The sequence below is a fragment of the Schistocerca nitens genome, chromosome 1, assembly GCF_023898315.1.
Source record: "Schistocerca nitens isolate TAMUIC-IGC-003100 chromosome 1, iqSchNite1.1, whole genome shotgun sequence".
Lineage (NCBI taxonomy): Eukaryota > Metazoa > Arthropoda > Insecta > Orthoptera > Acrididae > Schistocerca > Schistocerca nitens.
In genome coordinates, this window is record NC_064614.1 from 106,010,587 (window position 1) to 106,548,605 (window position 538,019).

General features: G+C 43.9%; 1 protein-coding gene, 1 non-coding gene and 3 pseudogenes across 6 annotated transcripts; 3 read left to right on the plus strand and 2 right to left on the minus strand.

Annotated features, from left to right (window-relative positions):
• Nucleotides 1–19,873: 19,873 nt before the first annotated feature.
• LOC126241918 (uncharacterized) lies at nt 19,874–473,431 on the plus strand. Of its 5 annotated transcripts, XM_049948047.1 has the most exons (10): nt 19,874–20,037; nt 135,898–135,964; nt 273,252–273,393; nt 414,795–414,887; nt 459,576–459,710; nt 459,814–459,978; nt 461,076–461,207; nt 461,359–462,576; nt 463,436–463,706; nt 468,855–473,431. In XM_049948047.1, exons 3-10 carry the CDS (start codon nt 273,271–273,273, stop codon nt 472,868–472,870), a joined length of 6,153 nt encoding a protein of 2,050 aa, XP_049804004.1. In that variant the 5' UTR covers nt 19,874–20,037; nt 135,898–135,964; nt 273,252–273,270; the 3' UTR covers nt 472,871–473,431. The 5 variants fall into 5 exon arrangements, with proteins under 5 accessions (XP_049804004.1, XP_049804003.1, XP_049804008.1 ...); XM_049948046.1 differs by lacking the exons at nt 19,874–20,037; nt 135,898–135,964 and adding an exon at nt 189,397–189,490; XM_049948051.1 differs by lacking the exons at nt 19,874–20,037; nt 135,898–135,964; nt 273,252–273,393 and adding an exon at nt 287,953–287,996.
• LOC126210779 (5S ribosomal RNA) lies at nt 109,927–110,045 on the minus strand (annotated as a pseudogene).
• On the plus strand, nt 303,362–303,478 carry LOC126208410 (5S ribosomal RNA; annotated as a pseudogene).
• On the plus strand, nt 429,612–429,683 carry Trnaa-agc (transfer RNA alanine (anticodon AGC)). The gene has a single exon. It is a non-coding gene; the product is annotated as a tRNA-Ala (tRNA).
• Nucleotides 473,432–478,354: 4,923 nt separating the features above from the next.
• LOC126206408 (5S ribosomal RNA) lies at nt 478,355–478,472 on the minus strand (annotated as a pseudogene).
• Between the last annotated feature and the right edge of the window lie 59,547 nt (nt 478,473–538,019).

The following is a 538,019-nucleotide window of genomic DNA, read 5'->3' on the forward strand; positions in this document are numbered from 1 at the left end:
CTTAATCTTTTTACGTCAAACTGAAACTAGTGACAGTGAGTCCAGAACCGATTATATTGATGTATGGAACCAATAGTCGGCCGCACGGTTTAAGGTGTCATGTCACGGATTGCGCGGCCCCTCCCGGAGGAGGTTCGAGTCCTCCCTCGGGCATGGGTGTGCGTGTTGTTCTTAGGATAAGTTAGTTTAAGTATTGTGTAAGTCTAGGGACCGATGACCTTAGCAGTCTGGTCCCTTAGGAATTCACACACATTTGAACATTTGAACCAATAGTCGGAATAGCATATTTGTTGTGTTAGCGACATACACAGCCTACACCGCTTAACGACGATGTAGTAATTGTTCAAAGCGACAACCGCCAGTCTCATTACATGTATAGCAATGTTGCATGCAGTTATGCCGCACCCTCGCGAAGATCCCGCGTGCCTGTTGGACACTGGAAGAGGCAGCGGGTGACGACCGTGTGCTTCCCACCGGCGCATTAACCTGTGCCGCACGGACAACATTATCCCCGGTGTCAGTTGCCAATGCATCACACAGCTCGTGCTGTGTCCATGGTGAGGTGCGTTAGTGCGCACAGTGCATGACGCGTAGTAGGTGATGGGACGTTACTAGTCGCGAGAGTTGGCAGACGTGCATTTAATGCATGGTGCTCCAGGATGTAGTGCCTGTAAAGCAGCACAAATGTACAGAGACTGCTTAACCAACAGTCGGCATCCTAATGGCAAGAAGTTTATCTCCGTGGATACCAGTTTACGACGACGAGGTCGTTGACGCCACAGAGAGCCGCCCAAGGTTCCCGCCAAAGACAACCAGACTTTGAGGAAATTGTGTTGGATCGTGTGGCCGACCACACAGCAATAAGCACCAGTCAGCTAGCCCCTGAAACGCACAATTCGAAATGTGGGGAAGTACTGGTGGTATAGCTATTACACCACTAGCACTGGGAACAACGGATCTCGAGTCCCGCATTCACTTCTTTCAATCGATTATCCACCGCAGTTCTGTAGTGCCAAACGTCGTACAGTTTCTACTGTTCGTGGATGAGGCCTCATTCACCTGGAGTGAGAACAATTCGCACGCCATCCACATCGGTGCCCACCAGGAACAATTCTGTGTCAATGTATGGGCGGGCACTGTCCAAGATCACCTAATACGACCTTATTTGCCGTCTCCCCGTTTGAATGGTCTGCGTAACCTCATGTTCCTGCGAGGTGTGCTGCCATAGTTCTTGGAGGCAATACGGTTTCAAACACGACGGTGCACCAGCCCACTTCGATGTTTATGTCCGCTAGCACCTGAACTTCGACTATGCTCATTGTTGGATTGGAAGGGGAGATCCTGTCGCATGGCCACTCAGATTGTCGGATCTCACGTCTCTGGACTTTTTCCTCTGGGATTACGTAAAGAAGTTGGTACATGAAACGCCCTAGAAACGGATAAAGACTTGCTTCCTAGGGTCTAAGCTGCCAGTCCCCTGGTACAACAGACTCATTGTGTTTTGCATAAGTCATAGTTAAAAAAAAGTCGTTGCCACGCATGCACTGAGACTGACGGTCGTCACTTTGAAACGTTATTACGAAGTATGTTGTTATGCGGTGTACGGTATGTACGTACGTCCATAACACAAAATATGCATTTTCGGCCATTGTATAATCGATTGTGGACCAACTATCACCTGTTTCAATTTGCTCCAAAAGGTTTGACATCATGTACATCAATGTCTGGTTGTGTGTGTGTGTGTGTGTGTGTGTGTGTGAGAGAGAGAGAGAGAGAGAGAGGGAGGGAGAGAGAATGAGAGTGTGCGCGTGTGTGTGAGTGTATTATGTATATGTTTGGGGCAGATTTTGCAGTTGTGTTCACTGCATTACTTAACTTTCGGATTACACCCTCAACTGTCTCAAAGAACATAGCTTGGTTAGACACCATCTGATCCCAAGAGTCGCCCATTCCGCTCTGTCAGAGCTAGTTTACAACGGTGAGATCGTGCTCTAGACTACTGTGGTACGTTGCAGCTGTATACTTCTGCACCCTACAGTAAGAAAGAATGATTCGACTAGCAGGAAGCGACTGCAGCTTCACCTTTCTCAGACTCCTCACAGTCGCGGAACTTCAGAGGGAGGGAAGCCGGTACGGCATTGATATAACAGCGACGCCTTTATTTCTAATGTATGCAACCCTCAACATTATACTCGAACTCGCTCTGTTTTTACCCTCTATACTCTGACAAATTTCTTCGTGATTGACGTTTCAGCGAGTAAGTGGTAGGGGGTATCGGCCAGACATAGTTCTTTGCAGGTACGCCCAGAGCCTTGTCAAGTGTGAGTGGCAACTGGCAACGGCAATCTGTCTGTCACAAAATTATTTAATCGGAGTATAGTGGACATCCAGCCATTCTGAAGTCATAAATGAAACGATTGTTGTGCATGGCAACTTAATCTCTTGGTGGGAGCCATGCCAACCAGAAACCAAAGGATAGCCTATGCAGGAAGAACACACACCATAAACAAGCGCCACCACACAACCAAATATAACAAAATTTTCGATGATGTTAACCCACAGTCATGAAATACTGTTTAAAGGAGTAAAACACCATTTGACTGCGTATTATCATATTTATTTTTTGTACTGTCTAGATTTCAGCATTTATGCCACTTCAAGTCAGTGATAAAAATTGTTACATCATTATTATGCTATACCTGTTAAGTAAGTCCAAAGCAGATAAACAAGAATAACACATGTCTTTTGGATGTAACTGTCAAAGAATCTTAAAGACATGTGTTAGTGTTCTTCACCCGCTTTGGACTGCCTTAACAGACATGAAATAATAATGGTCTGATAACTTTCAGCACTGTACTTGAGTATGGCATAAAAGCCGAAGTCTACATAGTACAAAATATAGATAGCCCTATAGTAACACACGGTGACGGATATAGTAATACACAGACAAATGAAGGCGTTTTTTTATTTTATTTATTTATTTGAGTCATCAGTCTTCTGACTGGCTTGCTGCGGACCCCACGAATTCCTCTCCTGTGCCAACCTCTTCATCTCAGAGTAACACTTGAAATCTATGTCCTCAATTATTTGCTGGATGTATTTCAATCTCTACAGCTCCCTCTAGTACCATGGAACTGATTCCCTGATGTCTTAACAAATGTCCTATATCCTGTCCCTTCTCCTTGCCGGTGTTTTCCACATTTTCTTTTCCTCTCCGATTCTGTGCAAAACCTCCTCATTCCTCACCTTATCAGCCCTTTTAATTTTCAGCATTCGACTATAGCACCACATTTCAAATGCTTCTATTTTTTATTTATTTATTCATTTATTGTTCCGTGGGACCACATTTAGGAGAAGTCTCCATGGTCATGGAACGAGTCAATACATGAAATTATAATACGATTGTAGAAACAGATGAAATGAAATATAAGAAACATATTCAGGCGACAAGTCGTTAGTTTAAATAAAGAAAATCAAGAATGTAACACTGGAATTTGCTTAATTTTTTAGCTCTTCCAGGAGCTCCTGGACAGAATAGAAGGAGTGAGCCATGAGGAAACTCTTCAGTTTAGACTTAAAAGTGTTTGGGCTACTGCTAAGGTTTTTGAGTTCTTGTGGTAGCTTATTGAAAATGGATGCAGCAGAATACTGCACTCCTTTCTGCACAAGAGTCAAGGAAGTGCATTCCACATGCAGATTTGATTTCTGCCTAGTATTAACTGAGTGAAAGCTGCTAACTCTTGGGAATAAGCTAATATTGCTAACAACAAACGACATTAAAGAAAATACATACTGTGAGGGCAATGTCAAAATTCCCAGACTATTGAATAGGGGTCGACAGAGGTTTTCGAACTTACACCATACATAGCTCGAACAGCCCGTTTTTGAGCCAAAAATACCCTTTTTGAATCAGAAGAATTACCCCAAAAAATAATACCATATGACATAAGCGTATGAAAATATGCGAAGTATACTACTTTTCGTGTTGAAATGTCACTTATTTCAGATACTGTTCTAATGGTAAATAAAGCGGCATTTAGTTTCTGAACAAGATCCTGAACATGGGCTTTCCACAACAGCTTACTATCTATCCATACGCCTAGGAACTTGAACTGTTCCGTCTCGCTTATAACATGCCCATTCTGTCTGATTAAAATGTCAGTTCTTGTTGAATTGTGAGTTAGAAACTGTAAAAACTGAGTCTTACTGTGATTTAGCATCAAATTATTTTCCACAAGCCACGAACTTACATCATGAACTACATTATTTGATAATGTTTCAATATTACACACAAGATCCTTCACTACCAAGGTGGTGTCATCAGCAAACAGAAATATTTTTGAATCACCTGTAATACTAGAAGGCATATCATTTATATAAATAAGAAACAGCAGTGGCCCCAGCACCGACCCTTGGGGAACGCCCCATTTAACAGCGCCCCATTGGGACTGAACATCATTACCACTCTCAATATTGCGGAGGATTACCTTCTGCTTTCTGTTCTTAAAGTAGGAGGCGAACCAATTGTAAGCTACTCCCCTTACTCCATAATGTTCCAACTTCTGCAGTAATATTTTGTGGTCAACACAGTCAAAAGCCTTCGTTAAATCAAAGAAAACACCTAACGTTCGCAACTTTTTATTTAATCCGTCCAAAACCTCACAGAGAAAAGAGACTATAGCATTTTCAGTTGTTAAGCCATTTCTAAAACCAAACTGTACATTTGACAGCAAATTATGTGAATTTAAATGCTGCAGTAACCTGTATGACAGAAGGCATGAGTCACATTTCAGTGGTGTCGGTGGAGTCTATCAGCAGGACGGGTTTCACTAGACATGGCCTGCACCTCAACAGGTATGGGAAGGGGAGGTTGGCAAAACTTATAGGTGACAGCATAGGTGTCTTCTGTTCCTTTATCCCCACAATCCATTGTCTGCTTACCTTCGAATACTGTGCTCCAAACGTACATTCTCATAAAGTTCTTCCTCAAATGAAGAACTTTGTTTCGTACTAGTAGACTTCTCTTGGGCAGAAATGCCCTTTTCGCCATTGCTAGCCTGCTTTTGATGTCCTCCTCGCGCCGTACGTTTTTGGTTATTTTGCTGCCTAGGTAGCAGAGATCCTTAACTTCATCTACTTCATGGCCATCATCCTGACGTTAAGTTCTCGCTGTTCTCATTCCTGATACTTCTCATTATTTTCGCCTTTCTTCGATTTAATTTCAGTCCATATTCTGTACTCATTAGACTGTTCATTCCATTGAGCAAATCATGTAATTCTTCTTCACTCTCACTCAGGATAGCAATGCCATCTGCGAATTGTATCATTGATATCCTTTCACCTTGAATTTTAATCCCACTCCTGAACCTTTCTTTCATTTCCATCATTGCTTCTTCGATGTACAGGTAGAACAGTAGGGGCGAAAGACTACATCCCTGTCTTACACCATTTTTCATCCAAGCACTTCGTTCTTGGTCGTCCACTCTTGTTATTCCCTCTCGGCTCTTGTACATATTATATATTACCCGTCTCTCCCTATAGCTTATCCCTATTTTTCTCAGAATTTCGAACATCTTGCACCATTTTACATTGTCGAACGCTTTTTCCAGGCCGACAAATCCTATGAACATGTCTCGATTTTTCTTTAGTCACACTTCCATTATCAATCACAAAGTCAGAATTGCGTCTCTGGTGCCTTTGCCTTTCCTAAAACCAAACTGATCGTCATTTAACACATCCTAAATTTTCTTTTCCATTCTTCTGTATATTATTCTGGTAAGTAACTTTGATGCATCAGCTATTACTTTGATTGTTCGGTAATTCTCGCGCTGGTCAGCTCTTGCACGTTTCTGAATTGTGTGAATGATATTTATCCGAAAGTCAGATGGTATGTCGCCAGACTCACGCACTCTACAGACCAACACGAATAGTCGTTTTGTAGCCACTTCCACCACTGATTTTAGAAATTCTGATGCAATGTTATCTATTCCTTCTGTCTTATTTGATCTTAAGTCCACCAAAGCTCTCTTAAATTCTGATTCTAATACTGGAACCCCTATCTCCTCTAAATCTACTTCTGTTTCTTCTTCTAGCACATCAGGCAAATCTTCTACCTCCCCCCCCCCCCCGCACCCCTAATAGAGGCCTTCAATGCACTCTTTCCACCTATCCGCTGTCTCCTCTGCCTTTAACAGTGGAATTCCCATGCACTCTTAATGTTACCACTCTGGTATTTAATTTAACTGACGGTTGTTATGATTTTCCTGTGTGCTGAGTCAGTCCTTCCAACAACTATTTCTTTTTCGATTTCTCCACATTTTTCATGCAGTCATTTCGATTAGCTTCCCTGCACTTCCTGTTTATTTCATTCCTCAGTGACTTGTATTTCTGTGTTCTTGAATTTCCCTGAACATTTTTGTACCTCCTTCTTTCATCGATCAACTGAAGTATTACTTCTGTTACCTGTGGTTTCTTGGCAGTTATCTTTCTTGTACCTACGTTTTCTCTCTAGCTTCTGTGACTGACCTTTTTAGAGTTGTCCATTCCTCTTCAACTGTACTCCCCACTGAGCTATTCCTTATTGTTGCTCTAGCCTTAGAGAACTTCAAGTGTATGTCGTCATTCCTTAATACTTCCGTGTCCCACTCCTTTTCATGTTGCTTCTTCCTGACTAATGGCGATTTACTCTTTTAAAAAGATAAAAAAAACGTCGGGAGTAATCGATAGTGAAATGTTATGAGCGAGTGAGGAAGTATTGGGCCCTCTGTTGTTTGGCCAGGGACAGAGCAGCATTCCACGTGGCACGGAAGCAAAAACCTCCGTCCCTGTTTAAAAGGTTGCTTGCTAGTTTAATTTAAACAGCTTCCTTAATACCACTCTCACAGTAGTGGATGTGCACACCAGAATCTTTGCGTTGTTACTCTCTATCAGATGAGTGATACCAGGCAGTGTCAGATTTATTGGTTCTTGTAAGAGTGGCTGATGCTTATGCTCTGTAAACCGGCCCTCCACAGTGCTGAAAGTCTGACCGATGGATGACTTGCTGCAGTTGCACTGGACAGGGTGATCATCCACCACAAACGTGGCACGGTCATCCTTTACATACCCTAAAAGGGCCCTCATCTTAGGAGGAGGTTGAAAAACATACTTCACACTAGCAAGTGACCTTTTAAATGGAGACGTAGGTTACTGCTGAGATTGTGCCTCGAATTCTACTCTGTACCTATTCAGACAACAAGGGATCTTGTTGTTATCAATGGAGAGACGTCTACAGACGTTAAAGTAACCTCTGGCGTGCCACAGGGGAGTGTTATGGGACCATTGCTTTTCACAATATATATAAATGACCTAGTAGATAGTGTCGGAAGTCCCATGCGGCTTTTCGCGGATGATGCTGTAGTATACAGAGAAGTTGCAGCATTAGTAAATTGTAGCGAAATGCAGGAAGATCTGCAGCGGATAGACACTTGGTGCAGGGAGTGGCAACTGACACTTAACATAGACAAATGTAATGTATTGCGAATACATAGAAAGAAGGATCCTTTATTGTATGATAATATGATAGCGGAACAAACACTGGTAGCAGTTACTTCTGTAAAATATCTGGGAATATGCGTGCGGAACGATTTGAAGTGGAACGATCATATAAAATTAATTGTTGGTAAGGCGGGTACCAGGTTGAGATTCATTGGGAGAGTCCTTAGAAAATGTAGTCCATCAACAAAGGAGGTGGCTTACAAAACACTCGTTCGACCTATACTTGAGTATTGCTCATCAGTGTGGGATCCGTACCAGATCGGGTTGACGGAGGGGATAGAGAAGATCCAAAGAAGAGCGGCGCGTTTCGTCACAGGGTTATTTGGTAACCGAGATAGCGTTACGGAGATGTTTAACAAACTCAAGTGGCAGACTCTGCAAGAGAGGCGCTCTGCATCGCGGTGTAGCTTGCTCGCCAGGTTTCGAGAGGGTGCGTTTCTGGATGTGGTATCGAATATATTGCTTCCCCCTACTTATACCTCCCGAGGAGATCACGAATGTAAAATTAGAGAGATTAGAGCGCGCACGGAGGCTTTCAGACAGTCGTTCTTCCCGCGAACCATACGCGGGGGAACAGGAAAGGGAGGTAATGACAGTGGCACGTAAAGTGCCCTCCGCCACACACCGTTGGGTGGCTTGCGGAGTATAAATGTAGATGTAGATGTAGATACAGTTATCATTACTTACTCACCCGTTGTCAATTAATATTTCACTATCAGTAGCGACTTATGTTAGGTTATCTTTGGTTGTGTCTTGGTGCTCGTTGTTTATTGTGTGTGAAGTATGTCTGCATTCGCTTTCTGAAGAGAGCCTGTAAAAATACAACTTTTTATTCATTATATTATATTTAGTACCAAATATCAATACAAGCAACTACTACAAATACATCTATGTAAACATCAATGTTTCAATATAGGTTTTTGCTGTAAGACAGCGTCTTTCTACTACCGAGTAGCAGAGTCGTTGACGAGAGAGGCAGATTGTTGTCGTGAAGGCAAGGTTAATGAGTTGACGTTCTTTTTGTGTGAGGATACGACACGGGAGTGCGCAAGGAGGGGGAGGGGGGCAAGAGGGGATTAGAATCTGGAGTCCAGAGTTTCTGTTCATATACTGTGTGGACAACTACCAATTTTCTGGGATATAATAAGTTGTGCCACTTGTAAAATTTAGATTTGATGGCATGACATGTCGCGAAACTGCACGCACTTTCATATCCAAAGTAGTAAATTCAGAGTCCAGCCCTCACTCCCCCTCACCCCTAGAAAAATTTATGTGGACACATATGGACACGGATAAAAGATTTAAATTAAACTGTGCACCGTACCAATGTGAACCTCAGAAAGACAGCGACCAATACTGAATAACCTGGGAACTATACAGTACACTGTTCTGCATGCTGGTGCTTTTATTCATAGATGAACTAAGATAGTTTTCGAGTGTGCACATGAAGTGAGGTGAAGCCAAAATGGATATCAATGGAATTGGCTGCTAAATAGGGTCATGCTCTCAACTGAAAAGGTGTGTACTTTTTTTCTCTTTAAAAAATGAAATGTTATTGCAGTTTTAAGAGCGTCTCATATTGATAGCATTCTCACCACAACAGCACTTGGAACTTCTTAATAAAATTTTTTTACTTAAGCTCCTGAGTGAAACTGAATGCAAGTGAACCTACTTTCTCTTTACTTATTCTTATCAACACTGACGCACAATATTCTACCGCAACGCAGTCTGACTGCTCAAAAAAAGGATAACCATACTTCAAATAATTAATTCAAAAGGAATGGCCCTGACTAAACAGAAATCTTAACAATAACCTATACATTTTATTAAGCACTTACCTCACAAAAATCTTCATTACGTGAACTACTGCTATACAGCGAACGTCAATACTGCCAGCTAAATAAAAGATTCTAACCACTAAAGCCACTAACTACTGATAGTCATATGGTTAGCAAAGGAAAGATTTTGTTGCAAACCAAATAATGTATTTTTTTACCTTAATAATGTGACATCCAGTTCAGACACAAACATAAATCGTCATTGACATCTAGTACAAAGTTATATAATCATGAATAATATTCAATCTCCAAGTCGGACATGTACAGATCGTTAGCCTACGCTAACACTTCAGACCTCTACCCTCCATCAATGCTAACTTCTCACATCTAACATCCATCACTGCTGGCCGTTCACCTCCAACTGCCCAACAGTACTTCTGTCACTGCTGGCGACTAACTTCCAACTGCCCAACAGTACAGGCGATTAACTTCCAACAATGAGCCACAGAGTCTCTTACAAAGTAGAGTCATATATCCAATGCAAAGCGCTACACAGCGCTGCCAACACAGAAACAGCCCACTTACGCACTATCACGTAAATGTAAATAATCTTGCTCGGGCTGGAAACTCCTGCTGGCGTTTCATCTGTGTTTACGGAGTAATTTTTGTTTTAAACTCTGCCTCGCTGTGTTTTGCGTAAGGCAGATTTTTTATATATGTAAAAAAGACCAAACATAAAAATAACGTTTGCTCTAATCGTTCCCTACAAGTTTAGTGTTAGCTAGTAAAATAGTAGTGAGACATGCTCTCATTCATTCGATGCATTTCGCATGTTCCACAGATTTTGATACCTTGCGAAATTTAAATTGTAAAGTGGTTAGATTTGCAGAGCCCCATTATACGGCGTGCGCGCAAACGTATAGTAAATGCGCTCCGTTGTGATCGGCCGAGAAGCGCAGCACGTGCTGTATCAAAATCTGGCAGCTGGTCTACGCGTGTTTGTTTACATCACGCGACTTGGGAGCTACAGAGCTTTTCGAATGAATGAGTGGGATTCTGGGTGCATGCTTACGTACAGGGGATACACAAAATGTGGAAACACAAAAAACACAACACTTTACATTAATATGGAGTAGGAAAACAGTTGGTATTCAAAACGATTTCGAATCATCTCATAATGGATCAATACAGGTTCCTGTCTGGTTTTCAAGGGAATCTTATACCACTGTTCCTGCAAAATAATCGCAGGTTCGCGCAACGATGACGGAAATGGTTGTCGACCACGCAACATTCTCTCCGCAGAAGGTCACAAAGGCTCAATAATATTGAGATCTGGCGAATGTGGTGGCCAGGGGAGATGCGAGAATTCACAAACCCAGTCCTGAACAATGCGAGATGTGTGAACAGCGTCCCTGTCGTCTTGGATTACGGCATCACTATTGGTCAACAAACATTGCACTAGTTCAAATGGCTCTGAGCACTATGCGACTTAACTCCTGAGGTCATCAGTTGCCTAGAACTTAGAACTAATTAAACCTAACTAACCTAAGGACATCACACACATCCATGCCCGAGGCAGGATTCGAACCTGCGACCGTAGCGGTCGCTCGGCTCCAGACTGTAGCGCCCAGAACCGCACGGCCATACCGGCCGGCCATTGCACTAGTAATGCGATCTTGCAGAGTAACTATGGGGCGCATGGAATACCACGATAAGCAACCCAGATCATCACCAAAGCCCCGCCATGTTTCGCTCTTGGGACGTAAACTCGGCCAGAAGCTGTAAACAGTGTGAAACAAGAGTCATCAGAAGAAATGACTCTCTTCCACTGCTCCGTAGTCTACGCTTTATGACGTTGCATGGGGGCTTAATTATTTTATAATGAAAATATATTTAATTTTTGTCGCTGTATGTCCGGCTACGAAGTCTCGTAAACGGTTGGCCCTGACTAGTAATAGTACGCAATCTGACTGCATAGAACAACAACAACGAATGAAAGAAAACTTCCGTTAACACAATTAATTAATTAAGTCCCCAGCAACTATAAAACCTACGAAGCAACAAAACACAAGTGTAGCTGTTCTGTGTGTGGTTCAAATTCAAATGGCTCTGAGCACTATGGGACTCAACATCTTAGGTCATAAGTCCCCTAGAACTTAGAAGTACTTAAACCTAACTAACCTAAGGACACCACACACACCCATGCCCGAGGCAGGATTCGAACCTGCGACCGCAGCAGTCCCGCGGTTCCGGACTGCAGCGCCAGAACCGCTAGACCACCGCGGCCGGCTGTTCTGTGTGTGGAAGTGTGATTCAACGTACACATCTGGCACGGTTCTTCCTCAATAAGACCAGATATTTTAAACATCATTTATACTGAAGTAATTAAAAAAAAACAGAAATACTATAATTGCACATAGAAACCAGAAATACAGTCTAATACAAGAATACGAGCCAGATGCTTTGTTGACTGAACCTGTGACCAAGAGGCATTATTGTTTAAGACATTGAAATAAATTTTAAAAAAAAAGGAATTTTTTTACCTTCATATATATTGACGAAAAGCACATTACAGCATCCCTAATCCAACAACATCTGGTGTCTAGCCCATCAAAACAATACTACAAGTTCTGAACAAGCACTCTCCATGGGAGCTTCTCAACAACGACTCACCACTGCTACATGTCAACAAGCACTCTCCACCACGACTTTTCGATAAGAACTGCCAGTGGAAGCGGCTGAATAATACTCTTTGGCGCAATCTCTGGCGCTGTGGCTCAGTGTAGCCACCTTTCAACGTAGGCAGCACGTTTTGCTGCTACGGCCATCCACTCTTCGCTGATGAGTGGTTCCGAAATTCCAGCTCGCCCGGTAAATCCCTAGTTATGGAATTCTCTTTGTGTTGCTTTGGCGCTGACAGGGCTCGCGAGTGCGACATTCAGCTCCGCGGTGACTTTTGCAGCTCTCGTCCTCTTGTTTTTTCACGTTCTTCTTCAAGGACCGTCTGTCAGGATCACTCAGCACGCCATTTCGTCAGCGTTCTGACGTAGGGAATTACTTTTTTTGTTTATTTTTTTCGCTTTCCCTGTATGCGGTATAAATATTCGATACGGCTGCTGAAGCAACTGAAGCACCCATCATAGGAGCACCAACAATTTTCACTTTCGAGTGCACTAAGCTCCGACGTAAATCACTCACAACTACACAGAAAACTGTTCTGACCACAACTGACACTTGCAACGTATTGAGAACACTGCGCTCTTGGTCAAATACGACAGCGCAACCTGCAGACTTCTCTGGCATCTGCGTCTGCTCAAAAATGGTTCAAATGGCTCTGAGCACTATTGGACTTAACATCTGAGGTCATCAGTCCCCTAAACTTAGAACTACGTAAACCTAACTAACCTAAGGACATCACACACATCCACGCCCGAGGCAGGATTCGAACCTGCGAACGTAGCAGCAGCGCGGTTCCGGATTGAAGCGGCCGGCTCTGCGTCTGTGTTTCATCATTTCTCACTGTTTTTCATACTTCTGACCACCCCTCTTAATCTGTGAAACAGTTTATCATTCAAGCTCCCATTCCTTCAGTGCTTTACCACGTTCCTCAGATTCTCATGTCTAGTGGAATAATCTGCAAACCGCCATCTACGGCTTGCGCGAGGGACCTGTCACAAATGTGATTTGTTCTGACTGGTCGAGAAGCGCAGCAGGCGCAGTATCCAACTCTGACAACTGATGCACACGTGTTTGTTTACAACATTACGTGAGTTATATAGATCGGGCGCGTGACTGTACTTCGAGCGATAGCGTATTCCTGGGTGCTTGGATACGTGTTATTCAACAACATTAGTACTACAATGAGGTGACAAAAGCCCTGGGATAGTGACATGTACATAAACAGATGGCAGCAGTATCGCGTACTCAAGGTATAAAAGGGAAGTGCATCGGCGGAGCTGCCATTTGTACTCAAGTGATTCATGTGGGAAAGTTTCCAACGTTGTTACGACCGCACGACGGGAATTACCACACTTTCAAAACGCGGAACAATAGTTGGAGCTAGACGCATGGAACATTTCATTTCGGAAATCGTTAGGGAATTCAATATTCCGAGATCCACGGTGTCAAGAGTGTGCCAAGAATACCAAATTTCAAGCATTACCTCTCAACCACATGCACAATGCAGTGTCCGACGACCTTCACTTAACCGAGAGCAGCAGATTGTTTGCAGATGACACTGTAATTTACCGTCTAGTAAAATCATCAGACGATCAATTCCAATTACAAAACGATCTAGAGAGAATTTCTGTATGGTGCGAAAAGTGGCAATTGGCACTAAACAAAGAAAAATGCGAGGTCATCCACATGGGTACTAAAAGAAATCCGATAAATTATGGGTATGCGATAAATTGCACAAATCTAAGGGCTGTCAATTCGACTAAATACCTAGGAATTACAATTACGAGCAATTTAAATTGGAAAGACCACATAGATAATATGGTGAGGAAGGCGAAACAAAGACAGCGCTTTGTTGGCAGAACACTTAGAAGATGCGACAAACCCACTAAAGAGACAGCCTACATTACACTTGCCCGTCCTCTGCTCGAATATTGCTGCGCGGTGTGGGATCCTTACCAGGTGAGATTGACGGTGGACGTCGAAAAAGTGCAAAGAAGGGCAGCCCGTTTCGTGTGATTGCGCAACAGGAGTGAGAGTGTCACTTATATGATACGCGAGTTGGGGTGGCAGTCACTGAAACAAAGGCGGTTTTCTTTGCGGCGAGATCTATTTACGAAATTTCAATCATCAACTTTCTCTTCCGAATGCGAAAATATTTTGTTGACACCCACCTACATAGGGAGAAATGATCATCATAATAAAATAGGAGAAATCAGAGTTCGAACGGAAAGATTTAGGTGTTCCTTTTTCCCACGCGCCATTCGAGACTGGAATGGTAGAGTAGTAGTATGAAAATGGTTCGATGAACCCTCTGCCAGGCACCTAAGTGTGAATTGCAGAGTAACCATGTAGAGTAGATGTCTGCGCAGAGTTGTCAGTACTAACATACAAGCAAAACTGTGTGAAATAACCTCTAGAATCAATGTGAGACGTACGAAAAACGTATCCTTTAGGACAGTGCGGCGAGATTTGGTGTTGATGGGCTATGGAAGCAGACGACAACAGCACGACATCGCCTGCAGCGCCTCTTCTGGTCTCGTGACCATTTCGTTTGGACCATAGACGACTGGAAAACCGTGGCCTGGTCAGATGATGATGATGATGATGTTTGATATAATTGCGTATGCTTCCGCGGCCAGAGTCAGTCGACATAAAAGTTTTCTGGGAATGGTACCGCGTCATAATGTAAAAACTACTGCTGCTGGAGAAAAACCAAACTGGGTCTGGGTCTGGGTCATTAGACCCAGAAGAAGGCCGCTGCAATCGTGGCCGGAACGTTGGTTTTTCTGCAGCAGCAGTAGTTTTTGCGTTATGACGCGGTACCATACCCAGAAAACTTTTATGTCGATGATGATGTTTGGTTTGTGGGGCGCTCAACTGCGCAGTCATCAGCGCCCGTACAAAGTTCCAATTCTTACACAATCCAAGTTTTACGCAATCCAATCCAGCCAATGTCACGAATGATGATGATGATAATGATGATGAAATGATAAGGACAACACAAACACCCAGTCCCCGGGCAGAGGAAATCCCCAACCAGCCGGGAGTGGTCAGCTGAGTACCGATTTCAGTCGGTAAAAGCTGGTGACTGGGTTGGAGTGTGGCGTAGACCCCACGAAGCCATGAACCAGAGTTGTCAACAAGGCTCTGTGAAAGCTTTCGGTGGCTCCATAGTGGGTGGGATGTGTTTTGGTGGAATGGACTGGGTCGTATGATCCAACTGAACCGATCATTGACTGTAAATGGTTATGCTCAGCTACCTGGGGAGCGGTTCTAGGGGCTTCAGTCAAGAACCGCGCTGCTGCTATGATCGCAGGTTCGAATCCTGCCTCGGGCATGGATGTGTGTGATGTCCTTAGGTTAGCTAGGTTTAAGTAGTTATAAGTCTAGGGGACTGATGACCTCAGATGTTAAGTCCCACAGTGGTTAGAGCCATTTGAACCCAAATAACGATGGAATTTTTATGGGTGACAAGGCACTGTGTCACCGAGTCACAATTGTTTGCGACTGGTCTGATGATCATTCTGGACAGTTCGAGTGAATGGTCTGGCCACCCAGATCGCCCGACATGAATCTCATCAAGCATTTATGGGAAATAGTCGAGAAGTCAGTTCACGCACAAAATCCTGCACCGTCAACACTTGCGCACTTATGGACAGCTATAGAGGCAGCATGGATGAACATTTCTGCAGGGGAGTTCCAACGATTTGTTGAGTCCACGCTACCTCGAGCTGCTGCACTACGCCGCAAGAAAGGAAGTCCGACAGGATGTTAGGAGGTATCCCACAACTATTGTCACCTCAATGTAATAATTATATTTAACGCCAGAAAGTGATATTTGTTCAGTGCTCCTACTCTTGCTTTTTGCATACTTGACTCAGAATCTCATTCGTGGAACTAACCACTGTTGACTAACACACTTAAGATCACTCAGTTTAACGTAATTCTTGGTTACACGGTCATTTACACTATTTAAATTTGCGTCCATAATCCAGTTGTGTTATAGCTGTCGCAAGGTTCCAGGTTGCCTTAGTCCTATCGACACCGGCTATAAGTACATTACTGGCCATTAACATTGCTACACCACGAAGATGACGTGCTACAGACGCGAAATTTAACCGACAGGAAGAAGATGCTGTGATATGGAAATAATTAGCTTTTCAGAGCATTCACACAAGGTTGGCGCCTGTGGCGACACCTACAACTTGCTGACATGACGAAAGTTTCCAACCGATTTATCATACACAAACAGCAGTTGGCCGGCGTTGATTGCCGAAACGTTGTTGTGATGCCTCGTGTAAGGAGGAGAAATGCGTACGATCACGTTTCCGCCTTTGATAAAGGTCGGATTGTAGCCTATCGCGATCGCGGTTTATCGTATCGCGACATTGCTGCTCGCGTTGGTCGAGATCCAATTACTGTTAGCAGAATATGGAATCGGTGGGTGCAGGAGGGTAATACGGAACTCCGTGATGGATCCCAACGGCCTCGTATCACTAGCAGTCGAGACGACAGTCATCTTATCCGCATGGCTGTAACGGATCGTGCAGTCACGTCTCGATCCGTGAGTCAATAGAAGGGGACGTTTGCAAGACAACAACCATCTGCACGGACAGTTCGACGACGTTTACAGCAGCATGGACTATCAGCTCGGAGACCATGGCTGAGGTTACCCTTGACGCTGCATCAGAGACAAGAGCGCCTGCGATGTTGTACTCAATGACGAACCTGGGTGCACGAATAGCAAAACGTCATTTTTTTCGGTTGAATCCAGGTTCTGGTTACAGCATCATGAAGTTCGCATCTGTATTTGGCGACATCGTAGTGAACGCACATTGGAAGCGTGTATTCGTCATCGCCATACTGGCGTATCACCCGGCGTGATGGTATGCGGTGCCATTGGTTACACGTCTCTGTCACCTCTTGTTCGCATTGACGGCACTTTGAACAGTGGACGTTACATTTCCGATGTGTTACGACCCGTGGCTCCACCCTTCATTCGATCCCTGTGAAACCCTACATTTCAGCAGGATAATGCGCGACCGCATGATGCAGGTCCTGTACTGGCCTTTTGTGGACGCAGAAAATGTTCGACTGCTGCCCTGGTCAGCATATTCTCCAGATCTCTCACCAATTGAAAACGTCTGGTCAATGGCGGCCGAGCAACTGCTCGTCACAATACGCCAGTCACTACTTTTGATGAACTGTGGTATCGTGCTGCATGGGCAGCTGTACCTCTACACGCCATCCAAGCCCTGTTTGACTCAATGCCTAGGCGTATCAAGGGCGTTTCTCAGGATCTATGCACCCAAATTGTGTGAAAATGTAATCACTTGTCAGTTCTAGTATAATATATTTTTCCAATGAATACCCATTTATTATCTACATTTCTTCTTGGTGTAGCAATTTTAATGGCCAGTAGTATAATACCTGTGGTAATTATATTTAACGCCAGAAAGTGATATTTATTCAGTGTTCCTGATCTTGCTTGACTCAGAATCTCATTGGTCGAACTAATCACTGTTGACTAACACACTTAAGATCACTCAGTTTAACGTAATAATTGGTTACACGGTTATTTACGCTAATTAAATTCACGTCGATAATTCAGTTGTGTTATAGCTGTCCCAAGGTTTCAGGTTGCATTAGTCCCATCCACACCGGCTTTAAGTAGCTATGCTCAGCGAACTGTTGCATCTGCACCTTGAAAACGACGAGATGTTAAACCGTCGACACATCGGCGGTTGTCCAAGACAGCACCCGGCTGGATTCCCGTAAGTTATTATTTTCTGGAAGAAGTGTGCGGAGAAGTGGAAGAAAATATGGAAAACGGAAGAACTGATTTAGCCTACAGAGCAGGAAATCAATTTTTTAACAAATGTAAAACAACACTCTCAGGCACAATAGAAAGTAAAGATGGGGAAAATGCTGTTTGGTGAAGACATGGTGAAGAGATGGAAAGAATACATAGAGGCGTTGTATGCCGGAACACCTCTTTCGGAGGAAGTAATGGGAAGAGAAGGGCAAGTAGACGAAGATGACAAGGGAGACGACATTCTGCAAGAAGAACTTGACGAAGCTCTAAAAGAACTACGGGACAACAAAGCAACGGGTATTGATGACATCCCTGCAGAGCTAATAAAGAATGCTGGTGACAGCATGAAAATGATGCTGCTTAAACTTATTAGGTCCGTCTATAACACAGGAGAGATGCCGACAGACTTCCAGAAATGTATCATTGTTCCTATACCAAAGAAGGCAGCATCTACAAAATGTGAACAGTACCAAACTCTAAGCCTAATATCCCATGCATCAAAAAATTATCATAAAAACAGTTCTGAAGAGAAGGTGGAGGATATGCTGAGTGAAGATTAGTTTGGTTTCAGAAGGGGATTGGGAACAAGAGAGGCGATTCTCGCACTGAGACTCGTTATTGATAAGCAATTACAGAAAAATAAACCAACTTACATTGCCTTTGTAGGCATGAAAGAGGCATTTTATAACGTTATCTGGCAAGAGATGTTCAGAGTGCTGAGGAAAAGTGGAGTGGAATAAAGTACAAAGACATCCGTGTGATACTCAGTTTCTATAAGAATGAGGTGGCAGTGATTAGGAACTGTCACCATGAACAAGAAGCAAATATTAGAAAAGGGGTAAGGCAAGGATGTGCTCTCTCTCCTCTTATATTCAATACTTACATCCAGGAAGCTATAGACCAAGTTCGAGAAACTACTGAGGGGATCAAAATTAATGGGCAGAAGACAGACATGCTACGTTATGCAGATGATATTAATATAGTCACGGAGACGAAAGAAGATCTAGAGGAAGTCCTCAGAACAATGGAAAAAATTCTATGCACTCAGTATGGAATGAGAATAAACAAGAAAAAGACTAAAGTGTATGGAGTATAGGAGCAGAATATGAACCTTTGAGAATGAGAATTGGTAGAGAGGAGTTGGAAGTGATAGAGGAATTTATTTACCTGGGAAGCAAATTCACAAGAGATTGTAGAAGCCAGAAAGAATGCGACCAGAATACAAAAGGCCAAAATTGCATTTAATCGGAGAAGGAACTTACTCACCAGCAACAAAATCAGTCTGAAAATAAGGAAACGTATCATGAAAGGTTTCGTTTGGAGTGTGGCCCTATACGGATGTGAAACTTGGACGATTGGAAGAGAAGAGAGAAGACGGCTAGAGGCCCTGGAGATGTGGTGCTATAGAAGGATGATAAAGATCTGCTGGAGGGACAAAGTAACAAATGAAGAGGTGCTTAGAAGAGTACAGGAAACTAGATCTCTGTGGAGGCACATCCAAACAAGAAGAGACAAACTTGTAGGGCACATCCTACGACACAACAACATCATGGGAATAATAGCAGAAGGAGCTATTGAGGGAAGGAATCGGCGGGGGCGACCAAGGATATCATACATGCAACAGATCATGAATGACCTTGGATGTAAGACATACGTGAAAATGAAGAGGAAAGCAGACAGAAGTGAGGAATGGCGCTCTGCTGCAAACCAACCTCAGGGTTGAACACTAAAAGAAGAAGATTTGAAGTAACTGCTTGTCGCCTGCGACTGAACGCGCCCCGCGAGAGGCGCCAGAGTACGCAAGGCGGACAGGCAGACGTCGCATTTGTGGGCGAAAGTAAGCCGGTAGATGCCGGCGGATAATGGAGCGTGCCGTGCTCATCCCCGGCACGACTTGGCCCCTGCCCCCGCTATAGGTCAGCCAGCCGGCGAGCGGTCCAGCGCGCATCCTCCAAGCGGCGGCGACTCCGGCGCGCGTCGCCGCGGGTGCCGTCATGTTGGCAGCAGTGGCGCGACCCCGGCGCTTACCTGAACTTCCGCGCCACATTAGAGCTCGCCTCGTGCCTGCCCGGTGAGCACGGCCGTCTCCGCTCACGCGCGCCGACTACTGTGCGACGTTGTTTACACCTCGTTCTGTGCGCCGCCCTGCGTGTGTCAATTGCGCGTCTCGTCTCGTGACAGCTGACGACCGCGTCTCGAGCCGCTGTGCTGATTGCCTGTCGCCAGTCGGTAAGTACGTCACTTTATCTCTGGCTGTTGTGACGCGAAGCTGTAATGACAAGCGCTGCTTGTCATCTCATTGCGCGTTCGGTGTCCTCCGCTACCGTCTTCCGGCCCTTCCAGATGCCGCACGATTTACATCGTGCCTATTTCAGTGCTTTGTGATTCCACAGTGTAAATTTTTTCTTTAGTACTCAAAACAGTATTTATGGCACATTTGTTACTCTGCTGCCAGTGTTAAGACGTTTGAGATTCGTCTAGAGAAAAAACTAGTATTTTAAATCTCACTTTGCTCGCCCGTAAACAAATATTTTAATATTCGTATCGAATTACTCCAGCTTTCTGGAAGTTCATACACAGGTCCAGATACTAATGTATTGTCGCTTTGCGCGTGAAAGTAGGTGTGTCTGTGTCACCAGATCTTCTGACGTCCAGAGGCTTTCGACGGAATGTGTGAAGTCAAAATAGCACGAAATGCACCACAGCGAAATTCGTTGAAGCAAAATATTAGTATTAATTTTATTTCGCTGAAGGAAGTGCTTTAGCTTTTTCCGCAGAGCGTAAAGAGCTAAAGGTAGATGTTGTATGATGGCTAGTAAACAAATAGTTTGGTAATTATTTTGTGTTTCTTGTAGCTTGTGTCTGTGTAGGTGCGTTTGAGCACCCAGTAGTAGAAATGTTCCTGCCTTTTAATTGAGCCGCAGCGCAACGGTGTGACACGTACTGTCAGTTTACGCCGGTAACGACTCGCCAATTCGATAGTCGATTTTTAAAATTATGCAACTGCGTGTTTGAAAAACAAGCATTATGTCGTTTTGCAGAGTTCACCTGCAAATTAATTTAACTTGTAACAATTTCTTTTAATACTTTAAAATTACGTAACAAATGCATTGCTCCGCTTTTGATAAATCAGCGTCACAATAGGATTGTTTTTCGCTAGGTTTTGTTATGACATCGCCGGCCGGTGTGGTCGAGCGTTTCTAGGCGCTTCAGTCTGGAACCGCGCGACCGCTACGGTCGTAGGTTCGAATCCTGCCTCGGGCATGGATGTGTGTGATGTCCTTAGGTTAGTAAGGTGTAAGTAGTTCTAAGTTCTAGGGGACTGATGACCTGAGGAGTTAAGTCCCATAGTGCTCAGAGCCATTTGAACCATTTTTTTTTTTTTTTTTTTTTTTGTTATGACATCCCGTTTTTACCTAAGGCGTTAGGATTGAATATGCGGCAAAAATGTGTAAAGATCTTTTCCGAGATGCCATATGTACTGTATTACGAGAACGGAAGCTAAGAGATGCAGAGGTGTTTTGTGTAGATTAATTGATAAAAGCTGGAGTGTGACAGCACCAAAGATCATACAGTCTGAAATAGCACTTTACGTTCTTTTGGACTGAAATGATCCCGAAATATACGGAATAGTTAGGCGGGACATCATACACATATTGAATTAATATGTTGTCAACTACAGAATAATATGCAGAAATGGTTCAAATGGCTCTGAGCACTATGGGACTTAACAGATGTGGTCATCAGTCCCCTAGAACTTAGAACTACTTAAACCTAACTAACCTAAGGACATCACACACATCCATGCCCGAGGCAGGATTCGAACCTGCGACCGTAGCAGTCGCACGGTTCCGGACTGCGCGCCTAGAACCGCGAGACCAGCGCGGCCGGCAATATGCAGAACCGGGAGCCCTTTATATGACGTCAGCATAGGTAGACACGAGAAGATATTTTTGGAACAGTGGTGGCCTTGAAACACAACAACCAGTCATACTGTTAAAAACTGTTTTCAGCACCGCCGAACGACACTGCTTAAGACTTTCACGACAAGGAGATTTCCTGCGGAACAGTTTCCCCACTCTGCACAAGCGGTGTCTCATCCCTGTAGCAGTTATACATGTAAAGCTCCTGCTTTCTTGATCTGTCAATCATTTGTTGTACACAGATGTGACGTAACCGGTAGAATTCACCACTGTGCCTTCGAGCCATCAACAACTCGAAGATGGTATCTACGACTGCAAGACTTGAATCCATTAATAGCCGACCACCATGATACCGGAGTATTTCGAGCGCGAATGTGACTTTTTTACGCCTTTCATGTTCTGCTGGATTACAAATGCAGCGGTTGTCAGCCACGGCAGAAAATCGCAGTTCACCAGAGAAGAAAAGACCTCTGGATTCGGTGTGCACTCATACCAGAGTTTCCGGTGACTACTTTGGAGTCATAATGTGACACATTGTATCTAAACAAGTAGTCCAATTTCAAGAAGACGACGGGGACAGTTTGCATCAGTATTCTATGTCTCGTTGTCGTTTACATACCTCGTTTCTCAACGGTTAACGAGAGATGGTGTAGCTGACTGTAATTAGTCGTTTTTTTTTTTTTTTGGTGCACTCGTAAGTCCACATGCAATATTTCAGTTTGGGACACTTCGGTAGCGTTTTTCTCCTCGCATTATGACAGAACAGCACGTATCTCATCTAGGGCTCGCCATGCCAGAAAATCACGTATATCACTTTGCTGAGATATTACGACCATATTATTCTCATCGTAATGAAAGCGGGAAGCCAACATCAACTTTGGTTAGATGCAGATGTACTTGTATATCAGCCACGAGTCTTGTTGTCTATCATTTCCTGTAATGATAAAGAAAGATTGCGTTGTCCCCAAGTATGTATCAGGATATCTCTACAGATACTCTTAATTGGTTAGACCAATGTATTCAGTACAGCAGATCGGAGAGAGAATCACGTAATTTAATCTTACAGGTTAGTTGTTTCGGGCGCTGCAGAACCCATCAAAAAATACTGAAGTTACTGTACTTTGCCCTAAGTGAATCAGAATTTAATATAACGGAACATATCTAAATGAAAGATAAATCTCTTACGTTCTGGACCATGAGAATGAGAACCTGTTTAGATTGGAAGCTTTGGATCGACCGTGAAATAAACGTTAACCGATCGTTTGGGGAATAAATTGAAGCGACTCAATCAATTTTGTTAAGACAAGAGCTAGCGAACAAGCGTGCGATAGAAGGAAGAGAGAAAGAAAATCAAGTTTCTTCCTTTTCTTTGCTGTGGTAGTAAGTGGCTGTCCATTCGATACAAGAGTGTTATGGATGTACTTACAGAACTTGCAGTCTTGCGAAAAACAAACGCTCGTTTCGCAAAAATGTGGTAGGTGGATACAGAGAAACAATCTCGTCGGAGACAGTTCTGCACCTTAAACGTTAATTTCAGGTGTGAGACATAAGAACAAAGAGTGATCATGGGTTCTGTGGTAGCATACAGACCTGCCATCGATACAATCGCCCGGTAGCACAGAAATTAGAGCAACCAGCAACACACAGCAGCATTACGTGCTGCGCACTACTTATGATTAACACTTAACACGCCCTGCAGAAGTTTCCGAAATAATCAAGCTATACAATTTCTTCTCAGCCCATGTTCACAAGTGGCGTCTAATTGAAAGACTTGCACTAGGCCAATAAGCTGCACGAAATTAGTATATCTATTATTATTATTATTATTTCTGAGATTTAGATCCTCTATCATTTATATCAACATCTATACTTCGCCACCCTAAGGTATGTAGTGGAGAGTACCTTGTTTACCTTTGTCGCGTACCCCTTTTTCTGTTCCAGTCGCAAATGTTTAATGGGAATAGCGATTGCTGGTGTGGAACCGAATCACTCTGATTTTGCCTTCATGGTATTTAGCGACATATGCGTAGGAACGCACGCTCTCAGAATTTTAATAGTAAACCACACAGTAATTCGGAAAACATCTTGCAGCGTATGCCAGCGGAGTACGATGACCATCTCCGACGCGCTTTCGTGCTTAGTAAATCAGCCTGTAATGAAACGTGCTGCTCTTCTTTGAATCTTCTCTATTCCACCCATCAATCCTTTCTGGTATCGATCCCACAGTGACGAGCGATGTTCAAGTATTGGTCAAACGAGTGTTTATGCTACCTCCTTTGCTGATGGATTACATTTCCTAAGGATTCTTTCAATCAGTCTCATCTGCTCTAACCGCGATTAGTTTTATGTAGTCGTTCCGCTTCAAATCGCTACTCTTAGATATTTTATGCATGTAACTGCTTCCAAACAGTGACTGTTCCGCAATCGTGTAAGCAAATAATAACTGGTATTTCTGTCAATGTTTTCGCAATACGTTGTACTTGTTATGTTGAAAGTCAATCGTCACTCCCTGCATTTCCTGGAACTTGCTACAATTTCCTAGCGTTGTACGTACTCTGTGCACAACAGCATCATGAAGTAATGGTCCCATGACACTCCCTCTGGAGAAATTAACGTTAAACCTCTGGGACGCTATAGAGCAACTACTACGTCATAAACTCGTTATCTCTGGTTGCTGATTCTTTGCCGCCTTACGCTCGGCAGCAACTGTAACGCCTCGAACGAAAGCATAATTTGACCGTGTTAGTAGCTAGCTTGGCGTCCACAATAGCGTGGCAGCAATATCGCTTTCTCTCACTTGGCGCACCGATTGCGTAAAACGTGTAAGATCACTGACAGAGAGAAAAGGAAAACTGTTTTATCAAGGAAGTTTGATTGGATTTTAAAATTTTAAAATATACATGTTAATCAGTAATGGGAGAACAGAATCAAGGCAGAGTCAAACAGTTCTTATCGAAACTTATTGTGAAGAGATGACATTGTAGCACAAATATGAAGAGTTGAGCAAGAAACAAAAGGGTGATATGCAGTATAGGGTGTGCAAAATAATACTGGCCCGGAAAATATTTCACTCATCTTAAGACAGGCAACCCAACATACGAGGGGCGTTTGAAAAGTCCGTGCAGAGTCCGAGAGATATCATGACTGGCGTGTATCGAGGTCATGTTTAGTTAGTAGCATCTTTGGAAAAAACGCACACCCAGTTTGGCATTCGTGTGAATCAAGGAAGTCAAGCGATTATCAAAAAATGAACGAAGAAAAATTTCGTGTGGTGATTAAACATTACCTTATGAATGGCAAAACGCCTCGGGAGACTAAAGAGGAGCTTGATAAACATTACGGTGACTCTGCACCTTCGATTAGAACAGTTTAAAAGTGGTTTCAAAATTTTCGGAGTGACCATATGGGCACAAGTATTGCTGAACGTTCTGGACGCCCTATTGAGGTTACGACTCCAGAAATCATTGATAAAATCCATAATATGGTGATGGATGACAGAAGAGATAAGGTGCGTGAGATTTCTAGTGCTGTGGGCATCTAGAATGAACGAGTACATAATATTTTGCATGAACATTTGGACATGAGAAAGCTATCCGCAAGATGGGTTCCGCAATTGCTCACGCTTGACCAAAAACGGAATCGTGTGAAGTGTTGCAAGGATGGTTTGCAGCTATTCAGGAAGAATCCGCAGGACTTTAAGCGTTGTTTCGTCACTGTGTGTGATACATGGATACATTATTATACCCCTGAGACCAAAGAACAATCTAAACAATGGTTTACCAAGGGAGAATGCGCACCAAAAAAGGCGAAGACCATTCCTTCGGCCGGAAAGGTTATGGCTACTGTTTTTTGGGATTCGCAAGGAATAATCCTCATCGACTATCAAGAAAAGGGTACAACTATTACAGGTGCATATTATTCATCATTATTGGATCATCTAAAAACAGAGCTGCAAGAAAAACACTAGCGATTGGACCGCAAAAAAAGTCCTTTTCCATCACGACAATGCACCAGCACACACCTCAGCAGTTGTGGTCGCAAAATTAGTGGAAATAGGATTCCAACTCGATTCACATCCCCCCTATTCTCCAGACTTGGCGCCCTCGGACTACTATTTGTTTCCCAATTTGAAGAAATGGGTGGCGGGACAAAGATTTTATTCAAACGAGGAGGTGATTGCAGCAACTAATAGCTACTTTGCAGACTTGGACAATTCCTATTATTCGGAAGGGATCAACAAATTAGAACAGCGTTGGACGAAGTCTATAAATCTAAAAGGAGACTATGTCGAAAAATAAAAAAGGTTTACTCCAAACACGTAAGTAGATTTTATTTTTGCACGGACGCCCCTCGAATCTTCCATGGTCGGGGCAGATGATGTACGTTGGATTGCCTACTTTAAAGCGCATGAAATACGAGGACTTTTCGGAAAGTAAGGAACGATTGGTAGAGAAATAAGAACCACAGTGAAAATCTGACGCTTTGCGGTGATGTGTTGGGCGGTGTCTGTAGTATGTCCGAAATAGCGTCAGGTCGCTCTTTTCGCTTCTGAGAGCACAATGGGCGCGTAAAAATTCCAAGAAAATATTGTCTTTGCTCCTGCCAAGTGTGAGCGTCTGCTAAGAGAATTCCCCTGATTTCACGCTAGCCCACATAACGTAACTGTAACGTAACTGCTGTGTAGTTCCTTACTCATGACAGTTCTCGGCCGCACATTGCACGAGCGTGCTAGATGGGAAGTGTTTGATCATCCACCATATGGCCCGGACTTACCCGTTCTGATTTTCATCTCTACTCTGATGAACCTCTGGCTATGAAGAAACGTTTTGGCGAAGACAATGAGCTGCAGTCCAGCGTATAAAATTGTCGGAAAGCAGAGCAGGCTGTCTTCTAAGACGAGGGATTTAGAAAGTTGGTACAGCCCTACGACAAATGTCCAAGTCAATAAAAAAGTTTAGATTTTCACTGTTGTTTCCATTTCGCTACCGATCTTCCCTTACTTCCCCAGTAGCCCTCATATTTTCTGGGCCAATTTTATTTTGCCCAGGCTGTACAAACTCATACTGAATTTGAATGAAACTCCTACTCTGATGTAGTGCGTGCACAGTTCTGAAATTTCCTGTTAGATTAAAACTACGTGCCAGAAGGGGACTCGAAACATGAACCTTGCTCCCACTGACAAAACGTCTCACAACCCTTACTCACAGTTCCATTACTACCTTCTTCTCTTCCACTTTCCAAACTTCACAGGAACTTCCGTGCGCACTCAGCACGACTAGTACTCACATAAGAAACAGAGCCTTATGTCAAAGTGCTTGTAACATTCAGCAGCAACCAGCCACAATCTGGTATTGTCAACTTCAAATGGTTCAAATGTCTTCTGAGCACTATGGGACTTAACTTCTGAGGTCATCAGTCCCCTAGAACTTAGAACTACTTAAACCTAACTAACCTAAGGACATCACACACATCCATGCCCGAGACAGGATTCGAATCTGCGACCGTAGCCGCCGCACGGTTCCAGACTGAAGCGCCTAGAACCACTCGGCACAACGGCCGGCATTTTTAACTTCAAGCGATCTGTTTCGAATTTACATTATCATAGCCAAACGATTTCCATAGTTTTATCAAAATAAAGTAAATCAGTAATAGTGGCTGGTTGTGAGCGCTATTAACATTCTGTACTGCATAACAGTCGTGACGTAATCTGGCAAAACAACGAAAAGCTGTGAGGCTGTATTTACTCGTGGGCCACATCTGTGGAAGAACCACGCAGTCTCTTATCCCACCTCTATGAAATGGTTAAATGCACTAATTCGTCCAGATAATGCCCACATCTCTAGAGTGTGTAATTAGCCAGTAAGATTATTGAGTACTCTGAGTAAGTGAAATTCAATTTTTATGATTTCAGAGCTTACATTCATTCTTTCTCGCCTTTTATCATGTCATACGCAGTCCGTTGCCTATCAGATTTCGCAATTTATTTTACTACTTACAACCGCTCCAGCTGTCCTGAGAATTTTATTGAGTCCACTACCGGTTTCGGGCTTAGTATTAGGCCATTTTCAAGAGGTTCTGAAAACTTTTATAAATGTGATAGACAGGGTATCCCAGGAAGAATTACCAATATTCAGAGATATGACAGAAACGATCATTCGAAACAAAAATGATCAGGTAAACACGTGCTCTCAAATGCATACCTTAAGAGCTAATAGAACTACTTCATCTTTAATGCCGTGAAAAAAGCTTTTTCTACTGGAAGATCTTTGGTTTCCATATTTTTTTAGAGGTGGTAGCAGGGAGCAAAACAAGAAAAAAAGTCCTGTAAGCATGGGTTCTATAGTGTATACCCTAAAAGCAATGAGGACATCATCTTCGCTACAGTGAAACATATCGCTTGTAATGAACAAGTTCACGCAGTCCTTAAGTTATGGATTTTAGAGCCCATGTTTACCAGACAATTTTTTTCTAATTTGGGCCGGCCGAAGTGGCCGTGCGGTTCTAAGCGCTGCAGTCTGGAACCGCGAGACCGCTACGGTCGCAGGTTCGAATCCTGCCTCGGGCATGGATGTGTGTGATGTCCTTAGGTTAGTTAGGTTTAAGTAGTTCTAAGTTCTAGGGGACTAATGACCTCAGATGTTGAGTCCCATAGTGCTCAGAGCCATTTGAACCATTTTTCTAATTTGATTCCCTGCTACCGCCTCCCAAAATATGTGAAGCAAAGAGCCTGCAGTAGAAGAGATTTGTTTCGTAGTATATCGAAGATGAAGAACTGCTCATAACTGTTAAGGATGGATTTTAGAACCCATGTTTGCTACAATTTTTTGCTTCGAATGACCGTTCACCGGGAACAACATGTATAATGAAGATGAGAAAACGAGGCTTACATATTTATAAAGATATAGTATAAAACTTCCATTAAGCTGTAGAGAAACAGCATCCATATGAAAGTACAACTAGTTGGATTTGAGATGTTATTTGCACAGTGATATCGTGAGAAATGTGGGTGTGTCGAGTTTTTAAAGACTGGACTGTTCAAGTTCTTACATTATAAAAATTGTTTGGGGTTAAGAGGATTTATGTCCTGGCTTAGAAAACTCCAAATTGCATGTTTTGCAATTAAAAGACTAAAAACAGCTTTTCTGATTTAATAAAAGCGTGAAATGCAGTGGACGGGACATTAAAGTCGAGTGCTGTACTGAAGTTGAAAGACACAGAACTGCATAGATCGTTAGTGTATCTTGTACGCATCGTGGGCCCCTTACAAAGCAAGTTTACGAACTTCTAGATATAGTTTTAAAGCCAGTACCGCCATTAGTTTACAGTGTTACATTTACACTTACACAATCATGATTTCGGCTTCAAAGTGCCATTATCAAGTGTTTTGAGTGTTATAAATTGCCTAAGATGGCATACTGTCGTATTACAATACTCTGTTAGACACATTCTAGATATAGCTACGAATCTGAGGATTAACTTTAGAGGAATTTATGAATAACTGAGTGGCAGATGTACAAGAAACCGGTACTTTTAAGTGTAACTGAGCGTCGAGGATTTTTTCAGGCGTGCGTAAGTTTCTGATTGTTCATACACATCGATAAAGAAACCCTTCCTCACGGTATGAAAAATTACGGGGTTGTTTTTGATGTTGTGTACCATGTGACGTTCTTGTATCAAGTGAGCTGCGAAGGCGGATTTATTTTATGCATTTTCTTTGTAGTTTTGTGTTCGTTGTATCGCGTTATAAAATGCCTTCCCATTTGTTCGATGTTGCCTTTCAATCGGTGCAGTAAATTTTATATTTGGAACTGCTTTGGTATAAATCTTGTATTACGCTAATAACGGGGATTAAAATAAGCAACAGTGAAAGCTGAGATTCATATGCGATGTTTACATTTCGTTTTTCAAAATTTTGTTTTACTTTATTTTATCTTCGAGGCCAGATGCTCTCGCCATCGCCGCACTCGTCAGTAAATCTAAGGAACGGAAGTCTTGTGCGCGATCTGCCTGTGAATCTTGTGAGCTTCGTTCTGTGGGTTATAGTATTTTAACTGTTTGTGTATCGTATTTTCTGAGATGGAGATTGGGGACCAGCCAAGCATTTGCCTAAGCAAGCGTGAAAAACAGCCTAAAAATCACACTCAGGTTCAGTGGTGTATCAGACCAACCGTGTAAATCGACCCACAGTTTTGATCTGGGTCTGGTTCACCTCCATGTTTTGCGGTGCTAGCCCACTTCGTATTAAGTTATAGGAATGGTGTTTATATTATCATTATACGGAACACACACACACACATATATCCTGGACATACACACACATCCATCCATTCATACATACATACATACATCCTGTTTAATACATATTCACACACACACACACACACACACACACACACATATATATATATATATATATATATATATATATATATATATATATATGTGTGTGTGTGTGTGTGTGTGTGTGAATATGTATTAAACAGGATGTATGTATGTATGAATGGATGGATGTGTGTGTATGTCCAGGATATGTGTGTGTGTGTGTGTGTGTGTGTGTGTGTGTGTGTGTGTGTGTTCCGTATAATGATTATATATATATATATGTGTGTGTGTGTGTTTGTGTGAGAATATGTAGTAAACAGGATGTATGTATGTATGAATGGATGGATGTGTGTATATGTCCAGGATTTCCTTCTAAACCACTGGATTGATTTCAAGTTTTCAACCAAATTTAGTTCACATAGTGCTTGTTATACATTGAAGCCACAAAGTAACTGTTATAGGCATGCATATTCAAATACAGAGGTATGTAAACACACAGAATAGGCGTTACGGTCGGCAACGCTTGGACCCGTCGACACCGACAATGGCCTTTTGACGATTGGTAACATAATGCCTGGTTGGACGAGTCTCGTTTCATATTATATCGAGTTATGGAGTTGTTTGGAGACGACATCGCGAATCCACGCACCCTGCGTGTCGGCAGGGCACCTTTCAAGCTGCTGGAGTCTCTGTGATGGTGTGGGGCATGTGCAGTTGGAGTGATGTGGAATCTCTGATATGTCTAGATATGACTCTGATAGGTGACATGTACATAAGCATCCTGCCTGATCACCTGCGTCCATTCATGCCCATTGTGCATTCCGACGGACTCAGGCAATTCCAGCAGGACAATGCGACACCCCACACGTCCAGAATTGCTACATGAGTGGCTCTAGGGACACTGTTTCGAGTTTAACCACTTCTGCTGGCCACCAGACTCCCCAGATATGAACATTATTGAGCATATCTGGGATGCCTTGCAACGTGTTTTCAGATGAGATCTCTACCCCCCTCGTTCTCTTACGGATTTATGGATAGCCCTGCAGGATTCATGGTGTCAGTTCACTCCAGCACTCGTTCAGACATTAGTCGAGTTCATTCCACATCATGTTGTGGCACTTCTGCATGCTCGTGTGGGCGCTACACGATATTAGGCAGGTGTTCCAGTTTCTATGGCTTTTCAGTGTATAAGAAGCAGTACTTTGTGGATTAGAAAGTCCAGGATGTCATAATATCACAGGTACTGCCAAAAAGTTTTTTACCCCTGATATGTAGGTTTCCCTGCATGACAGATGTGTTGCGCTGGTATAACCGCCATGCCTTGTAAAGGTTGAGTAGTGAGAAGGGGTAGGAGATGGATAGTGAAAGAGGGGGAGGATGAGTTGGGTAGGAAAATTGGAGGATGAGATGGATGGAGAGGGGGAGGAAGTGAGGGACACAGAGAGAGGGAGGAGGATAGAGTGGGACAGAGAGAGAGGGGAGTATGAAATGGACGGAGAGAGTGTGAAGGAGGATCAGATGCACAGAGAGAGGCTATATTATCAAATTCAGCCTTCAGAGACTTGTAAAAGGAAGCAATCGACACAGTTTGCTTCTCAGCTTCCGTCACGAGCGATGTTTATTTCCAAGTCGCGTCGAAGCGGTCTAGAGAAGCCTCGATCAGAGTCGTAAAGATGATCTTTGAGCGATAGTCTACCAGTCTGCTGTGATTTGTTAGCGCGCAACCGCGAACACGTCAGCGCGCTAGCAACGCACGGCGAAGCTGTCATTACGCGAGGAATGCGCCGCGAACACGTGTCTGGGCGAGATCCCGCTGGCTGCTGGGTCGGTCTGCGCTGGACCAGTTTTTGTGACCGGTGCGTAAATCGCCAGCTCTGGCCGGCGATAAGGGCAGGCGCGCTCCGCGAACGCAGGGTGGACCTGTTTACCGACAGACTTCGCGTGGCCACGCTAACTCGCAGTAATGCCAGGGTTATTTCTGCCGCGTCGATAATTACGGCTCGTAAAACATTACGCGGCGTAGCTGGCATTCGAATTACTGTTACGTGCGCGTGACGGTCAGTTCTGTACCCCGGGTGCATCCATTTCTCTGACGGCTTCTCAGTTTTTATCCTAATTTATTATTCTGTCGAAAAAATGCCCTGCGTAGCAGCACACATCCAAGGATGAGAAAAATATGTTTACAAGATACTATTCCTGACTGCTCAACCAACTACCAGCCACAGATATTAATCGTATTTAGAGTGTTTCAGAAGGAACTTAAAACAGTGTTTCGAACATGAAAGGGAGAAGTAAAATTGGGCTGGTTCAAATGGCTCTGAGCACTATGGGACTTAACATCTTTGGTCATCAGTCCCCTAGAACTTAGAACTACTTAAACCTAACTAACCTAAGGACATCACACACATCCATGCCCGAGGCAGGATTCGAACCTGCGACCGTAGCGGTCAAGCGGTTCCAGACTGTGGCGCCTAGAACCGCACGGCCACACCGGCCGGCAGTAAAATTGGGTTTTAACGTCCCGTCAATGAAGGGCTCATTACGTATGGAGCTCATGTCGGATTGCTCAAAGAATTTTGGCTTCCTTGTAGGAGGAAATACCCGGTGTTCGCTTGAAGTGATTTATGGAACACGGTTGTTCCTCTTATTAATGAAGTTTATTTGCCCAGATCGCACAAAAATACACAATGATTACTACTTTCAGCGAAATTAAATCGCCATGTGCAAATCATTTGGCGATTGAATTTCGCTGAAACTAGTAAGCATTGTGTAGCTTTGTGCAATGTGGTCGAATAAACATCTAATACGAAGAGTAGCCGTGTTTGTAGATTTTGAGATCTCCTCCAATACAGCTAACAGTATCAGGTAATCACCAATATTTACGGAAACCTCGAAAAACCTACATCTGTATGGGTACGTATCGTACTCATAAAAGCGTCGAAAGGGTACCTATACTTGGATAGATTTGAGTAGATATTCTCATCGGCTCCAATTTCTGTTTTCAAATTCTATGTGTGGTGGAGAGATAAACTATCAAGTTTGTGGACACCACTATGCACCGCGAAAGTGACGGCAGAATGCGTTTGCCAGGAGGCTCAGTGATTTCTAATATGGACTAGTCGTTGGATGTCACCTGAGTAACAAATCCACAGGGACGTTTCATCCCATCTAAAGCTGCCCAAGCCGACTGCGAAGAGCAAATACGAACAACTACAGCTAAACAAAGGTCAGGTAGACCTCATACGTGACAGACAGAGCATTACGTAGTATGGAGCATGGTTGTAAACAAAAATGGCATGAAATCGACGGAAGGAACCACTCGTGAGTTCCGAAATGCTCCCAGCAGTCCAGCTAGGAGAGTGATTGTGCGTAGGGAGCCCCAAATAATAAGGTACGGTGGTTTAATAGCTCTTGATAAGCCAAGCATTTCTCTAATCAGTACTAACAAGGGAACCTCCCCATCGCACCCCCCTCAGATTTAGTTATAATTTGGCACAGTGCATAGGCCTTGAAAAACTGAACACAGATCAATCGAGAAAACAGGAAGAAGTTGGGTGGAACTATGAAAAAATAAGCAAAATATACAAACTGAGTAGCCCATGAGCAACATAGGCAACATCAAGGATGATGTGAACATGGGCGCGACGTGGTCCCGTGGTGAGCGCGAGCAGCTGCGGAGCGAGAGGTCCTTGGTTCAAGTCTTCCCTCGAGCGGAAATTTTACTTACTTTATTTTTGCAAAGTTATGATCTGTCCTTTCGTTCATTGATGTCTCTGTTCACTGTAATAAGTTTAGTGTCTGTGTGTTGCGACCGCACCGCAAAACCGTGCGATTAGTAGACAAAAGGACGTGCCTCTCCAATGGGAACCGAAAATATTTGATCGCAAGGTCACAGCTCGACCGATTCCTCCACAGGAAAACACGTCTGATATATTCTATACGATACTAGTGAAGGCATGTGCGTCACATGACAGGAATATGTTGTCGACCCACCTAACTTGCACACTTGGCGAATGGGTAAAAAGATTCTTCTACCTTGCCCGATTTAGGTTTTCTTGTGGATGTGATAATCACTTCCAAAAAAGTGATGAAAATATAAGAGTGTGTCACATAAACTGCAACAAATGAATGCAACAGTTTCACAGTCGCACAGTTTTCTCTGTGCTCTGTCAAAACATATGTTTTTAACGTTTTCAAATTTTTCCGTGTGTAGACCGTCAAATCCTGCATATGTCCAAGCAAATCTGAACATGTCCTAGAATTTCGGAGAGCGAAATTGATTATGTGTGAGTGCCTGAACTTTGATAATTGTCTGAAAATAAAAAATTAAAATTATTACTCGAAGGAAGACTTGAACCAACGACCTCTCATTCCGCAGTTGCTCACGCTAATCACGGGACCACGACGCTCGTGTGCTCACGTCGCCCTTAATGTTGCCTATGTTGCCCATGGACTACTCATTTGTATATTTTGCTTATTTTTTCATAGTTCCACACAACTTCTTCCTGTTTTCTCGATTGATCTGTGTTCAGTTTCTCAAGGCCTATCCACTGTGCCAACTTATAACTAAATTGAGGGGGGTGCGATTGGGAGGTTCCCTTGTAAGTGACACTGAGATGGTGTGAAAAGCGACGACATTGCACAGCGGATGACTGGAACCGAGTGAGTTGGAGTAGTGAATCACGCTACACCCTGTGGGAGGGTTTGGGTTTGGCGAACACATGGAAACTGTTTACGTCCTATCGTACAGAATAGCTGGTGTTACGGTATGAGGGTGTTTTTTGTGGTTAGGATGCGGCTCCCTTATTTGGCTTAAGGTAACTCTAAATGCGGAAGAATATGAACATTTTTCACAGCACTGTGTACTTCATAGATTAGAGGAACATTTCGGAGACAATGATTATCTGTATTAGCATGACAACGGAGCCTGTCACACAGTAGCATCTGTGAGCCAATTCTTTGTGGGCAGTAACAGTCCTGAAATGGATTGCCCTATCCAGAATTCTGACCCGAATCTAATGAAAAACTTCGGGAATGAGTTAGAACGTCTGCTTCGCTCCACACCCAAGCGTCCAACATTACCGTCTTCTCTAATTTCGGCTCTTGAGAAAGAATGTGAAATTGTCCCTGGCAAAATTCTGACCAGGATGGATGTACCCCACATTAATTGTCCACTAATAGGTGTCCACATTCTTTTGATCAGATGGTGTATAGTCGGTTTTTACAAGCTATACATAGAACAATACACGCGTTAAACAAAACCTTTTTTTATTTCCATTACGGATGACAAATTTTGAAAATTTAGGACTTTTCACGGTACAGATTGTCAGAAAACAACTGAACAGTACCGCAACGTACATAAATCAAACCGTACCTAAAGTTCCCATTCTACCTCCTTAAAGCCACGGAAAAACAATATTTTATCCAGCCGTTTCGTCGATACTATCTTACGTGACTTTGAGAACGTCCTGCCTTGCCTTTGAATTCTCTCTCTCCTTTTTTTTTTTTAAGCTTATTCACTACATAATCAAACTAACTTACGCTTAGGACAACACACACTCGTGCCCGGGGGAGGACTCGAACCTCCGACGGTGGGAGCCCCATGGACCGTGACAAGGCGCCCCAGACCGCGCGGCTACCCCGCGCGGCCTTTTGAAAATAAACTCTCGCAGGTCTGTTGGATAGATTGTACAACTGGAATAATACTTTCATATTTTGCGATTCCTCTAAACTGGATTAGCCCACAACAGCGTCGCAAGTGTTGCCAAATAAGGGCTCGTTCTACCTTTTTGATCAGCCAGAGCGGCCAAAATTTCGGTGGAAGAGAAAAATGTTAAACGTCAGCGCTAGAATTATTTGAGACCATAACTGCTATAAACTACTAATATGAGTAAGACTACAATTTGAAAAGTATCGGTATCTAGGTCAAGGTACTCTATACAAAGAAAAATCCATACTTTTTACGTGTCTCCAGGTTTGTGTAAACGGGGATCTGCACTTGTGTCCAGTACCTTAATGACTGCCCCACCTACGATATGTGCACTGCCTTCGTTACATCTATTGCTGTAGCCTTAGAAATTTTACAAGCTAAATCACAGCAGGAAAATATCAAGAACTCAAAAGATGAGTTAGTGGTACATTTATTTCTGACGCAGTGATGATTTTCTTCGTATAGCTGGCTTATGCGATTATCAAAAAGCAGTTTTTCTCAGAAAAGTTGTATTCCTCCGTGTATGGCAGACTTTATTTATTTATCGTATGGCAATACGTATACAAAGATTGAGAGGTTATCAAATGGTTCAAATGGCTCTGAGCACTATGGGACTCAACTGCTGTGGTCATCAGTCCCCTAGAACTTAGAACTACTTAAACCTAACTAACCTAAGGACATCACACACAGCCATGCCCGAGGCAGGATTCGAACCTGCGACCGTAGCAGTCGCACGGTTCCGGACTGCGCGCCTAGAACCGCGAGACCACCGCGGCCGGCTGAGAGGTTATCGCAATCGTTCTTGTCATGTAGTCAATCACTTTGTATCATAAGCTTATTTTGTTTAGCTGTTAAAATGAAGCTTTCTCTATTAATCTTTTCCTGTTCGAGTAAACTTGTTGTTTATCTCAATTCTGGAGATTAATTTTCCTTACTTAAGTAGTCTTTCTCATAATATTGAAGTATATGTCAAACGCTATCTTGTCGAAAACTGACTTTTCAGAAATGTGGCTGTAATAGGATTATAAGGATTATAGCTTGAATACAGCGACCAACAAAATCGTCGCTGCTTTATATATTCGGGTTATCCGTAAATGGCACACTTATATTGTAAGACTTATATAAGTTTGTGAAAGACTGACTGGCCTCTTAGCACTTTTCTCGTATTGTCTCCGCCCTTTTCAATCGCTCAGATCTGAGTGAAAGTTATGTAGTGGACTCCCCCTTTCCTCCCTCCCCCTTGCATTTTTCGTCGTTTATGTGCGATATAAATACACAAAAACTTGCAACTAAATACGCATTGGAGTATTTACCTTATCCTAGGCAAATATTCTTCTAAATTTACTTTGCAGTTTTGGTTTTTATAACGAAAAGTACGTTAAATATCGCAAAGTAATATTTCGCGAACTTGGACATTAACTCTACGCAATAAATTTCTGTTACCACAACAAGCTTGCCTTTCTAAAAAAACAAAACTTTTGGCACTCGCGAACGTACACTAAATAGCACAAAAGGCAATGGAAGGCCCCAAACGAAACTCGCACCGTTATCCTTTCTGTTACGCTGAGCTCCAGATGGAAAACATAATTTTGGTTGTAATATTACGTGGTTTATTCTGTCATTATTCAGCAAGAGAAAAAACATCTTGAAGGTTCCTGGGGCGGAGTTAATGTCATTGTACAGAGCAAAGTCGTAGTTCTTAAAAGTAAAATGGTCTTCTCTAGTGCGGAAGTTGTAGATGTTAAGTCGAGAATAATACAGTAGCGAGTGACTGTGGACGCTTTAGCTGGAATGCTAAAAGAGAACACAGTAAACTGTCTCCACCAATTGTCTTGGTTTCCTTAGGTGCCAGTAAAATCACCTTCCCTCCACCGATTATTTTAAGAATCGGCCTCACATGTCTAAAAACATCCGTTTCGTGCATCTCTATGTTCATGGCGTCACATTTCCTGAACTACGTTTCGTAAAATGATACTACTTCCAGGTACAGCCCTGTGGTATGCGTGGGTACTGTCTACAAAATGCATTCCGAATATTTAGCGGTAAAGAAGTAACACATTAAAACTTCGTGCCTGAGGATGGTGTTTTACTACGTGAACAGAGAAAATTCATTATTCTGTGGCGAGTGTTAGCGAGAAAAATTATGGAAAAGGGTAGAAATATGTGTAAAGTTTGTTGGAAGCCGCTAAGTACTCCTCATTCTCATATTTTGGGTGATTATACTTTGGGTTATTTGTGCGCCGTGAGTTACGAGTCATGATGACAGCATTTTAGATATTTAAATTCCGTCAACAATTACATGAAGTACTGAAAATTTTAAATATTTGTTGCCCCTGGAAGTCGTTAGGCAACCCGCGATTGAGTATAGGTGACGGGATGTTTTTTTTAGACCTAACACAGACCCCTGGTAACCTTTGAAATTCTGTCGGTGGGCTTAGCGTTCACCCCGTAGAACTGAAGTAGCATCTGTGTGATGCCCGGATTTAGTTAATAAAGCACACACGTTTTCTTCGTTTCGAGTTCCGAATTAATTTAGTTAAATTACCTAAAAAAATTTTAGCGGAGTAAACCGGCATCTTCAAAGCTAGTATTTTAGCGAGATTGTCTGAAAACTATGCACACTAAGGAGAATAAAATGACTGCTATTTTTCACGACTGGCTAATTGGAATAAATATTTCGTGACAGATTCCTGTTCCACTAGAGCTGCTTTCTGTTATACTCAGCAAGGCCGCGAATTTTGTAGCGCAAAGAGCTGAGAGATCACACCTTCCTGTGGATGTATCTTGGAACGGCTCAGGTCGTGCTTTCTACCAAGCGTTGCGATAAAACTTCAGTCCTCTGCTGCGGCCGCATTATCGTATGACGCTGGACGACGATTGATGTGGGGAACCCCTGACGCACTTACCGGTGCTGCTTTGTCTAGAAAGAGCCTTCTCTTGTCTTTGAGACGAGGGCAGCTCCACGTTGACAACACGATATTACAATGGATGTGCCTCTCATCGATTGTACTTATTATTGCTCTTAGTAATGGAGTGGCTATTAATGGGTTTTATCTCGTTAGCAAGCTTGAAGCGGAATGAAGTTGGTCGTTAAGTACAGTTACATCTTCGTCAAAGGCGTGAGCTAGGAATGTAATTATATCCTTAGGTAACGTGAATTTGTTACGCCCACTTTCCCAAACTGCTGTTTACTATGAAGTATGCGACTCTAAAATCACTTTTTCGCAGTCATTAATGTCAATGATACATTTTGAGGACACATGTCCCCATCTTCGGATTGTATTTCTATCTCATGTTACTGGAATATGTTAATGTGTGAGAGCCAAATACGGAAAAAAACAACGAAAATAAATTTCCCGGAATCGCCCAAGCAAACACATATAATGAATAAGTTATCTTTCTGCATGTTCTCACTCCGATGATCATGGCGCGAATGTAATATTCGATGAGAAGTTATAGACCCGTATAACTGTGTGTCTGTTCTTTACTTCTGTGCCTTTTAAGAAAATGTGCCATCCTTTCCTAACAAACAGATAAAACATTTGAAAATCTGATGTTTAGGATAATGTGCGATTAGACCCTGTTAGATCACGCAATGCTTCTAAATTCTTTTTCTTTTTTTTCACACTGCTCTCATTTTTTCTACATGGGCTCTCTTCCTTTCCTCTGTTCATTTTGTTCCTGCTTTCTTCGGAGCTCCGTTCTGTAACTTAACTTCTCATCTGTCAGCTTTCTGCTTAAATACCTTTCTGTCCAAAATATCAGAATTAATTTATCAGAGCTCTTTGTAGGTCATCTTTGACCTCTTGTATCCAGGGTATAGTTATAAGTCCTTCTATCTATTTAAGAATTTTGTGCGGAAGTCTTGTTTTGGGAAGCCTAGAGACGTGCCTATAAAATTTTAATCGCCTTTTGCTAATGTCTGCTGCAAGGTTGGACAATTTCTCTGTTGTTCGACGATATTGTAGCCCTCTTCTGTTTTCTTTGGCCCTAATATCTTTCTGATGTTTTTACGTTCTTCCTTTAATAAGCTTTCTAGGTCATCTTTTATGTGGACTGTCAGGGTTTCAATGGCATACAGGACTTCAGGTTTTAATACTGTGTTATAGTGCCTGATTTTAGTGTTTTTAGCAAGCATTTTTTATTGTACACCTTGTTGGTGTTCCACAGGCTATCTTTAGTTTTTGGAAGCGAATGTTTGCGCTATTTTCTCTCGCCCCGTAGGTTCAACGACTTCACCTAAGTACTTAAAATATGGGACTCTATTGATGTGACCATATTTTGTAGTCAAGTTTTGGGTATCAGTTTTTGTGGCGATACCAACTTTCTCTGCGCATTCTTTAAGGGTTTCAGCCTGTTCGAATGCTGTTATCTCATCTAGGAAGGCTATGTCGTCAGCAAAAGCTTATGTCATCCTTGACTCGCCTCATCTGCATAGGTTTCCGGTAGTTTCTATTCTTCAGTTCCTTTTTCCCATTCGCGGCTGACCTTGTCCAGCACAAGGCTGAATAGGAGAGAAGACAGACCATCGCCTCGTTGGACACCAGATTTGATCAGGAAGGGCTCGGATATTACACCCATGAATTTCACCTTAGAGGTAGTATCGGTCGGTCAATGTTTCTTTGATGAGGTTAAGGGTTTTTAGATCTAGCTCTTCTTCTTCAAGGATATACAAAAGTGCTTGTTGGTGAACTGAGTCGTATGCCTTTTTAAAGTCCACAAACGTGCAAATTATTGGCCTGTTTCTGACTGCTTTGTATTTTAGCACTATCTTTAGATTGGAAATTAGTTCTGTGCAGGATTTACTGCAGCGAAAGCCACCTTCGTATTCATCAATTTTGTTTTCCAGTTGCTCTTGTGCTCTTTGAAGAAGACAGGCTGATAGAACTTTGCATGCGACCTGAAGTAGGGATATGCGTCGATTATTATTCACGTAGGATTTGTCCCCTTTTTTGTGTAATGAATGAATAAGCGCACATTTCCATTCCTGGGGTAATTTTCCTGTCTCCCAAATATCTGCAATGATTGGGTTAACTCTCAGAGAAAATTGGGTCCAAGAGTTTTCAGTTGCTCAGAAATAATCCCATCTTCAGCAGATGTTCTATTGTTTTTTAATTTAGTAACGTGTTTTGAATTTCTTCTTGTATTGGCGAGGATAATACAGGGTGCGTGTATGTAGGCCTTTCTTTGGGGAATCTCGGAGGAGGTTCCGGACAGTTAAGGAGTGTTGAAAAATAATGCGCCACTTCCTTACAGTTTTCCTCGTTAGTGAGTGCAAATTTTCCGCCAGATTTCTTGAAACATAAATTTCGTGGGCTGTATCCGCGAATTTTTTTTTGCAAAAGTTCGTAAAAATCTTGTGTATTGAAGTTGCGGAAGTTTTCTTCTATTAAGTTCAGTTTTTTCAAGTATTTTCTTTTGGTCTGCCTAATGATCTTCGCCACTTTTTTGCTAGTTTCGTAAAAGTATTGAAGACTTTCCAGTTTTGTAGTTAGGTAAGCCTTTTTCGATTTTCCAAAGCTTTATCACACTCTGTATCCCACCGAGGACGTTTTGTGTTTTTCGTCAGGGGCACTAAATCTTTAGCCTTCTGGATTATTTTACTGTGAAATTTTTCCCAAGTATCTGTCTGGACTTTTTCCAGCTCTTCTCCAAGTTTATTTCTTTGATTCTTCTGGTATCAAATTTCTGCTGGTGCACTCTCTTTGGGGTAAATTTCATTTTTATCCGTATTAGATAATGGTCTAAATCTTATGCTTGCATCTCCACGGACTTGTATGTCATAAACTTCGTTCTGTAGAGGATACGAGATGGCAACATGTTCAACGAGCTCTTTTATTGGGGAAATATATATTTTATTGGGGAATATATCTATATATTCCCAATAAAAGAGCATATGTGTGTGTGTGTGTGTGTGTGTTTGTGTGTCGGCCGGTGTGGCCGAGCGGTTCTAGGAGCTTCAGTCTGGAACCGCGCGACCGATACGGTCGAAGGTTCGAATCCTGCCTCGGGCATGGATGTGTGTGTGATGTCCTTAGATTAGTTAGGTTCTAAGGGACTGATTACCTCAGATATTAAGTCCCATAGTGCTCGGAGCAACCACTTTGTGTGTGTGTGTGTGTGTGTGTGTGTGAGTGTGTGTGTGTCGGATGTCCCTCCTAAGAGTTGTCAAGCGCGTTTTCTGTGCTGTTTCGGCAGATATTTTCAGTTAAAATTTCGTTTTTGCAATTTTTCGATGGAGTCAGCTCTGTTTTATACTGCTCATCCCATCTTTCATGCGACGCTTCGCGGAACTAAAAGAAAAAAAAAAGAAAAATATTTTTTTAAAGCGCAACTTTAGGTGCCAGTTCGATAGAACGGTCCCAGATTAGTCTGCTGCGATATTCGTTTTATCAGTGTGTGTTAAGTGTGTTAATAGCAACGTTAAAACATCATAAATAACGAAATTTTACTACATGTTCCCCACCTCTCGCCGTATGAGAGTGCGTACTGCGATGCACCCAGGAACATTGTTGAACACGATCGTTAGGGTGGTCCAGGAGTTATGATGTAGGGAGGCATATTGTTGCATCGGCGTACTGACCTCCAAATCTTTGATCATGATACACTAGTTGGTCAACGTCATTGTGATACTGTACGTCCTCATGTGCGTCTTTTCAGGATTGCATTCAGCGCCGACCTCATTTTTATGGATGACAACGCGCGACCACATTGAACAGCGTGGGTGGAGGGCCTCATGGAACGAAAGGATATTCGGCGAATGGACTGGCCTTCCCGTTCGCCCAACTCAAATCCCATCTAGCGGTGGAGAGACGAACTGCAGCAAGCCAACATGCACCAACGACCATCCAGAATTTGTCAGCTATGGTGGTGGATGAACGAAACGCCATCACACAAGAACTCATATCGACCGTGTACGGCTAGCATGGGAGCACTTTGCAGAGCGTGCATTACCGTCCGTGGTGATCCCACACTCTATTAAAGATCCGTGTCCCGCCGTTTGTAATGTCCGCAAGACCAACATAAATTAAGGTGGTGTCAGTGTAATTACTGTCTTTGAATAAAAGTGCCATTTCCGTCCGTTTCACTGTATATTTCTTTCTGTTAACTTCTGTACATACTGTAGCTATTCGTTCTATGTGCGAGCGAAAATTTCGTGCTTAATTTTCCCTGTTTGTAGACGATGCCTAACTCAGACAAAAGCACACGTCTGGTTGAAAACAATAATAAACATCAGTTGCAAAGGACAGATAATATTTGTTCGTAACTACATGATACACGTAACATTGGATTTGTTGCCTGATACTTACCCACGTAGCTCATGAGTCACACATTTCTAAACTACAATGATGGAACTTGGAAGTAGAACCACAAAATTTCAGACACGCAACTCTCTACAATCCACGCTGTTCCTTGTGTTCTGCAGATCCACATAACTAGAAGCTCCTAGACCTACTCCAGGTTGCCACACATGAGCATCAGTTTAACAATTCGATCAAAACAGTGGGGACGCCCGAGGCTATTCACATTGCGTATCTAACGGCTTCTGGAGGCAACAAAAATTTGATTTTCGGTATTTCATATAATTACTGACAGAGTTTCAAAATTTTAAATGGTGGCAAAACCTACTATTTGAGAGGCATAATCAAATGTTAAGGATTTAACACAGTAACACAAATATTACAGGTACAAAACTCACGGTCGCAAATTCCCCGCACTGTATTCATCGAGTATTTGAGTTTGAGGACACATAGCAAGTTTCAACAAACTTCACTCATAATGGCAAACCTTTTTGATATTTTTTCTCAACGACACCCAGCACAGAATACTGAAAGAAAATTTTTGCTGTTTGCTTAGTAAAACTTCAACATCACTCGTGACGTTACTCTTATACGAGTATGTGCAACATATTTTGCATACAGTATTCACATATACTACTGCAGGTACCTGCAAAATTATATCACTGTACGACACGTAGTTGAGGACATATGACGTCATAAGTATGGAGATTTGTGAAAAAGTAGCTGTTTCATACACAGGAATTCGATTCCGGGAACGATGGGGATTTACTTGTAACCGCTATTCGAAGAAGAAGACGTAAGTATGTAAGAAATGCGTAATGGAATTAAAGGATAATAAAAGTAATATATCGACGTTTTTATGAAAATGTGCCTAAATTCACTGTCGCAGACCTTAAAGTGTTAACGAAGTGAAGCTACCATCACTTCTAGGATAAGCTTTTCTATGAGATCGCATCTCAGTTCGTGTCGCCCCAGCTGCTAATTTTTAGTTTATTTTCGCTCTATTTGGTAACTTCGGTAGTCCACCTTCAAGTACCGTGGGCTGACCACTATTTATGGTGACAAATATTGCCATTCTTGTTCAAACGTGCGTGAATTCCTAAGGGACCAAACTGCTGAGGTCATCGGTCGCTAGACTTACACACTAACTTAAACTAACTTATGCTAAGAACAACACACACACCCATGCCACAGGGAGGACTCGAACCTCCGGCGGGAGGAGCCGCCCATTTCGTGATATAGCGCCTCAAACCGTGCTGCCATTCCGCGCGGCATTTCCATTCTTGTCTGATGTTCGTCTTCTATATGAACTACGACACTTAACCTAAATGGCTTATGCTCAATTAAAAGTTCCAACTAACAGCTGTCGTGTGGTGGAGCATCGACAGACTAAAATCGCATATAGCAGTAAAACACAAAACTACACTCCACGTAAAAAAAAAAAAAGGTTCAAATGGCTCTGAGCACTATGGGACTTAACATCTGTGGTCATCAGTCCCCTAGAACTTAGAACCACTTAAACCTAACTAACCTAAGGACATCACACACATCCATGCCCGAGGCAGGATTCGAACCTGCGACCGTAGCGGTCACGCGGTTCCAGACTGAGTGAGGCGCCTAGAACCGCACGGCCACACCGGTCGGCTCCACGTAAAAGCTGTGAGTGAAAAGCAGTTTATGTGAAAGGGGTTCAGCGGATGGTGTGATTATATGGTTTACTGTTGTTTGTCATTTTAACATCGTGATGCGCTACGAGAGCGATGCCGTTAGCAGGAACATCAATTATAGACCACTAAGGCAATATTTGCCATCGAAAATTTTTTATGACCAAACAGCAATAGAATGGCGTTGAAAATGGTCTAACGGGGAAACCGTTCAATAGTGCGGAAGCAAACTACGAATTAACAGTTAAAGGCGCCACGAGGTGATCTGAAAAACTGCAGCGTAAGTACAGTGTTTCTGTAAAGTCTCTATGGTCTAGTGCTAAGCGCATTTGACATGTGATGGGGGAAGACTGTCTTTGATACTTGGTAACCACCTCGGAATTTCTGTAGAGAAAAGGTGTGGAACGCGGTCTAGTATGCTTCTCGAGCTCAAGTGAGACGCTGCTTGAATAAATAAACAGTAAAACCGGAACACGAGTAACCAAAGAGGCATCAAGTAGAACGCTTAGGACGAGTCTGCCGTATTCCAGTACTTCCATCTTCGTAAACAAAATAGGAACGAAAATAGGGGCTCTTTGTAGTGTCATTTACGTATCGAGCAGTTCATGTGCGGCTACGTAACAGAATTACGTGTCCTCGTGTAGCCCATATATCGGGTATCGTCGTGCTAGGGAAATACGATCTCTTGGAAAGAGAGAGCTGACTGTCGGTATAGCTACTGTCCAGGTCCACTTCTCCTTCGCCCGCTCCCCCCCTCCCTCCCCCCCCCCCCTACAACGCGTGCGGCCAGAAGGAGAGATTACCGTGACGTCACGCCCCATCTCTTCCCTCCACCTACCGCCCGACGCGCCACCAAGGATTTCAGCCGTAAAAGCCGTAGAGCGACCTCCGAAGCAGCGGCCCGTCAAGTTTTTTTCCTTCCTCCCGGCTCATCCTCCCAATAACGCCTTCTCTGGTGCGTGCATCTCCTGTTTAGCCTCGGCGGCGAACCGATGGTTGTAATGGAGGATTGCTCTTCGGAGCGAACGGCAGACGTCCAGAAAATTGACGGCACTACTTAGTGCCGCGTCGGATTCTTGTGTAATTGTACGCTTTGCGCACCTACGTTATTATTTCTGTAGCGCCGCTCGGCCTCACGTAATAGACACGCCAGTGTTCTTGTTATATACTCGCACTCACGCTTTGTAGTCGGAATCCCAAAGCAGTTCCGGAATAATTTTCGTGCCCGTACATTTACATAACGGCGCAACACAGTGCTGTAATTTATTTCACAATACCTTCAGCTAACTTGCCTTGTTTACTTTCGTCTGCAATTGCCATTGGCCTTGATGCAGGTATATTCATCAGATTAGATACTAATGATGGTACACGAAAATCCCTCAGACAACATAAGAATCGAAACTATGCTAGAGCAGTCAAGTTGGTTCAAATGGCTCTGAGCACTATGGGACTTAACATCTGTGGTCATCAGTCCCCTAGAACTTTAGAACTACTTAAACCTAACTAACCTAAGGACATCACACGACACCCAGTCATCACGAGGCAGAGAAAATCCCTGACCCCGCCGGGAATCGAACCCGGCAACCCGGGCGCGGGAAGCGAGAACGCTACCGCACGACCACGAGCTGCGGACAGCAGCCAAGTCAGCTCCCAATGAAACCAAGAAGAATAGAGAATAAAATACTACAGCAACCGAAGAGTTGGAAGTGGTGTCAGGTCACAAAAACATAACATTTTAGAAGAAAGGAGTAGGAAAGAAAATTGATAGAATTGTTCAAATGGTTCAAATGGCTCTGAGCACTATAGCACTTAACTTCTGAGGTCATCAGTCCCCTAGAACTTAGAACTACTTAAGCCTAACTAACCTAAGGACGTCACACACATCCGTGCCCGAGGCAGGATTCGAACCTGCGACCGTAGCGGTCGCGCGGTTCCAGACTGTAGCGCCTAGAACCGCTCGGCCACTTCGGCCGGCGATGGTCTTGTTGCAGTGTATCCTCCGCTATGCAATGTACGGTGACTTGCGGAGTACTTACGTAGATATAGGTGTAGATCCCAGCAGAGGGGTCGAAACATCGAGTTTTGCTGTAATTTGAAGCGGATTATGTCCCAGCCTAACGACGTAGAAAATTTTACCATCAGTGACAGCCACGAAACCTGCACGTATGCTGGATGTAACGAAACGATATGACCAAATATTCAGGAAACATTCCTCACACATAGAGGAAGAAAATATGTTATAGGGATATAGGTCCAGAGACAATTTATTTCCATGCTAGCACTCATGGTAGTAAACTTGTCTACCGCTTTGTCGAGTTTACTGTTTTCCTGCTTATTTACAACTAACATGCGTACAAGTTTACGTGTTCTGTGCTGTTTGTTTACATATAGTCTTTACTTCCTGCAAGGAAACAATAAGGACGAGCCTGATACCGGGAAGTCATGATGCAGGTTTTGTTTACTTTACTTGTCCATAACGTGTTTCTTTTGTATTTACATTGGCCCACGTCAGAACGTGCTGTGAATCAACGACAAAGCCATTCATTCTCAGTGCTATTCAGAGATGTACAGTATAATACGATGTAACAGTACCACTACATTATTTCCCGGTCGCTGGATTGGAAAAGGAGGTCCTATTCCATGGACTGCGAGGTCACCTGACCTGAATCCCCTCGATTATTTTATGTGGGGATATCTAAAGTCACTTGTATGTGAGACCCAAATGGATACGGAGATGGCATTATCTGCCAGAATTGTAGCTGCCAGTGATGTGATTCGAAACACACCAGGAATATTTGTCAGGGGGCGCCAGTATCTTGTTCGCCGATGTCATGCTTGCATTGAGGTTGATAGCCGTCCGTTTCAGCACACTCTGTAAGATACAGCACAAATGGTACATTCGTTGTGTCAATGATGATATTTGCAGTTAATTAATGTACATAAAAAGTACACAGTAATGTGATTTTATTCATATTATTTCGTTCAACTGGCTTCTCCGATCCCAGGTTCCCTATGTCAAATTTTTGCCCACTCATACGGTAACACTCTGTTGTTGTTGTGGTCTTCAGTCCTGAGACTGGTTTGATGCAGCTCTCCATGCTACTCTATCCCGTGCAAGCATCTTCATCTCCCAGTACCTACTGCAACCTACATCCTTCTGAATCTGTTAGTGTATTCATCTCTTGCTTTCCCTCTACGATTTTTACCCTCCACGCTGCCCTCCAATACTAAATTGGAGATCCCTCGGTGTCTCAGAACATGTCCTACCAACCGATCCCTTCTTCTAGTCAAGTTATGCCACAAACTCCTCTTCTCCCCAATTCTATTAAATACCTCCTCATTAGTCATGTGATCTACCCACCTAATCTTCAGCATTCTTCTGTAGCACCACATCTCGAAAGCTTCTATTCTCATCTTGTCCAAACTATTTATCGTCCACGTTTCACTTCCACACATGGCTGCACTCCGTACAAATACTTTCAGAAACGACCTCCTGACACTTTATACTCGATGTTAACAAATTTCTCTTCTTCAGAAACGCTTTCCTTGCCATTGCCAGTCTACATTTTATATCCTGTCTACTTCGACCATCATCAGTTATTTTGCTCCCCACATAGCAAAACTCCTTTACTACTTTAAGCGTCTCATTTCCTATTCTAATTCCCGCAGCATCACCCGATTTAATTCGACTACATTCCATTATCCTCGTTTTACTTTTGTTGTTGTTCATTTTATATCCTCCTTTCAGGACACTGTCCATTCCGTTCAGCTGCGCTTCCAGGTCCTTTGCCGTCTGTAACAGAATCATAATGTCATCGGCGAACCTCAAAATTTTTATTTCTTCTCCATGGATTTTAATTCCTACTCCGAATTTTTCTTTTGTTTCCTTTACTGCTTGCTCAATATACAGATGAAATAACATTGGGACCGAGCGAGGTGGCGCAGTGGTTAGACACTGGACTCGCATTCGGGAGGAGGACGGTTCAATCCCGCGTCCGGCCATCCTGATTTAGGTTTTCCGTGATTTCCCTAAATCGCTCCAGGCAAATGCCGGGATGGTTCCTTTGAAAGGGCACGGCCGACTTCCTTCCCCATCCTTCCCTCATCCGATGAGACCGATGACCTCGCTCTCTGGTCTCCTTTCCCAAAAACAACCTAACAACCCCAAATAACATTGGGGATAGGCTACAACCCTGTCTCACTCCCTTCCCGACCACTGCTTCCCTTTCATGCCCCTCGACTCTTAAACTGCCATCTGGTTTCTGTACAAATTGTAAATAGCCTTTCACTCCCTGTATTTTACCCCTGCCACCTTCAGAATATGAGAGTATTCCAATCAATATTGTCAAAAGCTTTCTCTAAGTCTACAAATGCTAGAAACGTAGGCTTGCCTTTCCTTAATCTATTCTCTAAGATAAGTCGTAGGGTCAGTATTGCCTCACGTGTTCCAACATTTCTATGTAATCCAAACTGATATTCCCCGAGGCGTATGTGACCCTTTCATCGGAGTATGAGCAGGCGCTCCAGAAATTTTGCAGCTGCGCTGTGAACAGTTCTGTGGCTCAGTTGCAGCTCTGTCGAAGCGGCGGTGGCTTTACTCCAGACCGGGGCGCAGGGTTAAGCCGAGGCGTGAGAAAGCCGGAGGGAGACGGCCGGCTCTTTGTCCAGGAACTGGAGAGTCCTCTTGAAAACGCTCCGAGGTGATAAGCCGCCAGCCGGCTAATGGCTGCGCGCCCAGAAGACGCCTCAGACCTTCGCCGGTCCCCCGTCACGCCGACGCCAGAACAGCCGACGAGGTCCACCAGCCGCCGGGCTGGGCTCGGCTTTCGCGGGACGTGCCAACCGTCACACGGGCGGAGCCCTGCGTGCGTCCTCCGTGTCGTGTTCTCGGAACCGCCGCCCACGCGAGCGCCAACTGCTCTCTCGGAAGAGGCCACGCTAACAAGTAGCCGCAGCCGCGTTGCCACGGCCGGGAAGCCGCTGCCCCCGAAACGCGACTCGGATGACGGTTGTCAGGCGAACGTTCCCTCTTAAGTACAATGATTTACCACTCTCTGTTCACACGGCAGCGCAAGCTTACAGTTATACACCGCCTCAGATGGCACTTGAGATAGATTTTCTAGCCCGTTCTCGACGTTGTTGAACTCCGTGACTGTGTTCTCACTAGAAGATGATTCTTTTGGAAACACTTATTCTCCCATGAGCTATTACAGACACGTCATATTAGCTCACGGACCACAATTGTAATGCGGGAGAAAAAAAAATTGGAAGCCTCGAAAGTGTTCGTACACTGCACATTTTCCCGGTAGTGTTGTTCTAGCTGGTGCTCTCTATCATAGATACTGAAGTGTTTCAAGTTGGCTTGGGTTGCATGGTGGTTTGTTATACTTCACTTCGTGCACCAAACACTTAAATGCATTGAACTGTATGAAATAAAATCGTCATAACTTCTGAACGCTTTGTGTTAGGACGTTCAAACTGGACGGTTGGCCGCGGACTAATGGGAATTACTATGCTGCTAAGGCGAAGCCCACTTTCATTTGGATGGTTTCGTCAATAAGCAAAATTGACGCATTTGGGGGACTGAGAATCCGCATCTCATGGTGTCAAGTGTGAGAGGCGTTCCAGAGTTGCAAAGTGATTTCCGGAGGTGACTATCCGTTCTGCAAGATTTGGGGTCACTAATTCCAGCAAACTATGAAAATAATCCTCAGTCAGTCTCATGAAAAACAAGTCTTCATTTCTTATTTCCTTCAGTAATTTGGCATGTGCTCTGTCATCTTCTCATTTAGCAGTCCAGCTTCTCATTTATGGCTTCTTTCTTTCTCTTGAATTGTAACTGATGATTTCTTTACAAACAAATATATTAACAGCAGCAGCAGACACACCTTTTATCTGGTTCAATGTAATTGTGCGGAAGTTCTGCTACTCTACAATCTAATCTTATGCGACTGGTTTCTCACAGATATACATGAGTCGCAGTGTAGTCTAGCAAGAGGTTCTTTAGGATTTACCTATCGCTTCTCTAGTTTGAGAAATTTCTTTATAGTATACAGTGTGTACCGGTTCCCGTCAGACCATCGAAGTTAAGCGTTGTCGGGCGTGGCCGGCACTTGGATGGGTGACCATCCGGGCCGCCATGCACTGTTGCCATTTTTCGGGGTGAACTCAGCCTCGCGATGCCAATTGAGGAGCTACTCGACCGAATAGCAGCGGCTCCGGTCAAAAAAAAAAACATCATAATGACCGGGAGAGCGGTGTGCTGACCACATGCCCCTCCTATCCGCATCCTCATTAAGGATGACACGGCGGTCGGATGGTCCCGATGGGCTACTTGTGGCCTGAAGACGGAGTGCCATATAGTGTGTGGAGGTGTCTGGGTGTAGTGTCTAGCTACATTTTTCTCTACAGGCCGCCGACGTCTTATTACGCTATTGCAACCACTGCGAATTCAGCAAGCATCAGTTTTACAAATCTTCACACCTCCGTAGCATAGCTGTCCGCTTCCAGCTCGAGTGACTAAATTGAGGAAGTGGCTCGGCGTTCGGCTGAAATCGGGAATCGGTCACGTGACGTCTCTCACTCGCTAATTTTGAATCGCCATGTTGGATTCATCGTATTTCGTTGTTTCCGTATTATAACCTGGATGTTATGACATTATGCCGTTGCAAGGCAACGGTGCACTGAAGATTTACAACAAACGCTTCACTCGAGGTACGATTTATTGTAATTAAAGGTCAGCTAATGATACATCCGCTGTAAAAGTCTGCGGGAGATTCTAAAATAACGATAGTAATGCCCAAAATCTGTATGTGATCGCTGTGCTAATATAGATACATGCAGTCACAGAGTCGAAGGCAGTAGGTTTACGTCCTAGTACCTGCAAACATGTATATATTTTTTCACCTTCGCATTTGTAACAAATTCTGGGGCTTTCTTTTTGATGTAATTGAAGTATATTCTGCAGTTCCGATGCTATTTACATTTAAGAGCGTGCTATCTCTCTCTCTCTCTCTCATTAATGAGTTTCTTCCCTTTCATGACTTCAGTCTGGTTAAAAATAGATGAACAACGAGCTATCGCATTTACATTCTTGCCTGTCACAAATATTTGACCGTTTTTTCCGGATAATTCGCGGTTTCCGAGGGTGCGGTTAGGCAGGAACCTAAGAGCACAGCTTAAGTTGCTGCGCATGAAACGAGCAGCAGTCGTATTCATAGTCTTGCTCGTCACACAATACTTCGCTGTTTATTCGGAATACGTCGCGATTTCCGGGGTTCTGGTCAGGGAGGAATCGTGGGAGCACGACTCAAATTGCTGCGATTGGAACCACCAGCAATCAGATTTACAGTGTTTCTTATCACAATATTATTTAGCTGCGATCGAATCCTTCACAACGTTTTCGTACATTTGGCACTCAAGACAAAGATCACGCCGCTGAGATTTGCATTCTGCCTACTTTCATGTTTGGCTGTTTGTTCTTAATATCGGGCTGTCTAATGAAACAACTACTCTCTGTTTATGAGACGTAAAATAACGTTCCTCAGATTGGGTACATAAGGTTTGTATTCCACAGTGTTTTTGTAGTTGCTCATTACCACTTATGATGTGGTGTGATTACAAGTGTTAACTAAATATTTATTGACGCCTGATGTATTATCCTGGTACTTTCTTAATTTAAATGTTTTTGTTTATTCTGGAAGTGCCTGAATCCATACTGAGCTTTGTTTAATTTTCTTGGAGAGAGCGTCACCTGAGCGAGGTGGAGCTCTGTGCAGCCAGTTCCTGCCACAGTTTGCAATCTGAAATTAAAGTTGATCAAATTTGAAATACAAAATTTTGTCGTATACGTGCAGACTGAGACAACGAATGAAAATCTGTTCCAAGGCTGGGTCTGCTGCTCAGTAAGCAGATGCTTTAACGTCTAACCACTACCCCACTCTGACACAGCAGCATTGCACAATTGGACGGACTATCATAGCACATCTCCCTCCTTCATCCAAATTCCTAATCATATGTCAATCCACTTGGCATTGCCCCTAAACTCGGACAGCATTGCTGAGGCCCCGCAACTGTACTGGAACAGCACCTCAGCATCGAACGAAAAACGGATCCTGCCTGAAACCCAGGCATTGGTGTTTTAATCAGATGAAACTGGATGGTTCCAGAGACCTACCCAAGTCTCAAACGTCTATGATGTATTCAGCGTGATTCAGCTGCCCCTACCATTGGGTTTTATGCAACCCGCACTGCCTTCAAATACCACGTTCAAGATTTTCGTTTTTTCTTGCTTGCTACATACAAACTATTAGTTCTACAGAAAAAAATGAAAAGAACTTTTTTGTAGGAAATTTAGTCTGGTTGTATTTTGTATTTATACGTTTTTGCTGGAGGCCACATTTTTCGAGTTGCTCAAGAAAAATGCGTTTAAATGTCAGTTGAGTACAGTTTTCTTGAATTATTCAAAAACTACGGCCTCCAGTGAAAACGCACCCCAGTACAAAATTTAACTTCATTACATTTCCCAGGCAAAGATCCCATACGGCCTTTGGTGAAAACACACCCCAGTACAAAATTTAACTGCATTACATTTCCTATACAAAGGTCCCATTCACTTTTTCTGTAGGTCTAATAGTTTGCCTGAGGAGCTACTTGATTGAGAAGTAGTGGCTCCGGTCTGGGAAAGTGACATACGGCCGGGACAGCGGTGTGCTGACCACATGCCCCTCCCTATCCGCATCCAGCGACGCCTATGGGCTGAGGATGACACGGCGGCCGGTCGGTACCGTTGGGCCTCCGTGGCCCGTTCGGCAGGAATTTCTAATAGTTTGCATGTAGCGAGCGTAAGAATATGAAAATCTTGCCAACGGTATTTGAAGGCGTTGTGGGTTGGATAAAACCCAGTGATAGGGGCAGCTCCTTCACCCTGTGTATGGAGACTGAAGTGACGAATGAAAATTTGTACCAAGGCTGTGTTTGAGCGTGTCAAATTGCAGTGTAAGAAAATTCATAATAACAGCTTGCACTACTTGTTAAATAAAATCAGTTTGTCTTTCCTAGGTGACGTGTGGCCTAACACCATACCACTCCCAGCTCCTCACTTGCAATCGTTCTCAATCTTGTAAGTGGTGGTAACATCAGTCTCAAAGATTTTGCGTTGCAGTTTAAAATAGCATGTCGTTCTTCTTCATACGATACGTGCTTTTGAAACCCTACTTCTGTTTTACTTCTGGAGATAGTTACTTCCGTGTTGTTCTACAGTATGGGCGAGGAGGTGTCGCAAATAAAGTGTCAGGGGAATTGCGGCAATCGCAACAAACAGTACATCGCGGGAGAAAGAGTCTCCTCGAGGGGCAGACATAAACAACATGTTGCTGCGAATGACGCTGAGGAGATACTTGGCAGTTTTACGTTTATGGCCAGACAACGTCGCCGGCGTGAAATGTGCGCCGTGGTGGATTGCGTCGCGCCCGCCGTAAAGCGCGGCACTCTGCGGACGCACGCACATTATAACGCACTCTGCTGTGGACGCTGTTGCTGCTGCGGAGGGTCCTCGTTAAAGGGCCGCGAGATGCCTTGATTTACGCAAGAGGCGGACGTTGCAGCAGCAGAGGCGCGGTGCAGTGCGATGCGATGCGGGGCCCCCATATTCCCGGTGACGTCACCGCTCTCCGGTCAAATGGGGCACAGGAACTACCGGCTTCCGCTCGGCTCTTGCTGGAGACTAAAATGGCGTTCGGGTCACGTGATGTCCCTTGCTACCTACGCGGTGCGATGTTTTATCTTGAGTGCGAAATGTGCGAAAGCGTTGCGAAGGATTCGATCGCAGCTAAATAATATTGTCTGAAGAAACCCTATAAATCTGAGAAAGAGTTCAATGTCCGCAGCTTGACTAAGTTATCATAACTCATACTAGTCCTATAAAAGGATATAATTTATAAATAAAATTTGAACAACGTTGCCAGTACGTATAATATTCATTAATTAACAACACGTCTCGTATCCGGTAGATACGAACTACGCAGCCCGCTCCGAATAATTGTGACAAAAAACATTTTGCCAATGTATGTTATTCAAGATAGAATCGGTAAACTCTTTAAATAAAATCGAGGTTAACTCGAACTTAAAACAACATAACACATGTTAAAATTTTATTTTTGTGTGAACCCACAGCCTCAACGTGTTCTGAGAATGAAAACATGGTCCAAGTAGGCTGTATTATTCTTATTATCCGCACATTTGGCCAGTTTCAACCATGGGTTATTTTCAAGCACAGATGTTAAGCTTCCAGCTTCATTCCACAATATATTACCAGCGATTTATTAGAATGTGAAATGGCGCTGGGACCTGAAGTTATTTGCTTGAAAATGACCCACGTTTGATACAAGCCAATTATCCGGATAATAAAAAGAAAACAGCGTACTTGGACCATGTTTTCATTCTCAGAATACAACACACACATTTTAAAGAAGCCTACGGTACAGCAGATGGCTTCGGATAACTGTCCGCATAGTCTACACACTAAGGTGCACACCAGATAAGTCCACAAGCGCCGCTAACTACGGCTCGCTAGTGCCACTTTGTCCAGAATTCTGACTCTGAGACAGCCAGTTCTGAACCCTCTGGTGGAAGAAATTTGCACCACTAGTATCTGCCTCATAAGGCGAGGAGAGGCGGTGGTGTACATTTTTTACTAGTCACCTTATCTCTTCTTTTGCCCTCGTCATGCAACACAAGCATAATGCCACGCTATACACACATCCAATATGTCACATTCACTCAGTGGATGCTGACGCTATCATGGGAAGTGATAAGGCACTGTAGTGGCTCCGCGGAATCTCTCAACGTACTGTGTCATAGTATTTCTTATACTTCCCTAGGCAGCCGTCTAGGGTATGGAAATCTATGGGATTTTAAATTTTGGCCGTAAACCCTTAACATTTCAGCGTGGGATTCTGTGATTTAGCCGTACGTGGATTCACTGTATTACAATAACTGTGCTCTTGTGACCGTATAACTAATATTTCTTTGCCAAGTGTTCCTAACAGAATATTACGAAATAACGTGAATTCAGGTATGTTAAAATGTTACATATAAATTAAAAGTAGTTCAAAAATGGTTCAAATGGCTCTGAGCACTATGGGACTTAACATCTATGGTCATCAGTCCCCTAGAACTTAGAACTACTTAAACCTAACGAACGTAAGGACAGCACACAACACCCAGCCATCACGAGGCAGAGAAAATCCCTGACCCCGCCGGGAATCGAACCCGGGAACCCGGGCGTGGGAAGCGAGAACGCTACCTCACGACCACGAGATGCGGGCCTAAAAGTAGTTATTACTGTTTCTCTTTCCAAAGCACTTACTTTAATTTGTATCTCAAATCTGCTTTTTCTCTATACATGGTAGTTAGTTCTTGTTAGTTTAATTAGTTATTATATGGTTACTAGCATTATTAACGGCTTAAGCGGCTGTTTAATGCGTCGGCATGTTGTATCGAAATTCGTAGGCTTCCGCGTTCAAATTTCCATCAAATTCTTCTGGGATGTAGACAGCGTTATACTCCCAAAGCGTTTCAGCCACTGTTGCAGTGGCCTTCATCAGTCTGCACTTAGCCTGAGTTCATGCGATAGTGAAAATGCGTAGATGCACGGAAGTTAAACAATTGGAATAAATCAACTTTTGCCACTCTTAAGGTCCAACATGGACACACAGAGAACAGCATTCAAGTAAAAACTTGCACATCCAACGTTTAGTTGACAAAATGAGGTCAGAAGAATTTGTTGGAAGAATTGCATACACTGTACCCTTACTACACACATGAACGCCCCACTGCAGTCAAGAAACCAGATGTTATTCCTACGTTTCATCCAACTGCGACAATTTTGAGTTATTAGATAATATATATACACTGCGATAGCTCAGATTTGATAATGAGCCAACAAGAAATACTAAATACTGTTACCATACACAAAAAATACTTTCCTGTACATAACCACAAGTTTAAAAAATGACATGTACAATTTTGTTTATGAGCTGTGCTAAAAATAAGAATCTTTCCAATAAACAGTAACAGGCGTAATAACTGTGTAAGTATTCCATTGTTGTCCCATCTTCTTCTTTGGGACAGTCAACTGAATCATTTCGCTGTTACGAACGTGAACACTTATCTCCGCCAAGTTGTTCTCACTCTGGCTGAAGGTTCAGTATGTCGACGTATCAAAGAAGCAAACCTCTATGTTACATACTATGTGAAATAAAAATTCCCCTCAAGTAAATAAAACGTATAGAACTTACATACAACAGAACCTATTCTAAACCACATAATCACGGATATTTTGTTACATTATAGGATAAACATGTGAAAATTTCTAGGAGAATTCCTCGCTGTCGTCTGTGAGCTTTGGCCTGAAATTATAGTGGCGATGAGAGAAATTTTTCATTCGAAAAGTGTTGTTGGTTTCAGTTTATTTCGTCAGTGATATTTCCAAAAACATCCGCGGTATTCTCAATTCATCACGGATAAAATAATAAATTTTATGGAAATCACGCACCAAAATTTGCTGGATCAAATTGAACTATGTATTCAGACGAATAAATCCTCGTGGTGCTATGTAAGTAAGGTAACTAAGTCTACAAGAATCTTCGAGAATGGATTTATTGACTCTCGGCAAAATTAAAATCTGATATTTCACGTGCAGTTTGTCGTTTCTGGTGTGGATACATTGGGCAAAGTGAAAGTGGTTCAGTTATTTTCGATTAGTCTGTATTCATTCATTTGTTTACAAGTATAATAATCTAAAACCTTTCTCTAGAACTGATTTAGCGCATATTCATGAAGGTGTTGGCTGTATGGTATGTACGTCAAGTACCATTTTAAAGAAAAAGCGCTAAGTGGTGTTACTAATTACTAATCGCGCACTGTGACTACTTAGTTCGCGCGAGGACTGCTGGGAGCTTCCTACGGTACTATACGCGCAAAGGAAGATGACAATCGGCGCGGTGGCATTTCCCATCTACAGTCGCTCCCATCAGCCACCGCGCCGCGCGTCGTCTTTTTTGCACGAATATTAAGCTGACATTCGGCGCGGCGCCGAAAGGAAGCGACCGTCAACGGAAAATGCCGTACGTTCGCTCCCATCAGTTTGCGCAAATATTGTTGCACAGTTCCCAGCGTTCCCTGCGCGAAGAGCCGAACTACGGTGCGCGTGTAGTACGCGTAGCGAGTTTATTTGGCCTGTTGCGGTGTCTACCTGGCTGTGTCGGCTCGGATGGAGGCTTGCCGGCCTGCGTCCTATCCTTTGTCCATTGTGGCAGCGGCGCGTTCGGGGGCCCGGCTGTGGGGGCAGCCTCCTACGTGAGCAGCCTGCAGGACCCAGCATCCAGCGTCGGCCCCCACAGCCGCCATTGTCCTGCCCGCGATGAGATACTTTGTGACCCTCTCCTCTGCGGATTGCCTGCCATATCTAAGGGGAAGGCGACACCGCCACGCTCTATACGACGACGACGAAGGAAAAAAAAAATCACGATACAGTTGCACGCGTCTGACAAATCTGCGACGAATTCAGTTGCGAATGCAGACCTTTCCAGCACGTTTCCCCAGGTTGTCAGCCGAAGAGACAATTTTCATAAGCGCCGTCATCATTTCACCTGCTGACGAGCAAGTGAACAGGCGGAGCGTCATGTCTGGATAAGGAGATAACCCAGGAAAATTTCGAGAACTTGTTCGTTGTTACTCGATTCCATATCGACGTACATACAACGCAAGCTGCTGTACGGTTTTGATTTTATCCGTGATTGTATGTGAGGTCGTGTCCATACTCTTAAGTGATACGTACCACTCACTGCGCAAAAGGACTAACTTGTATGCGTTTTAATGTACATGCTTCCATAATTAGAAATGTCTTGACACTTAAAATGTGCATTTCGTGGAAAACGTTCATCATGAAAGAAAAGAAGATCTTGACAATTGAACTTCAGGCATTGCCTTATACACCTTTCTGAGATACACGAGATTGATGTCTGAAATACTCCTCTGTGATACAGACAAGAGGGACATTGAGTCAATAATTAAATCACTGAAGATTAAGGACTCTCATGGTTATGATGGAGTGTCTAGCAGAATATTAAAGTACTGTGCTGCACATGTTAGCCCTGTACTCGTATTTGTGATTTTTCCTTTAGGAATGGTCAGTTTCCTGAGCGATTAAAGTACTCAGTAGTAAAGCCACTTTATAAAAAGGGACAAAGGAATAATGCAGATAATTTTAGAATTATTTCTATGCCATCAGTGTTTGCAGAAGTTATTGAAAAGGCTATGTATGTAAGGATAATTGATCATTTTTATATCACACGATTTGCTATCAAATGTACAGTTCGGCTTTAGAAGTCGTTTAACAACTGAAAATGCTATATTCTCTTTTCTCTGTGAGGTACTGGATGGGTTAAACAAAAGGTTTCGAACGCCTGGCATATTTTTTGATTTAACTAAGGCATTTGATTGTGTTGATCACAAAGTATTGCTCCAGAAGTTGGATCATTACGGAATAAGGGGAGTAGCTCACAGTTGGTTCACCTCTTACTTCAGCAACAGGCACCAAAAGGTCATTATTCACAATGTTGATAACGGCTGTGATGTGGGGTCTGAGTGGGGTACTGTCAAGTGGGGGGTGCCCCAAGGATCAGTGTTGGGGCCACTCCTGTTCCTTATTTATATAAATGATATACCGTCTAGTATTACGGGTAATTCTAAAATATTTCTGTTTACTGATGACACTAGCTTGGTAGTAAAGGATCTTGTGTGCAACATTGGCTCGGTTTCAAATAGTGCAGTACATGAACTCATGGCTTGTAGAAAATAAACTAACGCTAAATCACAGTAAGACTCAGTTTTTACAGTTTCTAACACACAATCCAACAAAACCTGACGTTTTAATTTCACAGAATGGGCATATGATTAGTGAAACTGAACCGTTCAAATTTCTAGGTGTTCAGATACTATCTATCTGTCGTTCAGGATCTTGTTCAAAGACTCAATACTGCCATTTTTACTATTCGAACGGTGTCGGAAGTGAGTGATCGTTCGACACGAAAAATAATCTACTCTGCTTATTTTCATTCGCTATTGTCGTATGGTATTATATTTTGCGGTAACTCTTCTCATTCTAAAAGGATATTTTTGGCTCAGAAACGGGCGGTTCGGGCAATAAGTGGTGTTACTTCACGAACCTCTTGTCGACCTCTGTTCACGAGTTTAGGTATTTTGACATTGGCCGCTCAATATGTATATTCCTTATTGTCGTTTCTTGTTACCAATGTTAGTTTATTCCCAAGAATAAGCAGCTTTCACTCGGTTAATACTCGGCAGAAATCAAACCTGCATTTGGAATGGACTTCCTTAACTCTTGTGCAAAAAGGTGTAGTATATTGTAGTATACTGCTGCATCCATTTTCAATAAGCTGCCACTCGAATTCAAAAATCTTAGCAGTAATCCACGCACTTTCAAATCGAAACTGAAGAGTTTCCTCATGGGTCACTCCTTCTATTCTGTCGAGGAGTTGCATGAAAAATTAAGCTGATTTTAATTGTATTGCTGGCAGCGTTTACTTAAACTTATGGACTGACTTTTTTAAGGTTCATGAACATTTATTTTTATCTGGTATTACGTTTATGTTGTAATTTCGTGTATTGACAGGTTCCATGACCTTGGAGATTTGCTCCTCAATTTGGTCCTACGGAACTTGATGAGTAAATAAAATATAAATATCATAAATATAACAACAAACACAAACATCGACATTGCACGGAAAACAGTCACGAACGCCCACCATGCAAAATCCTCAAAGGAGTGTGCCGTCTGCCTGTACACATTATAAATTAAACTCCCTCACTGCGTTTGTCTGTTTGTAGATGAAGACGAATCTCAGAAACTACTGCAGTGATTTTAATGCGATTTTCGCTAATAGACTGATTCACAAAGAATGTTTGTGTATATAATCTGTTAGTGCTACGCCAGGCAAGTTTTCCGATGGTAGATAGTGCTAGCCGTGCGAAGCAAGACACCTCGCTAATTGTTCTATGTGCTCGAAATAAATGTCGTATGTTGCGTTGTTGTGAATACTGGACATCATAAGAAAAACTGATTCTGTTCTGTGAGGTACAGTCGTAAGAAAACAAAAATAAAGACGACAAACACATTTTCATCTGATAAAAACAAAACATTACAAAAGAGTCCACTGTATAGACCATATTTCCTTCTTACTGTCATTTTGCACAAGAGGTTTTTATGAACCAGTTGTTTCTCCTCACACATGGAAACCTTGTGAATGCAATTACATCTACATCGATACTCTGCAAATCACATTTATGTACCTGACAGAGGGTTCATCGAACCACCTTCACAATTCTCTATTACTCCAATCTCATAGCGCGCAGAAAGAATGAACACCTGTACCTTTCCGTACGAGCTCTGATTTCCCTTATTTTATCTTGGTAAACGTTCCTCCCTATGTAGGTCGGTGTCAACAAAATATTTTCGCATTCGGAGGAGAAAGTTGGTGATTAGAATTTCGTGAGAAGACTCCGTCGCAACGAAAAACGCCTTTCTTTTAATGATGTCCAGCCCAAATCCTGTATCATTTCTGTGACACTCTCTCACATATTTCGCGATAATACAAAACGTCCTGCTTTTCTTTGAACTTTTTCGATGTACTGCGCCAGTCCTATCTGGTAAGGATCCCACACTGCACTTCATGTGAATAAAGAGATAGTTGTGTTTCACAGGAACGATGTCTTCTAAAAGAGGACGGACAAGCGTAGTGTAGGCAGTCTCCTTAGTAGATCTGTTACATTTTCTAAGTGTCCTGCCAAAAAAAGGCAGTCTTTGGTTAGCCTTCCCCACAGCATTATCTATGTGTTACTTCCAATTTAAGTTGTTCGTAATTCCTAGGTATTTAGCTGAATTTACGGCTTTTAGATTAGATTGATTTATCGTGTAATCGAAGTTTAACGAGTTCCTGTTAGCACTCATGTGGATGACCTCACACTTTTCGTTATTTAGAGTCAACTGCCACTTTTAGCACCATTCAGATATCTTTTCTAAATCGTTTTGCAGTTTGATTTGGTCTTCTAATTACTTTATTAGTCGATAAACGACAGTGTCATCTGCAAACAACCTTTGACGGCCGCTCAGATTGTCTCCAAAATCGTTAATATAGATAAGGAACAGCAAGGGGCCTATAACACTACCTTGGGAAACGCCAGAAATCGTTTCTGTTTTACTCTATGACTTTCCGTCAATTACTACGAACTGTGACCTCTCTGACAGGAAATCACAAATCGAGTCACATAACTGAGACGATATTCCATAAGCATGCAATTTCACTGCGAGGCGCTTGTGTGGTACAGTGTCAAAAGCCTTCCGGAAATCCAGGAATACGGAATCGATCTGAAATCCCTTGTCAATAGCACTCAGCACTTCATGTGAATAAAGAGATAGTTGTGTTTCACAGGAACGATGTCTTCTAAACCCATGTTGACTGTGTGTCAATAGACTGTTTTCTTCGAGGTAATTCATAATGTTCGAACACAATATATGTTCTAAAATCCTGCTGCATATCGACGTTAACGATATGGACCTGTAATTTAGTGGACTACTCCTACTAACGTTTTTGAATATTGGTGTGACCTGTGCAACTTTCCAGTCTTTGAGTACGGATCTTTCGTCGAGCGCCCTTTTCACCGAATATACCGAACAAGCCTGCAGGATTTTGTTCTCATTTCTGCACAGCGGCGTCTGCGATGCCCTGCAAGGCCCCCGGTGCGACAGGACGATCACAAACCCTCGCTTTAGCAAGCTCTGTACATTCTTAATGCAGCTGAGATTTGGAGAATATGGAAGCCATTCCATTCGACGGATCCTACGCTCCAATAAGATGTTCACATGATTGCGACGATGGGAGCGTGTATTGTCCATTCGACGGACTCTACGCTCCAATAAGAAGGTGCTCACAAGATTGTGACGATGGGGCCGTGCATTGTCGTTCATCAGCTCCATTCGACGGACTCTACGCTCCAATAAGAAGGTGCTCACAAGATTGTGACGATGGGGCCGTGCATTGTCGTTCATCAGCGTGAATCCCGCTCCATTACCTCCACCACATGGAGCCACAATGCGTTCAAGGACTTGCTAGGATGTCATAGCAGCCATCCTCCCGTGTACTGACACAAGGGTGTCCTACGGCCATAAATCATTCCATCCCAAAACAAGACAGAACCGCCTTGACAAGGGTGGCAGTCTACGACACAGTTGGGGTGTAAACGTTGTCCTCGTTATCTCCACAAACACGAAAGTCCGGTTGGAGGCAGATACGGGTCTCGCCAGAAAAGAGCGTTCTGCACCACTGCTGCCTCGTCCACAAAGAGTGGCTTCGTGCCCATGCGAAACGAGCGCTATCCGAACCCGATTCTGAGGCGGAGCCTTGAGAGCTCACCTGGCACGTAAACCCTGCTCATGGAGCCTATTTCGTATCATTCGTGTCGATACCTTCACTCTAGTAGTTATTTCTAACTGCCGCCGTAGGTGTGTAACACTGTGTTAAAAGTTTCTGCTTCCTGTTACACGCAGATATCTGCCTACACACTTGTAGTTTTCCTTCCGCGACCAGTTCTGTGACGATCCTCAACCGATCCTGTCGTTAGAAACTTGTTCCTCGTTGTAGAGACATAACTCTGACTCACAGTGATATTCGCTGCCACGTCCACCTGTCTCATTCAAAAAATGGTTCAAATGGCTCTGAGCACTATGGGACTCGACCGCTGAGGTCATCAGTCCCATAGAACTTAGAACTAGTTAAACCTAACTAACCTAAGGACATCACAAACATCCATGCCCGAGGCAGGATTCGAACCTGCGACCGTAGCGGTCTTGCGGTTCCAGACTGCAGCGCCTTTAACCGCACGGCCACTTCGGCCGGCACCTTTCTCATTCCTAGCTTCATTAGAGTGACTATACGGAGCCTCTGATCATACTTTGTTGTTGTCGGAACCATCCTGAAGGAACAGAACTCTCGTAATGACGCACAGCACAAGTACTGCAAATTTATTATTTTATTTTATTTTATCGTATGGTTAGGGCCCCCCGTCGGGCAGACCGTTCGCCGCGTGCCGGTCTTCCCATATGACGCCGCTTCGGCGACCTCAAGTCGATGAGGATGATGATGAGGACAGCACAACACCCAGTCCCTGGGCGGAGAAAATTCCCCGACCCAGCCGGGAATCGAACCCGGGCCCAGAGCATTGACAATCCGTCACGCTGACCATTCAGCTACCGGGTGCGGACAGAAGTACTGTAATGTTTACAGCTCACATGGTTGCCATGGACTCTCGGTCAAAACATGGACGGTTTCATCTAGAATTACATGAATTGATATCGTAATTTATTTTTGGATCACAACGTTCAATATTAAAGTTTCGACAATATGCAGTATTTATTTTGAACGCCGTTTAAACGTAACACAGTGAAATGTGTCCATATAAAAGTCCATAAAAATTTCAGGGCCACAACCCTGGTGACATTGCCCTCTTCTTAAAACATATCCCATCAGCAACTGAAGTTCATCAAAAGTAATTTAGCATATACCGATCGTGAAAGTTGTTAGTGTCATCGTGAAAGCAACACTTGTGCGCGGCCGCCCAAAGTCCGCCCAAAGTCTATGAACAACTTGTCCAGATGCAAACACATATGTAGCGCAAAATTTTGAAAAAAAAAGGAATTAATGATTGAAATGGTTATTTAAGTTTGTTCTTAATATAAACACCTTCTGCCTTACAGCAAAACCTTAAACTCATTGAGAGTGCAGACAACAGTCTCAGCGGAAGCATTACAATAGCGCATTAACACTTTGCCACTCCCTCAAATGTCCCTATTGTCCGGTGGACAATGAGACAGACAGATAGGACTGTGAAAACCTCTTCCTCTACTGCTTCTGCTGGTGTCTAATACACCAACGACTTCATGTAACGCCATAGCAAATAATCTACCGGCGACACCTCGCAGACGATTGTGAATTGTTTTCCAAGGAAGTGTTACCAAGGCCGATGCAGAAGGCAGAAGCAGTTTGCGAACTGGTGGTTCACACATACTGCTACTTCAATATCTCGTCCTGCTTGAAATACTAATTTCCGATCTTTGGTTCCCTGTATCAAAATGTTCTGTTTAGGACCCCAGATCATCTCTTAGATTTTTGCCCTAAGGATTTCAGACACTGTTCAGAAATGTACGGAAAAAGTTGAGCTCCATAATTTGAGAGGTAATAGTGTCGACCAAGATGTTAAGGTATGCAGTTTGGAGGCCATGTTTACTGGGTGTTTTTGCCTTGTTTTGGTCCTGTTAGTACCACTGAACACAAATCTCTCGATTACGTCCATACTACAACTTTTTAAAGTATGAACACTTTTCGTTTTTTTTATTATTTCAAAGAACCTGTATACTTTGTAACTGAGCCAAGACCAAAGTACGCTGCATCATTACAGGCCTTGAAGTACGTACAGGGAAACATTCTTTGGTCGCAATGATAAGGTATCAGCACTCGACAAGCACCGATGCTAATCTGCGGCGACGCAGTCATATCGCTGTTTGTTTACGTGGCCACTCGAGTAGAACTTATCGCGCATGACTTTCGTCGTTCAGTGTGCTGGCGAGCAGATAGTAAGGTACCTGGCGTGGCTCTCCAATGAATCACTTAGCAAATGTTTGCCGTCGTTGCTCAGCACTTTACACTTTTTCACGACAGTGACTCAGTGAGCGTCAATAGATGCATTGCAAACTGGATTACTATAGCTTCTTTCATATTCCGTTAACGTCAAATCCATTTGTTGTTGTTGTTGTTGTTCTGGTCTTGAGTCCAAAGACTGGTTTGATGCAGGTTTCCATGCTACTCTATCCTGTGCAGGCCTCTTCATCTCCGAGTAACTACTGCAACCTACATCCTTCTGAATCTGCTTAGTGTATTGATCTCTTGGTCTCCATCTCCAATTTTTACACCCCTCACTTCCCTCCAATACTAAACTGGTGCCAGCCGGTGTGGCCGAGCGGTTCTAGGCGCTTCAGTCTGGAACCACACGACCGCTACGGTCGCAGGTTCGAATCCTGTCTCTGGCATAGATGTGTGTGATGTCCTTAGGTTAGTTAGGTTTAAGTAGTTCTAAGTTCTAGGGGACTGATGAACTCAGATGTTAAGTCCCTTAGTGCTCAGAGCCATTTGAACCATATGAACTAAACTGGTGGTCTCCTGATGCCTCTGAATGTGACCCACCACCCGATCCCTTCTTCTAGTCAGTTTGATACATAAATTCTTCTTCTCCCCAATTTTACTCAGTACTTCCTCATTCGTTACGCGATCTACCCATTTAATCTTCAGCATTCTTCTTTAGCACAACGTTTCAAAAGCTTCTGTTCTCTTCTTGTCTACAGTGTTTATCGACCATGCTTCACATCCATATATGGCTACACTCCATACAAATATTTTCAGAAGAGACTTCCTGACAGTTAAATCTGTAGTCGATGTTAACAAATTTCTCTCCTCCAGAAACGCTTTCCTTGCCATTGTCAGTCAACAGTTTTTGTCCTCTCTACTTCGACCATCATCATTTATTTTACTTCCCAGATACTAAAACTCATGTTCTACAGTAAGTTTCTCATTTCGTAATCTAATTCCTTCAGCATCACCTGATTTTTTTCCCACTACATTCCATTATCCATGCTTCTGTTTCAGTTCATATTATATCCTTCTTTCAAGGCACTGTCCATTCCGTTCAACTGACCTTCCAAGTCCTTTGCTGTCTCTGACAGAATTACAAAGTCATCGGAAAATCTTAGAGCATTTATTTCTTCTCACTGGACTTTAATTCCTAGTCTTCATTTTTCTTTAGTTTCCTTTGCTGCGTGCTCAGCGTATTGATTGAATAACATCGGCGATAGGCTACAACCTGTCTCACTTCCTTCTCAACCACTGCTTCCCTTTCGTGCCCCTCGAACTTTTGTACTACAGTTCCAAGCCCGACAACTTAACGAGAATTTGGGAGGGTTTATGGAGTCATCAACACACAATAAGCTCTCACAAGGGAAATGTCCAATCCGAAATGTCTAAACCCATACCGTAATTTTATTTTCTGGAAGAATACAACGAAAGAAATGCACTGCCAAAATTTTAGCGACTAAGACGCATTGCAATTTTTTTACATCAGGCACCCCTGACAAAAGAAATGTTAATGCTTTGGGGTACGTCACAGTAATTACTAGTTTCATTTAACCACAATTATAGTGGCCGGCCGGTGTGGCCGTGCGGTTCTAGGCTCTTCAGTCTGGAACCGCGTGACCGCTGCGGTCGCAGGTTCGAATCCTGCCTCGGGCATGGATGTGTGTGGTGTCCTTAGGTTAGTTAGGTTTAATTAGTTCTAAGTTCTAGGCGACTGATTGTGGTGTCACTGCCAGACACCACACTTGCTAGGTGGTAGCTTAAATCGGCCGCGGTCCATTAGTACATGTCGGACCCGCGTGTCGCCACTGTGTGATCGCAGACCGAGCGCCACCACACGGCAGGTCTCGAGAGACGTACGAGAACTCTCCCAGTTGTACGACAACGTTGCTAGCAACTATACGGACGAAGCCTTTGCTCTCATTTGCCGAGAGACAGAATAGCCTTCAGCTAAGTTCATGGCTACGACTTAGCAAGGCGCCATTAGCCTTACATAGTTTGATAGTTATCGTATGAAATGTCTCATCAAGAATGCTGTATTCAAAACAAGGATAAATTAAAGTTAAGTATTCGAGGAGCTGCATACTTTTCTTATTAGAATTCACTACTTATCCTGTTCCAGAATTCACGCCCGTCTGCGTTAGATAGCGTGCATTTCGGCCTCCTCTATCTACAAGGTGTTGGCACATTCACCAACACATCACTGATGACCTCAGAAGTTAAGTCGCATAGTGCTCAGAGCCATTTGAACCATTTGAACCACAATTATAGTGACCGTGGTGATCCTGGTTATTGTTCTGTTTATTGTGTTGCATACCGAACTCTCTTAAAAGCAGTTTCTAAAATGTGCCGATGCAAACTGATAATGCTCAAATGGCTGAAATTTAAGAATACTGTTCTCGTTATAAATCTCAAATCAGATTGCCCGACAATTCCCTCAAAATACTTTCCATAGTCGAAAAACATCTTTATCGAAAGTCACAGTCATATCGTCCTCCTCCTGAAAGACAGAGGTGTCTTTATAACCAGGCCATTGTCCGCAGAGAACAAAAAGTTCTTTCCAAGTAGGCAGCTGAGGCTAAAAAGCAATACCGTAAGACTTTCTCCCTATTGTTGCTTACTAGTACATTAGGGTAAAATGAAGCATTTTTCACGAAATTTTACAGTTAACCAAGTTTGTACCGAGGACTAGTGATTCCCTTCCTTACTCTTACGCACTCTCTGGTTCCAACGAAAATATTAAAAATCCTAGCACTCGTTTTAAACTGATACTCGACGATTGCTTTATTAATGGATTGTTTTTGAGCTTAACGATTCTAGTAGCGCATTATCCTATTTTATTTAGTTACAGACGCTACTATATTCTCAAAAATTATACAATGTTTTAATAGTTTGGCAGACGTGCAATAGAGTTCACTGGGATTGTCGTACACAGCGCCACAGGGCAGATATATGTGTCGAGTTTCAGAAGTAAAATATTTAACGAAGCATTATTTACGAATACTCCTGCTCATTACTGCGCGGTTTAAACTGTAAATAAAAAATTTCTTCGTCTCCGTTTCTTTCTGCCAACACGTTTGATACATATCTTATAAAGACTGATAGTTTTTTGTGCAACTCGCAAGGGAAAAACCCTCTTGTCGGTTCAATTCGCGCTGACTCAGTGGGAGGCGAAGTTTCGTGCAGTTCTGAGAACACAAAGGCGGTCACGAAGTCGCTGCACGAGAAGCTCTTCACGACAACCAGCTGAAGAAACCCAGGTGACAAGTGCAGCGTGAACCAACTGCCGTTCGCCTTTGATGAGTTCTGATTAAGTTCTTCGTGACTATAGCATCATTGTAGCTGACAGATTTCGTTTTCGAGAGATGGAAAGCGCAAGTGGATCGGTACTGACATTGCATTTAATAGAAAAAAAAGGACAGGACGCCAAGTACATGTAGTGAAATGTGCACGCAGAAATTCAAGAAAAGGAAATCGTGGACCGTACAGAATAACCACAGTTACCTCGCATCCCGGGCGTGAGGAAAGGACCACTCAAAATCGTAAGTGAAACGAAAAACTGTTGCAGACCTAGAGCAACTTGTGCGCCTAATTGGTTTTCACCTAAAAAGTATCGAAAAACACAGCAACGGAGGAACACGTTCAGATCTCTGTCATCAAAGTCTTTCGCAGCAGCATCCTCGTATGAAGTTTCTCGGTACACCCACTGCATCTCATCTGGGTTAAAACTCGAGCTTTCGAAGATAATCACACCACCTTCTTCGTCAGGAGATGCCTGCCAGGAGCAAAGCATTCCTCCTTCATAGTGCGCTGAAGTTTAACATTGATCGCGGGATGTCGCTTGGTGTTGCATTGGCGGAGTTACGTCATCGGGGAAGTGAGACTCTCATACGGAAATGTGAGATATCAGCAACGAGGCAGTAAAGCCCCCACTCCCTTTACCGTTCGCCTGTCTCCTTAAAAACACAAAACACAATGTTTGGTTGTATTCTTCGTCTCAAGTTCTCGTTATCAGGCACCCATAAGATTGCACTCTCCCTGTTAAAGTTTTTACTCTACATGCGAATTTCTACTGCTTCTTTTATGACCGTGTCGATGCGTGGTAAGTGATCTTCATATTTCCAGAGCTGGTCTTATGACCTACCGTAAAACTGTGTTCCGCTGTTGCTGATTTTGCAACATTCCTTTTCTTCATATGCCGTATGTTCAGCGCAACTTTCTGCTGTGCGGATCGTCTGCCCTACATAATTTTCGCCTCATTATCAATGTTTAGAACTAGTTCATCACAAGTCAAATACACACATCAAAAAAAGTTTTGCATCACCTGGGTTTCGAGAGCTCCGGAACTTGTACAGAAAATCGAAATAGAGATCAACATAAACATCATTTCCGCCCTTTTTATTGCTCATGAAAATCACATATTGCATGTTGTACCACCATGCAGCGAGGCATTCAGAGGTGGTGGTCCAGATTACACACTGGTACCTCTAATACCCAGTAGCACGTCCTCTTGCATTGATGCACGCCTGTATTTGCCGTGGCATACTATCCACTAGTTCATCAAGGCACTGTTAGTCCAGATTGTCCCACTCCTCGACGGCGATCCGCGGTAGATCCCACAGAGTGGTTGGAGGGTCATGTCGTCCATAAACAGCCCTTTCAATCTATCCCAGGCATGTTCTATAGGGTTCATGTCTGGAGAACATGCTGGCCACTCTAGTCGAACGATGTCGTTATCCTGAAGGAAGTCATTCACAAGATGTGCACGATGGGGGCGCGAATTGTCGCCCATGAAGTCGAATACCTCTCCAATATGCTGCCGATGGTTGCACTATCGGTCGGAGGATGGCATTCACGTATCGTACAGCTGTTACGGCACCTTCCAGGACCACCAGCGGCGTACGTCGGCTTCCCATAAAGCCACCCCAAAACAGCAGGGAACCTCCACCTTTCTGCACTTGCTGGACAATGGGTCTAAGGCGCTCAGAATGACCGGGTTGCTTCCAAACACGTCTGCGACGATTTTCTGCTTGAAGGCATATGCAATACTCATCGGTGAAGAGAACGTGATGCCAATCCTGAGCGATCCATTCGGCATGTTGTAGGGCCCATCTGTACCGCGCTGCATGGTATTGTGGTTGCAAAGATGGAACTCGGGAGTGAAGTTGTACATCATCCACACTATTGCACACAGTTTGAGTCGTAACACGACGTGCTGTGGCTGCATGAAAAGCATTATTCAACATGGTGGCGTTGTTGTCAGGGTTCCTCCGAGGTAGTGGTCATCCACTGCAATAGTAGCCCTTGGGTGGCCTGAGCGAGGCATGTCATCGACAGTTCCTGTCTCTTTGTATCTCCTCCATGTCCGAGATGCCCGGACACTTCCCTTGTTGAGAGCCCTTCGTGGCACAAAGTAACAATGCAGATGCGATAGAACCGAGGTATTGACCGTCTAGGCATGTTTGAACTGCAGACAGCACGAGCCGTGTAGCTCCTTCCTGATTGAATGACTGGAAATGATCGGCTGTCGGACCACCACCGTCTAAAAGGCGCTGCTCATGCATGGTTGTACACATCTTTGGGAGGGTTTAGTGACTTCTCTGAACAGTCAAAGGGACAGTGTCTGTGATACAATACCCACAGTCAACATCTATCTTCAAGAGTTCTGGGAACCGGGTTGATACAAAACTTTTTTTTAATGTGTCTGTAAAAACACACTGAAGCGCCAAAGAAACTTGTATAGGCATGCGTATTCAAATACAGAGATATGTAAGCAGGCTGAATACTGCGCTGCGGTCGGCAACGCCTATATAAGACAAGAGTCTGGCGCATTTGTTAGATCGGTTACTGCTGCTACAATGACAGGTTATCAAGATTTTAGTGAGTTTTAGTCGGCGCACGAGCGATGGGACACAGCATCTCTGAGGCAGCGATGAAATGGGGATTTTCCCGTACGACCATTTCACGAGCGTACCGGGAATATCAGGAATTCACTAAAACATCAAATCTCCGACATCGCTGCGGCCGGAAAAAGATCCTGCAGCAACGACCACTGAAGAGAATCGTTCAATGTGTCAGAAATGCAGCTCTTCGCAAATTGCTGCAGATTTCAGTGCTGGCTCATCAATAAGTGTCAGTGTGCGAAGTATCAACGAAACATCATCGATATGGGCTTTCGGAGCCAAAGACCCAGTCTTGTACCCTTGTTGACTCCACGACACAGAGCTTTAAGCCTCGCCTGGGCCTGTCAACACCGACATTGGACTGTTGATAACTGTAAACATGTTGCCTGATCGGACTAGTCTCGTTTCAAATTCTATCAAGCGATTGGATGTATACGAGTGTGGAGACAACCTCATGAATCCATGGACCCTGGATGCCAGCAGGGGACTGTTCAAGCTGGTAGAGGCTCTGTAATAGTGTGGGGCGTATGCAGTTGGAGTGATATGGAACCCCTGTTACGTGTAGATACGATTGTGACAGGTGACACGTACGTAACCAACCCATAACCTGCATCCATTCAAGTCCAATGTGCATTCCGACGGACGTCGGCAATTCCAGCAGGACAATACGACACCCCACACGACTAGAATTGCTACAGAGTGGCTCCGGGAACACTCTTCTGAGTTTAAACTCTTTCGCTGCCCACCAAACTCCCCAGACATGAACATTATTGAGCACATCTGGGATGCCTTGCAACGTGCTGTTCAGAAGAGATCTCCACCCCGTCGTACTCTTACGGATTGATGGACAACACTACTTCAGACATATATAGCAAGACATGTATTGCAGTTCACTAAAGATGATTCGAAAATAAAAGAAGAGAAAGCACCTGACAACCAAACAAACAGCCTCTGTTTCAATTTTATTTTATTTTTGTAGCTTTTTTCAACCTAAGGTGTTACATGAGGCTGAATGTACAATACGAGAAATCTTTTACAAAACGATCAGTCTCTTTCCTTTAGGTCGTAGGGCTTGTACCTGGTCTATAGAGCCCTTTATTTAGTCGTAGAGAGAAAATTTATACGCTAAGAAAATAATATTAATAAATTTCGCGGCTGAGAATGACACAACATAGACATAAATATGCAAGTGTTCCTTCCCAACAGTCTGTTATAAAGCTGGCTTGATGAACAAAAACATATTAAACGCCCGACCATCAAAACAATGATCAAGTCACTATCCAAATCAAAGGCTGCCACCTGCGTTGCAAAATGCATACACTCGCCGAAAATGTGAAGCCGACAGATGTACGCCGTAATCACTGCGAAGCCCTCTCCAGAGGAGGATCCATGCGCCAAAGGGTTGTGGCTTTCGGGACGTGAGCTAACATGGCGTCGACTGGTTGGTCTCAATGACTCCAGCTTGTTTTGTCTCACTTCCAGGATATTCTCCTGCCAGCGAGTCATGATCGTGCTCCTCAACACCCGCAAGTTTGTTGCTTCGAATTCCAAGTCCGGTTTTTTGCTTTATTTCTTTGTCATCGGTCTTGCTTCCGATGTCCTGTCACATTGGTCACTGTTTCCCAGTTTTGCCTATCAATGCCGATTCTGCGCAGAAATACTTTCTTAAACAAAGATTGAATGCCCCCTTTTTCTATGTTACTCTGCCTCTTACATCCTCTATCTTTCGTCTATCATGCTTTTTTTGCTTCCAGGATCGCAGAATTCGTTCACTTCGTTTTTGACGCGGTTCCAAATTTTGATGTTAAGTTTATCATTTATCACATCTATGGTACTCATTACTTTAGTTTTTCTTCCGTTCACGCTCGGTTCATATTCTGTGTTCATTAGACTTTTTTGCAATTATTCCACACTTTCACTGAGAACAACAATGTCGTCATCGATTCTTATCATTGACATCCTGTCAACCTGAATTTTAACCCAGTGATGGCTTTTATCTCCTTCATTGCTTCTTCGATGACAGATTGAGTAGCAGAGGTTTAAGACTTCTTCTCTGGCTTGCGCCGGTTTTAACTGCTAGCGACGTATAGATCCGTGCATAGTTTGTGGTGCCTCCAATGCTAACGACATATAGAAGATGCTTTAAAAATACTTTTACAGACTTTGGGAACATATTCCTTACACCAAAACAAGAAAAAAAGTACATATAAATGTATGTCCGAAAAACGTCCGTTTTCGAGTTGTTAAAGAAAATTGAGGTTCAACGGCTTTCAAAGTACAATCCAACTTCACTTATCTATGCACGCATTTGACTCATTGTGTCTTTAATGGCGTTGCGTTGCCAAAGAGACTTGTTTACATTCGCCAATCGTCTGTCATCAACGTGTCCATTGTGTACACGTAATAATGGTAGTGCGTTAACTAAAAGTGCTCCGTTCAAACGCGACAGGATATTCATTTCGTGAGCAGGCAGCTACGATTGTTATGCACGGCCCCGCGAATGGTAATGGACGCGAGGTTGTAACAGACGGCTTCTCAAGACCAAGGACAGCTGAGTCATCCGACCTTTGGTGCTTTGTAGCATAGCGTAGCCGAAACAGCATCCCAAGTACCACGGACAATTGATCGAGGAAGAACACGTGTTTCTCGTACGCGTAACCGGGAAGAGCACGTTCTACGGACTGTCGGAGAAGAGCCAGGAATCAGCACACGTGGTACATCACAAAGATCAGCGTGGAGGGACTTCACAAGCAACTGATGTATCCGTGTCATCTTCAAAGTGTGGAGGGCTTTACGTCTGCCGAACATTCAACGCAAGAGAACTTTTGCCGATGATTTGTTGCACAAGCCGCGAATCCATTGTTTCTGTAAGAGATGGAATAAATTTCCACAACCAACGCCCGCTATATGTGGACAATCGGCACACAACCCCATCTCTCTCCGACTACTTATATGAACGAGCAACAAATGCCATAGGCAGACATCGAATGAATAAGAAAGATACACCCAAGCTTGAAGCCAAACAGCAAAGAGGTGAGATGCAATTTAGACGAATAACCTCTGTGATGGCTTCGAAGTGGCATGACAAAAGAGACATATGTTGACAACATGCCATACAATTGTAGCTGTGAAAATAGACTGCCAAACTAATATCTAAAAATTTAAACCAACATGTGCGTTATATTACGAGTGTACGGGTGCAGCGGACAAATACGACATACCACTTAGCTCAACTGCATGTGTGCACAAAACAAAGAAATGGTAAACAAACTCATTTTTTTCACTGCTTAGAGATGTATGTGCTTAAATCCCACGTTATTTACAAGGTTCATATCGGAAAGAATTCTTCAGTCACCAAATTTGATCTCAGCTCCATTGGTGAGATTTTAGTTATACAGGGTGTTACAAAAAGGTACGCCCAAACTTTCAGGAAACATTCCTCACACACAAATGAAGAAAAGATGTTATGTGGACATGTGTCCGGAAACGCTTAATTTCCATGTTGGAGCTCATTTTGGTTTCGTCAGTATGTACTGTACTTCCTCGATTCACCGCCAGTTGGCCCAATTGAAGGAAGGTAATGTTGACTTCGGTGCTTGTGTTGACATGCGACTCATTGCTCTACAGTACTAGCATCAAGCACATCAGTACGTAGCATCAACTGGTTAGTGTTAATCACGAACGTGGTTTTACAGTCAGTGCAATGTTTACAAATGCGGAGTTGGCAGATGCCCATTTGATGTATGGATTAGCACGGGGCAATAGCCGTGGCGCGGTACGTTTGTATCGAGACAGATTTCCAGAACGAAGGTGTCCCGACAGGAAGACGTTCGAAGCAATTGGTCGGCGTCTTCGGGAGCACGGAACATTCCAGCCTATGACTCGCGACTGGGGAAGACCTAGAACGACGAGGACACCTGCAATGGACGAGGCAACTCTTCGTGCAGTTGACGATAACCCTAATATCAGCGTCAGAGAAGTTGCTGCTGTACAAGGTAACGTTGACCACGTCACTGTATGGAGAGTGCTACGGGAGAACCAGTTGTTTCCGTACCATGTACAGAGTGTGCAGGCACTATCAGCAGCTGATTGGCCTCCACGGGTACACTTCTGCGAATGGTGCATCCAATGTGTCAATCCTCATTTCAGGGCAAATGTTCTGTTGCTGTGTGTTTCCATTCCATGATTAATGTGAACTGAAGAGAAGTAATAAAATGAGCTCTAACATGGAAAGTAAGCGTTTCCGGACACATGTCCACATAACATATTTTCTTTCTTTGTGTGTGAGGAATGTTTGGCCGTACCTTTTTGTAACACCCTGTATACCACCAAGAAGGAAAGTATCAGAAGATCGTTAACCAGTCGAGGAAAATCCGTTTTGGCTTCCAGAAAGGCACTTTCCAAGCACTTACAGTAAAACTGCAATGACCAGTAAGCAGATGCATCACGTGCAACAAGAACAAAACACGAAAGGAATCTTGTTACTGTTGTATACGGTGTCAAGTGGGACTCTGTGTTGTGTCTTATTTCGAAGTTCGACTATATCACACAAAAAACTTTCGCAATGCAATGTTATCTACACTCCTGGAAATGGAAAAAAGAACACATTGACACCGGTGTGTCAGACCCACCATACTTGCTCCGGACACTGCGAGAGGGCTGTACAAGCAATGATCACACGCACGGCACAGCGGACACACCAGGAACCGCGGTGTTGGCCGTCGAATGGCGCTAGCTGCGCAGCATTTGTGCACCGCCGCCGTCAGTGTCAGCCAGTTTGCCGTGGCATACGGAGCTCCATCGCAGTCTTTAACACTGGTAGCATGCCGCGACAGCGTGGACGTGAACCGTATGTGCAGTTGACGGACTTTGAGCGAGGGCGTATAGTGGGCATGCGGGAGGCCGGGTGGACGTACCGCCGAATTGCTCAACACGTGGGGCGTGAGGTCTCCACAGTACATCGATGTTGTCGCCAGTGGTCGGCGGAAGGTGCACGTGCCCGTCGACCTGGGACTGGACCGCAGCGACGCACGGATGCACGCCAAGACCGTAGGATCCTACGCAGTGCCGTAGGGGACCGCACCGCCACTTCCCAGCAAATTAGGGACACTGTTGCTCCTGCGGTATCGGCGAGGACCATTCGCAACCGTCTCCATGAAGCTGGGCTACGGTCCCGCACACCGTTAGGCCGTCTTCCGCTCACGCCCCAACATCGTGCAGCCCACCTCCAGTGGTGTCGCGACAGGCGCGAATGGAGGGACGAATGGAGACGTGTCGTCTTCAGCGATGAGAGTCGCTTCTGCCTTGGTGCCAATGATGGTCGTATGCGTGTTTGGCGCCGTGCAGGTGAGTGCCACAATCAGGACTGCATACGACCGAGGCACACAGGGCCAACACCCGGCATCATGGTGTGGGGAGCGATCTCCTACACTGGCCGTACACCACTGGTGATCGTCGAGGGGACACTGAATAGTGCACGGTACATCCAAACCGTCATCGAACCCATCGTTCTACCATTCCTAGACCGGCAAGGGAACTTGCTGTTCCAACAGGACAATGCACGTCCGCATGTATCCCGTGCCACCCAACGTGCTCTAGAAGGTGTAAGTCAACTACCCTGGCCAGCAAGATCTCCGGATCTGTCCCCCATTGAGCATGTTTGGGACTGGATGAAGCGTCGTCTCACGCGGTCTGCACGTCCAGCACGAACGCTGGTCCAACTGAGGCGCCAGGTGGAAATGGCATGGCAAGCCGTTCCACAGGACTACATCCAGCATCTCTACGATCGTCTCCATGGGAGAATAGCAGCCTGCATTGCTGCGAAAGGTGGATATACTCTGTACTAGTGCCGACATTGTGCATGCTCTGTTGCCTGTGTCTATGTGCCTGTGGTTCTGTCAGTGTGATCATGTGATGTATCTGACCCCAGGAATGTGTCAATAAAGTTTCCCCTTCCTGGGACAATGAATTCACGGTGTTCTTATTTCAATTTCCAGGAGTGTAGTTCAGCAATAAAGAATCTTGAACGTCTATTTTATTCTGAGATCTTATTGATGATAAGAAATACAGAAGAGCCTGCGTTGATTAAGAGCTAGCATAGCATGCGTGCAGTGCTCAGCGGCACATCCGAGGCCCAGGAGAAAGACAGGTTCAAAATGGCTCTGAGCGCTATGGGACTTAACTTCTGAGGTCATCAGTCCCCCACAACTTAAAAAGTACTTAAACGTAACCAACCTAAGGGCATCACACACATCCATGCCCGAGGCAGGTTTCGAACATGCGACCGGTCGCGCAGAAAGACAGGCTGTGGGGCGTACGTCACAGCACGTGACACTACAGGTCTTACGAGTGCCAGTAGCCATCTCCGACGGGGAGCGAGTAACTATTTCAAACGAATTTAATATTTCTTAACTGCGCGTTTAAATGCGTGCAACCTCTCATTACCACAGGACAAAGTTAAGACCTTTAGTGGGTACTTTTCCGTTAGATATTGATTTCCCGTGTGCCCTGCTCGGAACCGAGCGTTATTTATGTACTTATTTGGCCTTCCGAGCAGCAACTCGATTTAGCCATCAAAAACACATTGTACATAGTATTAAATAAAATGACACAGAAATGCATATTTACAAGTGGAGAGCCGCGCAGGATTAGCCGAGCGGTCTCAGGCGCTGCAGTCGTGGACTGTGCGGCTGGTCCCGGCGGAGGTTCGAGTCCTCCCTCGGGCATGGGTGTGTGTGTTTGTCCCTAGGATAATTTCGGTTAAGTAGTGTGTAAGCTTAGGGACTGATGACCTTAGCAGTTAAGTCCCATAAGATTTCACACACACAAGTGGAGACAGCTCAAATCGCCACAGCTGTGTCCACTATATTTTTGCAACAAATAGGTCGATTCGTGAAATATCTTCAGAAGCAACCCAGAAAAGTAGAACGTGTACAGGATTAAAACCTACAGAATGTTCCCAGTACTCTGAAGGATTTTTATAAAGGCGAATGTCTGTGGTAAATAAAAGAGAAGTAGCTGATTGAGGAAAGTCGTATCCTATACTCAGAAACGTATTCAGAAAGTGCAACCGTTCGCGGTCAAATTTTCGACACAGAAAGAAGATGTAGTTGAACATCAGCTTCCAACTCGGAATCACATTCACATGCCCGCGAAGTGTAAACGTTGATCCGATGTAAATGTTAACGATAAGAGACGTGATTGAACAGAAGGCGTATATGGTAACAGAAATCTTGGATCGGTTCAAATGTGTCCTCATGAACCACGGCTGTGAGGGAATCCGAGGTTGGAGCACTGGTTAATAACCGCCTTTAGTTTGCTGGAAAACATTCAGCATCTCTTGCCATTGTTGGCGTCCGTGACCCTCGACATCACGTAAGTAGCCTATGTAAGGTAATTTTAGATCCAGGACATCGTCTAAAGATGTCGCTTGCTTCGCTAATGCATCAACTTCCTAATTATATAGGATACCTGCGTGGGAAGGCACCCAAAGCAAACGGATTATTCGCTCCATCCGTGTGCTGCTAGTTGTTTTGTTCCATCTCCTATGTTGAATATTTTGAAGAACGCTTTGAGAGTCAGACGCAATTAATATCTTGGAGAAGGAAGTGAATGAAACAAACTTAAGATCTTCCGAAGAGCCACCGTCTCCGCCGTAAGTACGAGGGCAGTTCAATAAGTAATGCAACACATTTTTTTTCTGAAACAGGGGTTGTTTTATTCAGCATTGAAATACACCAGGTTATTCCCCAATCTTTTAGCTACACAACACTATTTTTCAACGTAATCTCCATTCAATGCTACGGCCTTACGCCACCTTGAAATGAGGGCCTGTATGCCTGCACGGTACCATTCCACTGGTCGATGTCGGAGCCAACGTCGTACTGCATCAAGAACTTCTTCATCATCCGCGTAGTGCCTCCCACGCATTGCGTCCTTCATTGGGCCAAACATATGGAAATCCGACGGTGCGAGATCGGGGCTGTAGGGTGCATGAGAAAGAACAGTCCACTGAAGTTTTGTGAGCTCCTCTCGGGTGCGAAGACTTGTGTGAGGTCTTGCGTTGTCATGAAGAAGGAGAAGTTCGTTCAGATTTTTGTGCCTACGAACACGCTGAAGTCGTTTCTTCAATTTCTGAAGAGTAGCACAATACACCTCAGAGTTGATCGTTTGACCATGGGGAAGGACATCGAACAGAATAACCCCTTCAGCGTCCCAGAAGACTGTAACCGTGACTTTACCGGCTGAGGGTATGGCTTTAAACTTTTTCTTGGTAGGGGAGTGGGTGTGGCGCCACTCCATTGATTGCCGTTTTGTTTCAGGTTCGAAGTGATGAACCCATGTTTCATCGCCTGTAACAATCTTTGACAAGAAATTGTCACCCTCAGCCACATGACGAGCAAGCAGTTCAGCACAGATGGTTCTCCTTTGCTCTTTATGGTGTTCGGTTAGACAACGAGGGACCCAGCGGGAACAAACCTTTGAATATCCCAACTGGTGAACAATTGTGACAGCACTACCAACAGAGATGTCAAGTTGAGCACTGAGTTGTTTGATGGTGATCCGTCGATCATCTCGAACGAGTGTGTTCGCACGCTCCTCCATTGCAGGAGTCACAGCTGTGCACGGCCGGCCCGCACGCGGGAGATCAGACAGTCTTGCTTGACCTTGCGGTGATGATGACACACGCTTTGCCCAACGACTCACCGTGCTTTTGTCCACTGCCAGATCACCGTAGACATTCTGCAAGCGCCTGTGAATATCTGAGATGCCCTGGTTTTCCGCCAAAAGAAACTCGATCACTGCCCGTTGTTTGCAACGCACATCCGTTACAGACGCCATTTTAACAGCTCCGCACAGCGCTGCCACCTGTCGGAAGTCAATGAAACTATACGAGACGAAGCGGGAATGTTTGAAAATATTCCACAAGAAATTTCCGGTTTTTTCAACCAAAATTGGCCGAGAAAAAAATGTGTTGCATTACTTATTGAACTGCCCTCGTATAGTAAGTAGCGCTTGGGGGCAGTTTGAAGGTTTTTCGGATCTGAATCTGAGGGTAGAGAAACCTACACCCAATATACTCTTCCTGCGGAATTTTGGATCCATCGGTATATACACAGAGAAAACCAGGCCACTGAGCTTCAACGAGATGACTGAATTCACTATTGACATCAGCACTTTCCAAACAGGTTGTATTAAAATAATAGACTGCAACAGCTGGGTGTGTAAGTAGACTGTTTAGGTTTTTATGTTGTGTGCAGTCTGTGGCTGGTTGGCGTTGTTGGAATATTCGCTGTTGTAGTGTTGGGCAGTTGGATGTGAGCCGACGGCAGTGGTGGATGTGGGGAGAGAGATGGCACCTCTTTGAGAGCGGACAATCTGGACGTATGTGCGTCAGAAAAAGGAAATTTGTAAGACTGGATGTCATGAACTGATATATATATTATAACTTTTGATCACTACTAAGGTAAATAAATTGTTTGTTCTCTACCAAAATCTTTCATTTGCTAACTATGCCTATCAGTAGTTAGTGCCTTCAGTAGTCAGAATCTTTTATTTAGCGGGCAGTATTGGCGCTCGCTGTATTGCAGTAGTTCGAGTAACGAAGATTTTTGTGAGGTAAGTGATTCATGAAAGGTATAGGTTATTGTTAGTCAGGGCCATTCTTTTGTGGGGATTATTGAAAGTCAGATTGCGTTGCGCTAAAAATATCGTGTGTCAGTTTAGTGTTGATCAGAATAAGTAAAGAGAGAAATGTCATGCAGTCTCTACTTGGTTGACAGAACTGTCCGTAAAGGCTATACCTTGAATGCAGAATCTGTCTGATAACTTGTGGCGTCTAATGCTTCCACTAAACGAGCGTTGCTGGCGTCGATCGCATGGCTCCAAGACGGGTAAGAATCGCGAATATGGCGGACATGCTGAGTAGTGTGACGTCACAAGCTCGTTGCAGGGTCCGTATTTCTCGTGGGACCCCGACATACCGCATCCCCCCCCCCCCTTCTAACAGCCGTGTACCGCTAGTCTCTAGAGGAACGGAAGGTTCCAAATGATTGGAAAAGAGCACAGGTAGTTCCAGTTTCCAAGAAGGGTCGTCGAGCAGATGCGCAAAACTATAAGCCTATATCTCTGACATCGATCTGTTGTAGAATTTTAGAACATGTTTTTTGCTCGCGTGTCATGTCATTTCTGGAAACCCAGAATCTACTCTGTAGGAATCAACATGGATTCCGGAAACAGCGATCGTGTGAGACCCAACTCGCTTTATTTGTTCATGAGACCCAGAAAATATTAGATACAGGATCCCAGGTAGATGCCATTTTCCTTGACTTCTGGAAGGCGTTCGATACAGTTCCACACTGTCTCCTGATAAACAAAGTAAGAGCCTACGGAATATCAGACTAGCTGTGTGGCTGGATTGAAGAGTTTTTAGCAAACAGAACACAACATGTTGTTCTCAATGGAGAGACGTTTACAGACGTTGAAGTAACCTCTGGCGTGCCACAGGGGAGTGTTATGGGACCACTGCTTTTCACAATATATATAAATGACCTAGTGGATAGTGTCGGAAGTTCCGTGCAGCTTTTCGCGGATGATGCTCTAGTATACAGAGAAGTTGCAGCATTAGAAAATTGCGGCGAAGTGCAGGAAGGTCTGCAGCGGATAGGCACTTGGTGCAGGGAGTGGCAACTGACCCTTAACATAGACAAATGTAATGTATTACGAATACAGAGAAAGAAGGATCCTTTATTGTATGAATATAGGACAGCGGAACAAACACTGGTAACATTACATCTGTAAAATATCTGGGAGTGTGCGTACGGAACGATTTGAAGTGGAATGATCATATAAAATTAATTGTTGCTAAGGTGGGTGCCAGGTTGAGATTCACAAAGGAGGTGGCTTACGAAACACTCGTTCGACCTATACTTGAGTATTGCTCATCAGTGTGGGATCCGTACCAGGTCGGGTTGACAGAGGAGATAGAGAAGATCCAAAGAAGAGCGGCGCGTTTCGTCACAGGGTTATTTGGTAAGCGTGATAGCGTTACGGAGATGTTTAGCAAACTCAAGTGGCAGACTCTGCAAGCGAGGCGCTCTGCATCGTGGTGTAGCTTGCTGTCCAGGTTTCGGGAGAGTGAGTTTGTCGATGAGGTATCGAATATATTGCTTCCCCCTTCTTATACCTCCCGAGGAGATCACGAAAGTAGAATTAGAGAGATTCGAGCGTGCACGGAGGCTTTCCAGCAGTCGTTCTTCCCGCGATCCATACGCGACTGGAACAGGAAAGGAAGGTAATGACAGTGGCACGTAAAGTACCCTCCACCACACACCGCTGGGTGCTGATGTAGATGTAGACCGCAAACGCGTTCGCGAACTGCTATGACGGTCTCAGCAGTGAAAGTGCTAACCCTAGTACTTCTCTCTTGGTGTGTCTTCCATTTTTTTCCCCGATGTCGATAAGAATATCACCTCCTTCCCAAGCCCCGGTCCAAGGTGGCTGACTGAAGATTTGAACCTCGATGCTTCCGGGTGCCATCGGCTCAGCCACGACATCATCTCGCCCGCTGATGGCCCGCACTTGCACAGCACGCGTTCAGTCCAGCGCTAGAGGCGACCGGGCAGTCGGCTGGAGTCTCTTGGGAGTCAGCACCAGGCAACCCAGCTGCTGGTAGTCGGGTAACGGAACTCGGACTGCAGATAAGGCGGCTGCCGTGCTCTGCTGCCCCCTCTGCGAGTGGCCTTTGTTACCGCACAATGCCCCAGACCTCCTCCTAGATATCAGCTAGAAGCATGACGTAGTGCAGTTACTTATTTATTAACTGGCTCGACAGTACAAAGGCGTACACAGAAAGCGTTCAAAAGCGACTGAGTGACGATAGGTTCATTGTCCGACACAATCACTTATAATCTCAAAAAGTAATTACCTGTTTGGACCGTCACCGCGGCCATCTTCAGATCTACTGAGAGAATGTAATTAAGATACGTTTAAAAGTTAAAGTTTTACTATATTATCCCAAAATTAAAAGTGGAAAATAGAATGATGTATCTATTATAAGGTGTAGCAGATTATCTTAGATGCGAAGTTTACATTTCAGGCACACCTGTACTAAATAGGGCAATATTTCACACTCAGGTGAGCGGCAGTTGGTAAATACACATTCCCTATAATCTCTCAAACAAATTGATTGCGGATTCATGCTAGCCCTTCGTATAGTCAAACCGCAGTTCGGCAGTGTATCTATTTCCCATAAGTGCTTAAATCGCAGTCGAAAGTTAGAACACGAGTCGTGTTGCAACATTCCCTCTGTCTTTCTAAGTTCTCAGATAAAAGCTTTCTAAAGCCGAGATCGCATTCTTTTTATTATTTACAAACAATCGGTTTCGACAGACTGCTGTCGTCTTCAGGTCTCTAAAAATTTTTGTTATAAAATGTCCTCATTTTGAATTGGTCCACCTCAAAATGAAATCATTTTGTATCAAAAATATTTGAATACCTGAAGATGACAGCAAAGTCTGTCGAAACTGATTCTTTGTAAATAAAGAAATTTTTGTGATATCTTGGCCTTAGAAAGTTTTAACTAAGTAAAACAGACTGCTCCGTCTGATTTCTCTACATGACATAATTCAATTAAGTTCTCAGAGATTCAGCAATACGGCCTTGGTGCCAGCATGGAGATATAATAAGGGGAGATGGCGCGACAAACTTGGATTGTACGTTTCTTTGAAGCCGCCGCTGCCGCCATGTTAGATGCCTCAAAACATCAGTAGATTTCTCTTTACGATCGCCAAACCTTAAAGTTCTTATTTCTGCTCCCTGAGCTTCCAAATTTCTCCGTGGCTTCCTTTAGTGCTTGCTCAGTGTACAGACGTGTAACATCGGGGATAGGCTACAGCCCTGTCTCACGTCCTTCTCCAAATTGTTCAAACGGCTCTGAGCACTTTGGGTCTGAAGAGCTGAGGTCATCAGTCCCCTAGAACTTAGAACTACTTAAACCTAACTAACCTAAGGACATCACACACATCCATACCTGAGGCATGATTCGAACCTGCGACCGTAGCAACGCTCTTCTCAAACACTACTTCCTTTTAATGTAATTCGTCTCTTATAACTGTTGTCTCGTTTCCGTATAAGTTATAAAAGACCTTTTGCTCCGTGTGTTTTATCACAACTATCTTCAGAATTTCAAAGAAGAGCAACACACACGAGTAACAGACCAACATGCAATACTTCATGAGTATAATCATCTTGTGGTGTTCCATTTCTTCTTGTTCCGTCCGTGTTTGCTACGAAAATAGGACGAGGAATTCCGCCTTATGCAAGACACCTTTTTTCTGTTCTTTTTTTTTTTTTGACCCAGACATAATTACAATATTGTAAATAGTATGTACCAAAAGTTTCGCTAAATATTAATATTTAACAACAATTTTACAGTTAGAAAATAAAAAATAACCCACTGAAGATAGCACAAAAAGTGCTGAAACATGTCTGGGTGAAATAAAACAGAAAAAAGGTGTCTTGCTTAAAGTGGAATTCCTCGTCCTACTTCATGTGTACAATGTATGCTCTAATAGCGCAACGTAGCTAAATTGCAACATATCCTTGTTTCAATAAAACTGTGTTCCGCAACGAAACAATTTTTACTGTTTATAAATAAATCTACTACCAGTCACGATTTTCTTTTTTTACGTATCATACGACGCGTTTCGGAAAATGATTCACATTTCCAAGTGCGTTTTTTGTGTGTATCATGCCATTTCTATGTGATGTTGACGATCTGTGAGAGTCTGCTTCATTTCGTTGACTTTACTGCAATATTTAAGAAACACGTGATTTTTAGTTGGTTATCGATATTTTTGTGAAGTTAGTGGCGAAATTTAGGAGGATTTATACTTATAGTTCTCTTATGATCCATTTGTGCAGAGTCTCACACACGCTAAACATCACACACAACTTGCTGTACACTTTAAACATCGAAACAGTCACAAAAATGTTGCTACAAGTAGTCAGCAGAGATAACATTATAGGTCTTCCACAGAGTATGATTTGCTTTTGTACAGAGGTTATTTATCTTAACAATTTGGTCATAATTTACTTATATCTATTTTACAATTATGCTTATTTCTATGTGTTACTATTTTTATTTAAGTATACTATCGAAACATCTGAAGAAATTAACTGATTCACTTTCAAGCTTTTCGTTTAATATTTTATCGTCATATTTTCTGTAATGTGAATGTATCTCCAGTTCTAGCAAATCCATTTGATGTCCTTTATGTAGTCGGTGGAGTACTTTGTCATTTTGCTCTATTTTTCCAGGTGTGTCCTTTATCATGCATGTTTGTTGCTATGGCTGATGTAGTGTGTCTTTTGTGTGTGTAGGTTTTGATGTGCTCTGTGTTCCTGGAGCTGAAATTTTGACCTGTGTGTCCTAGGTAAAACTTGGAGCATTCCTGGGATGTTTCCTTGTATATTCCAGAGTCTGAATATGGATCATGATTGCACTTTATATTATGTATTAGTTTTTGACGTAGCTTATTAGATGTAGAAAACCCAATTCTTACTATGTGATTTTTGAAAGTATTTGCAATCTTCTGTGATATATTGCCAATGTATGGGATACTAGATATACATTTTGGACAGTAAATAAAGAAAATCGTGACTGTAGCAGAAGAATTATATATAAACAAAGATATTGTTTTCACTGTCGTAGGCTTTCAAAACCATTTATAATGGATAAAATCAGAATTTTTGTTGTTGTTCCAACTTATCGTGCTTACCAAACGACACAATTTTTGCTGTTTTGCTTGAACACAAGCTACTGATATATAAAGAGTTAATTGGAACGTTTTTATTTCCGTTGTATGCTTGCACTCGTGTCAAATTCCACTATTAGTTTATATACACTGGTACTCAAAACTTAAGGATGGAAGTAAGTTTCGCATCGTGTCTCCCTGCCAAGTAACGTAACTCGATGAAACTTGGACCACACACAGGAGGAACTGCTAAAAGTGCAGCACAGAAGGTAACAGAAAGAAATACACAATGAGACGAACAGAAATGACACTTTATTCGAAGATAATAATTTCACTGAAGGGTGGGACAGGGTTCTTGATGGGGTGTAATGAAGTAATAAGTACTATCGACAGGGGATGTCAAATTGATTCCATATTTTAAGATTTCCAGAAGGCTTCCGACACCGTTCCTCACAAGCGTCTTATAACCAAACTGCGTGCTTACGGAATATCGCCTCAGTTGTGCGACTGGATTCGTGATTTCCTATCAGAAAGGTCACAGTTCGTAGTAATAGACGGAAAGTCATCGAGTAAAATAGCAGTAATATCCGGCGTTCCACAAGAGAGTGTTATAGGCCCTCTATTGTTCCTGATCTATATTAACGACATAGGAGACAATCTGAGTAGCCCTATTGGATTGTTTGCAGATGATGCTGTCATTTAACGTCTTGTAAAGTCATCAGACAACGAAAACGAAGTGCAAAATTATTTAGATAAGATATCTGTATGGCGCGAAAAGTGGCAATTGATCCTGAACAAGGAAAAGTGTGAAGTTATTCACATGAGTACTAAAAGAAATAAGCTAAATTTCGATTACGCGATAAGTCACACTAATCTGAAGGCTGTAAATTCAAGTAAATTGCCACTTTTCGCATTACAATTACAAATAACCTAAATTGGAACGATCAAATAGATAATATTGTGGCAAGAGCAAACCAAAGACTGCGATTCATTGGCAGAACACTTAGAAGGTGCAACAGGTCTACTAAAGAGATTGCTTACACCACGCTTGTCCGCCCTATTCTGGAGTAGTGCTGTGCGGTGTGGGATCCGCATCAGGTGGGACTGACGGATGACATCGAAAAAGTTCAAAGAAGGGCAGCTCGTTTTGTATTATCGCGAAATAGGGGAGATAGTGTCACAGACATGATACGTGAATTGAAGTGGCAATCATTAAAACAAAGGCGACGAGATCTTCTCACGAAATTTCAATCACCAGTTTTCTCCACCGATTGTGAGAACATTCTGTTGGCACCCACCTATATAGGGAGAAATGGTCATGACGATAAAATAAGAGAAATCAGAGCTTGCACAGAAAAATTAAAGTGCTTGCTTTTCCCGCGTGCCGTTGGAGAGTGGAACGGTAGAGAGACAGCTTGAAGGTGGTTCATTGAACCCTCTGCCAGGCACTTTATTGAGAATAGCAGAGTAATCACGTAGATGTAGATCCATGTTACTTGGCAGTGGCACATCGTGTGAAAGTTTTGAAGACGAATGTATGCTTAGGCCGGTATTACACTATCAAATTTCTTTGTCAAATATCTTTGTCAAATATCTTTGTCCAATATCTTTGTCAAAGATTTTTGAGGGTGTAATAGGGAACTTTGTCAAATGTCGTCCAATATTTGATCAAATCTAGTGCCTCGCTGTACATTTGATCAAAGAAGTCGCTTGTCTTCTGTTCACTGCAATGTGACATGTTATCACATGGAGCGCTAGCATCGCTGTAGCATTCTGTCGTCTGTAGTGTTTTTATAAACATTGCCAGTAAATACAATTGGTGTGTGCCGACAACTACAAAATTAATAGAGATGTATGTAGCTGATGAGGCGCTTTACAACGTGAGGCACGCTGAATACAAAAATGGATTAGGAAGATTGGAGACCTGACCTGACCTGAGCTAACCTAACCCTCTCTTGTTGCAAGGAATCGGAGTGTTACAGTGAGCCTGTCTTCTGCAGATATAACGGTTCTTAAGTGAATACTGTGCTTTGTGATATGAGGATACTCTTCATTGAGCACATACAGAAATGTATGCTCATCCATTCTTAAGTAATTGATGTACGACTTGACGTTCTCCACTATAAGCTCACGTAACAAGTTTTGTTGAATGCTTTTATCGTGTCGTCGTAAAACCCACGGCTTCACCCAGGTATGTTTACTTTTTTTTCCCCGCGTCTCTTCCGCATGTGCACACAGTGCAATTGTGGTACATGCAACTGCTGCGGTTAATAACTAGTTGTTGTTGTCATCCATTTTGAACTTTGATGAAAAATATGATGACAGTGTAATACCCCTTCTAGCGCTACGTCAAAGACCTTTGTCAAATATATTTGACGGAATATTTGATCACATCTTTGATCAAATCTTTGACAAAGAAATTTGATAGTGTAATACCGGCCTTATGTCAAGTGCAGTGTCAGTGTGAATGGGCGGGTGGGGTGCTGTGCAGACAGCTGTGACGTGGAGACTCCCAGACGGCTGCAGGGCGTCCCCCGGCGGCCCATTCAGTGCTCAGTGGGGCGACGTAACAGTACCCGGTCGCAAAGTGGGACACAGTGCGTACGGCAGACCAGCCGGGAAATCCGTCAGGCCGCAACGCGGCTCTGCTCGCGGCGAAACACTGTGCGTGTGGCGTGCTTTTCAGCTGTTTCCCACGACGGGGGGCGTTTCCGTTCCGGATTGGGGCCGCTTCACACTACACGTCAACCTACCTTCGAGTCACGTCATCTTACGTCACGTCACGTCCATTCGTTTAGCCCAATACCGAACTGTGAGGGTGATTTCATGAGATACCATCCGTGGTACTAAAAGTCGAAGTATAGTATTGGACTTGACAAACTAACAACGGTAAAGTTTATTAACGGCCAAAGCAAACTTAATAACGTATGTTCTTGATCAGTTTTGCATGAAAAATTACTGGAAATGAAACAATATTTGAAAACACCAACATTTATTTGCTAGTGAAAATATATACATACAAACTTAATAAATAATATTTTTATGGAAATAAAGAGAGCCTCTTTACTAGAGCCATGTTTTTTTCTTCCTTGCGTATCTAATAACGTCACGGATAACTGCAATGTTCTCCTTCATTAGAGCTGAATTTTTCACTTAAAATGTTAGTTGCCGAAAATTGCTTCATCAGCTTATTTTCCTATTTATAGGCAGTGTAGGAGTTAGCTTAATTCTTTTACGTTTACACCCGTACTCTGCAAAGCACTGTGAAGTGAATGACAGAGGGTGCCTCCCATTCCTTTCACGTATGGAGCGGGTGAAGAATGATCGTTTAAATACCTCTGTGCGTTCTGTAATTGCCCGCATCTCGTGGTTGTGCGATAGCGTTCTCGCTTCCCACGCTCGGGTTCCCGGGTTCGATTCCCGGCGGGGTCAGGGATTTTCTCTGCCTCGTGATGGCTGGGTGTTGTGTGATGTCCTTAGGTTAGTTAGGTTTAAGTAGTTCTAAGTTCTAGGTGACTGATGACCATAGATGTTTAGTCCCATAGTGCTCAGAGCCATTTGAACCATTTTTTTTTGCTGTAATCAATATAATCTTGTCTTCACGAGCACTGCGTCAGGGACACATGGGGGTAGGGGGGGGTGGAGGGGGTCTTCAGTATATTCCTAGAGTCGTCATTTAAAGCCGGTCTTGACACTTTGCAAGTACACTTTCTCGGGATAGTTTACGTAGTCAGTATGACCAGAAATTAATAATAGTTTACGTTCATCTCCAAGAGCCTGGCAGTGCAGTTTCTTCAGCGCCTCTGTGACACTCTCCCACGGGTCAAACAAACCTGTGACCATTGGTGTTACCCTTCTCTGTATACGTTGAATATCCCCTGTTAATTATTGTAAAGCCTAAATAATTTTTCGCTTTCAGATATCTGACCTCGCTTGTGGAAGAAGAGACAACTGAAAAAAAAAAACTCCAAGTCCTCATGGAGAATTTGTAATTTGCCACGAAATCAAAGGAAGTAATAAAATGGAGATTAAGAAGACTCAAAAGCACGCAGTGACCTAACAAGGAAACTGAAAAGTAAACGGCAGCCTGAAATCCGCGACATGTTCGCGTGTAAAATGACGGTTACCTATCGTGACAGTAAAAAATCTATGCGGGACACTGGTTTCAACCCGATAATTCTCCATATCGCGAGTAGTTGGCCAGACCTTTTACGCCATGCGATCTAGTCTCCGAGCGCCCGAATCCTCTGTTTTGTGTTATCCATTACGAAACACTTGACGAAATCCCGCGGCTGTTAAAACAATAGGTTTGTTTGTTATACAGTAACAGATACCAAGTCACGATTTCCCTTTATTAATTTTTTGCATGCTGGTATTGGAGTAATAACTCTCATTAATAAACCGCGTTATGCGTGAACTATGACACCTTAAAGCGTGATTATTGCCATCTGTGCACTGGTGACTGTGCTGTAATATAAAAACGCGCAGTTTTGTTAGTACTGAAATCATAACAAAGATATCTACACTGCGAGAAAAAAGAACACAATACCGTCAAGGACTGTGTGCAATGGAAACAGTATAATATGTGCATAATGAGGGGTTGTAGTGTTGTTGTTGTTGTTGTTGTTGTGGTCTTCAGTCCTGAGACTGGTTTGATGCAGCTCTCCATGCTACTCTATCCTGTGCAAGCTTCTTCATCTCCCAGTACCTACTGCAACCTACATCCTTCTCAATCTGCTTAGTGTATTGATCTCTTGGTCTCCCTCTACGATTTTTACCCTCCACGCTGCCCTCCAATTCTAAATTTGTGATCACTTGATGCCTCAAAACATGTCCTACCAACCGATCCCTTCTTCTAGTCAAGTTGTGCCACAAACTTCTCTTCTCCCCAATCCTATTCAATACCTCCTCATTAGTTACGTGATCTACCCACCTTATCTTCAGCATTCTTCTGTAGCACCACATTTCGAAAGCTTCTATTCTCTTCTTGTCCAAACTGGTTATCGTCCATGTTTCACTTCCATACATGGCTACACTCCATACAAATACTTTCAGAAACGACTTCCTGACACTTAAATCTATACTCGATGTTAACAAATTTCTCTTCTTCAGAAACGATTTCCTTGCCATTGCCAGTCTACATTTTATATCCTCTCTACTTCGACCATCATCAGTTATTTTACTCCCTAAATAGCAAAACTCCTTTACTACTTTAAGTGTCTCATTTCCTAATCTAATCCCCTCAGCATCACCCGATTTAATTTGACTACATTCCATTATCCTCGTTTTGCTTTTGTTGATGTTCATCTTATATCCTCCTTTCAAGACACTGTCCATTCCGTTCAACTGCTCTTCCAAGTCCTTTGCTGTCTCTGACAGAATTACAATGTCATCGGCGAACCTCAAAGTTTTTACTTCTTCTCCATGAATTTTAATACCTACTCCGAATTTTTCTTTTGTTTCCTTTACTGCTTGCTCAATATACAGATTGAATAACATCGGGGAGAGGCTACAACCCTGTCTCACTCCTTTCCCAACCACTGCTTCCCTTTGATGCCCCTCGACTCTTATAACTGCCATCTGGTTTCTGTACAAATTGTAAATAGCCTTTCGCTCCCTGTATTTTACCCCTGCCACCTTCAGAATTTGAAAGAGAGTATTCCAGTTAACGTTGTCAAAAGCTTTCTCTAAGTCTACAAATGCTAGAAACGTAGGTTTGCCCTTTCTTAATCTTTCTTCTAAGATAAGTCGTAAGGTTAGTATTGCCTCACGTGTTCCAACATTTCTACGGAATCCAAACTGATCTTCCCCGAGGTCCGCTTCTACCAGTTTTTCCATTCGTCTGTAAAGAATTCGCGTTAGTATTTTGCAGCTGTGACTTATTAAACTGATAGTTCGGTAATTTTCACATCTGTCAACACCTGCTTTCTTTGGTATTGGAATTATTATTCTCTTCTTGAAGTCTGTGGGTATTTCGCCTGTCTCATACATCTTGCTCACCAGATGGTAGAGTTTTGTCATGACTGGCTCTCCCAAGGCCATCAGTAGTTCTAATGGAATGTTGTCTACTCCCGGGACCTTGTTTCGACTCAGGTCTTTCAGTGCTCTGTCAAACTCTTCACGCAGTATCTTATCTCCCATTTCATCTTCATCTACATCCTCTTCCATTTCCATAATACTGTCCTCAAGTACATCGCCCTTGTATAAACCCTCCATATACTCCTTCCACCTTTCTGCCTTCCCTTCTTTGCTTAGAACTGGGTTGCCACCTGAGCTCTTGATATTCATACAAGTGGTTCTCTTCTCTCTAAAGGTCTCTTTAATTTTTCTGTAGGCAGTATCTATCTTACCCCTAGTGAGACAAGCCTCTACATCCTTACATTTGTCCTCTAGCCATCCCTGCTTAGCCATTTTGCACTTTCTGTCGATCTCATTTTTGAGACGTTTGTATTCCCTTTTGCCTGCTTCACTTACTGCATTTTTATATTTTCTCCTTTCATCAATTAAATTCAATATTTCTTCTGTTACCCAAGGATTTCTATTAGCCCTCGTCTTTTTACCTACTTGATCCTCTGCTGCCTTCACTACTTCATCCCTCAGAGCTACCCATTCTTCTTCTACTGTATTTCTTTCCCCCATGCCTGTCTGTTGTTCCCTTATGCTCTCCCTGAAACTCTGTACAACCTCTGGTTCTTTCAGTTTATCCAGGTCCCATCTCCTTAAATTCCCACCTTTTTGCAGTTTCTTCAGTTTCAATCTGCAGTTCATAACCAATAGATTGTGGTCAGAATCCACATCTGCCCCTGGAAATGTCTTACAATTTAAAACCTGGTTCCTAAATCTCTGTCTTACCATTATATAATCTATCTGATACCTTTTAGTATCTCCAGGATTCTTCCAGGTATACAACCTTCTTTTATGATTCTTGAACCAAGTGTTAGTTGTAGTGTTAGTGATTCATTTGTCGCCGACATCGGCGAACCGGGTGTCACTGCGATATGTCTGTTGGTCATGTGTTTTGACACTGCGGGCGCTAACCGTGATGGGTTTTGGATGTGAACAGTGATTGCAATATTTATTCTAGGATAGAACAATGTCACACTGGCGATTACGTACGCCTGTTGAACAACTTAAGCCATTTGAATGGCATCGCATTGTGGGCCTGCGGAAATCTGGACGTGCGTATCGACGAATTGTTGCTCATGTTGGGCACAATGTGTAGCGCTGCTTTCAGTAGTGGTGTGTGGAACATTTCCACACCTGTAGGGCAAGTTCTGGGCATCCGAGTGGCATAGACTCCCGTCAATGTCGACGTCCTCTAAGAGCAACGAACGTCACCCAGGGACGATATACGTGCATATGTTGCTGTGTCACAAGGGACTGTTGGAAAACCAGGTGTCGTGAAAGAGTCAACTGGAGTCTGGAATGCCGCTGTGACGTTTTCAGTGATCAGAGTAGGTTCTGTCTGTATGCGAGTGTCGGACGGACACGTGTACGGCACAGACCTGGTGAGCGGTCTATTCTGGATTACATTCGTCGGAAGGACGACGGTTCAATCCCGCGTCCGGCCATCCTGATTTAGGCTTTCCCTGATTTCCCTAAATCGTTCCAGGCAATTGCCGGGATGGTTCCTTTGAAAGGGCACGGCCGACTTCCTTCCCCTTCCTTCCCTGATCCTATGAGACCGATGACCTCGCTGTCTGGTCTCCTCCCCCAAACAACCCAACCCCAACATTCGTCGACAACGAGCTGGTCCCACGCCAGGCTTCATGGTGTAGGTGGCCATCAGTTACAACTCGCGGTGTTTCTGCAACGTGAAGTAAGGACGGTATTACACTATCATATTTCTCCGTGAAAGTTGATATGTCAAGGAAATTTGATAGTGTAATAGGGAACATTGTCAAATTTCGCCCTTCGTCAAAGAAATATGATCAAACCTAGGGTCTCGCCGTAGATTTTATCATACAATTCGTTCGTCTTCTGTTTACTGCAATGTGAAATGTGACCACTTGGAGCGCTGGCATCGCTACAGCTATCTGACGTCTGTAGTGTGTTTATAAACATGACTGCACTGTTTAGTTGGTGTGTTCCTTCGATTCTTTTAAATAACCTTGCTCTGACTCAGGTGGGGGGTGGGCAACGGTAACAACGCACGCTATTAATCGTGACAAGTGGGATATGCTGCAGGCGACTTCAAATTTACCATTACAGCTACAGCCGTCCACGTCTATATCTGGAAACATCCAGGCTGCTTTTCAGCAAGCAAGAATAGAGCAGAAGAAAACGCTCTAAAGTTAAAAAAAATCTTAGCTCTCCAGTCTACTTTGACTATTTTTGAACTCTGGATCCCACAAGTTAAAAAGTTCTTCCTCTGTTTCGTACTTTTTGTTAAATTTGTAGTTGTTGGAACACTAATTCTATTAATTAAATTATTCAGAAATAAAAATAGTTCTTATTGCCTGTATAGTGTGTACTAAACATCTATTTACCTTCAGACATGCCTCCTTCATTGCATTATAAATCGCTTCACACGTTTCTTGAATTATTTTGGTTAATGTGCGCTGCGGTATCGGAGTGCTGTATCGTAAGCTTCAACAGGTCTCCCCTGTAACAAGAAATCATAGTGAACTGTGTATTCTGTTTTGTAATTTGAGGGGCACTTTACTGAGCAAATATTGAAATGCACTCTTATCCATTCGTAAGTAATTTATATAAGACTTGACGTCCTCCACTTGCAGCTTTCGTAGAAAATTTTGCTGGATGCTTTTATTATCTTTTATTATAAAATCCACGGCTTCTCCTCGAAACGCATACACAATGCAATTGCGGTACAAGCAACTGCAGCGCATAGCAATAAGTTGTTGCTGTCCGCCATCTTGAACTTTGACGAAAAATAGGATACCAGTGCAATAACCCTTTTTAGCGCCACTTCAAATATTTTGTCAAAGAAATTTGACGAATGTTTGATCAATGATCACTATCAAAGAACTATGATAGTCTAATAGCGGCCTAAACGGTGCCCGCTGCATTGCTTATGTGCTACTGCCATTTTTTCTACAGGAAGATGAAGTGCTTTTTCAGCAGAACAGTGTACTTCTGATGCGGTTTCCGCGACGCATCGTGTCTTTTGTGGCGTACAACAAGTGGTCTGGCCAACGAGTTCACTAGATTTCTCGCCAGGTGAACACGTATGGGACGTGATGAAGCAGGAACCTATTCGTTCTCTCAGAGCCTGCAAGAATCAGTGATGAATTGCACCAAAAGTGCAAGATATTTGGGACAATATATCGGAGGATGCATTCCTGCGCCTTTGTGCCAAACGGCCTTGCTGCAGTGGTAACACCCGTTCCCGTCAGATCACCGAAGTTAAGCGCTGTCGGACTTGGCTAGCACTTTGATGGGTGACCGTCCAGTCTACCGAGCGCTGTTGGCAAGCAGGGTGCACTCAGACCTTGTGAGGCAAATTGAGGAGCTACTTCACTGAGAAGCAGCGGCTCCGGTCTCGTAAACAGACAAGGGCGAGTAGTGTGCCGACCATCCCCATCCGGAACAACAGAAGCGTCCGATTCCACCCGTCTGCTTTGACCCATGACGTCACAAATATGGCGGAAACGACCATACACTACGACTCCAATATGGCGCCTATGACGTCATCACGTAAACATGACCACAAACACGAAAATTCATTGAAAAACCAACACACACGTTCCACATAAAACCTAATGAAACTAACGGGACAAGCGTGGGAATTTGGGGGTTTTTGGTTGGGGTCAAAGTAAATATAAACAAATTTAGACACACCACCATACCAAACCACACAAAACGACTAAAAACACAGACAACACAAAACTCCCCAAATTCCACTAAACACAATATCCTCTGGAATCGGACACTTCCCTTCACCTATATAGGTCATCGGCAGATCCCGATCCCACAAATTGGAACTGAACACTTCCTGATGACTGGGTGTTGTGTGACGTCCTTAGGTTAGTTAGGTTTAAGTAGTTCTAAGTTCTAGGGGACTGATGACCATAGATGTTAAGTCCCATAGTGCTCAGAGCCATTTGAACCATTTTTGAACACTTCCCGTGACCTATATAGGTCAACAGAAACTACCGATGCAAAATCATAAAACCCAAAACTACATCCACGTCCACAATCATCACTACCTCAAAAAACACAACAAACCAACAAAATTGGAATCGAACACTTCCCTCGACCAGTTATCCTTACCACATCTCCACATACAGCCGTCCATGGTCCGAGACGCCGGAACTTTAAGCAAGCCTCATTTCTTTACGACATACTGAACACTTCACGACTTCATCCAAAAATCCGAATAGTTGAAGAAATTTTATTAGAGACAACGCAGTGTCCCCCATGATCGCCGTCAACCGAAAACTGTTGACCTTGTCAGTCATATCCATACCTACCAAAGACATAAAAAAAGCAATTTACTAAAATTCACACACGACGAACAGAAAAAACTACAATGTCGTCGAAATAACAAAACTAAAATCGTTAAATCACTGAAAAATATCCCGCTGAAAGCACAGTCGCGATACCACATACGTGCAATGCTATCACGCAAATGAACCCCATACGCCACGTATCACGCTACCCATAAACACACCTCCAGAGAAAACCACCGACCGCAACAATACGCAACCTATAAACACGCCACACGAGCAAACTAAACCAAAAACATCACCTAGCATAGCACCAGCGAGCACCATCGATCACATCAAAACGACACCTATAAACACGTCACTCTCACAAACTAAATTCCGCGCCGTCGTGACGTCACACACCACAACAGCCTTACGTCACGAGTCAAAGCCGACGGGTGGGATCGGACGCTTCGGTCGACCCCCGCATCCGGTGACACCTATAGGCTGAGGGTGACATGGCGGTCGGTCAGTACCGCTGGGGCTTCCGAATCCTGTTCGGTGTTTAGTTTAGTTTAGCTCGCACCTTTGTGATCGTTGGTATGCGAGTAAATATGCCTGCGTTGCAGCCAGAAGAACACTGTACTGATACAACTGTTTGGGTACCCTCTGCTGTGATATGTGTGTTTCATTTGGTCTGAATTTGTTACCATATACTCCTCCAATGATGAACTACAATGTATACGAGAGGCAGCGAGTCATAAAAGTAGCGCAGACCTACTCAAGACTCGAAAATCATAGATCTCGTGCACTGTGAATCCTGATGCGTTTTCTCTGCAGCGTGGTTCGGTTATCGCACCGTTCTGAATGACGTACGGGGCTGTGAGTAGAGACAGTGAAAAGTTCTTCATGTCAGCTGCAGTCGTTCGCGAACTACGGCGCAGGGGTGGGCAAGCGATGCGATCCCCGCTCTCCTGTGGTCGATAACAGTTCTGTGTAAATGCGGACTGCCGCTGGGGGCGCATTCACGTTTACTATGAGAGCGGGGGGACATTTACCCAGCAGAACAACCGCAGCCGCCTAAACTGCAAAGGCCCCCGTCCACAGTCCCCGGGGTAACCTCCGAGCAGGGGAAAGCGTCATGCGCTGCCAGTCCCCCTCTGCTGCAGTTGGCATTTACGTTGCGTGTCTCATGTATCAAGAGCGTGTAGTTACATCACGTCCATCCGCCAGGGGTGGCTACACTGTGCATCTCGAGCATGTTACCGATTTTACTGCAATATACACAACAAGAAGACTGCCAGAAGTCTTACACTACTGGCCAATCAAACTGCAACACCACGAAGATGGAGTGCTACAGACGCGAAATTTAACCGACAGGAAGAAGATGCTGTGATATGCAAATGATTAGCTTTTCAGAGCATTCACACAAGGTTCGCGCCGGTGGCGACACCTACAACGTGCTGACATGAGGAAAGTTTCCAACCGATTTCTCATACACAAACAGCAGTTGACCGGCGTTGCCTAGTGAAACGTTGTTGTGATGCCTCGTGTAAGGAGGAGTAATGCGTACCATCACGTTTCCGACTTTGATAAAGGTCAGATTGTGGCCTATCGCGATTGCGGTTTATCGTATCGCGACATTGCTGCTCGCGTTGGTGGAGATCCAATGACAGCAGAATATGGAATCGGTGGGTTCAGGAGGGTAATACGGAACGCCGTGCTCGATCCCAACGGCCTCGTATCACTAGCAGTCGAGATGACAGGCATCTTATCCGCATGGTTTTAACGAATCGTGCAGCCACGTCTCGATCCCTGAGTCAACAGATGGGGACGTTTGCTAGACAACAACCATCTGCACGAACAGTTGGACGACGTTTGCAGCAGCAGGGACTATCAGCTCGCAGATCATGGCTGCATGGCTGCGGTTACCCTAGACGCTGCATCACAGACAGGAGCGCCTGCGATGGTGTACTCAACGACGAACCTGGGTGCACGAATGGCAAAACTCATTTTTTCGGATGAATCCACGTTCTGTTTCAGCATCATGATGGTCGCATCCGTGTTTGGCGACATCGCAGTAAACGCACATTGGAAGCGTGTATTCGTCATCGCCATACTGGCGTATCACCCGGCGTGATGGAATGGGGTGGCATTGGTTACACGTCTCGCGTCACCTCTTAGTTCACATTGACGGCACTTTGAACAGTGGACGTTACATTTCAGACGTGTTGCGACCCGTGGCTCTACCCTTCATTCGATCCCTGCGAAACCCTACATTGTAGCAGGATATTGCACGACCGCATGTTGCAGATCTTGTACGGACCTTTCTGGATACAGAAAATGTTCGACTGCTGACCTGGCCAGCACATTCTGCAGATCTCTCACCAACTGAAAACGTCTGGTCAATAGTGGCCGAGGAACTGGCTCGTCACAATACGCCAGTCACTACTCTTGATGAACTGTGGTATCGTGTTGAAGCTGCATGGACAACTGTACCTTTACACGCCATCCAAGCTGTGTTTGACTCAATGCCCAGGCGTATCAAAGCCCTTATTACGGCCAGAGGTGATTGTTCTCTGTACTGATTTCTCAGGATCTATGCACCCAAAATGCATGAAAATGTAATCACATGTCAGTTCTAGTATAATATATTTGTCCAATGAATACCCGTTTATCATCTGCATTTCTTCTTGGTGTAGCAATTTTAATGGCCAGTAGTGTAGTTTGGGTTCCGGAGAAATGAAGGACCACGCGAGGCAGTACTGACCCTGCGTCGTATCTCAGATGACTTAGAGAAATCTTTTGAAAGTGTTGAATGGAAGACGCTCTACGAAATTGGGAAGTAAGCAGGGATGGAATATGGGAAGCGGAAGGTTTTCTGTAACTTGCACAAAAACCACATTGCAGTAACAAGAGTCGAAGTACGTGAGATGAAAGCAGTAGTTGGGAAGGTAGTGAGACTGGTTTGTAGTCTATGACCCCTGTTATTCAATCTATACGTTGAACAGCAGTAAAGAAAACTAAGGATATATTTGGAAGGGAAATGGGAGTTCAAATATCTGATAAACTTACCAATGAGTTAATGTGTTAAATAATTGACATTAGGCAGCCAAGCGAGAAAAAGTTTACGAAAGATTTGAAATTACGCTTAATTGTCGCTGGAAGTCGCTAATTTCTCTCATTGTGAAACACTGGATGAATGTAAAATGGGTAATATGCACTCCACTTTCAGGAAACGCTAGTTTTTCATGCACCCCTACGACGTCGTGTCTCCTGAACCGGGGCTATGTGCAGGGCCATGGGAAATCAGTATTTAATTGAAAGGGTACTCACTAAAGATCTTAACTTTGTCATGTGCTATGGAGAGCAAGCTAGCATTTAAACGCGCAGTCAAGAATTATTAAACTCGTTTCTAATAGTTACTCGCTCTTCTCCGGAGACGGCTGCTTGTATTCATAACATCTGCAGTGTCACGTGCTCTGACGTACGCCCCACGGTCTGTCATTGTCGTGTGCCTCGTCCTGAACTATGAGTCGTACAGTGATATAATTGTGCAGGTACGTTAAGTGATACAGGTAGATGCTGGATGCAAAGTGCCTTGTGAATAGAGGTACTAGTAAAGAAGTAAGTAATAATGCGGGATGTTGAAGTTTAACTGCCGGCCATATTAAACAAAAGCATGTTTATGAAGTCATTAGTTCTGAACTGTGTTTCGTACAATGAGGTAATCTTGGAAATATATTCGGTGATATATGTAGATACCATTTGCAAAGTGTGTTTCGAATGCAGTTAGTAGTAAAGAAGTAGCAAATTTAAACGTGTAGCCTGATATTGAAATTTGATTGCTTGAGCAGCAAAATTGTAGTAAGCGATAATTTTTTTTCCTTTTATTATTTTGTGGAGGATGCAGTCAGATAAGAATTTGAAAAAAGTATGAAATTATGTGTAAATTTTGTTGGAAGTCGCTAAGTGCTTATGTTCTCAAATACTGGATCAATATACACACAGTTGCTGATTTTAAAATTTGTCTTACTGTCTTAAACCTGTAACATAAGATTGTATCTGTTAATGAGTAGATTATTACAGCATTTTAAAATTTTAAATTCTGTCAATAACTATACGAAATACTGCAAATGAAATTTTTGTTGACCCTGGGAGCCGTTTGATAGGCAACCTCCATCTACACCCGCTGACCTGTTTCTTAAGACCAGGGAGTCCCTACGAAACTTCGCTCTTTTATAGTTTTAAACAACGACAGTACTTGGAATAAGTGTAGTCTTTGGGATAAGGATAGTTGTGGGAATGAAGAGAAAACATCTTTAAAAATGAACCGAACGAAATGAGATAATAATCATTAATTTATGATAAACCTTTGTGCATTTCCATGCACATAATTTTGAACGACAGCTCTATGTAAACGATATTTGACAGAAGACTGTAATCTTCGTGTACTTTTTGTTTTTCGTTTTCTTTAAGGCATACAAAAATGTTAGTCGATTTAGTAGTCCTTGAAAAGTCTACATAGAACTGTCCGCGGGTAAAGACGGAGTTTGGAAAATACAATCCCGCTCTTTGTCCCTGTGACTTGTTTATAGTGTTCGCAAATGCAGTTTTAATAGCCAGCTGTCTCGCTATCTTCTCGTCAGTTGAAAAGTCATGCTTGGCTCAGATGGTATTAAGTTTATGTGTGGTATTACAACAGTTTTCGCGGTGTCGTTCAGCTGCATATTACTTGTAAACTTCCGCACTTTTATTGTTCAAATATTGACAGAATTTGGAATAAGTATAGTTGTTGGGATAAGTGTAGTTGGTGACAATGACAAATATTTTTGTCGTTTCGGAAAGTACATTCGTTTAGAAAAGTCAACCTGTACGACGTGTAGAGGTAATGGACTACTGCAGTGGTCACCGTTAATATCTACGACAATGGTGTATACAAATTCTCCTGTTAATAAGTACTTTATAATAATGTGAAAAGGGAGTCTCTTATTCCTGATTACTAAGTTAGGTTCGTAATATGCAAGTATGAAGCGGGGCATTCACGATGCAAATTTGTAGACGATACTTGAAAGTCTTCTTTATGTTAAAATTTTTCACAAATTGTAAGTTTCAGAACAAAACCGGTATGCAGTGTCAGAATCTCGTTTAAAAGACCTTTCTAACGATACCTCATTCATCCCCGTACGATTAGTATGTTTAGGTATTGGAGAGCGGACGTGCTAATTACGACGATAAATAATCACTCGCACTCTCGTCACTTACTATGAATACGAGGGGCGTTCGAAAAGTCCGTGCAAAAATAAAAACTACTTACGTATTTGGGGTAAACCTTTCTTGTTTTTCGACAGTCTCCTTTTAGACTTATACACTTCGTTCAACGCTGTTCTAATTTGTTGATCCCTTCCGAATAATAGGAATTTTCCAAGTCTGCAAAATAGCTATAAGTTGCTGCAATCACCTCCTCGTTTGAATAAAATCTTTGTCCCGCCACTCATTTCTTCAAATTGGGGAAAAAATAGTTGTCCGAGGGAGCCAAGTCTGGAGAACATGGGGGATGAGAAACAAGTTGGAATCCAATTTCCATTAATTTTGCGCCCACAACTGCTGAGGTGTGTGCTGGTGCATTGTCGTGATGGAAAAGGACTTTTTTTGCAGTCCAATCGTCGGCATTTTTCTTGCAGCTCGGTTTTCAAATGGTCCAATAACGATGAATAATATGCACCTGTAATAGTTTTACCCTTTTCGGCTTAGTCGATGAGGATTAGCTCTTGCAAATCCAAAAGACAGTCGCCATAACCTTTCCGGCCGAAGGAATGGTCTTCGCCTTTTTTGGTGCAGATTCTTCCTTGGCAATCCATTGTTTACATTGTTCTTTGGTCTCAGGAGTATAGTAATGTATCCATGTTTCAACCACAGTGACGAAACGACGCTTTAAGTCCTGTGGATTCTTTCCGAACAGCTGCAAACCATCCTTGCAACACTTCACACGATTCGGTTTTTGGTCAAGCGTGAGCAATCGCGGAACCCATCTTGCGAATAGCTTTCTCATGTACAAATGTTTATGCAAAATATTATGTACCCATTCATTCGAGATGCCCACAGCACTGGCAATCTCGCGCACCTTAACTCTTCTGTCATCAATCGCCATATCATGTATTTTATCAATGATTTCTGGAGTCGTAACCTCCACAGGACGTCCAGAACGTTCAGCATCACTTGTACCCATATGGCCACTCTGAAAATTTTGAAACCACTTGTAAACTGTTCTAATGGGAGGTACAGAGTCACCGTAATGTTTATCAAGCTTCTGTTTAGTGTCCTGAGGCGTTTTGCCATTCATAAAGTAATGTTTAATCACCACACGAAATTATTTTTCGTCCATTTTTTGAAAATCACTCGACTTCCTTGATTCACACGAATGCCACAGACAAAGAAATAGACCAATATGGCTGAAATTTGGTGTGTGTTCTTTCCAAAGATGCTACTAACTAAACATGACCCTTCGACCATAGATACGAGTAGACTGGCCTTGCTGTGCAAAGCTATAGGGCTGGTGTCGCTCCAACATAAACCACGTGACTGTTGGCAAAACGTGGCGGGATTTCAAATTAGAGGTCTGCCATCCTATGTTTGTATCGTATTTCACCCACATTTCTCAATTGACTGTCAAACGCTTCCAACAAAAATTACTTTTTCATTTGCGAAAAATGTCAGAACTACATTTGACCTGGATTTGTTCACAGTACCATTTATAAAATCTAACAAATACATCGAACGCCCCTCTGGTGGGCAGCGGGACGAAATTACTATAAACTATCAATTAAAGTAAAATTCTGCAATCGAACGGAGTCTTACAGTGTGACCCAATGAGCCCTTTGCTGTACATTCTTGCCACTGAAGAAGTACTCCGAATTGGAGAAAATGAAGAAGATGTGTATGTATATGCATACGCTGACGACATAGCCGTAGGTTCAACAGATATACAGAAGCTGCAGAGAATCATTGAGAAAATAGACAGATGGTGCAGTGAACACAAACTACACATAAACATAACAAAGACAGAAATGGTAATTTTCAGAAAAGGAGGCAAAACACCCAAGAATGCGGAAATCAGTATCAGAGGACAAAAAATAAAAATCTCATCAGACTTTAAATACCTAGGAGTGACATTGCAACCAACAGCCAAATGCTTCACAAAACATACAACAGAACGTGCAGCCCAAGCAATAATAGCAATACAGGACATCAAAAACATCCGCCTACTCAGTCTAGAAACAGCCATGAAATTATTCAACACAAAAATCTTGCCAATTCTGGCCTATGGGATGGAGGTTATATGGGACCACCTGACAGAAAAAAATCTAGAAATACTAGAAAAGGTAAAATCGACCTATCTAAAAAGAGCACTAGGTCTCTCAAAGACAACAAGATCTAGACTAGTGTACCTGCTAGCGAGAGAGACATTCCTAATTGAAGACATCAGACTTCGATATATGATGCCACACACCAGGGCTTCCAGAAAGCAACTGAAGATCATGGAGGACAAACGAGAAAAAATATGGCCGGAGTTTTATGGTACCGAAGCAATGACGAACCGCTCATGGACAGCACCAAACTTCGAACAGCGACATGTCGTAACTAGACTTTCTATTCACGGCTTTCATCATCTAATCTGCAAGAACAAAACTTATCATGACCCAACCGCAACATGTGTATGTGAACTGTGTAACGAAGCCTGTGAACGATATCACATAGAACTGTGCAGTAAAAGAGTGAAATCGATAAATGAATATGCAAAAATGTAAAATGTAAATGTAAAATATCAAGCAAAGTAACTGTATATGGCTATTTGGCTGCAATTTTATTAAATAAAAAAAGTAAAATGTCGTTAAAATTCTTTTAAACAGTAAGAGTGGGCTCGTGTCAAAACTTTAAACATTGGATTCGCCGCGTTTTGAGCTCTAGTCACTTATAAAAGAAAATGGGATATGGGAATTATGCCAACTATAGGTGCCAAAATTGTCGACTTTAGGAGCAGGTCCACTTCAGAGTATCGATTTTAGGTGCACTTCAAAGGTTCAGTTCCTACTATTTTTACAAAAGTTTAAACTATCAGATTAAAAAAAATGATATTTTAAAGGCGAGACTTTGAAGTTTCAGAAAATAATTTTGGAGCCTACATTTATTTAATAGTATTAGAAGGTAGAAAAAAATTCTCTTCATGTGTCGACTATAGGTGCTCTTACCTTATTATAATCTCACTTGTATATACAAAAAGGCGCGTATGTGCAGATGGCTTAAAGTTTTTTCCGTTCAGGGCCTGTATCCAAAGCTGCCTTCAGTTTTCATCCTTAGGGAACCTATGAGTAGGAACGAGAAACAGTTACACTTACTTCTGTAACCGAATTATCACAGATAACTTCCAGAATGTAATATGAGTCTGACTTTACAGGCATCACTTTCAACACTTTAATTTACGTGATACTCAATCAGGTGTAAAAAACATATAAAAGTCACTTCAGCAGATTTCAATAACCGCATCTGCGCTATCATAGAAACACTTACACGTGAAATGTAATGCCATTTCCCCCGCCAAAACGCTGAGTACAGCCATAAGCGCAACACGAAACAACCATGTTTTGCCAACATTCAGAGATGTTGGAACCACGTAAATGACGCCAGGGCCAGTCTATTACACTCCTGGAAATTGAAATAAGAACACCGTGAATTCATTGTCCCAGGAAGGGGAAACTTTATTGACACATTCCTGGGGTCAGATACATCACATGATCACACTGACAGAACCACAGGCACATAGACACAGGCAACAGAGCATGTACAATGTCGGCACTAGTACAGTGTATATCCACCTTTCGCAGCAATGCAGGCTGCTATTCTCCCATGGAGACGATCGTAGAGATGCTGGATGTAGTCCTGTGGAACGGCTTGCCATGCCATTTCCACCTGGCGCCTCAGTTGGACCAGCGTTCGTGCTGGACGTGCAGACCGCGTGAGACGACGCTTCATCCAGTCCCAAACATGCTCAATGGGGGACAGATCCGGAGATCTTGCTGGCCAGGGTAGTTGACTTACACCTTCTAGAGCACGTTGGGTGGCACGGGATACATGCGGACGTGCATTGTCCTGTTGGAACAGCAAGTTCCCTTGCCGGTCTAGGAATGGTAGAACGATGGGTTCGATGACGGTTTGGATGTACCGTGCACTATTCAGTGTCCCCTCGACGATCACCAGTGGTGTACGGCCAGTGTAGGAGATCGCTCCCCACACCATGATGCCGGGTGTTGGCCCTGTGTGCCTCGGTCGTATGCAGTCCTGATTGTGGCGCTCACCGGCACGGCGCCAAACACGCATACGACCATCATTGGCACCAAGGCAGAAGCGACTCTCATCGCTGAAGACGACACGTCTCCATTCGTCCCTCCATTCACGCCTGTCGCGACACCACTGGAGGCGGGCGTCACGATGTTGGGGGGTGAGCGGAAGACGGCCTAACGGTGTGCGGGACCGTAGCCCAGCTTCATGGAGACGGTTGCGAATGGTCCTCGCCGATACCCCAGGAGCAACAGTGTCCCTAATTTGCTGGGAAGTGGCGGTGCGGTCCCCTACGGCACTGCGTAGGATCCTACGGTCTTGGCGTGCATCCGTGCGTCGCTGCGGTCCGGTCCCAGGTCGACGGGCACGTGCACCTTCCGCCGACCACTGGCGACAACATCGATGTACTGTGGAGACCTCACGCCCCACGTGTTGAGCAATTCGGCGGTACGTCCACCCGGCCTCCCGCATGCCCACTATACGCCCTCGCTCAAAGTCCGTCAACTGCACATACGGTTCACGTCCACGCTGTCGCGGCATGCTACCAGTGTTAAAGACTGCGATGGAGCTCCGTATGCCACGGCAAACTGGCTGACACTGACGGCGGCGGTGCACAAATGCTGCGCAGCTAGCGCCATTCGACGGCTAACACCGCGGTTCCTGGTGTGTCCGCTGTGCCGTGCGTGTGATCATTGCTTGTACAGCCCTCTTGCAGTGTCCGGAGCAAGTATGGTGGGTCTGACACACCGGTGTCAATGTGTTCTTTTTTCCATTTCCAGGAGTGTACATTGATGGTCGAAGACATGACCTCGATACGCGCCGGTGGTGCCATCTCTCGGACTTTGCACGGACTTTTCAAACGGCCCTCGTACTTTTATCCTCGCAGCGTTTACAAAATGCGTGTTTCATATACCGCGTACTACAGAGAATTGATCTGGCAAAGGTACAGTTGTGCTTGCAGCTGTAGGGCAGGGTTAGAGCCCTGTGGTTCTGTGTCCCCACATATGTGGTGAGAAAAAGGAATGTTGACTTGAGAAATAATATATATTATGACATGGTGATAGATACGGAGCAAACGTATCTTCGAAGATACGCGCCACAACTCGCAGCGCTTGTAAGACGTGACAGCTGGCGTGGAGGCTACTTGCCGCGCGTAACAATGAGACGATTTATGTTAGCCGCTTGGAGTTGCTTGTTTCGCGCATGCGCGCAAGGCACTTCCCCTTCACCGAGACGCTCGGCGCTCTGGCTGCGGACACCTTGTTGCTGGCCCACAGTAGCGGTAGCGGGCAAGCGAGGGCGTGCCGTGTGGTGAGCCGGGATCGCCAGCGGAGCTGACCCGGGCCACATGGCCGCCGGACGGGGTTTCGCGAGCCGCGTTCCGTTCTTGTTTTTTGGCGGCCGGGCCGCGCCCGTGGCCGACAGCCGGTTCGACCGCTGGACCGGCATCCAGCCCTGCCAGACGGACGCTCGCCGTTCCTCTGACCGCACCGTGATGTCCAGTCACGTGTCTGAACGCCCCATAGACGTATCTGAGGCAGTATCTTACAAATGAAGCACCCATCAAAGCATGTACGTTACGATTTTGCTTCTGTGCGATGCACGACTGGTGGTTTTAACTATCACTCCGAAAACTTTGGACGTTGGTGTTGCCGGCCGCGGTGGACGAGCGGTTCTAGGCGCTTCAGTCCGGAACCGCGCGACTGCTGCGGTCGCAGGTTCGAATCCTGCCTCGGGCATGGATGTGTGTGATGTCCTTAGGTTAGTTAGGTTTAAGTAGTTCTAAGTTGTAGGGGACTGATGACCTCAGAAGTTAAGTCCCATAGAGCTGAGAGCCATTTGAACCATTTTTTAACGTTGGTGTTATTATTACTAGTTCTCTACATATTGTTGTGATGTGCTCTATCAATATTGCAGATATTTGTCATTTTGCCTAAAACTGAAAGTATTCATCACCAACTGCGACATAGTCACGTGTACAAACAGTGATCCAATACTTTCAAATGTTTTTTATTCCAGTCTTTGATCGCAATATCAATTCTTTACACGATGACCGGTTTCAGTTTGTAATGACCATCCTCATTACAACTCAATAATGACTGTATGGGCGATGTGGCCTATTCTACACCTTATTTTAGATCTATGTGACGATGCTGTGCTAATTATATTTATATGTTTCGACGATGCCATTATGGCCTTATCACTATAGGACATGGTGTAAAAAAGATCTGAGGATACTCATTACGGACTGAAACCGGTCATCGTCTAAAGAATTGATATTGTGATCAAAGACTGGAATAAAAACATTTGAAAGTATTCATACCCACACTGATAAATTACAAAATCTTGTAATCAGCTGGTTTTATGTTGGTTTCATTGTTCTCTTCAGAGTCTACACGACGTGGAGCGGGATGGATGAACGTCGGAAGGGAGGTGCCGAAATAAAAGAGTTAAATTCATTGAACTTGGAATATATTCTTGGTATACAGAATACAGAAAGGGCTTGCCCTCGGGACGGGTTAAAAGACTGACCGCCAGTATAGCAGTCCAGTGAAGGAATATCTCCAGCAAACCAAGTGAAGAAACTGCGTCCTGGCCTTGCGGGATCCTCCAGCGACCACACACGATATTCGCTTCCCAAGTTCCTTATTGGTTATCGCGGTGGGCTGCGTGCACGTATTTACTCAGCAGATGGTTGAAGGCGTTGCTTGTGAGCGACAAAAAAATGGCTCTGAGCACTATGGGACTTAACTGCTGAGGTCATCAGTCCCCTAGAACGTAGAACTACTTAAACCTAACTAACAGGACATCACACACACCCATACCCGAGGCAGGATTCGAACCTGCGATCGTAGCGGTACTCGGAAGACTCAATTGAAAACGAAATCTGAAATCAAATTTTGCCTGTCCATCCTGTCCAGGAGCATGTGTGCTGAGAAAAGCTTTGTCGTTCAGAAGGAATTACCTACAAAGTTCAGTTTGGGTTTTAAAGATAGCTTCCGCTCGTAAATAGTAGGCCTTCCCAAAAGTTTTTGTTTTCTATATTTTTTTCGTACTAAACAAGCAATGATAAAACAATTATCACAGAAACACAACTCCCTACAAGTGCACAAACATGTCTCTCTTAAAACCGGCTCCATAACACTCTCTAATACATCGCTTCCCCACAAAGGGCGAGATAGTAGCAAACATTATTTTTAATAACTTTCTAGAGTTGACATGTTTATGTTTTTATTAACTAGCTACGAAACTGTTCAATTCATATCAAATAAAAGCAGTAGTTCACGAAGTGTATCACTTACATGCAAATCGATTGACACAAATGATTTTTTTTATATAAATGAAGTGATCGATACCCACTGGTAATTAATACACGGATGCGTGAGTGCGCTGCGCTTCTGAGTGTGGAGCTTAAGCACTAGTACAGACAGAACGTTCCCAAGAGTAGTACTCAAAGAAATGTGACTGACGCCCGAACAGCAGGGACTTACATGCATCGAGGATAGAAAATAGTGCATTGAGAATTGCTAGCCACTAGCCGAAATATGGATTTGCGTAATAAAATCTAAAAAAGGACGACTTATTGGTGCACTCTATAATTTATAAGTCTTTGTAGTGTCTTGTAACACAAGGGAGCTGGGGAGAGGGTGTTGTTATGGGTGGCCGGTGTCCTCTTTCTGCAACACAAATGCACACGTGGATTAACATGGTTCTTGATTTATTTTTACTGGATACTTAACTTGAATAGAGCCTATGTTCTTGGTAAAGATCATCACTAATAGTACTCTTGCAGACAATAGTAATCTTGCTATTACAAACTTTGGTCTCACTGCTGAAACTAAACTAAACTCCTCCCGAAAAGGCCATGAAGGCCCAACGGTACCGACCGGCCGCCGTGTCATCCTCAGACCATAGGCGTCACTGGATACGGATACGGAGGGGCATGGTGTCAGCACTCCGCTCTCCCGGCCGTATGTCAGTTTCCGAGACCGGAGCCGCTATTTCTCAATCAAGTAGCTCCTCAGTTTGCCTCACAAATGCTGAGTGCACCCCACGTGCCAACAGTACTTGGTAGACCGGATGGTCACCCATCCAAGTACTAGCCCAGTCCAACAGCGCTTAAACTTCGGTGATCAGACGGGAACCCGTGTTACCACTGCGGTAAGGCTGTTGGCGGTCTCACAAGGCTGTTGGCGGTGTCACTGCTAGTCCCGCTGTAATCACTAATCTGGTCGCTATGTACTGTCGTAGCCCGTTACGTGAACTGAACCCGCTCTGCACTATACTGACAGACGCTAAACTGGAAGAATGAGTCACTGAGACCCTCTGGCCAGCGGCGGCGGTCTAAACACTTGCCGTCAAGAGGGCGTTGGCGGCACGTTGCTTGTCGGTGTGTCTCTGGCCTCTCTCGTGATAGGTGCGCTTGATCCAGCGCCTACTATCGATCTTTGTGCTACATCTTTGCCGACCTGTGTGCTGGCGACGGCTTACGCCAGCACTAACTTAAGCAACGGCGTCAACACTATCCAAACTTTCTCTCCAACGTTGTTACTGGCGACGAAAGCTGGGTCCCCAAAACTAAGCAGCAAACGTCACTGTAGAGTTCGTCACCTCAGATAAGTCTGCTTCTCTTATGTATATTGATGGGATTGTTCCTGAGGAGTTTGACACTCTTGGTCAAATGATCAACAAACAGTTCTATTGCGATGTTTGGGAGAGGAGGGAAAACGAAACGTTCAGAGACTCAGCTATGATCGACTGGTTGTTACACCATGACATTGCATGACCGCATGCAGCCTACATTATTCGGGGATTTTTAACTAAAAACAAAATGACAGTTGTTCCCTACCTGCGGCACTCACCACACTTAGCTTCGTGCGACTAGATGAACATCAACTTGAAGAAGTAAAGATCTGATACAGAGGAAGCAATCCAAGCAGAATAACAGAGACTAGTGTACACCGCAACAAAGAATGATTTGTAGGGTGCATTTCAAGATTGGCAGTCTCGTTGGGATGGGTGTATTCGCTCTCAAGTGGCCAAATTTAAAGGTAATGATGCAGAATAAGATTTAGATAAGACACAATAATATTAATTAATGTGTTTTGAGAACTTTTGGATTCCACCTCTTATTTGGAGGTAAATGGTTCAAATGGCTCTAAGCACTATGGGACTTAACTGCTGTGGTCATTAGTCCCCTAGGCCCGCATCTCGTGGTCGTGTGGTAGCGTTCTCGCTTCCCACGCCCGGGTTCGATTCCCGGCGGGGTCAGGGATTTTCTCTGCCTCGTGATGGCTGGGTGTTGTGTGATGTCCTTAGGTTAGTTAGGTTTAAGTAGTTCTAAGTTCTAGGGGACTGATGACCATAGATGTTAAGTCCCATAGTGCTCAGAGCCATTTGAACCATTAGTCCCCTAGAACTTAGAACTAATTAAACCTAACTAACCTAAGGACATCACACACATCCATGCTCGAGGCAGGATTCGAACCTGCGACCTTAGCGGTCGCGCAGTTCCAGACTGTAGCGCCTAGAACCGCTCGGCCACCCCGGCCGGCATTTGGAGGTAACGACGTTAAGAAAGTAAGCGCTCTGCAACAGGAGCGAAATTGTTTCCAGTGTATGAACAGCACATCTAATTAGTTTGAGACATGCATCTCGTGAGAAGAAACGGATGACAATCAGCTTTTCTAGTGTAACTGGTAAATGAAAGTAAGACGGCCAAGAAAAGATGCACCATTTGTAGCGAGACTTTGGAAAGCGTTTCGTGGAAGCAAGTTATTCATGAAGTTTCAAGAAAAGCACGATTACGCACTGTGCAGGCGATCCATTCCTTAACGCTTCATCAGAGAAGTAATGCAGTCGGACACATTGACACCTACCGTCATGGATGCCAGCGTTAATCGCACAGATCGGATGAAGACGTGGAAGCGATAAAACCTGCTCCCAGGCGCACGCCGCTTTCTGTGTTTTGGCACCGTGAAAAATTATACCTGATGGGCTGCCGCAGCATTCTATTTAAGAGACAAGTTTGTGATACATTTTGCTTACCGGAACCGGTCCTGGAGAATAAATTATTAACCGCCGAACGACAATCGTGCGCTTGATTCAAATCAAGCTCCTCGGAAGATTTTAATTGTCTTAATTTTATACAGCAAGGTGGAAAAATGGTTAATGAACAGTTTGTGATCATCAGATTGTGCGTCAATATTATGTGATAAATCTCAAAGAAGAATGGAAAAGAAAACTGAGAATCCGTTAGATTTTAGGAAAGGTAAAGGCATCAGGCAGGCAGTTCTGACGCCACCCTTTGATCGCGGAAGCAAGGTTTGAAAAATCAGGATACGTTCATAGGATGTGTCGACCATAAAAAGGTGTTCAACAATGTAAAATGGTGCAAGACGTTCGAAATTGTGAGGAAAATAGATGAAAATTATAGGGAGAGACGGGTAATAAAAAGTTAGTGCAAGAACCAAAAGGGAAAAACAATTATGGAAATCAAAGAATTAAGTGCTCGGAGATGTAAGACAGGGCTTTACTATTTTACCCGTACTATTCAATCTACACGTCAGGAAGCAATTACGGAAGTAAAAGTTGAAGAATGGGATTAAAATTCAGGGGGAAAGAATAAGATATGCTGTTGACATTGCTATCCTCACTGAAAGTGAGGCCCGCATCTCGTGGTCGTGCGGTAGCGTTCTCGCTTCCCACGCCCGGGTTCCCGGGTTCGATTCCCGGCGGGGTCAGGGATTTTCTCTGCCTCGTGATGGCTGGGTGTTGTGTGCTGTCCTTAGGTTAGTTAGGTTTAAGTAGTTCTAAGTTCTAGGGGACTTACGACCACAGCAGTTGAGTCCCATAGTGCTCAGAGCCATTTGAACCATTTGAACTGAAAGTGAGGAAGAATTATAAGAACTGTTAAATGGTTTGAACGATCTAATGAGCACCAATTATAAGTTGGGAAGACATCGAAGAAAGACAAAAAGTAATGCGGAGTAGCAGAAATGTAAATATCGACAAGTTTAGCATCAAAATTGTGGACGAGGCAGTTAAGGAGTTCCGCTACTTTCGAACAACGATGTCATCTGTCCCATCGAATTAGGGAAGGATGGACAAGGAAGTCGGCCATGCCCTTTCAAAGGAACCATCTTGGCGTTTGCCTGAAGCGATTTAGGTAAATCACGGATAACCTGAATCAGGGTCCGGAACAACGCGGCTGCTACGGTCGCAGGTTCGAATCCTGCCTCGGACATGGATGTGTGTGATGTCGTTAGGTTAGTTGGGTTTACGTAGTTCTAAGTCTAAGGGGCTGATGATTTCAAATGGCTCTGAGCACTATGGGACTTAACTGCTGTGGTCGTCAGTCCCCTAGAACTTAGAACTACTTAAACCTAACTAACCTAAGGACACCACACACATCCACGCCCGAGGCAGGATTCGAACCTGCGACCGTAGCGGTCGCGCGGTTCCAGACTGAAGCGCCTAGAACCGCTCGGGGGGCTGATGACCTCAGATGTCAAGTCCCATAGTGCTTGGAGCCATTTGAAGCTAAAACGGGATGGCTGGACGCGGATTTGAACCGTCGTCCTCCCGAATGCGAGTCCAGTGTGCTAACCAATGCGCCACCACGCTCGGTAAAGTGCGGAGTTGAGTGATGTTAGTGTAAGAGAGGGGGCGTGGGTTTTTTTTTTCATGGAAAACGCTAAATGCAAAAGGAAATGAACAAATTGTAGAACAAATTACTTTTGAAACATTGTGGGAGTGAACAGTGATCAATGTGTTATAAATATTTACTATCAAAAACAGTCTTGATCGCAATTTGTTTATTACGGTGACCGGTTTCGACCACTACTGTGGTCATCTACAGACCAATGACTAAGAACCTCCTTCTGGTGGTAAATCGCGATTTACCACCAGAAGGAAGTTCTTACTCATTGGTCTGTAGATGACCACAGTAGTGGTCGAAACCGGTCACCATAATAAATAAATTGTGATCAAGACTATTTTTGATAGTAAAAAAAATTTTAGAACATTGTGTACCTCGTACAGTATAAAAACAGTTCGGTGGCGATGATCGTATTAGCATGACAAGCTATCCTTGCAAGAAGCAGCATCTTCGAGGCAATGGTTTGTGAACAATAACATTCCTCAAATAGACTGGATTACCCAGAGTTCTGACCGGGACTCAATGGAACACATTCGGTACACTTTGTAAGTTAGCGTGTCGATATCGCTCCAGACTCGAAAGCGCCCAATATTCTTCCCTGGTGTTCTCTGGATTCGCCAATTAAGGAAGAATGGGCTACCATTCAATCGCTCCGTAGATTTCCACAGACCTAATTGAAAATGTCTCCAGCAGAGTTCAAGCCGTGATAAAGGCGAACGGTGGACACACTGCGTATTAATGTCTAGTAATAGATGTCCGGATACTTTTTATGAGATAGTGTAGCTGTACTTCTGCTTTGTTTCTGAATTTCAGTTCTCCAGTCTACCTTGCGGGCCTTGCACTTCGGGACGCGAGGAACTGCCCAGAATTGGCTTAGCCACAGCCTACGGCTTAATTCGTATAATGACTTTCACTCTGCAGTGGAGTGTGCGCATTTATGAAACTTCCTGACAAACTTCCAATTGTAAATAGTCTTCACGGGCTTGCAGCCGGATCACGTTGTGCAAATTTCACAATTATTTCCTGGGAGCAATTGTCCGACATCTTCAGGTGGTTCAACGGACAATATTGTGGAATTTGCACAACGTGATCCGGCGGCAAACCCGTGATGACTATTTAGAACACAGCCGCCGGGAAAGCTTGAAGAGTCACAAACTTCCAATTCTTTCCATATGATAATCTCACCTCACGTATATGAAGAGCATCAGTTACAACGATCGTGTTAGTGCGTGTCTAGGGGATGAAAAGTGTGGTGTCACCGCCAGACACCACACTTGCTAGGTGGTAGCTTAAATCGGCCGCGGTCCATTAGTACATGTCGGACCCGCGTGTCGCCACTGTGTGATCGTAGACCGAGCGCCACCACACGGCAGGTCTCGAGAGACTGACTAGCACTCGCCCCAGTTGTACGGACGACATTGCTAGCGACTACACGTACGAAGCCTTTCTCTCAATTGCCGAGAGACAGTTAGAATAGCCTTCAGCTAAGTCTATGGCTACGACCTAGCAAGGTGCCATTAACCATATCTGGAGAGAGTCTCACTTGTATTATCAAGAGAAATGTACCACAAGGAATTAAAGTTAAGTATACGAGAAGCTCCGTTCTTTTCTTTATAGCTTTCATCACGTATTCTGTTTCAGACTTAACGCCAGTCGGCGTGTGTGTACGCGTGCCTTTCGGTTACCCGTCACTGTGGACTGGCTGCCTTGTCAGTCCACTACAAAAAGAGTTCCATTTTACCAAGTAAGCCTTACAAGCGCAGATTTATGTCTCATAAATCAGGCATCGGGACTTTGTTTCGAATTGTTTCCTCTTGCACCTATTGTGTAACCTTTTGACTGTCGTGAAGTTGATTTGGAGCACTTTCCAGCATAATGGTGCCAGTACACGCCGTCGGCAGGCTAATGAATCTTTTCTTTCGTCGCTCCCCTTTGGTATACAGAATGTGAAACAGTTCCGAAAATAACAACGGAGCCGACCACGCATTTCCAGGACCATTACCGACGAAATGCGCGTTCAGGAAAAAGTGGCAGCGAGACTGTTCGGAATAATGGACGACCATCTCCGAGCATGAGTTGGCAAAACGTTATGAAGGGGAACAAAGGACTTGTGCCCTGCACCCAGCCGCTCTCCGTGTTTTTACTGGCGTAAATACGACAGCGTTAGTTGCTCCTGACGTGTCACACTTGTGAACGGACGCTGTGACTTCTATACAAGTGGCCACTTTTTAACTAATTTAGCGTTTTTCAAAACGAGGGCACAGTTTCTTTTCCAGAATGCAGCCTAAAAGAAGATCAGTTATGTTTTCTTTCATATTGGCTACAATTTACAAGGCACTATTTACATCATGGAAAAAAAAATACCTTTACAATACAGGTACTGAAAAAATAGCCAGATGACTCGTTGAGGGTGGTTTCTGCTTGGAGCTGGACGAAACTGTCGCATAATATGGTGAGAAGCCTGCCTACTGCCGTAAGATCCTAATTGGCGTCTGTGAAGTTGATACTATCTTGCTCAAGGTTTAATGCTACTCTTTACAAGTGGCTTACGTTTCAGTTGTAAATGTAGCTGCGAAGGGCGCCTGTAGACTATATGACAGTTGGGTAGAAAGAGAAGCATCTACTCTCTTTCTCTAGAATGACGCGAAGGAGATGTTGTTACATCTACATATATACACCGCAAGCTGCCAATGGTGCATGGCGGAGGGCACCTTGTACCACTGCTAATCGTTCCCTTTCCACTTCCACTCACAAATGGAGCAAGGGACGACTGTCTGTTTTCTTCCATGCGAGCCCCGAGCTCTGTTATCTTGTCTCCGCGGTCGCTGCACGAGATATAAGTTGGTGGCTGTAGAACCTTTCTGCAATCTGTCGCAAACACCAATTACCTAAACTTTCTCAAAAGTTTTAGTTCTTTGGGGAGCGCAGTGCGAAATATGTCTTTTCTCAATAGAGTTTCGCGAAACGAATTTCTTCCATCCATTCAGTTCCATTTACAAAATTCTCCGTGTGTTGAACGAACCTACAAGTAACAAATCTAGCAGCATGCCATTGAATTGCTTCGATATCTTCCTTTAATCCGATCTATTGGAGATTCCAAACATTCAGGGAGAATGGGTCGCATAAGCGTTCTGTACACGGTCTCCTTTATGGATGAACTACACTTTCTTGGAATTCTCCAAATAAATCGAAGTCGACAATTCGCCTACCTTACTTGCCCGTTCCGTTTCGAGTCGCTTTACAACGTCATTGCTAGATATTTAAATACGCGACTGTGTCAAGTAGCACACCACTGAACATTGAAAGATTATTTTTCGTACTCGTCCTGAGTAAATTACATTTGTCCACATTTAAAGTAAATGGGAATTAAGTGCAAGGTATCCTGTGTCGTACAGTCACTTGACGACGTCACTTTCCCGTACAACAAAGCATCATCAGCAAACAGTACCAGACTGCTGCTCATCCAAACCGTCAGGTGGTTTGTATAAACGGCGGTCTTATCAAATTTTATGAATGGATCCCCCTCATTAGAATCATATGTCTTCACTTTCTGAGGCATGACGGACAGTTTTGCAGTTTAGCCCTGGACAGTCTGGTGCTCAGCTGTTCGCAACTGTTCGTAATCGTATTGCAGCCAAATACAGTTAATGTTTAAATAGTCAGGATTAGAACTGTCCGCGTGAGTGCGGAGCGTCACCATTCTTCAGGTTGTAGTACCAGGAGTACGTTCTCCTTCCTTTTGTTATTCAAATGGCACACGAAGTGTGTCCAACCTCCACCTTGCTCCTCCCTTGGCTAAGAACGGCTAATTCAGCGACTGAACTAAATCACAGATCTCTCAAAGTCATTCGAATCAATGCAGAAGGCGAAGGCAACCAATGGCTATTTTCAGAGACAGTCATTCGAAAGATTGGTATCCAGAGTCCACCTCCTTCAAACCGGTGTATATACGAACATGCTGCGATCCCTTTTTCTCTTTGCGAACATTGTTTTCTCCTCGAGGGATCTGTAGTAAATTGTGCTTAAGAATGATACCAATACGCTCTTTAAATTTCAAGATTTCGTCTGGCCAAATGATCCTCATCGATTTGAACTTTAAGCACCTGTTGAAGTAATGTTTGTATCACCTGTTTACACACACGAAAAAGGTAATGAAACCCATTCATTTTAATAACAAGTCACTTACTACCTGTCACACGGTGACGACCACTTCAATGTTATACTGCGAGTTTCAGACCTGGCCTCATCTTCAGGGCCGCGGGGTAGCCGAGAGGTCTCAGGCGTCTTGTCACGGTCCGCGCGGCTTCCCCCGTCGGAGGTTCGAATCCTCCCTCGGGCATGGGTATGTGTGTCGCCCTTAGCTTAAGTTAGTTTAAGTTCGATTAAGTAATGTGTAAGCTTAGGGACCGATGACCTCAGCAGTTTGGTCCCATAAGACCTTACTACAAATTTCCGAATTTCTTCTTCAGGTAGCCGGTCGTGGTGGCCGAGCGGTTCTAGGCGCTTCAGTCCGGAACCGAGCGACTGCTACGGTCGCAGGTTCGAATCTTGCCTCGAGCATGGATGTGTGTGATGTCCTTAGGTTAGTTAGGTTTAAGTAGTTCTAAGTTCTAGGGGAGTGATGACCTCAGCCGTTAAGTCCCGTAGTGCTCAGAGCCATTTGAGCCATCTTCAGGTACAATTCATATAAGCAGTTACAACGTAAAGAGAAAACGTTTAAATGTAGTAACAAATATCGAAATGTAATACATTCCTAAAATATTTGTTGGTTGCTTTAAGTATTTTACTTCCAAGTTATGGTTTCCTTTAGTTGTACATAAAGAATTTATACAAGTAGGGCATTGTTAGTACAACTTTAAATTAATCAGTAAGTAATTTGCAGTAGGCAGTTATTACTGATCTGAATATTTTTACGTTGTTACTGATAGTGACATAGAATAATAAATGTGAATATGACGTAGACCGTACCGTCGTTTGTTCTGAACTTGCAAGTGTGAGCACATTGCTCTTAGCCTTTATTATGTGAAAAGATGTTTGTTTCTGTCCTTAGTTACTTGAGCGAAGTCGTATTCCGTTTCTGTTTCACTTCGGAGAATTAAATTTCTATTTTAGAACTTGCCTCACGTATCAGTTCTACATCGTTATTTCGTTGCCCAAACTTACATCAACCAATCCGTTCACGAGCGTCGGGAAAAGCATACTATTCCCTCTCCTGTTTGTTGAGAGTGAGCATGAAATTCTCAACTGTAGAATATTCCATTCAGTGATGCTCCATTTGACATTCAAATTTTTCGCAATTATATCCTTGGATAAAATCTTCTCAGAGTTCAGACACGAGATTTCGAAGATAATCACCATCTTCTTCGTAAGGAGCTAGGCATTATGGATTGTTGCTCGATTTCTCATTTTATCTATTATTGCTGTGAAACTGTCAAGACAGAGATACATTCGAGAGGACTGAAGTTCAAATTTCTATACTGCCACCCATAATGTGGTTTCCATTGTTCCTAGATGGTAAATGTCGGCATGTTTGCAAAGAACACAGTCGATTTCTTTTTCCACTCTTGTAAAATTTGTACATGTGCTCCGTCTCCAGTGACCTCAACCTAGACATGACGTTAAATTCTTAAATAAATTTGCATTGCAATATTGCTATTAACGTGGGGATTTTGGGACGCTTTTCTATTTCCACGAAGACGAAATCAACTATCATGTTGGCCCGTTCATTACCCAGTCACCGGACACAAGATTCAGAGACTCTTTCGCTTCTCATCTACATTCAAAAACTGCTTTAGAATCTCGGAATGAGCAGACCAAGGGCTTCCCTATCATGTCATCAACTCCTAATCCAGTATGCATAGAAGGGAATGACTGAACAGGATTACGAGAAGTTCTCTCGTCAGATTACCTCGCGCGCCGTTTTACAGAAGAATTTATGCAGTACGTCTTGGGCGTTTGAGTCTGTACAGGTGTTCCGTATGATTGATTCATAGTCAGCCTTCGAGAGCAGGACATCTGCATACGCAGGCGTTCGGCTGGAAGTCTCAATTTGCATATTTCAATGTACAAATAGTTCTTCCCAGGCGCTCTTTTTTTTCCGGTTCCCGGGTTCACAAAAACAGATTCGTTAGCAGTCGGTTGCTCAGTGTAGAGGCACACCCAAGTGTACACAAAAGTATGTCGCCTTGCATGAGAACATTCACTGTGAAACTGTACTTTGGCATCGTAAGTGGCATTATTACAGGTACCAGCGAGATCGCCAGTCATAGAGTTTGCTATTATGCATATGTTGGTGTCAGTTTAATAACCGCGCCGTTCGTAGATCGTTCTCCCGTCTTTCACAAGATTGTTCTCATTTTTTTTCTTTTTGCTTCTGTTGATGATATTGCATGTGTAAAGTACAAAACTGAACTTTGATTCCTGTACCCTGTTCCAACAGGCTGGTTTAGTCGTCAAATAGAAGCAAAGCGACGGCGTTCAAGCTGACGAAAACGTGTGTCTCTACACAGCAGTGAGTTCAAGTCAGCCGTCGAATCCGTCACTCTTCATTAATTTCTGCTTTTGTCTGCAAACAGAACAATTGGACCGTTTTAAAACGAACCTTGATTAGATGGGAATGAATGTTGTTGTGCTTCACGAGTCAATGAAACAGACAGCGAAGCACCGTGAATAGAACGTAATTGATGATTTCGTTACTGATATAATGCTCATTATTTGGGCGCCGGAGCTGATTTTCTGCAAAACTTTAATCTGAAACCGACTGTTGAGGCTCAGTGGAAATACTGTTTATTTCATACTGGGTGTATTCCACTAACAGGTGCAGAGGCTAAGAAGGAAAGTAAGGATTCGGCACGGTCATTAGAGCTGCAGCATAAGCTCCGATTCGACAAGTGTGAGGAAGGGATTCGATTACGTACTTTTCAAAGGAACACCAAAACAGCCCTTGCATTGCTAAAGAATAACAACTCGGGAACACAGAATGGTACACATATTGAGATCAAATAGAAACAATAAACGGCAAGTCAAGATGTGTTGGATTAAAGGTCACTAGGAAACGGAACTACAGATAGTCTAGCCACACAGACAACATCCGATGGCGAAGAAAAGCATTCCGAAGTACCTAGAAACGACTCCATAAATATAGACGACTAACAAGAAACGAACGGAATAAAAAATGGTTCAAATGGCTCTTGTGGGACTTAACATCTGAGGTCATCAGTCCCCTAGACTTGAAACTACTTAAACCTAACTAACCTAAAGACATCACACACATCCATATCCGAGGCAGGTTTCGAACCTGCGACCGTAGCAGCAGTGCGGTTCCGGGCTGAAGCGCCTAGAACCTAGGGCCACAACGGCCGTTGAATGGAATAAAGAATACGCTTAATCTACGGAATCAAGAGGGAGACATTATGGTAGTATATCACGAGTAATATTACGTAAACCTTGGTAAAGGAAGAATTATTTTGGCAGAAATTTTCTTTCCACTGTGGCACGACTGAGCTATCAAGCATGCTTCCGACAGCATCTGCATCTCATGTAAGCTGCTGAGTCACCGTTTTGTGTATGTGGAATCGCGGATGGTATGAACCACTTGTTCTCTAGATGCGACAATGGAAGACAACAGTCTGCAACATGGCTTCGGCGTCTAGTGGCGTTAAAATATCCCCTTCTAACACCTGTGCTGACGCTCCTGGGGACGAGAGATTACAGGGAATACTAGGAACGCTTTCTCTTCCTGTGCGCAGAAAAATTAAACACGTAATATACACTCCTGGAAATGGAAAAAAGAACACATTGACACCGGTGTGTCAGACCCACCATACTTGCTCCGGACACTGCGAGAGGGCTGTACAAGCAATGATCACACGCACGGCACAGCGGACACACCAGGAACCGCGGTGTTGGCCGTCGAATGGCGCTAGCTGCGCAGCATTTGTGTACCGCCGCCGTCAGTGTCAGCCAGTTTGCCGTGGCATACGGAGCTCCATCGCAGTCTTTAACACTGGTAGCATGCCGCGACAGCGTGGACGTGAACCGTATGTGCAGTTGACGGACTTTGAGCGAGGGCGTATAGTGGGCATGCGGGAGGCCGGGTGGACGTACCGCCGAATTGCTCAACACGTGGGGCGTGAGGTCTCCACAGTACATCGATGTTGTCGCCAGTGGTCGGCGGAAGGTGCACGTGCCCGTCGACCTGGGACCGGACCGCACTGATGCACGCCAAGACCGTAGGATCCTACGCAGTGCCGTACGGGACCGCACCGCCACTTCCCAGCAAATTAGGGACACTGTTGCTCCTGGGGTATCGGCGAGGACCATTCGCAACCGTCTCCATGAAGCTGGGCTACGGTCCCGCACACCGTTAGGCCGTCTTCCGCTCACGCCCCAACATCGTGCAGCTCGCCTCCAGTGGTGTCGCGACAGGCGCGAATGGAGGGACGAATGGAGACGTGTCGTCTTCAGCGATGAGAGTCGCTTCTGCCTTGGTGCCAATGATGGTCGTATGCGTGTTTGGCGCCGTGCAGGTGAGCGCCACAATCAGGACTGCATACGACCGAGGCACACAGGGCCAACACCCGGCATCATGGTGTGGGGAGCGATCTCCTACACTGGCCGTACACCACTGGTGATCGTCGAGGGGACACTGAATAGTGCACGGTACATCCAAACCGTCATCGAACCCATCGTTCTACCATTCCTAGACCGGCAAGGGAACTTGCTGTTCCAACAGGACAATGCACGTCCGCATGTATCCCGTGCCACCCAACGTGCTCTAGAAGGTGTAAGTCAACTACCCTGGCCAGCAAGATCTCCGGATCTGTCCCCCATTGAGCATGTTTGGGACTGGATGAAGCGTCGTCTCACGCGGTCTGCACGTCCAGCACGAACGCTGGTCCAACTGAGGCGCCAGGTGGAAATGGCATGGCAAGCCGTTCCACAGGACTACATCCAGCATCTCTACGATCGTCTCCATGGGAGAATAGCAGCCTGCATTGCTGCGAAAGGTGGATATACACTGTACTAGTGCCGACATTGTGCATGCTCTGTTGCCTGTGTCTATGTGCCTGTGGTTCTGTCAGTGTGATCATGTGATGTATCTGACCCCAGGAATGTGTCACTAAAGTTTCCCCTTCCTGGGACAATGAATTCACGGTGTTCGTATTTCAATTTCCAGGAGTGTAGATAAATGCAGTCAGATGAATCAGTGCTAAATTGAGACAGAAGAAACTTGTATATCTCATTTCCTTGTTAATCTAAAACTAAACGCCTCCCGAACAGGCCATGAAGGCCCAACGTACTGACCGGCCGCCGTGTCATCCTCAGCCCACAGGCGTCACTGGATGCGGATATGGAGGGACATCTCGTCAGCACACCGCACTCCCGACCGTTTGTCAGTTTCCGAGACTGGATCCGCTACTTCTCAATCAAGTAGCTCCTCAGCTTGGCTCACAAGTTCTGAATGCGCCCCACTTGCAAACAGCGCTCGACAGACCGGGTGGTCACCCATCCAAGTGCTAGCGCAGCTCGACTGCGCTTAACTTCGGTGATCCGACGGGAACTGGTGTTACCACTGCGGCAAGGCCGTTGGCCCTTATTAATCTACACGACGTAATACTCTTGTAGGACACATGCAGCAAGTACACGGTCCAGTCACATTAATGTGATCACCTGTCAAAAGCTTGAATGACCACCTTTTTCACCGCAGAATGCAGGAAGAGAATCAGTGAGGAACTGGAAGGTAACAACAGGGATGTGGAGCCATGCCGACTCCAGTACAGTGACCAGCTGCGCTAGGTTTCTCGGGTGAGGAGCCATACTGCGAACAGTCCGATCGAGCTCATCCGACAAAATATCGATTGGGTTGTATCCGGAGAGGTTGATGGCCAGGCGACTGCGGTAAATTCATTTTCGTACTACTCGAACAGTCCACGGGTGTGCTGCCGGTCTATAGAGTCCAACGGGCACAATATTTCGGCTATCAGACATGTCGCCATCGTCAGGTGCGCTGACGAACTGAGCTCCTGACGGCTGGCGGCTGACGGCCGCCAGGCTCAGGAGCCCAATTCGTCAGCGCACCTGACGATGGCGACATGTCTGATAGCCGAAATATTGTGCCCGTTGGACTCTATAGACCGGCAGCACACCCGTGGACTTTTCGAGCAAGAAATACGCCGGGAGAAACTGAAGAATCACATCATTTTGGAACTGTTCGAACCACGCACGTACACAGCGAGCTGTGTGTCACGCATTCTCCTTCCGACAAATTCCATCATGCCGAGGAAATAAGCGAACTTCTCGTAGGGATGGACATGGTTTCCAAGGATAGATGCTTGACCCATTGTGCCTTCTAGATTGTCAAGCACACACAGGGAATGCCAAGAAAACGTTCCCCAGACCATGACGCTCCCTCCTCCGGCCTGGACGGTTCCGAAGATAGTTTGCAGAGCCGTACACGCCAACGGCCATCTGTCCGATGGAGCATAAAACGTGAGTCACCTGCAAAGCCACCTGTCCCGACTCAGTGGACGTCCACCAGCGGCACTGAGAAGCAAATTACAGCCATCGTCGCCGATGAACAATAGTCAGCATGGATCCATGAACCAAGGGCCTACTACTGAGGCTCAGCCGGCCGTTGTGTCCGAGCGGTTCCAGGCGCTCCAGTCCGGAACCGCGCTGCTGCTACGGTCGCAGGTTCAAATCCTGCCTCGGGCATCGCTGTGTGTGATGTCCTTAGGTTTAAGTAGTTCTAAGTCTAGGGGACTGATGACCTCAGATGTTAAGTCCCATAGTGCTTAGAGCCATTTAAACATTTGAACTGAGCGTCATGCGCACCAACGTTCGCGCCGGCCGCGGTGGTCTCGCGGTTCTAGGCGCGCCGTCCGGAACCGCGCGACTGCTACGGTCGCAGGTTCGAATCCTGCCTCGGGCATGGATGTGTGTGATGTCCTTAGGTTAGTTAGGTTTAACTATTTCTAAGTTCTAGGGGACTGATGACCTAAGATGTTAAGTCCCATAGTGCTCAGAGCCATTTGAACCAACGTTCGCTGAACGGTCCTTGAGGGGACACTGTTGGTAGCCCATTGGTTCATTTGTTACTCAACAGCTGCACGTCTTTTGGCCCGTCCACACCGCCGCAGTCGAAGTTCATCCCTGTCAACTATGGTCCATTGCGCACCATAGGTGTCTTGGCGCCCGTTTCGGATAGCGCCATTTTACAACGCGCGGTATACTTTAGTACGGCAGCACGCGAGCAGTTTACAAACTTATCCGTTTCGGAAATAATTCCATCCGTGGCGCGATAGCCAATGATCATACCGCTTTGGACGTAAGATAAATCGCTACGTTCCGGCATTACGCCGGCCGTTTTGGCCGAGCGGTTCTAGGCGCTTTAGTCTGGAACCGCACGACCGCTACGGTCGCAGGTTCGAATCCTGCCTCGGGTATGGGTGTGTGTGTTGTCCTTAGGTTAGTTAGGTTTAAGTAATTCTAAGTCTAGTGGACTGATGACCTCAGGTGTTACGTCCCATAGTGCTCAGGGCCATTTGAACCGGCATTACGAAAACGACTGCACTGTTCTTCCCGTCCCTGCGACACGCTTTATGTATGCTCCAATGCTGTTGCTGCCACCTGCCATCTGTGAGTGGTTACTGCACGTTTACGTCGAACACGGGCGGTGATCACATTAATGTGACTGGATCGTGCATATTGGCAGTATTACCAACAATGCAAGTCTATCAGTTACAGTATCTAGTTATTATATACTGTGTACTCACCACTACGGTTTTATCTCTGTTTTATTCCTTGTTTTGTTTTCAGTGCTCTAACATACTGTCTAATTCTGAACCTTCGTCATAACTAATTATATCTTTCCCTGTACTTGAAATAAAGTTGCCTCTGACCTGCGCAAATCAGTTAAAAAGTGCTAAGAAATTACGAGAATTAAGTACTAAAAATTAAATTGTGTGTAGATGGACGCATAAGCAACATTCCAATAAAAAAATCCACCCCCCCACCCTTCCGAATTTAATCCACATTTACATTTTCCACAAATGGCAGGATGGTTTCTTCAAGGACAATGCCGATATCCTTCTGCATCCGCCCCTAAAACGAGGTTGGGAACTGTATGTTGGTTGGTTGGTTCGTTCATTTGGAGTAGGGGCCCAAAGAGCGAGGTCATCGCTCCCATCGGATTAGGGAAGGATGGGGAAGGAAATCGCCCGTGCCCTCTCAAAGGAACCATCCCGGCATTAGCCAGAAGCGACTTAGGGAAATCGAATCAAAAATGGTTCAAATGGCTCTGAGCACTATGGGACTTAACAACTTAGGTCATCAGTCCCCTAGAACTTAGAACTACTTAAACCTAACTAACCTAAAGACGTCACACACATCCATGCCTGAGGCAGGATTCGAGCCTGCGACCGTAGTGGTCGCGCGGTTCCAAACTGAAGCGCCTAGAATCGCTCGGCCACAACGCCCGGCTTAGGGAAATCACAGAAAACCTAATTCAGGTCGCCGGACGCGGGTTTGAACCTTCATCCTTCCGAATGCGAGCCCAGTGTGCTAACCACTGCGCCACCTCGCTGGGTGATCCGTATGTAAGAGCCTCGTCGTGAGCGGTACATTCCGTTGGATCTATCGTCCGATTCTGCCTTCCACTTCAGTTATCAACCAGTTATTATCAAGGCCATAAAAATTATATGATGTGATTCACTTTTGAAGTACAGTGAATCGTTCTGAAACGCCCAGTGGAAATGGGTAAAGGACGCCGCAGGACGCTCACATTAGTCTGTAGCACAGGACTGAGTGTTCGGTGGGCGGCAGGCGGCGTGGGCCAGCTAGTAAAAGTCGAAAGAGAAGTAGCTGCGCTCTCGAGGAACCATAAAAGGAGGATCCCATCTGAGTCTGTCACCAGCAAACCTCTCCTACCCCCACGGCGGCGGAAACAGAAGCGGTAGTAAGTAGGAGGTCGTTTTCTTGGCAAACACGTGGCTGCTGAACGATTAAGGAGAGAAGAGGAGTCGGCCGACTGGCGCCAGCGCGCTGCCTGGACCGTCTGTGGCGCCAGACGGGTGCCGCCCGGTAAGGAAGCAGGCGTGGGCGTCCGTGAGTCAGGCCCCGTCTGGGGCAGCACCCACGCCCGCGCTGCCTTCGTTTCCCACGGCCGCGCCCTCCCCGGGCCTCAAACTCTCCGACTGGCGCTCTGGTTTCTCACACTCCGCGCGCTGAGCCACATACAGAACAGTGAGGGGCACGGCTCAGTGGTCAAGATGTTGACGTTGTATCCTCGTCTAGGAAGAACATTGACAGTGTGTCCCAACATACACTACTGGCCATTAAAATTGCTACACCACGAAGATGACGTTCTACAGACGCGAAATATAACCGACAGGAAGAAGATACTGTGATATACAAATGATTAACTTTTCAGAGCATTCACACAACGTTGGCGCCGGTGGCGACACCTACAACGTACTGACACGAGGAAAGTTTCCAACCGATTTCTCATACACAAACAGCAGTTGACCGGCGTTGCCTGGTGAAACGTTGTTGTGATGCCTCGTGTAAGGAGGAGAAATGTGTACCATCACGTTTTCAACTTTGATGAAGGTCGGATTGTAGCCTATCGCAATTGCGGTTTATCGTATCGCGACATTGCTGCTCGCGTTGGTGGAGATCCAATGGCTGTTAGCAGAATATGGAATCGGTGGGTTCAGGAGGGTAATACGGAACGCCGTGCTGGATCCCAACGGCCTCGTATCACAAGCAGTCGAGATGACAGGCATCTTATCCGCTTGGCTGTAACTGATCGTGCAGCCACGTCTCGATCCCTGAGTCAACAGATGGGGACGTTTGCAAGACAACAACCATCTGCACGAACAGTTGGACGACGTTTGCAGCAGCATGGACTATCAGCTCGGAGACCATGGCTGCGGTTACCCTTGACGCTGCATTACAGACAGGAGTGCCTGCGATGGTGTACTCAACGACGAACCTGCGTGCACGAATGGCAAAACGTCATTTTTTCGGATGAATCCAGGTTCGGTTTACAGCATCATGATGTTTGCATCCGTGTTTGGCGACATCGCGGTGAACGCACATTGGAAGCGTGTATTCGTCATCGCCATACTAGCATATCACTCGGCGTGATGGTATGGGGTGCCATTGGTTACACGTCTCGGTCACCTGTTGTTCGCATTGACGACACTTTGGACAGTGGACGTTACATTTCAGATGTGTTACGATCCGTGGCTCTACCTTCATTCGATCCCTGCGAAACCCTAAATTTCAGCAGGATAATGCACGACCGCATGTTGCAGGTCCTGTACGGGCCTTCCTGGATACAGAAAATGTTCGACTGCTGCCCTGGCCAGCACATTCTCCAGATCTCTCACCAATTGGAAACGTCTGGTCAATGGTGGCCGAGCAACTGGCTCGTCACAACACGCCTGTCACTACTCTTGATGAACTGTGCTATCGTGTTGAAGCTGCATGGGCAGCTGTACCTGTACACGCCATCCAAGCTCTGTTTGACTCAATGCCCAGGCGTATCAAGGCCGTTATTACGGCCAGAGGTGGTTGTTGTGGGTACTGATTTCTCAGGATCTATGCACCCAAATTGCGTGAAAATGTATTCACATGTCAGTTCTAGTATAATATATTTGTCCAATGAATACCCGTTTATCGTCTGCATTTGTTCTTGGTGTAGCAATTTTAATGGCCAGTAGTATACTATTGATACACAGCGAAGCACCGAAGAAACTGATGTGGGAATGCGTATTCAAATACAGATATGGAAACAGGCAGAATACGGCTCTGTAATGATGTGGGGCATGTGCAGCTGGAGTGGTATGGGACCCCTGTTACGTCTAGATACGACTATCACTAGTGAAATGTACGTAAGTATCCTGTCCGAACACTAGCATCCGTTCATGTCCATTGAGCATTCCGACGGACTTCGGTAATTCCAGCAGGACTATGCGACATCACACACGTTCAGAATTGCTACAAAGTGGCTCCAGGAACACTTTTCTGAGTTTAAACAGTCCCGATGGCCGCTAAACTCCCTAGACATCAACATTATTGAGCATATCTGGTATGGCTTGCAACGTGCTGTTCAGAAGAGTGGTCCACCCCCTCGTACTCTTTCGGATTTATGGAGAGCCCTGCAGGATCCATGGTGTCAATTCCCTCCAGCATTTCTTCAGATATCAGTCAAGTCCATGCCACATCGTGTTGCGGCGGTTCTGCGATTTCGCGGGGGTCCTACACGATATTAGGCAGGCGTACCAACTTCTTTGGATCTTCAGTATATATGTAACAAGTTCGTATTAGGGACGGATGCAGGAGGATGTCGGCATTGTCCTTTTCGAAGAAACCATCCTGCATTTGTGGAAACCGTGGATGAAATTCGGGCGGATGGGGGGGGAGGGGGGGGGGGTTTACTGGCATGATACCCATGCGGCTATTTATATACAATTTTTAATCTTTAGTACTTAATTTTCATAATTTCTTTGCATGTTTTTAATTGATTTAGGTAGGCCGGAGGATATAACTTTTTTTTGGAGTACAGGGAAATATATCAAATTTTACCAAAGGACGATTCTGTATGGAATAAATTTTAAATCCGAAATTCGTAATCAGGTATAGAAGATTGAGATGTAAAAGCATTTATGCATCACTTGTATACAGAAAGCTGATACATAAATTTCAAAGTTAACCAAGCCTGGGTGGGAAATAATAGAAAAACGATGAAAATGTGACTAAGTGTCTTCACTAACGTGCGACAAACCTGGACCTTTACATTATCTCCTAGATAAGAAGAAGTTCTGAGCCACGAATACATTCACGTAGAAGTTGAGTATTAAAATTTTTGCTCGTTACATCGTCCAATTTAGAACTATTTTGTAACATTGCTGGTTCTCGTATTACATCTAAAAATGCAATTACATATCATAAAACTTCGTAACAATAACTTGTAAATCTGTCATGGAGAGTAGCGGTGTTAGTATGGATGCATACGTTAAGAGCTATGGGCACTTCTTCATCTTCGATTTTGTGAAACACATCTTTTCTACTGCAAGACCTTTGGTTTCCATGCTTTTGGAGGAGGTATCATGGACCAATAGAAGGAAAAAATGTCCGGTAAATGTGGCCTCAAAAATGCTCACCTCAGGAGCTATTGGCACTTGCTCATTGTTACTGTAAAACACATCTTTTCTATTGCACAAGTGTTTATACCTCTTAAGGTATGCATTTTAGAGCCCATGTTTATTTGGCACATTTTTTGTTGTTTGGTCCATATTGGCACCTCTGAAAGTCGCCTACTCCTAGAGTCTCAGCAACAACAATACGGTACATCTATTCCACTATCACAGGTATCAGGAAGATTTTCGCTTATAACTTTTTACTCGATCGTTTCTGGACACGGTCCTTTACCTCACATTAACACATTTACCTTCTCCATCAGTCTTGAAAGTTTTTAACATCGTGATGGAATTACCCTATGTACGGCAACTGGCAACTGACGCCGAGGTAAACTTGTAGTTTTAAAGCGTAAGCTGAATACACAGAGGCTTGTGAAATCAAATGAAATTTCTTGAAATGTCCTGTATTATGTAGAAGTAACTTTTTATCCCTAACGCAGGCTCACAAAGCCTTGGACCTACGTTTCTGCGCGAACGTTTCGAGAAAGCATCAGGCACTCAAAATTATGTGTTCCGGTGAGGACAGAATAAGATACGATCGCTTTTAAATGGCCCACAGCGAAAATTACAGCACTTGCTGAGGACAGAATACAGATACAATTATTTTTAAATGGCCCAGCGCGAAAATTACTCCACCTGGTAATCGCGTGTCTTGTATAACGAGTGGAACAAACCCGCCCACTTAACGTAATGGCTCAAATATTTGCGAACAAGTTTGCGAGGTACTCTGGTGTAAATAACGTGACCTTCACAGTGTCTTACGAGAAAATTCAGTTGGCACCGTATCCCTTCTGGCAGCGGGAAAATGGCAGTTGTAGCCCGTATATTTCAAAAATAGCTTTAGCTCCAGTTGTGGAATAAATACGTTGTAATAGATGTAGGCAAAAATAAAGGCGCGATTGTCCAAGATAATTCACATTTTTATCAACTGTAGTAAAACGTTTTGCAATCTTAAATGCCATGACGATTGCCTTTGACCGTAGTGTTTCCCAGTTTTTGTCACAATTTTCTTTGTATAGATAAGCGGTTTCAATATATGTAGGCACCTTATAAGGTAATAAAGTTACCTGTTTTTCCGCTTCCATTTAATTGTTTCTTATTAATGTTTTCGGAAATACCTTTGTTTTCATTTTAGTCTTATAAAATTGACGACAGCTGTAAAGCGGGAACGTATTATCTATTCAAAGGAAATTAAATGTGACGTAGACTTTGAATTCTATGGCTTGTAAAGGGCGGTGTTCAAGTTTGTGCAGCGTTTGGTTGCAAAGATATGTGAAAGGAAGTAAAATTTCTTTTCACAAGTGAAGATTTTTAAACATTGAAAAAAATGTTGCGAACGCATTCTTCTGAATTAGGACAGTGAATTTAGAGACTGAAACTAAGGTCTGATATAAACAAGCAGATGTGAATGGTCTCTATTCTAGAGTATTTATTTATATGTAAATAGTACCAATGAAGGCAAGACACATTGTGTATCTGTCCCAAAAGAATATGTTGGTTCTCAGATCTTCACGTCGATGAATGACGAAGATTTTGAGACTAACTCAGTACAAGAGTTCCCTCTATAACTGACGTTTCGTAATGTATAAAACTTCATATATAGATATGATATCGACATCTGTACTGAATGAAGCGAAATCCATAAAACACAAACGCTTATTTTGGTAAAAACCGGAAATTATGAAGAGCAATGCATGTCATTTCTTGTAAAAGCATAATAAAACACACGACACGTATTCTTGGGGAACCGTCAGAAAAGTAAGTGCTTCCTGTCGGGCTTATATTTTCTCTCGTTGTCTCCAGGAAGCGGCGAGCTAAATGACTTCCATCGAACAAATACAGGAATTCAGTGAAGAACTGTAATTCCGTTGCATGTATAAAGGATAAATCCTCAGTAAAAAGTTTCAAAATTTTACCCTTACAGCTGGTCAAATGTAAAAAACGATAACCATGGCATTAATACGGAGAATTTAGGAGAAATTAGATTAATCGTAACACTATATGTGTAAAAGTAATACAATAAGACGCTGAACTGATAACGTCAACGGTCGCAGGTTCGAATCCTGCCTCGGGCATGGATGTTTGTGATGTCCTTAGGTTAGTCAGGTTTAAGTAGTTCTAAGTTCTAGGGGACTAATGACCACAGCAGTTGAGTCCCATAGTGCTCAGAGCCATTTGAACCATTTTTGATAACGTCAATGCTTGATTTCAGACAGAAATAAGAAAAACTGTAAATGTCAGCTTCACTTCGCATGGCGGAAAGACAGTTTTTCGCACTCCGTCACGTGATTTACCTTTTGGTTTCAACCTGGGGAAGGTTGAGGCGAGCGCGGTCTGTATATATTACACTACTGGCCATTAAAATCGCTACACCACGGAGATGACGTGCTACAGACGCGAAATTTAACCGACAGGCAGAAGATGCTGTGATATGCAAATGATTAGCTTTTCAGAGCATTCACACAAGGTTGGCGCTGGTGGCGACACCTACAACATCCTGACATGAGGAAAGTTTCCAACCGATTTCTCATACACAAACAGCAGTTGACCGGCGTTGCCTGGTGTAACGTTGTTGTGATGCCTCGTGTAAGGAGGAGAAATGCGTACCATCACGTTTCCGACTTTGATAAAGGTCGGATTGTAGCCTATCGCGATTGCGGTTTATCGTATCGCGACATTGCTGCTCGAGTTGGTCGAGATCCAATGACTGTTAGCAGAATATGGAATCGGTGGGTTCAGGAGGGTAATACGGAACGTCGTGCTAGATCCCAACGGCCTCGTATCACTAGCAGTCGAGATGACAGGCATCTTATCCGCATGGCTGTAACGGATCGTGCAGCCACGTCTCGAACCCTGAACCAACAGATGGAGACGTTTGCAAGACAACAACCATCAGCACGAACAGTTCGACGACGTTTGTAGCAGCATCGACAATCAGCTCGGAGACCATGCCTGCGGTTACCCTTGACGCTGCATCACAGACAGGAGCGCCTGCGATGGTGCATTCAACGACGAACCTGGGTACACGAATGGCAAAACGTCATTTTTTCGGATGAATCCAGGTTCTGTTTACAGCATCATGATGTTCGCATCCGTGTTTGGCGACATCGCGGTGAACGCACATTGGAAGCGTGCATTCGTTATCGCCATACTGGCGAATCACCCGGCGTGATGGTATGGGGTGCCATTGGTTACACGTCTCGGTCACCTCTTGTTCGCATTGACGGCACTTTGGACAGTGGACGTTACATTTCAGATGTGTTAGGACCCGTGGCTCTACCCTTCCTTCGATCCCTGCGAAACCATACATTTCTGCAGGATAATGCACGACCGCATGTTGCAGGTCCTGTACGGGCCTTTCTTGATACAGAAATGTTCGACTGCTGCCCTGGCCAGCACATTCCTCAAATCTCTCACCAATTGAAAGCGTCTGGTCAATGGTGGCCAAGCAACTGGCTCGTCACAATACGCTGGTCACTACTCTTGATGAACTGTGGTATCGTGTTGAAGCTGCATCTGCAGGTGTTCCTGTACCCGCCATCCAAGCTCTGTTTGACTCAATGCCCAGGCGTATCAAGGCCGTTATTACGGCCAGAGGTGGTTGTTCTGGGTACTGATTTGTCAGGATCTATGCTCGAATATTGCGTGAAATTTAATCACATGTCAGTTCTAGTATAATACTGGGTGATCAAAAAGTCAGAACAAATTTGAAAACGTAATAAACCATGGAATAATGTAGATAGAGAGGTAAAAATTGACACACGTGCTTGGAATGGCATGGGGTTTTATTAGGAAAAAAAACAAAGTTCACAAAATGTCCGACAGATGGCGCTGGACAGCAGGTAACTGCTACCGTGACAGGTGAGAGGTACGCCGATATGTTAGAGAATCGCATCATCCCCAGCCTGGCTGATAAACACCTGCTGGAACGTACGATGTTTATGCAGGATGGCACTTCACCCCATATTGCTAGATGCGTGAAAGATCCCTTGCGCGCGTCGTTTGGTGATGATCGTGTGCTCACCCGCTACTTTCGTCATGCTTGGCCTCCCAGGTCCCCAGACCTCAGTCCGTGCGACTATTGGCTTTGGGGTTACCTGAAGTCGCAAGTGTATCGTGATCGACCGACATCTCTAGGGATGCTGAAAGACAACATCCGACGCCAATGCCTTACCATAACTCCGGACATGCTTTACAGTGCTGTTCACAACATTATTCCTCGACTACAGCTATGGTTGAGGAATGATGGTGGACATATTGAGCATTTCCTGTAAAGAACATCACCTTTGCTTTGTCTTACTTTGTTATGCTAATTATTGCTATTCTTATCAGATGAAGCGCCACCTGTCGGACATTTTTTGAACTTTTGTATTTTTTTGGTTCTAATAAAACCCCATGTCATTCCAAGCATGTGTGTCAATTTGTACCTCTCTATCTACATTATTCTGTCATTTATTCTGTTTTCAAATTTATACTGACTTTTTGATCACCCTGTATATTTGTCCAATGAATACCCGTTTATCATCTGCATTTCTTTTTGGTGTAACAAATTAAGTGTACCTATGTCTCTGTCTGATAAAATGTAGAAGTGCTACGTCGTTTTCTTTTGTCCCATCTAGCGGCGTGCTGCGCTCATGAAACGTGGGGATTTCAGTGTATACCACGACTACGGACTTGTATCTTCAAATAGACAAAAAATTAAATACGTCACTTTATTTTTTCGATGTGATAAGAAAAACTTTTTCCTTCGCATTTAGATACCAAGTTCACCTGTCTTGTCCAAATCAAACGACCTCATTTCCCATAGAGATTCAAGTTAGATCTGAGGCAGCACAATGTTCTTTAGCGGCAATAGACCGCAGCATACGGAAGAGTAGATTGTATCGCTGTAATCATTAATTAATGTTTACACCGTCTGCAGTAAGGTATTTTATGGCTACGCGTGCTGTATTTTCCAGTGCTAGGAAGTCGCGTCACGGAGCGCTTGTTGGAGGATCAGCGGCTGCGCACTGCAAACAGATCGTGGTGCGTGGGGGAGGGTTCGCGGCACGCCTGATAAGCGACTGACGGATGCCGGCACGACTCACGCTGCCACGCGCACGCACAAAAACCACGCATCGCGACGCAGTGCGTGCTCCGCCGTACAACCGGCCGCTAAGCAGTGTCCCCCCTCCATCTTGCGAACGACTTCTCGCTTTATCACCGCTAGTATTTACACTGTGGGGAAGGCTGCTCTGTGTGTGTGTGCGTATGTGTGTGTGTGTGTGAGAGAGAGAGAGAGAGCGAGAGAGATAGTGAGGGGGGGGGGGGGTATACTTCAGTTACGAGCGTTTAAGAACGAGGTCATGAACACGACTGCCTGCAAGCCGACTGGACGGCTACGACACGATAAGCGTTGACGTACCGCGACGTATGCGTGCATTATCGAAGTCGAGCACCTCGAAGAGAATGTGTCGTTTCTTAACATACCTCCGGTTCCCGCTCTGGAAAGATCGATCGACAAAGGACATGAACAATCAGTCACGTCATCGTTTACGATGGGCACTTGACCGGCTGCTGAATGTGAATTTGTAAGGGACAGTCTCTAGAAAAAGCCTGAATAACCACTTTCTGCAGCATAAACAGCTGCGAGACGTGCATGAAGAGGGTCAATGAGGTTCTGGAAGGTAGGGACAGGGATGTGGAGCCGTGCCATCTCATGTGTCGTGGCCAGCTGCGCTAAATTTCTCGATTGAAGGTGGTCTCGATTGAGTTTAAATCCGGGGAATTTGGTGGAAGGAGAGAACGGTAAACAAGGGATGTACTCCTGCATATTAAAAACTGAGATTTGCAATAATTTTATGAATAACCGAAGCGAAAGGACATTCTTGACGAAGCGTCACATGTGGGTTTGGCCGGCCGGGATGGCCGAGCTGTTCTAGGCGCTACAGTGTGGAACCATGCGACCGCTACGGTCGCATTTCGAATCCTGCCTCGGGCATGGATGTGTGTGCTGTCCTTAGGTTAGTTAGGTTGAAGTAGTTCTAAGTTCTAGGGGACTGATGACCTCGGAAGTTAAGTCCCATAGTGCTCAGAGCAATTTGAACCATTTTTTTTTTGTTGTGTTTTAAAATAGGAGTATTGTCATTTCTGTAACTACAAAATATTTTCGTTTTACAGGCGATTACCAGGAGGCTACGTGAAGCAACCACAGACCGAGCCGGCTGAGTACCTGATCGCTAACTGCGTAAGTGAAGAAGGTTATTATTGTTCCCCGATAAACGCGCTAGTATTGTCTCGGGAGATTTTGTGTATTGTAAAAACTTGTGCTCTCTGATTTTTCTATTAACATAAATGGTTATTATAATGTTTGATGCGATCTTACTGAGATGTTTAGGATGTATGTTGATTTTAATTAAAGTTAAAGTCAATCGACATTTGGCAGTGTTATTTTCTGTTTAGTTCAATATTTCGTAGAATAATTTCGAGGAGGGATTTGTTTACATTTTCTCCTGTTTAGAAGTTAGCAGAAGGCTTGTGGATTATTTTGATTGGGAGAGCACATTTACAAAAAGAGTTTAATTATATTGTTACGCGAAGGCAAGGTTTTACTATTGAAAAATTTTCATACTCATTCCTTGGCAATCTGAGGAAGTCATTTAATTTCCAGAATGAGATTTTCACTCTCCAGCGGAGTGTGCGCTGACATGAAACTTCCTGGCAGATTAAAACTGTGTGCCGGACCGACACTCGAACTCGGCACCTTTGCCTTTCGCGGGCAAGTGCTGTACCAACTGCGCTACCCAAGCACGGCTCACGCCCCCTCCTCTCACCTTTACTTCTGCCAGTACTGCTTGGGTAGCTCTGTTGGTAGAGCACTTGCCCGCGAAAGGCAAAGGTCCTGACTTCGAGTCTCGGTCCAGCACACAGTTTTAATCTGCCAGGAGGTGTCATTTAATTTCATTGACGACAGCATATGTAGAAGAAATTAATTACTGTTGTTATTCCTCCACATCTCTCACAGTCTTTTCCCTGTCAATTTAGAAGAGATATTACACTTTCCAGTCAATTAGTGTGACCACCTATTGGAAGCCTGAATAACCGCCTTTTGCAGTGCGAACCTGCGCGAGAAATGCAGGAAGACAGTCAGTGAGGTTCTGGAAGGACCAACTGGGATGCGGAGCCATGCCAGCTCCGATGCCGTGGTCAACTGTGCTATGTTTCTCGGTTGAAGATCCATAATGCGGAAAGCCCAATCGTGGTAATCCCGCTGATTCTCGATTGGGTTTAAATCCGGGGAGTCTCGTGGTCAGGAGAATACGGTAAACTAATGACCACACACGTACAGTGCTAATTCTGTGACACGTTTCATTGTCCTGCTGATATAGGCCATCGTGCTAAGGAAAAACATACTCCTTGTAGGTGTGGACGTGTCCCCCCGGATAGATGCGTACTCTTGTTGATACGTTGTGTCTTCCAGAATGACGATATCATTCAGGGAATGCCACGAAAGCATTCCTCAGACCATTACGCTCCCTCCTCAAGCATGGACGCCTCCGATGATTGTGCAGGACGTTTGCCACCTGTCCGATACGTAATTCATCTGAAAAGACCATCTGTCGCCACTCGGTGGACGCCCAGTCAGGGTACTGGAGTGCACATTCCAGTCTTCATCGGCGATGAACGGCAGTCAGTATGGGCGTCTGAACCAGGCGACTGCTGTGGAAGCCCATAAGTAGCAACGTTCGCTGAACGGTCGTTGAGGAGTCTCTGTTGGTAGCCCGTTGGTTTATCTGGGTGGTCAGTTGCTCATCAGCTACATGTCTATTCGCCCGTACACGTCTCTGCATCCGTCGTCCACACCTTTCATCTGTGACCCATGGTTTTGGACAGCCCCATTTTGCCACGCACGGTGTACTGTAACTACGGCGGCACGCAACTGTTTGCAAACTTAACCACTTCGGAAACGCTCCCACCATTGTCCCGAAACCCAATGGTGATTCCTTTTTGGCCGTGTGCTGTCTGTGATTGGTTAGTTCACGTCGAACATACGGGGTAGTCACTATAACGTGACTGGACCGTGTATATCGAAACAGAGCATCGGGCATCAGTGACGACGAAGATGACTGTTTATGCCGTTTACGGTCCTTTGACTATTAGCTTTACTTAAAAGTCACCATAACTGTTTATTTCCATACATACTGTATTCGAACTCGTATAGCAAATTTGTTAACAATTCTTTTTTCTTTGTTTATTGCCTAGTTAAAGTTTAAACAGAGTTATAACTTTCTGTTGTGGCTGTTTAGTAGTTTTTCGAGTGTCGCTTGCATTCGCGCCACCCAAGTCAAATGTATTCCAATTCTTGAAGCAGATTCGATTCTATATCGAGCACTACGGTATATCGACAAATTCTGAGCGAGTCCGAATGCGTGTATCGTTCGCCTAGCCCTAAATATGATATGTAGGGTGTCAGTAACGTAGGGACTTTTAAGCCAGGTTCCTTAAAAGAGGCAGTATAGCTGTACAGAATCGTGTAGTCAGACTCATGTTTCGTTCCGAGCGTTACTGGTTGGGATCGAGGCTACTGAGATAGGGAACCGCTGCAGAAATAACTGGCCTGTTTTTTTCGGAACATTCTGGGGTGTTCTGAGAACGCCAAACAGAGGCGTGACATTGATCGCATTACCCTTCTACTCGGAACGAAAGGTCAGACACAAGACTGAAGGCCTATCTTGCACATCATTAACAGTCCATGAAGGCGTGAAATGGTGCTCTTAACCTTTAACCCAGTTCACCCGAGCGGCTGTCAGCAAGCGACTACAAGGAAAGCAATACGGCAGAGAGAGGCCAGAGGGCATTTGGGGGCTGTCGGGAATGAGTGCGTCATCACCCTATTTCCTGGACGTGGCTTACCAATTTCTCACAGTCGATATTTCGTGTCTGAGAACGTTGACTGATTCGACCGAAGAAAACAGATGCAATTACTGCTGGGTTCATTTTTCGTTTTATTTGGCTTTATGACGGGAGGATTGCATATCCAGCACTTTTACACAGTTTTAATGATGCCCCAAAAGGGTGAAACGCGTCATTGATATTAAATAATTTCGTAATCAAGACTGTCTTTTATGTCCATCTTTTCCCGTATGGTTGCGGGACCTCGGCTGTTCATTATAGAATGTCAAATCAAACACCTTTCAGTTGTCTAAATTTTCAAATTATTTTATTGGGCTATCAGTTTCGGCATCTTCATGCCCCCTGACCGACGTGTAGGAAGATGCCCACGCTGGTCCTGTCAAAATTGGGGCCAGCATTCAATTCAAGACTGTATTGTTTCTGAAATAAAACGAAACGATTTTTATTTCGCCAACTGTCATCCGAAATCTGTACGATTGCATTGTGACAGCGCAAGCACTGGCGTAGTAATTTGTAAAGATCGGCCGTTTTCAACCACTGTCATTTGTCGGCGGAATCCACTGATGTTGGTACAACTGCTACCGCTTTCGAAGCGAGTATTATCCGTACCTCCACCCTGACGTTCGTTTCAGTTAAACATCTCACAGTCGTTGGTCTTCAACATGCCTCAGTCATACGTTATTTTCTGCTTTGAACAGCGCCAAACCAAGTTCCCGCCTACTTCGGTTGTCCTCGTGTATACGACTAACGTCATAGTGGCCACGTGGCTTACCGCGGACGTTCCCTTTACATTTCTTGTCGCGCCTGTACACAACTAATACACAAGGCGCACGAACTCCGCTCTACGCAAAGTAGAGTCTTACTAACAAGGGAACCTCCCCATCGCAACCCCCTCAGATCTAGTTATAAGTTGGCACAGTGGATAGGCCTTGAAACACTGAACACAGATCAATCGAGAAAACAGGAAGAAGTTGTGTGGAACTATGAAAAAATAAGCAAAATATACAAACTGAGTAGTCCATGCGCAACATAGGCAACATCTATGAGGAAGTGAGCTCAGTAGCGCCGTGGTCCCGTGGTTAGCGTGAGCAGCTGCCGAACGAGAGGTCCTTGGTTCAAGTCTTCCCTCGAGTGAAGAGTTTACTTTCTTCATTTTCGTGAAGTTATGATCTGTCCGTTCGTTCATTGACGTCTCTGTTCACTGTAATAAGTTTAGTGTCTGTGTTTTGCGACCGCACCGCAAAACCGTGCGATTAGCAGACGAAAGGACGTGCCTCTCCAATGGGAACCGAAAACATTTGGTCGCAAGGTCATAGGTCAACCGATTCCTCCACAGGAAAACATGTCTGATATATCCTATACGACACTGGTGAAGGCATGTGCGTCACATGACAGGAATATGTTGTCGACTCATCTAACTCGTACACTTGGCGAATGTGTAAAAAGATTCCTCTACCTTGCCCGATTTAGGTTTTCTTGTGCATGTGAAAATCACTCCCAACAAAGTGATGAAAACATAAGAGTTTGTCACATAAACTGCAACAAGTGAATGCAACAGTTTCACAGTCGCACAGTTTTTCCTGTGCTCTGTCAAAACATATGTTTTTAACGTTTTCAAATTTTTCCGTGTGTAGACCGTCAAATCCTGCATATGTCCAAGCAAATCTGAACATGTCCTGGAATTTTGGAGAGCGAAGTTGATTATGTGTGAGTGCCTGAACTTTGATAATTGTCTGAAAATAAAAAATTAAATTTTTCACTCGAGGGAAGACTTGTACCAAGGACCTCTCCTTCCGCAGCTGTTCACGCGAACCACGGGACCACGGCGCTCCTGAGCTCAGAGTCTCATTGATGTTGCCTATCTTGGGCATAGACTACTCAGTCTGTATATTTTGCTTATTTTTTCTTAGTTCCACTCAACTTCTTCCTGTTTTCTCGATTGATCTGTGTTCAGTTTTTCAAGGCCTATCCACTGTGCCAACTTATAACTAAATCTGAGGGGGGTGCGATGGGGAGGTTCCCTTGTAAGGGTGATTGTTGAAGTGGTTGTCCACTGAGGTGGACGAGGACTTTCCGAATGCAGATAGACCGTGATTCATTGAGAGTGTTTTCGGTGGACAAGAGCTCTTGAGGTGCAAGTAAAGTAATGAGCAGGTTGTTTCCAGGAATACCGGGCGCATATTTGAATAGACACAGTTTTCACTCATCCCTTCACACACCGACTTTGGTTGTGTACAAGGAGATAAAATGCTGTGTATAATGCAGTAAAATGGTGCTATGTATGAGAGTCCGTCAAATGAAAACCGAATACTCGCCAGATCGGGACTGTGGAATGGTTCCATTCAAAAGTAATCACCACTCGCATTATGACACGCATGTCTTTCTTCACGTCACGAAAGATGTGAAAACCACACTGTGAGCGATCCGGGTTGTACGGAGGATGTTGCTGTGTTTCCCAACCAAATCATCTTCGCCGGCCGAAGTGGCCGTGCGGTTAAAGGCGCTGCAGTCTGGAACCGCAAGACCGCTATGGTCGCAGGTTCGAATCCTGCCTCGGGCATGGATGTTTGTGATCTCCTTAGGTTAGTTAGGTTTAACTAGTTCTAAGTTCTAGGGGACTAATGACCTCAGAAGTTGAGTCCCATAGTGCTCAGAGCCATTTGAACCAAATCATCTTCGTCCGATTGACAGTGTTGCGACGGGCGTTATCGTGCAACGTGATGATTCCGTCGGCCAGCAAGCTCTGGGCGTTTTGACTTTATGGTCCCGTCGTAGTTTCTGCAGTGTCTTCATAGCCCGTTGATCGTGGTTCCACGCTCGTGGAACTCGACGAGCACAGGGCTCCTGCTATCAAAGAAGAAGGTCATTATGACCCCGCGCTGTGCCACCATTTCGAGTCCGAGGGCAAATGGCAAAGCCAGCAGTGGAAACATCCCACATCTCAGCCGCCAAAGAAATCAAAAGGTGTTCACACACTTTCCGGTAAGGTCATGATGACCGTCTTCGTCGACTGCAGGAGCACTCTGCTCCCCGAGTACCTCGAGCGTGAAACCACAATCAATGCGCAGCGCTATGAAGGCACTTTGCAGAAACTGTAGTCTACCATAAAGTGAGAACGCCCTGGAATACAGGGCTATTACAAATGATTGAAGCGATTTCATAAATTCACTGTAGCTCCATTCATTGACATATGGTCACGACACACTACAGATACGTAGAAAAACTCATAAAGTTTTGTTCGGCTGAAGCCGCACTTCAGGTTTCTGCCGCCAGAGCGCTCGACAGCGCAGTGAGACAAAATGGCGACAGGAGCCGAGAAAGCGTATGTCGTGCTTGAAATGCACACACATCAGTCAGTCATAACAGTGCAACGACACTTCAGGACGAAGTTCAACAAAGATCCACCAACTGCTAACTCCATTCGGCGATGGTATGCGCAGTTTAAAGCTTCTGGATGCCTCTGTAAGGGGAAATCAACGGGTCGGCCTGCAGTGAGCGAAGAAACGGTTGAACGCGTGCGGGCAAGTTTCACGCGTAGCCCGCGGAAGTCGACGAATAAAGCAAGCAGGGAGCTAAACGTACCACAGCCGACGGTTTGGAAAATCTTACGGAAAAGGCTAAAGCAGAAGCCTTACCGTTTACAATTGCTACAAGCTCTGACACCCGATGACAAAGTCAAACGCTTTGAATTTTCGGCGCGGTTGCAACAGCTCATGGAAGAGGATGCGTTCAGTCCGAAACTTGTTTTCAGTGATGAAGCAACATTTTTTCTTAATGGTGAAGTGAACAGACACAATCTGCGAATCTGGGCGGTAGAGAATCCTCACGCATTCGTGCAGCTAATTCGCAATTCACCAAAAGTTAACGTGTTTTGTGCAATCTCACGGTTTAAAGTTTACAGCCCCTTTTTCTTCTGCGAAAAAAACGTTACAGGACGCGTGTATCTGTACATGCTGGAAAATTGGCTATTGCCACAACTGGAGACCGACAGCGCCGACTTCATCTTTCAACAGGATGGTGCTCCACCGCACTTCCATCATGATGTTCAGCATTTCTTAAACAGGAGATTGGAAAACCGATGGATCGGTCGTGGTGGAGATCATGATCAGCAATTCATGTCATGGCCTCCACGCTCTCCTGACTTAACCCCATGCGATTTCTTTCTGTGGGGTTATGTGAAAGATTCAGTGTTTAAACCTCATCTACCAAGAAACGTGCCAGAACTGCGAGCTCGCATCAACGATGCTTTCGAACTCATTGATGGGGACATGCTGCGCCGAGTGTGGGAGGAACTTGATTATCGGCTTGATGTCTGCCGAATCACTAAAGGGGCACATGTCGAACATTTGTGAATGCCTAAAAAAACTTTTTGAGTTTTTGTATGTGTGTGCAAAGCATTGTGAAAATATCTCAAATAACAAAGTTATTGTAGAGCTGTGAAATCGCTTCAATCATTTGTAATAACCCTGTACTTTCTGACGGAATCTTCCCGTCGCACGATAGCGTCCGCCACCACACTGCAATCGGAGGAAGGCTACGCTTTGTTGGGGAACACTACAACATCTTCCGTGTAGCCCGAATCTTATGTGATTTTCACATCTTCGGCGACCTCGAGAAAGGCTTGCGTTGACGTCGGTTTCCGTCTGCGAGAAAGTGCAAGAGCATGTGCGGTTGTGGATCTGTCAGCGGCCACCCGCGTTCTACGAAACAGGTATTCATCGTCTCGTCTCCAAGTAGGATAAATGTCTTAAGGCGTGTGGAGCTTACTTTTGAATGGAACCGTTGTGGTGGGTCTGACTGCCCGTCATACTTCCGTTAAGCACGAAAAGTAAGGAAGTGCAGCAGCCAGAAGAGTGCATAGTAAACAATGAACCGCAGCTCCCAGGATTACCGGCGTCGTATTTTTTAAACTCGAGCCGCTCCCTTCAGAAATGTCCATACAATAAGAAGCTCTTGTGTTTCGGACGACTTCTCTCATTCATAGCGAGAAATTATCGTTAGCGATTTTCTTTCTTCTCCGTGCTGGTGTGCCCGGCAGGCTCGCAGACGGCGGGTCTGGGAGGGCATTTGCACATAATGCAAAACGCCGCCGGCGTATCCTTGGGCAGCCCCTATGGGGGCGGTTCGATGCCAGCGGGCTGCCTGCATGTTTGCTGCGCTGTGGTGTGGCGACACACGACCTCAACCCAGCACGAGTGACAACGTCATTTCCCTATCCTTCTGTGTCACTTTGACTGCGCAGGATCCCATATATACTAGACGCGAATAAAGCAAAAAGCGTGAAAAAAGTGCATGTTGCATGCCATTCAGACCACGATAGGTTGCAGACCTTCCAGCATCACTGCCTGTAAGGGGCTCCCGTTACTGATATTTGGTATTTACTATTAAAAACAGTAGTGATTCTCCAGCAGAAAGAGGTTCCTACTCAGTGGTCTGAAGATGACCACAGTAGAGGTCGAAAGCGGTCACCTCAATAAATAAATCGTGATCAAGACTGTTTTTAATAGTAAATACTTATAACTCATTGAACACTGCTACTCTCATAATGTATTCAAAAGTAATTGATATTTGGTACTTTAGTGAATGTTCATAGACTACTGTATTAGTGAGATTAGCTACAGTGATGAGTCAAGATTTTATGACCACCTGCATAAGGGGCTCCGGAACGCCCTATACTTGCAATGTTAAAATAACGCTTATAAATTACATCTTTCCTCACAAAGTATTTGAGGTAGGAAGTTGAACTTTTTACAGATTATTTATTGGAATATGGGCTACAACTTAACACAGGGATTTTACAAAATTTTAGTTCAGTTATTAAAGATGATTTTTTTTCAATTGTAATGAAAATTCACAACATTTTTTTGCAATTTTTTATTTATATATTCAAAAATATACAGTTTTTTGGAAAAAGGCTTGTGTTAAATTATGCAGAAGGTACTGTGTAACATTTACTGAAAGTTTGAAACAAATATGTTTGGAAGATCCTTAGAAAACATGTAATTAGTATGAGAAAATAAAAGTTTTGGGAATCGAGCGACAAAGATTGGATTAACTTTTTAGTGCATTCCAGGTCCATAGGATGGATTATCTTCATCCTCTGCAAACTCCTCCTCCAGCTTCCTCTTGTTCCTCCTCCTGTTTACTCTTGCTTGTATTTCTAGACTCTTTACAGCCCTGTCTGCAGCCCGAAGGCGTTCCTTGTCTAAAGCAAGCATCGCTCGTACCATGTTAGAACCTATCTTCATTCCCATATTTCTAAATACCTTGCACCTTACAATGTTGCCATCATTGAAAGTCGCAACAGCATCATACACACCAAAGTGAAGTGTTTCTATTCCAACAAATACAGTCTTGGGGATTCTCGACCATATAACACTATTTACACTTTCATTGGGGTTTTGAGTTTTTCCGTGAATACACTTTTTCAACAGTTCAGGTGCTGCTAAGTCTCTGAAAATAGGTTTTATCACCTCCATTATTGCATGAGGCAGACTATGCTTATGAGTGTACACTTCACCAGTTAGCGATCCTTTGTTATATTAACACCAACTGTCTTCTTCTTTGGGACACAAGCTATGTTGGGGATTTTCATCGTCTTTATTGTTTACAGTAATAACACATACCTTTGGCTTTCCAACATTTCTCCTTTTCTTAAAAGCCTTCAGAGGATTTCTAATAACTTTACTTTTACTCATTATTATACTTCAACAAAACAGAGACTCAAGAAACAGAATTAATTACGAATATTTTCGAGATAACGACAGAGTAAATAAACATGAAACAATCGACAATCACACCAGCGATATATATTGAACCATCACAGGTTAGCCACAACACATACTTCATCTCACATCACTAAAATGTACCTGATGAACACGGACGTTAATAATAACACCATTTGACAGCAGTAAAACAGCGCCACAGTGGGTCACGCCCATGTAGAACACATTTCAAAAAAAATTTAAAAATAGTTGTAGTCTTCGGAATTGAATAAATTATATATCTATTAAAAGGTAATAGTCTGCAGATTCAGAAAACGCAAAAAAGTAAAAATTGAACTTTTCATGATTTTGAGCCTTTCCGGAGCCCCTTAATAGCTTCTTTGTTCGTCTTTGAAACGAAATACGTAACTGATAGCGCTTATCAGGAATCCGACAGTTTCTTGGTAGGTTTGTGGGGGTATGTGGCATTAGACATCTACGCACAGGTGATGTAACACGCGTAAACAACGGGCCGCTGGTTTGTGTACGCGGTGATGGCGCCCGGTCGCGACCCAGGTGGGTTCCATAGGATTTACATCAGGAGAATTTGGTCGCCGGGACATTATCGTCCAGCTCCTCAAACTACTGTAGCACGATTGTGTCTCCAAGACACAGACAATTAAACTGCTGAAAGATAACGTCGCCGTCGAGAAAGACATTTAGCACGAAGGGATGCAGGTGATTCGCAGCTGCCAGCGTCTCCTCGATTACTACCACAGGTCCCACGCAAGCGCAGGAGAATTTCTCCCATAGCATAATACTGCTCCCACCAGCCTGCGTCCGTGGCGCGCTGCACGTTTCGAGCCGCCGTTCACCTCGATGACGGCGTTTTGTGGAGTCGACCATCGACCTAGTGGAGCAAAAAAATCAATTCACCCGAAGAGCCGACACCTTTCCTTTGATCGACGGTCGAATCCGGATGGTCCTGTGACCACTGGAATCGTAACTGACGAAGTCGTTGGTCAAGATGCGAACACGTAGGTGCGGTCTGCTGCGGAGCTCCATGTTCAACAGTATACAGTACTATGGACAAACACTTGTGCGTGCACCAGCATTATTCTCTTTGGAGAAAGACGCTACAGATAACTATCTATCCTACCAGAGCAGACAAGCGTCCAAACCCCACGCTCCGTGAAGAATCGTGGGCGCCTAGTGGTAGTTTCACTGTCCTCCTACCTCTTTCCGCAGATGCTCACGACAGTAGCACGTGAACATTCGACCAGCTTCGCCATTTTCGAGATACTCATACAGAGGTTGTCCGTAATAATAGTCCGCCCTTTATAAAAGTCGCCTATCTCAATGGATTTCCCCATTTGTAGCCCATATCTTCGCTAGAGTGATCCCCTATCCGTGTCTGCTCCGCTTACATACTGTTCTTACAGCGTTACGTGCTTGTAACACCAGCGGGCGGCATCCAATGTCGCGATGGGCAGTGGTCATATTATTTTGGCTTATCAGTGTATGTTTGTTCCATAGAGCTATAGTAAGGAGATCCTCAAGGATGACGTAAAACAAAAACAAAAATTCTGCCTGTTTACACATCTCTGTATTTGAATATGCCTATACCAGTTTTTTTTAGCGCTTCAGTCTATCTGAACATTTACAGCGAACTGCCAGTCTTTGCACCACATTGGAATCTTACAAGGCCTAACTGGATATTTGTGCGACTTCTTCAGATAGTACTGCAAAATGTTTTTAAAACTGCGTAACATGCATCCTAACGTTAGAGCGTCCGATTGTTCAATGAATCAGATACGCAGGCCTAAAAGCCTCGTCAATTTCGACAAACACGTAAGCGTTCCTAGGGAGTAACTTAATCTTACGAGTTACTATCATCTGTTGGGCAACTGCCCTACCCCGTGGAACACCTTCGGCGCCAGAGGGAGCTGTGGATGCGTCGGCGGCTCCGTTCTTCCACGCCGATGCACTTTGCGGTTGGCGGGCGCCGAGGTGGGCTCGCTTTGCATAATTCGTCGGACACATCTGCTGACAAGAAGTTAAACTGTAGGTTTTGTGTTTCCATGCAAAAAGAAAGGAGGAGAAGGTGATTGCATCCGAATTGCGGCTTCAGGGCCTCCTCGAAACTACCCGATCCCAGATTGGTGAGCTTTTGTTTTCCCTTCCCAGTATTTTTTTTCTGTCCGTGGCTTACGCGGCACCAATACGACGCACTGGTTGAGTGGTTTCTTCCAGCTATGGATCGGCTTTTTGGAAGCTCAGAAAAGTCGGTAATTCTCGTGGGAATTGAATATGAAAGACAGGGAAATCTCAGGGAAACCTGAAAAGCTCTGCGTGAATTCTGTTCGTTAACGGAAATGAATGTACGTGCGCTTGGCAATGCGTCACATAGCTCTGATTTAGTCATATGCAAAAAATTAAAGATGTATTTTTCATTTAAATACTATAAATACGGATCTGTAATTGAATGCGCATGTTTTGATGATCAGAAATGAATATTCAGGCTTCGGTTCTTTCTAACTAATTTCAGTATGTGACCTTGTTACAGATTCATGCAACGAGACATTATGCATATTGTTCTGTACTGACTTTATACGACGTTTAACGAGCCTGAATTATAAAACAATACAGATGTAATACCTAATATTAGACCTCACTTTGTAAATGAACTTTATTATTATTGTTATCTTTTGAATTTGGCCAGTTCAGGAAATGTTGACGTATGACATCATAATCTTTCCCCTTTTTTCGCTTCCCAATAATTCTTCATACTTGCTTTCTGTTGTTCTTTCGTCATTCCATGTCCCTCCTCTCTTTTTGTGTTTTCTTCTACAAACCCTTGACTTTTCCCTGAATTGATGTGTGTTTTCTATGTCTGCTCTAGATCTTTCTTAAGTTCTACCAAACATGAAATTTGAGTTTTTTAATGTTTGTCGAAGAAGATGGGTTTCTTTGTCAGCCTCTTGTTATACATTCTTTCTAAGTCGCCATAGAAAGTAATCCTCCACTTCCTCATTTTTTCCGTGATATTCTCGGTTTTTTCATACACCTCCTTGTTGCAAATCCCATTTTCATACTTTTAACCCAGAATTTTTCGAATTATTCTTCTGTCTTTCTTTCTTCTCCAAATTATTTTACTGTTTGGCTGCGCTTATGTCCAGTCATTCTAGGCAAAAAGATAGTTCGTTTTAATAACCACATTTTAATGCCTCGATTTTGTATTAATAGGTAAGGATTTTTATTGTATGTGTTCTTTGTTAATTGGAATGCCCTCTTAATTTTCTGGCTCTTTTTATCAAATGGTTCAAATGGCTCTGAGCACTATGGGACTTAACATCTGAGGTCATCAGTCCCCTAGAACTTAGAACTACTTAAACCTAACCAACCTAAGGACATCACACACATCCATGCCCGAGGCAGGATTCAAACCTGCGACCGTGGAGGTCGCGCGGTTCCAGATTGTAGCGCCTACAACCGCTCGGCCAGTCTGACTCTTTTTATCTTAGCTGCTTTGTTCAGAGCATTTGGCTGGATTATTTCTCCCAAATATTTAAATTCTGAAACTTTCTTTATTTTCCCATATTTTGATTCCTTACATTTTGGTGCACCTTTAACGTTGCACTGTTGTTCAAGCGAAATTTGTAAACCAGATTTTTCTGCTACCTATTGGAGAATGTTGTATCTGTTTCGTTGCATTTTTAATTGATCTGCAGTAGCTGTTTTACCAAGTGTAAGGATTAATCATTATTTCTAGAACAAAAAAAAATTTCGTGCATATCTTGTTTTCAGGCCTAAATGAACTTGTAATAGTGACGAGTGAGTGACATGGCATGGAAACGCCCAAAAAAATTGTTTGCCGCCATGAAAACCAGCAAAATGAAACTTGCTCTCACACGCAACTACAATTCTTTGAGGAGAATTTTGAAATTTAACGTGGAAACATCTGGAAATATCAGGGAAATCTTTCGATGAAACAAAGTCGCTACACTGAAATTATTATCATTTCGTTACAGGTATTCTTATCTGTTGCCGAAATTCTAGTTCAGTAACGCATAATCTTGGCGATCTAGGCGTTGCGTAAACGTTAAATAGCTTTCATTAAAAAGCTATTGAAATATTACAATAACTTTAAATGTGACCTGAATTTCATATCGAGCGAGGTTGAAAAATAAGACACTTGTAGTCAGAGAGAGTGAAATGTCCCCTTTTGAACAATTATACACGACTGTCCTTAAACTGACATACAATATTTTTAGCGCAACGCAATCTGACTTTCAAAAATCCATATAAAAGAATGGCCCTGACTAACATTAACCTATACGTTCCACAAATCACTTACCTCACAAAAATCTTGGTTACTCGAGCTACTGCAATAAAGCGAGCGCCACTACTGCCAGCTAAATAAAAGATTCAAACTACTGAAGGCACTAACTACTGATAGGCATAGTTAGCAAATGAAAGATTTTAATAGAGAACAAACAATGTATTTACCTCAGTCATAATATATATAGCAGTTCATGACAAATTTCAAAACTCCGCCATCTCTCTCCCCACATCCACCACTGCTGGCGGCTCACCTCCAACTGCGCAACGCTACGCGCTGTTCACATCCAGCTGCCGCTGCCCAACACTACAATGGCAGACAACAATGCAAACTAGCCACAGACTGCACACAGCACAGCCAGTGATTTTTCATATAGAGCGCACTACAATGGCAGACAACAATGCAAACTACCCACAGACTGCACACAGCACAGCCAGTGATTTTTCATATAGAGCGCAACGTGGCGTTACCAATAAGAAAACATAAACAGCCTACTTACAAGAGCAGGTGTCATTTCTCCTCTTGATATCGTGATTTAACATCGACAAAGAAGACGATGTAGTGAATACTGGGAATTTCGGAGAAACTATGTTAACTGTACTACTGTATGTGTAATACTAATACAACAAGTTGTACAATTGTTAAAACCTACGCTTCATTTCAGCTATAAGTGAGAAAAAAATGCAACAGTCGGCTCCACTTTGCAGTGGGGGCAATGACTTATATGTTGGTTTCAAACGTCAGCACAGCAGATAGGGGCGCGGGCCGTCTGTATGGCCGTCTAAGCTCCGGATGAGAGTTTTATGTTACGTGACGTGCCTCCAGCGCTAATGGCGGCTAAGCGATTTGTCATACGTGTAAGTCACACGCCTGTGATTGATCGCCGCCTCTAGACTGGCAGAAGAGCAAGTGCACAGGCAACGGTGGGGGAGGAGGTTTCATGCCTCTGAAGGGCCACGCACGCGCAAAGGAATGTCAGGCACGCACCGCTCAGTCTTGGCCAGCCAACCCCGACCTTCGAACTGGAGAGAAGACAAGGGTATCAGTGTAGCAGCGGCGAGAGGAGGCTATAGTTCTGCTGCCGCAGAGCTCACACGTAAGTTGATCAATTGTTTCTCACTCTAAGAAACGTGCCTGTGTTTAGCGATAAGGCCCAGCAACTAAATGTTGCAGTGCGTTAGTCTTGTGAGCCAAAAAGCTGCATTTTGACAACTGGGGCCTGCCATCTGATAAAGTTTATGCAGGCGAGAGTGCTCCACACAGCCCGCTTAAAGGCCTGCATCGCTTTGTTACGCAGTTGAGGTCGCAGACACCGTTGCCCATTCAGCACCAATGATGTGAGGCAGGGTTAAGTTCTTTTGTCTGATCTTTTATTGTTTTAGCTGCCGTATATATACTCAGATTTAAAATACGGGAAATTTGAAGTAGGAAATTATAAACGTGTGTCCAATTTTAAGAAGATAGGAAAGAGTGGAAAAAGTTGTTCCTACAATTACATCACCCGTGTGGGACCGATAAACTCGTTGTTTGGACCCCTCCTCCAAATCAACCAACCAACCAACACCACCCGTGGAACAGGACTTGGTATTCAAACCCTTGTTAGTAATAGCTACATGAACATCACTCCTCGCCAAAACATGAATCGTTCCGCTTACGTGGGTCTATTCTACTTTAATTACTATAATGTTATGAAGTTTCTTGTGTATATTAGTTCATATTAGGTTACCAAACAACTATATTGGTTAAAAACAGTCTTGGTTGCAATTTTATTTTTTTTTTATTTTTCAGCTACGCGTTTCGCCTTATTTAGGCATCTTGAGGTTGATCTTAATTTGGTATTTGTTAGAACGATCTTTTAGACAGTGTAGCCAACGGGCATCGTCGAATACATCTGCCAAACATCACCTTCGCTAAACTCAGTAAAAACTTTTCTAGCTGGACGCGATCTTTTAGACAGTGTAGCCAAAGGGCATCGTCGAATACATCAGGCCAACATCATCTTCTTTAAACTCAGTAAAAGCTTTTTTACTGAGTTTAACGAAGGCGATGTTGGCCTGACGTATTCGACGATGCCCTTTGGCTACACTGTCTAAAAGATCGTTCTAAGAAATACCAAATTAAGATCAACCTCAAGATGCCTAAATACGGCGAAAAGCGTAGTTGAAAAATAAAAAAATTAAAATTGCAACCAAGACTGTTTTTAACCAATACTGTTAAGCACTGGTTTGCTGTATGCCACGTATGGATTGGAATAATTTCTACAAAACAACTACTACTTTAATCTACGTTAGTATGTATACAGGTTTTACGTAGCTTTTTTGAGCTTTTTACGTGACTCTAGAACAATATCTAGCCACGGGCTGTCTTAATTACTTTCTCTTGTGATTACATATAAGTAAAACGGAAGTAGTGTTCCGTGAATAATGCTTATATTAGGTTCTGTGTATATTCTTGAGTATCTGTGTTGTGTCAGTGTTCTGTTTGTATACTATTCTTCAGTTGTATAGTATTCTTCAATTTTAAGCATAAGAAAGTTATTAGGAACCCGAAATTCTGGAGCAACAGGGTTTAAATGCCCGTTCGGTCATCCACATTTAGGTATTACGTGGTTTCAGGAAATAATTTAAGGCGAGGAACTGCTGGTTGCTTTGGAAAGGACAAAGGTTTACATGAACCATGGACCTTGCCGTTGGTGGGGAGGCTTGCGTGCCGCAGCGATACAGATAGCCGTACCGTAGGTACAACCACAACGGAGGGGTATCTGTTGAGAGGCCAGACAAACGTGTGGATCCTGAAGAGGGGCAGCAGCCTTTTCAGTAGTTGCAAGGGCAACAGTCTGGATGATTGACTGATCTGGCCTTGTAACAATAACCAAAACGGCCTTGCTGTGCTGGTACTGCGAACGGCTGAAAGCAAGGGGAAACTACGGCCGTAATTTTTCCCGAGGGCATGCAGCTTTACTGTATGATTAAATGATGATGGCATCCTCTTGGGTAAAATATTCCGGAGGTAAAATAGTCCCCCATTCGGATCTCCGGGCGGGGACTACTCAAGAGGATGTCGCTATCAGGAGAAAGAAAACTGGCGTTCTACGGATCGGAGCGTGGAATGTTAGGTCCCTTAAACGGGCAGGTAGGTTAGAAAATTTGAAAAGGGAAATGGATAGGTTAAAGTTAGATATAGTGGGAATTAGTGAAGTTCGGTGGCAGGAGGAACAAGACTTCTGGTCAGGTGACTACAGGGTTATAAACACAAAGTCAAATAGGGGTAATGCAGGAGTAGGTTTAATAATGAATAGGAAAATAGGAACGTGGGTAAGCTACTACAAACAGCTTAGTGAACGCATTATTGTGGCCAAGATAGATACGAAGCCCACACCTACTACAGTAGTACAAGTTTATATGCCAACTAGCTCTGCAGATGACGAAGAAATTGAAGAAATGTATGATGAAATAAAAGAAATTATTCAGATAGTGAAGGGAGACGAAAATTTAATAGTCATGGGTGACTGGAATTCGAGTGTAGGAAAAGGGAGAGAAGGAAACGTAGTAGGTGAATATGGATTGGGGCTAAGAAATGAAAGAGGAAGCCGCCTGGTAGAATTTTGCACAGAGCACAACTTAATCATAGCTAACACTTGGTTTAAGAATCATGATAGAAGGTTGTATACATGGAAGAACCCTGGAGATACTAAAAGGTATCAGATAGATTATATAATGGTAAGACAGAGATTTAGGAACCAGGTTTTAAATTGTAAGACATTTCCAGGGGCAGATGTGGACTCTGACCACAATCTATTGGTTATGACCTGTAGATTAAAACTGAAGAAACTGCAAAAAGGTGGGAATTTAAGGAGATGGGACCTGGATAAACTGAAAGAACCAGAGGTTGTACAAAGTTTCAGGGAGAGCATAAGGGAACAATTGACAGAAATGGGGGAAAGAAATACAGTAGAAGAAGAATGGGTAGCTTTGAGGGATGAAGTAGTGAAGGCAGCAGAGGATCAAGTAGGTAAAAAGACGAGGGCTAGTAGAAATCCTTGGGTAACAGAAGAAATATTGAATTTAATTGATGAAAGGAGAAAATATAAAAATGCATTAAATGAAGCAGGCAAAAAGGAATACAAACGTCTCAAAAATGAGATCGACAGGAAGTGCAAAATGGCTAAGTAGGGATGGCTAGAGGATAAATGTGAGGATGTAGAGGCTTATCTCACTAGGGGTAAGATAGATACTGCCTACAGGAAAATTAAAGAGACCTTTGGAGATAAGAGAACCACTTGTATGAACATCATGAGCTCAGATGGAAACCCAGTTCTAAGCAAAGAAGGGAAAGCAGAAAGGTGGAAGGAGTATATAGAGGGTCTATACAAGGGCGATGTACTTGAGGACAATATTATGGAAATGGAAGAGGATGTAGATGAAGACGAAATGGGAGATACGATACTGCGTGAAGAGTTTGACAGAGCACTGAAAGACCTGAGTCGAAACAAGGCCCCCGGAGTAGACAACATTCCATTGGAACTACTGACGGCCTTGGGAGAGCCAGTCCTGACAAAACTCTACCATCTGGTGAGCAAGATGTATGAAACAGGCGAAATACCAACAGACTTCAAGAAGAATATAATAATTCCAATCCCAAAGAAAGCAGGTGTTGACAGATGTGAGAATTACAGAACAATCAGTTTAATAAGCCACAGCTGCAAAATACTAACACGAATTCTTTACAGACGAATGGAAAAACTAGTAGAAGCAGACCTCGGGGAAGATCAGTTTGGATTCCGTAGAAATGTTGGAACACGTGAGGCAATACTGACCTTACGACTTATCTTAGAAGAAAGATTAAGGAAAGGCAAACCTACATTTCTAGCATTTGTAGACTTAGAGAAAGCTTTTGACAATGTTGACTGGAATACTCTTTTTCAAATTCTAAAGGTGGCAGGGGTAAAATACAGGGAGCGAAAGGCTATTTACAATTTGTACAGAAACCAGATGGCAGTTATAAGAGTCGAGGGACATGAAAGGGAAGCAGCGGTTGGGAAGGGAGTAAGACAGGGTTGTAGCCTCTCCCCGATGTTATTCAATCTGTATATTGAGCAAGCAGTAAAGGAAACAAAAGAAAAATTCGGAGTAGGTATTAAAATCCATGGAGAAGAAATAAAAACTTTGAGGTTCGCCGATGACATTGTAATTCTGTCAGAGACAGCAAAGGACTTGGAAGAGCAGTTGAACGGAATGGATGGTGTCTTGAAGGGAGGATATAAGATGAACATCAACAAAAGCAAAACGAGGATAATGGAATGTAGTCAAATTAAATCGGGTGATGCTGAGGGGATTAGATTAGGAAATGAGACACTTAAAGTAGTAAAGGAGTTTTGCTATTTGGGGAGCAAAATAACTGATGATGGTCGAAGTAGAGAGGATATAAAATGTAGACTGGCAATGGCAAGGAAAGCGTTTCTGAAGAAGAGAAATTTGTTAACATCGAGTATAGATTTAAGTCTCAGGAAGTCTTTTCTGAAAGTATTTGTATGGAGTGTAGCCATGTATGGAAGTGAAACATGGACGATAAATAGTTTGGACAAGAAGAGAATAGAAGCTTTCGAAATGTGGTGCTACAGAAGAATGCTGAAGATTAGATGGGTAGATCACATAACTAATGAGGAGGTACTGAATAGGATTGGGGAGAAGAGGAGTTTGTGGCACAACTTGACCAGAAGAAGGGATCGGTTGGTAGGACATGTTCTGAGGCATCAAGGGATCACTAATTTAGTATTGGAGGGCAGCGTGGAGGGTAAAAATCGTAGGGGGAGACCAAGAGATGCATACACTAAGCAGATTCAGAAGGATGTAGGTTGCAGTAGGTACTGGGAGATGAAGAAGCTTGCACAGGATAGAGTAGCATGGAGAGCTGCATCAAACCAGTCTCAGGACTGAAGACCACAACAACAACAACATCCTTGTGCTATCCTCTCCCATCATTGTTCTCTTTTCGCGAATCAGATGTTTTTCCTTCCTTCGTTGTTAACTGAATTTCCGACTGGCACAGCTGCGAGGACAGTTAGTGAGTCGTAACTGAATATCTCAATCGGTAACGGCACTGCTTCCCAACAAAAGGTTCCAGGTTTGAGTCCCGCTCCAGGAAGTTTCCAAAAACGGTGCATATTCCACTGCAGATTGAAAGATTCACTGTGGAATACGCACCAAATTCTGAATTAATAGTACCGATTCCTTTTCCGAAAATTCTATACTGAGTAATTTCTGTCCTGCCATCCTAGCGATTTAACGGTCTAATTTTTTTTGGCTGCAATATTTGCATCTCGAATGTATGATCCGACAATGTTAGCATAACACAGCAAACAGTACTAAGTGACTCAAGCATCGGGATACTGCGATACAGTTACGGACGTTCGATACTGCCTTTTGAGTGAAAGTTATGTGGCTCCAAAATACGTGATACTGCCGGAAAGTCATATGCAGTTGAAGCGAGCTCATAGTTGATGCACGTGTACGGCGAGATGATCGCGCGGTTTTTTCCCCATATTGTTTAACTCGTTTAACGCCATCGGTTTTTTGGGGTAATTCGATCTCTTCCCGTCGCGTGCTTATCACTGTATCTCTACTTATCGTTACGCCCAGCGTTTACGGTAATTTCTGTATCATAGTCTTTACTAGTGTGTCTCATTGGCTGGTTGACAAACTACAAATCAAAGGTGCGCGTTTCAGTCCGCCACCGGTGCTAGTTTATTTTCATTGACAGCTCCCTTCACGTGTCAATAACCTTTACAAGTAAAAAATGCCGAATTACACAACGTTTCCGACTCTAGACGCATAAGTCAGATCAAAAGTCGGAGGCGGAGGAATGTAAGACTTGCCATCACAACGGAATCACGTCCAGTAAAGCATTGTAGTTTTATATCAAACCTTCAAGTTGAGGGCAACTTTCCTTATTTAATCTTTTCAAAACTTCGTACGATTTTCATTTCTAAACTTTTTACTTGCAATAACAGTTTGGTCTGTTGCGTTCTGATAGTATACTGCTGTCTTCAGGTGTCTGTCTGTCATTACTACATTATTTTACGTAGTACAAACTTCCATCAGTTACGATGGCACAAACTGCCTCTTCGCTTGGCAAGCTTTCTTCAAGAACTTAATTTCTTGTCCGTACTCTGTAGTTTCACTTTATTTCAGTACCACATTACCGTTGTATTAGAATCAAATTTCTGTCTGTACTTTTTAAACCGCGCGGATTTAGCCGAGCGGTCTGAGGCGCTGCAGTCATGGACTGTGCGACTGGTCCCGGCGGAGGTTCGAGTCCTCCCTCGGGCATGGGTGTGTGTGTTTGTCCTTAGGATAATTTAGGTTAAGTACTGTGTAAGCTTAGGGACTGATGACCTTCGCAGTTAAGTCCCATAAGGTTTCACACACATTTGAACATTTTTTTTGTACTTTTTAAGCCATTACAGGTATTCCAGTATTGTCTTGCCCTACTATACGCGGCTATGAAGAAATACAGCCATACTGTATAAAACATTTATTAACAAGGATTTGCTTAATACTACAAATGGAGATCGTAAAAGGTCTTGTGGACTAATTGCTTGCTGCATGTATTATAAAAAAATAGCACATGCAGCAACAGTAGCCACTGCCGTTTAAGCTTAATATTTGTGCGGTTAACCTTTACAAATAACGATGTCACGAATTGGAAACTGCTGCCCCAGCTGCTAAGTATTTTTAAATTCTATAAACAGTTCCAGACGTCAGTATTCTCACGTAAGGGCAAGAGCACAGGACGATCTGGTGCGTATATAGAGACGTGCAGGAAGTCGATATAACCTTTATACGTAATCTTAAAAAGTTACTACAACAGGTCATCTTGGAGTGCTGATTATGACAGTATAGAAATGATTAAAAATTTCACACGAAGCTGCTACAGCTATTGTAGGCCCTTGGTTGTAAATCACCATAGTATACACTAATTTCGTGCTTAAACGCAGTTGAAAGTGGGCGTGGTAGAAGATTCTTGTAATCGTTTATGGAGCAGTATGTCATCATACTTTGCACCCACTTCAGGAACGCAATGCGAAGGGGCTACGTAGAAGGTAATGTCTTCTGTAGCATTTCCAGTCGAAGTTTTATGGAAATTTCTTTCAGAAAACAAATATTACCGTGTTCGAGGTATAGCCGGCAGCAGTGGCCGAGCGGTTCTAGGCGCTTCAGTCTGGAACCGCGCGACCGCTACAGTCGCAGGTTCGAATCCTGCCTCCGGCATGGATGTGTGTGATGTCCTTAGGTTAGTTAGGTTTAAGTAGTTCTAAGTTCTAGGGGACTGATGACCTCAGATGTTAAGCCCCATAGTGCTCAGAGCCATCTGAACCATTTGTAAGAGGTATAAGTTTCAGAATTGATTCCCTCCATCGCTGACAAGATATTATTTAGTAGCTATTTCGTAGGAATGTGGTTTTTCCCCCCTTAATGAACTGTAGCTGTGACGTAAAGAGGCCCACGTTCCTTGTTGTGGCGGCCACATGTGGGTAATGTCTGCGTGAGTCAGGCTGCGGCTGGCTAGGCACTCCGACGACTTCCAGCAGGTATCCAGGTCACTGGGCTGTCTGACCCACTCCAGGCAAGCAGCTCTCCCTCTCCAGGGCTGACTGGCGGCACAGCCCGAGCAGGCAGAAGCGGGATACATGTTGTTCTCTCAGAGTCGTGCCCGGATACAGCAGTCGGTAGAGGTAAAGGTTCCTGGTTCGAGTCCTGGCCAGGCAGTTTTAATCTGGCAAGACGTTTCAGATCAGCACACATTCCACTGCAGAGGGAAAATACGTTCTGGAAACACACTCTAGGCTGCGACTAAGCCATTTCTCCGCACTACCCTTACAGGAGTGCATAACCCGCAAGGTATGCCTGAGGACTGCGAAGTTTGGTTTGGAAGGTAGGAGAAGAGGTACAGGTGGAAGTAAAAACTTTGAGGGCAGGTCGAGACTCGTGACTGGATAGCTCAGTCGGTAGAGAAGTTGTCCGCGAAAAACAAAGATTCCGGGTTCGGTAAGGTTTTAATCCGCAGAAAACGAGGTGCAGGTGGAAGTAAAACAGTGAGGGCAGGTCGTGACTCGAGACTGGATAGCTCAGTCGATAGAGCATTTGTCCGCGAAAAACAGAGGTTCCGATTTCGGTAAGGTTTTAATCTGGCAGGAATTTTCAAATCTGTTCACACTCCGCTCCAGAGTGAAAATTCTTGCAGAGGTCAGCAACATGTTTTCCATTATATGTGCATCGCATACCACTCAATAAAAATCACGCGGTGCAGCATCGGTAACTCCTCCTAGTAGATTTACGGTCTACCACCTAAAATTCAGCCACCTTACCGCAAAAATGATTATTCTCAACAAACCGTAAGGAGCTTCAGCTGGCCACTGGTAAAGCCTGCAGCTGTGACAAAAGCAACTTGCTGCCGTGTGCCCGCGTATGCTCCTTACACGCTTGTTCACTCGTCTGCGTCTGCTGCTCTCGTATCTAACTCAATCTGTTCAGAGTTCTAATGACCTTCTTTCTGTTTAGACTACTTTCTCACGAAATTTCGAAAGCAGTTTCTCGGCCAGTTTCATTTTGACCAGTTTGTATTTGAGTAGTCAATGGCGAGTGTGAAATGACGGGAAAGGGCATTAATTCAATGTCAATTTGTAACCACTCTCAGATCCCCAACCCGATACTAGCGATTGAAGAAAATACATTTTAAATTGTTTGTACCAGAGCTGTTAATTATTTATTGGCTGACTTGATTCCGGCTTCGCCCATTTTCAGAAGCCACCTATTACAGAGAAAAAAAGCACTCCGTCTTCAGGCCACGAGTGGCCTACCGGGATCATCCGACCGCCGTGTCATCCTCGGTGGAGGATGCGGATAGGAGGGGCGTGGGGCCAGCACACCCCTCTCCCGGTCGTTTGATGGTATCTTGACCGAAGCTGCTACTCATCGGTCGAGTAGCTCCTCAATTGGCATCACGAGGCTGAGTGCACCCCGAAAAATGGCAACAGCGCATGGCGGCCTGGATCGTCACCCATCCAAGTGCCGACCACGCCCGACAGCTCTTCGGTGATCTCACGGGAACCGGTCACCTATTACAGAGGTAAAAAAAAAATTGTTATGAGTGGATGCGGCATATGCGGATAACGAAGATATCAATAATAATGTGTACCATGCGGTACTTTTGTACTTGGGATATATTTGGTGTGGACAGTCTATGTATGTCATCACACTTTATATTTAGCTCAGATCAGCGTTAAAACAAGTTAAATTGAAATTAAACCTTACAGTAGTAAGTGTAGCCCGCCCGGCTAGCCGCGTGGTCTAACGCGCTGCTTCCCGACCAGGAAGGCGTGCCGGTCCCCGGCGCGAATCCAGCCGGAGGATTAGTGTCGAGAGGCCTCGTGTGCCGACCAGGCTGTGGATGGTTTTTAAGGCGGTTTTCCATCTACCTCGGCGAATGTGGGCTGGTTCCCCTTATTCCGCCTCCGTTACCCTATGTCGGCGATTGCTGCGCAAACATTGCCTCCACGTACGCACGCGTATACCATAATTAATCTACCACGCAAACATTTGGGGTTACACCCGTCTGGTATGAGACGTTCCCGGGATAGGGGCGGGTGGAGGGGGGGGGGACCATAATTAATCTACCATGCAAACATTTGGGGTTACACCCGTCTGTTATGAGACGTTCCCGGGATAGGGGGGGGGGGGGAGGGTCCACCGGGGCCGGACCGCACAATAGTCCTAGGTTCGGTGTGGGTGGACTGCTGTGGCCTGTTGTGGGGTTGTAAACCACTGAGGGCTACGGCGGCTGAAGCCTCTCCGTCGTTTCTAGGTCCCCGGTTTAAATACACAATGTTAATGTACGAGCATAATACACATCTTAATTGTACTACCTTAAGTACCCTACATGATATGATCCACGTGACAACGATATTTCGTATACAACGGAGAATTTGTTCTCGTTGGCCGGCCGCGGTGGTCTAGCGGTTCTAGGCGCTCAGTCTGGAACCGCGCGACTGCTGCGGTCGCAGGTTCCAATCCTGCCTCGGGCATGGATGTGTGTGATGTCCTTAGGTTGGTTAGGTTTAAGTAGTTCTACGTTCTAGGGGACTGATGACCACAGATGGTAAGTCCTATAGTGCTCAGAGCCTTTTTTTTTTTTTTTTTTTTTTTTTTTGTTCTCGTTGGAATTCACTGCGTGTCACCACTGGCGTATTTTTCATAGGTGTTATCGTAAATATGTCACATGTAAAAGCAAATAACTTCACTGTAAGGTCTTATATAATCTCCAGTTTACATCGCTATTGGCCGGCCGTTGTGGCCGAGCGGTTCTAGGCCCTTCACTCCGGAACCACACAACTGCAACGGTCGCAGGTTCGAATCCTGCCTCGGGCATGGTTGTGTGTGATGTCCTTAGGTTAGTTAGGTTGAAGTAGTTCTAAGTTCTAGGGGACTGATGACCTCAGATGTTCAGTCCCATAGTGCTCAGAGCCATTTGAATATCGCTATTGCATCAATATTACTAACTATATCCATTGTGAGGCATAGTGCTCCTTTACATATATGAGAGCTGCAAGACGCGACATAGTAAAAGCCTTTCTGGATATCAGCCTGCACAGGATACTGATGAATATTTTTCAGTTTAATACAGCACTTTATTTCACAATTAGCAATGAATAGCTTCTCATTTTTTCAAATTCTAGCTATGATTTTTTTTCCTCTATTAGGACTCGAATGACTAACTCTGGCTCGAGCGTCATAGCACCAAAGCTATTTAGAGGCATCGCCTAGGCAGCTGACTAGATTAGACTACCGTCTGCAAAAATCGTCTGGCGCGAAGTAAACATCCTGCCACGTGAAGCTAGTAAACTTCCGCTGCAACATGCACTACTGCTACTCGCCCGGCACGTGTATTATTTTCGAGCATGAGGCAATCTGCTGGCGCTGACGAACGTTGCTTGACACTCCCATCCTAGAGAAGTCACAGAGTACGTTTTAGTAGAAACGAGGCGCGTTTGGATTATCTTCCATGAATAACAATTTTATATCAGTTTCCATCTTAATAGTGTTTCGTATGTTGTTCCTTTATTGCCGGCCGCGGTGGTCTCGCGGTTCTAGGCGCGCAGTCCGGAACCGTGCGACTGCTACGGTCGCAGGTTCGAATCCTGCCTTGGACATGGATGTGTGTGATGTCCTTAGGTTAGTTAGGTTTAAGTAGTTCTAAGTTCTAGGGGACTGATGACCACAGCAGTTGAGTCCCATAGTGCTCAGAGCCATTTGAACCATTTTTTACCTTTATTGTTGAGCATACGATATGCCTAAGAAGGATATTTACATTAGAATAACGCACTTTACAAAAAAAACTGTTGTCCACAGATTGAAATACGACCAGAGCCGAAAATATCGTAGAAGAGACACTAACTGCAAGTGAGGTATCAGTGTGAACGGCACAATGAGCGCCGCGCGAGATTAGTCGAGCGGTCTAGGGCGCTGCAGTTATGGACTGTGCGGCTGGTCCCGGCGGAAGTTCGAGTCCTCCCTCGGGCATGGGTGTGTGTGTTTGTCCTTATGATAATTTAGGTTAAATAATGTGTGAGCTTAGGGACTGATGACCTTAGCAGTTAAGTCCCATAAGATTTCACACACACATTTTTTTGCACACTGAGCCGATTATTTGGCAAAATCATGTACCAGAAAATAAGGCAGAGTGTTCGCCACCATACTGGGGAAGAAGTGAGTGGGTTTGGACAGAACACATCCTGTACAGACAACGTTTTTATTTTACGAAAGGTTCAAATGGCTCTGAGCACTAAGGGACTTAACATCTGAGGTCATCAGTCCCCTAGAACTTAGAACTAATTAAACCTAACTAACCTAAGGACATCACACACATCCATGCCCGAGGCAGGATTCGAACCTGCGACCGTAGCAGCAGCGCGGTTCCGGACTGAAGCGCCTAGAAGCGCTCGGCCACACCGGTCGGCTTTACGAAAGCTAGTGGAGAAATTTTTAGCAGCAGGGAAGGAGTTACACATTATTTTCGTAGATACAGCAAGAGCTTATGACTTGGTTCCTACAATAAAACTGTTGGAGGCTCTGAAACTTATGGATGACCATCCTTTACACATACCAGAACCCATTAATGTCACAAAATGCCTAAGACAAGTTGCAATATGTCACCCGCCTTGTTCAATTTATACGTACAAGTTGTTAATGATATACAGTTGTATTTACTAAGCTTTCTTGATGATCAAGCCATTCCAGCACAATATGTTGAGTTTATGATGCGATGTTTGTATCAGGAACATAACAAATGGGGACTACAAGCAAGTCTAACAAAAATGGAGTATCTGATAGTGAAACTGACTGAGCAGTTATGAGACAGATAGCAAAATTCAAATATCTATGGCCATATGTTGGCAAAAGTAGATTGAGTAATAAGTAGTAAAATACAGTATACAATAAATAATTTAAGTAATAGGGGGTATAAATTCTTTTTGGTGAGACAAGAACAGTTCGAAAAACAGTACGAAAGTATGGGTAGGCTAATGGTTGACTCTCTTTAATACTATGGATCAGAACTGAGAATTTAAACGTTGACCTAAAAGGAAGACTAATAGCTGTTGAAATGGATTATTGACAGAATTTCAAGAACCGACAAAAAGCAAATGATCAAGTAATGAGGACAAATGAAACAGTGATAGAACTGAAAGAATATCACTAAACTAGTATGGAAATTTATTGAGAATGCCAAATCATCGGTGGCTAAAGAAAATTTTTGAAGAGAAGCCCTCTGACACATGGAGACGTAGCAAACCTCGACGTTGTTGGAAAGACCGCATCAGCAGAAAAATAAAGAATCGTGTTGTTCGCAAGGAAGCTGCTCCGAATAGTGACCAAAAAAAAAAAAAATGGTTCAAATGGCTCTGACCACTATGGGACTTAATTTCTAAGGTCATCAGTCCCCTAGAACTTAGAACTACTTAAACCTAACTAACCTAAAGCCATCACACACATCCACGCCCAAGGCAGGATTCGAACCTGCGACCGTAGCGGTCGCGCGGTTTCAGACTGAAGCGCCGAAAACCGCTCGGCCACTCCGGCCGGCGAATAGTGACACTTTCAGAAGATAACAGAAATACAGCAAAATGTTATTAATAACTGATCCTTGTATTAATTAATCCTGTGTAGTGATAACATTAAACAAAAGACTGTAGCCTTCATCCATTATCGGATTAATCCGAGAAAAAACAATTTTATTTCATGCTGTTTCCAGTGGAATTTTGTCACCAGCTGCTTTGATATTACGATGCTATAAATAAAAATGACATCATAATTTTATGGAAGAATATTTATAATGGATTAAACCTTTAGGTCGCAAATAAACCTTTCAACGACTAAATATACTTGAGAATTCATACGAATATTTCTAGAAAATCTACGTGTCATTCAGCTCCAGTTCTGTTGGCTGCCATCTTTCTATTTTTGTCCAGTAAATGACTGTATGTTGCAACGCTGCAGTGAATATTTGGTGGTGAAATGTAGTGTACTTGTTTATTGACTGCAGAGTCAGTGCATACTGCAGTTGATATAGAAGCTAATTAAGACGTTAACTGCCCCTTTCCTCAATGCGAACGAGACGCTCAATTCCATCCCTCCCTTCAGCCAGTAAGAGATTTTTATAACGTAAATGAACAGTGCAGCTACATCTACTGCAGTTTTTTTGCTTCAGTCATTAATTTAAAGGAAACATATTTGTCCTTTTTGCAGTGGAACGGTCAAGCAATTCTTGTCTGTTTCTAACGTGACGGAAGGATGCATTTAAAAGTCATTGCTGGAAACACAATTTTCATGTGGTTAAGACGAATGTATAATTGTTACTACTTCCGAATGAGTAAACATTAATGTATGTTCCAGCCAAGCAAAGGATAAGTCACAGTTAGGTAATAAGAAGCCCAAATAAGGCCAAACAAAAGTGTAAATCGAAAGACGTTGCAACAATTGCTGCTGACATTCGAGAGTCTTTTTAGATATACACTCTAGCAAAAAAATATTGGCCTTTCATCTTGAAACCACAAATTGTTCTCTTTCTGTCTGTGCCTTACTTTTGCACTCGGTAGGATTCGAACCTAGGCATATACCCTACTGTATCTGAAAGCATACAGTTTCACAGCCAACACCACTCTTGGTCGTGTAAAATAGTCTCGTTACTAATATAGAGACGTTGATTCTTAATGCGAAAAGAAAAGAGAGACGTGTGTAAGACGGCCTAAAACTGAGACTAAACAGTCAGTTTGCAAGACGAATGTCTTTCGAATTGACACAAAATTACTACAAAATCAGGGCAGGGTGTTCTCATAAGTACGTACTACTGCTTTAGGATACACGGGCAGACTATCACAGCAGCAGTTGCAACTACGTATTCATGCAACGCAGTAGCGTCAAGTTGGGTCAGACAGCGACTGTACTCCTACGAAGCGAAGCCCTGAAGCTTACGCGTGCGTGCACATTACTGCGGTCTCAAACAGCCGGCTGTGCCAAAAACCGGCGAGGCGAGGGAAAGCGACGGGCGGATTGCTTGGACATGGGAGGGGGGGGGGGGACAGAGGGGGCAGGGGTAGCCTTCAGCCGGCGGGGATCAGGTTGCATCCCGACCACCTGCGCTCCGGGACGGGCTGTCCAAGAATGAATAAGTGAACAGGCTACAGTAGCAGGCGGCGCCGACAGACCGTGATTCGGGAATGGCGGGCAGCTGACAGCGAAAGATGCTGATGCGACGTTGCGACCTGACTGCACCTGCAGCGATTGCTTTCAAGTACATTTATTGTAAGTCCACCTTGACAGTCTGCAAATAAAATCATATTAGAGGATGGTATTGCTCGTATCTTATTATTATGTAATTCTCTCTTCCTTCAGCTGAGCATATGAGACATTCAATATTTATGTCAACGTATGTAAGCAGCAATTGCTATTCGTTCTAATAAGTAAAAGATGATAGTTAATTTCGCCTGTAATTATTTTGTTTGTGTTCCTGATCATTTCACTACTATACGCACTATTATAGTTGCATCACATGTATGTAGATGTCTTACGATCAGAAGCAAAGTACATACACGTTTACAGTGTACAAGGCAATGCGTAATACTTTGTTGACGGCCCTCTTAATCACTATTGGTCACTTTATATCCCGTTGCATTTGCGTATAAAGGTATCCACGAATAAGAGTTTGCCTTATGTGGCCAGTCGCACTGCCTTTCTTTGTATCACATACAAACACACCCACACACGCAAACGCACTCACACACACGCACTCACACACACACACACACACACACACACACACACACACACGAGCGCGCGCGTGTGCGCTTACGTAATATTGCAATACTAAAAGCCGGTGTAGCGTTTCGTATGTAAAATGTTTCGTAGACGAACTGCAGTCTCTTATTTCTAGCATCAAATCCTGCCACTTATTACAGAGAATTTTGTTTGCGAAGTCCCCAATACAATTTAGTAGATGAAGTTATGATGGAGAAATGTATGGTTTGCGTATAATATACGTTGGAATGTCGGATCACGTCCAGGTCCCCCGTCCCATGGTATGCACACAAGTTGAGAAGAAGGTACGGTCGTCAGTTACAGTTGTAATTAGGACTGTGGATAGTCCTAAAAATATCGTGAATCCGATATATCGATACTTAAAAGATATCATTATGAGCTCTCGACACATCGTAGAAAGTGTCCACCCCCGTTAGCTGAGTTGGCAGCGCGGCGGAATGCCACGCCAAGGGGTCCGGGTTCGATTCCCTGCTGGGGCAGGAGATTTTCTCCGCTCAAGGACTGGGTGTTGTGTAGTCCTCATCATCATTTCATCCCCACCTCCGACGCGCAAGTCACCCAATGTGGCGTCGAATGCAATAAGTACTTGCCCTCGGCGGCCGAACTTCCCCGAATAGGGAACTCCCGACCCACAATGCCGACCGCTCATTTCCATATATCCATCGTACAAAGTATCTCGACAGACAAAACATCGACGTACCTGCCTATAAAAATATCGGGTGCACATTATTATTATACTGCCGGTCTTAGAGCAATATTTTTAGTTATTGATTTATTAGATATTCTGTACGCCAACAAGATAGCAACCTGCCCCTTAGAGCAAGAACTGAAAGGAAAACGATAGACGATCACGTTTGGCGATACCTACTTTGCTAATAATGGTGCTGCTTGTAAGTGGCACAACAAAAGGTGCCGATAGGTCCGTGGTTCGGTTTCGTGACATATCGGACCTGTCCGAACACTTCATGTCGATTTCCCTGTTTTTTTTTTTTTTTTTTTTTTTTTTTTTTTTTTTTTTTTCATTTCTGCCAAAGCCAGAGACCTAGCAGTTGTAATGCCGAAATTGCACGGTTAAGCTAAACGTAGCAGTTTATGTTGGTAACGCCGAGCGCCTATTACGTCAGCATTTCCTGTCACAAGTCTCCGCCCACCATAAAGACCAAACTTGTCATTTAAAATATTGTCCACACTTTGAGCAACTGTTTTTGAAGAATGCCAATGTGAAGAAATAGCACATTAGTTGCGTCAAAAATTGTTTTCTTTTAACGCAACTGGTGTGCTATTTCTCCGCATCGGAAATCTTGTTATTCCATCTCCCCCCCCCCTCTTCCCTCCCCTCCACTAGTGCAATCGGACTTCTTCTTTGTGCTACCTGTACTTGCTTCACGCAGTCAAAGAGAAATATTGGATATGGTGAAAACTCAAAAACTAGTTAGACTCTTTCTCACAGTGAAAGTAAACTTATGTTCCACTACAATTTCAAGAGAACAATATCAATTTTTTTTTTTTTTTTCATCAGTCTACTGACTGGTTTGATGCGGCCCGCCACGAATTCCTTTCCTGTGCTAACGTCTTCATCTCAGAGTAGCACTTGCAACCTACGTCCTCAATTATTTGCTTGAGGACGTAGGTTGCAAGTGCTACTCTGAGATGAAGACGTTAGCACAGGAAAGGAATTCGTGGCGAGCCGCATCAAACCAGTCAGTAGACTGATGACAAAATAAATAAATAAATAAATAAATAAATCAAATATTTACCAAAAATTGTGAAAAAAATATAAAATAAAAATATCGGCGCTCGATATTGCCATTCCGATATCGATCGGAACCGCGCGACTGCTACGGTCGCAGGTTCGAATCCTGCCTCGGGCATGGATGTATGTGATGTCGCCGGCCGCGGTGGTCTAGCGGTTCTGGCGCTGCAGTCCGGAACCGCGGGACTGCTACGGTCGCAGGTTCGAATCCTGCCTCGGGCATGGGTGTGTGTGATGTCCTTAGGTTAGTTAGGTTTAAGTAGTTCTAAGTTCTAGGGGACTTATGACCTAAGATGTTGAGTCCCATAGTGCTCAGAGCCATTTGAACCATTTTTTTGTGTGATGTCCTTAGGTTAGTTAGAAGTAGTTCTAAGTTCTAGGGGGCTGATGACCATAGATGTTAAGTCTGATAGTGCTCAGAGCCATTTGAACCATTTTGAACCTCAGATGTTAAGTCTCATAGTGCTCAGAGCCATTTGAACCATTTTGAAGTGCCAGTTGTGTTGACAGTTCGAGCGGCGCGGTCTATTGGCCGACGAATTTCTAGCAGCTCTGAATGGAATGCCGTGAAGTGTTTCCATCAGTTCAGAAATCGAGCTGAACTCACGAGGGCTTTAGGCAGGGAAGTGCAGTAGGTGGTATAGCACTTAGCAGCCCCATCACTCAAACAAATCAGTAACAGCTTGCAGCACTGTACGTGCTTCAGCATTGTCCTGTATAATGATGGTCAGGTCCTACAGAAAGTGTCATCACTTCTGTCTCTTAAGCTCGTCGTAGGTTGTGTTCCAAAAATGAACGTCTAGCTACGATTCTTGACACGTGACACGTACGTAAGCATCCTGTCTGGTCACCTGCATCCATTCATGTCCCTTGTGCATTGCTGTGGACTTGGGTAACTTCAGCAGGACAATGCGACACCCCACACGTCCAGTATTGCTACAGAGTGGCTCCAGGAACTCTCTTCTGAGTTTAAACACTTCCACTGGCCACCAAGCTCCCAAGGCGTGAATACTATTGAGCATATCTGGGATGTCTTGCAACGTGCTGTTAAGAATAGATCTCCACCCCCTCGTTTTCTTACGGATTTATGGACAGGCCTGGAGGATTCATGGTGTCAGTGTCCTCGAGCACTACTTCAGACACTAGTCGAGTCCATGCACTTCTCCGTGCTTGCGGGGGCCCTACACGATATGAGGCAGGTGTATCAGTTTCTTTGGCTCTTGAGTGTTTGAGATGAATGCCTGGTTGCTTTCTCAAATAAGCCACGGTCGATTTACTTCCCCATACGTGTCCAATTAGATTGCGAGCTCTCTGTTTGTAGTGGTGGCGACAGTACTTTCAGTGCGAAACTTCATTCGTTACAGGTAATGACGACTCACGCTATTACTACCGGTTGTATCGGTAGAGTGCCAAGGTGCGCGCGCGAGGTGGAAAACAGTAGAGAGAGAGAAAGAGAGAGAGAAAGCTGTTGTCCTGGCGGAGGATGGGCGCAGTTCACTTTCGGTACCGCTCATTACGCTACGCTATGCGGCGCCACTTCCGAAGCCGCAGGTTGCGAGTGTTACAGAGCGAGCGCGAGGCGTGGCGGGGCGCAGGTGGCCTGCAATCCGTGCACTAATTGCCGCTTCGGGCTGCACCTGCGCCCAACCTGAAGGAGAAAAAGTGGTCTCGCTTAGTCTCTCTCTGCTGGCGGCAGACCATTGGGCTGTGGCGCTCGAAGGGGTAGACAGGTGTGGGCCGGGGCAGGAACGACTCGGCAGGTAGGCCCGAACACCCACAGCTGCTCAACACACGCACGCTGCACACCCCGTCCAACCTTCCGGCGAGAGCCGAAGTAAAACTCTGCAGACACTAAATCTAGGGAAATGGCAGCGGTACAGACACTAGAGCAGATGTACACTACTGGACATTAAAATTGCTACACCAAGAACAAATGCAGATGATAAACGGGTATTCATTGGTCAAATATATTATACTAGAACTGACATGTGATTACATTTTCACGCAATTTGGGTGCATAGATCCTGAGAAATCAGTACCTGGAACAACCACCTCTGGCCGTAATAACGGCCCTGATACGCCTGGGCATTGAGTCGAAAGAGCTTGGATGGCGTGTACAGGTACAGCTGCCCATGCAGCTTCAACACGATACCACAGTTCATCAACAGTAATGACTGGCGTATTGTGACGAGCAAGTTGCTCGGCCACCATTGATCAGACGTTTTCAATTGGTTAGAGATCTGGAGAATGTGCTGGCCAGGGCAGCAGTCGAACATTTTCTGTATCCACAAAGGCCTGTACAGGACCCGCAACATGCGGTCGTGCATTATCGTGCTGAAATGTAGACTTTCACAGGGATCGAATGAAGGGTAGAGCCACGGGTCGTAGCACATCTGAAATGTAACGTCCACTCTTCAAAGTGCCGTCAGTGCGAACAAGAGGTGACAGAGACGTGTAACCAATGCCACCCCATATCATCACGCCGGGTGATACGCCAGTATGGCGATGACGAATACACGATTCCAATGTGCGTTCACCGCGATGTCGCCAAACACGGATGCGACCATCATGATGCTGTAAACAGAACCTGGATTCATACGAAAAAAATGACGTTTTGCCATTCGTGCACCCAGGTTCGTCGTTGAGTACACCATCGCAGGCGCTCCTGTCTGTGACGCAGCGTCAAGGGTAACCGCAGCCATGGTCTCCGAGCTGACAGTCCATGCTGCTGCAAACGTCGTCCAACTGTTCGTGCAGATGGTTGTTGTCTTGCAAACGTCCCCATCTGTTGACTCAGGGATCGAGACGTGTCTGCACGATCCGTTACAGCCATGAGGATAAGATGCCTGTCATCTCGATTGCTAGTGATACGAGGCCGTTGGGATCCAGCACGGCGTTCCGTATTACCCTACTGAACCCACCGATACCATATTCTGCTAACAGTCATTGGATCTCGACCAACGCGAGCAGAAATGTCGCGATACGATAAACCGCAATCGCGATAGGCTACAATCCGACCTTTATCAAAGTCGGCAACGTGATGGTACCCATTTCTCCTTACACGACGCATCACAACAACGTTTCACCAGGCAAAGGCGGTCAACTGCTGTTTGTGTATGATAAATCGTTTGGAAACTTTTCTCAAGTCAGCACGTTGTAGGTGTCGCCACCGGCGCCCACCTTCTGTGAATGCTCTGAAAAGCTAATCATTTGCATATGACAGCATCTTCTTCCTGTCGGTTAAATTTCGCGTCAGTAGCACGTCATCTTCGTGGTGTAGCTACACTCCTGGAAATGGAAAAAAGAACACATTGACACCGGTGTGTCAGACCCACCATACTTGCTCCGGACACTGCGAGAGGGCTGTACAAGCAATGATCACACGCACGGCACAGCGGACACACCAGGAACCGCGGTGTTGGCCGTCGAATGGCGCTAGCTGTGCAGCATTTGTGCACCGCCGCCGTCAGTGTCAGCCAGTTTGCCGTGGCATACGGAGCTCCATCGCAGTCTTTAACACTGGTAGCATGCCGCGACAGCGTGGACGTGAACCGTATGTGCAGTTGACGGACTTTGAGCGAGGGCGTATAGTGGGCATGCGGGAGGCCGGGTGGACGTACCGCCGAATTGCTCAACACGTGGGGCGTGAGGTCTCCACAGTACATCGATGTTGTCGCCAGTGGTCGGCGGAAGGTGCACGTGCCCGTCGACCTGGGACCGGACCGCAGCGACGCACGGATGCACGCCAAGACCGTAGGATCCTACGCAGTGCCGTAGGGGACCGCACCGCCACTTCCCAGCAAATTAGGGACACTGTTGCTCCTGGGGTATCGGCGAGGACCATTCGCAACCGTCTCCATGAAGCTGGGCTACGGTCCCGCACACCGTTAGGCCGTCTTCCGCTCACGCCCCAACATCGTGCAGCTCGCCTCCAGTGGTGTCGCGACAGGCGTGAATGGAGGGACGAATGGAGACGTGTCGTCTTCAGCGATGAGAGTCGCTTCTGCCTTGGTGCCAATGATGGTCGTATGCGTGTTTGGCGCCGTGCAGGTGAGCGCCACAATCAGGACTGCATACGACCGAGGCACACAGGGCCAACACCCGGCATCATGGTGTGGGGAGCGATCTCCTACACTGGCCGTACACCACTGGTGATCGTCGAGGGGACACTGAATAGTGCACGGTACATCCAAACCGTCATCGAACCCATCGTTCTACCATTCCTAGACCGGCAAGGGAACTTGCTGTTCCAACAGGACAATGCACGTCTGCATGTATCCCGTGCCACCCAACGTGCTCTAGAAGGTGTAAGTCAACTACCCTGGCCAGCAAGATCTCCGGATCTGTCCCCCATTGAGCATGTTTGGGACTGGATGAAGCGTCGTCTCACGCGGTCTGCACGTCCAGCACGAACGCTGGTCCAACTGAGGCGCCAGGTGGAAATGGCATGGCAAGCCGTTCCACAGGACTACATCCAGCATCTCTACGATCGTCTCCATGGGAGAATAGCAGCCTGCATTGCTGCGAAAGGTGGATATACACTGTACTAGTGCCGACATTGTGCATGCTCTGTTGCCTGTGTCTATGTGCCTGTGGTTCTGTCAGTGTGATCATGTGATGTATCTGATCCCAGGAATGTGCCAATAAAGTTTCCCCTTCCTGGGACAATGAATTCACGGTGTTCTTATTTCAATTTCCAGGAGTGTATTTTAATGGCCAGTAGTGTAATTCATCGACGAAAGTAATGACTTACAAAACACTTGTTCGACCGTTTCATGAGAATTGCTCTTCATTTTGGGACTCCTACCAGTTGGATTAACAGAAGCCTCGGAGAATAGCGGCACGTTTCGTCTCGAGATTGTTTACTCGGCGCGGAAACGTTACGGGGATGCTCAACAGACTGCAGTGGGAGACGCTACAAGACAGGCGTTGTGCGTCACGGAGAGGAAATTCCGAGAGCGTACGTTCCGGGAAGAGCCGGCTACACAGTACTGTCTCCGACATACGTCTCGCGAGATGACAACAACAATGGGTCAGCGAAGGGGGAAGAGATAGTGCTACGTGGAGTACGCGCCGCCACATACCGTAAAGTAGCTTGCGCAGTATAGACGTAGATGTAAATAAATTAAAAAAAAACATTCAAATATTCATTTTACTGTAGTTTTTGTTTTTAACGACGTGCTAACGGAAGATTTAATTCAATGCCAACTGAAGATGGGCGCAAGACCGACACGCGCATGTACACTCCTGGAAATTGAAATAAGAGCACCGTGAATTCATTGTCCCAGGAAGGGGAAACTTTATTGACACATTCCTGGGGTCAGATACATCACATGATCACACTGACAGAACCACAGGCACATAGACACAGGCAACAGAGCATGCACAATGTCGGCACTAGTACAGTGTATATCCACCTTTCGCAGCAATGCAGGCTGCTATTCTCCCATGGAGACGATCGTAGAGATGCTGGATGTAGTCCTGTGGAACGGCTTGCCATGCCATTTCCACCTGGCGCCTCAGTTGGACCAGCGTTCGTGCTGGACGTGCAGACCGCGTGAGACGACGCTTCATCCAGTCCCAAACATGCTCAATGGGGGACAGATCCGGAGATCTTGCTGGCCAGGGTAGTTGACTTACACCTTCTAGAGCACGTTGGGTGGCACGGGATACATGCGGACGTGCATTGTCCTGTTGGAACAGCAAGTTCCCTTGCCGGTCTAGGAATGGTAGAACGATGGGTTCGATGACGGTTTGGATGTACCGTGCACTATTCAGTGTCCCCTCGACGATCACCAGTGGTGTACGGCCAGTGTAGGAGATCGCTCCCCACACCATGATGCCGGGTGTTGGCCCTGTGTGCCTCGGTCGTATGCAGTCCTGATTGTGGCGCTCACCTGCACGGCGCCAAACACGCATACGACCATCATTGGCACCAAGGCAGAAGCGACTCTCATCGCTGAAGACGACACGTCTCCATTCGTCCCTCCAATCACGCCTGTCGCGACACCACTGGAGGCGGGCTGCACGATGTTGGGGCGTGAGCGGAAGACGGCCTAACGGTGTGCGGGACCGTAGCCCAGCTTCATGGAGACGGTTGCGAATGGTCCTCGCCGATACCCCAGGAGCAACAGTGTCCCTAATTTGCTGGGAAGTGGCGGTGCGGTCCCCTACGGCACTGCGTAGGATCCTACGGTCTTGGCGTGCATCCGTGCGTCGCTGCGGTCCGGTCCCAGGTCGACGGGCACGTGCACCTTCCGCCGACCACTGGCGACAACATCGATGTACTGTGGAGACCTCACGCCCCACGTGTTGAGCAATTCGGCGGTACGTCCACCTGGCCTCCCGCATGCCCACTATACGCCCTCGCTCAAAGTCCGTCAACTGCACATACGTTTCACGTCCACGCTGTCGCGGCATGCTACCAGTGTTAAATACTGCGATGGAGCTCCGTATGCCACGGCAAACTGGCTGACACTGACGGCGGCGGTGCACAAATGCTGCGCAGCTAGCGCCATTCGACGGCCAACACCGCGGTTCCTGGTGTGTCCGCTGTGCCGTGCGTGTGATCATTGCTTGCACAGCCCTCTCGCAGTGTCCGGAGCAAGTATGGTGGGTCTGACACACCGGTGTCAATGTGTTCTTTTTTCCATTTCCAGGAGTGTATATATAAAACGTGGTTGGTTGCTGTATTTTCTAAGGGAGGTAATATCTACATCAACATGTACATGGATACTCTGCAAATCACATTTAAGTGCCTGGCAGGGGGTTCATCGAACCACCTTCTCTATTATTCCAATCTTGTGTAGCGCGCGGAAAGAATGACACCTATATGTTTTCGTTCGAGCTCTCATTTCTCTTATTTTATCTTGGTGATCGTTCCTCCCTATGTAAGACGGTGTCAACAAAATATTTTCGCATTCGGAGGAGAAAGTTGGTGATTGGAATTTCGTGAGAAGATTCCGTCGCAACGAAAAACGCCTTTCTTTTAATGATGACAGCCCATATTCTGTATCATTTCAGTGACGCTCTCTCCCATATTTCGCGATAATACAAAAGGTGCTGCCCTTCTTTGAACTTTTTCGATGCACTCCGTCAGTCCTATGTGGTAAGGATCCCACACCGCGCAGCAGTATTCTAAAAGAGGACGGACAAGCGTAGTGTAGGCAGTCTCCTTAGTAGGCCTGTTACATTTTCTAAGTGTCCTGCCAATAAAACGAAGTCTTTGGTTAGCCTTCCCCACAACATTTTCTACGTGTTCCTTCACATTTACGTTGGTCGTAACTGTAATACCTACGTATTTAGTTGAAATAAATCAGACTGATTTATTGTGCAACCGAAGTTTAACGAGTTCCTTCACTCATATGGGTGACCTCAAACTTTTCGTTATGTAGGGTCAACTGCCACTTTTCGCACCATTTACATATTTTTTTCGAAACCGTTTTGCAGTTTGTTTTGATCTCCTGATGACTTTATTAGTCGATAAACGACAGCGTCATCTGCAAACAACCGAAGACGGCTGCTCAGATTGTTTCCAAAATCGTATATATATATATATATATATATATATATATATATATATATGTATATATATATATATATATATATATATATATATATATATATACGGAACAGCAAAAGGCCTATAACACTACCTTGGGGAACCCCAGAAATCAATTCTGTTTTACTAGATGACTTTCCGTCAATTACTACGAACTGTGACCTCTCTGAGAGGAAATTGTAAATCCAGTCACATAACTGAGGCGATATTCCATAAGCACGCAATTTCACTACGTGCCGCTTGTGTGGTACAGTGTCAAAAGCCTTCTGGAAATCCAGAAATACGGAATCGATCTGAAATCACTTGTCAATAGCACTCAGCACTTCATGTGAATAAAGAGCTAGTTGTGTTTCACAGGAACGATGTTTTCTAAACCCATGTTGACTGTGCATCAATAGACCGTTTCCTTCGAGGTAATTCATAATGTTCGGACACAATATATGTTGTAAAATCCTGCTGCATATCGACGTTAACGATATGGGCCTGTAATTTAGTGGATTACTACTACTACTTTTCTTGAATATTGGTGTAACCTGTGCAACTTTCCAGTCTCTGGGTACGAATCTTTCGTCGAGCGAACGGTTGTGTATGATTGTTAAGTATGGAGCTAATGAATCAGCATACTCGGAAAGGAACCTAATTAGTATACAGTCTGGAGCAGAAGACTTGCTTTTATTAAATGATTTCAGTTGCTTCACTACTCCGAGGATATTTACTTCTACGTTACTCATACTGGCAGCTGTTCTCGATTCGAATTCTGGAATATTTACTTCGTCTTCTTTTGTGAAGGCATTTCAGAAGGCTGTGTTTGGTAACTATGCTTTGGTAGCACTGTCTTCGATAGTTTCTCCATTGCTATCGCTTAGAGAAAGCATTGATTGTTTCTTGCCGCTAACATACTTCACATACGACCAGAATCTCTTTGGATTTTCTGTCAGGTTTCGAGACATAGTTTCGTCGTGGAAACTGTTATAGAGTTTTCGCATTGAACTTCACCATAAATTTCGAGCTTCTGTAAAGGATCGCCAATCTTGGGGATTTTGCGTCTGTTTAAACTTGGCATGTTTGTTTCATTGTTTCTGCAACAGTGTTCTAAAATTAAAAAGGAAAATTGTGATACACTTAAGGGTTCATTCTACACCATTCAATGCTTGAAGCTTCGAAAATACAGTATCTTACAAGTTACTTTGCCTTAGAAAGCGCATTTTAAGTACACTGAAATACATACAATCGTCTGCTAGTCAGACTAACGTGTCTCTGAGGAGGCCACAGTTCATCGCGGTGCCAAGAGCAGTATCGTCATTTGCGAAAGGAATGCGCCTCATTGTTTCTGCATAAGTGCATTTTATGCGTGAGGCGTTCGCAGCACTTGCAGAGAGCATATTAAGTGTGAGAAGCGTGAACTCGGCGCTACGGAAAGCTCGCTGGCGAACCTCCAGCCGTGTACGATCCGTTCAGCGCTGTTCCTTGCCAGGAATTCATTCTCCTGCGCACGAGAATCGTGGAAACTAAGCATACTTTATGTCGGCGCTGTAAGGATAACTTCGGATATGCGAGCTGATTGTCAAGAGTACGCGCTACTTGTGGGTTCTGACAGATTATAATGATAGTTTGAGCTACTGTGACTCCATGAAGTTCAGCTGCCATGATGCTAATGCTTGTCTGTGTTTGTATACAGAAAAATTCTTTCAAAATTACGTGATAAAAATTGCCCAGGCGGACTCAAAACCTGTCTTGTAAACGACATGTATCTGAAGATGAGGGAGTAAAGTCGAAACGCTTCGAAGCAAGGACGACAGTTATGGGTAATGACTGTCAAAGAATAGTATCCCTACCCGTTCATTCTTATAGGTTGTAGTAGTAGTTTGTAAATACGCCATTTTGTAATTTGGCTTTACGTGGGTGTGGAAAGCACGTCTACCGTCGTGTTATATATCTGTTTTTCTACAATGAAGAAAAATTCTATAAAAACGCTGTTATGAAAGTTCGCCATGAAGCTATCGAACCAGATATTGTAAACGACATCTACCTGAAGATGAGAGATGAAAGTCGAAACGATGCAATGTAAATATGGTTAGTGATCAGAGTGATTTTTTTTACTCTGCCTTTGCGCTAATATGAAACTTCCTGGCAGATTAAAACTGTGTGCCGGATCGGGATTCGAACCTCGGACCTTTGCCTTTCGATCACAAGCCTCCTGTCATCAGCATTACTTCCGCTAGTGCCCAGTCTCTGACCTTTCCAGCCTTCACCTGCTACATACCTTGCGTGACTAGCACTCGCAGCAGTAAAAAAACGATTCAAATGGTTCTGAGGACTATGGGACTCAACATCTGAGGTCATCAGTTCCCTAGAACTTAGAACTACTTAAACCTAACTAACCTAAGGACATCACACACATCTATACCCGAGGCAGGATTCAAACCTGCGACCGTGGCTGTCGCGCAGTTCCGGACTGAAGCGCCTAGAACTGCTCGGTCACCGCCGCCGGCTCGCGGCAGTAAGGCAATTGTCCCAAAGAGGAGGAGGAGATTAATGTTTAACGTTCCGTCGACACCGAGATCATTAGAGACGGAGCAGAAGCTCGGATTTGGAAAGGTTGGGGAAGGAAATCGGCCGCACCCTTTCAAAGGAACCATCCCGGCATTTGCTTGAAGCGATTTAGGGCAATCACCGAAAACCTAAATCAGGATTACCGGACGCAAGTTTGGACCGCCTTCCTGAATGCGAATCCAGTGTGCTAACTCCTGCGCCACCCCGCTCGGTAAAGGTCCCAAGTTCGGATCCCAGCCGCGTGGTGTACCACGCCTTGCCACGGTTCGCACGGATCCCCCCGTCGGCGGTTCGAGTCCTCCCTCGGGCATTGGTGTGTGTGTGTTGTCCTTAGCTGTACGTAGTTTAAGTCAGATTACGAAGTGCGAAAGCCTAGGGACCGATGACCTCATCGGTTTGGTCCCATAGGAACTTACCACAAAGTTCCATAAAATATTCGGATCCCAGTCCCGTACACAGTTTTAATTTGCCAGGAAGTTTGCATGGTTTGTGGCTTCCAGACTGTGTAGAACACACTCCTTATGATATTACTGTGTGTGTGTGTGTGTGTGTGTGTGTATGTGTGTGTCGGTTCGCCGAACTATGAAAAACCCCATGTCCTGGAGAATCGCCACAGTAATGTAGCGTAGACCGACATTAACGCAGAGGTCTCGTTGATTACATGTACCTTCAGGTAAGTGGTTGAAGCTCAAAACGCGATGTACAGTAGTAATAAAACTAAATCTTAACCAGCAGTGATGATAACGCGCAACGCTTCCAGTCACAAATTTCCATTTTTATTGTGTTACACAGCGCGTTTGGGCCGATGGGTCCATTGTCAGCTGCAGTTTGCTTCCTACATTATTCTGTTACTCTTGAGTCGTATGAACTTAGAGATGTATGAGATAACGAGTTATGTTTTTTTAAATTCGTGAGTCACAGAAAAGTAAACGAAATGAGAAAGAGCGAGAATTTTGACAGAGAAGATAATTGTTGCCATTTTTAATTTGGTTTTTGTGTTACAATAATGATTGAGAAAGCACGATTGTCAGTACCGATCATGGGCCACCAGTGTCTCTTAAAATCCTAGAATGCTACAAGCATCCTTTAACCTGAATTTCATACCTAGTGAATTAGAAGAGTATCATAATTGGTTACTGATAGCTACAACCCTCTTTATATTGCTGCCGTTATACATTTTAAAATTGCCTGTAGCCATTCTAAACAGGTGCAAAAAATGAATGTTAATTTCACTCACCTTGGTAGTTATTATTCCAGAAGTTGTGTTCGAATTGAATATCACTGAAATGACGTAGCTTCAGAGTCTTTTACTCTAAGCAATTTACAGTATAATTTCCGTTCAAAAACAGCTTTATGTAAACGAAGGATACGCCTTTTTCAAACTTTTTAACGATTCATACTGAGTTTCTTTAAATACTGTTGGAGATTATGCACCGACAGTAATTTTGCAGTCGTGTTCAATCCGAAGACTTGTTTGATGCAGCTCTCCTTCCTATTGTATGCTCTGCAAGCCTCTCCAGTTCTGAATAACTACTGCAACCTCGATTAATTTGGACCTGCTTACCGTAGTCAATGTTTGATCAGCCCCTCTATTATCGAACTGGCCATTCCTTGATGCCTCAGAATGGGTTCTATGAAGCGATCCCTTCTTTTATTTGAGTTGTGCTATAAATTTCTTTTCTCCTCAGTTCGATTCAATACCTCTCGCTTACTTATCTGATCTTTTCGTGTAATCTTCAACGTTCTCCTGCACCACTACATTTGCAAAACCTCTGTACCCTTAACGTCCAAACTATTTATCTTCCACGTTCCACTTTTACAGCGCTACATTTCAGACAAATTCCCTCAGAAAAAGATTCCTAATATTTACTCTTTTTCAAAAACGCCTTTCCTACTATTGCCACTGTGTATTTCATGTCCTCTGTACTTTGGCCATCGGCAGTTGTTAGACAGCTCAAATAATAAAACTCATTTACTACTTTCACCGTCTCACTTCCTTATCTAATCCTCCCGGTATCGCCAGATTTAATTCGACTGCATTCAGTTGCCTTTGTTTGACTTTGGTTGATGTTCATCTTACAGCCGTAATTATGTCGTTCAAATTCCCGTCCGGCCACCCGGTTTAAGGTTTTGCATGATTTCTCTAAATCGTTTAAGAAACATCTGGCGATGGTTCCTCTGACGAGAACACGGCTGATTTCTTTCCCCAATCATAGCTTGTGCTTCGCTTCTAATGACCACGTCGCTGACTGGCGTTAAACCCTAATCTTCCTTCCTTCTTTTGGTATTACCTACAAAAAGGCAAAGACAAGCAATTTGTTCCGAGTTCTGATGAACGTTTCCATTAATAAGTTTCATTAGTTTTTTATTGGACTGCAAGGAAACACTTACGCGCTGTTAACTTTTGAGAGCTTGATGACCTCGAGCATCGTTAATACCATCTGCTCATTAGCAAAAACCCGTTCCCGCGGCATTCGTCCCGCGTGTAAACAATCTCCGCTAAAACTACCAAGTTGAAGTAATCGGTGTAAATAATTTTTTAACCCATTGCATTAAATTACTTTATAACGCCATTTGGATAGATATATTGAGATTTTTCCTCGAATAATTTTAATCAGTACGACGACAGTTACACAGACGATACGAATGCAAATAAGAGCAAAATCAGGTATTAGTGTCCCGTTGACGAGGTTATCGACAGTGAAGGAGCGCTAGGACTGGCTTGAGGAATGATGAAGGGTACTCGGTCGTGTCCTTTACAAAGGAACCAGCCAAATATTCACCTTAAGCGATTTATGAAAACACCAAAATACCTAAATTCGGATCGACGTATGGAGTTTTCAACAACCGTACTACCAAATACGAGTCACAGAATTAGCACTCAGCAAAATCGCCGGTAAGAATCCAAAACCGTAGAGTTGAAAAGAACAATTACGCTACATCTGTTATCGACAGTGTGTTAAAAAAATGTCAGCAGACAACAGTGAAATATTAACTTCCCGATCCGATTACCTTCTGGATATTTCTAATGTTGCACTTTTATACAGGGTGGTCGGAAATTCCCGTCACAGACTTCTATGACTTGTAGAGGGGAGTGAGTACATCGTATTTTGAATAGGAACCCACGTCCGGAAACGTCATCCAACGAGACTACAGAGTTTCAAAGTTATAGGCGCGGGCGGCTGTAAATGTACGTATACACGGGGTGATTCCGTGATGATGTTACAGGCTTTCTAGGATGATGGAGAACGATAAATGTATTAATTTGAAGTACGGATACCTGTACCCGAAACGAACGAGTCGAAAGTTTAAACGAAAACCATTCTGATACCTCTGACTGTTGAATACATGTACCGGTTCTTGTGTTGCGAAGAGTGTAGGGCTGGTAACTTTCAGAGGTGGTAGTATTTCAGCCCTCCTAGGAATGTAACTAGAGTTACCAACCGTCTGAGTTCTTCCGGACATTCCCAGCTTTTCGATGCTTTTTTAAATGTCCGGCCAGCATTTTTGTTTTTTAGAAAATCTTCAGCTTCTTAGTAAAAATGTAGCGTTTCGTTATCTAACGAATTTCAGTGCAGTGCAATTGGACTGAATTTTAAGTCGCACACACACTTAACTACAAATTTTTCGCGAGGTTCCCAACAAGTGGTATAACTGTTTGGAGAAATGTTGCCTTCTTACTTAGTCGACATATACAATACCTACATTCGAGATATTGTAGTTTGTCTAGCTGTGACTCAATGTTTACACCCTCTGAAAAAAGTAGGTAATTAATCATTGCAAACTGCAGGTTTCGTATGTTATCGGTTTAGAAATGCTGATTCACTGCGAATTTGAGTGCAGTGCTGTCGCTCACATCGTACTAATTAAGCCGCGTGGTCTAGGCTCACATCGTACTAATTAAGCCGCGTGGTCTGGGCGCCTTGACACGGTTCGCGCGGCTGCGCCCGTCGGAGGTTCGAGCCCTCCCTCGGACAAGGGTGTGTGTGTTGTCCTTAGCATAAGTTTAAGTTAGATTAAGTAGTGTGTAAATCTAGGGACCGACGACCTCAACAGTTTGGTCCCATAGGAACTTACCACTACTACCACTAATTAGAAGAATGTCATATTATTTTCTGCTCATATTGAGATAAGATCATGTTTATGACCCCACTGTCTGAGGTGTAAATAATTTATTACTTCTAAAATAAATTGTCAGGCTTTTCTTTTTTTTAAAAAAAAAACAATGTCAATGCCACTGCCGTGCTTTTGATAATTTCGAGTTGCTAAACCTAGATGTAGCTTTTACATAACGATAATAATTTTTTCTACATGGTATATAAATCGTTGCATGCTCTTTGCCAGAGATAGTTTTCTGTCACAGTTATACCTCTGACTTTGCGCAGGGTCCTAAATTGGGTTTAAAAATCGAATTTTGTGACCTTTGTGCACGATGAATTCAAAGGGTGTTTACATCATAACGAGTGCAGGGAAGCCCGGCGCCGAGATAAACAATCTTCTTCCTGGTAAGCGACTCATGTAGAAATGCAGTAATCAGCTTCAGGTACCAACGCCGCCACTGTGGCATAGCTTGTCACCCGCTGACATCGTGACTTCAGACGCGCCGCGAGCATAACACAGTGAATTCCCGTTTTACACAGTGAATTCCCGTTTCCTTATGCTTTGCCATGCCGACCGTGTTCTCCTGATCGACAGCCAGCAAGTTACTGTAACGGCGCACTGCTCCGCGGTATTCAACAGGTGTCTGGTGTCCGCGTGCGTACAGTGGCACAACACAAGCGCACGTAGCAAAGGTAGGAAGAGGCACGCGTAATTAACGGAACAGCCAACTGCGGCTTGCGTGTGCAATCCCTCCGGTGGTCGTAAATCTGTACAAGGGCGCAGATGTGGGGAGCGCAGAGAGCGGAGGAAGTGTGCCACAGGTGGGACACACTGACAGTGGCACCTTGCTGTTCCCGGGGCAGGTGGGCGACACGTGCGAGGAAGCAGCATGGAGAGGACGCTTCCCTTGCACGTGCCCCGGCTGGCCTGTCTTTTGTTCGGCAGATGCGCGGCGCCACGTTGTGGTGGTCCTGTTTCACGGCCGCGCCTCCCTCCTCCTCTTCGGGGCGCTGTAAAAACTCACCGGGCGAGTGCTATATCACGGGACGAGTCCGGTGTTACGGCGCAAAGTTATTCTCCACACGGCTGAATTACAGCCGAGAGGAAAAGTCGTTACGGGTAAGGGAGATGAACTGACATAAAAGGAGAACGAGGTTACTGTTACTTACAAAGGTGACCGCTCCCTTTCACGTTCCCGCAAACATCTTCATCTACAACTACATCCATACTCTGCCAAGCCACCTGACGGTGTGTGGCGGAGGGTACTTTGAGTACCTTTATCGGTTCTCCCTTCTATTCCAGTCTCGTATTGTTCGTGGAAAGAAAGATTGTCGGTATGTCTCTGTGTGGACTCTAATCTCTCTGATTTTATCCTCGTGGTCTCTTCGCGAGATAGACGTACGAGGGAGCAATATACTGCTTGACTCCTCGGTGAAGATATGTTCTCGAAACTTCAACAAAAGCCCGTACCGAGCTACTGAGCGTCTCTCCTGCAGAGTCTTCCACTGGAGTTTATCTATCATCTCCGTAACGCTTTCGCAATCACTAAATAATCCTGTAACGAAGCGCGCTGTTTTCCATTGGATCTTCTCTATCTCTTCTATCAACCCTATCTGGTATGGATCCCACACTGGTAACCAATATTCAAGCAGTGGGCGAACAAGTGTACTGTAACCTACTTCCTTTGTTTTCGGATTGCATTTCCTTAGGATTCTTCCAATGAATCTCAGTCTGGCATCTGCTTTACCAACGATCAACTTTGTATGGTCATTCCATTTTAAATCACTCCTAGTGCCTACTCCCAGATAATTTATGGAATTAACTGCTTCCAGATGCTGACCTGCTATATTGCAGCTAAATGATAAAGGATCTTTCTTTCTATGTATTCGCAGCACATTACACTTGTCTACATTGAGATTCAATTGCCATTCCCTGCACCATGCGTCAATTCGTTGCTGATCCTCCTGCATTTCAGTACAATTTTCCATTGTTACAACCTCTCGATATACTACAGCATCACCCGCAAAAAGCCTCAGTGAACTTCCGATGTTATCCACAAGGTGCCCCCGTAGGTTTCTCGTTGAAGCAGCATCTGAAAATGTGTGTGAGATATGCTATGCAGATGGGGCACGACTTTCTGCTCCTCCCTCCTTTTATTACGCCCTATAGATGCTCGGACGCCATGCACTCTGCCTAACCTTTCGAATCCGCTTACCCTCCCCCACCCACATCCTCTGCTAACTTACGAAGTTTTCCGCCCTCCTATTCCATCTTCATCATCTCCGAATATCGACACCACCCAACCTTTAGTTTCCTCCCTGCTCACTGCTGCTGGTACTTCACCACGCCTCTCCCACCTCCACATTCTCCAAATCCTTTCCCAACGAAATGTTTATCGGCTTCCATTACCTGATCACGAAATCTGCCCCGATATATACCCATCCTACCAGATCTATGAACCCATAACACCTCCCTCGGTCAGAGTTCCCTTCCTCTCAACTCCTCATTCACATACTAGGCTTTGGTCCAGAATGGCATCCTTCACTCTCCCGAATTCCTCACCTATCCATCCGCACGGACAGACCCCATCTGCTACATCCCCATGATATCCCTCTTCCTGGCAATCTAGACTCACTCATCACTTCACATTGGCTTTTTAATTCTTTTAACTTCTGCTCCTGTCCCTCTGTCTTTAATCTTTCAGTGAAACATTCTGTTGTCGTTTCAGCTGCGTCATCCTTTTAACTAATCAACTAACTAGCTTTTTATATTTTAAATTATATAACTGAACCTGTGTCTTTTTATTATATCAAACATTCATTTTGTCAGCTGCCAGTCCAATTATATACTGTATTTTAAACTTTTTTGCCTTCATACGGCTGAAGAGGGGTGACTTGTATCCGCTGACAGCTCACCGCCCCCACCGTCGCAGAGTCGTCTGAGCCTCTGGTTTACACCTTCCACTCTGCTCCAAACCAGAGGACCGCGATCAATCCTTTGTACCATGCTACAAATAGACAGCTTAGCCAGCACCCCGCGTGCGTTGCTAGTTGCCTTCCCCAAATCAGCCATCCGCCGAAAGGAGCCGAGGATGGCCTCAGAACCCAGGCGGCAGGCGTCATTCGTGCCGACATGTGCCACCACATGCAGCCGGCTACACCCAGTGCACTCGATAGCCGCCGGCAGGGCCTCCTCCACGTCACTGATGAGACCTCCCGGCAAACATACCGAATGCACACTGGAATTCTTTTACGCCTTGCCTGCTATCTCCCTGAGGGGCTCCATCACCCGCATAACACTGGAGCTCCCAATGACTAGCATACCCACCCTCTGTACCCGTCCGGACTGGGCAGGAAATTAGACCGCTGGCCCAACAGGAGGGGAATCCCGTGCTGGCTCATACTTATCATCAACACTGGGTAGCGCCTCCTACCTGTTGCCAAGATGTAGGGAGCCAGCCGCACGGCCTGCTCCCTCTTTCGCCTTCCGCCCAGTGACACGCGAACCCACCACTGTCTGCCACCCACTCTGGGGTGAGGACGGACCGGTCAGATGTTGTGTATCAGAAGCCGTAGTGACGTCCGGGACACCAGGGGATTCCAGTGACACCAAAAGTGTCGCAGGTCTCGTCACTGGCGCCCAGACGTCACCGCAACTTCGAGCATTAGCTAGAAGCTTGTCGACGGTAGCTAACACAGCTTCCAGCAGCCAACTCTCCTTGTGTCCGCACACAACAAGCACAGTCCCTAGCCATATCATACTGTGTATAAAATAGATATAAGGTCTCAAATGGTGCTACTGAGTTTGAAATGTATACAAAATATACCAAAGGAGAATAAAGTAACACTAAAAATTGCTATTGTACTCTGAAACCGCAAGCTATTAAACAGAAATAAATTTCTCTACAGAAGTTGATGTATTACAGATACATGTTATTAGAAATCCTGTTTACCGAAAAGTTACTTCACGAGATAAATATTCGAACTAGAATGCACTGAACTAAACTGTATACTGTCTACTAGCACAAAATTAAACTTTATTGGCGTGACGGAGTTTCTGGCGACGGGAAAATTTACACTAGGCAGCCGCTCTACGCAAGGATATTCACAAGAGCTAAGCAAAAACATAAACTACCATTAATTTTCTAACCACTAGTCCACACAGTAAAATACACACGTGTAGTTCACTTCTCTGCAGAAGCACGAAAAAAAAAAAAAAAGACTAAATTACCACACAAGTGCTTCTCTCGGCACGCCGGCTGCCGCTACACAGTAAGTCCCATTTTTCAAATGTTCTAACACACAATTCAACAAAAACCAACGTTTTGATTTCACAGAATGGGCATATGATTAGTGAAACTGAACAGTTCAAATTTCTTGGTGTTCAGATAGATAGTAAACTGTCGTGGAAAGCCCACGTTCAGGATCTTATTCAAAGACTTAATGCTCACATTTGCTACTGTTCGAAAGGTATCTGACGTAAGTGATGGTTCGATACGAAAAGTAGTCCACTTTGCTCATTTTCATTCGCTTATGACGTATGGTATCATATTTTGGGGTACCTCTTCCCATTTTCAAAGGATATTTTTGGCTCAGAAACGGGTGGTTCGGGCAAGAAGTGGTGTAAGTTGGCGAACGTGTAGTCGACCCCTGTTTACTAGTCTGTTATTCTGACATTAGCCTCTCAATACATATGTTATCTGCTGTTTTAAGTTAACAGTATCTGGTTATTCCCAAGAATTAACAGCTTTTTTTATGGGACTTAACTGCTAAGGTCGTCAGTCCCTAAGCTTACACACTACGTACCCTAAATTATCCTAAGGACAAACACACATACCCATGCCCGAGGGAGGACTCGAACCTCCGCCGGGACCAGCCGCACAGTCCATGCCTGCACCGTCTTAGACCGCTCGGCGAATTAGCAGCTTTCACTCAGTTAATACCAGGCAGAAATCCAATTTGCATTTGGATAGGAGTTCCTTGACTCTTATGCAGAAAGGTGTGCAGTATACTGCTGCATCCATTTTCAGTAAGCTACCACAAGAATTGAAAAATTTTAGCAACAGTCCACGCGCTTTCAAACCGAAGCTGAAGAATTTCCTCATGGGTCACTCCATCTATTCTATCGAGGAGTTCCATGAAAAATTCAAATGGTTTAAATGGCTCTGAACACTATGGGACTTAACATCTGAGGTCATCAGTCCCTAGACTTAGAACTACTTAAACCTAACTGGCTTAAGGACATCACACACATCCATTCCCGAGGCGGGATTCGAACCTGATACCGTAGCAGCAGCGCGGTTGCGGACTGAAGCGCCTAGAACCGCTCGGCCACAACGGCCGCCTCCATGAAAAATTAAGTCTGTTTGTGTTCATAAACATTTTATTTTATACTACTAGCCATTAAAAATGCTACACCACGAAAATGACGTGCTACAGACGCGAAATTTAACCGACGGGAAGGAGATGCTGTGATATGCAAATGATTAGCTTTTCAGAGCATTCGCACAAGGTTGGCGCCGGTGGCGACACCTACAACGTGCAGACATGAGGAAAGTTTCCAACCGATTTCTCATACACAAACAGCGGTTGACGGCGTTGCCTGGTGAAACGTTGCGTTGTTGTGATGCCTCGTGTAAGGAGGAGAAATGCGTACCATCACGTTTCCGACTTTGATAAAGGTGGGATTGTAGCCTATCGCGATTGCGATTTATCGTATCGCGACATTGCTGCTCGCGTTGGTCGAGATCCAATGACTGTTGGCAGAATATGGAATAGGTGGGTTTAGGAGGGTAAGACGGATCACCGTGCTGGATCCCAACGGCCTCGTATCACTAGCAGTCGAGATCACCGGCATCTTATCCGCATGGCTGTAACGGATCGTGCAGCCACGTCTCGATCCCTGAGTCAACAGATGGGGACGTTTGCAAGACAAAAACCATCTGCACGAACAGTTCAACGACGTTTGCAGCAGCATGGACTATCAGCTCGGAGACCATAGCTGCGGTTACCCTTGACGCTGCATCACAGACAGGAACGCCTGCGGTGGTGTACTCAACGACGAACCTGGATGCACGAATGGCAAAACGTCATTTTTTCGGATGAATCCAGGTTCTGTTTACAGCATCATGATGGTCGCATCCGTGTTTGGCGACATCGCGGTGTACGCACATTGGAAGTGTGTATTCGTCATCGCCATACTGGCGTATCACCCGGAGTGATGGTATGGGGTGCCATTGGTTACACGTCTCGGTCACCTCTTGTTCGCATTGACGGCACTTTGAACAGTGGGCGTTACATTTCAGATGTGTTACGACCCGTGGCTCTACCCTTCATTCGATCCCTGCGAATCCCTACATTTCAGCAGGATAATGCACGACCGCATGTTGCGGGTCCTGTACGGGCCTTTCTGTATACAGAAAATGTTCGACTGCTGCCCTGGCCAGCACATTCTCCAGGTCTCTCACCAATGGTGGCCGAGCAACTGGCTCGTCACGATATGCCAGTCACTAGTATTGATGAACCGTGGTATCGTGTTGAAGCTGCATGGGCAGCTGTACCTGTACACGCCATCCAAGCTCTGTTTGACTCAATGCCCAGGCATATCAAGGCCGTTATTAGGCCTGAGGTACTGATTCCTCAGGATCTATGCACCCAAATTGTGTCAAAATGTAATCACATGTCAGTTCTAGTATAATATCTTTGTGCAATAAATACTCGTTTATCATCTGCATTTCTTCTGGGTGTAGCAGTTTTAACGGCTAGTAATGTATCTGTTATTACTTTTATGTTCGTTCCATGACCTTGGAGACTTACTTCCAAGAACGTAACACCAGTGTACGCGTGCTACGGCTTCTGGCCAGTCATCGCGTTTGTGTTTCTTTACAGCAGGTTTATCCTTACGATGAACAGCGTATAACGTTTCACGCACCGCATTCGACCTCTGCCCCCGGCAGCCCTCGCCACCGCCTGCCTTCGCACCACGCTCGCCAGGATCGCCGCCCTATGCGCCACACACCTGTCTGGCTAATTGCAGGTGGAGTGCACACTGCACACTGCGCTCTGTCGCTCGCCCACAGCCAGACTGGAAGGGGCGCCCACAGTTCGTATGACTCACCGCCACTAGCGAGCAACCGCCGCGCCGGAAGCCTTCCCTCGTCTTGTAGGAAGTCGGGCGCCTGCAGCGGACAGCGGGAACCGTTGCTCCGGGTCTCTCGCAGGTAAATCACCTGCTGTGCGTCACCATTCGGTTTCCCCAGGTCTGTGGAATAATGCGGCGGTGCGGCGCTGGTTCCTACACAGGGAAGAAGCGTCGGTTTCTTTGGGCCACAAACTGATACAGTGCTGCGTACTTGTAACTAACTGTGTGTGTGGTAGGAGTCTGTGTGGCAGTGATGGCTGCGACGCGGGTTACTCTTAAGTGCAAGGGAGGACAAGACTGTTCGCGCTCCTGGAACCCAGTGCAACGAATCCGAAGGTTTGTCACGAACATATTTCATATTCTCCGCAGCAGCGACGTCATGCCGGTATTTTCATCTTCATTTAAAATTGGAATTTGTAATCTTGGTCACATTTTAATTTGTTCTAACAGATAACCGGTTCCGGCTGAACTGTAATAGATACGAGAAATATCATATTTCAAAACCGCCAAGAGCTTCTCATAAAGCAACTGTTTATATACTACGGTTTCTAACTTCTGGTCATCCTTAGGTATCGGTGTCGTAAAATTATTTATAATACTCTATATGGCGAAGTTCGTACTGTGGTGTAAAATAGAATAAATAAAAGGCATCCAGCGACACTATCGTCAATAGTAGGTTCGTTTAAGCAGCTGCCAGACGGCTACTTTCAAACGCTAGGAAAACAGGCTTTAGTGCGCATCCGCAGCTACGATGACGTAGAGATCCTTGTTTGATCTTCGTACTGCTGAAACGCTTCTTGTCCCATTTCTGGTTATGCTCCCGCGCATAATGATTTGCTTACCTTACTATTAACAATGAAGTGTAAAAGTGAAATAGCCAAACGCGGGATCTGCAATAGCTTCGAAAAGATTGAGAAACTCCACAAACAAAACACAAGTCACGTGACATGCGCGAATCTGGAAGCTTGGTAGCGGCAGAAAAAGTTTTCCGGTTAGACTCTGGCTGCTTGCTCTCACTGCTTATACATCAAACTGCCACACTCCAAGTAGACAGAAACGGGAAGCGGCGCTGCTTATACACGATTTCATCTCTGCGCATGCGCATCAATCTGAGTGGCAGCTGCTTAAACGAACCAAGTAAAATCACAGTTAGTTTCCATGTTTTGTGTGTGGCCGTACTCCACATACGTCAGTATGAGTAATTGAAACTCTTTGACGATTTGAGTATGACTCTGAATACTCTGAATACATACAAAGTCTGTGCTAGATGGAGCTACAGAGGGTGAAAACTATAGGGGAATGCAGAGGTTGGATTACATTAAACAAATAATTGAGTGATACTCTGAGATGAGGTGGTTAGCGCAGTAGAGGAAATAAAGAAATGTCAGAATTTCTGAAACGTGAAGGAGCGTTGACAATATTTAATAACAACAATGGCATCGCCAAGATTTGTAATACTTTTATTAGTCAATTATGTTGTTAACGTGTTCATTGTTGATGCCTGTATAAGCTTACATTTTTCTGTTCATATTTAATATGTTCACATTCCACACAGCCTGATTTTTAAAACTTTTTATTTTCGTCTTATGCAGGGAGAGTTAGCATGACAGGCCAGCCAAAATATTCATAGAACTAGAAAATATATACGGGCTCCGTTTTCGTTTAATTATAGCGGAAAATGTTGCAAATTTTTTATGTAAGCAAGTAATTTTAAACTTTTATACCTGCCGAATTATGACTTCGACTTTTTTTCTGTGGATGGAGCTTTCGAAGAGGACAGGGCAGCAAATCACTAACCACTGTCCCTTCGTCAGGAGAGGATGTCCCACAAAAAGTACTGCAGCCAAATGTAAGCAAACACGTAACTTAGGTTCGTTTCGTGTGTCGTTGTGATTCACATCCTGTGGTCAAAATGTTGACCCTGAACACTGACAGTGCTCTACAGCGAATCTGCACAGACAATACGACAAATGGCGAAAATATTATTATTCAGTTATTTGGTACATATTCCATTTGGCGACTCACAGATCACAGTTCAAAGACTGTCTCAGCCCATAAAAATCTAGACTTTGCTGACAGACTGATCTCTAGGTTAATCCCAGATCTCTGTTGGATATTTTGGTGAATATCGTGTACATCAACTATGAGAAATGCAAATCTGCCCGGAACTCAGTAACCTTTCTTCTTCTGTCTGAAATTCTAGAATATTGATGAGCTTCGAACTGAGGAAAATGGTGGCCTGGAGTGTTGGTACCTCCGAAGAACTGCCAAATTTTAATATCATTTTATCTTCATTCACTCATCACAAATACTTCTATAACCAATCTTGATATTACTTTTAGTTTCAGTTATTCTCTGCGTTTATTTACCTAAACCGTTTTGACAGTGTTATCATTTAGTCCCCTTTCTTGTGAATGGTCTTTCATGTTTTTCCTTGGTATGTCTAAGAAAATATTTCCTGACCAACATCTGGCGCTGTTGCTTCCATTAACTCCATTTCACTGAAACTCAAGAATGCTTACTGAGAAGTTGTGTACCGCATTCAGCATGGTTGTGTGTGTAGTATACAACTTTTATTAGCCTTTGTTTTTTGGTATTTACAACTCTGCCTTCCGCTAAACACGGTATTTTTCTTCTTCTCTATTCTTTACTCTAACATGTTTCAGTGACCATGCGTCATCTTTAGTGGGTTTCGTTTTATTCTGTAAAATATTATGCAAACTTTTGGTTGTTCCCTGTAAGGCTGAAACAGAGTCTAATAACTTTGACACGTGCATTTTATTTTGCTGCGATTCCTCACACAGAACTGTATTCATTTTAAAAATGGTATTGTACAAGTTCGCCTGATTGCATGTATTCTGTGGCTTGTCAGCATGTCCGTCGACAGACAAACTGACTAATAACGAAAAGCGTAGAATTAGGCAAACCAGTACAGTTTCATTCTCAGAATCGGTGCATTTTCAGGAGAGGAATCGCAACAAATACAACGTAAATGTTATACTTACATAGCAAACCAAAATTTTGTATACTATTTTACAGAAATAAAATCAGAGCCACTGAAAATGAGACATAGATGTCGAAATATGTTTGGGTAACGAATAACAAACAACAGGAAAAAAACATTGTTTTGCAGAAGCATAAATCTTAAAAACAGAATTTATTTCACAAACATGTGCTTCCAACTACAAAAGATGGTAGTGAAACACTCTTAACGGCAGATATCTCGATCGCGTTTAATGGATAAATAATAGTTAACAGGTTCGACTCTAATAATGAATCATCATGAGAACCAGAATCTTTTCGCTTTAGTGGCCTAGTTGAGCGCGTGATAACACATTGAGGTGTTACTTTCGTAACAAGATAATGTTTGTGATGATAATTCAGTATAGTTAAAACAAGTTTTCATAATCGACGAAATGCTATCAAAATATTTTTGAATTAAAGAGTGTTGTTTTCTAACACATCGCGCGCTGAAGTATTGTACAATGTCAGATTCATTGACATGACTGTCACATCCATACACTTGTGCTGAGCAATGCGTCGTGACGTTCTGTGTGAACAACTGCCATTTGAAAGCACGTGCATTCGTTTGACGTCAGATGTGAACCCATCTTTCTTTACTTTATTACATTATCAGTTTCTGTGGGGTTGGGGGTCAGTACACAGTTTATAGAAAGCTGATTAGCAAATGTATAAACAATAAACAAAGAATTAATAAAAAAACAGAAAAGTAGAGTGTACAGTATAAATATCACGTCACAGAGAAAAGTTCTTGTGAGGAACTCCTGTACAGAATAGAAAGAGTGTACCACAAGGAACACTTTCAACTTGGATTCCAATACTTGTTGTTTATCAGTCAGTTTTATTTCTGTTTTTATGGAAGCTTATTGGAAAGGAAATCTTCTGAATAATGCACGTTTTCCTGTAAAATGCTTACGGAAGTGTTATCCAAGGGCATACTGTTTTTTCCGCCTAGTGTTCACTGAATAAATCATGCAGTTTCTTGTGAATGAGTCAGTATCGCCAACAACAGATACCGTGACGGAATATCTGTATAGGGTCGGCAGAGTAAGAAATCTGAGACACCTGAAAACCTGAACAACAGCCTACACGAAGTTCGCGAACTGACTCCGCACATAAGTTTGACTGTCCTTTTCTGGCCTAGTAATATTCCAGGTGAGCGCAGAGTCGCCCCAAAATATAACACCATACGAGTTAATAGAGTGAAAGTAAACAAGCCTTCGTGTTTCAGTGTTAGAGAGAGTGGTTAAAATGGCTCTGAGCACTATGGGACTTGACATCTGAGGTCATCAGACCCCTAGAACTTAGAACGACTTAAACCTAACTAACCTAAGGACATCACACACATCCATGCCAGAGGCAGGATTCGAACCTGCGACCCGAGCGGTCGCGCGGTTCCAGACTGAAGCGCCTAGAACCGCTCGGCCACACCGGCCGACGAGAGAGAGTGGAAAACTCGTTCGTACAGTGGAGATTTCAACATTCAGTTTCTCGCACAAGGCACTGAACGTGACACTTCTCAGAAAGCGTCCCATCTCCACCAGTGCTAAGTTCAGTGACTGACCAACTTCGGACAATACGAGTTCCATATCGGAAAATCTGTGTATTGCGTTTATTACGGTTAAGTGTTAATTTGTTCTCTGAAACCCACATGCTAAAAAAAAATAGGGTGGAACCCCTCCACGCCCCCACAGGCATGATGGCCAACACAAAAGTTCTAGTTCCAACTCTGCATATATATTTCACTACATCTACATCTACGTGGATACTCTGCAAATCACATCTGGCAGAGGGTTCGTCGAACCGCCTTCACAATTCTCTGTTATTCCAATCTCGTATAGCGCGCGGAAGGAACGAACACCTATATCTTTCCGTACAAGCTCTAATTTCCCTTATTTTATCATGGTGATCGTTTCTCCCTATGTAGGTCGGTGTCAACAAAATATTTTCGCATTCAGAGGAGAAAGTTGGTGATTGGAATTTCGTGAGAAGGTTGCTCTGCAACGAAAAACGCCTTTCTTTTAATGATGTCCAACACAAATCCGGGATCATTTCAGTGACACTCTCTCCCCTATTTCGCGATAATACAAAACGTGCTGCCGTTATTTGAACTTTTTCGATATACTACGTCAATCCAATCCGGTAAGGATCCCACACCGCCGGCCGCGGTGGCCGAGAGGTTCTAGGCGCTACAGTCTGGAACCGCGCGACCGCTACGGTCGCAGGTTCGAATCCTGTCTCGGGCATGGATGTGTGTGATGCCCTTAGGTTAGTTAGGTTTAAGTAGCTCTAAGTCTAGGGGACTGATGACCTCAGATGTTAAGTCCCATAGTGCTTAGAGCCATTTGAACTTTTGAAACAGTTGACAATGCAATAATAGATTTTAAATTCAGCGTAAGTGGATTGAATAAAATCCTTAACGCAACAGATAACTGTAACAAACCTTTTAAAATTAAAAAGTTAAGTAAAATGTTTGAAATCGTTAAAGCACAACCGCCAATTTAAGTATGGCACTCTCCAAAACGTTTAGGTTCACTTTGATTTATCTGGGCACACCAAGATACAGAACTTATACAAAGACAGAAAGTTACTGTAATAACCTTTAAGGAAAACGTAGCTGCGGCAGTTGCTCGTGAAGGCGGCGTACCAGGCCGAAGTCAGCATTCGTTGGCAGCACGCAAGTAAAACATGCCCTTGAGCCACACCCTGCACCGGGACGCCTTACGATACACAACACACAATTCAACTTCTATAGCAGAAAAAAACACAATAAGCTTACATGGCATGATAAAGCAATCGTACACATCGAACTCTCTCTCTACCGTGTCTCACAAGAAATGACACATAAATACCCGAAATGATTTAGTTTTAACAGATGCAAAAGGTAAGACTGTACAGATTAATACTACAGCAATCGATGTATATTAAAACTTCGCTGACGAGCCTCACAACTGGCACATAAATAACAAAACTGATTTAATTCCACCCAATGTAGAAAAATAACACTGAATCAAATGACGGGCGCAATAACTAACCTAACGATCATGATATAGGCAGTCAGTAAATGTAGCAGAATCTTACGGACGTAAGTTGAATTTTTACTTTTCTTTGGAGGATTTAACTTGAGCGACACCACAGCCGACCGCGCATCCTACACAAATGTGCTAGACAGTATAGACAGCGGCACTTGGACCTGTCTGTGTTAACACCCAAAGTCACAGCCTGGAACAATAGTGTCTTTCCAGGAAACTGACAAAGCCCGCAGATGCTCACAAATTACAGCTCAGCAAGACGGCCATTAGGATCACAATCCTCGGCTCCGAACTGTTACTCTGTTGTACACAGTGCACAGTGTTCTAAAATGTGTTCGTACCGTCCCATTCTTGATGTAATAATAGCACCACACCGTAACCACGAAAAATAGGCCGATAACGAAACACCACCCTTTCCGCACTTCACTGTTGGCACTACACGTAATGGCAGGTAACATTCTCCAAACTCAGACACTTGCATCGGATTGCCACGGGGTATCATCATTGCAAGTCTCTCGTTTCCAGTCATCCAGTGCATGGTAGCGTCACCCTTTACACCACTTGAGGCGTCAGTTACACTCAGACCTGGAGGTCTCAGACACTCAAATCGGTACCAAGCGTTGTCGATGGAGTATCAACCAAAACACCGATTCAGTTCGCGCTATGAGCTGTCGTCCAGGGAACGGTAGTTCAAAGTGACACCACAACTATGAAGCACAGGATAGGCGTATCTGTGGGTACTTGTTTCTACATTTCGCGTCAGTTGGTAGAGCGTGAGGACGTCGTACCAAAGGTACCGCGTTCAGACACTACCGATGACAATTTTTTAACAGTTTACGCGTGAAACTGTTGCATGTAATTTGCTTTTCACACTTCACTGTACGCAATCATTATTTTTAACTCTGTATTCCTGATGATTGACATTGTGTGTGTGTGGGAGGGGGGGGTGTGGGTGTAGGTGTGGGTGGGTGGGTGGGTGTGTTTGCATTGATTTGTGAGCGTCATTTACCTATTATTGATCTTATTATTATAGTATTTTAAACATAGCTGCACAACAGCGACGGTTCCACGTAATAAAATTATAAACAGCCGACCAGTTGCAATGGGTAAAGAAATCTTTACCTAGGTTTCAACAAATTTAAATTTGTCTTCTTCAGAAGGTGGCAATTTTACATTAGTATGGACTGATGTATCATCGCCGTTTTTACAAATGCATAGATCCATTTGTCCAAATTAAAATATAGCCCTAAAAATAGGGTTTGTCATGTAAATATAAATTAGCTTGTGACCTCTGCAACATCCATGTGCTAATTTATATTTACATGACAAACCCTATTTTTAGGGCTATATTTTAATTTGGACAAATGGATCTATGCAGACATTTGTAAAAACGGCGATGATACATCAGTCCATACTAATGTAAAATTGCCACCTTCTGAAGAAGACAAATTTAAATTTGTTGAAACCTAGGTAAAGATTTCTTTACCCATTGCAACTGGTCGGCTGTTTATAATTTTATCTTATCATTATGTTTGTTATTACTAATATTAGTTGTATTGTTATTCTTCTTCTTTCTTCGTTTGGGTCATCTAAGGTCCACGCACCAATTTCAGTGCTTCCTTCTCTGTTGTTCTTTCGCCGCCCGGGGTGGCCGAGCGGTTCTAGGCGCTACAGTCTGGAACCGCGTGACCGCTACGGTCGCAGGTTCGAATCCTGCCTCGGGCATGGATGTGTGTGACGTCCTTAGGTTAGTTAGGTTTAAGTAGTTCTAAGTTCTAGGGGACTGATGACCTTAGAAGTTAAGTCCTATAGTGCTCACAAGGGAACCTCCCCATCGCACCCCCCTCGGATTTAGTTATAAGTTGGCACAGGGATAGGCCTTGAAAAACTGAACACAGATACATCGAGAAAACAGGAAGAAGTTGTGTGGAACTATGAAAAAATTAAGCAAAATATACAAACTGAGTAGTCCACGCGCAACGTAAGCAACATCAAGGAGAGTATGAGCTTACGAGTGCCGTGGTCCCGTGGTTAGCGTGAGCAGCTGCGGAACGAGAGGTCCTTGGTTCAAGCCTTCTCTCGAGTGAAAAGTTTAATTTTTTATTTTCAGACAATTATCAAATTTCAGGCACTCACACATAATCAACTTCGCTCTCCAGAATTCCAGGACATGTTCAGATTTGCTTGGACATATGCAGGATTTGACGGTCTACACACGGAAACATTTGAAAACGTAAAAAACATATGTTTTGACAGAGCACAGGGAAAACTGTGCGACTGTGAAACTGTTACATTCATTTGTTGCAGTTTATGTGACAAACTCTTATGTTTTCATCACTTTTTTGGGAGTGATTATCACATCCACAAGAAAACCTAAATCGGGCAAGGTAGAAGAATCTTTTTACCCATTCGCCAAGTGTGCAAGTTAGGTGGGTCGATAACATATTCCTGTCATGTGACGCACATGCCGTCACCTGTGTCGTATAGAATGTATCAGACGTGTTTTCCTGTGGGGGAATCGGTTGACCTATGACCTTGCGATCAAATGTTTTCGGTTCCTATTGGAAAGGCATGTCCTTTCGTCTACTAATCGCACGGTTTTGCGGTGCGGTCGCAAAACACAGACACTAAACTTATTACAGTGAAGAGAGACGTCAATGAATGAACGGACAGATCGTAACTTTGCGTAAATGAAGGAAGTAAAATTTTCACTCGAGGGAAGACTTGAATCAAGGACCTCTCGTTCCGCAGCTGCTCACTCTATCCACGGGACCACGGCGCTCCGCAGCTGGCATTGTCCTTGACGTTGCCTATCTTGCACATAGACTACTCAGTTTGTATATTTTGCTTATTTTTTCATAGTTCCACACAACTTCTTCCTGTTTTCTCGATTGATCTGTGTTCAGTTTTTCAAGGCCTAACCACTGTGTCAATTTATAACTAAATCTGAGGGGGGTGCGATGGGGAGGTTCCCTTGTCAGAGCCATTTGTTGTTCTTTCTTTTTCCTCCAGTATTCTTTCATCTTTACACTATGTATCCTTTTTCTCTCCTTCGACCATTTTGACCCTGTCTTCTTCTCCCTCCTGCCTTGGAATCCTTCCATTTTTCCGTTCCTCTTGAAACTCTCTCTTTCTGTTGCATCTTTTTCACTTACGTTGTTTCTTTCCAAATCTTTCCTAACTTCTTGAATCCAGGTTATTGTTGACTTCTTGTCCCAAAGATATTTAAAAATCTGTTTGGTTTACCTGTTGCTGTTCATTCTGTATAAGTGTCCAAATATAGTAGCCTCTTTCGTAGTGTTTCATTTATGTTTTCTGTGTTTTGATAAACTTTTTCATTGCTTCTTAATTTCCATACCTCTGTATTTTCTGGCGGTCCGAGTATTTTTCGAATGATTTTTCTTTCTACGACTCCAAGTTTGTGTAATTTGTTGTTCAATACTAAACATTCACTTGCATAAAGACATTCTGGTTTAACTACTGAGTTGTAGTGCTGTATCTTCAAATTTTTAGACAGCATTCTACTTTCCGGATACAAAACCTTGAGAGCTGGATGTCTGTCACGCCATCTGACACTTCCCTCTGACGCTGCGGTGCACGTGTTCCCCCGTGGCAGTCGACAGACAGGTTGCAGGCAGATGTTTGGACACGGTAGCGGCGAGACTCGGGCGTCCCAAGCAGAGCCGGCCGTGCGATTGGCCACGGCGCCGCCTCACCACAGCCGCGGGCACTTTGTAAGAGCGACAGGTGCCGCTACGGAGCGGCAACAACCGGTTCCAGGGAGTCGCTTTATCGCCGCAAATGATCTCGCCGACAGCGGTCCGTAGCGGGCGCAGATTGCCCCGGTAGTCGGCCGTGATTGCTGTCGGGCATCATTAATACGCGCAGCCTCTGCCGGCCGTTTTGTTAAGGGACGCCGGGCCGACACCCGTTCTCCTTTCGTCTAATTCCACTCTTAGCTTATTATATTACAACTGCCGTGCCGGAATAATATGCCAGCACGTTCATTTATTAACTCGTTCCTCCCTTTCTGTTCGTGGTATACGCTCACGGACAAAGGTATTCGTACGGATGAGTCGCTTGCGTGAATTTTACTACACCTCAGTGAGTAATACGACTATCCGCATTATAAGTGCAATGCGAGGATAATGGAATGTAGTCGAATTAAGTCAGGTGATGCTGAGGGAATTAGATTAGGAATTGAGACACTTAAAGTAGTAAAGGAGTTTTGCTATTTGCGGAGCAAAATAACTGATGATGGTCGAAGTAGAGAGGATATAAAATGTAGACTGGCAATGGCAAGGAAAGCGTTTCTGAAGAAGAAAAATTTGTTAACATCGAGTATATATTTAAGTGTCAGGAAGTCGTTTCTGAAAGTATTTGTATGGAGTGTAGCCGTGTATGGAAGTGACACATGGACGATAAATAGTTTGGACAAGAAAAGAATAGAAGCTTTCGAAATGTGGTGCTACAGAAGAATGCTCAGATTAGATGGGTAGATCACATAACTAATGAGGAGGTATTGAATAGGATTGGGGAGAAGAGGAGTTTGTGGCACAACTTGACTAGAAGAAGGGATCGGTTGGTACGACATGTTCTGAGGCATCAAGGGATCGCCAATTTAGTATTGGAGTGCAGCGTGGAGGGTAAAAATGGTAAAGGGAGACCAAGAGATGAAATACACTAAGCAGATTCAGAAGGATGTAGGTTGCAGTAGGTACTGGGAGATGAAGAAGCTTGCACAGCGTAGAGTAGCATGGTGAGCTGCATCAAACCAGTCTCAGGACTGAAGACCACAACAACAACAAGTACAATGGCAAAGTTGTCATCCCATCTGGGTAAGTAAAGAATGGGTTGGATGATATGAGTTCGGTGTATGACAGTCGGAAGGAAGGATAGATTGTGCGGATGTGTTCTGGTATATCAACAAAACGTTTTGGTTAAAACTGAAAGTGACAATTTTTGCAGTTTGGTCGTTATTGGCGAAGCCAACGAATGTAAATCGAAAATAAATGTTATGGTAACTGATTGAGCTGCGCCGCACCACGATATCTACATTCGCTATACATTTAAAGCGTTTTTCGCCATAAAAATTAAAACTCGAAGGTAAATTCAAAAACTGTTACTTAATGTACCACGAGCGCTTAGGTGAATATTCTATACGTATGTCGGGCACCAACTATGAAAAATCCAAGTAGGGCCGGCACTAAGTAACTCTTACCAAGGTGGGCTTTTCTCCTTTTTTTTAACTCAAGTTACAATCCAAAATTTTGGTATGCTATTAAGCTTTGAACAGAGGCTTTTAGTGTCATGGTATGTTGATACCCCAGGACAACTATGAAATTTTAATAACATCTAAGTTATTTGTCATGCCAAAAATAATACGAAAACCAATTGTGATCATACTTGTAGTTAGAGTTGTTCTCTATGTTTCTTTGCCTAAACCGTTTAAGCAATGGTATCATTTAGTTCCCATTCTTGTGAGTACTAATCCGTGTATTTGTAATTCTGTGAAACAAATTCCTGCCCAACATTTGATGTTATTGCTTTTGATTAACTCGTGGTAACTGTGGGTAACGATGTCGGCAGATGGTCAAGGAATGGTTGGGTTGCATGCCATGGGTAGGGCAAGTCATAGTTGGAATGAAGGATAAACTGGAATGACTCCATTGCCTGTTAGGGAAAGAAGATTGAAAATAGTCTTGGAAAGGATAAGGAATGTTTAGAGATGAAAAGGAGGTAGGGCGTGTTGACAGAGGTGTGATAAGAGGCCATGGTTATCAAGGGTGGGAGAGACTACCAGAAGTTGGGGACTAAATTTTATCTTAGACGTAGGAAAGGCGAGAAGACGACTGTACGAATACTGCAAAACATAGCTTAGTTGTGTAGCGCACCACCAGTGGCAGGCATTTCAGAATCTGGTGGTGTACGCCTTTTGTGTCGTTGAATTCGCCAAATGCAAGTCAACTGCGACAGTTCTGTGACCATTTCGTATGAATTATCAGGTGACACTTCCAGCAGATAAAATAATACTTGGGTGATACAACACGTTCCGCGAGACTGGCTGCTTATGACATTTTCCGATAAATTATTAAATGAGTCTAAGAAAATCGAATCTCCCTAAATTAAAAAAAAGAAAGAAAGAATACACGATTATCAGCGCCACACAACAAACAGAATACCAGCAACTGCTGTAACACGTGAGCAGGGGTCAGTAAGTAGGATAGGAGGATTTTACTGAGCTTCACAAAGAGGTAAGTTCAGCTACTTTTCGCTCTTCGTATAACTGCTAATCCTGGAGACAAACGAGTTCACATCCTGACATATTTTGCATATTTCCACTCCATAATGTCTTACGGAATAATTTTCTGGGGTAACTGATCACTTAGAAAGTATTGGTTGAAGAAAGGCGAGCAATAAAAATAACGTCTGGTGCTCACCCACGGACCTCTTCAAGTGACTACGCATTTCAACTGGGTCGTCACTATTCATACATTCGCTAATAAACCACCACAGTTTGAGAAGACTGTGCTGTCCATGCCTACAACACCAGAGGGAAAAATGACCTTTTTTTTAACCATTATTAAAGCTTTCTCTGGCTCAGAATAGACTTCAACATGCAGCAACAAAATTAAAAAAATTTCATCATTTGCCCAATAACATAAAATGTCTGAAGCCACAAAGCAAGTTTTAAATCGAACTTGAAATCGCGTCTCCTCGACTACTCCTTCGGAGCAACGGCCTTGCCGCAGTGGATACACCGTTTCCCGTTCAGATCACCGATATTAAGCGCTGTCGGCTGTGGCTGGCACTTGGATGGGTGACCATCCTGGCCCCCATGCGCTGTTGCCGTTTTTCGGGGTGCACTCAGCCTCGTGATGCCAATTGAGGAGCTACTCGACCGAATAGTAGCGGCTCCTGTCACAGAAAACCATCGTAACGACAGGGAGAGCGGTGTGCTGACCACACGTCCCTCCTGTCCGCATCCTCAGCTGAGGATGACACGGCGGTCGGATGGTCCCGATGGGCCACTCGTGGCGTGAAGACGGAGTGCTTCGACTACTACTTCTATTCCTTTGACGTACTCCTACTTAAAAACAGGTAGGGGAATAAAAGAGCAGTTGCGTGAGTACAACTAAAAATAATAATGTTTTAATTAATGTTAACACTAATCAAGTACTCATATCCTGTACACTGACCCGGTCCAAATCTTGTCGATGAAAGAGTCGTACAAATGATCTATGAAATTTGTAGCTAACGGACCCCTTACGTACGAAAAACAGGGACCGGGCTAGACAGTCAGTAGAGATGGTGGGGCGTGTGCGGCAATCATTCGTTGGGACCCACAAGGAATGGACGACACATGCGAGCAGAGAACTAACTGCGTATACCGCAGTAAGCTGTGTGGCACATTTTGCGCTAAAAATCTGCCCATAAAACCGTACCGGCAACAGCTATTACATGCGCTGTCTACACGAGAAATGAGCTTCGTTGTTTCTGCAGTTACTTGCAGCAGCATTGGATGAAGACGGTTTTTCACAGAAGTTAATTGCCGATGATGAAGCCACGTTTCATGTGTCTGTGTGTGTTAGGGGCACAGAACAACCAGACGAGATTGTGGAACACATTCGTCACATCTTTTGTGCCATCCTCTTGAAAAGTTTATGGATCATTTTTCCTTGCGGAGAAAACTGTGACTCGTTTCTTGTATCTGGATACCCTGCAGCAGTGGCTATATGCGACAATTGCAGCAAGACAGTAGAGACTTCATTTTTCAACAAGTCAGTGCTTCATCACACTTTCTTTCAGATGTTAAAAAAGTGGTTCAAATGGCTCTGAGCACTATGGGACTTAACATCTGTGGTCATCAGTCCCCTAGAACTTAGAACTACTTAAACCTAACTAACCTAAGGACATCACACACATCCATGCCCGAGGCAGGATTCGAACCTGCGACCGTAGCAGTCGCGCGGTTCCGGACTGAGCGCCTAGAACCGCTAGACCACCGCGGCCGGCGTTTCAGATGTTCGTGGTTATCTCAAAGCCCAACCATTACAGCACTGGACTGGACGTGCTTCCCATCATGATCTCCTGTATTTCAGTGGTCACCGCGCACACCTGTCGGATATCCTTGTGATTTCTTCTAGTGGTGTTATGTCAAAGTTAGTGTTTTCCTGCCTCCACTACCACTTAATTTGGAAGAGCTGCAAGAAATGACATTTAACGCATTCACTGATATCGACAATTACTGGGACGTGTGTGGAAAGGATTTGACCATAGTGTTGACGTTTGATACGTACCAAACAACGCCCATTTTCCATTTTGAGCTCCTGAAATGTGAGTTACAAAACGTGGAGAAATGCTTTATCCACTGATGTGTGTCCATTTTCTACATGTCTTGCAGTTTTCGCGCAGTCGCCTTCTGAAACCCCAAAGGACTTACGAAATAACCGTGTAAATGAGCATCTCTCACCAAGTAGATTCAGGCAGGTATTGGATGACATACAGCATATTAACTTGGTGTCGATATTGTTTCGTTCAACCCCTTATTTGGTTAGAAATGCGTGGGCCTTATGCTGAAGCGCCCGTGTGATTGGTGAGTGAGTGGCTTACTGAACGTTGGTGAGCGATCGCGGTACCCCAGGTCGTTTTTTGCCGCGGGCTGACGCGGCGTGATCTGCCAACAGGGCCGACGGGCTGGGCTGGGCTTTGTTTATCTTGCTCCGCCGTCAGAGGAGCCCCGGTGTTAATTAAAACCGGACAGCGATAGCATCGTCTGGCGAGAAACTGCCCGCGGGTAAACACCGGCCCCGGCTATCTGCGCCGACCGCGCCACGGCGCATGCGCAAGAGGTGTCCGGACGCCCCACCTCCCCCCCCCCCCACCCACCACCCGCCAACCCACTGGAATAACGCAGAAAAGGTCGAAGGACACTGTCGCTTCTTCCAACACAAATGTCTTGTCGTTTTATTTTCATCTAATGAGCGTACTCCACCTGTGATTCATCATTCTTCCTGTCTCTCGTTGTTTTATCACCAACAGAAACTAGTAGCAGATCCAGACCTAGGACGGGGGGGGGGGGGAATATTTCTGGCCTGCCACAGTGTGGTTTTTAGGCGGTTTTCCACGCTCGTTTATGCAAATGCTGGGTTGTTTCCCAAATTCCGCCTCAGAGAATACGATAAATAAAGAGTTGAAATAGTTTAACACAAACCTCAAAGTTTATTAGATGCACGGACAGACTGGGCACACGAATTCCTTCCCTTAGGCCACTTTGACGACTGTGGTATCGCGAAGAGCATCTGGTTGCAAAGTTCAGAGACGAAATAAAATTTGCGAAATCCTGAAAAAGCGCCACCGTATTAGATAGCACAAACGCTAGGCGAAAGACAAAAAAAATGGTTCAAATGGCTCTGAGCACTATGGGACTTAACATCTGTGGTCATCCGTCCCCTAGAACTTAGAACTACTTAAACCTAACTAACCTAAGGACGTCACACACATCTATGCCCGAGGCAGGATTCGAACCTGCGACCGTAGCAGTCGCGCGGTTCCAGACTGAAGCACCTCGAACCGCTCGGCCACCAGCAGCCGGTGCGAAAGACAGAAGAAGTACATTATAGATACAATTCCATCCATGTGCATAAAAAAGTGAGGAGCATTCTGTAATACCTGTAACCTTCTCCACAAAAGATCTGTTATTTTAACTGATCTTTGTGACCATCTTTCCTTGATAAGCCAATACAAAAACAGTGAGCATTATATAGTAAAAAACTGGGAGTTGTGTCTGTTAACCACATAATCCCCATAAGCTTACTATTAGAGACATGATCTAAGCTTACTATTAGAGACATGATCTATTACTCCAATGAATGTTGATTTTTTGTAAATTCTTTATTAACCAAGTTCGCACGTAGAAAATTTAATAACTAGTTTGCACCATTACCTGTCATCATCAGATCAAAACATACACAGCAGTGTTAAACACAAGAGAACACATTGTCAGTCGGCTGTTAATGACCCAAGAGAATGTGAGCTTCGATGTCCCACTTGTTGGTGACAGCAACACTCCGAGTTTACATGAGGTGGTCGTACACACACTGCTGTCACCAGACGGTTTGGTTACTCTCTATGGCTCTATGCCACTCTGAATGCACGACAACAGTGCTTATGTCTACCTAGGATTTACTCTTGCTTGAGTTCGAAGGTTACATTCCCTTGCGTTGTTAACAGCCAATTGACAAAGTGTCCTCTTATCTTAGACACTGCTGTGCATCTTTTGGTGTGAAGATGGGGGCTCAATTCGAAGCGGGGCTCATGACTGAAGTCCTGTCAATGAAATTCCAGGCCGAAGACGTACCTGGAGACGCCGCGGACTGGTGTGGGGTGCCAGCAAGACAGAGCCCATCCGCACACGACTACAGTTTCTGTTGCTTGTGTTCGTGCTTATTAAACCCCACTACCTTGACCGGCAAGGTTGCCGAATCTCTCCCTAATTGAGAACATTTGGAACGTTATGAACCCAACCCTCCAACCATCTCGTGATTCTGACGGTCTAACTCCCCAACTAGAAAGAACGTGGCACAGTATCCCCCATGAGGACATCTAACAACTCTTTATCAATCAGTGCCATGCATTGCTTGGGCCAGAGGTGGACCAACGCCTTATTGACATGCTCAATTTGTGAAACTTTTTGACTTGAATAAATCATCCACTTTTTCTGACATTGTAATCATTTGTCTGTACATGTACATCAGATCTATCGATTTCCGTCCAATTCGGATAATTCCTTCGCGAGAGAGTTTTTTTTGTCTTAGAGTGTATTTTTATATTTCGAAAAACTTCTATTCAATGACGTGATTTTTTTTTTAAATTTCAGTAGAAGATCACAGCACAATCATTTAAATTTGGAAATTTGTCGTAAGGTCTTATGGGACCAAAGTACTCAGGTCATCGGTCCCTAAGCCTACACACTACTTAATCTAACTTAAACTAACTTACGCTATGGACAACACACACACCCATGCCCGAGGGAGGACTCGAACCTCCGACGGGGGCAGCCTCACGGACCGTGACCAGGCGCCTCAGACCACGCGGCTACCCCGTGCGGCCACAATCATTTAAAAACCGAATAAGAAAATATATTCAACTTTGTTACAGAGGAGGCTAGAGGCGATGTTTTGAAAAGTGTTCCAAGTTACAACACGCTGTTGTACTGGAAGAAAGGAAAGCAATAAGGAATGAGGAGGAAATCTGCACCGCGTCCTTAGTTGGACCTTCCGAGAAGAAAAATAATAACAAAAACATCCCCCAGGCTGTGGCTAAGCCATGTCTCCGCAGTATCCTTTCTTTCAGGAGTGCGAGTTCTGCAAGGTTTCGCAGGAGATCTTCTGTCAAGTTTGGAAGGTAGGAGACGAGGTACTGGCAGAAGTGAAGCTAGCTGTGAGGACGGGGCGTGAGTCGTGCTTGGGTAGCTCAGTTGGTAGAGCACTTGCCCGCGAAAGGCGAAGGTCCCCAGTTCGAGTCTCGGCCCAGCACTTAGTTTTAATCTGCCAGGAAGTTTCATAGCAGCGCACACTCCGCTGCAGAGTGAAAATCTCATTCTGAATAACAAAAATGCTTTTACAGTTATCATATGAATCTAACCGGTAATTGAAATATCACTTCAGTCAATGCTATTTGATGGTGCTGTCATATATTTTGTTTTACTTGCTTCGTTACAGCTTCGCTTTGTACTCCTGACTGTCCCACTGACCCTTAGAGATGCGAAAGCACTTCCTCCCTCCCCTTCAGAGTTGTGATACCGGCCATCCCGACAACTTCTGGAGGACTGCGTGTTTTGCTGTACGGAAATGCGTCACCAGTGCGATAGCGATGGAGAGGCCAGGGGCTCGTGCGAGCGGCTCGCGCCGGCAGTGGGACGCTTTCATTTCCCGGCGCAGCTTTCGTGTCGCAGGAAGCAGATCCGGTCCGGCACAGAGCGAGGGTCACTCCGTCACGACCCACCCTCCCAGACCACGTGACGTGCGCTGTCAAGTGACCGCGTGGCAGAGAGCCGCGGAAAGTACTCGCAGACCAGCAGCTTCCTGTCGGGTTGATGGTTCAGAAAAGCTCCCTCTTATAAGAGGTTGATCATCGCTTACTTACAAGGGAACCTCCCCATCGCACCCCCCTCAGATTTAGTTATAAGTTGGCACAGTGGATAGGCCTTGAAAAACTGAACACAGATCAATCGAGAAAACAGGAAGAAGTTATGTGGAACTACGAAAAAATAAGCAAAATATAGTAACTGAGTAGTCCATGCGCAACATAGGTAACATCAAGGAGAGCGTCAGTTGAGTATCGCCGTGGTCCCGTCGTTAGCGTGAGCAGCTACAGAGCGAGAGGTCCTTGGTTCACGTCTTCCCTCGAGTGAAAATTTTAATTTCTTTATTTTCGCGAATTTATGATCTGCCCGTTCGTTCATTGACGTCTCTGTTCACTGTAATAAGTTTAGTGTCTGTGTTTTGCGACCGCACCGCAAAACCGTGCGATTAGTAGACGAAAGGACGTGCCTCTCCAATGGGAACCGAAAACATTTGATCGCAAGGTCATAGATCAACCGATTCCTCCACAGAAAAACATGTCTAATATATTCTATACGAAACTGGTGACGGCATGTGCGTCACATGACAGGAATTTGTTGTCGACCCACCTAACTTGTACACTTTGCGAATGGGTAAAAAGATTCTTCTACCTTGCCCGATTTAGGTTTTCTTGTGGATGTGATAATGACTCCCAAAAAACTGATGAAAACATAATAGTTTGTCACATAAACTGAAAATAAAAAATTAAAGATTTCACTCAAGGGAAGACTTGAACCATGGATCTCTCGTTTCGCAGCTGCTCACGCTAACCACGGGACCACGACGCTGCGGTGCTAGCATTATCCTTGATGTTGCATATCTTCCGCATGGGCTACTCAGTTTATATATTTTGCTCATTTTTTCATAGTTCCACACAACTTCTTCCTGTTTTCTCGATTAATGTGTGTTCAGTTTCTCAAGGCCTATCCACTGTGCCAAATTATAACTAAATTTGAGGGGGGTGCGATGGGGAGGTTCCCTTGTTAGTGCTTGTACTGAAACTACAGAAACCAGAACACAAACGAGAGTATAACCACGCTCTCATTGATAATAACGTATCACCACAAGTTAAACAACGCTAATGGAAATGTCGTGTGACTAGGGCCTCCCGTCGGATAGACCGAGTCTTTCGATTTGACGCCACTTCGGCGACTTGCACGTCGATGGGGATGAAATGATGATGGGCTCAAATGGCTCTGAGCACTATGGGACTCAACTGCTGAGGTCATAAGTCCCCTAGAACTTAGAACTACTTAAACCTAACTAACCTAAGGACAACGCACACATCCATGCCCGAGGCAGGATTCGAACCTGCGACCGTAGCGGTCGCGCGGTTCCAGACTGTAGCGCCAGAACCGCTCGGCCACCAGCGGCCGGCGAAATGATGATGATTAGGACAACACAACACCCAGTCCCTGAGCGGAGAAAATCTCCGACCCAGCCGGGAATCGACCCCGGGCCCTTAGGATTGACATTCTGTCGCGCTGACCACTCAGCTACGGGGGGCGGACAACAACGCTAATGAAACGCAGTCAAATGAAATCAAGTTGTTCAATCTGAGTAGTGGTTCTGATGTACGGTATGGCGAGAGGTGGGAACAGTCATGTGGTTGGATTGGTATCGGATCTATGAATTTATTTTTTTATGGCGATAAAATCTGCAGCATTGTTTTCCCGAGAACAGCGCCAGTCACGCTGGCTCTGAGCACTATGGAACTTAACTTCTGAGGTCATCAGTCCCCTAGAACTTAGAACTACTTAAACCTAACTAACCTAAGGACATCACACACATCCATGCCCGATGCAGGATTCGAACCTGCGACCGTAGCGGTCGCGCGGTTCCATACTGTAGCGCCTAGAACCACTCGGCTACCTCGGCCGGCAGCGTCAGTCAGTCTGGTATAAATTGTGCGTCCCTTTGGAAGTCAGATCTGGAAGCTGGAGAGATTGAATAAGAGTCTCCGACCCTTCTTTGCACCAACCTGTCGTCCTCTAAAGTTGAGTCCCCAGCGCAGAAGACAGCTTGACGATCGTGGGATCTTCTTCGGCGGAGGCTGCTACGGTGTCAATTCGAACCTGTGATTGTGGTTTTTGTGGGATGCCACTTGTCAAGGTTAGTCTCTGTATCTACAGAGGGCAAGACCTGTAGTACCGACAACGATGGTAGGCGACACTTCTCATTAATGTATCCTGTTTGGTTATTATTCAAATATTCACACATTTACGCTGTCTTTTACAATACTCGACATAGCTTTCTTAATTGTATGGTAACTTTTCCAGCCAACTTCCAAAATATGATACACATGTCCGGCTATCCGGTACGCACTAGACAGAGTGACTACTACATATTCATATCTTCTTCTTCTTCTTGCGTTACGGCCTCTGTAGGACCACGGGTAGCCCCTTCGTGGACTGCATTTTCCTCTTCTTCTCCCAGAACCTCTTCATTCTTTCTTTTCTTCTCTCCCGCTCTTCTTCCGAGATCTTCAGTTTGCGTTTCTCGTGTCGGCTCCACTGATGACACCCCAATCTTTTCCTGTATTCTTCTCTGTCATTGATCTCCGGCATATTGGTCGGTGTATATTTGTTCCTCCAATTTTCCTTTCCTTCGACCTTGATCCCCAATTCCGACCAGTCCTTCCGAAGTTCAACAACCCATTTGGTTACTGTCTTTCCCCTTATCCTCCCTGTTGTTTCCCACACTCTCTTCGTCACTCTGTCCATACTCGCCCTAACTACATGTCCAGCAAACCTTGCCCTTTTGAGTCTGATTTCCCCGGATATTGCTCTCATGTTCCGGTACAATTCTTCCCCAGGTACATATTCATATCTGTGTAACGCACGATACTGACTTACCTGAACGCCCAAAACAGAGTCAGTAGCGCAGCCGAAGTACTTCTGCCAGGCTCGCCAAAGCGACCCGAAGGTGTCCGAAGCACTTCGGGTGCAACATCGTTACCCTTATGTTTCTCAAAGTAGTGAAATTTAATAAACAAAAACTATAGACTCCTAGGGTAACCATGAGCGTTTGTCATACTAAAAGCTGGGTTAAATACAATGACAAGTATATAAATAATTAGTAAGAGAAGTTAGGCGTTTTGGCGCCTAGCACCCGAACATGCCGACCAATCAGAAGCAAGTTCAGTACAACTGGCGGTCTCTCCCACGGGACTGGGAGATACTGTACCATCTGTCGCTTGTACCTCACACCACACTTATACCATATGCTACTTCACGTGTATCAAGCTGCATCAACACGAGCTTCTAGCAAAATAAAATAATGCCGGCCACAGCCGGAATAACACACTGGTCCCTGTCGCCCACGAGGAGGGGGCTTTAAAGACATTTTCATTAGGTTTTCATACACTTTTGACATAAAGTATTTCGTAAGTAATTATTATATGCCTTAACTTGCTGTAACTCGGCTTTATAAATTTTATAAGCCGGCCGCTGTGGCCGAGCGGTTCTTGGCGCTTCAGTCCGTATCCGCGCTGCTGCTACGGTCGCAGGTTCGAATCCTGCATCGGGCATGGATGTGTGTGATGTCCTTAGGTTAGTTAGGTTTAAGTAGTTCTAAGTCTAGGGGACTGATGACCTCAGATGTTAAGTCCCACATTGCTTAGAGCCATCTGAACCATTTTTTGAAATTCTATAAAGTAAAGCTACTTCCCTACTTTGTAAATCACCAGTACCGTGGAAATAGTGGGTGGTTAGAAAATTTTAGTAGTAAATGAAATTCTAAAGTGGGTAAAAAAAAGAAAAGGTTGACTGCACCTCCCGTAGAACATGTCACGGAAGGAGGAAACAATAAAATAGTGACGACTGGGTGGCCCCATAGAGTCAGGGGCATACTATACAAGTACTGTTTCTAGGTGGTTTAGAATTTAATATCTCTTCGACAAGGTTATTAGAGCTCAACAGCCCAAAACCGAGTGAGGTGCGGCAGTGGTAAGACACTGGACTCGGAAGATGGGGGTTCAGCCCTTTAACACAAATTTAGTTTTTCCGTGGTGTTTTTGAAGCGCTTAAGCAAAATGGCAGGCTGGTTCTTTTCAGACAGCGCGGTCGATTTCGTTCGCCGGTTTTTCCCGATCTGACCTTTGCTTTGACTCCATCTGACTTCGCCATCGATGAGACATTGAGAAGGACGAAGAAGGGAACCGCCTGTGATCTTTTCAAAGCACTCGTCACCCCCTTTGCTTTAATCTGATTACGGAAGCTACAGAAAATCGGTCGGTCAACTGCTGTGCCACCAAGTTCGATTTCGTGACAAGTAAAGAAAAACATCTACAGCCGTCCTTGTGATTTTATTTTATTTTGTTGTTACCAGTTTCATCGCTTCAGTGCGTCACCTTCTGGCCGTTTTTGATGCGTTACAGGTTGATATGATCCACATGCGTATCACATCTGTTACCAGCATTACTGGAAGGGCAGATAATGTGTTAGCACTCCAACCATCAACTGCCAACGCACTGAAGCGTTGAAACTGGTAACGGAAAAAAAAAAACCATGAGGACGGCATCGCTCGGTGTTAGGGCGTATGACGACAACAAGAAACGACTGCAACGTACTCGCTTCAGCACGGAAGAATAGTGTTAATGCCACTGGTTGTGTTAATGCCGCTGGTTAAGGGGGACGTGAGGTGATACGTGGAACGTGTGTGATGTTTTGCGCGGCGCGGCGCCTGCGTTGGCCACCCCTGCGGCTACCTGGCACACCTGTGGTGGGCCGTGACCCTGGCGGCAGATGCTGCTGGCCCTGCGCACAACCTGTTGCCACGCACCGCGACCTCCGCTCCAGCGTCTCCAGGAGGCGCGGATTTGCCTATGGTCGCTTTCAAGAGATTTATTTGTAAAGGTCCTTGTTGATCAAGCAAATTGTACATTTCACAATTACCTGTTCGGCTATTGCCATCTTCAGATCATAAAAATATTCTGATTTAGGTATTAACGTCAAAAATCTATGTAATCCAGGCACGCCGGCCGCTGTGGCCGAGCGGTTCTAGGAGCTTCAGTCTGGAACCGCGCTGCTGCTACGGTCGCAGGTTCGAATTCTGCCTCGGGCATGGATGTGTGTGATGTCCGTAGGTTAATTAGGTTTGAGTTCAAAAATGGCTCTGAGCACTATGGGACTTAACATCTGAGGTCATCAGTACCCTAGAACTTAGAACTACTTAAACCTAACTAACCTAAGGACATCACACACATCCATGCCCGAGGCAGGATTTGAACCTGCGACCGTAGCGGTCGCCCGGTTCCAGATTGACGCGCCTAGAACCGCTCAGCCAGTTAGGTTTAAGTAGTGATGAGTGTAGGGAACTGATGGCCTCAGATGTTAAGTCCCATAGACCTCAGAGCCATTTTATCCAGGTGCATATTTAGTACTGATGATGGCCTGGATACGCCCATAGTTGTTACACAAGTAACTAATTCCAGAGAGGGCACTAATACTAAGGTGCAAGGGTAACCGGTACCATCAGTAGTTAAAATGCACAATAAAACATCGGCTCACATAGAATAAATATAGGGAGCGAAAGGCTATTACAATTTGTACAGAAACCAGATGGCAGTTATAAGAGTCGAGGGGCATGAAAGGGAAGCAGTGGTTGGGAAGGGAGTGAGACAGGGTTGTAGCCTATCCCCGATGTTATTCAATCTGTATATTGAGCAAGCAGTAAAGGAAACAAAAGAAAAATTCGGAGTAGGAATTAAAATCCATGGAGAAGAAGTAAAAACTTTGAGGTTCGCCGATGACATTGTAATTCTATCAGAGACAGCAAAGGACCTGGAAGAGCAGCTGAACGGAATGGACAGTGTCTTGAAAGGAGGATATAAGATGAACATCAATAAAGACAAAAAACGAGGAAAATGGAATGTAGCCTAATTAAATCGGGTATTGCCGAGGAAATTAGAATAGGAAATAAGACGCTTAAAGTAGTAAAGGAGTTTAGATATTTGGGGAGCAAAATAACTGATGATGGTCGAAGTAGAGAGGATGTAAAATGTAGACTCGCAATGGCAAGGAAAGCGTTTCTGAAGGAGAGAAATTTTTTAACATCGAGTATAGATTTTCGTTTCTGAAAGTATTTGTATGGAGTGTAGCCATGTATGGATGTGAAACGTGGACGATAAGTAGTTTGGACAAGAAGAGAATAGAAGCTTTCGAAATGTGGCGGTAAAGAAGAATGCTGATAATTGGATGGGTAGATCACATAATTAATGAGGAGGTATTGAACAGAATTGGGGAGATGAGAAATTTGTAGCACAACTTGACTAGAAGAAGGGATCGGTTGGTAGGACATATTCTGAGGCATCAAGGAATCACCAATTTAGTGTTGGAGGGCAGCGTGGAGGGAGACCAAGAGATGCATACACTAAACAGATTCAGAAGGATGCAGTAGATACTGGGAGATGAAGAAGCTTGCACAGGATAGAGTAGCATGGAGAGCTGCATCAAACCAGTCTCTGGACTGAAGACCATAACAACAACAACAACTTAAAATTCACATAAAACGTGTAAAGAGTAAACATAGAAAACTACTAGGTAAAGTAAGAAACACATAGTTGTGTAAAAGCCAGAATAAAAAGTTAGAAAGTAACATCACATCTATAAATCGGAACATTTCAGCATGACAAACAATTAAACATAACTGTAAGTGTAAGATAATTAACAAGACAGTGACTTTTAATTAAAATCTCCATAGTAGATGACTCGCATGTCTGGGAACCTATTCCGCACGCTCGCATCTTCGTTGGCAGTCTTCAGTGGGTCACTGTTGCAGAATCTTTTGGAAATCTGGGGATATGGTATCTGCCTCTTGCCTTTCATCTATGGTTCGCGGGATATCATGAGAGAAAAGGACAAGCCGAGATTTGCACTAGCGATACTTTATAAATCCGTGCTGATGGGCGGAAAGAAATTTTTCTATGTCAAGAAAATTTTTTACATTCATACTTGGAATATGCTCAACAATTCTGCAACGAAATGTTAATGATATTGGCCTGCAATTTTGAGAATCTGTTATTTTACCCTTGTTATATACAATCACCTACCCTTTTTTCAGTCGCTTGAGACTCTGCGCCGGCCGGTGTGGCCGTGCGGTTCTAGGCGCTTCAGTCTGGAACCGCGTGACCGCTACGGTAACCCGTTCGAATCCTGCCTCGGGTATGAATGTGTGTGATGTCCTTAGGTTAGTTAGGTTTAAGTAGTTCTAAGTTCTAGGGGACTGATGACCACAGATGTTAAGTCCCATAGTGCTCAGAGACATTTTTTTGAGACTGTGCGCTGTGCGAGAGATTGTATATAAATACAAGCTAAGAAAGGGGTCCGTGACGTACTGTCTATAAAACCGAACTAGGATTGCATCGGACGTGGCGACTTGCTTCTTTTCAAACCTATTAGTTGCTTCTCTACTCCAGTCATGCCTATTACTTTGCCCTCCATATGGGACCGTCAAACGGTCGCATGTCTGTGCGACCCTCCTGCGTGAACGATTTGTGAAACGCTAAATTCAAAGCTTCGCTATCTTTTTGCTGTCTTCTGTTGTCACACCAAATTGTTATGCACTTGCTATTCCTTGTGGTTGCAACAGGCGGTCGGCTGAGTGTGTTTTTGTCATGTGGCTCTGAGCACTATGGGACTCAACTGCTGTGGTCATAAGTCCCCTAGAACTTAGAACTACTTAAACCTAACTAACCTAAGGACAGCACACAACACCCAGCCATCACGAGGCAGAGAAAATCCCTGACCCCGTCGGGAATCGAACCCGGGAACCCGAGCGTGGGAATTTTGTCATGTTTCAGACGTTGTATAAGATGATTAGATTCTCCGTCAGCGACTCAGTTCTGTGAGAAATTAGTTACGAAGATAGTTGTCACTGCAGTAGCGGATGCAGGGGGGAGAGGACTAAGAGGCTCAAGCTCCCCTTCCCCCCCCCCCTCTCCCCGAAAGCATCTGGGTCCACCCGTGACAAATTTCAAACTTGATATTATCCTACTGTCTTAGTACTATACTGCCTACAGTACAATTTTCATCACTTCGTAAACAGTTTTAAGTAGGTGTAGTATGTTATAAAATTTTACATTTCTATAAGAAGGTGCTTATGTGACTAGTTTTTAAATCGCGCTTCACCCGTTCGGAACGCAGCTACACACACACACACACACACACACACACACACACCACTGCCAGCTCCACCCGCCCGCCCGCTAAGAGTGTGCGCGCTACTGTACACAAAGGGCATTGTTGTTTGGTTTGTCGAATCAGACACAATAGAATGCGCTGTTCAAATGGTTTTTAATTGTAATCAAGGCGTGCTTTTGTTTGTTTTTGTAAGATTTTTTTTTTAAAAAAAAGACATCGAAACGTAGACAAGATCTTCGTTCGCCCGTTTTTTTTTGTCTTTTTTTTTTAAAAAAAGGAAGAAAGAAGTAGAATCGAGAGAAAATGAACCAGTATTACCTGGAAACAATGTTGGTGACTTTCATTGTCGACTCAACGGTCAGCAGGTACATCTTTCTCATTATGTTGTATCTACTTAATGAAATTCGTACAAACACGATTAGCCCTTTTTATTGGGTTGAGCTCGTTGTTGATCTTTCGGTCGGTGTGCTGTGAGTGGCTGTGGACTGGACTCTGGATCAGTATTGAGAAGTTTTTGATTCTTCCCACTAAATTTGGTGGTTTTGAGTACCTGTCTAGCGTGCAGATTTTGCATCTACTGGCTGGTGTGAATTATGATGGACTTTAAATAGAATAGGTTGGTTTATGGTAAAATTATTTTTTTTAATCACTTGATCCATTCTACATACAGCAAACAGCACTATTTAATTTGTTAAAGTCTACTAGCACTTAAATTTATATCACCTAAACATTTATAATACACGGTATTTTGTCTTCGTTTCCGTGTTGTTTTGTGGCCGTATTTTTTATGCACCCGTTTTGTTATGCGCTCTAGTGTTAATAAATCTGCAATTGCATGCACAGTGCGTATCTGTAGTGTCGATGGCTGTTGTTTTAGTGCTAAACATATGTAACGTAAAGGAACAGTATACCCAGAAATTTCGTGCAGAATCGCTACGGAATAGTAAATTTGCAGGCTGCCTAGAAAGAATTCATGGCGATGACACAAGAGCAAATTGTAAATTTTGCCGTAACAATAGCGTGTTCTGCGCAATAAAAACCACAGTGACGTAAAAAAACTTGCGGTAGCGGCAGCACCATTTGTCAACAAACAAAAATAGCTTTCAAAACCTTGAAAGAGCATTCAGAAGTGAATAGAGATGAGGGTTCCCTTGCATTATTTGATTTCACCTATTGTCCGATCATCTCATTTCATCGCATAACTGATTTGTGCAAGAGTAAATTCACAGACAGTAATATTACCAGAAAACTTAAAATACGTTGTACGGTCGCAGGTTCGAATCCTGCCTCGGGCATGGCTGTGTGTGATGTCCTTAGGTTAGTTAGGTCTAAGTAGTTCTAAGTTCTAGGGGACTGATGACCACAGCAGTTGAGTCCCATAGTGCTCAGAGCCATTTGAACCATTTTTTAAAATACGTTGAACAAAATGTAGTGCAGCTATTAAACATGAATACGGCGGTACTTTGTGGAAAATTCGCAGAGATATATCTGGCAGTTGGCTCAAGCTTGCATACAATCTGTCAAAGTCACTGAAGAATTTGCAAAGCGTTATCCGAGGAGACTCGTAAGCGTTAAATGGGCAAAATAAAATTATGTGTGCTTCTTAGAATATTAATGTTTACCTCCAGAAAGCCTACGCTCAACTGGGTCAAGCCCCTCCCAAAACAAAATCCTGGATCCGCCACTGTGTCACCGTCATCTGTAATGGTCGTTAGAACGAATGTTGTGGCTTAGCATACCTACCTTAAGTACAGCTGTGGTGGTTTTTATTAACATTGGTCTTCTGGATCTTGCTTACATCTGGATATGGGGCCGTATTTGCTACCATACTGAAGAGCCTTCGAGTGCTGAATGCAACACTTTGCCGGCCTTTTGTGACCGAGCGGTTCTAGACGCTTCAGTCCGGAACCGCGCTGCTGCTACGGTCGCGGGTTCGAATCCTGCCTCGGGCATGGATGTGTGTGCTGTCCTTAGGTTAGTTAGGTTTAAGTAGTTCTAAGTCTGGGGGACTGATGACCTCAGATGTTAAATCTCGTAGTGCTCTGAGCCATTTGAACCATTTGCAACACCTTACTGCGGACTGTTCGTCTTGAGCAAACAGCGAACTCGCAGCCGCACGGTGTATTCAGGAAGTATTAAGACTAATGGTCTTCATATCCCGGTGGATAACATGTATACCTGACGCTCTGTTGGCAAGCCTCTCGAAAGCTACTTCTGAAATCTAACACTAATGAATGTCCTTACAATAACTGGTTGCATCATACACTGATGGCTTGCTTAATATAACTAGCAATCGAAAATTAAAACAAATTGTATTACCGCTTAAGCTCTGTCTGCTGAAAACACTGTATCGGCTCGACAACTTCCTTTGCAGTTTTTCCGCAGGTGAAAATGAAAGTAGACTTGATTTTCATAGCTAGTTCAAAATGGTTCTAAGCACTATGGAACTTAACATCTGAGGCCATCAATCCCCTAGACTTAGAACTACTTAAACCTAACTACCCTAAGGACATCACACACATCCATGCCCGAGGCAGGATTCGAACCTGCGACCGTAGCAGCAGCGCGGTTCTGGACTGAAGCGTCTAGAACCGCTCGGTCACAGCGGCCGGCTCGTAGCTAGTAAAGCCGATAAATGGATGTACTTCGTCTATTCCCTTGCTCTGTGACCATACTAGTATTGAAACGATGATGACATATACAGGCCAGAATAGTGAATTGGTATTTTTTCACTGCAGAAAATCATACGATGATTAACTTCCCAGTCCTCACACCAATGCCGAAATGATTCACCTAGAGATACTTTTGCGCAGTGTGGAAAACAAGAATCCCACATAGAAACGCTATTCAGGAGAAAGGCGACTGTACCTGATGAGGTATATATACGATTATGTACAGACTACGCGGAACAACTTGCTCCTCTTTTAGCAAACAGGTCTTTGCGGTAATGAATAGTTTGACGCGACTGAAAAATGGAAGAAGAAAAACGTGCTCCAAAGCTTCTATACATTTGAAGAAATTCATGTTACTGCCGTAAACATTATTCACAAAAAAGCAGGTTATGGTGGTAACATGCATTTCTTTATAAGAAAGATTGTCGGAGAGTTGCGCTTAACTATAGTCCCGTATCATTTACATCGGTCTTTTGTATATTATGGAACACGTTATATGCTAATGTACACTTGTATTCAGAAAAGAAACAGAATACCTTGAACAACTAGAGACAGAACATTCATATTCAGAGGACATGTACATTAGTATGTTCTGCTGAAATGATTAGCATTTGAACCATGTCGGCCGTTGGGCTCGAGGCCAACATCGACATCGCGTCGCAACACCACCTACCGGTAAAATCTGCCAGCGGTTCTCGTCGCCATAAACCGAAGATAATGGCTCAGTATGACTTGAGCAGAGGTGCAGGATGCCTCGCAGACGTATGTGCGAACCTTACCGTCAAATCAGTGCCATGAGAGAATGTGATGCTTCCATCCGGGAAGTTGTTGCTCGTTTGGGACGAAGTGTTTCGGCAGCGCAACAGGTGTACGGTATGCAGAACGGTTCACGGGAGGTCGTAGGACACGACGAGACTGGTCAGATCGCACCACGCAGAGCAGTCCTTGAGAAGATTGACACCTCATCCGAATGGCATTGTGGGACAGGTCGCGTCCTCCTCGGCTCTGCGCAACAGTGGAACGGTGTAACACAACGTGCCCTATCAGGAGTGACAGGCCGTCGCCGTTAATTACGGCATGGGTTACGTGAGTGTCGTCCACTTCTCCGCCTACCATTGACGAATGTGCAGAAACATGCTAGACGGTAATTGTATATGGAACGACGTCACTGTGAACAGTGTTTTCAAACGAATCCAGGTTCTGTTTGTTTGAAAATGATAGCCGGCCGGAGTGGCCGAGCGTTCTAGGCGCTACAGTCTGGAACTGCGCGACCGCTACGGTCGCGGGTTCGAATCCTGCCTCGGGCATGGATGTGTGTGATGTCCTTAGGTTAGTTAGGTTTAAGTAGTTCTAAGTTCTAGGGGACTGATGACCTCAGCAGTTAAGTCCCATAGTGCTCAGAGCCATTTGAACCATTTTTTTGAAAATGATAGTCGCATTTTGGTTTGCCACAGACAGGGGGAGCGGCATGACAGGTACAGTATTCGCACAACACATATAGCGCCCGCTCGAAGGCCTTATCGTTTGGGGTGCTATTGGGTACAATGACAAATCACAGTTGGTGCGGGTCCAGGGCACTGTGGTTGAAATGGCTCTGAGCACTACGGGACTTAACTTCTGAGGTCGTCAGTCCCCTACAACGTAGAACTACTTAAACCTAACTAACCTAAGTACATCACACACATCCATGCCTGAGGCAGGATTCGAACCTGCGACCGTAGCGGTCGCGCGGTTCCAGACTGTAGCGCCTAGAACCGCTCGGCCATCCCGGCCGGCCCAGGGCACTGTGACCAGGGTACCTACGTGTGATCCGTAGCCATACCCTTTCTGCACACCACCCCAGACACCATTTTTCAGTAAGACAATTCACGAGCTCATGTTGCTGCACGAACACGTGCCTTATTGGTGACACAGGATGTCAAAAAAAAAAAAAAAAAAAATATATATATATATATATATATATATATATATATATATATATATATATATATATGTGTGTGTGTGTGTGTGTGTGTGTGTGTGTGTGTGTGAATTCCTAAGGGACCAAACGGCTGAGGTCATCGGTCCGTAGTCTTACACGTTACTTAAACTAACTTATGCTAAGAGAAACACACACACCCATGCCCGAGGGCGGACTGGAAACTCCGGCGGGAGGGGCCGCGCAATGCGTGACATGGCGCCTCAAACCGCGCGGCACAGGATGTGAACCATCTGGTCGCGCAGCGCTTTGCCTAAATGCCAACGACCACAGATAAACTTTGGAATCAGATGAATGCAGCGTGGATGGCTACCACAAGACGCCATTCGCGACTTATAATAGTCGATGCCATAACTCATGAAACAAGTTATCAGGGACTATGGCGGACACTGTGCCTACTAGGCAACAGGACACATGCTGAACCGAGGTGGCTGAAATGCTAATCATTTCTGTAGAACATACTAATGTAAATGCCCTGTGAATATGAACGTCCTATCTCAAGTCGTTCTAGGCCTTCTGTTTTTTCTTACCGTGAATATACGGGGTGTTCAAAATGTCTCTCCGCAGTGCCGTATGATTGCTAGCCGCGCGTGCCTTATGCCGCAGTCAATATACCGAAATGAAACTCAGTGAAAAACAAGTTATTAATTTATTGAACAGTCATTTTCACTTACAAATTTTCACATTAAATGTTGAAAGTGTTCCCTCTGTTTGTTGAAATCACAATTCAGCTCGTCTAATCATGTTTCCAAACACAAGCTGTAACATTTCTTCTGTAACAGAACCAGTGAAAGTGGATATTGCAGTTTTCAGTTCATCGATCGATTTTGAACGGTTTTTATAGACAGTTGCTTTCGCTGCACCCCAGAAGAAAAAGTCAGGAGGTGTTAGGTCAGGCGATCGTGGAGGCCAAAGTCCCTGTGAAATTATGCGATCACCAAAAACATCAGCAAGCAGTGACACTGAAACGCGAGCTGTATGCGCGGTTGCACCATCTTTTTGAAAATAGCCGTTCAGTATTTCACTTAACACAAGTTCTGTACAAAATATCGCTGCAGTATCGTTGTGCTTTTATTGTTTCGTTGAAAAATATGGGACCCACAATCCGACGTCTAGAAATTGCAATCCAAACTCCTATATTTACAGAATGAAGTGGTTTCTCATGAATAAACAATGGATTTGCATTATTCCACATACGAGAATTTTGCGAGTTCATGTACCCGGATGAATGAAACCACGCCTCATCAGTGAAAAACGTTTCATTAAGAATATCCGTTCCATTTTGTTGAACGAAATTTTTCAACCATTGACAATAATGCAGTCTATTGGCATGATCAGTATTTTTCAGTTCTTGCACGACCTCATTTTGTATGGGAAAAGTTCTAATTTTTTCCTTATAGCTGTGTGGGCCGTTCCGACACAGCATCGATTTCCTGGGCGAGCTTTCTTACTGACTTGTTCGGACTCATGGACATTTTATTGGAAATATCGAGTAGTTTATCCTCAGACAAAGCGCTAGGACGACCACTTCTCGGTGCATCTGTCACGGAACCCGTACTTCGAAATCTGTTAATCAGATCTCGCACAGTATCGCGATGTGGGGGTGTTGTCTCCGGGAAAACTGAATTAAATGTTTGACGAACTGAAACTATGTACTTACCGCCAGCTTGGAACACTTGTCCGACTAAAAACACACGTTCTTCAATGGTTAGCATTTTAACAGTGGCAAAAACGAAACAAAAACCCAGGCAGGCGAACAATCATACGGCACACGCGGCTAACAATCATACGGCACGGCGGAGAGACTTTTTGAACACCCCGCATTATGACCTTTTTGAAGGCCAAAAATATCATCTGTGGAAAACGATATTGTGAAACTCGAGAGGATTTTTCCACGGGATTCAAAAAACAAATATAGACAGCGGTGCACAAGTTGATGCTGTGCTGTTTGACTTTCTGGAGGCGTTCGATAGATTTCTGCCTTACATAGCAATACATATCAGTGTCATTATTTCAAAACCCATATCAGAATGGGGAGTCTGTCTGGACCCTGAAAGCAGGTAGTGTTTTATGTTTCTTTTCTATAAGAAACTGACTTAATCAGCGATCTGAGATCGTGGCTTTTTCAACTGGAAATGGCCTCACTTAGGGACATAGATTACACCCTCTGGTTGTGACGAATAGAAGACGCTTATCATCTAAAGCTCTTTGACTGAAAGGAGCGGCAGCTATTCATTCAAGCTGGCTTCTTTCCATAGCTTACCACGGGTCGCAGTTAATCCCTTGGCTTCTTCTCCTGTCGCATTCCAAACTCCGAGTCAAGTGAGTGATCCCATTATGACGAGGTACCCTTGCAGCGAGAGGGGTAAGCTCAGCCGCCCTTCGACCTGACAGGTGTGGGTGGAGAGTTCGGTGTTACACAAGGTCGCTCCACGGGTCTTTTTCTTGCGAGTGGGAAGTTGGATAGACAGGTATGCTTGTGAAAGGAGATGTCTCTATTTTCTCTGTTTGCTTTTCATAGCTTCCCGACGACATTACTGTCACTACATTGTGAAGAAATACTGTAAATATGGGAATGACAGTTCTGATGAAAGGCAGGAGATATTACGGAAACGTACGCTTCTCGAGTGTTGATGTTGCAGCCACGTTATTCGCAGCTGGTGAAAGGGAGGTGATTGGAAGAAACATGTGACGCAATTTCGCCAGCACCTCATGAAGTGTCGATGCGTTGCTAAGAAGTATTTGTGGTTCAACATACATGGCGGTGACATGACAGTAGTATGTACTACATCGTTGTGGGAGATGCATCGTCCGTTACGTTGTTTATAGAATAACACTAAGAACTGCCGGAAATAGAAATTGAATAAGTGTACTGTCTGATCAAAAGTATCCGGACACCTTCGCCATTTACGGTGAGCTTTGATGGAGCCACTTTCAGTAACGTTTCTGAGTCTCTGTGGGGAAGTGGCACCCTATCCTTCCTGAAGAGAAAGATGGATGCTGTGGTCTGGAGCAAAGTCGACGTTCTAACTCGTTCCAAAGGTGCTTCACTGCTTTCAGCTCGGGCCTCAGAGCAGGCCAGTTCATTTCAGGGATGTTTTTGTCCACAGCCCAATGCCTCACAAATGCTGGTTCATGACAGGGTGCATTTCGACGCTAAAGCAGCCATCATCTCCGAACTGTTCCTCTATTGTATGCGGTACACAATACTGAAAAGCCATTCTGCATGTGGATCTTAAAAATATTATATAAAGCAATAAATAATTAATAACATTTTCTCGGGCTTCCAGCCGCGTCAGGTGGTTAAAATCCAACGAGCTTTCGACAGAGCTCTCCTCAGTCATTGTCATGTGGTAAGACTGACTGCTGTGTCGCCGTGGCCGCGTCTTATGGCCACACTGCTGGCTGTGACGTCACTACTGCTCTCTTCCTCGCCATGTTTGGTAATGTTTTCATCCCGTGTCCGTCGCGCCCGTTTTAACCTCTCTATGGCCGGGTCCCAGGCTGTGCTGATCTGCAAACCGCCGTCCTTGTTGATGGTGTTTTCAGAGGTTTTTATTTCAACAGCTTCTTTTTGACGCTATCCCAAAATCCCTTCGTCCTCATAACGACAGATGTTTCGTCGAATAGAATTCGGTGTCCATTTTCTAAGGCGTGTTCTGCCGCGGCTGATTTTTCAGGATAGCGTAGGCGTAAGCAGCTCTCGTATTCCGTCTGGCGTTGCTCCACAGTGCGTACTGTCTGGCCGACATAGTAACAGCCACACTGACATGATATCTTGTACGCTCCAGGCGTTCTAAGCCCTAGATCGTCCTTCACAGGCCTCATGAGCTGTCGAATTTTTGCTGGGGGCCTGAACACCGATCATCCAAATTAGGTAGTTCGGACACTGTTGTTTGCAGCTGGTTTTAGACAGTAGTTTAGTGCTATTATAGATCCCGTTTGCTTGTTGTTCCACCTACCAATTATTGTCGAGCTGTCCTGCAAAGCAGGTTGACTTGGCAGGCTAGTACTGTTCCTATACAAAAAGCCTTTTGTGCAGAGCAGCCCATTAACATGTGCACGGCAGCCTATATGCCATTGCTGGAAAAACACTTTTTTCTATTATCTCTGCCCTTGCTGGAGCTAGGAAACTGTTCGGCCCGCTGTTTCTGTGCCAAATTTAACTGAAATAGATCCAGGGGTTTGGGAGATTTCAAATATACACACATACACATGTGCAGTGTGCTTTATATATACGAGGGGCGTTTGAAATGTGCAAAAATAAACACTACTTACGTGTTTGGGTTAAACATCTTTTATTTTTCAACATAGTCTCCTTTTACACTTATACAATTATCCAATGCTGTTCTAATTTGTTGATCCCTTCCGAATAATAGGAATTGTCCAAGTCTGCAAAATAGCTATTAGTTGCTGCAGTCACTTCCTTGTTTGAATAAAATGTTTATCCCGCCAGACATTTCTTTAAATTGGGGAACAAATAGTAGTTCAAATGGCTCTGAGCAATATGGGACTTAACAACTATGGTCATCAGTCCCCTAGAACTTCGAACTACTTAAACCTAACTAACCTAAGCACATCACACAACACCCAGACATCACGAGGCAGAGAAAATCCCTGACCCCGCCGGGAATCGAACCCGGGAACCCGGGCGTGGGAAGCGAGAACGCTACCGCACGACCACGAGCTGCGGACACAAATAGTAGTCCGAGGGAGTCAAGTCTGGAGAATAGGGGGGATGTGAAACGAGCTGGAATCCTATTTCCAGTAATTTTGTGACCACAATTGCTGAGGTGTGTGCTGGTGCCTTGTTGTGGTAGAAAAGGAGTTTTTTTGCGGTCCAATCACCGGCGTTTTTCTTGCAGCTCGGTTTTCAAACGGCCCAATAACGACGAATAATATGCACCTGTAATAGTTTTACCCTTTTCCAGATAGTCGATGAGGATTATCCCTTGCGAATCCCAAAAGACAGCCGCCATAACCTTTCCGGCCGAAGGAATGGTCTTTGCCTTTTTTGGTGCAGATTCTCCCTTGGTAACCCATTGTTTAGATTGTTGTTCGGTCTCAGGAGCATAGTAATGTATCTACAGTGACGGAACGACGCTTAAAGTGCTGCGGATTCTTCCTGAACAGCTGCAAACAATCCTTGCAATACTCTACGCGATTCCGTTTTTGGTCAAGCGTGAGCAATCGTGGAACCCATCTTGCGGATAACTTCTCATGTCCAAATGTTGATGCAAAATATTATGTACCCGTTCATTCGAGATGCCCACAGCACTAGCAATCTTACGCACCTTTACTCTTCTGTCATCCATCACCATATCATGGGTTTTATCAATGATTTCTGGAGTCGTAACCTCGACAGGGCGTCCACAACGTTCAGCATCACTTGTTCCCATATGGCCACTCCGAAAATGTTGAAACCACTTATAAACTGTTCTAATCGAAGGTGCAGAGTCACCGTAATGTATATCAAGCTTCTCTTTAGTCTCTTGAGGCGTTTTGCCTTTCATAAAGTAATGTTTAATCACCACACGAAATTCTTTCTCCTCCATTTTTTGACATACACTCGACTTCCTAGTTCGCACGAATGCAAAACACAAAGATATTGACCAATATGGCTATTAACTAAACATGACCTCGATACGCACCGGTGGTTCCATCTCTCGGACTTTGCACGAACTTTTCAAACGCCTCTCGTACAACAAATAACATACGCATATACACTATGCTTTATATATACAACAGATAACAGATGTAGGGTTCGTCGCACAACATGAAACCTTGCAGTACCCGTAGCAACGACACCACTATGAACTGGAAGAGTAGTTTGCTGCTACTTGTGCTTGACAAACGATCAAAATGTGTATTTCATAAGCTGCTTGAATCGAATCAGGTAAAGTCTCCTAGGTAGAGCTCAACTGTATCGTTGCACTTGGGGTTGAACAGAGTCAGTCCGAAAGCGGGCAGTGACCTGCTGGCAGCCCAAAGGCTTTGGAACGATCTCGCCACTTGTGAATTCTGGCGGCATTCTGGCATCGCGGCACGCAGGTGTATGGAGGGCTACCGCGGTGGGGGCGGGCAGCGGTGTTAGTGACCTCTGCAGGGGCGGCGTTGGGACGCGCCCGAAAGACACCACACACACACACACACACACACACACACGTAGACAGCTGCGCGACGTCCTCGGCAACAGAATGGCGTCCTCACGCGACCCGACTGCCGAGAGGGGCAGCTGCGGCGCGACACACGTGTGTGTGACACGTGTCCCTACACTTGTTACCACACCAGCACGCTAAGCGAAGACAAATCACTGCAGATGAAGTACACGTAGATCACGGAATGAATATCTTTCTTTTTATGTATACTTGAGTTGTAAGACAAGTGCTGTAACTGGAAATCCTCTGCCAAATTGGGTGCCCCTTTGACCCTCTGCAAGATCTGAGATTTTACTGAAACATTCCTTTTTTTTTTTTTTTTCATCAGTCTACTGACTGGTTTGATGCGGCCCGCCACGAATTCCTTTCCTGTGCTAACCTCTTCATCTCAGAGTAGCACTTGCAACCTACGTCCTCAATTATTTGCTTGACGTATTCCAGTCTCTGTCTTCCTCTACAGTTTTTGCCCTCTACAGCTCCCTCTAGTACCATGGAAGTCATTACCTCATGTCTTAGCAGATGTCCTATCATCCAGTCCCTACTCCTTATCAGTGTTTTCCACATATTCCTTTCCTCTCCGATTCTGCGTAGAACCTCCTCATTCCTTACCTTATCAGTCCACCTAATTTTCAACATTCGTCTTTAGCACCACATCTCAAATGTTTCGATTCTCTTCTCTTCCGGTTTTCCCACAGTCCTTGTTTCACTACCATACAATGCTGTACTCCAGACGTACATCCTCAGAAATTTCTTCCTCAAATTAAGACCGGTATTTGACATTAGTAGACTTCTCTTGGCCATAAATGCCTTTTTTGCCATAGCGAGTCTGCTTTTGATGCCCTCCATGCTCCGTCCGTCATTGGTTATTTTACTGCCTAGGTAGCAGAATTCCTTAACTTCATTGACTTCGTGACCATCAATCCTGATGTTAAGTTTCTCGCTGTTCTCATTTCTACTACTTCTCATTACCTTCGTCATTCTCCGATTTACTCTCAAGCCATACTGTGTACTCATTAGACTGTTCATTCCGTTCAGCAGATCATTTAATTCTTCTTCACTTTCACTCAGGATAGCAATGTCATCAGCGAATCGTGTCATTGATATCCTTTCACCTTGTATTTTAATTCCACTCCTGAACCTTTCTTTTATTTCCATCATTGCTTCCTCGATGTACAGATTGAAGAGTAGGGGCGAAAGGCTACAGCCTTGTCTTACACCCTTCTTAATACGAGCACTTCGTTCTTGATCGTCCACTCTTCAATAAGTAGAGGCTGGTCTATCTTAAGACCTGAGGCATGAAGAGAACTAGCGAAAAAAATATAATGGATCATCATTGATCTAGGGTAACATAGCGGTGTAAAGCCAGTCCAGTGTTTGAGAATATACATTTTGCAAGAGGTGCGATTCAGCTCGAAGCAGCTCTCCATCCGAGTCTATCATGCGGAAGTCCCTGCATAACATCAGCTACAGCCGGCCGGTGTGACCGAGCGGTTCTAGGCTCTTTAAGTCTGGAACCGCGCGACCGCTACGGTCGCAGGTTCCAATCCTGCGTCGGGCATGGACGTGTGTGATGTCCTTAGGTTTAAATAGTTCTAAGTTCTAGGGGACTGATGACCTCAGATGTTAAGTCCCATAGTGCTCAGAGCCATTTGAACCGTTTAAACACCAGCTACACTTTAATCTGTTTTTTGTAATCAAACCTTGGATTCCCAATTCAGATTTTACTATCAGCACCTCCTTTCTGTTTTCCAAATAATTGGTGTCTTGTTGCTCTATCTGTTCCTTATAAATCAAACTGTGCCGTACATTTCTTTTCTCCCCGAATCAGTTCAGTACCTCTCCATAAGTTATCCGCTCTACCCACCTAATCTTCAGCCTTGTTCTGTAACACCACATTGCAGAAACTTCATTTTCTAGTTTTAAGCCTCCACGTTTCACTTCGATGTCAGATTACAGACAAACGATTTCAGGAAAGACTCCGTTGCAATTGAAAGTAAATGTTAAGAAGTTTTTTCTTTTTCAGAAAATATTATGTTTGCTTCTGACATTGTCAGTTATTTTGCTACTCAGATAGCCCAACTCTTCTGCTAATTTTAGGTCTCATTAGTCATCTAACATCCTCGGGATCATCTGATTTAACTGGACTACCTTATGCAGGATGTAACAAATGGCTCTGAGTACTATGCGACTTAACTTCTGAGGTCATAAGTCGCCTAGAACTTAGAACTAATTAAACCTAACTAACCTAAGGACATCACACACATCCATGCCCGAGGCAGGATTCGAACCTGCGACCGTAGCGGTCGCGCGTTTCCAGACTGAAGCGCCTAGAACCGCACGGCCACTCTGGCCGGCTGTAATTAAAAAGGTACGGCCATGCTCTCAGGAAATGTTCCTCACTCATAGAGGCAGAAAATATATCATATGGACATGGATCTGGAAAAGCTTTATTTCTATGTTATAGTTCATTTTCTACTTCTCTTCATAGTCGGATTAATCATGAGAAACACATAGAAACGTTTACCAGCATTGCATGAAACGGTTTCTTACATGGAATATTCAAAATACGCTCTTGGTTTTGTTTGGTTAGAACGTACAGTAAGCTGCTATTTGGAGGTTCACCGGCAGTGTTTGTTGTTCCAATTGAACGAAGGTAATGTTGACATTGACTCACTTCACTACTTGTGTTGACACGCCACTAACTTCGTTGCTTGTGTTGACATACGTAGCCCTGAATCAAATTCCGTGACACATGGATGAGCAGAGTTAGATCAATTTCCTGGGCTCCACACTTTCCGGTCCTAGCTTTTATTTGTGGGCGAATTTGAAAACTCTTGTGTAATGAACGCCGGCCCAAGACGTAGAGTGTCTTCGTGCCTGTATTGGGGAAGGCTGTAAAACAACACGCGATTCTCCAGGGATGCATAAGCATAACAGGAACTCAAAGTGACGGCAGGTTGATGCGTGTATCCGTGATAACGGAAGGCATTTGGAACATTTAATGTAGGAAAGTGTTACATATTGTGCTGTGTGTTTCGCATGATTAATATGATAATCAAGAGAAGTAGAAAATGAGCTCTAACATGGAAATAAAGCATTTCCAGGCCAATGTCCATATAGCATATTTTCTTCCTCTACATGTGATGAATGATTCCTGGAAATTTGGCCATTCCTTCTCGTTACATCTTGTATTACAGTAGTTCTATTGTTGTTGGTTATTGGTCTGAAAGCCTGTTTTCAAGAAACAGTCCATTTCGTTTAACTGATCTTCCAAGCATCTTGCCATCTCAGACAGAATTACAACGTCACATCTCTAAGTATACTGACATAAAGTGGAGCTGAGACAGAGATTATGGAGGGAAAGTGGACAAATGATGTCATTGTCCTCGCAGGACTTAAGAGCGTTTGTAGCGTCAATTTTGGTTTGACCTATCACTGGGTAAGACTGACAAAGCGGCTGTGGTGTCTTCGTAGCTTGGTGCGTATTACCTGTCACTACAACTACTTCACAAGGTGGAACTACAACTGGCTTCGCTAGTTTGCAAGCAAAACAGGCTGTACTCAGGCTGTGGAGTGCCTGTTTTGTCTGCAGTGCGTTTTTCTTGTTGGAAAGACAGAGTAGTTTCTTGATCACTAAGTTCGACTTTCAGTTTCTCTTTTATCTCGCATCTGGCAACAGTTAGTTGAGCGCGCTGGGTGACGATACCTAATGTCTCAGCTCACTTGAGTGATATTTTCTGGAGAAACTGAAGGTGAGTTTTTAATGCTAATATCAAATTCTGAAGTTTATTTGTGCTCCAAGTCTATGTGTTACCACCAGTGAAGATGCAGTGGCGGTCGTGTTGGCAGAGCTAACTTTACGGAGAAAAAATTGACGTAGGCACTGAAGAAAGTAATTTAACATAAATGTTCATTCATTATCATCTTCGTATCATTCCAGCGTGCCTGGTATGATGCTAATGAACAAAATGCCTACATTTAGTTGTATCTTGATGTACTTCTTGCCTTGATACTGTTTTCCAGTTTTCTCTTCTGGTCTGCGTATCTTGCTTGATCTGTCCCATCTTTTTCTGGGTCGTCCTATTGGTCTTTTCCTCTGTACATTTCTATCCTAGTACTGTTTTAGCAGGCGGTTATCCTTCACCCTCTTCACCTGTCCAAATCACTTGAGCCGTGCAGTATTCAGTCTCTCACTCACTAACAGACCCAAAGGCATCTCTCCTCTGATGTCGTCATACCAAATTTTCTCTCTAGTAGTCTTCCGTAAGGCTGATGGCAGAAACTTCATTTCGCACGCTTCTAACATGCTCAAATCTGCCTTGTTAATTACTCAGCGCTGCAGGCGGTATGTCATAATCTGCAGGAGATACGTTTTAACATGGCTTGTTTGGCTCTCACAGAAACTCCCTTGCCCCACAAACGTTTCTGCACTTCAAGATAAAATTTAGATCCCCTTCCTTCTCCGTTCTGTAATTCTAGTTTGGCAGTTACTTGATACTGTACTTCCCAAGTAATTGAATGCTTTCACATATTCAATTTTCCCCCATCTAGCATTATTTTCTCAAAACACTGTGATTTACGGATAGGAATTTGAGAGAACGGCCGGCCGGGGTGGCCGAGCGGTTCTAGGCGCTTCAGTCTGGAACCGCGCGACAGCTACGGTCGCAGGTTCGAATCCTGCCTCGGGCATGGATGTGTGTGATGTCCTTAGGTTAGTTAGGTTTAAGTAGTTCTAAGTTCTAGGCGACTGATGACCTCAGAAGTTAAGTCCCCTAGTGCTCAGAGCCATTTGAACCATTAGAGAAATGGCTCTGAGCACTATGGGACTCAACTGCTGAGGTCATTAGTCCCCTAGAACTTAGAACTAGTTAAACCTAACTAACCTAAGGACATCACAAACATCCATGCCCGAGGCAGGATTCGAACCTGCGACCGTAGCGGTCTTGCGGTTCCAGACTGCAGCGCCTTTAACCGCACGGCCACTTCGGCCGGCGAACCATTAGAGAGAACGCTCTCTATTATTGTTCGAGGTAAATTTGAAACTTCCGTGCCCCTGCACGGCTTAAGTCAAAGATTCGAGTCCCAGTCCGGCACACGGTTTTAATCTGCCAGGAAGTTTCAAATCAGCTCTCATTCCGCTGCAGAGTGAAAAATAATACTGGACATTTATTTTAGTTTGTAAATGACTTTCCGAAACTGTAATGATCTGATGCATAATGAGCGCACCTTTGGTTCACTTATCGAGTTCTTTCACGCTGCAAAGGAAATCAGGTTATGCGCAATAACTAATTTCCGAGGTGGCGCTGCGGTGCTGTACAAAGCACGGTAATGCCCATTTCTTCGTCTGGTCTTTGAAGTCACCCACAGTTTAACGTAGAATTCGAACTGCGGGCAACTTGGCGCTTTTCGCATTAACAAATCAGTGCCAGAGTTTATAGACGTGTTGCGTAGAAGGAAAATTCCTAGGGCAGACTGAGGTTGGACTTGCACACCTATTGGTCCATAGTCCGACTCCCCCACTCCAGTTAGTAGCCATCAGGTCACACACATCTGTTTTGCTAGCCGCAAGTAATGTGTGTGGTCAGTATAATTGCTGAGCCTGTAGTGAGGGCGGTTTAGTCGCTACTCGCGCTTGTTTCAAGTTACGCAAACGCCAATGAATCACATAGCGGGAAGCTGCCAACCAATGGCATAGTTGTTTTGGCTCGCAGCGACCTTGCAGCAGGAAGGGATTGCCTGCATGTTGCCGTAGCGACCCTGAGGCGACTCTTACGTGCCCAGCTAGAGCTCAAGGTGAGCCGAAGGCTATCTGCGTTTCTGCGCTGCGTGCCAACTCTCTCACCAACAGCTGCTGGGTTTTACCTAAAGCGTTTAAATCGCAGTCCTGAATACTAGTGTCTTTTCCTCTGCGTAGCCCTACTCCAACAACATTACGCCAGATCTCAGCGTCTACAGAAATAGGTGGTTTTCTGGTCCGCCTAATATACGGGGTGGTCCATTGATCGTGACCGGGCCAAATATCTCACGAAATAAGCATCAAACGAAAAAAGTACAAAGAACTAAACTCGTCTAGCTTGAATGGGGAAACCAGATGGCGCTATGGTTGGCCCTATACATGGCGCTGCCATAGGTCAAACGGATATCAACTGCGTTTTCTAAATAGGAACCCTCATTTTTATTACATATTCGTGTAGTACGTAAAGAAATATGAATGTTTTAGTTGGACCACTTTTTTCGCTTTGTGATAGATGGCGCTGTAATAGTCAAAAACGTATAAGTACGTGGTATCACGTAACATTCCGCCAGTGCGGACAGTATTTGCTTCGTGATACATTACCCGTGTCGATATCGTATTGATGTATGGCTATTGTGATCAAAATGCCCAACGGGCGTGTGATATGTATGCTGCTCGGTATCCTGGACGACATCATCCAAGTGTCCGGACCGTTCGCCGGACAGTTTCGCTATTTAAGGAAACAGGAAGAGTTCAGCCACATGTGAAACGTCAACCACGACCTGTAACAAATGATGATGCTCAAGTAGGTGTTTTAGCTGCTGTCGCGGCTAATCCGCACATCAGTGGCAGACAAATTGCGCGAGAATCGAGAATCTCAAAAACGTCGGTGTTGAGAATGCTACATCAACATCGATTGCACCCGTACCGTATTTCTATGCACCAGGAATTGCATGACGACGACTTTGAACGTCGTGTACAGTTCTGCCACTGCGCACAAGAGAAATTACGGGACGATGACAGATTTTTTGCACGAGTTTTGTTTAGCGACGAAGCGTCATTCACCAACAGCGGTAACGTAAAACGGCATAATATGCACTATTGGGCAACGGAAAATCCACGATGGATGCGACAAATGGAACATCACCGACCTTGGCGGGTTAATGTATGGTGCGGCATTATGGGAGGAAGGATGATTGGCCCCCATTTTATCGATGGCAATCTAAATGGTGCAATGTATGCAGATTTCCTACGTAATGTTCTACCGATGTTACTACAAGATGTTTCATTGCATGACAGAATGGTGATGTACTTCCAACATGATGGATGACCGGCACATAGCTTGCGTGCGGTTGAAGCGGCATTGAATGGAATATTTCATGACAGGTGGATTGGTCGTCGAAGCACCATACCATGGCCCGCACGTTCACCGGATCTGTCGTCCTCGGATTTCTTTCTGTGGGGAAGGTTGAAGGATATATGCTATCGTGATCCACCGACAACACCTGACAACATGCGTCAGCGCATTGTCAATGCATGTGCGAACATTACGGAAGGCGAACTACTCGCTGTTGAGAGGAATGTCGTTACACGTATTGCCGAATGCATTGAGGTTGACGGACATCATTTTGAGCATTTATTGCATGAATGTGGTATTTACTGGTAATCAAGGTGTAACAGCAAGCGTTCTCAGAAATGATAAGTTCACAAAGGTACATGTATCACATTGGAACAACCGAAATAAAATGTTGAAGCGTACCTACGTTCTGTATTTTAATTTAAAAAACCTACCTGTTACCAACTGTTCGTCTAAAATCGTGAGCTGTATGTTTGTGACTGTTACAGCGCCACCTATCACAAAGCGAAAAAAGTGGTCCAACTAAAACATTCATATTATTTGCGTACTACACCAGGGGCGTGCAAACGTTGCACGCGGCTCATGAGCCACAGCGTTGCACGTGTGCAGCTCGCGTGCAATCGTCGAATGGGACTGTGGTGACAGCTGGCACGGTGCGGCAGTGTAGTACCAGGCTAAGCTGTGGACGTTGAAGCGAAGCGATCACTACGTAGTGAACGTTGTATTTCAAGAACCGTAAAATGCAGAGTGAATCAAGGAAACGAAGAAGTGGAGATTTGCTATCTTTTAAAAAGGAATTGCTATCTTTTAAAAAGGAATGGAAGAATCATTTTTTCTTTGTGCAAAAACGTGAAAATTCGAAATGACAATATTCTCGCTGGTCAGCGGAAGTTTAATATTGAACGCCATTATAATAAATTTCAATATGTTCCCCTACTTAGTGCAATAAAAGAGGAAATTCTCAAGCGATTTGGGGATATATCATACTTATCCCAAGGTTTTGAATAGTTCTCGAGACAATTTGCTGTTTCTGTAGATGATATTCATCCCAGTTTGCAAATGGAAGTAACAAATCTTCACTGTAGATTCTACAGCGTAATTCTCGTATGAGAGACAAGTTCCTTTTGGCAAGACGTGTAATAGATTCTTATCACAACTTTCCACAGCAAGAGTATCCTCGTCTCCATCGTGAACCCGCGAAGATAATATGTTTGGCTCGACATATGTTTGCGAGAGATTTTTTTCTGTTATGAAAATTAATAAGTCTCGGTTAAGAGTAAACATCAGTAATGAAAATTTACGTAACTGTTTGCGTTTGTCTGTATGTAGAAATTTTGTTCCAGACATTAAACGTATTGTAAACTCCACCTGTGATAATTAAATACAACGTATCGTAGGTAATAGGTACTCTTTCAAACTATGATTTCTTTCAAGCACTCGTACTAACCTTATTCCTTCATTCAATAAAGCAGGCCAGGAAACAAAACGCATTACAGAGGAAGAAGCGGAGAGACGGTATGGTGGGGAGGGGAGAGAAGCGGGTGGCCAGCTTGCCCCTGAGTGCACGCAGAACACCTGATTACTGCACGCGTGCAAGTGCACCGCACACGTGCAGGATTCCTGCCCGCCCCTGTACTACACGAATATGTAATAAAAAAATGGGTGTTCCTATTTTTAAAAACGCAGTTGATATCCGTTTGACCTATGGCAGCGCTATCTAGCGGGCCAACCATATCGCCATCTGGTTTCCCCCTTCAAGCTAGACAAGTTTGGTTCTTTGTAGTTTTTTCGTTTGACCCTTATTTCGTGAGATATTGGGCCCGGTGACGATCAATGGACCACCCTGTGTACTGAGGTGACAAAAGTCATGTTTGGGATACCTCCTAATGCCATGTCGGACCTACTTTTGACCGACATAGAGCAGCAACTCGACGTAGGACGGACTCGAACAAATCGTTGGAAGTCCGCTATAGAAATAGTGCAGGGGCTTGGGTGGTCACTTCATTCGCTCGAATTGCCTTGAATGTTCTTCAAACCAATCGAGTACAGTTGTGGCCCGGTGAAATGTTTGGGAATATGAAGTCCATGAATGGCTACCTTGGTAGCCACACATAATCATTTGTAGTTAATTCAGATGAACCAGAGCACGCAGTCCATTCCACGTAAACACAGCCCACACCGTTATGGAGTCACCACCACCTCGCACAATGCTTTGTTGACAATTTGGGTCCACGGCTTCGTGATGTCTGCGCCACACTCGAATCCTACCATCAGCTCTTACTAACTGAAATTGGGACTCATATTACCAGCCCAAGGTTTTCCAGTGAACTGTGATCCAATATGGTTACGAGCGCAGGGCAGGCGCCGTAGGCGATGTCGTCCTCGTTGGCAAAGAAACTCTCGTCATTCGCTGCCATAGGCCATTAAAGGCAAATTTCCGCGCCCTGTCGTAAAGGATACGGTCGCCGAATGTCCCATATTGATTTCTTAGGTTATTTCACGCAGTGTTTGTTGCTTCTGTATTACCTCTGACAACTCTACGCAAACTCCGCTGCTCTGGTCGTTAAGTCCACATTTACGTGTACGTGCCTCCTCTGCTACTCACAATAAAGTGCCTGGCAGAGGGTTCAATGAATCACCTTCAAGCTGTCTCTCTACCGTTCCACTCTCGAACGGCAAGTGGGAGAAACGAGCACTTAAATTTTTCTGTGCGAGCCCTGATTTCTCTTATTTTATCGTGATGATCATTTCTCCGTATGTAGGTGGGTGCCAACAGAATGTTTTCGCAATCGGAGAAAAAAACTGATGATTGACATTTCATGAGGAGATCCCGTCGCAACGAAAAACGCCTTTCTTTTAATGATTGCCACTCCACGTATCATGTCTGTGACACTATCTCCTCTATTTCGCGACAATACAAAAAGAGCTGCCTTTCTTTGCACTTTTTCGATGCCATCCGTCAGTCCCACCTGATGCGGATCCCACACCGCACAGCAATACTCCAGAATAGGGCGGACAAGCGTGGTGTAAGCAGTCGCTTTTGTACACCTGTTGCACCTTCTACGGGTTCTGCCAATGAATCGCAGTCTTTGGTTTGTTCTACACTCAATATTATCTATGTGATCGTTCCAATTTAGGTTATTTGTAATTGTAATCCCTAAGTATTTAGTTGAATTTACAGCCTTCAGATTTGTGTGACTTACCGCGTAATCTAAATGTAGCTGATTTCTTTTAGTTTGTTGTTGTTGTGGTCTTCAGTCCTGAGACTGGTTTGATGCAGCTCTCCATGCTACTCTATCCTGTGCAATCTTCTTCATCTCCCAGTACCTACTGGAACCTACATCCTTCTGAATCTGCTTAGTGTATTCATCTCTTGGTCTCCCTCTACGATTTTTACCCTCCACGCTGCCCTCCAATACTAAATTGGTGATCCCTTGATGCCTCCCAACATGTCCTACCAACCGATCCCTTCTTCTGGTCAAGTTGTGCCACAAACGTCTCTTCTCCCCAGTCCTATTCAATACTTCCTCATTAGTTATGTGATCTACCCATCTAATCTTTAGCATTCCTCTGTAGCACCACATTTCGAAAGCTTCTATTCTCTTCTTGTCCAAACTATTTATCGTCCATGTTTCACTTCCATACATGGCTACACTCCATACAAATACTTTCAGAAATGACTTCCTGACACTTAAATCTATACTCGATGTTAACAAATTTCTCTTCTTCAGAAACGCTTTCCTTGCCATTGCCAGTCTACATTTTTTCTTTTAGTACTCATGGGAATAACTTCAAAAATGGCTCTGAGCACTATGGGACTCAACATAGTAGGTCATAAGTCCCCTAGAAGTTAGAACTACTTAAACCTAACTAACTTAAGGACATCACACACACCCATGCCCGAGGCAGGATTCGAACCTGCGACCGTAGCAGCCTCGCGGTTCCGGACTGCAGCGCCAGAACCGCACGGCCACCGCGGCCGGCGGGGAATAACTTCCCACTTTTCTTTATTCAGGGTCGATAGCCACTTTTCGCACCATATAGATATCTAAATCATTTTGGAAATCGTTTTCATGATCTAATGACTTTACAAGACGGTAAATGACAGCATTATCTACAAGAAATCTAAAACAGCTACTCAGATTGTCTCTTATGTCGTTAATACAGACCAGCAACTATAGCGGGCCTATAACACATCCTTGGGGAACGCCGGATATTACTTGTGTTTTACTCGATGACTTTCCGTCTACTACTACGAATTGTGACCTTTCTGACAGGAAATCACGAATCCAGTCGCACAACTGAGGCGATACTCTGAAGCACCCAGATTGGTTAGAAGACCCTTGTGAGGAACGGTGTCGAAAGCCTTCTGGAAATCTAAAAATATGAATCAATTTGACATCCCCTGTCGACAGCACTTATTACTTCATGAGTATAAAGAGCTAGTTGTGTTTCACAAGAACGATATTTTCTAAAACCGTGCTATGTTGTCAATAAATCGTTTCCTTCGAGGTACTTCATAATGTTCGAATACAATATATGTTCCAAAACACCACTGCAAATCGACGTTAGTGATATAGGCCTGTAATTCAGCGGATTACTTCTACTTCCCTTTTTGGGCATTGGTGTGACTTGAGCAATTTTCCAGTCTTTAGGACGGATCTTTCTGTGAGCGATCGGTTGTATATAACTGCTAAATATGGAGCTATTTTGTCAGCATAGTCTGAGAGGAACCTGACTGGTATACAATCTGGACCGGAGGCCTTCCTTTATTAAGTGATTTAAGCTGCCTTGATACACCGAGGATATGTACTTCTATCTTTCTCATCTTGGCAGTTGTTCTTGATTGGAATTCAGGAATATTTACTTCGTCTTCTTTGGTGAAGGAGTTTCGGAAAACCGTGTTTTTTAACTCTGCTTTAGTGGCACTGTCATCAGTGACTTCACCGTTGTTATCGGGCAGTGAAGGTATTGATTGCGTCTTGCCACTGGTGTGCCTTATGTATTACAGAATCTCTTTTGGTTTTTTGCCAGATTTCGAGACAGAATTTCGTTGTGGAAATTATTAAAAGCATCTCGCATTGAAGTACGCGCTATATTTCGAACTTCTGCAAAACTTTGCCAATCTTGGCGGCCACTGCGTCGTCCGCAGCGAGAAGTGACGCCTGAAATTTTATATCCTCGGGACTCAGCGCTGTGGATCTCGGAATATTGAATTCCGTAACGATTTCCGAAATGGACTGTCCGAAGCGTCTAGCTCCAATTACTATTCCTCGTTCGAAGTCTGTTAATTCCCGTCGTACGGTCACAATCACATCGGACACATTTCACATGTGTGACCTGAGTACAAACAACAGCTCCGCCAATGCACTGCTGCCCTTTTAAACCTTGCGTACCGCCATCTGTATATGTGCATATCGCTATCCCACGACTTCTGTCACCTCAGCGTACGTGGCTTGGAAGTCGTAGGATATTTTTAGCAGCGCCAGTTGAGTTGATAGATCGAGTGGAGCTGTCTGTTGCCCCACGGATCTCTGTAAGAGTTCTGAAGCGAATGCCATGAAGTGCCTCCTTCAGTTTAGGAACGAAGTTGAAGTCACAAGGGCTTAAGTCCGGGGCATGTAGTGGGCGGTACAGCACTGTTCGTTTTTGGAACATAGTCTGCTACTAGCTCGGAGAAAGAAGCAACGATACTTTGTGCAGGACTCGTCCATCGTTTTGCAGGACAGATCTCTGGTCCCTATGGTACAAGTTGTGATTGATTTGTTCGATCTGTGGGACTGGGAAGTCCTGTACCACCCACCCCACTTCTCGGACGTAAACCCTTGTGATTTCAGTTTGATTTGTAAGACGAAGGAATCACTTCACGGCATTCACTTCAGAACTGTTACAGAGATTCGACGGCTAATAGGCCGCTCCAGTCGAACTATTATCCAAACATGTTTTAGCACCTTCGTACCACCGTTAGTGGGTACTCTCCATTCAGTCCGGACTGATAGACGAAATAGAGAGAATCCAAGGAAGAGCAGGGCGTTTCGTTACAGGTTCATATAGTGAACACGAAAGCATTGCAGCCAACTGCAGTGCAGGCGTTACAAGAAAGATGTTTGCATCCAAGTGTGGATTATTGTGGAAGTTCCGAGAGCGTGCGTTCGTAGATGAGTCAACTAGTATACTGCTTCCTGCTATGTATATCTTGAGAAAAGACCGTGAAGATAAAATTGGAGAGATCAGAGTGCACACGGTGGCTTACCGGTAATCATTCTTCCCGGGAACAAATCGCGGCTGGAACAGGAGAAGTGGAATTGACAGTGGTATACAAGTTGGCTTGCGGAGTATGTACAGGGTGTTTCAAAAATGACCGGTATATTTGAAACGGCAATAAAAACTAAACGAGCAGCGATAGAAATACACCGTTTGTTGCAATATGCTTGGGACAACAGTACATTTTCAGGCGGACAAACTTTCGAAATTACAGTAGTTACAATTTTCAACAACAGATGGCGCTGCAAGTGATGTGAACGATATAGACGACAACACAGTCTGTGGGTGCGCCATTCTGTACGTCGTCTTTCTGCTGTAAGCGTGTGCTGTTCACAACGTGCAAGTGTGCTGTAGACAACATGGTTTATTCCATAGAACAGAGGATTTTTCTGGTGTTGGAATTCCACCGCCTAGAACACAGTGTTGTTGCAACAAAACGAAGTTTTCAACGGAGGTTTAATGTAACCAAAGGACCGAAAAGCGATACAATAAAGGATCTGTTTGAAAAATTTCAACGGACTGGGAACGTGACGGATGAACGTGCTGGAAAGGTAGGGCGACCGCGTACGGCAACCACAGAGGGCAACGCGCAGCTAGTGCAGCAGGTGATCCAACAGCGGCCTCGGGTTTCCGTTCGCCGTGTTGCAGCTGCGGTCCAAATGACGCCAACGTCCACGTATCGTCTCATGCGCCAGAGTTTACACCTCTATCCATACAAAATTCAAACGCGGCAACCCCTCAGCGCCGCTACCATTGCTGCACGAGAGACATTCACTAACGATATAGTGCACAGGATTCATGACGGCGATATGCATGTGGGCAGCATTTGGTTTACTGACGAAGCTTATTTTTACCTGGACGGCTTCGTCAATAAACAGAACTGGCGCATATGGGGAACCGAAAAGCCCCATGTTGCAGTCCCATCGTCCCTGCATCCTCAAAAAGTACTGGTCTGGGCCGCCATTTCTTCCAAAGGAATCACTGGCCTATTTTTCAGATCCGAAACGATTACTGCATCACGCTATCTGGACATTCTTCGTGAATTTGTGGCGGTACAAACTGCCTTAGACCACACTGCGAACACCTCGTGGTTTATGCAAGATGGTGCCCGGCCACATCGCACGGCCGACGTCTTTAATTTCCTGAATGAATATTTCGATGATCGTGTGATTGCTTTGGGCTATCCGAAACATACAGGAGGCGGCGTGGATTGGCCTCCCTATTCGCCAGACATGAACCCCTGTGACTTCTTTCTGTGGGGACACTTGAAAGACCAGGTGTACCGCCAGAATCCAGAAACAATTGAACAGCTGAAGCAGTACATCTCATCTGCATGTGAAGCCATTCCGCCAGGCACGTTGTCAAAGGTTTCGGGTAATTTCATTCAGAGACTACGCCATATTATTGCTACGCATGGTGGATATGTGGAAAATATCGTACTATAGAGTTTCCCAGACCGCAGCGCCATCTGTTGTTGAAAATTGTAACTACTGTAATTTCGAAAGTTTGTCCGCCTGAAAATGTACTGTTGTCCCAAGCATATTGCAACAAACGGTGTATTTCTATCGCTGCTCGTTTAGTTTTTATTGCCGTTTCAAATATACCGGTCATTTTTGAGACACCCTGTATGTAGATGTAGACGTAGATGTATCTGCTGGCATGGTAGTTGCCTTGCAGGCTACATCAACAATGTGAACTCTACCAAACCGTCCTTTTACCCTCTGGCGAAGCATGTATATTTTTCTGACAAATTGGACAGGTGACTCTTGCAAACAACACAGTCAGGTGCTAGTCTAGGTTGATTAGTTATTTTACTTTTATCTACAGGTCTGATGATGATTTATGTCAACCGAAAACGGTCGTTTCAAAAAAGTTAAGTATCCTGCCTTATTAAAAATGATTATGGATCTTCTCCAAGGACATAATGTCAAATTTTGCTTGAAGACAGACTCTATCCCGTGGAAGACTATTCATAGTATTTCAAGAATCAGTGCTAATGTAGCTCTCGAGAAAACAACGAAAATAATTACTCTTAGCTCAAAGATACACATTCTTCCGTGTACATTGGACATGGCATGCTATCAAACAGCAAAATGAGCGCAACCTGTATAATCTCATTTTAAAATTAATAAGGTTTCAGATGAACAGTCGGAACAAAATAAAAATGAGCTTGTTACGGTTTTAGCCCTAAAATAAAATAAAAATCTAACTAAAAGTTTTACACCAGAATGAAGCGATGCTCACGGCAGGGTGGTGAAACATGTATGCCTAACGAATAAACAAACTAAAAGCACTGCGTTTTGTAGAAGGCGGAGTAGAAAACAGGAGCTTCCAACCGCAGAGAGATATCTCCTACGCACTGCCCCCGTAGAGAGGCATACTGCACCGCTTACAGAGGAAGAGGCATTGAAACAACTACGAGGTGTGGCTAGAAAAAACCGGACTAGTACTGGTGAAACAATAAAACGAATGCAATAAGGCTGAAAGTCGCGTGGCCTGTCACGTGACTCTCGCTCCGCCTACTGCTCGAGTTTCATCTGCCTCCTGCACTCAGTCTGCCCGTGGCGTCTGTTTTAAGTAGTTGACGTTTTGTCTGTGCGTCGGAAAATGTTGAGTGTACAGAAAGAACAGCGTGTTAACATCAAATTTTGTTTCAAACTAGGAAAATCTGCAAGTGAAACGTTTGTAATGTTACAACAAGTGTACGGCGATGATTGTTTATCGCGAACACAAGTGTTTGAGTGGTTTAAACGATTTAAAGATGGCCGCGAAGACAACAGTGATGACACTCGCACTGGCAGACCATTGTCAGCAAAAACTGATGCAAACATTGAAAAAATCGGTAAATTTGTTCGACACTTTCCTTGTCAACTCCTGTTAACTCAGACACTGCTCTGATTGTTAAACGGCGATCTTGTCGAACAAAAAAAGGTTCAAATGGCTCTGAGCACTATGGGACTCAACTGCTGAGGTCATTAGTCCCCTAAAACTTAGAACTAGTTAAACCTAACTAACCTAAGGACATCACAAACATCCATGCCCGAGGCAGGATTCGAACCTGCGACCGTAGCGGTCTCGCGGTTCCAGACTGCAGCGCCTTTAACCGCACGGCCACTTCGGCCGGCTTGTCGAACAAGTTTACCGATTTTTTCAATGTTTGCATCAGTTTTTGCTGACAATGGTCTGCCAGTGCGTCATCACTGGTGTCTTCGCGGCCATCTTTAAATCGTTTAAACCACTCAAACACTTGTGTTCGCGACAAACAATCATCGCCGTACACTTGTAACATTACAAACGTTTCACTTGCAGATTTTCCTAGTTTGAAACAAAATTTGATGTTAACACGCTGTTCTTTCTGTACACTCAACATTTTCCGACGCACAGACAAAACGTCAACTACTTAAAACAGACGCCACGGGCAGACTGAGTGCAGAAGGCAGATGAAACTCGAGCAGTAGGCGGAGCGAGAGTCACGTGACAGGCCACGCGACTTTCAGCCTTATTGCATTCGTTTTATTGTTTCACCAGTACTAGTCCGGTTTTCTTCTAGCCACACCTCGTATTCCGGCGCTCCACACGCGAATGGAAAGGGAAGAAGACCTAGTTAGTTAGTTACCTGTTCCATGGATCATGTTGCACGACAGATCGTAATAATGTGGAACGAGGCATTTTACATTCACATAGCAAATTAATTTGTACGTATGTTTACATTCTGATGTCTTCTCATAAAGAAAAAAAAATATACGTATGTGAGTTAGTAATTCCGACACTCCACTTTCATTTTGCATTAGAGAATAGAAATTCTTCTGCGGAACGGAAGGAGTTGTCAAGGAGAAACTTCCTCAGTTCGTTTCCATATTTTACTTTGCTGTCTCTCAGATGTTTTATATCACGGGATAAGTGGTCAAAATTTTTGTTGAAACATTGCACACCCCTTTTGTGCTAAAGACAACCTTAATGTGGAGTAATGAAAGTCATTTTTCCTTCTGGTATTGTAATTACGTATATCATTGTTCCTTTTAAACTGTAATCGATTACTTCATGAGGGAGTAAATATACCGTGCAACAGCAGTCAGAATGCCCAGCTCCATAAACAGATGTCTTCAAGATGATCGTGCGTGAGCACCGCATATTATTATTACAGCACGTTTTTACGCCATGAAGACTTTCTTTCTTAAAGATAAATGTAAATGTAAATGTCGTGTGACTGGGGCCTCCCGACGGGTGCAAGTCTTTCGATTTGACGCCACTTCGGCGACTTGCGCGTCGATGGGTATGAAATGATGATGATTGGGACAACACAACACCCAGTCCCTGAGCGGAGAAAATCTCCGACCCAGCCGGTAATCGAACCCGCGCCTTTAGGATTGACATCCTGTCGCACTGACCACTCAGCTACCGGGAGCGGACATCTTAAAGACGTGCTAGCTCAGGACATTATTCCACATGACATTACTGAATGAAAATATGCAAAATGTGTCAACGTACTGATTTGTCTCTCTCAAAGATTTTCTATGATTCCAATTGCAAATTTGGCCGAACTAAGTTCTTTGAGGAGTTCCAAAATGTGCTTTTCCCAATTTAAATTCTCTTCAATACGGACACCTACGAGTTTTGAAGTTTCCACTCCATTTGTTATTTCGTCGCCATGCGTTACTCTTATCATTGGTGTAGTACCCCTAGACGTGCAGAACTGAAAATTTTTTGTCTTTTTAAAACTGAAGGTGAGAACATTCGCAGGCAACCAATCAATGATAGTTTCAACAACATTGGTTACCATTTCTTGTCTTTCTGTATGTATGCCTGGACTGATTACGATATTAGAGTCACCTGCAAAAAGAACTAATTCTGCTTGTTGTATATTGGATGGAAAATGATTTACATATATCTGGAACAATAGTGGACCTAAGATTTAACCTTCGGGAACACCATACATAATTTCTTTCCAGTGACAATTATGTTCCCGGACTATATTGATTGAATTGCTGAGTACAACTTTCTACATTCTTTTACGTTAGAAATAAAGCGATGCCCACCGAAGATGACACATAGCTGGCGAAACGTGTTTGCCTAAAGAGTAAACTAACTAAAAACATTGCGTTTTGTAGGAGATGGAGTGAAAAAATCAAATTGCATAAAGACCAATTACAACGTCCACAGGTGGGGAGGCGTTTAAACCATCATTCCGGCTCTCCGCACTCTAACGGGATTGGAAGAAGCCCTCGTAAGTGGTATAGCGGAAAGTAACCTCAGCCAGTAACTTCACTGTGTTTTGCAGAGTATAGATGTGTTTACTTACCGTGTTATCAGAGTTACTAAGTGGTCCTCGTGTTTACGGATCTGTGATGAAGTCATCTGGATACAGATCTCTCGTTGCGTCTAGGCTACTCGTGCAATGACGTGTTCATTGCACACAGTGTTGAAGGCGATCGCATCTCGAGTAATGCTTGGCGGGGAATGGAGAGAGCGGAGTGGGAGGGCCACTGCTGCCAGGGGAAACCTCTACTCTCGGCCTCGCTCCACCGTTAGACACGCCCGCGGGTTGGGAGTGGTCGCTCAAACAGGGACCGCCTGTGTCTTACGCGGCCGTGACCCTGTTCGGCTGCCGTCTGACCTATGCCCGACCAGCACAGACAGCCAGGCTGTTGTGTGGCTTGCCGGCTGCATGCAGACGTCTACACTGTACCTTACCTTTCTCTTGCACGCTTCGTGCTCTCGCCAGCTGCTCGCTTCTGGCGCAACTGGCAAAGATTAATCACATTACGCCGCTCCCGAGACCAGGCCGTTCCAAAAAGAGATCAGATATTATCTCTGACGGGGGCTTTCATAGCAGTGCTTCTGGCCTGAGACGCCATTTTGCGATACAACAGCGGTCTGTCCAGCTTACAAAACGGCGAGACTAGTTCGTCCTGAAAAAAAGAAAGTAACTGGGATAATAGCAGATCGGTGCACCGTTTCATTGCCTCTTGGCACACTACAGTTGGAGCTATGAACGATGGACGACGTGTTTAGGCTTGTTCTCCGCACCTACGTCACGTACGCTCCGACAGCCAATGAGCGTTCAGTATGTTTTGAGTGTGAGTGCTATGCTGCGAATGCCGTAGCTATTGCAAGCATTAAACGTGATCGTGGTGTAGTTTAGTGAATTTCGATTCCATTTATTGCGAGTTGTCATCGCTGACTGAGATAGTAATTGATAAATTATGCATAAGTAAGCGAGAGACGTAATTTGCGGCATATACCCTTTCTTCAAGAGGAAAGCATGTGCGTGGGCGTACCGCAACTGTCGCTTGGAATCGTCAACAATGCAATCCCCCTCTGTGCCTCGAATTGCGCGAACCGCCATCATTCGAGGATCGATCTATAATATTCTGCAAGAGTCGTAAGACTTCGATTCATACTATGTCTGCTTCTCAACAGTGAACCTAGGCGGTCAGACTATGCTGCCTTTGCTCTCGTAGGCTTGTCCATTGTACACCACATCACTAACAAACCGAAATTTTGGCAACTACTGCAAATGGCAATTCACTGATGATGACTCTTGCAACAGTCGGAACTTTGGCTCATCATTTTACAACATGGCACTATCGACAACGCAGTTGGAATATTATGGGAATGGCTTAAAACGCTGTCACTGTACCAGTGTATGACATCGCTATTACTTTTTTACCATTTTTATTTATACCTTAGCAATAAAATAATTAAAGTCGTTTGCCGTTGTTGGCTGGGAAAATCCTGATGGGTACACTAGATAGATAGGATACCATCCCAACGCCACAACAGCGAACTATGCAAAAAAAAAAAAAAAAAAAAAAATATCTGAGGTCATCAGTCCCCTAGATCTTAGAACTACTTAAACCTAACTAACCTAAGGATATCGCACATATTCATGCCCGAGGCAGGATTCTAACCTGCGGACTGAAGCGCCTAGAACCGCTCGGCCACCGCGGCCGGCAGCGAACTATGCAGTGGAGTCTTCTGGCATTGGTTTTAGGAAGTCCCTGATGGGTAGGTTTCCTTTCTTTGGCCTCAGTGACTTCTTCCCTAAGCAAAGTACGTCGATTGTATGTTACAAGTATGTGTTGAGTGTTGGTGACTCATGAACGCACGCATAGTTTAATTTTGTGTTTTTGACGACGTTGAGATGGGGTATGAAGATCATTAGTCAAATTACAGGTAATTTTAGCTTATTGAGTTACAACAAACATGCGCCAGCATTTTTCCGTTCTGAAAATTAGTGTTCAACTTTGTAGGTGCTTTGCACAAAACAAGTTGCTACTGCTCGTTGGAGCGGAAAGTATGTGATTGTTCTATTTTTGACAATGAAACATCTGTTCTTACGAAATTGGGGGCTGTTGACCAAAGGCGCCGTACAACAAAAGTGAAGTGTTACAAGAGCAAAGTTTCATTCGTTGTCCCAAAAGAAAGCTAAATTTCGTTCATGCGAGTTATACAAAATTATAATAAAGTCAGTTGTTAAAAAAAGGAAAAAAAGGTGACAGATGTACCAAGTTCTTTTCAAGCTTACGCTGGTACTTAATTAACGACAGACTGTAATAAGTAATGTAGGCCGCGATTGCCGTGTTCTAGGCTTCATAGCATGTTGAAATTATAGTATTAAGTATAAAACGCAGGTGAGAAGGAAAATAAAACAACTAACAATTTTAGCTGAATACGCATCGTCCCTTTAAGACGAGTACTTGATTTGTGTGAGAGAGACCTTTCCGCGCCGTGGCTTGTTTGTAATCGGCTGATAGGCCGGTTGGCCTTCTCGCGAAACTTGTTTTAGGCGAGTAATTTTTAACTCTGTTGTTGGAAGTTGCGTCTGGGCCTTCAGGTAACGGAATCAGATTTCGTTCACTGCGAATACAGAACGCCCATGAAGTATGAGGATAACCTAGCATACAGCCGATAAGAAATCGTATACAGTTCAGTAATGTAATTTGTTGCACAGTATGGGGACAGGTAAACAATTGGGTGTTCAATGGCTGGAAAAAGCTTTCGATACAAAAGTACCCCAACGTTCACTTCACTTTTACGTTATCCTGACGACAGACATTATCGTGTGCGTTTTCCATAGAAGTGTGTCGCTGTATATTTATGACTTAACGGGTAGTTTCAGTCTCATATTTGTAGAGTGTAGCCTACATTTAGTTCGAGAAAAATTGATTGGGAATACGTGGTATGAAAAAATCTGATGTTATCAGAAAAAGTATTACGTGTCATTTGTTGCATGCTGGCTGGCTTCTTTCTGACACCGACACTGTCTCTTCTGAGGATAACCACTTAGTATGTTTATACCACGCTGATACCTGGTGGTGCGGATAAGAAGACGTGCAGTGAGTCATACATGAGTAGCATAATGAATGTGTGTCACTGACACAGTGTTCTAGCCCTAGAAATTGGGAATTTCAGTTGTTAAATATTGTGTTATAGTGACATGAAAGAAGAGTATACTCTTTCTGTTTCGTCTCTATTCAGATGTGCATATTGTTTTCTTTATTTGCTATTTACGTCAGTCACACCAGAGAATGCTGAATGAACTTGCGTTAACCAGATATCATAACCGTCCGCAAGAGGGATCATTTACCCTTCTCCTGGAATCTGGAATAGAATTTTTACTCATATACTGACCGGATACTCGCCATTTATCTGGGATATAGTAGATTTCCTGTGTCATTTACAAAATTTAGTTCTTGTAGCTTGACATGACTCCAAATTGATCATCTCATTTAAATCAAAAACTCAAATTTTTGGTTCTTGCTCCTCCTTGATTAATTTCGCAGAGCCGAGCGGTCTAAGCGCTGCAGTCGTGGACTGTGCGGCTGGTCCCGGTGGAAGTTCGAGTCCTCCCTTGGGCATGGGTGTGTGTGTTTGTCCTTAGGATAATTTAGGGTACGTAGTGTGTAAGCTTAGTGACTGATGACCTTGGCAGTTAAGTCCCATAAGATTTCACTCACATTTGAACAATTTCACAGATATCCACGCCAAATACTCTTGCAGTGGTGTATGATATCGTTCACATAGCTAAGCTGTCTGAAGATGAAGCCCTAGGGCTTCGAAATCGATAACAAATCAAAAATGATAACCACAACTGAGTTTAGACAAAATACTAGGAGAATAGCCTCTATTTTACATAGCAAAAATCGTATTTTCTTCAGTACAGAGCTTGAGTTGTTGATGGCCTCTTTCTTTACGTTTGTGGATACCACTCATGTTAATTAATCCTTCCGTCACCTTTTGACACAACAGCTTCATGATTATAACGAAAAAGCACAATATCGTGTATGTTTTACATTATTAATTTATATCGTTCACCAGGTTTCGGCTCACAGCGTCGTTATTAGTTGAACAACAATGAGAAAAATGTTACACATCGAGAGGAGGCGGGGGTACAAACACAGAGTAAACTGCATGTTTGTCAACGCAGTGGTAACGTAATCGAGAACGTTGAACTTACTCTGTGCTCCCTGTGTGAAGCCGGGACAGATAGATAGTTGTGACCAACTCTCGAAAAAACAGTGTGTGTGTGCCCTAAGATGTGGTGAAAGGGAGAAGGACAACATTAGCAAAGAATTACATTCAACAGAGAATGTAAATCTTGTATCTTGTAAAACTGATTAAGTTAAATTAACAATTGTAATAAAATAAAATTAACGCAAGATAGTACTGAAGGACAGCTTGAACAGGTATTACACGTGGAAGGTGAGGCAGAAGAAAAGTTGCAGATAGAATTGAGGATTGTAACAGGAAGTACATAGCTAAGTTATATATCAGTGATATGAAGAATTTGTCTTACACTCTTACTGAAGGAAAGTTATGTATGCTATATTATAAAACAATAGAACGTATGGAAAACACAGACAGCCCCCCCCACCCCCCCCCCCCAAAAAATACAGGAAAAATGGAGGAAGAGAATGGAACTGACAGTGTGAGAAGAAGAGGCGAGATGTGAGGATGAAGGGAAGTTTAGAGGAGGGGAATTAGTGAGCTGCGTTTAGTCATTTAATATTGAAGCAGGGCTTCCAACAGATTATGTTTTTGGCCTTTCTTTACAAAGTGGAGGACGTGCGAGTGTAGGTGGTAGCAGTGGCTTGCCATCACGTGGTGCTGAGATTGAGGGTAACGCCTTGGCGTGTAATAGTGTGGCGAGGTCAGTGTCCACTCCGCCTCGATTTCTTTGTGCCCGCAGAAGCGGCTGCCGACCCCGCCTACGTCGTGATCCCCCTGCCACCGGCGACTGCCTGAAGGCGTGCCAACGCGGCTTCTGCGACGCGTGTGGGAACGCAGTGGCACCTGCTGTCGCGACGCTCAACTGTCCGCCAACAGCCACTGCCGCCAGCATTCGCTCGAACCGCTGAAATACAGCTCTGTCGTCTACTGCAAAAAATAGTCGCAGAATAGTGATCCTAGCGTTACACTTCTTAGACTTCCACAATACATTAAGCAGAAGTTTTCTGTCATACTATAAGTAGGCTGTTTAGGTTTTTATGTTGGTAACGCCACGTAGCGCTCTATATGAAAATCACTGACTGTGCTGTGTGCAGTCTGTGGCTGGTTTGCATTGTTGTTTGATATTGTAGTGTTGGGCAGTTGGATGTGAACAGCGCGTAGCGTTGCGCAGTTGGAGGTGAGCCGCCAGCAGTGGTGGATATGAGGAGAGAGATGGCGTAGTTTTAAGAGCCGATGATCTGGACGTGTGTCCACCAGAGACAGTAAATTTGTAAGAGTGGATGTCATGAACTGATATATATATATATATATATATATATATTGTTTGTTCTCTATCAAAATCTTTCATTTGCTAACTATGCCTATCAGTAGTTAGTGCCTTCAGTAGTTAGAATCTTTTATTTAGCTGGCAGTATTGGCGCTGGCTGTATTGCAGTTGAGTAACGAACATTTTTGTGAGGTAAGTGATTCATGAAAGATATAGGTTATTGTTAGTCAGGGCCATTCTTTTGTAGGGATTATTGAAAGTCAGATTGCGTTGCGCTAAAAATACAGGGTGATTCAAAAAGAATACCACAACTTTAAAAATGTGTATTTAATGAAAGAAACATAATATAACCTTCTGTTATACATCATTACAAAGAGTATTTAAAAAGGTTTTTTTTCACTCAAAAACAAGTTCAGAGATGTTCAATATGGCCCCCTCCAGACACACGAGCAATATCAACCCGATACTCCAACTCGTTCCACACTCTCTGTAGCATATCAGGCGTAACAGTTTGGATAGCTGCTGTTATTTCTCGTTTCAAATCATCAATGGTGGCTGGGAGAGGTGGCCGAAACACCATATCCTTAACATACCCCCATAAGAAAAAATCGCAGGGGGTAAGATCAGGGCTTCTTGGAGGCCAGTGATGAAGTGCTCTGTCACGGGCTGCCTGGCGGCCGATCCATCGCCTCGGGTAGTTGACGTTCAGGTAGTTACGGACAGATACGTGCCAATGTGGTGGCGCTCCATCCTGCTGAAATATGAATCGTTGTGCTTCTTGTTCGAGCTGAGGGAACAGCCAATTCTCTAACATCTCCAGATACTGTAGTCCAGTTACAGTAGCACCTTCGAAGAAAAAGGGACCAAAAACTTTATTGGCTGAAATGGCAAAGAAAACGTTCACCTTAGGCGAGTCACTTTCATACTGAGTTGTTTCCCGCGGATTCTCAGTGCCCCGTATACAGACATTGTGGCGGTTGACTTTCCCGTTAGTGTGGAAAGTTGCTTCATCACTAAACACAATCTTTGAAACGAAAGTTCATCTGTTTCCATTTGAGCAAGGATAAAATCACAGAAATCGATTCTTTTAATCTTATCAGCTGCAGACAGTGCTTGAACCAATTTCAGACGATAAGGTTTCATAACTAACCTTTTTCGTAGGACTCTCCATACAGTTGACTGTGGAATTTGCAGCTCTCTGCTAGCTCTGCGAGTCGATTTTCCTGGGCTGCGAACAAATGCTTGCTGAATGCGTGCTACATTTTCATCACTCGTTCTCGGCCGTCCAGAACTTTTCCCTTTGCACAAACACCCATTCTCTGTAAACTGTTTATACCAACGTTTAATACACCACCTATCAGGAGGTTTAACGCCATACTTCGTTCGAAATGCACGCTGAACAACTGTCGTCGATTCACTTCTGCCGTACTCAATAAAACAAAAAGCTTTCTGTTGAGCGGTCGCCATCTTAGCATCAACTGACGCTGACGCCTAGTCAACAGCGCCTCAAGCGAACAAATGTACAACTAAATGAAACTTTATAGCTCCCTTAATTCGCTGACAGATAGTGCTTAGCTCTGCCTTTTGTCGTTGCAGAGTTTTAAATTCCTAAAGTTGTGGTATTCTTTTTGAATCACCCTGTATTGTGTGTCAGTTTAAGCACAGTCATGTATAATTTTTCTAAGGGGACGTTTCATATGTCGACGCTTGGCCGAGGATACCTCACTGGAATCTTCTGATTTTTTTCTTGCAGTTTGTGTAATTAGTGTAACTATTGTTTATTGCTAGCGCGTAATTATAGAGAGAATTTCCTTTGTAGTTGTAGTTTTTCATTGTTGTGCAGTAAAACAGTTGTGGCATGTATGTAGATTTGCACTGAGTATTTCGCAGCTGCGCTTGCAATTAACTAGATATTTTCAGTGCCATGTTAATGTGTTTCCTTAGTTTTGCTCTTCAAATTGTGCTTTTCTTGTTATCGTGTGAAATACGTGATAATTATGTCGTGTGAAAAACGTAACACTAGGCTCCAAAGTAAATTGAGAAATGATAGTGACGACGAGCGTAGCTTATCAGCACCACTGTGTAATGAATTAACAGACATTCAAAGTAGTAATTTGGTAATTGTGCATAGGGAAATGGAGCGGGCGGCAAATAATGGTGCAGACAGTCAAACAAATAATGAACAGGGAAGTATTATCGATCGATCAGTCGGCAACAGCTCGCCTCAGGAATCTGAAATAACAGGACACAATCTTGCAAACGCTGTAGATTCAGGTTTTGTGTCCTCACCGTTTTCTCAGATATGTCAAGGCACATTTTCTGCTTTTCAAAATGCGAATATTGGCGGTTCAAATGCACATGTTTCAAACACCAGTGCATTGTTATTACAATTAATGCAACAAATGGGACAAAAGTTTCAAAAGTTAGACACAATGGTACAAAATCTTCAAAAGTTAGATACAATGGAACAAAATCAGAGACAAACACAGCAAAAGTTAGACACGATGGAACAAAATCAGAGACAAACACAGCAACAGCTTCAGAAGTTAGACTCAATGGAACAAACGCTTGAACAAACAATGTATTTACCTTAATAGTGTTCAAAAGTCATAATATATATATCAGTTCATGACATCCAGTCTTACAAATTTACTGTCTCTGATGGACACACGTCCAGATCATCGGCTCTCAAAACTCCGCCATCTCTCTCCCCACATGCACCACTGCCGGCGGTTCACCTCCAACTACGCAACCTTACGCGCTGTTCACATCCAACTGCCCAACACTACAATAGCATATACTTCAACAATGAAAACCAACCACAGCCGTCACAAAGCACAGTTAGTGATTTTCATATAGAGTGCTACGTGGCGTTACCAACATAAAAACCTAAACAGCCTACTTACAATACTAAAGAGTTCTTTAACTTTCAAGCATGAAACTTCGTTTCCAATTTCTAAGGTTTGGTCTGACGGTGGCAGTACGGCTGGGCAAACAGTACTCGTATTCGCAAGAGCTGAAGATTTCCCGATATACCGCAGAGCTCAATACAGTATGAGTGCTGCTCGAACGATTACGAGACAATTTTTTGGATGTGAGGTCCGCCAGTTATGCAAAACACCGTTTCTCTCAGTACCAAACATGTTTCGGCACCATTGTTCCATCATCAGTGGATTTTCGTACTTTTTTATTCTGAAATGTGAACATTTTTGCTAAATGATTATAAAATTTTTAGTTCAAAACACCAGATCGTTTCTTTTTGTAAATTCCTTCACATTTGGTGTGCATGAATTTTCTGTATCACTTTTGTGTTAATTACTACAGGTAGCTTGTCATCTGCAACCAAACGATGTTGCCCGCATCTCGTGGTCGTGCGGTAGCGTTCTCGCTTCCCACGCCCGGGTTCCCGGGTTCGATTCCCGGCGGGGTCAGGGATTTTCTCTGCCTCGTGATGGCTGGGTGTTGTGTGCTGTCCTTAGGTTAGTTAGGTTTAAGTAGTTCTAAGTTCTAGGGGACTTATGACCACAGCAGTTGAGTCCCATAGTGCTCAGAGCCATTTGAACCATTTGAACCAAACTATGTTGATGAGAAAGTTTTTTTGCTGGGAGTTAACCTATCTTCTAGAATGTAATTTAGTTTTTCGCGATGTTTTCGCGCCTGTTTTCTTACTTACTTACGTTTTCGTGTGGCAAGCACTTCCATTCTCCGCATCATGCTGAGATGCTGTGATGCACACGTAACTGTAACAAGTATTTTCCACAAATAACGTAGTAAAACACTTTTCACTACACCAGAACACAGTGGGGGACCTCACATCCAAAAACATTTAACTGCAAGCACGGCCAATACAAGGAGCTGCAAATCAAAAAGATGGAGATTACGAGACATTTTTGACTTGACGTGGCGCGAGAGCAAATGATCGCGAGAAGCTAACAAGCTATAGCTCTGCTTGAAATTTAACGGTTTCGTGACACACAGGTGCAAATGGTAATACACTGAAGAGCCGAAGAAACTGGTAAATCTGCCTAATATCGTGTAGGGCCCCCGCGAGCACGCAGAAGTGCCGCAACACGACGTGGCATGGACTCGACTAACGTCTGAAGTAGTGCTTGAGGCAATTGACGCCATGAATCCTGCAGGGATGTCCAGAAATCCATAAGAGTACGAGGGGGTGGAGATGTCTTCTGAACAGCACGTTGCATGGCATCCCAGATATGCTCAATAATGTTCATGTCTCGCAAATTCTGTCCCCCCTCGCCCGTGCGCCAACTATAATACCACGTTCAAACTCACTTAGATGTTGATAAGCTGCCGTTGTAGCACCATCTACATCTACATGGATACTCTGCAAATCACATTAAGTGCCTGGCAGAGGGTTCATCGAACCACCTTCACAATTCTCTGTTATTCCAATCTCGTACAGCGCGCGGAAAGAATGAACACCTATATCTTTCCGTACGAGCTCTGATTTCCCTTAATTTATCGTGGTGATCGTTCCGGACTGTGTAGGTCGGTTTTAACAACATGTTTTCGCATTCGGAGGAGAAAGTTGATGATTGGAATTTCGTGAGGAGATTCCGTCGCAACGAAAAACGCCTTTCTTTCAATGATTTGCAGCCCAAATCCTGTATCATTTCTGTGACACACTCTCCCATATTTCGCGATAATACAAAACGTGCTGCCTTTCTTTGAACTTTTTCGATGTACTCCGTCAGTCCTACCTGGCAAGGATCCCACACCGCGCAGCAGTATCCCAAAAGAGGACGAACAAGCGTAGTGTAGGCAGTTTCCTTAGTAGGTCTGTTACATTTTTTAAGTTTCCTGCCAATAAAACGCAGTCTTTGGTTAGTCTTCCCCATAACATTTTCTAAGTGTTGTTTCCAATTTAAGTTGTTCGTAATTGTAATACCTAGGTATTTAGTTGAATTTACGGCTTCTAGACTAGACTGATTTATCGTGTAACCGAAGTTTAACGAATTCCTTTTAGCACTCATGTGGATGAACTCACACTTTTCGTCATTCAGGGTCAACTGACACTTTTCGCACCATTCAGATATTTTTTCTAAATCGTTTTGTAGTTTGTTTTGATCTTCTGATGACTTTATTAGTCGATAAACGATAGCGTCATCTGCAAACAACCGAAGACGGCTGCCCAGATTGTCTCCCAAATCGTTTATATAGATAAGGAACAGCAAAGGACCTACAACACTACCTTGGGGGACGCCTGACATCACTTCTGTTTTACTCGATGACTTTCCGTCAATTGCTACGAACTGTGACCTCTCTGACAGGAAATCACAAATCCAGTCACATAACTAGACGATATTCCATAAGCACGCAATTTTACTACGAGCCGCTTGTGTGGTACAGTGTCAAAAGCCTTCCGGAAATCCAGGAATACGGAATCGATCTGAAATCCCTTGTCAATAGCAGTCAGCACTTCATGTGAATAAAGAGCTAGTTGTGTTTCACAGAAACGATGCTTTCTAAACCCTTGTTGACTGTGTGCCAATAGACCGTTTCCTTCGAGGTGATTCATAATGTTCGAACACAATATATTTTCCACATCGACGTCAACGATATGGGCCTGTAATTTAGTGAGTTACTCCTATTACCCTTCTTGAATATTGGTGTGACCTGTGCAACTTTCCAGTCTTTGGGTACGGATCTTTCGTCGAGCGAACGGTTGTATATGATTGTTAAGTATGGACCTAATGCATCAGCAAACTCCGAAAGAAACCTAATTGGTATAAGTCTGGAACAGAACACCTGCTTTTATTAAGTGATTTGAGTTGCTTCACCACTCTGAGGATATTTACTTCTACGTTACTGATGTTGGCTGCTGTTCTCGATTCGAATTCTGGAATATTTACTTCGTCATCTCTTGTGAACGCATTTCGGAAGGCTGTGTTTAGTAACTCTGCTTTGGCAGCACTGTCTTCGATGGTATCTCCATTGCTATCGTGCAGAGAAGCCATTGATTGTTTCTTGCCGCTAACATACGTCACATACGACCAGAATCTCTTTGGATTTTCTGCCAGGTTTCGAGACAAAGTTTCGTTGTGGATACTCTTATAAACATCTCGCATTGAAGTCTGCGCTGAATTTCGAGCTTCTGTAAAAGATCGCCAATCTTGTGGATATTGCGTCTGTTTAAATTTGGCATGTTTGTTTCGTTGTTACTGCAACAGTGTTCTAACCCGTTTTGAGTACCAAGGAGGATCAGCTCCGTCGTTTGTTAATTTACTAGCAATAAATCTCGCAATTGCTGCCGATACTATTTCTCTGAATTTAAGCCACATCTGGACTATACTTATATTATTAATTTGGAATGAGTGGAGATTGTGTCTCAGGAAGGCGTCAAGTGAATTTTTATCTGATTTTTTGAACAGGCATACTTTTCTCTTATTTTTCGAGGATTTGGGAATTACAATATTCAATCTCGCTTCGACAGCCCTGTATTCACTAATCCCTGAATCGGTTTTGATGCTCGTTATTAACTCAGGATTATTTGTTGCTAAGAGGTCAAGTGTGTTTTCACAACCGTTTACTATTCGCATGGGCTCATGAACTAACTGCTCGAAATAATTTTCAGAGAATGCGTAAGGACAATTTCGGATGATATTTTATGCATACCTCCGGAATTAAACATGTATTTTAGCCAGCATATCGAGAGTAAATTAAAGTCACCACCAACTAATAGTATGAGTCGGGTACGTGTTTGAAATCAAACTCGAGTTTTCTTAGAACCTTTCAGCAATTGTATCATCTGAACTGGGAGGTCGGTAAAAGGATTCACTACTCCGAGGTTATTTGCTTCTACGTTACTCATGTTGGCAGCTGTTCTCGATTCGATTTCTGGGCACTTGTTGTGTTATACAGGGTGTTACAAAAAGGTACGGCCAAACTTTCAGGAAACATTCCTCACACACAAATAAAGAAAAGATGTTATGTGGACATGTGTCCGGAAACGCTTAATTTCCATGTTAGAGCTCATTTAGTTTTGTCAGTATGCACTGCACTTCCTCGATTCACCGCCAGTCGGCCCAATTGAAGGAAGGTAATGTTGACTTCGGTGCTTGTGTTGACATGCGACTCATTGCTCTACAGTACTAGCATTAAGCACATCAGTACGTATCATCAACAGGTTCGTGTTCATCACGAACGTGGTTTTGCGGTCAGTGCAATGTTTACAAATGCGGAGTTGGCAGATGCCCATTTGATGTATGGATTAGCACGGGGCAATAGCCGTGGCGCGGTACGCTCGTATCGAGACAGATTTCCAGAACGAACGTGTCCCGACAGGAAGACGTTCGAAACAATTGATCGGCGTCTTAGGGAACACGGAACGTTCCAGCCTATGACTCGCGACTGGGGAAGACCTAGAACGACGAGGACACCTGCAATGGACGAGGCAATTCTTCGTGCAGTTGGCGATAACCCTAATGTCAGCGTCAGAGAAGTTGCTGCTGTACAAGGTAACGTTGACCACGTCACTGTATGGAGAATGCTACGGGAGAACCAGTTGTTTTCGTACCACATGTACAGCGTGTGCAGGCACTATCAGCAGCTGATTGGCCTCCACGGGTACACTTCTGCGAATGGTTCATCCAACAATGTGTCAATCCTGATTTCAGTGCAAATGTTCTCTTTATGGATGAGGCTTCATTCCAACGTGATCAAATTGTAAATTTTCACAATCAATATGTGTGGGCTGACGAGAATCCGCACGCAATTGTGCAATCACGTCATCAACACAGATTTTCTGTGAACGTTTGGGCAGGCATTGTTGGCGATGTCTTGATTGGGCCCCCTGTTTTCTTCCACCTACGCTCAATGGAGCACGTTATCATGATTTCATACGGGATACTCTACCTGTGATGCTAAAACATGTGCCTTTACAGGTACGACACAACATGTGGTTCATGCACGATGGAGCTCCTGCACATTTCAGTCGAAGTGTTCGTACGCTTCTCAACAACAGATTCGGTGACCGATGGATTGGTAGAGGCGGACAAATTCCATGGCCTCCACGCTCTCCTGACCTCAACCCTCTTGACTTTCATTTATGGGGGCATTTGAAAGCTCTTTTCTACGCAACCCCGGTACCAAATGTAGAGACTCTTCGTGCTCGTATTGTGGACTGCTGTGATACAATACGCCATTCTCCAGGGCTGCATCAGCGCATCAGGGATTCCATGCCACGGACGGTGGATGCATGTATCCTCGCTAACGGAGGACATTTTGAACATTTACTGTAACAAAGTGTTTGAAGTCACGCTGGTACGTTTTGTTGCTGTGTGTTTCCATTCCATGATTAATGTAATTTGAAGAGAAGTGATAAAATGAGCTCTAACATGGAAAGTAAGCTTTTCCGGACACATGTCCACATAACATATTTTCTTTCTTTGTGTGTGAGGAATGTTTCCTGAAAGTTTGGCCGTACCTATTTGTAACAACCTGTATAGGCGTTGCTGATCGCAGTGCCGTATTGTGCCTGTTTACACATCTCTGTATTTGAATACGCCTGTCTATACCAGTTTCTTTGGCTCTTCTGTGCATGTGTGTGTGTGTGTGTGAGAGAGAGAGAGAAGTGCGTAACCTTGACTTGTACTGAGACAAGGCCACGCAGCCCACAGTGCTTTTGTAGCCGTGGTCGGGACCCCTCGCTGTAGCCGAGAGCTTATCGCTGGGAGCTGACGCGCGCCCGATCCTGTAACCGGATAGTTCTCCGCGTGCGCCCGCCGCCTGCGTCGTCATCTTCCACTCGTGCAGCGCCGTCAGAGGGGAGTCGGCCCTGCGGTACCGGGCCGCAGCACGCGCTAGCACTCCTGCGCCGCAACATCGGCTCCTTTTGTTTCCGGAAGCGCTTTGTGCCGCTTCGCCGTTCGCGCCAAATTGGAGCCGCAGATCGTGAGGTGACTAATCAAGGCTTTTGTGGCCGAGATAGTAGGAGGGGAAAAAGTGTTCCGAACGCTTCTATTATCGCCATGTGTTTCTCGGCGGCCGGGATGCGGCCCTTACGAGGCGGCAACACGTGTCAGCTTTTATACGCGCCCATTGTGCAGACGGTATTTGTTTGAGGGCACAATCGCTTAACCGCAATCCACGTGTCTGATTGTAGGCATCGTTTCTGAAAGGATAAAATATATATAATGACGCCGGAGAGAAAGGAAAAAAAGAACATCTGTTAGATTTAGAAAATTATTACCGCACTGTCGCGTGCCTGACGCCTTATTGACTAGAGTACACTTACGTTGCTTAATATACCGGCCGTTCATAAAGATCGTGTCAGTTTCAATGGTATATTGTAAAAAAAGCACTCCGTCTTCAGGCCACGAGTGGTCTAGCGGGACCATCCGACCGCCGTGTCATCCTCAGTGGAGGATGCGGATAGGAGGGGCGTGGGGTCTGCACACCGCTCTCCCGGTCATTATGATGGTATTCTTGACCGACGCCGCTACTAGTCGGTCGAGTAGCTCCTCAATTGGCATCACGAGGCTGAGTGAACCCCGAAAAATGGCAACAGCGCATGGTGGCCTGGATGATCACCCATCCAATATTGTAGAAGTGTAATTTAGATTATTTACAACAAATCATACATCAAATTAAACTAGCTTGGTTTTTCTTACAAACGTTCAATATGTGAACGTTTAGTTATACGGCACACGTAAAAGGTAAAACTCATTTTTTTTTTTGCAACTAGTCCGAAGTATCTACATCTACACTCATGTTCAGAGAAACGGAACAGCTTGATCGAATAGAAATTGGGACGTTTATATTCACAGGGCATGTACATCAGTATATTCTGCAGAAATGATTAGCATTTGAACCATGTCGGCCACCGGGTTCAAGGCCAACATGGATACCGAGGCGCAGCATCAACCACCGGTAAAATGTTCAAAATTGTTTAAATGGCTCTGAGCACTATGGGACTTAACGTCTGAGGTCATCAGTCCCCTAGAACTTAGAACTACTGAAACGTAACTAACCTAAGGACATCACACACATCCATGTCCGAGGCAGGATTCGAACCTGCGACCGTAGCGGTCGCGCGGTTCCAGACTGAAGCGCCTAGAACCGCTCGGCCACACCGGCCGGCGGGACTGATGACCTCAGATGTTAAGTCCCGTAGTGCTCAGAGCCATTTGAATTTGACATTTGAAGCTGAGTGGCGAACGATTCTACTGCCGCCAACATACATCGCGCAGAAGGACCACGAAGATGAGGTACGAGACATTAGGGCTCATACGGAGTCTTATAGACAGTCGTTTCCCCCTCGTTCTATTTGCGAGTGGAACAGGAGGGGAAATGACAAGTAGTGATACAGGGTATGCTCCGCCACGCGCCCTATGGTGGCTTGCGCAGTGTCTACGTAGATGTAGATGAAGAAGCTAAGGAAGGTAGGCGACAGCTGTAGGAACCACACAGGAAAGAAGAAGGGAAAACTTCCACGATACTAAAGGGAGCTGCAGAGGGTGAAAAGTACACGGGATGACAGAGATTTCAGGACATCGAACAAATACATGACGACGTTGGGTGCATATGCTGTTGTGAGATGAAGAGGTCGCACAAGAGTAAATGTAGTCACGAGCAGAAGAAAATCAGTCGGATTGACGAGAGGAAAGAAAAAAAAAATCGAACTGTTGGGCAAATTGCCCATGTGGCGTCATTTGGAAGACGTATACCTGGCTCCCTTTCAGACGACGATTTTTTTAGGACATTTTTAAATCGGAAGTACAATGTACCTTTGCCGTATAATTGAAACCGGAGGATATACTTGTTCGGGAAGGACACAAAAAAATTCTAAAGAAAATTATAAGGTCTGTTTGTGATTTCGAAGCACCGTAAGATTACGGGGGCCCCCATGAGGTTCAGATCGCGGTCGTTTGTAGCCGATCCGGGCGTATCGTGGGGCTGCTGCTGAGGTAGCGGCCGCCACGCTGGGGTGTGGAGTCGGCGAGACGCACGGCCACCGGTCCGGCGCAGAGGGCAGGGGAGAGGAAAAAACCGGGCTGTCCCATTAATTGCTGAGCCCGAACGCCGAGATTAAAGCCCAGCCGGCGCCTGGCCCGCCGTCCCGACGCCCGGAACCGGTCCCTGCCAGAGCTGGCCACAAAAAAACTCACTCACGCACACACGCATACGCACGCGTGCGTGCGTGCAGGACCGGGTCTGCCTGGACAACAGGCGGGACGCGGAGGTTGTGTCTGTGGCTGGCAAGATGCGAGCCGCCGCAGCCGTCTGCCCTTCGGTCACCTCGCACGTGCGCCGTGTTAGCGTCTCGCTGCTAAACAGTAGGCCTACAGCCGGCGGCACCTCCACTGACATACTGTCAGATACATTACCCCTGAGTCGTTAATAGACTTGCCATATCTACCTGGGACCTCGTCGGGACACTGAGATGGGGTGTAGAATTATTTAATATAATTACTTATTTATTTAGAACACTTGTACATGGAACTGTTGATGCAGAAGTAGTTAGTACACCATATTTTCAGTCTGGTGTTTTCTCGAGTCTACATCTACATACATACTCCTCAGTCCACCATACGGTGCGTGGCGGAGGGTACCTCGTACCACAACTAGCATCTTCTCTCCCTGTTCCACTCCCTAACAGAACGAGGGAAGAATGACTGCCTATATGCCTCTGTACGAGCCCTAATCTCTCTTATCTTGTCTTTGTGGTCTTTCCGCGAAATGTAAGTTGGCGGCAGTTAAATTGTACTGCAGTCAGCCTCAAATGCTGGTTCTCTAAATTTCCTCACTAGCTATCCACGAAAAGAACGCCTCATTTCCTGTAGAGACTCCTACCCGAGTTCCTGAAGCATTTCCGTAACACTCGTGTGATGATCAAACCTACCAGTAACAAATCTAGCAGCCCGCCTCTGAATTGCTTCTATGTCCTCCCTCAATCCGACCTGATAGGGATCCCAAACGCTCGAGCAGTACTCAAGAATAGGTCGTATTAGTGTTTTATAAGCGGTCTCCTTTACCGATGATGCCGGCCGCTGGTGGCCGAGCGGTTCTGGCGCTACATCTGGAACCGCGCGACCAATGTACCGAAGACGACTATCCGCCTTCCCCACAACTGCCATTACATGCTTGTCCCACTTCATATCGCTCTGCAATGTTACGCCCAAATATTTAATCGACGTGACTGTGTCAAGTGCTACACTACTAATGGCATATTCAAACATTACGGGATTCTTTTTCCTATTCATCTGCATTAATTTACATTTATCTATATTTAGAGTTAGCTGCCATTCTTTACACCAATCACAAATCCTGTCCAAGTCCACTTCTATCCTCCTACAGTCACTCAACGACGACACCTTCCCGTACATCACAGCATCATCAGCAAACAGCCGCACATTGCTATCCATCCTATCCAAAAGATCATTTATGTAGATAGAAAACACCAGCGGACCTACCACACTTCCCTGGGGCACTCCAGATAACACCCTCACCTCCGATGAATACTCACCATCGAGGACAACGTACTGGGTTTTATTACTTAAGAACTATTACTTAAGCACTAGCTCTAGAAGGTGCTTGTCTTGTCAATACAGGTTACGCAGCACGCAACGCTATCTGTGAGACGATCTTGTCGACATTAACTTCTTGACATAAATCAAACTGAGGCTGTATTTACATATTGCGCTAACAGATGGCGTTACTTCAGTACCTGAGCTACGTTTGTAACAGTATTTCTCAAACTCGTGACAAAATTGGGTGTCAATCTGTGCCTATCCATCATGGACATGGGACCTCGGCTGGTTAAGTAATTGTCAATGTCAATGAAAATCTCCAACAGCCGTGTAACTTAAGATGTTATTTTATTTTGTTTTGAAGGCTACCAGTTTCAGAATTTCACTATGCCATCTTGAGGCCCCATATACATCGCTCCAAATAACCGAAAATGTCATATAATGCCATAAATCCCTGGATGTCGTGAATTCAATCGTTTCGCTAGTGCTTCATTCGAAGACTTGATAGTAACTTTGAGTTGCTATCAAGTCTTCGAATGAAGCACTAGCGAAACGATTGAATTCACGACATCCAGGGGCACTATGTGACATTTACGGTTATTTGGAGAGATGCATGTGGGACCTGAAGATGGCATAGTGAAATACTGAAACGGATAGCTTTCAAAATAAAATAACAAATGGTTCAAATAGCTCTGAGCACTATGGGACATAACTTTTGAGGTCATCAGTCCCCTAGAACTTAGAACTACTTAAACCTAACTAACCTAAGAATATCACACACATCCATGCCCGAGGCAGGATTCGAACCTGCGACCGTAGCGGTCGCGCGGTTCCAGGCTGCAGCGCCTAGAACCGCTCGGACACTCTGGCCGGCATAAAATAACATTTTAAGTTCCACGGCTGTTGGAGAATTTCATTGCCATTGACAAAAAATTGTGTCTTGTCGGGATGTCGGAACAAGGAGGTCCACAACGGTGACGGTCCCGATATATTGGGACGGACTGCAACCCTAATCGTTAATCGACATCTGACCGTAACTCCATAGAGGTAGTGACTAAATTCTGAGGGACAACGCAAGGCCCTCACAGGAAAAGCACAAACCGAATTCCTTTGCTAGTAAGAAGCTATGAGAAATGGCGACATTTCTTACCAATAATCCTACATGACACGAAACTACTTTGCTTTCTGGATCCATTAGACTCCTGCGTCATACACCAACGACATTGGCCCCACTTCGCTTCTATCCACACAGATATAGATCTACATCAATACTCCGCAAGCCACCTTCCAGCGTGAGGCGGAGGGTATTTTTTGTACTTTCCCTTTTTCCTGTTCCAGACGCCTATGTTTCGCGAGGAAAACTAATGCTGGAAAGCCTCCGTGCCGGCTCGAATCCTTGTAATACTACCTTTATGGTGTTTTGCGAGCTATACTTTGGAACATGGATGGCTACCACAAGACGCTATTCGCGCCTTCTATGCCTCTTCCACGAACATACACTCTCGGAAATTTAACAATAGACCATACCTTGACGCAGAACAGTTCTCTTGCAGCGTCTGCCACTGCAGTTGAATGAACACCTCCGTGACGCTTTCGCACTTTCTAGATGAACCTGTAACGAAACGAACTGCTCTTCTCTGGATCTTCTGTTTTTTCTCTATCAAAAATGTTCAAATGTGCGTGAAACCTTATGGGACTTAACTGCTAAGGTCATCAGTCCCTAATCTTACAAACTACTTAACCTAAATTATCCTAAAGACAAACACCGCACACATCCATGCCCGAGGGAGGACTCGAACCTCCGCCAGGACCAGCCGCACACTCTAGGACTGCAGCGCCCCAGACCGCTCAGCTAATCCCGCGCGGCTTTTCCCTATCAGTCCTATCTGGTGCGGATCCCAGACTGACGACCAATATCAGAGTCAGACTTGAAGTCAGAGCAGCCACTGGCTGGATATATTATTCTGAAAAGATAAAACCGCTGTAGCTGTAAGTCCTTTATTTATAGCCACGACCGGTTTCGCACCATTTTAGTAGCATCATCAGGTGCAATCTGCACAACCTCATAGAAAAAGGTTCGTGTAATGCAAGAAAACACAACTGAAGTGAATGTATGTTCAAGCCGTATACATTTTTCATTTTAGTTATGTTTTATTGCCTTACACGAGTCTTTGTCTATCAGCTTGTACAGACAGCACCTGATAATGCAGCTAAAATGCTGCGAAACTGGTCGTACGTATAAATAAAAGACTCACAGCTAAAACGGTGTTACCTTTTCAAAACATTATTCAAGTACTGGTCGAACGAGTGGTGTTGTTTCCTTTGTCAACGGACTGCATTTCCTGAGGATTCTCCCAATGAATCTGTCTGGCATCTGCCATACACGCGATTAATTTTGTGTGGTCGATCCACTTGGAATCCCTCCTTATGCATACTCCTAGATATATTATGCAAGTAACTGCTTTCCTGTTATAAACACTTATCAAACGGCTGTACTTCCATCTGAAACTTCTACTCCCATTTGAAACTTCTATCTACGCAGAAGAGCTATTGGCCATAAGGAAGGTCACTAACTATGGAATACAGATATTGAAGCTCATATTGCTACAGATTTCCAAATCGTTATGTAGAAAATACAAAATCCAAAATTCTAGAAGCAACTAACAGATGCATTTCGGATATATTGGACACAATCACAGAAGAAAGGACAAATGATGTAGTCGTCCTCTTGGTATGGATAAGGGGACATCTTGGAATGTTGCTTAACGAAATAGTCTACCAACTATCAAAACGGAGCATTGCTGATGGACGGTTCCGCCTAACACCAAAATGTGATATCGCTTTCAAACCTGAGACCAAGAAAGCTGCTTACCATTCCTGGAACTGTGAGTGATGGTTGGAGTGATGGTTGAGTTGATGGTTGGAGTCCTGATACGTGAGTTTCAGATTATCTGCTAATCCAGTAATGCTGGCAACTGATGGGTTATGCATGGGGATCGTATCAACCTGTACCGCATCAAAACAGCCTGAAGATGACTCAGTGAAGCGTCGAAACTGGTAGCGAAAAAATAAAATAAAATCATAAGGACGGCTGCAAGTGTTTTTATTTTTTTGTCACTCTTCTATTGTGGTTTGACTACGCGAAGCGAAGTGAACATCGTACGTCTGCGGCTTGGACACTGATGTTACCCGGCACATTTACGTCGAATACAAATTCTACTTTCTGGACTTTGTGATCAGGATCAAACTGACGTAATCCTGGCTTGCAGTGAGTACAGGGAAGCACAAGAAGTACTTGTCCGAATTGGCTTTCCACTACCTACAAGTGTTGCCTTGTTCCTCCGCAGATTCAGTGTGAAGAAATACAGTTTGATAGCGAAAAGTCTACGAGGGTCATACAATATCATGCAGCATTGTGTATATGTGTAAACTCAAACTGTCTTGACCTTGTAATTCACGTTCCATAAAATGAGAACGTAGACACCGATCGCCACATTTTGAAATAACAGTGTCTCACATTATTGATACTTTCCGTAAGTTATAACTTACCTTAATATCAAGGAGGCTGCTGAAGGTTAAACGAAGACCGTCAGCACTGTATGTTTCCAGTCAAGTAATCGGGTAATTCAATTTATCTGGGATAGAATCTCTTCAGGACAGTGATCAGTTTTATCACAGTTTTGACTTACTATCCTTATCCTAAAAGTGAGACTAATCGCTTAACAGAAACTTTTTCTGATAGATCTTACAATTCTATTTTTCCACGAGACATTTAAATTTCTTCGTTATCTGCGATAATGACTGAAGCACAAGGAATGAATTCAAGTTTGTGCTGCGACCGGGACTCGAACCAGGGACTTCTTGGTTGCTAGGCAGAAATGCTAACCATTACATCACCACAGCACTGTGGTTAAAATTGCTGCACTAACCACCCAAGTTGAGTGCCCTCCCAAACACAAACTTCAGTTCGTATCTACTGCTTATTTTCCCTTACATTGTCACTACTGCCAGGGCTCTCCGGCACTGCAATAGCACCTCAGCATTGGACGTAATGGGAAAGTCAAGATCACCCATGGTATAGAACTTTCCCATTACGCCCAATGTTGAGGTGCTGTTGCAGTGCCGGAGAGCCCTGGCAGTAGTGACAACGTAAGGGAAAATAAGCAGAAGATATGAAATGAAGTTTGTGTTCGGGAGGGCACTCAACTTGGGTAGTTCGTGCAGAAATCTTAACCATACTGCTGTGGTAGTGTAATGGTTAAAGCAAGAAGGCCCAGGTTCGAGTCCTGGCTGCAGCACAAATTTTAATTCATTTCTTCTGCTTCAATCATTATCGTAGAAACTTTTTCGTTAATATAGTACGACAGAGTTGATCTGTGTCTGCCGGCCAACGGTTCCTTCGCCGACGTGTTGCACTTACGTCACGTAGCGGTATTGGGCCTCGAACGCGTGGAGTGCGGCAAGGTCATGGGTTCGCCAATCTGCACGGTTAAAAAGAAGAGATGAATATTGTTACAAGAGATGTTAAGTTTAGCGAATAAGTACATGTGCCATTGCTCATATGACGCGGGCTTTGCGTTATTTCATTTGTTTGCTATTACTGTCATGTATTTTTATGATTAATCAAACTACCCAACTTCGGAGAAAAATGTATCTCGTAAAATGTTTTCACTTTAAATTCAGAAGATTTACGTCCCAAGACGAACCAATAAACATATTTCTTCGTGTCACATACTTGTACGTGTCGGTAACATTACATAAATTTCGCTCCATGTGGAATTATATATTTTATTTTTTCGTCACAGTTTCCTGTGTCATTGACCAGCGATCCTAAATATATCCAATCATTCACTACCTCACATCCTTTAAGCAACCTGTATGTTGGACTAAACCTTGTGGATTAATAACCATTAGTTGGTCTTCTCATGTTTATCTCCATACCGAAATTTAAACAAACAGCATTCGCTGAAGATGCTACCCACATTGCTGGAAGTGAGAAAGAAATTTGTGATCCGTTCTCCAGAATGAAGTCTATTAGCTTAATTTTGGTTACAGAGATAAACACGAAAAAAAGAAAAAGTAATGCTTACGAAAACTCAAAGTTTAGATCAAATTCAACTTACAGGTTGCTTAATCAGAAGGCAGTACATCATGGTGGACATTTAGAATCTTTGATCAATGACACAGGAAAGTGTGTTAAAGAAATAAAACGACATGTATTCCTTGGCCGAGCTGCAACAGTTAAGTTACTAAATGTCTGGCAGAACGGGGCCGTTTTCAATACAACAGAGATGCGCTTGGTGTTACCTGTGTTCTTTAAAGCTGCGAGGTCTCGACCGTGAAAGCTAGAGATGTGGTGTTGGCGGAAGATGTTACGCGTTGCGTGGACAGAAAGAAGAACCAACGCTTCTCTTATAGAAGAACTTAGCAACACAGGGAGTTTGTCTTCCCGCGTCAGTCAAAGATAATTCCAGTTCCTTGGGTACATTTTGAGAAGAGAGGGGCTAATTTAGAAATAGATCATCTTGCAAGGCAAAATCGAAGGCAGAAGACCATTAAGACAGAGCAGCATGCAGATGGTTGGATCGAACGAAGAAAATTACCGGCCTACCTTTTAAGTTTACATAAAGAAGAACCGAAGATAGCTGTGGATGGAGGTCTTCTAGTCGAAGAGTCCGCTACTACGAACTGAATGAAGACATTAGGTCACGAAATTGAAAAATGAGTAAACCGACTAAAATCACGCACGGTGTTATGACAACAGTAGCTTTTCCCGAGTGACAGTAATGACTGGAAATAGAAACGGGGACCAAATGATAGTGTTAGAATATGTTGCTAAGTTGTTTTCACACTACAGTTATGAAGGGTCGGGGTTCAATTCTCCGTCGGTGCCTCGATTTCTGTCTATCGCTTACAGCTTCTTTCACACCTGACAAAAATGGCTCTAAGCACAATGGGACTTAACATCTGAGGTCATCAGTCCCCTAGAACTCAGAACTATTTATACCTAACTAACCTAAGGACATCACACACATCCATGCCCGAGGCAGGATTCGAACCTGCGACCGTAGCAGCAGTTCGATTCCGGACAGAAGCGCTTAGAACCGCTCGGCCACCGCGGCCGGTCACCTGACAAAGATTCGTATGTGTGACAAACGGCAAGCTGCGCGATTGTTAAGGTTTCGCGTGAATCTCTAGGTCCATCCACAGCCGTCTGGGCAAGTACGTTCAAAGGTCCGAGGAAGGCAAAGCCATACCTCATCAAACAGTAGCGTGCCTAGTAAAGCACTGTCCTGAAAGCAAGCTTCGGGTTGAGCACAATGACTTTGAGAGATGCTTTTTAGACAATGTGTAGAAGTAACGGAGCATTCGACTTTTCGTCGACGTTGTTCAGCTGGTTGGGAACTCGCGCCTCGCGTACGTGTTGCACCACTTGTGCACCCCTGCAGAGCCGGCTGTGTTTGCAGCCCGTCTTGTACACCCCTGCGGGCAGGTGGCTGGCAGGCAGGTGGTGTGGCGGGGGTGTTCTCCCCTTCTCTTTGGCTCTGCCACCGGTTCCTGTTCCTGCTGCCGCATAACGCTGCACCCCGCTGCGTTTTTTTCCACTAGGCGCTGTGACGTCCGATACTATACTCGACTGCTGCCCGTTCCATTTAAAAGTGCTGCGCACGTGTTCTTCCGCGACGAGCTGGAATCAGACCTCTGTCTCACCACTTCGCCGTTAGGGCCAAATCTATAGATCCACACGGCTGCGCTCTTCGCTCATTCTAACCATTGCTCACAGTCAGCATCACAGCAACTTTATTTGTAATGTTTTACAGGCGTCGTCATGCATCGTCAAGGTCAAATCGTTCTGCGCCTCACGTCACGGAACTCGAGGCATTCTTCCCTGCAGTTTAAATGGCAGCATTCGTGCAAGCCATCAGCGGAATGGGGAGTCAGTGGGATGTTACAGGGATTCTCAGCGAATGTTCGAAGTTACGCCGACGTAATTGCGACGCGACATAATACTCTGATTCACTGCAGCCTGGCTTTTTGTGAAGTTCTTCGACCCATAATCGGTCCCCGGATATTTTCCTGTCACACGTCTGACAATTGTTTGTTAAAAAGTGTTCAGTTCATGTTAAAAGGAAGGCCCGCCCATAATTGCTTCTATATTTCAGTATTGTCAGAGGAAGGCAAATGCATAGCTAGTGACAGTAGTAAAGCCTAGCAAACCAAACCAATTTTCGATTAACATCGTTACCTTTAGTATGTTAAATTTGGTTAAACCAAGCGTATGTAGGTAGATTTTATGCTTTGGGTGATACTTAATTTCTACTGTTCTTGTCTACTATTTTTGCATTAAGTTTTAAATGGCTATCATGTTAGTATTTCCAGCGCTTTATACACAATCAGTAAGAAGGATATCACCATGATGACAAATATTAATCATATTTTTCAATATAATGATAACAAAAACATTTACTGTGTTCTAATATTGTCCGTCTTGAGGACCAGACGTAGAAACGGTTAAGATAGTCATTATAAATATTTTAGCATGCTCCCGCTAATATTGGGAACATAATCTTCAGCAGTGCGTTTTGGGAGTCAAGCTCCCATCTTCTTCCATGCCTTTCAGGGGGTGACTAGTCTCATATGTATGTTTGGCAACCACCGATCTGCCGTAGTGGCTCATTCTAGAAGCGTCCGCGTACTCCCTGTATCTTGTCGAAAATTACCTTCCCGTTTGTCGTGCGTACTTGCTTGACACGATACACACTGTATTTTAAAAAACACCTGCCTATCCCGATTTACTTTCCTGTTGCCAGCTTCCATGCTTTAAACTTTATCTCATTTTCTTGCTGTGAACGCCAGGACGTTGTACGGCCGAAAAATGTTCTCCATGAAGTTGGCCGATCGTTATTAGACAAGAACTAAATGTGGGACCTACTAGAAACGTAATTAAAAATACAGACTGAACTGTATAGCGAACATATGTGTAACAGAAGTCTAACTAAAGCTGCAAAATAATATAACGCAACAGGAAAGAGTAAAGTTGGACGTCTCTTAAAGTGATTGCACTAACAGTCGTAAGGTAGAACAGGCCAAAAGGCGTAATCGAGAAGGGATGTCAAATTGATTTCATATTTTTAGATATCAAGAAAACTTTTGACACCGTACCTCAAAGCGACTTCTAATCAGATTGCGTGCCTATGGAATATCGTCTCAGTTTGCGACTCTATTCATGAAGTCCTGCTAAAAAGGTCACAGTTCGTTTTAATTGAACAGTGTTATCTAGTGAAACAGATGTGGTATCCGGCGTTCCCCAAGGTAGTGTTATAGGCCCTCTGCATTTCCTGATCTGCGTAAACGATTCAGGAGACAGTCTGAGCAGCCCTCTTAGATTGTTGGTAGATGCTGCTGCTATTTACTGTCTTCTCAAGTAATCAGATGATCGAAATCAATCATAGAATGATTGGGCCAAGATATCTGTATGGTATGGATAATGGCAATCATGAAATTTTTGAAATCACTGACATGAGTACTAAAAGAAGTCCGCTAAATCTGGGTTGCACGATAAATCACAAATCTAAAAGCTGTAAACTGGACTAAGTACTTAGGGATTACAGTTACGAATAACTTAATCTGAAACGTTCACATAGACAATGTTGTGGAGAAAGCAAGCCAAAGACTGCGAATTTTTGGCAGAACACGTAGAAAATGTAACAGGTGTACTAAAGAGACCGTCTACACCACCCTTTAGTGTCCGCCCTGTTCTGGAGTATTTTTGTGCGGTGTGTAATCCTCGTCAGATAGGGGTGACAAAGGACATAGAAAATGTCCAAAGAAGGACAACTTGTTTTGTATATCACGAAACAGGGGAAATAGTGCCACAGATATGATACGGGAATTGGGGTGGCAATTATTGAAACAAAGGCGTTTTGCTTTGCGGCAAGATCTTCTCATGAAATTTCAATCAGCAGCTTTTTCCTCAGAGGGTGAAAACATTTTGTCGGCGGCCACGTACATAGCGATAAATGTTCATTATAAAGTAGAAGAAATCAGAGCTCGCACGGATGGATATAAGCGTTCGTTTCTCCCGCACACTGTTCGAGAGTGGGACGTTAGAGAAATAGCTTGAAGGCAGTTGGATGAACCCTCTGCCAGGCACGTAATTGTGAATAGCAGAGAAATCATGTATATGTAGGTGTAGATCCTTGAAGACGGCGGTGGTGACTTGGTAGTACCTGTGTAAAGAGAATAATAATTATAATAAAGATTTTATTGCTGGTAAACAAAAAGGTTAAACGTCAAATGACAATTGCTTTAAATCAGGCTATCTATATGGAGTTTAAAATTTTCCCGGAGAATTAAATGTTCGATGACATTTCGGTATTGCAGCCGGTTGTCGTAAACATCACTCCACTATGGTTAAAATGGCACTGAGCACTATGGGACTTAACTTCTGAGGTCATCAGTCTCCTAGAACTTAAACCTATCTAACCTAAGGACGCCACACACACCCATGCCCTAGGTAGGATTCGAACCTGCGACCGTAGCGGTCGCAGATTCAAATCCTGCCTCAGGCATGGATGTGTGTGACGTCCTTAGGTTAGTTAGGTTTAAGTAGTTCTAAGTTCTCGGGGACTGATGACCACAGATGTTAATTCCCATAGTGCTCAGCGCCATTTGAACCATTTGAATTTTTTGGAGAACTCGAACCTCTGCCTGGACCAGCCGCACAGTCCATGACTGCAGCGCCTTAGACCGACCTACCAGTCATCTTCAGGTGAGTCTTCGGTGGCTCAACTGAAGATGACCGGCAGGTGTCCAGTTGAAATATCGTGGAGTGAAGTTTGCGGCGACCGGCTGCTATCCCGAAATCTCTTGGAACAGACTATGGATAATTTAACGCCCGACGTGCGTTCAGGAAAGTTAATGACTACTGTGCTGACATTTCCGTTGTACTGTCATGTTCTTTTCTGCATTGCGGGTACGTGTAAGTAGGAAGAAACGCACGCCACGGCGGCCTCGTTAGTGCCAAATATCGGCCCGCCGGTGCCGAGACGGCCTTGTGATTCACTGCCGGACGACTCACTTCCGACGCCCCCGCACTCCGCAGGTGACGCCAGACAGCCAGTCGCGAGGCGCACACAGCAGCTGACGCAGCCAGCCCAGTGCTCCTAATCTTCTGCCGCTGCGACTGCTATACCGGGCGGTTCCTTCTGCACTGTGCGCGCCGCACAAAGACGCCCGCAGCCTCGCCCAGGTAGGCGGCCGCTCGCTAATCGCCGGCGATGGGCTGATGGGCGAATTTCCGCAGCGGGACGAGGCGACAAGTGTCGCGATGGACTCATTTCCTATTGTAGAGTGCAGCAGCAGCAGGTGTTTACAGCGGGCGCTGGGGGCTGTCTGTTGCAGGGGGGATGCGCGGCCCGCGATGACGCTGGAGTCGCCGGTGGCGCCGTCGCCGTCGCCTTCGCGCGACGCCGAGACGCCCAGCAACAAGGGGCTGCTCAACGGGCCCGGCCAGAACAACTGCTTCCTCAACAGCGCCGTGCAGGTAAGCGAAGCGCTCACAACCTGCTGCAACTGCCCCTCCACACGCATGGCGTCGTGCAATCAACGCAGTTGAGCTGACAATAATAATGTACAGAAGAATGGAAAATGAAACTGATTCAATCACTCCACTCCATAACTACGGCGGTGCAGAATACACAGTCTTGCTTGCACATTGGAGGTATACAGGGTGGTCCATTGATAGTGACCAGGCCAAATATCTCACGCAATAAGCATCAAACGAAAAAAAACTACAAAGAACGAAATTCGTCTAGCTTGAAGGGGGAAACCAGATGGCGCTATGGTTGGCCAGCTAGGTGGCGCTGCCATAGATTCAAAAGGTTCAAATGGCTCTGAGCACTATGGGACTTAGCCACGCGGGATTAGCCGACCGGTCTAGGGGCTGCAGTCATGGACTGTGCGGCTGGTCCCGGCGGAGGTTCGAGTCCACCCTCGGGCATGGATGTGTGTGTTTGTCCTTGGGATAATTTAGGTTAAGTAGTGTGTAAGCTTAGGGACTCATGATCTTAGCAGTTAAGTCCCATAAGATTTCACACACACTTGAACTACAACTATGGGGCAACATTATCTCCTGTACGCTTCTTAAGATGGTTTGTCACTCTTCATTAGTTAACAACACTTAGGACCCTCTAGGCTCAAATGGTTCAAATGGCTCTGAGCACTATGGGACTTAACTTCTGAGGTCATCAGTCCCCTAGAACTTAGAACTACTTAAACCTAACTAACCTAAGGACATCGCACACATCCATGCCCGAGGCAGGATTCGAACCTGCGATCGCAGCGGTCGCACGGTTCCTGACTGTAGCGCCTACGTGGTCGTGCGGTAGCGTTCTCGCTTCCCGCGCCCGGGTTCGATTCCCGGCGGGGTCAGGGATTTTCTCTGCCTCGTGATGACTGGGTGTTGTGTGATGTCCTTAGGTTAGTTAAGTTTAAGTAGTTCTAAGTTCTAGGGGACTGATGACCATAGGTGTTAAGTCCCATAGTGCTCAGAGCCATTTGAACAATTTTTTTTTTGTAGCGCCTAGAACCGCTCAGCTACTACGGCCGACGCTGCCATAGGTCAAACAGATATCAACTGCGTTTTTTGAAAATAGGAACCCCCCATTTTTTATTACATATTCGTGTAGTAAGTAAAGAAATATGAATGATTTAGTTGGAACACTTTTTTCGCTTTATGATAGATGGCGCTGTAATAGTCACAAAAGTATAAGTACGTGGTATCACGTAACATTCCGCCAGTGCGGACGGTATTTGCTTCGTGATACATTACCAGTGTTAAAATAGACCGTTTAACAATTGCGGAAAAGGTTGATATCGTGTTGATGTATGGCTGTTGTGATCAAAATGCCCAACGTGCGTGTCCTACGCATGCTGCTCGGTGTCCTGGACGACATCATCCAAGTGTCCGTACCGTTCGTCGGATAGTTACGTTATTTAAGGAAACAGGAAGTGTTCAGCCACATGAGAAACGTCAACCACGACCTGCAACAAATGATGATGCCCAAGTAGGTATTTTAGCTACTGTCGCGGCTAATCCGCACACCAGTAGCAGACAAATTGCGCGAGAATCGGGAATCTCAAAAACGTCGGTGTTGAGAATCCTACACGAATATCGATTGCACCCGTACCATATTTCTATGCACCAGGAATTGCATGGCGACGACTTTGAACGTCGTGTACAGTTCTGCCACTGGACACAAGAGAAATTACGGGACGATGACAGATTTTTTGCACGCGTTCTATTGAGAGACGAAGCGTCATTCACCAGCAGCGGTAACGTAAACCCGCATAATATACACTATTGGGCAACGGAAAATCCACGATGGCTGCGACAAGTGTAACATCAACGACCTTGGCGGGTAAATGTATGGTGCGGCATTATGGGAGGAAGGATAATTGGCCCCCATTCTATCGATGGCAATCTAAATGGTGCAATGTATGCTGATTTCCTACGTAATGTAGTACCCGATGTTACTAAAAGATGTTTCACTGCATGACAGAATGGCGATGTACAGGGTTATTACAAATGATTGAAGCGATTTCACAGCTCTACAATAACTTTATTATTTGAGATATTTTCACAATGCTTTGCACACACATACAAAAACTCAAAAAGTTTTTTTAGGCATTCACAAATGTTCGATATGTGCCGCTTTAGTGATTCGGCAGACATCAAGCCGATAATCAAGTTCCTCCCACACTCGGCGCAGCATGTCCACATCAATGAGTTCGAAAGCATCGTTGATGCGAGCTCGCAGTTCTGGCACGTTTCTTGGTAGAGGAGGTTTAAACACTGAATCTTTCACATAACCCCACAGAAAGAAATCGCATGGGTTTAAGTCGGGAGAGCGTGGAGGCCATGACATGAATTGCTGATCATGATCTCCACCACGACCGATCCATCGGTTTTCCAGTCTCCTGTTTAAGAAATGCCGAACATCATGATGGAAGTGCGGTGGAGCACCATCCCGTTGAAAGATGAAGTCGGCGCTATCGGTCTCCAGTTGTGGCATGAGCCAATTTTCCAGCATGTCCAGATACACGTGTCCTGTAACGTTTTTTTCGCAGAAGAAAAAGGGGCCGTAAACTTTAAACAGTGAGATTGCACAAAACACGTTAACTTTTGGTGAATTGCGAATTTGCTGCACGAATGCGTGAGTATTCTCTACCGCCCAGATTGGCACATTGTGTCTGTTCACTTCACCATTAAGAAAAAATGTTGCTTCATCACTGAAAACAAGTTTCGCACTGAACGCATCCTCTTCCATGAGCTGTTGCAACTGCGCCGAAAATTCAAAGCGTTTGACTTTGTCACCGGGTGTCAGGGCTTGTAGCAATTGTAAACGGTAAGGCTTCTGCTTTAGTCTTTTCCGTAAGATTTTCCAAACCGTCGGCTGTGGTACGTTTAGCTCCCTGCTTGCTTTATTCGTCGACTTCAGCGGGCTACGCGTGAAACTTGCCCGCACGCGTTCAACCGTTTCTTCGCTCACTGTAGGCCGTTGATTTCCCCTTACAGAGGCATCCAGAAGCTTTAAACTGCGCATACCATCGCCGAATGGAGTTAGCAGTTGGTGGATCTTTGTTGAACTTCGTCCTGAAGTGTCGTTGCATTGTTATGACTGACTGATGTGAGTGGATTTCAAGCACGACATACGCTTTCTCGGCTCCTGTCGCCATTTTGTCTCACTGCGCTCTCGAGCGCTCTGGCGGCAGAAACCTGAAGTGCGGCTTGAGCCGAACAAAACTTTATGAGTTTTTCTACGTACCTGTAATGTGTCGTGACCATATGTCGATGAATGGAGCTACAGTGAATTTATGAAATCGCTTCAATCATTTGTAATAGCCCTGTACTTCCAACATGAAGGATGTCCGGCACATAGATCGCGTGCGGTTGAAGCGCTATTGAATAGCATATTTCATAACAGGTGGATTGGTCGTCGAAACACTATACCATGGCCCGCACGTTCACCGGATCTGACGTCCCCGGATTTCTTTCTGTGGGGAAAGTTGAAGGATATTTGCCATCGTGATCCGCCGACAACGCCTGACAACATGCGTCAGCGCATTGTCAATGCATGTGCGAACATTACGGAAGGCGAACTACTCGCTGTTGAGAGGACTGTCGTTACACGTATTGCCAAATGCATTGAGGTTGACGGACATCATTTTGAGCATTTATTGCATTAATGTGGTATTTACAGGTAATCACGCTGTAACAGCAAGCGTTCTCAGAAATGCGAAGTTCACAAAGGTACACATATCACATTGGAACAACCGAAATAAAATGTACAAACGTACCTACATTCTGTATTTTAGTTTAAAGAACTCGCCTGTTACCAACTGTTCGTCTAAAATTGTGAGCCATATGTTTGTGACTTACAGCGTCATGTATCACAAAGCGAAAAAAGTGGTCCAACTAAAACATTCACATGTCTTTACTTACTACACGAATATGTAATAAAAATGGGGGTTCCTAGTTTTTAAAAAACGCAGTTGATATTCGTTTGACCTATGGCAGCGCCATCTAGCGGGCCAACCATAGCGCCATCTGGTTTCCCCCTTCTAGTTAGACCAGTATCGTTCTTTGTAGTTTTTTCCTTTGACGCTTATTTCGTGAGATATTTGGCCCGGTCACGATGAATGGACCACCCTGTATGTAATCTCCACAGTTGGCGCGTTTCGCTTGTTCTAGGCATCATTGTCTGATGATTCCTAGAACAGGCGAATCGCGTCCCATTTGAAGATTAAATAAACCTACCACGTTCAACCATGACTCTTTTTTCTGTATCTAAATAAAACTGAGGATCTGTTAGATAACGACCAATTTGGCTTTAGGTAAGGTGCTGGCTAACGAGAAATACGGCTCCCCGCAGTGAAGTTGTGACGTCACATTAGTTGCCTTGCTCGACAAACATTGTGAGTTCTTGGCTCCGTCCGGGACCCACGGGAAATCAGTATGTCAGATAAAAGATACCCGCAGGACGTCTTAGCTTTATCATGTGTTATCGATATATTGCACGTATTTAAACGCTTCAGCTAAGAATTATCATACTCGTCTGAAGTAGTAACTCGCTGGGACTTGTAAGACCTGTAGTGTCACGTGCTGGGTCGCAATAGGTCTCATTGGATCCGGAGTACCGGTTCTGACGTTCCACTTGCTAATGGATGCGAGGCTCATGAAAAATCGAGCATGTTTGTATGATTTGTCGATCTGGAAAAAGTGTTAGACTATGTGAAATGGTGCTAGATGTTTGAAATTTTGAGAAAAATATGTGATGGGGAAGACGGGTAGTATAAAAAATGTACAAGAACCAAGCGCGAACAATGAGAGTGGAGGATCAAGAAAGAATCGTTCGGATTGAATGAAATGCTGGTATGACATTACTGCCTGGGTGATCTCGTCCGGTATTGTTTCGCCGTCCGGTGCAAGTCTTTCGATTTGATACTTCAGCGACTTGCGTGTCGATGAAAATGAGAAAAAATGATTAGGAGAACACAGAAACCCAGTTCCTGTGCGAATAAAATTTCCAACCAGTCCTGAAATCAAACCAGGGAGCCGGTGATCTAGAGGCAGTGCCACTGACCACTCCTTTTTTTTCATTTTGTTCGCCATTGTTCGCGTCATTAGGACTGGGCTGACACCAAAGGACGCCCCTTCAAGTTCTTCGTTGAACATTTTGAAAGTCTCTTCGGTTTGCTGCCGGATCCTAAAATCAACTTGACTCGATATTTCGGCGATCCAACTGTTCGCCATCTTCAGGAAATGCTGGCGTCCTTAGGACTTTGGTACGGAGAGCATATGCCATTTCCGACGCAGACAGCTTAACCCAAGAACTTGAGCATTGGATGACTGTTTTTAAGGAAAATGTATACACCGAGAAACAGATTCGTCGGGCTATGGAATTTGGACCGTCTCCGGAGGTGTTCGAAGAGGAACATAGATCTGTGGCCTTTCTTCCTTATGCTGGAGGCTTATCGTTTAAGATTGGACGAATTTTAAGGAGTTTTAACATTAAGAGTGTGTTCCGTCCACCCGCTAAGATTAGGGCTCTGCTCGGCTCTGTGAAGGATGATTTGGGACTTAGGAAACCCGGGGTGTACAAAATCCCGTGTCAATGTGGGAAAGCTTACGTTGGCCGTTCTATTCGCACAGTGAATGACAGGTGTGTGGAACATCGCCGTCACACGAGGCTACAACAGCCGCAAAAATCGGCCGTAGCAGAACACTGGCTGAATGAGGGACACAAAATGAAATTTGAGGAAACTGTTGTAATTGCCTACATTTCCGGTTTTTGGAATAGTGTGTATAAAGAGGCGATTGAAATTAGGTTGGCTGATAATTTAATCAACAGGGACAATGGGTTTCCTCTTAGCAAAACGTGGAATCCTGTATTATCTCGCATCAAAACTGAACGTTCTTCAGTGCGGCCTTGATTGCGATATATCGTTGCCAGCAGTGTTTCACTAAGGGCGGCGCCACCTCCCTGTTTTGGAAGCCAGAAACCGTGATGGGCGGCGCATGCGCCGTGTACTGAACGGTGGCCTATATAGGACGTCGAATTGCAATCTTGCGTCAGTTCTCAGCGGGACTCATCAGCAGAAGCAGCATTTCCTAAAGATGGCGAACAGTTGGATCGCCGAAATATCGAGTCAAGTTGATTTTAGGATCCGGCAGCAAACCCGAAGAGACTTTCAAGACTTATTACGCCGGGAAAGCCTACGTAGTCACATCTTCGTTGAACACTCCACACAATGTTTGTATTTTATTATTTTTTTTTTAATTACAGTTGGCAGTCACCCCTCTGACTGAACATGCTGAGCTAAGCTACCGTTCGGGCGACCACCAGAACACGAACCGCGGACAAGCACGGCTTAAAAAGAATGTGAGATAGGTTTTCTGTCGGCCAAACTGTTCAGTCTGTACATCACAGAACCAATGACGCAAATGAAACTTCAAGACTGGGATTAAAATTCAGCTTTAAATACACAGTCAAAAAAAGTTTTGCATCATCGCGGTTCCCAGAACTCCTGAAGATAGATGTTGACTGTGGATGTTGTATCACAGACACTGTCCCTTTGACTGTTCAGAGAAGTCACTAAACCTGTCCAAAGATGTAAACAGCCATGCATCAGCAGCGCCTATTGGACGGAGGGGGTCCGACGCCCGATCAGTTCCAGTCATTCCACCAGGAAGGAGGTACACAGCTCGTGTTGCCTGTAGTTCAACCATGCCTAGACGGTCAATACCGCGGTTCGATCGCGTCCGCATTGTTACTTTGCGCCAGGAAGGGCTCTCAACAAGGGAAGTGTCCAGGCGTCTCGGATTGAGCCAAAGCGATGTTGTTCGGGCATGGAGGAGATATAGAGAGACAGGAACTGTCGATGACATGCCTCGCTCAGGCCGCCCAAGGGCTACTACTGCAGTGGATGACCACTATCTACAGATTACGGCTCCAGGAAACCTGACAGCAACGCTACCATGTTGAATAATGCTTTTCGTGCATCCACAGGACGTCGTGTTACGACTCAAACTGTGCGCAAATAGGCCGCACGATGCGCAACTTCACTCCCGACGTACACGGCGATGTCCATCTTTGCAAACACGACACCATGCAGCGCGGTAGAGATGGGCCCAACAACATGTCGAATGGACCGCTCAGGATTGGCATCACATTCTCTTCGCCGATGAGTGTCGCATATGCCTTCAACCAGACAATTGTCGGCAACGTGTCTGCAGGCAATCCGGTCAGGCTGAACGCCTTAGACACACAGTTCAGCGAGTGCAGCAAGGTGGAGGTTCCCTGCTGTTTCGGGGTGGCATTGTGTAGGGCAAACGCACGCCGCTGGTGGTGATGGAAGGCGCAGTAACGGCTGAACGATACGTGAATGCCGTCCTCCGACCGATAGTGCAACCATATCGGCAGCTTATTGGCGAGGTATTCGTCTTCATGGACGATAATTCGCGCCCCCTTCATGATATCCTTCAGGATAACGACATCGCTCGACTAGAGTGGCCAGCATATTCTCCAGACATGACCCGTATCGTACATGCCTGGAATAGATTGAAAAGGGCTGTTTATGGACGACATGACCCACCAACCACTCTGAGGGATCTACGCCGAATCGCCGGTGATGAGTGCGACAATCTGGACCAACAGTGCCTTGATGAACTTGTGGATTGTATGCCACGACAAATAAAGGCATGCATCAATGCAAGAGGACGTGCTACTGGGTATTAGAGCTACCAGTGTGTACAGCAATCTGGAGCACCAACTCTGAACGTCTCGCTGTGTTTCCTGTCAGAAATATCACAGTTCATGGTAATAGACGGAAAGCTACCGAGTAGAACAGAGGTAATCTTCAAATGGTTCAAATGGCTCTGAGGTCATCAGTCCCCTAGACTTAGAACTACTTAAACCTAACTAACCTAAGGAAATCACACACATCCATGCCCGAGGCAGGATTCGAACCTGCGACCGTAGCAGCAGCGCAGTTCCGGACTGAAGCGCCTAGAACCGCTCGGCCACAGCGGCCGGCTGGAAGTAATCTCTGGCGTTCCCCAAGGAAGTGTTATAGGCCTTCTGTTGTTCCTGATCTATATTAACGATATAGGAGACAATCTGAATAGCCCTCTTAGGTTGTTTGCAGGTGATGCTGTCATTTATCGTCTTGTAAAATCATCAAATGACCAAAACGAATTGGAAAATTATTTAGATAAGATATCTGTATGGTGCGAAAAGTGGTAATTGACTCCGAATAAGGAAAAGTGTGAACTTATTCACATGAGTACTAAAAGAAATCCGCTAAATTTCGATTTTGCGATAAGTCACACAAATCTGAAGGCTGCAAATTCAACTAAATACTTAGGGATTACAATTACAAATAACCTAAATTGGAACGATCACATGGATAATGTTGTGGGTAGAGCAAACCAAAGACTGCGATTCATTGGCAGAACACTTAGAAGGTGCAACAGGTCTACTAAAGAAACTGCTTACGCCACGCTTATCCGCCCTATTATGGAGTATTGCTGTGCGGTGAGCGATCCTCGTCAGGTGCGACTGACGGATGACATTGACAAAGTTCAAAGGAGGGCAGCTCGCTTTGTATTACCGCGAAATAAGGGAGATAGTGCCACAGACATGATACGTGAACGGGATTGGCAATCATTAAAACGGGATCTTCTCATGAAATTTCAATCACCAGTTTTCTCCGCCGATGCGAAAACATTCTGTTGGCACCACCTACATGTGAAGAAATGATCATAACGATCAAATAAGAGAAATCAGGGCTCGCACAGAAAAATTTAAGTGCTCGTTTTTCCCGCGTGCCGTTCAAGAGTGGAATGGTAGAGAGACAGCTTGAAGATGGTTGTTGAACCATCTGCCAGGCACTTTATTGTGAATAGCAGAGTAATCACGTGGATGTAGATGCAGATATATGGATAACACAGACAGGAGGTAGAGACATTAGGATAGCATATGCGTTAAGACACCAGGAAAAAACTTCTGCGGCACTACAGTGAGTTGAAGAGGGTAAGAACTGTAGGTGGAGGTAGGGGAAGACAGAGACTGGAATATACTCAACAAATAATGGAGCAATTGAAGTGGCAGCAGACAGTTTTAATCTGTTACGAAAACTTAATTATCGCGAACAGTCAAGGGCACATTGTGATATTCACTGCGGGACAACGCCATAGTTCAGTAGCTGGAAAGTTACTAATCACAGTTCGATGCTAAACAACGATGGCTATATTCGCTGCTCGAATTCGCTCCAGGAGTCTTGTACTATCTGAGTGATCAAGTTGTGTGTGTCCCATCGTTAATACGACGAGCGGAAACGGAAGTCACTTTTTGTACTGAGCCAGCTCTTATACACCCAATTCTAAATAAGTTAATGTGCTGAACACGGACGCTAATGCCGAAAGCAATTACCAGAGAACTGGGAATCGACAAACGCGAACGTCTGGCGTGTGGGAGTGCCGTAAATGTTAAGCGCTTTGTGTGTCAAGAAGGGAGCGCCCGAGAAGACTCATTAGCTGAGCAAACGCAGACCTACTTGTCTCTGTGAGGTGAGGTGTGCCCTAGGAGCCGGGGCGCCGGCATTCTGTGCTCGCGGGCTGGACTTCGTCTCCGCCTTGTAACACGTCAGGCGTGTTGTCAGCATTCAAGTCAAGAGGCTGGAACTTAACACTAGAACCAGTTGGAACAGGTATCAATATTGCAGTTTCAGAGGTCAGGTGGAATGTTGGCAATACAAGTTCTGTTTGTCTGGATTTTTGTTTCCTTGTGTCATAACTCTTCTAGTTGGATGTTGCCCGGCATGACAGCTTCTCTTGGGCTACCTTCTTCATCTCAGAGTAGCACTTGCATCTGGCGTGCTCGATAATTTGTTGGATATATTCTAGTCGTTTAATTTGGTGGATATATTCCAGTCATTGTTTTCGCCTAGACTATTTACTCCGTCGGCCCCCTCTAATACTGTAGATGTCATTCCCTCATGAACACACATCCTCTCATCATGGCCCTTCTTCAGTGTATCTGATTTTCAACATACTTCTGTAACTCCAAATCTCAGACGCTCCGATTTTCGTCTTTTCACGTTTTCTTCCATAGAAGTCCATTCCTTCATCAGATTAAGCTTTGTTTCATACAAGAATACTTGTCTTGGCCAAAAGTGTGCCCCCTTTTGCCTAAGCTACTCTGCTTCTTATATCCTTCTTGCTTCTCCGTGTGTGCTTTTGCTTTCAAGGTAGCAGAATTCTTTCACTACGTCTTCTTCGGAGTCCCCAATTTCGACGTTAAGTATACCGCTAATCCCATTTGTGCTACTCTTCATTACTTTCGACTTTCTTCAGTTTACTCTCAGTCCGTATTCTGTGGTCAGCACTGTTAAATCACTGCAGTAGGTTGCGTAATTCTTCCTTGATTTCACTGAGGATAGCAACGTCGTTAGCAAATCGTAACATTGTTATCGCTACACCATGAATTGTAATACCCAATCGCTATTTTTATTTATTAAAATTTATGTACTTAAATGCTTTTAGGCCGCAGTCATCATCAGAATCTGTCAGACAGCAAATACAGAAATGAGAAGTGCTATCTCTACAGGTATTACAATAATTATTCTATTTGTTATCTGAGAGACTGAAACTCTTGATAGCGCTCATGGCGAACCTAATATAGAGTGGCGATGAAGATCATGGACTAGTACAATATCATTTATAGACAGAATTTTGATACGCTTCGAGAAGTTTTATTTCCGTCATTATTCCTTCGACGTACAAGAGTAACAGTTGTGGACGAATACTGCATCCTTGCCCTGCGCCCTCACATATGAGTATTTCTGTCTTGGTCTTACGATTTTATTGTTCCCTCTTGGTTCTTTTACACACAATGTATATTACCCCCCTTTCCCTACAGCTTATGCTTATTTTACTGGGGATGTCAAACGTTTTTGATGTCGAAAGCTTCTTGTACGACTGACAAATCGTATGAAACTATTGTGATTTTGCTTAAATCATGCCTCGATTATCAGACGCAATGTCAGGACTGCCTCTGGTGCCCTTACTTTTTCCAAAATCCAAAGTGATTATTATATATCAAATTCACAGTTTTCTTTTCCACTCATCTCTACATTATTCTTGTCAGCAACTTCGATGCGTGAGCCGTTAAATTGATTGTGCGACGGTTCTCGTATTTACCTGCCTTTGCTATCTTCAGGAAAATGTGAATGATGTCCTTCCAGAAGTCCGATGGTATGTCTCCAGTTTCTTAGAATGTACACACAAACTTGAATATTGCAGAATGAAACTTACAACGACCATAGTCATCTGACGCTCTCCCACCAACCCTAGAATGTTGAGTGCATTTTATTCATTGCAGAATTCAGGTATTTCTAGAGGCGAGCGTATAACCTCCAGTTCTCTGGGATATAGTAAGTTTTTTTGTGTTATATACAAAATTTATTTCGTATTCCAGGCACGTCTCGAAACTGACCAAGTCATTTACGGTACCCGACGGTAAAAGTGAAGCACACAGAAGGAGAACAGAAAGAAAATGAATCTGAGCGGTTTGAGACGGTATGAGATGTTGTTTTAGTGATTACAAAATCGAGTCAAACTTACAACGAACTTGGCAGTATCAGCCCACTTACCAATATGACCTCCTCGTCGGAGGTTCGAGTCTTCCCTCGGGCATGGGTGTGTGTGTTGTTCTTACCATAACTTAGTTTAAGTTAGATTAATTAGTGTGTACGTCTAGGGACCGATGACCTCAGCAGTTTGGTCCCATAGAAGCTTGCCACAAATTTCCAAAATTTCCTACCAATATGAGGTTGCGCCTCCTCTGGCTGGAAGCATGGCCTGGAGTCTGGAGTACAGAATTGCTATTCATTACGCAATTGTTATACAATTCTAGAAGTTAGTAGATAACCATCAGATCTTTGGGACATTGTAAGTTTTTTTGTCACGTATGAAGTTTAGTTCCTGTGGCAACTGACCAGCTCATTATATATATATATATATATATATATATATATATATATATATATATATATATATATATATAAAGTGGAAAATAAAAAAATAAAAAAGAAAAGTGGAATGTATTGTCGGAGAAGGAAGCACTAAAGAGACCAGGAACAAAATGGACAGAAGAAAGAAAAAGAAAACATGGAGAACGAATGAAAGAAGTATGGAAGAAACGACGTCAGAAAGCTTTGCGTGATCCTTCTGGGTCCATTCGCGATATATATATATATACGAGTAGGACTCGCGATCTAAGTGCTCCACTTATTGTGCATGTAGACACTTCATCTGTAGGTTTTGATGAGTGAGTTTGCGAGTATCGAAATATGTGACATTAATGGCCGTATCTTTTGATTGCATAAACTTGGAAGCTTCAATTTCTTATACCACCAATTGACCGTAGACCTTAGCATTTGACGTAAGTTTCGAGTTAATACCTCCGTTACGGAGAAAATGGGGTCGTAACGGACGGGGTGTTCAAAAAGTCTCTCCGCAGTGCCGTATGATTGTTAGCCGCGCTTGCCGTATGATAGTTCGCCTGCCTAGGTTACTTCCCTTCAAGTGGACTCTCCCAACATTTCACTGTTTCGTTTATCTCAGCCAGCGTCAGTAGTATCGTTGGTGTGTGTCGTTACGTGTTGACGTGAACGTTTAAGTTTAATTCCTTTGTTCATTTCGTTTTTGTCACTGTCAAAATGCTAACCATTGAAGAATGTGTGTTTTTAGTCGAACAAGTGTCCAAAGCTGGCGGTAAATACACAGTTTCAGTTCGTCAAACATTTAACTCAGTTTTACCGGAGACAACACTCCCACATCGCGATACTGTGCGAGATTTGATTAACAAATTTCGAAATACGGGTTCAGTGACAGATGGACCGAGAAGCGGTCATCCTAGCATTTTGTCTGAGGGTAAACTACTCGCTATTTCCGATAAAAATGTCCAAGAGTCGGAACAAGTCAGTAAGAAAGCTCGCCCAAAATCAATGTTAGTTAAGGAAAAAATTAGAAGTTTTCCCATACAAAGTGACAGTTGTGCAAAAACTGAAAATTGCGGATCACGGCAAGAGACGGCATTATTGTCAAAGGTTCAAAAATTTCGTTCAACAAAATGAAAGGGATATTCTTAATGAAACGTTTTTCACTGATGAGGCGTGGTTTCATTTACCCGGGTACATGAACTCGCAAAATTCTCGTATGTAGAGTACTGAAAATCCATTGTGTATTCATGAGGAACCTCTTCATTCTGTGAAAATAAGAGTTTGGATTGCAATTTTCAGACGTCGGATTGTGGGTCCCAGATTTTTCAACGAAACTATAAACGCACAACGATACTGTAGTGATATTCTGTACCTGTTCATAGGAGAACTTGTGTTAGGTGAAATACTGAACGGTTATTTTCAAAAAGATGGTGCAACCGCGCATACAGCTCGCGTTTCAGTGTCACTGCTTGCTGATGTTTTTGGTGATCCCATAATTTCACAGGGACTTTGGTCTCCACGATGGCCTGACCTAACACCACCTGACTTTTTCTTCTGGGGTGCAGCGAAAGCAGCTGTCTATAAAACCGTCCAAAATCCATCGATGAATTGAAAACTGCAATATCCATTTCCACTGCTTCTGTTACAGAAGAAATGTTACAGCTTGTGTTTGGTAACATGATTAGACGAATGGAATTGTGTATTCAACAACAGGGGGGACACTTTCAACATTTAATGTGAAAATTTTTAAGTAAAAATGAATTTTCAATAAATTAATAACTTGTATTTCACTGAGTTTCATTTCGGTGTATTCACTGCGGCATTCGGCACGCGCGCCTAACAATCATACGGCACTGCGGGGAGACTTTTTGAACACCCCGTAGTTCCCTTTTTATCGATTGAGATACGGAAACCTGAAAACGGCAATTTTTGAGTCTTGACCCCCATCCCCCTGGACAAATTTCTGCAGCGACCACGTTGTTTTCGAGATGATCGGCGCGCTGCCTCGGTCGAGCGAGCATGTCTGAACACGCCTGCGAGAACCCAACAGCCACCAGCGTCCCTGCGGCGCGTGGCCGCCAGTTTACACAAGGTCCGGACCGTGGTAGGCAGCTGCCGCTACTGCTGTCGCAAACAGATCCACTCAGTATTGTAGTGTTTTCCAGTGTGTGCTTGTGCGCTGACATCGTTTGACGAAAATACCTATTCGTCATCTTAGTGCCGTATGACAGGAAAACAAGGTACGTAGGCTCCTCTAGGGGTTTGGTATATTTGTTAGCACGTTCAAGCACTTCAAGTCCGCTTATAAAGTGGGTTAATAGTTTCCGAAAATCTCTCGAGCCCCAGAGGAGGGAAATTAACGACGGCGGAACACGTCAGCCGAATTTCGTAGTTTCATAACTGCGTGGGCGTTCTTGTTAGCCACAGCTGCTACGAGTGTTACTTCGCAATAAAGCACAATTTAATGTGAAAACAGTGAACAGTTGTGACCTTCAAGCCACGCACACAACAGGAAGACGTGATGCTCCGCCCCCCGCCTAAGGAGCTGAATGAGCGGGAAATTCCCGACGGTGCAGAAAGGTGAGATACCTACGCCTGTACGTGATCATTGCCATTTTTTTTATTGGACCTTGGTCTGCTTAGCTGTTCATTCATGTTACATATTTTTATTTATCATAGAATAACGATAATTTAATGTTTGTGTGTTTTATTGCAACACAAAATGTGCTTACAACATGTTGCTTTGCAATGTAAAAAGGCTGACTCATATGAGTCTCTGAATTACGTCATAAATCAGACGTAGTTTGCTGTATGCTTCAGTTAATTGTACCCCGATAACTTGTTCAACGAAATAAAGAGACGTCACAGGCACTTTTCCTGATACTGACTACACGTATGGTTTGAAAATGGTAATCACAAGATCTAAGAAATCTGTTAGAACGGCTAATAGTTCATACAGTTCTGAATGATCGTTTACAGGTTACGACGTTCAGAGGCCACGGACCTATGTTCTGTGTACCTAAATCGGTACTACTATTTGCGAATAAAGCAACATGGATAACGTGCTTAAACTACTAGTGGTGTCTTAGTTGTCGCTGGATTGCATATTTATTAAATTGCTTATGCTAATTATCCGCGTAATCGAATAAAAAGTTGTAAGTGACGAATATTGCAACTAGGTGCAATTCATTCGAGGATGTTTCTTTCTGCGTTCAGATCAGGTACTACGTGCGACTGTTCGTTTCATTTATGTCTGTGAAAATGTGTTGTCCATGAGAGTGAAAACTTAAAACAATTACTTTCTTTTAGTGCTAATTATGTCAGCTGGTAAGTAAGCTGTTTCGGCTAGATAGTAACATGCTGGTTCTGTACATACAATTTATATAATTCGTTTAACTATTGTCCAACAGGCAGGAAAGGCACTAGCACATTAAGTAAGTTAACAGTTTGAGACTTAAGGTGGATTTGATGTTTTAGTTCTAAATGATTGGAACGTGGCGTATGTGTAAGCGTAGAAAATCCTCTTGTATAGTATAAATCTTCTATTGTTGCAAAGGAGACCGTAGCCAAGAGTCCGCAGAAGTGCGATTCGCAGTAGCCTTTCCCGACCTTGGCAACTGCCGGCCTTGGACGCTTGCCTAGTTCCCGCCGTGGCGAATGCAACACGGCTTCCTGCGCGTTCAGTATATGGCTGTCAACACATTGGCACCAAAGACACGTGCGCTGTTCACTTGGTGACATTGTAATGGCCGTGCTAGCGGGTAAAGATGAATGGGTAGATATGGAAGATCGCCCACACGTCGCTAGTATAAGGAATTCGTTTGTGTATATAGATCTCGAAGTGGGGCCTCCTAGCTATTTTTTCAATTGGATACACATCAGCGGAAGAAACTCCAAATTTACCTGACAGTAACGCCGTGTTTGTTAGAAAGCTCTGCCGCGCGGGATTAGCCGAGCGGTCTTAGGCGCTGCAGTCATGGACTATGCGGCTGGTCCCGGCGGAGGTTCGAATCCTCCCTCGGGCATGAGTGTGTGTGTTTGTCCTTAGGATAATTTAGGTTAAGTAGTGTGTAAGCTTAGGGACTGATGACCTTAGCAGTTAAGTCCCATAAGATTTCACACACATTTGAACATTTTTGTTAGAAAGCTGTCATTTGCGTACGTGTAACTTTTCCTGAAAAACAAGACGCATTACTAAATTAGCGATGATATATGGGCAGAGAAGGAGTGGCAGTCTTACTGAATAGTGGTGAATAAGAGATACAACGGCTCAAATTAGGAACAATCGCTTCTGGATACAACTGGATAAATTTACTGGAGAAATTTTGTATTACCTGCAAATGTATACGCGAATATCGCCATTTTCAAAGGGAGAAATCCAACATAGTAACATTAAAATATGCCTTAATAAGCATCTGGGAGAATTATGCACGATTCAAACATGTACTAAGATGTAAGAATTTAATGAGATGACTTTAAATGTTTCCCGGACAGCAGTTACGTTTAGGAAACGAGTGGTCTCATTTTAGATTTGTTTTTGGAGAGGGTTTGCATTGAGCAAAACACATATATCTTTATCACTTTATGTTTGACCTCTGCTTAAGACAGTATTACTACTCAGGGCACATATTGGTTGAAAGCACCGATGATGGCTGTTAATTAGTTGAAATCTATTTGCAAAAGCGAATAAATGAAACATGATTTTGCGACTGGTTGCTGCATATTTGGTAATTTTATGGTTTACGGTCGCTTCACGACTCAGGAACCACATGGAGCCCACCATTCACATATATCTTTATAAGCAAACACGAAGAGCTTCAACCTCGAGATGGTTATGCTATCATGTTATTAACTTTAAAATCTGGAAAAATTAAAGAATTTTAAGAATGATGTATTGCTGGACGAATATCCTGAATAACACGAATATGTACTTTTGACGTGCTATACTGTAACGAAAACCCTCCCCTCTCTCCCCCTTACACCCTCCATTCTTTAAGGAATCGAACTGCCATGCATAAAACAGATTTCAACGAGTCATCACTTTACATTAGAGTAATGGCTCTGAGCACTATGGGACTTAACTTCAGAGGTCATCAGTCCCCTAGAACTTAGAACTACTTAAACCTAACTAACCTAGGGACATCACACACTTCCATGCCCGAGGCAGGATTCGAACCTGCGACCGTAGCAGTCGCACGGTTCCAGACTGAAGCGCCTAGAACCGCTCGGTGGTTGCACCGCTATGAGTTCTTTGTGAAATTAAAGACAAGAGTAGGATGAAATCCTGTACTGGCCGTCAGCATATGCCTAATGCTGAACATTTCCATCGAACGGGTGTATCATTGTTAACATAGTCACTTTGCTTCACTTGATAAGGTACCAGAGTGGCGCGAGGTGTTTAACGCACGATACTGGCACCCAGTCGGGAGATCGAGAATATCCGACTACTCCTTACCGCTATCTCGTTCGAGTACTGTTGATAAACATTTCATCTACAAGATAGTATAAATCGAAGCGGGCGTAACCAGGTCAGGCATCGACAACTCTCGCGGTGGACTATTGTGCTCTTAATAAGGGGAACAAAGCATTTATGTGCAGTAGAGTGTGTGTCCCATGTGAAGTGTCAACCAGTAGCTTAATTTGTCGTATTTGTCTGTAGGAGTGTACGACCAAGGAGCATGTTGAGCACTTGCCGATGGCTCTCCTGTTACTGCACATTTGGCGACATCTTTTGGCCAATGTGGAAGCTATCACCTACTTATTTCAGATCTCAATTTTGTATCAATTTCAGTTAATATTAGAAAAACTATATTTAAAATAAGTACTTTGTGCATAGTCAAAAGCTCGTTACAAAGCTATGTGATTCCGGCCGTCTAGTCAGTTTGGTACGAGGGGTTGGGCAGTATGGTCCGCGTTACAAGTGGCACTATTAAGATCTCGGATGCGCTCTTATAAAATGGTAGTCAATAACCGCGACTCTGTGTGCAAAGCAGAGCAGAACAGAGTAGAAATGTGTATGTAATTTTTAACATAAATGCCCCAAGATACTTTAACGTAATGGACTTGTGACTGTGTCTAACATGAATGATGCACCGTATGACTTCATAGGCGTGCCGGCCTGTGTGCCCGAGCGGTTCTCGGCGCTACAAATGGTTCAAATGGCTCTGAGCACTATGGGACTTAACTTCTGAGGTCATCAGTCCCCTAGTACTTAGAACTACTTAAACCTAACTAACCTAAGGACATCACACACAACCATGCCCGAGGCAGGATTCTAACCTGCGACCGTAGCGGTCGCGCGGTTCCAGACTGTAGCGCCTAGAACCACGCGGCCACCCCGGCCGGCTCGGCCGGCGTTAGTTAGGTTTAAGTAGTTTTAAGTACTATGGGACTGATGACCTCAGAAGTTAAGACCCATGGTGCTCAGAGCCATTTGAACTTCATAGGCATACTTTTGTAACATTTATTGTCTGCACTTTGATTCTTTACCTTCAAAGTAAGTCCTCTGATGGATGAGTAAAGAAAAGCTTATACCGTTCCAAATTTGGAACTTACCAGACAATTTAGTAGGATTGTGAGCCTTAGCCAGTTCATCAATATACAGCCTCACCTCAAGAGCAACGAATTCGAGACCTGAGAGCTACATCTGCACAGGGAAATGGACATATATACAAGCTCTTAGGTCAGTGTAGTATTGCAGAATCTCAGTGTTCTACCTTGAAGCGACAGAACACAACTAGGCCCCTCGTATGTCCTGCATTTCCTATACAAATGAAACCAGGTCAATGTCATTCGTGGTAACACGGAGGAAGGAAAGTAAGTAGGAATGAACGTGGAGTGTTGCTTTGGAAACAGACTAAACTCGTCAGATTTGATAGCTCAGTTAATGCTCGACTTGACGTGAATTCCACAGCACCCTTCATCTAGATGACACCCGATTCTATCTTCCTTTGCACCGCCTTAGTTATTTCAGAAGTAATCGCAATAACTGTCAACATATTTATCAAAAAAATGGTTCAAATGGCTCTGAGCACTTTGGGACTCAACTTCTGAGGTCATTAGTCCTCTAGAACTTAGAACTAGTTACACCTAACTAACCTAAGGACACCACACACATCCATGCCCGAGGCAGGATTCGAACCTGCGACCGTAGCGGTCTCGCGGTTCCAGACTGAAGCGCCTAGAACCGCACGGCCACTTCGGCCGGCACATATTTATCTCACTGTAATTAAAGACGGTCTACGTCTTCATGGAAAAATGTTTGCGGTTGCCTACGGAACGATAATTGTATCCAGGCGTCCACCTCTACGTCTGAAGCAAATCGACGCCCACAAATATCTTCGTTCAGGGCTCCAAAAATATGGAGAGACCGGAGTTGTATGGAGAACGTGTAAGGGCTTCCCAGCGAAATTTCTGCATCGACATCTGCATGGATACTCTGCAAATCACACTTCATCTACATTTATACTCCGCAAGCCACCCAACGGTGTGTGCCGAAGGGCACTTTACGTGCCACTGTCATTACCTCCCTTTCCTATTCCAGTCGCGAATGGTTCGCGGGAAGAACGACTGCCGGAAAGCTTCCGTGCGCCCTCGAATCTCTCTAATTTTACATCCGTGATCTCCTCGGGAGGTATAAGTAGGGGGAAGCAATATATTGGATACCTCATCCAGAAATGCACCCTCTCGAAACTTGGACAGCAAGCTAGACCGCGATGCAGAGCGCCTCTCTTGCAGAGTCTGCCACTTGAGTTTGCTAAACATCTCCGTAACGCTATCACGCCTACCAAACAAACCTGTGACGAAACGCGCCGCTGTTCTTTGGATCTTCTCTATCTCCTCTGTCAACCCGACCTGGTACGGATCCCACACTGATGAGCAATACTCAAGTATAGGTCGAACGAGTGTTTTGTAAGCCACCTCTTTTGTTGATGGACTACATTTTCTAAGGACTCTCCCAATGAATCTCAACCTAGCACCCGCCTTACCAACAATTAATTTTATATGATCATTCCACTTCAAATCGTTCCGTACGCATACTCCCAGATATTTAACAGAAGTAACTGCTACCAGTTGGTTGGTTGGTTTTGGGGAAGGAGACCAGACAGCGTGGTCATCGGTCTCATCGGATTAGGGAAGGAAGTCGGCCGTGCCCTTTCAGAGGAACCATCCCGGCATTTGCCTGGAGTGATTTAGGGAAATCACAACTGCTACCAGTGTTTGTTCTGCTATCATATAATCATGCAATAAAGGATCCTTCTATGTATTCGCAATACATTACATTTGTCTAAAGTGCCGGGCAGAGGGTTCATCGAACCATCTTCACAATAATTCTCTGTTATTCCAGTCTCTAAATGCGCGCGGAAAAAGCGAACATCTATATCTTTCCGTGCGAGCTTGGATTTCCCTTATTTTATTATGATGATCGTTTCACCCTATGAAGATCGGCTTCAATAAAATATATTCGCGTTCGGAGGAGAAAGCTGATGATCGAAATTTCGCGAAAAGATTCCGCCGCGACGAAAAACGCCATTGTTTTATGATGTCCACCCCACTCTTTCGTATCTTCCTTCGCCGTCGGCGTTGTCGTTGTTACCGTGAGACACCGTTATACCAAGAGGAAAGGCGCGTCGATCTTAGAGCATGAGGTATGATGACCTTAAGCCATTGACAACACACAACGGTCACGGTAGCACCTGATTCTAGAATAGCTGCAGTAATTAGGATCTACGAACTACCCCCTCTTGACCAGGTCCCCAAAACTTAACTCGTAGCGAGATCCCTTCGAAGCAAATTGTCATAACGATCGTCTATAAAGGCTTCGTACAACGATAAGAAATGTTACAGTTTATGGAATAATAACAGATACGACCAAACTGTCTTGTTTCTTCTGTTTCATTTAACGTAACTTCGTTCACAGTTTTATTTCGCATTCACCACTCATTCACTCTCTGATGTGGAGTATATGCGAGTGCCAGAACCCTAACTCCCAAGTTCCATCGAAACCCTTTGATGAACAGTTTTGGTTGTTCGACACCAACAGTCAATGATAATGATACAGTATTTTGTAATTGACTTTTCTAGTTTAGCCACCGCCTCCAAAATGGTTCAAATGGCTCTGAGCACTATGGGACTCAACTGCTGAGGTTATTAGTCCCCTAGAACTTAGAACTAGTTAAACCTAACTAACCTAAGGACATCACAAACATCCATGCCCGAGGCAGGATTCGAACCTGCGACCGTAGCGGTCTTGCGGTTCCAGACTGCAGCGCCTTTAACCGCACGGCCACTTCGGCCGGCTTCCACCGCCTCCACGAATGTTTGTTAGGCGTAAGACAATTACACTTTTCTCTCCGATCCGCAATTATTAAGAGTTCGCCTAAAGGTTAACGTTTTTCTCCTTTTCACAAACTGGAGCCCACTCTCCGCGATATAATTAAAAAAACAGTCTCAATACCGCGTCCCTCGTGAGATGCGTATAGATTTAACCCGGAATTGGCCGCCCTGTAGGTGTACTCAATTTAATGACCACACTTCGCTGTCCGCGATTTCGTGTAACTAAATCTCCTTTTGTTACTCTGATCATATACCGTAGTTATTTAAAACTCGCCACCATATTTTTTCACAACGCACAATTAGCACTTCTTGTTTATTTCTAAGAGTAAACGAAAAAAATGACGCCGTGTCATCGTCTTTGTCGATATAAAGCAAAACACCTCAATATACCCAATTTCATCTCTTATTATAGGATCGGCTATCTTACTCATTAATTTACTACATATTATTTCCAATAACACTAAACAGGTATCGCCGTTATATTTTAATTGTATTCAAAAGCATGTTATTATTATTATTATTATGACCCACAAAATCGTAACAAATCGCGCGGCGTGCGTTTTTAACGATAGCTTTACACTCGCCCAGCCTTTATTCATGCAATATTATATATAAATATACAGACAGGACTGAAAGATCGATCTCTCTACCGTAATCAATAGAGGCAAATACGCTATTCAAGTTCCGTTACATCTATCTTGACTCGTATTGTTACACCACATCCTGTATCATGTCAGTGACACCTTCTCTCCTATTTCTCGATGGTAAAAAAACGTGCTGTTCTTTTTTTAACGTTCTCGACGTACTCCGGTACTCCGTTCTGCAGCGTATTAAGAAAAAAAAAAGCTTGCAACATGTGGACCCGCCCATATAATAAAATAATAATGGATTTTCTTCCATCTGTCTCCCTGTCTCCTTATCATTTGACTGTTTCATATATTATTAGCCAAATACACTACTCCCTTGTAGGGGACTGAACGAGATAGGCTGATACCTTCTATAGTGTGGCTGATACACCGCGTAAGAGTTTCGGGTTCGCCGATCGCCGTTTGGCACGGTGACAGGGGACACGGTGGTGACGCAACAGGTGCAGCGAGCCGCTGTCCAGCTAGCCAGCCCGCCAGCCCCCCGGCTGCTCAGCTTACGTAAGAGGCGCCGCGGCCTGGCGTGGCGTGGCGTGGCGTGGCCCGGCGCAAGAGGCGCGAGCGTTGAACCCTGGCCGCTCGCTACTCGCTAGCCGCGCCGCTACCGTTAACTCCTCCACGGTGCCCTCTGCGCCAGGGGACGCGCACCCGGGACCGGTCCTCCCGCGCCCAAAAGCTTCCGCTGCGCGCGTGCATTGCGCCCTCCACGTAATCTCATTCTCCCTTGGAGCTGAAGCCTGTAGGGCAGTGGTCATCAAACTTATTTGCTCAAGAGCCAATACATTGTGCAGCAGCACCTCGGGTCGCACATGGACCTATGTTGTTATTAATTTGTAACCTATCTACATCTACATCTACATCCATACTCCGCAAGCCACCTGACGGTGTGTGGCGGAGGGTACTTTGAGTACCTCTATCGGTTCTCCCTTCTATTCCAGTCTCATATTGTTCGTGGAAAGAAAGATTGTCGGTATGCCTATGTGTGGGCTCTAATCTCTCCGATTTTATCCTCATGGTCTTTTCGCGAGATATACGTAGGAGGGACCAATGTACTGCTTGACTCCTCGGTGAAGGTATGTTCTCGAAACTTCAACAAAAGCCCGTACCGAGCTACTGAGCGTCTCTCCTGCAGAGTCCTCCACTGGAGTTTATCATCTCCGTAACGCTTTCGCGATTACTAAACGATCCTGTAACGAAGCGCGCTGCTCTCCGTTGGATCTTATCTATCTTTTCTATCAACCCTATCTGGTACGGATCCCACACCGCTGAGCAGTATTCAAGCAGTGGGCGAACAAGCGTACTGTAACCTACTTCCTTTGTTTTCGGATTGCATTTCCTTAGGATTCTTCCAATAAATCTCAGTCTGGCATCTGCTTTACCGACGATCAACTTGATATAATCATTCCATTTTAAATCACTCCTAATGCCTACTCCCAGATAATTTATGGAATTAACTGCTTCCAGTTGCATACCTGCTGTATTGTAGCTAAATGATAAGGGATCTTTCTTTCTATTTATTCGCAGCACATTACACTTGGCACACCTGAAATCACTCTTACTTCGGAAGACTTCTCTCCATTGAGAATGACATGCTGCGTTCTGTTATCTAGGAACTCTTCAATCCAAACACACAATTGGTCTGACAGTCCATATGCTCTTACTTTGTTCGTTAAACGACTGTGGGGAACTGTATCGAACGCCTTGCGGAAGTCAAGAAACGCGGCATCTACCTGGGAACCCGTGTCTATGGCCCTCTGAGTCTCGTGGACGAATAGCGCGAGCTGGGTTTCACACGATCGTTTTTTTCGAAACCCATGCTGATTCCTACTGAGTAGATTTCTTGTCTCCAGAAAAGTCATTACAGGCGAACATAATAACTATAGACTAGCAATAGTAAGTCGCCACCGATCGGAACACTTCGTGTCGACTATTCTCGGTTTCAGATCTGGTGCCTCCCTCAGCGAACCCAAAGAGGTGACCGTGTAATTGGCTAACGAGCTGCTAATGTTGTGTTTTTCGCGTTAGTAACAGTAGTTTTAGTTATATTAAAAATACGTGATGCAAAATGAGACACGATGACTCATATTTACGGAATGTTGTAAATGTCGTTTTTCTTCGACTCTTTGCATTGTTCTGCAACATCCTCTTTTAATTTCACATTCCCCGCTACAAATATGTACCGCATTTGAAAATTACCGTCTCTCTAATGAACAAACTCCAAAATGTTACTTCCGCTTGAAATTTATACCGCAGCAGTTGTTCGGTACTAGTCGTACCCATCCTAGAGTTGTCAGTATTGGAACAAAAAAATAAAACATCATCTCTCTCTCTCATCCTCTAACCCCCCCCCCCCTCCACCTCCCCCAGCCCCTCAGTGGCTGCGCTACTTACCCCTCTGACATTTTTTTTCATCTGTATCGATCTTATGCCTCTGCCTCTGTCACAAATGAAAAATGCATGAGGAAATCGGGAATGTATAAAGTAAAATGTCATGACTGAAGCGAGATATGTGGACAGATGGAACGAAATTTTAAAGTTCCAGATTTAAAGAACGTAATAATAGAGAGATCGGCTCGTGAGCTGTAGCGAAGCAACTCAGGAATGAGCAGCATTCGTTGGTAGATATAACGGAAAGCATGAGGGAGTTGCACGTTGAAGAAAAACTGTGGTCGCTATCAAGTTTAGAGGAGGTAGAGAGGTTTATTGTGTCCTGAAAGGGGAGTGCGTCGCCGTTTTAAATGAGAGGACGGAAGTGGCTAAAGGGCATTTCTAGGCACACTTTAGCGGTATGCACCTTAAGAAGCACCCACCTACATATTTTACCTAGTGACTCAGGATTTACGCATGCTTTTTCCGTTCATATTGCAGCATAGGGGTAGTTTTAAGTTAAATTGGGCTGGGACCAGACAGGCATTTCTCAAATATTTTATGACAGGCAGTGGTATTGTCGGTGCTGAGCATTAGGCTTTAAGTAAATATCATCGTTGGTAGGTGACGGCAACGGCTTTCACTTTGAAACTGTACCTCGGGAACGATGGACGCAGCGCCTTGTGTTGGTTTATGTTTGGTGACTTGAGTTGACAATACGAACTCAGGACATCTGAAATCCTTATATGTCTGTCGATATCAGGAGGACTCTTTTATCTGACTTCTCTGTTCTTAGCACTTGAAAACGGGATAATGTTGTCCCAAAACATGTGGCAATAATCACACGACTGACGACTGGGATGAATATCTTCAGTATTGCTTTCCCTTGTTTTCCTCCGCAGCTTGCTTTATGTACAGACTGAATAACACTTGAGATAGGCTAAAAACATCTGACTCCGTTCCCAACCACTGCTACCCTTTTGTGCCCTTCGACTCTCATAACTGCCGTCTGGTTTCTGTACAAGGTGTAAACAGCCTTTCGCTACCTGTATTTTAACCCCGCTACCTTCAGAATTTCAAAGAGAGTGTTCTAGTCAACATTGTCAAAAGCTTTCTCAAGATCCACAAATGCTACAGGCTTAGGATTGCCTTTGGAAATTTGTGGTAAGGTCTTATGGGACCAAATTGCTGAGGTCATCGGCCCCTAAACTTACACACTATTTAATCTAACTTAAACTAACTTACGCTAAGAACGACACACACACACACACACACACACACACACACACATATGCCCGGGGGAGGATTCGAACCTCCGACGGGGGGAGCCGCGTGGACCGTGACAATACGCCTGAGACCGCACGGCTACCCCGCGCGGCTAGGCTTGCGTTTCCTTAACCTATCATCTAAGATAAGTCGTAGGGTCAGTATTGCCTCACGTGTCCCTACATTGCTCCGGAATACAAACTGATCTTCGCCAAGGTACGTTTCTACCAGTTTTTCCATTCTTCTGTAAGGAATTCGTGGTAGTGTTTTGCAACTATGACTTGAATTGATAGTTCAGTAATATTTACGCGTCTAAGCGCCTACACTTTTTGGAATTGGAATTATTACATTCTTGTTTCCCTGTCTCATACGTCTTGCACACCATGTAGAATAGTTCTGCCATGGCCGGTTCTCCCAAGGACATCGGTAGTACCGACGGAATGTCAGTCCCAGAGCCTTGTGTCAACTTACCTCTTTCAGTGCTCTGTCAAATTCTTCTCGCAGTAGCATATCTGCGATCCCATCTTCATCTATTTCCTCTTCCCTTTCTACAATACAGCGTGAGTCGATTTCTATAATAGAGCTATTGTTTAAATTCCTTCCAAATTTTTAGCTTTTCTTTCTTTGCATAGTACTGCTTTCCCATCTGAACCCTTGTTATTCTTGCAGCTCCTCTTTGCTCCAACTGACAGCCGAATCCAAAAAAGTCAACTAACGCTAAGAACTTCTTAAGATCGTTATTTCCCTGCTCAGTAGCAAACAAAAATACTCGTTTTTACAGAGACAATAATATTTTACGTGTGCTTAATTTTAACTGAGACAGTGAATTCGGCAGTGAGATGAGTTCAGTTGGCTGCTTACCTCAGGTGCAGAGGGGTAAGTAGCGCGACCACTGCGTGGTTAGGTGTTGTGAGAGGGCGGAGGGAGGGTTGTTTTATTGTCTTCAAGTATTGGCATGGAAAACGCGACGTCAACTATTCATGCATTCATTGAAACCTTACAAGTATAGTCAAAGCTATTAATTCACAAACAAAAATTTTCAGGACTATCTGTGAGGAGTTACGAATCAGTAAGGGCCTAGGAGAAGTTATTTTATACTGTGTAGTCTGATTTAAAAATGTGTTATATTAAAAGTTTATTTTTCATTAAATAATTGTTTTCCGATTTTTTGGTCGCTTTCGTGTGTGACTTTTCATAATGGTTTTTAAATATTTTGACAAGATTATATTTTCAATTTAAATAATTATATATATATATATATATATATATATATATATATTATCTTTTTACCTGCAGCTTCACTCATTTGTCTATGTATGTATCATACACTCCTGGAAATTGAAATAAGAACACCGTGAATTCATTGTCCCAGGAAGGGGGAACTTTATTGACACATTCCTGGGGTCAGATACATCACATGATCACACTGACAGAACCACAGGCACATAGACACAGGCAACAGAGCATGCACAATGTCGGCACTAGTACAGTGTATATCCACCTTTCGCAGCAATGCAGGCTGCTATTCTCCCATGGAGACGATCGTAGAGATGCTGGATGTAGTCCTGTGGAACGGCTTGCCATGCCATTTCCACCTGGCGCCTCAGTTGGACCAGCGTTCGTGCTGGACGTGGAGACCGCGTGAGACGACGCTTCATCCAGTCCCAAACATGCTCAATGGGGGACAGATCCGGAGATCTTGCTGGCCAGGGTAGTTGACTTACACCTTCTAGAGCACGTTGGGTGGCACGGGATACATGCGGACGTGCATTGTCCTGTTGGAACAGCAAGTTCCCTTGCCGGTCTAGGAATGGTAGAACGATGGGTTCGATGACGGTTTGGATGTACCGTGCACTATTCAGTGTCCCCTCGACGATCACCAGTGGTGTACGGCCAGTGTAGAAGATCGCTCCCCACACCATGATGCCGGGTGTTGGCCCTGTGTGCCTCGGTCGTATGCAGTCCTGATTGTGGTGCTCACCTGCACGGCGCCAAACACGCATACGACCATCATTGGCACCAAGGCAGAAGCGACTCTCATCGCTGAAGACGACACGCCTCCATTCGTCCCTCCATTCACGCCTGTCGCGACACCACTGGAGGCGGGCTGCACGATGTTGGGGCGTGAGCGGAAGACGGCCTAACGGTGTGCGGGACCGTAGCCCAGCTTCATGGAGACGGGTGCGAATGGTCCTCGCCGATACCCCAGGAGCAACAGTGTCCCTAATTTGCTGGGAAGTGGCGGTACGGTCCCCTACGGCACTGTGTAGGATCCTACGGTCTTGGCGTGCATCCGTGCGTCGCTGCGGTCCGGTCCCAGGTCGACGGGCACGTGCACCTTCCGCCGACCACTGGCGACAACATCGATGTACTGTGGAGACCTCACGCCCCACGTGTTGAGCAATTCGGCGGTACGTCCACCCGGCCTCCCGCATGCCCACTATACGCCCTCGCTCAAAGTCCGTCAACTGCACATACGGTTCACGTCCACGCTGTCGCGGCATGCTACCAGTGTTAAAGACTGCGATGGAGCTCCGTATGCCACGGCAAACTGGCTGACACTGACGGCGGCGGTGCACAAATGCTGCGCAGCTAGCGCCATTCGACGGCCAACACCGCGGTTCCTGGTGTGTCCGCTGTGCCGTGCGTGTGATCATTGCTTGTACAGCCCTCTCGCAGTGTCCGGAGCAAGTATGATGGGTCTGACACACCGGTGTCAATGTGTTCTTTTTTCCATTTCCAGGAGTGTATATTGCACACATCTCCTCTACTATTTCTTGCTAAGCCGTACCCACCTCTTTGCGTACTGCCTGGAACACATTCTGATGCTACCTGCACAACAGGCCAGTCCTGCAGGGCAGGCAAGATGTCAGGTATTACTAACTTTATTCACGCCCTCCCACACCCCTACCAAACACTCCGATTAGAAAGTGAGTGAGTATTGCATTGTCATCTGGTTCTGAGCTATGTTTAAACTTTCAAGTCTCTAGCTCATCAAAATGGCAGTTTAAAATCAGTTGCAAAATTTGAACCACTTTTCTTTTTTCCTTCTTTCTTTTGCTTGTGCCTTTGTCCCGCAATGACACAGGGTTGGCATGGTTAATCCGATTTGGCAAGGTTAATTGATGGGGTGGCTGGATGCCCTTCCTGCCGCCACTTTGTACACCCCCCCCCCCTCCGGGATGGAATTATTGTACCCCAACTATCTGTGTCTAGTGTAATCCATGGCATCATAGTGCGAATGTGGTCAGATATCTGCGAGCCGTGTAACTGAGGCGAGACGTGGGGACTAGCCCGGTATTCACCTAGTGGGATGTGGAAAACCGCCCAAAAACCACATCCAGGCTGGCTGGCACACCGGCCTCCGCCGTTAAGCCACCGGGCGGATTCGATCCAGTCCAAGGAAGCAGCGCATTAGCGCTCTCGGAAAAAATGTGTTAAAACCACTGAAAAGCGATAAATGATAATAAAGTAAATTTGGTGTTGTAATCTTCTATTGGATTCTTGTCAGTTGTGCCAGCTCTCTCTGAGTGACTGCGCTGTCCTTGATGAGATTCCGCACGTGCTGGACGCACGGTAGAGTACGGCTGAGATGCTATTTTGCTGCGAAAGGAAAGCGGTACGAGGGCCTAAAGGCGGCTAGGCCCGCATAAATTCCCGGCCGGGCGCAGGGAAGCGGTTTGCCTACGCCCTAGCGCGCTCTGCCGCCGGATTAGGCCCACTCGCCGCCTCCCAGAATAAATGCGCCAGAGTAAACGGCCGCCGGCATAAATAATATTATCCTCTCCTTAAATCATAACACCGTTTGTTTGTACTGCAGGCGAAAATAATTTGGCGCCGCGCCAGAGCGCGCCGCTCCTTACGCGAGCGCAGAGTCCAGACTTCCGCCCGCGCTCCGTTAATGGCGAGCTCCGGTGTTCCGGAGCGGAGTGCCGCATGCGGAGCAATGGCTTCCTGGCCTCTCCTGACCAGCGTTTCCCACGTGAGGCCTGTGGCGAGTTCCACTGTAGTAGTCGTTTCCCTCTCCTTGTGTTAAACTTCTTCATTCCATAGGAAACTTTGTAACGCAGGTCTGAAAGCAAAGAAGTACAAAAGGTCGGTAGTGGGAGCTAGAACTGGGTTAATAAAGTGCAGAACGACTGCTTAACATTTATTATAAATATTATAATGGTAAAAAAATCAAAATTTATATTATTGTCTGTTACAGCATTAAACATTAGAAAGTTTACAGTGAATGGCTTGTTTCACTCCTTCACAAGTTAGTCAACCAATAACTAGGGTTGTGCGTAACTATTCACAAAATGTTATATGTTTCCCAGGAGTAATGGTCAGGGCAACGGCCTTGCCACAGTGGATACACCGGTTCCCGTGAGAACACCGAAGTTAAGCGCTGTCGGGTGTGGCCGGCACTTGGATGGGTGACCATCCAGCCGCCATGCGCTGTTGCCATTTTTCGGGGTGCACTCAGCCTCGTGATGCCAATTGTGGAGCTACTCGACCGAATAGTAGCGGCTCCGGTCAAAGAAAACCATCTTAACGACCGGGAGAGCGGTGTGCTGACCACACGCCCCTCCTATCCGCATCCTCATCTTGAGGATGACACGGCGGTCGGATGGTCCCGATGGGCCACTTGTGGCCTGACGACGGAGTGCAAGAGTAATGGTCAGTAATCTGAGATATGACAGGAACGATCATTCATAGCGAAAATGTCTGGGGAACAAGGGCTCTAAAATGCCTGCATTAAGTGATAGGAACACCTGTTCATCGTAGATACTGTGTAACACACCTCTTCAACTGAAAACTCTTTGGTTTCCACATCTGTGGAGGAGGTAGTATGGACTAACACAATAAAAAAATTATGTAGTAAATATCGGCTCTAAAATGCATACCTTACGAGCTGTCAGCAGTTGTTCATTAGAAAAGACGTGTTTCACAGTAGCAAAGACGAACAAGTGCTCATAGCTGTTATGGTATGCACTTTAGAGCGCATGTTTACTGAGCTATTTTTTTCTTGTTTTTGTCCATAATACCACCTCTCAAAATATGGTCAGCAAAGAGCTTGCAATAGATTTGTTTACAGGACAACATAGTTGTAAACAATACCCTCCCAGCTTAGAGTTTAAACCTTAACCGGCGCACAGAAGTAAAATACTTAAAATAACATTAGTTAAAATAACTAGCATATGGAGCCCCGCTTTCAAACCACTAAGACATTACCATGTATCGTATAATCTGTCATATATGTATTTAATAATAACAACAAGGAATATCTATTTAAATTAAAGACTAAAGTCTTCAACTTTTATTGTCCTATTGCCTCCAGTTACGTACAATATTACGGTATGTTAATAATTATTACCGTCTAGCTACAACCGAATGAAACACAACTTTCTGCCATACGCGTTTCGATTTTACTGTTTATAAGGCACCGCCAGTGGCATGAAATATATATACATATTTTTGTTCATAGTATTGGTTTACAATTTTACGTTATATATAGAGTTTACGAAGGGTTCTGGTACGTTCTAGCCGGCCGAAGTGGCCGTGCGGTTAAAGGCGCTGCAGTCTGGAACCGCAAGACCGCTACGGTCGCAGGTTCGAATCCTGCCTAGGGCATGGATGATTGTGATGTCCTTAGGTTAGTTAGGTTTAACTAGTTCTAAGTTCTAGGGGACTAATGACCTCAGCAGTTGAGTCCCATAGTGCTCAGAGCCATTTGAACCATTTTTTTTTTGGTACGTTCTACTTCTTTATGCTGTACTTACAGGTTTCTACATGTAGTATTTTTCCTGTTTTACTCCTCTTTCTCGTGTACTTACTTTCATTTGGAATTTGGTTTTCACATCACTGGGAACACAACACCCATTTTGATTTCAAGTTTTGTATGGTGTTGCCAACTGCCGAATGTGTTTTTATATATCAGTGACGAACAGATAAACACCCAGAGAGAGAGAGAGAGAGAGAGAGAGAGAGAGAAGGTTTATTTCTGTTAATATAACTGCGTGTACAAATTGATTCTTTTTTCTGTACACACACACACACACACAGGAAAAGAGAGGGAGGGAGGGAGAGAACTTGAGTAAAAGACAGAGGGAACATTTGAGATATCAAAATACATCCCCTGAAACCGGCTCTGGAAAAGTAGTGTGACGTTTAAACCATCCTACAGTTTGATTTCAGCTTCGCCTTATCTGAAGCAACACACTCAAAACATTTCCAGTTTTTTCTCTATTTTTCGCACATTAAACGTTCATTCTTCACTCGCACAGCGCTCCAGGAGTAGAACTTCATACTCTTTACCATAATCATAATCATCATCATCATCTTCTTTTTCTTCTTCTTAGCTCGATCATGTGTTACATGTAATTTGTTATGCTGAAGGATGGTTTCTCCTCCTCTGAAAGTATGTGCCAAATATTTCCCTGATTCAGGCACCTTGTGTAGTTTTTGCAGAGATTGGGGCCAAAGAAATGGAAATTGATGTGGGAATGGAGGAGGGGGGGGGGGCAGTGAACAATGACGGAGAGTGAGGGAGTGGAAAGCTGACACGAGACTCGTTTTCCACGACGGGTATTTGCATCTCCTCTGATCGTTGGCCAAGATAAAGTCTCACTTATTTCCGCCACTGGGTGTGAGTGACATGATTACCCGTGGACGTTTCAGTGAGAGGCAATTTGTATACCGTTCGTCATTTCCGGTAAGGCGACAGATCTTTGTTCTGGGAGTCAGGAAGCAATAATGTAACAGAATGCGAAGGATGTTAGTGCCACACATCCATCATAAATCTTTCGTTACACAAGGGTAAGCGAAACGTAGACGGAAAGTCTAACCAAACTATAACAGACAGAGTTAGCATCATAACTGCCATCAATTTACGAAAATGTTGCTGCCCAAGGAACATTCATGTTATTAGAGTGGCCGAGCGGTTCTAGGCGCTTCAGTCCAGAACCGCACTGCTGCTACGGTCGCAGGTTCGAATCCTGCCTCGGGTATGGATGTGTGTACTGTCCTTAGGTTAGTTAGGTTTAAGTAGTTCTAAGTTCTAGGGGACTGATGACCTCAGATGTTAAGTCCCATGGTGCTCAGAGCCATTTGAACCATTTTTTTGTTATTAGAGATGAAAAATAATAATGGTTCCTCGTAGCCGATTGCTAACGGTATAAATATTTACGAAAAATTGCGATTGTTATTGTTCATAATTTAGTTGTATATTTACTTATTTATTTGTATAACATTATCAGACGGGGACCTAAGGCTATCTGAGATCGCACCATGATTTTATATCTACAAATATACATTTCGCGTCACAGTTTAATTAAATAATGATAAGAATAACGCTAATAACATATCACGGCAGTTACTAGGAATCGCGTTGAATAAACGTTCGATACTTTAATATCTTCCGCAGTTGTTCAGAAGGGGGTGAGACAGAGTTGTAACCTAACCACGATGTTACTGATTGTGCACTTTGAACAAGTAGTAGAGGAAATCGAGGAGTGATTTTGAAAAAAAGTGGTTCAAAAGGCTCTGAGCACTATGGGACTCAACTGCTGAGGTCATAAGTCCCCTAAAACTTAGAACTACTTAAACCTAACTAACCTAAGGAGAACACACACATTCATGCCCGAGGCAGGATTCGAACCTGCGACCGTGGCGGTCGCGCGGTTCCAGACTGTAGCGCCAGAACCGCTCGGCCACAAGCGGCCGGCAGTGATTTTTGAAAGGGAATTAAAATATAAATTGTAAGGTTTGCCGATGATACTGGAATTCGATCAGAGACGGCAAAGAAATCGAAAGAGCAGTTAAACGGACCGGATAATGTCTTGAAGGCAGATTATATGATGAACTTCAACAAATCAATACATTGGCAATGGAATGTACTCGAATAACATAAGTGACTACGGAAAATGTAGAAAGGATATTAAACGCAGAATTACAATAGCAATAAAAGCATTTCTAAAAAAATAGAAGCGCTTTAACACAGAATATAAATTTATAAGTTACAAATGTTTTTTTGAAAATATTTGCCTGGAATCGGTAGTGAGAAGTGAACAATAAGCACTACACATAGGTAGAAGCATTTGAAACATCGTGTTACAGGAGAATGCTGAATATCAGATTGATAGATTTTTTGGAAATTTGTGGTAAGCTTCTGTGGGACCAAACTGCTGAGGTCATCGGTCCCTAGACTTACACACCACGTAATCTAATTTAAACTAACTTAGGCTAAGGATAACACACACACCCATGCCCGAGGGATGACTCGAACTCCGACTGGGGGAGCCGCGTGTACCGTAACAGGACGCCTTGGACCTCGCGACTACCCCGCGCGGCAGATGGATAGATCATTTAACTACTGCAGAAGTCCTGAAACGAACTGAGGAAAAGATAAATCTATGCGCACTTGTTTAAAAGGAGGGATCCATTCATAAGACTCGTTCTGAGGCATGGAAGGAATCGTCAATTTGTTAATAGAGGGAGACAAGCTGGTTTACGGCTCTAAGCACTATGGGACTTAACATCTGAGGTCATCAGTTCCTTAGACTTAGAACTACTTAAAGCTGACCAACCTAACGACATCACACAAATCCGTGCCCGAGGCAGGATTCGAACCTGCGACCGCAGTAGCAGCGCTGTTCCAGACCGAAGCGCTGTGAACCGCTCGGCCACAACGGCCGGATAAACTGGTTTAAATGGATGTACGTTGCAGGAGTTATGCAGAGATAAAGGGGATCGCGGTGGATAGCATGCAGAGCTGCGTAAAACCAGTCTTCGGACTGAAGATCACCACGACCACAACAACGACAACAACAAACTACAACAGTGGGCTGCACCGTTTTGTTTTGGCTCCTCTAGCAGGTGTTGCGGTATTCTGGCGCGAGGATTACAGTTTGTGCCAGGACCTGCGTGTAAGCAAAAAATCAGTAATGAAATCTTCTCGGGTTATCAACCGAATCGTGGTTCGTAGTGTTGCAACGTTTCGGCGAGTTTCCTATTCGCTATCTTCAGACGCAGTGTCGATTTCGTGTCCTTAGACCGACAGAGTTATAATAATCCAGTCTGCTAAGTAGATTGTTTTCCATATCCCTCTAGGTGAATACCGGGCTGGGCCCCACGATCCGCCTCAGTTACATGCGTCGCAGACACTTGACACACGTCCGCACTGTTTCACGATTTACTCTAGACGCAGACAGTTGAGGTACACTGATACCGTCCAAAATGGTTCAAATGGCTCTGAGCACTATGGGACTTAACATCTGAGGTCATCAGTCCCCTAGAACTTAGAACTACTTAAACCTAACTAACCTAAGGACATCACACACATCCATGCCCGAGGCAGGATTCGAACCTGCGACGTAGCGGTCGCGCGGTTCCGGACTGAAGCGCCTAGAACCGCTCGGCCACCCCGGCCGGCTCTGTTCTTCGGAATACGGGGTGGCAGCAGGAAGGGCATCTGGCCACCCCTTCACACTAACGTGCCAAATCCGATTTAATCCCGCCAACCCCGCGCAAAATGCGGGACAAAGGCGCGAGATATAGTCTGCTAAGCAGAGTGGCCGTCTTGACTCGTAGCTTATGGAGCATTCTGAAGCTGTACTGGACTTCGTCCCTGTCCGGCCCCGGTAGCTGAGTGGTCAGCGTGACAGAATGTCAATCCTAAGGTCCCGGGTTCGATTCCCGGCTGGGTCGGAGATTTTCTCCGCTCAGGGACTGGGTGTTGTGTTGTCCTAATCATCATCATTTCATCCCCATCGGCGCGCAGGTCGCCGAAGTGGCGTCAAATCAAAAGACCTGCACCAGGCGAACGGTCTACCCGACGGGAGGCCCTAGCCACACGACATTTCATTTCCCCGAAGAGATGTATCACGACACATCAACTCGACATTTCGCCTGAAGATGGAGAGTAGGAAACTCGTCGAAACGTTGCGACAACGCGACTCACCTGTAACTCCAGAAGGCTTCAACAGTGGAATTCGCCTCTCATTTATCAAATAACCAATTACGTAACCGTATTTTTTTCTCGAAGCAATAATTAACACTTGTGCGATTATCCACGTGATACGGTGATCGTGACGTTTCTCTGTGCACACGGAGTTAATGTGTGGATAGGCCGTAGCGAGGGAGAGAATTTCGCAGCGGCCGTGTGGTATATATCACGGCGCGGCTCCTCGCAAGGCGTCGGTAATGGAGACCCGGGTGAGCTCGCACGGCCGTGAGTCAGAGCAGCGCGGTGGGAAAAGTTCGCGAGGCGCGACGGCCCGTCTCGGTCCGGCGTGGCTCGGCCTGGGAACGCGGGGCCCGTAATGATACTCTCGCCTGCTCCGGGCACCGGCACCGGGCCGGTCTCCATTTGCGGCAGCCGGTCCGGCCAGCGGCGTGGGCACCATTAGGACACCTAATAAACTACACCGCGCTCCTGTGCTGGCGGAAGGAGCGATAAAAATAGCAGCCCCACTTGCCCTTTAAATACTTACGGCCAATTGAAATATACAAATGCACTACTGGCCATTAAAATTGCTACACCATGAAGATGACGTCCTGCAGACGCGAAATTTAACCGACAGGAAGAAGATGCTGTGAGATGCAAATGATTAGCTTTTCAGAGCATTCGCACAAGGCTGGCGCCGGTGGCGACACCTACAACGTGCTGACATGAGGAAAGTTTCCAACCGATTTCTCATACACAAGCAGCAGTTGACCGGCGTTGCCTGGTGAAACGTTGTTGTGATGCCTCGTGTAAGGAGGAGAAATGCGTACCAGCACGTTTCCGACTTTGATAAAGGTCGGATTGTAGCCTATCGCGATTGCGGTTTATAATATCGCGACATTACTGTTCGCGTTGGTCGAGATCCAATGACTGTTAGCAGAATATGGAATCGGTAGGTTCAGGAGGGTAATACGGAACGCCGTGCTGGATTCCAACGGCCTCGCATCACTAGCAGTCGAGATGACAGGCATCTTATCCAGATGGCTGTAACGGATCGTGCACCCACGTCTCGAACCCTGAGTCAACAGGTGGGGACGTTTGCAAGACGACAATCATCTGCACGAACAGTTGGACGACGTTTGCTGCAGCATGGACTATCAGCTCGGAGACCATGGCTGCGGTTACCCTTGACGCTGCATCACACATAGGAGCGCCTGCGATAGTGTACTCGACGACGAACCTGGGTGCACGAATGGCGAAACGTCATTTTTTCGGATGAATCCAGGTTTTGTTTACAGCTTCATGATGGTCGCATCCGTGTTTGGCGACATCGCGGTGAACGCACATTGGAAGCGTGTATTCGTCATCGCCGTACTGGCGTATCACACGGCGTGATGGTATGGGGGTGCCATTGGTTACACGTCTCGGTCACCTCTTGTTCGCATTGTCGGCACTTTGAACAGTGGACGTTACATTTCAGATGTGTTACGACCCGTGGCTCTACCCTTCATTCGATCCTTGCGAAACCTTACATTTCAGCAGGATAATGCACGACCGCGTGTTGCAGGTCTTGTACGGGCCTTTCTGGATACAGAAAATGTTCGACTGCTACCCTGGCCAGCACATTCTCCAGATCTCTCACCAACTGAAAACGTCTGGTCAATGGTGGCCGAGCAACTGGCGCCTCACAATACGCCAGTCACTACTCTTGATGAACTGTGGTATCGTGCTGAAGCTGCATGGGCAGCTGTAACTGTACACGCAATCCAAGCTCTGTCTGACTCAATGCCCAGGCGTATCAAGGCCATTATTACGGCCAGAGGTGGTTGTTCTGGGTACTTATTTCTCAGGATGTGTGCAACAAAACTGCGTGAAAATGTAATCACATTTCAGTTCCAGTATAATATATTTGTCCAATGAATACCCGTTTATCATCTGCATTTCTTCTTGGTGTAGCAATATTAATGGCCAGTAGTGTACTTACGGCTAATGGAAATATACAAGGAGCACTGGCCAGGCAGTTCTAATCGTCGTTCCACTACGCCTATACCTTGGTCATGAGGTGGATTTATTTTCATTACACTTGACACTTGGTGTTTAATCCCTAGCTAATAAAACAATGCACCTCATTCTTAACTGCACACATCCTCAGCAGTTCCAGTGCGAACATAAAGTGTTTCCCTGTGATTCTTGAAGTTTTTCTGCCGCGAAGAGTATTGCACAATGTTTCGGGATTGGAACCGGACGACATCGACATGTTGCCACGATATTTCGGCTGACGACCATTGAGCCATCCTCAGGTGAGTGTTTGGTCTGGAGATCGCTAGTATGCGTCGCTAACTTTGTACCAAACATTGACGCGGAGGCATGTGCATAGCCGGCTGCTGCATGTTCGAATATTACGTTATCTGTGGCTCACCTTTGCGCATGCGCCGGCGCGCCACAGATGGAGTAATATTCGAAGAGAGCGCTCAAGTCGACAGAGGGCGTTCATGTTGCGGCTGCCTATGCGCACACTTACCCCCGCCAATTCTTGGTATAAAGTTAACGTCGCGTACTAGCGATCTCTAATCTGAAACACACAACTGAAGAAGGCTTAATGATTGTTAGCCGAAACATCGTGATTAGATGTCAACGTCATCTGGTTACCACCGCGAAACTTCACGGAAAGTCTTTCCCTGAATGGAAAAATTTATTTGTGAGTATTATGCAACATACAGCTGTGCAGTTTGTTGCAAATGGTAGCTTAACTCACAACGCTTGGTATGGAGACACTTGCACATGTGCTACGTTTGTCGCCCGCAGACTAATATCTAGGCGATAATCAATTTATTTCTCTCCATGTGTTTGCCAGTGTTTGTTCCGGCGTCGCCTCTACAGCAACTCGTATTCGTGCCGTAAGAGTTATCATGTGAGGAACAACCGAACTGAACACTTTATCCTTACGGTAACACCACAGAAAAGTCAAGAGAGGTTTAATCTGGTGAACGCGTTGGCTGTGATGTTGGACCGTCCTTCCAATCCATCTTTCGTGGAAAGTTTCATCCAAGAAATGGCGAACAAATAATCTCCGATGTGACGGTGCACCATATTCTTGAAACATCACCCATAATTGAAATTTCTGTAACTGAGGTCCAACATAAAGTTGCAACATGCGCACGTAAACTGTTGCCACAACGGTAGACTCAGTGAAAAACAAAAGTCCAGTACTTGCGTTGTTGCGCGTTAAGCCGCACGACACATTCACTTTCGGGCTTATTTGCTATACTAAAAATGTGGGTTTTCCGACTCCGAGATCCGAACGTTACGCCTGTTTACTTTCTTGGAGATGTGACAAGTCACTTCACCAGAAAAAAAAAAACTTTATTCTGGTATACAGTGTATGCGTCGATCCGTTCCAGCATGTTCCTAGCAAACGTAGCACGTCTGGCTGCAAAGCACGCAGGAGTTGCACTTTGTATTCATTGGAACGCGGGCGTTTGTGTAAAAACTTCACCACCGTGCTCTGAGGTAAGCCTGTTTCTCGGGAAACACGACGCGTCTATTTCCGCGGACTGCGCCGTAACGCTGTACGCACGGTAACAACACTCTCACACCTTGCCACTGACACTGCCAGTCTCTTTAAATTTTTCGCTCCATTCTTTGGTGCACTTCGCATCTCTTGGATTGACCACAGGCGCTTCGGAACTGACGCTGAACTGTGATAGGCTACCGTGTTTCGTGAAACTACAGAACACATTGCGCTTTCTCCTGCGTACACGCCATTGTGGCAGCAGCACTCCTGAATTGTGCTACCTGTAACAAAAGAGAGAAAGAGAGAGAGAGAGAGAGAAAAGAAAAGAAGTCAGATGCTGTGGCACACGCAGAATACTTCGTGACTTGAGCTACCATTTGCAACAAATTGCGCAGCTGTACCTAGCATAGTTCTTTCGAAATCATCATCATCAGTGTTCTGCCAAAAGGCAGGTTTTCACATGGTAGTTCTCCAGGCTGTCCGGTCTTCTGCTATCATCTCGTGGTCGTGCGGTAGCGTTCTTGCTTCCCACGCCTGGGTTCCCGGGTTCGATTCCCGGCGGGGTCAGGGATTTTCTCTGCCTCGTGATGGCTGGGTGTTGTGTGATGTCTTTATGTTAGTTAGGTTTAAGTAGTTCTAAGTTCTAGGGGACTGATGACCATAGATGTTAAGTCCCATAGTGCTCAGAGCCATTTGAACCATTTTTTCTTCTGCTATCCTCTTCAGGTCTGCGTAATTTCCTCTTCTCTTTATGTCGTCTATCATCTTTTATCTCGTTCTTCCTCTCAGTCTTCTCCCACAAACCAATCCTTCCGAAGCATCTGCTAGCAAGCACTCCCTTCTCAGTGAATGTCCCAACCAGTTCTTTTTCCTTTCTCTTACAACCTTCAGCAGACATCTTCTCTCACCAACCCTTTCCAATACTCTTTCATTAATCGCTCTTTCCATCCAGCTTATTCTCTCCATTCTCCTCCACATCCACATCTCAAATGCTTCTAACCTTTTTTCATCCTCTCGTCTCCGCGTCCATTTTTCTGCCCCATATAGTGCCACTCTCCAGACAAAACATTTGCCAAGACTTTTCCTTAGACCTTTATCTAATTTGCCACATAAGAGTCTCCTCTTTCTGTTGAATGCCTCCTTCGTTATGGCAATAGAAATAAACTTTAGTAATCAGGGACAGACTTTACGCTCACGCTGTACAATACCGCATCTCATTCTTATCAATCTGTCTACACTTTAGGACGTATGACGTACGTGCTTTGCGTATCACTCTTGAATTCGGGAATGGAACAGGAAGAAGATTGTTGATAAAGCTTCCGTGTAGTCTCGAATCTCGATAATTTCACCTCCATAATCTTTTCGCGAGATGTACGTAGGAAGAAGCAGTGTATCAACTGACACTTGTAGGGACGCGCGACTGCACTCTCGACATTTTAACAGTAAACTAGACTGTGATGAATGCCTCTTTTGTCGCGTCGGTCACTGGTGCTGCACTTACTGAATGAACCTGTAACGAAACGAGCTGTTCTTTTGGTGCAGATCCTAAACTGACGGGCAATGTTCAAGTAGTGGTCAAACGTCATTTGTAAGCTACCTCAGTCGTGGGTGGACAACAGTTCGTGAGGATTCTACCAACTGAAATGCTGTAAGTTGTTTTGCCTACCTTAAGATGGACCAGTTTTATTTTACTGACGCTGTGTGAGACACATCACGCACATCTATATCCGAGCATCTTTCGGGTACGCATCCGGGGTAGTATTATTTCTTCCCGATGTTATTCAATCTGTATATAGAGCGAGCAGTAAAGGAAGCAAAAGAAAAGTTCAGAGTGGGAATTAAAATCCATGGAGAAGAAATAAAACCTTTGAGGTTCGCCGATGACATTGTAATTCTGTCAGAGACAGCAAAGGACCTGGAAGAGCAGCTGAACGGAATGGACAGTGTCTTGAAAGGAGGATATAAGATGAACATCAACAAAAGCAAAACGAGCATAAATGGAATGTAGTCGAATTAAATCGGGTGATGCTGCGGGAATTAGATTAGGAAATGAGACGCTTAAAGTAGTGAATGAGTTTTGCTATTTGGGGAGCAAAATAACTGATGATGGTCGAAGTAGAGAGGATATAAAATGTAGACTGGCAATGGCAAGGAAAGCGTTTCTGAAGAAGAAAAATTTGTTAACATCGAGTATAGATTTAAGTGTCAGGAAGTCGTTTCTGAAAGTATTTGTATGGAGTGTAGCCATGTATGGAAGTGAAACGTGGTCGATAAATAGTTTAGACAGGAAGAGAATAGAAGCTTTCGAAATGAGGTGCTACAGAAGAATGCTGTAGATTAGATGGGTAGATAACATAACTTATGAGGAGGTATTGAATAGAATCGGAGAGAAGAGAAATTTGTGGCACAACCTGACTAGAAGAAGGGATCGGTTGGTAGGGCATATTCTGAGGCATCAAGGGATCACCAATTTAGTATTGGAGAGCAGCGTGGAGGGTAAAAATCGTAGAGGGAGACCAGGAGATGGATACACTAAACAGATTCAGAAGGATGTAGGTTGCAGTAGCTACTGGGAGATGAAGAAGCTTGCGCAGGATAGAGTAGCATGGAGAGCTGCATCAAACCAGTCTCTGGACTGAAGACCACAACAACAACATGATGTTTCGACTGATAATCTTTCAACCGTCTTCAAGATGAGTCGCTGGTAGAATTTAAACCAGCAGGCAATACTATGGAGTAAACATGTGTCCGTCAGAGGCGGCACCGTCAACAACAAGAGCATCAGTCATAGGTAAACCTTTATGCGACTAAAACAAAGTAAACACACAGACAGAAAATTCACAGTGCTTACGAGTTACATGATTGATTATTAAAATGGATGACTTGTGTTGGAATGCCAGGCAGTAAAAGACCAATAGTTCCCATGAGAGCGCCAACGAGACCTGAGAGGTTTCCACGATTTGGAAACCATCGTCTCTGTTCAGCAGGTTGTCTGCGCTAATTGTATTTCCCCAGCTTCTTCTTAGTCTTCTCTCTCTCTCTCTCTCTCTCTCTCTCTCTCTCTCTCTCTCACACACACACACACACACACACAAACTCACAATCAACAGCAATGATGTCGTTACGCCGTTACGCGCTGAAGTTGTAAATTAATGTGACGGTAGTATTCGCGACTGTGAGAAACGCGTCGACGCTTTGCCCTAGGCAAGAGACTTGTTTATGGCGCGGCCTCTCCAGGCCGAAGTGGAACTGGAGCAGTGGAGCTGCGGCAAGTGATGTCACCTGCATGGTTCTCGGGTTACGGCGGGACCGCTTGCTTGCACGTGTCACTTTCCGTCGTCCTCACGTGCGCAGATGAGCCGAGAGTAGCAGGAGATAAGTCAGCAAGGTTAAACGTCCCTTAGAGGGCAATGCCATCAGAGACAAGATAACGAAACCTGCCGTTACATACAGACTTGCTTAGCTAACCGGTCTCCGTTTGTGATCGCCACACGGTAGAACGGAGTCGGTCTCCATTACAGCCAAGATTTTTTTTTCTTACTGGAATGACTGACTAGTGATTCACCCATCCAAATAAAGTCGTCGTCGCACTAGAGGTGGCCGTGGACGTAATTTCTAGAGGTGAGTGCGCGCCTTACCGTTTTAGGTGAGCGCTCAGAAACAATCAAAGCACACGCTACAGTACGTAGTTGACAACTCGTATCTGCGATCGAGATTTTACCCAGTGTGTGAGTGGGGAGGGGGAAGGGCTGGACCGTGAATGACGAAATAGCGTTGAGATATTACGACGAGGCAGGAGAATGTGTGGGTACAATTCCTGCTAGTCAATATCCATTACGTGTTCTGGTTTGGCTTTCGTAAAACTATTTCTAGTGATCTTCTGAAAGTGGCCTTACGTGAGTCAGCTGTAACCGTTTTATTAGTGCTCGTCAAAGAAGAGCGGAGAAAATTGCGGAGAAGATTGAGGCTACAGTGGATTCAAGGACGCTTAACGTCCTGAAAAGAGTGCGTAAACATATACCACCTCCATCTAGAAAGTAACATCTTTGGCAAAAAATTTGAATAAACAAATTACTGAGTATTTGTGAGGATCTCAAATAATGAGGCTGATCGGGAACCGAAGACAGATAGGCAACTTACGCGTTGCTTCTTTGTTGGACTCGAAGCTTATGCATCTCATTTGCTAGCCTTCGCAATTCCCAAGTTCACTTCCACTCTGTTATTTCCACTAATTAGCAGAGATTCACACATTGTTGGTTGTATAGAAGTCCAGTAGAGGTTTATGTTACCATACAAAGCTTTGCACTCACAGATGTGATGACACCATTTCAATACTTTGTGTGGCTCAGCAGACGAGTGAAAGTCTGTTAGTTGGATGTCTGTTTGGTAACTTGCGTGTTACAAACCTACCGTAATTAGCCAACCGGATGGCAAATGGCTCTGAGCACTATGGGACTTAACTTCTAAGGTCATCAGTCCCCTAGAACTTAGAACTACTTAAACCTAACTAACCTAATGACATCACACACATCCATGCCCAAGGCAGGATTCGAACCTGCGACCGTAGCAGCCGCGCGGTTCCAGACTGTAGCGCCTTTAACCGCTTGGCCACCACGGCCGGCAGGCAACCGGAGAAAAGGGGCCTACAGTTGAACGTGGAATCCGAACGACATGTCATTCGTGGCATTTCTTTATGTCTTTGAGAACTGAAGACTAGATGAAAAGCAAACTGAAAATTTCCATGGTCCCAACGGCTTTCTATCCTTCGACTATGTGGTTTCCACGCACGCGCGTTACCCGGAGAGATCCAGCTACTACTAACAATCGCTATGACTTTTCCTGACCATTTATTATAACAAATCGTAAACAAAACGACGCATGTCTGCCAGGAAGTTTCATATCAGCGCACACTCCGCTGTAGGGTGAAAATTTCATTCTAGAACGACGCATGTTTAACCCCTATTTTTTTAATGCGCCTGTTCCTTGAAACAGCATACTTTCATCGCACACGCGATTTAATTACAATGAAGAAGAATATCAAATGCGATACTTCAATTTCAGGAAGCTGTATTCCTGTATTCCAACGCAGCGTCTACTCCTGTTTCTGTCCGACGTAAGGAGCGATGTTGCATCGTATAGGTTCTCGTTCTGAATCGAAGTTGGTGATCAGAAATGCTCCGCAACGTGAAGTTCTTGATTACGAATCCAGAAAAATCGGCTCGCCCACGTTCGTGTTCATGTCACATGTGAGAAGGGCCATTAGGATCTACATCAAGGAGGCCCCAGTTTCGAGCGCCGATGACCTATCCTCATTCCTCTCAATGACACGAAAGAAAAGAAATCAGCTGTCGGTGATATCGCGCAGTCCTCTTGGGCCAGATCTCAGAATGAGTCTTAAGAGATGGGCGAACAACAGGAGTATTTTTGCTTATTGCGAACAATGCTAAAAGGTAGTTATATTACTGCTATAACTTAATAGGTACAGTAGTTATATTAGTGTTACAACTTAATAGTTACATTTCAGCGCTTTAGGTATAGAAATATTTTCCCGCAGTTAGAACCCTGTTGACTGTATCATTCACTAGCGAGCGGTGTAGGCACGACTGTTGAAACCATTTGCAGATGAGCTCATGTGTTCCAGACGAGTTCTAATTTCGCGTGCGGCGGCGTAACCTTGCACGCTTTTAGCGCAGCAAAGCGTGCTGAAGCGGCGCTGATGTAAGTACCGGCTGGGGAAGATGTTAAGTACCGGCTGTGGGCTTCAGAAACAGCTGCATCTCTAGCCCCTCCGCTGCCATACTGGGCACAGTAAGCACGCTGGTACCAGTAAAGCATGTGTCGGTATCGGCATCCATATCAGAATTACATTCAATATCGATTACGTCATACATCATGCTTGGTATAAAGTCCACTGTTGGAAGAGTGGGAAACAAGTTATCCTTTTTTTGTATCCTATCTAACATTGGTTGTCTGTAAGTTTCATAATAATATCTGTGATTCTTTTTTTTGTATCCTAGCTAACGCTGGTTGTCTGTAAGCGTAGTGTTTCATAATAATATCTGCAGGAGTGGACAAAAATATGGAAACACCAGAAACAAAGCACATTGCCATCCCTAACACACTGTAGGAAACCCGTCAGCATTCAAAAATGGTTCAAATGGCTCTGAGCACTATGGGACTCAACTGTTGAGGTCATTAGTCCCCTAGAACTTAGAACTAGTTAAACCTAACTAACCTAAGGACATCACAAACATCCATGCCCGAGGCAGGATTCGAACCTGCGACCGTAGCGGTCTTGCGGTTCCAGACCGCAGCGCCTTTAACCGCACGGCCACTTCGGCTGGCGTCAGCATTCCAAAGCGCGTCCAGTCGTCTTGGAATAGATAAGTACAGGTCCCATAAATTTTTCAAGGGGATCTTATACCATTCTTCCTGCAAAACAGTGGCAAGTTCGAATGGCTCTGAGCACTATGGGACTTAATATCTATGGTCATCAGTCCCCTAGAACTTAGAACTACTTAAACCTAACTAACCTAAGGACATCACACAACACCCAGTCATCACGAGGCAGAGAAAATCCCTGACCCCGCCGGGAATCGAACCCGGGAACCCGGGCGTGGGAAGCGAGAACGCTACCGCACGACCACGAGCAGTGGCAAGTTATCTAACGATTGTGGAGGTGGATACCGATCACACACCCTTCTCTCCAAAGCAGACCACAAAGGCTCAATAATACTGAGATCGGTGATTGTGGTTGGCAGGGGAGATGTGACATTTCATCCTCGTGTTTACGCAAAACCAGCCCAAGACGATGCGAGTTGTCCAGGAACGCTGCGGCACCATTGAGGAACCAACACCTGACCTGTACCATGAGATGGGCCCAACCCGCCAGTAATGGCCACATAGTACTTGGCAGTAATACGATCGTGCAGAGTAACCATGTATTCACGTTTCACTCATGGGACAAACTCTGCCAGAAGTTGGGGAAAGTGTGAAACAAGACTCATTCGACCAAATTACTGCCGGCCTCTGTGACCGAGCGGTTCTAGGCGCTTCAGTCAGCAACCGTGCTGCTGCTGTTACGGTCGCAGGTTCGAATCCTGCCTCGGGCATGGATGTGTTTGATGTCCTTAGATTAGTTAGGTTTAAGTAGTACTAAGTTCTTGGGGACTGATGACCTCAGACGTTCAGTCCCATAGTGCTTACAAGGGAACCTCCCCATCGCACCCCCCTCAGATTTAGTTATAAGTTGGCACAGTGGATAGGCCTTGAAAAACTGAACACAGATCAATCGAGAAAACAGGAAGAAGTTGTATGGAACTATGAAAAAAATAAGCAAAATATACAAACTGAGTAGTCCATGCGCAAGATAGGCAACGAAAAGGACAGTGGCAGCTGACGAGCGCCGTGGTCCCGTGGTTAGCGTGAGCAGCTGCGGTACGAGAGGTCCTCGGTTCAAGTCTTCCCTCGAGTGAAAAGTTTATTTTCGCAAAGTTATGATCTGTCCGTTCGTTCATTGACGTCTCTGTTCACTGTAATAAGTTTACTGTCTGTGTTTTCCGACCGGACCGCAAAATCGTGCGATTAGTAGAAGACAGGACGTGCCTCTCGAATAGGAACCGAAAACATTTCATCGCAAGGTCATAGCTCGACCGATTCCTCCACAGGAAAACACGTCTGATATATTCTATACGACACTGGTGACGGCATGTTCGTCACATGACAGGAATATGTTGACGACCCACCTAACTTGTACACTTGGCGAATGGGTAAAAAGATTCTTCTACCTTGCCCGATTTAGGTTTTCTTGTGGATGTGATAATCACTCCCAAAAAAGTGATGAAAATATTAGAGTTTGTCACATAAACTGCAACAAATGAATGCAACAGTTTCACAGTTTTCCCTGTGCTCTGTCAAAACATATGTTTTTAACGTCTTCAAATTTTTCCGTGTGTAGACCGACAAATCCTGCAGTCCAAGCAAATATGAACATATCCTGGAATTTTGGAGAGCGAAGTTTATTATATAAAAAAATTAAACTCTTCACTCGAGGGAAGACTTGAACCAAGGCCCTCTCGTTTCGCAGCTGTTCACGCTAACCACGGGACCACGGCGCTCCTGAGTTCATATTTTCCTTCATGTTGCCTATCTTGCGCATGGACTACTCAGTTTGTATATTTTGCTTATTTTTTTCATAGTTCCACACAACTTCTTCCTGTTTTCTCGATTGATCTGTGTTCAGTTTTTCAAGGCCTATCCACTGTGCCAACTTATAATTAAATCTGAGGGGGGTGCGATGGGGAGGTTCCCTTGTTGGAGGCATTTGAACCATTTGAACCAAATTACTTTCTTCCATTGCCCCATAGTTTACGTTTTATCGCTTCGGCACCACGTTTTCCTGTTAAGGGCATTTGCATCACTGATGTGTGGTTTTGAAATTCCAGTTCGCGCTGGAATTCCCAGTTTTTGAAGATCCGTCCGTTTTGTTTTGGTGGTTATGGTGTTCGCGACATTCAGTTCTGCAATGACGTTTGCAGCTGCAGTTCTCGTTATTTTTCGTCACAATCCTCTTCAATAACTGTCCGTCACGATCACTAAGGATACATTTTCGTATGCATAGTGACTTAGCGGATAATGTTTTTCCGCTTTCCTTGTATGCAGTCAAATCTTCGTTACGGTGCCTTTTGAATCAGCAAACAAATAGGCTACCTTGGTTACATCTACATCTACATCGATACTCTGCAAATCACATTAAAGTGCCTGGCAGAGGGTTCATCGAACCACCTTCACAATTCTCTATTATTCCAATCTCGTAAAACGCGCGGAAAGAATGAACACCAGAATCTTCCCGTGCGAGCTCTGATTTCCCTTATTTTAACTTGGTGATCGTTCCCCCCTATGTAGGTCGGTGTCAACAAAATATTTTCGCATCCGGAGGAGAAAGTTGGTGATTGGAATTTCGTGAGAAGATTCCGTCGCAACGAAAACGCCTTTCTTTTAATAATGTCCAGCCCAAATCCTGTATCATTTCTGTGACACTCTCTCCCATATTTCGCGATAATACAAAACGTGCTGCCCTTCTTTGAACTTTTTCGATGTACTCCGTCAGTCCTATCTGGTAAGGATCCCACACCGCGCAGCAGTATTCTAAAAGAGGACGTACAAGTGTAGTGTAGGCAGTCTCCTTAGTAGGTCTGTTACATTTTCTAAGTGTGCTGCCAATAAAACGCAGTCTTTGGTTAGCCGTCCCCACAACATTTTCTATGTGTTCCATCCAATTTAATTTGTTCGTAATTGTAGTACTTCGGTATTTAGTTGAATTTACGGCTTTTAGATTAGACTGATTTATCGTGTAACCGAAGTTTAACGAGTTCCTTTTAGCACTCATGTGGAGGAGCTCACACTGTTCATTATTTAGGGTCAACTTCCACTTTCCGCACCATTCCGATATTTCTTCTAAATCGTTTTGCAGTTTGTTTTGGTCTTCTGATGACTTTATTAGTCGATAAACAACCGAAGACGGCTGCTCAGATTGTCTTCAATATCGTTAATATAGATAAGGAACAGAAAAGGGGCTTTAACACTGGCTTGGGGAACGCCAGAAATCACTTTTGTTTTACTCGATGACTTTCCGTCAATTACTACGAACTGTGACCTCTGACAGGAAATCACAAATCCAGTCACATAATGTAGTGTAACGACGCGTATGACTCAATGTAAAGTTCTCTATAAAAGATTCTTGAACGAAACTGTAATTAAAACACCTTCAGTTGAGTCGTTTGTGCAAAATTACGTCACTCAGTCCAACTGGTTTGCGCACAATTTTGAGATTTAGATGTCGTTTGTTTCTTCTTGGAAATTATATTCTTACAAGTTATCTTGTGTTTCCCATATTAAAATCAGACTGTAAAACCGTTAAGATTCAAAAAGCGAAATCAAACTCTTCTGAAAATTAATATCTTGGAAAAATTCAGTAATAATTCTTCCTCAATATAACTCTTCATAAATAATTTTCGAACACGTATTTAAGCTTTAGAGCATACACTGTTTTATTGTCTTCGTATATGCTACATACAGATGTGAACATCAGACGCAACAACCCGGTCACAGGATCTTCTGCTGCTCTTTGGCCGTTGACCCGCGACGTCTAGTGGCCAGCAATTTTCTTTCTGGTTCCGGCAGTGAAGATGCTGTTTCCGCGAGTTGCGCTGCTCTCTCCAAACATGAAACATACAAAACAAAAAAATAAAACTTTAAATATTTTACAAACATAACAAAATATTACAAATACATAAACAAAACACTAAATTAAACTTATATTTACTTGCAAGCTGAGCTGGTCCTTGTGGATGGGTGACGCTTTAATTTCGCGTCCCGTTACAATAACTGAGACGATATTCCATAAGCATGCAGTTTCACTACGAGCCGCTTGTGTGGTACAGTGTTAAAAGCCTTCCGGAAATCCAGAAATACGGAAGCATCGTGTGAGTACCAACGATCTGCCTACGTTAGAGTTAACTTATCTCCAATATAATCCACTCACACCTGTTGTTGTTGTTGTGGTCTTCAGTCCTGAGACTGGTTTGATGCAGCTCTCCATTCTACTCTATCCTGTGCAAGCTTCTTCATCTCCCAGTACCTACTGCAGCCTACATCCTTCTGAATCTGCTCAGTGTATTCGTCTCTTGGTCTCCCTCTACGATTTTTACCCTCCACGGTGCCCTCCAATGCTAAATTTGTGATCCCTTGATGCCTCAAAACATGTCCTACCAACCGATCCCTTCTTCTAGTCAAGTTGTGCCACAAACTCCTCTTCTCCCCAATTCTATTCAATACCTCCTCATTAGTTACGTGATCTACCCACCTTATCTTAAGCATTCTTCTGTAGCACCACATTTCGAAAGCTTCTATTCTCTTCTTGTCCAAACTAGTTATCGTCCATGTTTCACTTCCATACATGGCTACACTCCATACAAATACTTTCAGAAATGACTTCCTGACACTTAAATCTATACTCGATGTTAACAAATTTCTCTTCTTCAGAAACGCTTTCCTTGCCATTGCCAGTCTACATTTTATATCCTCTCTACTTCGACCATCATCAGTTATTTTGCTCCCCAAATAGCAAAACTCCTTTACTACTTTAAGTGTCTCATTTCCTAATCTAATTCCCTCAGCGTCACCCGACTTAATTTGACTACAGTCCATTATCCTCAGTTTGCTTTTGTTGATGTTCATCTTATATCCACCTTTCAAGACACTGTCCATTCCGTTCAACTGCTCTTCCAAGTCCTTTGCTGTCTCTGACAGAATTACAATGTCATCGGCGAACCTCAAAGTTTTTACTTCTTCTCCATGAATTTTAATACCTACTCCGAATTTTTCTTTTGTTTCCTTTACTGCTTGCTCAATATACAGATTGAATAACATCGGGGAGAGGCTACAACCCTGTCTCACTCCTTTCCCAACCACTGCTTCCCTTTCATGCCCCTGGACTCTTATAACTGCCATCTGGTTTCTGTACAAATTGTAAATAGCTTTTCGCTCCCTGTATTTTACCCCTGCCACCTTCAGAATTTGAAAGAGAGTATTCCAGTTAACATTGTCAAAAGCTTTCTCTAAGTCTACAAATGCTAGAAACGTAGGTTTGCCTTTTCTTAATCTTTCTCTCACTCACTCACACCTATAAAGATTCTCTCTCTCACTCACACCTATAAAGATTATTTATTTAATCATATGGCTAGGGCCCCCCGTCTGGCAGGCCGTTCGCCGGGTGCCGGTCTTTTAATCTCACGCCACTTCGGCGACCTGCAGTCGATGAGGAGAATTGGATGATGATGATGACAGCACAACACCCAGTCCCTGGGCGGAGAAAATGCCGCGACCCCGCCGGGAATCTAACCCGGGCCCAGAGGAGTGACAATCCGTCACGCTGGGCATTCAGCTACAGGGGGCGGACTGCAACGTATTGAGGACGACACAGGCGCTATTCATGGTCAAATGAACCTGCAGAACGTCGTGAAGAAGTTTCGTGATCATACTATTGTAATAGGGGGAGACTTCAATCTACCAGGTATAGAATGGTATAGTCACACAATCAGAACTGGAGCCAGGGACAGAGACTCTTGTGACATTATCCTGACTGCCTTGTCCGAGAATTACTTCGAGCAGATAGTTAGAGAACCAACTCGTGAAGCTAACGTTTTAGACCTCATAGCAACAAATAGACCGGAACTTTTCGACTCCGTGAATGTAGAAGAGGGTATCAGTGATCATAAGTCAGTGGTTGCATCAATGACTACAAGTGTAATAAGAAATGCCAAGAAAGGAAGGAAAATATACACTCCTGGAAATGGAAAAAAGAACACATTGACACCGGTGTGTCAGACCCACCATACTTGCTCCGGACACTGCGAGAGGGCTGTACAAGCAATGATCACACGCACGGCACAGCGGACACACCAGGAACCGCGGTGTTGGCCGTCGAATGGCGCTAGCTGCGCAGCATTTGTGCACCGCCGCCGTCAGTGTCAGCCAGTTTGCCGTGGCATACGGAGCTCCATCGCAGCCTTTAACACTGGTAGCATGCCGCGACAGCGTGGACGTGAACCGTATGTGCAGTTGACGGACTTTGAGCGAGGGCGTATAGTGGGCATGCGGGAGGCCGGCTGGACGTACCGCCGAATTGCTCAACACGTGGGGCGTGAGGTCTCCACAGTACATCGATGTTGTCGCCAGTGGTCGGCGGAAGGTGCACGTGCCCGTCGACCTGGGACCGGACCGCATCGACGCACGGATGCACGCCAAGACTGTAGGATCCTACGCAGTGCCGTAGGGGACCGCACCGCCACTTCCCAGCAAATTAGGGACACTGTTGCTCCTGGGGTATCGGCGAGGACCATTCGCAACCGTCTCCATGAAGCTGGGCTACGGTCCCGCACACCGTTAGGCCGTCTTCCGCTCACGCCCCAACATCGTGCAGCCCGCCTCCAGTGGTGTCGCGACAGGCGTGAATGGAGGGACGAATGGAGACGTGTCGTCTTCAGCGATGAGAGTCGCTTCTGCCTTGGTGCCAATGATGGTCGTATGCGTGTTTGGCGCCGTGCAGGTGAGCGCCACAATCAGGACTGCATACGACCGAGGCACACAGGGCCAACACCCGGCATCATGGTGTGGGGAGCGATCTCCTACACTGGCCGTACACCACTGGTGATCGTCGAGGGGACACTGAATAGTGCACGGTACATCCAAACCGTCATCGAACCCATCGTTCTACCATTCCTAGACCGGCAAGGGAACTTGCTGTTCCAACAGGACAATGAACGTCCGCATGTATCCCGTGCCACCCAACGTGCTCTTGAAGGTGTAAGTCAACTACCCTGGCCAGCAAGATCTCCGGATCTGTCCCCCATTGAGCATGTTTGGGACTGGATGAAGCGTCGTCTCACGCGGTCTGCACGTCCAGCACGAACGCTGGTCCAACTGAGGCGCCAGGTGGAAATGGCATGGCAAGCCGTTCCACAGGACTACATCCAGCATCTCTACGATCGTCTCCATGGGAGAATAGCAGCCTGCATTGCTGCGAAAGGTGGATATACACTGTACTAGTGCCGACATTGTGCATGCTCTGTTGCCTGTGTCTATGTGCCTGTGGTTCTGTCAGTGTGATCATGTGATGTATCTGACCCCAGGAATGTGTCAATAAAGTTTCCCCTTCCTGGGACAATGAATTCACGGTGTTCTTATTTCAATTTCCAGGAGTGTATTTGCTTAACAAGAGTGATAGGGCACAAATCGCAGAATATCTGAGTGACCACCATCAAACGTTCATTTCTGAGGAAGAGGATGTGGAACAAATATGGAAAAAATTCAGAAACATCGTCCAGTACGCCTTAGATAAGTTCGTACCGACTAAGGTCCAAAGCGAGGGGAAAGATCCACCGTGGTATAACAATCATGTACGAAAGGTACTACGGAAACAAAGAAAGCTTCATCATAGGTTTAAGAGTAGTCGAATCATAGCTGATAAGGAAAAGCTGAACGAAGCGAAAAAGAGCGTAAAGAGAGCAATGAGAGAAGCATTCAACGAATTCGAACATAAAACATTGGCAAACAATCTAAACAAGAACCCTAAAAAGTTTTGGTCATATGTAAAATCGGTAAGCGGATCTAAATCCCCTATTCAGTCACTCGTTGACCACGATGGCACCGAAACAGAGGACGACCGAAGAAAGGCAGAAATACTGAATTCAGTGTTCCGAAACTGTTTCACTGCGGAAAATCGTAACACGGTCCCTGATTTCAGCCGTCGCACGGACGCCAAAATGGAAAATATTGAAATAAACGATATCGGAATTGAAAAACAACTGCTATCACTTAGTAGCGGAAAAGCATCCGGACCAGACGAGATACCCTTAAGATTCTACAGTGATTATGCTAAAGAACTTGCCCCCTTTCTATCAGCAATTTATCGTAGATCGCTGGAAGAACGTAAAGTACCTAGCGACTGGAAGAAAGCGCAGGTCGTTCCCATTTTCAAGAGGGGTCATAAATCAGATGCGAATAATTATAGGCCTATTTCGCTTACGTCAATCTGTTGTAGAATAATGGAACATGTTTTGTGTTCTCGTATTATGACGTTCTTAGATAATACAAATCTCCTTCATCATAACCAACATGGATTCCGCAAACAGAGATCATGTGAAACTCAGCTCGCCCTATTTGCCCAAGAAAGTCACAGTGCCGTAGACACTGGCGAGCAGATTGATGCCGTATTCCTGGACTTCAGGAAGGCATTTGATACGGTTCCGCACTTACGTTTAGTGAAAAAAATACGAGCTTACGGAATATCGGACCAGGTTTGTGATTGGATTCAGGATTTCCTAGAAGAAAGAACACAACATGTCATTCTTAACGGTTCAAAATCTGCAGATGTAGAGGTAATTTCGGGAGTACCGCAGGGAAGCGTGATAGGACCTTTATTGTTTACAATTTACATAAATGACTTAGTTGACAACATCGGTAGCTCCGTGAGGCTATTTGCAGATGACACGGTTGTCTACAAGAAAGTAGCAACATCAGAAGACTCGTACGTACTCCAGGAAGACCTGCAGAGGATTAATGAATGGTGCGACAGCTGGCAGCTTTCCCTAAACGTAGATAAATGTAATATAATGCGCATACATAGGGGCAGAAATCCATTCCAGTACGATTATGCCATAGGTGGTAAATCATTGGAAGCGGTAACGACCGTAAAATACTTAGGAGTTACTATCCGGAGCGATCTGAAGTGGAATGATCACATAAAACAAATAGTGGGAAAAGCAGGCGCCAGGTTGAGATTCATAGGAAGAATTCTAAGAAAATGTGACTCATCGACGAAAGAAGTAGCTTACAAAACGCTTGTTCGTCCGATTCTTGAGTATTGCTCATCAGTATGGGACCCTTACCAGGTTGGATTAATAGAAGAGATAGACATGATCCAGCGAAAAGCAGCGCGATTCGTCATGGGGACATTTAGTCAGCGCGAGAGCGTTACGGAGATGCTGAACAAGCTCCAGTGGCGGACACTTCAAGAAAGGCGTTACGCAATACGGAGAGGTTTATTATCGAAATTACGAGAGAGCACATTCCGGGAAGAGATGGGCAACATATTACTACCGCCCACATATATCTCGCGTAATGATCACAACGAAAAGATCCGAGAAATTAGAGCAAATACGGAGACTTACAAGCAGTCGTTCTTCCCACGCACAATTCGTGAATGGAACAGGGAAGGGGGGATCAGATAGTGGTACAATAAGTACCCTCCGCCACACACCGTAAGGTGGCTCGCGGAGTATAGATGTAGATGTAGATGTAGAATGCAACAGCACGACTTGCAGGCTTGGATAGCGTCTGCAATTATGTTTAAGCATCAATTTCTCGCAGTGTTTCCGTATATTTCCCCAACATCCGTACGTCTATACCCTCTAAGCCACCTTTTGCTGTATGGCGGTGTCCGGAAATGACGACAGTCAGTGAGACACGATATGAGCGAGAATGTACCTTATTCTACTGCCATGGTCATTTCGCGACATACATCTGGGAGGAAGAAATGGGTTATGCTGTCTAACCCTTTTAACATACGCTTTTCGAATTTCCACAGCATATCTCTACGTATACCAAAACGCCTCTATTGTACCGTCGTAACATTAAGTGTTAATAAATTAATTTTGCATTTTTATCATGTGTCGTCGTGTGCCCGATAATACCCTAGTTGTTAATCAAGATCATCCAACACAAATACTAACCCAAAAGCGCGTGGGGCCAATCGACAAAGTTGACATCGCATTTTTTAGCATCTTAAGTTCGATGACCATGCTGCATATTAACTGATGATATCTGCAAATGAACACAATGCATATCGCGTGATGGTCGTACTTAAGCATCTCAATAAATTTTTGTAGATTGGAACCAATGCTCAGTGTCTTCTTTTTTGTAAACTTTAATGGTTATCAGGTAGCTATTGGATTTGCAAATTGTATAGGCATTTTCGCGTAATGTTATTCTCGTAGTACCAGTCTTTCTTGTTGTTTTTGTTGCAGTCTTCAGGCCGAAGTCTGCTTTGATGCAGCTCTCCTGTGTGACAAAAAAAAAAAAAAAATGGTTCAAATGGCTCTGAGCACTATGGGACTTAACTTCTGAGGTCATTAGTCCGCCAGAACTTAGAACTACTTAAACCTAACCGCCGGCCGAAGTGGCCGTGCGGTTAAAGGCGCTGCAGTCTGGAACCGCAAGACCGCTACGGTCGCAGGTTCGAATCCTGCCTCGGGCATGGATGTTTGTGATGTCCTTAGGTTAGTTAGGTTTAACTAGTTCTAAGTTCTAGCGGACTAATGACCTCAGCAGTTGAGTCCCATAGTGCTCGGAGCCATTTGAACCATTCGAACCTAACTAACCTAAGGAAATCACACACATCCATGCCCGAGGCAGGATTCGAACCTGCGACCGTAGCGGTCGCACGGTTCCAGACTCTAGCGCCTAGAACCGCACGGCCACTCCGGCCGGCCTCCTGTGTCTCTCTTCATCTCTACATTACTACTGTAACCTACAGGTTCATCCATTTGAACTTTCGTACAGTACCGCTGCAACAGATACCACATTTACCTCTATTTCTACTCTTTAGTACCTCTGAATGTGTCCTATCACACCGCCGTTTATTTCACGCAACTTGTGCCAGTAATTTCTTCTCTTCCCGATTAGTTTCACTATCTTCTCATTAGTTACCCGAGCTACCCGTATAATGTCAAGCACTTTCCTGTAGAGCTACTTTTTAAATCCTTCTATTTTCCTCGTGTCTGAACTGTTTATCGTCTACGTTTCATTAGCGTATGACACACTACAGGCAAAAGGGTTTGGTCGTCCCATCAAGCTGTCAAAGGTCGTTGGTTGTATTCCCCGTCCACTGGTGGCATTTCATATTTTTCGACATTTTACAGTCACTACACACTCAAAAACAATTTAGGTGACAATTTAGGTGACAGCTGTATACCCCTGCGCTAAATGCTCTTAAAGGTCGCATTCATTGCAGCGGGTCGATTAAAATACAGTCAGATCCACAACACATACTCCATTCATAAATGCATGCGAGTTTCTATAATTTGTACCTCACTCATGTAGGCTTCTTCCTTTGAGTGTTCTGTACAGTATCACGTCAACATGGAACCCATGCTGAGTTAAAGCTGAAACAAAGTGCTGCATTATATACCTGCCATAATTCGACGAATGTATGCTGCATTCGTCGGAGGAGCACACAAAAACACACTGGAAGACTTAGACATTTTTTATTTTGTCTCACTGGTTTGATGCGGTCCACCACGACTTCCTGTCCTCTTGTCATTCTCTGCATCTCGGAATAACAATCTTACCCAATGTCCTCATTTTTTTGTAGGATATATTCCAATATTTGCGTTCCTCTACAGTTTTTGCTTTCTACGGTTCCCACGGAAGCCATTCACTGATATATTAGCACAAGTACTATCATTTTGTTCTTTTTATAGTCATTGTGTTTCTCATACTGATTCTGTGGATAACTCCTATCTCATCAGTGCACTTTTCAATATTCTTCTACAGCATCTCAACCGCTTCGATTTTCTTCAAAAAAAATGGTTCAAATGGCTCTAAGCCCTATGGGACTTAACATGTGAGGTCATCAGTCCCCTAGAACTTAGAACTACGTAAACCCTACTAACCTAAGGACATCACAGGATTCGAATCTGCGACCGTAGCAGCAGCGCGGTTCCGGACTGATGCGCCTAGAACCTCTCGGCCACAACGGCCGGCCGATTTTCTTCTTTTCTGGTTTGTCGTAATACATACAATCGTAAAAGAAAAAAAATGTCCAATACAACTTTATTGCCATGCGAATTTTCCAAACAGTTCATAGGTAATATCCGTCAATGTCTGTTACGTAACAAGGCACTTCAGCGAAGCAGAAAGTACGTTGAATTTTAAGAAAATCTTATCATTAAAAGTGCGCGGTTATTACTCGGTAGCAAACAGTTCTCTATCGTGAGGCTTCCAGACTGAGCAGGCTTATACCCGAATGTAAAGGTACAGGGCTCGATCGACGGTTGCTCGTAAGTATTTTCGTCTGCTTTTAACGTGAATTTCAGCCCCAGCAGTGCCTAGATATAAGAAAAGAAAGCGGCTTGGTGAACCAATTGTCTGGTAGGAGGAAGGAGCTGTTAGCCGTCTGCAATACCAAAAGTGCACTAAAGCAGTATGTTGGTCGAAGCAGTCTTGAGGGTAACAAGAGATTAGCTAGTGCATTCAAAACAAGAAAAATGAGGAAGGAAAATCTCCAGTCAGTTTTGTTCTTCTGTTTAGGACACTAATTCAACATATTACAATTTTTGTCTTTAATTCTTAGTGCAATAATCACCTTTAAGAGGAATACGGCAACGTTAGCCTCATTACGATTGTAAAGTTTTACATGTTGCCAACAAACCGGTCGTGGGAACAGCAGCGGTCTTCAGTGGCGAAACAAAAGACAGAGAAGAACCTAATAGATAGCGACGCGCAGACGGGAAATGAGAAAAGACGCAAACAATTTAGGCGCGAAATGAAGGAGGTACGAAGAAGAAAAACAAGGAAACAGTTTCTACCATATCTCGCAGCAGTTAATTTTCAGTTTCTAATTAAGGTGCGCTTCTTTGTTTCTATGTTTCATCTTTTCCATCTTCCTCTTCCCACGCTTACTTCGCTGCCGTCTCCTTCCGGTATAGCCCGGTTCTCAGCCAATCTTTTTTCCATACAAGCGTTTGAAAATAACAAATTCGATACTGATTTCTGTTAACGCAATTTTTTTTTCTAAATTGCACCAAGAAACTACTAGGATTTGTAATGCTCGTTGGAGGTGCAACTTTTCGGCGAAACGGTAACAGTGTTTTCACTTTTCTGCGTAGTTAGGTCTCAGTAAAACCTAGCGTTTCGTACTGAAGGTCTGACAAACTGCGCATGTTCACAGAGTTAACCTTGCTACATTTGTTGGATTGCTTTTAGTTAGGATACTTTCCGGATTTAAGATCACAACACAAATAGCTACTGAACTAGCTATGATGTCTTGCAATAGTACGTCAGAAGTTCCTCGCTCTACGCCGTCATTCGACGTCAGGCGTGCGTTGGCAGTGTGTTGTAACTGTCAATACGACGAGAAGCAAGCTACACGGCACAATATCTCCGTGTTGCTAGACGCGCATCTATAAATGACACACCCGTGTACTCAGTGAAAAACATACGTATCCCAGAATGACTCTTTCCTTACGCAGCGGAAAGTGCGCGGTTTGAAATTCCTGGCAGAATAAAATTGTGAGCAGCACCGCGAATAGAACCCTTAACCTTTCCAAACTTAACAGAAATTCTGAGAGGTATTGGTAGGTTATAAGTAAAGTGCAGCTAATCATAGAAATCCAGTGTGGGCTGTAATTATCGTACGGCAGCGAAACTTGGTAGACACTCTAATGCACTGATCCGGAACCGATTTACGCTGCAAAAAAACTAGTTCCAATTTTGACCAACAAGTGCAAATCTGGTGCTGTGAATGCAAGAAAGACGTATATTTCATTTATTGCCAAATTATAGACTTGTTACCTGATGTTTAAAACAGGTCGTACATCTTACAATTTTCGTTTTTCATCTTTTTACAGTTTTCTTTCCTTTTGTTTTATCTACAACATTTACAAAGAATGATTGAAAATAACAATAATTTGAGGTTGAAATATAAATAAAATTTTGTTGTTTTTAAGAAGAATATAAAAAGAAGATAGGATAGATGAGAGATATGTTAGTACCATCACCGAGTGTGATTGACGGTGAATACCTCGGAATGGTTTCATCGAGCCGTTGACCGCCAGTCACACACACACACACACAAATGGTTATTAGTAGAGAAATAATGTTTTTTATCCTATTTGTTACTAATCCTATGTATTAACTACATTAGGTGCGTATCCTTGTACCGCATTTGGTGTTTTCTTGGCTAGATTGCCAGCAATTTGCTTATTTACTGTCACATCTCAGCTTCCTCCTCCTGTTCCTCCTCATTGTCACTATTTTCGCTTTCACTGTCGGTATCGCTGTCCATCCTCTGGAGATTTCTGTTACGCTGCACATAGGCATGTCTGTGATGTGTCCGCATATACTCTTCATGTGTTGTTTTTGAAATACTGTTTGTCAGTACGTTTAATTGTGCCCATTGTTCTTCGTCTCTTATTGCTGTGTATATATCTATGTCTGTATCTGTGTAATCTAAGTGTAGTGTATGTCAATTGTTCGTGTACTGCCCACAGAAAAAGACAGTGTGTTCTGGGGAACCTTCTTCCCCGCATGTGCATGTAGGTGTCTGCCTCAGACACACGCGGTTTAAGAAAGACGTATAGATATATGTAATGGGTTAGGAACGGGACGTGGGCAGGAAACCTCAAACAATTGAGACAGTCATGATGTTGATTTTGTTATTCGCCGCCACTTACACAATTTATTAAATAAGAGCACCGGAGACACCGACGAAATGCTGCACCCGTGAAACGACGTGATCAACGGCTGCGTGCAGCAATTCCGTTGGAATATGAGCAACGTCTTCCTGTATAATGACCTTCAGGTCAGGTAGAGGCCTAACTTGTCCCTGGTACACGCGTTCTTTTGGACATCTCCGGAGCCAAAAGTCATTTGGATTCTGATCAGGTGGTCTTGCAGGCCATGCATCTGGAAAATCTGTGGAGATAACGCGTCTGTAAAAGGTTGCATTAAGCAGATCGCTCACTGGGCAACGAAATAATCTGTTGCCCCATCGCCGGCCGGAGTGGCCGAGTGGTTCTAGGCGCTACAGTCTGGAACCGCGTGACCGCTACGGTCGCAGGTTCGAATCCTGCCTCGGGCATGGATGTGTGTGATGTCCTTAGGTTAGTTAGGTTTAAGTAGTTCTAAGTTCTGGGGGACTGATGACCTCAGAAGTTAAGTCCCATAGTGCTCAGAGCCATTTGAACCATTTGTTGCCCCGTCTTGCATAAAAACAGTGGTTTTCACACAGCTGCGCTCTTCCAAAGCAGGAATCACGTGCTGTGTAAGGAGGTTTCGATAATGTGCAGACATCACGGTACACATGACAGGTCCTCTGGATGTACTCTCTTCAAAGAAGAACTGGCCTCAAAGGTGCTTATGAATCCACACCACACGTCACATACGGCGAGTGCAGCGGTTCTTCGTGCACAGCAAGCGGTTTAACAGTACCCAAAATTCGGCCGATTTGTATATTCAGTGCACCACTTACAAGGGGAGGTCGCCAATTGTGAAATTCAGATTCGATTCATACTGTGCATGATAAAAGCTCATGGCCAGAGGTGTAATGTGGCAAAGCACCAAGATGCACTTCTCAGCCGTTGTCGAGAAAATCGACAGTTAAAAGAAACCGTTGTGGTGAAATACTCTCTACGAGTGAAGATTTTTCTACAGCGTCGTGGCGCAGCGGTAAGCGCTCGGGTCCGTAATGCGAAGGTCACCGGATCGAATCTCGCGCCATGCAATTTTTTTTTATTTTTTTGTAAATATATATATATATATATATATATATATATATATATATATATATATATATATATATATATAAACTATTAATGAATTGCTTATGCATGTTGGTGAAGGCGGATCGCTCTCCAATTGTACCCTCTCCATTTTTCCGTTTTTTTAACAGGGTGTACCAAAGCTCTCCCGTCCGCTCGGATTTTCGACGATGTTATAAGTTGCGCTAGGGACCGCATCTACCTTCTTTCGAAGTTAGCACGCAACTACGCTGTTATGCGGCGGCTCGTTTCGGCCCATTCAACATCTGTCCTTCAAGTGTAACGAACGAGTAACGGAGTTTATATTTCATACCTGCCGCAGCAAATTTGTGTTCGTGGGGACTCTATTGTTATTCGAACGTTTGACTTACGCTATACGTATTCGTTTCGGAATACCGTTTCTACGTCTTCCGTTAACTATACGTGGTTAACATTATGAAGACAATTAATAACATTTGTGAAATACAACTTTGTTTGCGGAAAACATAATGATGTTAGAAGTCGCCAGTTTTTCCACTACAAACGACTTTCAACAACTTATTATATGCATAATTGTTGCAACTGATTGCCGGGAATTTTATATATATATATATATATACTCCTGGAAATGGAAAAAAGAACACATTGACACCGGTGTGTCAGACCCACCATACTTGCTCCGGACACTGCGAGAGGGCTGTACAAGCAATGATCACACGCACGGCACAGCGGACACACCAGGAACCGCGGTGTTGGCCGTCGAATGGCGCTAGCTGCGCAGCATTTGTGCACCGCCGCCGTCAGTGTCAGCCAGTTTGCCGTGGCATACGGAGCTCCATCGCAGTCTTTAACACTGGTAGCATGCCGCGACAGCGTGGACGTGAACCGTATGTGCAGTTGACGGACTTTGAGCGAGGGCGTATAGTGGGCATGCGGGAGGCCGGGTGGACGTACCGCCGAATTGCTCAACACGTGGGGCGTGAGGTCTCCACAGTACATCGATGTTGTCGCCAGTGGTCGGCGGAAGGTGCACGTGCCCGTCGACCTGGGACCGGACCGCAGCGACGCACGGATGCACGCCAAGACCGTAGGATCCTACGCAGTGCCGTAGGGGACCGCACCGCCACTTCCCAGCAAATTAGGGACACTGTTGCTCCTGGGGTATCGGCGAGGACCATTCGCAACCGTCTCCATGAAGCTGGGCTACGGTCCCGCACACCGTTAGGCCGTCTTCCGCTCACGCCCCAACATCGTGCAGCCCACCTCCAGTGGTGTCGCGACAGGCGTGAATGGAGGGACGAATGGAGACGTGTCGTCTTCAGCGATGAGAGTCGCTTCTGCCTTGGTGCCAATGATGGTCGTATGCGTGTTTGGCGCCGTGCAGGTGAGCGCCACAATCAGGACTGCATACGACCGAGGCACACAGGGCCAACACCCGGCATCATGGTGTGGGGAGCGATCTCCTACACTGGCCGTACACCACTGGTGATCGTCGAGGGGACACTGAATAGTGCACGGTACATCCAAACCGTCATCGAACCCATCGTTCTACCATTCCTAGACCGGCAAGGGAACTTGCTGTTCCAACAGGACAATGCACGTCCGCATGTATCCCGTGCCACCCAACGTGCTCTAGAAGGTGTAAGTCAACTACCCTGGCCAGCAAGATCTCCGGATCTGTCCCCCATTGAGCATGTTTGGGACTGGATGAAGCGTCGTCTCACGCGGTCTGCACGTCCAGCACGAACGCTGGTCCAACTGAGGCGCTAGGTGGAAATGGCATGGCAAGCCGTTCCACAGGACTACATCCAGCATCTCTACGATCGTCTCCATGGGAGAATAGCAGCCTGCATTGCTGCGAAAGGTGGATATACACTGTACTAGTGCCGAGATTGTGCATGCTCTGTTGCCTGTGTCTATGTGCCTGTGGTTCTGTCAGTGTGATCATGTGATGTATCTGACCCCAGGAATGTGTCAATAAAGTTTCCCCTTCCTGGGACAATGAATTCACGGTGTTCTTATTTCAATTTCCAGGAGTATATATATATATATATATATATATATATATATATATATATATATATATATTTGAATTACAAAAAACAAATACAAAAAAAAAGGTTGCATGGCGCGAGATTCGATCCGGCAGCTTTCGGATTACGAACCCGAGCGCTTACCGCTGCGCCACGACGCTGTAGAAAATTACTAATCGTAGAGAGTATTTCACCGCAACGGTTTCTTTTAACTGTCGATTTTCTCGACAACGGCTGAGAAGTGCATCTTGGTGCTTTGCCACATTACACCTCTGGCCATGAGCTTTTATCATGCGCAGTATGAATCGAATCTGAATTTCACTATTGGCGGCCTCCCCTTGTTAGAGCAAAATGTACCTCGTCCCTCTACAGAATATCGTCCGGCCGCGTGTCGTCAACCGTCCCTGCCAGGAACCGAATAGCAAATGCAGAACGTTGCTCTTCGGATCATGGGGTTTCAATTGCTGCAGCGTTTGGATCTTATACAGGTACGGGTGCAACATGAATCACAAAACTTTCCTTGCTGTTGACCTTGGGATGGAAAACTCTCGTGACATTGCACCAGTACTAGCACTATCTGGAGCACATGAAGCATCGTTAGTCACAGCAACAGCAATCACGTCAATAATGACTTTCGCTTCGATAGGACGGCTTTCTCTTCAAGGCGTATTTCTTCAAACCATTTAATTACATCCGGCGTCTCCTCAGACCTTTCAGGCGGCGATACTCTCTCACTGCAGCACTGTAATTGCTGCCATTCACACAAAACAGTTTCATTAACAGTGCACGGTCTGACTTCGTGATAGCCATACTGTTCACTCACGTTATGGCTTGTCAAATGACAGCGTGGATGTCACACTGTTATTCAAGCAGTGTACAGCGCCAGATCTGCATCTGGTGGCCACAACTGGAACTAATTTTTCCCCGATAAATCGGTTCCGCATTAACGCATTAGCATATCTGCCTAGTCTCGGTGCCACACGACAATTACAGCGCACCTGGACATACCTGAGTAGCTGCGCTTTATATGTAACTACCCACTGTCACTCCATTAGATTAGGCCGGTATTACACTATCAAATTTCTTTGTCAAATATCTTTGTCAAAGATATTTGATGGTGTAAGAGGAAACTTTGTCAAATGTCGTCCAATATTTGATCAAATCTAGGGCCTCGCTGTTGATTTAATCAAAGAAGTCGCTTGTCTTCTGTTCACTGCAATGTGACATGTTACCACATGGAGCGCTAGCATCGCTGCAGCGTTCTGTCGTCTGTCGTGTTTTTATAAACATTGCCGGTAAATACAATTGGTGTGTGCCGACAACTACAAAATTAATAGAGATGTATGAAGCTGGTGAGGCGCTTTACAACGTGAGGCACCCTGAATACAAAAATAAAGAAGATTGGAGACCTGACCTGACCTAACCTAACATAACCCTCTCCTGTAGAAAGGAATCGGTGTGTTACAGTGAGCCTGTCTTCTGAAGATGTAGCATTTCTTAAGTGAATATTGTGCTTTGTGATATGAGGATACACCTCACTGAGAACATGCAGAAATGTATGCTCATCCATTCTTAAGTAATTGATGTACAACTTGACGTCTTCCAATGTAAGCTCACATACCAAGTTTTGCTGAATGCTTTTATCGTGTCGTCGTAAAACCCACGGCTTCACCCAGATTAGATTAGTTTTTCGCTCCATAGATCTGTGCTGAGGAGATCCTCGTGGATGTGGAACATGTCAATTTTTCTTAAGCTGAAATAACAATACTAATAGTATGAATAAATACATCATTTGTTTCTATTAAAAATTTCGTCAATGGAGTAGAAGGAGTTGGCCACTAGTAAGTCTTTCAGGCTTGTTTTAAACTGATCTTTATTTGTAACTAAATTTTTTATGTTTGCTGGCAAATTATTGAAGATGAGTGTTCCTGACAAGGGAACCTCCCCATCGCACCCCCCTCAGATTTAGTTATACGTTGGCACAGTGGATAGGCCTTGAAAAACTGAACACACATCAATCGAGAAAACAGGAAGAAGTTGTGTGGAACTATGAAAAAATGAGCAAAATATATAAACTGAGTAGTCCATGCGTAAGATAGGCAACATCAAGGATAGTCTGAGCTCAGGAGCGCCGTGGTCCCGCGGTTACCGTGAGCAGCTGCGGAACGAGAGGTCCTTGGTTCAAGTCTTCCCTCGAATGAAAAGTTTAATTTTTTATTTTCAGTTTATGTGACAAACTATTATTTTTCCATCAGTTTTTTGGGAGTGATTATCACATCCACAAGAAAACCTAAATCGGGCAAGGTAGAAGAATCTTTTTACCCATTCGCCAAGTGTACAAGTTAGGTGGGTCGACAACAAATTCCTGTCATGTGACGCACATGCCGTCACCAGTGTCGTATAGAATGTATCAGACGTGTTTTTCTGTGGAGGAATCGGTTGACCTATGACCTTGCGATCAAATGTTTTCGGTTCCCATTGTAGAGGCACGTCCTTTCGTCTACTAATCGCACGGTTTTGCGGTGCGGTCGCAAAACACAGACACTAAACTTATTACAGTGAACAGAGACGTCAATGAACGAACGGACAGATCATACCTTTGCGAAAATAAAGAAAGTAAAATTTTCACTCGAGGGACGACTTGAACCAAGGACCTCTCGCTTCGTACCTGCTCACGCTAATCACGGGGCCACGGCGATACTACGCTTACGCGCTCCTTGATGTTGCTTGTGTTGCACATGGACTACTCAGTTTGTATATTTTGCTTATTTTTTCATAGTTCCACACAACTTCTTCCTTTTTTTCTCGATTGATCTTTGTTCAGTTTTCAAGGCCTATCCACTGTGCCAACTTATAACTAAATCTGAGGGGGGTGCGATGGGGAGGTTCCCTTGTGAGTAGTGGACCCCTTTTTGAACTAAAGTGCTTTTAAGTCCTTATGCAGAGCATTTTTGTTCCTGGTGTTGTATGAATGAACTGAGTTGTTTGTTGGAAAAAGAGATATATTATTTAGGACAAATTTCATTAAGGAGTAAATATACTGAGAGGCAGAAGTTAGTATACCCAGTTCTTTGAATAGGTTTCTGCAGGACGTCCGTGAATTTACTCCACAAATAAACGTATTACACGCTTTTGGACTCTGAAAACTTTTGTTTGACTTTAAGATTTACCCCAAAATATTATACCATATGACATTATGGAATGAAAGTAAGCAAAATATGCAAGCTTTTTCATTTTTATGTTACCTATGTCTGCTAACACTCGAATTGCAAATACAGATTTGTTAAGGCGTTTCTGCAGTTCTGTTGTGTGCTCCTCCCAACTATTATCAAGTTGTAATCCCAGAAATTTAAGACTGTCAACCTTGTATGTATGGTTCCTTATTTTCCCCGTATTCTTTTCCGCATGTGCACACAATGCAATTGCGGTACGTGCAACTGCTGCGGTTAATAACAAGTTGTTGTGAGCCATCTTGAACTTTGAGGACAAAGATGATGACAGTGTAAAACCCCTTATAGCGCTACGTCAAAGATCATTGTCAAATATATTTGACGGAATATCTAATCACATCTTTGATCAAATCTTTGACAAAGAAATTTGATAGTGTAATACCGGCCTTATAGACATTCGAAATCTGATGCACAGATGTGAGCGCTGGCAGTTCCCTCTGTCGGCGGAGACGGGAACTACGTGCAACTTGTCACAAACCAGTAGCGCTGTACCTGTTGCTCTGCGCCCCCAGAGTCTGCTTGCGCGTCGCGTGCGTGCGTGCCCGCGCTAGTTCCGCGTGCGTGCACCGCCGCCGCCGCCCCGCCGCCTCCACCCCCGCGACCCGCCCCCACGCGGCTGCTGCGACCTCTGGCCGCGCTTCCCCGGTTCCGGCCCCCGTAACGAGCGCTTCCGGCCGACACGGTTTGCTTGGTTTTCGCGTGAGAAGCCGGCTCGGTCGGCGCGGCGCACACACCGCCTGTTGATTCGCCGCCTCCCGGCTCACTACTTACGCGATGCCAGGTGCAGCGGGTGACGCGCCCGAGGCGGCGACGTCCGTGCCAGGTGACTTGCGGCGCACTGACGTGTGTCGCTAACTACCTGTCCCCAAAGCGGCTCGGGCGCCCACTCCATTCCGTAGGCGGCGAGGAAAGCAGGTGCGCGCAAATTGAAGCCCGCAGACTTTTCCTGCCCTCAGCGCCTTGGGGTTCCCCTAGATTGTGAAGGAAACGGAGAGTTTCCTCAGCGATCGGTGGATAGATGTATGTCGTGAACTTGTAGGGAGGACAGTGGGTCGCACAAATGGATACAGTAACTAACTAGAGTGGAAGACGCGATTAGGTCTATAATCAAAGTAATACGGTAGTGGGTGGTGGGCAATGCCTAAGTTCAGTGAAAAAGTGAGTAGTGTGAGTGTTCATATCACCGACTGGGCTTGATGTAGATGAAGCGATCTTCTCGTCAACTCAGTATGTAATAAATCCAGTGTTAATCAAAAAACTGTTCAAGATACCTTTTTCAGCATGTTGTTGTTGTGGTCTTCAGTCCTGAGACTGGTTTGATGCAGCCCTCCATGCTACTCTGTCCTGTGCAAGCTTCTTCATCTCCCAGTACCTACTGCAGCCTACATCCATCTGAATCTGTTTAGTGTATTCATCCCTTGATCTCCTTCTACGATTTTTACCCTCCACGCTGACCTCCAATGCTAAACATGTCATCCCCTGACGCCTCAGAACATGTCCTACCAACCGGTCCCTTCTTCTTGTCAAGTTGTGCCACAAACTCCTCTTCTCCCCAATTCTATTCAATACCTCCTCATTAGTTATGTTATCTACGCATCTAATCTTCAGCATTCTTCTGTAGCACCACATTTCGAAAGCTTCTATTCGCTTCCTGTCCAAACTATTTATCTTCCATGTTTCACTTCCATACATGGCTACACTCCATACGAATACTTTCAGAAACGACTTCCTGACACTTAAATCTATACTCGATGTTAACAAATTTCTCTTCTTCAGAAACGCTTTCCTTGCCATTGCCAGTCTACATTTTATATCCTCTCTACTTCGACCATCATCAGTTATTTTGCTCCCCAAATAGCAAAACTCCTTAACTACTTTAAGTGTCTCATTTCCTAATCTAATTCCCTGAGCATCACCCGACTTAATTCGACTACATTCCATTATCCTCGTATTGCTTTTGTTGATGTTCATCTTATATCCCCCTTTCAAGACACTGTCCATTCCGTTCAGCTGCTCTTCGAAGTCCTTTGCTGTCTCTGACAGAATTACAATGTCATCGGCGAACCTCAATGTTTTTATTTCTTCTCCATGGATTGTAATACCTACTCCGAATTTTTCTTTTGTTTCCTTTTCTGCTTGCTCAATATACAGATCGAATAACATCGGGGAGAGGCTACAACCCTGTCTCACTCCCTTCCCAACCACTGCTCCTCGACTCTTATAAGTTTATTTAATTGCTTACAGAGGCTGTTACAAAAAGATATGGCCAGGATTTCAGGAAATATTCCTCGCACAAATTAACATGGGTACGGAGACGCTTTATTTCCCTGTTAGTGCTCGTTTGGTACTTATCTTCATAAATACTTAGGTCACGGGGAACAGAAACAGAACGAACCAGCATTATATGAAATATTTTCGTACATGAAATGTTCAGAATACCGTCTTAGGAAGCATGTGTCGTGTAAGCCTACTACTCGTCACTAGAGGAGATCTATAAGGACGACTATCAAGGGCTCTCATACAATTGTTTGTAGGGAGCATGGGGGTGGGGAGTTGGCCCGGTGCTATGGAGTATTTGTAACATTTTGGAAGACGAATGGCGACTTGCGATTAGCCATCAGGAAGTAACAGTTATGAGCGTCCTTGACGACTACTCTTGTGTCATTGTAAGAGAAGTAATGTTCACCACATGTCTGTTTGGAGAGTGCTACATGAGAACCTGCTGTCTGTGCCATGAGCAGCCCTTGCAGGCTCTGTCTGTAGCTGATTTTCCTGCACGGATACACTCTTGCGAATGAGTCAACGATGTGTCAAGCCTCACTTTACTGCAAATGTATTGTTCACAGATGAGTCTTCGTTTCAACGTAATAAGACAGTAAATTTGCACAGTCAGCAGGTATGGACCGTGGAGAATCCACAAGAAATTGCCCCATCACGTTATCAACAAAGATTTTCTCCCAACCTCTGGGCCGGCATTGGTGGTGACTGTTAGGACCACATGATCTTCCACCTAGGTTCAGTGGAGAAATGTGCCACGTTTTATAAGAGAATATTCTGCTACCCGCCAGGGTAGCCGAGAGCGCTATCGCGCTGCTTCCTGGACTCCTGGTATGCCGGCCAGCCTAGATGTGGTTTTTAGGCGGTTTTCCGCATCCCGCTAGGTGAATACCGGGCTGGTCCCCACGTTCCACCTCAGTTACACGCCTCGCAGACGTTTGGAAACGTTCGCACTATTCCATGGCTTTCACTAGAATAGTCGGATAACATATTATTTCCTCCCACATAGGTCTCGCGTAATTATCGGGAGCAGAAAATTCGAAAAATTAGTACTGAGACGTACCGACAATCGTTCTTCGCACTCGCATTCGTGGGTGGAACGGGATACGGGGAGATCATATACTCTCTGCCACACGCCATCTGGTGGCTTGTGGAAGACTGCTGTACATGTAGATGGAAAGGCCACTCTCAGTGGTTCTAGGTAATGAGCGTGTGGTTCTTCTTCTGAAGTAAATACTGTTGCTGAACAACTTTGTTTCTCGATATTACCATACGCTGTACTGAGGTGTTGAAATCGTACCTCGCTTTCGAGAATAGTCCCAGAGAAGTGGTTTCACCACCGCCGAAATGTCGAACAGCGACACAGATTCAACTCGAATGCATTCTGTCAGGACGGAGCTGCACCTTTTCCTTTCAGCCGAGACTTACAAACGAATCCCGACTCACAATGGCACGCTGCGAGAACAGCAGAATAGCCCATTGCGACAGCCGACCGTTCCTGGGACGCTTTTGAAACAATGCCTTCACAGCCTCGTAACTCTGGTGACCTTCCGATTCAGCAATTCGTTATGATGCAACCAGGCAAACGTCTGTACGGTTGCCAATTTCCTCTGGGCGTTCTTGTGTCCTGTCGATTTCATCGAATCAGCTTCGGACGGAAGTCGGTATCATTGTACTTTCGCAGCGAGCTGCTGTGTCCGCGCTCTTCGACTTTGTTTACCTACACGTAGGTCAATAAACTCGCCACGCTGCACTATTTTTGTAGCCGCCACCAGCAGCGGTGAAGTTCGTCGCGCGTGAGATTTCACTGAGGAATGTCCGGTCGCTGTGTCACGCCGCCCCCTCCATCCGTCTAATCGTCGCCTTGCGCACGTGGATCCGAGCATTGTCAAACTTGACAATAGGTACACACACACACACACACACACACACACACACACACACACACACACACGTGGGCGTGTACTTCCGTTTCCGCGCTCTGACTTCCCGTATGTCACAGAGCTGCCTCCGGAAAACAAAAATCCTGTCTCCCTCGCCGCACGGAACGCTGGGACACGCATCGCGTTAGTTCAGTGTGTGTGCCAGCAGTAGGCTGACGAAGCGGTAAAAATAGAAAAAAGTACTTTGATGTGATTTCTGGTATCTTTTTTAAAATATGCAACAGGCACTACACATTAATCTCACATCACGTAATTGTCATGTTTTCCGACACAACGCATTCGATCTAAGATTAATGTTAAATCTAATAAACAATGTACACCGAATACGTCTGTTTCCATCTTCTCACATGTACTTTGTTCGCGACAAATCTGTGCCTTTATTATTCTGTTAATCTTCCGATTACTACTAACATCAATAACAACTGGACAACCACCGAAGCCCTACAGTACAGCTGTATATATGCAGTCAGTCGGCAAGGCAGTCCATTAACTGAGATGCTCGATAAACTAAAATGGGAATCCTTGCAAGAAAGGCGACGTAGTTGCCAGTAAACCTTGCTGGTGCGATTTAGATAACCTGGATTTCAATAAAATGTTGTGGAACAATAATGCTGCAAGCGTAGTATATTTTGCGTAGGTGTCATGAGAATAAGACAGGGGTGATTAGGGCACGTATGACGCCTAAAGACAACCATTTTGCAATGAAATTTTTTATTAAATGTTTTTAAAGTAAAAAACTCTTCATGCCTAGACATCAGTTTTCTTATTACAAGTAAAGCACGATAACTAGTTTCGTTTGCTTTCTACAACAACCTCCACATCTTTCAAAACGTAGAAAAACGGCGGATTTGCTTTGGAAAGCATCATTAGTTGTAACCGTGCAATGACATGCATTCGTCAATACCAAGGCAATGGCAGTACGTACTTTAAAAACATCGCCGTGAGCAAGTCAGGTTGTAGAGCCTTATCTCGTAGGATGAGTAAAAGTTGAATCAGAAGCTCATTATTTGCAATAGTATAGCAGGTACTATAGTGAGGACAACATATGCAACCGGTCCAAAAATTGTCAACTTTACCGTAGCCTGGCTTACAAAATAATGATCCCACATGTCGTTTGAAAAGATCAAGTACATAGGTTGAAGATCAAGACCGCCGTCTCCTCCGTAACAATGTCAGGCTTCACTAGTAATTCTTTTTATTGTTTTCAGATATAGCGTTTAGAAGACAGATGGCACTTGTGTACTGCTGTACTTGTGTAAGTGTGCGTGCATGTGTGTAAAAAGAAAGAAACAACCAACGTAAAGAATTGTAAAACTGAAAATTTGTTTTCCCTTCCTCAATAGGCGAATGAAATAGGAAATTAAAGGAGTATTGTTACGATGTAGCCTATGCCATGCACTGCACAGTGGCATGCGGAATATCTATGTAGATGAAGTAGAGGAGAGAGATGTGTTAATCTTCGCGCGTCGCACGCATGGCAAATTATGTGTTGTTCAAATAGGCTCTGAGCACTATGTTACTTAACTGCTGAGGTCATCAGTCCCCTAGAACTTAGAACTACTTAAACCTAACAAACCTAAGGACATCACACACATCCACACCCGAGGCAGGATTCGAACCTGCGACCGTAGCGGTCGCGCGGTTCCAGACTGTAGCGCCTAGAACCGCTCAGCCACTCCGGCCGGCATTATGTGTTGTATGGTATTGTTGGCTGAGAGATCCCTTTGGGTGGGTACAGCCGCCGAGCAGAAAGTATGTTCTTCCTCTTCACTGGAGCCTTTCCTTGCGGATATGAGAGAGTTGTGTCCTATGTTTATCTGTGGAGTCTAGGTGAATGCGGTGGTTGAGAGTACAATGTAGTGTTATGTTTCTCCTGTATGATGATGGTGATGGGAAGGAGAGGATAAAACCTGCTGCCGGCATAGAGCCTGCTTCCATGGATAGCACACTAAGTGGTTCAAAAATGGTTCAAATGGCTCTAAGCACCATGGGACTTAACATCTGAGGTCATCAGTCCCCTAGACTTAGAATTACTTAAACCTAACCAGCCCAAGGACATCACACACATCCATGCCCGAGGCAGAATTCGAACCTGCGACCGTAGCAGCAGCGCGGTTCCGGATTGAAGCGCCTAGAACAGCTCGGTCACAGCGGCCGGCCACTAAGTGGTCCTCCGAGCTTAACGACCCTATCCGAGAAGCAGATCACCATCAATTAGTGTCATACACGACCCTGCGGAGAGGTTTGGAATTTAATCTGGAACAATACCGCAAAGACTGGTGATCAGGAACTTCACAGCACCACCTCTCCTCCCCTTGCCGGCCCCGAATACTGGCAGTGGAAATTTCATCGACCACCAGGATTCGAACCGGCTTACCTCCGACCCGACCGCCAAGGCACAGGCGTGCGGTAGTTATCTCGCCTACAGTGGCGAGTAGCGACTAACTTATGCTGGGTTTCACGTTGTTTTGGAGGTAAATGACTGTACGAAAACTGAGGAGAGCTTTTGGTAACAATTTGCCTCACCTCTATTCGTTATTAGGGGCGTCTTTTTTCAATTTTCAAGTCCCCCCGCAAATTTCTTGGAAGGAGTATTGCAAACTGTAATCGTGCATTCAGTGTGTGATTTACACTGAAGCGCCAAAGAATCTGGTATAGGCATGCGTATTCAAATACAGAGATATGCAAACAGGTAGAATACAGTGCTGTGGTCGACAACGCCTATATAAGACAACAAGTGTCTGACGCAGTTGTTAGATCGGTTACTGCTGCTACAACGGCAGTTTATCAAGATTAAAGTAAGTTTCAACGTGGTGTTATAGCCGGCGCCCGCCGTTGGGACAAAGCATCTCCGACGTAGCGATGAAGCGGGGATTTTCGGGTACGACCATTTCACGAGTGTACCGTGAATATCAGGACTCCGGTGAAACATCAAATCTCCGACGTCGCAGAGGCTGGAAAAAGATCCTGCAAGAATAGGACCAACGACGACTGAAGAGAAGCGTCCAACGTGACAGAAGTGGAACCCTTCCGCAAATTGCTGCAGATTTCAATGCGTGGCCATCAACAAGTGTCAGCGTGCGAACCATTTAGCGAAACGTCATCGATATGGGCTTTCGGAGCCAAAGGCCCACTTGTGTACCATTGATGACTGCACGACACAAGGCTTTACGCCTCGCCTGGGTCCGTCAGCACCGACATTGGACTGTTGATGACTGGGAACATGTTGCCTGGTCAGACAAGTCTCGTTTCAAATTGTATCGAGCGGATGGACGTGTACGGATATGGAGACAACCTCATGAATCCATGGACGCTCCATGCCAGAAGGGACTGTTTAAGCTGATGGCGGCTCTATAATGGCGTGGAGCTTGTGCAGTTGGAGTCTTATGGGACTCCTGATACGTCTGGATACGACTCTGCAGGTGACACGTACGTAAGCATCCTGCCTGATCACCTGCATCCATTGGACTTGGTCAATTCCAGCAGGAAAATGCGATACCCCATACGTCCAGAATTGCTACAGAGTGGCTCCAGAAACACTCTTCGGAGTTTAAACTCTTCCGATGGCCACCAAACTCCTCAGACACGAATATTATTGAGCATATCTGGGATGCTTTGCAACATCCTGTTCAGAAGAGATATCCACCTCTTACGGATTTATGGAGAGTCCTGCAGGATTCATGGTGTCATTTCCCTCCAGCACTACTTCAGACGTTAGTCGAGACCATACGACGTCGTGTTGCGGCACTTATGCGTGGCCCTACACGATATTAGACTGGAGTACCAGTTTCTTTGGCCCCTCAGCGTAGTTTTGCGAACCTGCTTTCCTTGTCGTCTTTCCATGCAGACGGCTTTTTTCCCGCAATCTTCAGATTTACGCTGTCCCAGTTGTGACACTCTTCATTTTTCGTATATTTCCCATCACGAACCTCCGCATACTTCAATTTCTCCTTTGGTACTTCTTATCCCGTGACACTTTCATAATTAGTATTCAAATCATTTCTAAATACCAAAAGATGAGCATCCCATCCAGTCCCTTGCCCTAACAGTGTTTTGCCACAGATCCTTAGCTCACGTATTCTGTCAATGAAATGTCATTATTTAGTTCATCTTGTACTTTTATTACACTTGAAAGCACAGCGCTTTGCGAAGCGCACTGTGAAATCTTGCCACACCAAACATCATCCACGCATTACGTACGTTCCAGACTGAGTTGCTAGTCCGTCTAGTGCACTCATCACCAACAGAAGCAGAAAATATTCAGAGACCCGTCAAGTCGTGTTTCAGCGCTACTTACCGGGCAACTGATTGCTCAGGAGTGTGTTGGACCAGGAGCGACGTTTTAATTGATCCATAAAAACCCGCCCAGCCTCCTCGCGTTCCGGCAACAGTGTCTCGCTCGCGCACGGGCCAGACGGGCCACACCGCGGGACACACAAAGAGCCCGCGGAACCGGTTCGACTCCCGGTGCGGGTCGGCGGGCGCTCCATGCTCCATTTAGCTCGCGCCGCATTTCTTGCGGCTCGCTGCCACTCTCACATCGGGTATTGGGTTACAAATGTGACAAAATGCGACACATCTGACACACCGTCTACTACCGGTCCTGCTGCTCAGGCTTCCTCTCCGCAGAGCGGAATGAAATCCGGATTAGTCTCGAGGTCCGGTGTGTCGGCCAGTCTGTGGATGGTTTTTAAGTCTGTTTTCCATCTGCCTCGGTGAATGTGGGCTGGTCCCCCTCATTCCGCCTCAGTTACACTATGTTGGCGATTGCTGCGCAAACATTGTCTCCACGTACGCGAATACCATAATTACTCTACCACGCAAACATTTGGGGCTACATTCGTCTGGTGTGAGACGTTCCCTGGGAGGGTCCACTGGGGGTCGCACCGCACAATAACCCTGGGTTCGGTATGGGTCGGCGGTGGGGTGAGTGGACTGCTGTAGCCTGTTGTGGGGTTGTGGACCACTGAGGGCTACAGCGGGGACGAAGCGTCTCCGTCGTTTCTAGGTCCCCTGTTCAATTCAACACAAGTAATTGTAAGCTCTTCCACAACAGAAGTACGGTTATTCTTCCGTAATTTGTAATTGTACTGATTCATCCGATTTAAAAACAGTCCTACATGAACGAAGACCGGAAATTGGGATAAATTTTAACGTGCTTAGTACCACAAGTATAATATTTTCTGAAAAAGCATCCGATTTAAGTACAACCTTGGTATACGTTTTACACTTACCTTTAGGAACAAAATGTTCATTTATCGCCGTCCGCGGTGGTCTCGCGGTTCTAGGCGCGCAGTCCGGAACCGTGCGACTGCTACGGTCGCAGGTTCGAATCCTGCCTCGGGCATGGCTGTGTGTGATGTCCTTAGGTTAGTTAGGTTTAAGTAGTTCTAAGTTCTAGGGGACTGATGACCACAGCAGTTGAGTCCCATAGTGCTCAGAGCCATTTGAACCATTTGTTCATTTATCTTTCACAAACGAAGAGTGGAAACGGAAACTTCTAGTGGCCAAATCTGACATTTCTCAGGACAATCAAGTAACACTGTATCTGAAACTTCCTGGCAGATTAAAATTGTGTGCCGGACCGAGACTCGAACTCGGGACCTTTGCCTTTCGCGGGCAAGTGCTCTACCAACTGAGCTACCGAAGCACGACTCACGCCCCCTCCTCACAGCTGTAGTTCTGCCAGTACCTCGTAGAACACATGCCCGCGAAAGGCAAAGGTCCCGAGTTCGAGTCTCGTCCGGCACACAATTTTAATCTGCCAGGAAGTTTCATATCAGCGCACACTCCGCTGCAGAGTGAAAATCTCATTCTGGAAACACTATATCTCTTTCTGTATACAAAATAATTGCATCCAAAAAATTGAGGATTTATTCTGATGTCAGAGAATTATGCTGCCCACCTCATCAGTGCATAAAATAATGAGAAAGATTGGGAAATAAATAACTTTTTAAGAATATTCTAAGTGGCGTGGCAGGAAACTGGCCGGTTGTAAGTGCCAATAAGGAAACTTTGGTTCCACGTGCCATTAATACAGAGGCACTACGTTTTATTTGTGATCTGCATCTGCATGATTACTCTACAATTCACAGTTAATGCACCTGGCAGAGGGTTCATCGAACCGTCTCAAAGCTGCTTCTCTACCGTTCCACTCTCGCGCGGGAAAAACGAACACACGAACGCGTAAATCTTTTCGTGCGAGCTCTGATTTCTTTTATTTTACAATGACCATGGTTCCTTCCTGTGTAGGTGGGCGCCAACAAAGTTTTTTTTACACTCTGAGGAGGAAGTTGGTGACAAATTTCATGAGAAGGCCTCAGCGATATTACAAGTACAGAATACAGCAGCAATATAACTGTAGTCAACAAAAACCATTTCTGATTTCCTTTTACATTTTTTTCTACAAGAGAATAATAAAATCAAATTCATGAAAAAAACCTCAGTATTAACTCCTGTTTCTTACAAAACTCCATTCTTAGAATCACTTGTTTGCAAAGTTTTCTGTCGAATTCCTTGTGCTGTAGAGTAAGAAATGCCAGCATCGTCAACAGCTATTGCCTCTGTTTTGCAGCTAATAAACATGGCTGGTCTTTCGCATAGAGGAAGGCATGGCATACATCTGCCATGATCTTCCCCTTTTCGAGTACACTCACATTTTCCGATTCTTCAGTTTCAGAGTAACTATTTTTAACAGCTATTTGAGATGGATGAATTTGAGTCACTGTGGCCATACTGCCTCCGGAGATCTTAGCGCGCGTGAAATGATAATTATTGACAACAATATTATGGCAGCATCTTTAAAATCAAAGAAGTCAGTTGTATGCACTGGAATTACATGGAATGAGTTCTTAGCTTTAGCTGACGGAACCCTTGAAGGAAGCACCGCTTGGTGCAAACATCGTGCATCTCCTAGTAAAGAAAGTTTGAAACATTTTCTCTGCGATTTGACACTTGCAACAAGTCTAAGAACATACAACAGAATATCTAGAACAGAATAGAAAATTCGATTTTGATAAAAATGCTGCTTTGAACGTTCTCCATTTCCACTTTTCAGACGTTCAATATTCTCTCAACTGGAGATAACGACAAACATCAAGGGGCCAAACTCTTCCCGTACTTTTGCAAGCATCCACGGCTGACATCCAAGTATTTGTGCTTCTTTGAACTTAACAGCCTGCCCTCAACCGCGATGGTGTTCCGCTAGAGCCGATGTGTTTTCTTGCCCCAACCGATCACGGCGCCCATGCTCCGCTATGCCGGTGCTAACTGGCCTTCCGGTTTCCCCAATGTTGACGACACCGCAGCCGCGGGTGAGCACTCGCAAAGTAAGGAGGCAAATGAAATCCTCGAGCAGCCTGACATCAAACAGGCTCCCGGCTTCTTGGCTACCAACAATCCCGGTACGACGGGCCACGTGTGATCACTGGATAGCAGCCTCATCGGACACTGCCAAACAGCACACGCCAAACTGGCGTCAATTCTCCGCAACTAACAGAACGAAAACACGGCCCTCAGAAGCATATCGCTGTTTGATAACGGGCTACAAATTACAGGCAACAGCGTAATTCACAAATAATCTGCCATGTGTACAACCTGACCAAAAGTAGCCAGACACCTGATAGTGGACATTAATGTGAGATGTGTCCACCATTCGCCTTTATGACGGCTGGAACTCTCCTGGGGACACTTTCATTGATGTTTGTGGATGTCTGTGGAGTAACGACAGCCCGTTCTTCCTCAAGGGCGAAAACCAGAGAAGGTAGCGATGGACAATGGAATCTGGAAGGTTCAAAAATGGCTCTGAGCACTATGGGACTCAACTGCTGAGGTCATTAGTCCCCTAGAACTTAGAACTAGTTAAACCTAACTAACCTAAGGACATCACAAACATCCATGCCCGAGGCAGGATTCGAACCTGCGACCGTAGCGGTCTTGCGGTTCCAGACTGCAGCGCCTTTAACCGCACGGCCACAATCTGGAAGGAAGTCGACGTTCTAATTCATCCTAATCGGTCAGGTTCCGGTCGTATCTCTGGACAGGCAAGTCCGTTTTAGGAATTTTGTGATCCTCAAAACATAGCCTTATTGACTCTAAAGTACCACTGGTCGATGTTAGACAACACAAAGGGGTACAGTATCGAATTAGTCCTGGTTTACGACAGGGTGTACTGTCAAGCTGATTGCAATCATCGTCTCCGAACTGTTCCACTACTGTTGTACGCCGTACACAGTGCTGCAAAACGCATTTAGCGGTTTCTTAAGTACGATAAGGTGACCACATCCTAACCACGGAAAAAACACCCCTACGCCGTAACAAGATCTTCTGCGTACTTCAGGCCGGCCGGTGTGGCCGAGCGGTTCTAGGCGCTACAGACTGGAACCGCGCAACCGCTACGGTCGCAGGTTCGAATCCTGCCTCGGGCATGGATGTGTGTGATGTCCTTAAGTTAGTTAGGTTTAAGTAGTTCTAAGTTTTAGCGGACTGATGACCTCAGAAGTTAAGTCCCATAGTGCTCAGAGCCATTTGAACCATTTTGCATACTTCAATGTTGGCTCTAGACATGATGGCTGGTAACGTTCTACAGGCATTCGCCAAACCCAAACCCTTCCATCGGATTGCCACGGGGTATGACGTGATTTAAATCAAAATAACACGTTTCCTGTCATTCATAATCCTTTACGTCGCTCTTCACTCCACCTCAACTGGCGCTTAGTCAAGAAGTGTGGGTCATGAGGAGCTGCTCCACCACTGTACCCCATAGTCTTTAACTCCCTTTGCACAGTGTGCTAGCTAGGCTGCTGGTAACACTTTGAAATTCATGAGTGATTCGCTGATTCATGCAATTTTTTACAACCACTCACCACTGTGGTCGACACTCCCTGTCTGTCATTACATAAAGCTCGCCTGGTCTTGGTTCGCCTATGGTCGTTCCCTCACGTTTCTACTTTACAGTCACTCCACCAACAGTCGACATGGGCAGTTTTAGGTGGGTTAAAATCTCCTTGATGGATTTGTTACTCTGGGATATCCAGTGACTAGTCCATTTTCGAAGTCACTGAGCTCTTCTGACCCATCCATTCTTTTGGTACTGCTTCTGAACTGATAGCCAACGGCCTTGCCGCAGTAGTAACATCGGTTCGCATCAGATCACCGAAGTCAAGCGCCTACGGGCTGGGCTAGCACTTGGATGGGTGACCATTCGGTCCGCCGAGCGCTGTTGGCAAGCGGGGTGAACTCAGCCCTTGTGAGGCAAAACTGAGGAGCTACTTGACTGAGAAGTAGCGGCTCCGGTCTCGGAAACTGACATACGGATCGGAGAGCAGTGTGCTGATCACATGCCCCTCCATATCCGCATCCAGTAATGCCTGTGGGATGAGGATGACACGGCGGCCGGTTGGTACCTTTAGGTCTACATGGCCTGTTCGGGAGGAGTTTCCAACTGATAGTACAATACTGCTCGCCTCCTTTTGTACCGACGGTTCCGCCTCGGTCGATTCCGTATTGCATAGTAATGTCTGGATACTTTTGATCTGATAGTGTGTCTCCTTTGTGCTGCCTGACATCGAACAGTGGTAATGTAGTGTCGGTGATTTTACGACACCGTTAGAAACGCAGTATACTGAAGCACCCATTACCCACCTAATCAGTCTATGTCCTGAGGTAAGCTGTTTCATCACGGCCGAAACGTCCCTTATTTTGACGTTTTAAGCGTTTCTTAAGAAGACACGGCAGTATACCCAGAAGGACTTTAATGAGTCTGACACTGGCCACCGAAGCCTGCGTACTTATTACACGGGACTGTCTCGCTCTGAGGAACAGCCTCCCCGGGCGCAGCTGCGGCTCCAGCGGCGGCGGCCTAGAGAAACAGCCCGGACAGTCGGCTGGCCGCCTGGCTGGCGCTGGAGTCAACCTTGACATTTGTCCCGGCGCCACAGACCGGCCACCCGGTCCTGCGACGTCGCTTTGGGACCCCGCTGCGTGCTACTTGCTGCCTGCTGCTGCTACCACGTAGCCGATCGCACACGTGTGCGCTACTCTACCAGTAACGGCAGCGCCCAGCTACGCAGTGTATTGTCATGGTTATCACTATACGCAGTCCTCTGTAAAAGAAACGGTAGGTGGAAAATTACCTCCTAGGTAAGCGGCTTTAGCTCGGTAGTAGTATACCTTTCATCCTTAGGCATAGGATAAAACGTCCTCTGTTTTCTTTCCGCATTGTTTATCTTTTAGGTTTCTTGGGACCATGCGAGGCAGAGTTACTCGGTCACTGAACGAGTTAATAGTTCACAGAGCAATAACTAGAAAATTTTTGAACAAAGAATCAACAAAACGCGAAAGAACAGAGCATACTAATAAACAACACATTACGCAGAGAAGATTTCTCAGCTACTGCGAGGAATACCTTTACAGAATAGGAGGGATGTGCCACAGCCGGCCGCGGTGGCCGAGAGGTTCTAGGCGCTTCAGTCCGGAACCGCGCGACTGCTACGGTCGTAGGTTCGAATCCTGCCTCGGGTATGGATGTGTGTGATGTCCTTAGGTTAGTTAGGTTTAAGTAGTTCTAAGTTCTAGGGGAATGGTGACCTCAGATGTTAAGTCCCATAGTGCTCAGAGCCATTTGAACCATTTTTGATGTGCCACAAGGAAATCTTTCAACTTGGATCTGCTTACTTGAGGCTTAGAACGCTTTTTTTTTTTAATCCGCTAGAAGCTTCTATGAAATGAAACCTGCTGAATAGATCGTGTTGATGCCTGTCCTCATTTTCTCCTCTCTATCATAATTACAGATTTATTAGTAATTAAAGCCGAAATGCTGTGTCTTCTTCCGTTTCAGTCTCCATAGTGAGGGTAAACTACCTTTCCTTGACGTCTTGGTCAAGAGAAGGCCTGACGGCACCCTAGGTCATGGGGTGTATCGGAAGACAACGCACACTGATCTGTATTTGCACGCAGACAGCTGCCACCACCCTTCTCAGAGGAATGGGGTACTTAAAACTCTAGTACATAGGGCGCGCACTATCTCTGACGCAGAGAGTCTACCCCAGGAATTGGAATATCTGAGAACTGTATTTCGAAAAAATGGGTACTCAGAGTGGCAGATTCAACGTGCTCTCCGCCCAACCACTACAGCACAACCTGTGGATATGGATGAAATCACGAGGGAGGAGGTAGGCACTGCGTTTATCCCATATACAGGCGCACTCTCGGGAAAGATCGCCCGCATTTTGAAGAAACACCGGGTCGGAACGGTGTTTTGTCCTCCGAATAAAACTCGTGCACTGGTGGGGAGCGCCAAAGATGACCTCGGTTTGAGGAAGGCCGGCGTGTACCAGATTCCGTGTCAATGTGGCAAGTCGTATATTGGTCAGACGATGCGTACCGTCGAGGATCGATGCCGTGAACACCAGAGGCACACTCGACTGATGTATCCGAGCAAGTCGGCGGTCGCTGAACATTGTTTGTCGGAAAATCACGCTATGGAGTATGAACGCACGAGGATTCTGGTACAGACGTCGAGATACTGGGACAGCGTTGTTAAAGAGGCCATCGAAATTCGCACCAATGACGACCTCATAAATCGTGACTGTGGCTATAATCTTAGCAAGGCTTGGGAACCAGCGATTGGGTTAATCAAGAGTAAATCGAGCAAATGTATAGTTGTGACGACCACGGCGGACGGAGCCATCACACCGACGTCATCTCAGACGCCGTCGCAATCTGTTCCACCGCGCGACCGTGGCGCGGGGCGCGGACGGCGGAGTGAGCGCGCCGCGGGCGGAGGGTATTTAAATCCGCCGCCGCCGCGACCGAACCCAGTTCCACCTGAGCAGCCATAGTGTACGGATCTCCGTGCCGGCACGTTCACAGGAGCTCAGTCCGTCAGTTCACCTGATGATGGCGACATGTATGATCGCCGAAATATTGTGCCCGTTGGACACTGTAGACCGGCAGTACACCCGTGGATATTTTGATTATCAAATACGCCGGGAGAAACTCAAGAATCACGACATCATTATCATTCAACAGAATTTCCTTACAGAATATCATTGTTGTAATTGTTTTCTATCATAATAATGAGCTAATTATTATTTTTTGGTGAACAAATTCTACGTATGTGAAACGTTAAACTAAAAAACAAAAAAAGCCATGCATGTAAAACGTAAAATAACAACTTAAACCATAAACAAATATAAGTAAAGCAACTGATTAGATTAGTAATGAATGTTTAGATACTTTAATTAGATATGTTGAAAAAGCTATGACAGCACCCTGTGTATTGCTTATTTTACAAAAATGGTATTTCAAAAACCAGCTTTATTACACAGGGATTTATGTGCGTTGAAAGCTTCTTTAATTTATGTTTTAACAAATTCATTTTTCAAAATTAATTAATGGTGGTGGGACATCTTGCAATGTTTCTAACTAGTGCACAAGTTCGTTGTACAGTTTTCAAGAACATTAATTACATATCAACTTTTATATGGCGAACATTTTTTATACGCCATCGTTTCGAGGATATTATCTCTAAACCTAAATTGACAAATTGCCTTTCTTGATGTGTTTTACCCATTAAAAGTGAAACTGGACACAAACAAAAACAGTTTCATCAAGATCGCTTATTGACATTTGAGAATGTTCCCTTGTGAGTGCACCCCGTTTCAGACCTCCAGCCAAAGAAAAATCCCTGACAGTATTGGGAAAGAAACCAAGGTCCTCCGCACACCAGGCGCTCAGCTAAGGAGGACGGACGTCTTGAAAAAGACACAGTCGATGTCCTCCATTCGTATCCAGTACGAGATCGTACTGCATCACTAATGACCTCGTCGTCGACGGGACGTGAAAGCCTAATCTTCTTTCTTTTAGAACTCACGATATTTTACAAAGCACGGGATAATGTTTAGACAGGTAAGTAGCTGGCGCTTCGATGCCTAACGGCCCGATTGCGTTGGCTTCATATTGACGGCTGCAGACGTTTGGCAACCGACAACAGACTGGCGCAGCGCGTGCGAGCTGTAACCGGGCCGCAAGTGAAAGGGGCCCATTTGGTGGGTGGCGGGGGCGGGGGGCGGCCATGTTTATACCAGCTGCCTTCAGCTGTCAGTCAGCTCCCCGATCTTCTGGGCTCCCCACTGAGGCTCCGTCTTATTTGACCCCGATAGCAAAATTGACTGCAAGTGAAATCTCAATATGTCTTCCAACTAAATACTGCAGTATATCGGAATGTAAGGTGAAAGTAGTAACACGCATTCACATATTGAGACGCGGGTAGGAGTCGCGAAGACATTCACCTCTCTGCCTCGCAAGATTTTAATGACAGTTTTCTTCTTAAAGTTCGAACTGGACCCGCGTCTATGACCGAGTAAACCGTGATGGCGTTATACCGTGTTATGCTCCATCGCTAAATATCTTTCTCAGCCGACATCAGCTTCATAAAAATTAAATCATGAATATTCCAGCTTCGTCTTAGCATGGTATCACTATGACCAAATAAAAGTGATCAGCAACTTCAGCCGTGTAACACAAATCCGCGAAACCAGAGAAACTAGTATTGTAGTAAAAAAAAAAAAAAGACACTATAGCTGTGCTGTTTTGTAGTTACATCTGACCAGGTATGAACTGGATTGTATATTCGATCGGTGTAATCAAACATTTGTTAATTTGAAACAATAAAGTAACCTATTTTTACTTAAAGCAGTCCCGTAATATGCTGATACAAACGTCCTGTAATCAATGACAGATGGACTTCTCTTTTTAATGTTAATTAATGAATTTTCTCTTTCCGTACATAACAGCGAGCGTTCGTTTTTCGCATGGCGACGGTATTGTGTGTGTGTGTGTGTGTGTGTGTGTGTGTGTGTGTGTGGAGAGAGAGAGAGTGTGTTAATAGTATTAATAAATAAACTCTTCAACAATCTAACGAGATTAAACTCAGTTCTGGCTCGTTGACTATATGGTCTTGCAACATACGTTATTTTTGTATTTTTATAAGCTGTTTCTTCTCATAGACGCATATTGTTTTATTTGTACTTGGTAAAGAAGGTACATGGCTGCGTTTCTTTTGGCACATTTGGAACGAATTATGTCTCAGATACGTTCAGATTAATGAAAAATCAGTTTTTTATATGTCTCAATATATAAGAAAAGAATACTATTATCCTATATAAAATTCGTTGAACTGATTGAACGAATTTTATATAGGATAATAGTATTCTTTTCTCTTTACTTGAATTGTCAGGTTTGTATTTAATGTGTCTGGTACCAGAGAAGTCATAAAATTACACGTAAAATTAGGGTTTCCACAGCACTATATTCCTTGTGTAACAGGAATTTAAATAAAATAAGTTTTAATACGTAAATTATGAGCCAAGTACATTCCAGTGCAAGTAAGTTGTCGTACATGCACTCGATCTTCTATGCATGGAAACCTGCAGGCATTTGGAATTGCATCAAATACCGGACTCGTATTCGGAGGGTACTGGCTGGATTAGGTTAGGTCGTACTGATTTAGACTTTTATAGCCCTTCTAATCTACTGACAGCGAATGCAGTAATTGTTCTTTAAATTAGATGACGATCCGCAATCAATGTTAATAAAGATCATTCAGTACTTCTCGAACGAAACCTCTACCGGCACCACAATTCATTAACTCTATAAAAAACCAAATGCAATATAAAAGAAAAAAAAGTTACGCTACTCTGCCTCCAGGAGGTTAGCAACCTGAATGTTACTGATGATGCCCACGTCCTTTGGTCGCTCACGATTTTATGTATATGTTTCTGTACGCACGTCTACAAGTTATTGTGGAGGAGCTAGATGGAAGGGCACTGCTGTGTACCGGAGCCATGGTCTAGGCCTCCGTGTTCTCACGGATGCCATCTTGGCCTTGAAGAATCCTCCGGTGCTTCACTTCAGTGCTTCTTCCCAACAAAGATACGCTACTGTGTAGGGCACTAAACCCAACACCTAACCTTGGTTACAGGCTTCTTTGATGTTTTTTACATTCACTTTTAGCGCCCGTGCTTGGTACCAAATGTCACAAGATACTGGGAAACTGCAATATCAAAACTACTGATAGAGGACAACCTGGGAGATAAATTTGGTTTTTTGTACAAACGCAGGAACGGGTGAGACAATACTGACCCTACGACTTACCCCAGAAAACTGAAGAAAGACAAACCTACATTTTCAGCAAATGCAGATTTATGGACAGCTTTTGGCAATATTGACTGAAATAATTCTTTTGAAACTGATCTGGGATAAAATACAGGGGGCAAAAAGCTATCTACTTGTACACAGTACAAACTGCAGTTACAAGTATCGGAGGACTTGAAAGGCAGACAACAGTTGAGAAGGGGGTGAGACGGTGTTATAGGCTGTCCCCATGTTAGTCAATCTGTACAGGAGAAATCGGTAAAAGAAACCAAGGAGATAATTGGGAAAAGAATTAAAATTCGAGGAGAAGAAAGACGTTGTCATTGTGTTAGATACGACAAAGGACATGTGAGAACTGGATGGATAGTATCCTGAAAGGTGGTTACTGTATAAGGAAGTCTTTTATTATTAATTTTATTTTATTTTACTTTTGTTTGTCGTTAATCTTCTGATTGGTTTGATGCGGCCCGCCACGAATTCCTCTCCTGTGCCACTCTCTTTATCCCAGAGTAGCACTTGCAACCTACGTCCTCAATTATTTGCTGGATATTTTCCAATATTCGTTTTCCTCTACAGTATTTATCTTCTACAGCTCTCTGTAGTACCGTGGAAGTTATTTCCTGACGTCTTAACAAATGTCGTCAGGGTTTTCCATATACCAATTCCGCGAGAACCTCCTCATTCCTTACCTTATCAATCTACCTAGTTTTCAAGATTCTTCTGTAGCACCACATCTCAAATGCTTCGATTTTCTTCTTTTCCGATTTTCCCACAGTCCATGTCTCACTACTGTACAATGCTATGTTCCAAACGTACATTCTCAGAAATTACTGTTACGAAGGTAATTATCTCTCTGTACGAAAGTGACACGGGAAAATAAACATCTCAGACAAGAATAGAAGCTTTTTGAAATGTGGTGCTACGGGAGAATGGCGATGACTACAAATTGACTAAAAGAAGGGATCGGTTAATAGAACACATTCTGAGACATCAAAGAATCGTGAATTTGTTAAAGGAAGAAAGTTCGAGAGGAAAAAAGTAGAGACACTAAGGCTTTACTATAGTTAGCCGGTTAAGCGGATGCAGGGTGTAGCAGTTATGCAGAGATGAAGAGGGTTGCTCTGTATAGAATAATGTACGGAGCTGCATCCAACCAATCTTCGAACTGAAGATAACAACAGCAACAACAACAACAACAACTAGACTCGCTCTTCTGATGAGAGCATCTTCAGATATTCATTGCCTTGACGACAACAAACGTTAAAGGTTCAATCCTGTGTTCCTACCCTTATTTTATGTCGAATCAGCCCTTTGTTAATCCTTTGTTACCACGTACCAGGGTACGAGGTAACAAAACGAACTGTAATGCGTCATTTACTGTTATTAACTGGCTGTATGGAAAAGTTCTGAAAGCCAAAATATAAAAAAAAAAAGTTCAAAGCTCCGTCGTTGACACAATAGTGGACTTTCTCTCAGCCACGGAAGATTGTATAATCATCACACGAACACTTGTGATAAGTAAAAGTTTACATAATCACTGTCGAACGCAATATCTTCAGACTTCGATGGCTGTCGAAACTTCTATAAACTTAGTCACTTTAGAAGTACCCATGAACGAAGGAGGTAGAGCAACAGAATACTACAATTCTCAAAATATGTGATACAACAACTGAACACCACACGCCACACGTTGAACCCAGTGAAGGAAGTCTTCTCCACAGCACAATTGTAACTGATGTATCCAAGAATATAAAAGATTTAATGTGTGATAGTGCCAGTTATTTTAGCCGATAAGGCAGTAAATACACCTTCTGTAGGCCCTCCGAACCTTAAACTACAAGATAAGTGTTTTCAGAGAAAATGGAACAACTATACCACACGAACTTTTGTCCGAAATGTGGGAAGGAAGTAAAATTAGGGTTTAACGTCCCGTCGATGTCGAGAAGGAGCACAAGTTCGGATTTATTCAAGGATGGGGAAGAAAATGGGCCGCGCACTTTCGAAGGAACCATCCCGGGATTTGCCTGGAGCGATTTAGGGAAATAGCGGAAATAGCGGAAGACCTAAATCAGGATGTCAGGATGCGGATTTGAACCGCCGTCCTCCTGAATGTGAGCCCAGCTTTTTTAACTACTGTGCCACCTCGCTCGGTCCCGAAATGTTGGTAAATCCTCGCGAATTAACGGTTTGCAAAGCCGAGAACATTTTATAACGGCCACACGCCTGGAAAACCTTTATACGTAAATACGCTTTTATGAAACTTTCCTCATCCTGTTCATATTGTAGTAATTTTACGATCTTGACTTTTAATTTATTACACTAATCTTTATAAGGTCACAGGCTTTCATCAGACAATACGTCACTTCTTTAAAACGAAAGAAATATGTGCAGAAACCATAACAGTAGAAAGCAAGTATACCAATACTTGCTACCTACATTATGGTGTGTAGCAGCCTGGTACCACAATCACCCCCATTATCTCTCTCTCGCTCTGTGATTTTCACCTGCGTCGAAATGACTTGGTGTTTATATTGTCCTCATCATTCACGACAGTGTCGAAATTGGACTGAGCAAAGGTTGGGAATCTGTACGGGGGCTGATAACTGCGCAGTTGAGCGCCCCACAAACCAAACATCATCATCATCTGTCTCTGTCCCCGTCTCTCTCTCTCTCTCTCTGTGTGTGTGTGTGTGTGTGTGTGTGTGTGTGTGTGTGTGTATGCGCGTGCGATTGTGTGTGCTTGTGTGTGTGAATGACAGAGAGAGAAACAAAGTTCAAATTAGGCACCAAATCGAAAGTGGAAACAGGTGAACATCATCAGGGAACAAAGACATAGCAGTTAAAAGTTGTACTTTTGTGGATCTCAAAATTGTCACTTTTGGGTGTAGTCTTTACAAACGTGTAACGTATGCAACAGATGAGCATAGAAACATTGCGACAAGACGACACCATTAGTCGGCTGACAACCCAAGGAGATTCCGTCAATGAATTTCGTCGAGTAACCCCACATTCCCACTTAATTACAAGTCATTGCAGAATGCACTGGCAAAATACTGTGTTTTCGTGCAACAGTATTACTTATAGTTATTATTTTGTAGCTATGTGATCTGTCATCTCGCCAACTATATTCACACGACATAATTTCGTTGCAGACCGCATACAAACACTAATGTAATGACGGTGCTGCAGAACTTAACGTTCTAAAATAAGGGAGTACTCACAACAGATGTAAAAAAATTTGGGCCTAATTTCGTTAAAAAATTAGGCACTAAAAGAAGAATTGTTTGCATAAGAGGCGATCTTGCGCTGCCACAATCTACTCTGCAAATACAGGTGCTTTTCCAGCCAAGGAACCAAACGATGATTAGAAAGTTTACTTTGAACAAGAGATAGGTGATCATAGCCAGGAGCACATCTTAGTCCAGACCACAATCTTTTTTTCTAGACCCGCAATATCAGGACGCCGGTCATACCAGAAGCCGTCGAGTGGGCGTCTTACACTTGGGTATGGCCCGTTGGTCTTGAAGTACTAACAATACATCTGTGGTTCGAATCTTTCTCTCTCACTCCCTCACTTCAATCCATCTTCCTTCATTCTGTGGAGCGGCACGTCTTTTCCTTAATGCACAAACAAACACACGTCGACGCCGGTTGGGATGGCGTTTGAATGGAGGGCTCACATCCGCCTTACGACCATCCGGACGGTGTGCCAGGGGAGAGTGCGGTTAAGTGGGATGCTAGAGGGGCGGACAGGGAAGGAAAAAAGCCGGAGTCCAATAAACACAAGGGGGGCCTGGAGACACTCAAGGAAGTCACCGGGGCCCGTTAACAGACAGCTGCGGTGCCAGGTAAGGAGCCGAAGAACACGTGGCCCCGCCGAGAAAGACAAAGGCTACAGCCGGAGGACTCGGGACGTGGACACAGGGCAGGCAGTTTGTGTGTCAGCCGTCGTAGGTACGATGTACTGCACTGCAAAGACAGAGACACTGGTTCTGATCGTCATTAGTGACCGGAAGCTGTTTTTGTTTTTAAACTGTCATTCAGTACACCATACAGTCATCAATATTTTGGGGATGAGGGTGGAATGCCATCTGTCTCTGCCTGATCTGATGAGAACTGACATGAATTTCTCTGCCGTGCCAACCTGTTCATCACAGAGTATCAGTTTGCATTCAACGTTTTTATCTTCCTCAGCTCTCTCAAGCAGCATCATTTCAGAAGATGGTATAAATTCTCAAAACAGGTAATAAAAATATTGTAGTAATTTGGCGCTCTTGAAGTAATACAGTGTTAGATAAAAATTCTTGTTTTGTCTCTCTGATGTTTAATCCCTGTTCATTTGATACTTGTCCGTTTTCATCAAACAAAATACTGGCGATGTAATATTAAAATTCAATCCTCACAAAACCGATAACCGCGGCCATGCAACCAAGCGCAGTTCTGTCTCTGATAAACTAATCGTCAACGTGACGTAAGCTCTGTCTTTCTTGCTCTTTTCCATACATAAGAATGTTGTTGTGGTCTTCAGTCCTGAGACTGGTTTGATGCAGCTCTCCGTGCTACTCTATCATGTGCAAGCTTCTTCATCTCCCAGTACCTACTGCAACCTACATCCTTCTCAATCTGCTTAGTGTATTCATCTCTTGGTCTCCCTCTACGATTTTTACCTTCCACGCTGCCCTCCAGTACTAAACTGGTGATCTGTTGATGCCTCAGAACATGTCCTACCAACCGATCCCTACTTCTAGTCAAGTTGTGCCACAAATTTCTCTTCTCCCCAATTCTGTTCAGTACCTCCTCATTAGTTATGTGATCTACCCATCTAATCTTCAGCATTCTTCTGTAGCACCACATTTCGAAAGCTTCTATTCTCTTCTTGTCTAAACTATTTGTCGTCCACGTTTCACTTCCATACATGGCTACACTCCATACAAATACTTTCAGAAACGACTTCCTGACACTTAAATATATATTCGATGTTAACAAATTTCTCTTCTTCAGAAACGCTTTCCTTGCCATTGCCAGTCTACATTTTTTATCCTCTCTACTTCGACCATCCTGTTATTTTGCTCCCCAAATAGCAAAACTCCTTTACTACTTTAAGTGTCTCATTTCCTAATCTAATACCCTCAGCATCACCCGACTTAATTCGACTACATTCCATTATCCTCGTTTTGCTTTTGTTGATGTTCATCTTATATCCTCCTTTCAAGACACTGTCCATTCCGTTCAACTGCTCTTCCAAGTCCTTTGCTGTCTCTGACAGAATTGCAATGTCATCGACGAACCTCAAAGTTTTTATTTCTTCTCCATGGATTTTAATACCTACCCCGAATTTTTCTTTTGTTTCCTTCACTGCTTGCTCAATATAGTGATTAAATAACATCGGGGAGAGGCTACAACCCTGTCTCACTCCCTTCCCAACCACTGCTTCCCTTTCATGTCCCTCGACTCTTATAACTGCCATCTGGTTTCTGTACAAATTATTGTAAATAGCCTTTCGCTCCCTGTATTTTACCCCTGCCACCTTCAGAATTTGATAGAGAGTATTCCAGTCAACATTGTGAAAAGCTTTCTCTAAGTCTACAAATGCTAGATAGGTTTTCCTTTCGTTAATCTTTCTTCTAAGATAAGTCGTAGGGTCAATATTGCCTCGCGTGTTCCGATATTTCTACGGAATCCAAACTGCTAGAATAACAATGCGTTTATCAGTCCGAAAGTTGCTGTGATCTTTATGGTGCTGTGCCACGCAGAGCCCTGTTCGAAGTGGTCTGCCTGCGGCTTCCACCTAAACTAGTTCACAAAAACGACGGCAAAGCGGACATCGGGCCTCGTGGCGTCAGGTAGGCATTTCCCCGTTTTAAGGTCTCTCTGTCTCTCCTCGAAGCGGCGAACCTTCCGCCCGGACGGGCGGTCGGCGAAAGGTCCTCGGCGGTAGCAGCTACCGTGGCGCACTTTGCAGGCTTTGTCGCTACGTGAAAGGTCACACCGGCCGTGCCTCGCAGACCGATCTTTCGTCCAGCGCCGAAGCCTTAAAGGTGACGGCGCTGTGCTCTGGAAAAACACCTCTGCTTGGACATCGAAAAGAGCGCAGCGATCGCTCCGTTACGGGTAGTGTAGTCTGCGGGGAACGAAATAATCTCGCGTTACAGGACAGCATGCCGCAAATTCTTTTGTTGAAGTTTAATACGCCCCTTGGCAGCGAAATTTAATACGCAAGTTAGAGGTGGCTTCATAGGTAACGGCAATGGTCGAACAACTTATAAGAATGCACAACGGTGACGTCTTCGACAACCGCCTGTATCTCTACAGGTAAACACCCTGTCATCTTCGAGACACAAATGACACGGTGTTTGCCGGCCGAAATGTCGGCGATTGTCGAAGACGTCACTCGGCTGCATTCCCGTAAGTTCTCTGAAAATTTTATACACCGAGAGAAACTACACCTGCATACATACTCCGCAACTACTTGTACAACTGGGACCGATGACCATAGCAGTCTGGTCCCTTTAATCCCACAAACCAACCAACCTTGTACAACTACTAGTTATTTTCTTTCCTGTTCCATTCGCAAATAGAGCGAAGGGAAAAAGAATGTCTATGTGCCTCTGTAAGACCCCTCATTTCTCTTGTCGTAACTTCGTGGTCCTTAAGCGAAGTGTAGACTGGCTGCAGTAGAATCGTTCTGTAATCAGCTTAAAATGGCGTTTCTTTAAATTTGAAACGTCCCGTTAGAAAAATTATAAATGACTGTGCTTAAACAGACACACAATATTTTTAGCGCAACGTAATCTGACTTTCAAAAAACCCTACAAATGAATGGCCCTGACTAACAATAACCTATACCTTTCATGAATCACTTACCTCACAAAAATCTTCATTACTCAAACTACTGCAATACAGCGAGCGGCAATACTGCCAACTAAATAAAAGATTCTAACTACTGAAGTCACTAACTACTGATAGGCATAGATAGCAAATGAAAGATTTTGATAGAGAACAAACAATGTATTTACCTTAACAGTGTTCAAAAGTCATATATATATATATATATATATATATATATATATATATATATGACATCCAGTCTTACAAATTTACTGTCTCTGATGGACACACGTCCAGATCATCCGCTCTCAAAACTCCGCCATTTCTCTCCCCAAATCCACCACTGCTGGCGGCTCACCTCAAAATGCGCAACGCTACGCGCTATTAACAGCCAACTGCCCAACGCTACAATAGCAAATTCCAACAATGCAAACCAGCCACAGACTGCACACAGCACAGCCAGTGATTTTCATACAGAGCGCTACGTGGCGTTACCAACATAAAAACCTAAACAGCCTACTTACAAATTTTCTTAATCTCCGCGAAAAGGACGTCGCCTACCATCCAGAGAACCAACATTATGAACAAAACACAAATGAAACAATGGCGGATTCAAACATGGCAGGCCGGCCGGAGTGGCCGAGCGGTTCTAGGCGCTTCAGTTTGGAACCGCGCGACCACTACGGTCGCAGGTTCGAATCCTGCCTCGGGCATGGATGTTTGTGACGTCCTTAGGTTAATTAGGTTTAAGCAGTTCTAAGTTCTAGGGGACTGATGACCTCAGCTGTTAAGTTCCATAGTGCCATTGAACCAAACATGGCAGAGAGAGTGGGATGTATCCGACACGGGTCGCCGAGTATACTCTTTCTTTCCTGATGTACACGAAAGAATGCAACTGAAACCTGTCGACCCAAGCGGGTGGATGGTCTGTTTCCTGACACGCCACGGGCCGTATCCGCTACATTTAAACCGTATAGGACTAACTAACGACGAAGCATGCATATGCGGAGAAACTGGGACACCATAACTTTACACACTGCTGTGCAACACGCTAGCACAAGTGAGACATTTACAGATCGATAATGACATCGCCAGAATAATAGGTAATCCCGATGATCGGAACGCAATAAATAGCGTAGCCGATATTGTATTGAACGCTCTGCGCGAAGAATACAAGCGCCAAAATCCATATGCAGGAGGCGTATACAAGCACAAACAACACAACAAACCACATGGGAGGCCACATACACGACCACAGATTACGAAAGCGAGGAAGGAACACTAAGTGAATATGACTCAGAAGGGATCAATATGTAAGGGATCAAAACCAACACTGCATGCCACACCACAGTCACAAACAACACAACAATCATAAAACAAATAAACACCGGCACCACATACTAAGACTGTAGTAATACAGTAATGTCGCTTGGGAGGAGAAGGCTCAAAGAACTTTTATTCCGAGGTTCCTCCTCCCCAGTGACATCCTGCATCGTGTTTAAAGTATACTGCACACAAGCTCGTCTTATAGTATGCAGACAGAAGTATATTCTCTTCTCTATTCAAAGCTACAACCAATGAATTTTATATATCAGAAATGTATTAAAGTTATTTAAGGAATAATGCATTCAAGTAACAATGAACTATATTCTGTTTCTACTAAGAAGTTACAAACATAAGTGTATTTCTCGTGTAAAGCAAAACTTCATGTATTCCATGTATGAAGTGCTCAATCAGCATTTAATCTATATAATCAGTGTAAACATACATTAGCACAAGCCATTTCAGATGAGAATACTTCGAGGTTGTACCGAGACCTTCTCATCTGAAATAGGTAGAAATAGGCCATTATTAACCAACATGCTACTTAGACTGTATTACACATCCAAATACAGCATATCACTTCCCTCTACATACTACAAATTATTTTCACCACGCTCATTGAGTTACATTTACTTTTTTTTTCTCTCTTTGACATCTGCATTATATAAATTATATTCTCATCAACTAGGTAGTGACAAATTATATGGAACCATTTTAACAATAGTTAAACATTCAATTCGCTGTAACCTCAGAGAAATCTTTATACATTATGTTTTTTATATTATTAAAAAAAGCATTAACAACTGTATTCCAATAAGATTGTAACAATGAGAAGTCTTTGCTTTTGGATTCAGAAGCATCCGACCCACCTTACAGTTCAAGGCGGTGGGTTACTCTGTACTGTTAATGAAATAAATAAATAAACATCCAGGGATTCCCATTTGAGTACACGAAGCATCTTCTTGAAACTCCCATGTTTATCGAACCTACTGGTAACAAATCTCTGAACTGCTTGTATATCTTCTGTGAGTCAGACCTGTTACGGATCCCACACACTCCAGCAGTACTCAAGAGCGTGTCGCACTAGTGTTCTATATGCAGTCTCCTTTACAGATGAACCACATTTTCTTAAAATTCTCCCAATAAATTGAAGTCTACCCCTTCGCGTTCTCTGTTACCGTCCTAACGTTCTCGATCCATTGCATATCGCTTTACAGTGTTACGCCCAGATATTTAAACGACCTGACTGTGTCAGGCACTGCACTACTAACGCTGTATTCGAAAATCACAGGACTGTTTTTCCTACTCGTCTACATTAGCTTACATTTTTGTACGTTTAGAGCAAGCTGCCATTCATCACACTAACTAGAAATTTTGTCTAAGTCGTCTTGTATCCGTCTACAGTCTCTCAACGATGACACGATACCGTACACCACAGCTTCGTCAGTAAACAGCCGCAGATTGCTGGCCACGCTGTCCGTCTGCTCATTTATGTATACAGAGAATAAGGGCGATCCTATCACATTTCCCTGGGACACTCCTGACGGTACCCTTGTCGCTGATGAACACTCGCCGTCGAGGGCAACGTACTGGGTTCTACACTACTGGCCATTAAAATTGCTACACCACGACGATGACGTGCTACAGACGCGAAAGCATTCACACAAGGTTGGCGCCGGTGTCGCTTACATTTTTGTACGTTTAGAGCAAGGGAAAGTGTCCAACCGATTTCTCATACACAAACAGCAGTTGACCGGCGTTGTCTGGTGAAACGTTGTTGTTATGCCTCGTGTAAGGAGGAGAAATGCGTACCATCACGTTTCCGACTTTGATAAAGGTCGGATTGTAGCCTATCGCGAATGCGGTTTATCGTATCAAGACATTGCTGCTCGCGTTGGTCGAGATCTAACGACTGTTAGCAGAATATGGTATCGGTGGTTTGAGGAGGGTAATACGGAACGCCGTGCTGGATCCCAACGGCCTAGCATCACTAGCAGTCGAGATGACAGGCATCTTATCCGCATGGCTGTAACGGATCGTGCAGCCACGTCTCGATCCCTGAGTCAACAGACGGGGACGTTTGCAAGACAACAACCATCTGCACGAACAGTTCGACGACGTTTGCAGCAGCATGGATATCAGCTCGGAGACCATGGCTGCGGTTACCCTTGACGCTGCATCACAGACAGGAGCGCCTGCGATGGTGTACTCGACGACGAACCTGGGTGCACAAGTGGCAAAAAGTCATTTTTTCGGATGAATCCAGGTTCTGTTTACAGCATCATGATGATCGCATCCGTGTTTAGCGACATCGCGGTGAACGCACATTGGAAGCATGTATTCGTCATCGCGATACTGGCGTATCAGCCGGCGTGATGGTATGGGGTGCCATTGGTTACACGTTTCGGTCACATCTTGTTCGCATTGACGGCACTTTGAACAGTCGACGTTACATTTAAGATGTGTTACAACCCGTGGCTCTTCCCTTCATTCGATCCCTGCGAAACACTACATTTCAGCAGGATAATGCACGACCGCATGTTGCAGGTCCTGTACAGGCCTTTCTGGATACAGAAAATGTTAGACTGCTGCCCTGGCCAGCACATTCTCCAGATCTCTCACCAACTGAAAACGTCTGGTCAACGGTGGCCGAGCAACTGGTTCGTCACAATACACCAGTCACTACTCTTGATGAACTGTGGTATCGTATTGAAGCCGCATGGGCAGCTGTACCTGTACACGCCATCCAAGCTCTGTTTGACTCAATGCCCAGGCGTATCAAGGCCGTTATTACGGCCAGAGGTGGTTGTTCTAGGTACTGATTTCTCAGGATCTATGCACCCAAATTGCGTGGAAATGTAATCACATGTCATTTCTAGTATAATATATTTGTCCTATGAATACCCGTTTATCATCTACATTTCTTCTTGGTGTAGCAATTTTAATGGCCAGTAGAAGAACACTTCGAGCCACTCACATATTTTTTTTTATGCTCGCACCTTCTTTAACCGTCTGCAGTGGGGCACCGTGCCAAACGCTTTCCACAATTCTAGGAATATGAAATCTGGCTATTGCCCTTCATGCACGGTCTGCAGTGTATTGTGCGAGAAAAGGGCAAGCTGACTTTCGCACGAGCGGTGCTTTCTAAATCCGTTTCACGTAATAGCAAGCCTGACAAGAACTTATATTCTCCATGTTGGGCTCCGGTTATGAAACTGCGACTGTTTATGACAGCAATAGACAAATTAAAAGACTGTTAGTCACTTTTGATTTACTGTCACGACGCATCTCGAAAGTTTACATTCTTCTCTTGGGGTGGATGAGTGGATTACATTACGTTTTCGCTTGCTGGATGTAGCAAGATGTCTGTTTAGAGTTCAATGCGAATCAGCACTTCAGGTTACCTCCCATTCGGAAAGTGGGTGCACTCAGCGACTGTTATGTGACTTATAAATTATAGAGTGTAGCAATCAGTCGTCCTTTTTTAGATTTTATTACGCAAATCCAGATTTCGGCTAGTAGCTAGCCATTCTCAATGCAATATTTTCTATTCTCAATGCATTTGAGTCCCTGTTGTTCGGGCGTCAGTCACAGTTCTTTGAGTATTCAAAGAACTGTGACTGACGCCCGAACAACAGGGTCTTACATATATTGAGAATAGAAAATAGTGCATTGAGAATGGCTAGCTAGCCGGCCGTTGTGGCCGATCGGTTCTAGGCGCTTCAGTCCGGAACCGCGCTGCTGCTACGGTCGCAGGTTCGACTCCTGCCTCAGGCATGGATGTGTGTGATGTCCTTAGATTAATTAGGTTTAAGTAGTTCTAAGTCTAGGGGACTGATGACCTCAGATGTTAAATCCCGTAGTGCTTAGAACCATTTGAACCAATGGCTAGCTACTAGCCGAAATACGGATTTGCGTAATAAAATCTAAAAAAAAAAAAAAAAAAAAAAAAAGACGACTGATTGCTGCACCCTGTAATTTATAATTTACAATCAGTACTTGTTAAAGCAATATGTTACTAGGATTACAAATTTTACGCAGTGTTAAAGCTACATGCAATATGTTCCAGCAGGAAAAACACAGAGGTTCGTCACAAATATACATTTTCGTTGTTAGATCTCACACAGACGCGAATCAACAACATGAGCGGTACAGAGATTGTACAGAGTGGAAACAGCGCGCAATTTAAATCCAAGAACACTCATTAATGGGTTACATTCCGAATCAAAGATATTGTAATCCACTGGTTCACCTGAAAACGACGGTGCAAGCGCACCTACATAAGGAGCAGTGATCACCGGAACAAAGTAAGAGAAATCAGAGCTGACACGGAAGGATTTAAGTGTTCGTTTTTCCCGTGCGCTGTTCGAGACAGGAACAGTAGAGAAATGACAAGAAGTTGGTTCGATGAAGCCTCTGCCAGGCACTTAACTGTGAGCTGCAAGCAGCCATGTAGATGTAAATGATGTAGATGTAGTTCTAACTCAGCAATACTTGAAACCTTCAATTAGAGAACTTGCAAGATGTTGACACTTAAGCAGAATAGATAAGACGTAATCAGCCATGCATGCCGCAATGCTGGATTAAGCCAAAATATTACACTAATAGAAATCCGTCTTTGTGTACGGATTTGGAGTAAACTGTGGCACTGTCTCACTAGGCAGTGTTAGTGGTTAGTCCAAAGTCATTATACAACACGTACATGCCATATTAATCCATCTAACTCCATCTGATGTAGTAAATTCAAATCTCGAGGCGTACTTCAAGCGTTCAATGCCGCTACAGCTTCCGAAAAATCACAGTATTGTAGTCAGTCTTTCGTGTGGTGCTACTGCTTCCGTCACGTTTTTATCCCGCTGTTTTATCTGAGGCGTTACGAGTGGTACATGGTGACAATTATTGGACTATATGAAATAAAATCTTCATAACTTTTCTGAACGGTTTGCGTTAGGATGTTCAAACTGCACAGTCGTCCGCGGGGCATGATGGGACTTAGTATGCGCATGCATGCTTTGATTTAGCGACGAAGCTCACTTTCACTTGGTTGGGTTCGTCAGTAAGCGAATTTTGCGCATTTGGGGGACTGGGAATCCGCATTTCGCGATCGAGAAGTCTCTTCATCCTGTGTAGTGTGCAATGTTCAGCACGAAATAATCGGTGTGATATTCCTTGACGACACGGTGACATCCGAACGGTAATTGAAAGTTTTGGAAGATGATTTCATCCCCATTATCCAAAGTGACCCTGATATCGACAAAATGTGGTTCATGCAACATGGAACACGACCCCATAGATGCAGGAGAGTGTTTGATATGCTGGAGGCCACTGGAATGCGCCCCAATTGGCCGCCATAGTCTCTGGGTGTGAACACATGCGACTCCTTTTTGTGAGGTAATATTATGATAATGAGCGTATGGCATTGGTGGCCGGGAGACCCCTCGCGGGGTGGCTCGGCAGCCGCTCTACAAGTTCTTTAACGTCACTACGGCGACTTGCGAGTGAATGAGGATGAAATGATGATGAAAGACACGCAACACCCAGTCATCTCGGGGCAGAGAAAATATCCCCGACCCCGCCGGGAATCGAACCCGGGAAGCGAGAACGCTACCGCAAGACCACGAGCCGCGGACTGGGGTAATACGAAAGATAAGGTCTACAGCAATAACCCCAGAAGCATTGCTGAGCTGAAAACAGCCATTAAGGAGGTCATCGATAGCATCGATGTTCCGAGACTTAAGTGGGCCATGCAGAATTTAGCTATTGTCTGCGCCACATCGTCGCCAGTAATGGCAAGTATATCGAACGTGTCATAATCTAAATCCAAATATCTCTAGTGACGTTTACATGTTGAATAAAGTGTGTTCCCGCCGTAGTTTGTAACTAATTCATGTTTCTTTCATATAGTTCAATAATTGTCAACCTGGAGGTAGTGCAGTAGCAAAATACAAAGAAAAATAAGCCTGAACAACCACCATAATTTTGTCAGTACTATTCGGGGGCACTCTGTTTGAGCAACCAGAAGTTCAAATGGTTCAAATGGCTCTGAGCACTATGGGACTTAACTGCTGTAGTCATCAGTCCACGAGAACTTAGAACTACTTAAACCTAACTAACCTAAGGACATCACACACATCCATGCCGGAGGCAGGATTCGAACCTGCGACCGTAGCGGTCGCGCGGTTCCAGACTGTAGCGCCTAGAACCGCTGGGCCACCTCGGCCGGCAACCGGAAGTGGTACTGCGAAATCGGTTTACATAAAGCTGGTTCTGGGAGACCACGTAGAAGTGATAACGAAAACGGTTCCTCCGACGCAGCGTTGTGTTGTGACAGTGACACTCATGGCGCGGGCGGATCGTGCGTAACCCAAATAAAGCCTCGTGGGCAGACGCGGGCGCAGCATCGTCACGACGTGGTCACGTGCCCGCTGCTCTGCGGCCACCCAGACGAGTAGGGGAACTGGAGGGGGAGCTCGCTAGCCTGGCCTAGGAGGAGGAGGAGGAGGAGGGGTGGAAGATGAGGAGGAAAGCAGGAGGCAGACTGGGAGAGACGGAGACGGCGCAGCGCGGTCTGCCAATGCGACGGCGCGGCGCGAGGCCCCGTGAGCCGAATTGGCGGGAAAATCTGTGCGGCGCGAGGACAAGCTGGCCCTGAACCCCGGCCGTCTGGGCGAGCGCGCGCGCTTCCTACAAGGCAAGGCGAGCGGAGGGCAGCTCAAGGGCACGGCCCGGGAGGCGGGAACTCCGTGACCGGCCACGGGCGCCCAGCAACCAGCTCCCTGGGGATATCCTCGACAACACCCGAGCTGCTGCATCGACGTAAGCCAGTGTGCGAAGATCCCTAACCGAAAGTATGGGCTATTAATACTTGTTTACGATACGGGTGGAGATTTGTAATTAATGAAGAATTCGCCGTAAACATGGGTGGTAGCTCATCTGTGAACTGCACTAAATATTGCAAAAATGGACCGCGCGGGATTAGCCGAGCGGTCTCGGGCGCTGCAGTCATGGACTGTGCGGCTGGTTCCGGCGGAGGTTCGAGTCCTCCCTCGGGCATGGGTGTGTGTTTGTTCTTAGGATAATTTAGGTTAAGTAGTGTGTAAGCTTAGGGACTGATGACCTTAGCAGTTAACTCCCATAAGATTTCACACACATTTGAACATTTTTTTGCAAAAATGGATTTCACATGTTTAGATTTTCAAGTGACCCCCAACGAAGAAAAAGACGGGCCATAAATTGCCGGAGAGACAACTGGGACCAACACCTGGCGCTCAACTGTTTATTGTAAATACACGTTGATAAAAGTAATTAGAAAAAATGAAACCAATTGTGTACAACTGCGTTTCTTTCCCCCTGTTCAAAAATACACTAAAGCAGTTCATCTCAAAATTTATCGATCCCTGGGATATTTTCGCAACTGGAAAAGTGGTGAGGAATATTTCTGATGTATGTATGTCTCGTTATCATCAACATACATAAACAAACTGAATAGTGCTTAAACCCAGCCACGCGTAATGGCCGCACTGTTTGAGGAGCCATGTCACGGATTGTGCATCCCCTTCCGCCGGAGGTTCGAGTCCTCCCTCGGGCACGGGTGTGTGTTTTGTTCTTAGCATAACTTAGTTTAAATAGCGTGTAAATGTAGCGACCGATGACCTCAGTAAAAATGGTTCAGATGGCTCTAAACACTATGGGACTTAACATCTGAGGTCATCAGTCCCCTAGACTTACAACTACTTAAACGTAACTAACCTAAGAACATCACACACAGCCATGCCCGCGGCAGGATTCGAACCTGCGACCGTAGCAGCAGCGCGGTTCCGGACTGAAGCGCCTGGAACTTCTCGGCCACAGCGGCCGGCGATAACCTCAGCAGTTTGGTCCCTTAGGAATTCACACACACTTAAACCCATTTCTTATACAGGTACAGTAGGGCGAGTGATAAGATACATTTGTGGCGGATTGATCATTGTGAGGGAAGCATGCGCAATAACCTAACCTTCAAACAATAAAGTTTTTATCGCAACTCAACAAGCAACAAACTCTCATGAAGTACACAAATGAATACTAGTTGAATGATAGATGGAACTGTTAATAAGGATTCGTTTCACTGCAACATGAAAATATACTCCCCCTCTGTAAACAATAAAAATGCCGCATTTCTTAGAGTAGCTACCTACGATTAAACAATAAACACCAGTTTTACGAGTGCCTATATACGGGCAAAAACTAATAAATAGGCACAGGTTCTTTAGTGCATAACGCTCATATTTGAAGACATCGGTATCGAACTCTTAAGTTATTAGATTTAATATTTACAAGGTACCACACAAGTTCCGAGCCTACATTCGTATAGCCGAGTAATATTACATTTCAATATTTCTGTTGTATGGAACGGCATTCTACACAACGATTACTTTTCGGTACACTTGATACATGCAGTATCAAATATTTTATAAGAAAACTTGTTAAAAGTAAAAAATAAACACTGCTGAATTCTCAGATTTGGGGAAAACATGGCGGACGATCCAGCCTATTATATAGGAGCTTGACATTGTACAGTGCGTGACGGAGGGTACATCGTACCAAAACCAGCCATATTATGTCTCATTCCACTCGTAAACTGTGCAAGGTTCCGGCTGACCATTGCTGACCACCACGAGGGAGCATCGCTGTATTGTGCACCAAGCATATCCTACACCATTCACACCTGCGCCCGCCGTCTGAGAACAAGTGGTTGACTGCTTGCAACGTTCTGTGTCGTCCCGCACTGTTCATCAGAGAACCGCAGCAGCAGGACTAGGAAATAACCGCCCCGTGCGTAGGCTGCTGTTGGCACCACAACACAAGCGACTGCGTTTGGGAGTGGCGCCGTTACCGGGAAGCATGGAACGAAGGTGAATGACGGTTATGCACTACCCTGGATGAACATTCTCGACAAGTATGGTGGCGACCTGGGGAGAGGGCCCATTCTTCCAAAGTTTTGGAGGGGCACAGCGTTGTTACCCGTGCGTCATAGTGTTAGGAACCATCCGGGATGACTTCAGGTCACGGCTGGTGGTAGTTAAGGGAATTCCGACGGGGTGTCGAGGACATTCCGTGTCTTCATGTGTTAACCTCCCATGTGACACTATCGTGGTGCCATTTTTGAGCCGGCCGGTGTGGCCGAGCGGTTCTAGGCGTTTCAGTCTGGAACCGCTCGACCGCTACGATCGCAGGTTCGAATCCTGCCTCGGCATGGATGTGTGTGATGTCCTTAGGTTAGTTAGGTTTAAGTAGTTCTAAGTTCTAGGGGGACTGATGACCTCAGATGTTAAGTCCCATAGTGCTCAGAGCCAAGCCATTTTTGAACAGAATAGAACTTGTTCACACATGGCACGTTTATGAAATGTCTGCTTGATATTGTGGTCCTCCCGTGGCCAGCAAAATTCCCAGATCTGTCTCTGATAGAAGGTGTGTGATACCATCTCTGACGTCAACTCGGTCTTGGTGCCAGTATTCGCGACATCAAGGACCAGTTAAAATGGCTTGCCTCGGGAGAGGATGCAACCGCTTTATGGAAAATTTGGAAATTTGTGGTAAGTTACTATGGGACCAAACTGCTTACACACTACTTAATCTAACTTAAACTAACTTACGCTAAGGACAACACACACACACACACACACATGCCCGAGGGAGGACTCGAACCTCCGATGGGGGGAGCCGCGCGCACCGCAGCAAGGCGCCCAGACCGCGCGGCCACCCCGCGCGGCACCTCTTTGTGCCCACCTTTCAGTGAAGTAATTCAAGTGAAGTAATCCAAGAGACAGGGAGTGCAATGTCATACTCGTAAGTGGGCTTAATTGCTAATTTATCTGTAAATTTAACTCGATTTTGTAATCACTGCAGCAACATCATGTTTCCTCTCTACGCCCGTGAACTCTTTATTTCGTTTCCTTCAGTTATTCTGGAGCCTCCACTTTTTTTATCAGGCATTGTATGTACTCCGTAAGTGACTGTACACTGCAGGATTAGGTAAACTTCGTAGAATTCCATTCACGTACTGAATAATGGGGAAAAAGCCTGTACGTGTGTGTCTCGGTACCACACGAATCTCGCTTATTCTCATCATCCCTACGCGAGATTTAAGTAGGGTGTAGCAAAACTGTCTAGCAGTATTCCTCATATACTAATTCCCTACATTTATCCAATAATATTTCGTGAGAACAGCGTAAGCCTCTCGTCCAAAGATTGCCATGTAACGTCCCTGAGCATATTTGTTACACTGATCTATGGTCTAGACCTGTAAATATTTTCGGAGCGCCACAACTTGAACTCGCAGCTAACCGTGAAGTGGTCGCCTTGTAGTCTCGCACATGATTTCCTGTACAGGTATCCCACACTTTACCTGAATCTCCCAACACATCTGAATCTTATTTTATCCCCGCTGTATCTTGTTGATCGTTAAGGAATATAGCCGAAGAACGTAAGTAGCCACAAATACTTCTAAAAAAATTTTCTTTTTAAAATTCAGTCTTGATCATTGATGACATCACAGCAGGTGAGAAGAGTGCTCCACCTACCATCTTCGAAGGATGCCGTGGGTCTGATGATGGTCATGTGATATGACCGAAACCGATCCCCTATGTTCTTGTAACATACGTGGTGTGTTCATGACTGAATTTTAAAAAGAAAATTTTTTTAAAAATTTTTGATCACTGTTCCAAAAATGTTTATTAAAACTTCTAAAAATGCTTTATTTTTAAGCCTACAACGGTTTCCTACTGTCATGTCCATCTTCATCTGCCACAACAGTATTGTGTTCGGCAGCAATACTCCGTCAGTACTTGCATTATGTTCATGTAGACGGCGTTTCGTCTTGTTTTAGTCCTTACCCCTTTTCCGGAGATGCTCAAATTGCTGCAGTGCAAATAGCACAATCATTGTAAACAAACAACTACGGCACATGAACACTTCATAATTTCTTCATTTGTATGGCCTTATTGTCTTAAAGGCATTTTAAATCCGCCTTTGCAATTAAAAGAAAATGCCTATTTTTGTCACTAAACACGTTTCGTTTTACTGAAATAAAACGTCATCAGTGGTCGTATTTCTTTTCCATTTTGTTGTGTTTCACATCAACAAAAGTATAGTTCTGGAAAACAGTTTGGGATTAGGTAGAAAACAACAGTGCCAAACGAGGGAATATCTGGAGCATACGACGTTTCCTCATGTGAGGGAAAATCGGACAGAAATACCACTACTCAAGATGTTTTAATCCAATAAAACGAAACGCCTTTATTAACATTAATATGCATTTCTTGAAACTGCAGTGACGGGATTTAAAATACCTTCAATAACTCTACATAATATCCCTCATGCCAGTTGTACCTTCAGATACATCTGCATCTACATCTATATTTATACTCCGCAAGCCACACAACGGTGTGTGGCGGAGAGCACTTTATATGCCACTGTCATTACCTCCCTTTCCTGTACCAGTCGCGTATGGTTCGCGGGAAGAACGACTGCCGGAAAGCCTCCGTGCGCGCTCGAATCTCTCTAATTTTACATTCGTGATCTCCTCGGGAGGTATAAGTAGGGGGAAGCAATATATTCGATACCTCATCCAGAAACGCACCCTCTCGAAACCTGGACAGCAAGCTACACCGCGATGCAGAGCGCCTGTCTTGCAGAGTCTGCCACTTGAGTTTGCTAAACATCTCCGTAACGCTATCGCGCTTACCAAATAACCCTGTGACGAAATGCGCCGCTCTTCTTTGGATCTTCTCTATCTCCTCTGTCAACCCGACCTGGTACGGATCCCACACTGATGAGCAATACTCAAGTATAGGTCGAAAGAGTGTTTTGTAAGCCACCTCTTTTGTTGATGGACTACATTTTCTAAGGACTCTCCCAATGAATCTCAACCTGGAACCCGCCTTACCAACAATTAATTTTATATGATCATTCCACTTCAAATCGTTCCGCACGCATACTCCCATATAGTTTACAGAAGTAACTGCTACCAGTGTTTGTTCCGCTATCATATAATCATGCAATAAAGGATCCTTCTTTCTATGTACTCGCAATACATTTCATTTGCCTATGTTAAGGGTCAGTTGCCACTCCCTGCACCAAGTGCCTATCCGCTGCAGATCTTCCTGCATTTCGCTGCAATTTTCTAATGCTGCAACTTCTCTGTATGCTACAGCATCATCCGCGAAAAGCCGCATGGAACTTCCGATAGCCGGCCGGGGTGGCCGAGCGGTTCTAGGCGCTACAGTCTGGAGCCGCGCGACCGCTACGGTCGCAGGTTCGAATCCTGCCTCGGGCATGGCTGTGTGTGATGCCCTTAGGTTAGTTAGGTTTAAGTAGTTCTAAGTTATAGGGGACTGATTACCTCAGAAGTTAAGTCCCATAGTGCTCAGAGCCATTTGAACCATTTTTGAATTTCCGACACTATCTACTAGGTCATCGTAAACAGAAACATCGAATCTCAAAACTAAAGTAACTCGCCGGTGCACAGATCCACGCTATGCTCTTTACGACTGGTTTGCCTAGTCAAGGTTCTGCAGGACGTCATTCGCGGAACACATTTGGGGAACCGTTACATATGCAGCAATCGCCACCTACTAGTTGCAGCGTAATTACGCTCGCGTACCCGTATATTAACGCAGAGCTTCCTACACGTACCGTATCGCAAGTGGGCGCGAATGTGGCGCGTGTCCTTCATTCGTCCAACGCCCATACGTAACGAGCGCACACGCAGTAGCGTGTTGCTCGGTACAGGGGCGTGGTCGCCATTGTGCACGCGCCTCCTTATATGTCGTCATCCGCGTGTCGGCGCTGCCGCACCGTTTCCCTCGCGAAATCGCCACCGCTGTCAAATTAAACCTCTTTCCCCTCTCCAGTCGCCCACCTGTCAGAATATGTATATTGGCTGCCGCGTCTGTCTGGCCATTGTTACTCTGCGGACTGAGCGAGACAAAGGCGTATTTATCACAATACCCACAATGCCGCGGCGGGCGACGCTTTCGCTCACATAATGTCCTTTTGTACGTCCCGATGTACAACTGTTTAGCATCGCGTTATCTTTCATCCGCTCGTAGCAATGAAAGGGGGGAGCCCCGATATTAAAACCGCTCGCTAGCAGCAGACACTCCCTCCCTCTACTTTCCCTTCAACCTCTGCCTGTATCAGAAAATGATAAAAAAAGTATAGAGTTTGCTTATGAGAACTGTGTTAGATACGTGACGCGGAAATAAGTCGAAGATTGTGGAGGGTCTCCTATTTACGATCTGAAAGTTTGGATATAACTGATTGAAATATATTCTTCAGTTCCCGAGCGCTCACTTCTAGTATTACTTCATGAAAAGGGTTTAACATGAAAACCCCCGATTATAGCAAAGAATCCAGCACATTAAGTCCTGCTGGGGCCCTAAATTTGCGTCTGACTGCCGCGCGGGGTAGCCGAGCGGTCTCAGACGCCTAGTCACAGTCCGCGCGGCTTACCCCCGTCGGAGTCCTCCCTCGGGCATAGGTGTGTGTGTGTTATCCTTAGTGTAAGTTAGTTGAAGGTAGATTAAGTAATGTGTAAGATTAGGGACCGATGACCTCAGCTGTTTGGTCCCATAAGACCTTACCACAAAGTTCCAAATTTCGTCAGACTGATTACTCGCTATATTCATGAAGATGCAAAGCTGCTACTTTTTGCCGATGATACAACTATAACTATCACACAAGAATTAACTGATGAAATTGTAAACGATGTTTTTCAGAAAATCATTAAGCGGTTCTCTGCAAATGGGCTCTCATTAAACTTTGACAAAACACAGTATATACAGTTCCACGCAGTAAATGGAATGACACCGTTAATAAATATAGACTTCGATCAGAAATCGGTAGCTAAGGTAGAATATTCAAAATTTCTAGGTGTATGCATTGATGAGGAGTTGAATTGGAAAAACATACTGAAGATCTGCTGAAACGTTTGAGTTCAGCTACTTATGCTATTGGGGTCATTGCAAATTTTGGTGATATACATTTCAGTAAATTAGCTTACCACGCCTATTTTCATTCTCTGCTTTCGTATGGCATCATATTCTGGGGTAACTCATCATTGAGTAAAAAAGTGTTCATTGCACAAAAGCGTGTAATCACAATAATTGCTGGAGCTTATCCAAGATCAATCTGCAGACACTTATTTAAAGAGCTAGGGATCTTCACGGCAGCCTTACAATATATACATTCACTTTTGAAATTTTTTATTAACAATCCGAACGAATTCAAAAGTAATAGCAGTGTACATGGCTACAACACTAGGAGAAAGGATGATCTTCACTATTCAAGGTTAAATCTAACTTTGGTTCAGAAATGGGTAAATTATGCTGCCACAAAAGTGTTTGGTCACTCACCTAATAGCATCAACAGTCTGACAGATAGCGATATAGCATTTGAAAGGAAATTAAAAGAATTTATGAATGGCAACTCCTTCTACTCATTAGATGAAAATGGTTCAAATGGCTCTGAGCACTACGGGACTTAACATCTATGGTCATCAGTCGCCTAGAACTTGGAACTACTTAAACCTAACTAACCTAAGGACATCACACAACACCCAGTCATCACGAGGCAGAGAAAATCCCTGACCCCGCCGGGACCCATTACATGAATTTTTGGATATAGTAAGTGGGTAATTTCCCCACCCCCACCAAAAAACAAAATAAAAATATTAAGTGTCATGTAATATTTTGTGTAATGAAATATTGCGTATAGACACCTTTTATTAACCTGACACGTTCCACATCATTACGAAGTGTCGTATTCATGATCTATGGAACAAGTACTAATCTAATCTAATCTCACGTACGTCCTTCAATAAGCAAAGCCCCCGGCTCCGGACGCACTGTAATGCGAGGAATATTTCTCGTAACTACAAAGACTACAGAATTCTCTCGTCAGCTTAATGCAAACCTTTCATCAACTAAAAAGTAATTTTTACTGCATTAAATTCAGTTTAGGTTCATAAGGAATAACGCACATCCTTCCTAAAATTTGGAAGTCAATACACCGCTGCAACAGTACGCCTCCCCGTACCATAACACTTGGACCACCAAAACGATCATATTTGAGAATGTTTCTCGATGCATCACTTGTTCCCACCTCTCGACATATGAGGGTACGTCCAGCATTGTCGAACATAATCAGTTTCAGAGGTGTACTGACCTCCAGATCGTACCGAAGGATATTTATTATGAATCTAAACTGAATTTATTGCAGCTCAAATTACTTTTTAGTTAATGAAAGATTTGCATTGAGCTGAAGAGAGAACTCTTTTGTCTTTGAAGTTACGAGGAGTATTCGTCGCATCAGACTACGTTCGGGGTGGCGGAACTTTGATTATTCTAGGACACACTTGAGAATAAGCAGCTAGATGCAAATTTAGGGCGCCAATGGGACTTATCGTACGGGATCCATTGCTGTAACAGGTGTGGGGAGGCATAATAGTGCGTGAACGTACTGACTTCCAAATGTCTGAAGACAGCACACTCACTCGTTATTGTGACACTTCAGTCCTTTCCCATGTGCGTTTTCTTCAGGGGTCATTTCGGCCCTGACTTCAATTCTACAGATGACAATGCGCGGCCACATCAAACAGCGATGGTGAAGGAGCTCTTGGAACGAGAGGGTACTCGGTGAATGGGCTGGCATGCCCATCGTAAATCCCACAGAGCACATATGGGGTGCACTGGGGAGATGTACGAGGGTTGTTTTTTAAGTATAGTCCCGTAGTTCGCGCGGACGCCGCAACAAGCCACCGCGCCACTTGCCGGCATCCTTCCCGTTCACACTGATGCAAGTTGCAGCTCTGTAGCTGACGTGTACGCATCGCTGTGCTACTTTATAATGTTTACGATTATTGAATCGCCCGCCGCGTGTGAGATACGGTCAGTGATACGTTTTTTGACCGCGAGAAGCCTATCAGCTGCAGAAATTCATCGTCAGTTAACAGAAGTTTATGCCTTGAATTCAATGAGTGAAGGTAAAGTGCGTCAAAGGGTTAGAGAGTTTAAAAATGGCCGTCAAAACGTCCATGACGAAGAACGCTCAGGCCGGCCCTCTGTGATCACTGATGATTTGGTGGCTGCAGTCGAAACAAAGATTCGTGAGGCCAGAAGATTCACAATTTCCACTCTTTCTTTGGAATTTCCACAAGTTTCAAGATCGGTTTTGTACAAAATTGTGTCTGAAAACCTAAACTTCAAGAAACTGTGTTCTCGGTGGGTACCCAGACTCCTCACAGAGGACCACAAAGGGAAGAGATTTCCCACTTCATTGGACTTTTTGATTCGTTACGAGGAAGAAGGGGATGACATGTTGAGTCAAATTGTCACTGGAGATGAAACATGGGTATCCCACATCACTCCCAAAAGCAAGCGACAATCGATGGAATGGCGACACACAACCTCACCCGTCAAGGTCAAAGCCAAACAGACGCTGTCAAAGCGCAAGATTATGGCAACTGTGTTCTGGGACCGGCGCGGTGTTTTGCTAGTGGACTTTATGCCACGAGGAACGACAATCAACTCAGATGCCTGCTGTGCAACTCTAAAGAAGCTCCGCAGAGCAATTCAAAACAACAGGCGCGGCATTCTGACAAAAGGAGTTTTGCTCCTGCACGATAACGCTAGGCCTCACACCTCTCAAAAGACTCGGGATTTGATTCTTTTGGCTGCGAAGTTTTGGACCATGCACCATACAGCCCCGACCTTGCTCCTAGCGATTTTCACCTTTTCCGGTACCTGAAACACCATCTTGGCGGGCAGCGCCTAAATGACGACGATGAAGTTAAAGCGGCCGTGAACTCTTGGCTGTCGGAGCAGGCGGCCGAATTCTTTGAAGAGGGAATTAAAAATTTAGTTGTACGGAATGACAAGTGCTTAAATAAACAAGGCAACTATGTAGAGAAATAGGTAAAAGTGTGTAGAATCAGAAAATAAAAGCTTTTTACAAAAGTATTTGTATATTTTTTTAAAAATAAAAACGGCCCTTACTTAAAAAACAACCCTCGTATTGCAGCATGACCACATGCACCAACGATCATCATACAGTTGTCAACAGCGCTGGTGGAGTTTTGGAACGCCTTACCATAAGAACTTCGAACCTACTTTGTGACCAGCATTACCATTGTGGTGATCATACATCCAACCATGTCCTGCCTCTAGAAATGTTCAGGAGACAATCATAAATAGTCGCGGCGACTTCAGTGTAACCATGATTATTGAATAAAAGTGTCAGTTATGTTGTCTCATTGCGTATTTATTTCACTTACCTTCTGCACTATTCTGTAGCAGGTCTTTCTGTGTATGTTACGTCGCTGTGACACATCATAAGAAAGTTACTTTAGTTCTTAAGTTTAGTACACCAGTGTATAAACGTAAATGATGCTCTTCTCTGGAATAAATCAGTCCCCAATGAAAAGCCTTTAATTCACTCGTAACACCCCACATTGCTTACTTAATGGGTATGTGCCAAACAGCAAACATACACTGAAATCGCGCATACATACATTGAACTCATTGAAGCTTTTTCGTCGTCGTTAACAGATACGTCACAACTATTGTAAGTGAAGGCTTGAACTTGTTCTATTGGCTGATCGTCAATTATTATCTTGTCTCGTTTCGGATATTTTCCTTGCCATGTATGTTTTTGTCGTAGATATCTGAACAAAATCATTTTTACAAATAATATTTAGCATATGTAGTGATTTCTGAAGCTTATCTTCATCATCCTGTAGGATGAAATAATCGTCTTCAAAAAGCATAATATTTATGTACGTATTGTTATTCAGTTTCATTCCAGGTTGCAAATTGAAACATTACCAGGCAGTGGTCCGCTCTGAAATTTTGTACGCAGCAGAAAATCTGAAAGTATGAAAATGAAAGAATATTGGACAATGATAAAGACCAGGTGATATGAAGCTGTTTTGAATTGACGTGGTCCTCAGATAGAAAAAAGAAGATGTTTTGTATTTTGTGACGCCCAGTTCTAGCCGCTTACGAATATCAATTTGGTAGTTGCCGCCCCAGGGAAAACATTTTGCGGCAGCTGTACCTCTTTTTGCCGATTGGCATTCGCGGCAGCTTCTGGCTCGTGTCACGCTTTCACTCGCTACTGGACGCCGATGGGACATTGCCCCCGTAGTTTCGGCGCCTAACTGATGGTGTGCACGCAACCCGCACGACTGCCTTGCCGGACACGTTGTATACAACGACGGGGGCGTCGTCTGCGTGACAGTGGCTAGCCGATCTTTTCGATGGGTGAGAGGTATTGTGATTAAGTAACTAAAGGGCGAGAGAGTCAAAAAACAAAAGATTAAACTAACTCACACAAGCAGTAGATTTAAACAATTTTTATTTATTTCTTTGACATGAATCTTGTATACCTCAGTGGAAATTAATAGTTTACCTTGAAAGTTATGACTTTTTCAATACGGATCACTCAGATGGTGTCTTCGATTTCGGTGTCTGAGGGTAAATCCGCTCATGATGTTGCATAGCATCTTCAACGGAATATTTATTTTTTGCCTTATTCGCTCCTTGAAATTTTCTTTGGTTCTTGAATGGTTTTCGTGGAAAAATTTTGGTCTTTGAGGTAACCCGGAAGAAATTGGGCTGGAGCTAATACGTCCGCTGAACGGCAGGGCCATGGAACATTGCCGTTTCTACGGACGAGACGACCAGGAAATGTGAGTCGAAGCAAATCCATTGACACTGCAGCTGTGTGCTGAGATCGAGTTCTACGCTGTGGCATCTAGCTGATTTTTGCGGACTTCTTTGTAAAGCTTGCATGCTCAGCATTCTCTTCAATCCAGCTTGTTTTGCAGTAATAGCGGCCTTTCTTTGTAGAACTAGCAGTGGCTTCAAAGTTTCACAAGCAACGATTGATAACTTTGGAGTACGATTAAAGAAGAGTAAATTAAACTCACAGTTGGTCCGTTGTGGACCTGGGACAGCGGCTGCTCAAGTATTTTACAAAGAAATTCGCCGAACAGCCACGTATGTTGAGAAGTTATTTTATTTTTGCTACCAGTTTCGGCAATTCAATATGTCATCTTTAGGCCCCATATGCGCCTCTCAGAAATTATCGATATTGGCATGATGGGGCCCTCTGTTTCTAGATCTCGTGAACTTTTTTGGAAGCCCTCAAGAGTACTGGAGTAAAATGCTTACTTCTTCATCATTTTTTCCAGCAGTGAGTACAACAATATATCGAGATCACTGAGTTTGAGAAACGTGCGTCTACTCGCGACTGAACCTACAAGAACTACACTGAGCTATAGGTTACCTGCACGTCACGCGAACAGACAGTAGGTACGGGCGCCAGTGCCCTTAAATGAAATCCTTCTCTTTCCCTCATACTGTGAGATACTGCTTTCCTTCCAGCTTTAAAACCAGTTTCGATATGTTAACCACATTTTGTACGCAGCAGTGTATGACCCAAAGTGAATCAAACGTAAAGTAGTCAGCGACCACATTTCTCACTGCAAATCCTTCGAATTTCTTGCTATGAGTTACTTAGTTACCATGAATCACAGTAACTTTGAGCAATATCGCAATAAAAAGCACTTCATCGTCAAGCTGTGGTTTGAAGCTATAAGATATGAGAAAAATCAATTTTGTGTGCCAATTACTTTCTTCAAAATCGAGTGAGAAGTGTTGTATAGTGAATAAAACGCGCTAATCCAAAAGAAGTGGTTTTCATCTTAACTTTTGCAGTCCTGTCTTCCACGCGTGCACACACTCACACACACACACACACACACACACACACACACACACACACACATACAAATGCATACACAAATAGATCACCGATACTTCGATTATTACACTCGAAAGTTGGCAGTAACATTCCATCCTTGGCACTAACATCTGACAGTCAGCAACACAAACCAAAACATTGCATCAAAACAAGTTTTCAGTTCCTAGTACTGTGAAATGTGGGAAATAAACCGCAAATTTGCATTTATAGGAAGAGGAACAACACCAAAATTGCAACAGGAGCGTAATATGTAGAAAATCGTCCACGCAACCTGTAAGTATAGTTCAAAATATTACTACATAAAAGCAAAAACCAACCACCAGAACTCTATAAGCTATAGCTACATTGACCAATATGTAAACCAAAGAGCAAAAATACACTCCTGGAAATGGAAAAAAGAACACATTGACACCGGTGTGTCAGACCCACCATACTTGCTCCGTACACTGCGAGAGGACTGTACAAGCAATGATCACACGCACGGCACAGCGGACACACCAGGAACCGCGGTGTTGGCCGTCGAATGGCGCTAGCTGCGCAGCATTTGTGCACCGCCGCCGTCAGTGTCAGCCAGTTTGCCGTGGCATACGGAGCTCCATCGCAGTCTTTAACACTGGTAGCATGCCGCGACAGCGTGGACGTGAACCGTATGTGCAGTTGACGGACTTTGAGCGAGGGCGTATAGTGGGCATGCGGGAGGCCGGATGGACGTACCGCCGAATTGCTCAACACGTGGGGCGTGAGGTCTCCACAGTACATCGATGTTGTCGCCAGTGGTCGGCGGAAGGTGCACGTGCCCGTCGACCTGGGACCGGACCGCAGCGACGCACGGATGCACGCCAAGACCGTAGGATCCTACGCAGTGTCGTAGGGGACCGCACCACCACTTCCCAGCAAATTAGGGACACTGTTGCTCCTGGGGTATCGGCGAGGACCATTCGCAACCGTCTCCATGAAGCTGGGCTACGGTCCCGCACACCGTTAGGCCGTCTTCCGCTCACGCCCCAACATCGTGCAGCCCGCCTCCAGTGGTGTCGCGACAGGCGTGAATGGAGGGACGAATGGAGACGTGTCGTCTTCAGCGATGAGAGTCGCTTCTGCCTTGGTGCCAATGATGGTCGTATGCGTGTTTGGCGCCGTGCAGGTGAGCGCCACAATCAGGACTGCATACGACCGAGGCACACAGGGCCAACACCCGGCATCATGGTGTGGGGAGCGATCTCCTACACTGGCCGTACACCACTGGTGATCGTCGAGGGGACACTGAATAGTGCACGGTACATCCAAACCGTCATCGAACCCATCGTTCTACCATTCCTAGACCGGCAAGGGAACTTGCTGTTCCAACAGGACAATGCACGACCGCATGTATCCCGTGCCACCCAACGTGCTCTAGAAGGTGTAAGTCAACTACCCTGGCCAGCAAGATCTCCGGATCTGTCCCCCATTGAGCATGTTTGGGACTGGATGAAGCGTCGTCTCACGCGGTCTGCACGTCCAGCACGAACGCTGGTCCAACTGAGGCGCCAGGTGGAAATGGCATGGCAAGCCGTTCCACAGGACTACATCCAGCATCTCTACGATCGTCTACATGGGAGAATAGCAGCCTGCATTGCTGCGAAAGGTGGATATACACTGTACTAGTGCCGACATTGTGCATGCTCTGTTGCCTGTGTCTATGTGCCTGTGGTTCTGTCAGTGTGATCATGTGATGTATCTGACCCCAGGAATGTGTCAATAAAGTTTCCCCTTCCTGGGACAATGAGTTCACGGTGTTCTTATTTCAATTTCCAGGAGTGTATGTACATATTCCAGGCCACTGGAGATGCCTTGCAGAAAATAAAGGCGAAAGGCGTATGGCACGAAAATTGTGTTTCATTCAGTTGCAGTCAGACGGTCCATAAACTAAAAATTATCAATATACCGTAAGTGGTTTTCAATTTTTCATGAAGGAGAAGGAGACCTCCTGAAAAACTAACTCCAAGAGTTCATGTAGCTTTGCTTCACTTACATACAGTATTTTTGCAGCAAGAAAATCTAAAAATTAATTTTCCTCATCAATTGTTATTAGCTGCACGCCACAGCTACTTCACACGTACCACTCGTATGGCACCTGCCGTGAACGTCAGTCGCTCTGCGATGGCTGCATACGACACTCTCTACGTAAGAAATGCATCTCAATGCAGCAACCCTCAGCCGAAACACTTAGTTTTTGTAAAACTCAAAACAGTCTCTTTTGTTTCTTTACGACCGGTTTCGAAGTGATCGCACCAAATGCGTGTGTCTTCCTAAACCACTGAGAAAACACAAGTTGGTTATGTTTTGTTTACTAGTTACGAAGATAGACGCATCTTATATTGGTAACTGCGTTTTCGCAATTTCAGTACGTCGCATATTGCTAGAACATACAGATGCAGCCCTCTGGTCCAACTCCTAGAATACCAGGTCCATATATTACCTTGAAAGCATCTTCGTTTATTCACACAAGCTAATGGAGAAATTCTTAAATATGCATATCAATATCGCAGCGGAAAGCTGCCCCACTCATCTCCTCGCTCTATTAATTGAAAAACATTCGTCGCTTGTCTTGCCATTTTTCGCGCACTCGCATTTTTTCGATACCCAGAAGTCACCTCAATAGACAGCGAAAAAATCTTAGGAACAACTGGGAATAAAGACGAAATTAGAAAATTACGCGTTTTTGAGACTTGGCAAAACTGGAAATGTAGATGAGGACGGGAACAGTTCCACTGACGTGGGTCTTGCCTTGGAAATGAGTGACCTCTTGTTTGTGAAGTCACCTACCTTCAAAATATGTTATTGTCTGCCCTCAGTCATTGTGTTCGTTGCCAGGGCAATCCCTTAGTCAAACAGTAACTCTGTAACGCAGACATGACGCCATTCTGTGACTCACTTGGATGAAGTTGCGAACTCTTCGATAGTGTGTTTGGATAATGATATGATGGGTATGTATTGATCTGCGTTTATCAGGTATTTTACCGTTGCATAACTTATCCCATGCGCTATCACGAATGCTACGAGGAGATTAAAACTGAAGCAGATAAAAGTGACAAGAACGGATACGGCACAGGAAAAACGGACTTCTGGAAACGAGGGCACAGCCACTGATGTCTTTTGTTGACTGGATGGCGACATACCGGTAAATTGTATTAAGTTGCCAATTTCTGTGTTATAAATTTATTTGTCGCAGCTATGTCTTTGGATTCAGTTGTCTCACCACATCCACTAAAGTTCACGAGAAACTATAGGCTGTTGAACCACTTTGTGTGGGATTCGGCAATGATTGTCAACTCGATACCCAACAGAGGGTAATTACATGAATGAGGTGTGTTATTTTAGATAGCCCGTAATTAATGTGATACTCCGTCATCTCTTATATCGCTAATAAGGCGTGATCATGTGACACATCCATTTCAGTTATGAAATTGGAGTAGCATTTTTTTTACGAAATACGTTGCTATAGAGAAGGGGGACTGAACTCTTCTCTACTAGTGTTCATCAACTGGACTTGCTGTTCTTGTATCTGTCAAATTTGCAGTTAAAAGTATTGGATGTGAGGTCCTCCCGTTATGCAAAACAATCTTTCTTTTTTCATATGACCCATCATTACTTAGTTTCGTCAGTGGTCGCGTATGATACTCTCATTCACAGTAATGGAGCATTACTTTCGGTAATCGAATTACTAGCGTTACTCATGCTTACAATGCCGTAGTTCGAGGAGTCTGAGCCCTTTTGGAATGTAACAACACGGTGCTTACTGTTGCAAACCGGTACACAACACACCAATTCGAAATAAATCAGGTAGATGATGTATGGACGAAGAATTAACTTTGACATTGTTATGGCGGTACTTTCGTATAGGACAATAAGCATGTAGAGTCTTGTCTCACTAGGGGTAAGATAGATACTGCCTACAGAAAAATTAAAGAGACCTTTGGAGAGAAGAGAACCACTTGTATGAATATCAAGAGCTCAGATGGCAACCCAGATCTAAGCAAAGAAGGGAAGGCAGAAAGGTGGAAGGAGTATATAGAGGGTTTATACAAGGGCGATGTACTTGAGGACAATATTATGGAAATGGAAGAGGATGTAGGTGAAGACGAAATGGGAGATAAGATACTGCGTGATGAGTTTGACAGAGCACTGAAAGACCTGAGTCGAAACAAGGCCCCGGGAGTAGACAACATTCCATTAGAACTACTGATGGCCATGGGAGAGTCAGTCATGACAAAACTCTACCATCTGGTGAGCAAGATGTATGAGACAGGCGAAATACCCTCAGACTTCAAGAAGAATATAATAATTCCAATCCCAAAGAAAGCAGGTGTTGACAGATGTGAAAATTACCGAACTATCAGTTTAATAAGTCACGGCTGCAAAATACTAACGCGAATTCTTTACAGACGAATGGAAAAACTAGTAGAAGCGGACCTCGGGGAAGATCAGTTTGGATTCCGTAGAAATGTTGGAACACGCGAGGCAATACTAACCTTACGACTTATCTAAGAAGAAAGATTAAGGAAAGGCAAACCTACGTTTCTAGCGTTTGTAGACTTAGAGAAAGCTTTTGACAATGTTAACTGGAATACTCTCTTTCAAATTCTGAAGGTGGCAGGGGTAAAATATAGGGAGCGAAAGGCTATTTACAATTTGTACAGAAACCAGATGGCAGTTATAAGAGTCGAGGGGCATGAAAGGGAATCAGTGGTTGGGAAAGGAGTGAGACAGGGTTGTAGCCTCTCCCCGATGTTATTCAATCTGTGTATTGAGCAAGCAGTAAAGGAAACAAAAGAAAAATTCGGAGTAGGTATTAAAATTCATGGAGAAGAAGTAAAAACTTTGAGGTTCGCCGATGACATTGTAATTCTGTCAGAGACAGCAAAGGACTTGGAAGAGCAATTGAACGGAATGGATAGTGTCGTGAAAGGAGGATATAAGATGAATATCAACAAAAGCAAAACGAGGATAATGGAATGTAGTCAAATTAAATCGGGTGATGCTGAGGGGATTAGATTAGGAAATGAGACACTTAAAGTAGTAAAGGAGTTTTGCTATTTAGGGAGTAAAATAACTGATGGTGGTCGAAGTAGAGAGGATATAAAATGTAGACTGGTAATGGCAAGGAAATCGTTTCTGAAGAAGAGAAATTTGTTAACATCAAGTATAGATTTAAGTGTCAGGAAGTCGTTTCTGAAAGTATTTGTATGGAGTGTAGCCATGTATGGAAGTGAAACGTGGACGATAAATAGTTTAGACAAGAAGAGAATAGAAGCTTTCGAAATGTGGTGCTACAGAAGAATGCTGAAGATAAGGTGGGTAGATCACGTAACTAATGAGGAGGTATTGAATAGGATTGGGGAGAAGAGAACTTTGTGGCACAATTTGACTAGAAGAAGGGACCGGTTGCTAGGACATGTTTTGAGGCATCAAGGGATCACAAATTTAGCATTGGAGGGCAGCGTGGAGGGTAAAAATCGTAGAGGGAGACCAAGAGATGAATACACTAAGCAGATTCAGAAGGATGTAGGTTGCAGTAGGTACTGGGAGATGAAGAAGCTTGCACAGGATAGAGTAGTATGGAGAGCTGCATCAAACCAGTCTCAGGACTGAAGACCACAACAGCAATAAGCATGGACCAGGTTCGAATCCTGCCTCGGGCATGGATGTGTGTGATGTCCTTAGGTTAGTTAGGTTTAAGTAGTTCTAAGTTCTAGGGGACTGATGACCTCAGCTGTTAGTCCCGTAGTGCTCAGAGCCATGAACATTAGACCAAATAATACATAATTAATATGATGAAGATCGTAGCATTAACAATGACGTCATTAATTTGAATTCGTTTACGTAGCGTAAATAGAAATTTCGTTTGGATGAACACAGAAGGAAAGGACAAAAATTATTTATCTTTTGCGAATCTTTCCTTCGTTATTCTTGTCTGTGGTACGCTTCAGATTAATTTCGGATCGTAAGAGATACATCGCTACGCGAGTAGGTCGGCGAATCACTGATGTCCGGTTACTGAACTGACCTAGTTACGAAGCGAAATATCGCATTCAAAAGCTAATTTCCAAAGTGCTTGAATATGAATGCCTATATCCAATACGTACTGACAATTTTATCCTACACCCACACGATCCAAACATTTGCGCTGCAAAATAGTTGGTATAATGCGGGATACTCACACGAATGCCGTATCGCTGAAAAGAAGCATCATGTTGGTAATGCGACACTGATAGGTGTAGGAAGGCTAACAGATTAGTACGGGAGAGGAAGGATTTTGAGGCAGTTGTAGCAGCTAACTTGAAATGGCTAAACAAGTGAAGTGGCGGGAGATGGACTAAAATAACAGTGGAAGAAACGACGACAGCGGATATTCTCACCTGGGGTGTAATGGTGCGGCGTAAAGGATAAAGTCTGCAACAGAACAGAATATACCGGAGATGACTGCTGCAAACCGTTCAGCTGGCTGATCATAAAAAAGAGAAGAAGAAGAATATTAGTTGACCAAACACTGTCTCAAGTCTTCGTAAGCTAGACGTTTTCGTACTACATATACTATCTCGAAACGTAACATTCAAACTCTCAAGTGCAACATTGTCAATAGACGTAGCATTTATGAGTGTGTAAGCAGTTGCAGAATTGTATTTTACTGGACAAGATTTCGAAAATTGACTTGGTCGTGTTCATTTTGCCAATGGTGGAAATAATGTACAGAAAAACCGAATCACCCACCTTAGACAGCTTCTAATTACTAATAAATCCATGTTACTTACTGATAGTTGAACTCCTTGGCTGTGAATTGAATTACTGGAAAAAATATAGCAATAATATGGCTTTATCTCTTAAAGTACACGGAAGCACCAAAGAAACTGTTGTTGGGATGCGTATTCAAATATTGAGATATGTAAATAGAATACAGCGCTGCGATTGGCACCGCCTATGTAAGACAACAAGCGTCAGGCGCAGTTGTTAGATCGGTTACTGCTGCTACAATGGCAGTTCATCAAGATTTAAGTGTATTTGAACGTGGTGTTATAGTCGGTGCACAAACTATGGGACACAGCGTCTCCGAGATAGCGATGAAGTGGGGATTTTCCCGTACGACCATTTCACGAGTGTACCGTGAATATCAGGAATCCAGTAAAATGTCAAATCTCCGACATCACTGCGGCCGGAACGAGTTCCTGCAAGAGCGGGACCAAAGACGATAGAGAATCGTTCAACCTGACAGAAGTGCAACCCTTCCGCAAATTGCTGCATATTTCAAAACTAGGCCATCTACATGTGTCAGCGTGCGAACCATTCAACGAAACATCATCGATATGGGCTTTCGGAGGCAAAGTCCCACTCTTGTACCCTTGATGACTGCACGATACAAAGCTTTACGCCTCGCCTGGGCCCGTCAACACCGACATTGGTCTATTTGATGACTGGAAACATTTTACCTGGTCGGACGAATGTCGTTTCAAATTGTATCCAGCGGGTGGACGTCTACGGGTACGGAGACAACCCCATGAATCCATAGGCCCTGCATGTCAGCAGGGGACTGTTCAAGCTGGTGGAGGCTCTTTAATGGTGTGGGGCGTGTGCAGTTGGAGTGACATGGGACCACGTGGCAGTGACACGTACGTAAGCATCCAGTCTGATCACTTGCGTCCATTCGTGTCCATGGTGCATTCCGGCGGACTTGGGCAATTCGAGCAGGACGATGCGCCACCGCACACGGCCAGAATTGCTACAGGGTGGCTACAGGAACACTCTTCTGGGTTTAAACACTTCCATTGCCCACCAGACTCCCCAGATATGAACATTATAGGGCATATCTGAGACGCCTTGCAATGTGCTGTTCATAAGAGATCTCCACCCCGTCGTACGCTGACGGATTTATGGATAGCCCTGCAGGATTCGTGGTGTCAGTTCCCTCCAGCACAGCTTCAGACGTTAGTCGAGTTCATGCCATGTCGCGTTGCGGCACTTCTGCGTGCTTGCGGGGGCCGTACACGATATTAGGCAGGTGTACCAGTTTCTTGCCGGCTGATGTGGCCGAGCGGTTCTAGGCGCTACACCGAGCGAGGTGGCGCAGTGGTTAGACACTGGACTTGTATTCGGGAGGACGACGGTTCAATCCCGCGTCCGGCCATCCTGATTTAGGTTTTCTGTGATTTCCCTAAATCGCTCCAGGCAAATGCCGGGATGGTTCCTTTGAAAGGGCACGGCCGACTTCCTTCCCCATCCTTCCCTAATCCGATGAGACCGATGACCTCGCTGTCTGGTCTCCTTCCCCAAACCAACCAACCAACCTAGGCGCTACAGTCTGGAACCGCGCGACCGCTACGGTCGCAGGTTCGAATGCTGCCTTGGACATGGATGTGTGTGATGTCCTTAGGTTGGTTAGGTTTAAGTAGTTTTAAGTTCTAGGGGACTGATGACCTCAGAAGTTAAGTCCCACAGTGCTCAGAGCCATTTTTGAACTGCGGAGGGTGGTTGTAAAAAATCACGTGAAATCGGCGGAAGGAATGGCTCATGAGTTCCAAAGTGCTACCAGCAGTTCAGCTAGCACGATCACTGAAGTAGTGAAGTGAAATAGTGTAAAGAGCGATGGCACTGGATAGTGGATTAGTGGGAACGAGTGATTTGGCGTGATGAATCTCACTACCTGCCGTCGTGCGAAGTGCCAACAATGAAGGATATGGTCCTCCTGTTGCTCTTAAGAAAATGCCAAATGTGGAAGGACATGAAAACATTTGAGAATATTGTGTACCGCGTACAGTATGGGAATAGTTAGAAGATGAACATTGTGTGTATCAGCATGACAATTCACCTCGTGATAAAGCAGAATCTGCGAGGCAAACATTCCTGAAAAGGACTGGCCTGGCCAGATTTGCCACTTGAATCCAGTGGAATTCCTTTGGGTCATTTAGGAGGTCCAGTTCGCTCCAGACCCCAGCATCCAACATCACTATCTTCTCTGGTTTCGGCTCTTGAGGAAGAAAATGCTGCCATTCCTCCATAAACATTCAGACACCTAACTGAAAGAGCGCCCTAGGAGAGTTCAAGCCGTCATAAAGGCGACAGGTGGGCACACACCACATTAATGTCCTCTAATAGGTGTTCAAATGGTTCAAATGGCTCTGAGGACAATGGGACTTAACATCTGAGGTCATCAGTCCCCTAGAGTTAGAACCACTTAAACCTAACTAACCTAAGGATATCACACATCCATGCCCAAGGCAGGATTCGAAGCTGCGACCGTAGGAGCAGCGCGGTTCCGAAATGAAGCGCCTAGAACCGCTCGACCACAGCGGCCGGCTCTAATAGGTGTGGTGATACTTTTGATCAGATTGTGTAGCCTCTAGCAATCAAACAACGGAAATCGCAAGAAAATACGTGATCATAATCAACAGTGACAATGACATTCACTTCTCATTCATAGATGAATATTTCGGATCAGAAAGGTGGGCCAAACGTAGGGTTGACGAGAACTATACTTTTAATATGTTTTTCCGGCCGTGGTGGCCGAGCGGTTCTAGGCGCTTCAGTCCGGAACCGCGCGACTGCTACGATCGCAAAATAAGTGCTCAGAGCCATTTGAACCATTTTTAATATGTTTTGAACCAAACATTTCTCTGTAATAGGAACTCGTAAAGAGAAACTGTTCTTGCACTACGCCAGTGTTTTCATTTTCTGTTCACTCAGTTTGTGCCGGAAGTTGTCATTTAGCACTGGGAGTGGTCTTCGTGTCGGTTCACATCTCTGTTTCACGTCCCTCGAGCTCGACAGCTGTCACAAGTCGGCTGTCCCTTCGGGAGCACAATAGCCCATTTTCTTCCGGATTTAATCGTTTCCCTCCCCGATTCGGCGCTTCCTCGTCCATCGCGGTTCACGCAGCGTGTCCAGGAAGAAGGTGGGGGCAGACGCGTACGTCACGGCGGCCAGGGCACGGAGAGTAGTGTGTACGCACCTAGCACGTAAACAGACGCCGGCCGCCCCTTCCCACGCACAAAGAGGCGCCCCCCGGCTATTGTTGTGGCGGGCCGCCCCCCTTTCCCCCCCTGCGCCGGCCGGACGGCGCGCGCTCGACCGTGTAGGAGGAGTTGCCGCGTCCCGCCGCTGGCGGCGCCAGGTGAGCTCACCGGCGACTCACCTGGGCGGGCTGCTTCCGCACAGTGCCAGGACGCGCCCGCCGCCGGGGTACACGCACCGCCGCTCGACGCCGACTGCACGCGCGTTTTCCTTCCGCGGAGAGCTCCTTCCGGAGCGTCTTTACGTACTCGAGTGCGACGCCATGCGCCGGCGCTGAGCTGCGATGAAGGAGAAGGTGCGACACAGGCGCCAGGCGCTGTTCCAGATCACCAAGGTACGTGCAGTAGGTGCGAGGAGGGCAGGTAGACGAGCGAGGGTTGGGCGGCCATAATGGCCGCGCAGCGGACAGGTACTGTTGTTGTGGGGGCTCAGACACCTGCTGTCCGACGCCGCCACCCGCCGCTTGCGAGCGCTCACAGAATATTGCTACACGGCCCACAGACAAATAGCTGCTGCTTCTAACTTAACTTAAAATCGATTTTTTAAAGAAATCTAATTCCCATAATATTTTATACATCGTGTTACGAGATTCGACGTGTAACACCTTTTTTTTCCCAGTCCGTCCCCCCGTGTCTTCACTACTGTTTACTTCAGCATAAAAAAACCGGTTGCGTGCACAGTGTATTTTAAGCATTTTTGTGAAATTGTCAACGCAGGCTTCTGCGACGAGTGTTTACCTTTTTGTTTACCTCTCTTCCATTCTGATCACGTGCCCTGCCCACCGCAGTCTTCTCATTTTAATGGTAGTGACAGTGTCAGGTTCTTCAAAAAGGTGTTGTAGTTATGCATTCGTACGAATGCGCCAAACTTCTTGATCATATATTGGGCCATATATTTTACGTAGCACCTTTCTCTCCCATATGCTAAGGATCCTTTCCTCATTTACAGTCATGGTCCACGTTTTGGCACCATATGTAACAACTGGTCTTATAATTGTTTTGTAAATGAGGATTTTGCATTTTCGTGATAGAAGCGAACTCCTAAGCATCGGTAACGCGGCAAAGTCGGGAAAGCGTTACGGAGATGATAGATAAAAATGGTTCAAATGGCTCTGAGCACTATGGGACTCAACTGCTGTGGTCATCAGTCCCCTAGAACTTAGAACTACTTAAACCTAACTAACCTAAGGACATCACACACATCCATGCCCGAGGCAGGATTCGAACCTGCGACCGTAGCAGTCGCACGGTTCCGGACTGCGCGCCTAGAACCGCGAGACCACCGCGGCCGGCGAGATGATAGATAAACTCCAGTGGAAGACTGCAGGAGAGACGCTCAGTAGCTCGGTACGGGCTTTTGTTGAAGTTTCGAGAACTTACCTTCACCGAGGAGTCAAGCAGTATATTGCTCCATCCTACATATATCTCGCGAAGAGTCCATGAGGATTAAAACCAGAGAGATTAGAGCCCACACAGAGGCATACTGACAATATTTTTTTTCCACGAACAATACGAAACTGGAATAGAAGGGAGAACCGATAGAGGTATTCAATGTACCCTCCGCCACACACCGTCGGGTGGCTTGCGGAGTATGGATGTAGATGTACCTTTTTGAGTTAGCACATTTATTTCAATTTCCATCGCCGTCTCTTCACTACAGTTTATTTCAGCGGAAAACACTTCTTGCGTGTGCAATGTACAGTGGAGGTCTTTCCGACAAATCTTTACAGCTTGTTGACGTACGATTAGTGGGTTAGAGCTAGTAATCCCTTGCATTGTTTTCTGTCTAACATTTCATGTCCTATCGCAGACAGATGTTTAGAAAGCTGCTAAAATTTCTGACTGTACAGGCTCTAAAAACGTATATCACCTGTCGATATCTCCTGAAAGAGGGGACTAAACGGTAGGTAGATATGCTTTAAATCGACGCCTAAATTCCAAAAAACATTTGTGTGCAATCTTCACCTCTTACTCTATCAGTGCGTCAAAATACCCGCCAGTCAGTCTTTGGATATTTTACGCCCTTGCACTCCTAAACGTGCCACTCTCAGTGCCCCAAAGCAGTGCATAAACATATTTTATGCGCTCCCTGTAATTTAACAGATCGACGAATGTTGGCTTTCTGTGTTTTACTCTTGCGTATTAATTACCCATTGCCATAAATGAACCGCTACTGGAGACTGAAATTTGATCACATCGTGACAGCCTCGGTGGTATAATTAGGAGGAAAAAATATCCAGCGTTCATTTCCAGGTTGTTAATTGGGTTTTGCCCCCAGCAGAAGTGTATGTTTGCACCCAGCGTAACTGTATTAACGCAAGTGGGGAAGGAGCTGTCATCATTCTGTCATCTTCTCCTTGCCATTCACTTATCAACTTATTTCTGGATCACTGGTTTAGCAGATGCTTCTTTCGCACATAACGTTTGTACTCGTACATCCAGTCAGTCCTTCAGTTCAGCGGACAAACATGCACGGCCAAGAAGAAAAGAAACTTCCGGTCGTCTGAAGCACGAAACGGCAGAGAAAAAGACGGGTAACACTTGTTTGAGCTTTCGAAGACTGGGCGCTTTCAGTAGAAGAAGACAGCTGCTTCTAACAACGAAAGAGCAGATTGGATATGGAACGACGTGACTTCGCATCTACATCAACCTCTACTTGGTCGAGATGTTCGAACGTGTTTGGTAGACATCTAACTACTACGTTCCACTACTGAAATTAATTTGCCGAACCACTGATGTTAACGAAACATGTTGGAACTCGTCAAATCGTTTTGTGCTTGTTGTGGTTAAAATGTTGTACCGTACCGACAGTTTGCAAGTTTACAGGGCCGTTGTGCGGACATTCTCAGAAGTCGGAAGCTGACAACGGGTATTACTGTCTGAAGAAAACTTGCCCAAGACGAAGATCACAGCCGTGCGGTATCAGTGTTTGTTCGAGACGGAGAAATAATGGAGTCAACTCATAAAGATGTCCGCCCCCGGTAGCTGAGTGGTCAGCGTGACAGAATATCAATCCTACGGGCCCGGGTTTGATTCCCGGCTGGGTCGGAGATTTTCTCCGCTCAGGGACTGGGTGTTATCTTAATCATCATCATTTCATCCCCATCGACGCGCAAGTCGCCGAAGTGGCGTCAAATCGAAAGATTTGCACCCGGGGAACGCTCTACCCGACGGGAGGCCCTAGTCACACAACTCATAAAGATGCATTTGAACCTTTATTTTTGATGTGGTGAAAACACGTCTCGGGTGCAGAACTCATTTTATTGCTTTATTGGTTCATGACGTGTGTTTCTAATACGAGGCATTTTCAGATTGACCAGTACAGCGTTGGTAAGCCGGTTTTGGGTGTCACGTGTGAGGCATCGGCAAGAGAGACAGCCTTCGTCATACACAGTTCAATAAATCGGAGCAAGTATGTGCTTGTGTCATATGTTCATTGTTGTTTTTACCACATTCTGCATGCTTTTTGCTGTATCAACAAGCCATGGAGTGGAATTCCTTTATTTTTTATATAACGCTAAGCCACAGCCGTACTGCGATGGACTCTATAATTTTTAGTCCATTTCCTCGTTTTCAAAAATGGCTCTGAGCACTATGGGACTTAACATCTGTGGTCATCAGTCCCCTAGAACTTAGAACTACTTAAACCTAACTAACCTAAGGACATCACACACATCCATGCCCGAAGCAGGATTCGAACCTGCGACCGTAGCGGTCACGCGGTTCCAGACTGAAGCGCCTAGAACCGCACGGCCACACCGGCCGGCTCCTCATTTTCGTTCATCTCGATTTGTGAGGTGGCTCTGCAAATACAGCAACTGGGCTTCAGTTCGGTAAGAGTGGCGTTGTTCAAGTCCCCGACCGGCTTGTCTAAATCTCAGACTTGGACACGACCCGTTTCCATACTCATCCGTGCCGGCCGCGGTGGTCTAGCGGTTCTAGGCGCTCAGTCCGGAACCGCGCGACTGCTACGGTCGCAGGCTCGCATCCTGCCTCGGGCATGGATGTGTGTGATGTCCTTAGGTTTAATTAGTTCTAAGTTCTAGGGGACTGATGACCACAGATGTTAAGTCCCATAGTGCTCAGAGCCATTTGAACCATACTCATCCGTATCAAAACTGCGAAAATGCTTCGACTGCAATGACCTGCATCTACATTTATACTCCGCAAGATAACTTATGGCCTCTGCTACCATTAATATTGTCCCCTTCTCTCTTCCATTCGCGGATGGTGCTTGGGAAGGACTGCCGATAAACTTCCGTGTTCTCGTGAGTTTTTTTCGCCGTAGTCATTTCGGAAGACACATATAGGACGAAGTGTAGCCGAATATTCTTCGAACGTAATGCTCTCGGGATGTCAATTGTAACCTCCACAGTGACAGACAACGCCTCTGTTGTAACGTATGCGACTGGAGTTAATCAAGCGTCTCCGTACCGCTCTCTCGTCAGCTATACGATCCCATGACGAAACATTCAGCGCTTCATTGGATCGTCTTTATCTCTTGGCAAGAATCCCACACTGATGAAGAACACTCACGAACTCGACCGACAAATGTTTTGAAAGTCACTTCTTTTGTGGATGATTTACACTTCCTTATTTTTCATCCAACGAATCTCAGGCTGGCGTCAACTTTTCCTTTTTTGCGGTCAGTTAGCTCTAGATCGCTCCGGACGAATCCTGGGTATTTTACGTTAGTTACTGATCCACTGATTCGTTTCTCCGATAGCGTGATCGAACAGTCACGGATCTCTTCGCCTATTTTACATTTATTTATCCGCAGGGTCACCTGTCAGTTTTGGGACAATCATCGATCCTCTGAAGATCTTCCTGCATTTGCAGTCTTTTGGCGTTGCAGCCCTTCAACAGCCAAGCAGCACTGCCTGAAAAAGAAACCTCAACAGAGTTTCCGACATTATCCAATAGATGATTTATATGAGGTGCTACGCTATTACAGGCACAAATGAAAGGAACGATACGGGAGAGTGAATCAGGCAGATAAACCTTAGGTCCACAAACCAATATTTTCACACATATGGCTGCATTTTCCGTCTGGCGACGCACTGGTCGTATGTAACTTCATTGCCTGCACTATAAGCTAATCGACTATTATGATGGTGTTCCCAGTGGTGAAATTGTGCGTATGTGGTACTACGAGATACTCCACCGGCACTCTTTGATGTGGCTGTTCAGTAATACGTTGCACAAATGTTCGACAACAAATGTGTCGGTCGTGGCTCGGAAGCACCAAGGCGTCCCAGGTCCCCCGACTTGAGCCCGTTGGGTGTATTTGTGTGAGGATATTTAAAAATCTTGATGTATTTCAGCTCTGTTATCTATGAACCCAGCGAAAGTTTTGTGCCCTTTCGGAACACAATTGGAAGTTTTTGAATGTCGACAGGCATCGATGAGGACATGTAGTGAAGCCTGTTGTCACGTGGACGTTGACTGTTTGAATTACTTGTTGTAATGTGTTTGCCCTCAAGTACACATCCGTATTTGGACCCTCGGGGATTGTTGCAAGGTGTACTGTTGTAAGGTGTCTATGTACACTGTCTATAATATGTCGTATCTGAGAAACCATTGGTTTTTGGACCTATGTTTATTAGGATTATTTGCATGTTTCATTGTTTTCCACTCTCTCCGTACGTTAGTACCAACACTGAAGCGCCAAAGAAACTGGTTTAGATATGCGCATTCAAATACAGTGATACGTAAACGGGCAGAATACGGCGCTGCGGTCGCCAGCGCTTATATAAGACAACAAGTGTCTGGCGCAGTTGTTAGATCGGTTACTGCTGCTGCAATGTCATGTTACCAAGATTTAAGTGGGGCTGAACGTGGTGGTATAGACGGCGCACGAGCGCTGGGACACAGCATCTCCGTGGTAGCGATGAAGTGGGGATTTTCCCGTACGACCATTTCACGAGTGTACCGTGAATATCACGAATCTGGTACCGTGAATGTCACGAATCTGGTAAAATGTCAAATCTCAGACACCGCTGAGGCCGGAAAAAGGTCCTGCAAGAACGGTACTAACCATTCAACGTGATAACAATTGCAACCCGCCCACAATTGCTGCAGATTTCAATGCTGGGCGATCAACAAGTGTCAACGTGCAAACCGTTCATCGAAACCCTCGTCGTTATGAGCTTTCGGAGCCGAAGGCCCGCTCGTGTACCCTTTATTACTCCACGACACACAGCTTTACGCCTCGCCAGGGCCCGTCAACACCGACAATTGTCTATTTGACGACTGGAAACATGTTGCCTGGTCGGACGAATGTAGTTTCAAATTGTGTTGCCTGGTCGGACGAATGTAGTTTCAAATTGTATCGAGCGGATGGACGTGTGCGGGTATGGAGACATCCTCATGAATCCATGGACCCTGCATGTCAGCAGGGGATTCTTCAAGCTGGTGGTGGCTCTGTAATGGTGTGGGGCGTGTGAGTTAAACGTCTAGATGCAACTCTGACAGGTGACAACGTACGTTAGCATCCTGTCTGATCACCTGCACCCATTCATGTCCATTGTGTATTCCGACCGGACTTGGGCAATTCCAGAATGACAATACGCCACCTCGCACGTCCAGAATCTGTACAGAGTGGCTCCAGGAACACTCTTCTGAGTCTAAACATATCCGCTGGCCACCAAACAGCCCAGACATGAGCATAATTGAGCATATCTGGGATATCTTGCAAGGTCTTTTCAGAAAAGATCTCCCCCCCCCCGCCCCCTCCGTACCTTATGGATTTATGGACAGCCCTGGAGGATTCAAGGTGTCAGTTCCCTACAGTACTACGTCAGACATTAGTCGAGTCCATGCCACATCGTGTTGCGGCACTTCTGCGTGTTCGCGGGGCCCTTACACGATATAAGGCAGGTGTACCAATTTCTTTGTCTCTTCAGTGTATAACAGTCAGTTTATATATAGGGTGTGCCAGGAGGGGAGATCAGTGTTCAGGGATGTGACCGAGCGATCATTCGGAGGAAAAAAAAAATCAGTTAAAATGGGCTCTATAGTTCGTACCCTAAATGCATGAGGATTTCTGCGTCATCGATAGTGTGAAGCATATCTTCCGCTGAAAGTTCTTTTGCTTTCTCTATTTTGGGAGGAGTTCGCATGGTGTAGTGAACAATTTAAGAGCTACAAGAGATGTGTTTCACAGTAGCGAAGATGAAGGAAAACTCATTGCTCTGTAGATATGCATTTTAGAGCCCATGTTTATTACAGTTTTTTGATCCGAATCGTCGTTCCTGTCAAATTCCTGAATACTGATCATTATTTCCTGGACACGCTGTACGTTTTAAATAGCAATGGTTGTCCCTATGGGGTACTATAGAAATTACCTTTACATCTGTCGCTTTCATTCCGTTAAGAACAATACATTTAGTTCTCCCTCTTTAAAAATGCTGAATCCAGTCACAACTACTCGGTAAGCTCGAGTGTTGTACACTAAACATTAGTGCGGATCAATGACTGACGTGAAACCCCAGTGTTTCTTCCAGTCTTCTCCCGCCTGTCAGCACTGAGACGGAGTCGAACCAAAACACGCTTGTACTGTCGTTCGTAGTGACTGTAACAAACCGCCGGAGGCGGTGTAACAAGACGAGAGAGTGCGCCGCACGCAACACCTCCGCCGGCCCCCCGCTCCCCTTTGTGGTGGCCGTGTGTTGTGGGAAACCTCAGCCGGGCCACGAGTTCCGCTCGGCTGCCGCTGCCACCGACCACGGCGCTGAGGAGAGCTCCAGCAAAACTGCAAGCGGCGGCATTTCTTTCGCGGAGCAGAATCGTCGCAAGCTTTGCTCCTCTGGGCCCGTCTGACAGCTGGCCGGGTGGCGGCAGCAGCTCGACGCGGTCGTTTTGTCGGTGCACGACTTTCTCCGCTACGCTCTACGGGAAACTATACGGCTAAACAGCCACAGCCGCAACGGAACTGCTGAAAAGCGTCAACACTGGAAAACGATTCAAACAAATATTATTAACAAAAAAATATTAAAGCCGTATTGACTGTCAGTGGACCGTGACTGTTTCAAAAGTGTGGAAAAGTTTTTGAGAGACCGCTACCAGTCACAAATTATTATGAATTATCCTTTGTGTGACACGTGGGCCGAAATGGCGTATAGTATCACAGGAAAAACAAAGTTTTACCTTACCTCGGAACAGATGAGGCCGCAACCACTACACCAACCATTCGGCAACTAACTGAAGCGTAATTACTTTGGTGGTTCAAAAATTGCTCTGAGCACTATGGGACTCAACTTCTCAGGTCATCAGTCCCCTAGAACATAGAACTAGTTAAACCTAACTAACCTAAGGACATCACACACATCCATGCCCGAGGCAGGATTCGAACCTGCGACCGTAGCGGTCTCGCGGTTCCAGACTGCAGCGCCTAGAACCGCACGGCCACTTCGGCCGGCACTTTGGTGGTCCAGGCTCTCATGACCTCCAGTGTTGACAACACAACCGTTTTAACTTCCAGCATGGGATACAAAGGCAAATTGAAAAAGAGAGAGAGAGGGAGAAGTGATACATACGTATGTATGTCAAAGCCCTTCTCTCAGAAATTTCTCTTCTTCATACCTCCTCTCTGTTACCACAGATGACCTGTCACTGACCTCCGGCATGGATGTGTGTGATGTCCTTAGGTTAGCTAGGTTTAAGTAGTTCTAAGTTCTAGGGGACTGATGACCTCAGATGTTAAGTCCCATAGTGCTCAGAGCCATTTGAACCATTTGAACCTGTCACTGATCTCATTTGTACTAAGACTGCAGTGCACGCGAGGAGCCTATTTGCTTCGACCGCCCTGAGTGGAATGCGTAAGTTCTAATAAATGTTCACCATCCTGCAGTCTTCTACAGTTGTTGTCCCCTGTACAAAAAACAGTACGTAGGTCATGAATCCGTAATCTTGAGGCTGTGAGAAACTCTTAGCGAGGAACTGTTGTTTTAGAAATGATTAAATTTACGATCAGTTTGTTTATACGGGGATGCCACTCGCTTTTTATTGGCAGAACACCAGAAACTGCACAATTACATTCCGCTTTATAGAGTCACAAATACTTTCCATTCTTCAACAAAATAATTAACTGCGAATTTCTGTAATTACACTGTTCTCAACTAGACATTGTACGTTAAGTCTTATCTGATACCGCGCCGGACAATATGTCCGTCCTCGGAGACTGCCGAACGAGATCCCAAGCACGGGGTCCCGGGTTCGATTCCCGGCGGGGTCAGGGATTTTCACCTGCCTCGAGATGACTGGGTGTTTGTGTTGTCCTCCTCATTTCATCATCATTCATGGAAGTGGCGAGATCGGACTGAGCAAAGATTGGGAATTTGTACGGGCGCTGATAACCGCGCAGTTGAGCGCCCCACAAACCAAACATCATCCGAACGAGCTCTGGTCTTAGAGCCGAACCACCTCGCCCGCCATCGAAGTTAGGCGCGACCCGAAGATCACGGAAGTGCTTCGTCTGCCTTTTCGTTTTGCAGTTGTTTATTATTCTGCTGGTTATTAATACCAGTGAAATAATAGAATGATAGCACGCTACTGACAGATGCTTTAATTTGAAATTCAACTAAATACGCTGATTAATTTCTCAAATATTAATAACAGAAAGCCGGCCGCTGTGGCCGTGCGGTTAAAGGCGCTTCAGTCTGGAACCGCGTGACCGCTACGGTTCATGTTCGAATCCTGCCTCGGGCATGGATGTGTGTGATGTCCTTAGGTTAGTTAGGTTTAATTAGTTCTAAGTTCTAGGCGACTAATGACCTCAGAAGTTAAGTCGCATAGTGCTCATAGCCATTTTTTTAATAACAGAAGATTACTACCATTTTAGCGCGCAACTTCCGAAAGCAGCAGCCAATCGCGGAGAAGGACCACAATTTAGGCGGTCTTTCTCACGATACCCTTACCGAACAAGCCATCTGTCGTCGGTACCCCACACCACATTACGTCATCTTGCCACAGCTGCCTTCTCAACTGCTCTAAAAAGAGCTTCTTGTAGCTGAATATTATGGCTGCAAAGCTAGAAATATTACACTACGTGTGATGCAAAGGGTTAATAAAGCAAGATGTTTCGACGCACGAACCTCCTACAGGTCATACCAGAAACATTTTACAGCACACACATTGATACTAAAATTGTTCTTTGCAATTTTCCCACCTGTTGTGGCCTCCCTAATGTGAGGGAATATTTACCTCGTTTCTTAATTCTGCTGTTCGCATAAACAAGCTTTTATGTCATTCATTTTGTTTATATGAAACGGCTGCTAACTTGTTGTGTTTTCAGTATCGCTATTGCTCGTGTCTTGTTAACCAGTTGCTAAGGACTCTTTAAGCACATCTTCACAGTCAACTCTTCTGGGCAGTAGAAACAAGACGGTGCTCAGAACAAAGACTGGTTCGATATAACTGTCGATGTGTTGGTTCAAAAATGGCTCTGAGCACTATGGGACTCAACTGCTGAGGTCATTAGTCCCCTAGAACTTAGAACTAGTTAAACCTAACTAACCTAAGGACATCACAAACAACCATGCCCAAGGCAGGATTCGAACCTGCGACCGTAGCGGTCTTTCGGTTCCAGACTGCAGCGCCTGTAACCGCACGGCCACTTCGGCCGGCTGTCGATGTGTTGGTCCTGGTGTCACCTGTCAGGTCCAATGCCTTCTGCGCGCCTTGTTGACGCTTCTCCGCTGCTGGTCGATGAAATATAATACAATCTTCGTAATTCATTAAAATTATTTTTATATTGTCGTTATTAACTTGAGACTGTCACAGCCTCTCTTAGGGTAATATGTTTTGTCAACCAATGTTCGGAGACGTGTCAGCAAGGTGTGCAGAAGACACTGCAACTAAGAGACAACACCAGGACCGTCGATGGTTAAACAGACAAGCTTTCAATTGACAGCCATCCTGTTTCTGCTGTACAGTAGAGTTGATTGTGATGACGCGTTTTAAGTGATTGCAAGTCTATAAACAGTGGTTATCAAGATCCGAAAGGGCATAGCAATGGATCTGTGCCACGTAAAAGCGTGGGTGTCCGCAAGCAATGTTTGTGGAGGAGGGTAGACAGGGGAGCGAGCTGTGACGCTTTCCGCCCTAGAACCAAATCTTGTTGCGCATAATTAGGCGGACATATTCATAATTGTATGATTGCACGAGTCGCAACTCTCACTGGAAACAGTCACGTCCATTACATATCTGGGATTATGCGTACGGAGCGATATGAAGTGAAACGAAAACATAAAACTAGTCGTAAGAGAGGTGGAGGCCAGATTCATTGGAGCAATCCTCACGATTCTACAGTCACTTACGAAGGAGGCAGCCTACAGAAACATTCGACTGATATTTGAGTGTCGTAAGTTAAAATTGTGTCGTAATCCCCCCATTTTTGCGATCACTGCTCTGTGAGAGGACTCATCGAGACGGATAGTATGTTGCGCGCGAAACTTCGTTACTGTTTTAGTGCCGAGATCACAAATCGGCCATCGAATGAATGTGTGACGAGGGCCTCCCGACGGGTAGACCGCCCGCCTGGTGCAAGTCTTTCGATTTGACGCCACTTCGGCGACTTGCGCGTCGGTGGGGATGACATGAAGATGATTAGAACAACACAACACCCAGTCCCTGAGCGGAGAAAATCTCCTACCCAGCTGGGAATCGAACCCGGGCCCTTAGGAATGACGTTCTGTCGCGCTGACCACTCAACTACCGGGGGCGGACATCGACTGAGTAATAATGTATTGAAATATGAAGTGGACCGACCACATGCGATCATTGTAAGTGAAGCAAATCAAACGGCTGGCTGCGATTCTTACAGGAAAACCTTCTCTGAAGTCACCCGAAAGGAGCGAGACTCGTCATAGGTGGAAAACTGAAATCATGAAATCTGTTTACTCTATTTCGTAGAGCTACATATGTGGTGGGTATTAGCTTTGGTTATCGACACACCATATCGCGGCTTTTTTTATGAGCGATGTGTCAGCTGGAAGCCACCGGTCCGCCAGATTATCGTGGTAACCCACGCGCCTCTCGTGTTTGCTCGCGATAGCGTAGGTAAATATCCGCGCGCTGATATACTCGTAGGTAACGGCGCGCTTTGCGTATCCTGGTGCCCGACTCACAGACAACGTAACCAAATAATACACTGGCGCATCTAAAGGTGATATTGTTAAATTTTTGTGTAAATCTGCCTATCACTTACGAACCCAAAGTAGCCGAAGTACAGTCCGCAACAGCTGGACTAAGAAACGAGGTGAGAATTTTTGATTTCCGAAAGGCTTATTATCGGTTTTGGCTCTTGTAGAATCCGTCAAACACTATATTTCGACTTCCGGTAAATATATGAACAAAATGTTCACCAGTGCTATCTCTGCGATCAATAAATAATTCAGTCAACCCGATGGTGATATCAGTACAATACTCTTTCCTATATATGGCAATGGTACAAGTATAGTTTTGCCTTTTGTTATGTCTGAAGCATTATAACCACTGTGAAGTTGCAAGCAGACCCAGTTAGGCGTTTTGTGTAGTCAGAAAATGGAATTAAAGGTTCGGAAAATATGGGCTCAAGCAGGGTGTCTGAATAGCACGCTACACTGTCGCCTCCACGATAACTGTTTTGGTGGACTGCGGCACCACGTTGGTAAAAATCAGGAACATTAACATTAAACAAGATCACGGCTAGTACTATTGGCAGTTATTGTAGTTGCTGATTTTGAGATGTACGTTTCAGCAACATATTAGCGGCGTATGCGTCAGTAGTCCTCGAGCTAAGACATCATATCCCTGCTAGTGTTTCTAAAACTCATTGTTTTCATTCAGCACAGCCAATAATAGATTATCTCGCCCTAAGGTACACATTCCCTGTACTGTAGTACTATTAAGTGCAACCGAGATTTCCGTATTTCGTGGCTAATGAAAAAATAAAGAAGGTTCAAATGGGTCTGAACACTATGGGTTCAAATGGTTCAAATGGCTCTGAGTACTATGGGACTTAACTTCTGAGGTCATCAGTCCCCTAGAACTAAGAACTACTTAAACCTAACTAACCTAAGGACATCACACACATCCATGCCCGAGGCAGGATTCGAACCTGCGACCGTAGCGGTCGCGCGGTTCCGGACTGTAGCGCCTAGAACCGCTCGGTCGGCTATTGATAACTCTTCCTTTAATGTCAAGTGTGAAATCCATCGATCGCATTGTACAGTGAACTCTCCGGGCTAGTTAAGCTATAACTTTTCAAGTATGCATCTGCTGGATTTCCTCACAACACCCTTCAGAACAGAGGAGGGGGAAAACCATATAAGGACAAGTATGAGGGCACCGAGGACATACGACAGAAATAATATAATGTGCAATTTATAGATGCCATTTTTGTATTGTAGGAGCATGAAAATAGCAACTATAGTTGCCATACCATGTACATCCTTTTCCCTTCCGTACATAATTTATCCACACGCCTCATCGCTTTCTATTCATTTCGTGTGTCTACTTGTACACAGCGCTCTCTTTTCATATTTTAACAGATTGATGTTCCCGGTATTTATACTAGTTGTAACAGTTCGTATTTCCCATCCGAGTGTTTACGTATACACAACAGTGCACTGGGCGAACTCATATGTGGGAACTGCAGAGGGACTGTTGCTGTTATTAAGGAGATAGACATCTCGCCGGAAATCGGTAACGGGCGTAATGGAATCGAGTGCAACGCTCGAGAGCCAGCCGCCACCTGCCGTATGCAAACGCCAGACCTGCGCGATGTTTTCCCATAGCAGGCGCGCCCACGCATCCCGCAAGCGGCTTGTCCGCCCAAGAAAGGAAGGACTTCCGGCGCTTGTCAGCCACTTCCGCAGACGGACGTACGCGGCTCAGACGCCGCGCTGCGCTGCTGTTCCTACTGAGCGTTGAAGTCTCCAGTTTCTCCCCATGTTCTCGGTCTCCACAGTGGAAAAAGATATTGTCGCGATTTTTGATGGTCACACATCTATCTGTATAATTTTTTGGATTATAAGGCATGACCTCTCACAGTAGTGGTATTCAGTTTTAGTTAGTTCGTGTTCGGTATACGCTCGGAAGCACATTTCTCTCGCAACTCGTCGTGCATCGCCTCCGGTAAATGCTTCCATCTCTGGTTTCCAGAAAAATAAAACGATAAACGCTTTCACAGATGACCATCGCACAGTCTTCTACTATCGTAACTACAAGTAACAGGTAGCTGGGTGTAGAGAAATTCGTAACTTTAGTGCAACATGAGTAACTTTTGCGCTTGTTATACTAGTTCTGACAGTTGTCAAATGATGTGAGATAATCACAGATAATTATTTGCAAATCAAAGAACAAAAAAGGGTATTTACCAAGGTAGAACATAAATGACACTTGGACCATTGAGATATTGTGTCCTTTGAAGAACTGCTGATCTCGTCTCTCGCTCAGATTTTCATGCTGGTTGTGGAACTGAACCTGTCTCATTTTGGTAGCGCGATGGCTTTCGTAACAGAGGTGGTTGTTTTGAATTTCAGAGGTTAAAATAATTTTAATTTCGAAATTTCACCTGTAAAGAGAGCTTATAGTCACTAGACAGCATACCAATATGAGGGTCAAGATTCTAAACGTGTCTGCAGTGGCTTATCAAATGAGGATGCATGAAGGTGTCTCACAAGCGTCTTCTAACCAAAATATCGCCTCAGTTGTGTGACTGGATTCGTGATTTCGTGTCAGAAAGGTCACAGTTCGCAGTAATAGACGGAAAGTCATCGAGTAAAACAGAAGTAATATCCGGCGTTCCCCAAGGAAGTGTTGTAGGCCCTCTATTGTTCCTGATCTATATTAACGACATAGGAGACAATCTGAGTAGCCATCTCAGATGGTTTGCAGATGATTCTGTCATTTACCGTCTTGTAAAGTCATAAGATGACCAAAATGAATTGCAAAATGATTTGGATAAAGTATCTGTATGGTACGAAAAGTGGTAATTGACTCTGAATAAAAAAAAGAGTAGAGTTATCCACTTGAGTACTAAAAGAAATCAGCTAAATTTCGATTACGCGATAAGTCACACAAATCTGAAGGCTGTAAATTCAACTAAATACTTACGGATTACAATTACAAATAACTTAAATTGGAATGAACACATAGATAATGTTATGGGTAGAGCAAACCAAACACTGCGATTCATTGGTAGAACACTAAAAAGTCGAAACAAGGGCGGCTCGTTTTGTACTATACCGGAGATAGTGCCACGGACGTGATACGTCAATTGGAGTGGCAGTCATTAAAACAAAGGCGTTTTTCGTTGCGACAGGATCATCTAATGAAATTTCAATCGCCAGTTTTCTCCTCCGATTCCGAAAACATTCTGTTGGCACCCAGCTACATAGGGAGAAATGATCATCTCGATAAAATAAGAGAAATCAGGGCTCGCACAGGAAAAATTTAAGTTCTCGTTTTTCCCGCGCGCCGTTCGAGAGTGGAACGGTAGAGAGACCGTTGAAGGTGGTTCATTGAACCTTCTGCCAGGAACTTGATTGTGAATAGCAGAGTAATCATGTAGATGTAGATGAACCCGTCAGTATTTAATCCTAGCCAATTAATTCCAGTATTTGTTCTCGATAACGCAAATAGGGCACTTCACCCGCGGTGAAATCCTAAAAGTCGTTTGCTCTGCACAGTTACGTAAATACTGCGCAACATGCAGTAAGACAATAGAAAATCACAGGTCTCCACTCTTGTTTGTTGGTATAGGAAACAACCTGCTAGAAAGAAGTTCTACATAAGAGATTATAGTAAGCGACAAATAGACAATGCGTTTTAATACTCACTGAGTACATATACTCTAGCTGCAGATGAAGAGCGGTAATGCATGAAATTGGTCGGGCGATAGGTTTGAATAAATGAAAGAAAATACAAGCAGCTTTTGTGAACACTTATGTGTAAAAAATGAGCCTAATCAGAAAGTTTGTGTCAGAAATCCTTTCAGAGTTTTCCCCTGTTTTGTGGGACAATAAGATTTCGAGGCCCCAGGAGTACTAATCGAGTAGAAATGAAAGCTGTGACACCTCTGTAAGAAAGAGAAATTCATGTGTGGTATGAAAGAGTAATGTAGACAAGCATTTACAACAATGCGTACGTGGAGCGCAAGAAGTATCTCGTGTGCTACTTGTTCTATAGGTCGTTCAGCTGGCGAATATCTGGGCATTTATGGCTGTACTGGGTTATACGTTGCGCCAGCCTCGTTAGCCATCCTACGAGCAAGATGCAGCACGCGTGACATTCCGCCTTCACAAACCGGTCATTAACACTGCAGTTTTACATCTATATTTAGAAAGCTCAAACAGAGGCAGTTGTCCGTTTGTAAATGACAAAGTGGTTTTACGGCGTACTACAATGCTGTTGCGTTGCACCATGCATTTAACTGAATCTGAAAACCGCGTTGTCTGCAATGCATCGTATTATGAACTCTTAGGCCCTGTAGTTGTTCGTATTTGCTGAAATGACTGTAACTTTAACAAACAGTTTGCCTGCCATGTCTTAACTACTCCCTGTAGTGAGCTACTCTTTGTTTCCAGATTTCATTACCTCTATCCACTCCAGTAAAGTTTTTTTTTGTTTTTTTTTTGTTTTTAGTAATTACGTGTATCAGTTGAAACTAAGTCACATGGAAATGGACATAACTCAAGATACATATCTTGAGATTATGTCGATTATCCCATCAGGGAACATCGTTTACTGCTTTTCGGTACGTGATATTCAAAAAGCAAAGCTAATCAGTAATCATCAAAGATACGTGTACACATCAATATTTCAATAGTTTATTTGTGTAATAAAATAAGTTACGCACCTTGTGGTCGACCTTAGGAAGTGACGTATATAACGAGGTACAGTTGTCCTCAACCCTAATGCTGATTTGAACATAGCAGTACTGTACTATGCACGGTTCCACTGACTGTTGTATGCCCTTGCTTTGTTCCGATCTTAGAGCTGACTTACCTAGCCAGTTACGAGAAACTGAGGCCACAGTCTAACGGTGGATCCCGAACCGAACTACAGTGTAGTGACGAAGAATCCCTACAGCCTATTGAAGATTGAAGCTCAGATATTTTTATTTATAGTCTTATTCGCTTAGCTATCTAAGCCACTCTGTGTAATTAAAAAGGATATAATTCTTTTAAAAAACCGGTACACCTAATATATTGCGTCACAGTTCTTAATAATATCGACAGACGTGATAAGTAGGCTCCTGACGTCGATCTTCAAGGTGTGATGTTCAAGCACAAATTGACATTGCGCTAGTACAGTGGTTTTTGGATCTACCTGACGAGTCCTTGGGTGGCTGAATTAATGTCAATGGTCTCCATTGTATTACAGTCAATAATGGATCATGGAACTGACGGCACCATCAGAACAATTATTTGCTGTCATCATATTTTCGAAATGAGAGGTGGAAACCTACGTTTCACACCAAACCTACTGAGAAGATTGTCAGCAGTCGTAAAAAAAAAAAAAAAAAAAAAAAAAAACTGTTCGCCGACGTCAGCTGGTGTACGCCTAACCGTGTAAGCAGTGTGTTTGACGGAGTCTGACGCTTGCCTTCGTGTTGTTGCAGGTGCTGTGGCACCTGGATATCTTCCGACGCAGCTTCCGAGAGCTGTCCGGCCATGCGTGCATGGCGGAGTCGTGCATCTTCTGCGCTCTCAAGGTAAGCGGCGCGACTCTTTCTGCTCGCTACAACGCGCATGCGCGGCGGATGCACCCGGCCGGAGGCGGCGGAAACCACTGAGCGCTCCGGCCCAGCGGCTGCTGCAAGAACTGCCTTCACGGCTCACAGAGCCCGCCGTCCTGCCGGGCTCTGCCCCTTTGTCTGGTCGAAGAGCAGAGTGCGGCCGCCCAGTACCGCTGCCTCACCATCTAGGGAGTTCAGCTTTGCTTTACGGCGTACACCGCCAAAATAAATACGTACCAGTAGCTTCGTAAGCGTTACATTTACACCGCAATCGTACTATCGCTGGACGCTTGCAAGACAAAGCAAGGAGACCAGGACAACATGTCCGCTTAGTGAAACGAATACAAGCTCTCCCTCTCTTGATATGAATAAACATAAGACACTACCTGTAACAAAGAGAAAGAACCCGATAATATCCAATAACAGAGATAGTGGTTTTCTGTGGCACCACTAGGAAGCGACATGAAATGGGAAGATCACGTAAATTCAGTTTTAACGGACGGCCAATTGAAGACTTACAACTAGACGAAATGGCAATCGGATTTTTGTATTTTTTATATACTATTATATTTATGTTATGTGAAGTTCAGAACTGAAAACGTAAGTCTACGAAAGCAATTCGATCCAAGTCTCAAACTTTCAGGAGAAAATAGACTGTTTTAAGTTTTACGAACGTCTCCAACCCTAGTGTATAAAAACAAGACATTTTATACTTAATTTGATACAACGTCCCATTAGAGACATAATATGTGCAATTAACTAACGCATAACCTATAAATTACGACTTCTTTTAAATAAAACATGTGGTATTACACTTTACGATGGTTGAATAGCAATGCAATATTTCTTCTGCCCCCTTCCCCTGCCGGCCGGAGTGGCCGAGCGGTTCTAGGCGCTATAGTCTGGAGCCGCGCGAGCGCTACGGTCGCAGGTTCGAATCCTGCCTCGGGCATGGATGTTTGTGATGTCCTTAGGTTAGTTAGGTTTAAGTAGTTCTAAGTTCTAGAGGACTGATGACCTCAGAAGAGAAGTCCCATAGTGCTCAGAGCCATTTGAACCATTTTGAACTTAACATCTAGGTCATCAGGCCCATAGACTTAAAACAACTTAAACCTAGCCAACCTAAGGACATCACACACATCCATGCCCGAAGCAGGATTCGAACCTGCGGCGTAGCAGCAGCGCGGTTCCGGTCTGAAGCGCCTAGAACCGCTAGACCACAGCGGCCGGCTATAAAGAAAAGATCAGTCGTACTTTAGGATATTAATTTCAAAGTCGATGTCTTTGAAAATTTTTGAGAGTTTTGGACGATAGATATTTGATTTCTGAAATTATTGTATCATAAACATATAAACAAAATTACGAAAATAGATTGTCGTGTGATCTTGTTAGGTGGAGCGTTCTGGTAAAGCGTAGTACATCCGTGAAGGAAATTGCGTACAAGACCCCAGTGCGACCAATACTAGAGTCTCGTTTCAGTGTTTGCAGTCCTTATCATGTAGGTATGGTAATACACATCGTTCGAATGCAGATATATGCTGTTAGGATCGTAAGAGATCGACATAGTTCTTTCGGAAGGATAAAAGAAACCCTCGAGGGACTTAAATGAGAATCTTGTGAAGAAAGACACGTGTAAACAATGATCGTAAAGCTAGGCCGGACGACACATCCGCCATTCTCTCGAACGCCTGTGGTGAGGTGTGGAGGCTGTTTCATTGGGACTCGGAGAGCTGCGCAAGCTGCCCGGGGCGCGGATGTGGAGAACGCTTTCTCCGGAACCGACAGTTTTCTCCGTCATTTCATCAAGCGACGGCGAAAGTCTATCCTGTTGCATCCGCTGCGGTCTTCGCGCTTATGCTTGTGACTCAAGCTGACCACACGCCACTTCTTAGCTCTCTACGTTATTGCGTCGCTAACTTCTTGCATCCTGCTCAGTCTTCGTACTAGGTGTTGTCCGCACTCGAATTCAGATTTTCAGCCGGCCGGTGGGGCCGTGCGGTTCGAGGCGCTTCAGTCTGGAACCGCGTGACCGCTACGGTCGCAGGTTCGAATCCGGCCTCGGGCATGGGTGTGTGTCATGTCCTTAGGTTAGTTAGGTTTAAGTAGTTCTAAGTTCTAGGGGACTGATGACCACAGATGTTAAGTCCCATAGTGCTCAGAGCCATTTGAACCATTTTTCAGATTTTCACGCGAAGATAAATGGAAACGCCTTTCACGTAGGTACTGTTTTTGTAGCGAAGAAGAAGGTCTATACTGAATCAGTCGTGGTAAGAGCACTTCACTTGTAGTGTAAGGAGGAAGAGCTAGTTCAAATATGTAGCAAAATGATTTGAGAGACAGTGCAAGTCATGTTATGAAACTAAGAATATGAACCAAAGTGCATGATACTCCAAGTGAAGGCAATTTTTTACGATGTACAGTATAAGGATGGCAGCAAAAACATCGAGTGCAGCCACGAAATCAACAAAAATGGCTCTGAATACTGTGGGACTTAACTTCTCAGGTCATCAGTCCCCTAGAACTTAGAACTACTTAAACATAACTAACCTAGGACGTCACATACATCCATGCCCGAGGCAGGATTCGAACCTGCGACCGTAGCAGTCGCGAGGTTTCGGACTGAAGCGCCTAGAACCGCTCGGCCAATCCGGCCGGCTAGTTTGCTTTTGGGAATAAGTTATATGTTGATGCCGACGTTATGATTGAAATTAATAAAAACAAGTACACACTTCTTGCTGATATCGCGCGTGTTTACAAAAACAACTTAAACGCCTTGAGCTCCCTTTCTGCTAGTTGCGACGCTGAGTTTAAAAACCAGCCTGTGCACGTTACTCCACTGAGGTCCATAAAGCGCGCAGTTTCGCCCTTCGCCCGGTTAATTTGACGCAGCTGTTCTGTACGCCCGTAACGGCTCGGGGCATATGCTTGATAAGTGGGTGGGACGTCGAAAAAGAGCAGAAAAAGTGATCGTTACTTTCGGGGGAACGAAAACCTCTCTCCCGCTTTTGTGTGTCGGTATCGTTTTCGACAGACACAGCATTTACCGGCCTATAGTGTTCAAACAACGCGAAAAAAGTTCCACGACAAAGGCGCTTAAAAAACAATCACCCACAAAGGCAGTCCGGTCGCTACTGCTGTTGTGCGTGCACCGCGGATTGCTTTGTGCGTGCTCCACTCAGCGGAGTGCGTACGCCTGCCATACGCACTCTTTCAGCTCTGCAGGATGTTACAAAGTACGCTGCTCAATATGGGCGGTAGCTTTCCTGTTGCAGTACCAACTTCATTTTCCGTGAAAACGTTGCATTACTGTGATATTCGTTAAATCACCAATGCTGAGTTATGCTGTCGTTCTTTTTATTTTGTTATGGGCGAGCATTAATAAATCTACACAACTGGCCATTAAAATTGCTACACCACGAAGATCTGCTACAGACGCGAAAATTAACCGACAGAAAGAAGATGCTGTGATATGCAAATGATTAGTTTTTCAGAGCATTCACACGAGGTTGGCGCCGGTGGCGACACCTACAACGTGCTGACATGACCGATTTCTCTTACACAAACAGCAGTTGACCGGCGTTGCCTGGTGAAACGTTGTTGTGATGCCTCGTGTAAGGAGGAGAGATGCGTACCATCACGTTTCCGACTTTGATAAAGGTCGGATTGTAGCCTAGGATTGTAGCCTATCGTGATTGTGGTTTATCGTATCGCGACATTGCTGTTCGCGTTGGTCGAGATCCAATGACTGTTAGCAGAATATGGTATCGCAGGGTTCAGGAGGGTAATACGGAACGCCATGCTGGATCCCAACGGCCTCGTATCAATAGCAGTCGAGATGACAGGCACCTTATCCGCATCCGCATCTTATCAGCTCTGAGACCATGGCTGCGGTTACCCTTGACGCTGCATCACAAACAGGAGCGCCTGCGATGGTGTACTCAACGACGAACCTGGGTGCACGAATGGCAAAACGCCATTTTTTCGGATGAATCCAGGTTCTGTTTACAGCATTATGATGGTCGCATCCGTATTTGGTGACATCGCGGTGAACGCACATTGGAAGCGTGTATTCGTCATCGCCATACTGCGTATCACCCGGCGTGATGGTATGGGGTACCGTTGGTTTCACGTCTCGGTCACCTCTTGTTCGCATTGACAGCACTTTGAACAGTGGACGTTACATTTCAGATGTGTTACGACCCGTGGCTCTACCCTTCATTCGATCCCTGCGAAACCCTACATTTCAGCAGGATAATGCACGACCGCATGTTGCATGTCCTGTACGGGCCTTTTTGGATACAGAAAATGTTCCACTGCTGCCCTGGCTAGCACATCCTCCAGATCTCTCACAAATTTAAAACGTCTGGTCAATGGTGGCCGAGCAACTGGCTCGTCACAATACGCCAGTCACTACTCGTGATGAACTGTGGTATCGTGTTGAAGCTGCATAGGCGGCTGTACCTGTCCACGCCATCCAAGCTCTGTTTGACTCAATGCCCAGGCTTATGAAGGCCGTTATTACGGCCAGAGGTGGTTGTTCTGGGCACTGATTTCTCAGGATCTATGCACCAAAATTGCGTGCAAATGTAATCACATGTCAGTTCTAGTATAATGTATTCTTCCAATGAATACCCGCTTATCATCTGCATTTCTTCTCGGTGTAGCAATTTTAATGGCCAGTAGTGTAACTACCTTATGGTATCTGGCGGAGGGTGCCTTGTGTGCCACTGCCACTGCGCCGCCCCCCCCCCCCCTCCCCTGTTACTGTTCCAGTCGATAATGGTGCGCGGGAAAAGCCAGGTTACTACAGTTGGACCGGCTGGACAATGGCTACATGTCTTCCTCCACCCTGAGCTAGCCAACACGTCCCGCGTCTCGGAAAGTAGCTCCAGTGTCGTGAGGCGTTTTTGTTTGCTTGCTTCGTTCCTAATAAGGCCCGCCTCAATCAAGGGGCTCGGAGAGACGATGGCGGGAACTTGTTTTCGCCCGTCTTACTCCGGGGAGGCGAGAGCGCACTCGATGAAATCTACTGTCGTCATCTTCGCTAATAACGGCGCGTTCCATAGAAGGCAGTCTCTCCTCCCCTTTTTATTTTACTTTGCTTTCTTAGTCTTATCGACTGTGTCGTGCCTATATACCGCGCAGCTCGTTGCACTTACGGGCGAGTCATCTTCCTAACCATACTTCCGTCAATCATTTTGCGTAACATGTCGTTATACTGGAAATAACGCTTTTTCCTATCATTCCTCTGGTGTGTAATACGCGTATTGGGCGAAAAAGAAGTGTCTAAACGTATATGCCGTCCGGGGTGGCTGAGCGGCTCTAGGCGCTACAGTCTGGAACCGCGCGACCGCTACGGTCGCAGGTTCGAATCCTCCCTCGAGCATGGATGTGTGTGATGTCCTTAGGTTAGTTAGGTTTAAGTAGTTCTAAGTAGTTCTAAGTTCTAGGGGACTGATGACCTCAGAAGTTAAGTCCCGTAGTGCTCAGAGCCGTTTGAACCATTTTTTCTAAACGTAAATAAAAAGATTATGTTTGATACACTGTAACAAGTCTTTGTTTCTGTCCTTTTTTTTATATTTTTTTTAAATTTTTTTTAGAGGGTTTGGAGCTGATTGTCGTCGACAGTGATAACGCCATTTTTGCAATGTAAAAGAATTTTGTCATATACGAGGGTAAACCCAAAAGTAAAGTCTCCTATTTTTTATAAGTACGGCCGGCTGGAGTGGCCGTGCGGTTCTAGGCGCTACAGTCTCGAGTCGAGCGACCGCTGCGGTCGCAGGTTCGAATCCTGAGACTGGTTTGATGCAGCTCTCCATGCTACCCTATCCTGTGCAAGTTTCTTCATCTCCCAGCACCTACTGCAACCTACATCCTTCTGAATCTGCTTAGTGTATTCATCTCTTGGTCTCCCTCTACGATTTTTATCCTCCACGCTGCCCTCCAATGCTAAATTTGTGATCCCTTGATGCCTCAGAACATGTCCTACCAACCGGTCCCTTCAATGTAAATCATTGTAGAAATAAACAGATCTATATAATTATAAAAAAAATAGGAGACCTTACTTTTGGGATTACCCTCGTATATTTGATAAAAACCGTGTCCAAATCAGTAGTTGGCGCCCCTGCCTCTAGTTCTCGGAGTCCCGGGTTCGATTCCCGACTGTGTCGGAGATTTTCTTCGTTGGGGGGCAGGATGTTTGAGTTGTCCTAATTATTTCATCTCATCTCATCATCATCATCATCATCATCATCCATGTACAAGTCACCAAAACGGCGTCAAATAGAAAGACTTGCTCCAAGCAGAGGAACTACTACAGACGTTGTTCTTCCGGGCAATAATGCCATAAGATCATTACAACAGACATTTTATATCAAGGGCACCCTCCTGCCACTCTGCCAGCAGTGACGGGTACGCATACTGTGACACGTGTACACCAGGGGAAGCGTGTCGCCAGCCAGCAACGCACGGAAGGCGGCCGTCACGCGCCTGTAAATAACTAGAGCCGTGCAATTAGTCGCGCTGGCCGCCGCTGGCCAGCCAAATGCCCCCCTCTGTCCCCCCGATAGTCAGAGAAGCTAGCCATCCCTCCGGCGCCAGCACGCGCTCTCCAACTGGCGAGTAACCGGATTAGCGCGAGGCTGCCGTGCTGGCGCCAGTGGCTCAGGTCAGTTCTGGCGGCGGAGCGATGCGCCGCGCCAGCTGGGGAACCGAAGAAAGGCGTCCCCACACGGAATCGAATTTGCTAACGTTGGCGTCGAGCTGTACGATTTCTGTAAGGTCACTTTCTGCTGTTTCACGTTGAGGGGGCATTTCTTCAAGTGAACACGTCAAGTACAACCAATGTGAAACAAGAACGCTGTCATCCGGAGTGGCGGAGCGGTTCTAGGCGCTACAGTCTGCAACCGCGCAACCACTACGGTCGCAGGTTCGAATACTGCCTCGGGCATGGATGTGTGTGATGTCCTTAGGTTATTTAGGTTTAAGTAGTTCTAAGTTCTAGGGGACTTATGACCTCAGCAGTTGAGTCCCATAGTGCTCACAGCCATTTGAACCAAGAACGCTGTCGACGTCATTAGCAGGACTTGCGAGACGCCATTGTCGTTTCCAGTTGAAATTCATATTTGGTGGATTTTATGTTACAATTTATACCCCTTGGTTATATGCTGTTTCTATGCTTTTATCGGGCCGGCCGGAGTGGCCGTGCGGTTCTAGGCGCTGCAGTCTGGAACCGGGCGACCGCTACGGTCGCAGGTTCGAATCCTGCATCGGGCATGGATGTGTGTGATGTCCTTAGGGTAGTTAGGTTTAATTAGTTCTAAGTTCTAGGCGACTGATGACTTCTGAGGTCATCAATCCCCTAGAACTTAGAACTACTTAAACCTAACCTAAGGACATCACAGACATCCATGCCCGAGGCAGGATTCGAACCTGCGACCGTAGTGGTCGCGCGGTTCCATACAGTAGCGCCTAGAACCGTTCGGCCACCCCGACTGGCGGAGAATAAAAAATCGAAAAATCTTATTTCTACTTGTATAAAAAAAGAAAAAAAGAAAAAAGAAACCTGCCTGTAATATACAAGCAGAAATAAGATATCAGATCACCTGAAATTTGTTCTTGTAGTAATTTATCTATTTATTTTATCTTGTGCTCTCATGTTATCGGCATTCTGATTAAAATACTTGCCCTTATATCGACTTTAACACATGTAAAGAACAGCAAATTACATCTCTGTACAAAGTAGGCTTATGCCATATTTTTCTGTCAAGATCTTTGTTACAAGCAACAGTTGTAAAGCGCATGCTGGATGCTGGAAAAGTGTCACTGTCAAAGTGTAAACTAATATAGTTTGTGTGAAAGTGTTCTGGACATCAAAATGGAGGCAGGCAGATCCACCTATACTGTCGCAGTAAGTAAAAACTAAATTTACATCCATATCGACAGAAAGCTATAGTCATGGCGAAGTGTGACCCATCTTTCGCCCATAGAACCAGCACCCAGCGTATGCTACTACCAGTAATGATGTAACTTCCCAGATCATCCCGAAACCATCTGAAGATGAACCTGAAAAGGTTCAAAAACCGGTTCGTGGAATAAAGCATTATTATTAAAAAAAAGTGACTGTTTGCAGTTGTGTATAACTTATTTACATTTAAATTATTCCCCGAAACGCATGTATGGTAGTAAAATTCGTGACTGGCAGCAGGTAACTCAGGTATTAAAAACTTTGCCGTGATTTATCAGTGTCCAGTTTATGTGTGTACTTCACATCAATACAAGTGTACCCATCCACGCGTGACGTAGTTTTCCGTTCTATAATTAAGATCGACGGACCTGTGTAACGGAATTTTCCGGCCGCTGTATTCTATAACCTGGCGCTGGTTGCACCTGACTTGCTAGCTACGTAACGGTTGCCCTCTTTGGCGCTGCTGCCGCTCCGAGTACCACGGCGTTTGCCACAGAGGGAGCGGCGTGCAGCGCATCAAACCATCCACGGAACGGGCGCAACAACTGCAATCGCAGACGGTTTCCAGCAGCTACTCACAAGGGAACCTCCCCATCGCACCCCCCTCAGATTTAGTTGTAAGTTGGCACAGTGGATAGGCCTTGAAAAACTGAACACAGATCAATCGAGAAAACAGGAAGAAGTTGTGTGGAACTATGAAAAAAATAAGCAAAATATACAAACTGAGTAGTCCATGCGCAAGATAGGCAACATCAAGGATAGTGTGAGCTCAGGAGCGCCGTGGTCCCGTGGTTAGCGTGAGCAGCTGCGGAACGAGAGGTCCTTGCTTCAAGTCTTCCCGCGAGTGAGAAGTTTAATTTTTTTATTTTCAGACAATTATTATCTGTCCGTCCGTCCGATGCGAGTTAACTGCGCCGTACTATGGGGACGCTACACCTAAACAAACATCGAAACACCTAAATCGGGCAAGGTAGAAGAATCTTTTTACCCATTCGCCAAGTGTAGAAGTTAGGTGGGTCGACAACATATTCCTGTCATGTGACGCACATGCTGTCACCAGTGTCGTATGGAATATATCAGACGTGTTTTCCTGTGGAGGAATCGGTTGACCTATGACCTTGCGATCAAATGTTTTCGGTTCCCATTGGAGAGGCACGTCCTTTCGTCTACTAATCGCACGGTTGTGCGGTGCGGCCGCAAAACACAGACACTGAAATTATTACAGTGAACAGAGACGTCAGTGAACGAACGGACAGATCAGAACTTTGCGAAAATAAAGAAAGCAAATTTTTCACTCGAGGGAAGACTTGAACCAAGGACCTTTCGTTGCGCAGCTGCTCACGCTAACCACGGGACCACGACACTCCTGAGCTTACACTATCCTTGATGTTGCCTACCTTGCGCATGGACTACTCAGTTTGTATATTTTGCTTATTTTTTTCATAGTTCCACACAACTTCTTCCTGTTATCTCGATTGATCTGTGTTCAGTTTTTCAAGGCCTATCCGATGTGCCAACTTGTAACTAAATCTGAGGGGGGTGCGATGGGGAGGTTACCTTATCAGAACGTAGTGATGGATTTGAACATTCGTTTAGGGCAATTTATCAAGTGATGTACCTGCGAAGCAGAGTTCGACTTCAGTTGTTTAGACTGCGTCTGCGAAAGCAATAGGTGCTTGACGGGATAAATAGCTTTCCTGAGGACAAATAACTGTTCAACTGTGTGTGGAAACTTATGGGACTTAACTATTAAGGTCACCAGTCCCTAAGCTTACAGCCGGCCGGTGAGCCGAGCGGTTCTAGGCGCTTCAGTCTGGAACCGCGCGACCGCTACGGTCGCAGGTTCGAATCCTGCCTCGGGCATGGATGTGTGCGATGTCCTTAGGTTAGTTAGGTTTAAGTAGTTCTAAGTTCTAGGGGACTGATGACCTCAGAAGTTAAGTCCCATAGTGCTCAGAGCCATTTAGCTTACACACTACTTAACCAACCTAAATTATCCTAAGAACAAACACACACACAGACCTATGGCCGAGAGAGGACTCGAACATCCGCCGGGACCAGCCGCACAGTCCATGACTGAGGAGAAATAAAAAATACTTTAAGAAGTCGCAAAGGAAAAAAGTAACTGCCCTCTAAAGTACTTTCCCCGGGCTTGCTGTAAGGAAATTAGCATTTTGGCAGCACTTTTAGTCGATAGATCCGCCTTGCCAATAATCAGAGTGGCAGATCACCTTGTTTGACTGCAAAAATTCCCTTTTAATGTCATTGCGTCCGAGGCACATCGTAAGAACGCTACAATAATTTAATTTTCTATACTAAAACACTAAAGGTTGGGCAAGATAAAACTGGCTCGGAAAGCATTTCATGCGCCTTAAGACAGCAAACCCAACTTACGTCGCTTACCCTGTGCACATGATGTAAGTTGGGCTCCTATCGTAAGGTGCATGCAATATTTCTCAGAACACTTTTATTCTGTCCAGCATGTACTAGTGTACATAAATATACGCAACAACAGCATCACAATAAATTTATCCAACATAATATATAAATAGTTTTGACAAGAAGAGAATAGAAGCTTTTGAAATCTGGTGCTACAGAAGAATGCTGAAGATTAGATGGATAGATTACATAACTAATGAGGAGGTATTGAAGAGGATTGGGGAGAAGAGAAGTTTGTGGCACAACTCGACTAGAAGAAGGGATCGGTTGGTAGGACATGTTCTGAGGCATCAAGGGATCACCAATATAGTATTGGAGGAGAGCGTGGAGGGTAAAAATCGTAGAGGGAGACCAAGAGATGAAAATACTAAACAGATTCAGAAAGATGTAGGTTGCAGTAGTTACTGGGAGATGAAGAAGCTTGCACAGGATAGAGTAGCATGGAGAGCTGCATCAAACCAGTCTCAGGACTGAAGACCACAACAACAACAACAACAATACAATATTCCCTGTAGCTACTCCTGCCAAATCAGTTTTTATGCCTTATTTACCGCTATCGAATTCAAATGGTTCAAGTGGCTCTGAGGTCAATGGGACTGAACATCTGAGGTCATCAGTCCCCTAGAACTTAGTACTACTTAAACCTAACTAACCTAAGGACATCACACACATCCATGCCCGAGGCAGGATTCGAACCTGCGACCGTAGCAGTCGCGCGGTTCCAGACTGAAGCGCCTAGAACCGCTCGGCCAGCGCAGCCGGCCGCTATCGAATTCGTTCTGGAAACAGCCTCATAGACTGTGGATGAGCCATATCTCTGTGGATGAGCCATATCTCCGCAATATCCTTTCTCCCGCAAGGAATACACGAGAACTTGTTTGAAAGCTTAGAAAGAACCCATTAGAAGAACGAAAGCAGGGCTGTGATGTCGGGACGTTAATGGTGCTTAGATAACTCAGTCGGTAGGCACTTCTTCGCAAAAGGTAAACGTCTCATATTCAAGTCCCGATTCACCAGACGGTTTTAATCTGTTAATCTGCCAGGAAGTTTCATATAAGCGTTCACTCAACAAAGGTTTCAGGATCGAGTCCCAGTGGGGCACACAGTTTTAACATCAGGAAGTTTAATACGAGCACACACTCCGCTGCGGATTGAAAATACATTCTAATAACGGCTGTAGTTTCCCTTTCGCCATGTTGGCTAATGTTACGACTTCAGGTCAATCAGTCATGCACACTGTTGACCCTGCAACTACTGAAAATGCTGTTGGCCTTCTTTAAGAACCATGTGTTAGTCTGGCCTCTCCACAGACACCCCTCCGACGCTGCACCTAAGGCACGGCTATTTTTTAACGCACCCAAACCACCCCAGCGTAAGCTCAGTGGTTCGTGGGGGTAATTTCTCTGAGTTGATACGTAATTTAAAAATAACCGAAAAGTTTGCCCCTGGCATTTCGCAATTCATTCCTTCCAGCACCATAAGCGGCTGCTCCGACTGGGTATTCTTCTATTGTATTACCTGGAGTTTCACGGTGAACTTTATCCCAAAAACAGAAACCTCCGCTGAGGAGAACCTCAGCCGGAAAGACGCCGGGCCCGTGCTCCCAGGGAGCGCACGTTCTCACGCGGCTCCACGTGTCGTTTTTCCCAGACTTTAACACCGGGTTTCCCTCCGTAATTGGCTGCCGTGTCTTCGCCGCGGGAGATCTCCCAGAGAGTCGCCAAAGAGTGTCGCAGAACTATTCCGGTACAGTGGCGGAATGGATATCCCGGCGTCCTTACGTCCGGAACCGACCAGAGCTCGCTTTCGTCACGCGTCCACTCGCTTCAGCAAGTCCTCTGAAACTGCTTTCATTCCGCCCCGGCGACTGCTAGGCATCGCTGCAGTTGGACGACGGCGTCTTGTCCGCTCTCCGCTCTCGTCGAGCATCACGGATTGGCTTAACGGATATAAATCGTCCGTAGAGCGTGTAAACATGGCACTTTAGCCAGTCAAATTGTGGATTCCTAGCATTTCAAGCAAGGTGCAAGGCATCGCGTGAAAACAGGCAGAGGCAGTGAAATTTTGAGACTTGATTGCTTCATTAGTTTTTCGTAGTGTGTGGAAAATAGGAGGCGAAAATGAAGACGAGGAAGCGCTGGAGGCGAGATTCGAATTCCGAGCTGCTGGTAACAGAAGTTCAGGTGTGTGTGTCATCTACAGTTGCTGGTATTGGCTATTGCGAGCACTCTGACATGGCTCAGCAAATTCATCCTATTTTATTTACTTTTCTACAATATTTCACATCTTATGTGTCCAAAGCAGTCTTTCAAAGGCTGCACAGAATATACAAGATGGGACAAATAAAAGTGGGCCGGAGAACAGAGTTCCATAGTAACAAAGAAACACAGGCGTCGGATTGATTTGACAGAATTTCGAAGCGTTTTCTGGTGAACTACAGCCATATTTTCTGGTGTGCGGGCAGTTTTCGGATTTTTTTTGTCTTGACCAAAACAGATCCCGTCTAAAGCCATTTTCGGAGTAATCGTTGCATGGTACTCTTTGCTGGCACTGTGACACCATTAAGCTTCTCAGCAGCCGGCCGGAGTGGCCTGGCGGTTCTAGGCGCTACAGTCTGGAACCGCGTGACCGCTACGGTCGCAGGTTCGAATCCTGCCTCGGGCATGGATGTGTGTGATGTCCTTGGGTTAGTTAGGGTTAAGTAGTTCTAAGTTCTAGGGGACTGATGACCTCAGAAGTTAAGTCCCATAGTGCTCAGAGCCATTTGAACCATTTTTGAAACTTCTCGGCAAACATCTGACCACACCGTTTCAAACGTGTGTGAATTCCTAAGGCACCAAACTGTTGAGGTCATCGGTCCCTAGACTTACACACTACTTAAATTAATTTATGCTGAGAACAACACACACACACACACACACACACACACACACTCATGTCCGAGGGAGGAGTCGAACCTCCGCCGGGAGGGCCCTCGCAGTCCGTGACATGGCGCCTCTAACCACGCGGCTGTCACACTGTTTCCACGACTTTGTTGACACGTAAGTCTCCACAACAAACACCCGCTGCTCCACTGTGAGTACCATCGTATCTTTTTGCACGGTTCACCCACACTGACAGAGACCGCACTACGCTCTGAACCGGTGTGAATCGCGTGGCGGGCGTACACATGCTGTGCGCGTCACGGTGTGTTGTTACATGCATACATTCATGTCCAATCGCATCCACACGTCCGGGCCACTTTTATTTGCCCCACCCTGTAGTATGCTTGCAGAATCGTGCAAGCAATTTTGTGCCACGAAGGTAGTCGGTATCACTAGAGGTGGAGCAAATACTCGGACTGAGCAAAGCTAGAACTATGGAGGCCTCAGTCATGAGTGCGGCACGAGAATTTGATTCTGGCTCCTTTCGGATGCAAACTCAGTACCATGATCACTGTCCCAGTATGAACTGCGTGCTACACGTAATTACTGCAGAATTCTTTTTCCAGTCCGTGTATATGATGTATTATTGAATTTCTACATTATATGGCGCTACGGAGTGACCTAGCGTTGTGATTTAAACACCATAATGGTACATAGGGTGGAAACTTCTAGGTGTTTTGGGGGTTGTCCTGAGGAACGAATTGAGGATAGGAACCCGTGAACGTCATTCAACGACGCTACAGAGCGTCGAAGTTATAGGCGCCGACGCCTGCTACTAGGCTACCCCTTCGGCATCAAACGTGACTTTGTACACTGACGGACTGCAGGTGGAACGTCTCCCAGTTTGTTATTCGGTGATCGCGACTGACTGCCACGATCTCGAGCCGAGAATATGGAGTTAGCTGCTGCGTAGAAAGGACTTGTCTCCCATGAATGCGATGCTCTGTTGCCTCAAGGGTTGACGATTTCGGACACTAGTTTCATCCTCAGTTCATTTTCTTCTGGAAGCCTCTAAAATCTCCAGTGTGTTTCCGTATACAAGAGAAAAATAAAGTGCAGCTGGAAACCAATGTTGTGTGCTGTCCTTAGGTTAGTTAGGTTTAAGTAGTACTAAGTTCTAGGGGACCATAGATGTTAAGTTCCATAGTGCTCAGAGCCATTTGAACCATTTTTTTTTTGGAAACCAATGTCACCCATCAAGGCAACGGAGCTGTCCTTAGGTTAGTTAGGTTTAAGTAGTTCTAAGTTCTTGGGGACTGATGACCATAGATGTTAAGTCCCATAGTGCTCAGAGCCATTTGAACCATTTTTTTTTTGGAAACCAATGTCACCCATCAAGGCAACAGAGCATTACACTCTTAGGAGACAGGTGCCAGGGTGGTGTAGTGGTTAGCATATCTGCCGAGCAAGCAGGAGACCCAGGTTCGAGTCCCGGCCTTGGTAAAAAGTTGCCGTCCGGGGTAGCCGCGAGGTCTAGGGCGCCTTATTACGGTTCGCGCAGCTCCCCCCGTCGGAGGTTCGAGCCCTCCCTCGGGCATGGGTGTGTGTGTTCTCCTTAGTGTAATTTAGTTGAACTTAGATTAAGTAGTGTGTAAGCCTAGGGACCGATGACCTCAACAATTTGGTCCCACAGGAACTTACCACCAATTTCCAAATTTTCTTAACGAGACAAGGCCTTTCTACGCAGCAGCAAGCTCCTTCTTCTCCTCTGGCGATCGTGGCAATCATTCGCGATCATCGAACAACAAATAATAATGCGAAACGTTCCGCCTACGGTCCGTCAGCGAAAGAAGTCACTTTTGCTGTTGAAGGGGTGGCCTCATGGCAGGCGCCGGCACCTAAAACTTCCACGCTTTGTAGCGTCGTTGCATGTCGTTTCCGGACGCGGTTTCTTTACGCTCAATGTGTTCCTGAAGACACTCCTTACAGCTCGTCAGTCTGAGGCAACATTTCTGGGACACTCAGTACAGGAGGTACGGAGTTCACATCTCCTCCGACCATCCGGATTTCTCTTTTCGGATAGATAGAATGGGGAGTGAACAAGTGCTTCTAATAAGAAGTGAAGAAGAAGAAGAAAGAAACCTTGCGAGGAAGAAACACTGAAGCGCCAAAAAAACTGGTACAGGCATGCGTATTCAAATACAGAGCAATGTAAACAGGCAGAATACGGCGCTGCGGTCGGCAACGATATATAAGACAACAAGTGTCTGGTGCAGTTTGTTACATAGGTTACTGCTGCCACAATGGCAGGTTATCAAGATTTAAGTGAGTTTGAACGTAGTGTTACAGTTGGCGCAGGAGTGATCGGAAACAGCATCTCCGAGGTAGTGATGAAGTGGGGATTTTCCCATCGACCATTTCACGACTGTACCGTGAATATCAGGAATCCGGTAAAATGCCATATCTCCGACATCGCTACAGCCGGAAAACCTGCAAGAACGGGACCAACGACGAACGAAGAGAATCTTTCGATTTGACGGAAGTGCAACCCTTCCGCAAGTTGCTGCAGATTTCAATGCTGGGGCATTAGCAAGTGTCAGCGTGCGAGCCATTCAACGAAACATCATCGAAATGGGCTTTCGGAGCCGAACGCTCACTCATGTACCCTTGATGACTGCACGACACAAAGCTTTAGGCCTCGCCTGGGACGGCAACACCGACATTGGACTGTTGATGATTGGAAACATGTTACCTGGTCAGACAAGTCTCGTTTCAAATTGTATCGAGCGGACGGACGTGTACGGGTATGGAGACAACCTCATGAATTCGTGGACCCTGCATTTCAGCAGAGGACGGTTCAAGCTGGTGGAGGCTCTGTAATGGTGTGTGGCTTGTGCAGTTGGAGTGATATGGGACCTCTGATACGTCTAGATACGACTCTGACAGGTGACGCGTACGTAAGTATCCTGTGTGATCGCCTGCATATGTTCTCGCCCATTGTTCATTCCGACGGACTTGGGCCATTCCAGCAGGACAATGCGACACCTCAAACGTCTAGAACTGCTACAGAGTGGCTCCAGGAACATTCTTCTTAGTTTAAACACTTCCGCTGGCCATCAAACTCTCCGGACGTGAACATTATTGAGCATATCTGGGATGCCTTGCAACTTGTTCAGAATAGACCTCCACCCCCTCGTACTCTTACAGATTTATGGACAGCGCTGCACAATTCGTGGTATCAGTTCCCTCCAGCACTACTTCAGACATTAGTCGAGTCCATGCCACGTCGTGTTGCGGCACTTTGGCGTGCTTACGGGGGCCCTACACGATATTAGGCAGGTGTACCAGTTTCTTTGGCTCTTCAGTGTAAGACCGAAGGAAAGATGCTGTTTGTGACATGTATTGCGAAGGAACTGGCGTGCAACGAAGCGTCATTGAAGGAAAGATTGCAAGTTAGACTTGTGGCGAAGTAGTTTTGGCGTAATGCTGGATGATATTAAAAATGAACGAAGCTATTAGCAGACTAAGAAATGGGCATAGTACAGAATAACTTGGAGAGCAACCAGTCGATATTAATCGTAGGGCAGATATACCAAGGAAGAGAGATGAATTAAATCATCGGGCGAATGTTGGGACGGTACAAGGTCTGCTTCTTTCCCCGTCCTCCTCTGATTATCCCTTCGTCGACTGGATGTAAAAGCCCTGATTTTCTTTCATTCCTTAAAGTGGTGCAGTACTGCAGAACAGGCCAGACATTTCAGTGCTGTTCTATTGCGACAACAATGTCGTAACTCTAAGAGGTGGTCGTACCATTTGGAACTAGTAGCCCAGTAGTCTCCGAAAACTGCTTTTAGCTGCCTTAATTCGAAATTTCCTTGTTTGAATTAACAAAGACTGCTGTTTTGTAACGACGGTGATAGTTTGCTTGTATATGAGTTTTCAGTTGAAAGTAGCAGGAAGAGCATTAACCCTCCATTAAGCTTGTAAGTTCTAATTAGCTTGCGCGATTTTTCGTAATTTTTAACTCTCGTACAGTATACAACAGCAAAGGAAAATGGATAAGCAGCACTGTTCAGTCCAGTCAGTTTGCAATTTCACTCCAAAAAGAAATGAGTAATCGAGTATAGAATGTTACAGCTCGGGTCAGAGCTCAGCAGTATCGGGAGTGGCATTTCGGATCGTCGCTTTGGCGCCAACTGTTCTTCCAAGAACAAGAGAGAGCCGGCCTTCTCGAGATACCAGGCCGAGCTCACGGCGACATTTCAGAACGATCGTGTTTCTAAGAAGTTATTTTCCATTACCAAGACATCTTATGGCCACATAGGTCTGTGTCTTAAACTTGAGTGTAGGGCACGCGGCAACGGTTTTCACCCTTGTAGATCACGGCCAGCTTCGTGTCAAAATGCTGCAGTGAGGGTGGGTGTGGGAAAATTTTTTCTGCTTGAGAACTTCCTGTCCATCGTTCTCATTTTTCCGAGAACAACTAAGAAGGTATTTGGTCGTGCTCATAGGAAGTAGTTCCAAGGAAGTCAGGTCGCTGCTGTCTCGACTCAGTTGCCTGCGTCCTTCCGAGGAGAGCTGCAGGGTCGCAAATCGTATAACTGATCTTGGTCCAAGGCGGGGACCACCAGTTTTGTGTTACTGCAGCGTCTTAGCCAAGGGGCACTGCACTGAAGACGAGGGCATGCGGTGTTATTTGTAATCCAGTACAGTGCTTATTTTTAACCCAGTACAGCGCTTGCTTTTTGGAAACAGGGAAAAGGGGAGTTTACATCTAGGAAAGATCAAACGGGAGAAAGGACGGCTCTGGTTTTGTCTTTTGACGACGTTGGAAGTCATCTGAGACTAGTTTTTGACTCATAGGAGAGGAATGGGGCGGAAGACGCCTTCGTGTCATTCGTATGAAGTGAATGTTAAATGTCTTGTGGCGACCAGAGTGGTACAGGCCCTTCGCTTTGACATTGCTTTTGCAGCAAGCGTGTCAGTGTCTTTGCTCAGGATATCAAAACAAGGATTCTCATTTGACACAAAGCAAGACAAGTGAACGCTATACCAGATCTGTCGTACCATAAATACTGATATAGTTTTCGGGAATCGAACCCGGACCTCCCAGTCAGTAGCTAGCAACACTATCCACAAAATCACCCATTGTATCAACGGTGTTTGACCCATATAGAGGCTGCAGTAGGATCTTCGAACGAGGACATGAACCCCCAACTTCCGAATACAAGTCCAATACCTTCATAACTGTGCCACGCCGTTCCACATGACGGTGGAGTTAACTGTAATTGACATCTTACCGTGTAGATATACAGTATATGCAGTTTGCTCTACAAGTGTCTGTCGACATTTATGTGAAGCGAAATTTGAAAATTCCTGTATTGGACTTGACTACCGCATGAAATCAACAAGGGAGAAACGACATAAACTAGTAAAAGATATGCAAGTGAGCTGAAACGTATTTTATCATGCAGTAGATGGAGTCCAAACACGGCGTGGAGATAACGCAATGCAACAGTACAAGTTTGGTTTTTATTTTCCTCAATAAGAAAGGAGGAACATCTCTCTCTCTCTCTCTCTCTCTCTCTCTCTCTCTCTCTCTGTGTGTGTGTGTGTGTGTGTGTGTGTGTGTGTGTGTGTGCGCGCGCGTGCCTTGATAAAAGGACATCTGATTTGCGGAAGAGAGGGGTTAGTTTGTGTTGCTAGTCAGTCAATCTGATTTAGCTGTGTTAATCTTCACGTAATGAGCATTTGCCTGAAATTGGATAGTGGATGTGTAGACAAAGTTATCAAGCTGATGTAAGAGAAATAATGTATAACACGTCCGAAGACGACAAGTGCTGCCGAAACACAACGGTGCAAACGTAATTTTGGACGACTGCAGTATTTATAGGAACTACCGTTTCATCCTCTCCTACTGTTCGTATCACATCGTTGTGGCACAACGGGACAAATGCGTGTGGAATGCTAGTAACGATACCATCACACCTGCGGTTACAGTTAAAGTTGCGGAGAGAATGGCCCACGTCTTGGCTACTGCTGGCAAGGCAATATAATGCGCACTAAAATGTAAGTCTTGACGGAAATGACAGACACGGACGGTAGTACTTAGGGGAACATTTCTTCCAGATGTCAACACTGCACATCCAAAAAGAATAAATGAACAAGCCTTACAAATACATTGGCCTCACGAAAGTTATGAATACATTAGTGTGCACATTATAGCCCGCGGACTGGAAGTGGCTTAAGTGCTAACGTGGGTCTGCTAGTATTTGAAGGCATACTTTATAGTAAGTTTATCACAACATATGAAGGGTGATTTCACCCAGGGACATGACGACTTAGGTCCCCGTTTCGACTAAGATACGGGGAAGTCCTTATTGTGCTTTTCTTGATATTTGAGGACGTTTCTACCCATCTGGCAATGCACAGTATACTGATGAGACACTGCGATGTTTGCAATTTGTTTGTTCCAGGTCTGGAAGCTCACGTTGTACGGTACAGAAAGGATGTGCTGGTAGAGAAGTCTATCTGTCATCACTCAGAAGCACTTACGTTTGAACAACACTGCGAAAGTACAGGTCTTTCCCATCTGTGCACAAACGACAGGCAAACATAGAACCATATACGCAAGAGGATACACTAAGCTTTTGTGGTCGCCCTCTGTGTTGTTTGCACCACGTAACTGTAGCGCTTCGGTTGGCGACTTTTGCCTTCTAAATAAAAGTGTTTACGCGCGTACAATCTAAGTGACTGCTCAGTTCAACCTTACAGTTTAATCACGGAAGCACCCATGGTAGAGTGTCACAGAGATGCTGAAGAAACTGAATTGGTAGACGCTCGAAGATATACGCAAACTATCCCGAGGAAGCGTGCTTACAAAGTTTCAAGAACTGGCTGTAAATGATGATACTAGAACCCCCTACATACCTGTTCCCGTAGTCATCGTGAGAACAGTATTGGACTAATTACAGCACACACGGATGCATTTCGAAAATGTTCAAATGTGTGTGAATTCCTAAGGGACCAAACTGTTTAGGTCATCGGTCCCTAGACTTACACACTACTTAAACTAACTTATACTAAGAACAACACACACACACACACACACACACACACACACACACACACACACACCCTTGCCCGAGGGAGGACTCGAACCTCCGACAGAGGCATTTAATAATCACTCTTTCCGCGCTCCATACGCGAATGGAACGGGAAGAAACTCCAATAACTGGTACAATGTGACGTATCCTCTGCCACGCATTTCACAGCGGTTTTCAGAGCGTAGACATAGATGTACATGTACCTGTAGAATGTCCTTGGTCGAGAACAGTGCCATGTGGTTCTTCATTTCAGTCAAACGCTGTCTTTTGGTTTAAAACGTATAAATAAAAATCCTACGTAAAGATCGCAAATTCCCTTTATTGATTAGCGGTTTCGGCTAATTGACGAGGCATCCTCAGATCTATTTAAAATTATGTTTAGTGTGCGACAATCATTACACATCGTCGTATTCTTAGAGCTAAGTCGCGGTAAAACGATAAATCATAGAATACAACGATGCGTAATTATTGTAGTGCAATGAACAATATTTTAAATTGATACAAGGATGGCTCGTCAATGAGCCGAAACCGATAACCAATAAAGAAAATTTGCGATCTTGACGTGGGATTTTTATTCGCACGTGTTTCCGTGAAATTGTTTGTCTTCATCCCACAAATGATGACTGGGTGTTGTGTGCTGTCCTTGGGTTAGTTAGGTTTAAGTAGTTCTAAGTTCTAGGGGACTGATGACCATAGATGTGAAGTCCCATAGTGCTCAGAGCCATTTGAGCCATCCCACAAATACCGAAAACATAATCCTACGTTTTCAGTTAAACAATACACAAGTCAGATTGAAATGTACTTCAAAAAGAGACTTTTGGTTAATGAAAGGGGATTGAAAAATTGTTTACCATATGCGTAAATTAAAACAACAAAATTTGGATGGGTATCTACAAATAAAGTTGGAAGGAAGCAAATTCCGCACCACATCCGATGTTTATCATACAGTGAACAAAACACCAACTGGCATTACGGCCAAGTATAAAATTCATAATTTTCCCTATTAGATTGGTTCACTACCAACCCAAACAAACAAATCTTCGAACAATATTCCCATTTTCCTTCAGACACCATAGCACACATCTTTTTTGGTAATTTCGTTTCTGTTCATCTCTTTTTACGGTATTGCGTTTTAGAATTCGACCAGCGTGTGTACGTCACAATAACGTTAAATTCGCCTCATTCCGTATGAAATGAGGACTACAGACAGGGTAGCGTACAGTTCACAAAACTTTGTGCAAATGTGACGTCATTTTGATGTTACACGCTTTATCGAAGACGAAGCCGTCTATCGTCTTTCGCGACCGGTTGGTTTACAACATGACGTTCAAAATTATAGCATTCACCTGGAGTAGAGAAAACTGAAAGGTTACGCCGTGTACGTTAACCTCGAAGATATAACGTTTATAAATGTGTAATATTCGCCTTCATGTGGACTGGGATGCACGCAAGTGAGGGATTCAAGTGTTGGAAAGATTTAACTCCGGAACTAACTGAAAAAGTTGCACCAACTATCTTTCCTAATGCGGTTTATTAACCCCGAAAGAGAAACGACTTACTGATTTAGAAGCAAAAAGAAGAAGAAGCCAACCGGCATTGAATCCAATAACATACGTATTCAACAGTGTTCATTAAGGCACCTCAACAAAATAAGCTTAGTTTTTGAAACTGAAAAATAGTTTCAGGACTTTGTGATTAGAAACGTTGGGTAGCCGTTCTAACAGACGAACTAAAGCAGCGTCCCATTTATCTTACGTCCAGTAAATAGATGCTGTTTCAAAACACCAATACATTGAGGATCTCTGGAAAATGCGTCGCTGTTGATAAAATTTGTTATAATGAAATTACGAAAAGCGTGATACTGTGGTTAGATATGTATTTTAACTGAAGCCGTTTGTTTGGAAAAGAAGTTTCCAAAAAGAACTAGCTCGTAAATTTGCTTTTATACACTTCACAGACGGCTGAGACTAAGCTGGCTTTTAATTCTGTTGCAAATGGGTCGGTCTTTTCAATACCTTTTTATTGTGAATGGTGGTTTGCTTTACCAGATGATCAACGTGTGAATATTTATTGGCATTTGCGTGTTTCGTGCTTAATTTGTAAATTATTGACAATGACGATTCACACCAGAGAGAGAAAGCGCGCACACTATACAGAATATAAAATATAAAAAAAGGAAAATACTTCTACTAGCGTAACAAAGAAGTCCCAGAACCTTTAAGAAACGCGAAGGTGAACAAAAAAATAGGTTTTTGTAGGACGCGAACAATCTTCATAGATGGCCTACAGATTGTAACTCGACGCTTATAACGACTATACCACGATGAACTAGCGAAATTCCACCCTTTGTACTGTAACTTACAAGACATGAAGGCTTTAGCAGCCGATACGTCATTATGTGACGTTCAAGTATAACAAATCATACCAAGAATGATAGCTTTTGACAATGTTGACTGGAATACTCTTTCAAATTATAAAGGTGGAAAGGGTGAAATACAGAGAGGGAAAGGCGATTAACAATTTATACAGAACCCAGATGGCAGTTCAGAAGCAGTGGTTGAGAAGGGAGTGAGACAGGATTGTAGCCTATCCCTGACGTTATTCAAATTGTACCTTGAGTAAGCAGCAAAGGAAACAAAACAAACATTTGGAGCAGAAATTAAAGTCCAGAGAGAAGAAATAAAAACTTTTGAGGTTTGCCGATGACATTGTAATACTGTCAGAGACAGCAAATGACTTGGAAGAGCAGCTGAACGGAAAAGACAGTATCTTGAAAGGAGGATACAAGATGAACATCAACTAAAGCAAAACGAGTAAAGTGGAATGTAGTCGAATTAAATTAGGTAATGTTGAGGGAATTAGGCTAGGAAATGAGACACTTAAAGTAGTAGATGAGTTTTGCTATTTAGGGAGCAAAATAACTGATGATGGTCGAAGCAGACTGGCAATGGCAAGAAAAGCGTTTCTGAGAAGAGAAATTAGTTAACATCGAGTATAGATTTAAGTGTCAGGAAGTCCTTCTGAAAGTACTCTTATCGAGTGTAGCCATGTAGGGAAGTGAAAGATGGACGATGATTAGTTGAGACGAGAAGAGAATAGAAGTTTTTGAAAATCGGTGCTACTTAACAGTACTGAAGACTAGATGGGTAGACCACGTAACTAATGAGGAAGTACTGAATAGAACTGGGGAGAACAGAAGTTTGTAGTACAACCTGACTAAAAGAAGGGACATAATTTGAAGCATTAAGGGATCACCTAGTGTCTTGAAAGGAGGATATAAGATGAACATCAACAAAAGCAAAACGAGGATAATGGAATGTAGTTTAATTAAATCAGGTGATGCTGAGGGGATTAGATTAGGAAATGAGACACTTAAAGTAGTAAAGGAGTTTTGCCATTTGGGGAGAAAAATAACTGATGATGGTCGAAGTAGAGAAGATATAAAATGTAGACTGGCAATGGCAAGGAAAGCGTTTCTGAAGAGGAGAAATTTGTCAACATTGAGTATAGATTTAAGTGCCAGGAAGTCGTTTCTGAAAGTATTTGTATGGAATGTAGCCACGTATGGAAGTGAAACATGGACGATAAATAGTTTGGACAAGAAGAGAACAGAGGCTTTCGAAATGTGGTGCTACAGAAGAATGCCGAAGATTAAATGGGTAGATCACATAACTAATGAGGAAGTATTGAATAGGATTGGGGAGAAGAGAATTTTGTGTTCAAAAAATGTGTGTGAAATCTTATGGGACTTAACTGCTAAGGTCATCAGTCCCTATGCTTACACACTACTTAACCTAAACTATCCTAAGGACAAACAAACACACACACCCATGCCCGAGGGAGGACTCGAACCTCCGCCGGGACCAGCCGCACAGAGAATTTTGTGGCACAACTTGACTAGTAGAAGGGATCGGTTGGTAGGACATGTTCTGAGGCATCAAGGGATCACCAATTTAGTACTGGAGGGCAGCGTGGAGGGTAAAAATCGTAGAGGGAGACCAAGAGATAAATACACTAGGCAGATTTAGAAGGATGTAGGTTGCAGTAGGTACTGGGAGATGAAGCAGCTTGCACAGGATAGAGTAGCATCGAGATCTGCATCAAACCATTTTCAAACTAGAGGGAAGCGTGTGAGGTAAAAATCGTAGAGGGTGACCAAAAGATGAATACAGTAAGCAGTAGTTATTCGGAGATGAGGCTTGCACAGGATAGGGTAGCATGGAGAGCTGCAACATGGACTGAAGACCACAACAACCAAGAATAACGTGTTTTTGTAAAACTTCAATGTGCAGTTGCCTTGCAACGGCATACTTCTATAACACGCCAGTTACAGTACGAAATTACGGAATCCAATATGGTGTTCAATATGGTGTGTCGGAAGCACTCAACATCGGATGTTAACGAAAGTCGATGGCAATTCCAGCGGCCTTTGATAGGTGCGTGTGACGTCCAAATGACGTTACCCGCCACCCACGCCTATCACCCTCTGGCATCTCAGCGGCCGGGATGTGGCGGCCACCCACCATTCAGAACTTTACCTGAGCCCGTATTCTGCGAAGGGGTCCGGTGGTGGGGGTAGGTGTTTTCCGAGTAAAGAGCCAGTCAGGCCAGCGGTATTTCCGCAGTGGCTCGGCTGCCAGAGGCGCGAGCGCTGTCCTCGGGACACCGTTACGTACAGCTAACCAGCCAGCCAGGTAGTCGGGCGAGTAATCGGGCTGCCTACGCAGCGCGCCGCCGCTGCCGGGCCGGGACAGACTTTCACTCGGACCATTAGTGCGGCGCGCCAGTCGCCAGCGAGCTGTGCACCGTGTCGTGTCGCGTTCCGGCCCGCAGCCGTGGATTATGCGCCCGTTCCGCAGGTAGCAGCGCCGCCGCCGCCGCCGCCTTCACCGCTCCGCATGCGCCAGCTTCCGGTCGGCGCGACAATGGGTCACGTGGCCCCGGCGCCGGGCTTCTGCGCCCACGTGCAGGTCAGTGGCGCACCGCCGGAGGACACCCCATCCCCCAGCCTGTGACGCAGCGGATGTGCGTGTGTCTTTTTTCCGTTTTTTGTGCCTCGTACCCGTGTCGTCGACCCGTATCGGCAGTGAATTCTACCAGTGGCCCCGAGGGCAAGGAGTTTTTGGCACCATTACGTCGTAGTGGTTCAGTGTCGTTGGTGACAGACTACAGTGGCTGTGCTCCTCGCAATGAAAATGCCATTACAACGTCTGCGAAGAGTATTAAGCAGCGCGTGGGTGAACTGACAGCTGTTACTTAACACACAGTGGAAACAGACTGTGCGGCGGAGATACTATTCATTGACCTATTTTTTATCTTTCATTCTCACTCCTGGATGGAAAGAGTGGGCTGATGATGGAGTCATCACACACAGAACGTGTACAAAACCGCATCCAAGATCAGAGCTAATTAGAGAGGGCTAAACAACACCTGAAATAATGGTTCAAATGGCTCTGAGCACTATGGGACTTAACTTCTGAGGTCATCAGTCCCCTAGAACTACTTAAACCTATCTAACCTAAGGTCATCAAATACATCCATGCCCGAGGCAGGATTCGAACCTGCGACCGTAGCGGTCGCGCGGTTCCAGATTGTAGCGCCTAGAACTGCTCGGCCACCCCGGCCGGCATCTGAAATTAGATTGGTCCTCAGTGACGAAGTAACTTTGTGATTCCACTATAAATGGCTAAGGCAAATTTGCTACTAGCCAATATCCATAACATGTTCTGGTTGCCTTCAAACTAATATTGAATTCATATTTAAGTCCGCTACTCCTTACCTCCATCATTCTATAGGTCATACTATGACAGCTGTTACTATATAGTCGTATAGTGTGGATAATACGTGCAGCGGTATTTATAGGCCTTACATTATTCCCATTAGATTTCGATGTTACATTATACCGCTTTCAGGCCCATGTATGATACCAGGCAACCATATGGACATCGGATAGTCGTCATACGTACATATCACGGAGGCTACAAAAAAACCGATGTCCGATATGCTGAATCTTTGTCTGGTTTAGTTGTTGCACTGCTGCCGTTCACGCCATAAAACTATACACGTGATCGCCTGGTGCCATAGAGTGATCTGAAGATCGTATAAATTGATTTCGTATAAAATAAGACATATACATACAGCTGTAGGTGTCATCCTTAATGCTTTGGTGAAGCTGGATGCCAGTTCCGTTTGGGAAGATTTATTTGGGCAGGGGGTACTTGACCACTCGACCTATATCCCCCTCCCTCCGATTGCTGCACCTCGCTGGGTACGGCCTAGAGCACACAGTGTAGGCACCTAGCCCCACCCTTTCTTCTAAACGGCCTCTTAGATATGCGATAGTGATTTGCAACCAATATTCAGCCGTAACAGAAACGTTTCTTTGTCATACAGCTTTTGGAGAACGGGGCCTGTGGACCCAACTGCAGAATATATTGATTCAATTTTTTTCATATTTGCTTTCTCCAAGCGTTTCCTCTCCCTTTGCGCCATGTCGTAATTGTGATCGGCTTGTCTGTCCTGCTGAGAGGGATGTTAAAATCTCTGTAAGCTTTCGGTCGTGTTGAACTAGCCACGAGGCGCAGAGCTCTGTCTCGACCTTTATACAAAGTATTCTTTGTGTCAAGTTTGCGATCGTGATCGTAATAAAAATGAACAAAGAGTCCGCGTTGTCTGCTTGACGTTATTAACACCAGGACTACCGCCGGTACTGGATTTCTAGAAATTTTTAGGGTAATGAATAGCAGTGATTCTTACACATGCAGCCAAACTTTTCATTTACAGATCAGCGCTTCCGACACGTGTACCGGGTGTCCCTCCTAGGAGCCGCCAGGGGAATTTTCTTTGGTTTTTCGGCAGATATTTGCAATTCCATTTTGCGATGTAGCTGCAGTCAGACAGTTTGATGCGACGCCCATTGTAGGCGGAAAGTGTCTTTTCTTATCCGTTTCAAAGAAGGTTAAAGCGGGATTTTACGTGACAATTCGATAGAGCTGTCTCAGATTAATCTAGTGTGATATTCGTTTAATCGATATGTATTAACAGGACAGTAAAGCGGGAGAAGTAGTCGTACTCCAGCAACGCTCTGTGTGCTGCCCTGCCCCGCTCTCACTGCTACCTCCATGCAGCAGCGCTGGTCAGTCACTGTTGGAGTACTGGTTATTCCACGTGTTCTACTATTATTGTTAATACATATCGATAAAGCAAATATCGCACTAGGCAAATCTGGAAGCGCTCTGTCGAATGGGCAAGTAAAAACCCCCTTAAAAATCATTTTGTGTGTAACGGGAAACAGTCACTTTCCGCCAGCACTGGTCCTAGCATGAGAGACGTGATGGGCAGGATTTGTTTGGACTGACTCCAGCTACGCATTGCTAGAACGAAATTGCAAAGACCTGCCGAAACACCAGCGAAAATGCAACAGACGACTCTTTAACAGAGACACCCTGTTTATGAGAACCTCCTCTCTTAAAATGGCGCACAAGCACAACTAAGTATTGTCTCCCTGCACTTGTTATTTTACTGGTAAATTCAATCTTAGACCCTCTTCACACCCACACTGATTTAAATTTTGCGTATCTTCCCGTGTACACAGCACCCATCAACAAAGCTCTCTGGATCACCGCCTCCAGTGACCATGACTTCGACGCAGATTGAACAATACCCACACGCCTATCCTCAAAATTCTCCTTTTCAACTAACTCTCTAGAAGACTGTGTGACCTGGACGGAGGCGTACTACAGAAGTCTACTTTACGACCATAACTCGTCTCGCTCTTCTACCGATTAGCAGGGATCTGTGCTTCATGAGTCTACAGTTTGTCAAACAGTTATCTTAGAAAAGTGTTATTGGTGCAGCAGTTTCTGAAAACCTTTTGTCTGCATTTTCTTTGTTTCCCTAGACCTCCATTCTGTGCCAATGGATGGTTCAAATGGCTCTGAGCACTATGGGACTTAACATCTATGGTCATCAGTCCCCTAGAACTTAGAACTACTTAAACCTAACTAACCTAAGGACAGCACACAACACCCAGCCATCACGAGGCAGAGAAAATCCCTGACCCCGCCGGGAATCGAACCCGGGAACCCGGGCGTGGGAAGCGAGAGCGCTACCGCACGACCACGAGATGCGGGCCTGTGCCAATGGAAACAAAGCGCAGACAGACAGGGGAAGGGATTCACGTGTAAGCACAAAAAAATTTGACAGAACGGTGGAAGACTTTTGGTGTAGCTAGACCGGGACTGAAAGTTTCCCCACACTCATTTACGACTCCCAACATCTTATCCTTTCATTTTCCTCCGTCAAACAAGTAGTAGCTTCATTTTATTACCATTAATGTTATCGCATTCACCAGAACTGACCCATGGTCAAAATACTTCTCGAGTTGTCCGCCACCTCTCTAGAAAATATTACTTCGAATCCACGTGGAGGCTAAATTCATCTGTCTTTGTGTCGGCACTCAAGGGTTTACCACGGTTTCTATATGGAGGGGCGTCCTTTTACTGCAGCGTATACACTTGCACTGCACGTTCTGTAGAAGGGTGTATTGAGGACAGCGCCAAAGTACCGTTTTATCGTGTGTGGGTTGGTATTGATGTGCAGTCCGCGCTCGCCGAGGCCAACCAGAACATCCCGTCGCAAACCCGGACCTCGTAACGCCCTTCTACGGGAGCAGTTTCTTGCCTCTCCAGACGACAGTTTTACGCCACCTTTAAAATAAAGATGCCGATGAGTGTGTCAGAAAGCAGGCTTTTAAACGTGTTACTTTATCTTCACATTCAGTAATTTACTTCTCCGTGTAAACGTATCCTAACAACCAGACGGATATTTAAACATAAATGTGAAATGATTAAATCCAACGACCATCGTGCCAGTACATCATTTGCAGTTTCAAAGCTGTTACTTTGTGTTAAAGTGACACTGGGTTCTGAATGTTTTGTATAATTCTCTAGTATTTCGTAAATATCTTCCTGTGGCTCTGTCGTACGCCTTTCTTTATTCCTGTAGAGCAGGTTGTTCATTTATTTCACTGGGGAAATTTGCGAATAAGTGTGGTTGCAACGAGTTCTGGAAGTCTGCGATAGAAACGCTCCCCAGTTCATAAACACACACACACTGACATCCTGTGCTGTATAGAGGTCTCTTCTAGACTTTTCCTTGCAAATTCATGTAGGTCCTACGTGTTTTATAATGTTATCTACACACTTCCTATTTGCTTATTGTCTAGTTGTTTACTGCTTGTTTACTGCTTGTTTACTGCTTCATCTAAAATATATTCGCTTGGCTATGACCCGTACACGTCCCCCCTCCCCCCTCTCTCTGTCTCTCTCTCTCTCTCTCTCTCTCTCACACACACACACACACACAACTCACGAAAAAATGAAATAATTTAACAGGTGTACCGTCAAACAAACTAAAGCAGCAACAACAATAAAAAAGCTCTGAAGAACATACTGTCAGCAGTTACGTACAAATACTAGGAAATTTGCCATTTGTAAAGTATATCTATAGGTGGCGTTGTTGAATAAAACAAATAAGGAGGCCGTGGAAGTCATTTTTCCCAGTATTTGCTGTTCATGTGTTTTGTTACGTCAGAATCGCTATGATAGGAGACGCTGGAGATTTTAGTTGTTACATTCATCGCTGGAACGTGCGAAAAGTAATTAACGTAAAAAGTGTAACTTTCGAATGAACGCTGAAAATAGATGATATTTCCAGGCACGTACGGGTCAGTGGGGAAATGTTTATTCCATCTTCGCAAAAGGCAGCTGCATACTGAAAACAGTTCATCGGGATTGGGAAGAAGGGGTGAGGAAAGGCCTCGCACAGTTTACTTTCCTGGTTTCCAGTGGGGTTAATTTGACAGTGTCTTTTTCCGAGTTGGTAAGGCTATACCTACGTCGTATGGCCGCATGTGACAAGTGCTTATGTTGTGTACGGGTTGCGTTTGTGTAGTGTAGATGACGACGAAAATAAGAGGAAAGGAAAACAGTGAAGAGCAATATTGGGATATGAGCCTACTCCCTTCGGGGATCAGTACCAAGAATGAATCATCATTGACAGCGCCGCATGCCGTCACTTTCTAAAACACTGTGGAGGATACTTGCTGGGAAAACCTGTGACTCTGGCCTACAGACTTCTGATCATAAATCGTAGGTCACCAGGACTTCCTCTTTTCTGGCCAAAGCGAGCGAGGTTGGGCGCAGTGGTAGTGGGACTCTCTTTCGTGAGGACGACAGTTAAGATCTTCGCCTACCAATTCAACTTTTTGAGTTTTTCATGAATTCCCTAAACAGCGGAAGGCAAATAAATACTGGGATGGTCCCTTTCAAGGGCACAGTTGACATCCTTCCTCATCTGTAATGAGCTCGCCGTCAATGAGACGTCCAGTCACCGTTTGTAACACATTTTTATTAGGTCGCTTTCTTCTCTTGTCTATTCGATACAAATTTTGCAGTTGGTTTTAAACCAGCTTCCAAATGACCTGAAGACTTGAAATTTGAAACGTACTCAGAAATGGAAAACAATGCAGTATTAACTCGCTTTCTTGTCCACTTAATATTGCATTGTCTGGGTGCAGTAGCAGTGCGGGTGAAAAAGTTTGATAACGCCTGAGACCTCTGCTGCCCTGCAGGATCAATGTGCTGTGCTGGTAGTATCGGAATGCATTCCAGGCAGTACGTGGTTGGATAGGGGGGAGAGATGAGATGGGTTGTTTGGGGGAGAAGGCCAGACACCGAGGTCATTGGTCTCATCGGTTAAGGAAGGATGGGGAAGGAAGTCGGCCGTGCCCTTTCAAAGGAACCATCCTGGCATTTGCCTGGAGCGATTTAGGTAAATCACGGAAAATCTAAATCAGGATGGCCAGACGTGGGATTGACCCGTGGTCCTCGCGAATGCGAGTCCAGTGTGCAAGCTACTCGCTCGGTGGGACAAGAGCAGATGTGTGCAATATATATGACATATATAAATGGGCGATATTGCGGCTAAAAAGCATATATATAATTTCCTCAAAATGCTTAAAATCCATTGAGAAATTTCACGCACACAAAACTAAATGGTGTAAAATAATTTCTCCTAGCCCCACGCAGATAGTCCTGAAAATTTTTCTATGTGAATTTTTAACAGATATGACAACAAAGATTTATAACGAAAAACGTGGAGTGCATGCAACAGATAATAGCTAGGAGGTGAACCATTTATGCATCACTTAAACATTGCATGTGTCTCACGTTTCTCGTTATAAATTTTACAAGTGCTGTCATACCGATTAAAAGTCTCAAGCACAAATTTTCAGCCGGCCGGGGTGGCCGAGCGGTTCTAGGCGCTACAGTCTGGAACCGCGCGACCGCTTCGGTCGCAGGTTCGAATTCTGCCTCGGGCATGGATGTGTTTCGTGTCCTTAGGTTAGTTAGGTTTAAGTAGTCCTAAGTTCTAGGGGACTGATGACCTCCGAAGTTAAGTCCCATAGTGCTCAGAACCATTTTTTGAACAAATTTTCAGGACTAATTTTACAGGATTAGGACTCTGTCTGGGGCTAGGTAGATTATTTTATACATGTAGTCCAATTTAAAAAGGTGTTATACTAATAACTTCATTTTATTTAAATGGGGATTTTGAGCCCCTAACTCATAGGACTAGCGACATCGCTCTGTAGCTTGTATTATTGGTCGCGTAATTTGTGGTCTACAGCCTAATGAAGAACCCAATGGCTTCATTTAAGTCGGGCACTGAATCAAGAACGCTTAAGGAAGGAGGAATTTAGTGTTTAAAATCCCGACAACATCGAGCTTATCGAAGCTCGTGCCATGGATGTGCGGAGGAAATCGGCCGTAGCCTTGTCCCGTGCAGAATCTCGCCATTCACGTGAAATTATGAGACCAGTCTCGAAAAATCTAAATCCAGATGGTCGTACGGGAATTCGAAGCCACTTCTTCCGGAAAACGGGCTGTCCAGTACAGCGCACACTGTCCACCTAGCGACCCCGTCAGAAACGACGGAGCCAATGCGGCTGAAACAACGACGGTAAAGACTCGTTTCTTACGACCTTCCTGTGTAACATTAGCGTGCCTTGTCGCCAGCCGAGTGCAAATGGGCGAGGCGGTGTTCTCGAGCCCACTTCCGTCAACGGCTTTACTGCTACAAGCCGGTGCAAACGCTCGCTTTTCAGTCGCAAGACTGCTCTAATCAATGGTCTTCGCGAGGAACGGGTCGCAAATATGTCGTGACAGTTAGGAACACTTCACACGCGAGCTCGGTTTCCAGAGCGGTTGCGCTACGGTGTGTTTTCGTGGAACAACGGTGTTATATAATTAACAGGTTCTGCATTCTAGCTAAACGCTGTTTTACGTATTTGTGTTTATCCAAACAGGTTTCACGACAAAAGCATGCTCAGTGAGTCTTTATTTAGCGCCTATTTATTTCCCCACTGGATTACAAAGAAACGTCCACTGAAGATAATATACGTGTAGTGAGACATGTTCGAATATACACGAATACACTATCTGATCAAAAGTATCCGGACACCTGTTAGTGGCTACCATATGGGGCGTGTCCACCGTCCACCTTTATAATGGCTTCAACTCTGCTGGGCACACTTTCAGCGAGGTGTCCAAATGTATATGGAGGAATGGCAGTCCATTCTTCCTCAAAAGCCGAAACCAGAGGAGATAGTGCTGTCCGAGGCTGGTTCTGGAACGAAATCGACGTTCTGACTCATCCCAGAGGTGTTGAATTTGCCAGGTCGGGACTCAGTCCATTTCAGATATGTTATTGTCCACAAATCATTTCCTTACAGTTGCTGCTTTATGGCAATGTGCATTGTCATGCTGATTTAACCGTCGTCTCCGAACTGTTTACTGTTGTACGCAGTACACAGTTCTGTAAAATCTGTTCATATTCTTCTGCATTTGTTGTTTTCTTAAGTGCTGGTAAAGAAACAACACCTAACCACGAAAACGCTTCCATACCGTAACACCACATCCTCCGTACTTCACGGTTGGCACTGCACATGAGGGCAGGTAACGATCTCCAGGTATTAGCCAAACTCAGAGTCTTCCATCGGATTTCCACAGGGTATAGCGTGATTCATCAATCCAAACGACTCGTTTCCAGTCATCCACCGTCCGGTCGCTCTTTTTACTACCTCAAGCATTGCTTACCAATGCCTACTACATCACTGTGCCCCATTCTTTTTAACTCCCTACGCACAGTCATTGTGATAGTTGGACAGCTGGTAACATTCCGGAACTGATTCCTTCCGCTGATTTCATGCGATTTTTTTTTTTTTACAAACACCCTCTGCACTTGTCGGCGTTTCCTGTCCATCAGTAGACGACGCCTGCTGTGGTCGTTCCTTCGCATTTCCACTTCACGCTCACATCACTAACAGTCGACTTGTGCGGCTTCAGAATTGTTTGAAGTCTCCGCTAGATTTGTTACTCAGGTGATATCCAATAATTAGTCCACGTTCGAAGCCACTGAACTCTCCTAACCGATCCATCTGCTGTTATTACTTCTCTACTGATAACAGAATACATCATGGCTCCTTTTATACTGGCGTCCACCTTTCTTGACATTTAATGTTCAATTTCTCATTAAGTGGGGGTGTCTGGATATATTGTTGATCGGGTAGTGTGTACCAATGTGTGTGTGAAGGTAAAAGTGCGAGGGGGGACAACGTGCCTGGTACTTGGAGCAGATTGGGCAACTGATTGCTGCTATTACGTTCTCAAAGGTGAGGGCGCGCACGGGCACACACACACACACACACACACACATTGAGGAAGGTGGAAGGGAGGGAGGGAGAGAGAGAGAGATAGGAGGGGGGGGGGTTGTGTGTAAACGTATAGGAACACGAAGTTCTCCCATCAGTAGATGATGATGATGAAGTCCCATACTCCCTGACAGAGCGTAGGCGACGATGCGGGAGACCGCACCGCTGTACTAGGCAAGGTCCTAGTGGAGGTGGTTTGCCATTGCCATCCTCCGACCGTAATGGGGATGAATGATGATGACGACACAACAACACCCAGTCATCTCGAGGCAAGTGAAAATCCCTGACCCCGCCGGGATTCGAACCCGGGACCCAGTGGGTCAATTCAGAGATATATAGTAGATATAAATTAAATTTTAGAATTCATTACATTTCGTTTTCAGTTTTCCATTTTCATAGTTATTGTTTTTATTGCATTACTGTGTTGAGTTCGTTTATTTCATTTCTAAAATCTGTTCGTGCTCGGGAAGCGAGAACACGATCTACGGACCCTATCAATAGAAGAAACTGTAAATAATATGTAGTAAAAGGGACATAATGGTCCTATAGCACTTCCCAAATGCACTTCTGCGCTACTAGGTACATAATTCATTGGGTCATATTAAGGATTACAATCTCGGTATGAATATGGTAGCTTGTTTTTCACGCTTGACTCCGTGTTGTATTCTGGTGGCGGCTGTGCATTATGAATGGGCTATCTCGTACAGGCATTCATGTACCTCTCGGGTAACGTTCGACCTTTATAAAAAACGCTACTGTTATTCACTGATCAGCCAGAACATCATGACTGCCTACCTAACAGCTGGTGTCTCCACCTTTGGCACGGATGATAGTTGCGACGCGTCGTGGCATGGAGGCAATGAGTCGGTTGGTCGCTGGAGCGAGTCGGCACCACATCTGCGCACAAGTCACGTAATTCCCTTAAATACAGGGGAGGGGGGGGGGGCGATGAGCTCTCAAGCCACGTTCAATCCCACTCCCAGATGTGTTCGATAAAGTTCAGATCTGGCGAGTTTAGGGGGGTGGGGCAGCATTTAAACTGGAACTCTCCACTGTATTCTTCGAACCTCTCCATCACATTAATAGCCTTGTGACATGGCGCATTATCATGTTGAAAAAATGCTACTGCAGTCGGGAAACATGCCTGTCATGAAGAGGTGCACTTGGTCTGGAACCAGAGTAGCCGGCCGTTGTGACCGAGCGGTTCTAGGTGCTTCAGTCCGGAACCGCGCTGCTGCTACCACCGTCGCAGGTTCGAATCCTGCCTCGGACATGGATATGTGTGATGTCCTTAGGTTAGTTAGATTTAAGTAGTTCTAAGTGTAGGGGACTGATGAACTCAGATGTTAGGTCCCATAGTGCTCAGAGTCATTTGAACCACAGTACGCTACTTCTTGGCCACCAAGGTGCCTTCCACGAGCTCCATTAGACCCACAGATGCCCACGTGAATGTTCCCCAGAGCATAATGTAGCCGCCACCAGCTTGTCTCCATCCCGCATTACAGGTGTCAAGGAGCTTTTCCCCTGAAAGACGACGGATTCGTGCTCTCCCATCGGCATGATGGAGAAGGTATCGGGATTCATCAGACCATGCAACGCTCTGACACTGCGCCAACGTCCAGTACCAATGGTCACGTGAGGATTTCAGTCGCAGTTGCCGACGTCGTGGTGTTAACATTGGCAAATGCCTGGGTCGTCGGCTGCGGAGACCCATCGTTTGGAGTGTTCCGAGCACGGTATCTTCAGTCACACTTCTTCTCTGTCCATTCTGATGTTAGTTCCGCCACAGTACGTCGCCTGTCCTGCTTTACCAGTCTGCCCAGCCTACGACGTCCAACATCTGTAATGAGGGGTGGCCGCCCAACCCCACGATGTCTGGGCGTGGTTTCACCTTGGTTTCGCCACGTGTTGAAGACACTTACTAAAGCGCTCTTCGAACACCCGCCAAGTTGTGCAGTTTCCGAAACACTCGTGCCGAGCCTCCGGGCCATCACACTCTGCCCTCGGTCAAAATCAGATAGATCGCGCGTCTTCCCCATTCTACACGACGACAGCACACTCACTGATACTGCTTGATCCCTGCGTGTGTCTGATTGGCAATAATTCCTCGCCAGGTGACGCTGCTACCGCCTGGACGGGTTTATATTGATAGTACGAGGTGCATTCAAGTTCTTAGGCCTCCGATTTTTTTTCTAATTAACTACTCACCCGAAATCGATGAAACTGGCGTTACTTCTCGACGTAATCGCCCTGCAGACGTACACATTTTTCACAACGCTGACGCCATGATTCGATGGCAGCGGCGAAGGCTTCTTTAGGAGTCTGTTTTGACCACTGGAAAATCGCTGGGGCAATAGCAGCACGGCTGGTGAATGTGCGGCCACGGAGAGTGTCTTTCATTGTTGGAAAAAGCCAAAAGTCACTAGGAGCCAGGTCAGGCACCATGAGGAATCACTTCAAAGTTGTTATCACGAAGAAACTGTTGCGTAACGTTAGCTTGATGTGCAGGTGCGTTGTCTTGGTGAAACAGCACACGCGCAGCCCTTCCCGCACGTTTTTGTTGCAGTGCAGGAAAGAATTTGTTCTTCAAAACATTTTCATAGGATGCACCTGTTACCGTAGTGCCCTTTGGAACGCAATGGGTAAGGATTACGCCCTCACTGTCCCAGAACATGGCCATCATCATTTTTTCAGCACTGGTGGTTACCCGAAATTTTTTTGGTGGCGGTGAATCTGTGTGCTTCCATTGAGCTGACTGGCGCTTTGTTTCTGGATTTAAAAATGGCATCCACGTCTCATCCATTGTCACAACCGACGAAAAGAAAGTCCCATTCATGCTGTCGTTGCGCGTCAACATTGCTTGGTAACATGCCACACGGGCAGCCATGTGGTCGTCCATCAGCATTCGTGGCACCCACCTGGATGACACTTTTTGCATTTTGAGGTCGTCATGCAGGATTGTGTGCACAGAAACCACAGAAATGCCAACTCTAGAGGCGATCTGTTCAACAGTCATTCGGCGATCCTCCAAAACAATTCTCTCCACTTTATTGATCATGTCGTCAGACCGGCTTGTGCGAGCCCGAGGTTGTTTCGGTTTGTTGTCACACAATGTTCTGCCTTCATTAAACTGTCGCACCCACGAACGCACTTTCGACACATCCACAACTCCATCACCACATGTCTCCTTCAACTGTCGACGAATTTCAATTGGTTTCACACCACGCAAATTCAGAAAACGAATAATTGCACTCTGTTCAAGTAAGGAAAACGTCGCCATTTTAAGTATTTAAAACAGTTCTCATTCTCGCCGCTGGCGGTAAAATTCCATCTGCCGTACGGTGCTGCCATCTCTGGGACGTATTGACAATGAACGCGCCCTCATTTTAAAACAATGCACATGTTTCTCTCTCTTTCCAGTCCGGAGAAAAAAAATCGGAGGCCTTAGAACTTGAATGCACCTCGTAGGTCAGTGGTCATGATGTTCTGGCTGATCAGTGTGTATATGTTACTTCATGCAATTTGTTTCACTAGCTATTGTTATTAATACATGCTAGCAGATGCCGTAACGCCGTGAAAATGCCAACGTCCGAAATATATAAGGGGCATTCAAAAAGAAACGGGCCGGAGGCATAATTACAGAAACCAGTACCTGTATGTTAGGAGTATTGACCCTGGCTGTTTAGACACTTGTCCCACTGTGACACAAGGCGGTGAATGGCTGTCTCATAAAATTCCCGGGGTTGCGATGTTAACCAGTTCCGCACGTACAGACGGACGTCGTCGTCCGAGGTGAATCGTTTGCTCCTCAGAGCCTTTTTAAGGGGACTAAAAATGGCGTAATCGCAGGGAGAGACGTCCGGACGGTATGAAGGGGTCCGAGAACCTCCCATTTGAATTTCGGCTGGAGTGCCGAGGGGCTTTGCATTGTCGTGGAGCAGAATGACCCCATGGGTGAGATTGCCTGGTAGTTTTGATTTGATCGTTTGGCGAAGGGTGGTCAAGGCTTGCGAGTAACGCTGGGCATTCACTGTTGTCCCGTGCTGCAGGAAGTGGATCAGAAGGGGGCCACTTTGGTCAAAGAAGAACGTCACCATAACCTTTCCTGCACTCGTGTGGACGACGGCGTCCAGCTGTACGTGCGCAACTATTTAACATCGCAGCCCCGGGAATTTTATGAGACAGCCATTCACCGCCTTGTGTCACAGTGGGACAAGTGTCTCAACAGCCAGTGTCAATAATTCTAACATACAGGTACTGGTTTCTGTAATTATGCCTCCGGATCGTTTCTTTTTTAACGCCCCTTATATGTGGCAGCGGTTAACAGTTAAATCCTTGGCCGGCCGGTGTGGCCAAGCGGTTCTAGGCGCTTCAGTTTGGAACCGCGCGACCGCTACGGTCGCAGGTTCGAATCCTGCCTCGGGCATGGATGTGTGTGATGTCCTTAGGTTGGTTAGATTTAAGCAGTTCTAAGTTCTAGGGGACTGATGACCTCACATATTAAGTCCTATAGTGCTCAGAGCCATTTGAGTTAGGTCATTGTCAGTACTAATGTAGCCGTCGTCTCCATTCTTCCCCTACTCCGTTGAAGTCGGTAAGATCACAGTATTGCTCTGCTGCGGCCAGTGGCAGTCGACTCGCATGAGACCTGAACAAAGACTGTGCAAGAAACTCCAGTCTTGAGAAGTGTGTCGCCTTACGTAATGCAGCCGTGCTGGCCCGGTGGCGTTTCAGGGAAGGGGCAGCACAGAGTCGTGACGTCACGTCTGACGTGCCGCGCCCCCGAGGAGTGCCGCCTTTCTGCAAGCACCCCTCTCCTCCTCCCCCCTCCACCAAAGTCGCGCGCGCGTGCGCGCGCGCACACACACACACACACACACACACACACACACACAAGGCTTTGAAGTTGCCGTTGATGCAACTCGTGTCTTTCTGCTTGTTGTTTTATGCAGCTGCCTTATTGTTCCAAGCGCACGACGTTGGCAACACTGGTCACACTTCATTTTACACTATCCGTAAATGAACTGTTTTCCTGCGCTGCCAGTTACATTACGAAGGTACATAATCCGTCATTTATTTACTTACTTATTTATTTCAGGCTTCAGGACATTTTTGGTGCAAATCGTTTTTAGAGAACTGGTTGCAACGAACGAAAAGTATTTTGCAAATTTTCTTCTCGAACTGAGAGATTATTTCGTAATTCGGTGACAATATTTCACTTCTGTCGCAAAAATCCCACCGGGCCCTAAACGTATGTCTCCAGGTGCTACTTCATCACTAGGTATTATTATGTCTGTTTGATTATTTCCATATGAGCTATAAAAAGATTCTAAAAGCTACTACATATGATGTGTCAATGTAAAAGTTCTATACAGATATTTAAATAGCAGTTTTGTAACATTTTTAGCTGCCAAAGAGCACTTGCGTTGCGTGCTGTTGTTGACAATTTATTGTCGTTGGTCGTAGCCAATCCGCTGAGAGTATACAGTAGCCTATCTCTCGATCTTATAATCTTGGTTGCCACGAAAATTTACCTGTTTTTTTTTTTTTTCGAAATACGTCGCTTTTTCCGGAATATTGATTAGGGTAGAACCTAATAGCCAACATTAAATGAAATACCAGCTAACTTCATTTACGAATCAAGGGAAATTAGGCAAAACCAGTGACATTGGCTACCCACATCCGACACATGAGTCGTCGTGTTCGTTTCCCATCATTCATCGCACAATTACCATCTGCAGCACGCAACGGTATAGTTGGGTACACTGTACTTTTACCGTTTTAACAATAACCAATAGCAATATACAAGAATGGTGTAAATATTAACCATCCGTAAAGGAACAGTAATGTCCGAAATACATTGATCGTCAATACAAAATCATCTTATGGTTGAAGGCGGAGTTTAGTTGCTACTGAATTTGCCTGACACAGGCACAGTTGCATTCATTCCCATCGGGGATGTTAATCACACGTCTTCCAATGGAGCCCTAAACATTCTAACGCATTGTGCTGAATGTTTCTTAAGCCATTAATATAAAATATTTTTGTATACGTTGACGCTGTTATCGACACAAATATTAGTTTGGGCACCACAGCGCTTTACTAGGCGCGTCCGTATTTGAGATGGTATGCCGTTTCCTTACTCCAATCTTTGAAATAACTTACTCAGGAAGTTATAGCGAGACCTACCGCTTAACGTGGACTGGGAACTACGCTACAACTACGCAGTTTTCCCATTAACAAACATTGTCAGAGTTGAAAGTTACGGTAAGTGACAACTAAAAATCTAGGACTCACTGGGTATCGCACCCAGGACCAGTCGATTCTTAGTGCGACAATTTACGACTGGGCTGTGGAAACAAAATTTTCTATAACTGATAATTGCTGTATCGTATCTACCGAGATGCAAACAACACCCCCCCCCCCCCGCCTCACCCTCATGTTGTGACAAGTTACACACGATGTGTAATTAAAAAATCTCATAGCCCCTTTAAAAATGACCATAGTTACCTCAGTAGCTCAGCAAAAAAATGTTTCCAAACAGTGATTTTATGCCGTCAAATACACGGGCGTTTTTCGTCAACTTACAAGTTAGTCGTGAAGGCTGCGGCTCCGAACGTGCGAACAGGCTTAAAGAGGTTCGTTTCTTTTAGTGCCTTCCTAATTTACACTTCCCTTGTTTCGCGAACTTGATCTAAGCAAGTGCTGCGAAGTTTCCTGGACAGATGTGAAACACGGAACAGCAAACGAAGTTCCTCGGCCGTTTCGCTATAGGCCACTGTAAATTTTTCACGTCCTCCCATCACGAGAAATAACCACTACGTAATTTCTTTCGTATATTCTGTCCCTTACCCTTAAGCCAGATTTGTTTCTATTCATTTGTTCATTCCGCGGAATGAAATACGTTATTTCGAAATTTTTCCAGAAAATAAGTCGCTGATCCTTGTTTTCAGCTCGAAATGGTCAGATTGTTGTTCTAATCTTCAGGATAAACAACTTTATGTCAGCGCTATTTTGAACTATTAGACAGTAAGCCTCCTGGGTTGTACAGTCTTTTCCTTTGTCACGTTTACACCAAATTACTTTGGGGGTCCCCCCCCTCCCCCAGTCGCTTCCTTGACTCATGCTAGCTAGGGGTCTGTTTCAAGTCATCTCGATGACTGTCTTCCTTGTAAATGATTTTCCCATTAAAAGCTGGCGACGTTCCCAGTGATCCACGCACTGCCAGCTAGTCTTACCCCGATTCTTGGTTAAAAAAGAGTGTCCTTTTTTTTTACGTGCGTTTCTCCGTTGAATTAATCCCAGCTAGGGCCTGCGTACATAGAGCCTCTAGTCTCCGCTAGAAATGTGTAGACACCCGTGTTGGTACTCTCTTTGTAATTATATTGTTTCTCGAGTTAGCCAACTTTCTGTTATGGATTTGAGCGAAGCTGATAAGAAATTAATTTAGCGAGTTAAAAGTTTCTTCTGTGTTGCCACCAACAAGACCTTTTTTGAACACAAATATGCATTAGATTTCAAGCCACATTGGCGCTTGGACATGACTAACTGCAACTGATCAGCAAGAAGCCGCCAATAATTGAGAGACACTGTTTGAAAATTCCCAAATTACCTCACTTATTGCTTTCTTTCACCTGTACGTAAATTGTCTGAAATTTGATGATTCACTCTTGTCCATTGCGAATTCTTTTTTTTTTTTATGCCATAAAGCAGCTTCCAAAATTATTGTCTTCGTCGACGGCAAATTATCCGCGCATCCTTCGTAACCCGAGAAACCTCATCGTCATGCAGAAAGTCTTCCGCCAGGCCAGGACGACAGGCTAGCTGGCGGTGAGCCAGCGCTGCACCTCTGCCGAGTCTTCGTTTTGTGTAGTACTCCGCCGTGGCGGTACATTGGCTTCTAGGCAGCATCCAGCAACACGGCCGGACACAAAGGGCAGCTGCGGCGTTGCCAGTTGCTCCCCCCAATGGCGAGCGGTCCCGCGTCTCCCTTGTCCTCGCATCCCATTGGCTGGCGCGTCTTACTCGCAGCCGCGCGCGGTCAAGGACCAAATGGCCGCCCAAACAGGTTTTTACTTCGTCTATAGTGATGCCTCCCAATCTACGCTTTACTACGCTCGGTTCTAAAAAAAGAGAACAGTGGGCGCACGAGTTCGAGGAACCCGAATAACAAATGCACTCATGCCACGCCCCGCTGCAGTAGCACTGGCGCCATCTGTTTTACTAAGCAAGCATTGTTGCGCTACGTAGCGATATTGCTGGGAACATTATCAAAAATCGTTTTGCCGTTCGTTTCTGTGAACTATTGGTACTGGAATCGCATCATAATTCTGGAGAATATATTTGCCAAACAAGAAGACGAAAGAGAAATATCCGCCATGCATCGAAATAAAGACAGAAGCGAAATCGATTGTCCATTGTCTCGTCCCTCGCATTTGACATTTTTTATCTCCTAGTAAAGTAATAATTATGCAGTTTTCCATCGTAGTATTATACATTAATTACAACATTCTCAGAAGTCAAATCTACAGCACACATTAACAGAACAGTTAATTACCGTGTTCCACAACGGAATTTTCCATCAACAACATAAATTAGTGAAGCCCGAGGAGAAGGCGGTCTTCATGTGGTTTATTAACCCTTAACAACTATGGATGGTCTATGAGACCGCAACAGTTTTTTGTCTGCTTATTTGTCACACACCGCTGTGATATGAAGTAGACTCTTCTGTGTACCTTCCTATTGGATGGCAAGCGACATGTGTCACAAATCTGACATTGTTGCTGCGATCTGTTTCATATTTTTTCGGCCTTGAGGGATCTCACAGACGTACCATAGTGTTCGCGTGTCATGGTTTTCCTGAACCCGTTTCTCCGTGGTGAGAAAAGCTAGACCGTCTATGCAACGTCCCCTATGCGGCACTGATGAGTTCAAGAGCGCCTCAGTGAATTCTCAGACTTCAATGACGGTGATAATGGCCCAGATTTCGAGTATTTCGTTATCACGAGAATAATTTGGAGAAGGGAGCGGAAAGTGATGAAGATGTCACAGGTGATGCCAGTGGGGAACCGTACCTCTGTGGTAGGAACAGAAAGATGTTTTCGATGGAGAAAATGGAAGCCGCTAACATTAAAACAAACAGGCAACTCAACATTGCCCTGCAGCTCCCTGGACTGCAATATATTCTGAAAAGTCTTGGAGAAAACTTGCTGTTTTGGAGATATGAGCATCAAATACAGAAACAGTTTGTGGAAAAACGATAAACAGCAGCCTTTTGTTGTCCTTGTTTGAAGTGGAAAACAAGATATACATGTCAACAGTGTGTCAACATCATTGTATGTAGTGCAACATTATTTACAGGTGTTATATTTGTTTTGGGTATATTTTGCTGTAACTTCTCTGCAATACTTGAAAAATGCTTGTTTACATACTCTTCTAAGTGTTGTCAATCATTTATTACCTTATCCCCCTCCCTTAGCAGTATGTTATTCTGATAAAAACTTTTTGAAGTAAAAAATTTTAATGCCTAGACTGCAGTTTTCCTATCACAAATAAAGTATGACAACTAATTTTGGTTGCTATCTGCAATCATCTTCAGATCGTTCAAAAAGTGAGAAGGCAGTGAGTAAGCATTGGAAAGCACCATTTGCCATAGTCATGCAATAACATATTCGTAACTGCCAAAACAATACAAGTAAACAGTTTATAAGCATCACCGTGTGCACGCCAGGTTTTAGGCTGTAATCTCACAGGACGACAATAATATAGGAAAATTTCCTGTTGCATATCCTGCAAGATTATGGTCTAAAACCTGGCTTGGTCATAGTGATGTTTTTAAACTATGTACTGTGTTATTGTTTTGGTAGTTACAAATGCTTGTTATTTCATGACTACAGCTAATGATGCTTTCCAATCCTTAATCAACATCTTTTCACATTTTGAATGACTGATCTGAAGATGGTTGCAGGTAGCAACCAAAACTAGCTATCAAAACTTTAATAGTGACAGGAAAATTGCAGCCTAGGCATTAAAGTTTTTTCTACTTCAAATAAAAATTATTTATTAAAAGTAAGTTATTTCAAAGATATATAAATGTGGTGAATAAATAAGTACACAAAACCCTTGGCCCTGCAGCATTACTCACAAAAAATATTTTGGAGATTTATTTAATTTCATATCACTAACTGGATACCTTGCTATATGTCTCTGTTACACATCACTGTTAATTATATTGTATTAATTATACTGTATTTTATTAAATTAGTGGCAGAATGTGGCTTGGTCTGTGTTAAACAGCTGTGGAAAGGACACAGTTGCTGTGGCTATGAATACAGACCGTAATATTCAGCCCCAAAGGGTCACTTGATAAATACTACTCATAGCCAAAATTAAATTGTTCTTTTTCATGTTTGTGATTACCCCACAGTGTATATTTCTACAACTAATTACAAGTCACCAAGAAATATTATTTTCCATAGCTGTCTTGACTCATATGATTTATTCTTAATGTTGCAGGAACTCTTTGCACAACTGCAGTTCAGCCAAGAGAGCGCACTTCCTCCAGATGCATTGCGGCGAGCTTTAGCAGAATCGTTCTTCGACCAGCAGCGCTTTCAGCTGGGGTTTATGGATGATGCTGCCGAATGTTTCGTAAGTGACACTAATTTTCACAGATTTGCACCTGAGATACAGACACTGACTTGTCAGTTATTAACATGTGCATGGCTCATCATGAACTTCTTATCGTTTTTAGGAAAATATCCTGCTGCGCATTCACTTTCACATTGCAAGTGGTGAAGCAGAGGATATGTGCAATGCTCGCCACTGTATACCTCACCAGAAATTTGCTATGACACTCGTGGAGCAGAGTGTTTGCGGGGCATGTGGTGCAACATCTGAGCCCCTTCCATTCACACAGGTAATGAGAAGCAGAGTCAGCCATATATAGTCAATACAAAACAGCTATGTGTGGTCATGATACATACAAAAGACTGCAATACTTATTTCACCAGTAACTGAGTGAAGAGGTAAAGGTCTTGGTTTTTTTCTCTCACTTCTTGATGGAAAAATTTCATATTTAGCCTAAGTATTGGAAGAGAAATTAGCTCAGAACAATGTAAATTTACATATAAGAGAATTATTCTTTTCAAAATCACTAATTTTTGAGTGACCACAGTTTATTCATACAGCTATTACCTCCTTCAATAAAACACTTAAGGTGCCTCACATTCAGCTTATGCTAATTATTAAGATATGATTGTGGAAGATTGTGTGTATTTGAAATTTTTTGGAACTCTCCGTTTATTTTAACGAACAAAGCTTGTTTATATTCAGGAATGTTTGTGTATCAGTCATGCAAAGTGACATGTAATCAGACAGATTATTGGGAAATTATTTCAGTTTAAATTGTTAAAGTAGTTTTGTGCCACATGAGTTCAAGCATTCAAAAGTTATTTAATTAGTGTCATTCTTATAAACATTTTCAAAGCTTGTCAGAAAATAGATATTTTTGAAGAAAGTGGTATCATTGTTGAAAGTATTATTTAAATACCAATTTGGCAGTTCTTATAAAAAACCATTTAGAAAAGACTACAGTAAGTGCCTGTGAAGGTGTGTCTGTGAAAACAAAATTTTTTGTGGGAAAAACTACATACAGTAATTTTCATGATTAAAACATCCCCTGCAGTTATTTAATCTTTAACATTACATTTGATAGTTGTGGATGTCCCACCAGCAAAAATTTGTGTATCTATATACTGTGTTCAGAGTCTACAATCAAATAAAAGTTAGCACACCGTGTTGGGGCCAGGAAAATTAATCTAAACTATTGCTTCATAGACATGGTATTGAATTTTGTGTATGAATAAGTACTTCAAAAGAAAGAAGAGCATGTCTTTGAGACAGTATAGCTGTTAGATTGGCGGCCTAATATAGTGTAGAAGAAAACAACAGTCCTATAAAATTTATAAGCATTCCTTGATGTGTATTTCACAAGTTGTTTGCTACTCCCCACAGATGGTGCATTACGTCTCAGCATCTGCACTCACTGCCCAGGCTCGTCAGACGTCTGCAACAGCTCTGCATCCTGACCTCTTCGGACAGCTACTCAGGAAGGCAGGCGGAATGGGAGATATTCGAGACTGTCCGGTAATTAGAACTTACACACATCTAACTCTGTTTCTCATTGAATACTGGAAATAGATTAGAGAATAATTTCAGTATATAGATATATAGTTCATTATATAGATACACTAGTTTAGCTCACTTATTTCACAATGCTTTCTTGTTTCTTCAACAGAGTGCTTGTGGTGCAAAGATCCAGATATGCCGCACACTGATGAATCGTCCAGAGATAGTATCTGTGGGAATTGTGTGGGATTCTGAACGACCCACACTCGAGCATATAATGGACGTATTTGCTACCGTGGGAACAACACTCCGATTGTCAGATGTTTTCCACAGTGTAGTGGATCATCGGTGGGCAGCATCTACAGTGCACTGCCTTGTCGGCGTAGTTACTTACTACGGCAAGCACTATTCCACATTTTTCTTTCACACAAAGTTACGTGTTTGGATCTACTTCGACGATGCCACTGTTAGAGAAATTGGCCCACGATGGGAGCAAGTTGTGGAAAGGTGCCGCCGAGGGCGGTACCAGCCCCTGCTGTTGCTGTATGCGGTTCAGAGTGGAACTCCTGTCCTGACCGACAGTGCTCCCAAAACAGTGACTCCTGTACCAGTGGCCACATCAAAATGTGGGGCAGCAGTTGTTTCTTCGCATCCCCTACAGGGCCCTCTCCTCTCATCTGCACCTAATCAAAACCCAGTAATGCGTAGGTCCATTACACCTAGTCCGGAAAAGACGTCGGCCTCGGTAAGTGGAACTACCGCCACACCTCGCAGAGCGATAACACCTAGCCCGGAAGGGCCGCTGCACCATTATAACACACAGCATCACAATGGACATCCACATGTTGTTAACAAACCCTACTGTGAGTATCAGAACCTCAGTGACATTCAGGATGCCATATTCGGTGCTGAAAAACACCAAGAGGCAGACGAAGTAGACTGCGTTGCAAACAGAATGGAACCCAGCTACATAAGTCGCAAGGCGGTAGAAAATGTGTTGACTTTTCAACAGCAGAAGAAACAGCAGATGGTTCTGCAAAGATGCAACAGTGGTGGCAGTTACAATGGAACACCTGTTGGAAGCCCAGATGGAATAAACATTCCAGAGCATCTGAATGTCCCAAGGAGGAGAGACTCCGGCAACTGGAGTGGTGACAGGAACAGTGCTTCATCGTCATCCTCCACGTCAATGGAGAATCCGTACCTCTATATTGTTGGCAAGATGCAACCGAGAGTGCAGGGAGGAGTACCACGAAGCCCAACTGGCATTAAACCTGGAGAACTGTCAAGTTCAAGCAGTGGACCATATGATGCTGGATATGATTCTTACTCACTGTCTTCCACCGACAGCTTACCTCTTCAGCAAGGGCTGAAATACAATCTGCAGGTAATTTTTCCTTTCTGCATACAAAACTAATAGTATCATAACTATAGAAATACGGTATTTGTTCATTAATTGTCTGTGAATACTAGTGACTTGTCAAATGACTCACATTGAATGCTATATCAACAGACATTTTAAACTTCATTTTTGACTTCTTTTCACATTTTATTTGTAGTTTTTATTTAATATATCATTGTTATATATTATGGAGAGGACAGATTGCTACTCACCTCATAGAGGAGGCAACAAGTTGTAGACAGGAACAATGAAAATACTGCTAAACTGAGTCGGGCCACAGTGGCCAAAGCCAATTGCCATGTGTGTTGTGAGTTTTATTTGTGTGAATGTGTGTGTGTTTTGTGGTTCTGAATATGGTCTTTTTTGTCCAATAGTTTAATTATTTGGCAGTCCTTTCATTGTGCCAGTTTAACACTCGACACCACCTCTATGTGGTGAGTAACAGTCTATCCTTTTCGTAATATTGTTGTTATTCCATTCTGAACTTTCCATTATTATAAGTTTCATTTAATACAGAATGCCTTCTTTGAAACAGATTCCCAAGAGTATTAATTAGTTATGGCACTGTCCAAATAATTTACGATCATTATTAAGTAGCTCTCTAGAGAGGAACGTATGTAGAAACAGTAAAAAGTCACTTTTGTTTGTGTTACTTGACAATTTGGAATATAACAGTATGTATGCTTGAATATACAAGGTGCAATAATATGAGACTTCTATAGCCTTTTGTTAGACAAAACTTGTTACAACCAGAGTTATATCGTTTCTTCTTCCTCTGCTTTCGCTAGTTATATGTGCGTGTGTGGTAGCATTAGTAAGTAAAAGCATTTTTTTTTCTTTTTAGTTGGCACAAATACCAGAAGCAAACTGTGAACGACTCTGTGCTGAAGCAGATCAACTTATGGAACGCTCGAGAGCTGCTGAGGAATCAGGTGACATTCAGGCAGCACTGGGACTGTGCCATGCAGCAACAGGGAGAGCACGTGCTGCCATGGATGCTCCCTATAACAATACTCAGACAATGACCCTGGCTCGCATGAAGCACAATACATGTGTAATGCGACTTCGTTCATTGCATCGACGACTGTTATTGCAGAGCCACCCTCCGCAGGAAGGTGAGAGGAATCAGCATTAACATTCTTAATTCGGGAGCATTATTACATAAATATGGGATGGTTTTATTTAATTTTGTGGAAGCATTTGCAGGCTAGCAACAGAGGTGTATTGGTTGTATTTACAACCTGTCAGCAAATAGCAGTTAGCATCTTTCCTCATGTATGTGTTGTTAAATAAGATAAAAAAAACCTGTAATATTATTAGGTTGTACTAGGTTTGATATGATGTTACTGAAGCCATAAATGAATCATGCACCCAGTTTATATATAAATTAATTACTCAATGTTTCTGCATATTTTTAAACTCGATAGTTTCTTTTTGGTATGATTCACACGCCTCTTCTATTTGCCTCAGAGTTATTCTGTTCCCTGTATAATCTGTTCCCTGTATAATCAAAGTGCATTTTACTCTGTATTAAGTCTCAGTCCAGACAGAAAATTATGCAGTTATCGGTAAGTTATCGGCTGGGGAAAGAACTGCTTAGTAAAATTTAAATGTTTACACATTTAAAACAAGCGGACTACTTTGGCCTACTTTTTTTACTGAATATATGGGATACAACAGCAGTAAACTTGGAAAAGCCAGACAAAGACTAGCCAGACAAAGACTTTATATTTATCTCTTTGAAAACAAAAAATCTGAAACACTTTTTGTGAAAAACATGATTAATTCTTACATCGATTTAAAATGTGTGTAGAGCATTTCAGGAGTAGTAGAAAATATTTTAGGAGGTAATAGTATAGGCTAACATCCATTTAACATATGTCCAATTTTTACTGGCTACAGAGATACAGCCAGTAGACTTAACCCAAACAAATTCTCACAGAAGTTGTTAAGCAAAGGAAAAAAATTAATTACAAAGTTGATTTTCATAAATTCAGCCTCTGGTTCAGTATACTTTTGAATTCTCTTGACAACAGCACATGTGGTTCTTCTGTAGTAACCAAGGCATTCTTTTATGAGGGCAGCACTATTCGTAATCCAAATGATCAATGTCTTTTATGTTTACTTTTCCTTTGTAGACTGCAGCATGCTTACAGGCAAATATCTAAAAGGGCGAGGTTTGGGGACTTTGGTGGCCAAGAAATTCTGTTCATTTGCACATTCATATGATACATGACTGCAGGGCACTGCACTACCCCCACAGAATTTACTGCAAACTTGAATAAATACTACTGAATCTGGTACTCTGGAATTAGGTACTTAAACTCAAACACAACTTTACAATTTCAGGTTCAAACCAAAAAAGATAATAAATAAAGCTAAATCAACTGGAGTACCAACAAGCAAAATGAAAACTTTTGTTTGTAACCAGCTGTATTTAGTGACTAATAAAATGGACACATGTTACATGGAATGTTTTATTTGGATAAATCTATACTAAAATATTTAAAATCCCTCTGGAAACACCCTGCGTGTAGCAAAATGGTGAATACTTGTTGGAAAAAAAAAAAAGAAATTAAAACAAATGATGGTTCCCTTTTCTACCAAAGATATTGTTTCAGTTGATCAAAACTATACTCTGCAATCCACTGTGAAACACACGGCAGAGAATACATGCCATTGCACCAGTTATTAAAGTTTCTTCCCACTCCATTGACTTAACGGAGAGCAGGAAGAATGATCGTTTGAAAGACTCTGTGCGTGCAGTAATTATTGTGATCTTATCCTCACAATCCATGTGTGAGTGATCTGTAGGGGCTGTATTATATTCCAAGAGTCACAATTTAAAGCCAGTTCTTGAAACTTTGTTAGTAGACTTTTTCAGGATGGTTTACATCTACATTCAAGAGCCTTCCAGTTTAGTTCCTTCAGTACTTTTGTGGCAGTCTCTCATGGACCGAACAAACCTATGACCATTCCTGCTGCCCTACTCTGCATACATTCAATATCCCCTGATAGTACTATTTGGTTTGATGCCCCCATACTTGAGCAATATTCCAGAACTGGTTACATGATTTATTTGTCAGCGATCTCCTTTGTAGATGACTGCAATTCCCCAGTATTGGATCAATAAACCAAAGTCTACCAGCTGCTTTACCCACAACTGAACCTATGTGACCATTCCATTTCATGACCCTTCAGAGTGTTACGCCTCTATATTTGTATGAGTTGGCCAGGAGGAGATAGTGAATGTTTTGACAGCTATGATAGAATGTTTACATGGATATGAGATGACAGGCTGTGATGAGAACAAGTAACGTATGATTAATTATTAATGCAGTTTTTAATAGTTGCATCACTTATTGATGTGTACCATGGCTGGTTCCACATCTCTGGTTGTTGTTCTTTGTGGCAGAGCCTACAGGACGTGACAGATAAATGAATGCAGCTGAGTCTGTCTAAAGTGTTCTCCTAAGTTCCCCTCTCACAAAAGCATTCCCTTTCACTCTTTTTTGCATTTCCTCTTATCCCTGGAAGAGAGAACCTATAATTCTTACAGACTGATATCGAACCAACAAGGAAATACATTTGTCAAAATGCTAAGTGGACCTTTTAGCAGTTTTTAAACTTCAGGAGTTGAAGAGCAGTTCAAGTGCACAGAGTTGGATTAATGATTTTGCTAACCACAGTAAACCTAGGAATATTTCAGAAAAAATGAATGTGAATTATTTTATGTAGCTGGTGCCTCACAACTTACCATATTTCATGAAAAACACAACAGCAGTTGCTAAGTCAACCTCTTTATTGTGCTACCAGTTTCAGTCCACAAGATCATCAGGCAAAGAGATTCACTTCAGCTGGGGATGGGTTTTCAACGTGATCATGAAAATGAATATGACAAAATTTCATCAGTTCATGTTTCTCTAGAAACTCCCAAGAAGATTAATTTGGGATCACTATATTCATACGAACAGCTAGAGTCATTCACCAAGAAAATCACTCGTGTTTCAATTGTTATGTAAGTGCACAGAATGTGTGTGTGTGAAGTCAGTGGTGTTTACTAATTCTGATAACCATGCTGTCAGTTTTCTTTATTTATAGTAAATTCATTATGCTCTGTACCGCCATTTTTTAAAAAGATTTTCTTTCGAAATTTCTGGTCACTATTTGAGCGAAGGTTTGTCATTTTGAACGCATTCCATAAATGGTAACACTGCTCTTGGTATCTCTGGTTGAAATGTTGAATTTTTATTTGTTAAAATATCTTTAATGTCAAATTATATTTAATTTATTTCTGTAAAATGTTTTACTCCACTCACCAATTTTTGTATAGAAGTGTTTTGAATGCAGTGCATAGAATAGTGAGTTGTACAGAGCACATGAAAATTAAATTACATACTAATAAAAATTAAAAACAAGGAGAAACATAACTGCATCCAAATGTGTCATAATTATTTCATTGCATTAGCTTACTGCCATTGTAGAGTAGACAACACATTACAGTTAGAAGCACCATATATACTTACAGTGGTACATGTTAAGCTCCTCTATAAATGTTGTCTAAAAAATATATCAAGCAGTTGAAATGTTGCCATGTACATTTATGTCTTTAAAGGTGGGAAGGAATTACATGTTCAGATATTGTTTTTTACACATTTCTGACTGACCTGTGTATCATTGTCCTGTGAATGCAAGAAGTTTTAATTGACAATATTACAAAAGTGGTAGATTGCTACTCGCAATATAGCGGAGACGCTGAATTGTGGGTAGGCACAACAGAAAGACTGTCAAACAAGTAAGCTCTTCACCGAAAATGACTTAATCAGAATTTGACAACACACACACACACACACACACACACACAGTACAACAGTTCCTGCCTGCCGAGGCCATTCGGCGAACATGATGGAAGAAGCAATCTGGGTGGTGGGGGTAAGGAGAAGGCTGGGATGGGGAGGGGGGAGATACCAGGATAGGGGTGGGGGACAGTAAAGTGCTGCTTGTGGAAGCATACATGGATGAGGTGGATAGAGGGTAGGGCAGCTAGGTGCAGTCAGGAAGTTAGACAAAGGGTGGGGACAATGGAAAAGGGGGAATTACAAAGACTGTTGGTGCGTTGGTGGAATAGAGGGCTGTGCTGTGCTGGAGTGGGAACAGGGAAGGGGACAGATGGGTAAAGGACAATGACTAACGAAGCTTGAGGCCAGGGGTTTACAGGACTATAGGATGCACTGCAGGGAGAGTTCCCACCTGTGCAGTTCAGAAAATCTGGTGTTGGTAAGAAGGGTCCAGATGGCACAGGCTGTGAAGCAGTCACTGAAATGAAGAATATCTTGTTGGGCAGTATGCAGCCAGACAGCTTGTTGGTTGTAATGCCCATGTAGAATGCAACACGATGGTTGCAACTGAGGTTAGCATTCTGCATTTGACTTGGGCATGACAACCAACAAGCTGTCTGTCAGCATGAATGGTCACCTACAAACTATAGCCAAGAAATAGCTGGACCACCCAGTTGCTGAGCACACTGCCCAACATGATGTTCTTCATTTCAGTGGCTGCTTCACAGGTGTGACATCTTGATACTTCCTACCAACACCAGCTTTTCTGAATTGCACAGGTGGGATCTCTCCATGCAGTATATCATACATTTCTGTAATCCTCCTGGCCTCAACCTTCGATAGTCATTGTTCTTTTCCCACCTGTCCCCTTCCATTCTCCCATTCCAGCACTACACAACGCTCTATTCCACTAACACTCACACGGTCTTTCTACTTCTCTCTTTTCTGCCCCTCCCACCGCCCTCCATCTAACTTCCTGGCTGTACGTAGCTGCCTTACCCTTTCTCCATCTCATACCTGTATGCTCCAATAAGCAGCACTTTACCATCATCCACCTCTACCCTACTATCCATCCCCCCTCCCGATCCCAGTCTCCTCCTTACCCCCAACACCCAGACTGCTTTCCTATCATATGCTTCTGCTTACAATCTGGCCTTGGCAGCCAGAGACTGTGGTCATGTGTGTGTGTGTGTGTGTGTGTGTGTGTGTTGCGTATGCATGAGTGTGTGTATGTTATCTAATTCTGATGAAGGCCTTTTTGGCTGAGAGTGTACTTGTTTGACAGTCTTTTTGTTGTGCCTATTTGCAACTCAGCACCACTGCTATATGGTGAGAAGCAATCTATCCTTTTCATATTATGTCATTATTCCATCCTGGATTTTCCATTGTTAGAAGTGTTAACTGAGTATTCTGTTTAAATTTCAGATACCACTGTCGAAGTGCGACACAACCGTGAAGGGAGCAGCTCGAGTACACGAGGGCCGGGGAATAAAGCAAGCAGTGCTCAGCACACGAGGCAAAATTCTCGTGACAAGACGTCAGCAGCACAGCATTCTCGTCAGAACAGCAGGGAACTCTTGTCCAGCACAGCTGAGAAGAATATTGAAATTTATGCCACTCTTCCAAAGAAAAAGGCAGGAGGTACATCACGTAGTGGTGGAAGTGGGAAAACACGAGACAGTACAAATGTTGTGGAAGATGAAGAATATATGTTACATAACAGAACAGGCAGAGAAAGAGGTATAATTAGATCTGTGAAGAAGAAAGACGATGATATGAAAACTCGTGAAAAAAGGGCCAGAAGTGAAGAAAGGAACAAAAACGGCAAGGATTATTCCTTAGCGAGTAACTCCTTAATAACTAGTTCAACAAAGGAAACCACCAACAAGAAGGACAAAGCAAAGAACAGTGATGAAAACAGTAAGAAAACTCCTACACCTGAAGCAAAACAAGGGAAAAAACAACATAAAATTCGCCGTAAATTACTAATGGGTGGTCTCATACTGCGTCGTAAAAATCGATCGATGCCAGATTTGAGGGAAGGCCAGGAAGGTGCAGAAAATGACTCAAGGGGTGGTGTGGCCACAGAACAGAAAGGCATTCTAAGTAATGTTAAAGCTTCTCAAGATGACAGCAGTGTGGGTCTCAAAGGATCAGAAAAATCAAGTACACTGTGTGGCTATTTGTCTGAAGGACATTTGGAATACACAGGTGGTGGCAATCCGAACCTAGAACGAAGCCGTCTTATGAGGAAGAGCTTTCATGGCAGTGCAGGCAAAGTACTTCATGCTGCGAAAGTTCCTCCACCCCCACCACTTCGAACAACTTCCCAGCTGACTGCCAAGATTGCACCTGAATTATGTCAGCCCGGAGCTTTCGAAAGGCAACACTATCCAGTACCCCATGAAGCAAGTTTACAGTCAAATGGGAAGAATTCAAATAATCTTCCACAAGCATATTGTCAAATGCCTCTTACAGGACAGGATGGCGTGAAAATGAGTCCGCAAAATAATCGAAGTCCTTACAATTATAATTTTGATCCGCAGTCTTTGTCTTATATTCAGGCATTTAATGCTAATGCAACTAATGCAGTAGAAGATCAGCTACCTCAAATGATCAACAATGAGGCTGTAACATATGCAAATGGAGGTGCGCTTTATGGTATGGCACAGTTTTCGAACAATAACAAGGTGGTGACCCAAGCAGAAGTACATAATGAACAGAATAGTATGTCTCCAACAAATGAAAATGTTGCTTCATTCAATCAGGCTCAACAGAATTCCTCTTCAAAGAACAATGCAGAAAGCTCTGTTCTTGCTGAAGATGGAAGCACAGGTCAGAACTTGCCACTTCCGCCATACCCAAGTCCTGTAAGCTCTGTTGCTCACTCCAGGCAAGCCAGTGAAGATTTCCCACCTCCACCCCCACCTTTAGAAATTGAATTAACAACTGAAGCAATAAACAAACTTTCAGTCTCTGCTGAGGAAGTGAGTGGCTCTCCTAAACAGCAAAATCAGATGATGCAGCCACAGCACACTCAACAGTCATATCATCAGGTTCAAATACAAAACCATATTCAACTTCAGAATCAGCAGCAACAGTATTCAGTGATGCAGCAACAGCAGAATCAGCAACTCCACCAACACTTGCAGCATTTGCATATGCAACAAACACAACAGTTGCATTCTACTCCACAGTTCCAACAACAGCAGAAGCACCATATTCATCAGCAGCAGCAACTCCAGCAGCAGCAGCAGTTACAACAACAGCAACTTCTGCAACAGCAACAACAGCAGCAGCAGTTACAGCATCAGCAGCAATTACAGCACCACCAACAGCAGCAGCTCCAACAACAGCAACTCCAGAACCTCCATCATCAACAGCAATTACAACATCCACAGATTCAACATCATCACCAGCAGCAGCAATATCAGCATCACCTCCAATATCAACAACAACAAATGCAGTATCAACAGCAGCAGCAGCAGCAACAACAACTGCAGTACCAGCAGCACCAGCAACAGCAGATACAGTATCAGCAAAAGCAGCATCATATTCAGTATCAACAACAGCAACAACTCCTGCAGCATCAACAACTACAAGGTCAGCAGCCTCAACATCCAACATATCAACAGCAACTTCAGCAGCAAAAGCAGCAGCTTCACTACCAACAACAGCAGTCTCATGGTCAACAGCAGCCTGAGTTACAAGAACACCAAGTTCAGCAACCAAAGCAAGATACTCAGCAACAGGAACAGAGTCCAAGTAGTCTACTTATTCAGCTTCAGCAAAAAAGGCAGGAGATTCTAGCTAAAGAGGCTAGGGACACTGAGCCAGAAAGTTCTGCCCCTGCTAAGTCAGGTGAAGAGTGGCTGAGAGAGTTGCAAGCCAAACAAGCAGAAAGAAAGCTTAAGAAATTAAAAAGTCAAACTGACAATTCAGCAAGTAGAGTGGTGCAGGACAGCAGTATCTCTAATTGCACCGATATGAGTGATAAAAAAGTTTCGTCCGTAAAAGATTTGGCTTCTAGATTTGAGAGTATTCGAACACAAACACCGTGCAAAAGTGTTTCAGAAAACAGAGTTACAGAAAGTACCATTAATACAGTAAATCAAGATGGAGACAGAGTACCTGCTGTGACACATGAGCATGTGTCTCCTGGTGTTCAGGTGTCAGCTAATACTAACAGTGGTGTACATCAGAATACATCTGTAGATAATACTAATAGTTTTCTATCGTCTTGTCCACCAAACTTACGAGAAAACAGATCTGACAGTGCTTTTGACACAGGCATCCTTTCGGTCAAAAAAAGGAACAGCAGTGTTCCTGGAGGATTGGAAAGTGTTTCTGCATTAAAAACACATGAAAATTCTGCAGGATTGGATGTAAGTGTTTCTTTTGCGGAACTTAAATCGGACGGTCTTAACAGCAGTTTTGACACAAAAGAAAGTAGAAGAAAAAGTGGAAAGAAAAAGAATGTGACTTTCTGTGATCAGGTTATTTTGGTGGCAACTGCTGAAGATGAAGAAGAGGACAGTTACATTCCCAATCCAATATTAGAGAGAGTTCTTCGCTCAGCTTTCCACAAACCTGATGCACATGTCGCACAACATGATGTACAGATAGAAGTAAGAAGCCTCCAGGGGACGGACAGTCAGCAGGAAAGTAATGCGCATATGAAAGCAATGGAAGTGACATCACAGCCAAGTAACATGGCCCAAATAAATGCATACACTGATAACAGGAATGCACAACCTTACGGTCAGCCATGGATGCAAGACCCAAAGCTAGCTGGTAGTCCATCATTTCAGGACTCTCAAAGGCTACCAGCACAGCCAACTGAATATTCTTCAGATCAGAATAGAGGTAAATTACTGCATCATCAGTCTACAGATGTCATTAGAGGTCATCCCTCACAGTTAGCAAATCATCAGTATCCACCCCAATACCCACAAACATTTCAACAGCAAAGGACTGTTTCATTATCTCAACCTCATACAAAATATCCCATACCAGAAATGAGTTCAAATGCATTGTACAATGACAGTGCAAATTTCATGGATCATCAGTATCAGATGCAGGCAGGGCTACCCCAACAGGGAAATGCAATTGGTCACAATGCATTTCCAAATAAGGACAATGTCAGCAACATTGCCAACAAACAACGGTATTCTGGTGTCAGCAATCCTGTGATTCAAAAACAACCTTATGACTCTGTGCATCCCTCATATCAGCAGATGTCAACTTCACAATTGCCAGGAGGACACACAAAGACATTGCAGTATGTCACAAAAGCACAAGCTGCACCAGTGGATCAAGCACGGACTTCTGTGGTCAGAGCCACGCCCTGCAATTTGTGTCGTAAAAAAGTTGTAGTTCCTCCAGCAATTTATTGTGCAGACTGTGATTTCTATATGTCGAGGTTCCGTCCAAGAAGCTGAGTTTTCATTTAATGGTGGAAATGTGTAATATAGTTAATTAATTCAGAGACTTATTTCTGTTTTTAAAGACAAACTATAAAGCAGTGCTTTGTTATTTCTGCAAACAGAAAGTAAATGAACAGTATTGACAATGTGTACAAAATTCTTTATGAACTTGTGTTGATAAGTGTTATAAAAATGCTTGATGCATACTGGTGTGAAACTACTCAATTTTAGACACTGACAAATCAAAAAACTTTATTTTTTGTTGTGAAATTTGTTCTTAATTTATGTGTAATAGTGAAAAACATAAAGTCTGAGTCTTCATATGTTAAATATCAATTTCCATAGTACACAGCTAAATTTTAAGGTTAGTGTTGTTCTACACAGAACAGAACCATTGTACCTGAAATAAATGTAGAATCAAATTAGATTGTCACATAGAGGTTCAATTGGTGTAATCATATAGGAATTTTTATGTGACAGTAATTTTGATCTCATTAGTTCTATATAATTTTGTATTATATTTTTGTAAATGTAATTTTAATAAGAAAAAATAAAACTTTTATTATCTTTTTGTAATTCTGTGGTTACTGTACATGCAGTGCTCACAACAAAATAAGAGTACTGAATAAAATCCTGCAATAATTTACTATTATCAAACATCTGTGTTAGCCTTTACAAAGTGTTGCAGTCTCAAGATGAATCCAACATGCATGAGCTGCAGACCCAAACCAGTATTTCAACCGCCTGATAGTCAGATAATAAATCACAGTGGCCTGTACAATTCTAACAACAAAGAGAAATTTACTGCAAAAAACTGATTCGTGTTCTACAGTGAGGTAAAAGCTTTTCCATGTCACCTCTTTATCGTCAATTTCTTGAAAATAATTGTTGAATAAATACAATAGGAAATACGCTCATAATGAACAAATCTGCATATTATTTTTTTAATGTTTGGCTATTGATTCATTATTTTAGCAGCAAGTCATCCTCCAGTAACATCCATTTCACAAATGACCCATTCCTAATGGGATAAATATGACAAAACATCCTCAAATTATCTAATTTAATTCATGGTTATGGATATGTTCCACCAAATGTTACCATAACGTGATATTGATATTATAAGTCTTGTATATGCAGTATACATGAAATCTGTTTTTAAAGTGGAATTAAATGGACCAATTCAGAAATTGTATCAAAGTTATAGAAACCAGTTCCTGGATATAATCAGGGAAAGCAAGTTACAGTACCCCTCTGTATTATGCAATTCACACATTATGTGGATGCATGTCAATAGCCATCATTCATCTCACATAATTGGTTTAAAATGAAAATAAACAGTCTAGACTGCAAGGAACCTGTATTTTTGTGGTTACTGATTTCGGTCAGTTACTGACCATCTTCAGACCACATACTACTATGGTAGGTGGTGGAGGAGAACGGAGCAGGCATCATGGACTCCACAAATGTCAAAAGACTGGTACGAGGTCTGAAGATGGCCAGTAACTGACCAAAACCGGTAACACAAAAGTAAAGGTTTCTTGTGGTAGAGACTGTTTACGATCATTTTAAAGTACTAAGGTAAACCACTGTTCTCCATGAGAAATGATGTCAAAAATTATTCACATAACTGGGATAGGACTCACTTAATTTCTCTGTTAGAACTTGATTTTGTTGGCAGCAGTGAACACAAACAGAAAAAAAGCCATTGGCCCTTATCTATTGGCATAAATCTTATTTCTTCCTTTTACAGCTGGCTACAGCTTTACATAATGCCTTTTCGACATACAGCTCCAAATCATAGCAAATTTCTTTGGGCAAGTCATTGTCCTGCATAGTCTGTTCTTGTTTTTTTTTTCTTTTTTTAAATAAACATGGTTTTTTCACTATTAGCTAATTTCATCTCCTTGGACATTTTCGAGTTACACAGATGTGAATTTTGCATATAATATAATAAAATATAACCCTTATGTGAGTCTTGTCCCTATGCCAACATCAGCCACACTAAATCCATTCATTCACGTTTAAAACAAAACTGCACCTGACATGGTCAATGTATGAAAATCAAATAGAATCATTGACTTTCAGATGTTGGCCATGTAATAAGATGCAGTTTTATTTTAAATGCGAACCAACAGATTTAGTGTGGCTGACACTGGTAGGAGGGCAAAGACCCACCTAAGGGTTGCATTTTGTTATTTTATAGATGGAAATCACATCTTTGTAGCTTGAAAATGCCCAAGGGAGTGAAATTAGCAAATAGCAGAAACTATGAAATAAGAGGTAAATGTAAGTTAATGCAGATTGTGTTGCTAATCTGTAGAGGAGACTGCATACAGGACGCTAGCACGACCTATTCTTGAGTACTGCTCGAGTGTTTGGGACCCGTACCAGGTTGGATTAAAGGAAGACACTGAAGCAATTCAGAGGTGACCAGTTAGATTTATTATTGGTAGGTTTGAAGAGCATGCAAGTGTTATGGAGATGCTTCAAGAACTCAAATGTGAATCCCTGTAGGGGAGGCGACATTCTTTTTGAGGAACACTACTGAGAAAATTTAGAGAACCGACATTTGAAGCTGACTGCAGAATGATTCTGTTGCTTCCAACATACATTACATGTAAGGGCAACAAATATAAGATACAGGAAATTAGGGCTCATATGGAGGCATATACACAGTCATTTTTCCCTCATTCTGTTTGGGGGTGGAATAGTAAAGGAAATAAGAGGTAGTGCTATAGAGTACCCTCCGCCATGTGCCATAAGGTGGACTGCAGAGTACTGAAGTAACTGTAGATATTGTAAGGGCTTATGTCAAAAATAAAAAACAGCCTACACAGGTCAATGACTTCCCTGAAGAAATTTTCACAAGTGGAAGAAGAAAAAAAAAATTGGGAAAGCGAGTGAAAATCTTCCACTGTATTATGCAAGTCACACATTATGTGGATGCACGTCAATAGCCATCATCTGCTTAAAAAAGGAAGAGAGAAAGGAGAAGAAGGCATTCATTAATTCATTATTCTCTTCCTTTTCACTGCTACTTTCTTTTACTATGACTATTGTTAACAGTAGTTTAGGGAACTTCTGTATTCATCTATCTTTGTACCTGCATTCTTATGTTCCTGATGTCCTGTGTTTCCATTTGTTTCTCTCTTTGATCTCCCAAAAATTCATTGATCTTGAACAACCTGGACAAATTAAATCTTTCCGTTTTATTAGAACATCACCTCAAATATTTTTGCACATCGTTTTTCAGAGTAAAAATTTCACTTTGCTACCTTATTTACTGTTTATGATCACATTGCTTAAAAAAGGCAATGTACGATCTTACTGTATTTCTTCAAATACTATCTTCTGGCTATTTGTCTTTTTATCAAAGTATTTCAGCTCATTCAAATGAAGTCTCTATAATGTTACCACAACAATCTCTTAGCACAGAAGTGGAAATCAAGACGAAGTCAGGTGTAATAGTGACAATAAAAGAAAAAAGTCTGCCTGAGGCAGTAAAACAACTTTTTCCTTTCATTTCATAAGATTCATGTTTGTATATCCCTACACAAATCAGGAATAATATTGGAAAGCTGGATGTGGGCTTCACAGTGTACTTGACTATTTTGCTTATGTTAAGTTGCTACTAGACTTCTGCATCTACATCTACAATCCACTGTACAATCTGTGGTGGAGGATACCATGTACCACTATTACTCATTTGCTTTCCTGTTCCACTTGAAAATAGAGCGAGGGAAAAAGATGAGTCCTAATTTCTTATATGTTATCTTCGTGGTCCTCACGTGCAATATATGTTGGCAACAGTAGGATTGTTCAGCACTCAGCTTCAAATGCCAGTTCTCTAAGTTTTCTCAATAGTGTTCCTCAAAACAAACATTGCCTTCTCTCCATGGATTCTCATTTGAGTTCCCGAAGCAACACTTAAGTGTTGCTCAAACCTACCGGTAACTAATCTATAGCAGTCCGCCTCTGAACTGCTTCATTGTCCTCCTTTAATCCAAGCTGGTACAGATCCCAAACATTCAAGCAATATTCAAGAATAGGTTGCAGCAGCAGATGAACCACTCTGTCCTAACATTTATAAGTCTACCATTTGCCTTCCCTACCATAGTCCACACACGCTCGTTCCATTTCATAGTGCGGTACAACTTTATACCCAGATATTTAAATGACCTGTCTATGTCAAGCAGTGCACTACTAATGCTGTATCCAGACATTACAGGTTATTTTTTACTAATCATCCGCATTAACTTACATTTTCCCACATTTTAAGCTAGATGCCATTCATCACTCCAATTACAAATTTTGTGTAAGTCATCTTGTATCTGCCTACACTCAACTTTGACACCTTACTGAACACCACAGAGCAGCATCATCAGCAAACAATGCAGATTGCTGCCCATTCCATCCCCCAAACCATTTATGTTTATAGAGAACAGGAGCAGTCTCTGATAAACACCATCGAGTACAACATATTGGATTCTATAGCTTAAGAAGTCTTCGACCCACTCACATATCTGTGAACTTATTCCTTATGCTCATAACAGCCTGCAATGGTACACTGTGTCAAATGCTTTCCAGAAATCTAGAAATATGGAATCTGCCTGTTGCCGTTCATCCATAGTTCACAGTATATCACCCGAGAAAAGGGCAAGCTGAGTTTCACACGAGCTACGCTTTCTAAAGCCATGCCGATTCATGGACATAAGTTTATGAGTCTCAAGAAAATGTATTATATTCAAACTGAGAATATGTTCATGGGTTCTGCAGCAAACCAAAGGTAGGGATATTGGCCTAATTTTGTGTGCCTGTTCTTTTGCCCTTCCCAATCACTTGGGGCTTTGTGCTTGGACAGAGGTTCATGCTAAATGCAAGCTAGGTAATTGGCCAGTGCCAAAGAGTACTCTTTGTAAAACCGAATTAGAATTCCATCCAGACCTGGTGACTTATTTGCTTTCAAGCCTTTCAGTTGTTTCTCTACGGCAGTGATGCTTATTGCTATGTTGTCCATGCACTTACCACTAGCACAATTACATTCCTCAAGAGCCAAACAAAACAAGATAAGGATAGCTAATGATTCACATCTGATGACACTTAAATTGACACACTTGTTAATTATATTATGGCAACAAGATAAAACTAAGACATCTGTTGAGAAAAGTCATTAACATGTCATTCTCAAGAAATATATTCGGGTTGAAAGTAGTAACTATCTAGTCAGGTCTAACTAAAATGGCAGCAATATCTAAAATTTAAGCATTTGTCTCACAGAAAACCAAGATATAAAAGCACTCCGTCATCAGGTCACAAGTGGCCCATCGGGACCATCCGACAGCCGTGTCATCCTCATATGAGGATGCGGATAGGAGGGGCGTGTGGTCAGCACACCACTCTCCTGGTCATTACGATGGGTTTCTTTGACCGGAGCCACTACTATTCAGTCGAGTAGCTCCTCAATTGGCATCACGAGGCTGAGTGCACCCCGAAAAATGGCAACAGCATATGGCAGCCCGGATGGTCACCCATCCAAGTGCCGGCCACGCCCGACAGTGCTTATCTTCGGTGATCTGATGGGAACTGGTGTATCCACTGCGGCAAGGCCGGTGCCATAAGATATAAAGTCATGCCAAAATCTCTAGTACTCTAAAGAGTACAAACAATAATGTTCTCAAATCTCTCATAACTACTAGTGCCTTATTGTGATGTGTAGTTATAAATTTACCATTTGTTTCTCATTTTCTTCTCCATGAGTGGTACATATTTATTCTCTTTGCCACCTGATAGTAATTGTACTGTATTATAATGTTGCTAAATACCAACTTTTCTGAACTTGAGTTTTCTTTGAGAATTACACACAGCCAATCTTACAAAGAAGATTATTCTGACTTCCTAGTGAATTTACTCTTTTTATAGGTGTATGTTAAATCCACAAAGCCACAAGCATCATACATGGGATGACAAAAGGTTTGGAGCTATTTAAAATTCTTCTCTGAATGATGGAAAATAAAAGGGGATGAGACAAAAGGTATTCAGTAAGTTGCTACTAGCCCCATTGGTGGGGTCACAGAGCTGCTATAATGTAGCTGTATGTATGTTTGAGCTCTGAAAAAGAACCTAAATTCATAAACTGAGGTGTCATGTTTATGTGCTGATCTACCATCCAACAAATCCACTGTTTTGGGAGTCACTTGCCACCATCTATTCCATTGTTAGCAGCAATAAAATACCAAAGGGTAAAATTGACTGATTCACTAATTTAGTTCACTCTTTTGGTACTAAATGCTGTGACCACATTTGATACAGATATTACAGTTAACTAGTTCCAAAACTAATGAGTTATCGTCAGAACTAAAAATCCAGTATTTTGTTTTGAAAGTAACGCCTCAAGTCAAAATAAAGCACTCATTGTGGTCACTTAAAATCAAGTTTTGATGATGATTGGTTAGAGTCAAAATCAGTTATCTGTAATGTAACCAAATGCAATATCATGACATCTGTGAATAAAACAGTGTTTTATCTATTTGAAAAAGATCACTTGCTCCCAGTCTTTCAATGTCAAATTACATTCAATGTAATTTTTTTGTGCTCTTTGCACAAAAATATACCATCGTGTAGCATAAATTTCTTCCATTGCTTTGGCCATGTGGTAGATGTCTCTTCCAGAAACACAGTTATTGTTGATTCTCACTTGGTTTCTCTTGTTCATTTGATTTCTGTATAGTGATAACTCCTGTACGATATTTAACTTTTTTCATAATTTTATGGTATTTTTCTTCTATATTTTGCTCTTGTACCAGTTTTATCATTATGTCCCATCACTTTTTAATTTTTATTACTTTTCCTGTTACTCCTTTCTATATTAAAGCTTTTACTGCCTCTTCTGTCCTTGGATTTAATTTAGTATGCCTTTTATTAATTTTCAGTGTCTCACGTCCTTTTCAAATGTATTAGCTTATTTAGCCAAATTTTATTTTTTGTAGTTAATTTTCATAATGCATTCTCTGTAGCCTCACCAAAGAAGGAAAGTTTAAATACATTAATTATTATTTCTTTTATGTGTATTTTTCTTTATACGGTGAATTTTTGTCTCCTCAGTACTACAAAAAATATGAAGCACGTCAGGAAAGTAAGTACTGTTCAGGAAAAACACTTATAAAAACATTTTATTCAAACCAAGATTTATTTTTACAAGAAAGACCATTTCTAAACTATTTTTTGTGCCACTGTTGTTCAGATATTTTACATAGTGGGAACCATCTTTTCTAAGGCCTCTTCATAGAAAAATGCCACCAGTGAAGACAGCCACTGCTGAACATGTGTTTTTGCATTATCATAGTTGTGCCTTTCTCTCACGCTTTGAGTTCAAGAACAAGAATTAGTCAAAAGGTGCAAGATCATAACCGTGCAATGGGTGATTGAACTGCTTCCAACCAAATTATGGAATAGGCTTTTGAGTGACACTAGTAGAAGGGGGCATGCATTGTCACTAAGCAACACAATGCCTCAACTGAGCATTCCACACCTTTTGTTTTGAATTGTGCACTGAAGTTCACTCAATGTTTCACCGTATTGTACCGTATTGACAGTTTCCTCTCTGGGAAGGAACTCAAAAAGCAGAAAATGATGCAAAAAATAAGTTCGGCAGTAGCTGTCTTCACTGGTGGCATCTTTCTACGAAGAGGGTATACAAAAGGTGGTTTCCCACAATGATAAATGTCTGAACAAAGGTGGCAACTATGTAAAAAAAAAAGAGAGTAGTTTATGAAATGCTCCTTCCTGTCAAAATAAATTTTGGTTTGGAAAGAAGATATTTTGATGAGTTTTTGTCCAAAACAGTGTTTACTTTCTGGACATGCCTCATACTTGCTCACTTTAATTTTTGGGAAAGCTTATCTTTCTCTTGGTGTTCTTTTCATAAGGCTAACCTAATAACAAACTTTTGACTGCAACCCTTTCTCCAATCTCAACTTGCGGATGACACCAACCACATCATGACCTTGAAAATGCGAGTACTGAGAGATTAGCCTGGATTTAAAGAGACCTTTGGAGAGAAGAGAACCACTTGTATGAATATCAAGAGCTCAGATGGCAACCCAGTTCTAAGCAAAGAAGGGAAGGCAGAAAGGTGGAAGGAGTATATAGAGGGTTTATACAAGGGCGATGTACTTGAGGACAATATTATGGAAAGGGAAGAGGATGTAGATGAAGACGAAATGGGAGATAAGATACTGCGTGAAGAGTTTGACAGAGCACTGAAAGACCTGAGTCAAAACAAGGCCCCAGGAGTAGACAACATTGCATTAGAACTACTGACGGCCTTGGGAGAGCCAGTCCTGACAAAACTCTACCATCTGGTGAGCAAGATGTATGACACAGGGGAAATACCCTCAGATTTCAAGAAGAATATAATAATTCCAATCCCAAAGAAAGCAGGTGCTGACAGATGTAAAAATTACCGAACAATCACTTTAATAAGTCACGGATGCAAAATACTAACGCGTATTCTCTACAGACGAATGGAAAAACTGGTAAAAGCTGACCTCGGGGAAGATCAGTTTGGATTCCGTAGAAATATTGGAACACGTGAGGCAATACTGACCGTACGACTTATCTTAGAAGCTAGATTAAGGAAAGGCAAACCTACGTTTCTAGCATTTGTAGACTTAGAGAAAGCTTTTGACAATGTTAACTGGAATACTCTCTTTCAAATTCTGAAGGTGGCAGGGGTAAAATACAGGGAGCGAAAGGCTATTTACAATTTGTACAGAAACCAGGTGGCAGTTATAAGAGTCGAGGGACATGAAAGGGAAGCAGTGGTTGGGAAAGGAGTGAGACAGGGTTGTAGCCTCTCCCCGATGTTATTCAATCTGTATATTGAGCAAGCAGTAAAGGAAACAAAAGAAAAATTTGGAGTAGGTATTAAAATTCATAGAGAAGAAGTAAAAACTTTGGGGTTCGCCGATGACATTGTAATTCTGTCAGAGACAGCAAAGGACTTGGAAGAGCAGTTGAACGGAATGGACAGTGTCTTGAAAGGGGGATATAAGATGAACATCAACAAAAGCAAAACGAGGATAATGGAATGTAGTCAAATTAAATCGGGTGATGCTGAGGGAATTAAATTAGGAAATGAGACACTTAAAGTAGTAAAGGAGTTTTGCTATTTGGGGAGTAAAATAACTGATGATGGTTGAAGTAGAGAGGATATAAAATGTAGACTGGCAATGGCAAGGAAATCGTTTCTGAAGAAGAGAAATTTGTTAACATCGAGTATAGATTTAAGTGTCAGGAAGTCATTTCTGAAAGTATTTGTATGGAGTGTTGCCATGTATGGAAGTGAAACATGGACGATAACTTGTTTGGACAAGAAGAGAATAGAAGCTTTCGAAATGTGGTGCTACAGAAGAATGCGGAAGATAAGGTGGGTAGATCACGTAACTAATGAGGAGGTATTGAATAGGATTGGGGAGAAGAGAAGTTTGTGGCACAACTTGACTAGAAGAAGGGATCGGTTGGTAGGACATGTTTTGAGGCATCAAGGGATCACAAATTTAGCATTGGAGGGCAGCATGGAGGGTAAAAATCGTAGAGGGAGACCAAGAGATGAATACACTAAGCAGATTCAGAAGGATGTAGGTTGCAGTAGGTACTGGGAGATGAAGAAGCTAGCACAGGATAGAGTAGCATGGAGAGCTGCATCAAACCAGTCTCAGGACTGAAGACAACAACAACACTACAACTTGATGCTGAAGAAGAACTAATTAAAATGACAAGATAGTTAAAAAATTTAGACTTTATTCTTTATGTAACAAAAAGAAGAATGATAACTTTCATGTCTCACTTAATTGTTAGTTAATTTGTTGCCCTTACGTATATCATATTGATAAAGTAAGCTTTGCTGTGGAACTATCCACTTCAGTTCAAGAATGCATTGAAGGCACATAAGCAATTGTCACTGAGAAACTTGATCATCTGCAATTTAACAACATTTATGCTGCCACTGACTCATTTAAATTCAGTGAACAGATTATTAAAATAGTTTTGTAATCCTGTATTTCCCTTCTTTACTAATTTTGTATCCCATCAGTATTCACAAAAATATTAATATTATGAAATTTACCTAAGAAATTACTATTATTCAATCTGTACTTAGGTTGGAATTCTGAAACGACCTAACCTTAGCTTTTGCAGAATTTAAAAATACAAGTAAACATTAGCTTTTGTCAAATAAGTTTTATTAATGAAATTAAACCAAGTAAACCACACAGAAAATCATTTAAATATTAACTTTCGCAAATAATTTTTATTAATCAACATAAGTAGACAAAAGATACTGTTAAAAAAATGTAAATGTATTATCCTTAAGCAATCACACTTGAAAATTTTTTGAAAAAGAAAAAAAAAGCACTTTAAAAATCTCATTGACCTCTGAAAGTATGCCAAAGTATTGCCCTCAATGAAGAACATTTTATGATTTCTACATCCTCAAAGTTCTTCTTGAAGGGTAAGTCAGTGAGTTCATGGGGCTGAGCAGCCTCTTGACCTTGAGATGAGAAAGTGCACCTCAAGATAGTGAACCAATCTGTTAATGGCATAGAATGGAGAAAGCAACACGGAAATACCATGCAAGAATGATCATACCAAGAAATTTGGAACTGATTCAAAGCATTCAGCAAAGACGGCAGAATAATAACAGAGGAAGGGTGAATACCCAAAATAGTGACAGAAGCGTGTGGAATAATTGTATGATGGCAAAGATCTAGTAAATGAGGTTGAGAAAGATGAGCTTGATCCATTAGTTCTGAGAGAAGAGTTTAACAAACATTTAAAGCTAGTGATACAAACATAACAAAAAAAAATTGCATCAGCCCAGTTCCCAGAACTCGTGAAGATAAACATTGACTGTGGATATTGTATCACAGACACAGTACCTCTGACTGTTCAGAGATGTCACTAAACCTGCCCAAAGATGTAAACAACCATTCATGAGCAGCACCTATTAGACGGAGGGGACCAGACAGCTGATCAGTTCCAGACATTCCACCAGGACAGAGGTACATGACCCATGTTGTCTGTAGTTCAACCATGACTAGACAGTCAATACTGTGGTTTTATTGCATCCGCATTGTTCCTTTGTGCCAGGAAGGGCTCTCAACAAAGGAAGTGTTCAGCCATCTCGGAGTGAACCAAACCGATGTTGTTTGGACATGGAGGAGATACAGAGAGACAGGAACTGTCAAACCGTTAATGACATGCCTCGCCTCACTCAGCCTGCCCAAGGGCTACTACTACAGTGGATGACCGCTACCTATGGATTATGGCTCAGAGGAACCCTGACACCAACTCCACCATGTTGAATAATGCTTTTCATGCAGCTGCAGGACGTCGTGTTACAACTCAAACTGCGCGCAAAAGGCTGCACGATGTGCAACTTCACTCCCAATGTCCATGTGATGTCCCTCTTTAACATGTAGCACAGTACAGATGGGCCCAACAACATGCCAAATGGACCGCTCATGATTGGCATCACATTCTCTTTACTGATGAGTGTTGCATATGCCTTCAACCAGACAATCATCACAGACATTTTTGGAGGCAACCTGCTCAGGCTGAATGCCTTAGACACACTGTCCAATAAGTGCAGCAATGTGGAGGTTCCCTGCTGTTTTGGGGTGGCATTATGTGGGGCCGACGTACGCCGCTGGTGGTCGTGGAAGGTGCCATAACGGCATGGAAGGTGCCATAACGGCTGTACGATATGTGAATGCCATCCTCCTACTGACAGTGAAACCATATCAGCAGCATATTGGAGAGGCATTTGTCTTCTTAGATGACAATTCACACCCCCATCATGCACATCTTGTGAATGACTTCCTTCAGGATAATGACACTGCTCTACTATAAAGGCCAGCATGTTCTCCAGGCATGAACCCTATCGAACATGTCTCGGATAGATTGAAAGGCTGTTTATGGACGATGTGACCCACCAACGACTCTGAAGGATCTATGCCAAATCGCCATTGAGGATTGGGGCAATCTCGACCAACAGTGCCTTGATGAACTTGTGGAAAGTATGCCATGACGAATAATGGCATGCATCAATGCAAGAGGATGTGCTACTGGATATTAGAGGTGCCGGTGTGTATAGCAATCTGGACCACCACCTCTGAAGCTCTTGCTGTATTGTGATATAACATACAGTGTGTGGTTTTCATGAGCAATAAAAAGGGCAGAAATGATGTTTATGTCGATCTTTATTCTAATTTTCTGTACAGGTTCCAGAACTCACGGAATTGAGGTGATGCAAAACTTTTTTTGATGTGTGTAATATTCCTGAATAGTTAATCAAGTTACAATAAGAAATAACTACAGGCAACTTATCCCAGATTATAAATAACATATACATGAAAGCTCAGAAACACATGAAATTTTGAGCAAACATGTTTGTATTCTGAAGACCAACAATACAAAGGAGTGGTAGAAGTATGCAGTGTGTTCCAAATCATTAGGAGCAAAATTACACAACTGGTGGACAATTCCTAAGTACCTTGAGAGGAGTTTTTTTATTGATTAAACAACTTACACTTTGTAACTACAAATTAAGCTTTTAGCAATGATTTAGGGTGATGACTGTCAGACTCACTGCATGCTCTCTCTCAGATACCCATGTTGCCCTTTAGACAATGAGACAGACAATGAGGATCCTACCAGCTAGCTCCTCTTTGCTTTTGCAGTGTTTCATACATCAGTGACTTCATGTAACCCATTGAATTGAGATCTGTTGACTGCACTAGGCATGGGATAGGATCTCCTCTTTTAATGTAACGAAGAGGGTATCTGCTGCTCAAGTGCTCATAGATGTTAACATAAAAAAATGAGACACCACTGTTGTGAAGAAGGCACATCTTCTCATGCACAACAAGAGGTACAATTCCTGACACTGACAGGACATCTTGAAAGAACATAATCAAGCAAAATGCAGTGTTCAAATGGGATGGCAGGAAATAATTTTCTATTAATTGATCTTGTATAGTTTCAACCCACAAGTTGATAAGACTTATAGGTGATCCGAGATAAGTGTGTGGCATGTAAATTTTCATCACTCCAGACATATGAACCATAGTATGTTTACTACTTAATTACTGTGCTGGATAATCCCCTGACAGTATTGAAATACAGGTTTAAAATCATTTACCTCCATTGGTTACACAAATTATTTATGATTTGAAAGAGGGGTGGGGGGAGGTCTGCTGCTGTAACAGTATGATCCATATTGTATTGTCAGAGGTGTCCATTCCACTGCAGGTTGACCGAATTATTATTGATGAATTTTCTCCCACACAATCCAATGTCATTTTCTGAAATTCTGTTGTGGGAACAAATGTTTGGCTGACCTCTGTGGCTTGAACAACCCTGTTTCTTTTAAGTTACTATGCATAGTGATAAAATTTCTAATATTCATAATGGTTCCTGTCATAAACTTCTCTCTGCACATTTGTTCTGATTTACAAATACATTTGTTCCACATTGCAGATACTACATCCTGCTGCACAATACATTAAATCAGTGTCTGCTAGTATCTGCTATGAGTAATGCAACATCATCAAGAATAAGTCATGATCTATGAACACTGGAAAAGGCAGCATAGTCATATTAGAGACAACTGTGTATTGCTTTCCAAAGTAACACAACCAACATTAATCTGACAGTCAGTTAATTGTTGTAAACACTTTGCAAACACGTCTCATGCACATTACACATTAACAACACTGTCCCATGCACATTGCGCATTAACAACACTGTATCACATGAAATATTCATTTCCTCATGAAAGAACTCATATCGTCTGAAATGTTCATTTCAAAACCATTTCTTCCTCATCTCAAAACCCAGTTTAGGATCCTCTACCATCTGCATAATTTTGACCCCAAATGTTTCGGATCTCTTGCGCAACGCTGATTAGTTTGGATTGCAAAGGAACAGGAGATGCGATACTTACATTACAATTAATTACAGGGAAATCCCTTGATCACCTACATTGACACAGAGAAAGCTTTCCAAACATTAAGTGGAACACGATAATCAGTTTGACAAAGAATACAAGGACAGAAGACATAGTCAGCAACTACACAGGAATCAGGATGCTGTGGTGAGGAAGGATGTGGGCAAGGACATGTAAATGATTCAGGCAGGAATATGATTTGTCACAACTGTCATTCAGTTTATATATAAAAAATGCAATGTAGGAGTCCTCAAAAGTCATCAATAATGAATAAACGTTAATGGGATATACTTCAAAACAATCACTTTTTGTAAATTGAAGGGGGATGATTGTTACCAGCTGCAGCAGGACATTAAGCGGAATCAGCGACGATGAGCGAAAATGTGTACTGGACTGGTCTGGTACATATTTTCGCTCATCACGACTTATTCTGATTAATGCCCCACTGCAGCTGATAGCAACCATCCCCCTTCAATGTACATATAGTGTTTCACAACTGTGGAATCTGCATGGTGTCTGTTTTTTTTTTTCGAAGGAACAGACACCATGCATTCAAAGAAAAGCTGTGTACATCACTTCACTAGATGAATCAAGTACCACAAAAGAGATATTTTTATTTATTTATTTTGAAAACATGTTACAAAAGAAGCATACCAAAGATTAGGACTAAATCAAAACAAATTTAATTTCAATGTCGTGAATAAACATTTTTGTGACTGTGTTTGGACACTTGTCACACATCTGGGGCATAGGTGACCACATTTATCTAACAATGGAAACTCCAGGTAGGAATATCAACGATGTAGGGAAAGGCAGATTGCTACTTACCGTAAAGAAGACAGGTCAAGTTGCAGACAGACACAATTAACTTTAAATGACCAAAGTAAAAAGTATTTACCATAACTGGCTTCAAGCACATTAGAAAACCAAAAAAATAACACTTGAGCACATAGTCATCATACAAAAACTTTGTGAACACTATAAATCCAATTCTGCTTTTGTGTTTCAGCTAACACTGGACTCTTCTAAAACAAAAGTAAAATGAAAGCAAGACTTTTGCTGAGAGGTTAGACATTTAGGATGAGAAATAGAAATGGTAGGTAGCTAGGATCTGGGAGTGGTACAGTGCTGAGCATAAATAAAGCCTTTTAACATATTTACTTACCACAGAGACCAAATTTAGCATCATCAGAATGTGCTATAGTTATTTGCCACAGAGGCCAAGTTTAACATAATCAATTATGGACCATTAGGCTCACAAGAACACCCTAAACAAAAAATATAGTTTTGATAATAGTACAGAGAATTCCCTTCTTTATAATAATAATAATCAAATAACATTGTTGAGCTCTGTAAAGATTATAAATTTGCCCCAGAGGCACTAAGTGGGTCTAACAGCACTTCGGGCTACCTGGAAATTGACTTTACAAAGACTGCAATGTGCATACATTTCAAACATTAAAAAACTTTCAAGATAGTAGACTACACAATTTTTATAGAGTCTTTAAGACAAGAAAGTGAGTATTAGCAAATTGACAAGCATAAGTAATTACTCACAAGAGCAATTGTGAACAAAATCAGAGTAAATACAGAGGCTGAAGCACATTGATTAACCAATTTATGGTAACAGGATTGAGCTCAGCTGATGGCCTGAATGGCTGCTGAATTCAGTACAGATTCTAGAACACACACACACACACACACATAAAATAAGTTACAATTACATAACATATAAATGACAAACAGCACATGGCCCTCCAGCCATGACAGGGAAAGTAAGGGTACACAGCTGAAACCGTGTGACCTGCAAGTACTTGGGGTTAACAAAGCAGAATTTACATAACAAAATCAATTACAAAATACACATGGGCCCTTCAATCTTAATTGACATTCAATACATTAAAGATACCTAAACCCAGACAGGACACATAACAGGAGGCAGGTATAGGCAAATCTTTCAGGATTTAAAGATACGTAAATCTGGAAAATATGTGCACTAGTAGTGCAGGTAAATCCAAATCTTTATAGATCAAGATTAACAGACAATAATTAAAATATATTTTAAAGATAATACCTAAGCCTAGCAGCTTACATGCCAGTTGTTAGGTAAAAGCAAGGCCTTCTAGCCCAGGTACTCCAAAACAGAACAAGGTAAAATGGACACCTTCTTTGAACTTAAATTAATTAAAAGTGAGGGTTGCAACTTTAAGAGTGCAATGGGAATTCCGTTGTTAAACACAGACGAGAGTGGATGGAGGGGATCCAGTATTAGAGTCAGAATTTAAAAGAGCTCTGAAAGACTTGAGATCAAATAAGACAGAAGGGATACATAACATTTCATCAATATTTCTAAAATCCTTAGGGAGGGGGGCATGGCAACCAAACGGCTGTTGAAGTTGTTGCATAGAATCTATGAGACTCGTGATGTACCATCAGACTTCTGGGAAAGTATCACCTACACAGTTCCAAAGACACCAAGGGCAGATAAGTGCATGAACTATCGCACAATCAGCTTAACAGTTTCTTCATCCAAGTAGCTGACAAGAATAATATACAAGAGAATAGAAAAGGAAACTGAGGATCTGTTGGATGATCATCAGTTTGGCTTTAGGAAGGATAAAGGCACTAGAGAGGCAGCTCTGACATTGATCTTTATAATGGAAGTCAGATTGAATAAAAATCAAGACACACTCATAGGATTTGTTGACCCAGAAAAAGTTTTTGACAATGTAAAATGGTGCAAGATGTTTGAAGCTCTACAAAGAATAGGAGTACTCCATAGGGAGAGATGGATTTTACGCAATACGTTCAAGAACCAAGAGGGAACAATAAGACTGGAAGACCAAGAACAAAGTGCTCAGATTAAAAAGGGTGTAAGACAGGAATGTAATATTCTGCCCCTAATGTTCAATTAATACATCAAAGAAGCTATGACAGAAATGAAAGAAAGGTACATGAGAGAAAGTTGCAAGAACCCCCCCCCCCCCCCCCCCCCACACACACACACACATACTAAACCTCCAGAAATGTCTCAGTTTAGCCAGTGAGACTGCAGATGGTGGCATAAGGGGCATACAGTATAACTGGCCACACTTTACCACATGAGTTTGTGATAATTAAGCCAGTCTATCCTTGAATTGACTTATTGAGCCACCGCATAGGAATTCTTCCTACCTTTTATGTGGAGATGCTCTTGTAGTTTTATGTCCATTTGCAGAGCTGTAGCAGTGCCATTGAATTCTGAAAGTGTAGTGATACTGTCTGTCTTTTACATAATGAAGCAGGAAGAAGTTTTTATGCAAATGATCTCAACACGGGATGCCATTATGGTGCATTTAAGAAACACCATGAAACGAACTTGTTCACACTGATTATAAGCTAGCTATTAATGGTACAAGAGCATGATCTACTGCTTGACTAGCTCAAAAGGCATCCTATTGACTGCCAACTATGATGCACAGTCTGTAACTTGTGCATGCAATTGGTATAATTCATATAAGATCATACATCTTTGCTTATGCCAAAGTTTTTCATTATTATTTTATTATTATTTTCAGCTTTTCCTCATTACAGAGGCTTATCTCCAACATAATAATTTGCATGGAAATTACAATACAAACAATAAACGTTCTTAGACTATATTTTCAAAATATTCCTCCAGGTGTTTTGATCTTGTGTGTCCTCTTCCTTTGCGCCCATTCTCCTCATTGTGTGCTGTACATTTTGGAGCCTGGTGGTCACGGGTCGTCCTCTTCTTCTTCTCCCCTCCGGTTCCCACTCCAGTATCAATTTTGGTATTCTGGTTTTCTCCATTTGTCGTACATGCCCATACCACTGTAATTTCTTCCTATCGATTACGTCATATATTCTTTCTTTTATTTCCATTCTCCTTATTATTTCAGTGTTCCTTATCTTTTCTTTCCTGGAGATTCTTGCCAATCTTCTCCAGAAGTCCATCTCTAGAGCTTGTAATTTTTTAATGTGCTTCATGTTAATTGTCCAGGTCTTCGTTCCATACAGAACCACACTCTCTAATATGGATTTGTATATTAATTTTTTAGTTCTGCTCATTACATTCCTGCTCCATAAGATTGAGTTAAGCATCTCAATGACTCTCAGTCTACTACTAATTCTTTTATTGATTTCTGACTCTGATTTTCCCTTGATTTCTAAAATGGATCCCAAATAACAAAAAGTGTTTATCTTTTTGATTTTCTTTCCTTCAATGTATAGCTCATCTGAATCATTAGTCAAGTATTCTGTTTTTTGGTAATTAATCTTCAAACCCCAAGTTTTGTATGCTACTGCTAATTGATTGCACATACAGTTAGCATCCTCCCTATCTTGTGCTACAACTACTTGTTTTTCATTTATTTATTAATATCAATGTTTCCTGGCATCGTGAAATTACTGAAAGATAGTATTTATGACCCATAGACTCCTCCTAATGTCTTGAGTGGCAAAAGGCAACTTTTGTTTGCAAATACTTACTAGTGACAATTACGTGATTCATACCAGAATAAATGCACTTTCCTTACATATATCTTTGCTGACATCATGAGCAATTTCTGCATTGTCACCTTATTGCCTTGGCTCTGAAAGTGCCAGATGACAACTGCCTCTGCTAGCCAACATGGGAACCCATAACTTGCTCCTTACTCCATACGTACTGCAGCACTGATAGAGTCACTTCACATATGTGAAACAGCAAAACTGCAAATAAAGTGAAATGTGCTCTTATCTGCAACTAAGGGGTACCTTACAAAGTGAAGAAGATTTATACACTCTATTGAATGGAATTAACAGTCTAATGAGTACAGAATATGGATTGATAGTAAACCAGAAAATGACAAAAGTAATTAGAAATAGCAAACATGAGACTAGTGATAAACTTAACATCAGAATTGATGATCATAAACTAGATGAAGTTATCAAATTCTCCTGGCCTTGGAAGAAAAATAAACCATGATGGACCAGGCAAGGATGATACAAAAGGCAGGCTAGTACAGGCAGAGAGGACATTCCTGGATTTGAGAAAGAAATTCCACTGGCGGAAGTAAAGCTATGAGTTGAGTGTGGGTAACTCAGTTGGTAGAGCAGTACCCTGCAAAGGCAAAGGTCCCAAGTTCAAGTATAATTCTAGCACACAATTTTGATCTGCCAGGAAGTTTCATATCAGTGCACACTCCACCGCAGAGGGAAAATTTCATTCTGGAAACAGCCCCCAGGTCATTGCTGAGCCATGTTTCTGCAATATCCTTTCTTCCAGGAATGCTTCTCCCCCAAGTTTTGCTGGAGAACTTCTGTGAAGTTTGGGAGGTAGGAGATGAGGTACTGGTGAATGTAAAGCTGTAAGGGTGGGTCATGAGTCATGCTTGGGTAGCTCAGTTGGTACAGCACTTTTCTGTGAAAGATAAATGCCCCGAATTTCAAATGGCACACAATTTTGATCTGCCAGGAAGTTTCACATCGGTGCACACTCCACTGCAAAGTGAAAATTTCATTCTGAACACATATTTTGCCCAACACAGCCAACAAGTCAACATTGACACTGTGACATTGCTTGATTACCCTTTCCAAAGAGGGAAGTTCACAAATCTGGAGACCCTTGCTATATCACTGATAATCAACCTACCTCAGTCAAGTAAGAACATTCTGGCTTGTGATCTCAGGTGGTTATACACAAATGGTAAACATGAGGTGACAACAGGCTTCACACTATTAACAGCCTTTAAGCAGCCACTGGTACTTCCTACCATGAGCTGCTACCCAATTGTATTAGCTCCATTTTACCCAAGACATTTTACCCTGCCTCAGGGTACCAGACAGCCATGCACTAAATGAGGTGACTGATTGCACTGAAGACATATTCTGCTATTGGATCCCATCTGTTTTGATTTATTGCCAGGGAATGTGTTTTTAACTGCAAAGTGTTTTGATGGACACTCATGAAAGCTGCACCTTTCATCACCAGGATGGATATTTTCTATACTTACCACTAATTTATTTAACTCACCAAAAGTTTCATTTATCAGAGAAGAGAATATGAGTCTTCTAGAACGTTGTTTACTGCTTACAGTGTGGTAACCTTAAGGCAAAGGGCTGTTACAGTTACCCTTACATCCGCTACATAGCAGGTGAGTGGCTCACTATGATTTTGCACATGCAACAAATGTCAGCTAGGGAACTCATTCTAAATTCTATTTGACAATTTTTCCTCTGGCAAGTTTCTGAGGAAGTCAACCAACAAGTCACTCTCATCAAGGGCCTCAGCTACACTTCTTCTCAGTTTATCATGGATTAAAGAGTAAATTTGTTTAAAATATGACTGAAAGGGTAATTTCAAAAAGTTCAGCCTGATTTTGCAAATGAACAATTAATCATAGCAGATTTACAATCTCTTATTCACACCTATTGATAAGTTATCAGTGCTCTGGATTATTGGAAAAGTGGATTAGGTAATTTATTAAACAGTTTTCACCTTCTCTCACAATTCCTAGTCAAGATCCCAACCCCCTCATAGTGAAATATTGGGTCAGGAGGAGAATCATCTTCTTCAACCACGCCAGAGAAATCTTCACAACTCAACATCCTGGCATCAGGCTGCAACTGGATGTTTTTGCCATGCAGATCTTCCATAAAAGGACCTTATGTAGAATCATTACTTGCCACACTTAAATCCTGAACACAGTAAATGGTTCAAATGTGCCTGAATCCTATAGACCTATGGCCACGAAGCCACACCACTACCTTGCAGTAACTCTATATTTGCAGTAACTCTATGTTTGTAGGCACACCACACAACAAACTACCACACACATTGCAGGCATTACCTACCTTCCAAGCAGTGCCAGCCTTGATGTTCAGGCAGTCATCTAATGCACCATACAGGCATTGACCTAACTTGGCTTTACTGCCTTTTTCAGGAAAAGCACATATCCGAAGCTCATATCGGAGATGGTTCTTAGTTAGGTAGGAGATCCCTAGCACAGTTCTTTTGTCTATGCCTGATTCCACACTTACAATCATCTGAAATCAACAGAACAAGCAGTACCCACCACCAAGACAAAACTTTCTTCCCTATCAGGACACAGAATCAGAGCCCTGCCACTCTATCACAACTATGCTCTGCTGCCATTGAAATGCTAGAGAGCTAGGATCTGGGAGTGATAAGATGCAGATCATAAAGAAAATAATCCTTTTAACATATTGACTTATCATAGATACCAAATTTAACATCAAGAAAATATGTATTTTCCAAAGAGACCAAATTTAATGTAAACATTTGCAAACCATTAATCTCAAGATAATAACCCAAATGAAAAATCTAATTACAGTTTCTATAATAGTACAGACCATTCCCTTCTTCATCATAAAATCCAAAACAATTATTTCAACTTTATAAACATGAAAAATTTACCCCAGAATTGCTTACTGGGTCTAACAAAAGTTTTGGCTACTTGGAAATTGATATTAAAAAGACCATAATGTGCATACATTTTAAGCATTCAAAAAACTTCAAGACAGCAGGATATGCAACTTTTCTGCATGCTTTAAAATAAGAAAGCCAAAATGACAAGCATACACAATTATTTGTAAGAGCAACCAAGGACAGATCTAAAGCAAATAAAGAGGCTGAAATTCATGGATTAACCAACACTCAGTAATTGGCTTAAGTTCCTCAGTTTAGTACACATTCTAGAACACACACATATAAAATTCATTAAATTTACACAACATATAAATGGCAAATAGCACTTGGGGCTCCAACCATTACAGGGAAAAGGAGGGCAGACACCTTGGTTTTAACACAGTAGAATTTACATATGTGATCTGTGATTTATTCATCTCATTACATACAATTTTCAAATCATTTGATTTGATGTACAGGAGACATGTCAAGGTTTACAAAAGAAACTTTTTTCACTTTTTTAAGAGAAATACAAAAGTTTACATTATATTTTACATTTCTAAGTTACAGCTAAAAGAAAAAAAAAATAGACATGTACATAAAATAATACATGTAATGCAATCCCTGTGTTCAGACTGTGAAGCTGTACTCAATGAATTCATTGACAGAATAATAACACTTTTCCACCAGAAGAGTAAAGAGCAATCTTTTCAGTGAACCAAGCTCCATCTTAAATATATTACTGCCTTTTATTTTATTGAAAATTTTTAACGCCATACACTCTGATGTTTGGGCATATAGTTTTAAATAATGTGTTGGAAGTTTGAAGTTATCTCTGTGGCGAGTGCTGTAGTTGTGGTCAAAATGGAAATAGGAACACCACCATCTCATATATTTAAAGTGAGGGGATAGATAGTATTTTTAAATTTTTTAACAGTGGTTGACAGGATTCCCATTTTTTTTGCAACACACGTGTTTCTAATTACTTCCTTTTTTAATACTAGGAGCCTAGTGACATTTGCTGAATTTCCCCAGAAGATTATGCCATGCTGAATAACTGACTCAAAGTAGCAGTGATAAACTATCTTTCTGGTATCCATGTTTGTGGCACCTGACAAAATACACATTGCAAATGCTAAGTTGTTCAGTTTATTTGCTAAGTAATCTATGTGTACCTCCAATTTAAATTTTTGTCAAGATTTAGGCTGAAGAACTTCACGTGGTTTGCTTCTGTGATATCCTGATCATTGCAAGTTATCTTTATTTCAGTCCTTTCTACTGATTTAGCTTCAAATTGCATCATTTTGGTTTTAGTTACATTTAGTTTTAGTCCATTTTGAAAGAACCATGATACGAGTTTATCTAAAGTATTTTTGGCTTTTTCTGGAATATTTTCAGATACCTTATCTTCAATTAGAACTGATGTATCATCAGCAAATAAGACTGAATGAACATCAATAGCAAGTGGTAGGTCATTTACATAAAAAAGAAACAGATAGGGACCCAATATCGAACCTTGTGGGACTCCTTGGCCTTTAAATCTTAATGGACAATGAAAAATGTTAAAGACAGCTGAACAAGTAAACCTGGTGAGGACATGCATGATGATGGGGAAAAAAGAGGACACCTAAATCTAGAAAATACATGCACCAATAGTGCAAGTGAAGACAAATCTTTCCAAATCAAGGTTAACACACAATAACTAAAAAAACATCATACATGTCTAAACGTCGAAAATATACATGCCAGTAGTACAGTTAAAAGCAATTCTTTCTGGATGAGGTACTCACAATTAGACTAAGGTAAAACGGAAACCATCTTATAATCTAATAAATGTTTAGCTCACACACACCCTTATTACAAGGATGCTGGTCCGCATTAAGGAATTCAGCCAAAACAATCGCCAGCAGTAGTAGCCAAATCAGCTCCTGGTGAGAACAACAAATGAAATTCAGTAGCAGAAGCACAAGGGTTTTCATGAACTGCAGTTGACACTTTACCACACGCAAGAAATGGTGTTCACTGTTACTCCTACAGTAGGTCTAAGAGAATTAAGGACAGTGTATGTGGCCATGTCCACCAATGAAGACAATAGGAAACAGGTCTAGTCAAACTCTAGAGTATGGCCTGCTACAGCACAGGCAGAGGACAGTGGTGGTACTCCAGCAGGCATGCTCTTCCAAGTAAACATCCACCATCCAAACATGGTGAGTGGATCTCCACAGCAATCAAGGTCCAGCCATGACCCAGAAAGACTCCTGCCAAGACAGTCAACCTCTGAGGCAAAAGTGCCACCTACAGCGATGCCTACTGAGATGCCAGAGAAATTGTAGCTGTACAATGAAATACAAAGATGTTCTACAATGAAAGGTATTGATTTGAGAGCATGCACAGCTCAGAAAGCTCAGTTAATACTTTGACTATCTGAGTAACCTTCCTCATTTTGGATGTAAAATGAACCTGGAATCTTATCGCTATAATGGATGAACCTGAAATCAAAATCATCACTTTCATTTACCTTCACCATGACTTGACCCACATGAATGTGACACATTTTTCCAGAGGAAACAAATAGTTGGCCCAGATATTTTGGTTATGGAAGTGGCACCATGATTTTTCTTTTGGGGAGAATCTTCTGATGAAACTGACTCATCAAGAGTCAAACATATTCTCATTTGGGCTTGTTCACTGTATCAATGAATGAACACTTCATCAGGTGTCTCTGGTGGCTTGAGAAACTCTGCAAGTGTTTCTGTAATCATCTGAGGAGAGATGCAATGTTTAGAAGGTGCAGGTGCTTCTTTCCTGAGATTTTTTTCTGGATCTTTTCTATTTAGTGGATAGAGTTCTGTGCCTTCAAAGCAACTGATGAAGTTCTGTTGCATATTTAGCATTTCAATGAACAAATGTTTTAGCAATTCTGGGAATAGACCCTTCTCTATAGTAGACAATTTGAAGTGGTATTTCTTCCAGCTGTTTTGTGTGTGTGTGTGTGGTTTGGGAACGTATGGTGCTCAGCAGTGAGGTTATCAGCACCCTGACATCGATGAAAACAAATAAAGGTGGATAAGAATGAAAACTGTCGTACACGCATGCACACGAAACGACCATGCAATGATTATCGCACAGGTGCTCTCACATGCATTAAAACCAATGAGGAGGCAAGATGGCTAATCAAGAAAGTAAAAGATGGAAAACAAACCACAAAAGAGCTAAAAGAACAACACAGGGAAATGAGACAAGCTGACCACTTACAAAAAAATTTGGGTGAGCCAGCCACCCTGTTGACACATTAAAAATATCTCCCCAAAATCTTGTTAAAAATGTGGGACAATTCACAGAACTTTAAAACCTGAACCATATTCGTTTGAACATTGCATAAAATAGACTGCAGATCTGCTGGCAAATCCGCTGCAGTCCGCTGGTCAGCAAATAAAATGCAGTCCAATAAAAGGTGGTGCACCATGATCTGCACACCACAAGCACACACATCAGAGGGTCCTCTCACCAGAGTAAAAATCCATGCATCATAGGGCTGTGGCCGATGCGAAGACGAGTAAGGATGACCTCACCCCGTCGACGTGGCTGGAAGGAAGTATGCCACGGTCGAGTTGTAGGCTTGATCACACGGAGCTTGTTGTTGGTCACTTCTAGCCACTCACGTTCCCATCGACACAGGACTTTATACCTCAACAGCGAGGTGAGGGCATGCAGTGGGATAGCACACTGAAAGACCTGATAGTCACGACATGCCTCCTTGGCTGCTCGATCAGCCCTTTCAGTCCCCAGAATTCCCCTGTGCCCTGGTAACCAGCAGAAAGACACCTGCTTCCCCAGACCTGCTTCCCTAGTTGCTGTAGTTGGAGGAGGGTGTCGTGGATAGTCTGGGTTCTCTTATCTGCTGGGTACAAACGCTGGAGAGAGTAAAGGGTGCTCAAAGAATCTGAACAGATGAGAAATTTAACACTGGGAGAAAGTTCATCTGCTCCAGTGCGCGCAAGATGGCATACAATTCTGTGTCAAAGATGGTAAATTCAGAAGGCAGTCTGACCTTGAGGACACAATCCGGGAAGATGATAGAGCAACCAACAGAGTCACCCTGCTTAGACCCATCCGTAAAAATAGCTACATGGTCGTGGTGCTTGGATAAAATTGCAGAAAAGACCCAATTAAAAACGGAAGCAGGAGTGCTATCTTTCCTGTACCGCACCAAATCTAAAATCACTCTGGACCTCTCCAGTAACCAGGGTGGCAGGCAGTTAAAACCCTGGATTTGGGGTCGTACAGACGCCAAACTGAGGGACTCTAGCAGACGTTGCACACGGATCCCAAACAGCAATGTAGTCCGGGGATGGTGGGGAAAAAAGGCGGTCCAGAGGCAGATGAGCAACAATATGGTGCGCAGGCGAGGTTGGAGCTGCAAGAAATTTACAAGCCTGATGCACCAGTAGGAGCTGCTGCCGAATGGTAAGTGGCGGTTCCCTGGCCTCAGCACAGAAGCTGGGTATGGGACTGGTCTGATAAGCACCCGTGGCTAGTTGAATCCCTGCATGGTGGACTGCATCAAGGATCCGCAAATAAGACTGCCTCGCTGACCCATACACTGTGCACCTGTGGTCCAGCCATGAAACGCACAAAGCCCGATAAAACTGGAGGAGACACGCCCTGTCCACTTCCCAAGACCTGTGGCTGAGGCACTTGAGGATGTTCAGTGCCTTCAGGGTTCTGGCTTTCAAGTCTCGTAGGTGTGGCAGCCATGATAACCTGGAGTCAAAAATTAGACCCAGAAACCGCACTGTGTCTCTAAAATGTAGGACAGTATCCCATATATGCAAGGCAGGCAAAATAAAAGGTCGATGAGAACGATTAAAATGAACACAAACACACTTATTGGCAGAAAACTGAAAACCCGTCTTTGCAGCCCACTCCTAGCCCACTCCTCTAACCACTGCACTGTTAGTTGCAACTGATGGCTCACTGTTGCAACACTGGAGGAGGAACAGAAAACAGCAAAGCTTTCCACAAATAAGGAGCACTGTACTGGACTCCTCACTGTAGACATTATACCGTTGATGGCTATGGCAAAGAGGGTAACACTTAAAACACTACCCTGGGGGACACCATTCTCCTGCTCAAATTGATCAGACAGTGTGTTACCAACCCGGGTCCAAAAAAGCCGTTGAAACAGGAAAGACCGAATGAAAATGGAGAGGTGCCCACGAAAGCCCCATTCATGCAGTTGTGCAAGAATACAGTGTCTCCAAGTAGTATCATATGCCTTACTGATATCAAAGAATATGCTGATACAGTGATGCTGATGGAGGAAAGCCTGCTGAATACCCACCTCTAGGAGGGTCAGGTTGTCGACCGTAGCCCGATATTTGTGGAATCCACACTGAGAGTGGCTAAGAAGTTGCCTGGTCCCCAAAAGCCAGACCAGATGACAGTCAACCATCCGTTCCAGGGTCTTCCCTATACAGCTCATTAGGGCGATGCTCCGATAACTACTTGGAGACATGCGGTCCTTTCCTGGTTTGAGCAGAGGGACCAGAATTGCCTCCCTCCACGAGTTGGGGAAATTACCTGTCTGCCATATTAGATTAAAACAGTCGAGGAGGATTTCCTGGGACACTGCTGGCAAATGACAAAGTATGCAATACTGGATGTGGTCATGAGCTGGTGCAGTGTCAGCAGTCTCAGCCAGTGCCGATTCGAGCTCCCACATCGGGAAAGGGGAGTTGTAGGCCTCAGAACCATTGGACCTAAAGTCCAACTTTTCCCTCTCTACAGTTGCACGGTAGCGACAAAACGTGGGATCCTGGCTTGCATTGGCAGTAGTTTGCACAAAATGCTCGGCCAGCATCTGAGCAATGTCTCTGGGTGCTGTTTGGAGGCACATCTGTTTCGGTACTGCTGCAATCGGTAAACGGCTGCGTGTACTGGAAATCCTCCAGATGGCTTCCCATACTTTTGTGGAACAAGGGCAACAGTTGATGGAATCCAGGAACTCCTGCCATGACCTTTTTTTTGCTCTCTTTAATGACACGGTGTGCCCTGTCTCTTGCGATTCGAAAGGCAGTAAGATTGACTGCTGTTGGGCGGCATTTAAATTGTCAAAGGGCCAGCTGTTAAGGATTTTTTGTCACATCTTTTTTCCAGTGGGTCAAAAAAGCTAACACAGATGAGTAGTATTGGCTGGAAGACACAAAAGTAAAATATTATTCTCATTACACAGCTGAAGTACTTCCTCAGTAAAATGTGATAAGTTGTGCTTTATTATCACACAAACAACTGGCATATGGAAGAAACACTGACACAAATCACTTTGTAAATGTCATGGTATAAAACTATCCACAAAATGTTCAGTTGTAAGGTATTCATCTGATGCAACATGGTTTTGTGCCAAATGGAGCTCCTTTTGGTCCCATCACCACCCCTTCTCTCACCACTAGTCATAAAAACGTGCTGTTCTATGCTACACATATGGTGAAAGAGCAGTTCCACCAGCAGACACACCCATCATAAATGATGTCATCGGGATCTTAATGCTCCTTTTGAATATCATTTTCATTCTTCCTGGGTAACTCAACAAATTGACTTTGTTATAAATGAATATATTTTTTAAATGGTAACCCTCTTATTATGTTATTAACATTTTTCCACGTTCTTTTGATATTATTTGCAAGGCACTTTGAAAACAGATCTGCATAACACTGAAAAAAGCTTGTGGTGGCATAACATCTCTGATTTGGTAAAAAGAGGATCACTGCCCCATGACAGAGTGAGATTTAGTATGCTCTGTACACTCGTAATGATTACATGAGCTATGTACATTGGGCTTACCAATGAATAGTGCTGAAATTGTGTCTCTACACTGTGTCACTATTCTGCTAACACACCACTGGTACTCCACTTCCTACAGTGGTGATCCTGAATTTTCATGTTGTGCTGCAATTTTACTGTTACGTCGAAAATCTGCCTCATTGGTTACACCATCTCACTGTTTTTTGATAATATTAACAACATTTCTCGACAAGTGATCATGAATTCCATAAATTTTCTATGACATCACTCATATCTCAGCCATGCCGGGCATGACAACTGACTCGCTTCCAGCCCAGAACCATGCTTTGCTCCTGCATTACTCTCACCCAGCATCAAAACCAACTAAACTCCAAGAATGAATTTTTACAACCTTGCCTTGGCAGATACCACTGCCGCCCAGTTCGAGTGGTGTCACACTCACGTCAACCACATCACAAATGACTGCATGTCTACATGAACTCCATGAGACACAGACTGTGCTGCTGAATAATAAATCAACCATGCCTTCCTTCTTTGTGGTGCCAGGACCTCATGTGCACTCTCACATACATTTTCCACCATCTCACACACACACACACACACACATCACTGTGTAATGCCGAAACCACCCATGCTGCGACATGACACAGCTCATTATGTGTCTCCCTACATCAAGCGCATTTCCTACCACTTTTGCACACCAATGGTTCCGAACCTCTCAGGTCTCCTGCACCTTGCCATGCACACATCGCAATGGTACCTTACAATCAAACCACTGATGTCCGTCACACTGTCCACCTCAATCCAAAACTACCACTGTTCCATGTGGATTCTCCTGCGATGTTATTTGCCCTCAGTAAGCATTTGATGTCAGCCAGTGACATCACTGGGGATGACAAGAACATGACCACTCTTCTTAACCACCTCAGGGACAGTATGAACCTTATTAGTGACTTGCTTTTGGACGTTTCAGCTTCTCACAAATAAGAAACTGCCACGACACTACTGCTACGACGACTAACACACATGCCTGAGCAGGAGCTGCATCTCATTATCAAAGAGACTATTTTCAGCAACAGCATGGCATCTCTACTCTGGCACCATCTGTAAGTTCAAATTGATTCAATGTTCCTGCCTGATCATGTACTATGGGCACTTTAGCTCCTAAAACTTCCAGAGAACATCCAGACAGCACTGTTACTGCATAAAGAGGCACCACTGGAATTTAAACTTCAACTCACTGACAGAATTAAGGCGCTATCACGACACTGCATTCTAATCAACAATCCATAGCACTACACTGCAGTTGATGCCCAATATGCCTGCACTGAAACTGATTTTGCACAGTCCCGGCTGAGCTGCCCCAACACACCCCACAGCCACAGCCCATCCGTCAGTGCCTCTCCTAATCTGAGCACCTTTCACGGTTCAGGGGACAACAGTCTCCTACTGTGACAGCCAAGGTTGGTGCCCCCCAACTGGCCACTGTCCCAAGTCTGCATTGACCAAGTGCATTGCCTGCTTTCACACCCAACACACAGAAATCTACTGCTGGTTTCACACCAGGTTTGGGCAGGATGTACAGCACTGCAGATAACCTTGTGCCTGTCCAAACTAGAATGGCAAACTAACATAAGAGCACCAGACAACTCTTCATTAACAAGACATCTCTGCACACCACAACAAAAAGAGCAATGATACGGTGTTTCAATGGGTAGACAGTTCTCCACTATTGATCCATGACAGATGCCTGCTCAAGTATTTCCTCACTGATACCGGTGCTGATGTGAGAATTCTACTGCCTTCTCTCGCACCTGGTACACTGTCACCACTACCGCTGCAATAGCAAGTAGCCAATGATCCTGTAATCACAATTGCTGGAACTGTACACATCACTCGATCTCGGCATAGAAATACAGTTATCTATGGCATTCCTAGTGGCTGAGACAGTTGAACCTGTCCTGGAGCCAATTTCTTCTGACACTACCAACTACTGCAGGATTTAAATATGCCCTCCTACTATGATGGGACGGCCAGCAGCTGATCCATGGTGTCAGTGATACACTACCTGCTGGCACTTTAATGGCATCAGTCACGTGCCTCTGCTCCACACACCAATGAACCTCAAGCTACAAAGTGAAGCACTTTTCAATGTGCTACGCTTAAAGGCAGCCAAATACTCATCATTACGTCATGACAATGAGGTCACTTGCCTCAACAATGAACAACTACGGAGATGAATTGTGGATGACACTGCATCACTACATGCAGCTCATCAACCTTCATCATCTACAAACAGATTACTAGTGTGGGGCCACCACTATGCATACTTCTCACGTTAGTCAAGTGTCACAAACTTCACTTGAGTGTGCTCATTAGTCAGTGCCACGTGACATTAACAGCAACGGCAAATCACATCGTGCCCTGTCTCCTGGACTCACTTCATGCGTCTCCATTAGACCACATACAATCTGTGCCAGGTGGGATGATACACTCCATCACATTACAACCACACCAGGTCCCTCTGTCTGTCACCACCCCTGTCATCTAGTTCCTGACAAACTTCAAGGGGCTAAAGCTGCACTGGACGATTTTTTGTGAGCTGGCATAGTCAGGTCATCACACGTTGCTTGGGCCACCCCAATTAAACTAGTTCCTAAGAATAATGGTACATGGCCTATAGGGTGACCACCACTATCTCAACACCTGTACAATCATTGACAGCTACACCATTCTGAATGTCCATAATTTTTCCCACTTCTTGACCAGAGCAAAAATTTTCAGCATCATTGACTGCAAAACAGCATAACTGCAAATTATGATGGCAGGCAGAGGAGTACCAAAAACTGTAATGATTACACCATTCTATCTCTTTAAGTTCCTCCACTTGCAGCATGGACTATAAAATGCAGCAAAAAGATGGCAAAGATTTATTGATAGCATACTGTTCAATTTGCCTTTTTGTTACAGCTATCTAGATGACATCATAATCTTTCTGCAAAATGAGCAAGACCTTAATGATCACTTGCATATCATTCTTGACAAACTGGCCTCTCGCAGGGTCATGATAAACATTGACACATGCCAACTGCGTCATCCCCATGTGACCTTTATCTGACGACATCAATGCGTCTGGGGTGCGTCCTACTCCTGAGAAAACTGACAAGATATGCCTTCTCCCATGTCCCAATGATTTTACCAAGGGCAGTGTAGGCTTTTGGGGGTCATAAATTTCTACAGGAACCAACTGCCACATGCCACTGAGACTTTGCTACCACTCACCCAAGCATTGTGTGGCAAGAATACATCTGGTAAATGATGCCTCAATTGGAGGCCACAAATGCAGGTGGCCTTTAACAAAATAAAAGAACACTTGTTACACACCACAACCCTCAACCACCTATCACCTGTCACACATCTAATTATTGCACTGATGCTAGAGATCATGCTTTAAAAAAAGAGATCAGTGGAATCACCCATCTGCTCAGGCTCTTTTCGTGCAGATTTACTGACACCCTGAGAAAATGCTCCAATTGGCTGCAAACTACTAACCATATATGGAGTAGTTCGTCACTTTCAAGACAATGTTGAGGGGGGACCCCTCACCATATAGATAGATAACCCATCAGCAGATTATGCACCCAGGAGATTCTGCCTCCTAGATTTCGTAGTACAGTTCACTACCAACGTGCGATATGTTAAAGGTAACGGTAATATTGTGACGGACTATCTTTCTTGTATCGCAGTTACCTCCATCCAGTTGGATTTCAATATGATTGCAAATACACAAGTGACAGGTACGGATCTCCATAGCTTGTTTAACAAACCAGACAATGGACTCCAACTGCAACAATGCGTGGTACCTTGTGTGGAATCTGAGCTATTTGTTGTATCGTTCCCAGAACCGATCGCGGTCCTCTGGTTTGGAGCCGAGTAGAAGGCTTAAACCAGAGGTTCAGACGATTCTGCGGAGATCTGGGGTGCAAATTTCTTGACCCCCGCTATCGGGTGGAGAAATGTAGGGTCCCCCTGAATAGGTCAGGTGTGCACTACACGCCGGAAGTGGCTACAAGGGTAGTGGAGTACGTGTGGAGTGCACATGTGGGTTTTTTAGGTTAGAGAATTCCCTCCCTAGGCCCGACAAGACGCCTCTTGAGATGCGGCAAGGTAGGAGTAGGCAAAATGCAACAGGGAATAACAATATTAATGTGCTAATAGTAAACTGCAGGAGCATCTATAGAAAGGTCCCAGAACTGCTCTCATTAATAAACGGTCACAATGCCCATATAGTACTAGGGACAGAAAGTTGGCTGAAACCAGACGTAAACAGTAATGAAATCCTAAACTCAGATTGGAATGTATACTGCAGAGACAGGCTGGACAGTGAAGGGGGAGGCACATTTATAGCGATAAGAAGTGCAATAGTATCAAAGGAAATTGACAGAGATCCGAAATGTGAAATGATTTGGGTGAAGGTCACGGTTAAAGCAGGCTCAGACATGGTAATTGGATGTCTCTATAGGCCCCCTGGTTCAGCAGCTGTTGTGGCTAAGCACCTGAAGGATAATTTGGAAAATATTTCGAGTAGATTTCCCCACCATGTTATAGTTCTGGGTGGAGATTTTAATTTGCCGGATATAGATTGGGAGACTCAAACGTTCATAACGGGTGGCAGGGACAAAGAATCCAGTGAAATTGTTTTAAGTGCTTTATCTGAAAACTACCTTGAGCAGTTAAACAGAGAACCGACTCATGGCGATAACATATTAGATCTTCTGGTAACAAACAGACCCGAACTATTTGAAACAGTTAATGCAGAACAGGGAATCAGCGATCATAAGGCAGTTACTGCATCGATGATTTCAGCCATAAATAGAAATATTAAAAAAGGTAGGAAGATTTTTCTGTTTAGCAAAAGTGACAAAAAGCAGATTACAGAGTACCTGACAGCTCAACACAAAAGTTTTGTCTCAAGTACAGATAGTGTTGAGGATCAGTGGACAAAGTTCAAAACCATCGTACAATATGCGTTAGATGAGTATGTGCCAAGCAAGATCGTAAGAGATGGAAAAGAGCCACTGAGGTTCAACAACCGAGTTAGAAAACTGCTGCGGAAGCAAAGGGAACTTCACAGCAAACATAAACATAGCCAAAGCCTTGCAGACAAACAAAAATTACGCGAAGTGAAATGTTGTGTGAGGAGGGCTATGCGAGAGGTGTTCAATGAATTTGAAAGTAAAGTTCTATGTACTGACTTGGCAAAAAATCCTAAGAAATTTTGGTCTTATGTCAAAGCGGTAGGTGGATCAAAACAAAATGTCCAGACACTCTGTGACCAAAATGGTACTGAAACAGAGGATGACAGACTAAAGGCCGAAATACTAAATGTCTTTTTCCAAAGATGTTTCACAGAGGAAGACTGCACTGTAGTTCCTTCTCTAGATTGTCACACAGATGACAAAATGGTAGATATCGAAATAGACGACAGAGGGATAGAGAAACAATTAAAATCGATCAAAAGAGGAAAGGCCGCTGGACCTGATGGGATACCAGTTCGATTTTACACAGAGTACGCGAAGGAACTTGTTCCCCTTCTTGCAGCGGTGTACCGTAGGTTTCTAGAAGAGCGTAGCATTCCAAACGATTGGAAAAGGGCACAGGTCATCCCCGTATTCAAGAAGGTATGTCGAACAGATGTGCAGAACTACAGACCTATATCTCTAACGTCGATCAATTGTAGAATTTTGAAACACGTATTATGTTCGAGTATAATGACTTTTCTGGAGACTAGAAATCTACTCTGTAGGAATCAGCATGGGTTTCGAAAAATACGGTCGTGTGAAACCCAGCTCGCGCTATTCGTCCACGAGACTCAGAGGGCTATAGACACGTGTTCACAGGTAGATGCCGTGTTTCTTGACTTCCACAAGGCGTTCGATACAGTTCCCCACAGTCATTTAATGAACAATGTAAGAGCATGTGGACTGTCAGACCAGTTGTGTGATTGGATTGAAGAGTTCCTAGATAACAGAACGCAGCATGTCATTCTCAATGGAGAGAAGTCTTCTGAAGTAAGAGTGATTTCAGGTGTGCCGCAGGGGAGTGTCATAGGACTGTTGCTATTCACAATATACATAAATGACCTTGTGGATGACATCAGAAGTTCACTGAGGCTGTTTGCAGATGATGCTGTGGTGTATCGAGAGGTTGTAACAATGGAAAATTGTACTGAAATGCAGGAGGATCTGCAGCGAATTGACGCATGGTGCAGGGAATGGCAATTGAATCTCAATGTAGACAAGTGTAATGTGCTGCGAATACATAGAAAGATAGATCCCTTATCATTTAGCTACAAAATAGCAGGTCAGCAACTGGAAGCAGTTAATTCCATAAATTATCTGGGAGTACACATTAGGAGTGATTTAAAATGGAATGATCATATAAAGTTGATCGTCGGTAAAGCAGATGCCAGACTGAGATTCATTGGAAGAATCCTAAGGAAATGCAATCCAAAAACAAAGGAAGTAGGTTACAGTACGCTTGTTCACCCACTTCTTGAATACTGCTCAGCAGTGTGGGATCCGTACCAGATAGAGTTGATAGAACAGATAGAGAAGATCCAAAGGAGAGCAGCGCGCTTCGTTACAGGATCATTTAGTAATCGCGAAAGCTGTACGGAGATGATAGATAAACTCCAGTGGAAGACTGCAGGAGAGACGCTCAGTAGCTCACTACACGATTTTGTTAACGTTTCGGGACCATACCTTCACCGAAGAGTCAAGCAGTATATTGCTCCCTCCTACATACATCTCGCGAAGAGACCATGAGGATAAAATCAGAGAGATTAAAGCCCACACGGAAGCATACCGACAATCCTTCTTTCCACGAACAATACGAGATTGGAATAGAAGGGAGAACCGATAGAGGTACTCAAGGTACCCTCCGCCACACACCGTCAGGTGGCTTGCGGAGTATGGATGTAGATGTAGATAATGGTGGCATTGGATGACGAAAGTTGCTCTCATGTGCCACTCAGAATTGTGAATGGAGGCCCTTCCATGAGTTCTCTTGGGCATCCGCATAGCACATGAAGATGACCTCGGTGTGGCTCAAATGGCTCTGAGCACTATGGGACTTAAAATCTGCGGTCATCACTCCCCTAGAACTTAGAACTACTTAAACCTAACTAACCTAAGGACATAACACACATCCATGCCTGAGCTAGGATTTGAACCTGCGACTGTAGCGGTTGCGCGGTTCCAAACTGTAGCGCCTAGAACCGCTTGGCCACTCTGGCCGGCCTGACCTCGATGTGTTGCTCACTGAAATACTATATGGTGAGCCCCTCACACTACCTGCCTAATCTCTAGAGCATGAAATGGTACCCACAGACCATGACTTACCAGTTTGTCGTGTGTGTGTGTGTGTGTGTGTGTGTGTGTGTGTGTGTGTGTGTGTGTGTGTGTGCGCGCACACAAAACATTAGTGTGCCATCCCCTTCCCATCACATGACACAATATATTTTTATTCATAAAGACATGACCACATGTTCTCATGTGATGCTATGTACAGAGTACATACACAGTAAAACCCGTCCTACAACCACCATTTACAGGGCTATACCCAGTGTTGAAATGTGATACAAACACTTTTGCTATCAAAGTTGTTGAAAAACAAACAACAGTGTCAGTGAACTGGCTTAAACCAGCATGGACTTTAACAGACCTGTCACAACAGACACTCCCCACCCCACCATCTCCTGTGCACCCATTAGCCAGTTTCCAAGTGTGTGAGGATCTCCACAACTTTCTGCCTGATGACATATCCATCACATTACGCAATATTGACCTTGTGATTACCACTGTCTACATGGGCAGGCATTAGGGTTCAAGCACTGTCATACATAGTTTCATGCACATCTTTCCTGTCCCACCATAAGTTGACATGGCAGGACTCACATCCCATTTTGCAGGGTAGGTACACTCACCATCACAGCCATAGCTTACATTGCCAAAGGCCTCGCAACAACTCCTGTGGCTGCAACAATGCAAGGCAATGTTGCCATCATGCCTCCCTTTTCAAATACTGCTGCTGTGTCAGCAATAATTAAAGATATCAGCGAGACTGCGGCCTTATCTGCAAATATTGCTGACAGCACCTGGCAGTTGCACCACTGACGTTGCACTTTGGGTGTGCCATATGGCTCCCAGGCACACCTTACTGACTTTGACATGTCTTCTACTACATCCATCATCACACAGCCTACATCACTTCTGACAGGCAACGCCCCACCACTGCCTCTCCTCACGTACTCCGCACTGTGATTCTTTTTTTTTTTTTATTGGGGGGGGGGGGGGCTCTGTGGTAGTGTAACATCTCTGACTTGGTAAAAGGAGGATCAGTGCCCCATGATGCAGTGACAGTTAGTATACTCTGTATGCTTGTAACAATTATACAAATTATGTATATTGTGCTTATTGATAAACAGTGTGAAAATTGTGTCTCTATGTTGTGTCACTATTCTGCTAAAGAACCACTGGTACCCCACTTCCCACAAGCTCTTACATAAGCCCTTTTAATTACAAATATATTGCTCACAATTCTTTTTCTTCTCTACATATTGTATCCAGATAGCCTTTAGCAAACAGCCTGACATTGAGAGTACTTAAAGGAAAACACCAAATGCACAACATAATAAACAGTTTATCATTGTGTGTGTGTGTGTGTGTGTGTGTGTGTGTGTGTGTGTGTGTGTGTGTGTGTGTGTGTGTGTGTGTGTGTGCGCGCGCGCGCACGCGTGGGTTGAATACGACTCTTCGTAATGATGTGGAGCATGTCAGGTTAATAAAATGTGTCTATACAAGATATTAAATTACACAAAATATTACATGACACTTAATATTTTTACTTTTATTTTTAAAATTTTATTTATTTGTTTTTATTTGTGGGGGTGGGGAAATTACCCACTTACTATATCCAAAAATTCATCTAATGAGTAGGAGTTGCCATTCAGAAATTCTTTTAATTTCCTTTTAAATGCTATATGGCTGTGTGTCAGACTTTTGATGCTATTAGGTAAGTGACCAAAGACTTATGTGGCAGCATAATTTACCCCCTTCTGAGCCAAAGTTAGATTTAACCTTGAGTAGTGAAGATCATCCTTTCTCCTAGTGTTGTAGCCATGTACACCGCTATTACTTTTGAATTCATTCGGATTGTTAATAACAAATTTCATAAGTGAATATATATATTGTGAGGCTACAGTGAAGATCTCTAGCTCTTTAAATAAGTGTCTGCAGGATGATCTTGGATGAGCTCCAGCAATTATTCTGATCACACTCTTTTGTGCAATGAACACTCTTTTACTGAATGATGAGTTACCCCAGGATATGATGCCATACGAAAGCAGAGAATGAAAATAGGTGTGGTAAGCTAATTTACTGAGATGTATATTGCCAAAATTTGCAATGACCCTAATAGCATAAGTAGCTGAACTCAAACGTTTCAGCAGATCTTCAGTGTGTTTTTTCCAGTTCAACCCCTCATCAATGCACACACCTAGAAATTTTGAATATTCTACATTAGCTATACTGATTTCTGATTGAAGTCTATATTTATTAATGATGTCACTCCATTTACTGTGTGGAACTGTATATACTGTGTTTTGTCAAAGTTTAATGAGAGCCCATTTGCAGAGAACCACTTAATGATTTTCTGAAAAACATTGCTTACAATTTCACCAGTTAATTCTTGTCTGTTGGGTGTGATAGCTATACTTGTATCATCGGCAAAAAGTACCAGCTTTGCATCTTCGTGAATATAGAATGGCAAGTCATTAATAAATATTAAGAACAGCAGAGGACCCAAGACCGAACCTTGCGGCACCCCATTCTTGATTGTTCCCCAGTTTGAGAAATCACCAGGTTTTTGCATATTATGTGAACTGCTTATTTCAACTTTCTGCACTCTTCCAGTTACGTTTGATTTAAACCATTTGAGCACTGTCCCATTCATACCACAGTACTTGAGCTTATCTAGAAGTATTCCATGATTTACACAATCAAAAGCCTTTGAGAGATCACAAAAAATCCCCACGGGTGACTTCCAGTTGCTCAGAGCATTTAATATTTCATTAGTGAAAGTATATACAGCATTTTCTGTTGAAAACCCCTTCTGTAAACCAAACTGACATTCCGTTAAAACTTTATTTTTACACAGGTGTGAAGCTACTCTACAATACATTACTTTCTCAAGAATTTTGGATAAGGCAGTCAAAACAAGTTGTTGACATCAGATGTATATCCTTTTTTATGCAGTGGTTTAACAATGGCATACTTCAGTCTATCTGGGAAAATACCCTGCTTCAGAGAGCTATTACATATGTGGCTAAGAATCCCACTTATTTCTTGGGAACAAGTTTTTATTATCCTGCTGGAAATGCCATCAATTCCATGTGAGCTTTTATCCTTGAGAGAGAGTATCATCTTCCTAATTTCAGAAGGAGAGGTGAGTGGGATTTCAATTGTATCAAATGGTGTGGGTAAGGCCTTTTCCATTAACTGCTTTGCTTCTTCTAATGAACATTTAGATCCTATTTTCTTTACAACATTTAAAAAATGATTATTCAAAATGTTTTCGAGTTCCGGCCTGTTGTTTATCAAGTTTCCATTCGCTTTGATGGTGATGTCATCATCCTGTACTCTTGGTTGCCCTGTCTCCCTTGCAATAATATTCCATATTGTTTTGACTTTGTTATCAGAGGTATTAATCTCAGACATGATGCACATGCTTCTGGACTTTTTAATAACTTTTCTTAATGTAGCACAGTAGTTTTTATAATATATTGCTGTTTCTGGGTCATTACTCTTTCTTGTTGTCAGATACAGTTCCCTTTTGTGGTTACAAGATATTTTTATTCCTTTAGTAAGCCAAGGTTTTTTGCATGGTTTCTTATAATGAGATGTAACTGCTTTCTTGGAGAAACAGTTTTTAAATTCTCTTAAAAGTGTATCATGAAATAAGTTATATTTTAAATTAGCATCAGGTTGCTTGTACACCTCATTCCAGTACACCAACTGCTGAAGATTTTCCCTGAAATTTCTAATTGTTGAGACATTCATTGAAAGCACAACTTTGGAGGGTAGTTTTGAATTACTGAATGGAGCTATGTCATATACTGTAGCTAGCTGAGCATCATGATCAGAAAGGCCATTCTCAACAGGACAAGAATTTATGTTTTTAAACTTATCGTGGTCTGTAAAAGTGTTATCTATCAATGTGCTGCTGTCCTTTACTACCCGAGTAGGAAAATAAATGACAGATGTCAAATTGAAAGAACCGAGCAACACTTCCAGGTCATTCTTCCTATTGCACTATTTCAGTGAATCAACATTGAAGTCCCCAGAAGTAATAATTTGCTTTCCTCCATCTGACAGATAGCACAACAAGGTATCCAAGTTTTCCAGGAATAAATGAAAGTTTCCTGAAGGGGACCTATATACTGTTACAATTATAAAAGAGCCCTCCTTCAGTTTAAGTTGACAGGAACATGCTTCTATATGTTGCTCTAGACAAAAATCAGACACAATGTGATGCTCAGACAGACATAGTATATCTATTACATTATCAGATTCAATATCATCTAAACAAGCCAGGAGCTCATCTACTTTATTCTTAAATCCCGGAATATTTTGGTGAAAAATGGTAACATTATTTTTTACTTTACTTTTGTGAGAATCTACTTTTTTCTGTAATCCACCAATATTTTGGTTAAATACGGTAACAGTATTATTTACTTTCCTGTTGTGAGAATTTTGTGAGTTTTGGACCTCTTTAGCACCTGCCTGCCTGAACTTGTCATTGGAGACATATTAGTCTAAAAAAGAGGTACATCCATGAGTACTAGTGTACCCCCTTATGGATTTCACTAACAACCCTGCCAGTTTACCCTTCCCTTTCCGACTGAGGTGTAGGCCATGCCTTGTGAAATCCCCCATATCAATGGCCTCGACAGGAACCAATCCAATGTCTGACAGAGTGGCCGCCCTATGCAACTGATCCAACTCCATATTTACCCTCCTGACAGAGCGGTTCAACTGGCAAACTTTCGGAGGCAGTTTCTCCTCCTTCAGGCAGGAAGGTTGAAGGGGAAGAAAGAGGGGTGAAGGAAAATGACTGGAGTGGTCTAGGAAAAGGAGATTTTGGGAAAGTCACCCAGAACGTTTATTAACTCATCCACAATGTTTAAGCAGTAATCTCTGTCTTGCATACTACCCTGTCTTCCACCTTTACACTCTCAGGTTTTCAAATCTCATCTGATGCAGTCCCCAGCAATCAGTCTTTCCTTCTCACCTGTCTGGTAAATTTCACCTGACCCACAGTTCAGGGTGGCTTTTCCAATCTCTAACTCTTTTTCCTAAATCTCTCCAGTCCTTTTCCTTTACCCCTCTTCCTCCCCTTCAACCCTTCTACCTGAAGAAGGATCCACAGGCTCTGAAAGCTTGCCTAATTATAATTTTCTTTTATGTGTGTGTTCTGCTACAGCTTAATGAGTAGGTTTTTTTATCAATCCAATTAAATTATTTGGTCAAGAAATGATTGTTTTTGTTGTTTTATTATATTTTAAGTATGTGTTCATCCACCATATGATATTCTTTTCAATCCATGTTGAAAAGTGCGCGTTTTGGAACATGGCACTTTCGACAAAGTTGTTTCATGCTCCGTTCATCACTCAAATAGTCTTGTAGTGCATCTTTTAAGTCTTGACAAGAATACTTATAATTTTGTGAACTTTTAGGTGCAAGTAAACAACTTGTAATCCCTTGGTACAATAGTCACAATAGGAATTGTTAACTTTAAAAGTGCACATAATTACCATGGTAAAGTAAAAAATAAAGTGAACACATTTAATGTTTTATCAATTTCACCCCCAAAAAACATTAACATATGTCTCTTAAAAAAATTACCCTCCAATAACCAGTTAAAGTACATTCTGGAAAGAAATCATATTATATGTATTTAGAAATTCTCAAATATGATTAAAATCAATAGTTGTATTAAGCCATTATCTATGATACTAACTGCAGCTTCAAAGTTTATCCCATAAAAAGAAAATGTCAGAATTTTTAGTTGTGTGGGGGGACCTACAATAGATCTAACATTCTGATGTTAGAAATTAATAAGTCATAAATACAAATGTATAATATATAAAATACTTTTTTAAATAGTAGAACCTAATGTTATGGACACTAATGTCCTTTGAAACTTACTGGGAAATTTTGGTCAGCTTCACCTTATTTTACAGAAAATGAGTTTCACTTTCTCTACATATACTCCTTTCGATCTCAAAATTTTTATGTGTTTTACTTTTATATAAGTATTAAATGGCTCTACCTACTTTTGACAAAATTTCAGTAATATAATCATTCTTACAGTTCTAGTAGTAACTGATTTCCATTTTCCTTAGCTGAAATAGACAACGTTTTACAGAAATCTTTGGTATGGTCTCCCTGTTGGCATCTCACATCCTGAATGATGACATCTGAGATTGTCCCAGCAAAAGTAGTACTTTTTTTTTCTCCACACATCAACTGCCTTTCTTACTGTTTTCTTTTCAAAGTACCTGAAGTAATTTTATTAACATCCCTATACACATGAGTAAAATATGTAAATTATACAGTATTTCTGTTATGTAATTTCAATATTTTCTCCTCTTCCTCAACTAATGGGTGCTTGTAGAAATTTTGTTTTGTTTATGTCCTTGGTGTGAACACTTTATCTATCAGTATCCAAAGTATTGTCAGATTTAATGTCATTTAGCATACATCACCTACAATTTTTCCATTTCCTATTGCAATGAATCAGTTTGTTAATTCAATATCAACAAAAATAATCAATTTTTTAAAATATAATTTAATTGGATAAATAAAAAATCTACTCATCAAGCAATAGCAGGGGAACATTTTTTGTGTGTCTCCTGCTGCCACTTGGTGAGTAGATTTTTTGTCTACCCAATTACATTACAATTTGTTAATTCTATTTGACATTAGATTTTTTCCTCTCTTAGTCACTGGATCCAAATTTATTACCCATATGCATATTTTCTTGTAACCTAGTCTCCGATTTTACTCTATATCTCAGCAGCCAGTGGTCTTACGATCTTAAATCAATTTATACTTATTGCATCTGACATTTACTGGCTGATACAATACAATTAGTCCCTGTCAATCTTTATGGTCCAGTTCTTGTATCTCATTAAGTATAAAGTTTGAGATTTAATAAATGAATATTATGTTAAATTTAAGATCCGTTTGATGATATTATTTTGATCAAGGCTGTTGAAATTATGAGATAAGAGAGCAATTTGCTTTCTCCAGAACATTGCCATTGTCCGGCAACTTATTCTTCAAACATGGAAACCAGGGCGGATTATTAGTGACTACTAAATGATAAAGAGTAAGCTCCATTTACCTTTTCTTCAATTTTCTTTAGAGCACTGTACATTTCAGCTGCCAACATGCACTCTTGTGAGTTACTTTTATGTGCTAAATACATTAAAAGCCCCAGTAATAATTAATCATATTATGCTTTCACAAAATAGTGGCTGAGCTTATTACAAGAAGCATCAATCTATTATGAATTACTAACCAGAATTAATCTCTAATAATATCTGCATCTTTGTGGCGAGGAAGATAACTGCTCGATCAGAGTGTTAAAAATGCAATCGCTGCCTCTCTAAGAACTGAAGAGGGTAGCATTTCAAAATATATTGTAATACATTTACTGTTCCTACAACGAAGTCTTTAAAATAAACCTGAGATTCTGCATAGTCCATTCTCAATCTATTTGCCTAATTATGTTTTTAAACATATTTTTATTTTAAGTATATTTTAAGCTCTCTATTTTCTTCTTCTCAATAAATGGAATATGTTGTCTCCTGCATAATTTCTGGTACAAGTCCAAAATTTTGTGCACAGGAACTTTATATGTGATTCTTTAGCTTCTCACAGCAAACTCCATATGCCGTTCGGTGTGGCCAAGCGGTTCTAGGCGCTTCAGTCCGGAACCGCGCGACCGCTACGGTCGCAGGTTCGAATCCTGCCTCGGGCATGGATGTGTGTGATGTCCTTAGGTTAGTTAGGTTTAAGTAGTTCTAAGTTCTAGGGGGCTGATGACCTCAGATGTTAAGTCCCATAGTGCTCAGAGCCATTTGAACCAAGCAAACTCCATTATGAAATAGTTCATGGCTGCACATTGGGGCATCACTGCCCAAGAGCTACAATATTTTGGGCGAGCAACCACATTGCTATAACCAGGTGCACTGATGAAGTAACTGATTGGGAGCCAGTGCAGCATTTATATCTCTTCTCTCCCTCCATCAAATGTGCTGTTCTATTCACTGTCCACATTTAGCATCTCCTCCACCATTCCTCCCATCAACACACTGCAGCGTCCTAGGTTTGCCCACAGGTACGGCTTCTGGCAGCACCTCTGCAGTTCCTTGACCGGCCCATGAAGTCAGATTATTGTGGGGTGTCTCCTTCCTCTTCTTAATCAGACTAACTGTGGGTTCCAAAACCTTAAAAGGATGTAGCTGCTATAATGATTGATCAGTGGTTTCCTTACCTGAATCTCAATAGATTCTTTGATGACACAGTCTCAGAAGGTAAACGTTTGTATCAGAATCTCAGGATGATGATAACCCACTCCTTGTGATTCTGATAGCTTCCATGACTGCTGACTTACTAGGCTGCTGCAATCTGGTGTGCCACTGGTGTTCTCAACAACAATCTTCAACACTACGCACTGTCTGACCAACATACGTCTTGCCACATTGGCAGAGTATCTGATTCATCCCGGATTTATGCAGTCTGTGGTAGTCTTTGACACTAGCAACCAGTGCCCATGTTTTAGCTAGTGGGCAGAAGACTGTCTTCACTTGGTGTTTCCAGAGAATTCATCCTATCTTTCTGAGTAATACGCCACAAAAAGGAATAAATGCAATGGCTGCATCCTCCTGGGCTCCCTCTTCTGTTTCCTCTGGTTGTACAGAGGCTGTAGGACATGGGGCTCTCCAAATTTGCCACTCCTTGTAGCTGTTTTTCTGGAACATCATCCTCAGATGTTTAAGTTCTTGGTTGAGACTTTCATTGTCAGAAAGGGTGTGGGCTCCTTGTACCAATGTTTTGAGCATGCCATTCTTCTGCATCAGGTGGTGCCAGCTGTCTGTATGTAATGTTGAGTGGTACTTAAGTAAATAAATCAGTGAAATCAAAGTGAACTAGTAATTAGGATATAAATGAAAAACTTGGTTTAGTTTAGAGAGTTACATACTGGCATTCAGCGGGCAAAACAGCAGAACAGAAGAGACAATGACCATGAAGTCAGCAAGTTCCACATAAGCGGGCGCTGTCGATTCAGCCGTCAGGGCATCGCCCGACCGGCTCACGTGTTTCTCAGTTGTCGTATGTGAGCAAAGGCCCTCGCCTACATTCCAAGAGCCAACGACCGACGTTAAGAAGATTCTTCGAGAAGCTTTTCAACGTGACAGACGAGACAATGACCGTGAAGTCGTTCACCTCCAGTAAACTGAAGTGAATAAATACGCGAGACGCAGTGGGCCAGACAGAGGAAGTGAGATGAAGTCAGATGAAGACGGAGACGGAGACAAAGACGGAGACGGAGAGAAGAGACGAAGAAGACGAAGAAGTTTTCAGTCAGTTTTGGTGCTGAAGACCGTCATGCAAGAAGAGACTGCATCATGCACAAACGAACCAAGTCCGCCGCTGTAATGGAATAGAAAGCAGCAGCCGCGGCGCCAGAAGACAGAAGTTAAAAGGTATTTGAAGTCGGATTTTTACATACCCGGGTGACTCGTGAGGACGGGAAGGAGACGGCCTCACATCAGCAGTCACCTGTGAGCTGGGATGAAGACCTGACAGCCGAAGACTGGCAAGTGGGAGTCCGTGGTTCGAGTCCGCCACACTGGCCTTCCCCCGCCGCACCGCTCCGCTGGCCGACGCAGAACACACGCGGCCGCTTAGAGAAGAGAAACACTGGGACGCGACACCCAAGATATCATCCGATGCACGATTTCGCTCGCAATAATTAAACGGGCCACCTCGCGCTGCGCGTCTCCAGTCAACTGGGCGAGACAGCGACATGAGATACACACCGCTACGCGTAATCAGACGCCGCCGCCGCCGCAGCAGAAGACTTCACAAACGACACAGCTGCCACTCTCCGAACCAGAACATCCCGTAAGATACAGTTGTACAAATCTTCAATAAAAGTTATCTTATGTAAAAATGATGTTTCATTCGACCTCATACCCGAGCCAAGAAAGAACCCACCCTGCCCACATGTTGTTAAGAGAGAAAAGTTAATTTATTTAATATTTTCACCCTGACAGAATGCTTTAGAATGCTCATCCTGACAATTGACTTGCATCAAAAGAGAAAACCCAGTTACATTTAGTGACAGAAGTGCCACATTTAGTATCACAACTGTTACATTTGGTATCAGAAGCCGTTTTAGTTGTTACAGTAAATATAGGTTCGTGTGTGTCTTCTGGTACACAATGTGGCCCAATGTGCTGCCCATGTGAACTTTTGGCAGCCCATAAAGCCTCAGTGGAACTGATGCTCTCTGTTGTAGCTTCTTAATGGCCTCATCTGGCAAGTCAGGTTTCTTTTTAGATGGACCATGGTCTTCTTCACCCTCATAAGAAGGTATGCACTGTCTTCTTGTAGGCTCTGCAGTTTCTCACTGTATCGCAGTGAGATAGGACCACAGTTGCATTACCTTTGTTGAATGGTAAGATTGCAACATCTGGATCTTCTCTTAGATCCCATATTGCTGCCCTCCCCTGCTAAAGATGTCCAGTCTTGTTCACATGAGAGCACAAAAGGTCTCACAGTATGCTTCTTGAGCTGCTTGAGGAAGTTGTGCAGTTGCACTCACGATGTCCATGATAGGTACAGATTTAAGGATGGGTGCAAAATTGATTCCTGTCTTAAGAACTGGAACCACATCCTCATCCAGTTGCTTGGCCTTGAGACTCATGATAGTCTAGCAGGAAGCATCAGAAGGTTGACACTCTAATTTGCATTCATTTTTTTTTTTTTTAATATTTGACATCCAGTGGCCTTTCTTTGTGCGGTGTCCACTGTGGCCCATGTGACATCATCCTTTGTCCATGAATGAAAATAGTTGTCCAGCTGTAGATATAATTTGAAAAGTTCTTTGTTAGTCAAGTCCAGCCACATGTGAGTAAAGCATACTTGCCCCCTTACCATTGTTTCACATTTTTGTGCGTTTGTTTTTCACCAAATTGTTCTGATTAACTTTTACTGCTGTCTTCTACATTACTTTATTTGCCAAACAAAGTAGTTTACATTTTCTTCAGCGACTTTCTATTTGCCCAGTTTTTTAAATTTTGACTCTTTTTCATGACCCTCCCTATTGATTTTCTTCTTTTCCAATCATTTTTTTTGTATCATACAGACCACTTTCTGTGGAGAAATTCTCGCCCACTCATTACCTCTCACTATTTAACTTCCCAGTATTTTCATAGGAATTTTCTGATTTTTCCAAATTTTTCCTTGCTTTTCTTCCATTTTTCTATCTTTTCACATTCTCTGCTTCTCTTTTTTGCCACTCCAACTATTTCTAACACTCCACACTGTTCTCTCTGGCCACTGTGAACCCGTCACATATTACACCCGTTCTTTTCGAAAACATGCTTTTGTGCTATCGAAACTAAGGTACCACATCCTGTTTCTTGGAACCTGCTTGTCCCTTGGAGTTACTCCCAAAGGCCCAACATTGAAAGTCCTAGTTTCTGCATATAATCCTATCTACACCGGGCTCTTTTACAGTTTCAAATACAGCAATCTCTTGCACTTACCCAGCTAATCTGTGACCTATATGCCTCATCTCCTTCTACACCTGGCTGGTATCATTTGCCAAGGCAACTTCAAACTGCAACAACATGCCAGACTTCACCTCAAAAAGCCATCCCACCTACTCCTAAACTACATCAACAATGGCGTTTCCCTTCCTATCCCTTTGTAGCAACATAGATAGCCACACCATCAACCGTGATTCTTCTCCTACAAACTGAGCTTGGCCAACCCACTTAACAACCCACTACCTTCACCACTGCCCCCCAGACTATTAACAACTCAATCACGAGAACCGGTCACAACAGTACAGTGCTTTCAACCTCTCATCTAAAGCTCTCTCCTCTCCTGGATTATCTATATTATCCAAGGGGTCTCACTTTCAGCCCTAAACCTGCATTAAATCACGCTGCATTGGTGAAGGACCTACTTTCCTTCATACATAATGTCAACTGGCAATATCACTTTGTAACACAAACACAAAACCTTTCCAACAGCGAAGCTGATACTGAACCCTGCAGTGAACAGTTCTGACCGTGATAACAACTTGATCCAACACCACTACCTCAAAATTATCCCTTACAAGCCCTTCAAGACACATCCAGCATTGCTTCACAACACTTCCTCAGGTCCCTACATGGTCGTAACCTGTCCTCTGCAGAACTCCAGGCTCTGCTTTTCCTAAAAGCAGATGACCCTATCATTATCTTCCCAGCAGACAAAGGATCTACTGCTGTCACAGTTGACCAACAGGAGTGTGTTAGTGAATGTCTACATCAGCTGTCTGACACCTCTACATACAGCATCTGCCATCAAGATCCCATCCCCGTGATTTAAAGTGACCTGTAGTCCCCCCTTAAAACCTTAGACCCCTCACAAGGACTAACACCTCAATCCATAGAACTTCTTACCCCACCCAAACCATATGGCCCCGTATTTTACCTTCTTCCTAAGATCCACAAACCCAATCATCCTGGCTCTCCTATAGTTACTGGCTTTAAACCACCTACCAAATGCATATATGCCTTAGTTGAACAACACCTGAAACTCTCAGGTTTTCAAATCTTACATGGTGCAGTCCTCAACTCTCAGTCTTTCCATCTCATCCTATCCAGTAAGTCTCCTCTGACCCAGGATTCTGGGTGAATTTTCTGAACTCTGCCTGCTCCCAAACCTCTCTAGTCCTTTTCCTTCACCCCTCTTCCTTCCCCCTCAGACCTTCTGCCAGAAGAAGGAAATTGTTAGGGGTATTATTTAGAGCACAATGCTGGCATTTGTCATTGATTTATTGAAATGATGCAAAACCTAAGGAAGGCTAACCAGACAGGGATTCAGCTCCACTTTTCATAAATACGAGCTTATTCAAATATCCAATGCACTTCTTTGCTTGGTGTAAGAGGAAAAAGAGGAACTCGTAAAACAAAGAAACTACTGAAAAAGTGAAATGCGCAGTAAAAAGGTGACCATACTGAAAAAAGTGAAATCATAATAAATAAAAGGCAAAACCATTAAATATAATATTGGAACACTAATTCTATTTATTAGGAAAATGAGTAACTTTCTTTACTAATAGAAATCTGTAAATAGGTACAACTGTGTAGTAACATCAATCACACTATCTAAAAAAAACAAAATCAGTTTCAGCTCTTGATTATTGCCACCAAATGATTCAGAGCATCTTTATCCCAATTTACACAAGAATATTTTTTTTCCTAAATACACATTTTAGTAACTATTTCCAGGTTTCATTTGTCTGGTTTTACCAACATAATTGTGTTTAATTTCTAAGTAATTTATATCTTGGAATCTCTTCCAGCTCTTTCCCTACTTAGATCACCTTCTCTTGGGTGATAAACGCATGGCAACTATGATTTAACATTATAATTGCAACTATGGTTTAACACCTATTACCCAATTTACCCATCTGTCATCATATCATCATCATCATCATCATCTAAGACTGATTATGCCTTTCAGCGTTCAGTCTGGAGCATAGCCCCCTTATAAAATTCCTCCTCGATCCCCTATTCAGTGCTAACATTGGTGCCTCTTCTGATGTTAAACCTATTACTTCAAAATCATTCTTAACCGAATCCAGGTAAACCCATCTGTATTTCAGAAAATTAATTTCTACAGTCTTCCCTGGTCAGTGTGATCTGGCTACTTCCCGGCATGCCAAGACAATTATCACTTCCCTGCAGTCAACAGTATAGGCATCCTGTTACAAATTTTCCAACTGTATCCACAAACAAGACAAAACAGGCATTTCTGCATGTTGTCAGATACTGGGTTTGTTCGTGTTTCACACCAGTGGACTTCCTGCAGCACTTCAAGCTATTTTTGTGTGTTATTGGAGTAAAAACATTTTTCTTTGTTTGTGGAGAACTAAAACACACTGCCAGTTTATCAGAAAATCTTATAATATACAGATATCAACAGTCTTACGTGCAGTAAGGACGTGTGTCTTTCGTGAACCCATGAGATGGGGGCCAATGCTTACAAGTACCTTTGTATGGTGCAAATCACAAACAACCAGAAGAGCTTCACATTCAGGAAGATAAACTCTCAAAACTTAGGAAAGAATTTATATTATGAGCCATGGTGAGAAATACAAGTGATAATCAGTGGTGCACTCAATCTTCAGTCTGTGGATTCACCAGTGTACTTTAATAACAAACCAAAAAGGTAGTAGTAATTCAGTTGTTCCTTTAAAATAGCTTTTATTGCCACACACAGTCACATTTATTTTTTTTTTAATTATCAGTTCTGACTGTCTCAAATGGTCATATTCATGTCAATTTGCTGCACAAGACCACCGTGTGACAATGTATGGTTTTCCTGTGCATCACATCATTCTAAGAATGACCTTTCGAGACTCGAAATGATTAACTTTAAGACATAAATGCAAGTGTGACTGCTAAGAAAACCATTTTAAAACATGCAGAAATCATGGTCATCTCCAAACAAAAAATGGTCTTACCTCATGAATCAATTTGTTTTGAACCATTTATTGTAACTGATGATTTAGCTATAAATTTTTTGTGCTCAACCATCAACCTCATTAGTCATACAAGACCAACCGCATAAAAAGCCCTCATTCAGAGTTTCATGTGCATTTCAGTCTATAGCTCACGCATCCATGTTGATACTGCAACTTTACTACCACCACATTCAATTATGCCATTGTCTAGATCTTTGCTCTCTCTTGGAATCCAGCAAAGAATTTCCTTGTTTCAGCTACCACCAATATGTTTGGCTACATGTCCCACAGATTTCCATTCACTTTCCATTGCATTCATTGTTAGGTCTTCTGCTCCAGTATGTTCCCTCACCCATTTGTGTTATTTTCCTGTCTTCTAACAATTCTTGTTATGAATTTTACCACTGATCATTAATCACGCTTATAGTTTCAAAAGGTTTTCACATTAGAAGTTCATGTCTCACTGCCATCAATCCAAACCAGTACCATGTATTGACTGCAAAACCTTACATTTAAAACACAGTCAAAACCTATGTTTTAAAACTAGTCTACATCTGCACCCATACTCTGGAAAGTGTGTGGTAAAGAGCACTTCCCTCTGTACCAGTTATTAGGGCTTCTTCCTCTTCCATTCATATGGGAAGAATGTCTCTGTGTGCACTGTAATTATTCTTACCTTGTCCTTGAAATCCCTGCAAAAGCAATACATAGGACAATTTAGCAATTTCCTAGGTTCTTTATTTAAACTTGGTTCATGAAACTTTTTAAGCAGGTAATCATATTGTGGCTGAAGCTCTTTCCTTAGCCACATTTGCATCCTAATATGTAATAAGGAAATGTGGTTCTGCCAACCACATTTCTTTATTACATATTTGTAAGCAGGCTTGTTAGTGTTTTCTATGGTGTTTTGCCAGCTGTGTGGTGGACACAATGATGAGAAACTAGGTCCTATTCAAAGAGTCTACACATCACTCACAACACCAAGCAAGTTTTACAACAGGTGAATGGGTTGTTCATTTTAAACCAGGTTGTTCCCAATTTCTATTTTTGTGTACATTTTGCATTTTATATCAGTTCAGTCATATTGCAGTGCACAGGTTTTTAGCTGTGACCTTCAGTTTATGATTTTATATGCAGGGCTGAATTCCATAAATAGCTTTCAGAATGTTGCAGGTGGGATCTTATAGTCCTCTTGTCAATTGAGAATTCTTCCCTCTGCACAGCTGTTTCTCTAATCGTTCAGTTTTGTTGCATAATTTCAGTGATAAATTTTTCATGAAACGAGCCATGGATTTTGTCCTAATATCCACTAACTTTAAACTGTAATTTGTAGGATTTTACATGGGATAGATATTATTTTGCTCTTTTGGAGAAACCATTAGGCAGCCTGATAGTTACGTTGGCTTGAGGAACATGTGAGCTAATTACTACACTTTTGCAGTGAACGATCCACATTGCTTACATCTATCAAAATTTACATTTTCTGATTGCAAATGCAGTAGTATTCTAAGAGAAAAATGCTGTTTTATGTAGGAAATGAAATGTATCTCAACACAGTGGTAAATTTCATTCTTTTATTGTCAAATGAGTATCTTTGTGTTCTCAGCTGCCACAGACTGTACTGGAAATACCTGTTTGGAGTGCATTGGTTAGTAATCTCACAGCCAATGCCCATCTGTATTCTGATCATTTGATCATCACCTCTGCTTTGCCATCTTGAAACTGGCTTGTGGCACCCTACAGCTCTATCACAGCTAACCAGAAGAAGCACACCCATTCGAAACTGTCTTGCCAATCAACCAGAACTGCTGACCAGCTGTACTATTAATTTATGAGCTCTTATTTCTGCTAGCAAACACTGCGTTTCCCAGCTGAAAAATCATTATATAGTTTTCATCCTATTTTTGCATTATAATTCTCATTACCAACTTCTAATATGATTCACTACCATTTGCCACTTTCTGTAACTTCATAGGATTCCTCTGTATTACACACTAATCACATTTGTGCACAGCTTAAATTTTCGTGATATACTGTTTGCTTTCTTCATGAAAAGTTTTGCTATTCTGTCTGACGTAATGTAAACCTGAGACTCTCCCGCAATATTTCATGCATATGTGCAGATGCCTCAATGACTTTTGTCCAGCCCTTACAAGGAAATTCAGTTATTTGCTTAGTAAGAATTCCAGTCAGATTCATGCAAGAGGTAAAATCACAAATCCAACAATCATAGCCACGGGTTGACTGCATGAATATCTAACAAGAAGAAAACTTAATACATAAATTTCTATTACATTATCGATTTTTCTCAGTATTCTGGACCCACTGAAGTGTGGCTTGGATCCACAACCTTTGGACTGCGAGGTCCTAGCAATTTTAGCATCTTCTGAATATATTTAATACATTCACAAGATTGTGTAGATTGTTAAAGAAAGAAGGAGTTGTGTCCAAATTAGAGACGCAGACACGCTACCACAGAATGCCCAATCTACTCACTAGGGAGTCTCCCACCACCACTGTGGCTTACTTCTACTGCAGTAATTATCTGTACATGGAGCTTGCGCTGTGAGCTGACTCCACAGCACTCACCAATGCTGACTGTGAGAGTTACCACACTTGCTGACCTTCACATTCAAATCTCTCATTTCTCATGGTCAACAAAATCTTCCCCCCTCCTCTCAAGGCTGTTCAGCAAACTTCACTAGTTAGAATTCTAGGCTGGATGAATATTCATTTCTTGTTTATTTTTCTCTTGTAACTTCTATTCCTGTGGAGGACTGACTATAGGGCAAGTAATCTGCAATTGTGGATTGGTGTTGTCCCATGCTGTAAAAGGCTATCTTGCATTTTATTGTGTTTTAAATGGTCAGTGTATATTTTCTGAATTTCTGTTACATGTTTGCAGATTTCCCCTGCCCGTTGTTCTGTAACACCTGCTGTAAGTTTGATCCCCATTGCTGCCAGGGTCTTGAGACTTAAGATCTTCAAGTAAGCTAACTTTCTCTTATTTGGAGACATGGAAATGGTAACAGATAGGGTAGTAATTTCAATTAATTCTTCATTTAATTTGATTGAGACTCCTCACACTTCATTCAGTATTTCATTCACCACATGGCACAATAAGTCAACAACAATTCTCAGAATAGTATGAGCCCCAACCACTCCATTTCCAAGTTCACTGAAATACATTTTATGAATTATTTTTAAGGGAGAGTGGAATATATCTGGTCACAAATTTAACTGATCACTGATTTAGATACATTTCACAGGTCTAAAAGATACGAAGGAGGTAAACATGAGATCAACTGAACCATCCATTTAAATTAGTTTTTTATACATATTACAGCACAACAATTTATTGCAGTGGAGAAGTCTGTGACATAAAAAATAAAGTGATTACTCAATTGCTAATTTCGGCTGTCACAGAAACACTATTATACTACTGTGACAATACATACTGCTCGTTCAACTACATGTGAAGTCAAAGTAACAATTATGAAGTTGCGTGTAGTTGGAACACATATGTAATATTATGAAATGAAGTATTTTAAAGTAATGGTAATGGTAATAATAATAATAATAATAATAATGCACGTGGAGGCCCGGGAAAATAATAGGCCTCCGGTATGTTCTACCAGTCGTAAAAGGCGACGAAAAGAACAAACCACGAATAGGGCTAACCCCCCTTTTAGTGTGATTAGTTGGTTTAGGACACAACTAAAGAAGCCTCGGGCAAGCGCTGTCATGGTCCGGGGACGACACTTGAACCTTATGCCCGTCCACAATGGTAACGACACTGCTAGCCACACGGAAAATGATTTAAATCCAAATAGAGGTGTTTTGCAGGATATGCTTCCTGCAACCACTCTAGAAGAAAAACAAAGACAGAAGATGAGATGATCAGATGACGTTAACTGACAACTCATGTTCTGTTATTACCAAGCAACAAACTTAGGAACCAACACAACTGGATACAGATCACAAGTATACACAACATTTATTACCAGATACCAAGAATTAAAATTTTTAACAGAACAACGACTAGCTGATCAGATCCATGCAATAATAAAAAATAACAGGATACCCCAGTCAGAATTAGAAAACATCAAACAACAGTGTACAACATATATTGGAACAAAATAATGTGCAATCAGAAGAAGAAAATACAGTAATGGACTCAAACATCCCAGAGCAAACAAAAAAGAACAACACGCATCAATTAAAAAATCGGAGGAAAGCGAAATCTTAAGACAGCCACCAGAACAAGTACAAATAGAACACGAAGTGACACACATGTTAGATATAGAAGAAAAATTTCAGCTGACATATATAGAATACAAAGACACAAATACAGACATTAGACCATTCTTGCATAGACCTCCAAATACCCCACAAGTCGAAACAACAATAACAACTATCAACACAATCATACACAACAAAACAAATGAAAATACAACTATGGAAGAGTTACAACTACTGGTTTTTATAGGAGCACTCACTACACTAAAAATACACACTAGGCAGAGATCAGAACCAACCAAAACACAGAAGAAACCCACAAAACCAGCACGGCAACACAGGCTACAGATCAGAACAGAAAAACTGAGAAAAGACATCGGACAGCTAACACAATTTGTAAGAAAGGAAATATCAGACAAAAAACGAAAAAGGTTAGGTAAAATCTCACAAGAAGAAGTGATAGGGCAATTAGATGAAAAGAAGCAGAAATTACAAGAATTGGCCAAACGACTTAGAAGATACAAAAAATGTGAAAATAGAAGGAAACAAAACCAAACATTCAACACAAATCAAAAGAAATTTTACCACACAATAGATAACACACACATTAAAATAGACACTCCACCAAACATAACGGACATGAAACACTTCTGGAGCAACATATGGTCCAACCCAGTACAACATAACAGGCATGCACGGTGGATAAAAGCAGAAACAGACACTTACAAGATGATACCACAAATGCCTGAAGCGATAATTTTGCAACATGAAGTCACTCGAGCGATTAATTCTACGCACAATTGGAAAGCCCCTGGAAAAGATAAAATAGCAAATTTCTGGCTAAAGAAGTTCACCTCAACACATTCACATCTAACTAAATTATTTAACAGTTACATTGCAGACCCATACACATTCCCTGATACACTTACACATGGAATAACTTATCCGAAACCTAAAGATCAAGCATACACAGCAAACCCAGCTACATATCGCCCCATAACATGCCTACCAACAATATACAAAATATTAACTTCAGTCATTACACAGAAATTAATGACACATACAACACAGAACCTTCCCCCCAAGAACCATGGACCTTGCCGTTGGTGGGGAGGCTTGCGTGCCTCAGCGATACAGATAGCTGTACCGTAGGTGCAACCACAATGGAGGGGTATCTGTTGAGAGGCCAGACAAATGTGTGGTTCCTGAAGAGGGGCAGCAGCCTTTTCAGTAGTTGCAGGGGCAACAGTCTGGATGATTGATCTGGCCTAGTAACACTAACCAAAACGGCCTTGCTGTGCTGGTACTGCGAACGGCTGAAAGCAAGGGGAAACTATGGCCATAATTTTTCCCGAGGGCATGCATCTTTACTGTATGATTAAATGATGATGGCGTCCTCTTGGGTAAAATATTCCGGAGGTAAAATAGTCCCCCATTTGGATCTCCGGGCGGGGACTACTCAAGAGGACATTGTTATCAGGAGAAAGAGAACTGGCATTCTATGGATCGGAGCGTGGAATGTCAGATCCCTTAATCGGGCAGGTAGGTTAGAAAATTTAGAAACGGAAATGGATAGGTTAAAGTTAGATATAGTGGGAATTAGTGAAGTTCGGTGGCAGGAGGAACAAGACTTCTGGTCAGGCGAATACAGGGTTATAAATACAAAGTCAAATAGGGGTAATGCAGGAGTAGGTTTAATAATGAATAAAATAATAGGAATGCGGGCAAGCTACTACAAACAGCATAGTGAACACATTATTGTGGCCAAGATAGACACGAAGCCCACGCCTACTACAGTAGTACAAGTTTATATGCCAACTAGCTCTGCAGATGATGAAGAAATTGATGAAATGTATGACGAAATAAAAGAAATTATTCAGATAGTGAAGGGAGACGAAAATTTAATAGTCATGGGTGACTGGAATTCAGTAGTAGGAAAAGGGAGAGAAGGAAATGTAGTAGGTGAATATGGATTGGGGGGAAGAAATGAAAGAGGAAGCCGCCTGATAGAATTTTGCACAGAGCACAACTTAATCATAGCTAACACTTGGTTCAAGAATCATAAAAGAAGGTTGTATACATGCAAGAAGCCTGGAGATACTGACAGGTTTCAGATAGATTACATAATGGTAAGACAGAGATTTAGGAACCAGGTTTTAAATTTTAAGACATTTCCAGGGGCAGATGTGGATTCTGACCACAATCTATTGGTTATGAACTGTAGATAAAAACTGAAGAAACTGCAAAAAGGTGGGAATTTAAGGAGATGGGACCTGGATAAACTGAAAGAACCAGAGGTTGTACAGAGTTTCAGGGAGAGAATAAGGGAACAATTGACAGGAATGGGGGAAAGAAATACAGTAGAAGAAGAATGGGTAGCTTTGAGGGATGAAGTAGTGAAGGCAGCAGAGGATCAAGTAGGTAAAAAGACGATGGCTAGTAGAAATCCTTGGGTAACAGAAGAAATACTGAATTTAATTGATGAAAGCAGAATATATAAAAATGCAGTAAATGAAGCAGGCAAAAGGAATACAAACGTCTCAAAAACGAGATCAACAGGAAGTGCAAAATGGCTAAGCAGGGATGGCTAGAGGACAAATGTAAGGATGTAGAGGGTTATCTCACTAGGGGTAAGATAGATACTGCCTACAGGAAAATTAAAGAGACCTTTGGAGAAAAGAGAACCACTTGTATGAATTTAAAGAGCTCAGATGGAAACCCAGTTCTAAGCACAGAAGGGAAAGCAGAAAGGTGGAGGGAGTATATAGAGGGCCTATACAAGGGCAATGTACTTGAGGACAATATTATGGAAATGGAAGAGGATGTAGATGAAAATGAAATGGGAGATACGATACTGCGTGAAGAGCTTGACAGAGCACTGAAAGACCTGAGTCGAAACAAGGCCCCGGGAGTAGACAACATTGCATTAGAACTACTGACGGCCTTGGGACAAAACTCTACCATCTGGTGGCAAGATGTATGACACAGGGGAAATACCCTCAGATTTCAAGAAGAATATAATAATTCCAATCCCAAAGAAAGCAGGTGCTGACAGATGTAAAAATTACCGAACAATCAGTTTAATAAGTCACGGATGCAAAATACTAACGCGTATTCTCTACAGACGAATGGAAAAACTGGTAAAAGCTGACCTCGGGGAAGATCAGTTTGGATTCCGTAGAAATATTGGAACACGTGAGGCAATACTGACCCTACGACTTATCTTAGAAGCTAGATTAAGGAAAGGCAAACCTACGTTTCTAGCATTTGTAGACTTAGAGAAAGCTTTTGACAATGTTGACTGGAATATTCTCTTTCAAATTCTGAAGGTGGCAGGGGTAAAATACAGGGAGCGAAAGGCTATTTACAATTTGTACAGAAACCAGATGGCAGTTATAAGAGTCGAGGGGCATGAAAGGGAAGCAGTGGTTGGGAAGGGAGTGAGACAGTGTTGTAGCCTCTCCCCGATGTTATTCAATCTGTATATTGAGCAAGCAGTGAAGGAAACAAAAGAAAAATTTGGAGTAGGTATTAAAATCCCTGGAGAAGAAATAAAAACCTTGAGGTTCACCGATGATATTTAATTCTGTCAGGGACAGCAAAGGACTTGGAAGAGCAGTTGAACGGAATGGACAGTGTCATGAAAGGAGGGTATAAGATGAACATCAACAAAAGCAAAACGAGGATAATGGAATGTAGTCGAATTAAGTCGTGTGGTGCTGAGGGAATTAGATTAGGAAATGAGACACTTAAATTAGTAAAGGAGTTTTGCTATTTGGGGAGCAAAATAACTGATGATGGTCGAAGTAGAGAGGATATCAAATGTAGACTGGCAATGGCAAAGAAAGCGTTTCTGAAGAAGAGAAATTTGTTAACATCGAGTATCGATTTAAGTGTCAGGAAGTCGTTTCTGAAAGTATTTATATGGAGCGTAGCCATGTATGGAAGTGAAACATGGACGATAACTAGTTTGGACAAGAAGAGAATAGAAGCTTTCGAAATATGGTGCTACAGAATAATGCTGAAGATTAGATGGGTAGATCATATAACTAATGAGGAGGTATTGAATAGGATTGGGGAGAAGACAAGTTTGTGGCACTACTTGACTAGAAGAAGGGGTAGGTTGGTAGGACATGTTCTGAGGCATCAAGGGATCACCAATTTAGTATTGGAGGGCAGTGTGGAGGGAAAAAATCGTAGAGGGAGACCAAGAGATGAATACGCTAAACAGATTCAGAAGGATGTAGGTTGCAGTAGGTACTGGGAGATGAAGAAGCTTGCACAGGATAGAGTAGCATGGAAAACTGCATCAAACCAGTCTCAGGACTGAAGACCACAACAACACAACACAGAACAAAATTATAAATGAAGAACAAAAAGACTGTTGCAAAGGAGCACAAGGATGCAAAGAGCAACTGATAATAGATGCAGAGGTGACATATCAAGCTAAAACTAAACAAAGGTCGCTACACTACACATACATTGATTACCAAAAAGCTTTTGATAGTGTACCCCACTCATGGTTACTACAAATATTGGAAATATACAAAGTAGATCCTAAATTGATACAGTTCCTAAACATAGTAATGAAAAATTGGAAAACCACACTTAATATCCAAACAAGTTCAAATAACATCACATCACAGCCAATACAGATTAAGCGTGGTATATACCAAGGAGACTCATTAAGTCCTTTCTGGTTCTGCCTTGCTCTGAACCCACTATCCAACATGCTAAATAATAGAAATTATGGATAGAATATTACTGGAACATACCAACACAAAATCACACATTTGCTATACATGGATGATCTAAAACTACTGGCAGCAACAAATCAACAACTCAAGCAATAATAAAGATAACAGAAGTATTCAGCAATGATATAAATATGACTTTTGGAACAGACAAATGCAAGAAAAACAGCATAGGCAAGGGAAAAAACACTAAACAAGAAGATTACATATTTGATAACCACAGCGACTGCATAGAAGCGATGGAAAAAACAGATGCCTATAAATATCTAGGATACAGACAAAAAATAGGAATAGATATATTAAAGAAGAACTAAGAGAAAAATATAGACAAAGACTAACAAAAATACTGAAAATGGAATTAACAGCAAGAAACAAGACAAAAGCTATAAATACTTATGCTATACCAATATTGACCTACTCATTTGGAGTAGTGAAATGGAGAAACACAGATCCAGAAGCACTCAATACACTTACACGATCACAATGCCACAAATACAGAATACATCACATACATTCAGCAACAGAAAGATTCACATTAAGTAGAAAGGAAGGAGGAAGGGGATTTATTGACATAAAAAACCTACATTATGGACAGGTAAACAATTTAAGAAAATTCTTTATAGAACGAGCAGAAACTAGCAAAATACACAAAGCAAAGCATATAAATACATCGGCTACACCACTGCAATTTCATAACCGCTTCTGTTGTTGTTGTGGTCTTCAGTCCTGAGACTGGTTTGATGCAGCTCTCCATGCTACTCTATCCTGTGCAAGCTTCTTCATCTCCCAGTACCTACTGCAACCTACATCCTTCTGAATCTGCTTAGTGTATTCATCTCTTGGTCTCCCCCTACGATTTTTACCCTCCATGCTGCCCTCCAATACTAAATTGGTGATCCCTTGATGCCTCAGAACATGTCCTACCAACCGATCCCTTCTTCTGGTCAAGTTGTGCCACAAACTCCTCTTCTCCCCAATCCTATTCAGTACCTCCTCATTAGTTATGTGATCTACCCATCTAATCTTGAGCATTCTTCTGTAGCACCACATTTCGAAAGCTTCTATTCTCTTCTTGTCCAAACTATTTACCGTCCATGTTTCACTTCCATACATGGCTACACTCCATACAAATACTTTCAGAAATGACTTCCTGACACTTAAATCTATACTCGATGTTAACAAATTTCTCTTCTTCAGAAACGCTTTCCTTGCCATTGCCAGTCTACATTTTATATCCTCTCTACTTCGACCATCATCAGTTATTTTGCTCCCCAAATAGCAAAACTCCTTTACTACTTTAAGTGTCTCATTTCCTAATCTAATACCCTCAACATCACCCGACTTAATTTGACTACATTCCATTATCCTCGTTTTGCTTTTGTTGATGTTCATCTTATATCCTCCCTTCAAGACACCATCCATTCCGTTCAACTGCTCTTCCAAGTCCTTTGCTGTCTCTGACAGAATTACAATGTCATCGGCGAACCTCAAAGTTTTTATTTCTTCGCCATGGATTTTAATACCTACTCCAAATTTTTCTTTTATTTCCTTTACTGCTTGCTCAATATACAGATTGAATAACATCGGGGAGAGGCTACAACCCTGTCTTACTCCCTTCCCAACCGCTGCTTCCCTTTCATGTCCCTCAACTCTTATAACTGCCATCTGGTTTCTGTACAAATTGTAAATAGCGTTTCGCTCCCTGTATTTTACCCTTGCCACCTTTAGAATTTGAAAGAGAGTATTCCAGTCAACATTGTCAAAAGCTTTCTCTAAGTCTACAAATGCTAGAAACGTAGGTTTGCCTTTCCTTAATCTTTCTTCTAAGATAAGTCGTAGGGTCAGTATTGCCTCACGTGTTCCAGTATTTCTACGGAATCCAAACTGATCTTCCCCGAGGCCGGCTTCTACTAGTTTTTCCATTCGTCTGTAAAGAATTCGTGTTAGTATTTTGCAGCTGTGGCTTATTAAACTGATTGTCCGGTAATTTTCACATCTGTCAACACCTGCTTTCTTTGGGATTGGAATTATTATATTCTTCTTGAAGTCTGAGGGTATTTCACCTGTTTCATACATCTTGCTCACCAGATGGTAGAGTTTTGTCAGGACTGGCTCTCCCAAGGCCGTCAGTAGTTCCAATGGAATGTTGTCTACTCCGGGGGCCTTGTTTCGACTCAGGTCTTTCAGTGCTCTGTCGAACTCTTCACGCAGTATCGTATCTCCCATTTCATCTTCATCTACATCCTCTTCCATTTCCATAATATTGTCCTGAAGTACATCGCCCTTGTATAGACCCTCTATATACTCCTTCCACCTTTCTGCCTTCCCTTCTTTGCTTAGAACTGGGTTGCCATCTGAGCTCTTGATATTCATACAAGTGGTTCTCTTCTCTCCAAAGGTCTCTTTAATTTTCCTGTAGGCAGTATCTATCTTACCCCTAGTGAGACAAGCCTCTACATCCTTACATTTGTCCTCTAGCCATCCCTGCTTAGCCATTTTGCACTTCCTGTCGATCTCATTTTTGAGACGTTTGTATTCCTTTTTGCCTGCTTCATTTACTGCATTTTTATATTTTCTCCTTTCATCAATTAAATTCAATATTTCTTCTGTTACCCAAGGATTTCTACTAGCCCTCGTCTTTTTACCTATTTGATCCTCTGCTGCTTTCACTACTTCATCCCTCAAAGCTACCCATTCCTCTTCTACTGTATATCTTTCCCCCATTCCTGTCAATTGTTCCCTTATGCTCTCCCTGAAACTCTCTACAACCTCTGGTTCTTTCAGTTTATCCAGGTCCCATCTCCTTAAATTCCCACCTTTTTGCAGTTTCTTCAGTTTTAGTCTACAGGTCATAACCAATAGATTGTGGTCAGAGTCCACATCTGCCCCTGGAAATGTCTTACAATTTAAAACCTGGTTCCTAAATCTCTGTCTTACCATTATATAATCTATCTGATACCTTTTAGTATCTCCAGGGTTCTTCCATGTATACAACCTTCTATCATGATTCTTAAACCAAGTGTTAGCTATGATTAGGTTGTGCTCTGTGCAAAATTCTACCAGGCGGCTTCCTCTTTCATTTCTTAGTCCCAATCCATATTCACCTACTACGTTTCCTTCTCTCCCTTTTCCTACACTCGAATTCCAGTCACCCATGACTATTAAATTTTCGTCTCCCTTCACTATCTGAATAATTTCTTTTATTTCATCGTACATTTCTTCAATTTCTTCGTCATCTGCAGAGCTAGTTGGCATATAAACTTGTACTACTGTAGTAGGTGTGGGCTTCGTATCTATCTTGGCCACAATAATGCGTTCACTATGCTGTTTGTAGTAGCTTACCCGCATTCCTATTTTCCTATTCATTATTAAACCTACTCCAGCATTACCCCTATTTGACTTTGTGTTGATAACCCTGTAGTCACCCGACCAGAAGTCTTGTTCCTCCTGCCACCGAACTTCACTAATTCCCACTATATCTAACCGCTTCTACAACCCTTTAAATCACCTAACATCAACAGATACGAAGAAAGTAAATTGGAAAAAGAAAACACTACATGGCAAGCACCCGTATCATCTACCACAGCCACACATTGATCAAGAAGCATCCAACACATGGCTAAGAAACGGCAATATATACAGTGAGACGGAAGGATTCATGATTGCAATACAGGATCAAACAATAAACACCAGATATTACAGCAAGCATATTATTAAAGATCCCAATACCACAACAGATACATGCAGACTTTGCAAACAAAAGATAGAAACAGTAGATCACATCACAAGCGGATTTACAATACTAGCAAATATAGAATACCCCAGAAGACATGACAATGTAGCAAAAAATAATACATCAGCAACTTGCCATATAACATAAACTAATAAAACAACACGCTCCCACATACAAGTATGCACCACAAAATGTACTGGAGAATGATGATTACAGATTATACCGGAACAGAAACATTATAACAGATAAAACAACATCACATAACAAACCTGACATCATACTCACCAATAAAAAGAAGAAATTAACACAACTAATCGAAATATCCATACCCAATACAACAAATATACAAAAGAAAACAGGAGAAAAAATTGAAAAATACATCCAACTGGCTGAGGAAGTCAAGAACATGTGGCATCAGGATAAAGTTGACATTATAGGAGTCATACCACACAATATCCACCAGTACATCAATGCAATACAGCTACATCCAAACTTATATATACAACTACAGAAATCTGTAATTATTGATACATGTTCAATTACCCGAAAGTTCCTAAATGCAATATAACATATACCGTACAGTTAAAAGGAAGTCACGCTTGAGCAAGGTCCGCGTCACTTTCCATTTTTGACCAGACATAACGCCTGAGAAAAGAAAGAAATAATAATAATATAGCTGAACATGCAATAATTTGTTAACGGTGTCTTTGCACTAATATGATCTGAAGTTATATAGCAAAGAGCAGTAATTTTTCAACTGATTAGGTATTTTCAATAATATTTTTCAGCAGTCTGTTCTACAGCCGTCAAGATACATCTTATTTTATCTTCAACATTTTGTATTATATATTTAAGCATCAGGCCACGCAAATGGTACCATTACCAGTTTCACCATGTTACTAAGTCATCAGATGATCTGATGGAGACTAAATTACAATTTAAATTGACTTTTATATACGGTATATAAATGTATGCATTATGTAATAACTGGTCAAGTGAATAGGCATGAAGAGGTGCTCATTATGTAAATATATCTGCACTGTGACTGTTGGAACTGAAGGCTACAGTTAGCTATGTAACAGTATACATAACTGTGTAATATTAGCACTGTTATTTGGTTAACTGCAGCCCTCCATTCCAATAGTCATCGTGTGGAAATGCTTACATTATGACCACCTCTTCAAGTCTGTTCAGTTGACTGCACTCAAGTGCTAGTAGTTGTGTAAAGAACTTGCATTTCATTTGCAGTTTAGTCAGAAACTGGGAAGAGAAATGAAACAGTGTGTAAGGCAACCCACGGGGGAGCAGAGTGCCCAAAGACTGCATAGAGATGAGCGCACAGAAAACAATGCAACCAGCACAAGTGACAGAGTAATGAAGCAGAAGGAATTCGAAGCATGGTGTGAGGTGAAACCCAGGTCAGAGGTAATTTATGTATGTAAAAGAACTGCTGTGGTAGGCCTATAGCCAGCAGTAGGCAAAAATCTGTGTCAATGTGTGGTGTCACTGCCAGACACCACACTTGCTAGGTGGTAGCTTAAATCGGCCGCGGTCCATTAGTACATGTCGGACCCGCGTGTCGCCACTGTGTGATCGTAGACCGAGCGCCACCACACGGCAGGTCTCGAGAGACGTACGAGAACTTGCCCCAGTTGTACGACGACGTTGCTAGCGACTATACGGACGAAGCCTTTGCTCTCATTTGCCGAGAGACAGTTAGAATAGCCTTCAGCTAAGTTAATGGCTACGACTTAGCAAGGCGCCATTAGCCTTAAATAGCTTGTATATAAAGAGTCACTTGTATCGCCACAATCTCCAGATGTCTCATCAAGAACGATGTATACAAGGATGTATTAAAAGTTAAGTATATTCCAAAGATACGTATTTTCTTTATAGCAGTCATAACTTATCCTGTTCCAGACTTGACGCCAGTCGGCGTGTGTGTACGCGTGCCTTTCGGCTTCCTCCTCAGTGTGGCGTGACTAGCTTGTTACGCCACAACACAATGGCTCTGCCATGCACTGCCTCATGCATGCCCTCAGTGGCAGTTGCCAGACACCTGCATCCAACTCATTGTTGTTTGAGGGATACTAAACTGGTAACAAGACCAAACTGATAATGAGAGCATATATTGACCTGAGGCTGAAATATAGAAAATATTTACAAGGAAGTCACCCTGTTTTTCTGAGGTTGTACAATCGATTATTTATTTATTTACCAGTTTCCATGTGATCCAAAGCTATCTTGTAACAGAATGAGCCAGCGCATAGTTTACAGAAAAATGATTAAAAAATCTATAAACAGAGACTAATAGTACACAAAAAACAGAG

Bases quoted from the DNA above. Each gene is read 5' to 3' on its own strand.
- LOC126241918 (XM_049948046.1), top strand. From the start codon at position 189,408: ATGGCTGCGACGCGGGTTACTCTTAAGTGCAAGGGAGGACAAGACTGT. The intron at 461,208-461,358 runs GTAATTAGAACT...TTTCTTCAACAG, and splicing joins GAGATATTCGAGACTGTCCG to AGTGCTTGTGGTGCAAAGAT. The intron at 463,707-468,854 runs GTGAGAGGAATC...TTTAAATTTCAG, and splicing joins GAGCCACCCTCCGCAGGAAG to ATACCACTGTCGAAGTGCGA.